Source organism: Bos mutus, chromosome 9, assembly GCF_027580195.1.
Source record: "Bos mutus isolate GX-2022 chromosome 9, NWIPB_WYAK_1.1, whole genome shotgun sequence".
Lineage (NCBI taxonomy): Eukaryota > Metazoa > Chordata > Mammalia > Artiodactyla > Bovidae > Bos > Bos mutus.
Window position 1 is genome coordinate 83,205,044 of NC_091625.1, and position 560,659 is coordinate 83,765,702.

Consider the following 560,659-nt stretch of genomic DNA (forward strand, 5'->3'; position numbering starts at 1 on the left):
CTTGCATGTGGCTTTCTATATCCCTGTTTACACAATACTTTCCAATACTCCAGTTTTCCAAAGAAACTCCCCTGCTTTTGTTTTCAGGCTTTTTACATGTCTATTGTTACCCTCAACCGTAATCTCCAGCTTGAGATGGCAGTGGGTTGTTCATTTGCCTTACAACGTTTTAAAGGAATTCTCTCTGCATAACAGCTCTTCTATCTGAGAGTTTTGAATTAGGTGACTCAAAGGCAAGTATCCTGAATCACTGCCTCAGGTAGCACTCAGATATGTCAAAATGGACAAGCCCAATTCTTTGAGAACAAGGACCCCCTTTCTCTTTCACAAACTAGGGGCCAGTATCCCACGGTGGGAATGTAGGCTGCTATCTTCAATATCACTCCAGGCTGGGAGGGGATAGGACAAGAGCAAGTATAAATGCTGAAAAACTTTCCTAGAATTCTAAAGTTGCCTTTTCCCCTCCTTAATTTAGTATTCACTTGATTGTTATAAATCTTTGATTCTTTTTCAGAGTTCTGACAAAATTGATTTTGACAGTTTTCGCATTACTTATGGTATTTCTGTGGTGGGGCCCTTGGAAATTGACTATTCCACCATTTCTGTTGACATTGCCTCTACAAATGGGTTTATATTTTAAATATTAAAAAAATCAAAGAACACTATTTCATGGTTTGTGAAATTTACATAAAATTAAATTTCAGTGTGCACAGACGTATATTATTAGGTTGGTTCAAAAGTAATTGTGGTTTTGGACCATGAATTTTAAATCATTATAACTAGGCTCAAACATATCTTTCTAAATCAAAATAGGAACCAGTACAATCAACACATTTTTGCCAATGAGGAATAAATTTGTTTATTCCTGTAGATTTGATGAACTCTCGAAAGCATTTTCTGCCTCTTACTGCTTGTGGAAGTATTTTCCCTGCAAAATGTTGCTTAAAGAAGTGATAATCAGCTGGTGAGAGGTTGGGCAAATAGGGTAGATGGGACAAAACTTTATAGGCCAATTTGCTCCACTTTTGAAGCATTGGTTGTGCAACGTGTGGTTGGGCATTGTCATAGAGAATTGGTCCCTTTCTGTTGACCAATGCCTGTTACAGGCGTTGCAGTTTTCAGTGCATCTCATTGATTTGCTGAGCATACGTCTCAGATGTAATGTCTTCACTGGGACTCAGAAAGCTGTAATGGATCAGATTGGCAGCAGACCATCAAACAGTGATCATGTCCTTTTTTGGTGCAAGTTTGGCTTTGGGAAGTGTTTTGGAGCTTCTTCTCGGTCTAACCACTGAGCTGGTCATTGCCAGTTGTGGTATAAAATCCACTTTTCATCATATATCACAATGCAATCAAGAAATGGTCTGTTGCTCTTGCATAGGATAACAGAAGACAACACTTCAAAATGATGATTTTTTTTTTTTTTTGATTTGTGGTCAGTTCATTTTTCACCTTTCCAATTTGCTTCAAAAGCCAAACAACTATAAAGTGGTTGATGTTGAGTTCTTAGGCAACTTCTCCTGCAGTTGTAAGAGGATCAGCTTTGATGATCCTCTCAATTGGTTGTTGTCAACCTTCAGTGGCCAGCCATTGTGCTCCTCATTTTCAAGACTCATGTCTCCTCTACAAAACTTCTTGAACCACTATTACACTGTATGTTTGTTAGTAGTTCCTGGACCAAATGTTTGTTGATGTTGCAAGTTGTCTCTGCTGCTTTATGACCCATTTAGAACTTGAATAAAAAATTGCTCAAATAAATTTGCTTTTTGTCTAACATCATTTTCATAGTTTAAAATACATATAAAATACACAACAAGTAATAAATCATTAGCAAAAAATCATAAAGTGAGAGGTGCACATTAAAATTATGTATAACATAACCACATTTATTTAAAAATTATTTCAATATCAAACAGCAAAGTTCAGCAATGCAAAACTGCAATTACTTTTGCACCAACCTATTAGAATACATCCACAATCATTCTTTCACCTATTGTCTATGTCTCCTTACAGCCTGCAGCTGAGTAGTTGTGGAGATAGAGTTTGTTATTCAGCCTAAATTATTTATAATCTGGTCCTTTACAGGGAAACTTTTTTCAACCCCTGTTTTAAAATCTCTCAGCCTCCAGTTTTCTCTTTCAACCTCCAAATTGTTATAAAAATCTCATCTGGGGAACACGTGTACACACGTGGTGGATGCATGTTGATGTATGGCAAAACCAACATAATATCGTAAAGTAAAAAAAAAAAAAAAAAAGAAAAAGAAAAAAACAATCTCATCCAGAATTGGGTATTTTTTGAGATTTTCTTACTTTGGTTTACATGGTGCTTCTCAACTGACCTGTTTACCCCTTCAGTCTCACCTACTGTCCCTTCTCCAGGTTCCTCCTAATTGTTTTACACTTCTTACTTCTTATCTTAAGTTGCATTATTTCATAATGTCTGTGCGTCGGCATATGCCATCATTTCTCAGATTTTTCACTTTTCTTATTTGTGCTATCTCAACAGTCTTTGAAATGGGTTGACTAGCCCCCTAAAAGACATGTTTGTCTGCAACCCTTGAAGGTGGTCTTATTTGAAAAGAGGTCATTGTAGATGTAATTAAGGTAAGAATCTTGGTATAAGATCATCTTGAATTATAGTAAATGCTAAATCCAATGACAAGTTTTCTTATAAGAAAGAGAAGGGGAAAGGAATACAGAGGAGAAGATGATGTGAAGACAGAGACAGAGATTGTAATGATGCATCTACAAGCCACTATCCATTGGAAACTGAAAGTGAGGCAGGGGATGGATTCTGCCTTACAAATTCAAGAAGGAATTAAACCTGTCAACAATTTGATTTCAGACTTCTGGCCTCCAGGACTTTGAGAAAATAAATTTCTGTTGTTTTTAGTCAGCATATTTGAGGTAATTTATTATAGCAGCCCTCACCTTCTGAAGACCCAGATCAAATGTTACTTTATGAAGTCTTACCTGATTCTCCTAGACTAGAAAAAATTATTTACTCACTCTTCTTTTGTATTTTGGCATTCACAACACTATACTTCAATTTATATATTTAAATATTTGTCTTTCCTAACAGCCATGACCTTGCTCACTGTAAGAACTTGTACATTTGTCCTTCACACTTAGCATGTTATTTGGCGTACAGTAGTACTCAATGTCAGAGAAAGCGATGGCACCCCACTCCAGTACTCTTGCCTGGAAAATCCCATGGACAGAGGAGCCTGGTGGGCTGCAGTCCATGGGGTCTCGAAGAGTCAGACGTGACTGAGCAACTTCCCTTTCACTTTTCACTTTCATGCATTGGAGAAGGAAATGGCAACCCACTCCAGTGTTCTTGCCTGGAGAATCCCAGGGAAGGGGGAGCCTGGTGGGCTGCCGTCTATGGGGTCGCACAGAGTCGGACACGACTGAAGTGACTTAGCAGCAGCAGCAGCAGTACTCAGTGTGGAATGAATGAATCATAGTAGAATATCAAGTGACATATTAAGCATTGCTTGGAGTCAGGTTGTTAATATTCTACATTTGGTTCTCCCGCTTAAAAACTCAGTCAGATGCCACTTTGGTCCTCAGCTTGCGCGTTGACGTACTTTGAGAATAGGACTAAAGCTTTCCTAGCTCTAATTTTAAGGTGTATTGTTTCTTTGAGGTGATTTCTTTCATGTCATTCTGTTTTTGTGATTAAATTTGGAGAATAATATCTTTTAGATTCTCAAAAAAATTGCTGTACTACTAACTTCTTAAAAGGACTTTAAAGACTTACCTCCTTTTATCTGTGAAGCAAAACTGTAAATAATCTATTAGGGATATATGAAAGAATTTCTGTTGATACTTCCATGGTATGTAAAATTTTAGCTTTAAGAGGTGAAATTTTTATGTTTAAATAATGAATCTAAATTAGGAACTTAAGTTTTTCCAGAAAATATTTTACAATAACAGTTACTGATCATTTGAGGTATCATAGGCACTTTAAAAATAGATGCATATAAAATACATGAAATTTATTATATAACAGATAAACTTAACTCTAATATGCATGACTGACTTATTATTTATAATCAGCTCTGAAATTATTTTCGTATTATATATATCTCAGATTATGTACTCCCCCTCCTCCACCCCACATTGTCTGTTTTCAATATTTCTGTTGTGGTAAAATGCTCATATATCAATCACTTGATGATAAATGCACTGTGTATCCACATGTTAGGAAAGCAACTTAGAAGCCAACAAAACATGTTATTTGTACATTATTTGCACCAATGAAGATCCAAATATATATAGGCCCTTCTTCAAACTGCTATTAAAACTTTGACTCATCAAATCACTTGCAAGGTAATTATCTCCACAGAGAGATAAGAAAATAGAATTGTCAGCATAGTTACAGAATCAAGGCTAAAAGTGATGTTACTCTCCAAACTTGAGTCAGAAGTTGAGAACCAAGCTTCACAATGAAACCAAGTGGTTCTGTAAAAAGATTTAGGAATCCCTATAAAAACTCCTTAATTTGGGAGGCACTTGAAAGCACTTTATCTGGTCAAGCTGGAAGGAAACCTAGACATCCTTTGCATTTCAGATTTAAGTGTGTTTTTATTTTTTAATCCTATGTTTTCAGAATTATCTCTTGGAAATTCCTTGGTGGTAGTTATTAAGACTGAGCTTTCACTGATGAAGGCATGGGTTTAGTTCCTGGTCAGGGAACTAAGATCTTTCAAGCTTCACACGGCATGACCAGAACTAAAAATTAAAAAAAAATTAAATTAGAAAATTATCTCTTTCATTACTTTTTAATACAACACATTTTTATTGAGAATCTATTATGTGCACGGAATTGTACCATGGGTTACAAGAATATAATTTGACCTGATTCTTAAACTCAAGAATCATGTAGTCTTTCCTCTTTATCAGGTATAAGTGAAAAACAAGGATATTTTTTTGGTGTAAATATATGTAACACAGTTCATTAGAAATCAGAAATGGCAGCAGTTAATGTAGATCAGTGTTTTCTGAAGGTCTCAAAACAGGAGATGAGACTGGAGCTGGGCCCTCAAGGATAGATGAGATTAGCATGGCAGGAAGAAGACAAGACTGAGGTAAAAAGGTAGTTAAATAAGAGTACCAGTTATGAGGACAGTGGATAAATGCAATGATAAGTGAATAATAATTGTGAGATGTGAGTCACTCTGGAGATATCTGCATTTAGTCATCTGAGAAATACAGTGTTATGTCCTTTAAATTCTCATGGAAGATTGAATTCTACTAATTGAAAGAACCTTATGGTTCTTTGAAGTAGAAAATATCCTCTGTTAAATCCAGTCCCCAGTTTTGTAAAATGTTGGGAACAGATTATTAGACTTACATACGATTTTCAAGTGTGATACATACCTCATGAGTCTCCCTACACAGGACTCGAGATAGTTCATATTGAATTGGGACTACCAATTCCATTTTTTGAAGTTGCAATATGCACACGTGCTAAGTCGCTTCTGTTGTGCCCAGCTCTGTGTGGCCCTGTGGAGTTTAGCCTGCCAGGCTCCTCTGTCCTTTGGATTCTCCAGGCAAGAATATTGGAGTGGGTTACCATTTCCTCCTCCAGGGGATCTTCCTGACCTAGGGATTGAACCAGCTTCTGCATTGACAGGCAGGTTCTTAACCACTAGCCCCACTTGGGAAATCCTATTAATAATTAACTACTCAACCACTTCAGTCTGTCTTAAGCTCTCAAAACTTGACAAAAATTGCTCTTGCTGGAGCCATCCATTTCCTCCATACTGCTAAAACCCAGGGATACTGCTATGTCTAACCTTAATTTATGTTTCAGTGATATTCCACACAACTTATCCATTTCTCCTTCTTGAGGTATTCTTTTTTTTCTTAGCTTCTTCAACATATATCCTTTCAGGATGTCTTATACTTTTCTGGATGCCCTTTCCCTTAAACAGGCTCTCGCCCTTCAACCCACTTAGAGTTTCTTAGAACTTCTGACAGAGAGTGACAGTGAAAATCACTCAGTCATGTCTGATTCTTTAGCAACCCCATGGACCGTAGCCTGCTAGGCTCCTTTGTCCATTCTCCAGGACAGAATACTGGAGTGGGTAAGCCATTCCCTTTTCCAGGGATCTTCCCAACCCAGGGATCGAACCCAGGTCTCCCTCATTGCAGACAGATTCTTTACCATCTGAGCCACCAGGGAAACTTGTACCTGGGCTCTTTATTGCTACGATTGTTATCATCACTATCACCATTGATAACTGTCATTAATATTACCATATAATTAGCTTTTGTAACTCTTACAACTTTTTTTTAGAACACTGTGTGTCTATACAAAAAAACTTGAAAAATCAAGACTATAATTTCCTAAGTGTTCAAGGAATTGAGAAATCTACAGACATATTTCTTGTAGGGTAGGAAAAATGAAGTTTAAATAGGAAAAAGTATTAATTGCAACACATACAGAAAACTTCTAAGAAATTCTTATATTTTAGTCTTTAAGAACTTGGCAATAATAAGCTTATTTCAAAGTTCCAATCTGGCCTGATAGATGGCCAACCAAAGTAGATACGGTTTGCTAGGATCAGATACTAGAATCAATAAAATTGTTTCCAACAATGTTATTTATACAGCATAATGTATTGATTGTTAAGTACTTCTGAGGTAAATTGGATTGACTGGTTTGACCATGAAGTGAAGTAAAAGTCGCTCAGTCATGTCTGACTCTTTGTGACCCCATGGACTATACAGTCCATGGAATTCTCCAGGCCAGAATACTGGAATGCGTAGCCTTTCCCTTCTCCAGGGGATCTTCCCAATGCAGGGATCCAACCCAGGTCTCCCACCTTGTAGGCGGATTCTTTACCAGCTGAGCCAAGGGAAGCCCAAGAATACTGGAATGGGTAGACTATCCCTTCTCCAGCAGATCTTCCCGACCCAGGAATTGAACCAGGGTCTCCCACATTGCAGGCAAATTCCTTACCAACTGAGCTATGGTATATTGTTATAGATTCAATATATCTGAAAAGCTTAATGAATCTTATTCAAGTATGGAAAATAGCTTTATTAATAAGCCTACAAAACAGTTCTTTACATGAAAATGTTGAACTATAGTGAATATACATACCCAAGGAATAGACCCTTAAATGTTATCTTCTCTGCTGCTGCTGCTGCTGCTAAGTCACTTCAGTCATGTCCGACTCTTCGACCCCGTAGACGGCAGCCCACCAGGCTTCCCCGTCCCTGGGATTCTCCAGGCAAGAACACTGGAGTGGGTTGCCATTTCCTTCTCTAGCACCTTATAATAATAATTATAATGCTAATAATAAATACCCACCACTTACCCTGATGCTGGGAAAGATTGAAGGCAGGAGGAGAAGGGGACGACAGAGGACGAGATGGTTGGATGGCATCACCGACTCAATGGACATGAATTTGAGCAAGCTCCAGGAGATGGTGAAGGACAGGGAAGCCTGGTGTACTGTAGTCCATGGGGTCGCAAAGAGTCGGAAACAACTGAGTAATTGAACGACAACCATTTATATTGAAAATTATTAGTCAGTATACTCAGCATTTTCATTTAATTTTCAAAACAACTCCACCAGTGTAAGTATGATTATCCTGTTTTCTTAAAGAGGAAACTGGAATTTGAAGATGCTGCCACTTTCTCATGGTCCTACAATTAATAAAGTATGGAGATGGGGTTCAAATATAGGTCTGATTTTGCTGAACACCCTTCTAATTTATCAACTATGTTGCTTCCCTTCCTTTTACATATAGAAGTAGGATATGACTATATATGTGTGTGTATATATATAATATATATATATATATATATATATTTCTTCTAGGTAATCTACTTTTATGGTTAAATTTTACACTAGGGGATCATTTGCTTGTTTTTTTCCTTCTGAATTTATACCTGTAATTTGACCTTAATTTTGTGTTTAGTAAATGTTCTGTAATTCTAAATCTCAAACAGTAATTATCATTGGTGTGCAGAAATCTGTGTGTGTATGCAGATATTTTTGCTATACCACAGTTACTGGTAAATAAATGTAAAGGCTTTCAGACACTTGAAAAAGTTATAAGACTAATTTTCTGTTTCCTCACTCCAGTTTTTCCACAGTCTGATGTCATTCCTTCTCATAAAACTGCTTTATAAATATCACCACTAAGCTACTTTTTGATAAATTCAGTAAACTATATTTGGTCCTTTGCTGTCTCCAGTTCTTAGGACTCTTGGCTACTTTCTTCTTTCTCACTGGTTCTCTGGCCTTAAAGTTTCTTGTATTTCATCTGTTTCTGCTGTTCCTTCTTCATCAAATTTGTAGACTCCAATTTCTCTACTTTCACTATAACTAGTATTATTTTTCTTACTCTGAGTATTCTGTGGGTCACTTGATCAAGTTCTGTTGTGTATTATAACCTTTTCATCAAAATATGGAACATTTCTATCACTTTAGGAAATTCTTTTTTCTTCCTTTCTAGTTAATCCCACATCCCTCATGCAAATGTAATTACCATTTTGATTTCTATTTGTAGACAAGTGTGACTATACTTAAACTTTATATAAATGGAATTAAAAGTACATACTCTGGTGTCTTTCTTAAAATAATGTTTTTTATTTCATTCATGTTGCTTCATGTAATGTGTTTTTTAAAAATTGTGGAGTAGTATTTTATTGTATGGAAATATTACAATTTTTAAGCTCACTCTCTTGTTGATATGCATTTGAATTGTTTCCAGTTGTCTATTATAAATAAAACTACTAAGAGCATTCCTATAAAAGTCTTTTTATAAACATATATTTTTATTTCTTTTGGGTAAATAGCTAGAAGTGAAATTGCTTGTCCATAGAACAGGTGTATGCCTAAATTTATAAGAAATCATCAACATTTAGCCATATTTTCTGCATCATTTAACACTGTCTTCAGCTGTTCATGACATTTCTGTTTGAGTCATATTCGTATCACTGTTTGGGGTTTTGCTTCTCATAAACTTTATCATTTTTACTGTCTGGAGTGTGAGGTGGTATCTTATGAGGTTAAAATTTATATTTCTCAGATGACTTAGTCATGTTTAGCAACTTTTCACGTGTGTGTGTGTGTGTGTTAGTTGCTCAGTCATGTCTGACTCTTTGCAACCCCATGGATTGTAACCTGCCAGGCTCCTCTGTCCATGGAATTCTCCAGGCAAGAATACTGGAATGGGTTGCCATGCCCTCCTGGAGATCTTCTCGATCCAGGAATCAAACCTGGGTCTCCGGCATTACAAGCAGATTCTTTACCATCTGAGCCACCAGGGAAGCTCCTTTTCATGTACCTGCTGCTGCTGCTACTGCTGCTAAGTCGCTTCAGTCGTGTCTGACTCTGTGCGACCACATAGACAGCAGCTCACCAGGCTCCCCCGTCCCTAGGATTCTCCAGGCAAGAACACTGGAGTGGGTTGCCATTTCCTTCTCCAATGCATGAAAGTGAAACGTGAAAGTGAAGTCGCTCAGTCGTGTCCGACTCTTAGCGACCCCATGGGCTGCAGCCCACCAGGCTCCTCCGTCCATGGGATTTTCCAAGCAAGAGTACTGGAGTGGGGTGCCATTGCCTTCTCTGTTTCATGTACCTACTGATTACTTATATATCTTTTTTGTGTGTGAAGTGGTATTCGACCCAGTAAACTTTGATTCCTTAAATTTGTCATTATATTAGATATTAAACATTTTATTTGTTTTCCATCTTACTATAATAATTTAATACATTAACATATATTCATTACAGAAATTTTAAGAACGAATATAGAAAAAATAAAATTACTTATTCTGCTAGCTTCTATAGCTAATAACTTAATATTTGATATAATTTCCTTCCTTTTTTAGTGTATATGTGATTTGCATGCTATTTAAAAGTAAAATACATCAAAGAGTATATGCAGCTTATATACTATTATATACTATTAAAAGCTGCATGTAACTTTAATAGCTATTTCTTAAATAGCCACTGAAATAAATGTATATACAAATACGATTAAAATAATGATAATCTTAAAAATAGACTCATGTTTTTGTTTTTTTTTCTTCTTCCAGTTTTATTGAGATATAATCAGCATAAAACACTATATAAGCTTAAGAAGTATGGCATTATGATTATTATACATCATAAAATGATATCATAAGTTTAATGAACATCCATCATCTCATAGATACAAAATTAAAGAAATAGAACAAATGTTTTTGTTGTAATGAGAATTCTTGTATTCACTCTTAATAACGTTTGTATATAGCATACAGCAACATTATTTATAATTATGTTATTGTACATTATATTACTACTATCATTTATCTTCATGTTTTTGAGATTTGAAAAAAATCTGTACTTTAGTTAATAACATTGTATACCATGTTAATTTCCTGTTTTGTTTACAACACAGTATTTCTTTGTATTCTCAGAATTGCATTAGAAGTTTCAAGTCTTATTAAAAAAATTTTTTTAATCACTATGATAATAAACTTTCTAGACTTTTAGCAGTAATCAGATCAGATCAGATCAGATCAGTCGCTCAGTCGTGTCCGACTCTGCGACCCCATGAATCGCAGCACGCCAGGCCTCCCTGTCCATCACCAACTCCCGGAGTTCACTCAGACTCATGTCCATTAAGTCGGTGATGCCATCCAGCCATCTCATCCTCTGTCGTCCCCTTCTCCTCTTGCCCCCAATCCCTCCCAGCATCAGAGTCTTTTCCAATGAGTCAACTCTTCGCATGAGGTGGCCAAAGTACTGGAGTATTAGCAATAATACTAGATGCCAAAATACATGGAACTATATTAAAATTTTGAGTGAATATAAATTAGTAATGTAGCATTCTATTCATATAAGTCAAACAAGTGGGATTAAAATGTCATAAATTTTTTAGCTAAAAAATTCATATGTTTTCAAATATATATATATTATATATTATTGTATATATTATATACAATAAATACAATAAATATATTTATATTTATACAATAAATATACACATATATAATATATATATGTGTATATTTATTATATATATAATCAAAAACTTCTCTGCTATTGATAATGACTTGAGAAAGAACTTCAAAAAAAGAAATGGAGATATTGGAAAACATAAAATGAAATGGGAGAACTGAATATGAAATAGAAAAAGTGAAAGAAACTAGATAAAATTAAGAGATCATCATATAGTCTAGTTAATTTTTAAACATGACTGCCTACTGGAAACACATTTGGAGCTTTGGAGAAAAAAAGCAATACCTGGTCAATTGTATTTTTCAAAAAATTCCAAGGTCATTCTTATATGCATCTGAACTTTGAAAAGTGATTACAGGTTTTCCTATTAAATGGTAGTTTTAGTGATATAAAATTCTGTTATTTCTTATTGACTAGTCATGATACAATTATTTTATTAAGCAAAAATCACAATGGTAGAAGATGTTGATGTTTATCAGTTGTCACAATCAATAGACAGACAAAAATAAAAAATCATTACAGTTGCAAACCATGATGGAAACCTGACTAATCTACAAATTAAAATAGTTAAATACAATTTGGGTGGTTAAGTAGAATGAAGTGGTAAAGTGAAAGCACATACATGCACATATTTTCATCTGCTCAGCTAGTCTATGTCTTTTGGTTTGTGCATTTAATCCATTTACATTTAAGGTAATTGTCAATATGTATAATCCTATTACCATTTTCTTAATTATTTTGAGTTTATTTTGTGTTGGTCTTTTCCTTCTATGTGTTTCCTGCTCAGAGGAGTTCCATTAGCATTTATTGTAAAGCTGTTTGGTGGTGCTGAATTCTCTTAACTTTTGCTTGTTTGGAAAGCTTTTGATTTCTCCATCAAATGTGAAGGAGGATCTTGCTGGGTAGAATACTTCTGGTTTTGGTTCTTTTCTTTCACCACTTTAAATATATCATGCCATTCTCTTCTGGTCTGTAGAGTTTCTGTTGAGAAGTCAGCTGATAACCTTATGGGAGTTCCTTTGTATGTTGTCATTTTTCCCTTGTTGCTTTTAATATTTTATATTTGTCTTTAATTTTTGTCAATTTAATTATTATGTGTCTCCATGTGTTCACCCTTGGGTTTATTCTGCCTGGGACTTTGTATGCTTCTTGGATTTGAATATTTCCTTTCACGTGTTAGGGAAGTTTTCAGCCATTATCTCTTCAAATATTTTTTCAAATCTTTTCTCTCTCTCGTCTCATTCTGTGACCCCTATAGTACAAGTGTTGGTGAATTTAATGTTGTCCCAGAGATCTCTTAGGCTGTCTTCATTTTTTTTTCATTATTTTTTTCTATATTCTGTTCTGTGGCAGTGATTCTATCATTTTGTCCAAAATAGCAGTTACCTGCAATTGATTCCTTCTAGTGTATCTCTATTTGTATTTTTAGTTCTTCAGGTCCTTTGGTAAACATTTCTTGCATCTTTTCCATTGTTTTCCTGAGATATTGGATCATCTTCACTATCATTATTCTGAATTTTTTTTTGGAAGGTTGCGTGTTTCCACTTCAGCAGAGACATTACTTTGCCAACAAAGGTTCGTGTAGTCAAGGCTATGGTTTTTCCTGTGGTCATGTATGGATGTGAGAGTTGGACTGTGAAGAAGGCTGAGCGCCGAAGAATTGATGCTTTTGAACTGTGGTGTTGGAGAAGACTCTTGAGAATCCCTTGGACTGCAAGGAGATCCAACCAATCCATTCTGAAGGAGATCAGCCCCGGGATTTCTTTGGAAGAAATGATGCTGAAGCTGAAACTCCAGTACTTTGGCCACCTCATGCAAAGAGTTGACTCATTGGAAAAGACTCTGATGCTGGGAGGTATTGGGGGCAGGAGGAGAAGGGGACGACAGAGGATGAGATGGCTAGATGGCATCACTGACTCGATGGACGTGAGTTTGAGTGAACTCCGGGTGTTGGTGATGGACAGGGAGGCCTGGCGTGCTGCGATTCATGGGATCGCAAAGAGTCGGACATGACTGAGCGACTGATCTGATCTGATCTGATCTTTTCCCTTCATCTGAGACATAACTTTCTGCTTCTTCATTCTGATTCAGTCAGTTCAGTTCAGTACAGTTGCTCAGTCGACCCCATGGACTGTAGCACACCAGGCCTCTCTGGCCATCACCAACTCCTGGAGTTTACCCAAACTCATGTCCTTTGAGTTGGTGATGCCATCCAACCATCTCATCCTCTGTCGTCCCCTTCTCCTCCTGCCTTCGATCTTTCCCAGCATCAGGGGCTTTTCCAATGAGCCAGCTCTTTGCATCAGGTGGCCAAGTTATTGGAGTTTCAGCTTCAACATCAGTCCTTTCAATGAATATTCAGGACTGATTTCTTTAGGATGGACTGGTAGGATCTCCTTGCAGTCCAAGGGACTCTCAAGAGTCTTCTCCAACACCACAGTTCAAAGCATCAATTTTCTGGCATTCAGCTTTCTTTATAGTCCAACTCTCACATCCATACATGACTACTGGAAAACCATAGCCTTGATGAGACAGAATTTTGTTGATAAAGTAATGTCTCTGCTTTGTAATATGCTGTATGGGTTGGTCATAACATTCTTTCCAAGGAGTAAGCATCTTTTAATTTCATGGCTGCAGTCACCATCTGCAGTGATTTTGGAACCCCCCAAAATAAAGTCTGTCACTGTTTCCCCTGTTTCCCCATCTAATTCCCATGAAGTGATGGGACCAGGTGCCATGATCTTAGTTTTCAGAATGCTGAGCTTTAAGTCAGCTTTTTCACTCTCCTCTTTCACTTTCATCAAGAGGCTCTTTAGTTTTTCTTCCCTTTCTGCCATAAGGATGGTGTCATCTGCATATCTAAGGTTATTAATATTTCTTCTGGCAATCTTGATTCCAGCTTGTGCTTCATCCAGGCCAGCATTTCTCATGATGTACTCTGCATATAAGTTAAATAAGCAGGGTGACAATATACAGTCTTGATGTACTCCTTTCCCGATTTGGAACCAGTCTGTTGTTCCATGTCCAGTTCTAACTGTTGCTTCCTGACCTGCACACAGGTTTCTCAAGAGGCAGGTCAGGTGGTCTGGTATTCCCATCACTTTCAGAATTTCCCATGGTTTATTGTGATCCACACAATCAAAGGCTTTGGCATAGTCAATAAAGCAGAAATAGATGTTTTTCTGGAACTCTCTTGCTTTTTTGAAAAGTCAGCACTTGTTGGCAATTTGCTCTCCTGTTCCTCTGCCTTTTCTAAAACCAGCTTGAACATCTGGCAGTTCTGATTCACATTTTGTTGAAGCCTGACTTGGAGAATTTTGAGCATTATTTTGCTATCATGTGAGATGAGTGCAATTGTACATAGTTTGAACCTTCTTTGGCATTGCCTTTCTTTGGGATTGGAATGAAAACTGACCTTTTCCAGTCCTGTGGCCACTGCTGAATTTTCCAAATTTGCTGGCATATTGAGTGCAGCACTTTCACAGCATCATCTTTCAGGATTTGAAATAGCTCAACTGGAATTCCATCACTTCCACTAGCTTTGTTCGTAGTGATGCTTCCTAAGGCCCACTTGACTTCACATTCCAGTATGCTCGAGGTGAGTGATCACACCATCGTGATTATCTTGGTCGTGAAGATCTTTTTTAGAGTTCTTTTGTGTATTCTTGCCACTTCTTCTTAATATCTTTTGCTTCTGTTAGGTCCATACCATCTGTCCTTTATCGAGCCCATCTTTGCCTGAAATGTTCCCTTGGTATCTCTAATTTTTGAAGAAATCTCTAGTCTTTCCCATTCTATTGTTTTCCTCTATTTCTTTGCATTGATTGCTGAGGAAGGCTTTCTTATCTCTCCTTGCTATTCTTTAGAACTCTGCATTCAAATGGGTATATCTTTCCTTTTCTCCTTTGCTTTTCACTTCTCTTTTTTTTCACAGCTATTTGTAAGGCCTCCTCAGACAGCCATTTTGCTTTTTTGCATTTCTTTTGCTTGGGGATGGTCTTGATCCCTGTCTCCTGTACAATGTCATGAACCTCCGTCCATAGTCCATCAGGTACTTTGTCCATCAGATCTAGTCCCTTAAATCTATTTCTCACTTCCACTGTATAATCGTTAAGGGATTTGATTTAGGTTATGTCTGAATGGTCTAGTGGTGTCCCCTACTTTCTTCAATTTCAGTCTGAATTTGGCAATAAGGAGTTCATGATCTGAGCCACAGTCAGCTCCTGGTCTTGTTTTTTCTGACTGATAGAGCTTCTGAATCTTTGGCAGCCAAGAGTATAATCAGTCCGATTTCGGTTTTGACCATCCGGTGATGTCATGTGTAGAGTTTTCTCTTGTGTTGTTGGAAGAGGGTGTTTGCTATGACTAGTGCGTTCTCTTAGCAAAACTCTCTTGGCCTTTGCCCTGCTTCATTCTGTACCCCAAGGCCAAATTTGTGTGTTACTCCAGGTGTTTCTTAACTTCCTACTTTTGCATTCCAGTCCCCTATAATGAAAAGGACATCTTTTTTGGGTGTTAGTTCTAGAAGGTCTTGTAGGTCTTCATAGAACCATTCAACTTCAGCTTCTTCAGTGTTACCAGTCGGGGCATAGACTTGGATTACTGTGATATTGAATGGTTTGCCTTGGATATGATCAGCGATCATTCTGTAATTTTTGAGATTGCATCCAAGTACTGTATTTCAGACTCTTTTCTTGACTATGATGGCTACTCCATTTCTTCTAAGGGATTCTTTCCCACAGTAGTAGATATAGTGGTTATCTGAGTTAAATTCACCCATTCCAGTCCATTTTAGTTCGCTGATTCCTAGAATGTCAATGTTCACTTTTGCCATTTCCTGTTTGACAACTTCCAATTTGCCTTGCTTCATGGACCTAACATTCCAGGTTCATATGCAACATTGCTCTTTACAGCACTGGACCTTGCTTCCATCACCAGTCTCATCCACAACTGGGTGTTGTTTTTACTTTGACTATGTCTCTTCATTCTTTCTGGAGTTATTTCTCCACTGATCTCCAGTAGCATATTGGGCACCTACCAACCTGGGAAGTTCATATTTCAGTGTCCTATCCTTTTGCCTTTTCATACTCTTCATGGGGTTCTCAAGGCATGAGTACTCAAGTGGTTTGCCATTCCCTTCTCAAGTGGACCACATTTTGTCAGAACTCTCCACCATGACCCCTCTGTCTTTGGTGGGGTAGCTCATAGTTTCATCGACCACAAGGTTAGGGTCCATGTGATTAGATTGGTTAGTTTTCTGTGATTGTGGTTTTCAGTTTGTCTGCCCTCTGATACAGAAGGATAAGAGGCGTATAGAAGCTTCCTGATGAGAGAGACTGATGGAGGGGGAAACTGGGTCTTGTTGTGATGGGCAGGGCCATATTCAGTAAATCTTTAATCCAATTTTCTGTGTTCCCTCCCTGCTATTTCAGTTCAGTTCAGTCTCTCAGTCATGTCCGACTCTTTGAATCGCAGCACGCCAGGCCTCCCTGTCCATTACCAACTCCGGGAGTTCACTCAAACTCACATCCATCGAGTCAGTGATGCCATCCAGCCATCTCATTCTCTGTCGCCCCCTTCTCCTCCTGCCCCCAATCCCTCCCAGCATCAGAGTGTTTTCCAATGAGTCAGCTCTTCACATGAGGTGGCCAAAGTACTGGAGTTTCAACTTCAGCATCATTCCTTCCAGAGAACACCCAGGGCTGATCTCCTTTAGAATGGACTGGTTGAATCTCCTTGTAGTCCAAGGGATGCTCAAGAGTCTTCTCCAACACCACAGTTCAAAGGCATCAATTCTTCGGTGCTCAGCTTTCTTCACAGTCCAACTCTCACATCCATACATGACCACTGGAAAAACCATAGCCTTGACTAGATGGACCTTTGTTGGCAAAGTAATGTCTCTGCCTTTCAGTATGCTATCTAGGTTGGTCATAACTTTCCTTCCAAGGAGTGAGCATCTTTTAATTTCATGGCTGCAGTCACCATCTGCAGTGATTTTGGAGCCCCCCAAAATAAAGTCTGACACTGTTTCCACTGTTTCCCCATCTATTTCCAATGAAGTGATAGGACCAGATGCCATGATCTTCATTTTTTGAATGTTGAGCTTTATGCCAACTTTTTCACTCTCCTCTTTCACATTCATCAAGAGGCTTTTTAGTTCCTCTTCACTTTCTGCCATAAGGGTGATGTCATCTGCACATGTGAGGTTATTGATATTTCTTCTGGCAATCTTGATTCCAGCTTGTGCTTCTTCCAGCCCAGTGTTTCTCATGATGTACTAGGCATATAAGTTAAATAAGTGGGGTGACAATATACTGCCTGGACATGCTCCTTTTCCTATTTGGAAGCAGTCTGTTGTTCCATGTCCAGTTCTAACTGTTGCTTCCTGACCTGCATATAGGTTTCTCAAGAGGCAGGTCAGGTGGTCTGGTATTCCCATCTCTTTCAGAATTTTCGACGGTTTATTATGAAATAAACTGCTATTTACTTGGGGCCAAACTATGGTGGAGGTAATAAAGATAATGGTTAGCTTTCTGGTTAGCTTTCTGTATTGTGGTTTTTGTTCCAGCTGCGGTGAGATTGTGGTTCTTGCTTCTTCTGTCTCCCCTCTGATGGAGGAGACTAAGAGGCTTGAGTAAGCTTCCTGATGGGAGGGACTGGTGGTGGGAAAAACCAGTTCTTACCCCGTGGGCAGGGCTGTGCTCAGTAAAACTTTAATCCAATTGTCTGCTGATGGGTGAGGTCTATGGGCTCTATGATAGGGTTCATGATAAACTCCAAGAAGACTTACACCAAGGGGCCCCTTCCAGGAAGGCTGGTGCCAGTGCCTCCATCCCCATGGCAAGCCAGTGTAGACCCACACCTCCACAAGAGACCTTCCAACATTAGCAGATAGGTCTGGTTCAGTCTCTTGTGGCATCACTGCTCCTTCTTCCTGGGTCTTGGTGCACACAGGTTTTGTTTGTGCCCTCCAAGAATGGAGTCTATTTCCCCCAGTTCTGTGAACGTCTTGTAATCAAATCCTGCTGACCTTCAAAGTCAGATTCCCTGGGTATTCCCAGTCCTTTTGTTGAATCTCCAGGCTGGGAAGGCTGACATGGGACTCAGAACCTTCACAATAGTGGGAGAACTTCTTTGGTAGTATTGGTCTCCAGTTTGTGGGTTGCCCACCTGGTGGGTATGGAATTTGATTTTATTGTGATTACACCCCTCCTACCATCTTGTTGCAGCTTCTGCCTTGTCTTTGGACATGAGGTATCTTTTTTTTTTTTTTGGTGAGTTCCAGTGTCCTGCTGTCAATGGCTATTCAACAGCTAGTTGCAATTTTGGTGCTCTTGCAGGAGATGAGCACATGTCTTTCTGCTCTGCCATTGTGAACCCAAAGCTGGACTCATGTTTTATATCCAAGAGATTGTCGTTTTCTTCTGAAAGCTGATGATTTTTAAGTTTCTCATACATTTTTGGAGTCATTCTTCAGAATTGCCTTTAGATCACCCCCTCAAAGTTTTTTTAGAATCACATCTGTTTTTCAATTCAAAACTTAATCATTTATTGAACAAATACTTAATGAGTTATAGATACCTTTTTTTCAGGTTCTGGAGATTCAGTTGTAAGCAGATACAGTTCTCTTTCTTCAAGGATCTTGATTACTATTATTAAGAATTTTCATGACAATTTTCCACTTCCAGAAATTTGCCTGTATGCAAAGATGATTATTTACTATGATTAATGACTTCAAAAACAATATATTGCTATTTATTAAGAACTTTCATAACTATTCAAAAATATTTTTAGCTTCATTTGAGCTGGATTAAGTCACTATTTTGAAAGTGACCACAGCAGTTGTGAATGAGACCAGATGAAGTGCAGATTTAAAAAAAATCAGTAATATTATTTCACATAGAATTGCCAAATAAGCACTATTTTATGATTTCTCATAGAACTGAAAGCTTTCATGGATAAGTTGAATTTGACATAAATTTTGAGGAAGGGCAATACATATAAAAGAAATGAAAAGTGAGTGAATTTTTTTTTTTTTTTTTTGTGGTGTGATAGGCATGAAGGCCTCCTAGGTGGCACTAGGGGTAACGAACCTGCCTGCCAATGCAGGTAGACATAAGAAATACAAGCTCAGTCCCTGGGTGGGCAAGATCCCCTGGAGGAGGGCATGGCAACCCACCCCAGTATTCTTGCCTGGAGAATCCCATGGACATAGGAGTCTGGCAGGCTACAGTCCATAGGGTTTCAAAGAGTCAGATATAGCTGAAGCAACTTAACATGTATGCATTCAAGAAGCATGAACTGAGGCATGGGAAAATGCGAGGCTTGTTTGGTTAGAAAAAGTGTGAGTAGGAAAATGGGATGAAATTTTATCAGTGGCTTTTAACTAAGGGTCAAACCAGAATTATCTACAGAACTTTAAAATGTATCTTATCTTTATTATTCTGATAACCCTTTGGGCATATTTGAGCCAGAGTCTCTTTCTCTGAGGACTTAGGGAAGGGAAAAATTGGGTATGAATAGTCTTCATGTTTGCTTCTGTGAATCTCTTCCCCAGTCAATGGCCTTTCAGTTCAGTTCAGTTCAGTCGCTCAGTCGTGTCTGACTCTTTGTGACCCCGTGAATTGCAGCACGCCAGGCCTCCCTGTCCATCACCAACTCCTGGAGTTCACTCAGACTCATGTCCATCGAGTCAGTGATGCCATCCAGCCATCTCATCCTCTGTCATCCCCTTCTCCTCCTGCCCCCAATCCCTCCCAGCATCAGAGTCTTTTCCAATGAGTCAACTCTTCGCACGAGGTGGCCAAAGTACTGGAGTTTCAGCTTTAGCATCATTCCTTCCAAAGAAATCCCAGGGCTGATCTCCTTCAGAATGGACTGGTTGGATCTCCTTGCAATCCAAGGGACTCTCAAGAGTCTTCTCCAACACCTTAGACATTATTATTAAGGATTTTGAATATTGTTCTGTTGGCAACAGGGCCATACTATAATTTTTTGAATCATGTGATTGAAATGATAAGTGCTATGCTTTAGGTAGATCAATATTTTGATGATCTGCTGGATGGACAGCACCATGTAGTTTTTGTTACAGTGAGATGGGAGTACAATATATTGCTGTTAAAACAGGAATAATAATTTAATTTATCGTGTTGGTGAAACTGTAGCAAGAGAAAGCCTTTTCCAATAAAAGTTTTTACTGGGTCTGAAAATTTAGATGCTTTTCTCGCTTAATTGTTCAGAGTTGACTGTGAGACTGTACAAGTAGGTTACTGCCATTATTAGAAGTGTTATAAAAGATGGCTATTTTAAGCAAATAGAACAATCACCTGTAATGTTATGCCCTCAACAGATCAAAGGCCCAAAGGAAAGGAATTCAAATTTATTTCCTTTATTACTTAAGCATTTTATGAGAAGAGTCTCAGTTCAAAACGTAAGGAAAAATGAAGAAAAGTAACACTTAGCTCAGTTCATATAGTCAGTTTTTATAAACCTGTGAATTTGGAATAAAGGTAGTGTCATGAGACAATGCTCCTAATCTGATCACTAAGCTCAGGCAAGAAACAGATTCTTGGTGCCTCAATTTTTTCATCTGTTAAGACTAGCATAATATGCCTATTTTATGTATCTCATGAGATGGTTCCGATATAATCATAATATTAGATAAGGTTTATTTTCCATTCATGTATCTTCTTTTTACATTTATAAAATGTCTAAGTTTTATTTGATATTGATTAACAAATGCAATACAGTAATGAAAATGGTTTCTTTACATTGGGAACAAATTTCAATACTTCATCTGTAATAAAGTTTGTAGTATAAGTGTGTTTCTAAATGATTTAATACTAATTAGGCTGGTTACTTTCATTTGAGAAACAGTAGCAAAATATTCTGTCTACATTATATGAAGAATAAATTAGAAATGTCAGTAAACTGCCTGCCTTTAATCTTAAGAAAAGTCATTAAAGTGACATGATATTTTTAGTATTCAGGGAGAATGCATCTGTTTATTTATTCAACAAATATTTTAACACCTATCATGAACCAGATGTCTGTATTGTTTTAGACACTGGGAATACAGAGGGGAATAAAACAGACAGTAATTGTGGCCCTCATTGTTCTTCCAAAATAATTGTTTGCCTATTCTCATCAACTGTGTTTTAGTACTTTAAAAACAAGTGTTTGGACAATGGTGGCAGAACAGCATGTGGCCAAATGTATTTTTCCCAGTCCATGCACATTGGTCCATTGATGAGTTCTTATTGCTTATGGAAGCTGACGCATTTGGTTCTATCTTTGCACAAATGGTTATAGCTTAAGTTATCAGGTTAATGAAACAATTGAATATATATAATAAATTCAACCTATTTTAGTTCTTTTAAATATTTTGATTACTTTTTTAATCAACTGTGTTTTATAAAGTGTTTTGAATTTCTGAAAGGAAGAGGTTTTATTTTACAATTTTAGTGTTTTGGAACAGAGCATGAGGTAAATGGAGATATGGCAATTTCCCCATTGATTTAAGCAACATAGATAGATAAATAGTATAAATTAGCTGAAAATTCTAACTGGGGCTTAAATTATCTTGCTGAACCCATGAATTAAATATAAGAATATAAGAAATACCTTACTAGATTAAATAAGTTGTCCACAGAGCATGGTATTTTATAAAAAATCATGATAATCGCTCCCATAACACAGATCTACCTTGAACATCTGTTTTACTCCCTTAGTAATATATTACATATCAATAATCCACAAATAAATTTTCTACAAAGAACTTCTTTGATCCTATTTCTGTTTTCAGTCAGTACTATCTCTTCAGTAATGAATTTATTACCTCTTGTGTATATTTCAGTTTTGTATTCTAATAACTCTACAAACTTTACTTTCCAAAATACCCATTAGCATACACAGTCAAGCTTGGAATGTGTGCTGGCTTATCTCTTCCTTTCTTTTGCTTTCTTTCTTTAAGCCTTGTTCTTGCTCACCTCTTATCTTTCTCATTTGAAGACTATGAGTTTTTAACTGATTTTGTGTGGAAAGTGAATTGTCTAGACCAGTTCCTTTATGATGTCCTTTATGATGGAGGGCATCACTTTCCTAAGGAAAGTGATCACAGTTTTGTTTTTGATAATATCTGTTTTATTACCATATAAGGATAATGATCATTTTATTGCCTGAATTGTTATAGCAGCACATTTAAATCATTATCTTAAGATAAAATGTTGGCTATTTTTCTGCTTAATGTCCACTATATATATATATATTATTTTTTTTTTTAAAGAGTTGAGATAAATTTTATTTTATTTTTCTTTTGATTTATTATTATTATTATTATTATTTTTTTTTTACTTTACAATATTGTATTGGTTTTGCCACACATCAACATGAATCCACCATGGGTATACACGTGTTCCCCATCCTGAACCCCCCATTAAACAGATTTTTCAAACCAAGTTGCTCCTAACACTTTTTGCCCTGCTATAATACAAATTACATGCTGAATATAAGATAAAACTTACCAGCACTGAATAAATACTCATATTGACTGTATTTCTGGACTCATAAACTCTTAATATTCTCTAATAGATTAGCTATTGACCTATATTTTTTAGTTTGTGTGTAATTCATTCTTTTAGTCATTCTCTTCAGTTCTAGTAATAGAACCTTCTCGTACATGTCTCCACATGTGTTACATCATGTCGTCCTTGGTAAAGTCTTAATTTCCAGAGATTAAGCGTATTTGGATATGGAGCATATTTAGATCATCTTATCTTCTACTTTCTTGTACCTTCTTTTTGACTTATTTTTGTCTTTGTACCTTCTAAAATTTGGCCTTAAATAATTAACAGTACATTTAATTGATAATTTCAAATTAACACACTTGAAGTTAAAAATTTCCTTAACATCTATCATACATGGTTCATGCCTATGTATAAACATTCTAGGTTAGGATTCATAAGTTGTTCTCTTTAAAATGTCTTGTTTCAGCCAAACTGAATGTGTGGTTTTTACTTGGACTGTATTGAGAACAAATAAGTCTGAATATTTAATTATTCCTTCAGCAGCAGAATCTTTTATAACCTATATCAATGTGATATATTAAAAATATTACCTTTGAGGATCACATATTTAAGTTAAATATGGACTTCAGAGACACTGCTTTCTCTAATTCTGCAAATTATAGTTAATGGTTTATATGCACTGAAATCACTGTATCTATGAAATATCCCAGGAAAATCATGTTTAGGCTTTATGTTCCTAGAATAGCCTTATCCTAAAATGGAGATTAAATGGCGAATAGAGGAAATAGAATATTCTGAGATATCATGAACACCTGTGGCTTGCTCTTAATGTTGACTTCTTCCTAAGGGTCCCAGTAGAGAACCATTTTACTCTATACATGAGACAGAAACTTACTTCTTATTTTCCTTGAGGAAACATATATTTACTTCCAGAGCTGAGATCTTTTAGAGCTAAACCATATGTGTACGTGGTTCCATTCATTATTTGTGGGGAAAAAAAATTCTATACTCTTTAAGTTACCTAAGAAAAATCTAGAAAAATCTGAGACTTGAAAAACAAACAAACAAACAGATCCAGAACAAAAGAGAGCTTCTGTTCTGACTGGAAGCATTTCCTGTCCTGGCTGTTTCATGGAACATGCTAAAAAGAGTTTTTAAAACTGCCTCATGTGGTTTGTCACCTCCAGCCTGACATGAGCAAGGCGATTATAAAGGGACCCACATATGCTGGTCTCTCTTCTCTGCACATGACACAGATAGAAAGCTCTGAGCAAGAGAGGGAAGGCACACTGTCACTTGTCTTCCTCCTCTGAAGAAGCCGGGACACATTCTGCTCAGCCAGCATGTTCCCAGAGGAATGCGGTCTAACTTCCACTTTTCACACGGTAAGAAGCAACACTGTAGACCTGCTGGGAGGGTGACGGCAGCCTGAGAGGAATTTGGAGAAGTGTTTTCACTCCAGTGTTTCCATGTGACCTGACTCGCATTCTCAATTTAGTTACATCTTGACCTGGAAAATGCAGCCAAGCTTTGCCTCTCTTCATTTGACTTACCTTGATTCATGATGTGGGTACCTTTCCCTCCCCTTCTCCCATCCCCCCTGCAGCCTCTTCCCCCTTTCCCTTGCAACCTACGAACAGAGCCTCTCTAGATGTCTTCACGTGCATTTACTCTATTTTCCTCAGTAGGGGTTTTACTTCCAAGGAGATAAACTGTGTTTGGGTCCCTGAAATGCATAAAAGGAAGAGCCACTGTAAAGTAGTCTAAGCGGTTCCCCACTCCTTTTGCCAAATCTGACTGTTCATATACCTGGCAGCTTCTTTAAGAACCCTCTGGTAGTAAAGGAATTAATATTCTCCACTTATTCCTGGATTTTATCCCCCACTCCTCCATTAAATGACTGGTTTTTATGCGTGAAATAAGAGACAAGCCTTGGGTGACCTGTTTTTTTTTTTTTTCCTCCCCTCCCTCTGTTTTCCTTGCGGTAAAATAGTGCTGAAGAAAGAGGGCACTAGTGTACAGCCCAGATCGCATCCTTGCACCGTCTGGATTAGAGCTGAGGCGTCTGCGAACCGCGCGTGGCCGCGGTGCTCTGGCCCGGGGACCACAGCGCTGTCTACCCGGACTCAGGTACGTCTCAAGTCCAAATTCTTCAAGCAGACCCAGGTGAGCAGACACCTCGCGGCGGGCAAACCCACCCACTATGGCAGAAAAAAAGTCCCAATCTATGGGATTTTTCTTCTCGTCCCAGAGGCATCCTCGATTATTTATTTCTTCTAGTCCTGCCTCCCCGGGAAGCCTCGGAACCCATGGATGCCTGGGCTGTCTTTCTTCTTTTGCCTGCCTCACCTTCTGTGTGTATGCTTTCTCCCTGCCTGTTCCCTTAGCTCCTTTCTCGTCCGACTCTCACCTTGAAAAAGGGAGCCGGAGAGGGACGAGAGATAAAGAGAGCCAACTTCAGCCCCGCAGGCGGCTGAGATTTGGCGCCTCTGTCCCCGAAGCGGTAGGGTTTGAATATACCTTCAGGAGCACTAGCTGCGAGGCGAAGAGAATGAGGATGGAGGGGTGTAGGGGAAGCGAGGAGGGGTGTGTGTGTGTGTGTGTGTGTGTGTGTGTGTGTGTGTGTGTGTGTGTGTGTGTGTGTGTGAACGCAGGGAGCGGGGTCGAAAGAGAGAAGTCGAGGGTTGGCAGAGGTGGGGGTGGGGGTTAAAGAATTGCAACTCGCTGGTCAGCAACCGGCTCTGCGGGAGATTGTCTCGGCAGCTTGACCAAGCACTGTCCAGGGTTCTGAAGGCTGCAGGGCTCAGCTGCCGCCGCGGGAACAACCCGGAAGCTCCCCTCTGTTCCCTTTCTAGCAACTATGCAAAGCCAAAGGTCCTGATGTAGGGAAGTGCAGGGACCCCTCCATTCCCTCCCTCCCTCCCTCATAGGTCGCAGGAAACTAGTTACCCGACCGGTACCCTTCTCCTCCTCCCCCAAAGTCTACAGTAAGATGACTTCTGGGGGATGGGGGCGATGTACCAAAATCCGACATGTGGAGACTTTACCAGGCGTTGCCTTAGTAACTAATATGGATTTCCTCAAGCTGGCAAATTTATATTTACTATTTGGGTAGTATGTTAGGGTCTCTTCAGCCCCTCAAAGTTAAAGTAGAAGGTGCACTCCTGGTTCGAGTTTATTTGAAAGTAGCGCTTCCACCTTCATAATGAAAGAGTTTCCAAATTTCTTCTGGGGAAAAAAGTTGATCTTTTCAAACCTGGAAAGTTCTCTAAGGTCGGAAGCCCTAGCTCCTCCTTCTCCCGCTTCCCTCCTCCCCCTGGAGTCTGTAAGCCTGGGGTATTTGGGGACCTGGAAGAGACCTGAAGGTGCAGGAGAGGGCGGGTCGGCGGGGCTCTGCGCCTCCCAAGACGCGGGACGAAGGAGAACACTGGGGGCAGAACGACCACCTTCCTCCTTGACCAGAGCTGTCTCTCAAGCTGTCCCCATAATATCTCAAGCCGATATTATGATGTCCTTCCAGCCCCTATCATGGAATGGGCCGGGCAATTAATAAACCATCACTGACCATAGAGCTTTGACACAGGTCCTGTGATAAGGGAGCTTTGATTTTCTTCCTCTTTTGTCTGCAGCGTCCAGCTCACTACAGCCACCACGACTTCCATTGCACCCTTGGTCAGTTTACCTTGATGCACCAGTGAAGAAAGGGGACTCGGATTCCTCTAGAGACGCCGCCAAGGCGTACAGGTGGTCGTGGAGGACCAGGAGGAGGAGGCGGAGGGGAAGGAGGAGGGGGTCCAGACGCCGAAGTCTTCGGACGATTGGTATTGGCAGGCTGGACCGAGCGGCGAGAGGCAGGCGTCGGGTCCACCCTGTGAGCGCGCAGAACCGGCTGGCTGGACCAGCGTGGGCACGCGGTTGGCGGGCTGGACGGCGTCTTCAGCACAATGGTCCGGTTCCTCTTGGTTTTCTTCCCAACTATCTTTTTGGAGATGACCCTACTCCCCAGAGGTCCCGGCAGGAAAGTGCTGCTGGCGGGAGCCTCATCTCAGCGCTCCGTGGCCAGAATGGACGGAGATGTCATCATCGGGGCCCTCTTCTCAGTCCACCACCAGCCTCCTGCCGAGAAGGTGCCCGAGAGGAAGTGTGGGGAGATTAGGGAGCAGTACGGCATCCAAAGGGTGGAGGCCATGTTCCACACTTTGGATAAGATCAACGCGGACCCGGTCCTCCTGCCCAACATCACTCTGGGCAGTGAGATCCGGGATTCCTGCTGGCACTCCTCCGTGGCTCTGGAGCAGAGCATTGAGTTCATCAGGGACTCTCTGATTTCCATTCGAGATGACAGGGACGGGCTCAACCGCTGCCTGCCGGACGGTCAGACCCTCCCCCCAGGCAGGACTAAGAAGCCCATTGCGGGCGTGATCGGCCCCGGCTCCAGCTCCGTCGCCATTCAAGTACAGAACCTGCTGCAGCTCTTTGACATCCCCCAGATCGCGTACTCTGCCACCAGCATCGATCTGAGTGACAAAACTCTATACAAATACTTCCTGAGGGTGGTCCCTTCTGACACTTTGCAGGCAAGGGCGATGCTTGACATAGTCAAGCGGTACAATTGGACCTATGTCTCCGCAGTCCACACGGAAGGTAGGCATTGCATTTGGGGAAGAAAAGTACCAGGAAAACCAGGGAATTGCACAGATGTGAGCTTGGGTTCATAGTGTTATTCCTGTTTATTTCTAGCGCCGTAGGACAGACTCTACCCTTTTCAATACATGTCCAGCCAAGCATCGCCTAGTTCTCATTCTCCTATAATAATAGTGCAGGAAAACTGTCCCTTGGTGTTTCTGGGGTAGTAGGAAGCAAAAAGACACCAAACTCTCCATGAATAGTGCCAAATTGCAGTTTCTGGATTTACATATTTGCTTTTCCTTGTATTCAGAGTTTATTTGCCCCTTTATACTACCCTTAAATGACTGGCTGTGGTTTTCCATGCTTAATAGATTAATCCAATGTAAGAGATTAGAAAAACAGAAAAAAAAAACTGCTGTTGCCTTAAATTGGACTTGAAAGCTTTATCTTGTCTTAAGCAGCTAAGGTGCTTCTTGGTCCTGGTGTGCCCCTCCTTCTCACACATTTAAAACTTACCTGTGAATGTTAGATTAATGAAGTCATCTTCCTCAATATACTGGATACATATTTTAAATTCTAGGGTGCCTTATAGGTACAAAGGAAAAATGAATAATTTAAAGAGTATATTATTTTTTCCTACTTAATAGGAAATTTTTTCCTACTTAAAATGGTCCATATGTCTTCACTCCCCCCAAGGATTATCTTGTTTTATGAGCAATAGCACTAATGACCTCTTGGATTTGAATTTTGGTTTCTATTTTTTTTTTCCTAACACAATGACTTTGCTTGTTAGAATTTAGACAAATTATAAATTACTAACAAAATGATACTAGATATCAGGTTTAAAATAGCTTTTAAAAGTGAAATAGATTTTACCTGAGACTAAAAGCTTTGATGTATACAATCTTACAGACATGAATTCTTAAATAATTTCTTATATATAACTTTTCTTTACTCTTCTCATCTTACCCTATACTGATTGTTGGATAAAATGAGACTGTTGAGTCATTTACTTTTAACTCCCCCAGGTTTATAGAGAAATTGAGACCCAGGTTACAAATCAATGTCCAGGACAACTCACGTGTATATGCTGGCATATGGAAGAGAATCTTGAGGTTATTGCTGCATTCATATTTCTTAATATCAGATTATTGATATAAAGGCCATATGTATGACTTCATGTTCTTTTAACAAGGTACATAATATTCAGTCACTGGTGTGAAGTCTGATATAGAAATTTAGAAGCATTCTTACTGGAGTGGTGATATGGTTATATCAATGAAAACTGATACTTTAAAGGGAACAGAGTTTTTAGGAAAAACAAAAATTATGTAGAACTATACATTATAATTTAAGACTTTAATTTTGGGGAAAAAGTGTTCCTGTTGCAATATTATGACTTCTCATAACTGACTCCTGTTTCTGAATCTGGATTTTTCTTCATGAACTTGTGTATTTCTTTTTCAGCAAAATCTTATATTACTTTTAAGACACAGATTTAAATTCAGATGTGAACTCATTACATTTTTTGCTTAGTGTTAGTTTACTGCATTTTGTTGTTTAATATTGTTTCCTCCAGTGCTTAGATGGAACATCTTTAAAGCGCGAGTTCAAAATGTGTTAATTATCAGCATTAGAGAGATCTAACAGGGAATGGCAAAATGTAGATTGAATGTGATTTATTTAATTATTTAACAGCTCTTCCTCAAATGAGCTAGATAATTGATTATAGATGTTAGAAGTGTAAACTCCTTCTTCAAGAAGATGTAATACTTTATCATTTTTACAAGGTAGTTTTATTTTCTGTATTTTATTATGTTGTTTTATTTGGGGGGGTAGACAGGAGTGGAGAAAAGACCCCCCCCCTTCCACTCTTCAATATGTTTTCCAGTTGCATCATTTTGCTAAAGTAATTGTTTATAGTGGGTTGTTTTCTGACTACTAGAGTTATCTTTTTGGAAAATTAATTGGACTTGTGTTTGCCAATTTTGTTGAGGAAAGGCCGATATTAAAATTCCACCCTTGTGTTAGTTTGGATCACTTTGTTTCCTCTCTGCCCTCTGATTTGTGTTGTGTGGTAGGGCTAATGTCCCCATAGCATTAGAATAATTGATTCCAGACTGGACTGTGTTCAAAGAACAGCATCAGAGCTAACTTTGGTGTCCATTTTATTACCAAGAAATAATGGTATTCACCTGGGCTTTAATATATGATATTTTATTTCTTCTCAAAGAGAATTTATTAGATATAATATCTGTGGAAGCTAAATTGCTTTTATTTTCTTCTGTGAAGAAATATAACAGCGTCCTTTGTATAAGCTTCAACTGAAAATGTATTTTTTTCTGAGGCTCTGCCCTCCTGCTTCTCAGGGACCCATAGTGTACTGGCCTGCAGGCACTTTCTTGCATCATTTAGTAATTTTCCTGTCTTCAGACTGATGGGGTCACCTCCTGGTGACAGTTCCCTGTCAAAAAGCAGCTAAGACCACATATCTGTGCTGTCTTTGCCATCTGGGCACATTTCAGGAGGAAAGCTAGTTTGTCTGGATATTAGCAATTTGGAGTTTAGAAATTCTGGCACCTCCAGTGACCTTCACCTCTCCTTTCTAAATGAGCCATTCTCTAGTCAATTTATCATCACAGTTTGTTTTATTAGAAGTTAGCCTAGTATAGTTAACATCAAAAGTATTAGATGACTAGTTAGTGTACTTTCATTTGTATGGTTACTATTGATTGATTTTAAAACCATAGATGAAGCATCCTATTCTTTCAAAAGTTTTATATCCCTCCTTTATTTTACTTTATATAAAAGTTAAGCTTGGAGATGTTTTCTGCTTTTGTTTTTGTTTTATTTAGGTAGAATTCAGCCATTACATTCTTTTACATACTTTCAGTCTTCCTCCATGTCATTTGTGCCACACTTGTCCTCTATTCATGACAACTGTCAGTTTAGCTGATGTAAAAAGAGGATCAGTTCACATGAAGTTACCTGCAAAGGGCTCTCCAGAAATCTTTTCAGGATTAGTTCCTGAGAGGCATATTGAAATAGGATCAAAGGAGGGCACTGAAGCAATAGAGCCTTGTCCACAAAGAAAAATGGAGTGTACTTTGGAGCAAGCTGCTCACCTGGAATGTATGTCTTTAAATATGCTAATCATAGAGTACAAAAATAGCCTACTTCTGTGAAGAATATCTCGGCCAAGGACATTGTATCTTGCCCTTCTGATAAAATGCAGATTCCCCACCCAAAACCAAATTTATCACTTCAGAAAATTTTAGAAAACAATACTTAAAAATAATCCTAGTGGATTAAATTCAAAGCTTGTATGAGTCCAATGAACAATATTCTTTGAGTCCAATAAACAGTATTCTAATAAAGAATATTAGCTTCAGAAAGTTATTTTTTTGAATTGAATACATTTCATTTCTCCTACTATTCTGTCTCATAGTGTCAGGGGAGTACTGGCATGGTAAGCGATTTAGTGATGCTGCTGTGCCCTTTCGCTTACAGTTATGTTTTTACTGTGGTGCACTTTTTTGGACATTTGCTTACACTTAATATAAGATGTGCCTTTTTTGGCTACTTTTCAAAATCTGAACTTTTTAGAAGCTTTCCTCTATTTGATATAAAACACTCTAAAATTCTAATGGCATCAGAGAAAAAAATCCTCATAAATCATAAGAACATCAGTTAACTGTTGCTTTAGCTAATGCAACGACCTACAAGAATTTTATTTTTACTAAGTATCGTATTTCCTATCTATACACCAGCAACTTTCTTTATACCTTTCTTATCTTGATTCCAACCTATTTCACTATTAGGTCACCTTAATAAATGTTCTATTTTATCACAAAATAAGGAATACAATGTCTTAAAAAGTTATTTAGGCTGACCAACTAAAGAGTCTTAAAACACCATTATTACATCTTTGCCAAAAAGTGGTTCCCATATGCCCTAAGTTTCCTAGTTGTGATTGGGATTTCTAATGAGAGTTGAAGAATATTTGACTTAAATTCATAGGCAGAGTTTCACCCATTAGTCAGTTTTTCTATTTAGTGACTTTATTCCCTGAAATTTCTGTCAACTACTGGGAATTATCCAAACAATTCAAATTTCTCTTCCATGACATATTTGGTGTTAATGAACTCTCTCTCTTTTATGCCATAGCTCACCAGTTCCTTTACCTATACATTTAAATTTTAGTTCCATTACTAACAGAGATAACTCAAATAGTTCTTAGATAAGTTATAATCCAAAAGTCATTTAAAAAATATGTGCTGCTTCTAGGCCACATCTCCTTTCTTTTATGTTTGAACAATTTTTAATAATATTATTATTATTCTAAGAGTAAGACTTTATTTTTGTTTCCTTTAAATGTAAAATTTTTAGCTTAAATCTTCCTTACCAATAAGTTCTGGAATTTTTTAAAAATTTAATTCATCTTAGCACCCCAGCTTTGTGTCCTCATGATTTGACTATATATGTTGAAACTGAGTAAGAGAGAGTTAAATGTAAATCCCTGTAGCCCTTCACCAGCAAACTACTGCTCTTGGTGGTCACTCCATCTGTTATGAATTCCCTTGACAGTAAGTTTTTTCATTACATGCCATACCACTTTATAAGATAAATAAATGGCTTAAAAGTAGGAAAATCATCACAGCACATTTACAATTTGAATAAAAAATTTACTATACCAAAAACTGTTTATAAGAAATTTGAATACTTGGTTTCAGTTACTGAGTTCTTTACACTCTAGAAAGGGATTATGGTTTGAGCACATGTAAAATGAGTATAAGCAAAGTATTACTATAGACATTTAGAAATATGAATTTATATGTGTTTAGGGAACACTGAGAGAAAATACTGGTAAGTGGAACTAGCTAAAAAAAAAGCTGGAGAAAAGAAAATTTTGATTAGTTTTTTAATATGGCATTTGTAAAAGGTAAAAGCAGTAGGAAGAATGTCCCCATTGGGGATAAAATAAGCAGATCTGCTTGGCTGGAGTGGAGATTGTGGGTCAGGAACTAATTAATAATAAAGGTAGCAACTCAAATGTGGGTCCTTTTATTCTGTGATTCCATGAGTCTTTATCAATATGAAGGACAAATAATGGAGAATCTTGAAGCCTGAGACAAAGAGTTTTCATTTAAAGAAAGAAATATCAAAGCATACCAAAATAATTTGGTATGATTCAAAGGTAGTTTAAAGAAAGTGAATTCTTTCTGAAATCTGTAGGGATGATGCATTGGACGTGGAAGAAAACCAGCCATGAAAGGTTACGTTTGTAGAATTCTAGATACTAGGCTGTTAAAAATAATTGGGAAGAATAAAAATACTTCAAAGGAATACTTTATAGGAGGATTTGATGTACCAAAGCATTAGAGACAAAGAGTCAGAGATACCTTCAGTTTTGCAATTCTGAAGGACCAGGAGAATTTTGGTGTAACTAACAGGCTTTCCGGATGGCTCAGTGGTAAAGAATCCACCTGTCAATTCAGGAGCCGCGGCTTCAACCCCTGAGTTGGAAAGATCCCCTGAAGAAGGAAATGGCAACCCACTGTAGTATTCTTTCTGGGAAATTCCATGGACAGAGGAGCCTGACAGACTATAGTCTGTAGAGTTGCAAAAGCGTTGGAAGCAACTGAGCGACTAAACACCAACAACAATAGGCCTCTAATAAGTAGGTTTCAAAACCATGATTCTTTATGTTTAAAGACATGGATTTAGATTTTAAGAGTTCAGCTTGATGTGAACTTTGGCTAAGAGCACATACATTACTAGTGAAGTGGGTATCTGTACAAAAGAAAAGTCAGGGACATTCATAAGTTACCCTATTTGTGATTTTAATAAAGTGTTCATGTCCAAGTAAACCTTGTGTACCCAGAGCCTTGGTTACCTGACTGACTAACCTGAGTACTTGAGAGCTGATTTCTTTAAACTACAACTTTTTACGTTTTAAACCTGTTACAAGATGGTCTTTGAAAATTGTATTAAAAGCTCCCTGACATCTTTTAAAGAGCATGCTGGGCTTAATAGCAACTTTTCTTGAGTATCTAAGTAATCATTCTGAATCCCAACTGTTACATGTGTTGGGGTAGTGTGATAATATTAAAGCCTTTTGAAAAACATAAAAGCCACATTCTTATAGAAAATGGCCCTCAGTTCAGTTCAGTCTCTCAGTCCTGTCTGACTCTTTGCGACCCTATGAATCGCAGCACGCCAGGCCTCCCTGTCCATCACCAACTCCCGGAGTTCACTCAAACTCACGTCCATCGAGTCAGTGATGCCATCCAGCCATCTCATCCTCTGTCGTCCCCTTCTGCTCCTGCCCCCAGTCCCTCCCAGCATCAGAGTCTTTTCCAATGAGTCAACACTTCCCATGAGGTGGCCAAAGTACTGGAGTTTCAGCTTTAGTATCATTCCTTCCAAAGAACACTCAGGACTGATCTCCTTTAGGATGGACTGGTTGGATCTGCTTGCAGGCCAAGGGACTCTCAAGAGTCTTCTCCAACACCACAGTTCAAAAGCATCAATTCTTCAGTGCTCAGCTTTCTTCACAGTCCAACTCTCACATCCATACATGACCACAGGAAAAACCATAGCTTTGACTAGATGGACCTTTGTTGGCAAAGTAATGTCTCTGCTTTTCAATATGCTATCCAGGTTGGTCATAACTTTCCTTCCAAGGAGTAAATGTCTTTTAATTTCATGGCTGCAGTCACCATCTGCAGTGATTTTGGAGCCCAGAAAAATAAAGTCTGACACTGTTTCCACTGTTTCCCCATCCATTTCCCATGAAGTGATGGGACCAGATGCCATGATCTTCGTTTTCTGAATGCTGAGCTTTAAGCCAACTTTTTCACTCTCCTCTTTCACTTTCATCAAGAGGCTTTTTAGTTCCTCTTCACTTTCTGCTATAAGGGTGGTGTCATCTGCATATCTGAGGTGATTGATATTTCTCCCGGCAATCTTGATTCCAGCTTGTGCTTCTTCCAGCCCAGCGTTTCTCATGATGTACTCTGCATAGAAGTTAAATAAGCAGGGTGACAATATACAGCCTTGATGTACTCCTTTTCCTATTTGGAAGCAGTCTGTTGTTCCATGTCCAGTTCTAACTGTTGCTTCCTGACCTGCATATAGGTTTCTCAAGAGGCAGGTCAGGTGGTCTAGTATTCCCATCTCTTTCAGAATTTCCCATGGTTTATTGTGATCCACACAGTCAAAGGCTTTGGCATAGTCAATAAAGCAGAAATAGATGTTTTTCTGGAACTCTCTTGCTTTTTCAATGATCCAGATGGTGTTTGCAATTTGATCTGTGGTTCTTCTCCCTTTCTAAAACCAGCTTGAACATCTGGAAGGTCACAGTTCACGTATTGCTGAAGCCTAGCTTGGAGAATTTTGAGCATTACGTTACTAGCGTGTGAGATGAGTGCAATCGTGCAGTAGTTTGAACATTCTTTGGCATTGCCTTTCTTTGGGATTGGAATGAAAACTGACCTTTTCCAGTCCTGTAGCCACTGTTGAGTTTTCCAAATTTGCTGGCATATTGAGTGCAGCACTTTTACAGCATCATCTTTCAGGATTTATAATAGCTCAACTGGAATTCCATCACCTCCATAGTGATGCTTTCTAAGGCCCACTTCACTTCACATTCCAGGATGTCTGGCTCTAGGTGAGTGATCACACCATTGTGATTATCTTGGTCATGAAGATCTTTTTTGTACAGTATGGATGTGAGAGTTGGACTGTGAAGAAGGCTGAGTGCTGAAGAATTGATGCTTTTGAACTGTGGTGTTGGAGAAGGCTCTTGAGAGTCCCTTGGACTGCAAGGAGATCCAACCAGTCCATTGTAAAGGAGATCAGCCCTGGGATTTCTTTGGAAGGAATGATGCTAAAGCTGAAACTCCAGTACTTTGGCCACCTCATGTGAAGAGTTGACTCATTGGAAAAGACTCTGATGCTGGGAGGGATTGGGGGCAGGAGGAGAAGGGGACGACAGAGGATGAGATGGCTGGATGGCATCACTGACTCGATGGACATGAGTCTGGGTGAACTCTGGGAGTTGGTGATGGACAGGGAGGCCTGGCGTGCTACGATTCATGGGGTCACAAAGAGTCGGACACGACTGAGCGACTGATCTGATCTGATCTGATCTGTGTATTATAGCCACCTCTTCTTAATATCTTCTGCTTCTGTTAGGTCCCTACCATTTCTGTCCTTTATTGAGCCCATCTTTGCATGAAGTGTTCCCTTGGTATCTCTAATTTTCTTGAAGAGATCTCTAGTCTTTCTCATTCTGTTGTTTTCCTCTATTTCTTGGCACTGATTGCTGAGGAAGGCTTTCTGATCTCTCCTTGTTATTCTTTGGAACTCTGCATTCAGATGCTTATATCTTTCCTTTTCTCCTTTGCTTTTCACTTCTCTTCTTTTCACAGCTATTTGTAAGGCCTCCTCAGCCAGCCATTTTGCTTTTTTGCATTTTGTTTGCCATGGGGATGGTCTTGATCTCTGTCTCCTGTACAATGTCACAACCTTAGTCTATAGTTCATCAGGTACTCTATCTATCAGATCTAGTCCCTTAAATCTATTTCTCACTTCCACTGTATAATCATAAGGGATTTGATTTAGGTCATACCTGAATGATCTAGTGGTTTTCCCTACTTTTTTCAGTTTCAGTCTTAATTTGGCAATAAGGAGTTCGTTATCTGAGCCACAGTCAGCTCCCGGTCTTGTTTTTGCTGACTGTGTAAAGCTTCTCCATCTTTGGCTGCAAAGAATATAATCAATCTGATTTCAGTGTTGACCATCTGGTGATGTCCATGTGTAGAGTCTTGTCTTGTGTTGTTGGAAGAGGGTGTTTGCTATGACCAGTGCTTTCTCTTGGTAAAACTCTATCAGCCTTTGCCTTGCTTCATTCCGTACTCCAAGGCCAAATTTGCCTGTTACTCCAGGTGTTTCTTGACTTCCTACTTTTGCATTCCAGTCCCCTATAATGAAAAGGACATCTTTTTTTTTTTTTTGGGGGGGTTGGTGTTAGTTCTGAAAGATCTTGTAGGTCCTCATAGAACCATTCAACTTCAGCTTCTTCAGCATTACTTGTTAGGGCATACGCTTGCATTACTGTGATATTGAATGGTTTGCCTTGGAAACGAACAGAGATCATTCTGTCGTTTTTGAGATTGCATTTAAGTACTGCATTTTGGACTCTTTTGTTGACCATGATGGCTACTCCATTTCTTCTGAGGGATTCCTGCCCGCAGTAGTAGATATAATGGTCATCTAAGTTAAATTCACCCTTTCCAGTCCATTTTAGTTCGCTGATTCGTAGAATGTTGACGTTCACTCTTGCCTTCTCCTGTTTGACTACTTTCAATTTGCCTTGATTCATGGACCTAACATTCCAGGTTCCTATGCAATATTGCTCTTTATAGCATCGGACCTTGCTTCTATCACCAGTCACATCCACAGCTGGGTATTGTTTTTGCTTTGGCTCCATCCCTTCATTCTTTCTGGAGTTATTTCTCCACCTCTCTCCAGTAGCATATTGGCACCTACCGACCTGGGGAGTTCCTCTTTCAGTATCCTACCATTTTGCCTTTTCATACTGTTCATGGGGTTCTCAAGGCAAGAATACTGAAGTAGTTTTCCATTCCCTTCTCCAGTGGACCACATTCTGTCAGACCTCTCCACCATGACCTGCCCGTCTTGGGTGGCCCCACAGGGCATGGCTTAGTTTCATTGAGTTAGACCAGGCTGTGGTCCGTGTGATTAGATTGACTATTTTTCTGTGAGTATGGTTTCAGTGTGTCTGCCCTCTGATGCCCTCTCGCAACACTTACCATCTTACTTGGGTTTCTCTTACCTTGGACGTGGGGTTGCTCCCGAAAATGGCCCTAGGTTGCCATATTTTGAGTTCCTGTCTTTGTCATTTTCTCTATATTGACTAGACTTATTAAGCCATTTTCTAAGTTATTTTATCAGTGTTTAGTTAACAGGCACTATGTACAAAGGACTAAGGTGAAATCCAAAGATGAAAAAAGGAGGCATTTTTATTATTTTGAGAAAGCTTGAACTCTTCTTGATTTTTCTGCCAAACCATCTATCACCCTGTGAGTCTGTTTGCTTTGGAACAAATTTTATAAGTAGCTGGCAGGCATAGGGTAGTTGGTGATAGAGACTTCTATTTTGTGTTTCTATTATGTGGCTTGGCAGTTGCCAGTCCTCTTCAAGCACTAAAATTTTTTCTCCTAGTGGTCTATGGAGCTAATATACAATGGCGATTTTTATGGACTTTTAATAACTTTCTGGGCAGTGGCTAGAGTGGCGTCATTATAAAGAGATTTGTCAGAAACCATATTTTCATCATGCCATGTAAGACCACAGTGGGCTAGGGGCATAACCAAGGAGACAATAGTTTAGTAAGCACCTACAACCATTGAAAAAACCAACTCATAGTGCGTGCTGTTTTGATATTAGATTGGAAGCAACATCTCAGTAGGAGAGTGTTGTCAGTTTTCAGAGAAGCTGTAGTTGAAAATTAGAGTCAGTCTGAGACATAAAGTCTTGTCAAAATGATGTAGCTGTCTTATCCATTAAAGAGCTATCATTAGATTTTAAACTTATGTGGAAATATTTACGTATTTTATGTGTGCAAGTTCTACTTATTTTTCATGCTTAATTGCCTTCTATAAATGTCTACAACATTTTAAAAGACAATTTTCATGAAAAATTATAATTTTAATTTTCTTCAGTCTCATGGGAAGATTTACTTTCTTAAATTTAAGACGTTGGGGTTCAAATATGGCAAATAAATGTTCAAATAAAAACATTACGTTTTTATGAAGGATACTGGTGCAAGCAGATATCCTTGGTGATCAGATATCTTCATTTATCAATTTAGGATCATCTATTTGAATTACTTCATGGCCAACGAATTGAAGATTCAAGGCAGTTATCTAAATGATTCAGATAAAAGTCTTAATTGGCAGTTGAAATGCAAGACAATTTGGGGGAGCATTGTTTTGTTTGCCAAGCAACTCTATTTGCTTTCTAATGAACATATGACCTTTTATTCATTGATAAATTCATTTGTCTATTACATGTCAGACATTGGTCTTGGTGCTTGGAACATATAAATTAAAATAATAATAGTTATTTTTATGATTATTTCATTATTGTTACTATTGTCCCTAAGGGTCCCATAGTCTGTGGAAGAAACAGAAATATATAGGTGGTTAAAGGCTTATGGGTTCCAGAAAGTACATTTAAACACTTAGAAAATAAATGGATAAAAGACTATGAAAATAGTATACATTCATCTCAGTTTTATGTATAAAATGGGAATGATAATCACTACCATGTCATTTGCCTCACAGCAGTGTTTCAGAGAACAAGGAGATGGTGTGTATAATGAGGCTTCATCTGTTTTTCTTAAACTGCCATCAGTTAGCCCTTCTTAGCTGAAGAAAATTGAACAAGTATGTGAAATCAGTTAATAAGGTGAAGATTTTTGATCCTAAAACTTAGTAGCAAAAGATAAAAATCCAGTTTATGGTTAAGATAAATATTCAGTTTGTGCTATAGGTTTTAGGAACCTTTCTCATGCTGCAAATGAGAAAACAAAAGCCCAAAATGACCTTCCTAAGACCATAGGATTCATTAGTAACAAAGCTAGGATTAATTCAGCTTCATGTGAGATACTTTTGTAAGCCAAATATTGATTGATTTGTAATTTTTAAATCACATGAGCCACCCTCATGCATTCCTCTCTTTTGTTGAGGTTTATATCAGCCAATCCAGCTATGTTCTTCCCAACTTTGCTGCAGTCAATTAGCAGCTTCCAAGAGACTCTTCTGTCACTGGAAACTCATTCTCACTGCTGAGAGTCTTCCTTTCAATACTCCTGGGTGATCCCAGCATTCGCATGGGTGACCCATTGATACTTATCCTCATAGATCATTGATCTCAACTCTGTGTCCTTCACCTTCACTTCAGCGGCCCACTTACTCTGTCCAGCCTGGCACCTTGAGCTCACCAAGGACTCTTCTAGCTCTAAACTCTTAAACACCAAAAAGCTTTTGAACAATACAAGCCTCCTTAACTCCTCTTGTTTCCAGCTCACCTGCTCTCCACCTTTCCCTGGAAAATCTGCATCAAACTGTTTTATTTGATCTGATTTCTTCTCTAGATCTGAGCAACTCTATTTCTATATTTGTGCTTGTTACCAGCTTGTAAAAGAGCTCCTTTTTCAGAGAAAATGAACTTCCAGCTTAAAGTGTCTACTCCACAAGAAACTCTGGCTGAGGGGATTATAAATGTGTCATTTTCCTCTCAGCCCTTTCAATGCAGAAAATAAAGCCCAGGAAGGAGGACTTTTTTTTTTTTTTTTTTTTAAGAAAGAAGGAAATATTCCATCCCTCTGAGGGCTGTGGTCAAGAGTGGGAGATCACATTTGCTCAGACGGCTCTGCAGTGCCATCTCTATAGCAAGTAACCAGGGATGCTGAAGAGTGAAGGAGGATGAGAAGATTTAAAAAAGGATGAGTACAGGTGGATTTCAGGGGTCAGGGGTAGAACTGACACAAAGATTTCTTGGAATCAGCCACATTTAGAGAGCCATCAGGGTAAAAATGTTCACAAACAATCCCTTAGGTTTACTGTGCAGATGAAACGAGTCAGGGCTGTGTGTAGCTCAGATATGCTGTATATATCAGATCTTGTTCTCATAAGGCCATTCAAACCTTAAATAAGATGTCCTTAGTCCAGGAGATCCTGCATGAAGTAAATACAGGAATGTATTGGGGTAAGCATGTGCAAATAAAGAGAGAAGGGGGTATATCTTGGTAATTTGCTAACTTTGAGCAGCACATTCAGTTTTTCATTCTTTCCTTCATAACAATTGCATCCATAGCATGTGGCTCTAAGTGAAAGTCCTTTGGCTATTTGATTATTCTATAGTCATTCTATAATTGTTGCTGTATACAATGAAGCAGTTTCCTCTGTTCTCTGTGGTGCTCTAACACATTATATAATTTGTACATTATGAAGGGAAGAACAAAAAGATTAGTAGACAAATTGCCAACAGTATGTTCAAGAGAAGAAACTGTTTACAGTAGCATTTAACAAGTGATTTGAGGATATCAAGACAGTGAAAACAAATTATGATAAATAATATCACTTTTTATGGGATAAATATGTATATAATACTATTTTACTTTTTGGTCAATAGATATGATTCTGTAGGTTAAAAAAAAAAGACATTTTCAAATCTCTCTCTTAATTAAGTAAATGTTAGTGAGCATCTTCTCTGGACAAGGCCCTCTGCTATAGTCACTGATGCCCAGAGATAGATAAACTATAGATAATCCCTCTGTCAGGAAGTTCACCATATAATGATTACCATTCAGTACAACCATAGGAGTAGACATGAATTAGAGACATAACAGGCAGAAGTGTGACTAGCTTTTTAGCTTTAGGGAGATTAGGATTTAGTGACTGATTGGCTATGAGGGTTAGGGAGGATGTCTAGAATGACTCTCAGGTTTCCATTTACAGATTAGGAAAACAAGAGTTTTGGACTGGTTCAGTAGGAGGTAACTGCTGTTGCTAAGTCACTTCAGTTGTGTCTGACTCTGTGCGACCCCATAGATGGCAGCCCACCAGGCTCCCCCGTCCCTGGGATTCTCCAGGCAAGAACACTGGAGTGGGTTGCCATTTCCTTCTCCAATGAGGCAACTATGGGACAATAAAGTTGAGAGACCTCATAGGCCGAATATCTGAAAAGGGAAGTAGATTTGAGATTTGTCATCAAATTGCTGTGGTTAATACCACAGAAGTAGATGAAATTGCCAACAGAGAGGATATAGAGTGAAAAGAGAAGAGAGCTAAGGGCAGAACTTTAAGAAAGGTTAAAATTAAGAAGAGGATCCAGAAAGGGGATGGAGAAGGGACAGTCAGAAAACTAGAAGGAGAAAGAGGAAGAACCAGGAAAGAGTCAGACATCCCAGAAGGCAAGGTAGGAGAAAGTTTCAAGAGAACAGTGACAAATATCACCGAGCTGACAAGGAAGGAAGGGTTATACAAATGATTCTCCATACGAGTAGCCTCCATTTCTTCCTTGTATCTGCCTGTCAAGAATCTCTTAGTTTCTAAACCCAGTGGAAGAGCAGAGGCCAGGAGGAAATGGAGATGGCAGGTGTACAGCATTATTCCCAGAGACTGAGGAGGGAAAGTGAGACACAGCATGGTACTTAGACAGAAATGCACTTCCAAGTGAAACAGTTTCTAGGTTGAGAAAGTTTTAAGCAGTTTTAAGGGATGATGAGAAAGAGCGGTAGAAAGGGAAAATTTGAAGATAATTGATGAAGCAAAGTTGCTGAGGAAGCAAGACGAAATTGTGGTTGGGCCACACTTGAATGGGAGAAGACTTTCCTCTTGGTGGTGGTACTGTTATGTTTGGGAAAGGAGAGCAAAGAAGGGGTAACCTTTGTTTTCTCAATTATTCAGGGAGGCAGATAGAAAGGGATAGGGAATATGTCAAACACAAATAGAGTAAATTTTTAGAGAACCCACCTGTTACTGGGAACTATGAACTTCTAGTACAGTCAATTCAGTCTGTTCTGATATTCTTTCCAGTAGTGTATAGACCTCAGATACAAGGAAGGAGTCTCAGTTTTCATAGCAGTTCATTATCTTGGCCACCTGCTGGCCCAATATCCAAACACCAGAATATTTCTCTAGTTAATTACATAGGATACTAGGTGCTTACCAGAGATCATAGCCTAGAATTACACTTTACCCAACTCCTGTCACAGGCCAGATGAAGGAACTGTAAATTAAAAATATCATCTAAGAGATGATTATCAACCACTTTGTATATATTAGGTTTCCAGAATACCAAATACTTAACTCTATTTACTCTTCCTAAAGAATAGCATTTTCTAAATTGCATTTTAATACTATCCTTTTTTGTTTCTTAATGGTCAGAACAAGAATTGGAAATGTAAATAATGTTTTGTAATTTTCACATTTTTTGCTGTTGAAGATTTTATTGTGTTGTTCAATGCCCCTTATATAAAACTCACTGTTAACAATTCATTTTAGACATTAATATGATGAAATAACTTCTTTTGCTTCAAGAATTGACATGTTTCATCTTAAATTGTAATGAGGGTATTGCATTTTCCCTATTTCTTATTGCCTACCAGGAAGCTCAAACCTAAATTTGATGTTCAAGCACAGAAAATGTTTAGTTTGTATGTGTAGATATTAGCATCTTCCACCTTACTTCAGCAGCACTACTTTATAATTTTTATAATTTCAAAACCCCTCAAGTCTATTTTTAAGAGGAACGAGGGTATTAATACATACACATGTACATGAAAATCTTCCCTGGTGGCTCAGCGGTAAAGAGGGGATGCAGGAGACGCGTTTTTGATCCCTGAGTCAGGAAGATCCCTTGGAGGAGGGCATGGCAACCCACTCTAGTATTCTTGCCTGGAGAATCCCATGGACAGAGGAGCCTGGCAGGCTGTAGTCTCTAGGGTCACAAAGAGTTGGACATGACTGAAGCGGCTGAGCATGTACACACATGTACGTGAAAGGAACTCTAATGTAGATATAAATCCCTATTGAAGTAACCATATGTTAGGAAACAGTAATAGAGGCTGAGAGGTTTTCTTAACTGTAGAAGGTTGGGTGGTTATGTTACACTCACAGTTGAGTATACTAAAGATGGAAGAAAAGTTTCTTGTGTGTTCAGTGTGACAGAAGAATTTTTGAGCATTGATCATGTACCAGAGGAGAAAGATACTCCTTCAGATTAGTGAAAAATGCCTGGGCTCATGGGTCCTCTGCCCACTGCTGCCTTTTCCTTTTTTTCGGTGCATTCTGGGGTCTGCTATGTGACTGTGCTGGGGTATTATGCCTGGTTTTGGTAGGGTGTATGTGTGGGTGAAACATTCTCTTTTCCATGATGAACACTGAGTAGGGATGCTGTGCCTCTGTGAATTTACAACAGCCTTTCCCCCTGTTATTCTTAGGAAAAGGTAAATATGTTTATAAAGTGACTGTTCAGTGACATATGGATAGTTAGCTTGCTTTTTACCCCTTTCCTAGCTTTTCCTGCTGTTCTCATGTGCCTGCCAGACCATAGTTTCCTGGGGAACTAAGCTTGATGTAGGATGAGACATCAAAAAGACCCTATGTCTCTTAGGCCTGTTAGGAAAGACCATCATTTAATCACAGTATAGAGGGAGGGCCTATGCATTAATATATGGGAGGCATGACTTGCCTTTTGTTTTTGATTATATATGCTAGGTTTGAAACCATGAAAATGCAAATTTCATTTTTTCTTCTATGTACAAGCCAAAGAAGTGCTTAGTATGCAATATCCTTGATCTGTCATTTTAAAAGTAAAATTTTACTTGGACAGAAGCAACTTCTTAAAAATTGAAAAAAAAAAGGAATGGATGATTAATTTTTGAAGTGCTTATATTCTCCTTTTTAGTAGATTATTTTTAGGCTATTCTAGATGCAGAGGAATGCATTAGAGCCGTGCTTCTCAAACATTAGCATGTATACGAATCATCTGGAAACTTGATAAATTGCAGATTCTGATTCAGTACCTGAGAGTCTGCATTTCTACTAGGCTCTCAGGTAATGTTGATACTGCTGATCCATTTACCACAATGGAGGTAGAGCCTCTGGAAGCCCCTTCTGATAATATGTATCATATGGCAATGCACTGTGATGGTTTATGAATTATTTTCCTTCAGAATCATTTATACATGTCTCAAGGCAATACTCTATCTTCCTGAAATGGGCAAGAAAATGACTTTTAAAATGTGGTGCATATATAGAAAATTATGCTAAAGATATTCATTCACTTCTTACAATCAATGCTTTTTAAATATGCATTAACTAGCCTGAAGAATTGCTGAATGTGGCATTGAAGTTAATCAAATTTCTGGTTAAATGTAAGCAATCTCTTATTAGAATACCCTGCCCCAATAGATTATATCCCTTGATGAAAGGTACATTTTTAGAGTGTGGGTTCTTTGTTTTGTTGATTTCACTGACGAGTCTCCAGCAATTAAAACAGTGCCTCACACACAGAAGACATTCTATAAATATTTGTTTAATTGAATTAAGTGGGGAAGGTTGTTTCAGCCCCCTTTTATGCCTGAAAGAGGTTTGATGATTTAAGAGCTTGCAGTTTCACTTCAGTTTTCATCACCCCCCATCAATGTAAATGGAATAAGACAGTAGACTAATTATTCTGTTTCTGAGGACCAGCAACCTTGAAAGCATTTGGTTGTTACCCAGTTCTTCATAAATAAGTTTTCTTTTTGTTTGGTTCTTTCTTATAATAGTGGAATAAAGCAAAGAACATATCCAATTAATTGTATGTTTCTTGGGTAAATTCTTAATTAATATCCATCTTCACCACTTTTCACTTTTCTAATTATTAAGGAAAAACCACTACATTTACTGTCAGTTAAAACTTAAAGTTGTTATATTTTTCTCATTTTCTTCCCTTTTATGAATAATAGTGTTCAGTACCAATATTCCCTGTAGTACCCACATGTAGTAGTGTACTGAGTGCGAGGACCAGGGTTTTGCTCACTTCCACTGGCTACCCCCGTGACTCTGGATGAACCAACGCACCACCTTAAGTCTGTGGTTTCATCTATAAAGGATCAGGAATGCCTTTCTTCCAGGCCTCCTATGAGGTTCATATGAGCTGATATGGAGTTATTTTGAACCTGTAAAATTTCATATAAATATAGCTAGTTGTGTTATACAATGAAAACTTGAAAGTGTTAGTCGCTCAGTCATGTCCAACTCTTTGCAACCCCATGGACTATAGCCCACCATGCTCCTCTGTCCGTGGAGCAAGAATTCTCCAGGCAAGAATACTGGAGTGGGTAGCCATTCCCTTCTCCAGGGAATCTTTCCAACCTAGGGATTGAACTCGGGTCTCCCACATTGCAGGCAGGTTCTTTACCATCTCAGCCACCAGGGAAGCCCATATGAGAAAATTAATTTTTTAAAATATATTTATTTTTAAAAAAGATTTCTTTATTTTACTTGTGGCTGTGCTGGGTCTTCGGTGCTTAACGTGGGCTTTTCTCTAGTTGTGAAGAGTGGGGACCACTCTCTGGTTGTGGTGCTTGGTCTCTTACTGTGGTGGCTTTACGGGCTCTTGGGATCATGGGCTTCAGTAGTTGCAGCACGTGGGCTCAGTAGTTGTGGCTCCCAGACTCCAGAGCACAGGCTCAATAGTGTGGTGCATGGCTTAGTTACTCCACGGCATGTGTGATCTTCCCAGAACAAGGATGGGACCTATGTCTCCTGCATTGGCAGGTAGACTCTTCACCATTGAGCCACCAGGGAAGCCCCCCTTAATTATTAACAACTATCTTCTGGCCTCTGCTTTTCCCCCAAAGTTGTAAGCAGTCACTTCTATTTACCATTTATTTAGAATGATATGAGTTTGTGTTGAAGTAAACATTTGTCTAAGTCCCTGATTTGAAAAATTAGGTGACTTAGCTGAGGTTGCACACAGAGAAAAGACTTTTACTGCAGCCCAGCTTTTGCTCTCTATAACCACTGAAGCATCTCCACATCATTTACCTTCATATACTATTCCTACTTTCCAATCTTTTTCTTCTGTTACCTGGAAGGGCAAATGCCAGCTTTATATCAATGAGCCAATCAGTTAATTCACTTATTCAACAAATACTGATCCTGCTAATCATCTAGTAGTTTTCTAGGCATCAGAATTCAAAAATGAATCTAGATTGCAGAGGTTAATCAAGTTTGGTAACATCAGCAAATACCCATAAGAAATTGTCAGCTATTTTATTTATAGTAAAAAGGTATTTATGAATATATATATTCTTATTATTCTACAGCAAAACAATAATGTCTATGTTTCCAGACTTTATGAATATTCTATACTTCCTGTAATTGCTTATGGTCCAGAAGGAGAGAGAGAAAAATAATTATTGCCACATTGATGGAGCATGGATGAGAAGAGGATGAGGAAAGGATGTGGAGTTGTGGAACAGCTGACCTGAAAAGTAGATGCAGATGTCAGAGTGCTGAGAGTGTCAGAGTTTTTGAACTTGTCCTCCATCTGCTAATTTAGCGAAAATAGTGTGGCCCCTTTTTGCAAGTCCCTATTCATCACTTATAAGGACTTATTTTTAACTGTTCCTGCCCACTCATTTTTCTTGTCCTTTTCCCCTCCTTGAAGAATTTGTGCTAGACTGTGACACCTTTGCAAGGAATCCACCGTCTTGTTTGTCTGGCAAAACGTCATTAATCACACACTCTATTTACATTTTCTTAGCAATGTAAAGATTTTTACTGTGGAAAGAAATCATTACAACGCTTTGCAGCTAGAGTTGCGGCCTCTGTGGACATGTGGCCCGCCTCTCAGTGAAGCAAAAGGCATATTACAAGCTGGTTTCTCAGCTGTGAAATGCCACTACTTAGGTCACATGCTTCAGTTAAAAAAACTGCCAGGAGCAACGCCTTCTTCTTGGCAGAGAGGCGTGCCACCTGTCACCCAAAGCTGCCGTCCCCTCTGGCATCATGCACGGGTAACTTTGATTCACTTCTGCATATGCGAAGGTTGTGTTCTCTGCCTTTTGCAGTGTATTTCTCCATGGTATTTATTTAAGTAGGATTTACTCTGGTGCTCACTGGATTGGGGGTTATTGCTCATTCATACGGGGGCCAAGTCTTAATCTAGAAGAATAGCTGTAATCTTTGGGAATAGCACTTAATTGAAAATGTAAATTGTCTTACATGTGAAAGATGTCATTTGACAGGCATATTTCCACTCGACACCTAGCCTTGAAGCCACCCTTGGTGACACGACAAGATCCCACCTTATGCCACTCCTTAATAGCATACAAGAATTCTTGGAAATCGACCTTAGGGAACACATATTCTGGGTTCACTAGAGACTTTGTCCCATAACTTTTAAGGCAAACAAAGCAAGAAACATGCATTCATATTCTCACAAGCAGGTAAAACACTTTTTACAGAATGTACCTTATTCCAGATTTCCTCCAAATCTCTGGAAGTTCTGACAGGGTGTCAAGGACCAAGTAAGTACTGGATTAATACATGTTGAATGAATAACCAAGTGGTGGTCTGTTACAAGGTAATCGAATTGGCGTTTTGGGCTGGCAGGGCTTCCCAGGTGGTGTAGTGCTAAGGAACCCACCTGGCAATGCAGGAGACATAAGAGATGCAGAATTAATCCCTGGGTTGGGAAGATCCCCTGGAGGAGAACACAGCAACCCACTCCATTATTCTTGCTTGCAGAATCCCATGGAAAGAAGAGCCTGGCAAGCTACAATTCACAGGGTTGCAAAGAGTTGGACATGGTGATTTAGCATAGCACATGATGTTGGGAACCTTTGACTTCCTATTTCTCTAAGAATATATTAAAAGAAAACCAACAATGCCTTACCTTTATGAAGAGATAAAGATTCATTCTGCCATAATAATGCCATCCTGACACAAGTAACAAACTTAGTAGTTTACAACATGTTTTCCCTTGCATTTTTGAGTGGCTCAAGAAAAAAAAACTATATTAAAATGCATATCTTCCAAGCTTTTTTTGAATATAATTCTCATTTTGTAGTATCTCTTTTTTCCCCCCTGGGTTGAATTGTATCCCCCTCAAAAATCTTGAATCTTAATGCCCAGGACCTCAGAATGTGCCCTTAATTGGAGATAAGGTCTTTACAGAGATAATCAAGTTAAAGGGGATCATTAGGGTGGGCCCTCATCCAATATGATACATGTCCTCACAAAAAGAGGAAATTTGGATCAGCAGAGACATGCAAACAAGGATAATGCCATGTAAAGATGAAGATAGGGTTGGGATGATACATTCACAAATTGAGCAATGTCAAAGAGTTCCAACTAGGAAAGAGGCATGGAATGGGTTCTCCTTCAGAAGGAACAAATCCTGTTGGTGTCTTGATATTGGACTTAGAATAACAGACTTCTGTTACATAAGCCACTTAGTTCATGCTTTGTTAACTCAGCCCTAAGTAACTAATACAGTTCTCAAATTATCATAAACCTGGCTTAGGACGTCCTGAATGTGCCAAGAAAGATTAGTCTTTATGGTACAGTTGATGTTTATCTGATTTATAGGCTTGGTTGCTTAACTTTAACCTCCCACCATCTGACTGCTGATTTCTACTCATAAACACTAATATGACTTAAATGTCTATTTTACTGAAAAATAATAATGACGCCAGTACCATTGATTGAGCATTTACTGTGTGCCAGGCACTGTGCTGTGAGTTTTATGTATATTACTTCAGTTGATCCTCCCAATAATCCTATAAATTCGGTACTGTTATTATTCTGGAAAAATTAAAAATGTTTCTCTGAGTCACACAGGTAAAAAAATGACAGATACAGGGTCAGAATGAGTGTCAGTGTCATTCTAAGTGTCTGACCATGATGTGATCTGTATAATAAGGCGAGATGGTACTTAACAGGCTTAGGAATTTGGGGTTGGAGATTGTCAGCATTTGAAGTCCTATTTAAATGAGTAAATGAGTAAGGAAAATGTAAACAACCAGGGCCTAGACTGTATTTGCATGAGTCAGATGATATCTTAAAAAAAATCATATTGTGTCATATTGTATCCAACATCCCTGTACTAGTCAACCAGGAGGACCATAAAGCCCAGCCCATTACCACTTCAGAAAAGATTAAATAAATACGTTCTCAGTCTTCTTTTCTAGTCTTCTTCATCTTCTGAAATGTGTCTGTAGAAAGGACTATTCCACACTAAAGCTTGCTCCAGTGTGGCTTGTAGGACAGGCAGAGGGAGATATTACCAGGTGGTTACATATAGATTTGCTTTAAAGCATACCTGATACTTTCTGAAAAACCTTCAAATTTATAACTGCTGGAAATGATGATAAAAACACATGTCTTTTGTGTGTGTGTCCAGAAAAATCCTTCAGTTAAAAAAAAGAAAACAAACATACCTATATTTCTAAAAACAAGGGATGTTTTTCAGTAGACAAAGGGGAAGGATATTGTTTATTCTCTCTGGAAATTTCTAGGGCTTTAGTCCTGGGAGTTTATTACATTTTTAAATTTAATAATGCTCTGAACTGACTCATTCTCAAAAGTAGAGTACATACTGCCAGTTGATTTTCCAGTGCTGTGTTAGTTCATGTGGAATCCATCTTCCCTTGTTTGGTCCCTACTGTGATTATGGGCACATGTTTGTGAGATTCTTGAACTGTTGTAGAAGGATTCAGGCATTAGGTGGGGTTGGACTGAATGAGCCCCCAAATGTGAGAAGCTAGGATTCTGAGTAGGGGTTCATAAAATCTATGATTGCAACAGAGCAATGTGACCCTCCATTCCTGGGAGAAGTATACTGATGACTTTGGCTTATCAATGGGACTATTGACTTTTTACATTTTTGGATCCTGTGTTTGAAACTAGTGTTCAAGCAGATGCACAATACAAAGTCTGTGTATAAAGCAGGAAGATTTGTGATTAAGAGTGCGTTTCTAGAGTTAGACAGACTGTTTCTTTTCTCATCTCTGTCATATTTGAGCTTTGTGACTTTAGACAAGTCACTTGAACTCTCTCACTCCTCCAATCTGTAAAACTTGAGATTACAATTGTATTTACTTCTCATGGGATTAAATAAGACAATGACTGGCATATATTAAGAATTCAATAAAATACATATGTATATGCTGCTGCTACTGCTAAGTCGCTTCAGTCGCGTCCGACTCTGTGGGATCCCATAGACAGAAACCCACCAGGCTCCCCCGTCAGGCTAATAAGGTGACTGTGTGATATAGCATATTCTACTTTGGTTAGTTTCTGTTGGGAGATACCTTTTCTCTCTTTGGAAACATGATACATTTCAGAGTTAGCACAGGATATATTGGTAGAGAGAAAAAAGGAGGTGCCATATAATTTGCCTCCCTTAACAACTTTTCATCTGGGGAATTTTGAGTGTTTAATAAGCTCATGGTAAAGTGTAGTACCTTTGGAAGATGTAGTACTAAAAGCTCTTTTCAGTTATTATATCAGAATTATCAGATATGCATCTAGGGTGGGCAGAGAGAGGGGAGAGCTTATACTGCATAGGCCAGTTGAAGGACATCACAGGTTATTTGTGTTTTAAAATTTTTATTTGGTTCTAGCTATGAACACATGTATAACACGTGTTTCCTGAAAACCCCTTATGATCATTTTTAATCATTGTCACGATCACTTCCTAAGCACACTTATATAATCTTGGTTTATAGAAAGTATTCTATTCTCTACAAGGTTGAAATCTGAAACGGATGATACTAGGAAGGAAGTCGGAGAAGGCAATGGCACCCCACTCCAGTACTTTTGCCTGGAAAATCCCATGGATGGAGGAGCCTGGTAGGCTGCAGTCTATGGGGTCGCTAGAGTCCGACACGACTGAGCGACTTCACTTTCACTTTTCACTTTAATGCATTGGAGAAGGAAATGGCAACCCACTCCAGTGTTCTTGCCTGGAGAATCCCAGAGACGGGGGAGCCTGGTGGGCTGCCGTCTCTGGGGTTACACAGAGTTGGACACGACTGAAGTGACTCAGCAGCAGCAGCAGCAGAAAGCAAGTGATGGGGTTCAAGTCATGTCAATAAGATCATGAGGCTGAATGTAGATATTTGTAGTTCTGATTGTAACTTTCTTGAGGGTAGTATCTATTGTATTGTTTTTGTGATTCTTATAGCACCTATTATGACCCCTTGCACTAGGTTGCAAATTTTAGTAGAAATAAATTGACCTCTGTTAAGTAGGACTTGTTTCTCAGAGTTGTGAGGCTGCGAGGAAGAGATATTCTTTATTTAAATCTTAGGAAAGTAGTTAGTGATCTGGGAGCATTTTCTGTACCCAGATATTTCTAAACATTTTATTGACTATTGCATTCCCCATCCTTACTATTTTTCTGGGCCATAAACTCAGCCCTTCTTCTTTTCATATATTAAATCTTTAGTTTTTTGCTTAGGGCAATAGTTCTCACTTCTGGCTTTGTGCTGGAATCTTCTGGGGAGTCTTAAAACTTACAGATGCCTGACTTCACTAGCAGAGGTTCTGATGGGGCCTGGAAAGCAAGTATAGCTGTACACACGCATGTGTATATAATGCCTTCCATGGGGCAAAGGATCTGGGGTTAGAAAGCAAAGGGGACAAAGAGTGGGTCTGGCCCTGCAAATGGAAAGAATAAACTTGCTCTGGTTTCATCTAATATCATCTGTCCCATTCTTCCTCACACTCTGGCCATGGGCCTGCTGCCAACTTTGGACACATAAAGGGTGTCCCCTCACAGAGGCCTTGGTGTTAGCTGTTTCCTCTGGCTGGAATCCATCTAAGATCTTCTAGTGACTGGCCACTTCTTTTCATTTAGGCCTTAGTTCAAGTGGCATTTCCCCAGGAAGGCCTTCTCCATCCAATATACTACCATTCTCCTGTCACTCTCTCTCTTACTGCTTTATTTACTTGATGCTACTAACAATCTCATTTATGCAGTTGTTTATACATTTATTCTTACTTACATACTAACAGGACACTATTTTATTTCCAGAGCCCAGAGCAGTGCTTGAAATCCAAAAGTCTTGGAACATATATATATATATATATTTTTTTTTACTGTTGTGAATTTCATTGTGCAAAGCACTGGTAAGATTGGAGGTTTTCATTATTCTTCCTGAATTTGAACTTGACTGGTATTGTCCAGAAGGGGAAACTATTCCTTGCTACCCCTCTTGAGTTTTTGTGCATGGACAGGTAATAAAATTGACACAAGATAGATTAACAGGAGAAAAATTAATTTCATGTACACCAGAGATCATAAAATGATGCTTATTGATCAAAAGTGGGCAGCTTTTATATCTTTTATGTAAAGAATAAATTTGTGAGCATTGGATAGGACAAAGAAGTTTAGGTTTGGAGCCGTAATAAATAAGAAAATTAAAGAAAGTTTGCTGCTGCTGCTGCCAAGTCGCTCCAGCCGTGCCCGACCCTGTGCGACCCCATAGACGGCAGCCCACCAGGCTCCCCCGGGAACATATATTTTTAAATGAAGAAGTGAAAAGGTTAATGTTTAGAACAGGACTGACAAACATGTCTAGACATTGTTAATTCACTGTACTATCTTTTCTCCTAGGTTCAGTAACATAGTTCTCCCAACATACTACTCAATCATCCACACTTAGCTTCAAAATAAAATCTTATTTTATATCCCTAGTTTAAGAAGTAATTTTTGTATACAGAGTTTTTTAGATGAGGAAATTGAGGCTTGACTTGGAAGCAATGTCTACCTGCCCATTCAGTCTTTCATTCATTCATTCAAAAATATTTATTAAGAATTTAGAATACAAGAAGCAAGACTCACATTTTCCCCAGCATATGTCTAGTGCTTGGATCTTGTGCTATGCTTGGTTATAATATGTTTTTCAATGTATATTTTCTGAATTTAATTCAATATGGGGCCTTAAAATGATAAGCAATTACTTAATATAACATATGACAAATGCAAGTGGAATGATCATAGTGTAGGTTATCAGTTCAGTTCAGTCACTCAGTTGTGTCTGACTCTGCAACACCATGGACTGCAACATGCCAGGCTTCCCTGTCCATCACCAACTCCTGGAGCTTGCTCAAACTCATGTCCATTGAGTTGGTGATGCCATCCAACCATCTCATCCTCTGCTGTCCCCATATCCTGCTGCCTTCAATCTTGCCCAGCATCAGGGTCTTTTCAAATGAGTCAGTTCTTTGCATCAGGTGGCCAAAGTATTGGAGTTTCAGCTTCAGCATCAGTCCTTCCAATGTATATTCAAGACTGATTTCCTTTAGGATGGACTGGTTGGATCTCCTCACAGTCCAAGGAACTCTCAAGAGTCTTCTCCAACACCACAGTTCAAAAGCATCAATTCTTTGCTGCTCAGCTTTCTTTATAGTCTAACTCTCACATTCATACATGACTACTGGAAAAACCATACCTTTGACTAGATGGACATTTGTTGGCAATATAGAATGGAATTAAGGGATCTTAAGGGATGATCTTAAGGGATTTCAGATCATCCCTTCCAATGGTCTGATTTTGAAGATGAGGAAGTTGAAACCCAGAGATGATAATAGTTTATTTTCTATGAGTACTTGTAGGATGAATAAAAGACTGGCAGTCTGAGTGCTGCTCAAGGTCAAGTGTTATCTTTGTGGTGCAGCAGATGTCAGAACTCACTTGTCAGTCCAGGGACCTTTCATTCCCACCAGTGAACCCCAAATATGAGTTCTTAGAACCATCTGAGGTTCTAAACTTGTTGGGGATGATGTCCTAGGACTTGAATTTTTATCATCCCTCTCCACAGGTAATTCTTTTGTATAGCCAGATTTGGGGACTGCTATATAAATCATATTATTAATACATGAATTTTCCTCACCTATACCTGCAGAGATGAAGAGGTTACACTTAATGCATGGAGAGCTTTTATAGAACATTTACAGAACTTAAAAGAAAATCTTCCAATTTTTCTTAGCTGCACACTATCAGTCTGAGCTGAAGCTTAATAAACCCAAGATTTGCTTCTGACATTTAATTAAATTTGACAGTTATTGAGTGTGAGGTATAGAAAAATGAGTAAAACATGCTTCTTTAATATAGAGTCTTTAAATCCTGCTTAAACAGAGGTACAGAAGTCAGAGATTCCTGGTAATCTCTTGAATTTTAGATAATCATGATAAGTCTGCTTTCTAGCACCATATTTTGATGCTTCATTTGTTCTGATTTACTGTTAGATGCAAGTATCAGCTTTTTACTTACTCAAACTATTGTAGAATTATCCACCAGTTCTTTTTTTTTTTTTTTTAATCCACCAGTTCTTAACTACTCAAAGTATTCTTTTATTATTTGTACCCTATGGCTGACTGGAGGAGGGATGGGAAGGAAGCACCATATTTTGTTCCTTCCATATTTTTAGATTAAACAGTAATGTAATAGATTTAATTATATAATTGGTATAGCAATTATATAACAGAAGTCATTTTTCTGTGGAGGTAAAACATTCATAGCACACATTGCTTTTTCTAACTAGTTCTCACTTTCAGTGCCTTATCTTTTATCCTAAGGTATCTGTCAGCTGTAAAATATCCCATCCATAGCAGTTGCCTATATGATCTCCGCACAATGTTGGGCCTGGCATGTTTTATTTCAGGAGACATAGAAATTCATTTCTCACATTTATGGAAAAGGAGAAGAAAGAAACTTTAGAGATAGTCATTAGATTCAAAGAAGCACTGGGAAATTTGGTGTACACTGGGGTACAATATATGTTTTTATATTTGTTTTTTAAATTGTCCACCAGGAAGGTTTCATAGCAAGAGTAGGACAAGGATTCAGCTTCCAGAACAGTGGATAATGTTCTTTCCTTAGAGGCTTACTGAGTAGGCAGTTGTAGGAAAGGGATGTTGGGTCACTCTTAGTGTCACCCACAGCTCCTTCCCTTATCTTCCCGTAGCAAGAAAATGTGTGAGTGGGTGTGGAAGGCAAGTGACAGGCAGGGGTGATTGTGGTGGGTGGGTGAATGGGGAGAGTTGAGCTTTGGCTAAGTGAAGAGATAAGAATGGGGAGGAACAGACTTTTCTTGGACCTGGGTTAAACTTCCAATACAAGTAGGGAGCTGCCTGTCTTGCTTATGCTGTATTTTTAGAGACCAATATAGTGCCTGGCACACACCAACTATATTTCATATAGACACGTGAATGTCTATATGAATAACTGTATGCATAATTATTCCAACTATTTTGAAGTAATTGAAATTTAATAAATAGGATTGGTGATGTTTAGATTCATTTCTTTGTTCCAGCATAATTCCTCGCATATAGCTGGCACGTGAGGAAGTTCATGTTAAGGCTCTAGCATTGATATTGATATAAGAATTATAGATTTTAATACTTTAAATATATTAAAAAGACTGAGAACACTGACTTTTTCATTTTAAAAAAATTTTAAACTTTTTAGTTGGAGAGTACTTTACAATACCGTGTTGTTTTTTTGCCATGCAACAATGTGAATCATGTATAATTTTATATATACCTATATATATGTATATCCTCTCCTTCTAGAGCCTCCCTCCCCACTCCCAAGAACACTGAATTTTTTTAATTTTTAGGAAAACATGCTTCTGTTTTCATTTTTGAGTTTTTAAAATAATTTTTCCTGAGAAAGAGAACTCATTCCATTCAAAATTAAAGATACTTCAAAATTATGATCCCCAATTCCTAACATATTAGCTTGCTTATTTCTTCTTTTGTAAACACCAACTTTTGGATTGAAACTCGAAGTAGAAATCTAATAAGACTATGATGGAGTGGTGTGTCTTTGTGTTCGTGGGTAGGTGTGCTTCATTCCTGAGAGCATATAGGCAACATGTAGAGTAATAAATGATTTCCCTCAGCAGCAGTAAAGATGGATAATCTTTGGTTTTTCATTCGTTAAACAAAATGAAACAAAAATGATGGCTAATGAAAATGGAAACACAACTGTATGAAATAACTTGGAGAAATGCACACAGGATTGCCAATGGTAAAAGAAAAACCTGTTTCATCTATTTAATGAGTTTTACTGATTTTTTATTTATACACACAAGCTCATTAAATAAAAAGGCGGAAGAATTGAATCTAGTCAATTCCTGAATTAATTTCAAGGAAAGCAGCTAGGGACTAATCAGTGAGAAAAACCTTCCAACTGATTCATTAGTTATTAACATATCTACTATTTATATAAATTCAGTCTCACTCAAAACCATACAAAGAATGCTTTCAAATAATATGCTATTGCAGTTTCCCCACTTTTCTCCCCAAACTTGCTTGTGTGTGTATAATCATTGTCAAATTAAAAATCCTATTTCTTGCCTCTGTTTCATAATGGAAAAGTTGATACATTTGGGCTTCCCTTGTGGGTCAGAGGGTAAAGCGTCTGCCTGCAATGCGGGAGACCTAGGTTCCATCCCTGGGTCGGGACTATCCCCTGGAGAAGAAAATGGCAACCACTCTGGTACTCTTGGAGAAGGCAATGGCACCCCACTCCAGTACTCTTGCCTGGAAAATCCCATGGATGGAGGAGCCTGGTAGGCTGCAGTCCATGGGGTTGCTAAGAGTCGGACACGATTGAGCGACTTCATTTTCACTTTTCACTTTCATGCACTGGAGAAGGAAATGGCAACCCACTCCAGTGTTCTTGCCTGGAGAATCCCAGGGACGGGGAAGCCTCGTGGGCTGCCATCTATGGGGTCACACAGAGTCGGACACGACTGAAGCGACTTAGCAGCAGTAGCAGCTGGTACTCTTTCCTGGAAAATCCCATGGAAGGAGAAGGGCAGGGTACAGTCCATGGGGTCGCAAAGAGTCGGATATGATTGAGCGACTTCACTTTCTTTCTTTCTTTCTTTCTTTTGATATATTTGGAATGTTGTACAAGATCCCCTGGAGGCAGGCATGGCAACCTTCTCCATTATTTTTGCCTGGAGAATCCCCATGGACAGAGGAGCCTCATGGGCTATGGTCCATAGTGTTGTAAAGAGTCAGACACTACTGAGTGACTAAGCACAGCACATCATTCTATAAAATTACTAAAAAATTATTTATTTGGCTGAACCAGACTTTTCTTGCATCATGGGATCTCACATTGCAGTGCATGGATTCTCTAGTTGTGGCATATGGGCTTAGTTGCTCTGTGGCATGCGGGATCTTAGTTCCTGGACCAGGTGTTGAACCTGCGTCCCCTGCATTGCAAGATGGATTCTTAATCACTGGACCATCAGGGAAGTTCCAATTAGTTACTTTTTAATCTGATTTTTAAAAGCCAACTGCGTGACAGCAGGGACCACAAACTCTAATGTCTACAGAGGACAAGTGGGTGAAGATAAAGGGTGAGGTTCAGCATGTGAGAACCACGTCATCTCCAGCCAACTGAAGCTGAAGGAGAATGTGGGCTGGCTGTTGCCAGATCTCTTTTTTCAAGGAAAGCTGTAAACTGGCATTTCTGTCTGAAATGTCTCTATCTTTAGATTTTAGCAAATTAATTTTTTAAAACCTCATATAGACCAAATAAAGCCTAAGTATGCCTTGACTGGCTGTTTGTGACCACTGCCTTAGATGAGCAGGTTTGGTTGGGCCAGCACCACCCGTAGGGCTGGGTGCTCTGGGTTCTACCAAAGTAGGAACTGAATGTAGGGCAAGTCACTCTCATTTTTAAAATTAGTGGATATGGGCCAAATGCTATGCAATTTAGTGTCTTTCAAGTTTCACAACATCTACAATTGTTTAAGGAGCAATAACCGATCTTCACATTCATTACCATTTTTATTTTCACTGTGACTTGTGTGATTTCCCCAAATACTTGAAATCTGCCTATTATTGGCCTGAGAGTTGTTTATGAACGTTTGTTGAAACTGACCAGAGAAAATACTGTCAACTTGTCTCTGAGTCTAAGCACATTGTTAGCAGAGTTGCAGAACTTGGCCATCTCCTGCGGTAGTAAACATATTAATAAGCTTTTACCAGAAGAACTGCGAACAGATGCAGTTCTTGAAAACACAGTGTCCTTGTCACATTTAGTCGTCTGTCTCCCCTAGTGAGGCAAGTCTTGCTTGTGCTGTCTTAGTAAATATGCTCCTTTTTGTCATAACCAGATCATAGTTCAGGAATTCAGTAGAAACATCATGGTAACCAGTATCTTTGATACACAGATCCTAGTCCCAAAGGCAAGTACATAATAACATAAAATGACAGGTTTCCCCCCTCTTTTCATTTTCACATAATTTTTTTATTCTATCACATAATTCCCTGGAGCCAAAAATAAGAATAGTACATTTCCTTTGTAGTCACTGTTCAATGTGAAACTTCAAGTGGTTTAAATGTAATAAATGTACCCACACAATATCTTACATAGTAAATTGGGAATCATCCCCAATGTAATGGAACAACTTAGGCATGACACTTAAGCATCTCTATTTTTGCTGATAACTAGCTGGGTGACCTTGAAAGTTACATACCTTTCTGAGTTTCCATTTTTCATCTATAAAAAATGTTGTTTAGAAAATCCCCATCTTGTAGAATTGTGAAGATCACATGAGAAGCAATTAGATGTGAAAGTGCTTTACAAAACATAAAGCACTATATGTCAGTGAGATAACATGCTAATCAATCACTTACCTCATTGCAACATGAGGAATAGAAGTACAAATTGAATAAAGCAGGTTGTTGTATATTGTATGCTGCAGATGTAAGTCTTGGAGATTTGGAATTAACTTCCAAATTCTCTTCTGTCATTCCCGCTTCCCTTCATTTAAAGTGTTTAATTAGTCATTGGTTACATGGAGCCAAACTTGGCATCTTAGAGGAAAAAAAATTGTCTGTTCCTTGAAGGACCTTAAACTATTCCATTGGATTTATTCTTTAAAAATAGTTGTGTCCTATCTCCATTTTTTTCCCTTCTCTCTGGACTTCTTTCAGTTTTTCTACATTAACTTTAGAATTGAGTACCTTGGGTGACTGTAATGTCACTACATTGTTATTTAGAGAAAACATTATTATCTTCTTTTCTCTTAATCTCACATAATAAACCGTGTTCTGAATTTCTACCTCAATTTCTAGCCTCAATATCTGCAATTTAAAATGGTGGCATGATATTTGAGAACTGGATGTACTAAAGTTTCCTTCATTTTAAGCATTCAGGATATTTCTGATCTATTTTGTTTTTCCTCAAACATATACAGTAGTGTGCTGCTCTTTAGAAGACTTCTTGAAAAGCCCTGATTTGCCGCATTTGCTGATTCCTGTTGTGTATTCTCCCACTGTATCTGACATCAAGCCAATGATTTTATGTCATTGAACTTGGAGTTGGGAAGAGATGCCCAACTGGATCTCATGAGGCAGTATGAGCAGCTCCTGTCCATACCTACATAGTGTGATGAGGAACATATTAATAAACTTGGGTTTCCCAGGTGGCTCAGTGGTAAAGAATCCGCCTGCTAATGCAGGAGACACAGGTTTGATCCCTTAGTCTGGAAGATCCCCTGGAGAAGGAAATAGCAAACCACTCTAGTATTCTTGCCTGGGAAATTGCATGGACAGAGGAACCTGGCAGACTGTAGTCCACGGGGTTGCAAAGAGTTGCATCCGACTGAGCATGCATGCAGTGATGCAGTGATTAATAAACTTGGAACAGAAAGTTCTAAGTAGTGTCTTATCACTAACTTATTGTCGAAAACCATACTTAATGTTTGTATGGTGTTTTATGCAGTGAATACTAAATATATTCATTATATGTCTATCCATATAATAATTCTACATTTTAATAAAAAGAAAATAAATAGATCATTAGATTTTAAGATTAACTTCACCTGGTTTTTCTTTAGTTAGAGAAGTTATTTATACTCACCAATCTCAATCTTTTCTAATCTAACATCCATTATATGTTTAAAATATTTCAAAGCTTACCTTGGTCATATTCTATCATCTATTTGCTCATGATGTGGTTCTTACTTCATCTCAGAGTGTACACTATTGAGAGAATTTTGCGGAGAAGGTATTTTGGTGTCATAGTTTCTGAGATGTTATATAACAGGGAGTCCCCCAAACCTCTGAATGTTGCTTCATTGTTCTTTGGTAGACATTGTTGCAGGAGAAAAATCTATGGAACTTTCAATTTGATTTATTTTGAAGGTGAGCTTTTTTTTTTTTTTTTTTTCCCAGCCAGGATTTTTAGCATTCTTGATTTTTGAGACAACAATAAAACTTACCAGTATGTATTTAGATTGCCAAAGTTCTCATCCCATTTTGCAAATCCTCTCAGTTTCCAAGTCTCCCACTTAGTTCTGCTTTTTGTTTTCTCTTTGTGATAATTTCTTCTGTCCTGCTGTCTTCTTTGCTGGCAGGGGTTGCCATTCTATGTCTTGCTTTGAAAATGTCTTTTACCTTTTTATTTTTTATCATTTAAAATTGATTTTTGTTCTATATTTAGGTTTGTTCACTGTAGTTAGTTTTCTACCATGCCTGTTTTGCCATTTTTTTCCCCATCAGTTTCTCTATGTTTTATTTGCCTGTAGTCTCTTCATATCCTTTTTTCTTGCCTTAGTTCATTCTTGTTTAATAGGAATGCATGCATTCTTGCTCAGTTGCTTCAGTCGTGTCTGACTCTTTGAAACCCTATGGACTGTTGTTACCCACCAGGCTCCTCTGTCCATGGGATTCTCCAGGCAAGGATACTGGAGTGGGTTGCCATGTCCTCCTCCACAGGTTATCAGGAATGATATCCTTAAAAAAAAAAAATCTCATTTTAAATATCAAGTAGATTTTCTAAAACTGCTTTACATATCTATTTTTGAGGCTCCCTACCCCCTACCATGCCTTTAGAGAATTGTTCCCTTTTGTCCTGCACTAAAAATTTTGTTTCATGGACTCATGCTGATTATTTTCCCCATTGCCCATCTTTGAGTGAAGCCGTCTGACCAGGTCTGGTAAGTCAAGGCAACCCATAGGCAGGACTTTTCTTAGAGCCGCTGTTGTCTGCTCCTCTGCTGGCACCCTCCGTGTGCAGACCTGAGACTGGAGGTCAGGCTGATTTCAGAGCAGTGGACACATTGCTGCCACAGAGCAGGCATTCAGAGAATGCTAGTTTCTCCTCCTGGCTATGAAAGGACTGGTCAGAATTCAAATGGAAGGGGAAATTCCTTAAAATGGATAAGCAGAGCTTGGATCACTACTTATGCTGTTTCCTAATTCAGTCCAATCATCTTGAGAGCTTGTAGAACTTTTGACTAGATTCTAGAAGGTCATTTTATTTGTATTAACTGGTTTCCAAACTTATTAAGAACATTTTTTTCCCCTCTCAGTTTGGACATTTTCTTTTACTTTTCATAGGAATTTGGGAGGGAGCTTTCTATTATTTTAATTTCTGGATCTATGTTACCTCTGTTCTCAGTTTCTACTTAGAAAAAAAAGCATTGACTTTACTTCTTACCTCATATTTTGCTTATACAGTTCCATAAAGGTCCATCTAGTCAAGGTTAGGGTTTTTCCAGTAGTCATGTACGGATGTGAGAGTTGGACTATAAAGAAAGCTGAGCACCGAAGAATTGATGCTTTTGAACTGTGGTGTTGGAGAAGACTCTTGAGAGTCTCTTGGACTGCAAGGAAATCAGTTCTGGGTGTTCATTGGAAGGACTGATGTTGAAGCTGAAACTCCAATATGTTGGCCACCTGATGCGAAGAGCTGACTCATTTGAAAAGAGCCTGATGTTGGGAAAGATTGAAGGCAGGAGGAGAAGGGGACAACAGAAAATGAGATGGTTGGATGGCGTCACCAACTCAGTGGACATGAGTTTAGGTAAACTCCGGGAGTTGGTGATGGACAGGGAGGCCTGGCATGCTGTGGTTCATGGGGTCACAGAGTCGGACACGAATGAGCAACTGGATTGAACTGAACTGATACATGATGAAGCCAGATGAGTTTTCAGAGCTATGTTTCAGACTTATTTTAGCACAGCAACCACTTCTAGGCTACATGATACATCATACTCTGTATCAACCATGTGGATCCTTATGTACTTCTTATGTTGCACATTTAGGTCAAGGATAGTCATACATGCTACACTGGAATCACTGCAAAGCCTGTATTAATAGGATAAGAGTTACAGATATTGAAATAAATTGCATACTTAAGTACAGTCAACTTATTATCTATGCCAATTAAGAGGTGCAATGTCACAGAAACAAAAAGCAATCCAGAAATCATTTATGCGTTATTTTGAATTCATATGCATTATGACTTTTCCCTGTTTCATATTTGCATAATTAAAATTTCACCTAAACTTATATGCAAATTCACTTGGATTCTCTGAGAACATACCAATTGCAATTGCCTAGATTAGCATGCTGGTTTATAACCAAAGAGAAAAAAACAACTGAGGATATAAAATTCAAAGTGGATGATTCTCAAAATGGATAACTTGAAAATAGTTCAGAATTGGCAAGTCTGCCCCAGGAATATGTAAGAATTCCTGGAATAATGTACATGTGTGCACAATTGTGTGTGTATCTGTTTTTCTGTATTGGAAATACAATTAATATTAGAAATAATTATATTAATTCTATTAGTGCTCTATATTTTTTGTATTGTTAAATTAACAATAGAGTTGTTACATGGTTTTCACCTAAATTCATTAAGTCTGTTTTTACAGATTAATTTAAAATAATGTAATGGTAAAGGACAGGAAAGCCTGGCATGCTGCAGTTTATGGGGTCTCAAAGAGTCAGACATGACTGAGAGACTGAACAACAGCAACAAAATTTAAAATGCTTTGGTTAATTAATAGTTTAAACAATGTAAGGTTCAGCACTAAACTCTGCAATGCTGTACCAATATTCTATCATGCTTTATCTATTTTCAGAAAATGTTCAAACCTATGACAACATTTGAATCTTTTTTTTTGCTAAAATGTGATGCTTTATTTTTTATTTTATTTTTTAACTTTATTGTATTGGTTTTGCCATATATCAAAATGTGATGCTTTTCCTGATTCTTACTGTGTAATATCTGACTTCCTTGATCTAGTAATTTAAAATTTCTAACAAAAGCAAAAAGAGAGGGGGTCAAATTTATCTTTAAAATTTTTTTCTTTTAATTATAACTATTCAATAATTATGATATTTACAGATATTTTCTTAATATTGATCTTATACTTAACAAGTGATCACTATCTAAGTACTAGATGACAGTCAGTGCACTGTTTTACCTTATTAAAGAGGGTTGCCAAAGTTACTAGATCGTTTTTAAGATCTGATATTTTTGTCATTAATAGTTTAAAATGTTTATTTTAAAACTGTTTTAATATAAAAATATAGACTAAGTTGCCCTTTAAGCTTGTGTTGTCTAGGAAAAGCAACTATCAGTTCTAAACTCTTCCTTAATCTCCAAATACCTACTTTAAATGCAGGAGAGAGCCTTCTTAATGTGAGTCCTGTAAAAAATGTGTTCAAAAAAATTTTTTATTATCAGTTCCTTTATTAATTTTTAAAGTAAATTGAAGGAAAATGTAACGATTCTGTGCTGTATGGGCTCAGGCTGTGTGTGATCAACATTCAGATCTAGCTGCATTTAGTGTCTCAGAGCCAGGTGATGGGCAGCCCTGCACAATGGTAAAGCATGGTTTCTGGATCCAGGCTGCCTTTGGTCTGAATCCCGACTCTGCCCTGTACTGAATGAGTTCTTTAACCTCTTACCTTTTAAGGTAATTAGCTGACAGTTCAATGGAGGAAATGGGAACCCACTCCGGTATTCTTGCCTGAAAAATCCCATGGACAGAGGAGCCTGGTGGGCCACAGTCCATGGAGTCGCAAAGAGGCGGACATGACTGAGGACTGAGTGACTAACAACAGCAATGAATGGTGCCTGGCATACAGTGCATTGTTGTTGAGTTTGTTCCCATCATCATTATCTATTTAGCAAAAGTGAGATGCCCTATATAAATTACATAGTAAAAAGGGGCATTTATTGACTCATGATGATGGGCCTGGCCCCTTCAGTCTTGTGAGCAAGAGGAGAGTCAACCACCCCTGATCCACATGGAATGAGATTTCCAAAGTCAAGGAAGGAGTAGTCCATCAAGGAAAAGAAATGTTGGGCAGGTAGAAACAACAAGGGTCCATTCCATATGAAAGGTTATAGGAATCATAAAGGAAAAGAAGCAACACTAGTCGTCCTTATTATCAGAAGTATTGTTTCATGAAAGAGGAATTAGTCTTGTTCTATGTGCTTGAGGGGTCAAGAATAGGACATATGGATATTAATTACAGGACATTCTATGCCTCTAATTTAAGGGTGAAGGTCCAAACTAGAATTCTCAAATGGAATGAACTATATTGTAAGACATGTTGCTGGTAAAGATTTTAAAAGAGAGGTTTAAAATCTTTTACTAAAGAAAATATTATATGTAATAGTATATAGGAATGGAGAGATAGCAGTAAATCTCTCTAATTCTATGACTTCTACAAATGTGGGACATATAGGGAACAATCTAAAGTCTTTGAGATATTTTTCTGTTAACAATGTAGGATATTCAGTCTTCCAAATTTCCAGTGAAAATGCTGACATTTTAATTCAATATTTGATTTCTTTGAGCTATAGTTTGGATGTCATTTTGTTTTTGTCTTTCATATTTATTTACATACCATCTAATCCTTGCTAATCCATGTTTACTGGAGACAGGAAGAGTCCGGAAACATAGCTAATTCTCAAAGTCCATTCTACCTAATAATGGCAACTGGAAACTAATGAACTAGTGGATTTCTGGCATGATACCTCTAACTCTAGCATTAATACATCTCACTGAGACAAAAATTTGATGAATTAATTGATTTCATGTTAATTAAATAATTAAATTCGACCATCAACAATGACAGTGAATTCTTTATAGAGAGTATCACATGAACTGGAAATTTGGCTGTTTCTCTATTTATTACTCAAATGCATATTCAATATGATACATGCCTTAAATCTTCTGTGGGAGTAGGAAGTGCAAAAATTAAATTTGTGTTTCATTTTAGACCTATTTAAGGCACTATTATTCAAAAGAGCTTGTAGACATATTTTGTTTTTACCTTTCTAGTACTTTGACTATAACTTAAAGAGTCAGTTACCAAGCATATGTGTCCTTTTGGAATACTAAAAATTTAGTTGAATGGAATAGAACAAATTAATAAAATGATCATTATGATTATCCAAGTAAGAGAGAGTTATAGTAGTAAGTAATCAAACACGGCTCTCAGTAAAGTTATTTTAAGTTATCTTAAACTATTAAGATGGCTTCAAAATAGGTTATAATTAACCTATCTACTACGAGTTCTTTTTAAAAAATTAAACTAGATTTAGATTTTCCTTATATAGAAAAAGCCCTGTTAAATTCTTTAAAAACAATTAGGAGGAAAAAAAACGAGATTCCAAAGACGAAGGACTTGGAAAGGGAATCCTGTAAATGACTCTGCAAATAATTCTTAAAGGGCTATTAAAAGTCTATTCCTCAGACCTTACTGTGTATATTATAACATGATAAAATGACAATGAAACATGACATTTTAAATTCTAATAATAGGAAAAATGATTTATGTCTTACTTTCACTGCTTTGATTTTCCTCAGTTCTAATCATGTTATCCCAAGGTTTGAAGGGAAAAAGTGAAAACTCTTTGTATTTTAAAAGGTGGTTTATAGCTTCTTTGTAAAACAACTCCTGATTTTTGGCAATAATTGGCCCAATTCATGAAAACTCATGAAATACTTTATTTATTTATTTAATTTTATTTTTAAACTTTACAATATTGTATTGGTTTTGCCATATATCGAAATGAATCCACCACAGGCATACACGTGTTCCCCATCCTGAACCCTCCTCCCTCCTCCCTCCCCATACCATCCCTCTGGGTCGTCCCACTGCACCAGCCCCAAGCATCCAGTATCGTACATCAACCTGGACTGGCGACTCGTTTCATATATGATATTATACATATTTCAATGCCATTCTCCCAAATCATCCCATCCTCTCCCTCTCCCACAGAGTCCAAAAGACTGTTCTATACATCAGTGTCTCTTTTGCTGTCTTGTATACAGGGTTATTGTTACCATCTTTCTAAATTCCATATATATGCGTTAGTATACTGTATTGGTGTTTTTCTTTCTGGCTTACTTCACTCTGTAAATACTTTAGAATCTTCAACTAACCCTTTGTAGACTTCGTGATGTGATAAATGATGCCACTGCATTCAATATTTCTTTCATCCTCCTCGTAAGGTTAAAATTAAAATCAATTTGCAAGATAGGGAGAGAAGACCCCAAAATATGGCAAGCTGTGAGGAATGTCTATTTGGAGGTGAAATTTAGGCCAGAGCTAATCTGAAAAGTGGATAATCCGATAATCATAAATTATCTGTCTTGAAAAACATAATTGCTGTGAACCCATGGTTTAGACTACCCAGTTGAGAGTATATCTCAAAAGAGAAATATCTGTATCATGAATCAGAATATATTGTGATGTAGTAAAGGTGGATAATTGGTTGGAATATCTTGAGGTTAAAGTGCATTTTGAAAATCTAGGCTATACTATCTTTTAAAATTTTGGTATGAAATTTTTGGTTCAAGTGGGTTGTATGGAATTTGTCTGTTTCTTGACCTTTGTGTTTTTTAGGAGGCTTCTAAATTCCTAACAATTTTTGAACTACTGATCTTATTCTTTACCATCTGAGCCACCAGGGAAACCCATTGAACTCATGGTCTTCCAGCGGGGTCCCAAACATCAAAATGACATGTAGAGTTCTGAAATACAGAGATTACTAGACTTCTTTATAGATCTACTGAAGGAGAAACAGAGTCCCAAATTGTATTTTTTTAAAATTTAAATTTATTTATTTTAAATGGAGGTATTGTTTTTTTAAACTTTCCTGGTAAATATTATCATTTTTAATGTTTGGGAACCCTTGATCTTATACTATTCTTAGGACACTTGTATCTTTAACTTAGTGGTTATTTTTGGACATTTAATTAAATCTCTTTTACCAGATTGTAAGTTGCTAAACAACAATGCTCACATTATATTACTTTAATCTGAGGTTTTAAAAAAGTCAGACACAATTGAGTGCCTGTGCGCGGGCGCACACACACACACACGCACACACATCATCACCATTGCTTCCCGTCCCACCATTGTTTACTATATGCTGAATGCTATGTAAGATGCTTTAAATATATAAGCTCATTTATTCTTTATAACAGGTTTAAGAGGGAGGAGGAAACTGAGGACTAGGGAATTTACATACACGCAGCTATAAAGTACTGGAGCTAGAATTGGAACCATCACCTCTAAAGCTCATCTTTATCTACTGTGCTTTTCTGTCATAATAAACACCTCCCCCCCACCCCCACAAACCTAGTAAAAGTGTCTGTTTGCTATCTTCCAGTCTCTGTGTTTGGCCCCAGGGAAACCAAGATAAATAGGATCTGACCACCCTTGCGTAGCTTATAATCTCAGAGAAGACCCTCAAAATACTTCTCCATCTTTGCTATAATGCTCTTATGTTTTTTCTCTAATGAGTTTATTCCTTAATTGTCACCTGGACCAATTTTTAAGATCAGTTAAAAATATCCTAGAAAGCTCTCATAAAGTTTAAGCATAGAGAATATAAGTGAGATACTACATTAGGAAGAGAACGGGCACATTTTGAACCACTTAATACACATGATTTCATTTAGTAATAGCAATCTCATGGTGTGTGTTTTATATAATATTTATAGGGAAAAAGCGACACTCAGAGAGGTTAAGAGATATAGCGAAGGTCACTAACTTATAAGTAGAAGTGCCAAGATTTTAATCTTGTCTGGCAGCCAAAGCATTTTTGCATTTTCTTTGGAACCATGCCCTCTCCACCTCCCATTTGGTTTAGGTGCCTGATTCTAGTCTGGCAACTACAGAAAAAGAAGAGTTCCCCAGGGGATATAAGATTTATAGAGCAGCAGCGAGTTTTGCTATTATACCAGGTAAATTAGTAGAATCTATGTGAAAGTACTTTTAAGATGTAAAAGTAAGAAGTCCCAAATCAGATTTAAACTTTGTTTGGAAATCCATCCTATAAGAAATGCTGCTAAAACCTATTTGTCAATGCTTGGCAGTAGAATCCAGACCTTATTACTCATTCACAAATGCACTTGGTTCAAATGCTTCTCTAAATGATTATCAGGAAAGATTTATTAGCCTGAAAACATAAATATTAGTTGAAAATAGCTGAACTTATACCATATAATGAAAACTATATAAACACTTAACTGAGGTATAATTATATGCAGCAATTATAACTACTATAAGGAAAGGTTTGATATAAATGTCTAATTTAATTCACTAAGGAACTATTGAACTATTTAACTTTATGGGGCTGGAGGAATCACCTTGCTTTTGGTATTTCTGGGTTTTTCTTCCAAATTTGCGAGTCATTCTCTTTGTTTATGCTGTTCACGCTCACCCTGATCTGCTTCTTTGCATCCAGGTTATTATTACATTGATGGGAAATTCTTGGGCTCTGTCCATGTGATTATTATTCAAAGGTCACTTTAAGTACAGAGTCTTTATTATTTTTAAAGGGAATTACTTCTAATATACTTCTGTTAGATGGCTTCCATCTGAGTCCTTCTCTTCACTGTAATGCTTTAGCACTGCTCTGGACTGTTACCCGTCACCCCCATGTTCTTCCCTGTGGCAGAAAGAAGGGCTTTTATAGTCTGCTTATTTTCTGGAAGAAGAAATTTCAAATAGATGTCTACCTAGAAATGGACCTCATGTTCATGCATAACTATGAATGCCACATGACTTCATGTTTAATGTTGCTGCAGATCTTCATTCTCTTAGGCATTCTGGAGTTTTGCTCTTTTATTATATTTTTTTCTAAAATCATTTGGACTTAAAAAGCAAGACCTTTTGGAAAAGGTGGCATGGTTTCTTTAAGAGAAATGGAGCATTATTAAGATCTGTTTTTTTTTCTCCCAGTCTTCTCATGTCAGGTCCCCAGGAAGCAAACTCTCAGATGGAGATTAGCCTGCAGGAAGCTTATTAGGAATGCTTTTGAATCCACATCTATGAGGGAAAGTGAAGAAAGGAAACAGGATTGGGTGGAGGGTGTGATGCAGTAACATCAAAGCTTCAGTCAACAGGACAGGGAACTCTGCAGGTTTGATATTGTACCCATCAGAGGCATATTCAGTTAGGCTGAGGGCCTCGGCCTTCGTACCTCTGCATTGTCATTGCTTGCAGGCTGCCCTTGACATTGACCTTGAGTAAGGGAAATCTTTCAGTGAAGGCAGTTCTGGAAAAAGGTTGACAGCTGAGCGCTGTCTCGGTAGCTGAGGAATAAATTCATCATTGCTAAAGATGGGATCTTGGCAGTACAATGCAACATCCATGATACTAGTATTTAATGAAGAGGAAATGATGACATACATTAAACCAATCTTTCTCAACCTTTTCAAAATCATTCTACCTCTTGTTCAATACAGAATCTGACTCGGATATATCTGAAAGAGATGTAGTGTAGCTCTCAGTTGATTATCTGCACACCTTCCATATTCCCACTGGACACAAGTATATTCTGAGCCCTGGTATTCATTAGAAGGTCCTTCTTTTCTTTTGCTTTCCTTCTCTCATAAATTTCCTTCCCAGCCTTCCCTATGTAGGAGTCTGAACAGTGACATATCCTGATATTTTCTAAGAAATATCAGGATAAAATCTGCACAGCTATGTTGTCATATCCCTTTCTCCTTTTGTGTTATTCTATAATATCCTGCACAGTGCCAGGACCATACCCGGTGCTCCTAAAACATCTTGTGATTGATGTGAAAAGGAAGAACCAATAGATCGTATTTGTTTTTACTTTCAAAAGTTTAAGCAAGGGTCTAAATCACAAACAAAGAAAATGAATAAACAGAACCCAATTTTTTTTTTTTTGATCCTGAAAAAAATTGAATTGGCACTAATTCTGAGGTCAGACAGCATATATAGCTCTCAGATACATATCACACAAGAATTTATGTTGAAATACGGGGCTTCTAATTTGTGCTAGATAGAGAAAGGAAAAGTTCATGTGGGTGAAATAAAATTAATTCTCAAGCAAAAGACAATGTTAAGGGATCAAAGGAGGAATTGATGACAAAAGCAGGAACTCTTTAGGAATTTTAGAACACCCTTGATATATTCACCAGTGAGCATTCATTAAGCTTTTATGATATGCTGGGTCATATGCTAGGTGCCTGGGATACAAATATGAATAAGGAATGCTTCCTACTGTCAAGCAACTTGCAGACTGGTCGTGATGTACTGAGAAGATGTGCACAAGAGTCTCAGTGGCCCCCAGTATATGTAGGTCCAAATATTTGCTCCCTTAGGTAATACTCCTCTAACTCTCCCACCTAACACTCTGTCCCTCTTTGAGATTAACATTATAGGTTAATAGTATACATATAGAGTAAATGCAATCATATATTGTTAATAATTATGCTTACATATCTCAGGTGTGTTTATTAGGCCTGGGGATATTTATTACTGTGGTTGGAGGGACTTAGGAGAAATTGATGGATCTGTAAGGGAGAAGATCAACTGACTATGTGTCAAACTATGTTAATTTGTCGACCTTGGAGGCTAAAAGTGGGTATCTGGCACTAAAGCTTAAGAAGTCAAAATATTTTTAATGTGGGTTAGAACATTATAGAGCAGGAGTCCCCAACCTCTGGGCTGTGGACTGACACCTGTCTGCACAGTCCTAATCTTCCTGTACTACCCGGAAAAATTGTCTTCCACGAAACCAGTTCCTGGTGCTGAAAAGACTGTGGACCACTGTTGAAGTGGTTTAGATGATAACATTTTAAAGTATTCTTTCTTATAAAGGGGAGACTTGCACTTTTGAGTATAATGTGGTGTAAAAAATATGGAATGAGGATAAGGGTCAAAACGTTCCACCACTTATTAGTTATGTGAACGACCATGTTGTTAAACTTTACTTTTCATTTGTATTTGGGGCTAATACTTGACCTATTTATATAATAGAATCAAAGGACACAACCAATTAAATACACTATAAAGCATAATAAAAATGTAGTAAATTATTATAAACTATAATTTCATAGGCTATAAACTATCAAATATGACCTAAGAAATTTAGAAGTCATTGTAGGTTGTTCCCTACAAAACTGGAAATGATAAGGGAAAAAGCAACTAAAAAGCCTTATGAGTATTATCTATAATAATTTTAAATGGCCATAGGATATCTAGAAAGGCACTGGAAAAAAAATAACTACAACTGAACAAAGCCTTGTGTATATGTACCTGGAAAGATAAAACTCTAGCATTGAATTTTGATTTTTAAAAATATATATTTATTTATTTTAATTGGAAGTTAATTACTTTACAATATTGTATTGGTTTTGCCATACACTAACATGAATCTGCCACAGGTATACACATGTTCCCCATCCTGAACCCCACTCCCTCCACCCTCCCTGTACCATCCCTTTGTATGTGGAGCACAAATATAACCAGCCATGAAGACAGTCAAGTGTACATAGAGGCATCTATATACAGAGTGGGTAGAAACACTGCTATTATTTAGTCTTGAAAACTTGATGGTTAATATAATCTACAAATGAAAATCTGTAAAAATCACCAAGATTAAGGATTGCATGGATATTTCAGCATTATAGGAATACTGGATTTGGGAAGCGGCTATCCTTTGAAGTTTGAAAAAGGTGCTGAGATAAAAAGATGAAAGTTCTACTTTGCCCAGGAGGTCATTATCTTGAAAGGGTATACATGCTGAAGATGGGTGGCGTGAGAGGTGTCGTGGCCAGATCATCTTGCATCCTTTCTTATCTTCTCTAGTGTGGGGTTAGAGTGGGAGTGACGAGATTCTGCAACTTGATCTTCTAAAGGCGAGGGTTTCCCCGTTTCTATGTTTTTGTTCGGTACCTTTCTAGTTACCTGATTTGTCCTAGGTGGAGATTAAGAGGTGGGTAATGGGGTCCCCAATGTACGGCTCTTATCTCACTTATCTCAACCCTCAGGCATCTCCAGGGCCCGAGAAGGTGCAGGGTTATCAGGACCCCTTGAATTCAGGGTCTGAGATACCCAGAGAGCAGGACATCTTTTAATGAATGAACCAGTCAGTCATGGGGCACTTTGTGACCACTTCCCTGTGCCCATGGCTATGCTCACCTTTTACTTACTTTACTTAAGTACAGTTAGCCACTTCCTGGCAGGTTTCTTTATTAGTAAAATTGTTTTTAGATATTGGGTTCAAAGTAATATTGCCCAATGAGCCTTATTATTTTTAAAAATTTTCTCAGAATATAGTTGGTTTACAATGTTATGTTAACTTCTGCACAGCAAAGTGAATACGCTGTATGCTTACATGCATCCCTTCTTTTTTGGATTTCCTTCCCATTTAGGTCACAGAGCTCTGAGTAGAGTTACCTGTGCTATATGAAGGTTCTCACTAGTTATCTGTTTTATACCTAGTATCAATGGTATATTATATGCTTATCCCAATCTCCCAGTTCATTCTACCCCCTCTTCCTCCCCCTTGATGTCTGTATGTTTGCTCTCTACAGCTGTGTCTCTATTTCTGCTTAGCAAATAAGGTTATATATACCATTTTTCTAGATTCCACATATATCCAGTAATATGCAATATTTGTTTTTCTCTTTCTTACTTCAGCCTGTATGACAGTCACTAGGTCCATCCATATCTCTGCAAATGGTACAATTTCGTTCCTTTTTATGTAACAAGCCTTATTCTTAATTCATTTTGGCTCCTTTTGCCTTTGGCTGTAATTACTTGGTTTTCTCTCTTTTATAAGTAGCAACAATGTTTTATTGAATAATTCAGGGTAATAAATCTAACAAATATTCCACAGAAAATGCCTATTTACTTTCACATAAGTTTAATGACATTAAACCTTGGTTCTATGACAAGTAGAGAGGTCTAAAATACCTGACCAAATTATAAATAATCAGGGGCTGTAGCAGCTTAGGGAAAAAAGTTATGTGCCAAGTAACCAGCATTTTAATTTATAGAAACTATAATTTGCTTTTCATCCTATGTCTCTTCTATGTAATTTATGCTTTTATGATTCAAATAAGGATCTGTTTTCCAGAGTTTTTGTGTTATAAAACTATATGATCATATTTCCTCAAATTGGATTCCATATATTGCAGTGCTTTGATTGGTTCCTAATAGTGTTCTGTATGGAAGAAATATTAGATGTTAACCATTTTACATGGTTGCCCTGGTTAACAAAGCAATCCCATAGCACATTCCATTATGAGAGAGCCCAATGTCAGACTCTAAAATGAAAGAGGCACAAATATTTCTTCTCATTTATTTAACAAAGATTCTTTGATTACCTTCTCTGTGTCAGGCACTATGCTAGGTCCTGGGAATATATCAGTGAACAAAATTCTCTGGCCTGAGAGAGCTGATTCCCTATTGGAAAAAGACAAGAAAAGTGGTAAATAGCTAACTTATATAATATTTTCAAAGCTAAGTGCTTTGAAACTATAGGACGAGGTTACAGTGATGTGGAGAACCAGAGTGGGCTAGGTCTTAAATACAGTGGTCAAGGTAGGCTACATTGAGAAGATAATATCTGCAGAAAGAATTGGAGGTGAGTGTATTAGTTCCCTGTGGCTGCTATAACAAAACATCACACATTTAAGGCTTAAAACCACAGAAGTTTATTGTCTCACTGCTCTGGAGGCTAGAAGAAGTTCTAAATCCCGGGGTTGATAGGGCCACACTCCCTCTGAAAACAGGTTACAGACATCTGTCATGTTGAATTATGTCCCACTTTAATGATTTCATTTTAACTGGATTACATCTGCAAAGACATGATTTCCAAATAAGACCACATTCACAGGTACCAGGGATTAGGACTTCAATAAATCGTTTTGAAGGACACAATTCAATCCATAGCAATGAGCTAATCAGCCATGCAGATATTTGTCTTGAGTTTTGGGTCCAGTACAAAGGCCCTGAAGAGGGAACATAACTGGTGTATTTGAGAAACAAGAAGGAGGCTGTTTTTTTTTTTTTTTTGTACAGAGTGAGCAAGAGGGAGAGTAGAAGGGAATGAGATCAGAGAAGAACCAGGGGGCAGCCCATGAGAGGCTTTGTGAGACATTAGTGGGGCTTGTATTTTGATTTTTTAAGGTTTTTTTTTTTTTTTTTTGCCTTTTTTCAGAAAGAAAATTCCTGGAGGATAATTGCTCTACAACATTGTGCTGGTTTCTGCCATACATCAACATGAATCAGCCATATGTCCCTTTCCTCTTGAACCTCCCTCCCATATCCCACCACATGGCACCCCTCTAGGTTGTCACAGAATGCTAGGTGGAGCTCTCTGTGTCATACAGCAAATTCTCACTGGACATCTATTTTACCAGCTCATGCAAATCAATACCAGGAAAGCAAACAACCCAATCAAAAAATGGGCAGAAGACCTAAACAGACATTTCTCCAAAAGAAGACATACAGATGGGACTTGGCTTTTTGATGCAGATGAAATTGAGAACTTTTGGAAATTTATTTTCATTTTAAAAAGTCCATTCTGGCAACTATATAGAGAATAAATTTCAGAGGCAGAGGAGGATGCTGGGAATCTGAATAGAAGCCTATTGCAATATTCCAGGTGAAACAGAATGTTGACTTGAATCAGGGTAGCAGCAGTAGAAGTGGCAAAAAGTTGCTGGATTCTTGGTATTTTTGAAAGGTACAACCCAAGTATTTCCAGGTAGTTTGGATATGAATGTGAGAAAGAAGACTCAGGGATAACTCCAAGTATTTGGGCGTGGGTACAGATAGCTGAGAAATGAAGACATGAAGACAAGTGACTACAGGCAAAGGAGAAAGGGAAAGATATACCCAACTGAAGGCAGAGTTTCAGAGAATAATAAGGAGAGATAAGAAAGCTTTCTTAAGTGAACAAGGCAAAGAAATAGAGGAAAACAATATAATGGGAAAGACTAGAGATCTTTTCAAGCAAATTAGAGATGGAACATATCATGCAAAGATTGGGACAATAAAGGACAGCAATGGCAAAGACCTAACAGAAGTAGAAGAGGTTAAGACGAGGTGGCAGGAATACACAGAAGAGCTATACAAAAAAGGTCTTAATGACCCAGATAACCATGATGGTGTGATCACTCACCTAGAGTCAGACATTCTGGAGCATGACATCAAGTGGGCCTTAGGAAGCATTACTACAAACAAAGCTAGTGGAGGTGATGAAATTCTAGTTAGGCTGTTTAAAATCCTAAAAGATGTTTCTGTTAAAGTGCTGCGCTGAATATGCCAGCAAATTTGGGAAACTCTTTCAACAGTGGCCACAGGATTGGAAAAGGTCAGTCTTCATTCCAATCCCAAAGAAGGCAATGCCAAAGAATGTTGAAACTACGTCATATGCTAGCAAGATAATACTCAAAATCTTTCAAGCTAGGCTTCAAAAGTGCATAACCCAAGAACATTCAGAGATACAAGCTGGATTTAGAAAAATTGGAGGAACCAGAGATCAAATTGCCAACATCCACTGGATCATAGAAAAAACAAGGGAATTTGAGAAAACCATATACTTCTGCTTTTGACTACACTAAAGCCTTTGACTGTGTGGATCACAACAAACTGTGAACAATTCTAAGAAATGGGAATACTAGACCACCTTTTCTGCCTCCTGAGAAATCTGTATGCGCATCAAGAAGCAACAGTTAGAACCAGACATGGAGCAATGGACTGGTTCGAAATTGGGAAAGGAATATACCAAGGCTTGTCACCCCGCTTATTTTATTTTGTATTGTCACCCTGTTTATTTTTTTTTATTTTTTAACTTTACAATATTGTATTGGTTTTGCCATATATTGAAATGAATCCGCCACAGGTATACATGTGTTCCCCATCCTGAACCCTCCTCCCTCCTTCCTCCCCATACCATCCCTCTGGGTCATCCCAGTGCACCAGCCCCAGGCATCCAGTATCGTGCATTGAACCTGGACTGGCGACTCATTTCATATATGATATTATACGTATTTCAATGCCATTCTCCCAAATCATCCCACCTTCTCCCTCTCCCACAGAGTCAAAAAATCACCCTGTTTATTTAACTTTATGCAGAGTGCATCATGTGAAATGCCAGGCTTGATGAATCATAAGCTAGAATCAAGATTGCTGGGAGAAATATCAACAACCTCAGATATGCAGATGATACCACTCTAATGGCAGAAGGTGAAGAGGAACTAAAGAGCCTCTTGCTAAGGGTGAAAGAGGACAGTGAAAAAGCTGGCTTAAAACTAGCATTCAGAAAACTAAGATCATGGCATCTGGTCCCATCACTTCATGGCAAAGAGATGGACAAAAAGTGGAAACAGTGACAGATTTTGTTTTCTTGGGCTCCACAATCACTGTGGATGGTGATTCCAGCCACAAAATTAAAAGATGCATCCTCCTTGAAAGAAAAAGTATGACAAACCCAGACATCATATTAAAAAGCAGAGGCATCATTTTGCTGACAAAGGCTCATATAGTCAAAGCTATGGTTTTTTCCAGTAGTCATATCTGGAGGTGAGAGTTGGACCATAAAGAAGGTTGAGCACTGAAGAATTGATGCTTTCAAATTATGGTGCTGGAGAAGACTCCTAAGAGTTCCTTGGACAGCAGGAAGATCTAACCAGTCAATTCTAAAGGAAATCAACCCCGAATGTTCATTGGAAGGACTGAAGCTGAAGCTGAAACTCCAATCCTTTGGCTACCTGACTCATTGGAAGACACCCTAATGCTGGGAAAGATTAAGGGCAAGAGAAGGGGGCAACAGAGGATGAGATGGTCGGATAGCATCACTGATTCAATGGACATGAGCTTGAGTAAACTCTGGGAGATGGGGAAGGACAAGGAAGCCTAGTGTGCTTCAGTCCAATGGGTTGCAAAGAGTTGGACATGACTTAGCAAATGAACAACAACAAAGTGGAAGAATGAAGTTTGGAGGCAGAATTAGAGGCTCAGTTTAGGTCATGTAATGCCTATTCAACATTGGAGTGGAGTTAGTGCAGTGAGTAGTATATAAAAGTTTGGAGCTCGTGGGAGAGACTGACAGAGAGTTGCTTCTTGGCAGATGGTCTCTGTATAAATTGGGATGTAACACTTCTTCTGGACAGCAGAGCTCTGGACCAGGCATTTCAGCCTCCACCTTTTCATCTGCCTGGGAGAGTCAGGGATTGTTAATGATGTATATACTGCTTTGAGAATGATGTCCACCAGGCTGTTTCTTCCTTTTTGTCTTCATAGGAGAGCCAGGTTCTGATTTTTCATTCCTGTAAGACAGAATGACCTTGGACAAGGTGGAAAGTGGGAAAGGCAGGGAAAGAAAGAGACTGATATTAAGATATTTTTTTCTAGGGATGCAGGGGTCTGTTCTTTACTAGCCTTGCTAGGTGGTGAGAGGTTCTTGGTGGGAAGCCAGGACCCTCACCATGGATTGGGGATTAGTTTGACATGCAATATTTTGTTTGTTTTAAACTGCCAATGACACACACAGTTCCATATACTTTCATTTTCAAACTTATGAGAGATCCTTACTGGTTATTTACAAACTGTTAGATTATTAAATTTTGATAGTAAACTTTAAACAAGAGCATTTCGAGGATTATAGAGAATTCTAACTCAGTATTCTGATAAGAAGTGTGATAGCTGCTCAACACTTGGCATGCTTACAAAGCCTTTTCTGTGCAAGTCCTCACAAGAATTATTAGACTTACTGCAAATTTTGAAAAGGAATCTTTGCTTTGAGTTTATTATCAGTCTTCTCCTGAGTTGGTCATGCTTGTCAATTGCTATTCTTTTGGCATTGTGATTAAAAATAACCCTTAATTTACCTTTCTTATTTTCAATCAAGTTTACTATGGCTTTTGTGATTGAAGCCACAGTATGGAGTAAATGATACATATTTAAAATAAAAATATGTGAGACCTAATTTTCCAATAACTAGACTTGAAGATATTGAGCATTGTGATTTAAATAGAATTACGAATTATCCATACCGCCATGGCTAAGGCATGCACAGACAGGTGCACACAATACATCGATTCCTTTCATATTTTACTTGAATAGTGGCCCTTCATGAGGGTACAGAAGATGGAAGGGAACAGCATGATATTCTACTTCCACCCAAGTGGGTTTTAGTCTGTTGTTTCTCTGCTCCAGAGGCTAATCTTATCCATTCCTCTTCCTGCACCGGCCTCCTCACCTCTCTTTTCCATCTCCTCAATCGCTGTGGCTCCATTTCAGCTCTGAAGAGACAGAAATTTTCCACAACACAAAGGTGACTTTAGGAAGCAAAATGGTGCAGTAGAATGAACATTGTCTGGACTGAGCATCAGAGATATCAATAGATATCTACTGAATTTTAGAAGGATTATAAATAATAGCCAATTATCCTCTGCTTACAGAAATTAGAAAATGAATGTCATCTCTAAATAATGAAGGGGCAAAAATCTAGCTTCATCTAAATTCTTACCTGGGAATTTAAAGGAACTCCTTTCACCTTCAAAACTTGTTTCTAGATTAACAGGCTCATTTTTAATATCCACAGGGATTTACTGAATGCTGTCATATACCAGGCACTGGTTAGGGCACAGAGCTAATTCTCCACTTCATTTGGCAGAAGAACTTGAGTAAGAGGTCAAGACAAGGCAGAGTGACTCAGTGTTTGCTGTGCTGATCAGAGGAGCCAGATGGGCGGCAGATGAAGATGGCCAGGAAAAGAGCAGATACTAAGCTGAGGGTTAAAGGGTGGGGGAGAAAATGCAGATAGACAGAGGTACTCCATATTAAAATGAGACAGCGAGTTTTGCTTTAAGTCCTTCAACAAAGCAGATGCTAGTTTAGTTGACACATTCAACAAAATATAACAGATTAACATTATTAGGAAAAAGATTGCTCTGTTTTAGGGGGTTGGTTTTGTTACAAAAAGAGTAGGCGCTGTCAGCAAAAACTTTACACAGGCTGGAAATGTTTCCTAGTGTTTAGTGTAACATCACATCCGAAGCATCTTCATTATTATTCAGGTTGAGATCTGCTAGTGTGGTGGAAGATGAAAGACAGGATTTTTGTTGCTAAATTCTTTTCCTGTGCCGTGTCTGAACTAGCTTCTTTATGTGTTGTTTCTGATGGCAGTCTGAAAGACCTCCAGATGAATAACTCACTTGAGATAGCAGCTGTGGAAATACATTGTTTAAAAAATGAAAGATCTGGCTGTTCAGCAAAGTGCTAACCACGACCGGCATTTGGATATGTGTCAGTTCAGCTGATGTCTGTTGGGAGTCATTGATAGTCCGAAAATGCTGGGACAGAGTATCAAAGAAAATGAATAGAATGTATTTATCACCATACTACTGGTATGAGTTGTGGATGCAGAAATAAAGATTTATGTTATCACTAGATTTAATACCCTTGGTGAAGTGTGGGGCAAATTATCTTATTTATTATGATTTATGTTTTGCAGTATTTAAAAACTATTTTAGCAAAAACTCAAAAAATTAATATTGTTGGAGCACTTTAATAATCCCAGTCTCATATCTTGTTTCATAGAGATTTTCTTATGGTTCTAAGAGCATGGTACATGTGTGCTCATCTGCTCAGTCTTGTCCAACTCTTTGTGACTGTAGCCCATCAGGTTCCTCTGTCCATGGGATTTTCCAGGCAAGAATACTGGAGCAGGTTGCCATTCCTACTCTAGGGGATCTTCCTGACCCAGGGATCCAACCTGCGTCTCCTGAATTGGCCGGCAGATTCTTTACCACTGTGCCACCTGGGAAGCCCAAGAACATGGTACCACAACCATTATCATAGATGTTACATGGAAACACTTGTTGCAGAGTTATTTTGTTGGATATCACAAACTGAGGCGATTTTTACTTTAAAAGCAACACCTCATTCAGTGTCTTGGATATGAGATTTGTGCAACTTGGAGGTTGTGGGTGGGAGAGGAAGGCCCTCTGTGAATAAAATGGGAGAGAAGTCAGGGGAGAAAGAAGAAAGAAGGCAAACTCCTCTGAGGAAAAGCCTCAGAATTGGTCTTCCTAACTGGAGCAGATTGTTGGATGACAGTTTTCCTGTTTGTTTTTAAATTGTTGAAACTTTATAACAAACACTCCCATTATCAAAACTTATTATCTTGTTCCAACACTCAAAAAATAATACATTTTCTAGCTATATAGAAACTAAGGCACAGGTAAGGAGACTGTCCAAGCCCACACCCTCTTGTCCTTTTGTATGCAAGGACTCAGGTGCCAAGGACACCGAACATGTCTTTTCTTTTTAAGTGATCAATAAGAGCCATGTCTCCTCGATCGTGATGATGCATAACACTGATAGCTCATGGATCATCAGAAATGAAAACCAGACTGATGTCGTTTTTTAAAGCCAAGAGTTTAGAGGAACAATCAGTTAGAATTTTTGTTTTCATTGCCTGTTGGTGCACATCCATCAATCTCTTCAAAGCTTTGGAGAGATTAAGAGGTGACTCAAGGTGGTGAAACAGAGACCTGGATTTCACTCTGTACTCTGTTTTCATTCTCTTCAGTGAAAATGAAGCTTGAGAGATTCTCATAAGTCTTCTTTAGAGATTTGCCACGGTGACAATGCGTAATTGTAAAGGGACAATGACACTGGCTGAATGTCACCAATAAAGTCAGTAAATATGTGATCTTGGTGGCTCAAAGAGCTACAATATCTTCAAGAAACTTTTGCAGAGACAGAGTTATAGCTTCCACTGGAAATGGTGATTTTATTTTGTTAATATGTACAAGGAGCTGATATTGAGGTCAATGTAGCAGTCAGTTTACTATTTTATATATTTTGCTAATATAAAAATTTTGTATATACTTTCATGTGGGTAGGGTGATGATACATTGAACATTAACAGATTACTTTCCTCTTTTCTGGGTATACAAGTTTCTGGCTACACTGCTTCAAATAAGGAAAGATAAAAAACACAAAAGCAAATACATTAAATCTTACCTTTTGTATTTCAAAAGCCTGGGTCCTGGGGGCAGGAATAGAGGCACAGAATATAGAATTGCACATGATGCAGGGAGAGCCAGTTCTTCATTCCTGAAACTAAAAAGGGTCCTAGTTTATGAGAGAAGGGATAAAGCTACAAGGTAAACATAAGAGTTGGATGTTGAAGGTTCCTGAAAAAAGACCCTTGGAGAAAGGCATGGCAACCCACTCCAGTATTCTTGCCTGGAGAACCCTGTAGACAGAAGAGCCTGGTGGCTTTAGTCCACAGGGTCGCAAAGAGTTGGATATGACTGAAGTGACTTAGCAACCTACCATACTCCCTTGGGCTAAATCAACAGCCCTTAGATAGTATTCGGGGAATCAGAGCATTCCGGTCTTGGTGGGGTTTGAGAGAATGGGGTGGGGCACAGGAGGTGGAAGGGAGAAGGGGAATAGGGGCAGCAAGACTATCTTTGCGCATTCCCAACTGTGGCTTGGAAGCCAGTGGTAAAGAATCTGCCTGCCATGCCAGGAGACATGAAAGATGTGGGTTTGATCCCTGGGTCGGAAATGGCAACCTTCTCCAGTATTTCTGCCTGGAAAATTCCATGGACAGAAGAGCCTGATGGGCGACAGTCCATGGGGTTGAAAGAGCCAGACCACACACACACAACTGTGGCTTGGAAGCAGTAGAGTAGAAACGGCTGTGTGCGTTCAGGCCTACAGCGTAAGACAGTCGCATAGTTCGCTACCCCAGTGAGAGTGAGGAGCACTCTGTTGTCTCTCTGCTCATCAGTAGCACGGAACTACCTTACCTATTCACACCGAATTTCCCACCATCTTCAGTGGAGTGGGAGCACTAAATGTTTGCTAAGTGTCCAGGAGGAATGGCTGGGGATGACTGGGAGAGCAGCACCTGAGGGGCCTTGCTCTTGGTAGTAGTGAAGGCTGATGCAGTAGCCTCCTATGAGAATAGATGACTGAAGGCCAGGCTCAACAATGTCCATCTTGGCAAAGCATCATTTAAAACACACTGAGTTAGTAAAGTGTTTCGAAATAAAGGAGCGTCATGATTGTAACCTACTCACAAATGGTTGGTGTGGGAATAGGAAGATGGTAAAGCAATTGTGATGAAATATTAACATTTGGGGGAATCTGAGGGTGTCTGCAGAATTTACTAGTGTATTCTGTATATCTTAAATTCTTTCAAAATAAAAAATGAGAGATAGAGAGGAAGTGGGGGAGATAGGGAGAATGAGAACCAAGAAATAAAAAAATTAAAGCTTGCAGAGAGGCCTGGGTTGTGTTAAAGGTATGCAGTAAAGCATTTATTCAAAAATAGTAGCCCTGAAGTACAGAATTAGTGATGACTGGGAGCCATCTCTTTACTCTGAAAAGAGAAAAGACAGAGCAGGCTTTTAGAAGCTTGAGGACACACAGGGGCAAGAGTTGAAGAAGAGTGTTAATTTCTTCTAAGTTAATATAAAGTGAACTGAATGTGACCTGAGGCAGCTCATAATTTGCAGAAGATAAGGTTTAGAAAACTTGAATTTTTCTGTGAGTTAGATAAGTGTCTAACTTATCTAACAGATTTTGCCTAGAAGCACTTATTTAAAATTAAATTAATGTCATTATTTATTATCAAATTCAGTGATGAAATGTGTAAGTTTTACATAATGTTGAGCACTGTGTTCCAGGTGGTGTAGGGGCTATAATGAACATGGTAGAATGGTAGTTATAAAGATATGATACTTTCAAGGTGTTTGTGGTCTTCAGGATATATACACACAATCATGGAATGACAGAATTTAAGAATTATTGTACAAAGCATATAGGTAAAATATTAAGACAGGACAAGAAAAATTATTTTTATTGGGGAGCAAGGAAAGGTCATGTGGAAGAAGTGACCTTTTAGCTAGATTTTGAAGGATCAGTAGGATTTTAGTGAATAGAGATGGGATGTTAAGAGTGGCCCCTATGAGAAGATGAATATAAGCTAAGGTATAGACACAAGTAAGGGTTCTGAGTACTGGGTGGATGGGTGTTCTACATAGTGCTACTCTGGGAACTAGGCATGGTGGAATATGGTCTTCCGTGGTGGCTTGGATGGTACAGAATCTGCCTGCGATGCAGGAAACCCAGGTTTGATCCCTGGATTGGGAAGATCCCCTGGAGAAGGGAATGGAAACCCACACCAGTATTCTTGCCTGGAGAATTCCATGGAAAGAGGAGGCTGACGGACTAGAGTCCATGGGGTCACAAAGAGTTGGACACGACTGAGCAACCAACACTGACTGACTGACTGACAGATGGTGGCACATGCAGGTATATAGGCAGATTGGAGCATACTCCAGAGGTGCCTGAGTCTTTAAAAGAATTCAGTGGTTCCAATTTTTTAAACATTTAATTTCTTTTTCCATCTGGAGGTTGTTTTGATCCTGTTTTGAAGTAGGATCCTTTGTAATACTCTATCTCTGCCTCCCTCTTACTAAGTCTCTTGTCCTAAATATTCATTAAATGATTATCTTTGCCTCCTTCCTTTCTCTATCCCCTATACATCTAATAAAACACTGAATTCTATCAATATACTGTAAATATACAGTATACAATATACTGTAAAGTCATCAATTATTTCTATTTTCTCTATCATTATTGTCAACAGTTCAAGACATAATGATCTGCTACCTGAATTACTTGAACAATTTCTCCAGCAACCTTCTAGCTAGTCATGGCATCTACCTCTTCCCCTTCTGATCCATTTTAAAATGGAAAATTTGATCAAGTCATCTGTCTGCTTAAAATTCTTCAGTAGTTTCCCAGTGCCCTCATATAAAGTTCAGAATCTCTAATATATCACACAGAGTCTTGCATAATTTGATTCCTGCCTACCCTTGAAGATTCATTTCTTACCACAGTCTCATTATTCTCTGTGTTCCAGTCACAGAGAACCTCTTTCTGCTCACTATGCCCTTCTTCATGCCAGGACAACTCGTTATCTTCTGCTTCAGATCTCAGCTTGTAAGCCACTTTCTCACGGTAGCTTCCTCAGATGCCTGAATATAAGTTGGTTCATCCTTTAAAACACTCTCCTAGTACCCCACTCATCTCCTTTACCATGTGTATAATTGCTTATCTTATAATAGTCTTCCCCACTAGACTATAATCTCAACAAGGCAGAACCGAGCTTGTTTTCTCTTCCCAGTATCCTGAGTGGTTCCTGATACATGCAGATGATACAGATATATCCACTGACTGATCAAACCTTCCTTTCCCCTATTGATTCATGATGTATTCTTTGTCATATGTTAACATATTTAAAGTCCCTTTTAAACTGCTGTATTCCATTGATCTTGATTCCTCCCCCCCATCTATCATCTATCTATTTATCATCATTCATCTATTTTCAGTGATGTTGCTACCATTTAACTGTGACAGCTTTTAAATGTTTTGATGTCATTTTAAAAGTAAAAATTCACAAATCCATTCTTTCCTGTTTATCTATTTTTCTAGATTAGACTAAGAACCCTTACAGTTCTGACTAAGATTATGTAAAACTGGATTTTAGAAAGAATCCAAACTTTTAAAATAGTGTCAATACTTTGCAATGCTTTTCCCATGCAAAGCATGATAAGCTTTTCTATTTAGTCATGTTTTTTCTTCAAGTCTCTAAGTAATATTTGCATGTATTGTTTGTGAAAAACCTGGAAGAAAATAAAGTGCATGTTTATTTAGTATCTGGACAGAAAATAATTTTCCAAACATTAAAGCAATAGAAGAGCTAACAATGGAAAAGGTTGATTGATACAACTCTCTAACAATGAAAGCAAGTGTATGTTTAAACACATTATAAAAAAGATTAAAAAGACAAGTGGGAAACTGGGGGGATAATTGCAATAGAGATGCCAAATGGCTTCTATCCTTAACAAATAAGAAATGACACAAATTGATTTGAAAAACATTAGTTTTTCAAAGAAAAATAGACAAAGAACTTGAGCAATTTTCAGAAAAGGAACTTAAAATGTCATAGATATTCTTTTAAAGTCATTCTATTTCTGACATGTTACTGTTTGCCTCAGCTGTTTTTAGATCACATGTAAGACTCTTTGGTTGAATGATACCTACCAGGTATTTAAAGTAACTAGATCCTTTGTTAAATATAGGTTACAGGCTTTAGAATTTTATTTAAATATCTTCTCAGTGCTTTTCTATTTAGATATGTAGGGGAAAATAGATAAAAGTGGCATTTTCTATATTTCATGTGTGCTTATTCTCTCAGTCATGCCCAACTCTTGCAACCCAATAGACTGTAGCCCACCAGGCTCCTCTGTCCATGGGATTCTCCAGGCAAGAATACTGGAGCAGGTTGCCATTTCCTTCTCCAGGGGGTCTTCCTGACCCAGAAATCAAGCCCAGGTCTCCTGCATTGCAGGCAAATTCTTTACCAACTGAGCTACAAGGGAAGCCCCTTTTCCCCTATATTTCATAGAGAGAGAAGAAAGATCTTGGTACTTAATTGACTGTAGACATGAATAAACCAGTGTTCTTTTCATGTATGTTAATTTCTAAAGTTTTTATTAGCATTTTCTTTTATTGTCATTAATCCAGATGTTATGCTTTTACTGGCTTTGAGGAACAAGGGCCTGAGTTTTCTTGGATAATTTCTCTCATTATATACTTTAAAATTGAGAATGATATTTGATGTAACTGCTGAAAATTATTGTAGAATTGGTGAGTTTATTTAGCAAAAATTGACAAAGTTATTACTTTTTGCTGTCACAGTCTACATTCTGGGGATGCAAAAATAGAAGACTGTACCAGCCATCAAAACAGTATTGAAGTGTGTGAATGGTATTTCTTGCTTTGTATGATAGGTGATATATGTTACGTTTGAAGAAATCAACACATAATACTCCTCTTCTCTTTCTGGTTAAGGAATTATTAAGAAGGAATCCAAGAGATAATAATCGAATCCTCACTTTTCTTTCTGTTAAGGCTAAGTTAGAGCATTTGGCTCAACCTTTGGCAATAATGAGTTACAGAAATTCTGATTTGCCATTCTTTCCCCCAGTATCCCGCTGAATTGAACCCATCCATCTAAAACTACAGCTTTCTCCCTGAAGGACAAAACTTGTCCCAATTAGCTTACAATACAGTGGTGGAAAACTGTGTCCCTATGTCAGACTATTCTGTAGGGGCTGAGAGCTGCACAAGCTCCATCTTCCCCAAACCGCTAATCAGAGAGTAATCATCCTACCTTGAAAAAAGGACTGAGAAAGGGCCAGGTTCTGTTGTCACCCAAGGAGTAGAGTTTTCTCTCTTGTTATTGTTGTTCAGTCACTAAGTCGTGTCCGACTCTTTGCGATCCCACGGACTGCAGCATGCCAGGCTTCCCTGTCCACCATCTCCCAGAGTTTGCTCAAACTCATGTCTATTGAGTCAGTGATACCATCCAGCCAACTCATCCTCTGTCGCCCCCATTCTTCCTGCCCTCAATCTTTCCCAGTATCATGGTCTTTCCCAATGAGTCGGTTCTTCACATCAGGCTGCCATAGGATTGAAGCTTCAGCTTCAGCATCAGTCCTTACAATGAATATTCAGGATTGATTTCCTTTAGGATTGACTGGTGTGATCTCCTTTCTGTCCAAGGGACTTTCAAGAGTCTTTTCCAGCACCACAGTTCGAAAGCATCCGTTCTTTGGCACTCAGTCCACTTTCTGGTCCAACTCTCACATCTGTACATGACTACTGGAAGAACTATAGCTTTGACTAGACGGACCTTTGCTGGCAAAAGTATGTCTCTTCTTTTTAATATGCTGCTTAGGTTTGTCACTGCTTTTCTTCCAAGGTACAGTTCAGTTCAGTTCAGTCACTCAGTCGTGTTTGACTCTTTGAGACCCCATGAATCGCATCTTTTAGTTTCATGGCTGCAGCCAGTGCCGCGGTGATTTTGGAGCCCAAGAAAATAAAATCTGCCACTGTTTTGATTTTTCCCCCATTTATTTGCCATGAAGTTAAGGGATCGGATGCCATGATCATAGTTTTTTGAATGTTGAGTTTTAAGCCAACTCTTGTATTACCCAGGTCTCCCACATTGTAGGCAGACACTTTACCATCTGAGCCACCAGGGAAGTCCTAACTCTGTATATATATATATAAAAAGTAGGAGATAAGCACTACCTCTAACTCTGCTCCAGCTTTTGTGTTTTCTCAGTCTGCTGAGTGTAATACCCAAGCCTGTGGTCTTTAGGAGTATGACTGTTGTCCTCAGTGGGAAGAGATCATAAATCTATCCTACTCTTACCTTATGGAACATCTACCTACAACACCACCACTCTTCCTAGTCTGTCTTTCTGAGACCACTGGTGGGCAGTGGAGATGTGCAGTGGATCAGAACTGCTCATCAGCTGAATTACTTCTAAGACCTTGCTGCTCTCTAGGACTGCAGTTCCTTGCTCTAATCCCCAACCCAAATTATGTCTAGCCTTGTAATCCAGGTAATTCCCTGAAAGTTACTCAGGGAGAGCAAATGGCAACAAAAAGGTGCTCTGATAATATTACAGTGGTAGTGTAAAAACGTATCCAAATGTGGAGCTCCCCCCTTTTATTGAATTCACATGCCAAAGAGATAAAAATCACCTTGTTTTTGTCTGAAACATTAAAGTTCACAGATTTTAAGCCAAAATCTAAAGGAATTAATTTTCAAAAATCGTGTCACCCATTTTCTGTTTATGTTCAGTCTCAGGTAGAGGCATCTACTCCACCTAGATAGAACTGGATTCCTCTCATTGTCTGCAGCTTGAGCTGTCTAGAATTGGAATGATAAGGTCCTTTCAACCTGAACCCTTCCTTATACGTCAATATTTTAATCTTTTTATTTGACACAATTATACATTTTCTAGCAATTGTAAGAAGCATTATGGAGAACTCCTGAGTATCCTTGGCCTAATACCCAGTGATAACATCTTGCATGGCAATTAGTGTCGTATCAAAACCATGAAACTGACATTGCTCCAATCCATAGATATTATTCCGATTTCACCAGTTTTACATGCACTTGTGTGTGTGTGTGTGTAGTTCTATGATACTTTGTCACATGTGTAGTTGTTTGTAGCCCCACCTTAATCAAAATATGGGACTGTTTTCATCATCATAAAGAGCTCTCATGCTGCTCCTTAATAGTCATACCCACACTCTTCACCTGCATCATCTCTAGTCCCTGGCAACTACTAGTCTGTTTCACATTGCTATAATTTTGTCATTTTGAGAATGTTGTATCAGAGGAATCAGCATGAGACCTTTTAGGGTTAGAGTTTTTTCACCAAGCATAATGCTCTTGTAATCCATTCAAGTTGTTGTATGTGTCAAGAGTTTATTCCTTTTTATTGTTGAGTGGTATTCTATGCATAGATCTATACAATTTGTTTAAACGTCCTCACTGAAGGATGTTTGAGTTGTTTGGATATTACATATAAAGTTTCTGTGAGCATTTGTGTGCATATTTTTGTGTGGACAATTTCTCTAGAATAAATACCTAGAAATACTATTGTTGGGTCATAGGATATATAACTGTTTTGATTTTTTAAGACAGTGCTAAACCATTTTCCACTTGTACCAGAAATGTATAAGTGATACATCTTCTCATCTTTACCAGTATTTGGTGTTGCCAAGTTTTTTAAAAAATGAGCTCTCCAGACAGTTGTGCAGTAATAACTCCTTCAAGTTTTTATTTATGCTTGCCTAAAGGCTAGTGTCAAGGCTATGGTTTTTCCAGTGGTCATGTACGGATGTGAGAGTTGGACTGTGAAGAAAGCTGAGCACTGAAGAATTGATGCTTTTGAACTGTGGTGTTGGAGAAGACTCTTGAGAGTCCCTTGGACTGCAAAGAGATCCAACCAGTCCATTTTAAAGGAGACCAGCCCTGGGTGTTCTTTGGAAGGAATGATGCGAAAGCTGAAACTCCAGTACTTTGGCCACCTCATGCAAAGAGTTGACTCATTGGCAAAGACTCTGATGCTGGGAGGGATTGGGGGCAGGAGGACAAGGGGATGACAGAGGATGAGATGGCTGGATGGCATCACCAACTCGATGGATGTGAGTTTGAGTGAACTCTGGGAGATGGTGATGGACAGGGAGGCCTGGCATGCTCCGATTCATGGGGTTGCAAAGAGTCGGACACGACTGAGCGACTAAACTGAACTGAACTGAAAGGCTAGTGATGTTGAACAGCTTCTTATTTGCTTGTTTTTCATGTGTATATCCTCTTCAATATGTCTCTTCATGTTTTTCAGCCCATTTTCAAATTGTTTTATTTGACTGTTGAGTTTTGAGAGCTTTGAGTCCTTTGTCAGATACGTGGTCATGTGCCTCATTTTTAAAGTTCAGTAAATAAACACGTGACAATACAAGACCAAACCCCAAAAGATGAAATTTAAAAACAAGCAAAAATTGGAGTTACTAGACCTGTAGGGTGTTAGTCACTCAGTCGTGTCCAACTCTTTGTGACCCCATAAACTGTAACCTGCCAGGCTTCTCTGTCCATAGAATTCTCCAGGCAAGAATACTGGAGTAGGTAGACATTCCCTTCTCCAGGGATCTTCCTGACCCAGGGATTGAACCTGGGTCTCCTGCATTGCAGGCAGATTCTTTACCATCTGAACCACCAGGGAAGCCCACTAGAACTATAATCCCAAGCTAGATAATGTTTCCAGAACCTAGTGTTTCGTCTAATGAAGATGCCTACTAATGTGGCCAAAGGTCATAACAGGAATTTCATGATGTTGGGGAAAAGATCAGCAGAGGCAATTGTATTTTAAGTCTTGCCAGGATGTCAGTGTATGCCAGTGGTCCAGATACCATGATACATAAATTTAAACTGAACTGGAGGAAAGTGTTCATCAAGATGTTAGTTTGGAAATATGTATTTACTATAAACAGGGAGAAAATTCACTTATATATGAGCAGGTCTGCTTTTACAGTGGCTGCTGCTGCTTCTAACTATAAAAGAGGCCTATGAAACTGACTTCCTAAGAGAAATTTCCCCGTATTCCCACATCTGTTTCTTTCTTGGCTGACACCTTAGGAAAATTTATTTCTTCTAAAAGCTGAGCTTTAAAGGAGTCCATGGAGAGGGGTGGATTTATTGTTTTATGAATTTATTATTTAAATTATTCAAGTTGCTTGCGTTTGCCTTTCTCATTCAACACCACCTTTGGAAATCTGTCATATCAAGTGATATAAATTTATTCTTCACAAAGACTGCATAATATTCACTGGTGTAAACATATGGTAATTTATGTGTTCTTCCTTAATCTATGCGATTTGATTTCTGTGGAAGCAGAGATGGCATTCTTGGTGTTCAAACCTTTGTATAATCCCCTCCCCTTGAATGTGTAGAGGACCTATGACTTGCATCTAACCAACAGAGTACGGCAAAGGTGATGGATGTCACTCTGGTGACTGTTACATTATATAAGACTGTCTCAATAGCACCTTCCCTCAAGAGACTCTTCTGGCTTGGTGAAGTGGCCATATTGGAGAGGCCCATTTCATACAGAACTGAAGGCCGCCTACAAACAGGTGACCCTTGAGAGATGAGGGCAGTGTCTAGCCCAGAACCAGCAAGAAGCCAGAGATGTCAATCTTACAATCACAAGGAAATTAATTCTACCAATAAACTGAATGAGACTGAAAATAAAACTCTACCCTAGTCAAACCACCACATGGGAATGCAGCCTAGATGATAGCTTGATCACAACTTTGTAAAACCCTAAGGGGAGGACCCAGTTAAGCTCTACCTTGAGTTCTGATACTGTGTTGTTTTGAGCCATTAAATTTGTGCTAGTTTGTTACCTAGTAATAGGAAAATCATAGAACTTTTCCCCCTGTGACTTTCTATCTTTCTGACTGGAAGTAATGCTCAATAAATATCTATAAATTTATGGTTTTATTTTATAGAATAGATTTTGTTCAGGAGTTTGATGCTATTTATATTCTTTAATTAAAAAATATGATGCCTGATTTTGTTCTGAAGAAGGTATAACAATTCACACTTCACCAGCAATGTGAAAGAGCATACCTTTTCCTTTAATCTTTTTAGTAATAGGTTTATAATCCTTTCTCATTTGATAGATATAAAAAGATATTTCATGGTTACATTAATTTACATTTCAGTGCCAATTAGTGAGTTTGAACATATTTTCATGTTTCCTCATCATTAGGGTTAGCTCTTCTGTGAATTTCTCTTTCATATTCTTTGCCAATTTTCTCCTCTTGGTATATTTTTGGCTCCATTTTATTTTGTAATAGGTCTTTGTGTATTATAATATTAATCTTTAATTTTGTATGTTGCAGATTTTTTAAAACTCTAGTTTTTTCTCTGTTGGCTTTGCTTATTAGAGAATTTTCATGATAAAATTTAAAATTTTTGCTGAAAGAGATATTTTTCTTTTATTAATAACTGCTGAGACTCCAATTTTGTCTAAGGAGATCCATCCCCTTATTTCTCCAACCCAGCCCAAAAGATATTTATGCTTTTAGGACTTCGTCTAGAATTTCTTCTTGTGTGACTTCCCTGGTGGCTCAGACAGTAAAGCATCTGCCTACAATGCAGGAGACCCAGGTTTGATCCCTGGGTTGGGAAGATCCCCTGGACAAGGAAATGGCAACCCACTCCAGTACTCTTACTTGAAAAATCCCATGGATGGAGAAAGGTTGATTCATTTTCTTTAGGGTGTGTAGCCAGTTGTATTAGCAAAATACAAATTGCCAAGTTAACTCAAGAAAAGTTAGCAAACTTGAATAAACTATCACAAAAGACATTCAGTTCAGTTCAGATCAGTCACTCAGTCATGTCCGACTCTGCGACCCCATGAACCGCAGCACACCAGGCCTCCCTGTCCATCACTAACTCCTGGAGTTTACCCAAACCCATGTACATTGAGTCGGTGATGCCATCCAACCATCTCATCCTCTGTCGTCCCCTTCTCCTCCTGCCCTCAGTCTTTCCTAGCATCAGGGTCTTTTCCAATGAGTCAGCTCTTCCCACCAAGTGGACAAAGTATTGGAGTTTCAGCTTTAACATCAGTCCTTCCAATGAACACCCAGGGCTGATCTCCTTTAGGATGGACTGGCTGAATCTCCTTGCAGTCCAAGGGACCCTCAAGAGTCTTCTCCAACACCACAGTTCAAAAGCATCAATTCTTCAGCGCTCAGCTTTCTTTATAGTTCAACTCTCACATCCATACATGACCACTGGAAAAACCATAGCCTTGACTAGATGGACCTTTGTTGACAAAGTAATGTCTCTGCTTTTATATATGCAGTCTGAGTTGGTCATAACTTTCCTTCCAAGGAGTAAGTGTCTTTTAATTTCATGGCTGCAATCACCATCTACAGTGATTTTGGAGCCCAGAAAAATAAAGTCAGCTACTGTTTCCCCATCTATTTCCCAAGAAGTGATGGGACCAGATGCCATGATCTTAGTTTTCTGAATGTTGAGCTTTAAGCCAACTTTTTCACTCTCCTCTTTCACTTTCATCAAGAGGCTCTTTAGTTCTTCTTCACTTTCTGCCATAAGGGTGGTGTCGTCTGCATATCTGAGGTTATTGAAATTTCTTCCTGCATTAAACACACTTGTTCCTTTTTAGTTATTGTTGTTTTTTAACTGAAGGATAACTGTTTTATAGTATTGTGTTGGCTTCTGCCATACATCAACATGAATCACCCATAGGTGTATGCATGTCCTCACCCTCTTGAACCTCCCTCCCACCTCCCACCCCATCCCACTCCTCTAGGTTGTTACAGAGCAATGGGTCTGAGTTCCCTTGTCATACAAAAAATTCCCACTGGCTATTTTGCATATGATAATGTATATGTTTCAGTGTTATTCTTTCTTCTATCTATCCCTTCTCCTTCCACCATTGGGTCCACAAGTCTGTTGTCCATGCCTGTGTCTCCATAGCTGCTCTACAAATAGATTGATCAGTGCCATCTTTCTGGATTCCATGTATATGTGTTAATATATGGAATTAGTGATTCTTTTTCTGACATTTCACTCTGTATAATAGGCTCTAGGTTCATCTACCTCATTAGAACTAACTTAAGTGCATTCCTTTTTATGGCTGAGTAATATTCTATTTATATATACAGCAACTTATTTATCCATTCATCTATCAATGGGTATCTAGGTTGCTTCCATGTCCTAGCTATTGTAAATAACATCCATGTCATTTTCTGTGTGTTAGGTCATAGTAAATCTCTGAAATGCAAAACTGGTGTCCTAGGATTTTCAATAGCAAGCTACAGCCTCTGTAAGGCCATCAGTTTGGAGGATAATTCTAAGAGACTTGTGAAAAGGCTATATGAAGCCAATAGATTAGTTTCTCCATAGTTTTCTTTTTAACTCTTGTATTTCAACACATACAAAAGTGCAGTTTGAGGCAACAAATGTAGAACTATTTACCTGTGCCTTATTTGACATCTACTTTAGCAGAACTTTGTGGCCTGGGAGTTACTTAGCTTCTTCTATACTTTAGGGACTTACTTTATGTATTTGACTGAGAAATACAATAAAACAAATTAAATGTGATTTACCCTCAACTGCCTAAAGAGCCTTCATGTGAAAACTCTGCTTATTTTAAAATTAGCCTTTATTGGAACAGAACAGACTCTTTTACCTCAATGTAATCCCTGTTCCATTGGCCTTCTTTAAGCCATAGCTGTGCTGTGTAAGTCAGGTCAAGTTTAGCCACAAAGAAACACAGAAACCATGATTACTAAGCCGCATATTCCCTCAACAATTAAAGTCGAGCCACATAGTGACAATAAAAGCCACGGTAAACCACTGAGGTAAAAACAAAAACACCCACCTTCCCCCCAAAAAATAAACAAACAGGGGCTTAGATTTCCTAAGGCTTCAGATTTCACTCCTGTCTTTCTGTGCACCGCCTACATTTTGGCCAAGGGTTTATTGCTCTGTGTTTTCACCCCACGAACCAGTAAGTTAGGGCTAGAAAAGGCCAATCAGTAATGTTCCTCTTCTCCTGAGCTTGGAAAAACACCCAAAAGTATACTCAGGAATTAAAAAAAAAAGGTGATGGGAAAAATATCTGCTTTTATACTGATGTGAATTAGAGAATGTGGCTTGACCTATAGCCATACTCTACTCTCTCATATGCTCCCTCAACTCAACCTGTGAATTGAACTGCTTGCAATGCAGGGAATGCAGGAGACATGGGTTCAATCTCTGGGTCAGGAAGATACCCTGGAGAAGGAAATGGCAACCCACTCCAGTATTTTTGCCTACAAAATCCCGTGAACAGAAGAGTCTGGTGGGCTACAGTGCAAAGTATGTAAAGTCAAACACGACTTTAGAGTCAAACACGACTGAGCGAATAAGCAAGCACAAGGCCTCATAAGCTCAGACCTCGTAGGAAAGAACCTTCCTAGTAAAGTGACTAATAGATAAGGAGGGAAAAATATGTGTCCTAAAGATTTTGTATTCTGAAACAGAGAAAGGAGTTGAACTATTTATCTCAGTTCCTTCTTCCCCTTGTCAAGATCAGAGAAGTCTTTCCTCCCTCCCTTGTGAATGTGTCAGTGAAGAAGCAGAGAAAGCCCTCCTGAGAAGCAGCACTCTCTCTCCACTACTGAAATGTAAAGCCAGGAGGCAGATAAGTTCCCCCGCTAACTTTTATGATTATTGTTGTTGTTCAGTCGCCAGGTTGTGTCCAACTTTTTGTGACCCCGTGGACTGCAGTACGCAAGGCCTCCCTGTCCCTCACCATCTTCTGGAGTTCACCCCTTCCTGGAATAGAAGTTTCTAAACCATCTTCCAGAGTTCACCCCTTCCTGGAGACTGGAATAGAAGTTTCTAAACTTTGTGAACGAATGTAGGGAGGCAGGAGCAAAATCTTATACTACATTATTCACCTTATGTATTATTTTCTAATGTTTTAGAATGTGCTCCTCTATTTCTAGTTTGAAATCTCTTGGAGACCAGAGCCCATGCATATTGCTTTAGTTTCTTCTCACATCAATGAATGTTTTGAATAGATATATTTATATTTTGTTGTAAACATGTAAAATGGGGTGTCATGTGGGAAAGTCTCACTGCTCTTCAAAATCTAGATAATATTGGCCTGAACTCTATAATTCTGTGCCTTTGCAAGATTTCTGTCAATTTTCACAGCTTTGTATTTTCATAGTCTTGCCTGAATGCTGGTCTCCTGCTTCTAGATGTGCTGTTTAGTAGTGTATGCATTTAATTCAGAAGTGGTCCTTAGAATATTTGTTGGTTTACACAGACTCAAAGCGTCTATGAATTTACTAGGTTTGACTGGTGAGATGAGAGTTGAGGAGAGGGGTCTCTTGATGCATAACTTAGTCAAAAACATGTATACCCACATGCATTCCTGTTCCCTAAAATCCTTTATGCTTACTCTTCAGAGATTTCCTGTCTTAGTCATAGGCCCAGGCATTATGTTTTATACTCTCTCTGAGCCTCTCTTTTCCACCCCCTTTTTTGTTTCCTGTATATACCTTCCCATACTTCCCTAGAAATTGTAAATGATTCAATCTCTATTTTGCTAATATAACCTTCTCCAGCTCCTTTTCCTAAACATACACAACCAAATCCACTAATATGCTCAACACAGGACTTCCAAGCATCCATGATCCATTAAGTCTATGATCTATTTTGAGTTAATATTTATATGTTAAAAGTTATACAAATGATACTTTAAAATTTCATTTTACAATTGTTCAGTACTAGTACATACCTATATAATATATAACATAATGTATGTATATTTATTATATATGCCAGGGAATAAGGTCTACTCCTTTAGGAGTGATTTTTGATATAAATATTAATAACAATTTTTTTTCTGTTAGACTTAGGAAAATATCCTTTCATATCTGTTAGTGTATTCCTACTTTAATAATAGAAAATGCATATTAAAACTGTATTAAGAAATCTCAGTGCCAATATCATATTCAGATCAGATTAGTCACTCAATCATGTCTGGCTCTTTGTGACCCCATGAATCGCAGCACACCAGGCCTCCCTGTCCATCACCAACTCCCAGAGTTCACTGAGACCCATGTCCATCGAGTCAGTGATGCCATCCAGCCATCTCATCCTCTGTCATCCCCTTCTCCTCTTGCCCCCAATCCCTCCCAACATCAGAGTCTTTTCCAATGAGTCAACTCTTTGCATGAGGCGGCCGAAGTACTGGAGTTTCAGCTTTAGCATCATTCCTTCCAAAGAAATCCCAGGGCTGATCTCCTTCAGAATGGACTGGTTGGATCTCCTTGCAGTCCAAGGGACTCTCAAAAGTCTTCTCCAACACCACAGTTCAAAAGCATCAATTCTTAGGCTCTCAGCCTTCTTCACAGTCCAACTCTCACATCCATACATGACCACAGGAAAAACCATAGCCTTGACGAGATGAACCTTTGTTGGCAAAGTAATGTCTCTGCTTTTGAATATGCTATCTAGGTTGGTCATAACTTTCCTTCCTAGGAGTAAGTGTCTTTTAATTTCATGGCTGCAGTCACCATCTGCAGTAATCTTGGAGCCCAGAAAAATAAAGTCTGACACTGTTTCCACTGTTTCCCCATCTATTTCCCATGAAGTGATGGGACCGGATGCCATGATCTTCTTTTTCTGAATGTTGAGCTTTAAGCCAACTTTTTCACTCTCCACTTTCACTTTCATCAAGAGGCTTTTTAGTTCCTCTTCACTTTCTGCCATAAGGGTGGTGTCATCTGCATATCTGAGGTTATTGATATTTCTCCCGGCAATCTTGATTCCAGCTTGTGTTTCTTCCAGTCTAGAGTTTCTCATGATGTACTCTGCAAATAAGTTAAATAAGCAGGGTGACAATATACAGCCTTGACGTACTCCTTTTCCTACTTGGAACCAGTCTGTTGTTCCATGTCCAGTTCTAACTGTTGCTTCCTGACCTGCATACAAATTTCTCAAGAGGCAGATCAGGTGGTCTTGTATTCCCATCTCCTTCAGAATTTTCCACAGTTTATTAGGCCTTCTAAAATATAGAACAAAAATGAGTCTGAGAATAAGTAAGACTTTGCAGAATTTTAATTCAGGACCCAAAGCTTAAATATTTGCCCCTGCTAATAGTGCTTATAAGAAACCAAAACAACCCCCCTCCCAACAGTTTCCAATATTGATTGATCATGTGACTTTCTTGTATATCTTGTATATTTCAGATATATTTTGGATACATAAAGACAACCAAGTACAAAGAAGTCCAAGTGAAATGTCAATTGTAAACTTTATTAAATTAGGATTAAACCCAATGAACTCCAGGTCTCTATGAACAGGAGAGAGTGAGAGGGATACCCCAAATATAGAGGTAGTGCAAGTGCTGGGAATAGTAAATCTAAGGTAACTATCCCTTTTCCTTATCTGAGGAACCTGCTTCTTCCAGGTAGCTAACAGTCAGTAGTCCTGGTCAAGGGCATAACTCTTTCTGGTAGTTATTACATTTAAACATGAGGCCTTACAATTCTTTTTTTTTTTCATACTTATGTCATCAGCTGGAGAATGCAATGGCACCCCACTCCAGTACTCTTGCCTGGAAAATCCCATGGACGGAGGAGTCTGGTAGGCTGCAGTCCATGGGGTCGCTAAGAGTCAGACATGACTGAGGGACTTCAGTTTCCCTTTTCTCTTTTCATGCATTGGAGAAGGAAATGGCAACCCACCCCAGTATTCTTTCCTGGAGAATCCCAGGGATGACGGAGCCTGGTGGGCTGCCATCTATGGGGTCGGACAGAGTCGTACACGACTGAAGCGACTTAGCATAGCATAGCATAGCATATGTCATCAGCATTTCTATTCTATTCAGCATAAGTTTCTGGAATCAGTCACAATGTTAACATCTGTATGTGATTGATAAAGGACACATTACTATATTTTTATACTATATCAATGATTTCATAAGTTTGGTAATACCAAGAAATCTGCATTTCAAACAAGTTACTTAAATTACTGTATGTAACCATAATTAATCATTTCATTGTTAATGGAATGATGTCAGATAGTGAAGAGAAGTTATCCTATAAAGCCATGCCAAACCCATAGTCACCCCAAAACTCACTACTGGGCATATCATTGCACTCCAGAGATAAGAGATACAGCTCCACCCACCAGAACACAGATGCAAGCTCCCCTAACCAGGAAACTTTGACAAGCCACTAGTCCAACCCCACCCACAGGGAGCAAACTCCACAATAAAGAGGAATCACAAACTTCCAGCCTACGGAAAGGCCACCCCAAACACAGCAATCTAAACAAAATGAAAAGGCAGAAAAATATTCATCAGATAAAGGAACATGATAAATGCCCACCAAACCAAACAAAAGAGGAGGAGATAGGGAGTCTACCTGAAAAAAAAAAAAAAAAAAGGAGGAGATAGAAGATAGTAAAGATGATCCAAAACCTTGAAAACAAAATGGAGTTACAGACAAATAGACTAGAGACAAGGATTGAGAAGACGCAAGAAATGTTTAACAAGGACCTAGAAGAAATAAAAAAGTCAATCAATATTGAATAATGCAATAACTGAGATCAAAAGCATTCTGGAGGGAACCAACAGTAGAATAACTGAGTCAGAAGATAGGATAAGTGAGGTGGACAATAGAATGTTGGAAATAAATGAAGCAGAGAGGAAAAAAAATAATTAAAAGAAATGAGGACAACCTCAGAGACCTCTGGGACAATGTTCAACACCCCAACATTCGAATCATATGAGTCCCAGAAGAAGAAGACAAAAAGAAAGGGCATGAGAAAATGCTTGAGTAGATAGTAGTTGAAAACTTCCCTAAAATGGGGAGGGAAATAGCTACCTAAGTCCAGGAGTCCCAAACAGGATAAGCCCAAAGCAAAGCAACCTAAGGCACATATTAATCAAATTAATTAAGATCAAACACAAAGAGCAAATATTAAACACATCCAGGGAAAAGCAACAAATAACACACAAGGGGATCCCGTGAGGATAACAACTGAGCTTTCAATAGAAACTCTTCAGGCCAGAGGGAATGGCAGGGCATACTTAAAGTGAAGAAAGAGAAAAACCTACAACCCAGATTACTATAATCAGCAAGGATCTCATTCAAATATGAAGGAGAAACCAAAAGCTTTATAGACAAGGAAAAGCTGAGAGAATTCAGCACCACCAAACCAGCTCTTCAACAAATGCTAAAGGATCTTCTCTAGACAGGAAACAGAAAAGGTTTATAAACTTGAACCCAAAACAACAAAGTAAATGGCAATGGGATCATACTTATGAACAATTACCTTAAATGTAAATGGGTTGAACGCCCCAACCAAAAGACGAGGATAGGCTGAATGGATAAAAAAAAAGACCCCTATATATGCTGTCTATAAGAGACCTCAAACCAAGGGACACATACAGACTGAAACTGAAGGTGGGAAAATGATACTTCATGCAAATGGAGACTAAAAGAAAGCAGGAGTAGAAATACTCATATCAGATAAAATAGACTTTAAAATAAAGGCTGTGAAAAGAGACAAAGAAGGACACTACATAATCATCAAAGGATCAATCCAAGAAGATATAATAATTATAAATATATATCCACCCAATATAGGAGCACCATAATACATAAGGCAAAAGCTAGCAAGTATGAAAGGGGAAAGTAACAGTAACACAATAATAGTGGGAGACTTTAATACCCCACTCACACCTATGGATAGATCAAGCAAACATAAAATGAGCAAACACAAACTTTAAATGATACAATGGACCAGTTAGACCTAATTGATATCTATAGTATATTTCACCCCAAAGAAATGAATTTCACCTTTTTCTCAAGTGCACACATAACATTCTCCAGGATAAATCACATCCTGGGCCATAAATCTAGCCTTGGTAAATTTAAAAAAAATTGAAATCATTTCAAGCATCTTTTCTGATCACAATGCATTAAGATTAGATGCCAACTACAGGGAAAAAAAACTGTTAAAAATACAAACATATGGAGGCTAAACAACATGCTTCTGAATAACCAACAAATCACAGAAGAAATCAAAATATGCATAGAGACAGATGAAAATGAAAACATGACAACCTAAAACCTATGGGATTTAGTAAAAGCTGTGCTAATGGGAAGGTTCATAGCAATACAAGCTTACCTCAAGAAACAAGAGAAAAATCAAATAAATTACCTAGCTTTACACCTAAAGCAAATAGAAAAAAAAATGAAATGAAGAACCCTAGGGTTAGTAGAAGGAAAGAAATCATAAAAATTAGGGCAGAAATAAATGAAAAAGAAACAAAAGTAACTAATAGCAAAAATCAACAAAACTAAAACCTGGTTCTTGAGAAGATAAATAAAATAGACAAACCATTAGCCAGATTCTTCAAGAAAAAAAGGGAGAAGAATCAAATCAACAAAATTAGAAATGAAAATGGAGAAATCACAACAGACAACACAGAAATACAAATGATCATAAGAGACTACTATCAGCAACTATATGACAATAAAATGGATAACTTGGAAGAAATGGACAAATTCTTAGAAAAATATAACCTTCCAAAATTGAACCAGGAAGAAATAGAAAATCTTAATAGACTCATCACAAGCACGGAAATCAAAACTGTAATAAAAAATCTTCCAACAAACAAAAGCCCAGGACCAGATGGCTTCACAGGTGAATTCTACCAAAATTTTAGAGAAGAGCTAACACCTATCCTACTCAAACTCTTTCAGAATATTGCAGAGGAAGATGAACTCCCAAACTCATTCTATGAGGCCACCATCACCTTAATACCAAAACCAGACAAAGATGCCACAAAAAAAGAAAACTACAGGTCAATATCACTGATGAACATAGATGCAAAAGTCTTCAACAAAATTCTAGTAAACAGAACCCAACAACATGTTAAAAAGATCAAACATCATGACCAAGTGGGCTTTACCCCAGGGATGCAAGGACTTTTCAATATTCACAAATCAATCAATGTGATACACCACAAAAAAAGAAATAAAAGTAATCCAGATTGGAAAAGAAGGAGTACAACTCTTACTGTTTGCAGATGACATGATCCTCTACATAGAAAACCCTACAGACGCCACCAGAAAATTACTAGAGCGAATCAATAAATATAGTAAAGTTGAAGGATATAAAATTAATACACAGAAATCCCTTGCATTCTTATACACTAACAATGAGAAAGCAGAAAGAGAAATTAAGGGAACAATTCCATTCACCATTGCAACGAAAATAGTAAAATACTTAGGAATAGATCTACCTAAAGAAACAAAAGATCTATATATACAAAACTATAAAACACTGGTGAAAGAAATCAGAGGACACAAATAGATGGAGAAATATACCATGTTCATCAATTGGAAGAATCAATATAGTGAAAATGAGTATATAAGCAATATATAGATTCAATGCAATCTATAGATTCAATGCAATCCCTATCAAGCTACCGATGGTATTTTTCACAGAGCTAGAACAAATAATTTCACAATTTGTATGGAAATACAAAAAACCTCGAATAACCAAAGCAATCTTGAGAAAGAAGAATGGAGCTGGAAGAATCAACTTGCCTGACTTCAGACTATACTACAAAGCTACAGTCATCAAGACAGAATGATACTGGGACAAAGACAGAAATATAGATGAATGGAACAAAATAGAAAGCTCAGAAGTAAATCCACATACCTATGGGCACCTTATCTTTGACAAAGGAGGCAAGAATATACAATGGAAAAAAGACAATCTCTTTAACAAGTGGTACTGGAAAAACTGGTCAACCATGTGTAAAAGAATGAAACTAGAATACTTTCTAGCATCATACACAAAAATAAACTCAAAATGGATTAAAGATCTAAATGTAAGACCAGAAACTATAAAACTCCTGGAGGAAAACATAGGCAAAACACTCTCTGACATAAATCACAGCAGGATCCTCTATGACTCACCTCCTAGAGTAAGGGAAATAAAACCAAAAATAAACAAATGGCACCTAATTAAACTTAAAAGGTTTTGCACAACAAAGGAAACTATAAGCAAGGTGAAAAGACAGCCTTCAGAATGGGAGAAAATAATAGCAAATGAAGCAACTGACAAAGAATTAATCTCAAAAATATACAAGCAGTTCCTGCAGCTCAATACCAGAAAAATAAACGACCCAATCAAAAAATAGGCCAAAGAACTAAACAGACATTTCTCCAAAGAAGACATACAGATGGCTAACAAACACATGAAAAGTTGCTCAATGTCACTCATCATCATAGAAATGCAAATCAAAAACCACAATGATGTACCATCTCACACCAGTCAGAATGGCTGCTATCCAAAAGTCTACAAACAATAAATGCTGGAGAGGGTACAGAGAAAAGGGAACCCTCTTACACTCTTGGTGGGACTGCAAACTAGTACAGCCACTAAGGAGAACAGTGTGGGGATTCCTTAAAAAACTGGAAATAGAACTGCAGTACAACCCAGCAATCCCACTGCTGGGCATACACACCGAGGAAACTGGAATTGAAAGAGACACATGTACCCCAATGTTCATCACAGCACTGTTTACAATAGCTAGGATATGGAAGCAACCTAGAGGTCCATCAGCAGACAAATGGATAAGAAAGCTTTGGTACATAAACACAATGGAATATTACTCAGCTATTAAAAAGAATGCATTTGAATCACTTCTAAGATGTGGATGAAATTGGAGCCTATTATACAGAGTGAAGTAAGTCAGAAAGAAAAACACCAATACAGTATATTAATATATATATATATATATATATATATATATATATATATGGAATTTAGAAAGATGGTAATGATGACCCTTTTGCTGTGAGACAGCAAAAGAGCCACAGATATAAAGAACAGACTTTTGGACTCTGGGAGAAGGTGAGGGTGGGATGATTTGAGAGAACAGCATTGAAACATATATATTACCATATGTGAAATAGATCACCAGTCCAAGTTCGATGCATTTGAGTGCCCTGGTTGTTCCAGGGCACTCAAAGCCAGTGCACTGGAACAACCCCAAGGGATTGGATGGGGAGGGATGTGGGAGGGGTGTTCACAATGGGGGACACATGTACACCCATGGCTGGTTCATGTCAATGTATGGCAAAACCACCACAATATAGTAAAGTAATTAGTCTCCAATTAAAATAAATAAATTAATTAAAAAAATGTTATCCTAAGTGGCATGTACTCAAACTCAGCAAAGTCTTGAACACTCATTTTAAACCATATTTACTTGCACTGGAATAGGATAACAATCAATCTCATTGAGATAGGTCATTGAGGATCTACTATAGGGTCATGACTGAATTCTCAAATCTGAGATGATGCTCTAAGAATCATGTACTAATTTTAAAAAGGGATTTAGGGCAGTGGTTATGTAAAAAAAAGGCAAGGCTGGCATTTCATATGAGCTGCCATTCCTCCAGAGTGCCAAATGTGGTTTCATTAGCAATCAAAATGAATGTAAAAGCTATTGTACTATTGAATTCTGATGTTCATATAGTAGTATATTGTCCAACTAAATGATCTGTCTGATCAAGGGGATAGAAGTGCACATAAGGTCAGCATTATATTGCATATGTATTTATCATTAGAATCAAAATTTAGCCAGTGTCCATAGAGTGAACATATTATGTAATCCTACAATGTCTTTTTAAAACTTTGTCTTACCAGCACAATTGCATGTGATGTCTTGAGTTTGTTTGCATTACCCATAATGTTATCCTGATTTCATATTCAGTATGAACCCCTGCTCTGGTCTGACTACTCCCGATAGCAGGGTGTAGTTCTTGCCTGGTCCTTGCCTGATTAGCCTAATGGATCAAGGAGGTGGCAGAATTGGTACTTTAAGATAGGGGAACTAGTATATTTGTGCTTATTTTCATGTCATTCTCAGATACTTGGGAAGCACATTAAATCTCAAAAATGGAAGAATCTTAGAAATCATTTTTTCTCTCTGCATCCATGGCCTTTCTTCAGGTGTCTGCTCCACCTTCATCTCTTCCATAAACTCTTCATTAGCGCTCCATCTTTGCTCTGCAACCTTGGAAGTAATCTCTCCTTACCTCTGATCTTTCGTGATTTTTGTGCTTATCCTATGCACTCATTATTATCTGTAGCTATCACATTTCTGTCTTATCCTTCAGAAGCACAGTGTATTCTCTGAATCATCATTGCATGCCTTATAGGATTTGCATGGTAGGGTGGTGCTAGTAGTAAAAAACCCACCTGCTAATGCAGGGGGCATAAGAGATGTGGGTTCGATCCCTGGGTTGGGAAGATCCCTTGGAGGAGGAAATGGCAACCCACTCCAGTATTCTTGCCTGGAATATCCTAAGGACAGAGGAACCTGGAGGGCTGCAGTCCATAGGGTTGCAAAGAGTCAGACATGACTAAAGCTATTTATCATACAGGCATGGTATGCTAAGGGTAGGGCTCAAAAAATGTGTTGGGTGAATGATGAGATACAGTTCTTCTATGGGATCCTTGAGAGCTAACAACACTCAATTCCAGCATCGTAACTTATCAGTGACATTTTGTATCCTGTTTGGTGAAGATCTTGGGGCCCAATTTATGAGTTCCTCAACATCCCTGCCACTTGAGTTCCCATCCTGTCCTTGAAACCTCCCTTGATGGTGAGCTCACTTCTTCTCAAGACAGTCCATTCCATTTCGGACATCTCCAAGTATGACTGTCTTCCTATGTTTCCTAAGAGTGTTCTGACTTCAAGACTTAGATTTATTATCAGCCCAGCTGAAGCTATTTTAACTTAACTAAGCTAAAACTATTCTCTTGTTTTAATCAGTCTGAAGCCTAGAGCTGTCCACACTATACCTGACTTTGCTGGAATTTTCAGTACCTACTTCCCTTTTTTTTAAACTTCCTTTTAATTGTTATTTCTCTAACAGATTCAGAGGGCTGGAAGAAACCTAGAGGATAGCTGGTTCATCCTTGTTAATTATCGGAGGATCAAATTGAACCTTGAGAGAGAACAGAACTTGCTGAAGGTCACAGGGAGTCAGTGGCCTTAGTTGCAGTCATCAGCCAAAAGGGAGTTAGGATACAGTCTCAGCTGCTGGCCTGCTTAAAGGAGCCAGTAGCTATTTATTCCCACATATTTCAGATAGGCAGTAATACCATATGTCATAACAGACGCTTTTCACTTTTGAAATACAATATTAATGGCATGAACTTAATTATAAACATAAAAAAACCCCAAACTGTCTCCCTCCTTCAACCCCTTGTTTACTTGCTGGCATATTACATATGACCAGGCAGACAACTGTTTGTCTTCTGTCAACTGATTGAGGAATGATGTCGGGTGGGTGTAATTCTTATGAAGAAGAGAGAATCAGAAATTCACCATAGGAACATGCTTGAGTAATACATTTGATGATATAATTTTTAGCTATGAGACAGTTTTGATTCTCAGAGTTGAATAGCATTTAATGTTATCCACTGAAATGCATTTGGATTTAACACAGGAAACAGATGATATTTGGTCTGAAAACACTCTGTGAATTTACTTTTTTCACAGATTGTTGCTTACTTTTTAAAATTTTCATGTTCTCCCCTGCCAGGGAATGACAGTTGTATTAGATTATGTAACTGACAATAGTGAACTGGGGAAATAGATGGTTTGAGTGGAAAGGTGATCCTGTTTATGGGGAACATACTCAAAAAAGTTCGTGTTGTACATGCTTTAACTTTGTTCTGGAACTAAAATATAGACAATATGTGAGACAATCTGCTAAATTTTAGGGAGATGTTTGCCTAATTGGGGGTTCCAGAGTGAATTCTGATTTTATTCTTTTCCTCATCTCTCTGGCCTGTTGCTTCAGAAAAGCTATATCTGTGTGTAATGTTTTATTTTAAATTCATGTTCTGACTGTATTAGTTGATCTTTGATCATTTCAGTTTTTCAGTAGAAAACAGTTTTAATTCTCTGCAATATAACAACTGTATAAAGATACAGGACAGGTATTCACCACTACAGTATAGGAAGTACCTCAAGTAAAAGTAAATGTGTGAGTAAATTTTGTTAAAAGAATTTCATCAAAGTTTATAATTCTGGAACATATTTGCAAAGCTATGTGATGAGCTACATTTTTATGTCTTTTGTTTGGGTCAGTTTAACCCACTTACTCTGTAAAAGCTAAAGCCACTTCTGTATACCTAAGGGTGGGTTCCACACTGCCTATCCAGTAGATTCTTCCTTTATATCTCTCTGCAAACTGAATGTTCCACCTTTACCTATCTCTTTTATAATCTTTGAGCACATTTAGTACTTCTGTCCTTCGCTTCTACAGTTTCCTCATTCTGGAGTGCCTGAGGGACTTGTTTGAAGTCACGCACATGGTAAGGGCCAAATTTGGATTATCTGTCAGTTCAGTTCAGTTCAGTCTCTCAGTCATGTCCGACTCTTTGTGACCCCATGAATTGCAGCATGCCAGGCCTCCCTGTCCATCACCAACTCCCGGAGTTCACTCAAACTCACGTCCATCAAGTCTGTGATGCCATCCAGCCATCTCATCCTCTGTGGTCCCCTTCTCCTCCTGACCCCAATCCCTCCCAGCATCAGAGTCTTTTCCGATGAGTCAACTCTTTGCATGAGGTGGCCAAAGTACTGGAGTTTCAGCTTTAGCATCATTCCTTCCAAAGAACACCCAGGACTGATCTCCTTTAGGATGGACTGGTTGGATCTCCTTGCAGTCCCAGGGACTCTCAAGAGTCTTCTCCAACACCACAGTTCAAAAGCATCAATTCTTCCGTGCTCAGCTTTATTTATAGTCCAACTCTCACATCCATACACGACCACTGGAAAAACCATAGCCTTGACTAGATGGACCTTTATTCACTAAATAATGTCTCTGCTTTTGAATATGCTGTCTAGGTTGATCATAACTTTCCTTCCAAGGAGTAAGCGTCTTTTAATTTCATGGCTGCAATCACCATCTGCAGTGATTTTGGAGCCCAAAAAATAAAGTCTCACACTGTTTTCACTGTTTCCCCATCTATTTGCCCTGATGTGATTTTGCTTCTAAATCTTAACAATAAGCAGTTTTCAGATGAATCAGAGTGGTTAACTCAGTTGATGAGTGCCAGAGTTCAATCTCTAAAATAGAATATTAAGGAACAGGGGAAGAAAATGAAATATCTAAGATATGATCATTTAAAAATATCAGTATGCTAACCTCTGAAATGTATAGATCAAGCCACTTATTTCAATAGAATAACATATAACCACATGCCGATATATATTGCTTATCTATTAGAAAAGGAAATTAATATCATTGCTCTGCTGTGAGGACATCTACACAAAAAGGTCTGGGGTTACTGGTAACCACAAGTAGTCCTAAAGAGTTAAAGTATATCTTGAAGTATTTCTTAATTGAAAGAATAAATCCAGCTTTTAACAGCATTTTTCTTTTTTCATATTGGCTCTTCTTCACAGATACTTTATTTATTTTTTTTATTTTTATAATTTATTTTATTGAAGTATAGTTGATTTACAATATTGTGTTAATTTCTGCTCTATAGCAAAGTGATTCAATTCTATATACATCCTTTTTTATTTTCTTTTCCATGATGGTTTATCATAGGGTATTGAATATAGTTCCCTGTGCTATACAGTAGGACCTTGTTGTTTAACATTTTCTATAAAATGGTTTGCATTTGCTAATCCCAAATTCCCAGTTCATCCCTCCCCCACCTCCCCTCCTCCTTGGCAACCACATCTATTTTCTATGCCTGTGAGTCTGTTTTTGTTTGGTAGATAAGTTCATTTGTATCATATTTCAGATTCCACAAAATAAGTCTTGCACTTTGATTTTATTCTCATATTTCCAACTTGTATAAAATATCTATTTGATGTTTGGTTTTCACCTTAAACATCATGTATTCAAATCTTCTCTGACTGTGTCTCTCAGACTTGAGAATTTGTGATCATAGTTCATTGCTCTTCAGAGGATATCAACTCTGGCTAATGTAAGCAAATAAGGAATTTATTGGAAGGCTATTGAGAAATGGATAGGACTACATGCACTGTCTCTGCTTCTTTATAAATTCTGCTTTAGGTTTTATTTATTTATTTTTTCACAGATACTTTAAATTATAATTATTATACTTGAGCATGTGTTTCATCTTAGGTATATAACTAAGCATGTTATATGGATTATGTTTAATTTTCACAATAAATTACAAAGTAAATGTCATATTTCCTGCCTCATTCCCCCAGAACTTTTCATTCAGAAATATAACCTGCACACTGAAAAGTGCATAAGATCCGTATGGACAGTTTTATATAACTTTAAATAACTTTAAATAACTATAAAGCAAATATCTGTGTAAACACTATCCAGACCAAGAAATAGAACATTTTATATAGGAGATTTGGAATAGCTACTGAAGGCAGAGAGAGCAGAAACCAGCCAGGCAAACCCATACCAGTTGCAAACTCCTTCCTTTCCCCTTGTGTTCATACTTTCTTGATTTTTATAGTAATACAGTCTTTGCTTATCTATATGATTTTGCCAACCATGTATGCATCCCTAAAAAAAAAAGCTTAGTTTTTCTATTTTTGAACCATGTATAGATGGAATCCTATTATAAGTATTATTTTGTTTTTGCTTAAAGTTACATTGGAAAGGTTTATTCATGTTATTGCATTTGACTTTAGTTTTCCTATTCATTTTTAATATTTCATAGTTCCCATTAAATGAACACACCACTTAATTATCCATTCTACTGATAATGTCAGTTTGGGATATTCCTAGTTTGGGGCTATGAACAATGACTCATGGTGCATACATTTCTTTACAGTATGTACCTAACAGTGGGATTGCTGAGGCTAAGGGTATGTGTGCTTTAACTATGCTGGATAATACTGCTATGTTTCCAAACAGAGTGTATGAGTTTATGTTCTCACCAACAGTGTACAGTTCCTAATGTTCCAAATCCTGGCCAACACTTGTTATTAGACTTTTATGTTTTTCCAATCTTTAGGGATGTTTAGTGTTAATTCATTGTTTAAATTTTCATTCACTCTAAATGCCCGTGATGTTGAGTACCTTTTAAAAATATCAATATGCTTATTGGTGATTAGGATTTTCACTTCTGTGAAACTGTTTTTAAAATTGGATTTTTTTTTCATTTATCTGTACTTCTCATTGAATTGACTATGTATTGAGATCTACTATTATCAGTTTGCAAATATCATCTTTCATTCTGTGGTTTATCTCTTTACCTTTTCATGGAGTCCTATAGTAAACAGAAGTTCTTAATTTTAATGTAGTCAATATTATCTGTATTTCCTTTACATTGAGTGCTTTTTCTCTTATTAAAAGTCCCTAGCTCAGGTTTATGAAGATATCCACCTATATTCTCTTCTAAAAGTTTAAAAATTTTGCCTTTTCCACTTAGACTTTTAATTCACCTAAATGATTGGTATATATGGATACCCATTATTATCATTCCACTGATTGAAAACTCTGTCCTTTCTCTGCTGCTCTGGAGTGCTAGCTTGTTACCAATCAAGTGTTCTTTAGTGTGTAGAGTTGCTTCTGGAGTTCAGTTGTATTCCATTGGTATAAATATTTACCTTTGCAATAAAAGTTCATCATCTTGATTACTACAGCTTTGTATCAGGCAAGGCCTTCCTATATTAATTTTCTTCTTCAAATATGCCTTGGTTATTCTTGACCTTTTTAATGCACATGTAAAAAATGCTTGTCAAGTATCCCCCCACACTGAAATGACCTAATGATAAGGAATTCATTGAATCTATAAATTAATTTCAAGAGAAATATTTATACTAGTGAGCTTGCCAATCTGTGAATTGGATATATATTTCAGTATTTTGAAAAAGTATTTATATACCTTTCCAGATACATTTTTTTTCTTTTCTTTTCCCCCCAGTTTTGTGGTATATGATTGACAAATAAGATTGTACAATGTATTTTTTTAATGTACAAAGTGATAATTTAATATAAGTATATATTGTGAAATGAAGTTATTTCAGTTTTTGAAGTCTTCTTTAGTATAATTCAATGATCCTCCACATATCTTTTGTTAGACTTTTTCTGAGGCACTTGGTAATTTTGGATACTGTTATAAATCCAGCTTTGTTCTTGATCTTAGTCCATCTGAACCTTCCAAGACCTTGCTCATTATTTCTTGTTACTCATATCCTCACTATTTCTTCCTCTACTAAGCTGAAAGTGAAAGTGAAAGTCACTCAGTCGTGTCCCACTCTTTGCGACCCCATGGACTATACAGTCCATGGAATTCTCCAGGCCAGAGTAGTGGAGTGGGTATCCTTTCCCTTCTCCAGGGGATCTTCCCAACCCAGGGATCAAACCCAGGTCTCCCGCATTGCAGGTGGATTCTTTAGCAGCTGAGCCACAAGGAAAGTCAAGTATACCAGAGTGGGTAGCCTATCCCTTCTCCAGCAGATCTTCCCAACCTAGGAATCGAACTGGGGTCTCCTACATTGCAGGCAGATTCTTTACCAACTGAGGCTATCAGGAAAGTTGGTTGCTTTATTATATGAACATACTATCTACCTGGGCTTCCCAGGTGGTGCTAGTGGTAAATAACTCATGTGCCAATGCAGGACACATAGGAGACATGGGATCAATCCCTGAGTCAGGAATATCCTCTGGAGTGGGAAATGGCAAATCACTCTGGTATTCTTGTCAGAAAAATCCGAAGAACAGAGAAGCCTGGTGGGATACAGTCCATATGGTTGCAAGGAAAGTGACAGTGAAGGAGAAAGTAGCTCAGTTGTGTCTGACTCTTTGTGACCCCATGGATTATACAGTTCATGGAATTCTCGAGGCCAGAATACTGGAGTGGGTAGCCTTTTCCTTCTCCAGGGGATCTTCCCAACCCAGGGATAGAACTTAGGTCTGCGTTGCAGCCGGATTCTTTACCAGCTGAGCCACCAAGAAGTCAGACGCAACTGAGGCAACTTAGCGTTTATACACTTTCTACCCATTCAGAAAAATCCTCTAGAAGCACTCTGTCTACTCTCCTCTTTCTTTCCTTTTATGGCCAACAACTTGGACATAATAGTCTGCACTCATATGTCTTCCTTCTTCCCTCTCAGACAGTCACTTCCCAGCCTGTTGTGATCTGATTCTCTGCCATCACCACCACCACCACATGGCATCCGCTCTTGCCAAGGATCTCCTGAAGATTAAAGACAGGAACCATTTTTTTTTCAGTCCTTATGTTGACATTTTTAGATTATTGAAAATTAGTAATAAAGACCAAACTATTAGTTATAGCCATAATAATTAGAAAATGGTAATAATAAAGTTCTGAAAGATATGGGAACAGCAGACCACCTGACCTGCCTCTTGAGAAATCTGTATGCACATCAGGAAGCAACAGTTAGAACTGGACATGGAACAACAGACTGGTTCCAAATAGGAAAAGGAGTACGTCAAGGCTGTATATGGTCACCCTGCTTATTTAACTTCTATGCAGAGTACATCATGAGAAACGCTGGATGGAAGAAACACAAGCTGGAATCAAGATTGCCAGGAGAAGTATCAATAACCTCAGATATGCAGATGACACCACCCTTATGGCAGAAAGTGAAGAGGAACTAAAAAGCCTCTTGATGAAAGTGAAAGTGGAGAGTGAAAAAGTTGGCTTAAAGCTCAACATTCAGAAAACGAAGATCATGGCATCCGGTCCCATCACTTCATGGGAAACAGATGGGGAAACAGTGGAAACAGTGTCAGACTTTGTTTTTCTGGGCTCCAAGATCACTGCAGATGGTGATTGCAGCCATGAAATTAAAAGATGCTTACTCCTTGGAAGGAAAGTTATGACCAACCTAGATAGCATATTCAAAAGCAGAGACATTACTTTGCCAACAAAGGTTCATCTCGTCAAGGCTATGGTTTTTCCTGTGGTCATGTATGGATGTGAGAGCTGGACTGTGAAGAAGGCTGAGTGCTGAAGAATTGATGCTTTTGAACTGTGGTGTTGGAGAAGACTCTTGAGAGTCCCTTGGACTGCAAGGAGATCCAACCAGTCCATTCTGAAGGAGATCAGCCCTGGGATTTCTTTGGAAGGAATGATGCTAAAGCTGAAACTCCGGTACTTTGGCCACCTGATGTGAAGAGTTGACTCATTGGAAAAGACTCTGATGCTGGGAGGGATTGGGGGCAGGAGGAGAAGGGGACGACAGAGGATGAGATGGCTGGATGGCATCACTGACTCGATGGACGTGCATCTGAGTGAACTCCAGGAGTTGGTGATGGACAGGGAGGCCTGGCGTGCTGTGATTCATGGGGTTGCAAAGAATTGGACACGACTGAGTGACTGATCTGATCTGATCTGATCTGAATAATAATATCAGTGGTAAAATTTATCATTGAGTGTGTTCATTTGGCAGAACTCTATTGTTTTTGCAAAACCAGATATTGTTTTCACAGATGAAATGCTCCAATATTTCTTTCTCCCTTAAATTCAGGGCTCTTCCTCTCCTCTGGTTCTCCTTTTGCTCAGTCAGTCTCCTTTTCTTCGTCTTTTTCTCATGTTTTTCTTCCACTGCCCATATCTGCAGTCTGAGCTCCTCACTATGGTTTTGTCATTTGTCCTCATCTCACTCTTCCTGTTCCTTCCCATGTAATTTCTTCCCTTCCCACAGCATTAGCTATCATTAACCACACTAATTTCTTTATATCTAGGCCCTAGCTTGGTACCTAGCTCATAGCTAATTGAATAAGTGAATAAATGAATGAATAAGTGAATGAATGAATCTATAAACTTATGTCTGCTATAAGTATAATCTATAAACTTAATCTATAAACAAATTCATATTCCTAGCTCAGCCCTGAGCAGGCTGATAGATCTAAAACTATCTTGTATCTTTCCTGGATGGTGTCCAGGTATCTGAGCTCAATATTTACAAAACTGAGCTCATAATCTTTTCCTCCTCAGCCTGATCCTCCTCCTATACATCTTCCCTGGTTAAAAGCAATACTCTTTATCTATTTGCTCATTTATGAAACCTGGCAGTCACAGGACTCTTTTTCTCATGCCAGCCTCAGAACTCAGCAATCAAAATCTATCAGTGTAGATTTCTTGCATTCTGGTCTTTAGTACCCTATATCCTAGTGCTATTATTTTTAGAGTACCTGCATGCTTCATAGATAGATGATTTGATGGATTCTTCTGGAAGAAATAGAATAACTACAAATTTCACTCTTTCTGGAATAGATAGAATTACTATTTTTCCATGTGAAGAAAATATATCCTTCTAGCTTGACAGCATGTATTTTGATATTGCCCAAGAGAGAGGCATATAAGAGTATACTCCTTGCTTTCTTCTTCTTCTTTTTTTTTAAAACACTTTTAGGTATATAAAATAATGGAAGAAAAAATTCGTGAAGAAACCGAAATGTTCAGCTGTAAGTTGGATATTCAGGCACTTAGTCATTTAATACTTTAAAAATTTTCATTTCCAATATTCACAGAATTGTGGAGAATACTGAACTGTACATTTCATTAAAGTTAACTGGTGAACAACTAAATATCTCATTTTCATCACTTAAGTCTTCCCAAATGGAGTCACGTTAAATTCTCACTGCAAGAGTCTCTTTGTACAATTTCTGGGATGTCCTTCTTGAGCGAGGGTCTCTGGGGCAGTTGTCCATTGGGAATGCTGGCACAAGGCTAGAGAAAGCAAAATAGATTGTAAAGTCAGAACAGAAACTTTTATACCAAACATAGTAAAACTGACATTTACCATTTTTTTTCATAATAATATAGGTACATCTTTAGACACTGGAAATCCTACCTAATAGACTTTATACATAATTCAAGAGGCTGATTTATGAAATTCTTTTAGGCAGAATTTCAAACTGCAATGGGCACTATAATGCAAAGACCAGCTGGCACCATCTCTTTTAGCTGTTAGAGCCCTCCAGTTTGGCCATGCTAAAGAAGTCATGCCTACATCTGATGCAGATGAGGGAACATGGAAGCCCAGCTCTCTGGGACATTTAGCTTCAGAATTCCCTACAGTGTCGGCTAAGGCCTCCATTGCGACAGCATGATAGCTTGACATCTTCCTCTGCCCAATTGTGCTTTTTTTTCTCATTCTTTTCATTTCGTTTCATGGATGTTGATCCCAAGAGCTTTCTGTAACAAACATCCTACACGTAAATTTTCATCTCAGAGTTTGCTTCTGAGGAAACCCAACCTGCAACATACCCCTGCCACATAAAAGTTTGATGCATCTCTGTCAGACAAGCACAGCACAAATGTGAATGCTATAAGCCTTCCCTGGCATAGGAAATACATAAAGGTTACCAAGTAAACAGATTCCTTAATTCTGGTGACATTTGCATATTGAGCACCCCCAGGGATATAGAGAGGAATAAGACAGGATTCCTTGTCCTCTGGTGAGGGAGAGAGACACGCAGATGTTCACAATAGAGTATAATAAGTGCTGTAACAAGGGACTGCATAATGAGCTCATGGAACATAGACGAGGGAGCAATTAAAACTGCAAGAGGGTCCTGAAGTTTTCACAGGAGAAAATGTTTGATCTGGAAATTAGAGGATGAAGAGAGGGAAGGGAATTCTTGACTGGAGGAGCAGCATATAGAAAGACACAAAGGAAAGAAGGGAATGGCATGTTTGGGGGGTAGCTTTTAGCAGCTCTGTTACATGTCTTGGGGAGAGAGAAGCTAAACAGAGATGAAGGTGAAGACAGGCAGGAAGTCATGGAAAATCATCCTAGTAGTTGGGATCCAGAGCTAAGGAAGGAGTAATTGCCTAGTATTAATATGTATGAAGAGGAGATAAAGAGAGATACTTAAAGATCAGTGTTTTAAATGGGGAGCACTGAAGAAGAGCTGTTAGTGATAAGCACTGAAGAGCCATCAAAATAACACAGGGAAGCTTAGGAGAGTGTTGGGCTTTCCTGATGTCTCAGATGGTAAAGAATCTACCTGCAATGCAGGAGACCTGGGTTCAACCCCTGGGTCAGAAAGATGCTCTGAAGAAGGGAATGGCAACCCACTCCAGTATTCTTGCTTGGAGAATCCCATGGACAGAGGAGCCTTGTGGGCTACAGTCCATGGGGTCACAAAGAATTGGACACAACTGAGCGACTAAGCACAAGCACAGTAGAGTGTTGCTGTAAAGGGTGGGAGAGAAGAGAATTTCAAAGAGGCAATGGTCAACATTGTTACACGTTCCAGAGATACTCCCTGGGATGAGGACTTCAACATAAGCCATTGAACCCACAGTGGAATGAACAAACAAATGGAAGTATATTAATAAATGAAATTCATGTAGAAAAAACAATGTGTTACAAATGTGATTTGGGGTGTTTAAAGTCAGATAGACTATGATGGCACGTTTAATTAAACCTATACTGCTTTTTTTTTTTTAATTTTATTTTATTTTTAAACTTTACATAATTGTATTAGTTTTGCCAAATATCAAAATGAATCCATCACAGGTATACATGTGCTCCCCTTCCTGAACCCTCCTCCCTTCCCATACCATCCCTCTGGGTCTTCCCAGTGCACTAGCCCCAAGCATCCAGTATCGTGCATTGAACCTGGACTGGCATCTCGTTTCATACATGATATTATACATGTTTCAATGCCATTCTCCCAAATCTTCCCACCCTCTCCCTCTCCCACAGAGTCCATAAGACTGTTCCATACATCAGTGTCTCTTTTGCTGTCTCATACACAGGGTTATGGTTATCATCTTTCTAAATTCCATATATATGCGTTAGTATACTGTATTGGTGTTTTTCCTTCTGGCTTACTTCACTCTGTATAATAGGCTCCAGTTTCATCCACCTCATTAGAACTGATTCAAATGAATTATTTTTAATGGCTGAGTAATACTCCATTGTGTATATGTACCACAGCTTTCTTATCCATTCATCTGCTGATGGACATCTAGGTTGCTTCCATGTCCTGGCTATTATAAACAGTGCTGCGATGAACATTGGGGTACACATGTCTCTTTCCCTTCTGGTTTCCTCAGTGTGTATGCCCAGCAGTGGGATTGCTGGATCACTGCTTTTAGAAATACTTGCCTAGCTGGTAAGGAGGTAAAAAAAAAAAAGCTAGAAGAATAAATACCTTAAATTAGGATAATGATTAGCTGAAAGAAGGATAAGGACCTGGAGAAGGCAAGAGGAGAGGAGGCTAGAATCTCTTTCTTGATTTGCATGGTATCTTAATGGGTATTTCCCATGGGAGAAATCTTTGAACTACTTATTTATATTTCATGAGATTTTCTGTGTTGTCATCTATATTTTACAATAGGTAGGGCTGAAAAATAAGCAATTGGGATGATTAATTTCAGGGCCATGGTGGCTTTGGTTACTAGTTTCAGGAGAATGGTGGGTGGTAAAGATCTGGTTGTGCTGGGTTGAGGAACTAAAAGAACAAAGTCTGGAAATAAAGATTATCTTTTTCATATATTGGTGGGGAATAGAAAGAGGCAATCTGCCATTTTATTAATAGAGCAAGTAACCTTTAAATTAGTAATACTCCGAAGCCAAATGCCTGTACTGAAAATGCATAACACATACAAGTAGAGAGGAATAAGTTATAAATAACTGAACAAAACATTGTAATCAGTGGTTGAAAATGATGGTGACAAACAAACAACCTTTTTTTTTTTAAATTAGGTTTTTGAGAGCCTTGTTTATAACTGTTATTTAATGTGAATCTAGCAAATGTTTCTTAGAAACTTGGAGTTATAAAAGGGACTACTTGAAAAAAAGACAAGTAAACTATTAAAAAGGATAAGCAGCTCACAAACATATGTCATGAATACTTTGCCTGTAAGAGACCGGAATTTTGGTATAGTAGCATTTTGAGTTTCAGCACAGTATTTGTATTTCATAATGCTTTTGATACAACAAATTACAATATTTAACTTCACAAAACCAGAAGTTTCCTTTTGATTATAGGGGACTGGAATGCAAAATTAGGAAGTCAAGAGATACCTGGAGTAACAGCCAAATTTGGCCTTGGAGTACAAAACGAGCCGGTCTAAGTCTAACAGAGTTTTGCCAAGAGAAAGCACTATTCATAGAAAACACCTTCTTCCAACAACACAAGAGAGAACTCTACACATGAACATCAACAGACGGTCAATACTGAAATCAGATTGATTATATTCTTTGCAGCCAAAGATGGAGAAGCTCTATACAGTCAGCAAAAACAAACCAGGAGCTGACTGCGGCTCAGATCATGAACTTCTTATTGCGAAATTAAGACAAATTGAAGAAAGTATGGAAAACCACTAGACCATTCAGTTACGACCTAAATCAAATCCCTTACGATTATACAGTGGAAGTGAGAAATAGATTCAAGGGACTAGATCTGATAGAGTGCCTGATGAACTATGGATGGAGGTTGATGACTTTGTACAGGAGGCAGTGATCAAGAATATTCCCAAGGAAAAGAAATGCAAAAAGACAAAATGGTTGTATGAAGAGGCCTTACAAATAGCTGGGAAAAGAAGAGAAGCTAGAGGCAAAGGAAAAAAGGAAAGATGTATCCATTTGAATGCAGAGTTCCAAAGAATAGCAAGGAGAGATAAGAAAGCCTTCCTCAGTGATCAGTGGAAAGAAATAGAGGAAAACAATAGAATAGGAAAGACAAGAGATCTCTTCAAGAAAATTAGACATACCAAGGGAATATTTCATGCAAAGATGGGCTCAATAAAGGACAGAAATGGTATGGACCTAACAGAAGTAGAAGATATTAAGAAAAGGTGGAAAGAATACACAGAAGAACTGTACAAAAAAGATCTTCATGACCCAGATAATCACGATGGTGTGATCACTCACCTAGAGCCAAACATCCAGGAATGTGAAGTCAAGTGGGCCTTAGGAAGCATCACTACGAACAAAGCTAGTGGAGATGATGGAATTCCAGTTGAGCTATTTCAAATCCTAAAAGATGATGCTATGAAAGTGCTGCACTCAACATGCCAGCAAATTTGGAAAACTCAGCAGTGGCCACAGGACTGGAAAAGGTCAGTTTTCATTCCAATCCCAAAGAAAGGCAGTGCCAAAGAATGCTCTGACTACCACACAATTGCACTCATCTCACACGCTAGTAAAGTAATGCTCAAAATTCTCCAAGCCAGGCTTCAACAGTACGTGAACCATGAACTTCCAGATGTTCAAGCTGGCTTTAGAAAGGGAGAGGAACCAGAGATCAAATTGCCAATATCAGTTGGATCATCAAAAAAGCAAGAGAGTTCCAGAAAAACATCTACTTCTGCTTTATTGACTACACTAAAGCCTTTGACACTGTGGATCATAAGAAACTGGGAAAATTCTTCAAGAGATGGGAATACCAGAACACCTGACCTGCCTCCTGAGAAATCTATATGCAGGTCAAGAAGCAACAGTTAGAATTGAACGTGGAACAACAGACTGGTTCCAAATCAGAAAAGGAATATGTCAAGGCTGTATATTGTCACCCTGTTTATTTAACTTATATGCAGAGTACATTATGAGAAATGCTGGGCTGGATGAAGCACAAGCTGAAATCAAGATTGTCAGAAGAAATATCAATAACCTCATATATGCAGATGACACTACTCTTAAGAACTAAAGAGCCTCTTGATGAAAGTGAAAGAGGAGAGTGAAAAAGTTAGCTTAAAGCTCAACATTCAGAAAACTAAGATCATGGCATCTGGTCCCATCACTTCATGGCAAATAGTGGGGAAACAGTAGCTGACTTTATTTTTGGGGGCCCCAAAATCACTGCAGATGGTGACTTCAGCCATGAAATTAAAAGATGCTTGCTTCTTGGAAGAAAAGTTATGACCAACCTAGACAGCATATTAAAAGGCAGAGACACTACTTTGCCAACAAAGGTCTGTCTAGTCAAAGCTATGGTTTTTCCAGTAGTCATGTATGGATGTGAGAGTTGGACTATAAAGAAAGCTGAGCACTGAAGAATTGATGCTTTTGAACTGTGGTGTTGGAGAAGACTCTTGAGAGTCCCTTGGACTGCAAGGAGATCCAACCAGTTCATCCTAAAGGAAATCAGTCCTGAATATTTATTGGAAGGATTGATGCTGAAGCTGAAACTCCAATACTTTGTCCACCTGATGGGAAGAACTGACTCATTTGAAAAGACCCTGATGCTGGGAAGGATTGAAGGCAGGAGGAGAAGGGAATGACAGAGGATGAGATAGATGGTTGGATTGCATCACCAACTTGATGGACATGAGTTTGATTAAAGTTCAGAAGTTGGTAAGGGACAGGAAAGCCTGACGTGCTGCAGTCCATAGGGTCTCAAAGAGTTCGGACACAACTGAGAGAGTGAAATGAACTGAAAGGGAGGATAACTCATTCAATTTTCTTGCTCGACAGACTGGGACTCTGAAGCTTTGGAAGCTGAAGGTCAGCACCGAGATCATACAGTGATTGGAAAGCTTAAAGTCCAGATCTCTCTCCTTCTAGTCCAGAGAGTCTTAGCCATAGCTCATGGATCAGATCTTTGTGCAACAAAAGACTAAACAGTCCCTAGGCTTTTGTTACAATGGAATTTGATTGTCACCAGTAACAGAATATTCTGTATTTGGCAACTGTTTTTTTCTCAAGTCATAGCTTTTAAAGATTTAATATATAGTTAAATGGTGTTTGCATTTGGTCTTCGGGTGGTATCATTTATTTAGGGAGAACTCATCTCCTATGCAGAATGTGATTGGAAAAATGACTTGATTAATGGACATTCACTGTCAATGCAACTTCTAATGCAAGTCTAGATTCTGAGACAGAAGGTCAGCTGCATAATCATGTCAGCTTCCATTACAGTATGAGCACAGCTATGTTGTCTCATTGCAGAACCTCAGATGTCTTTTGAGAATGAGCTGTGCTTCTGTTTTCCTCATAGAGCGAGAAAGAAATCCTGGCTAATTAAGCAGTGGTCCTCCTTAATTTTACTGGGCCACAGGGGAAACCTAAGAATACAGGAGTGGGTAGCCTATCCCTTCTCCAGCAGATCTTCTTGACCCAGGAATCGAACCGGGATTGCCTGCATTGCAGGCCGATTCTTTACCAACTGAGCAATCAAGGACACCTATAGGAAAATTACCCTCCTTGAATAGTAGTGACCTTTGTGATACACCATACGATGCAGGAGAAATTTTTCAAATTTAGTTCTCATTAGGATATTTACTTCTTTATTTTTTTCTACCAATGCTCTGTCATGATTATATCTTCCAAACTGAGGAGAACTTTCTATCTAGGCAGATTGTAGATCTTTGTAGCCTTTGACCAATTCAGTAAATTTTAATGTGTGTGTTAGCTGCTCAGTCATGTCAGACTCTATGCAACCCCGTGGACTGTAGCCCACCAGGCTCCTCTGTCCATGAGATTCTCCAGGCAAGAATTCTGGAGAGGATTGCCATGCCCCCCTCCAAGGTATCTTCGGACCCAGGGATGAACCTGGGTCCCCTGCATTGCAGGCGAACTCTTTACCATCTGAGCCACAAAGCTGTTAACTATTAATGGAATCTTCTAATTTATCAACTTAGTAAGTCACTTGCATCATCTGTAACTCTCAACTCACTTAAATCTAGTCAACTTTCTGGCAGTACTCCTTAAGTATCAGAGCTGATTCCTCTACTAGACTGTAAATACCTTGAAGGCAGATTCTGAGGCTGGATATTTTTCTGCACACCAGTGCACCTAGAATGGTGATATGTGCAGAGTAAGTTCTCAGTCATAATTAGTTAAGCAAAGATGAATGCTTTCTAGCCTTTTCACTTTATTGATTCAGTGCTATCAAGGGTAGGTAACCTGCTTTTTAACCTTGAGGCAGCCTGTGACAATATGACTATAAGTGCTTTCTCCTTCCCTCGCCTCAGTGTCCCTCTAATGTGCCGTTACTACAGTGAGCTGAGTTTGCAGGGTTTCCCTTGACGTCGTTCCTGCAGTGTATTGCCCTGTCACCAGGAGAAGGACCTTCTTTGACCCCTTTTATTTTCCCTCATCTGGGATTAAAAGCATTTAGCCTGCTCTTGAGATTTTCTATCATCTATTTTAAATAGTATTGTTCTCCTATTGAGACAAAACACAGAAATTCACTAAAGGAGCAATATGTAAAATAGAGGCACCCATGCAAAACGTAGTAGTATACTAGCTTAAGCAACAATTTTGCTACTGTTAGTTTTTGCATAATTTTATCTGGCTTTAATACTCATTCACTTACCTACAGTGCTTCCAAGCACTGAAAAAGAGCCCCAGAGCACGGCTAGGCTGAGATTCCTTACAGACTTCCTATAGGCAATTAGAGTCTTGTCTCCTATGGACCTGAGGTGAGTGTTCTTGCTGGAGCCTTCATCTATCAAGTCTGAAGTGGAAGTGAGATTGTCCCAGAAATTCTGAGCACTCCTGGAAAAGCACTAAGTTCTTTTCAATGGTTGTTGGTTTTGTTTCCTTTAATCACCACTCAGTTACATTTATCTCACAAAACAGTAGCTATTTATATTGGGAAAGTGTTGGGAAAATGGATACTTAAAATATATCCATGGAATCCAGAAGGGGTATTTCCTGTCTTCCTTACCTGAGAACCCAGTTTCCAAATTCAGGATGTGGTTTTTGTACTCATACATAGGGGTGTGTTTTTCTCCTTATAGGTCTCTCTGATTTTCTAATTGCTGTTGTTGTTCAGCTGCCAAGTCGCATCCGACTCTTTGCGACCCCATGGACTGTGGCATGCCAGGCTTCCCTGTCCCTCACCATCTCCTGGAGTTTGCCCAAGTTCGTGGCCATTGAATTGGTGATGCCATCCAACCATCTCATCCTCTGTCACCCCCTTCTTTTTCCACTTTCAGTCTTTCCCAGCATCAGGGTCTTTTCCAATGAGTAACCTATTCACATCAAGTGGCCAAAGTACTGAAGTTTCAGCTTCAGCATCAATCCTTCCAACAAGTATTCAGGGCTGATTTCCATTAAGACTGACTAGTTTGATCTCCTCACTTTCCAAGGAACATCTCCAGAACCACAGTTCAAAAGCATCAATTCTTCCACACTCAGCTTTCTTTATAGCCCAGCTCTCACATCCATACATGACTACTGGAAAGACCATAGCCCTGACTATATGAACCTTTGTCAGCAAAGTGATGTCTTTGCTTTTTAACACACTGTCTAGATTTGTCATAACTTTCCTGCCAAGAAGCAATTGTCTAATTTCATGGCTGCAGTCACCATCCACCATGATTTTAGAGGCCAAGAAGAGGAAATCTGTCACTGATTCTACATTTTCCCTTTCTATTTGCCATGAAGTGATGGGACCTGATACCATGATCTTGGTATTTTTAATATTTAGTTTTAAACCAGCTTTTTTCCACTCTCCTCCTTTACTCTCATCAAGAGGCTCTTTAGTTCCTCTTTGCTTTCTGTCAGTAGAGTTGTATCATATGCATATCTGTGGTTGATATTTCTCCTAACACATCCAGCCCAGTATTTTGCATGATGTACTCTGCATATAACTAAACAGGGTGACAATAAACAGCCTTGTCATTCTCCTTTCTCAACCCTGAACCAGTCAGTTGTTCCATACAGGATTCTAACTATTGCTTCTTGACCGGCATACAGGTTTCTTAGGAGACAGGCAAAATGGTCTGGTCTTCCCATTTCTTTAAGAATTTCCAGAGTGTTATGATCCACATAGTCAAAGGCTTTAGTGTACAATAAAACAGAGGTAGATGTTTTTCTGAAATTCCCCTGCTTTCTGTATGATCCAGCAAATGTTGGCAATTTGATCTCTGGTTCCTCTGCCTTTTCTAAACCCCACTTGAACATCTGGAAGTTCTCGGTTCATATACTGCTGAAGCCTAGCTTGGAGGATTTTGAGCACAACCTTACTAGAATGGGAGATGAGTGCAATTGTCTGGTGGCTTGCACAGTCTTTAGTACTATCCTTCTTGGGAATTGGGATAAGGATTGGCCTTTTCCAGTCCTGTGGCCACTGCTGGATTTTCCAAACTTGCTGACATATTGAGTGCAGCACTTAAATGGCATCATCTTTTAGGATGTTAAATAGCTCTGTTGGAATTCCAGTACATTCAATAGATTTATTGGCAGCAGTGCTTCCTAAGGCCCACTTGCTTCACACTCCAGAATGTCTCATAAAAGTTTCTCATTTATGTAATTGTTCACTTATATTTATTTAATATATGGTCTGGTATTAGGGCTTCCCTGATGGCTCAGATGGCAAAGAAAGTGAAAGTGAAAGTCTTAGGTGCTCAGTGTCCCAGACTCTCTGCAAGTCCACGGACCGCAGCCCACTTCTCTGCAGGTGCTTCCTTTGCAGCCCATTGCAGGCGCTTCTCTGTCAATGGGATTTTCCAGGCAAGGATACTGGAGTGGTTTGCCATTTCTTTTTTCAGGAGATCTTCCTGACCCAGGGATTGAACCCTGGTCTCCTGTACTACAGGAAAATTTTTACCCAGTGAGCTACAGGGAATCTTTCTGTTAGTATTTAATTTGCTTTCTTCATTTTATGCTGCATCTGTCTTTTGTTTTCAGACAGCTGTACATTTTTCAAGTGCTTTCAAGGATACATTTATATATATTTATATATGAATATGTATGCTGTATAACTTTATTATGTATTATGTTATATTCACTATATTATTATATTATACATGAGCAATATGTATTATTCGTATGCATATTTCCATTAGTCACATTAACACTTTGAAATAGGTAGACCAAATTTTCTAATGTGGAAATTGAAAATCAAAGAAGTTATGTGACTGCCAAGCCAACTAGCTGATAGATGACAATGTTCATACTGAAATGTGGGTGCAATAATTCAAAACTCAGTGTACTTCGATCATCTTCTATCAGAATGTGCTCCCTACCATCCCAGAGATGACATGCCTGCCTTCTGTCTGTATTCACCCAGTTCCTTCTCTCTGCCAATCACAAGATGACCCATTTTCCCAGGCTCAGTTCAAGGTCACCTCCTTCTTGAAAGAAATCTCTAACAAGCCAGTCTGGAGCTATTTTTCTACATAATAACAAATATTTGTTATTCATGTGTTTTGTATTTACTCATAAGTTCTTTGTGTCATTATTTGACTACGCTAAATTAGATATTTAGAGATAAGGTAAAAAACGTAGACCTTGAAGTCACCTTGAACTTGGGTTCAAGTCTTTACACCATTTACCAGTTTTTTGATCTTACACATCTGTTAATTCATAAGTGAACTGAGGATTTATTAATTCATTTCAATGTATCCGTTGAATGCCTACTATGTACTTGGTAAGCAAAGTAGTGAACAAAATACAACAGAGTATGAGGGAGATAGACTAATAAATAATAGAATGTAAGCAAGTGTTAAATGATTTTTAAAAATAAAACTAAATGATGAAGTAGTGACTATGGGGTCTACATTAGAAACGGCCAGGAAGTTTGCCCTAAAGAAGTTTATGCTTTGCCTGAGACCTGACCCATATGCAGAATCAGCCTTGCAAAGACATGATGAGTTCTCCAGGCAGGGAGACTTGGAAGGGCTAAGTCCTTGAGGTTTGGGATAGGTTAACTTCTCAGAGGAGCAGAAGAAAGGCCAGTCTGGCTGGAGTATAGTGAGCAAGGACTGTGATCATACTGGTAGGGCTGAGTTTGCTGAGGAGAGGAAGTATCAAATCATGTGAGGACTTTAGTGTTGGTAAGGAGTTTGGGTTTTATTCTAATTGTCATAGGAAATCAGTGGAGAGAACAACAAAACCCCCACACAGTTGAGGGTGCTGAATGGATTGACAAAGAAAAGCAGTTAGCACAATGCCTGCATTTTTATCCCACCTTCATGTATTGGATTGGCCAAAATGTTCATTCAGATTTTTCCACAACATCTAACAGAAAAACCTGGACAAACGTTTTGACCAACCCAATGTATATTTTATTATAACTACATTGTAAACTCTTTACATGCAAGGAATATTTGCTATTTTACCCTCTACAATGTGACACAGAAAACCTGATAGGGTTCATTACATATGAGTGTCAGCCTAGTGTGCTGCTCATCAATAGCCTTCTAAGGTAGAGAAGGCTGTTCTCAGTAATTGCTGTTCTCAGTAATTCAAGCAAACTGCCTGATTCTGCCTGTTCAACATCACCTCATACTCATGAGGTCACCAATAAGTTCTGTAATAGGAACTTGTGTGTAGTGGAGTATGATAAGGATGCATAATTCTCAAATCAGTCTATATTTAATTGCCATTCTGGAAAAAATCGTTGACTTCTATATAGTTATCCAAAAAGAGAGAGTGAAAGAACAACATAAATATAAGGGATGAAGACTCCATTTAGCATTTTGAAAAAGCAATATCTTCAGAAGAGTTTTTCTTTCTTTTGATTTGCCGTACCATCTGCTATCTGCTTTTCAGATAAGCAGCACCAGTGAGTTCTTTATTGAGATACATACTGTTACTTAGACCTTGAAAGTTTATTTCTTTTTGGAAATGCCAAAGTGTATGATTTTTTTCTTTGCTTCAGAGCATGTATTTTTTTCTTTCTGACAGAAGAGAGATCAAGATAGAAAACCCTCTATCTGGGCTTCCCTGGTAAAGATTTCTTTCTGAAGGACAGCTTCCCAAGAGCCATTTGTCACTGTTTCTGTGCATAAGAAGTGGGAAAACTCTGACTTTTTCCCTTTGTATGTTCACATTCAGATCACTCACTCAGAGACACGCACTGATTTTTAAATTGCTGTTTGGAATTAGAGATGCCTCTTGGGTTTCATGCAACTCCAAAACTGAGCCAATTCAGCTCTCCCCTGAATTGGTCGCCCTTTTTGTTGTTTTCCCTCATTTTCTTCATAGACGGTCACCTTCAGATGACGTAGGTATGCTGGCTTTAACTTCAACATACATTTAAAAAATCTGTTTGATTTTTAACTATCTATTTAGCTGCAGAAATAATCAATAGACAGAATAAAACTTTAATAGGTTAAAGACAAACCATTATTTGATGAAACGTTCTTTTCATCTCCTTAAGTCTTCAAGCTCCATACTTCTTTTTGACAGAAACATCAAGTAAAATCCACTGGTAAGACAGAAGGAAAGCCATGAAATCAAAAGCCACTTTTATTCCTTTGATTTATCTAGTCTTTAATTGTTTTAAGTGAGATTTAACTTTTGTTTCCCAGCTCAAATTGGAACTTCTTGAAGGCACAGATCATGCCCTGTAGTCCTGTCTTTTTCATAGTGCCAAGGTCTTGTCAAAAAACTAAACCCATACATAGTAAATTGTATAGGATACTTCGAGCCACTAGAATTGTACTGTTGTTTGATGACTCCCTCTGGCAGCTTAAACCCTTACAGTATCCCACTTGTGACAGTAATTAAACTACATTTAACTTCTGAGCTCTTGAACTTGACAGTCCAAGAAGATATAGAGTACTAACAGGGCCTTACTTGTGCTAACTACATTGCTGCATTTGTGTTGTTAATTCAGCCCTCCACATAAGTATACATATAAATATTTTAAATGGAAAATATCAAAAGAGATTATCTAAATTTCTTTCTCTCTTAAATTTCCAAAGAGCAGAACTGCATTCTTTGAAGCTTTTAAATAAAGTCAAGGGTGAGATGATGTTTTGATGTCTAGAACATTGACAGTTTTTCTCTCTAAGCTTTTTTTTTTGCCATGAAGCTTATGAATAATGGTAAAACAAATGATACTTTTTAGAATAAGGTCTTATGAAAATAAAAATATATGATACAATTCTCTTAGATATATTATGAAAGATTTGATAGCAGATCATTAGCTTGGATCTATTTCATATGTAAGAGAGTGAGTCTGGGGCAGGTGGTTTGAGTCATTAGTCCCGAATCCTTTCTCTGGACTGAGAAATGCTTTGTATGGACCTGGTTTCTTGCCATAAGTCTCAAAAATTAATCTATTGACTCCTCCTAAATCTTAACTACCCTTAGTAAAATTTTGGATCTATGTATTGAATTTCTCAAATCATTATTGTGTTTGTTTGTAATAACATGTTGAAACTGAAAGAAGGAATACAGAGGATGCGTATTCACACTTGGAACTGTGAACTCTGCTTAGTTTTACTACCTCAAGTGTTTTGGAAAGGCAGATCTCATTTATTAAAAACAGCTCTGTTATTAAGAATGCTGTTTTATGATTTCAGTATAAGGATGATTTTTAGATGATTAATAGAAAAGCCTATTAAGTAATGAATGCTGAAAGTTGTAAAGAGTTTGAAATGGGTATCCTTTTACTTTGGTGAATAATGAATTCTGAAAGCTACACTTTGAAATGCATATCCTACTTTGATGGTAGATTGCTCTACCACACACTGGAAAGCAATCTAGCATGTGCATTGAAAATTAAAATATCTGTAATGTTTTCTGATAAATTCTGGTTTTTATAGAAATAATGGGAGATATGAAGAATATTATATACAAGAAAAATTAATTGAAGTGTTATGCATAATTAAAAAAGTGAAAAAAAAATACACCTCAAATTAAAGGACCAACAGTTGTGGAATGCTTATGTACATTAGGACACCTCCACTTCGTGAAATACTATATGGCCTTCAAAATCATGGCTAAATGACAACATAAGCATGATAAAACATGTTTATTATATAGTAATAAATGATAGTGTTTACTGATTAGAGAGCATGGATTAAAATTACAATATTTAGTTGTATTTGGCTGATAGGATTATTTCTTTATTCACTCAACAAATACACTATGTAAATCACATGTATTCTCATGTAATCCCTGAAATAATGCATTGCTACCCATTTTAAAGATGTGGAAAATGCACACAAAATAAGATGCTTTAGACAAGAATTTTACTGTTTAAGTCTGTTGTCTAGTCATTATTCCAGTACTTCGGTACTGAAGATATGGTAGGGTCTTTGTTTTTCCTTAAAAACTTATTCATTTAATCAGTTGTATGATAAAGGACTAAACCACATGACAATTCTTTGAATAACCTAGAAAATCTACACTTCAGGTGCTATTATAGCTCTAGTAAAATCCTGATTGATGCAATTGTTATTTATGAGGGAAAACTGAGCAAATTCCCTCAGTCCTATAGATTTTTAAAGTGCCACCTATGTGGCTTTAGGTATGTTAGTTAACTTTTCTGTGGTTCACTTCTTCTTCTTAAAATGATGATAATAATCATATAGTTGTTTTGAGGATTAAATGAGTGTGTGTGTGTGTGTGTGTGTGTACATCGTGTTTAGAGCAGTGCTTGGTTCATAGTGAGTACTCAATATGTGGCAACCACTACCACAGTTCTGTAGATCTAGTTGTAGCTTTATATTCTCATTATTTATTCTTTCCCATATTGCTTAATTATATTATCTTCTATTCTTCAAATTAATTTCAGCAAAATAATTTAACTGAATGTTAAATTTCAGTAAAAAAAAGCATTGAGAATTAAGCTATAATTTTATAATACTGTTTTCCCATTCATATAGGTCTCAGTTCAGTTCAGTTCAGTCACCCAGTCATGTCTGACTCTTTGCAACCCCGTGAATCACAGCACACCAGGCCTCCCTGTCCATCACCAACTCCCGGAGTTCACTCAAACTCATGTCCATTGAGTCAGTGATGCCATCCAGCCATCTCATCCTCTGTCGTCCCCTTCTCCGCCTGCCCCTAATCCCTCCCAGCATCAGGGTCTTTTCCAATGAGTCAACTCTTTGCATGAGGTGGCCAAAGTACTGGAGTTTCAGCTTCAACATCAGTCCTTCCAATGAACACCCAGGACTGATCTCCTTTACAATGGACTGGTTGGATCTCCTTGCAGTCCAAGGGACTCTCAAGAGTCTTCTCCAACACCACAGTTCAAAAGCATCAATTCTTCGGCGCTCAGCTTTCTTCACAGTCCAACTCTCACATCCATACATGACCACTGGAAAAACCATAGCCTTGACTAGACGGACCTTTGTTGGCAAAGTAATGTCTCTGCTTTTCAATATGCTATCTAGGTTGGTCATAACTTTCCTTCCCAGGAGTAAGTGTCTTTTAATTTCATGGCTGCAATCACCATCTGCAGTGATTTTGGAGCCTACCAAAATAAAGTCTGAAACTGTTTCCACTGTTTCCCCATCTATTTCCCATGAAGTGATGGGACCAGGTGCCATGATCTTCCTTTTCTGAATGTTGAGCTTTAAGCCAACATTTTCACTCTCCTCTTTCACTTTCAGCAAGAGGCTTTTTAGTTCCTCTTCACTTTCTGCCATAAGGGTGGTGTCATCTGCATATCTGAGGTGACTGAGATTTTTCCCAGCAATCTTGTTTCCAGCTTGTGCTTCTTCCAGCCCAGCATTTCTCATGATGTACTCTGCATAGAAGTTAAATAAACAGGGTGACAATATACAGCCTTGACGTACTCCTTTTCCTATTTGGAACCAGTCTGTTGTTCCATGTCCAGTTCTAACTGTTGCTTCCTGACGTGCATACAGATTTCTCAAGATGCAGGTCAGGTGGTCTGATATTCCCATCTCTTTCAGAATTTTCCACAGTTTATTGTGATCCACACAGTCAAAGGCTTTGGCATAGTCAGTAAAGCAGAAATAATTGTTTTTCTGGAACTCTCTTGCTTTTTCGATGATTCAGCGGATGTTGGCAATTTGATCTCTGGTTCCTCTGCCTTTTCTAAAACCAGCTTGAACATCTGGAAGTTCACGGTTCACGTATTGCTGAAGCCTGGCTTGCAGAATTTTGAGCATTACTTTAATAGCGTGTGAGATGAGTGCAATTGTATGGTAGTTTGAGCATTCTTTGGCATTGCCTTTCTTTGGGATTGGAATGAAAACTGACCTTTTCCAGTCCTGTGGCCACTACTGAGTCTTCCAAATTTGCTGGCATATTGAGTGCAGCACTTTCACAACATCATCTTTCAGGATTTGGAATAGCTCAACTGGAATTCCATCACCTCCACTAGCTTTGTTCATAGTGATGCTTTCTAAGGCCCACTTGACTTCACATTCTAGGATGGTTGGCTCTAGGTGAGTGATCACCCCATCGTGATATGTCTAGCACATTTCTTATTCAGTTAATTCCTAGTAATTTTAGGTTTACTACTTCATTTGTTAATTAGATTTTTTCCACAATATTTCTTAATTGTTTATAGTAAAGCTATTGATTTTGGTTGGATGATCTTGTATCTGATCAACAATATGTACTTTTGTTTTAGTTCTAACTTTTTCTACCTTATCTCTGGTATTAACTAGCACACAAACATAGTCTATAAAATAACTTTTGTTACTTTTCAGCTAATATTTAATAACTCATCTCTTTTCTTGTCTTATTGTTTTTCTATGAATAATTTTTTCTTGTCATTTGCATTGGCTATAAACAATGCCATATAATTACACTGTAGTTATAGTATGTAGCTGCATTTCTATGAAGAAACAAAGGTATTTCATTGTTTTTAAGATTGCCAAACATACTCCAGTATCTACTGTATGCCAGGTATTATATTATGTGCTAATTTATGTCAGCCTAATTTCCCTTTTTTTTTAAGGCTTCAGAGACAACCAAAAACATGACACATATAATGAAGTTTTGTAAATAAATATGTTTATGCTACTAAAAAAAAATCTTTTCAGATTTTAACTCTTAATATTTTAAAATTTGTATTTGATAGGTACCATTCATCAACTTGAGAGATATTTCACCCATCTTTGTGAGCATGTGTACTCAGTTCTTCAGTCATGTTCAACTCTTTGCAAACCCATGGACTGTGGCCTATCAGATTCCTCTGTCCATGGGATTTTTCAAGCAATAATACTGGAGTGGGTTGTCATTTCCTTCTCCAGGGGGTCTTCCTGACCCAGAGATCGAACCCATATCTCCTGCATTGGTAGGTGGATTCTTTATGACTGATCCACCTGAGAAGCCCATTGCCCATCTTTAACTCAGTTTAATTTTTAGAACTCAAGAATAAGTCTTGAATTTTATCAATGACTTTTTCTTCATGTCAGGTGATCATGTAATTAAATAGCTAAATACATTGACTCTAATATATTTTTAATGTTGACTGAGTCTTTTATTTCTTGACTCAATCCAGGCTGATAATTGAATATAATCTTTTAACATCCTTCTGTATTTTGTTCTCTTATATATTGTATTTAGGAACTTTTCATCTAAATTCATGAGACATCAGAATTCATAATATATTATATGTATGTATGCACATGTGTATTACATTTTTTCAGTTTCATAATCAATTTTGAATGCTTTCCTAGACTCAAACAAAAAGTTTTCTAACTTCCACTTCTTACTCTTGTTAGTTTGTGGGTTTGATAATATTTACCTGGAAAGGAATCTGAGCTTAGTATATTTTGTGGGGAGATAAATCTTTAAGTTTATTTTTAGTTCCTTCTGTGGTTATTGGTTTATTAAATTTTTTTCAATTCTTGTTAGGGCAACATGGAAATTTATATTATCTCCCATTCCATATAGATTTTAAAGTTTTGGCATAAGGTTGTATCTCATTAAAAAAAATCTTCTGCTTATCTCTCACTATATCTCCACCCCTCACTTTAATTCTCAATGTAGTTCACTTCTGCTTTTGTTTTCTTTCTTTGGTTTTTCTCTTGATCAAATATGGAAGAGATTAGTCCATTTTGTTTATTTTTTTTAAAGTCTGATATTGATTTTATTTTTGTTGTGTTTATTTTGCTATGTTTTCTATTTTATTAATATCTGTTGTTTTTAATTTTCCTTCATTTCATTTTGGTTAATTTTTTCTAGATTTTTTTTTTAAGTAGTGAAAGCTTATCTATTAATATTTTGAGGACATTTGATTTGGATAAACAATTATGTTTATTATATCCTCTTTTACAGTCATATAATTATTTTTTGCTGTAAGCCTACTTTACTATTAATATATTACTATTGTTTTTTTTTTAATGTTGTTGATATATGTGCCTAGTGGGTCTATCTAGCTCTTCATTTGTCACCTTTCTGTGATATTTTATTTATTTATTTTTGTAACTTGCATATAGCTGGATATTTATTGGTCCAATCTGAAAGTTTCTGTTTTAAGAAAATCTACATATTTTAACACAATTGTTTTTACATTATGCAGTCCTTCTCCCATTTTATAATTGATTATTCCCTTATTTATATTATTCGTTAATGATTTTGGTCAGATTGGTTACATTGCATTTATTCTTTAGTCCAAAACTATCTTGATATTCTTCTATTTTAGTTCTACTAATGAATATATTTATATAAGCATATTTATCTTATGCTTTCCTGTCAATTTCAAAGCAATCAATATCTATAGCTTCCAACCTAATTAAAAAATCATCAGAAGATCTAAATAGACATTTCTCCGAAGGAGATATACAGATGGCCAACAGGCACACAAAAGATACTAAAAAATTGCTGATTATTAGAGAAGTACAAATCAAAACCACAATGAAGTATCACCTCACACCTTTCAGAATCAGAAGTTCTAACTGTTGCTTCCTGACGTGCATACAGATTTCTCAAGATGCAGGTCAGGTGGTCTGATATTCCCATCTCTTTCAGAATTTTCCACAGTTTATTGTGATCCACACAGTCAAAGGCTTTGGGCATAGTCAGTAAAGCAGAAATAATTGTTTTCTGGAACTCTCTTGCTTTTTCGATGATTCAGCGGATGTTGGCAATTTGATCTCTGGTTCCTCTGCCTTTTCTAAAACCAGCTTGAACATCTGGAAGTTCACGGTTCACGTATTGCTGAAGCCTGGCTTGCAGAATTTTGAGCATTACTTTACTAGCGTGTGAGATGAGTGCAATTGTATGGTAGTTCGAGCATTCTTTGGCATTGCCTTTCTTTGGGATTGGAATGAAAACTGACCTTTTCCAGTCCTGTGGCCACTACTGAGTCTTCCAAATGTGCTGGCATATTGAGTGCAGCACTTTCACAACATCATCTTTCAGGATTTGGAATAGCTCAACTGGAATTCCATCACCTCCACTAGCTTTGTTCATAGTGATGCTTTCTAAGGCCCACTTGACTTCGCATTCTAGGATGGTTGGCTCTAGGTGAGTGATCACCCCATCGTGATATGTCTAGCACATTTCTTATTCAGTTAATTCCTAGTAATTTTAGATTTACTACTTCATTTGTTAATTAGATTTTTTCCACAATATTTCTTAATTGTTTATAGTAAAGCTATTGATTTTGGTTGGATGATCTTGTATCTGATCAACAATATGTACTTTTGTTTTAGTTCTAACTTTTTCTACCTTATCTCTGGTATTAACTAGCACACAAACATAGTCTATAAAATAACTTTTGTTACTTTTCAGCTAATATTTAATAACTCATCTCTTTTCTTGTCTTATTGTTTTTCTATGAATAATTTTTTCTTGTCATTTGCATTGGCTATAAACAATGCCATATAATTACACTGTAGTTATAGTATGTAGCTGCATTTCTATGAAGAAACAAAGGTATTTCATTGTTTTTAAGATTGCCAAACATACTCCAGTATCTACTGTATGCCAGGTATTATATTATGTGCTAATTTATGTCAGCCTAATTTCCCTTTTTTTAAGGCTTCAGAGACAACCAAAAAACATGACACATATAATGAAGTTTTGTAAATAAATATGTTTATGCTACTAAAAAAAAATCTTTTCAGATTTTAACTCTTAATATTTTAAAATTTGTATTTGATAGGTACCATTCATCAACTTGAGAGATATTTCACCCATCTTTGTGAGCATGTGTACTCAGTTCTTCAGTCATGTTCAACTCTTTGCAAACCCATGGACTGTGGCCTATCAGACTCCTCTGTCCATGGGATTTTTCAAGCAATAATACTGGAGTGGGTTGTCATTTCCTTCTCCAGGGGGTCTTCCTGACCCAGAGATCGAACCCATATCTCCTGCATTGGTAGGTGGATTCTTTATGACTGATCCACCTGAGAAGCCCATTGCCCATCTTTAACTCAGTTTAATTTTTAGAACTCAAGAATAAGTCTTGAATTTTATCAATGACTTTTTCTTCATGTCAGGTGATCATGTAATTAAATAGCTAACACATTGACTCTAATATATTTTTAATGTTGACTGAGTCTTTTATTTCTTGACTCAATCCAGGCTGATAATTGAATATAATCTTTTAACATCCTTCTGTATTTTGTTCTCTTATATATTGTATTTAGGAACTTTTCATCTAAATTCATGAGACATCAGAATTCATAATATATTATATGTATGTATGCACATGTGTATTACATTTTTTCAGTTTCATAATCAATTTTGAATGCTTTCCTAGACTCAAACAAAAAGTTTTCTAACTTCCACTTCTTACTCTTGTTAGTTTGTGGGTTTGATAAAATTTACCTGGAAAGGAATCTGAGCTTAGTATATTTTGTGGGGAGATAAATCTTTAAGTTTATTTTTAGTTCCTTCTGTGGTTATTGGTTTATTAAATTTTTTTCAATTCTTTTTAGGGGCAACATGGAAATTTATATTATCTCCCATTCCATATAGATTTTAAAGTTTTGGCATAAGGTTGTATCTCATTAAAAAAATCTTCTGCTTATCTCTCACTATATCTCCACCCCTCACTTTAATTCTCAATGTAGTTCACTTCTGCTTTTGTTTTCTTTCTTTGGTTTTTCTCTTGATCAAATATGGAAAGAGATTAGTCCATTTTGTTTATTTTTTAAAGTCTGATATTGATTTTATTTTTTGTTGTGTTTATTTTGCTATGTTTTCTATTTTATTAATATCTGTTGTTTTTAATTTTCTTCATTTCATTTTGCTAATTTTTTCTAGATTTTTGAAGTGAAAGCTTATCTATTAATATTTTGAGGACATTTGATTTGGATAAACAATTATGTTTATTATATCCTCTTTTACAGTCATATAATTATTTTTTGCTGTAAGCCTACTTTACTATTAATATATTACTATTGTTTTTTTAAATGTTGTTGATATATGTGCCTAGTGGGTCTATCTAGCTCTTCATTTGTCACCTTTCTGTGATATTTTATTTATTTATTTTGTAACTTGCATATAGCTGGATATTTATTGGTCCAATCTGAAAGTTTCTGTTTTAAGAAAATCTACATATTTTAACACAATTGTTTTTACATTATGCAGTCCTTCTCCCATTTTATAATTGATTATTCCCTTATTTATATTATTCGTTAATGATTTTGGTCAGATTGGTTATATTGCATTTATTCTTTAGTCCAAAACTATCTTGATATTCTTCTATTTTAGTTCTACTAATGAATATATTTATATAAGCATATTTATCTTATGCTTTCCTGTCAATTTCAAAGCAATCAATATCTATAGCTTCCAACCTAATTAAAAAATCATCAGAAGATCTAAATAGACATTTCTCCGAAGGAGATATACAGATGGCCAACAGGCACACAAAAAGATACTCAAAAATTGCTGATTATTAGAGAAGTACAAATCAAAACCACAATGAAGTATCACCTCACACCTTTCAGAATCAGATCAGATCAGATCAGTCACTCAGTCGTGTCCAACTCTTTGCGACCCCATGAATCACAGCATGCCAGGCCTGCCTGTCCATCACCAACTCCTGGAGTTCACTAAGACTCACGTCCACCGAGTCAGTGATGCCATCCAGCCATCTCATCCTCTGTCGTCCCCTTCTCCGCCTGCCCCTAATCCCTCCCAGTATCAGAGTCTTTTCCAATGAGTCAACACTTTGCATGAGGTGGCCAAAGTACTGGAGTTTCAGCTTCAGCATCATTCCTTCCAAAGAAATCCCAGGGCTGATCTCCTTTAGAATGGACTGGTTGGATCTCCTTGCAGTCCAAGGGACTCTCAAGAGTCTTCTCCAACACCACAGTTCAAAAGCATCAATTCTTCGGTGCTCAGCCTTCTTCACAGTCCAGCTCTCACATCCATACATGACCACAGGAAAAACCATAACCTTAACTAGATGAACCTTGGTTGGCAAAGTAATGTCTTTGCTTTTGAATATGCTATCTAGGTTGGTCATATCTTTCCTTCCAAGGAGTAAGCGTCTTTTAATTTCATGGCTGCAGTCACCATCTGTAGTGATTTTGGAGCCCAGAAAAATAAAGTCTGACACTGTTTCCACTGTTTCCCCATCTATTTCCCATGAAGTGATGGGACCGGATGCCATGATCTTCGTTTTCTGAATGTTGAGTTTTAAGCCAACTTTTCGCTCTCCACTTTCACTTTCATCAAGAGGCTTTTTAGTTCTTCTTCACTTTCTGCTATAAGGGTGGTGTCATCTGCATATCTGAGGTTATTGATATTTCTCCCGGCAATCTTGATTCCAGCTTGTGTTTCTTCCAGCCCAGCGTTTCTCATGATGTACTCTGCATATGTTAAATAAGCAGGGTGACAATATACAGCCTTGATGAACTCCTTTTCCTATTTGGAACCAGTCTTTTGTTCCATGTCCAGTTCTAACTGTTGCTTCCTAACCTGCATACAAATTTCTCAAGAGGCAGATCAGGTGGTCTGGTATTCCCATCTCTTTCAGAATTTTCCACAGTTTATTGTGATCCACACAGTCAAAGGCTTTGGCATAGTCAATAAAGCAGAAATAGATGCTTTTCTGGAACTCTCTTGCTTTTTCCATGATCCAGTGGATGTTGGCAATTTGATCTCTGGTTCCTCTGCCTTTTCTAAAACCAGCTTGAACATCAATAGCTATCATCAAAAATCTACAAATAATAAATACTAGAGAGGATGTGGAGAAAAGGGAACACTCTTACACTGTTGGTGGGAATGTATATTGGTGCAGCCACTATGGAAAACTGTATGGAGGTTCCTGAAAAATAATTAAAAATAAGGAATTCCAGGAATTCCCTGGGAGTCCAGTGATTAAGACTCCACATTTCCACTTCAGGGGGCATGGGTTTGACTCCTGACTGGGGAACTGAGATCCCACAAGATGCACAGTGAAGCAAAAAAATAAAAAAAATAAAAACCTTAAACATTGTTAATCTGTGATCCAGCAATCCCACTCCTGGTCATATATTTGAAAAGAATTAAAAACTTTAATTTAAAAGTATGTATGCAGTCTAATGTTCATAGCAGCACTTTTTATAATAGCCAAGACATGGAAACAGCTCAAGTACCCGTCAACAGATGATTGGCTGAGATATTACTCAACCAAGAAAAATAATGGGATATTACCAGCCATGGGAAAAAATGAAACATTATCATTTGCAGAAACATGGATGGACCTAGGGAATGTCATACTAAGTGAAGTAAGTTAGACAGAGAAAGACAAATATTATGTGATACCACTTATATATGCAATCTAAAAATAATATAAATGAATTTTTATACAGAGCAGGAACAGACTCATAGACATAGAAAACAAACTTATGGTTACCAAAGGGAAAAGGAAGAGGAGGATTGATGAAATAGAAGTATAAAATTAACAGATACAAATTACTATATACAAAACAAGTAACAGGATTTACCTTATGACAGGGAACTATATTCAATATCTTATAATAACCTATAAATGAAAATAATTTAAAAAATGAATCATTTTGCTGTATATCTGAAAATAACACAGTATTGAAAATCAACTAGACTTCAATAAAAAAAAATCTATAGCCTCCATATTCTCACTTCTGTCCTTCTCAAAGAGACTGAGAACATTCAGTTTTCCTTTTTCTTCCCCCACTTCAGGATTTTTTTTAAATCAAGAATTTATGTTCTTGGTTGTCTTTTTTAAAGCAAACCTAAAATATAAATATATACATTGTATATATGATAACACCACCATCATGGCACCAGATGACACCACTTTTATGGCAGAAAGTGAAGAGGAACTAAAGAACCTCTTGAGGGAAGTGAAAGAGGAGTGTGAAAAACCTGGCTTAAATCATAGCATTCAAAAAACTAAGATCATGGCATCTAGTCCCATCATTTCATGGCAAATAGATGGGGAAACAATGGAAACAGTGAGAGACTTTATTTTGGGGGGCTCCAAAGTCACTGCAGATGGTGATTGCAGCCATGAAATTAAAAGATGCTTGTTCCTTGGAAGAAAAGCTATGATGAATCTAGACAATGTATTAAAAATCAGAGAAATTACTTTGCCAACAAAGGTCCATTTAGTCAAAGCTATGGTTTTTCCAGTAGTCATGTATGGATGTGAGAGTTGGACTATAAAGAAGGCTGAGCACTGAAGAATTGATGGTTTGAACTGTGGTGTTGGAGAAGACTCTTGAGAGTCCCTTGGATTGCAAGGAGATCCAACCAGTCCATCATAAAGGAAATCAGTCCTGAATATTCATTGGAGGGACTGATGCTAAAGCTGAAACTCCAATACTTTGGCTACCTGATGTGAAGAACTGACTCACTTGAAAAGACCCTGATGCTGGGAAAGATTGAAGGTTGGAGGAGAAGGGGACGACAGAGGATGAGATGGTTGGTTTGTGTCACTGACTCAATGGACGTGAGTTTGAGTAAGCTCTGGGACTTGATGATGGACAGGGAAGCCTGGTATGCCGTAGTCCAGGGGGCTGCAAAGAGTCAGACATGACTGAGCAACTGAACTGAACTGAATCAATGTATGGATGTGAGAATTGGACCATACAGAAGGCTGAGCACCAAAGAATTGATGCTTTTGAACTGTTGTGTTGGGAAAGACTCTTGAGACTCCCTGGACTGCCAGGAGATCAAACCAGTCAATCCTAAAGGATATTAGTCCTGAATATTCATTGGAAGGACTGATGCTGAATTTGAAGCTCCAATACATTGGCCACCTGATGTGAAGAGCCAAGTCATAAGAAAAGACACTGATGCTAAGAAAGATTGAAGGCAGGAGGAGAAGAGGACAGCAGAGGAAGAGATGGTTGGATGGCATAACTGATTAAATGGACATGAATTTGAGCAAGCCCCAGGAGATGGTGAAGGACAGGGAAACATGGTGTGCTGCAGTCCGAGGGGTCAAAAAAGAAGGGCATTACTGAGTGACTGAACAACAGCAATAACCTGTGAATCCATCACCACAATCAGAGTCTTAAAAAATGTATCAAATTGCCTCTTTGATTTAGTAGGCTCATTATTTTTTGTATGACATCTTTTCAAATCTCTAAGAATTCTGTTTAGGGTATCTTCTGTTTCTTATATGAGGTTTGTTTCCTTAGATATGAATTCTCTGGTTGTTCTAACACCTGTTTCGACTTTGTTGACTTTTCTGTGGTATTTGTATTTATAATTGAGGCTTGAGATTGGTGATTAATGATAGTTAGAGATGGTTCTCCCTGAGAAAGTGAATAAAATAATTCCTTCCATGAGTGAATTTAGATTCTATTTATGGAGGAATTTTGTGTAGAGAGAGGGTACATGATGGTGACCAGAAAGATATTTCTTCTAGATTACCCAGAGAGTTTGCTTAGTACTGGTATGGGCTGCCATATATCTATTAAGGGAACCAGAAGTTACCTGAGGGTACCACTGAGATATCCTTCTTTTGTTTCAATAACTTCTGTAAGTTTCTTAGGGCAGATCCTTAATTTTATTTAGAGAAATTTTCTTGAGGATTTAGTGAGGGTCATGATACCATCAGCAGTTCAACTTTCCATTCCACTACAGTTCACCATTCCACTGCCTAACTGTGCTTTTAGTCCCTGCTGTCTTTGATCTTGGTGTTTTCTTGGGTTCTGAAAAGAAAGAACACACTTCTTTAGTACTGTTCTCTTATGTGTTTTCAGTGCTACAGGTTCAGCTCTATCAGATTTTACTACCAGTCTGATCCCATCTGCCTATATCTTTTAGAAATTCTCCACTATTCTTGTCTGCCCCTGGCACCCTTCCCAGGTTTCTAGCGCTACCATGGATTCATTCTTATTTTTAAATTGCTTCTGTTAATTGAATGGCTCTATGGGAAGTAAGAAAGATTAATACAGATGCTCAGATAGCCATCATAAAGCAGAAAAACAGTTTTTAATATTAGCAAAACAGTTTCTTCTGAGGAATCACCATAGTTTATTTTACAAAACTCATAATTTTTCTTTTAATTTAAGCTTTGACTATTTCAGAAATATTAAATGCCAGGTACTATAACACATGATTTGCATACATTTTCTGTATCTTTATAGAAATTCAATATTATTTTCCTAGTTTACAGATTTTAAAAAATGCCTGAGGAGTTTGAACTAGCAAGTGCTTTTAATCAACATGATGCTTCCAAAGCCATATTTTCTTTTAAAAATAATAAATTGACTTAAATATAGAACACTGGAGACTTAAACACTGCATAACCTAAAATACAAAGTTTTATGACTTTTTAATTTGGTTGAAGACTACTGATAAACATAATATTTTGCTCATTGTAGATTTCAAAGAAGACAGTGAATGTTTGAATTGACTTTAGAAGCGATTGTCTCTAAATCAACTAAATATTTAATTTTTCCAAATATATTATTCTATTGACAATTATCCTTATCACTTTGTAGACAGTGATCACTATAATACATTAGTAAGTGTATATATATTTATATACATTTATATGTATATTATACGTTAGCAATAATAATTGCCATATCAGCTATATTTATTTCTGTGACACAAGGATTAGTCATACTATAATAAGCATTTCTTTTGACAAATCAACAACAATTCAATGATAATATTCATGAATAAAGATGAAAGTGTGGGCATTTTGGACCCTCCATAATTTTATTTATTTATTTTTTAAAAATTTACTTATTTATTTATTTAAAAATAAATATTTATTTTAATTGGAGGTTAATTACTTTACAATATTGTATTGGTTTTGCCATACATCAACATGAATCTGCCACGGGTATATACATGTTCCCCATTCTGAATCCCCTCCCACCTCCCTCCCTGTACCATCCCTCTGGGTCATCCCAGTGCACCAGCCCCAAGCATCCTGTATCATGCATCGAACCTGGACTGGTGATTCGTTTCATGATATTATACATATTTCAATGTCATTCTCCCAAATCATCCCACCCTCTCCCTCTCCCATAGAGTCCAAAAGACTGTTCTATATATCTGTTTCTCTTTTGCTGTCTCACATACAGGGTTATTGTTACCATCTTTCTAAATTCCATATATATGCGTTAGTATACTGTATTAGTGTTTTTCTTTCTGGCTTACTTCACTCTGTATAATAGGCTCCAGTTTCATCTACCTCATTAGAACTGATTCAAATGTATTCTTTTTAATGGCTGAGTAATACTCCATTGTGTATATGTACCACAGCTTTCTTATCCATTCATCTGCTGATGAACATCTAGGTTGCTTCCATGTCCTGGCTATTTTAAACAGTGCTGCGATGAACATTGGGGTACACGTGTCTCTTTCAATTCTGGCTTCCTTGGTGTGTATGCCCAACAGTGGGATTGCGGGGTCATAAGGCAGTTCTATTTCCAGTTTTTTAAGGAATCTCCACACTGTTCTCCATAGTGGCTGTACTAGTTTGCATTCCCACCAACGGTATAAGAGGGTTCCCTTTTCTCCACACCCTCTCCAGCATTTATTTAAAGAGCAGCTTATCTCAAACACATCATTTCTGATCATTTATAATTTAGAGAACCTAATCCAATGCATTTCTTCAGTTTGCATTAATGGCAGCAGAGTTCTTGGAAGAGAAAAATTGCTTAGGATTCTTGAAGTAAGGAATTAAAAAAAAATTCCATTTAGTCATTTAAATAAAAAGAGAAAACTATCTATTAGTGATGTGAGTAAACTTATTTTGATTATCTAATGCTAATGACATCATTTACAGGAAAAAATAATTCTTTAAAATATTTTCACTTGGTGTGATTCAGTCACTCCAAATCTTGATAGGGTTGAGCTTAAGAATGATCCAGACTACTTTCTATGATTCTTCTCTAGCTTATCTTTAGCTTATTACTTGCCAATACAGGGTCTGGAAGTAGATAAAACTATATTTACTATTCCCATCTCTGAAAAATTAATTTCATTTTATTTTTAATTGATATTATTTCAATTAAGACAATTGAATATGCACAGAAATGTTTATATCTTAGTTCAGTTTTTATTTGTGACTATATTTTCTCTATGTTCTGGCTATTTTGGGCCATTTGCAGTCTTGGTTATGGTATAGCTGATTTTCCTCTCTGCCTTCTTTCCTTTTTTTCCTGCCCTCTTTCACTCCTTCCATCTTTCCTTCCTTCCTCTTTCTCTTCATGCCTTTCATTATTTTTTTTCTTTCTAGCTCTCACAACTTTATTAGACTAAAGGAGTTTATTAGGCTATAAGTTGGGAGTTTAAGTCAATATTCTAAGCATATCTGAGGCTTAGTTAATAATTTTGTCTTTATCAACTCTAATAGCTCCTTTAAGCAAGTAGGCTCTTTTAATGTTCTCCTTTTCTATTCTGAATTACTATTTATGTGAATGCTTATAATACTTGCATATGTTCCCGTTTTTTTTTCAATTCACTTTTCCAGACTCCTAATTAATGTTGAATTACTCCTTCATTTTATCACCCAGTTCTAGAAGAAAGCAGTCTAGTTTGAAAAAGCTTAAAAGCAATAGGGAAATCAAACATTAAGTGAAAATGAATTTGTGGTTTAATTCAACTGGTGAGAGTATTTGTCTTAGCTTCGTCAAGTTCAGATTGTTTTATAATCACTTTTTAAAAATTCATGTTGATGTATGGCAAAACCAATACAATATTGTAAAGTAATTAACCTCCAAGTAAAATAAATAAATTTAAATTAAAAAAATTTCTGAAATGATATATTGCTACCTACTGCTACTTATAGCCATAAATGAGAGAAAAATAATTTTCTGTTTCAAAGAGCTTCTACTTTATTTTTATTATTATTTTGTGTGTGTGTGTGTGTGTAGATTTTAGGGAGGTTCCTTTTAATGGAGATCCTAAAAGTTGGCCCAAATTGTGGTATAAACTGAGTTAATCTTAATGAAGACTGAACTACATGCAAATATGATTTTATTTGGACCAACATAAGAAAAAAGATATTATTGACAGTGAATGCTTATTCTTTATTTCTGATTATAAAGATAGTCTACATTTATGATAAATATTTCTAAAATAGAGGAAAACATAAAGGAAAGAAAAATCAAACATAATCTCACCACCCAAAGATATTTACTGTTAACTTTTAGATATATTGCTTTCTGTATGTTTTTGACATGTAGGTGTTTATACACAAATATACATATATTTTCGGAGAAGGCAATGGCACTCCACTCCAGTACTCTTGCCTGGAAAATTCCATGGATGGAAGAGCCTGGTAGGCTGCAGTCTATGGAGTCGCTCAGAGTCAGACACGACTGAGCAACTTCACTTTCACTTTTCACTTTCATGCACTGGAGAAGGAAATGGCAACCCACTCCAGTGTTCTTGCCTGGAGAATCCCATGGACAGGGGAGCCTGGTGGGCTGCCGTCTCAGGGGTCGCACAGAGTCGGACACGACTGAAGCGACTTAGCAGCAGCAGCAGCATACATATATTTTAAAATATATTGTAGATATAGTTTAACTTTTAAAAATTATCAATATTATCAGTTTAAAATAGAGCCAAGCTCATTTCCTAAAATGACTGAAGCAGGGCATCAAAATAGTCTCTGAAGTAAATAATAATCTCATTTTGTACTGGTCTATTATAGAAGAGTTTTCAAATACTTACATGTTCTAAATATATAATTAGTTGTAGCACATCAGTTGAATTTGTAACTACTGGGGGAGAGGGAAAAATTCCCCTGTGTATTTGGTTATTAAAATCCTAATTTTATTTCTTAATTTGAGAAGCTCTAATAAACTTTAAGAACTAAAAAGCCTCTTGATGAAAGTGAAAGAGGAGAGTGAAAAAGTTGGCTTAAAGCTCAACATTCAGAAAACTAATATCATGGCATCTGGTCCCATCACTTCAGGGGAAATAGATGGGAAAACAGTGTCAGACTTTATTTTTTGGGGCTTCAAAATCACTGCAGATGGTGATTGCAGCCATGAAATTAAAAGACGCTTACTCCTTGGAAGGAAAGTTATGACCAACCTAGATAGCATATTCAAAAGCAGAGACATTACTTTGCCAACAAAGGTCCATCTAGTCAAGGCTATGGTTTTTCCTGTGGTCATGTATGGATGTGAGAGTTGGGCTGTGAAAAAAGCTGAGTGCCGAAGAATTGATACTTTTGAACTGTGGTGTTGGAGAAGACTCTTGAGAGTCCTTTGGACTGCAAGGAGATCCAACCAGTCCATCCTAAAGGAGATCAGTCCTGAGTGTTCATTGGAAGGACTGAAACTCCAATATTTTGGCCACCTGATGCGAAGAGCTGACTCATTGGAAAAGACTCTGATGCTGGGAGGGATTGGGGGCAGGAGGAGAAGGGGACGACAGAGGATGAGATGGCTGGATGGCATCACTGACTCGATGGACGTGAGTCTGAGTGAACTCCGGGAGTTGGTGATGGACAGGGAGGCTTGGCGTGCTGCGATTCATGGGGTTACAAAGAGTCGGACACGACTGAGTGACTGAACTGAACTGAATAAACTTTACTGAAAATTTTAGACAATGGATAAGTTACTTTAACTCTTCTGTTTTCAAACAGTTTTAGGATTTCAAGTTAATTCAAAAACCACTCCTAAAGAAAAAGAAGTTAATAGCTGTGGTGTGTGCTCCATTTTGACTAAGCCACTCTCAGGAATAGGGGAAGATTCAAGGTTGTTGAAAGTACATTGCACTTAGCAAATTTAATTTTAAAAATGTCCATAAGTATATTATTACAGCCTCTTCCACAGCCTTGGAAGAAACATATTTAAGTTAGCAGCCCTAAAGCTTGCAGCTTCATTAGTTTCATATTAAAATTTTCTTGGCTCAGAAGTTAACATTGGTTTTCATTTGAGAAGCATAGTTAACATTTCACAACATTATGTTACTAAGTGTGGATTTATGCTTACTGAACTCCAAGCAAAGAGATATTGGGGAGAACTAAGGGATATTTAAAGGTTCTCTAACAAAGGGGCTCCTAAGTACTTGAAACTTCAGGTGATGGCTGTCAGGGGAGGCCTTACAAATAGGTGTGAAAAGAAGAGAAGCGAAAAGCAAAGGAGAAAAGGAAAGATATAAACATCTGAATGCAGGGTTCCAAAGAATAGCAAGAAGAGATAAGAAAGCCTTCCTCAGCGATCATGCAAAGAAATAGAGGAAAACAACAGAATGGGAAAGACTAGAGATCTCTTCAAGAAAATTAGAGATACCAAGGGAACATTTCATGCAAAGATGGGCTCAATAAAGGACAGAAATGGTATGGACCTAACAGAAGCGGAAGATATTAAGAAGAGGTGGCAAGAATACACAGAAGAACTGTACAAAAAAGATCTTCACGACCCAGATAATCACGATGGTGTGATCACTGACCTAGAGCCAGACATCCTGGAATGTGAAGTCAAGTGGGCCTTAGAAAGCATCACTATGAACAAAGCTAGTGGAGGTGATGGAATTCCAGTTGAGCTATTTCAAATTCTGAAAGATGATGCTGTGAAAGTGCTGCACTCAATATGCCAGCAAATCTGGAAAACTCAGCAGTGGCCACAGGACTGGAAAAGGTCAGTTTTCATTCCAATCCCAAAGAAAGGCAATGCCAAAGAATGCTCAAATTACCGCACAATTGCACTCATCTCACACGCTAGTAAAGTAATGCTCAAAATTCTCCAAGCCAAGCTTCAGCAATACGTGAATCGTGAACTTCCAGTTGTTCAAGCTGGTTTTAGAAAAGGCAGAGGAACCAGAGATCAAATTGCCAACATCTGCTGGATCATGGAAAAAGCAAGAGAGTTCCAGAAAAACATCTATTTCTGCTTTATTGACTATGCCAAAGCCTTTGACTGTGTGGATCACAGCAAACTGTGGAAAATTCTTCTAGAGATGGGAATACCAGACCACCTGATCTGCCTCTTGAAAAATTTGTATGCAGGTCAGGAAGCAACAGTTAGAACTGGACATGGAACAACAGACTGGTTCCAAATAGGAAAAGGAGTACGTCAAAGCTGTATATTGTCACCCTGCTTATTTAACTTCTATGCAGAGTACATCATGAGAAATGCTGGGCTGGAAGAAGCACAAGCTGGAATCAAAATTGCTGGGAGAAATCTCAGTCACCTCAAATATGCAGATGACACCACCCTTCTGGCAGAAAGTGAAGAAGAACTAAAGAGCCTCTTGATGAAGGTAAAAGAGGAGAGTGAAAAGGTTGGCTTAAAGCTCAACATTCAGAAAACGAAGATCATGGCATCTGGTCCCCTCACTTCATGGGAAATAGATGGGGAAAGAGTGGAAACAGTGTCAGACTTTATTTTTCTGGGATCCAAAATCACTTCAGATGGTGACTGCAGCCATGAAATTAAAAGATGCTTACTCCTTGGGAGGAAAGTTATGACCAACCTAGACAGCATATTCAAAAGCAGAGGTATTACTTTGCCAACAAACGTTCGTTTAGTCAAGGCTATGGTTTTTCCTGTGGTCATGTATGGATATGAGAGTTGGACTGTGAAGAAAGCTGAGCGTTGAAGAATTGTGCCTTTGGACTGTGGTGTTGGAGAAGACTCTTGAGAGTCCCTTGGACTGCAAGGAGATCCAACCAGTTCATTCTGAAGGAGATCAACCCTGGGATTTCTTTGGAAGGAATGATGCTAAAGCTGAAACTCCAGTACTTTGGCCACCTCATGTGAAGAGTTGACTCATTGGAAAAGACTCTGATGCTGGGAGGGATTGGGGGCAGGAGGAGAAGGGACGACAGAGGATGAGATGGCTGGATGGCATCACTGACTCGGTGGACATGAGTGTGAGTGAACTCCGGGAGTTGGTGATGGACAGGGAGGCCTGGCGTGCTGCGATTCATGGGGTCGCAAAGAGTCTGACACGACTGAGTGACTGAACTGAACTGAACTGAACTGAACTGAAGGGATATCTAAAGGTTCTCTAACGAAGGGGCTCCTAAGTACTTGAAACTTCAGGTGATGGCCTAATGAGTGATGTTGCATGATTAGTCCAGGATCAGAAGTCAGGAAGGCAGTCTAAACTGGCAGCCAAATGAAGAGACAACCAGAGCAGAAACAGAAATTCCTAAGTCAGGAGTCAAGATGTACCTGCTGTTGCCCATGGATGGTGTTTGCTTCTGAGATGTGGTTTGTGGGAGGCTGTGTGTGTGTGTGTGTGTGTGTCAGTCACTTAAGTCATGTCCAACTCTTTGCAACCCTAGGAACCGTGGCCTGCCAGGCTCCTCTGTCCATGAAATTCTCTATGCAAGAATACTGGTGTGGCTGGCCATTCTCTTCTCCAGGGATCTTCCCAAACCAGGGATAAAACCCAAGTCTCTTCCTTGGACACAGATTCTTTCCATCTGAGCCACGGGGGTAGGAGGCTTCTTGAATTCAAATGATGATAGATGGGGTAAGATCAACCTACAATGTGACAATGAGCCAGGCATATCCTCAAGACATTCTTGCTTAGGGTAACTGTCTGAGTTTGAAATTGTGACAAGAAAACATGATTCACATTGGAAAATCTGCCTCCAAGTTCACTTGCTACCTCTTAATGTCTGTGTAATCTTAGGCAAAATTCAATTTCCTAAAACTACCGTCTATCGGGTCACACAGATTCGGACACGACTGAAGTGACTTAGCAGCAGCAGCAGCAACTTAAAATAACAAAATTACCTTTTTTCATGAATCTACAATTGGATGGGACTCAGTGGGGACAACTCTCTGCTCTACTTGGCATCAGCTGGAGTGGCTCAAACTCTGGGAGCTGGAGTGACCTGTAACCTCACTTACTCACCTCTCTGTTGGTTAATGCTGGCTGTGTGCTGGGACCTTGTTCTGTGGCTGGAGTACCTACACACACCCTCTCCATGATGAGGGGCTGCTTGGCTCCTTCATCTTGTGGTAACTGGTTTCCGGTGGCAGACATCTCTAGATGGCTGGGCAAAGTTGTACTGCCTGTATGACTTAGCTTCAGAAGTTACACAGGGTGACTTCAAGAGGAGGGAACACAGACTCTGTTTCTCAATGCAGAAGTGACAATGTCACATTGTAAAAGCAACACATGGATGGTATATATTGGTGTCACATCTTTGAAAAGTATAATCTGCTATAAGGATAATAATAGCACATATTTATTGAATAATTAATAAGCTTCTCAGATGGCTCAGGGGTAAAGAATCCACCTGCCAATGCAAGAGATGCAAGAGATGTGGGTTTGATCCCTGGGTCAGAAAGATTGCCTGAGAATCCCATGGACAGAGGAGCCTGTTGGGCTACAGTCTTTGGGGTCACAAAGAGCTGGATATGACTGAGTGAGTGCAAGTGCGTGCTACATGCTTCAGTGTTTTAAACAATAGGGAAGCCATTCTGACTCTTTCCATGTTAAAAATTTAGAATATTGAAAGCATACTAAATTGAAAAATTGAGAATAAGCTCCAAGTGCTAAGTGATTGACATACATATATCACCTCATTTAATTTCTCACCATAGCACTTTTAGGTGGGTATCATTATTGTGCTACTTTACAGATGAGCAGAATGAGGCATAGTTGAGTCTTGGATTACCAAGAATTCAGCTGATGAGAAGCCAAGTTAAGATTGGGACCCAGGGCCTTAGAACCCTGGGTCTACATATGTAGCACATGTGCCCTCAGTTCCTAACAGCAGAATTATTTTCAGGACTAAACAAGATCACAAAAGAGCTTTGTGAATTATGAATTTGCTATGCAAACTTTGGTTTTTTGAGGAAAATTTTCAGAAATATTCTTATTTTTCAGATTTAGTATACTGAATGTGTATCTACATAAGCTGCAAAATTGCTTTAATAAAAACTACTAATAATGGAGTTATGTGATGTTTCCAGAAAGTAAAGTTTCTGAGATGGGCTTTCCTGGTGGCTCAGTGGTAAAGAATCTGTCTGACTGTTCAGGAGACACAGGAGATGCATTTAATCCTTGGGTCAGGAAGATCCCCTGGAGAAGGAAATGGCAACCTACTGCAGTATTCTTGCCTGGGAAATCCAATGGACAGAGGAACCTGGTGGGCTACAGTCCATGGGATTGCAAAGAGTCAGACACAACTTAGACAACAACAACAACAAGCTTCTGAGAGTCTTCTTTTCTTTTATACTTTCTGATAACTTCATTCCCTCACACAGAATCTTTGGATGTACCTTGTATTTCCATTGTGGAATCAGAGGATCTTAAAGCTATGAGAAGTCTTGCATATTATATGGCTCAACTCCCTAGTGTATTGATAAAGTCTTTACTTGTAGCTTTCAGAAACTTAATGACTTTTGAGAGTTTTCCACTCACACTTTTGAGAATACTCCACTCATGTAGGGTATTTTTCCTCTGATGCTCTCAAAAATGTAACTTTTTTTTTTTTTTTTTCAATTTATACAATCCTAAAGAATGATAGATGTGGAGTGAAAGACTTCTTATTTTATTTTGGAGGTTAAGTATTTGAGTATTTTTATTAGATTATTTTGACATCTATTAATAGTTAACAAAATAGTAATATGTGGGTAGTATAGGAAGAAAAACAGAAAATAACATTCCCTGTTCCTAGAGCTTGCATTGCATAAGAAGCAGCCTCCAGAAATAGTGACCGATTTCAAACTAGCAGAGATTTAAGTTAGCAGAGATGTTAAATATCCAGGATATATGCCTGTCTTCTTTTTTTTTTTTTTCCTTATTTATCTTCCATCTTTTATTGATTTAATTTTTTTTAGTGAATTTGTATTCATTTTTCAAATTCACAGTTTGTGAGACTGTGTGTATAGTTTGTGTGTATATTCTTTTTTTTATTTTTATTATTTTTTTACTTTACAATATGCCTGTCTTCTTAAAGAGTAGTTGTTTCATTCAACAAGACAAAGACTGCCCATTGTGTGTATGTGAGTGTGTTTGTGGCAGGAAATCAATTTCAATTATTCTATGAAGCACTACTCAACATTTGTCCTACATGAAGCCTACCAGGAATAGCTTATGGACAGGACAAAGCCAGGACCTCCCTTGGAGGCATTTCTGTGTCCACTGTGCACAGAGCAACTTGGGGAGGTTGCAAGGATTTGTGGTCTCTAGTTCACCTTGGGATGATTCTCAAACTCAGTTCACAGCTCAGCTAGGCCTTTTCACACTTGTTTGAGACAGAAAGTCATGTTTCGATGGCCTTTTCATGTTGTTACAGGTCACAGACTAACTCAGGACTGTCCTGTGTGGGTGGTATGAGGATCTTGGTATTGTAGAGTCTTCTCCAGTAACAGAAAGAGCCCAGCTTGATTTCTCTGTGGGTGGGCTTTCTAATTTCTCAGGAAATTTGGGTTACAAGCTCAAATCCTGGCTTGGACAGAGCCCAAATCCCTAAGGCTAGAGTCAAAGATGTCAGGAGCATTTTTCTTTTTTCCTATTGAGAACAAAATAATCACACAGGTCACAGGCATTCCTTTGGCAATCTACACATTTCTATTGGTCAGACTATGTCAGATACATTGAGTTTAGCAAGGTAAGTATACGAAGAGATATGTCAGTAGTCAATACTCAACCCTAATGTTGCTTTGGTATATAATTAAGATTGTTAGTGTAATTAGAAATCATGGAGAACTTTACCACAGTATAGTTTCATATCATACTGTTGTGGCTCAAGATTTTGAGAATATATTAAAATGTTTAATTTTATTCTTAGAGTGTTGTTTCCTGAGGCTCTAGGGTTTAATTTTTCATCCCATTTCCTCCCTCACTCCTTCCCTCATTCCTGAGAAAAAAGCAAACAACTTTATAAGGCATTGTATCAGTCAACGCACTTATAACACTTATGTATTAAATGTAAATAAATAATGATGAAACTAAATAATACAATTTATTACAAATAACAGATTGAGGATGGCAGATAGCCAAAGGAAAGTAAATTTTGAATAACTGAGAATTAGTTAAACAGTTTGGCTCTATGTCTTTTAAGTTTTAATATTGTTCTTTAAAGTTTCATGTAGAAAGAACCTAATGCCATACCAAAACTTAAAGAAAATTTGTGATGAGCTATTTCTTCCATTAGTGAACCTTTTACTGTATTTTATTATTAATAAGTTTCTTTTGTGTTTCCAGAAGGCAGAACTCCAGAGTATCTTAGCTTCTATATTGAATCATCATTAATTTCAACAACAAAACCCGAAGAAAGGAGGCAACTAATTTCTGACAGTTTCAATATTAGGAAGCCCGAGCTCAAGCTGTAATGTTGCTGTGCAAAGTGATGCATTTGTACAGCCGATCCTCTCTGAAGTTCTTTCAAGTTACCAGAGGGAAATAAATGCATGCACAGAAAGTTATCTACCATCACACATCTTCATCTTCTTCTGTTAAATAATTCTTCTTATAGTGGACTTAGCACTCTTAGCGTGATGACGACCTCAGGTGAAAGTTCTTGCCACTTTTCCAGCCAACCTCATGATAGTAAATCAAAAGAGCCTAGTGGGCTCTATTTCTCCCAAGGCCTATTGGTTCTCTTTGGAAAAAAGTTAGCTCCATTATAATTCTACTAGTATCTTATATATGTTTCTGAAATTAGAAAAGTTAAACACTGTCTTCTCCTCTAAGTGTCTGTTTATCAAGAGTTTGGAATTGAAAGGATGGCACACATCTCATTATTTCATTGAGCAAAGGCTGAGAATGAATTTGTCTCCACTGTCCCAGAATGTTATAATATTAAAATAGATTCAAGACTGGTTTTCTCTTACTGTATTTCTTTTGTGTGTGTGTATAATTCTCAGTAATAACTTAGAATTCTATTTTATGAGGCAACTTGGTAGGAGGGGTGGTGTCTCCAAAATTAGAAGCCATGGGCTTTGATAAGGTACTGCCACTAACTCTCTCTGTGACCTTGGGTAGCTTTATGCACTTTTTGGACCTCACTTGTAAAACAAGAGTCGTAGACTTGACTATGTGACCGTATACCATGTGCTCAGTAATGTCTGACTCCCTGCGATCACATGGACTGTAGTGTCCCAGGCATGGGATTCTCCAGGCAAGAATACTGGAGTGGGGGGTGCCATTTCCTACCCCAGGGAATCTTCCCAATTACCTACTGAACCATTGGGGAAGCCCCGTTCATAGACCGGATAACCTCTAAAGTTCCCAAGTTACAATATATCTTATACAAATATATATAGTGTTGTATATAATAATTATAATGTTTTATATAATATATAATATAAATAAATATATAATATTTATATATTTAAATATTTTATTAAATTTCATATTTGTCTCTTTAAATGAAATGCACAAAGTACACACTGTCATTTAAAGAGGACAGGCTGTAAAAGGGCAGTAAAACATGCCTCCCAAATTACTCTAGGACTTTAAATACAGTGTTATCATATTCTAGTGGGACAAAGATTTTATCAGGCAGACTAGTCATGTTTTACTGCTTCAGTTGGTCAACAATTACTCATGAGTCATCCAACAAGAGTTATTGAGTTGAAATAGGCACTATGCTGGACAAAGCTGATAAAGACACAGCCCTTACCTTCACCAGGTATACACACTAAGGGAGTATGCAGACATTAAGCAAATAATCACACGGATAACTACATGACTACACATCTATCCATATCTCACCATAAGTGCTATAAAGGAATTTGTCATTGTGATGATGGAGCTTAGGTGGGGCCACTTTCTACTTCAAGTTTGGGGAAAACGTCTATGAGTAAGCGACAGAACTGAGAGACTGAAACCTGAATGCTGAATAGAAGTAAGACTGGCAAAGGCAGAAGGAGGCAAATGCCAAGAGGCTCTGAGAAAGGAACAGATGTTCAGTTCAGTTCAGTTCAGTGGCTCAGTCGTGTCCGACTCTTTGCGACCCCATGAATCACAGCACGCCAGGCCTCCCTGTTCATCACCAACTCCTGGAGTTCACCCAATTGGAAAATTAAAAGAGTCCAATGTGACTGTAAAAGTGAACTGGCAAAGTGGCAAGAAGCAAGGGAGGCAAGGAGGCTGGGGTCCCATGAGAACTTTCAGGCCATGAGAGACTTTTGGATTATATCCCAAGTCATAGAGGGAAACCAGTAAAGATATATGAAAAAGTAAATAAATTGATCTAATTATATTTAAAATAACCATGATATCCAGGTTGAGAGTAGATTAAAGAAAAATAAGAGTGGATGTGGGTAGGCCACAAAGATGATAAGGAGAAAGAGATAGTGAAGCCTTGGATTGAAATTATGGTAATAAATTCAACATACATTAGAGTACTGATAAATTATGAATGAACAAGAGTAAGGAAATAAAATGGTTTCATTTTAATTGACACATGAAATATATCTAAATTAATTTCCATTAAAGATAGCTTTTTACTATATCATATATAGACAGGTATATCTGCATGTGTGTGTCTGCTTATGTACATGTGTGTATTTGGAATTGTCATACATTTTGTTATTTTCTTCCTCTTGTTTTTTTTTTTTTAATTTAAAGACCTATCAGTCAGTTCAGTCGCTCAGTCATGTCCGACTCTTTGTGACCCCATAAACTGCAGTATGCCAGGCCTCCCTGTCCATCATAAACTCCTGGAGTCCATCCAAATCCATGTCCATTGAGTCAGTGATGCCATCCAACCATCTCATCCTCTGCTGTCCCCTTCTCCTCCTGCCCTCAATCTTTCCCAGCATCGGGGTCTTTTCAAATGAGTCAGCTCTCCGCATAGGGTGGCCAAAATATTGGAGTTTCAGCTTCAACATCAGTCCTTCCAATGAACACCCAGGACTGATCTCCTTTAGGATGGACTGGTTGGATCTCTTTGCAGTCCAAGGGACTCTCAAGAGTCTTCTCCAACACCATAGTTCAAAAGCATCAATTCCTCAGTGCTCAGCTTTCTTCACAGTCCAACTCTCACATCCATACAGGACTACTGGAAAAACCATAGCCTTGACTAGATGGACCTTTGTTAGCAAAGTAATGTCTCTGCTTTTTAATATGCCATCTAGGTTGGTCATAACTTTCCTTCCAAGGAGCAAGCGTCTTTTAATTTCATGGCTGCAATCACCATCTGCAGTGATTTTGGAGCTCAGAAAAATAAAGTCAGCCACTGTTTCCCCATCAATTTGCCATGAAGTGATGGGACCAGACACCATGATATTTGTTTTCTGACCGTTAAGCTTTAAGCCAACTTTTTCACTCTCTTGTTTCACTTTCATCCAAAGGCTCTTTAGCTACTCCTGTATTAGAATGGGTCCAGGGAACAGACATATGAATAAGATATTGTTTTAATACCCTTAATTTCTTGTCCTGTAGATGCTTTCTCCTCTGTCCTGCACTTCAGCACCATCTGTAGTCATCCCTTTGTATGTTGAACTCTCCAGAAGCCTGAGTTTATCTAGTGCATGGACTCTCTTCCATTCATTTATTTTTTCATTCCTGGGATATAATAATTGTTTTTTTTATGTCCCATGGTGAAGGTGTAAAAACAGGAGATTAGACAGCTTCGTATTTGAATTTCTACATTTCTGCCCTCACTTTTCTGTAATGAGTCAGAAATATTGGAGGACTGTGATTTGGCACCCATAAAACTTGCAGAGTGTCATTGTAAGAGCTGAGTCAACAATACCTGTTGTTGTTCAGTCATTAAGTTGTGTCCTGCTCTTTGTGAACCCATGGAGTATAGCACACCAGGTTTTCTGTCCTTCTCTATCTCCAGGAGTTTGCTTAAACTCATGTCCTTTAAGTCAGTGATGCCATCCAACTATCTTATCCTCTCTCAATCCCTTCTCCTCCTGCCCTAAATTTGTTCTTTTCCGATGAGTTGGCTCTTCACATCAGATGGCCAAAGGATTGGAGCTTCAGCATTAGTCCTTCTAATGAATATTCAGGGTTGATCTCCTTTAGGATTGATTAGTTTCATCTCATTGTTGTCCAAGAGCCTTCTCCAGCCCCCAAATTTGAAAGCATCAATTCTTTGGTGCTCAGCCTTCTTTATGGTTCAACTCTCACATACATATATGACTAATGGAATAATCACAGCTTTAACAATATGGACCTTTGTTGGAAAAGTGATGTCTCTGCCTTTTAATACACTATCTAGGTTTGTTATAGCTTTTCTTCCAAGAAGCAAGTGTTTTTTAATTTTGTGGCTGCAGTCATCATCAGCAGTGATTTCAGAGCCCAGGAATATAAAATCTGTCACTGTTTCCACTTTCAATTCAGTTCAGTTTAGTTCAGTCGCTCAGTTGTGTCCGACTCTTTGCAATTGCATGGACTGAGCACGCCAGGCTTCCCTGTCCATAATCAACTCCCAGAGCTTGCTCAAACTCATATTCATCGAGTTGGTGGTGCCATCCAACCATCTCATCCTCTGTCATCCCCTTTTCCTCCTGTCTTCAATCTTTCCAAGCATCAGGATCTTTCCTATTGAGTCAGTTCTTTGCATCAGGTGGCTGTGGCGAAAGGATTGGAGCTTCAGCTTCAACATCAGTGCTTCCAATGAATATTCAGGATTGATTTCCTTTACAATTGACTGGTATGATCTCCTTGCAGCCCAAGGGACTCTCAAGAGTCTTCTCCAACACATAGCTCAAAAGCATCAATTCTTCAGTGCTCAACTTGCTTTATTTTTCTGTGAATAATTATTATTTTTTAAATTTAGGTTTTCTTTTTTCTTTTCTTTTTTAACTTTACAGTATTGTATTGGTTTTGCCATATATCAACTTTCTTTATGGTCCATCTCTCACATTGACACATGACTACTGTGTCATAGTATGGAAAAACCATAACTTTGATTAGATGGACCTTTGTCAGCAAAGTAATGTCTCTGCTTTTCAGTATGCTATCTAGGTTTGTCATAACTTTTCTTCCAAGGAGCAAGCATCTTTTAATTTCATGACTGAAGTCACCATCTGCAGTGATTTTGGAGCCCAAGATAATAAAATCTCTCACTGTTTGCATCGTTTCCTCATCTATTTGCCATAAAGTGATGGGACTGGATGCCATAATGTTAGTTTTCTGAATGTTGAATTTTAAGCCAGCTTTTTCAGTTTCTTCTTTCACTTTCATCAAGAGACTCACTAGTTTGTCTTCACTTTCTGCCATAAGGGTGGTATCATCTGCATATCTGAGATTGTTGATATTTCTCCTAGCAATCTTGATTTCAGCTTGTGCTTCATCCAGCCGGGCATTTTGCATGATGTACTCTGGATATAAGTTAAATAAACAGGGTGACAATATAGCCTGGAAGTTCTCCTTTCCCAATTTGGAAATCTGTTATTCCATGTCCAGTTCTAACTGTTGCTTCTTGACCTGAATAGAGGTTTCTCAGGAGGCAGGTAAGGTGGTCTGATATTACCATCTCTTTAAGAATTTTCCACAGTTTCTTGTGATCCACACAGTCAAAGGTTTCCCTGATAGCTAAGTCAGTAAAAAATCTGCCTGTAATGCAGGAGACCCTGGTTCAATTCCTGGGTTGGGAAGATCTGCTGGAGAAGGGATATACTGTATATACTGTATTAATCATATACTTTATTAATGCATAAGGATAGGGAAATGCGTATAGGTGAAGGGAAATTAGCTTTCACCTTCACATATAGGTGAAGGGAAATTACAGTGGATGATATTCTCACTTAGGGTCTTCATGAACTCTTCTTTTGCATTTTATCTATATATAATATTTAACTCTAACGTTGTCATTAAATGTTCTTATCTTCCATGTTCATGAGGTTCTTTCTTGGTAGTTCTTTTGTTAAATGTACTGTGAAACTTTTGACCATCAGAGGGTGTTTGTGAATGCTCCACAGATAATGATGTGAAAGAACCTAGCACCTAGTGTGTTGTGGAATTGACACACACTGCCTTCTGTGTGCTGCTTTGCTTCACAACCCTTTGTACCCATGACATCATGATCCCTCCAGTGGCCCACTACTTTCAGAAAGATCTACTAAACCAAATCAGATTAGGATGTCAGGGCTTTAAAGGATTATCTTTCCCAGGATGATTTGTCTTTTTAGGAGAAAGAGGAATTATGTCTTACCTATGGTAGAATTTCAGGTATCAGGGTAGGAGGCATCTTGAGCTACAGGGGCCCAAGTCCTTTGCTACCACTTCTGTTGGCATATTTACAGAAGAGGTAGCAAAGGAATACAGAAGCCTTATTCCAAACACCCTGGCCTGAAGAGCAGATAAAATGCCCAGTGACATTTACTTGGTTGTATTCTTAGTTGGCCCTTAAATGACTCTGCCTTGCTCATCATCACGCATAGAGGCAGCCTGTCACCCTTCCTTGCAGTTCCCCTGACCCAGCTGACTCATCCCTACACATGCTCACTCATCTGGTGCCCCTACAACCTGTCAAATAGGACTGTGATGTCCAGACTTGAGTGCCCTTCTCCCTCATTTATGCTGTGCAGGGACAGAAGCAATCTTTCCAAGCCTCAGTTTTATCATGTGAGAAATGTTGTGTTGTGGGCTTCTGAGGACAAAAGGACATAATGGCATTGAAATACATATAATATCATATATGGAATGAGTCGCCAGTCCAGGTTTGATGAACGATACTGGATGCTTGGGACTGGTGCACCAGGAAGACCCAGAGGGATGGTATGGGGAGGGAGGAGGGTTCAGGATGGGGAACACATATATACCTGTGCCGGATTCATTTTGATATTTGGCAAAACCAATACAATATTGTAAAGTTTAAAAATTAAGGAAAAAAAAAGGACATAAGGAATGTAAATGGCTTCACCTGCTGCCTAGCACCTAGAGCTGAAGAAATGTTAGCTAAATAAATACTAACAAACTCTCATATGCTAATATTTACATTTATTAAATCATTTAATCCTTACAGAAAGTCTAAGAGGTAGTTTTGATAATACTATTATTTTCATCGCACAGATGAACCTCAAAGCAGAGAGGTCATTGACAACAGAAGTCCTACAACTACATAGTGGGTGAGGCAGAATTTGAGCCCAAGACTCTGTGGTTTCAGAGTACCTGCTTTTCACCATTCTGCAGTGTTATCTTTCCTATAAGCACATGGTATTACCTCAAGATTATTGGCAAAATCATCAGAAAAGTCTTCTATTTAGACTTAATCAATCCAGGTGACACACAGGTCAGACTAAGGTGCTATAATACAAACTGGTGTGTGTATATGTATGTGTGTTAGTCACTTAGTCATGTTCAACTGTTTGTGACTCCATGGACCTGTCGGGCTCCTCTGTCTGTCCATGGAATTCTCCAGGCAAGAATATGGGAGTGGGTTGCCATTCCCTTCTTCAGGTGATCTTCCCAACCCAGGGATCAAACCTGGGTTTCCTGCAATGCAGGTGGATTCTGTACCATCTGAACCACCAGGGAAGTCCACAAAATGGTGTAGAATGAGTCTTTCCCACCATGATTGAAAAACCTGCCTTGGTAGAAAACAAAGGCTAGCCTTACAGCCTCATAATGAGGTCTCAGGTATTATCTAGTGCAACTCCTTTACTTTATAGATAAAGAAACTGGAACCCAGGCAGTACAGGTACTTGCACGTGGCCATAGTTCATCTGAGCAAACTCCAGGAGATAGTGAAGGACAGGGAAGCCTACTGTGCTGCAGTTCATGGGGTCGAAAAGAGTCAGACATGACTCAACGACCAAACAATAGCAACAATAGATTAAGGCAGGACTGATTAGGTTTTATAGGCACAAATCCAAGGGCCTTTTAATTCACTACAGTTCCTGCATGAGGCTCTCATGTCCTTTGAAATAATGACAGCATTTCCTTCATAGGCTAATTTCCTTTTGATCCAAGGTAAAATCTATTTTGACTTTGTTGAATGGAAAGTTTTACTGATGATGTAAAGATACAAAAAGTGGGGTTAAGTAGAAGGAGACAAAGGGCTTAGTAATGGCGTTGGGTTAATCCCACTGAGCAAAAGGTGGCTAAAAGTAGCTGCATGGAGAGGGTAAGGGAACAGCTGGCTCCTGCTGAATGTTATTCCAACGATGCTGGACAGTGTGTCTCTTTATTAGTTCAGGTTCACCTAATGAGCCTGTTCTGTAAGCAAACTTGCTGTCGAATATGATGCTTGTTTCTGGAGGGCTGTGTCTTGTTCCCTGCTTTTTAGTGACTGCATACCTAAAAGTGAGTATTGGCAAAAATAAACCTGCAGGCAAGATACACTTTAGATGGTTACACAACAAATGCTTTATCCTCCCCTACAGTCATGTACTTGTAAAAGAATCAGATTGGGAATGAAAAAAGCTGTTGAAAAAAATTTTGCTAAGCAGATGCTTACTCTGGGTTTTGAGAATATGAAATATGTTTTGACATGAAGCTTGGGATTATGAAAGAGTGCTGATTCATCTTGTTCTAGAATCACCAAATGCTCATATTGAAAGGGACCTTAAAGATCTCCTGGTATGAACCCCATACTTTGAACTTGAGGAGAAGTTAATGGTAAACAATTCAAGGTCACAGCAAATTAGAGTCAAGATTTTTGGCTCTCATTCTGGGATTTTTATATGGAAATGTCATATAGAAGATCAAGAATGTGTTCACCTGCAAATAACAGAAAACCATCCTAATGGTGGCTTTGTGCATTGGGTTTCACCTTTCTCATTCAAGAAGACACCCAAGGGTAGCTAGTGCAGGGCTAGAATGAAGTGTAGTCATGCTACCGGGTAGCTGGGCTATTTCGTTTTCCACTCCCCCAGGCTTCATTCTCATATTTCACCTCCCATTATGACAACATGGCTGCTGCACATCTAAGCCTGGGTCCATATACTGGTGTAAAGAAAGAAAGGACAAAAGCCCTAAGAAGCATATTTGTTTCATCTGACCTTTTCAAAATTTTCCCAGAAGCCTCACCTGGCAACTTCTGATTAAATCTCACTGTCTGGAATTGGGTCACTTTTGCATTTCTAGCTGCAAGAGTCTGGGAAAGTAGATACCTTTGACTATGCACAGTCACCCCAAATGAAAAAGGGTATTTTTTAGTAAGGAAGGATAAGGGAATGGATAATGAATAGAAAACTACTAGAGTATGTAACATAAAGGATGCTGTGGGTAAGTAATGAAAGGCTATAGTTTTTAGGGTGAGACATATCTGAATTCAAATTCTGGCTCTGACCCTTTTGGGGCAAAACACTTCACTTTCTCAGGCCTATATTTTCTTTATAAATGGAGACATTATGGCAAAATTAGGCAATAAGGTTGTACTGAAATTAAATGAAGATAATTGTGAAACAATAAGGTTTCTATAATGTTCACTTTGTACCACTGCTTTAGGATCTGTAACATGAGGGTTGCTTATCCTGCCTGGACCAAGTTATACTTTGACTTCCTTTACCTTCAATGACACAGAATACCCAAGACATGAAGGCACAGTAACTGGTTAAACAGATTTTATTCATCTTTATTCCCTCTTAGAAATAGTACCCAAATGATACTTAGACATTGTTCACACTGTTTTTAATCTTTTACTCAAAGGAGAGGGACTTCAGTGGGCCAACAATCCTGGTTTCAATCTGAAGTGTTTCCTTATCATGGAAAAGAGATGACCAGACCTGCTGCCCAGACTTTGTAGAGAATTTACAGCATAGAGAGTGTTGTGAGCATTTTATATCTTTTCTTTGGGCAGAACCTTAGTGGATGATGAAATTTACATCTCCCAGACTAAATTTCATTGAGTCTTAGGGGAAAAAAAGATGAGATTAACAGCTTTTTTGAATTAATAAATTAAGGAGATTCATATAATATTTCAGGATTTCAAACAAGAAATCTGTATATATTAAACAGGCCCTCTCAACCTAAGTTGAGAAACTTAAACTGCAAGGAGATCCATCCAGTCCATCCTAAAGGAGGTCAGTCCTGGGTGTTCTTTTTTTTTTTTTTTTTTAATACAAATTTATTTATTTTAATTGGAGGCTAATTACTTTACAATATTGTATTTGTTTTGCCATACATCGACATGAATCTGCCACAGGTGTACACTTTGGAAGGGCTGATGTTGAAGCTGAAACTCCAGTACTTTAGCCACCTGATGCAAAGAGCTGACTCATTTGAAAAGACCCTGATTCTGGGAAAGATTGAGGGCAGGAGGAGGTGACGACAGAGGATGAGATGGTTGGATGGCATCACTGACTCAATGGACATGGGTTTGTGTGGATTCTGGGAGTTGGTGATGGACAGGGAGGCTTGGCACGCTGCAGTTCATGGGGTCATAAAGAGTCGGACATGACTGAGCGACTGAACTGAACTCAACCTAAGAAGGTATGTATCAAGGAAATGGCACACAGCTTATGGTCAGCTTTAGAACAGTGACTATGCCATTGGTATTTCTTACTTTCTTAAGGAAGAAAAATCATTACATTGTTTTTTGAGAGGTTCATTTCCCTTCTGAAAAAGTTTTCTGAATACCTTATAATAGCTATGTTTGGCATGATATTCAGATGAAAATTGTACCCTAATGTATTTTTATTTCAATATTTTAATTGACTACATGATTCAGTTTTTCAGTTCAGTTGCTCAGTCATGTCCGACTCTTTATGACCCCATGAACTGCAGCGTGCCAAGCCTCCCTGTCCATCACTAACTCCTGGAGTTCACCCAAACCCATATCCACTGAGTCGGTGATGCCATCCAACCATCTCATCCTCTGCTGTCCCCTTCTCCTCCTGCCCTCAATCTTTCCCACAATCAGGGTCTTTTCCAATGAGTCAGCTCTTTGCATCAGGTGGCCAAAGTATTGGAGTTTCAGCTTCAGCATCAGTCCTTCCAATGAATATTCAGGACTGATTTCCTTTAGGATGGACTGGTTGGATCTCCTTGCAGTCCAAGGGACTCTCAAGACTCTTCTCCAACAACAGAGTTCAAAAGCATCAATTCTTCGGCACCCAGCTTTCTTTATAGTCCAACTCTAACATCCATACATACTACTGGAAAAACCATAGCCTTGACTAGATGGACCTTTGTTGGCAAAGTAATGTCTACTTTTCAATATGCTGTCTAGGTTTGTCATAACTTTCCTTTCAAGGAGTAAGCATCTTTTAATTTCATGGCTGCAATCACCATCTGCAGTGATTTTGGAGCCCAGAAAAATGAAGTCAGATACTGATTCTACTGTTTCCCCATCTATTTGCCATGAAGTGATGGGATCTGATGCCATGATCTTCATTTTCTGAATGTCAAGCTTTAAGCCAAATTTTCCACTCTCCTCTTTCACCTTTATCAAGAAGCTCTTTAGTTCTTCTTCACTTTCTGCCATAAGGGTGGTGTCATCTGCATATCTGAGGTTATTGGTATTTCTCCTGGCAATCTTGATTCCAGATGTGCTTCCTCCAGCCCAGCGTTTCTCATGATGTACTCTGCATATAAGTTAAATAAGCAGGGTGACAATATATAGCCTTGACATACTCCTTTTCCTATTTGGAACCAGTCTGTTGTTCCATGTCCAGTTCTAACTGTTGCTTCCTGACCTGCATACAGGTTTCTCAAGAGGCAGGTCAGGTGGTCTGGTATTCCCATCTCTTTCAGAATTTTCCACAGTTTATTGTGATCCACACAGTCAAAGGCTTTGGTATAGTCCATAAAGCAGAAATAGATGTTTTTCTGGAACTCTCTTGCTTTTTCGTTGATCCAACAGATGTTGGCAATTTGATCTCTGGTTCCTCTGCCTTTTCTAAAACCAGCTTGAACATCTGGAAGTTCACAGTTCGTGTACTGCTGCAGCCTGTCTTGGAGAATTTTGAGCATTACTTTACTAGTGTGTGAGATGAGTGCAATTGTGTGGTAGTTTGAGCATTCTTTGGCACTGCCTTTCCTTGGGGTTGGAATGAAAACTGACCTTTTCTTTTCTTTTTTTTTTTGAATTTTTACATGTGTCCATTTATTGATTGCTGGGAATAGAGCTTATTGAGAATACACTGACATGCATTCGAGGGGAGAAATTAACCAAACCTGAAAGGAAGCCATTCAATAAGCCTGAGAGTTAATAAGGTAGGAGAGACACAGTATGTAGGGTGACGTCAACAACCATGGAGGGCTGTCCTTAAGATGCCAGCTGCAAATGCTTTGGGAACTTCTCTGTTCTGAATTACTGTGGAACTACCAGGAGAGAGAGATCACCCTGCCTCTTTATGTTGTATGTACCACATATATAATTAAATAATTTTAAATTATGATCTGAGACATTCCAGTAATTTAATCTCTCTGTCCTTTTAAGTGTAACTGGAATTCTTTTAATTTATATCACTTTATTGTATCAATAAGTTCAACACCTTAGGGAAAAATTGACAATATGCTGTAAAAATCTGCTAATATTAGAACAGAGCATAAATCAGCAGATACAGGAATGATATGACTACAGTTTTTTGCATCTGTTGTGAATCTTTCCTAGATCTCATAGCTGCTTATAACTCTAAAGCATACAAATTGGTGTGGAGGAATTTGTAAAAATGGAATTGCCTTAAACATTTCGAAGTGACAGTAAGTTTTTTTGCACATCAGTGAACAGCTTTCTTTCTAGCATTAGTTTAAAACTGACCTTTTCTAGTTCTGTGGCCACTGCTGAGTTTTCCAAGTTTGCTGGCATATTGAGTGCAGCACTTTCACAGCATCATCTTTCAGGATTTGAAACAGCTCAACTGGAATTCCATCACCTCCACTAGCTTTGTTTGTAATGATGCTTTCTAAGGCCCATTTGACTTCACATTCCAGAATGTCTGGCTCTAGGTGAGTGATCACACCATCATGATTATCTGGGTCTTGAAGATCTTTTTTTTTTACAGTTCTTCTGTGTATTATTGCCACCTCTTCTTAATATCTTCTGCTTCTGTTAGGTCCCTACCATTTCTGTCCTTTATTGAGCCCATCTTTGCATGAAGTGTTCCCTTGGTAGGTCTAATTTTCTTGAAGAGGTCTCTAGTCTTTCCCATTCTATTGTTTTCCTCTATTTCATTGCATTGATCACTGAGGAAGGCTTTCTTACCTCTCCTTGCTATTCTTTGGAACTCTGCATTCAAATGGGTATATCTGTCCTTTCCTCCTTTACTTTTCGCTTCCCTTCTTTTCACAGCTATTCATAAGGCCTCCTCAGACAGCCATTTTGCTTTTTTGCATTTGTTTTTCTTGGGGATGGTCTTGATTCCTATCTCCTGTACAATGTCTAAATTTAATAGAATGTCTAAATTGCACTAAATAATACATGATTTATTTAGGTAAATTTAAAAACAATGATAATAAAAATAAAAATATAATTATATTTAATTCTATCTTCTGCATATTCTTCAAACTTTATATACATACATATACATTAAAAATTCACTTTATACTTTGCATACTATTTTTAACATTTTAATACTCAATATGATATTCCTTTTACATGGAATACAACTTCATACAAGTATAGGAAACAGCTGCATGTATTCTTTATATCAGTATATAATAATTATTTAACCATCTCTTCCTGTAGAAAACAGTATTTTTTCTTCCCTGTTTTGGGATTTTTTTTTCTATTTTCCATTTACGTGCTGTGATGTAGATCTTTGTAACTGAAACTAAATGGACAATGGAATTATTTTCTGAAACTTAAATTTCTGAGTTGAAAAATATGAGTGTAATTTGAAGTATTGCTACTGCAGATTTTCCACCAAAAAAATCAGAACAGTTTATACAACCATTAGCAGTATATGAGTGCTCATTTCCATAAATTCTTGCCAATACCAGATATTTTCATTAAAAGCATACTACAGTGTTTGTATGTGTGTGTGTGTTTGTGGTGTGGTGGGCGGTACTTCTTCTGAACTCTTTACTAGATACAGTTTTCCCAGTTGTGATGGTATATTCAGTATCACACAGGCAAGGACAGTGGATGGATAAGATAGGAACTGCTTCTGTGAACCAGTTTCTTCCATGTGACAACTGAAATGGAAAAATGCTGCTTTTCTCCAAGAATGATGATGTCCTTTATATTTTTATACCACTTACATTTTCCCTTCTCTTAGCTTCTTTCTCCATATCATGAAGAATTTGAGTTAGAGAAACAACAAACTGGTGTATTACATAAAACTCTAAAATAGGTTAAGTATCTGAAACTTAAAGAAGATTCAGTGACAGAGAGACTCAATATAGACAAACACAGACTTTTGAATGCATTGTGTAAACACCAATAGTCCAAAAATAAAATGGAAAAGGAACTGCTTTTTTTTGCACCAATGACAGAAAAAATGATCTAGGGACAACTTGGAACAAGGTGACCATGAGTGGAGAGCAAAAAACTGCTGTTAAAGAAACAGTCACGAGCTTGAGTTTTATAAATAGGAACACAGAAATAAAGGAATCTAAAGCTCTTGAGTCAATGAAAAAGCCTAGGTCCAGTTTTAGATTCTACAACTTTAGAGAAACAGAGAGAATCACACTAGGCACCATTCTTGGATTTTTATTTGTTCCAGGAACTTTGTTCATCAATACACATAATTCAGTAATCACAACAATCCTTTGAGGTGCATGGTATGACCCCCATTCTGCACATTCTGCACAGGAGGAAAGAAGTCTAGAGAAAATACTTAAGGCTATCTCCTCATCCAGGGTCCAGGATTCAAACCAGGTTGGTCTGTCTCCAAGGCTCATCCTCTCATTCACTCAGCTACAAGTCATACAAGTCATCCTGAAAACAGGGTGGGGCAAAAGGACAAAGGTGCACCAATCCTACTGCATAGAGATGGCAGTCACTTTTGCTTAATCTTCTTCAACTTGGATGCTATGACTTTACCTGTCCAAAATGGGATAATTAGAGGTGGTATTGTGAAATTGCTGATACAAATGATTCTCTTCTGTTTGCTCTGACTGCCTTGTCTCAGGCACATCCTTCACTGACCTAGCATATAAATTCCCTTTGGTATGTCTAAGGCAGGTGATGACTCATTCACCTCTGACTGACCAGACCCATAATGCTGACTGCAGGTGTGTGAATGGAGCAGGAAAATATAACACCTTCTACACGTTAAGTGGGAGAACCAAGTAAATTAAAAGGTTGCCAGGAAAAGTTAAAAGAATAGGGGTTGTTTCTTTGGGAGGATAGAAAGCTGAATTGTGTCTTCCAGAAAGACTTTTTAAAAAAAGGAGAGAAAGGATTCAAACAAGCTGATATCTGTGTCCTCTGAGAGTGAAGGAGATATAAATTTAGATTTTGTTGTACAGGATTTAGATCACAAAGAAAATTTTCCTGATAGTAATGATTATTGGATATTGGCAGTAGGTTTCTTGAAGGTGCTGTGAAATCAATTTTCATTATCATAGTTCTTTTAAAAATGGGATATTTTCTTATTTGTCCAAGATGTCACAGTTCAGTTCAGTTTAGTTCAGTCATTCAGCCATGTTCGACTCTTTGCCACCCCATGAACTGCAGCATGCCAGGCCTCCCTGTCCATCACCAACTCCTAGAATTCACTCAAACTCATGTCCATTAAGTCGGTGATGCCATCCAGCCATCTCATCCTCTGTCGTCCCCTTCTCCTCCTGCCCCCAATCCCTCCTAGCAGGAGGCAGAATAATACGTTTTCAGGACCTTGGATAGGGACTGGCCCATAACCCAAGGGATGTATCATCAACCAGGGGCTTCCTGGGCTTCTCAGTGATGGAGAATCCATCTGCTAATGCAGGAGACAGGGTTTGATACCTGGTTCGGGAACATCCCCTGGAAAAGGAAATGACAATCCTCTCCAGTATTTTTGCTTGGGAAATCGTATGGACAGAGGAGCATGATGGGCTGTAGTCCATGGGCTTGCAGAGTCAGACATGAATTAGAATAAATAGCAACACAATAATAGTTCTGAGGACTAAGCAACAACATAACATAACACAACATTCTAAGACTACCACAGAATACCAAGGGACGAATGTAAGCATAAAGTAAGACAGAGATTGAGGAAGTCTAGTGCATAAGACTGGAGAAGGCAATGGCACTCCACTCCAGTACTCTTGCCTGGAAAATCTTATGGATGGAGGAGCCTGGTAAGCTGCAGTCCATGGTGTCGCTAAGAGTCGGACACGACTGAGCGACTTCACTTTCACTTTTCACTTTCATATACTGGAGAAGGAAATGGCAAACCACTCCAGTATTCTTGCCTAGAGAATCCCAGGGATGGGGGAGCCTGGTGGGCTGCCATCTATGGGGTTGCACAGAGTTGGACATGACTGAAGCAGCTTAGCAGCAGCAGCAGTGCATTAGACTAGTGAATCTTTGAAAATAATACCATTCCTTCTTTAAGGAAAGTGAAGAAATATGTACATATTTTCCCTGTATAAATATTTCCCCTCATATAACTGAGTTGTATGTGTGTAGGGATAAGATATTTTGAATGCTGTTGTTTGACCAAGGTCATTAATGAAGATGCAGTAACAGGAATTGGACTTAATTCAAAATAAATGCTGAAATGTTATTATAGCCACTAAGAAGAATTCAGATTGCTTTTTAAATATGTCCTCAATATTTTAAGAGTTGAAGAAAAAACAATCAATATAAAGACCTACTTTTTCCCATGATGATAGTTCAATAATTATGAAACCCAAGACAATTTTATTTCATAGCTTGTTAGTAAAAACTTACCTACCAAATCACTACAAATCAATCTTTTGTGGATTAATGTCTGTCAGTATGATCTGATAATAATCATATCTGTTGTTGTTGTTCAGTCACTAAGTCATGTCCAACTCTTTGTGATCCCACGGACCACAGGACACCAACCATATCTAACTTTTTAAAAAATCCCTATAGCTTAAAAAATTGAGGTGTTGTCATTGTTTTGAGATAGTTCTAGTTTTTACCCCTATTTTCAGTACTTTTATTAATTTTGCCCTTGTATAATATGTCCACATCTATTATGTTTAGATACATTTGTTATTCAACTATAGAGATTTATTTGCAAACCCCATGTTCTCTCTCATTAATCCCCCGCATATTCTATTTAAAGGCTTGTTTTGCAGAATATCTTGATACTCTGCAAATTTACAGAATATTCTTACAGAATTTTTACAGAATATTTACAGAATACTCTCTGTAAATCTTTTTCTCATATAACTAATGTAGAATAAAAATGTTTCAATATATTTCAATTTTATATTTTATGGACTTTGTCAGATGCCATTCTTCCTTCTCTCTCTTACTCTCTAGGATTTGGGCAACATCATAACAGTGATAAAGTCTGTTATAAAATCTGCTACAACACAGCAACATATAGCACATTTCCATGTTGCACTCTGGTAGTGGTATGCCAGATGCTTTACTTGAGATCTGCTGTACAGAGTGTCATTCTATAAACCAAGAACCTTCTGTTCCAATGAAACTTCTCTACTCATTGTCTCTAAAAGTACCTTTTGTGGATTCTAATTCACTTTCACTTACTCTGAAAGCCAGTCCCTTGCTTACATTCTTCAAGAACTCAGTTTCATTCCTACTTTTCCCAAGAGGTATTCTCTGATCATCTCTGCTTTCTCATTCAGAAATTTAGAATTGTGGTATTTTGCACATCACATGTAGCATATTCAGCCTAGTACTGTTGTGTATTTTGTGTGCTTGTGTCATGACTTCATAGCTGTATGATAAGTCTGTGTAGGAAGCAGTATAAAATGGTGGTTATGAGTGAGAGCTTCTGTGTTAGATGTTGAATCCTACCTTCACTGTTTGATCTTAGGCAAAGTATATAGCTTCTAAGAGCTTCCACATTCCCATCTGAGCTATAACTTTTATATGGAGTGCTTCTGATGAAAAGATAAAATGCTTAGGTATTTAGCACAGTGCCAGATACATAGGAAATAGTCATCAAATAGTCATAGGAATAGTTGAAGGTAAAGCCAGTGTCCAATAATTCTGGGCAACTCTTCAAAGTGCAGAGCCTAGGGACTTTTTTCAAGTTGAGAGCTCAATAAACTATTTGAATGAAAATATGCAGCTCCTTACCAGACCTGAGTATTAACACTTCAATTCAGTTCAGTCACTCAGTCACATCCGACTCTTTGCAACCCCATGGACCGCAGCATGCCAGGCTTCCTTGTCCATCACCAACTCCCGGAGCTTGCTCAAACTCACGTCCCTCGAGTTGGTGATGCCATCCAACCATCTCATCCTCTGTTGTCCCCTTCTCTTCCTGCCCTCAATCTTTCCCAGCATCAGGGTCTTTTCCAATGAGTCAGTTCTTCACATCAGGTGGCCAAAGTACTGGAGCTTCAGCTTCAGCATCAGTCCTTCCAATGAATATTCAGGACTGATTTCCTTTGGGTTTCTTTGGTATTAAAACTTATATAGCACTTTTAAGAGTTTTATTATGTCAGTTCTTTATGTATTCAAAACTCCTCCTAAGCCTCACAGAAAAGTATCTTTAAAAATTTCTCACTACCAGGAAAGGCAAAAGGAGATCTGGGTGGTCAGATGGAAAGGGGAAGGGAGACAGAAGGCAGGTTCTGTGCTAAGTAATTTATTTTCAGGCTGGCATCATTTGGCCGTGACCTGGGAGGCAGGCAAAGAGCACATGTCTTTTAGTTTTCTTTCTATCTGTGGAAAAAATCTGTTTCTATTTTAAGATCCAGAATAAAAGCATGTTCTTTTCCCCCAGATTTTTGAGGTATAATTGACAAACAAAATAGCTTATGTTTAAGGTGTGCAATGTGGTAGTTTGAAATACATATACTTTGTGAAATAATTACTACAGTCAAGTTGATTCACACATCCATTACCTCATATAGTTACTTCTCTTGTTTTTTTCTGAGAACATTTAAGAAACTCTCAGCAAATTTGAAGTACACAATACATATTATTAGCTATAGATTATTATTATTAGAATATATATATATGTCACTAACTGTATAGTCACCATGCTGTACAATAGATCCTCAGAACTTACTCATAACTGAAGTTTTCCATTCTTGACCAACATCTCCCCAGTTTCTCCATTCCCTTACTTCTGGTAACCACTGTTCTACTCTTGCTCTATGAGCTTAACTCTTTTAGATTTCACGTATAAGAGAGATCATACAGTATTTGTCTTTTTATGTCTGGCTTATTTCACTTAACATAAAGTCCTCTAAGTTCACCAATGTTATTGCAAGCGGTGGTCTTTTTTGTTGTTGTTCAGTCACTAAGTTGCGTCCGAATCTTTGTGACCCCAGGAACTACAGCATGCCAGGCTTCCCTTTCCTTTACTGTCTCCCAGAGTATGTGCAAACTCATGTCCATTGAGTCTGTGATGCCGTCCAAACATCCAGCCATCACTCTCCTCCTCCTTCCCTCAATCTTTCCCAGCATCAGGATCTTTTCCCATGAGTTGGATCTTTGTATCGGGTGGCCAAAGGATTAGAACTTCAGCTTGAACATCAGTCCTTCCAACAAATATTCAAGGTTGATTTCCTTTAGGATTGACTGGTTTGATCTCCTTACAGTCCAAGGGACTCTCAGGTGTCTTCTCCAGCACCACAGTTTGAAAGTATCAGTTGTTCTGTGCTCAGCCATCTTTATGGTCCAACTCTCACATTCATACATGACTACTGGAAATTTTTTAATGACAAATATTTCATTTTGTGGCTAATATTCCATTTTATGGCTAATGTTCTATTAATAATATTCCACTCCATGTGTATGTAACATATTATTACATTTTCTTCATCCATTCATTCACCCATCAATGGACATTTAGGCTATTTCCATATCTTGGCTATTTGTGATACTTATTTCATTTCCTTTGTTTATATCCTTAGTAGAGAGATTAGTTCCCTGGTAGCTCAGATGGTAAATAATCTGCCTGCAATGTGGGAGACCTGTGTTTGATCCCTGGGTTGGCAAGATCCCCTGGAGAGGGGAATGGCTACCCACTCTAGTATTCTGGCCTGGAGAATTCCATGGACAGAGGAGCCTGGCAGGCTATAATCCATGGGGTTGCAAAGAGTTGGACATGACTGAGCAACTTTCACTTTCAGAGTAATTTCTGGATCGTATAGTAGTTTCATTTTAAAATTATGGAGAACTTCATATTGTTTTCCATAATGGCTGTACCAGTTTATATCTCTTCCAACAATGGTGACTCCAATGGTAAAAAGTCTGTCTGCAGTGCAGGAGACCCAGGTTCGATCCCTGGATTGGGAAGATCCCATGGAGAAGGGCATGGCAACCCACTCCAGTGTTCCGTCCTGGAGAATTCCATGGACAGAGGAGCCTGGCGGGCTACAGTCCATATGGTCGCAAAGAGCCAGACATGACTGAAGCGACTTAGTATGCATGCACAACAGTGTCCAAGGATTCCTTTTTCTCCATACCCTCGCTAACAAGAGGCACTTTCTTTAGGCAGCTTTTCCTGATTCCTAACCTACAGCATCTCTATTTAATATTTACATTCATGTTTGTCATGTCATTTCTACTAAATAAAAGTACTGCAATGTGATTTTAAGTTTCCCAGAGGTGATTTTCTTCCTCTTTTGTATAGTATTTGTATCTAGTACTATCATCAATGTAACAAGTACACAAGAGGTAATATTTATGAATGTGATATTTAAAATATAAAGATTTATAAATGTGAAAGTTATTATTCTTGGTCTTATATTAGAATTACCTTCATAGAAATACTGGAGAAGGCAATGGCAACCCACTCCAGTACTCTTACCTGGAAATTCCCATGGACGGAGGAGCCTGGTAGGCTGAAGTCCATGGGGTCGTGAAGAGTCAGACATGACTGAGCAAATTTACTTTCACTTTTCACTTTCATGCATTGGAGAAGGATATGGTAACCCACTCCAGCATTCTTGCCTGGAGAATCCCAGGGATGGAGGAGCCTGGTAGGCTGCTGTCTATGGGGTTGCACAGAATCAGACATGACTGAAGTGACTTAGCAGTAGCAGCAGCATAGAAATATGCTAGTTTGGAGTCTCAGCCTTCATAAGAGAAATTAGCAGTTTAAATATGATCTATCACATCATATTCAGCTCTCAATCAATTGGTATAATGAATAACTACCCTCCAAATAAGAAAATATGAATAAACAAATTGAAACAAGTATGTCATAGAAGCATTTAAACTATGCCATTTAAAAAAATTATAAAAACATGCATGTTTAATTGCTTGTTGCTATTAAGTTGGTCAATGAGAATTCTTTCAAACTGTCCAAAAAACAAAAGAGATACAAGCAGTAACTTAGGAATAAGGCAGACTGTTCCAATTCTAACACAAAGAAGCTTCATGCCTATTGGTGAGCCATTTTACTTGGCCCAATTTCCTTGTTGTAGCCTGAAGAGTTTGGATAGAGTATGTCTAAAGCCTTTACTAGACTGAAAACCAAGAATTTTCTTATTTGAATGCATAGAATATTCTTGCTCATTTAGTCTGCTTGTGTTTTGATAAAAGAGTAAAACCATTTTCTGTGATCAGAGTCCAAAGATAGACCCTAGCAATTGAGTTGCTTCCCTTGTAACACCATTTTATGATGCCTTTTTAGTGCCTTTGGCTGAAAGAGTTGGCTGGTAATGTCTATGTACCTCATAGATTTCTGAACCTGCCTTTATTGTGAGTAAGCGGCATCTGACTTCCTTCCTTGCACCCTCTGCTGCAGACAGATGAGCCATTCACTTGCCAGCTGCAGTCTTCCCCTTATTATCAGTTAGTGCCTCTTGTCTGAGCCATGATATGCTTCCAAAGTCCAGGGAGCTGAGGATTTTGTCATGTGTTCAATCTTCCATTTGGGTTTTACTGGACTGTATGAGGCCACTGAAGGTAATTAAAAGAAGAGGCAAAAACTTTAATTTGGTAATTTAGTATTATGGAACAGGAAACAAGAACGTTTTCTTTTTAAAAAGACAGGATAATCTTATTAGATTTCAACAATGTCCATGAAAATTTTATAGACATTGAGATTTCAATAGTAAGTTCTTAATGGATAGTATCATTGTTTTAAAGTTCTTTTACTTAACTCTTGCTATATATTGTGCAATAAATGTGATATGTGATATTTACCTTGAAAAAATTTGAAAGCTAATGCCAGACTGTCCACTAAAATTTGAACTACTCTTACCAAAAGTGAATGTATTTGTGCCTTTCCAATAATGAACATCATGAATCTTTGAAATTCTGACAATCTGATAAATAAATAGTATCATGAAAAAATAGCATCTTATTTTAACTGTACTATCTTCATAATTACTGAGATTCAGTGATTTTTTTCATATACTATTACCCACTTTTACTTATTTTGTTTTCATTGCTTATTTATAATTTTTGCCTCTTCATCTACTGGGTTGTTACAACAAATGTAGTTTTACTGTGCATTTAGTGTCTAGAATTATTCTAAATACTAAGACTACATCATTGGATAAATGAATTATGACTTATTCAGAACAAGGTGTTCTCATGGAACTAGGGGGAAGAGAAAACTAAATAAGAAAAAATTTCAGGTAATGTACAAAAATTAGAAAAATCAAGGGATATGATCAGCATTAACTGGCAGGTTACGTTGAGCTGAGTACAAAATAAAATATGAGGTTGAAAAAATTGCTGGAGATGGAATGGTAAAATATATGCGCTCTAATGATGAGGACAAAAACAGAGACTGGGATGCTTGATATCCACATTCAGAGATATTAGAAACATTTGTGAATACAAGGTTAAACGTGTGAACATGAAAGTAACTGAGTTACAGGAAATATCACTGGATAGAGGAGGTTGAGAAAACCCAAGTCATTTACATGGGTATCAAAATCCCTAAACTTGGAGACAGGCGTGGAGGTACAGAGGAGGTGGGGGCTAAATCCATCCGTGAAATAGAGAGATGGGGAGCTGACATGATGTGATACTTGTCTTTTGTGGCATTTTTGTTATTTATTTGTTTCTGCACTAGGTCTTCACCGTTGTGCACAGGCTTTCTCTAGTTACGACCAGCATGGGCTACACTCTAGTTGCGGTGCCTGGGCTTCTCATTGCAGTGGCTTCTCCTGTGAAGCAGGAGCTCTAGGCTTGTGGGCTTCACTAGTTGTGGTGCCGGAGCTTAGTTGTCCAGGGGCATGTGGAATCTTCTGAAATCAGGGATCAAACCTGTGTCCCCTGCATCGGCAGGCAGATCCTTAACCACTGGACCACCAGGGAAGAAGTCCTGATACTTGCTTTATTTCATTGATTTCTATTTCTTACTTTTAAAGTATATTTTATTATAATAATATTGAAACCAAAGCATAAGACCAAATCTCCTATAATTCTTTCACTTTATCAGAGGCTATTGATAAAGTGAAAGAATTTTATGATTGATCCCTGTAGCAGCTTCGATTGAGCCTTGTAGCCGGTTTTTATCTGTGTAGTCCAGCCTGGCCAGGTGCTCCATTTGCTTGGCTTACTCACTCTTCATGGAAATGTGGCAGGACTTGCTATCAGCTTGAATGTCTGCTCTTAACCTGGCAGCCAGATGAAGCAAGTCCTCAACTGAACATGTCTCATCGTGCTGGCTGACCTCCTATCCCTATGTGCTGACCTCTCCCATATCGCTAAAATCTGGGACAGCCACTAGTGATGATGGCTGTAAAACAGGACAGCATATTTTATGTCTCAAAACCATTTTCACTGTGGACACCCAAGTTACTAATTTTCTATTTCTTTCAGAGTTGATAGTTTGATTACATTTGATTATTTTCTTTACTCCATCCAGATCTTCCTTCAGTCCCAGTTATATTTTCAAATTACTTGGCAAGTCAGTTCTCTCTGTTCTCTGGGACTAATGAGTCTTTGTTCTAGCTTGTGAGTACTGTCCTTGTCAGGTTGTCTTGAACATCTGCTGATTGTTTCCGGACAGGGAATTATGGGGAGAGCGGAATGGATGCGTTCAAAGAGCTGGCCGCCCAGGAAGGCCTCTGCATCGCCCACTCAGACAAAATCTACAGCAACGCTGGGGAGAAGAGCTTTGACCGACTTCTGCGCAAGCTCCGAGAGCGGCTTCCCAAGGCCAGAGTGGTGGTGTGCTTCTGCGAAGGGATGACTGTCCGGGGCCTCCTGAGCGCCATGCGGCGCCTTGGCGTTGTGGGCGAGTTCTCACTCATCGGAAGGTAAATTTCCATCTCTTTCTCCCTCTTTCTCTCTCTCTCTCTCTCTCTCTCTAACACACACACACAACTTGCTCTCATTGAACTGGACTCCCTGACTCCAAAACAGTGAGATGTGCTTTGGTCCTGAATCTCACTGAGAGTGAGGCTATTGCTGTTTTCATGATAAAGAAGAGCAGAGCAGTGGATGACAAGATGATGAGAGTGTTTCAGAAAAAAGCGGGAAATTGTTGCTGGAATGTTTTGTCGTGGTAAATTGTTCTTTTCATTTGCTTCTGGGCTTCTACCTCTCCTCCTCCCCAAACCACATGTCTTATATTCCTAAGCATAGATATCTTAACGAGGTCTTGGTGGATGAAGGGTAGTAGTGAAGATGGAAATATACATTCAGGTCTGAAATGTAGAAGACTAGCTGAATGCAGGTGTGGACATGCAGCCAAACTCTGGTACTTGGTCATTTAATCTCTTACATATATGGGATGGCAAATAGTGGTGCTGTCAGCATGTGATTTCTGGAATTGCAGGTGGTGGGTTAGTCTGTGTTCTTTCTATACCATGTGTAGTTGTGAGGGAATAGATTTTCAATATCATCATATTTTTCATAGGATCTTTAACCTAACAGGTATCTTGTTTAATTTGCCTTCTTCTAATATGAATACATGACGGAACTGATGAATTTTTCCAAGGAACCTACTAAACGTACCAGAATGAAAGCTTCCTCTGATCTCTGACTCTGCTGCTGCTGCTAAGTCGCTTCAGTCATGTCTGACTCCGTGCGACCCCATAGACGACAGCCCACCAGGCTCCCCTGTCCCTGGGATTCTTCAGGCAAGAACACTGGAGTGGGTTGCCATTTCCTTCTCCAATGCATGCAAGTGAAAAGTGAAAGTGAAGTCTCTCATTCGTGTCTGACTCTTAGCGACCCCATGGACTGCAGCCCACCAGGCTCCTCCGTCCATGGGATTTTCCAGGCAAAAGTACTGGAGTGGGTTGCCATTGCATTTTTTCCAGATCTCTTTTTCTGCTCCATCTTCTCTTCTGGCTAGAGTACAATCTTTTCTCACCTGCCAAAGTGCCTTAACCACTCAGCCTCTTCTCTAGGAAAGTGGACAGAGTGGTGTGGACACTTACCCAGGACCTTTTCCTTCTGACCTACCCTTGTGATAATGACTGAAATGCTAGTAAAACCAACTTTACTATCATCTGGAGCTAGACGCACAGAGCCCATCAAAGACTTTTGAGTAGAAGGTAGGACAGAAATACAATTAAATGAATAAAGAAACAAAGAAATGATCTAAGAGCTATGAAGTCAAGGTCAAAGTATAATTCAAGATTTTAAAAAATGATTGAATTTGGGTGAAATTGACACACTGCCAGAGTGTCTTTTTGGCTTTTTTGACATGATGCAGTTGTGTGAAGCTATTTAAGAAAGCATCTCTAAAGAAGATGTGTTTAAAGAAGGAATGTTACTTCCTTTATGAGTGAAAAAGAATGTAAACAGCATTGTTGAAATGTTACATGGAATAACCATTCTTAATATATGCACAGGACAGATGGCAGATAGATATTTAATTTTTTAATTGATTTTTAAAGTGACTGCTTTTATGAAGGGTGCTGGTTTTTCTAAAAAATTCTCATGTTTACCATATTCAAAAGAATAAAAGTCTGTTTTGCTGGATTCATTCTGTTTAATATCTCCAAAGAGAAGTTTACTACCTGGATTCTGGAGATCTTGAGCAGAATGTAGCAAATAGGTGAGCTTTGGAGGGGTATAAAGATGACCTAGTGATGACTAAATTCTGTACTGAGTAATTGGAGTGTTAAGAGTTCATTCCCTTATCTTATCTCTCTGGGTCTTGCTTACCTGCTAATAATGGAACTGAGTTCATATAGGTATTTCTGAGTCTTACATGTGCTTCCTCCTGATGAGGTCACCTGCCTGGGATATCTACTTCTTTTACTCCTCTCTTTCTCTGCCTCACCTCTTCTGGGCTCTACTGATGTATCCTAAGGATACCGTAATCACAACAAGCACCTGTGCTTCTAAGGACACTTCCCTGTACAATAGTCACTGCCAGTAAAGCTTGGAACCCTGGAGATGTCAAAGCTACGGCATACAGTGCTTTTCTGATTTTCTGGGCTGTATACCATGAGGGTCTATCAAAGTGGCTTTTACTCTCATATATTAGAGAATTTGGTGGAAAACAGCCTTTTCCCATTCTTTGTTCACAGCTCTCTCCCTTCCTTGGGAGAGATATGAATCCAGATATGAGTCCAGAGGGAGCTGAGCTGGCAATAAAGACGAGAAGTAACACTACGGCATACCTAGTTAGCCTTTCCTTCAGAAGCTTGATTCTCCCAATTCCTGTATGATGAATTCTAACCCAAATACTCCCCTGTTCCTCATGCCAATGACATTTGATTAGCTTGGTTCCCTAATTTTTGCAGACATGTCCAGAAGGGTTCCAGTTTAACACCAAGTTGCAACTTCTAGCTACATTTGTAGTGCTGTCAAATATATCTCCTTCCCATATAAGGGGCTTTAACTTACCAAATACTAAACTCCTTTGAGGTCAGGAGCCACTATTTAGTTTCTTTCACAATACATGGTCTAATTCTGGATGCTGCTGATTTCAGAGAACACATTGTGTAGATGGCGATGGGCCTCTTTTAATAGAGATGAAAGTAAGTAATCATGGTGTAGACTGCAGCAAGATACATTTAGTTAAGAAAAAAATAACAGAAATTCCTAAATGGAGATTTATGTTCCTTTGCCTCCCCTTGACTCCTCTTTTCTCTTACATGTCACATCCAACACAGAAAGAAATATTGTTTGTGCTACAGTCAAAACATATCTAGACTTTGACGACTTAATACCATTCTTTCCATTACTATCCTAGTCCAAGCCAACATCATCTCTCCCTTGGGTTTTTGTAAAAACCTACTAATTGATCCTTGCCCCTTCCCACATCTATTCTTAAGGCAAAGGGGTCTTCTAAAAATTTAAGTCAGGTAATGTCTTTTAATCTTACATGCTCAATGCCTGAAAATGGCTTTTCATTTTTCTCATAACAAAGTCCTTGCAATGGCCTTCAAAGTTTATATTCTGTCACAAGGACTGAGTTCTTTATAATGGAATAATAAACCATCATGACAAATAGAATGTTAGAAAGTTCTCAGAGATCTTAAAAATCCTGTATTTAATGAATATATGTAGTTGAAAACCAAAACAAAATATGAGCTAAGAGTTCTAGCTCAGCCACAGAGTAATCCCATGTGATCCTGTCATTTTTTGTCTCTGTCTTTTTTCCTTATAAAAATTAATGACTTGGCTCCAGATCATCTTTAAATATTTTTCAAGTTCTAGAATTTATATTAAGACCATATGACTGAACTATGTTCAAAAATAATATATTTATAGATTCATTTTTTCTAAAGTTATTCATGAATTTAGATTAATCAGTATGCACTTTTTGCCAGTCACCTTGTAAAAACCTGGAGAATTTATTGAATAGAACTGCTTAGAATTAGTGTCTTAATTTGTGGTCATGGAATGTAGCCAGCACATCCACGTAAAAATCAAACCTTTGACTTTGGACAAATTGGAATAATATTCTTATCAAGTAAGTTAACTAACCATGGTCAAGATAATCATCACACAAAAGAATCATTCTTTCTTAGTTCTTAAAACTACCTCCCTCAAGATGCTTCTCAAATTGTGCAGGGCATATCTATAATTGTATTTTAATTGTGATGGTGATGATGATAATGGTGATAACGTTTGTTTAGGACTCACTGTTCCAAGCACTTCGTATGTGTCCAATGTCAGTCATGTTTGACTCTTTGCGACCCCATGGACTGTAGCCTGCCAGACTCCTCTGTCCATGGAAATTTCCAGGCAAAAATACTGGACTGGGTTGCCATTTCCTTCTCCAGGGTATCTTCTGTGAGCTGAGCATCAAACACACATCTCTTGTGTCTCCTGCATTGGCAAGTGGATTTTTTACTACTGTTCCACCTGGGAAGGCCCTGTAAGCACTTTATATACATAAACTGACTTGTCATAACAATCTGACAAAATAGGTACTGATATCATTTGTTTTGCTGTATGGAGATGTAAAGAACTTGTCAAAAAGTGTTGTAGTTGGGATGTGAAACTGGACAATGCGACTACAGAATTCGTTCATTAAGTTATACTGTGTGATTGTTTTATGTAAGAGATATTAGCTTTTAGGTTTTTTTTTTTTTCAGCTTGTTCTCTTTTAAAGATTTATTCCATTGTTTGGAGCCACCTTATTTGGGAAAATAAACTGAGGTGTCTCTGATAAATTATTTTATATTTCTAATTATTTGAATCCTTTTTATTTCTCTCAGTGTTAAATGTTTTACATGATATTTCAAAAAGGGGGCTCTTATTTTCAAGCTCATTATCTTTAACCTGAGACTCCACAATATAATTCTCTATTTGCATACCAGTCTTTATCTATGGAACTTGTTATTGTTTAGTCACTAAAAAAACGGCACAAAAAGAGTCAGACGTGACTTAGTGACTAAAACACCAAAACAGTCTCTAAATTGTGTTTGACTCTTTTGTGACCCCATGGACTATAGTCTGCCAGGCTCCTCTGTCAATGGGATTTGCCAGGTAAGAATACTAGAGTGGGTTGCCCTTTCTTTCTCCAGGGTATCTTCCCAAGCCAGGGATCAAACCCACGTCTCCTGCATTGGTGGGTGGATTCTTTACCACTGAGCCAACAGGGAAGCCCATCTATGGAACTATAGCTATATAAAACCTGATTTGGAATAAGTAGGTAATAATTCTTTGAAATCTTCTGTTATAATTATCAAATTCTAAAAATTAAGCAAAGATTTGTTCTAATTCCTATATTGTTCTTTTATTTGAAGAAAGTGAAAACAAGCATGGTTTATTTGTGTAAATACATAAAAATAGCTACCATTTATTGAAGGTTTGGTATGTACTAAACTAATAATATATATGATATCTCCAGTCTTAACAACCTGAAAGGTAATAAGTTGTTGTTGTTGTTGCTGCTCCATAGCTAATTCATGTCCGACTCTTAACAGCCCAGTGGACTGCAGTGGACCAGGCTTCCCTGTCCTTCACTGTCTCTTGGCATTTGCTCAAACTCATGTCCATTGAGTTGGTGATGCCATTCAACCATCTAATTCTCTGTTACTCCCTACTTCTCCTGCCCTGAATCTTTTCCAGCATCAGGGTCTTTTCCAAAGAGTCAGCTCTTCACATCAGGTGGCCAAAGGACTTGAGCTTCAGCTTCAGCATCAGACATTCCAATGAATATTCAGAGTTGCTTTCCTTCACTATTGACTGGTTTGATCTCTTTGCTGTCTAAGGGACTCTCAAGAGTCTTATCCAAAATCAGAATTTTGAAAGCATCAATTCTTTGGCACTCAGCCTTCTTTATGGTCCAACTTTCACACCTGTACATAACTACTGGAAAAACCATATCTTTGACTATATGGACCTTTGTTGGCAAAGTGATGTCTCTGCTTTTTAATACACTGTCTAGGTTGGTCATAGCTTTTCTTTCATGGAGCGATCGATCATCTTTTAACTTGATGGCTACAGACAACGTCTGCAGTGATTTTGGAGCCCAAGAAAATAAAGTCTATCACTGTTACTATTGTTTCCCCATCTTTTTGCTGTGAAATGATGAGAGCAGATGCCATGATCTTCATTTTTTGAATATTGAGTTTTAAGCTAGGTTTTTCACCCTCTTTTTAAAATTTTATCAAGAGGCACTTTAGTTCCTCATCACTTTAAAGAGGTATCATCTATGTGTCTGAGGTTGTTATTTCTCCTGGCAATCTTGATTCCAGTTTGTGAGTCATCCAGCCCAGCATTTTGCATGATGTAATCTGCATAGAAGTTAAATAAGCAGGGTGACAATATACAGTCTTGTCATAGTTCTTTCCTAATTTTGAACCAATCCATTTTTCCATGTTCAGTTCTAACTGTTGCTTCTTGTCCTGCCTACAGGTTTCTCAGGATAAAGTTAAGATGGTCTGGTATTCCCATCTTTTGAAGAATTTTCCACAGCTTGTGATCCACACAATCAAAGGCTTTAGCATAGTCAATGAAATAAAAATATATGTTTTCTTGGGTTCCTTTGACTTTTCTATGATCTAACTGATGTTGAAAATTTAATCTCTGGTTCCTCTGCCTTTTCTAAATCCAACTTGTACATCTGGAAGTTCTCAGTTCTCACTTACTGCTAAGCCTTGCTTGAAGGATTTTGAGCATTACCTTGTTAGTATGTGAAATGAATGTAATTGTATGGTAATTTGAACATTCTTTGACATTGCCCTTCTTTGGGATTGGAGTAAAAACTGACCTTTTCCAGTCCTGTGACCACTGCTGAAAGAGTTTTCCAAATTTGCTGGCATATTGAGTGCAGCACTTTCACAGCATCATCTTTTAGGATTTGAAATAGATCAGCCAGAATTCCATCACCTCCACTAGTTTTGTTTATAGTAATGCTTTCTAAGGCCTACTTGACTTCACACTCCAAGATGTCTGGCTCTAGATAAGTGACCCATGCCATTTGTCTGGGTCATTAAGACCTTTTTTGTATAGTTCTGTGTATTTTTGCCACATCTCTTTTGCTTCTGTTAGGTCCTTGACATTTCTGTCCTTTATTGTGCCCATCACTGCATGAAATATTCCCTGGTATCTCTAATTTTCTTTAAGATATCTCTAGTCTTTCCCATTCTATTGCTTTCCTCTATTTCTTTGCATTGTTCACTTAAGAAGGCTTTATTATCTCTCCTTGCTATTCTTTGGAACTCTGCATTTATTTGGGTATATCTTTCCCTTTCTCCTTTGCCTTTCACTTTTCTTCTTTTTTCAGCTACTTATAAGGCCTCCTCAGACAACCATTTTGCCTTCTTGCATTTCTTTTTCTTGGGGATTGTTTTGGTCACCACCTCCTATACAATGTTATGAACCTCCATCTATAGTTCTTCAGGTACTTTCTTTATCAGATCTAATCCCTTGAATCTATTCATCACCCCCACTGTATAATCATAAAGGATTTGATTAGGTCATATCTGAATAATCTAAGCTGTGATTTTTGTGTTCTGGCAGAAGTTGAGCACATGTCCTTCTACTCCACCATTTTGATCAGGCAAAATTCAAATTACCTACTATACCGTAGCATCATATAGATATACAAATGTCAAATTGTAACCTCATCAATAATGAGAGTCAGAAATGACTGAGTGATTCACACACACACATAATGGTAGGAACCAGATTTTATATATATATATATATATATATATTTTATTTTCCTTATCATGCCAAGTACAATGTTTTGATATGTTCATTGTTTAGAACTATGTCAGAAGGCTTGGAGTGTCATGGTGAGATAGGATAGCTTCGTGTGTGGTCCTGAGTTCTCTTTCATATTCCAGGGTCAGTAAGTTTTACCTAGTGTGGTAAGGCTTGACGTTCTGCAATCAGCCTCTGTTTCTATAATTCGTCTGTAAAGTTGGGTCTAATATTTGCTTACCTCTCAGGTTGTTGTATTTGTCTATTCACAAAATGCTTATTTATTTTAAAACAAAACTGAGTGTCAGTATTATGTCTGTCAGAGACACAGTCTTTACTGAGGTTGAAGAAGAGATTTCTGGCTTTCATCCTATTCCTAGAGTTGGCATTTCCTTGGCACCTACCCTGGCTTCCTCCTCTTGGGAAGCCCTTCTAGTAGATTTACAGTCTACCTTTTTAGGAGTCTCTGTTTAGATACACTTAGGTATGACATATTTAATTATGTATTTCCTAGGCCCTTCTAGTTAGTGGATTCTGACATCTTATTTCTACACTATAAGTAACAAGAACCCAATAAAGATAATTAGGTCAATAACCTTCCATTTCATCCCTTCTCTCTTGATCAGTCAATTTATAGTATGTGGTCCTTAAATTTAAAGTGCCCGTTCCTTTCTTGGGTCTTCCCTGGTAGCTCAGATTGTAAAGAATCTGTCTGTAATGTGGGAGAGCCTGGTTCGATCCCTGGCTCGGGAGGATCCCCTGAAGAAGGGAGTGCCTACCCATTCCAATATTCTTGCCTGGAGAGTTCCATGGGCAGAGGAACCTGGTGGGCTACAGTCGATGGGTCACAAAGCATTGCTCACACTGAGCAACTAACACACTCACACTTTCATCTTTCGCTTCTTTTTCACATCCTTTTCTTATTGGTGTGTACTGTTTTACCTGTCATCTCTCCCACCTTTGTAATCTTCTCATTCACTAGATCCACTTTCTGTTATCTGTCATTAAAGAAAATCTTCCAAATCCCCAGTCTAAAATCTTATCTGTGAAAACACTAACACCACAATGTATGAGGTGAAAGCATAAGAAACAACCTTAGACACATTTTTAAAATATGACTGAAATGGAGCAATTACTTTATCTGGAAAGAAGCCTACAGTTTCATTTTAAAACAAAGGAAATACTTGTTTTTTACAGTGTATTTTTTTTACAGTATATTTTTTACAGTGTGTTTGTTACAGTGTATTTTTACAGTGTATCTTTTTTTCTAGAACCTAAACACATATTTTTATTTTATTTATTTATTTTTTAAAATTGCGATGGCGCTTAGACCCCCTGAAGGCCTTTATTCCCACCCAGACATTTGAAACAAACACATAAGATGATGTATACCCTTGAAACATAAGATGATATACCATGGTATTACGTTCCACACACTTATATTTTTAATGAAAAAATGAGTTACTTTAGATCCCATCTTCCCATTATGAAAAAAATGGGGAAATATCTAAAGTGTGCAGCCTTCAGGCAAAATTGCAAAGGTTATGTGTTTTAAGTAAATGTGGACTTCCAGTGAAGTGTGACATCCCTCAAAATGGATTATAATCCGAAAGCGGCCAAAAGTGATGAGCATCTTCTGACGCATAACGGTCACGACTTAAAGATTCATAAGCTGGCCTTCTCTAGGATCCCAAGGGCAGAAAATGATCACTAACCTGCTGACAGACTATCCTTTCCTTGAAACACTCCTTCTCCAAAGGCAGATTAATGGGAGGTTTGTGGAAGATTACACTGTTAGAAAAACACCATAAGAAATGTGTGCTAAGAAAGGAAAAGAGATTTACAGTACTCTGGAGAATAAGCATCATTTGTAGGATACCGACAGTTATTTCGAGCACAGACCTCAACCATGGGAATGCTCAGGATTTCCACAAAATTGGGGGACAGTTAGTAATTATTCACTCTTCCTTTATATCAATGCTTATTTCTGTGTTTCAGATAACACACACCTGAAAACTGAAAGACTCTACTCTCATGGTCTCTATTTGCCTAGAAGATATCAAAAATACTGAAGGAAAGGGTTTCAAGTGCCTTTTGTATCATAAGGCACTGGCTCAAATTTGAATTAATTAAAAAGGATGTCATTAATCATTTGAGGCTGATTGTGTTTGAGGCTGATTGAAGACTACAGGGAATTTATCTTAATACATTTTTGTAGTTTCTGTAACAGTCAATTCTCAATCTGGCTGTACATCAGACTCATCAGGGCCTCTTACAAATATGGATTCTTAAATCTCACCCCACACCATTAGTAGAATTTCTTGGTGAAGACATTTGGATCTTCTTTTTTTCAAAAGGACTCAAGATGAGTTAAATTTCAGAACCACAACTATGTGATGCCTGCATCAGGGTTTTGCACTCAGGTGATGTTAGAAGGTGCTTACTCCTTGGAAGGAAAGTTATGACCAACCTAGATAGCATATTCAAAAGCAGAGACATTACTTTGCCAACCAAGGTTCGTCTAGTCAAGGCTATGGTTTTTCCAGTGGTCGTGTATGGATGTGAGAGTTGGATTGTGAAGAAGGCTGAGCGCTGAAGAATTGATGCTTTTGAACTGTGGTGTTGGAGAAGACTCTTGAGAGTCCCTTGGACTGCAAGGAGATCCAACCAGTCCATTCTGAAGGAGATCAGTCCTGGGTGTTCTTTGGAAGGAATGACGCTAAAGCTGAAACTCCAGTACTTTGGCCACCTGATGCGAAGAGTTGACTCATTGGAAAAGACTGATGCTGGGGGGGATTGGGGGCAGGAGGAGAAGGGGACGACAGAGGATGAGATGGCTGGATGGCATCACTGACTCGATGGACGTGAGTCTGAGTGAAGTCCGGGAGTTGGTGATGGACAGGGAGGCCTGGAGTGCTGCGATTCATGGGGTCGCAAAGAGTCGGATACGACTGAGCGACTGATCTGATCTGATGTTCACTATGAATGAATCACTTACAAGATATATTTGAAAGGGAAGATGAAGTGAAAATTTTAATTCCACTGCCTATCAATCCACCATTTCAGTCCCAGGTGGTTTTTTATTTATTTATTTATTTTTGTATTGTATTTTGCTTTACCTTGAAATTTATTTACTTTCAAAAGTTTCTTTTAAAAGTAAAGATAGATCTGAAAGTAGTATATAATAGTAGTGTTAGTAGTAGTAGTAATAGCAGTAATAGTAACAAATACTCTTTGCAACTCTGCTTATTTCCTGTGTTTCTGTCTCCTCCTGATGCCCATACTGGCCTATTGAACTGCCGCTGAAAACATTGCCATGTCCCAATTCTCAGACTAATCACTATATAGGATAGGAAGCATGTAAACATGTGGTAGATTTAACCTCAGCCATCTCCAAGTCTGAGGTTGCCCATAGCAGACCAATGGACTACTATTGTTGAGTACAGCTGATCCTTGAACAACATCGGTTTGACCTGCACAGATTTACTGTTACCTGGTTATTTTTCCAAGTATTAAATATTACAAGTCCTACATGGTTGATGGTTGATTGAATCTGAAGTTGGGGAGGAAACACAGATATGGAATACTGCTACAGGTATATGTTATAAGTGGATTGACCTACACATTGCTCAGGGGTCAACAGTACTATTCTATGGCATGAATATGCTTCAGTTTGCTTAACCATTCTCCTATTGGTGGGCATTTGGATTATTTTCAATTTTGACTATAATGAATATAGCTCTATTCCCTCTTAATTCTTTTTGTCCTATTATTGTTATACATACTACATATATATATATAAATTATTAATTTATACAGTTTATATTTATTAAGGAAGCTGATAAAAAAGCAGGGTAAGTATATATTTATAAATTCATTACATTTACCATCCTATGTGCTGTTTCTGATTCTCTACATCTTTTTTCCCTGTGGATAAAATTTTCCATCTGGTATCATTTCCTTGCTCTGATATAAATTTGCTACCACCCACAACTTTTGTGCTGTTATCAATATACTACATTTCTGTATGTATAGGCTCCTGCATTATAATTATATGCATATTATTTTATACAATCACTTTTAAAATCATTTAAGGGTATATAAAAGAAAAGATGTGTTTATACTGTTTTATTTTTATAATTAACTGTATTTACTTGTGCTGTGTGTGTGTGTGTGCGTGTGTGTGCCTGTGTGTGTGAATTTTCATCTGGGGTAACTTGCTTTCAGCCTGAAGAATTTTCTTTAGGATTTTATTTTATTCTTTTGTAAGGTGGCCCTGCTAGAAATAAATTCATTTAGTATTTATTAATCTGAGAATATCTTTATTTCACCTTCATTTTTGAGAAACAATTTTGCTTGAGTCTTGCTTAATAGATTTTTATTTTAGCACTTAAAAATTTTTTTTTAATTGAAGGATAATTGCTTAACAGAATTTTGTTGTTTTCTGTCAAACTTCAACCTGAATCAGCCATAGGCATACATATATCCCTCCCTTTTGAAGGTTCCCCCCATCTCCCTCAGCACTTTGACTATTTCAACACTTGGACTATGTCATTCAAGTGCCTTCTGGCCACCTTTGGCCAGATCATGAGATCATTTCTTAATTAGCTGAAATTCAACTGCATGTAATGAGTTGTTTTTCTCTTGCCGCTTTCAAGATTTTCTTTTTCTTGATTTTCACGGCTTTTACTATGATGTACCTGAATGTGGATCTTTTTGTATTTATTCTACTTGGAGTTTGATAAAAGGTTTTCAATAAATCTGGGAAGTTTCCAGACAATTTTTCTTTGAATATTTTTTTATGTTCCATTTCCTTTCTCCACTTCTTTTGGTACTCCTATTATATGTATGCTATAATATACATAGCATACAAAGGGTTTTATATTTCTTTGAGGCTGTGTTCATTTTTAAAATTCTATTTCCTATCTTTTTGAATTGTATAATTATTGATATATCTTCAGGTTCAACTATTCTTTCTTCTTGAAGTTCAAACCTGCCATTGCGTTCTTCATTTATTGTACTTTTCAACTCTAGAATTTCTTCTTGATTTTTCTACAGTGTCTATATTTTTAATGACATTTGGTTAGGCATTTATTTCTTTAAGCATGATTTCCTTAGTTCTTTGAATATATTTATAAAAGATACTTTGAAGGCTTTGTTATAGCTGACATCTGGTCTATTTCCCAGACAGTTTTAGTTACTTGCTTTTTTAAAGTATGTATGAGTCACATTTCTGTTTTTTTTTTTTTTTCTAATATAGCACAAGTATTTTTTTTGCTGTTGTTGAAAACCACACGTTTTAGGTAATATATTGTAGCAACTCTGCATACTGATTCTCCTATCCCCTCCCTGGAGATTGTTTTTGTTGTTTGTGCTTTTATTTGTCTCGTGTCTTGACTAGGCTATTTTAGTGAAGCCTATTTCCCTCAGTGTGAAGTGTTTGATTTTGTTTCTCAGAGGATGCATGTAATCTTGGGTGTGCACATACTCACTTTGGGGTGACAGTGGTTTAATCAAGGTGGTTTAATCATTGACTGTCGCTTTTCCTGGTCTCTCTGTTAAACTGTGTATCTCATTTGTTATTGTACTCAAATTTAGGCTTCATTAATTACTGAGCAATTGCTCTATTGTTTTAAACAATGTTTGGGAGGTTACCTTCTCCATACTCTGATTCAATTAAATTTGGACATGAGTAATTTTGAGGCTAATCTTTGGTTTGTTCTGAGGAGAGAAGGTGATCAGGTTGGAAATAGGACTGTTTTGGTGTGATAATTCTTCTTACTGGCAAACCCTTAACCATTGTAGCATCCAGAATTGTCACAACCATACCTAAAATGTGTGGTTTTCAACAACAAGAGAACCCTGTCCCACTTTTATTTAATTTTAATAGATAGCAAAATAATTAAGCCTTACCTATTTCAGAGAGTAAAAATAAATAACTTCTCACTGTTCAATTATTCTAGGGATTTAGCTATAAGGGTTGATACTTACATGAAAGAAATTTGCATTTTTTTCCCTGAGGTACTTACCTAGAGCCCTTATTATAGGTATAGTTTATGTCAAGGATGTTCACATATTTGGAAGGATTTGGCTACTTATTTTTTAATCTGACATCATTTAGAAACAAGCCTGTTTTAAACATTCCTTTTAGTAATTTAAAAAAAATTAATTATTTTAATTGGAGGTTAATTACTTTACAATATGGTATTGGTTTTGCCATACATCGACATGAATCAGCCATGAGTGTACATGTGTTCCCCATCCTGAACCCCCCACCACCATTTTTATACTATTTTTTCATAGTAGTAATTTTCTTCCTGCACATGTATATTCCCTAGAAATTACCATAGCAATTCTTCAAAATGAAGATGTAGTTTCACTGATTTGTGAAAGTACTATACAATAACTAGAGAGTTTGACCTAAAAGGCTTTTGAGTTTGGCATTCCTCGCCAATGAGGAAACAAGCTGGTATATTTTTCCTTCTTTGCTCACCAAATATAGCATATTGTACAGTTATTAAAATTCACTCTAGTCAATGTCCATGGAGATTGCAAGCTTACCTAAATACTCAAGGGAGCTGGAATTGCAAAAATTGTGTCAGAAACAAAGTATAGAAGGGCAACTTGATTGCATGTTTTGTCAAAGTAGAAGTAGAATATTGAAAATTATGAAATTGATTTATTGACTTTGGTCACTACTATTGGAAATATTAGAAAATTTTGTACTGATTGATATAAAATTGATCACTTCATTGATCACTCAATGAAGCCTAAAATTTCAAAAGGATACCCTGAGCTCCTTAACTATGTTTCAGGTTGTTAAATTAGAGATGTTTATACTTGTCTCCTAGAGACTTTGTGTCTTGAGTTTTCTGTGTATAAGGAAAGGTGTTGCATAGAGAATGACTTGTGAAGTGCAAATAGTTTTCATCTGTCTAAGATCTTGCTATCCCAAGGCTCAGCTTCAGGAGATCTGCTTCCAAACTCATGCACTTTGCTGTTGCCAGATCTCAAGTTCTTGCTGGCTGTTTGCTTGAGATAATCAGTTTCTTGCCACATGGGCCTCTCCATGGGGAAGCTTACATAACATCTAACTTTTCTAGAGCAAGCCAGCAAGAGAGAAAGAGAACAGGTGGGCATAAGAATGAAAGTGGGAGAGAAAGAGAGAGAGAGAGAGAGGAAGTAATGGAAGTCATGGTCTATTTGTAACCTAATTGTGGAAGTGCTATCCCATTAGTTTTGCCAAATTCTATTTATTAGAAGCATATCACCAGGTCCAGTGACTCAAGGGAAGGAGAGTGCATAAAAAAGTGAATACCATGGAGAAGGAAATGGCAACCCACTCTAGTGTTCTTGCCTGGAGAATCCCAGGGATGGGGCAGCCTTGTGGGCTGCCGTCTATGGGTTCGCACAGAGTCGGACACGACTGAATGACTTAGCAGCAGCAGCAGTCGCATGTAACTACTGAGCTGAATTCTGTTAATGTGATTGAGATGTGCTGTGAGTTAAAATGCATGCCAGTTTTTATTTTGTACAGAAAAAAATAAGATATCTCAGTTTTTATATTGATCACATGTTGAAATAATATTTTAGATATATCAATGAATTACGCATGATTAAATTCTCAGCTATTCATTTTAACCTTTTTAAAAATGACTGCAAAAAAAACTTAAAATACTTATATGACTTGCATTTATTGCTTATGTGGTATTTTTGTTTGATATGTGGAATCAGAACAAATCACTAACCTTTTCTTTCAAAGCATTGTTTAAAGAAAGAGTCGAGGCAAATTGTTTTGTAGGAAACGGGTCCCCAACCTCCAAGATCTAATGACTGATTATCTGAGGTGGAGCTGATGTAATAATAATAGAAATAAAGTTCAAAATAAATATAAAAAATAAATAAATAAAATAGGATGCATATAAAGCTGCAAAAAAAAAAAAAAATACCAGAATGCAGGACTATATTAGAGAGTAGTACAGTAGTATGAACAGAATCATAGTACTTGCATTTGTCATTCACTCTTTTTTGATAAGAGTTTAGCTTTTAGACATTTTATGATCTTGATTTTAAAGCCATTATACTAATATGGTTAAAGCAGGATTCACAGTGAAATTTTTTGCAATTACAGCATTAAAGGACATAAGTACCCTCTGCTAGCAGGGCTTCCCAGGTGGTGTAGTTGGTAAAGAATCCACTGGCAAATGTAGGAGATACAAGAGATGCATATTTGATCCCTGGGTTGGGAAGATCTCCAGGAGAAAATGGCAATCCACTCCAGTTTTCTCGCCCAGAAATGGACAGAGAAGCCTGGCAGGCTGTAGTCGCAAAGAATCGGACATGACAGAGCACAAGCACAAGCATGCTCCCTCTGTTAGCATTATCACTTGAGTTTGCTGAGATTTTTTGCAGATGGTTATTACTACCTCTACTTTCCCTGTGTCATCCCATTGCAAAGATTTAGGAAAACTTATCATCATTTGTCTCAATTCAGTTCAGTCGCTCAGTTGTGTCTGACTCTTTGCGGCCCCATGGACTGCAGCACTCCAGACATCCCTGTCCATTACCAACTCCCAGAGTTTAATCAAACTCATGTCCACTGAGTTAGTGATGCCATCCAACCATTTCACCCTCTGTCATCCTCTTCTCCTCCTGCCTTCAATCTTCCCCAGCGTCAGGGTCTCTTCCAATGAGTCAGTTCTTTGCATCAGGTGGCCAAATTATTGGAGTTTCAGCTTCAACATCAGTCCTTCCAAAGCATATTCAGGACTGATTTCCATCACCCCAGTTCAAAAGCATCAATTCTTCGGCACTCAGCTTTGTTTATAGTCCAGCTCTCACATCCATATATGACTACTAGAAAGACTATAACTTTGGTTAGACAGACCTTTGTTCGCAAAGTAATGTCTCTGCTTTTTAATATGCTTTCTAGGTTGGTCATAACTTTTCTTCCAAAGAACAAGCGTCTTTCAATTTCATGACTGCAGTCACCATCCGCAGTGATTTTGGAGCCCCCCAAAATAAAGTCTGTCACTGTTTCCACTGTTTCCCCATCTATTTGCCATAAAGTGATGAGACCAGATGCCAGGATCTTAGTTTTCTGAAGGTTGAGTTTTAAGCCAACTTTTTCACTCTCCTCTTTCACTTTCATCAAAAGGCTCTTCAGTTCCTCTTTGCTTTCTGCCATAAGTGTGGTGTCATGTATGAGGTTATTGATATTTCTCCTGGTAATCTTGACTCTAGCTTGTGCTTCATCCAGTCCAGCGTTTCTCATGATGTACTCTGCATATAAGTTAAATAAGCACGGCGACAATATACAGCCTTGACGTACTCCTTTTCCTATTTGGAACCAGTCAGTTGTTCCATGTCCAGTTCCAACTGTTGCTTCTTGACCTGCATACAGATTTCTCAGGAGGCAGGTCAGGTGGTATGGTATTCCCATCTCTTTAAGAATTTTCCACAGTTTGTTGTTTCCACCATTTGTTTGCATATACCTGTATAGGCTTCCCCATGGTCCTAGAGGTAAAGAACTCACCTGTCAAGGCAGGAGAGTTAAAAAATGCAGGTTTGATCCCTGAGTGGGGAAGATTCCCTGGAGGAGGGAATGGGAACTCAATCCAGTATTCTTGCCTGGGAAATCCCATGAACAGAGGAGTCTGGTGAGCTACAGTCCATAGGCTTGCAAAGAATCAGATATGATTGAAGTGACTTAACACACACACACTTGTGTAGATGGTGTTTCTTGATTGGATTTATTATATAGGAGAAACTATATTAAAAGCAGGAACATTTTATTTTATAGAAATTGGTTTGATTTTGTAGGATTTTTGTTTTCAAAATGGTAAATAGTAAAACAGTGCAATACACATAAATACAAATGCAGAATCCATTTCATAAATCTAAAATATTCTCTTCTGCATTGAGCTAAGTGAGGTCTGATTCTTGAAAGGATTGGGTTAGCCAGTTGAAATAAAGGAAAATTTGGGGGAAAAAAGGAAAGAAAATATCCTCTTTTAGTTCATTGGAAAAACACTTTTAATCACAAATTTTCAAGTCTTTATGCACAATTCTCATGATAAGGAAAATAACATGTGAATGGTATACCCTCTTAGTGAGATGAGAAAGACCTAATGTATTTTCTAAATATGATATGGCTTATATTGAACCTTGAAAATATGCTGTTATATTTCAAAGAACATAATGTAACACTTGGTTTATGTACACCTATATGTTATAATAGCATTATGGCTATAGGAAAGCATCTAACCCTCCTTCTTCACTTGTAGAAGGGAGACAAATATTGCTATTATATAGTACTTATCTCATAAGATATTTTGTTGATTAAGTGATAACCTATAAACATGTTAAGGATAGGGTCTTTTTTTCACTCACTGTTGAATCCCTAGTACCCCTATAACAATGCCTGGAACTCAGACGGTATTCACTACATACTTGGTATTAAACCAATATGTCCAGTTTAGTACCTGACACACAGCGAACAGCCAATAAATATTGACAGTTGTGATTATCTATCCAACTATAAAATACATTTTTCTAAAGTCAGTGCGGATGTTTTAAGTCAAAATAGTCAAGCAGAAGTTGCAGAACCACCTGTCAGGAACTGGAAGAGATTGCTCTGTTAGAAAGATTTATTGGTCTACATGATTTTATGTTGTAACTGCTTTTTTAGAATTGATGAATTGATATGCTTACCTCCCTTTTGAGCATTACAGAACATAGTTACAATTTTACTGTCTCCCCATGAAAAAAAAAATTAGTACAAAAGACTCAGAGACCCTGATTTACTAAAATTTTGATTTAGTTCAGTTTGATCTATCTCCTCTAGAATCAACAGCTCAATAATACTTGAAAGGGAAAAATTTATATATATTTCTCTTCAAGATAAATTAAATATTATAATTCTTTTACATCTTTTAAGCAACAAGGAAATTGTATGTGATATATACTAAAAGAATTCATTCAATAAATTCTTCAAAAAGATAATTAAATCTTTAATGAACTTATTTTTCTAAATTGAACAGTAAATTATGTCAAATAATTACTCTAAAAAGATAGCTTTTGACCAGCCGTGACAAGAGTCAGAAACACTTGGATTCTAACCCCAGCCTCGCTATTTACTGCTAAGAGACCTTGAGAAGGTTTGTACATAGAGCTGTTACATACAGCTATTGCAACTTTGAAAGGAGGTAATAGATTTTAAACACTTAACAGAATCTCCCTACATTATCATTAAACCAATACATGTTAGCTAAAAAATTTAGTCATATTACTAAATGGACACAGTCTGAGCATTCTTTTCTTCTTGAAGAATTAAATATTTGACTTCAAGTCTGTTGTTATTTTCCTAATGCAACACCAGGAGAGGAAGCAACAAAGTGAGTGAGCCTTCTTTCCTAGACCTTTAGACCACTGTTCCAACGTATGATTTCCTAAGCCCAGACCAGAGGAGTAACAAGAAGCGACATGTATTCCCATTGTGACTTTCTCTGACAACTCACGGCAGGCCAGAATAAAAGAGGATGGAGTAGGCTGAGCCATTTTTTTAATCTTAAAAATTTTAGATTCTCTTCATTTTCTTTTCTGCTTGATGTATTCTTAAAATAGTTTGTGCAAGCTAAATTTCATCTTTTTCTTCTAGGATACTATTAATATGTATTTTTAAAATCTGGTTTTCCTTTATTTTCTATGAAATTGCAAGACACACACACATATATATATAAACGTGAAAATATATATTCTCACAGGTTTTATGTTCCTAGATTTCTGTTTTGGAATGTTTGTATTACATTAAGATCTGATACTGACATATTTGCAACTGTTCTAAGCTAGGATAACTTATGAGTGACATTTTGATATCATGAATTTCATTTTCTCAGTTATTTTTTACATGGCATCTTTGCCTTCATTGAATTTTTACCACAGATATGATCATTAATTGTATTTTTGCAGTTTCAGCTTGGTCATTTGTAGTCCTTGCCTTGAAAAATACATTTAAAACAGAGTTAGGGTCCAGAAAAATGAAATGACATAGTCATAGTCTCTGACTATGACTTCTCATAGTCATATAAGTTCTGTGCTTTATAGGTCTACAGATTATAATTGATTCTTATAATTAGCCAACATAACTCTTTTTGTATATTATTTTGATAAACTATTTATGTATTACTTTGTTAAACTTTACTTTTTTAGAACAGTTTTACTGTTGTAGAACAAATTTACAGAAAAGTTGCTGAGATAGTACAGCTAATTCCCATAAACCCAATTTCCTTTATTAATATCTTATGTTGATATATTTTGTTATATTTATATCTCTTACTAAAATCTATACTTTATTCAGGTTTTCTTAGTTTTTACCTAATATCTATTTTCTCTTCTAGGATTCCACATTACATTTAGCTGTCGTGTCTCCTTAAGCTCCTCTTGGCTGTGACAGTTTCTCAGATTTTCCTAATCTATAATGACCTTGACAATTTTGGGGAGTAGTTTGTAGAATGTTTTATAACTAAGACTTGTCTGATCTTTTTCTCTTATAATTTGACAGGAGTTACAGGTCCCATTCTCATCATATCGTATCAAGGGTAAATGCTATCAACCTTTCTTATCACTGTTTATGTTAACTTTGATCATCTACATTTTGTGTATTTTGGGAACACGTGTACACCCGTGGTGGATTCATGTTGATGTATGGCAGAACCAATACAATAGTGTAAAGTAATTAGCCTCCAATTAAAATAAAAAAAGAAAAAAAAATCAAGTTGCTCATTAAAAGGCCATTTTCATTAGGACACCAAGTGTTATGCAGACACTGTATTGATGTATTTGTGTTGGGAATGTCTGGTCTAAACCAGCTTTCCCACTGTTTCATCTTGTGCACCATCGCCTGGCACAGCTTAAGGTGAAGTTGAGAAAAGGGTAGGCCTCTTATTTTAACTCAAAGGCATTAGCCCACCCAAGGAAGGATTCTAATCTGGGCTGAAGATAGAGGAGTGAAAGTAGGGGTTGAATATGATAACTTGGAAGTGGGTCTTATAAGAAATAGACAGTGGTCAGAGCCCAGACACATAGACTCTTAGCAATCTGTCTTCAGATAGAAAACAGTGTGTGCGTGCGTGCTAAATTGGTTCAGTCATGTCTGACTCTTTGCAACCCTTTAGACTGTAGCCTGCTGTAGGCTGTTCTGTCCAAGGGATTCTCCATGCAAGAATACTGGAGTGGGTTGTCATGCCCTCCTCCAGGGGATCTTCCAGATTCAGGGATTGAACCTGCATCTCTTACGTCTCCTGCATTGGCAAGTGGGTTTTTACTACTAGCGCCACCTGGGAAGCCCAGGAAATAGGGTACCCAATTGCAAACCACTGGAGAGTCTCAATTATAAAAACTGGGAGAATAAAATATACTGAAGAAAATAAAATCAGCACTCTTGTGTGTACGTGCTTTCTCAGGACTAACGCTGGGACTTCAATTCGGACTGATTTTAGACTCCCCTGTCAGAATTGCACTAGTTGCTCTGGTCAGGAAAAGGCTTGGTTGGACTTGCAGAGAGATGGTTTGGGTGACCCCAGCTAAACATTTGGAGGAGGACTGGGCTGACTTTAATATAGCATCAAGAAATCGAGCACTCTGATCATTCATTTACATGAAATAAAATTGAAGGACAAGGTTCCAATAGTTCAAATTGTAGAGAGTAAGTAGCTTGTCCAGAATGAGAACTCAGAATCCTCATTTTTTTCCTGCTCTTTATTCCTTTATAGTTTAAGTTTTTATAAATCTCTCTAAAATGATTATTACATTTTTGTGTTATTTCTTTAAGTAATATTTATTTTATCCAGATATTCTAACTAATTTTTTTTCACATAACAGTATCAAATCATTTAAGGGCTTTACTGGATTTTTATTACTTCTATATCAAGCACCAGATTTTGAATTACATATTGGTCTATTTTCACTGTTGATGAAAGGTCAAAGCTATGCTTCAGTCTATTTCTGTTGACTGCACAGGAGAAAAAAATACTCTTAACTGATTCTCAATCATAGGGTGTCCTTACAGAATTATCTTGTAAAACAGGAAAACATTTTTTCTTGCCTTTACACACAAAGAAAATTAGATCTTAGAGACCTTGGGGGAATAAATATGAAATGCATATTGTGTGAGGTAATATCAGTTGATAGCATTCCTTTCTACTCTATCTTAAGAAAAAACTAACATTTTTCGTTTTGTTTTTGTCCTATAGGTTTTATAACTTTATTAAGGTTTACTTTTAAAAATCAAAATAGCATCTGAATGTCATAAATTTAAACTTTATTAAAATTAATTTCTTCATAGACCTTTACTAGTTTTTTATGATTTATTCTTTCCAGACCATAGCCTGTTTTCTATTTTTAAGCACACAGAATTTTAGCTACCAAACGATCTAGGAAACTTGAAGCAAAACTGACTCGAGTAAAAATTCACTTTCAAGAAATGTTATAAATAGTAGATATTTCTAATTAGCTCTTGTTATAATGGCAGAACATATATAATACTGGTCAAACTAGAAAAAAATCTCAATGTGATAACACACATAAAATCCATAGGGTATGGAATGTAAAATTATAATAAAACATCTGCTAAGGAACATTTAAGAAGAAAAGGATGACTGTATTGACATTATTTTAGCTGCCTATCAAGGATAATTTGCAATAACACACCTCTAGTACACAAATAGATGTGTAGCACATGCATTTCAACAAGAGATTTCAGTGAATACAAAATTAGCTTAGAAAGAGACTAGAAAACTTGAAATGTTCACACATAACTTGCCACCTCTTAAAGAAAAAACAACAAAACAAAATCCACAAGCTCTTTAAAGAGTAATGGTGAGAAATGATGCGTCTGAGGCACTGAATAATGAAGTCTTTGTGATAGCTTCAGTTCACCAAACAGAATATGTCTTCTGTCCTCACTCTAAGTTGTGAACATGTCCAAGATCATAACAAGATCAAGAAGCAGAACCAGTAACTGCCAGTTTTCAAGTGAAAAAGGAAAAAGAAAAAAGGGGAATGTGTATCCAGTACAAGTTCACTCTGCCGTGATTACTATTGTATTCCCAGTTTGTCTGTAGTGCTTAGTATATAATAGCCACTTATATTTTTGTTGACTGACTTCTAAAGAAAAAGTATCAGTAGAGATCAGAATAATAGCAAACTATTAGAAATTCATAGATTGATTAAAAATGTCACTATAGCTCAAGCTGCCAGTTTCTCTCTTTTCCAGAATCAATAGCAAGAAGAGTAGTTTTTCTCCTTGCCCCTCCTTTGTCAAATGTGCTTTGAACTGAATGTTCATAGTAGGTGGTGGGTAAATATGGGTCAGAATGGTTGGCAATAATAATCAATTTGAAATAATTTTTGAATAGAAGTTATTTATTAAGTAAATATAGAAGGAAATAATATAGTTTATAAGAGTAAATAAGAGATTGTTCTTTACATAAAGGGAGGGTAGGATGAATTGGGAGATTAGGTTTGACATAAGTACACTCCCATGTGTAAAATAGATAGCTGTGCGCCTGCTCTGTGATGACCTAGATGGATGGGGTGGGGGTGGAGGGAGGGAGGTCCAAGAAGGAAGGACTATTTATACACATATAGTTGATTCACTTCATTGTGTAGCAGAAACTAACACAACATTGTAAAGCAATTATACTCCAATTTTTAAAAAGGATATTGTTCTGGGAACACACAATACAAAAACTGTAGACATATAAAAGAAGCATAGAGACATCATTAAAAGGAAAAATGAAAAGGAATAGATGTTTTAGTCATAAAAATATGTAAAATTATATCAAGTATTTCTATAACTTATCAGGGTCTCATTTCATTGAAAAGGAACCCAATTGTTCAGAGCATGAAAATTATTGATCTATTTTATGAGTGTGAACTTTAACCTTATTCACCCATGTCTCACTTTCATAGGATACACTTTAAAGATCATTATATGATGAATCATAGTTTTGCCACCTAGGATTTACAGACAAATTCACTTCATTAATAAGCAGGGAAGATAAGAAACTTGATTGCTAGAGTGATTTTTTTTCTTCTAGAAAATTGTTTCTTTCTGAAAATCATGTGTTCTAGAGTTCTCTTTAGTGGAATTTCTAAATGACAGGTGGATGAAACTTTTCCTCTTTTGAATTTGTCTTGGTTACAAGAAATTATCTAATTCCATCCCTCAGTGCCCCCCAAATCAGTTACAGCTGTACATGCAACATTATCTGAATTGGAAATATCCTTTAAAAAATCATTCATTTGCATGTCCTTTTAGAAGAACAAACAATAATTCCTTGCCCTTTCTTATTGCTCTTTAAATAAAATACTTGACAAAACCCTACATAAATATGCTTTAAACTTTTGGATTATTAGCTCATCCACATAGGAGCCGTTCTCAGAAAAAACTTTCTTAGTTGTATAAGTTTTTTTATATGGCTAAATAAAGGACTCATTTCTAGCACTGCATACTTTTTTTTGCTTCCTGGACCAGAATGAGATATGGTAGTTGACAATATTAAACAAGTCATATATGTTAAATCAACAAAATATTCCACTGCACTTTCTTTGAAAAGAGGCACTAAACAGTGACCAAGTATTCTAAGCAAGCTGAGTATCAATATTTTTTCATAAAATTGGTAATAAAATACTTGTTTTGTCTTAATAATTAGAGTACAAGTTTGGTTGCCACAATAAAAATAAAAGTAACACTTAGCAGTCTGGAGGTAGACAGTTCAAGGCTAGTAGGGATATTCAGGTTCCTTCCAATTTGTTGTTCTGTCTGCCCCTTTGACATTGTTCTCATCTTCAGTGTTCATGAGAACTATCTGTGCCATCCACGTTGCAGTTTGGAAGGAGATGAGTATAGACCTTCCTTTAAGAATGGGATATGGAAGTTCCATTAGGCTCCTTACATCCCATTGTAACTTTGTTACAACAGCATAGTTAGCTCCATGAGATATTGAGAAGTTTGTTCTGTCTTTTGGTTGGCCATGTATCCAACTAGGAACTCTTATTATGCAAGAAGGGGAGAATGGATTTTTGTCAGCAACTATCATTTTCTGTTCCACTTCCCAGATCTTAAGATTGCCTTGAGGGTCAAGTAAAATGATGGATGAAGAGGAGATACACATGTTACCTGTTAAAACAGTAAAAATGGTGGTTACTGGTCTTGAAGTCAGCTACTAGGACCCAAAAGGGAAAACAGCTAAATTACCTTAAATAAAAGAATTAGGTGATATTTATCTTCCCTTCCTATTCCTTGTATTATGATCTTAAAGTTGTTTATGTACCTTTATTAAGTAATTGTCTGGTCTTTATGTACACTCATCATGCCTAGGATGATTGCTTGGCAAATTATTTTGTCTAACACAGATATTTTCTTTCCTTAGAAATACCGATTTTTTGTTTCCTTTCATTTCTCCCTCCTTAATCTGACTTCAAATGTTGGTAGTTCCAATCACTATCCTGATTTCTGTCTCATGCTTATAGCATAAATACTTATATCTTGATAAGTTCTTTGTGTGGTTTCTATAAAACTAGGAAACAAGTTGAAAAAAGATATACCTCAGGAATTATGGCAATAATCAGGTCATTTAGTCTGTAATTCACAATTGGAATGGGCGGCTAAATAGGTCTCCTCCCTACTGAGAACCCTGAAGCATTGTGAAATGTGGGACCTGGAACACTGGCTGGATTTAGCCAGGAATTCAATAATAAAATGGGTCACTTCAGACATATAATAACACTTGTCAGATGATAAAGTTTAATAGCATTATCATAAATCTTGGATTCAGCCTAGGTATTTAGCTTCCACCTATCTTGTTTTAAGTCAGTTTGAAAGAGACAGAGGGGGAGACAATTACAGAATCTCTGAGTCAGAATAAAATGTAAAGGTCAATTCACTCAACTTCCCTTCCAAAGCAGAAGTCTCTTTTCACCTTCTCAAACTGGCGTTCGTTCTATTTTTGTTTGGAAACTCACTGCTTCCTGAGACTGCTTATTGTTCTATTGTTTACAATATCGAGAAATCCTCTAGTCTTGTGCTGATATCTTTTTTGTTTTCTAACTGCCTATCTGTGGATTATATGAATTGAACTTCGTTGAATGCTGTGAGAATCCACAAAATAGCATTCTCTTTAATTTGGAGTTTGGTTACTAGACAAAATCTCCTGGAGATTTGGTGTTTTGTTACTAAACACTAAAATGCCTGCATAAATTCAGTTCCATGACCAAATTTTTACTGAGTGCTTGTGGTAAGCTAAACACTGACTTTCTATACCTGTATGTCTTGTGATAGTCAAATGGGTTATGTTACAGTGCAGTAACTTTGAGTTGGGAAGATCCCCTGGAGGAGAGCATGGCAACCCACTCCAGTGTTATTGTCTGAAGAATCCCATGAACAGAGAAGCATGGCCGGCTTAGTCCTTAGGGTCGCAAAGAGTCAGACACGGCTGAAGCAACTTAGCACGCACGCATCGTGCAATAACAAACAACTCTTAACATCTTAATGGTTCCTCTGTCCGTGAGATTCTCCAGGTAAGAATGCTGGAGTGGTTTGCTATGCCCTCCTCCAGGAGATCTTCCCAGTTCAGGGACTGAACCCAGATCTTCGACATTGCAGGTGGATTCTTTACCATCTGAGCCACCAGGGAAGCCCAAAACAAACAAAAAAAGGTTTATTTATTCCTCACATTACCTGTTGTCTCAGGTTTACAGGGCTCTGATTCATGCTGTTTTCATTCAGGGAAATGTAGCTTTCATGAGCTGTAACACATGGAAACAGGACAGCAATATGTTAGAATACTTCCTTTAAAAACGTTACTCTAAAGAGACCACATAGCTTCCACTCACGTTCTACTGAATAAACTGTATTATTTTATTTATTTATATATTCTTTTTACTGTATAAAAAGAAGCACAATCCTACCATGAATCTGAAAGAAGGCAAACCAGAAATATTCATTCTCTTCATTTTCCAGTAAAATGTTGATGACAAATGCAATATTTGGTCAACAAATGGCCATATTTTTTATTACCATGTACAAAAATACACTTTACTTTTCCCAATGGAGACAACCCACAAGTCTCAGCCAGTGATAGTGTAAATCTCATAGATTATCACATCTGAATAATAAGCAGTAGGCTGTCCATCATGTCTGAATATGGCTCCTTTTAATCTGGAGATATGTAAATTAAAGATATGTTAACTTCCTCTTACAGTCCAATATTCATTGGTCATAATAAAATAGGATAACTTCAATAAACATTCCGACTTGGAAAGGGAATAAAGAAAAATATATAGTAGATGCTAGTCTGGTACAGAACAATTCTACTACCCCATAGAGTCAAAATATTCATAAATTGCTTCCCAGGTGGCTCAGTTGATAGAGTCCCACCTTCAATGCAGAGACCACTTGCCAATGCAGGAGACCAGTGTTCGATTCCTGGGTTGGGAAGACCCCCTAGATAAGCAAATTGGCAACCCACTCCAGTATTCTTATCTGGGAAATCCCACGGACAGAGGAGCTTGATGGGCTACAGTCCACAGAATCACAAGAGTTGGAGACGACTTAGTAACTGAAACACCACCACCTTAGGGATAGAAAAATCCTTGCATAGGGCCCTGGTTCCACTGTCTGAGGATAGCTCTCTTGCCTAGTGTTCTCTGTGACCCTCTGGGAATTCTTTGTTTTCTGTGATTCTTTGTGGGCACATCTGAACGATTTATTTAGGAATAAATACTCTCTTTTAGGACTGAGTGGCTTTCTAAGTCTACTTCCTGCCTGTAGGTGATCGACAGTTCAAGAACTGAATTAAGCCTAGATCAATGGCAGTATTTTTAAGCCCAGACTGATAATTCTTAATAGCAGTAAAATACTCTGAAAATACTGTGTCTTATCTATTTGATTCTTGTCAGTACATCTTGCTAGCACTCCCACCCTCAGTCTTTTCTAAAACAGTTTTTAGGATAGTCATAATTTTTAGAATGAGGCATCAGAGAATGAGATGGCTGGATGGCATCACCAATGCAATGGACATGAACTTGGTCAAACTTCGGGAGATGGTGAGGGACAGAGAGGCCTGGCATGCTGCAGTCCACGTGGCCACAAAGAGTCGGACAGGAGTGGGCAACTGAACAACAAATATTTTTTAACTTTCTCATTTGCTTATTTCTGAACCTTGAATTATTGCAGATACTTTGTACCAGTTGAGTTTGGAGGAGTTGAGTTCAGTCTAACTCTGAGACACCTTCATCAAGTCAGATATTTATCCGAGTACCCTTAATATGACCCTTGCCTGTGAGGCTGAGTTTTACTTGGTTTTTATTGCTCAAAGACTACGAATTTTATCTTGGTCTGGGAAGCATTTGCCTCTTCTCTGCATTCCTGAATTCGGGGACAACTTGCATTCTTTTTTGTTTTCAAACCAGTTAATATTTTCCTGACTAAATCTCTTTTTTATAGTGCCTTGCAAAGTGTGGCTAATAGCTATTTATATACACAAAATATTTTTTTCTCCAACTTCTTTTCTAAATGTTTGAAATTCGTCGGGTATATGATCTGCCTACCAAACTATTACAAGTGGCAGTTTTACCAGATGTTTCTCCACTCATTAACAGATAACAGTTTCTGATAGTAACTACTGCTGGAAAGTGAAATTATTAGTCTGACTTTTTGCAATCCCATGGATTGTAGCCTGCCAGGCTCCTCTGTCGATGAAATATTCCAGGCAAGAAAACTGGAATGGGTTGTCATTTCCTTCTCCAGGAGATTTTCCTGACCCAGGGATCCACCCCTGTCAATCCTGACCCTGTGTCTCCTGCCTTGCAGGCAGATTCTCTACCATCTGAGCCACCAGGGAAATTGTTAAACCGGTGGTGCATTTTGTAACTTTTCTTGTTACAGCTGTCTTTTCTTCTTGTTCAAATGTCTTTATTAATCAAGATGTGCTATATTATCTTCTGGTAAAGAACATCCATAAACTTTTAGTGGTCTGTAACCACAAAGGCTTTTTTGTTGCTCACACTATATGTACACTGAGTTATAGTGGTTATAATGTATATTGTCCTCACTTAAGCATATAAGTGAGGGAGCCTGTTTGAAGTGTTGCTGGTATCATGACAGACAGATGGGAACTTTAAAGGCTTATGCCTAGAAAAGCAAATGTCTGTTTTATTTATATTTTATTGGTCAAAACAAGTCACATGACTACATCTAATTTAAAGTAGGAGAAGAAATGCAATATTACTATATGTCTAGAAGGAGAATGAGAAATACTGGTCACCAGCACTGCTGCCGATGAACTGCTCCTTTTACTTTATCTAAAAAGATTAGTTGATTGTCTAGAAGATCTGAAGCTCTAACTATAGTAGCTTTTGCACAGGTAACATCTGAACATGATTTTATTATTTAAACATTTGAGGAGCTAGAATATATTGATCAACTAACTGTAGTGAAATATTTTATCGATACCAATGACATTCAGAATAAAGGAAAAGTAAAGGCATTGAAAAATAAATCAAGATTCTCCATCAAGAATTTTTTTTTTTTTTACTAATGGGGATCTAGAAGATATGGTATTTTCCAAATGAAGACAGCCAGAGTTCATGCCACTCCATGAAGTCTTTGATCAAGTAGAATTCATTTCTAATTTTCCTTTACTCCCTTTACTTGTATGTGCGGTATGCACTGGGCACATTTGTGAAGATGTCGCTTAAGTGCCTTAGGACTTTATTAATTTGTTCAGGCAAAAGACCATCTTCTTAAAAAAAAATTTCATGGTACCCCCAGTGATGCACTAAGTATTGGAGGGGCAAAGATATTTCATGAAAAACAACAAAAAATTGTTAATTTCATTACAGTTTCATTTTATTTCATTACATTCATTGAGATTAATTTAGTTGAAATGTGATTTATATTCATTAAGAAACAGAATAAAAATATCTGCAACAAAACTAGGCACAAAAGGCATATCAGATGAGCTATTTGCTTTAAAAATCAATAACAAAATAAGACAAAAGCCAAATAAACATGAAAGTTTTTGGCAATTATTTTCTATAGTAAGAATGATTAGGCAAATCATCACTTGGGGCTTAGTAGCATAGTTGTTTTCTTAATGTTGTTCTTGTTCTTGTTTTACTCTTAGGAAAAAAAAAACTTTCAAGATTGAATGTTCGATTGGTTAAATAGCAAGCCTTCTGTCTTACTCAGGATGTCCTCTTTGTAAAACTAAAGTCCATTAGGTTTATCTCTGCACATAGTGATCAAAGCCATTTGAAGTGTTTCAAAAAGATATTAGTGTTTCTCTTAGAGCCCTCATAGGTCACAGAATTAGCAGGGATCTCAAAAACCCCTGTGGTCACCATACTATTGTGATCACAGCAATAACATTTGCTTTTTTCTCATTTCCTCTCTTCCAGACATCTTTTCTTTCAAGTATATTGTGCACCCCACTGTTGAATCAATTTTTCTTAAAACCCTTCTTCGTCCATATCAGTTCAAGGCACAAACAACTTTGATTCCCTCTTGTTTATAAGACAAAGTCCAGATTCCTTGTGCTTGCATTCAAGATCCTTTACAGTCTTTACAACAATTTCTTTTCTCTTCCAAGAGAACAGAAGCTCTTTTTAGCATATCTTCAATGTGCCACAGACATCTCCATTTCTGGACCTGAAAAATTCTCCCTTCCATGGCAGTTCAGACTCAAAATTCAAGTGATTTTCTCCATGAAGACTCCCTCATATTCTCCTACTCTTTAAATTTATGTTAGAATTTTCTATTCTCTCCCCTCCCCTAATAATTTATGTATGTTGCTTGTACAAACGGATGCAATTATCAAGTAATGAGATGATTTCATGAGCCAAAGAATATATTCTTTAAATTCCTTATAAGACCAAGCTTATAGTGCGAGTGTGCATGCTCAATCATGTCCTATTCTTTGCAACCCCATGAACTGTAGCCCACTGCCAGGCTCCTCTGTGCATGGGATTCTCCAGACAAGAATATTGGAGTGAGTTGCCAGTTCCTGCTCCAGGAAATCTTTCAACCCAGGGATCAAACCCAGTCTCCTGCATCTCCTGCACTGGCAGGCAGATTTTTACCACTGAGACACTTGGGAAGACCTAGCTTATAGTAAAAGCTGAATTAATTTTTGTTTGTTGACCTTGAGACATTGGTTTAGTCTCCATCCCCCAGCAAATCCATTAATTAGCAAAAAATTATTTTCTCATTCTCTAAAACAGAAACTTTTTAATGATGCTACCACTTTCTGTCTCAGTTCCAAGTTAAAAAGTACTTCCTTCAAAAATTCTCCAGAAATCATTTCTTATATTGAGTAACACCTTGCTTGTTATTCATAAATGTGAATTATAATCAACTTGTAAAAAAACAACTGGACTGGACTTCCAAATACTCTAAATCAACAAATAATTGTGAGGACAAGCATCTGTACTTTAAAAAATTCCACAGGTAATTCCAAGGGGAGCTTATTTGTTCAGAACCACTGCTCTAATAGTTTGGAAAGCTTTTGAACTGTGGTGTTGGAGAAGACTCTTGAGAGTCCCTGGGGCTACAAGGAGATCAAACCAGTCAATCCTAAAGGAAATCAGTCATGAATATTCATTGGTAGGAGTGATGCTGAAATTGAAACTCCAGTACTTTGGCCACCTGATGTGAAGAACTGACTCATTGGAAAAGACCCTGATACTGGGAAAGATTGAAGGCAGGAGAAGAAGGGGACAACAGAGGAAGAGATGGTTGGATGGCATCACCGACTCAATGGACATGAGTTTGAGGCAAGCTCTGGGAGCTGGTGATGGACAGGGAAGCCTGGTGTGCTGCAGTCCATGGGGTCACAAAGAGTCAGACACAACTAAGCAATTGAACTGAACTGAACTTGATCTATACCTTTTAAAAGAATGGACCAATCTAGTCTTGATTATCTTAGAAGACTCATTATAACCTTCATCTTCCTCGTTTCACTTTATGTTTCATACAGTGGTTCATGACACACTGATTTTAGGTACAAAGTATTGGTGGCTCTAAGACTGATTCTCATCAGACAAAATTGACTCTTATCACCGATATTCCACAGTTCCTCAAAACATCTTTTGTAGACCACCAGAAACAGAATCATCTAAGTTGCTTTCTAAATACTCCATTTCTTGCATTTCCCCACACAGAGTTATTCCCATGTATCCTAAAGCTTGCAAACCACTCTAAATATTATTCACCATTTTATGGTGTAATTAATTGAGTGTATAGATGGTAACAAATCTGAAATCATAGAATGGTGTGATGCTTCATAGGAGAACCTTGAAAGGATGAACAGTTGTAGCACATTTGCTTACTTTGATCATTTAATGACTTAAGGTGCAGGCTAGGCCAATATGTAAATAGATGATTAAAATATTCCATGACTTAAGTAAGATAAAACCTTGATTCTCATTCAACAGTTCAGATGTGAGTGGTCCAAAGCTGACAGACTGAATATGACCCAGAGTTATCTGAGACTTGGTTGGAGAAAGAGTTGTATCTGACGTTCCAAGTATATGATTTCCTTCATTAAGTCCAAGGCAACTGCCCTAGATGTAGCTATTTCCTGGTCAACAAGAGAGGGAAAGATTGCTCAGGGCAAGTAGCCTTTTCTTCGGGGAAAAAAAGAAAAGAAAAGAATGAAACTGGCCATGTATTAGTTCAGCTCATGATTCATTAGTATGTACTTAGCCACGTACTCATACCTAGCTGCAAGGGAGGCCGATAGTCTCTCACTTGGTAGCCAGGTGCCAAGCTACAACTCCAGGATTCTGATAGTTAAACAGAGAGGGAAATAGATGCTAACCATCCATTACTGGTTTCTGCTCCAGATACACTCTGTCAGTTTTTGTCTTAGCCTTAATTTCTCGCAAGAAACTAGAGTTTTTGGGGGAAATGTGATATCTGAACAATATATTTGTAATTACATAAAAGTTATACAATATAGTATATGTAATACATAAAACTATTTTTAACGTGCTCTGAGACCCAATTTCCAATATGTGTGTGTGGGGGTGGGGTGGGGTTACCACACCAATAAGCAATTCTCAATAAGCTGGGTGCCTGAGTGTCAGGTTCTATAGGCTGAGGGCTTAGTCCTACATGACTGCTCCCCCCTCCACGTCAGGCTCCAATCACAAGTCCATGTTGTCACCTGGGCTTCTGAATACACTGGCTGTAGATCAGAAATTCTGAAGACTTCCTCCTTGGGTTTGTTTAATTTGTTAGAGTGCTGACAGAACTCAGAGAAAATTTTACTTAATAGATCTCCAGTTTATTATTAAAGGATTTAACTCAGGAAAAGACAAACAGAAGAGGTGCACAGGGAAGAGAAGAGCTTTCAGACCCTCTTTAAGCATGCCAGTCTCTCCCAAACTCCGCATATTCACTACCCTGAAGCTCTCAGAACCCTCTTCTTATGACTTTTACAAAGGCTTTATTACTTAAGCACAATTGATTAAATCCTTGACCACTGGAGAGTTGAGTTGGGAAGATCCCCTGGAGGAGGGCATGGCAAGCCACTCCAGTATTCTTGCCTGGAAAATCCCCATAGACAGAGGAGCTTGATGGGCTACAGTCCACGGGGTTGCAAAGTTGGACACGACTGAACGACTAAGCACACACAGTTATTTCTTGGATCTGTACAACCTTGCATTTCATTTCAAAAATAATTTGATTTGGTATGACTTACCATTCCCAAGTGCTTTGCTACTGGCTCAAATGGTAAAGAATCTGCTTGCAATGTAGGAGATTCTGGTTTGATTCCTGGATGGGGAAGGTATCCTGGAGAAGGAAATGGCAAGCCACTCCAGTATTCTTGCTTGGAGAATTCCATTTACAGAGGATCCTATTGGGCTTACAGTCCATGGGGTTGCAAAGAGTTGTGCACAACTGAGTGACTAATACTTTCACTTGACTCTTCCCAAAGCTAGTCTAATTTATTCAGTGAGTCTTCCCTTCAAGACCACATAACACTGTTATGGAGTCCAAGCTTGCTCTGCTCCCCAGATGATAGATCATAATATCCATCTTCCTGGGGCCTGGATGCCAGGTTTTTTTATGAATCATTGATGGGGCAAGGTGAGGAAACAAAGTAAAAAGGCCATTTAATTCTTGCAAATATTTCCTAGAATGGCAAGTCTCAGCCAGGGGGATATGTAATTTTCACTCTGCACAGTCATTTCATGCGTGGTTTGAAATGGAATATCTCCTGTCATATCAACAAAGATGCCACAGCTATCTGCAATTCCAATTTCGGCCCCTTGCCCGAAATGTGAATTTCTGAGCCAGGATGGTAAGTAGCAGATTAGGGGCTCCACCTGCCACACAAAGAACTCAAGAATGTTAGTGAAAGTTGTTAAGTTGTGTCCGACTCTTTGCGACCCTATATAATATCCAGTCCATGGAATTCTCCAGGCGAGAATACTGGAGTGGGTAGCCTTTCTCTTCTCCAGGGGATCTTCTCAAACCAGGGATTGAACCCAGGTCTCCCACATTGCAGGGAGATTCTTTACCAGCTGAACCACAAGGAAAGCCCAAGAATACTGGAATAGGTAGCCTATCCATTCTCCAGCAGATCTTCCTGACCTAGGAATTGAACTGGCGTCTCCTGCATTGCAGGTGGATTCTTTACCAACTGAGCTATGAGAGATCTGATTATCTCCCTGAGGCAGGCCATTATGTATGCCTATGATAATGAAAGAGGCAAGATAAGGGTTAAAGTCACAGATGGAGATTCAATATGAACTCAAAGTTAATGCTTCCCAGTTACAATATTGTTAGTTTACTTTTCTCAGTAATCTGGTTGATGAGTATGAGTTGCTGAGTTTGCCCTCTTCCTCTCTCTTTGAAGAAAAGCACTCACTCTTTCACTTTCCTCCACTTTCCAGAGGCCTCCTCTTTTCTCTTTGTGCACTCAAAGGTGGAGCTTGTGGCTCTGTAATATCATCTGCCAATTCCAAGTTACCAGAAGAGCCAGTGGAAATTGCTGTATGAGGCAGGGATCTCAAATCCCTTGCTCTGTGATAACCTAGAGGATGGGATGGCCAGGAGGTGGAAGGGAGTTTCAGGCAAAAGTAAGCCCATGGCCGATTCATGTTGATATATGGCAGAAACCAACACAATATTGTGAAGTAATTATCCTCCAATTAAAAATAAATTAAAATGAAAAAGAACTGTTGGTTTAAGTAAATCCTGATTTTTTTTTTTTTTTTTTTTTAGCATTGCACATGCCTGCTTCCCCTGGCTTTTGCCTCCCTATCATATCAACTTTCTTATTTGTCCATTTGAGATTCAGTTGTTGAAAACGTACTCTATACTAGGCCACTGTGCCAAGGGCTAGAATTGGAGAAAACACTCTTTCCCTTAGAGGGTACATAAACTAGTAGTATAGAAAGATGCTAAGCCAATATATACAATAATATTATGAGTGTTGAGATCAAAATAGAAATAGATATAACAGGAAACATTTGATGTTCAATATAATAACAATTTCAAAGTTTTTGCCTCTTTAGTTTTGATATGTTTTCCTAAGTACCGTTTTCCTATTTTTTGTACCATTATTGTTTTTCTCATTTTACTTAATTGAAGAAAGTTTTCTATTAATTTTCTTATGTCTCGTAAGACCCTTGATCTGGGTCCTATGCAAGTGGACTGTTTTTCTGTTTTCCTCAGTGACCTGGCCTGTTTTTGACTTCTCATAGGATTCCCACCAGCCCTTTGAGCCTCTCACAGTTCTGGATTGAATCGCTATGACATCCTGCTGCTTTTCCCATCTGTCTCATATTCCTGTAGAAATTCCTATTCCTGTCTAAGTATGCATTTAATGCATTAGCTTGCTTCTCTTGCCTCTGAACTTTCTCCCATCTCTATGCTTTCTATAAGTATCTTGGCATGTCATTTTGAAATATTGACACTTTTCCTGATCTCAGGTTCACAAGTAAAATAAATAATGTTTTCATATCGTTACCATGATACTTCAGATTTTAGAGACTTTTACATATGTCAAAATCATTTGTGCTCTCCACAATTTATTAATAAAAAATAAAATCACAATGAAGGTATGTGATTTGATTGCAGTGTTATAGTTAGTAGGAAAATAAGATTTAAATTCAAGCATTATAAACTCTTCACATCAACTATATTCTTTGGAGAAACTACATTTTGGCCTTTTCCACCAAAGTTATATCTACCATAAAAAACTTCTCTCCATCTTTATCACTTGAGCTAGCATGAATCATTTTCCTGCTATTAAAAAATAGAAAATTTGGATATATTTAAATTTTATTAAAACTGTGGTTGTTAAAGAAAGGAAGGGAATAGCTGGTGCCAGAATAAAAGGAAAAATTAAAGCCAGAATGGTAAGTTAAGTGTTTTGCTTGGCACTAAGACTGGAGGGTAGAGATGTTAGGTTATGTCTGATACAGGATCTTGGTGCTAATGAGTTGAGTCTGTGCTGGAATAAGATATATAACTTTGAACCTGAGTAAGAGAATGGGAACTAACAGCCATGCTAAAGCTGCACCTCTACAAAGAATAAAATTTAAGAGGAAATAGAAAAAGTCTGTTCATCTGCATAAGAATGTAACAAAGAAATAGACTTTACAACAGCCCTTAGTGGGAAAAAGATATTCCAGTGAGACATTGAAGTTCTAGTTCAGAAACACAAATGGGTGTGGAGTCTGAAGTTATTTTACAAATATTTTGCTGGACTCCTCAAGACACATAATTAATTAAAAAATAGTCTGAACTAGTGAACACCCTGAGGGTTTGAAGAAGCAAAGACAAAGCAGTTATATAATGACCAATCCAGCGTGCAGAGGATGTATACCGGAAAAAAATTCCTACTAAAATGAGCTCATGAGAAAAAATAGAAAGCACACAAGGAAATATTTCAGCTTGAGGGAGTTAACCAACAAGTATTTAAGGACTAGCTCCCTTGGAACGTGAGATAATAAAGCAATTGCATAGAGGTCATGTAATAGTCTATTACACTATTAAAAAGACTTAAGCAAAAAGAAGATTAGAGTCATAGACAAACAATAGAAGACAAGGACAAAGTAGCTTTCACATTTGACAAAGAACAAAATAAAGTATCTGCCAACAAAGAAAGTAGTCATTAAACTAAAATTCGAAAAGTGGTTATATAGAACATTATACAACTGAAGAGATTTTCAGTGAAATAAATCTGAGGAAACTATACAGAATGAAGCACATAGGATAAAGTGATGGGAAATATGAAGCAGAAGGTAAGAGGCGGAATGGAATGAGAATCTGATGATTAATATGCTGCTGCTGCTGCTGCTAAGTCGCTTCAGTCGTGTCCAACTCTGTGTGACCCCATAGATGGCAGCCCACCAGGCTCCCCCGTCCCTGGGATTCTCCAGGCAAGAACACTGGAGTGGGTTGCCATTTCCTCCTCCAATGCATTAAAATGAAAAGTGAAAGTGAAGTCGCTCAGTCGTGTCTGATGCTTCGAGACCCCATGGACTGCAGCCTACCAGGCTCCTCCGACCATGGGATTTTCCAGGCAAGGGTACCGGAATGGGTTGCCATTGCCTTCTCCGGATGATTAATATGAACCACCTCTAAAATTGAGAATGTGTGGAAGTTATCACTTTCTCTGAATGTGCAAATGCACAGAATAACCTTCTATTTCAGATTCTAAGGTCATGATGAAACCTTCATCTGATGCAGTATTGTGGGCATCAGTGGAAATTTGGAATGAAAGTTTAAGTAAACCCACCTTTCTGGGAATTGGATGAGGGAGGTGTGGATTTAAGACATCCCAGAATTTCTTTATTTTTTTTTTATTACTGCAAACTTTAATAGCTCTAACATTATTTTTTTTCATCCATCTATTTTTTTTTCATTTTAACACAAATTTCTTTGTGTTTGTGTATATCTAACTCATGTATGACTACTTATCTGGCTAGTCATTGCATTTGGGATTTGATGTTTGAAAAGTAATGTTCAGTGTACCAAGAAATTAAAATTTCTTTTTCTGCAGTCAGACATGCCTGACTGACATAGTAGAACAAAAAGATCATTAAAACAATCTTAATAAACTTAAGAATACTGAAATCATATCAAGTTTTTTCCTGACCACAGTGGTATAAAACTAGAAATCAATTACCAGAAGAAAACAAGAAAATTCACAAATACGTGGAACTAAAAAATATGCTCCTGAACAACCAATGGATCAAAAAAGAAATCAAAAGAGAAGTAAAACAAAATCTTGAGACAAATGAAAGTGGAAACACTTTCATTTGTCATATGTCAACACTTACAGGATGGAACAAAAGCAATTCTAAGAGGTAAGTTTATAGCTGCTGCTGCTGCTGTTGCTGCTAAGTCGCTTCAGTCGTGTCCGACTCTGTGCGACCCCATAGACGGCAGCCCACCAGGCTCCCCCATCCCTGGGATTCTCCAGGCAAGAACACTGGAGTGGGTTGCCATTTCCTTCTCCAATGCATGAAAGTGAAAAGTGAAAGTGAAGTCACTCAGTCGTGTCCGACTCTTAGCAACCCCATGGACTGCAGCCTACCAGGCTCCTCCGTCCATGGGATTTTCCAGGCAAGAGTACTGGAGTGGGGTGCCACTGCCTTCTCCAAAGTTTATAGCAATAAATGCATAAATTAAGAAGAAAGGAAGGTCTCAGAAAAACAGCCTAACTTTTTATATTAAGGAATTAGAAAAAGAACAAACTAAGCCCAAAGTTAAGCAGACAGAAGAACATAACAAATATCAGAGCAGAAATAAATGAAATAGAAATAAAGAGATAAAAGAAGAAATAAATGAAACTAAGAACTTGTTTTTAAAAATAAAGAAAATAGACAAACCTTTAGCTAGCCTTACCAAGAAAAAAGAGAGAGCTTAAAGTAAATAAAATCAGATATGAAAGGAAATATTGCAAGTGAAACGATAGAAAAACAATGGATCATGAGAAGCTACTATGAACAATATACAGCAGCAAATTGAAGACATAGAAGAAATGGATAAATTTCTGGAAACATACAACCTTTTAAAATTGAATCATGAAGAAATAGAAATCTGAATAGATGAAATACTTGTCAGGAGATAGAATCAGCAATCAAAAACCTGCATGTATAATATCATATATAGCTTCTCTGGTGGATAAGAAATGAATTGCCAGTCCAGGTTTGATGCAGGATACAGGATGCTTGGGGCTGGTGCACTGGGATGACCCAGAGGGATAGTACGGGGAGGGAGGTGGGAAGGGGGTTCAGGATGGAAACACGTGTACACCCGTGGCGGATTCATGTTGATGTATGGCAAAACCAATTAGCCTCCAATTAAAATAAATTTAAATTAAAAAAAAAAACCTGCAATAAAGAAAAGTTCTCTCCATTTTCCCCCAAGTTCTTCCTCTTAATTCCCTGTCTTAGAGAAAAGTACCCGAAACTACTTCTCTGTCACCCAAGTCACACACCTGAATTTTCACACGTACACACAGATGCATCTATACATACGTTTAGTCACCATGTTTTGCTGTTTTAGCTCTCTAATAGTTTTTGGCTCTGTCCCGTCATCTCCACCTCCATCGCTTCAAACTTGGTTCAAGCCTTCATCATTTATCATTTAGGTTACTGCCACAACTCCGAACTGAATTTCTTGACTTCATCCTTGCAGTTTTATCTTCCCCAGTCTTGACTCTATTTCCTCTTCCTCCTCACATTGCTGTATGCCTCCTCCTGATTTAATTATTGGAAGTGGCTTGTAGTGTCTGGGATAACTCCTTGGCATCTTACTCATTGCCTCTTTTGGTTTGACTCTATATTGCCTTTCCGATTACCATCATACGACTGCCTTACCCTCTGTGTACCTGTGCTTCTCTGTCGCTTACCCCTATTTTGAAAGAAGGGCCTTCAAGTCCCTTTTGTGTAAGTGACTCAAAGCTTTTAGGAAGCTTCACTGATTTAATTCTCTCCTAACCTTCTTTCTTAGTCTGAATTCGTCTGCTCACCCACACGGCCTCATTTGCTTTATCGCACATTGTGTGTTTTTCTGTCTTTGCACTTTCCTCAGTGTGATGTGATGAACTGTGTACTAATATGATTCTAGCAAAAGAATTGTTAGTTCTTTGAGGGCCAGCACCAAGTCTTATCCATATTTGTTTTCCAAGCAGTCAGTACAGTGTCTGGCACAGACAATGAAGGCTGTGCCACAAATGAATTGAGGGGGTTACAGAGTTATCTTCTTTAGAGGGGTTCCTTCTTCTCCTGTCAACCCCTTTATCACTTTTATTTCCAAGTTAAACCAGAGTCTTTCCCTCTGAGCCCTTTTTCTAAAGTATCCAAAGTGGATTTGATTTGTTTCTAATAGCACTTCTGTTTTGGAATAATAATCACTGCCCATGTAGGCTCCTCTACATGAGGTCAAAGTCAATAATTTTACCTAAGTTGCAGGGATAAACCATTGAATTTTAGTTCTATTTTCCATCTTCTAATTTTGCTTTTTAAATTAATCTTTTGGTTCAGCATGGCCTCTCTTACCTTTCCCCAGTTCTGTCCTTTTTCAGTTGTTTTATTCATTCCTCTATACCTCTGGTTTGCTCTGTTTTCTCTTTGTTTTTTCTTCTGCTGAAGCTGAAAGCAGTCTATCACGTTTTGTTCTTTCCTATTGGTCAATCTGTGGTCCATTGCAAACTAATACAAGCTTTGGTATTGAATATATAATGGTTTCTCTTTGTGCTTGAAAAGAACATGGAGCACACAAAGTTGTCAAAGGAAAATTTATCACAAGAGAAGTTGGAAAAACTAGAATAAACATATTGATCTATCATTGTCTTTTGATTGTGCTAAAATGAAACCAAGTAACCAATCATCCAGAATACTTACTAGCCTCATCACATATAAAATTGCTTAACTTCCAGCATAAACAAGGTTTATTGCTCTTAGAGTCAATATCCAAATGCTGGCGTTTGCCTTATGAAAAGGGAAAATCTGTAGAATAATAATTTTATGTGATACTCCTTTTAATGCAAACATTTATAGTAACATTTTGAAACAAAAGTCATGTACACCAATTATATAATATCAAATTGAAATAGAAAAAATGGGGCTATTATCTGGGTTTTCTAATTAATGCAAACTATTTGTAGAATAGTAATAGAACATATATGGTGGAAATATGTTATCCTGGTTACAGAACTGCTGCTGCTGCTAAGTCCCTTCATTCGTGTCTGACTCTGTGCAACCCCATAGATGGCAGCCCACCAGGCTCCCCTGTCCCTGGGATTCTCCAGGCAAGAACACTGGAATGGGTTGCCATTTCCTTCTCCAATGCATGAAAGTGAAAAGTGAAAGGGAAGTCTCTCAGTTGTGCCCGACTCTGTGCGACCCCATGGACTGCAGCCTACCAGGCTCTTCCGTCCATGAGATTTTCCAGGCAAGAGTACTGGAGTGGGTTGCCATTGGTTACAGAGCAGGGACAGTGACATCATAAGGACTGAAGTTAGAATTCTGGCTCTGTAACTTATTCACCATTTGACCTTGGGTAAAACCTCAGTTCTTCATATGTCAATTTGTCTAAGTTATCTACTAATGACATTTTCTTTGTCATTATTTGCCAGCTTCCATGGCATATGTCTACCTTTCTTTGTGACATCAGAGTCTGTGTTGTAGTTTTCCTCCTTATCTTGAGTCTTCAAATAGATGATTTAAAATCCAGCTGACACTTTGATCTTATATTTCTTTCAGTTTCTCAGCTGCATTGTCCATGTCTCTAAATTTTACCATCAACTGATGTATCTTTTAGGATTTTTTACCTTTGATCTTTCAAAATAAGAGCTCTCTTTTACTACAACTATCCTACCTTCCAGTTATCTCACTACCCAACCTCTTACTGAACTTTCTAAACACATTGACTAACATCCTTCAGTCCCTATTTGGCACCGAGGTGCAGACACAGTTCTGTTTAGGAAGAATCTAGATATCCATAAAGCCAAATGCTTTCCTTTTCAGGAAACCACTTAGTCCTGTGCTTAACTTACATGGCATTAAGTTGGTACTACCCTACACATCACTCGTTCTGGTTTAAGTGTCCTACAAGGTTGTAAGTTGTTTGAGGGTAAGCATGTCGTCAAAGGCCAATACAGTGTGTGGGTATAGAAAACAGGCCTGCTGGTCTTGGTTCAAGTCTTGGCTCTGCCCCTTAAAGACTACCTGGTTATTGCACCATTTTGTGTCTCAGGTTATTACACTGCTGTTGTGAGAATTAAACAAGTTACTACATGCAAAGTTTTTAGAAGAATGTCTGAAGATTGTACTGCTCAGTACATGTGAACCATTACTATAAACATCACTATTCCCTCTACTTCTATTCTAGTGACATGTATATATCAACAATGCACACTTTAAAATGAATATGAATGCAATATACCATACATAATAGGGGAAATGGCAGTAGAGAGTAAGAGTGGGAAGAGGTAACCGTTTCATATCACTCTTTCTCTGTATTTTTGCTTGGCTTACAGCAAAAGAGACACAGATGTATAGAACAGTCTTTTGGGCTCTGGAAGAGGGAGAGCGGGGGATGATTTGGGAGAATGGCATTGAAACATGTGTAATATCATATAAGAAATGAATTGCCAGTCCAGGTTTGAGGCATGATACAGGCTGCTCGGGGCTGGTGCACTGGGATGACCCAGAGGGATGGTATGGTGAGGAAGGTGGGAGGGGGGATCAGGATGGGGAACACGTGTACACCCATGGCGGATTCATGTTGATGTATGGCAAAACCAATACAATATTGTAAAGTAATTAGCCTCCAATTAAAATAAATAAATTTAAATTAAAAAAATAAAATAAAATGAGAACTTCACAGGTATTGGGAGAAAACTTTACTCTCTCTCTACCTCCTCAAGCCTACCTTGCAAGAGGAAGGCTCTTTTGAGTAGTGTGATGGAGAGGATCACTAAACATGCCTTCTTTTTTTTCCCCATTTAAGGACTTTTATTCAATGACTTTTACTATAATCACAGAATTGTGCAAAAAACACATCAATTTTAGAACATTTCATAATCCCCAAAGAAACCTGATGCCAATTAGTAGTCACACCCCGTTTTCCCCCAAATCCTCCCACCTTAGGATTAGGCGGCCACAAGTCTCTCTTCTTCCTTTGTGGAGTTGCCTGTTCTAGATATTCCACATAAACAGAATCATACTATATGTAGTCCTTTGAGACTGGCTTCTTTCAATAGTAGATACATGTTTTCATTTCTTTTAAGTATATATTTGTTTCACTTTCTTTCACTTTAGGAGTGGATGTGGTATATGATATTGAATAATTTTGTTTCATCTTCCGTAGAACTGCTAGACTATTTCCCAAACCAGCTGCATCATTTTACATTGCCACCAGCAGTATGAGGGTCCAATTTTCTTCATTTCCTCACCAGAACTTGTTATTGTCTTTGTTATTCTGGCTATTCTAATATGTGTAAACATGCCTTCTTGGGCTTCATTTTTGTTCTTTTTTTAAACTCAGACTTCTGGCAGATTCAGACTTTTCTTCTTCTCTCCTTATAGCAAGCATCCTGGGCAGGCCTTGCACCTGTGTAGGGAGACATGCTTTCCAGAGGAGGTAGGAAAGCCTGTGTTTGTCTTGTGTACAAACCAAATTCTCTAATTTAAATAGGCCATAATGATGGTTTGGGTTTCCATGTATCAATATCAATTGATTAGTAGCTGGTTAGTGTGGGATCTTTGAGGTTTGAGGCCAAACAGATCTTCACTCTTATTAGCAGTGGGATCTTGAGCAATTTCCTTTCCTTCTTTGAGCTTCAGTTGTCCCGCCAGCATAAGTAGCTATCATAATATCTATCGCACAGACTTTCTCTGAAGATTACATTAGATAGGTGCTTAGCACAATCCCAGTATTCAGGACTGCAGTGAAAGTTTTGTTAAATATTATCTACAATTCTTAATACAAGTTTCTAGTGCTTATTAGTGAAATGAACACAGATCATATTAACCTCAGCTGGCTTCTACTATGGTGTCCAGTCTTCTTGTTTTCCTTTAGGCTGATATCTTCGGGGGCCAGAATTATCTTACTAGCCCTCACACTGTTTAGCTGTGCAATTCCAGACAAGTGACTTTCCTCTATGGACATCAATGTCCTCTCATTTCTAGAATGAGGTTTACAAATTCAGGACCATGGATAGCTGCTAGGCTGTCAGCAGGACACTCGAGAACTTTTTTAAAAAAATGTAGTCATGGCTTTCCCTTAGGGATTCTGTTGTGTAGCATTTTGTTTATTAGGGAAACAGTAGCTACTATAAAAAATAAATCCTTAAATTTTAGTGATTTAATACAGAGAAGTTTATTTCCTTGTCAAATTAAGTATTCAATGCAGGGGTTCCTGGTAATTGTACCGCTTTGTTCTCTATGGGACTTTTATCTTTAACCTTCTTACTCTGTCATCTCCCAGGGCATTAGAATCCTCTATCTCCAGCTAATAGGCAAAGTATCACTCGTCCCTTTCTCAGATCCCATTGACCAGAACTTAGTCAAATGGCATACCTAGGTTCAAAGGGCTGTAGGAAACGTAGCCCCTAACCACATAGCCACATCTTAGTGACAGCTTTATGCTGGAATGGGAAGGACCCATTTCTTCTGTGGACAGCCAGCTCCTTCTACTATAGTCAAGTTTGTAAATCAGTGGACACAATGGCACTCAAATTTCCTTCTGGATAAGATCAACTGAGCATATGTCTGAAACAGTATATCAGAGGAGTCTTAGTTAACCTCTGTTTAACAAAGTTCTTAAAGACTTCTTGAAACTATGAAACTAGAGTCTATATTCTAAATGTTAGTCCACAGGACATTAAAAAAAAAAAATGCAGAAGTTTATCTCTCACCTAAATTTTCCAAAATTTGGATGTTGGAGCATTCATTACCATCACTCTTTGTTAATTCCCTTATCTTTTGAGTGAGTGTATGGCAAAAATCTTTCAAATGAAAAGAAAGTATTTTTTTTAATCATTGTTTATTCCAAACTTTTCATCAGAATGAGCTCCCTTGTTCTTCAACGCATGTAGATTATGTGGTATTTTTGAATATAATGTTCTTATTGAGTGTTAATTGCATGCACCTACAGCTTTCAAAGAAGTGATAAGTAGATACTGTCAAACTGATAACAGCCAGTCTTCTCTCTAACATTATGCATGTGTTAATTTATAAGGTGCATTAGCAGGAACTTCACAAAACCTTTATTTTTGGACTACTTGATGATGTGAGTGAAGAAAGAAAAAATGCAGATATACTGCTCTTATTTAAAATGTTATAATAAGGCAATGGGCAAGAGTGTTGTAGCACAGAGATTTTTATTGATAGAAGCTTTTTACTAATTTGCCCTAATTTCTTGATCTATCAGAGTTAGCACAGAAGTCTAGGCAAACCCTGAAAAATCTGTATCTAAATGTATTTTCTGTTAATTTTCTTTCTCATTTGGAAAGATCTCATGTAACTATAGTTAAAATCATTTGCAAAGCACTCAGTCAACCATTACATTCTTTTGTAACATCACAGAGTCCCATGAGATGGGTGTGGTTAGTATAGCCCAGGGCATCAAATTTACAGGTAAGTCTAATATTAGAGTGTGTAGTATCCTTGTTGAGAACTTATAATAAATTTTATTATAATAACTATAGTAACTTACAATAACTTTTATTAATTTTTGTGGTAATTCAGAAACAAGATTTAATTTTAATGTTCTTTTCAAAAGAGTCTATTAAATTAATAACACTAAAAGTTATAAAAGAAATCCTGTTTATTAATAATTTGAAAAATCAGGGAATTCCCTGGTGGTCCAGTGGTTAGGATTCTAGGCTTTCACTGCTCTAGCCAGGCTCAGTCTTTTGTCAGGAAACTGAGATCCTGCAAGACACACAGTGCAGCCAAAAAATCAGACTTTAAAGCAACTTAGAAATCCTAGTTACATGTGCTTTGGGAATTCTCCCCATTACAAACATTCAGCAGGGTTTTGTATGTGTGTGTTCAGAGTATGGAGTAGTAATAGGGAACAGAGCTGGGGTCTAAGACAGCCCCTGTTTTAGCCAAATTCCAGCCTGCCTTGAAGTTTTTGTTGGGCTTCCCTTGTGGCTCTTATAAAGAATCCACCTGCAATGAGGGAGACCTGGTTTCGATCCCTGGGTTGGGAAGATCCCCTGGAGAAGAGAAAGGCTACCCACTCCAGTATTCCAGCCTGGAGAATTCCATGGACTGTATAGTCCTTGATGTCGCAGAGCATACACAACTGAGTGACTTTCACTTTGAAGTTCATGTAACACCTTAAGACATACCCTCTTATTCTCTGAGGAAGAGGCTCTGTGTAGTGTTCTTGCATCCTAGATCTTAACACAGAGGTAACCTCTTTATATGATGTTGCATAATATTTCAATAATGAGTGAATGAACATATGAAAAATACATGCGTTTAAAAATATCTAGTTATTCCATTGGGCTTCCTTCGTGGCACAGATGGTAGAGAATCTGCCTGCAAAGTGGGAGACTTGGGTTCTATCCCTGGATTGAGAATATCCTCTGGAAGAGGGCATAGCAACCCACTCCAGTATTCTTGCCTGGAGAATTCCCATGGACAGAGGAGCTTGGCGGGCTACAGTCCATGGGGTCACAAAGAGTTGGACACGACTGAGCGACTAAACACAGTGATTCCATTATTTTCAACACTAATATTATTTCTACTTATTGAGGTTTAAAGTAATGTGAAAAATGGCTCTGGGATGTTTTGGAGTTCAATTTAAGGTGTGTTCGAAATTACAGAATGTTTATAACAAGAGATTTTTGTTAAAAATGACAAAGGAAATCACTTAGCTATGGTTCCTTTTCCTACAAACTAATCTCTTCTTTTTCTTTTGAGCTCCTATTTTAAATTCTTTCATAGCATACATTTATTTCAAAAAAGTAGCGTTCATTTTATGGGAAACTTTACAGTGTTCTGCCTTTTCCTTTTCTTTATTTATTTCTGAGGATTTATTTAATACAACATGTACATTTCTATGGAGAAGGCAATGGCACCCCACTCCAGTACTCTTGCCTGGAAAATCCCATGGACGGAGGAGCCTGGAAAGCTGCAGTCCATGGGGTCGTTGAGGGTTGGACACGACTGAGCAACTTCACTTTCACTTTTCACTTTCATGCATTGGAGAAGGAAATGGCAACCCACTCCAGTGTTCTTGCCTGGAGAATCCCAGGGACGGGGGAGCCTGGTGGGCTGCCGTCTATGGGGCCGCACAGAGTCGGACACGACTGAAATGACTTAGCAGCAGCAGCAGCAGTACATATCTAGTGAGTGAAAATCTAAGAGGCACACTCTTAATGGCTAGCTGATCTGACAGCTGATTCCAAAGGTAAAGGCAACAGAAATAGCAGGGTGAGAGTTGCAGAGGATTGGCCACTTCTTACATAGAAACATTTTTAAACCTTATTTTCTAGTCAAGTAAGTTGGAATCTGGATTGTTATAATCACAATGCAGTATATTCTTCTCCCTTAGGAGTTCAATGCAGAAAGACAAAATAACTACACTTAGAAATGGCACATTGGAATTAAATATATATTTTTTTCTCCTCTTAAGTTAGATCTGGCCCTTTGACGACTTTTATTCTTTTCCTGGGACATAGGTTTTATAAAGGCAAACTGAGAACACTATACAATCTTTGAATTGTAACCAAACTGAGAGTCAGCCTCACCTTTCCTCATTCAGTTTTTGTCCACTTACCTGGTTCTCATCCCACACGTTCCATACCAAATATGCAAAGCCACAGGTGTGCTTTCCCAGGGCCGAGGGACCAGAGGTCTTTGTGGGCAGCCTAACCTTGTTGGGCTAATCTCTATAGGATGTGGTACCTTTTCAGCCCACATGGAAGGAATTCAAAGGAGGGAACAGGCTGATGTCCGAAGGCAGAGGAAGATAAGGATGAGTGTCTGTAAAGCATGGTCAGCATAGTTATTTCTATGCTAGGAAACAGAATCAGGGCTCTAACTCTAAGACTTTTACACTGAGTGTCGTTTTGCTGGTAAGTAAAAGGTAGGATGCTGTGATCAGAAGTGACAGGCAGAGAAGCCGGAGGAAATGTCACTGCTGTGTGGAATAAGATGCGGCCTATGCAGTGCACTGCAAAGGAAGGACAGTTTTATTCCTTTCTTCCTAAGCCACTCCCACTTCTAGACCTTACCTCCTGCATAGACATCCCCACTGGAAGGAAGAGTTGCTATTCCAGGCCCCAGATCTTGACACTGTCAGTGGACAGGGTTATCATTCCTTAAAAGGTGAAAAACTGTGATGGGAGTTTAGTTGCCAAGTTGTGTCTGACCCATGGACTGTAGCCTGCCTGGCTCCTCTGTCCATGGGATTCTTCAGGCAAGAATACTTGGATGGGTTGCGATTTCCTTCTCCAGGGGATCTTCCCAACCCAAGAATTGAACCCAGGTCTCCTGCCTTTGAGGCAGATTCTTTACCCACTGAGCTATGAGGGAAGATTCACAAAATCATGCCTCATTATTATTCTCTTCCTGGTTTCTTATGGCTGGCTGAGAGTTCTAAGGGTCTTTGGAGTTTGCTTAATACACACACTTATATCTCCCCTACCCCTTCTTTCTCTGTCTCTGTCTCTATCTCTCTGCCTAAAATATCTTTCATTTCATTGGTCCTTAGACAGACTTGGAAATTGTTAGGTCCTTCAAATAATCTTTTCCCAGAGCTCTATTCTAAGTATTTCCATTGTTCTTAGTTAATTAGTACCTCATTTCTTATTTCCCTGCAGAGAGAAATAATATTGATCAGTACAAGATATAGACTTTTTAAATATCTAGCCATAATACCATCAAACACCACTAAAACCACACCTATACAAGATAGAGAGGGAACTCAAAATATAGACAGGCAACTTGTTTTGGTGAGAGAGAAAAAAAGGCATTTGGGGTCAAATAGATCTGAGTTTGAATCCTGGCCAAAACAGTATCTGTGGGACCAAAGGCAAATTATTAATTGAACATTATGTGTGTTAACTTAATATATATTATTTGTCTGAGCCTATTTTCTTGTCTAGGAAATGGAGTTTATAATGTTTGCCTTGAAAAATCATTGCTAACATCAGAGATAATAGTCTTTGACCCATAGTAGATAGTATATAGAAATTATTCTAATCAACTTCTGATGATTTTCCTCCTTTCTGCTGTCCCAGATGACCTCTTTCTCTCTTTCATATACAGTCCTTGGGCTCCCTGCCACCTTCATGTTACTTCACTTTTTCCCTTAAAGGCTACCCTTACTTATTGTCCTCGGATGTCATAAGCACAGAACTAGAGGTGGTTGAAGTTGGAGTAAAGAAACACGTTGAGGCTCCTAGCTGGAAACCCAATGAAACTAATAATGTGACCCTTCTATAATGATATTTCTTAAAACTTTTCCACTTTTTACTTAAAGTGAGCAGATAGAAAGGGTTCTTATTTTAAAAATGTACATAATTTTTTGTGTTGAAAATTAAAAAATTGCTATATACACTGAGAATAGCATAAACTGTTAACTTACTGGAATGATCTTTCTACTTTACACAACTTTAAGCCCTGTATAAACAATATTCATTAGTAATTCTGATAGGGAAACAGTGTAAATAAGACTAACATCATTTATTTCCTTTTTTTTTTTTTTTTTTTTTGGTTTGTTTGGTTAATAAAGTGAAAGTGAAAGTGAAAGAACGTGAAGTTGCTCAGTTGTGTCCCACTCTTTGCGACCCCATGGACTGTAGCTTACCAGGCTCCTCCGTCCATGGGATTTTCCAGGCAAGAGTGCTGGAGTGGATTGCCATTTCCTTCTCCAGGGAATCTTCCTGACCCAGGAATCGAACCCAGGTCTCCCATGTTGCAAGCAGACGCTTTACTGTCTGAGCCACCAGGGAAGCCCAATTTTTATGGTAATAAAAATACCATCTAAATAAAACTTTACTTTACCCTACCCTTACCCACTGCCACTTTACTTCACTCTATTCGTGTTAGAGCAAGAACTGACTGGTTATATTTCCACTGGTATTGTTATTGTTGTTATACATTTTGAAGTTAAGATATGGCTTTTATTGTATATAGTATATATATCACATATACATATATTTCTCCCTAGAAGAAACATAAATTACTGTTAGTATGTTGTCAATCATAGTCATCCATTTTGTGTAGCAATTTTGAATCACCTCCAGCTCTCAGTTGAAATCATTTTCCCTCTTAAATTTTTATTACTGCCAATAATTATGAGCAGTATAGTTTTTTTTTAAAAAAAACCAGGATAGCTTTATTTAAACAATACACTTTTGAAAGATTGTACAATGATATGGAAGTATAATCAATGGGTAAAAATCCTAATGTAACTTTGTATATTACTTTAATATTTTCTTGCATTTTACTAAACAATTTTATATCTACTACCTAATAAACCCTGACAGAGACCCCATAAATTAGGTATTATTAATATTCTAGTCAAGATAGAGACTCAAATCATTTCCTCTATCAAGAGTATGAAGCTAGGAGTTGATGTAACCAGACCTCAAGTATGAATCGTTTAGATCCAAGTCTTATGCTCTTTCCTGTGACCATGTTGCCGTTAACAGATATTTTTATTTTTAGAATATTGAGCAAATGCTCCAAATCTTGGGTTAAGTGTCAGAGAGGCAAAAATAGAAAGTCATCCACCTGGGATGATTTGTCCTAGAGAGTGCAATTAACTTGGTCCCCAAATGCTTTAAAGATCTGGGACATTTTTGACTAAGTAGGTGAAGGTTGGTAGAATTTGCCAGTTTTTTTCATCCTGACTTCATTCACTTCTTTGTACTTTAAATTTGGTTTCATAGAACAAAGAAGAAATGGAACATCACATAAAGGTTAACAGTTCATGGATGGCTCCAGGTATTTAAAATATTGTTTCTTCTACTACAGAGGGTTTCAGAGAAAACATAAATTTCAAAGGTTCATCAAAAATGGGTTGGAGGCAAGTTACAAAAGCAGGATGATGGTTTGGGATGCAAGAGTGTATTTCATTCATGAAAGGAAGATGTTAAGGTCAGAAGCATTGTCATTGAAATGAGAGTATCAATTTATTAGGATTCTGTTTATTTACCTTATAAATCCAACTGGTATTGTCAATTTACCTGCTGTAATTCACTGAAGCATGGTGTTTCTGATGAGTAATAGATACTTTACTCTCAAAAGTATCAGAAAGTGAGGGGCAGAAGTACAGGGAGGGTAAATGTTGAGGTAAGCCTTTCAACTTCATGTGTCTTGTTGCACTTAAGAAATAGAGTGATATTACAAATCTGTTTTAAATAGAAAGGAATCTTGGCAAGTAGAACATTGCCAGCTTGCACAATGTGATTATAGGCAAAGAATGGCCATGCTGTATTTTCTGAAGGTACTATTATTTTGAGATGAAAGGTTAGGGTAGAATTATAAACTATTATATTTTCAGTTGCAATATCACAGAGGTTCCCTTGGATTTTCTATGTTCAGAATTTTAAACTGACTTAGAGCATATTGAGTTAGAATATTTGGGGAAGTAGGGAGAAATAAAAAAGAAGGAGCTTAGAATGAAAAGCAAGATCTTAAGAGGCAAAAAGAAGAAAAACCAAGTCACAAAATCTGTAATTTGTTGGAAATATGACAGCTTCTGTGCTATATTCCTGAACTCTATATCCTCAAATTTCTATAAAGTCTATGAAATAAAGACAATAATAACTCTAATCTATACTGTTAATATAGTATTAAACTAGAAAATAAATAAGTGCTTAATACAGTATGAAGCAGAAACACTGCAAGATACTATAATATTATAATGATGCTGCTGCTGCTAGTAATAATAATTCTACATCCTATGCATTTTTTTTTTTTTAACCATACCACAAACTTAGATCATGGCATCCGGTCCCATCACTTCATGGCAAATAGATGGGGAAACAGTGGCTGACTTTATTTTTCTGGGCTACAAAATCACTGAAGATGGTGATTGCAGCAATGAAATTAAAAGACACTTACTCCTTGGAAGGAAAGCTATGACCAACCTAGTCAGCATATTAAAAAGCAGAAACATTACTTTTCCAACAAAGGTCTATCTAGTCAAGGCTATGGTTTTTCCAGTGGTCATGTATGGATGTGAAAGTTGGACTGTGAAGAAAGCTGAGTGCCAAAGAATTGATGTTTTTGAACTGTGTGTGTTGTTGTGAGAGTTCCTTGGACTGCAAGTCCAACCAGTCCATCATAAAGGAGATCAGTCCTCGGTGTTCATTGGAAGGACTAATGAAGCTGAATCTCCAACACTTTGGCCACCTGATGTGAAGAGCTGACTTATTTGAAAAGACCCTGATGCTGGGAAAGATCGAAGGCAGGAGAAGGGGATGACAGGATGAGATGGTTGGATGACAGCACTGGCTCGATGGACATGGGTTTGGGTGGACTCCGGGAGTTGGTGATGGACAGGGAGTCCTGGCATGCTGCGGTTCATGGGGTTGCAAAGAGTTGGACACGATTGAGCAACTGAACTGACAGCGTTAACACAGATGATTCAGTGATACGACCAGGATAGGCAGAAAAGCTGCTGCTTCTTTGTTCTTATGTTGCTAGGAAGTGGCTGAGTTATGGATAGGCTGGTACAGATAGAGAGGGGCTGTCCTAGGTGGGTGGGAGAGGGATAAGCATAAGTAGAACAAGGGCCTTGAGAGCCTGCCCCCTGCCACTGTGGTCCAAGTTAACATACTTTTAGCAGACATCTTGAGTTTACCTCCTACCTTACCACTAGGAAACATATTTGGAAAAGGGCTTATTCACTTACCAGTTCTTCATTGTGAATGCTGCTGCTGCTGCTAAGTAACTTCAGTCGTGTCCGACTCTGTGCGACCCCATAGATGGCAGCCCAGTAGGCTCCCCCGTCCCTGGTATTCTCCAGGCAAGAACAGTGGAGTGGGTTGTCATTTCCTTGAATAGACCTACGCAAATAAAAGAGACCCATTTCAGGACAATCCAACAATCCTTCAAATGCAAGGGCTGCTTGTATAGCGTTGAGAACTAGGTTCTGGCTCCCTTGGTGCACAGGAAGCATGTGTGTGCTAAAGAATGCAGCCTCATACCAAGAATGGGAAAGGGCCTTTTTTCACCTCCTAAGTTAAACATATGGAGTAAAATAGAGTGCCTGTTCTCCATACCACCCTTCTAATGTGACTCAGGAGAAAACTTCTCAATATAAAGTAATTATGCTGCTGCTGCTGCTGTTAAGTCACTTCAGTCGTGTTCGACTCTGTGTGACCCCGTAGACGGCAGTCCACCAGGCTCCGCCGTCCCTGGGATTCTCCAGGCAAGAACACTGGAGTGGGTTGCCATTTCCTTCTCCAATGCATGAAAGTGAAAAGTGAAAGGGAAGTTGCTTAGTCGTGTCCGACTCTTCACGACCCAGTGGATTGCAGCCCTCCAGGCTCCTCTGTCCATGGGATTTTCCAGGCAAGAGTTCTGGAGTGGGGTGCCATCGCCTTCTCCAGAAGTATTTATAACCTACTCAAATCCTTCTTCCCTCCTGCTTTCAGCTCCATTGATTCATTCAGCTTGTATCAATGTTACTTTCTATTTGAATTACATAGAAGGAAAAAAAATGATTTAACTTGCTACAGTGCTTTTCAAAACCCAGGCATCACTAGGGTTCTTGGAAAGTAATAACTATTGAATTTGTCTTTGGTCCAGAGAGTTTTTATCCCTGTTCTTGGCAGAAGTTGACAGTTCTGACATTTGGCCATTAGTATTTGGTGACCTATGTGTCTCCAGGAAAACCTGAGTCTCTTTCTGATGATAGAAAGAAAACAAAGAAAAGCAAGGAAAACAATTTTTTTACCATTTGCTATACCAGACAGGCAAATTTTATTTTAACATAATTTTTTTTTTTTAGTAAATGAAAATTTTCTTGGGCCTCTTAGATGGTAAAAGTCTGATATCACTTAATCAAATAAAATAAATTTAATTATCAACAGATATTTTTATTGAGATCCATTTAGGGCTTCAAATTAATTGCTGAGTAGTGCGTTGAGTGGCTCAAACAGAATACATTAAGGTTTTATTTAAAAAGCATCTACAAACTTTCCTCAAACACCTCAAATTGTATCTTTCAGAAGTCTGTGAAAATACTTAAGCTTTCTATGAGCTAATAGCTCAGATGATAAACAGTAGTAAGCTATGAACAGTAGTGTTCCTATTTAAACTTTTCCTAAATGTTAATAATATAATTTTTTTCCAGTTTCATTTTTGCATTCCACTGACTAGTTGGCTTACATCCCACTTACATTCCATTATCTTTTCTATCTGGCTCCCTTCTTTTTCCTCAGCTATTTTTTATACCACCCTTTCTCTATTCTTTATTCTCCATGATATTTCCTATTATACAAATCTATAACTGCTTTCCTCCTGCAAATTTGTCTTTCAAATAAGCAACAAAAATATGTGGATGATGTTATAGAATTATCTTAATTTTGTGCCCTTACTCTGAGATCTTACTAGGATGTTCTTCCTGTAGGAAATGGTATTTTGTAAAATAAAGAACAACTACTATTACCATTATTTTATAATTTTCTATTTTAAAAAGTTTACAACAAAACAACAAGACTTTTTGTCTTAATGTATATTATGCAAAAGTTATTCCAATACTGTTCTATAAATCTGACCACAGTATTATTAGATTTGTTCATATGAAAAAATATACTAATACTGTTGTGTTTTAAGATGGTTTTATCTTTTTAGGTAACCATAACTAACTCTAGAGACTGAAAATCAGGAATATACCTAACCCCCATTAAAGCTGTAGTTTTTTTCTTTTAAAATTTACTTTTTAATAAACTTATTTCCAGTTGTTTATGAAACTGGAGAGGATAATTTATTGGAATAAAACCGTAGTAGGCTTCTACTTTGAGAACAGTATCAAATATTACTGCCTAAAAAATGCCACTTAAAATCATCTGGTGTGCTATTGTCCTTTTCTTTCGAATGGTGAAAGCTTTTGTTGCCACATCAATTGCTTAATGTAAAGTTCAGTATTCCCTGGTCTCCAGTGAAAAGATATTCTTTAGCTGACTAGCTCTCTTAGAGAAGCTTAGAAAAGCTGGCTAGAGAGTTTAACAGTGTAATAGAAACAGGGACTAATGGAAACTATGGCTTAAAGGCGCAGCACTTACCATGGAACAGATACGTTCCTCTAAGCTGTGAAACATTCACAGCAGTTACCATACTCTCATGAGGTGCCTTACACACTGTTGTAAAGCTATTACTTTACAATATTGTATTGGTTTTGCCATACATCAACATGAATCGGCCATGGGTGTACATGTGTTCCCCATCCTGAACCCCCTCCCACCTCCCTCCCCGTACCATCCCTCTGGGTCATCCCAGTGCACCAGCTCCGAGTGTCCTGTATCCTGCATCGAACCTGTATAAATGAACCACAGGCCAGAGAAGTAAGGGAGGCAAAAGTAAAGAAATTTTCTTATTCATTGTGACACACAGAATACCTACTAGAATAAGTTAACCATTCTGAAGTGAGTTAACTATTTTAACATAGTCTTGTCTTGTTGAGAACCTTTGCAGTGTGGCTACTAAATGGTAGCTTGTTTATTGCTAATTTTTTCACCCAGAGAGCAGTCTTTTCAGTTGGTACATTGGCTTCATTAATCAAGATTTCTTTGGAGAAGTCTATTCAAAATCCTTGTCTTAAAGACTTTGATGAATAGGGATGATTCTTCTTTGACAATTATTTGAGTTCAAAATGAGTTGGATGTTCCTTCATTTAAGAGCTAATATGATCTGATGGTTTTTTCCAGTGTTGTATTTAACCCAATAATGCTTCCAAATAAAAGTGAAGAATCACAAGTTATTTGTTGTTATCCATTTAATTATTAGTTAATATTTGTATTTTCTTTGTGTCCTGATACCAGTTAACACTCAGGTAATACAATATTTAGATTTCAGAAACATGTTGGGATTTTGACACAGTGTATCATAAACACAATTTAGGATATCCTTCTCACAGTGTTTCACTTAGATAAAATTATTCTACATAAACATTAGCACAGGTTCTCAACTACTAATATTTTAAGATATTCATCTAGCAATTAAAGACAGAAAATGCCAACAATATACTCATTCATTTATTCAATAGAAGAATATAGGTACCTACTATGCACTAAGCCCTGAAGTAGAGCATAGAAATGTCACATTAACTAAAATATATCCTCTACCTTTAAGGAATTCACAGTCTATATGAAGAGATAGATACATTCCCGATACTAACAATACAGTATAAAAGTAGTGATAGGCACGAGTAAAATATACTGTATTTAGGGAGCATCAACAATAGAGGAAGAAGACGAGGGCCTCATACAGAAGGTGTTTTTTTGATCTGAATCTTGAAGGGAAGAATAGCTTTTGTAAGGCAGATAAGCTGTGTTGTAACAGAAGTAAAACTGTTTTATCATAAATGCTTTCTCGAGTATTTTGCTATATGTATCTCATTTCTTTGCAATATAATCATAACCCTGTGAGTTGGCACCATTATTATCTCCATATTAGAGACAGAAAAATCACCAGGCTTAGAAAGTTTAATAATTTGTCACGGTCCTTATCCAAGGTATCAGGGTGGGTGTAGGGGGTGGTAGCTCACTTAATAACTATCTCTTACCTACTAAAATGAAACTATTTCCTACTGTGGTGGTGAAGTACTGAACAGACACAATATAGACACACTTCTTTTTGTGTACATGAAAACATTCTTGAAGCAGAAAATCATTTGAAAATGCAAAATTATACTTTAAAATATTTGGGATAAACATGTTCTCTGAAATAAGTGCCCTGCTCTGCCATTGATTCATGAGTATAGAGTCTGAACTTTAGTAAGGAAACTTTGAGAAATCATAAATGATGTATTAATCAGTGATGTGCTTGCAAGATTCTGACAAAGTCAGTTAGTATCAGAAGAACAGACATAAATAAATTAGTTCCTTGATGAATAAAACATAAATAAATCAGAAGCATGAATCTGAAAGGATTTAGATCCTGCTTTAATTAAACAGGTGGTAGACTATACCCGCCATAAAACGCTGGCTTCTCTGAATGCATCTATAATTCCAGATACAATATCTTGCCTTTTGTTAAGCCATTGTGTGTCAATTTCTGTAGACTCACTAGATAAAGTTAATATTTAATCACAAGTGCAACTGAGAAAAGGAGACATGCTTCCAATCACAGGCAGAGTTTGTTTGTAACTTATATCTTTCTAGAAATAATATTATATGGAAAACATTGTGGCTGCAACTGCAGTTAAATCTGTTCTCTTATTTCTTGAGTGAAATGATTTGGAGCTACCTACCCATGGTTTGCCTGATTTTTTCATCTTTGAAGAGCTAAATTATATTATGTTTTAGAAGTGATTTTGTGACTTCTTTTTTCTCTAATTCCCTTGATTGCTCTAGAGAATGGTTATTTTTAAAAGCTTTAGACTTTTCTTTGCACTCGTTTCTCATTTAGAGTTTGAAATGATATGATCAGATACATCTGCTTTAAGAAAATGCATTCAAATCACAATCTAGGTGGATGGGTTTGAAATATTTTTTTAAGTAGAAAACACTTTATTAACTAAAGTTCCTGTCCATGGTAATATTTTAAATGTGTGTGAGACTAAAGAGAATATGTTATCTTTGTAGCAGCTGGTATGACAAAGTCTATGCAGGGAGAAACCAGCCTTGTTGAAAGAGGCTTTGATAGTGACACCAGGGGGTATAAATAAGAGTTTGGAATCTCAGGTAAAACTTGTGTCCAGGTTTCATGCAAAGAAGAGAGTATGTCTGAAAAATGAAGAATGAATGAAATAAGTGGTGGGACAGTCTGTGGGACAGCCTGGTGCAGTAGTTTTCAAACTATAGGTCATCCTCATTAGTGGGTCATAGACTCAATTAATAGATGAAGATGAGTCATAATTAAAAAATAAAAAAAATAGAAAATATCACAGCATGACATGTAATAAAGATGAAGAATTGTTTTTAGGAAATATTAACATATCATATATCATAAAGATTAAGTATTATTTTGTAAAGTGTTTGTTCAATCTTATGTATATCCATAGTGGGTAAATATATTTTTTATAAAATCTTGGTTAAAATAAATTACTAATAATGATCTAAAGGGAAAAGGAATTTATATTAATGGCAAAATAGGGGTTTATTTTGGGGAAGAATAGGGCTTCCCTGGGCCGGAAAGATCTGCTGGAGAAGGGATAGGCTATCCACTCCAGTATTCTTGGGCTACCCTTGTGTGGCTCAGCTGGTAAAGAATTGGCCTGCAATGTGGGAGATCTAGGTTTGATTACTGGGTTGGGAAGATCCCCTAGAGAAGGGAAAGGCTATCCACTCCAGTATTCTGGCCTGGAGAATTCCACGGACTGTATAATCCATGGGCTCACAAAGAGTCGGACACGACTGAGCAAATTTCACTTCACTTGGGGAAGAATAAAACTAATAGTTTTCAAATCCAGCTCATCACACTTGCTTAAACTTGCGTAAATTCTACTTTGTTTACAAATACTTTCATGCAAATGACATTTGTCATTTTGAAATATATATATATTTTAAATTTTATATATTTGGAATATTTTTCATATATCCATATAAGAGGCATACCTCATTCAAATTTTTGGATACATTTAAATACATTATCTTGAGTTCAGAAACTAATAAAATTCAAATAGTTATATTAGGAATTAAAAGGAACTTAGACACTCATAGTTACATCATTAAATTGTCAATTTGATATTGAATTTCCTCACTTGAGATGAAATGTATAATTAATTGAATGTGTAATATCAGATCCGATGCTGTAAGTCATTGTATTTTTAATAAAATTTTCAATATGTGCTGAATTTTATGTACTCTCAGAAAGATTGTCACAATTTATGCTTTCTTATAGTTGACAATACTGTATTGTATGTTGAAAATTGGTAAAAGCGTAGTTTTTTATGTTTTTTTAATTGAAATATAATTGACTTATATTGGTTTCAGGTGTACGGCATAGGCATTTGGTATTTTTCTACCTTACAAATTAATCACCATAAGCCCAGTTTATATATGTCACATACAAAGTTATGAACAGTATAACTAACCATACTTCTAGTATTGAACATCACACCACTGTGACTCATCAGCTTCATAGTTGCTTAAGTTTGTACCTCTTAAGCTTTCTCACCTATTTCATGCAAGTCTTTAACCCAGTTTGTGTTTATTTTTGTATATTATGTGATAAAGTAATCCAATTTGATTCTTTTACATGTAGCTGTCCAGTTTTTCCAGGACTATTTATTAAAAAAGTTGTCTTTTCCCCATTGTATAGTCTTGCCTCCTTTGTCGTAGGCATATAAATGGGGGTTAATTTCTGAATTTTCTTTTCTGTTTCTTTGATCTGTGTGTCTGTTTTATGCCAACATCATACTGTTTTGATTACTGTAGTTTTGTAGTACAGTTTGAAGTTAGGGAGCATGATACCTCTAGCTCAGTTCTTCTTTCTCAAGATAATTTTAGCTATTTGGAGTCTTATGTGTTTCCATAAAATTTTAGAATTATTTTTTATAGTTTTGTGGAAAATACTATTAAAATTGGGGTTGCATTGAACCTGTGATTATCTTGCGTAGGTATGGTCGTTTTAACAATATTAATTCTTTCAGTCCATGGGTATGACATATCCACCCATTTTTTTGTTTTATCGTCAATTTCTTTCACCAGTGTTTTATAGTAGTATTTCAGATGGATTGGGTTGCTTGAAGATATTGAACCATCCTTGCATCCCTGGGATAAATCCTACTTGATCATGGTGTTTAATCCTTTCAATCTATTGTTGAATTTGTTTTGCTAATATTTTTCTAAAGGTTTTTACTTCTATATTCATCAGTGATATTGCCTTGTAATTTTCTTTTTTTTTTTTTATGTGGTATCTTTGTTTGGTTTTGGTATCAGAGTGGTGCTGGCCTCCTGGAGTCAGTTTGGAAGCATTCTTTCCTCTTCAATTTTTGGAGTAGTTTCAGAATGATAGGACTTAATTCTTCCTTAAATGCATGGTACAATTCACTTGTGAAACTACCTTTCTTGAACTTTTGTTTGTTGGAAGTTTCTAAAACAATAATTCATTTCATTACTGGGTAGTTTATTTGTTCATATTTTCAATTTTTGTTGATTCAATATTGAGAGTGTATATTTCTAGAAATTTATCCATTTATTATAGGTTACCTATTTTATTGGAATATAACTGTAATAATCTCTTATGATCCTTGGTGTTTCTGTGGTGTCAGTGGTAACTTCTCCTTTTTCATTTCCAATTTTTTTTTTTTTTTGCCCTTTCTCTTTTTTTCTTGATGAAGGTTTATAAATTTTGTTTATCTTTTCAAAGAAACTGCTCTTAATTTCATCGATCTTTTGTATTTTTTCTAGTCTCTGTTTCATTTATTTCCACTCTGATATGTAGTATTTATTTTCTTCTACTTATTCTGGGTTTGACTGTTCTTTTTCTAGTTCCTTAGGTGTAAGTTTAACTTGTTTATTTGAAATTTTTCTTATTTCTAACGTAGGCCCTGTAATCATTATAAACTTCCCTCTGAGGAAGTTCCTGCTTTGTCTGTGTCCTGTTGATTTTGGGATATTGTGTTTCCAAATTCATTTGTCTCCAGGTAATTTTAAATTTCCTCATTTCTTTCTGACCCACTGGTTTTTCAATGTTTAGCTTCCATGTGTTTGCATTTTTTGCAGTTAGCTTTTATTCTTGTAGTTGATTTCTAGTCTCAGTGTTGTGGTTGGAAGAGATGCTTGGTATGATTTCAATTTTCTTAAAATTACTGAGATTTGGAAAAAGAATTTCATTCCTTCCACTTGCAAGAAATCATTTTTTAAAATTGACTGAAACTTTTAAAATGGTCTATACTTCAGCCTTTGGAAATTTCATTTTTCTCAGCAATAACATTAAAATATACTTTCACAAAAATAATTCTTGTAGTGGAAAGACAAAGCAGTCTCACTGTCTTTGGACACCCTCTTCATCACCAGTGTATCACTCTTTTTCTGCAGAGTTTTACACCACATTAAAAGAAATCACAGCGCAATGTACTGTAATTCTAGGCTTACTCCTGTATATAGCATCATATTCTGATATCCTTATATATATGTGTGTGTGTGTATGTATGTAATATCCTTTATGCTGCTGCTAAGTCGCTTCAGTCATGTACAACTCTGTGCGACCCCATAGACGGCAGCCCGCCAGGCTCAGCCATCCCTGGGATTCTCCAGGCAAGAACACCGGAGTGGGTTGCCATATCCTTCTCCAATGCATGAAAGTGAAAGGTGAAAGTGAAGTCGCTCAGTCGTGTCTGATTCTTAGCGACCCTATGGATTGCAGCCTACCAGGCTCCTCTGTCCATGGGATTTTCCAAGCAAGAGTACTGGAGTGGGGTGCCATTGCCTTCTCCGAATATCCTTTATAATCAATGATAAACCTCAGAAAATGAGTTTCTTGCATTTTAAATATGATGAAGATAATAGTTTACTGTTTTGATGCATTTTAACTACATCCTTAGGGCCCAAGTATATAATGTAGGTTCTTAACATTATGGAATATCCATTTTTTTAAGGGAGAAAAATAATCCTAATAGCTCTATTACTTATGAATAGTTTGGGCCTGCCAGAAATCCAGCTGTGTAACCATAGAAACCTAGATGTGATGTCATCATCCAATGAAGCTAAAATTCAACCCTTCTATTATAAACTATTAATACAAATAAATATTGAATCATCTAATTATTGGTTACAGATAACACTTCCCCAGTGCTTTACTCTAATGAGTTAAAAAAAAAAAAAACCTTTAAGTATAATTAGTCAATACCAGTGAGTTGGGGTGGGGGGTACTTGCTGGAATGCAAAATTTATTATATTTTTAAAAACAGGGCAGCAAATGACTTCTGAAAATATATTCTGGTGACAAAACTATCTTAACGTCTAAAAGAACTAAACTTGCTAAATAAGGCCTGTGTATCTCATCCTAATGACGGAAGGTGGTTGGGACTTGTAGTCATTATGTTCAAAGAGCAAAATTCAGAGGGTGCAATCATAAAGAGACTTTATTTTTTATACAACCCTCCTTTTAATCTTACACTAAAGGATGCTAGCTTGTCTTCTGCATTTAAATGATATGCAGAGTAGGTCTCATAACTTAGACAATAAAAGTCCCACATTCACTTCTCATCACAAAAATTCTCTGTTCAGTAATTAAATGTCTAATCCAGTGTAATAATAAACAACTTTGAATTTTGATTATGCTTAAAACTTCTATTTACCTTAAAGAGAGCCTGGTAAAGGTAGGTGTTTGAAGTCTGATTAGGGGATGAATTAAACAGCTTTATCCTTTGCTAGTAATATCTCCTCAACCAGTAACTGCTGCATAGTTTGGGAGAGAGAAATGGCAAGAGACAGATCTTATTTGATTGATACTGGTGAATTGGTATCAATCCTCTTGGAAGCTACCAGGACCAAAGTTGACATTTACTCTTGGGGAACTTTCACGGATTCTAGGGAGAGCTTCACCATGCCCCTTCAAGGTGATGCATCTTCCTCATCTGGTTGCTTGTTTCTTATATCATCCCTGGGCATCTGGAAATATTTCCAATCTCTTTCTGCTAAGATCTCCTGGCCATCTAGATACCGCTTCTTGGCAAACCTAAGAAAAATACAACCTTTTATCTCTTTTGCATGATAAATATCTTGTCTACAGAAATCATGGTACCTTTGACTCACAGTAGGAGTTCTGTCTTCTTGTTTCAGCTCCTTTACTGGAAGCACCAGCATTTTGCCTATTAGATAGCTCAAATATAGTGCCTAAGAATGTCCAGGGCTATATATTGAACTCTCTTGTAGTTTCTTTGAAGTGCTTTCACTAGAAAGAGCAAGAAGATGAGATACAGCAATAAAATATATCAAATGACCAGATGCAGCAATTAGGTGAGAATTGCAACCATAGCTTCTATGAAAGTGAACAGAAACATGGGCAGTCTCCTTTAAAAGATGAGAAATCCTTTTATTTTGTTGGGAGCTCATCTTAGGCAGTAAGAGGCACCACACATTTATTGCTTCTAAACTGAAATCACTGTGCAGTGAAGTTGTGCATTGTCATTTGTTTTGAAGGTAATGGATATTTCATTTGGCAAAACAATTCATTCCATTTCAGAGAGCATTTGTACATGCAAATCAGACTATAGAGAGCTGGACTTAGAGATTATTTTTTTCTTATTGTTGTCAAGTGAGACCAAGAATTGAAAACTTAGTTTACAGCTTTTCTCTGACATTTGTCTTTTATGTGATAAATAGCACAGAATTTTAGCACCTCAGATATATGTGCAAAGCGTTTATCAATGGTTGACTAAAACCCCAAACTGTGTGATTGGTCTCTTTTGTGTTACTTTTTTAGCTCCCACTTTTGCTGAATTGGATTGATAATTAATCGGAAACCTATGCTTCATTCTTAAATTTGAACAGTGGAGAACTGTTTGTAACTCTGGAGAATACAAGTCTCCTCCAACTGACATCAGAGACAAATTGCATTATAGGAGCGTATAAGAGAACTCAATCATAAATATACTGCAATCTGCACCCTGTCAAAGGTTCTCTTGAGATGTCTGATCTTTGACAGACAGTCTACCAGGCATATGAGCTATTGATTCTTGCATCTTCTCCAATTTATCTTTTTTTTCAATTATATGAAACTATAAACACATCTATAAACTTTATTATCTTTGTGGCAATCCCATATTCCTATCCTTGCTCTATTATGGTTTCTTACATTCCTCTTCAATTTTAGTAAATATATGTGTTTATAATTTCCATCTGCCAGTCTAGAATACTTATTCATTATTTATAAGTTGAGAAAAGAAATTTTAGTATAAAGTTGATTTGTAGAGAGCATACAAACATCTTTTCATTGTGTGCTTATCGATGTTAGCCCTTGAAAGAGGAGATACACTTTAATAGCATATGAAGATTTCCTTTATTTTTTAGTTTTGGGGAAGTGTGTTCCTATGATACTAATGGGGAATGATGGAGTTACAGTTTCAAGGATATGGGCATTATTCAGATTCATAAAATTTATCATTATGGTAATGCATATAGACTTATCTTTGATATAGTCTTATAGCTTCTCTGAAAGAGTTTTTAAAATTATAATTGTGTAGCTCCTTTTATAGGAGGTATTTATAATACACATTTGCTCATGTGAGACTTAAGGGTCGTTAGGGCTTCAATTTCTGTTGCAGGAATCCCAGGGGCCCAAACATTCCTTTTCTCTGACACCAAGAGAAGAGGGTAAGATAGTGGTATCTGAGAGTAATGGCAGAGGATCCGAAATGAACTGTTCTGGTGAATGAGTGTTTGCTGTCTGGCCTCTCTTGACTGTAGTCCATTCCTGAGCCTGTTTCTCAAGTCTTTTGTTAATATGTGAGCCATCCAAAAAACTAAATACTTTTTTGCTTAATTAGCAGGTCAGATTCTGTTGCTTACCACCTAAAAACTCTGAGTCAGAATTTAGTAATTCTGTGTAAACTGACATATTAAAGCTGCATGTTGAGGAAATTTAGGTATCAGATGGCATAAAAATTTCCTGGAGAGTAATTCTAGTCTTAAATGAACCTCTACTGATATGAATGTTATGGGCATCAGGGGCCTTGTCCATAAAATTAGAAGTGTGGGTAAATCAGTGACTTTTATGCCTCTAGGAGCCCCAGGGATTCAAAGGGACTTTCTCTTGGCTGCTGAAAGAGAGCCAAGTGAAAGAGGACATGATCAGTAAGTGCTGTTGAACTTAATTTCCTTCCTACATTTTACAAAGAGTGCATGTGTTCTTTCACTTCAGTCATGTCCAGTTCTTTGCCACCCTACAGACTGTAGCCTGTCCGGCTCCCCTGTCCATGGGATTCTCCACGCAAGAATAGTGGAGTGGGTTGCCAAGTCCTACTCCAGGGGATACTCCCTACCCAGAGATCAAACCTGCAACTCTTTTGTCTCCTGCATTGGCAGGCAGGTTCTTTACTACTACTGCCACCTGGATTCAGTTCAGTTCAGTTCAGTCAGTCAGTTGTATCTGACTGTTTGCGACCCCATGGATTGCAGCACACCAGGCTTCCCTGCCCATCACCAACTCTCGGAGCTTGCTCAAACTCATGCCATCGAGTCAGTGATGCCATTCAACTTTCTCATCCTCTGTTGTCCCCTTCTCCTCCTGCCTTCAATCTTTCCCAGCATCAGGGTCTTTTCCAATGAGTCAGTTCTTCGTATCAGGTGGCCAAAGGATTGGCGGTTCAGCTTCAACATTAGTCCTTCCAATGAACACCCAGGACTGATCTCCTTTAGGGTGGACTGGTTGGATCTCCTTGCCATCCAAGGGACTCTCAAAAGCCTTCTTCAATACCGCAGCTCAGAATCATCAATTCTTCGGCTCTCAGCTTTCACAGTCCAGCTTTCACAGCCACCGGGGGATCCAGAGTCATATTCAGTTTTACCCATTAGATTCTCTTCACAATTGGTTTTGAATAACCAATTGTGAAGGATCTTGAGGATCCTTCAAGATTTTTTTAAGAAATGTAGTAAAAGATGTCCAAGATGTATTCTAGCTTCCTCATTCTATGAATCTGTGTTTTGTCCTAGAAATCTCTTCTGCATAGTATTCTCCAAAAATAATGAGAGGAAGCAAAATGTTTTAAGAATAAAAGCATATGTTTCTAGTAAAAATAACTACCACTTATTGAGTTCTTACAGTATACAAGGACCAGTGTTATTACTGATTTAAATGAATAAATCATTTAATACTCACAACAACCTTGTAAGTTTGATACTATACCTAAGATCATATAAGTATAGGAGGTAGGATTTCAACCCAGGCAGGCTTGCTCCCAAGTTCATACTCTTAATTACAATCCTATGTCCTTTATACTTAGTAGCAAGACATTAGAAGCTCAAGGAAACATATCAGTTGCTCTTTGGAATAAACAAATGAATAAGAATCTTTGGGAAAGTTTAATGTTGCTCATAGTGAAGCTCTATGGAATGCATTTATCAGATCCAATGTGAATGGGTTTATCAGACAAAAAATAGTTGAGACATTGTTTTCATAAATTGTTTCCTGCTATGCTGGCATCACTGACTTGATGGACATGAGTTTGAGCAAGCTCTGGGAATTGGTGATAGATAGAGAAGCCTGGTGTGCAGCAGTCCATGGGGTCGCAAAGAGTCAGGCACTACTGAGCAACTGAACTGAAGCTGCTGACATATTTTAATGAAAGACTGAATTTTCTCTTTCTTCTTTCAATTTTGAAAGTTTTTGGCTTCATGTATTTTGGGATATGGAGATGCATACTCATAAAAGATTGTTATATTTTCTATTTGGATTAATTCTTTTATCATTATGTAATGTTACTCTTTATTTGATTGTGTTATATAATTTATATTGCTAATTCAGCATCCATTTTAATAGTTTAATATTTTTTCTTCTACTTTTTTGAAGCATTCACTTCTTTAAAGTGAATTAAATGATTTTTAGGATGTTTTCAGAGTTGTCCAGCTATCACTACTCTATCCTTTTCAGAATATTTTTCATTAACTCAAAAATAAAACACTGAAGACATTATGTTAAGATAAATAAGCCAGAAAGAAACCATTTACCCATTAAGTCACTCCTCACTATGGCTGGTGTCTCTCACACAGCATAATGTTTTCAAGGTTCATCCACCTTTTTTTCAAGGTACATCCACAATGTAGCTTTTATTATTACATTATTTCTTTTTATGAATAAATAATATCCCTTGCGTGGATATACCACATTTTGCTTATCCATTCATCCATTGATGGACACTTTGGCTGGTTCCATTCTTTTACTTTTAACCTATTTATATTTTTATACTTAAAATAGTTTCTTTTAGATAGCATACAATTTAGTCTTACTTTTATATCCACTGTAGCATTTTCTTTTCTTTTAATTAGTTTGTTTAGACCATTGTAATGATTGATATGATCAGATTAACATTTGTCATCTTCTCAAATGGCTTCTGCTGGCAAGTGATATTCCACCTTTTCCAGAGAAATATCTTTATTTTTCTTTTATTTTTGAAAGGTATTTTTATCTGTTCTTTTTTCTATTTCTCTTTTTTCTTTTGAATATTTAGATGATACATATATGTCCACTATTATCTTACCTTTTTATCTATGTGAAATATTTTTGTGTTGCCCTTAGGTTTACAATATTCAGATTATTCAATGAGAATATGCCTTCAAATAACTTTATGCCACTTCATATGTAGTATAAGACATAATAACAGTTAACTCCCAATTTTTTCCTCTTATATTTATATCATTTGTCATATATTTATTTTTATATATTTTATAAATTCATTGCAATTATTTTTGCTTTAGAAAATTAATTCTTTTAAAATTAATTTATTTTAATTGGAGGCTAAATTAAAATGATAGAAAATGAATCTTAAGTTCATCTTCATTACTAATTCTCTTCATTTCTCTTATGGAGCCAAATTTTCTTTGTCATTGTATTCCTCTGGCTCTTAACTTCCTTTGATGCTATAGTAAAGGTCTGCCGGCAATTGATTTTCCATTTTTTTCCCCAAAGAAATGTCTTCATTTTTCTTTTACTTTTGAAAGATATTTTCATTGGGTATAAAATTATGAGTTAATAGATTTTTTTTTGTCTTTCGATACTTTAAATTACATTTTCTGCCTAGTATAGTTTATGATGAGAAATCTGTAATTCTTATCTTTGTTCCTTTGCATGTTATGTATTTCTATGTCTTTGTGATTGACTTTCAGAAGTTTAAATGGGAGATATCTTGCGATTTGTGTGTTTTGTGTTTATCCAGTCACTATTTCTGAGCTTCTTGTATTTGTTGTTTGTTGTTTATCACTAATTTTGGAAAATTCTCTGTCATAATGTCTTCAAATGTATTTCTTTCTCTTTCTCTTCTTCTGGTAGGATTACAGTTACCTATGTATTAGGCCATTTGATTGTCCACAGAAAAATTCCTTTTTCTATTTGTGTTCCAGTGTGGTTAATATTCATCCTCTATCTTCAAATTCATGATTTCGCTTTAATTTCCAGCCAGAGAGGTTTTTTAATTTTTAAATATTTATTTACTTGTTTGGCTGCAATGGGTCTTAGTTGTGGTGTGCAGAATCTTTAGTTGCTGCATGTGGGATCTAGTTCCTCGACCAGGGATCAAACCCAGGGCCCTTGCATTGGGAGAATGGAGCCTTAGCCACTGGACCACCGAGGAAGTCCCTCAGCCAGAAAGGTTTCTTCCAAAGTCTTTTCCACCTTCACCATGACAGTTTCCCTTGATGCCTGTGTTTTAAAAAAGTTCTTTTTCTTCATTTGCTATTATTTTCTCCCATTCTGAAGGCTGTCTTTTCACCTTGTTAATAGTTTCCTTTGATGTGCAGAAGCTTTTAAGGTTAATTAGGTCCCATTTGTTTATTTTTGCTTTTATTTCCTATGCTCTTATCCATCCCCTAGTAGTTCACTGCTGTTACTTAATTCAGGATGTCAGTAGGCACTGAGGCCACAGTCTCTGTTGTTCTGGTTCAGCCTTATTTTTAGGCAGCACTTTGTTCCTGCATCTCAAGGTAGGGACCATCTCAGTGACTCTTGTCCTCTTTCGAATGGTCTGGGCCCAATGTCTGTTTCTGCTCCTACTCCCATAATTAGAGAATATTATTTGTTCACTTCTCCTAACTACATGGATTGTTCCCTGTGCCTTAAGTGTGATGGCGTTTTTTTCCCCATTTCCCCCAAAGACTTGAGGTTTTTGGTCCATAGGAAATATAAGGGGAAAGGATCCAGGTAGGTCTCTGTGTCTTTCCTTAAGGGATGCTGTTCCACTACCTACTCTAGGTCCTCCCTGACACTTCCTCTACACTCTTATCTTATGTGAGCCATCCAGGGAGGTTTGTGAAGAAGAGTCTGACAGTGGATGTGGTTCCTTGTTGTTTGGGTGCCCAAGAGCCATATGTTGTCACAGTAGCTCACATTCTACCTTCAGCATACTGGTAAGTGTTAGTAGAATTACTCTCACCTTTGGGTTTGGGTATCCAGCATCTGCCTCAGGTAATCAAGAGCTACTGTGCTGTTTCTCCTTGAAAACATTTATTTTTCCTTAGATTTAAGATTTCTTGCTTGTTCTATGACTCTGCTATCTAATGGATTCAAGAAACATGGTGATTTTACAGATTTGTGCCTTTTTTTAATGTAAGGAAGGAAGTGACACTATTTTCAGCTTACTACATTCCAAGCAGAAGCTGGAATTCCTGATGCTTACTTTTCATAAATATAATTCTAATTACCTTGCAATCTCTAATGCACTTCACTGAAAATCACTGATAGGCAGAAAGTAAAGTGTAGCTTTTATAGAACTCTTCAAGTCATATTTTGTTATGCTTCATTTTATACTGAGAAGCTATATTTTAGTTTGTTTTCCAAATGTAAATTATAGTATCTTGTTAAATATCCCTTTTCATATCATACTGCCCCTTCAGAGAAGATGGTGTTTCAGAAAAAAGCGAGGTCTGCCCATTCCTATCACTTCCCACATAAAGAATCAATGACACAGACATTTCTTGGTGACTGGAGTAATGGGGGTTAATTGGTGGCATGGTAAGTAAGCAAATAAGACTAGGCAGTGGCAATCTCTACATCTTCTCAGGCATGAGAAGCCATGCTTTCTGATAGGGTGATGTCATTGTGTGTCCAGGGTTGATAAATTCCATTGTTTTACAAGGAGGGGGAATGAACTCAGACCATATGCTGAAAACTTAAGCATCTAACTAAGCTGAGCGCTAAGAGTAGGACACGACTGAGCGACTTCACTTTCACTTTTCACTTTCATGCATTGGAGAAGGAAATGGCAACCCGCTCCAGTGTTCTTGCCTGGAGAATCCCAGGGATGGGGGAGCCTGGTGGGCTGCCGTCTATGGGGTCGCACAGAGTTGGACACGACTGAAGTGACTTAGCAGCAGCAGCAGCATGCTGAGCACTACACATATATGTTCAAAAAGCTTTGGGAATAATGTGTTTCTGGTACTTTTATATCCAGGTATGGATTGCTGTAGTGCCCTCGGGTTACAAATCATTACTACTAACTAATGCACATTATGAGCCTGCAGCTTCATTGACACTCATCATTTTGTATGTGTGTTTCATGTTGTTTTCTGCGGAGCTTGCTGTGACAAGTTAGATCCCATCTGTCTGCTCAGGAACAAGCGAAATGACAAACATAACACAGGCAACATTGTTTAGACATCCAAATTGTTTTCTACCATTTGGTTTTACTGATATGCTAACATTTAGAGCTGATAAATAAATGAGAGATGGGTAGGACCTTGAAATTGGGGTGATCCTTATAAGAAGTGCAAGATGGCAGTAATATATTTAAATGGACATTTGTTTACAATCACATTTGTTAGGCATTTTTTACTTAATTCACTCATCTCTCTCCAAAAGATTCAAAGGCTATGGAATAAATTGTCTGTCATATTTTATAATAGTAGGGAGTAAAGGAGCTGCTTTCTTCTTTAAAGAGAACTGAGTTCGTGTAGGAAGATGTGGCTATGAAGTATGATTGGTATTTTTTTCCCAATCTAAAATTTTTTAATGGAAATAAAGAAAAACTCTGCTCTTCTGAGAGCAGAAGAAGTAATTCTTCTATAATTACTGAGATATGGTGGTAGGAAGATTCCTCTAAGTTAGAGATGGGTTTGTATGAATTTTATATCCTTAATCATTCCTATTAAGAAGTGAAAAAATTTTCCCCTTATGACTTCCCATTGATTTTTCTATAGAGGTGCAGCTATACTTGAGAGATGCTTTGTATTTTTTCTCTAGGGAGAAGTCAGTTGAAATGATTTAATAGTTTAATAAAATATCTTCATCACCAGGAATATACATTTGACTATATTTCTGTGCACCTTCTCTAGCATATTTCCCTGTTTCTCACTTTTCATAAGACACCTTATAGATAGAGAGTTAAAGATAAAAATCCATGTTCAATAAATGCTCATTGACTTTATTAAATCAGGTCAGCTGACTGTTGTATATTCTCCTAATGATGGTGTTTGAGTATGAGATTCTCCCTCAACCTCATTACCTTTCCAAAAACTGCCTAACCTTGACTCAAAAACATGCATGAACTACAATATTATGCAGCTTTTACACAAAAGACTTATAAATACCCACTATTATTGCTGTTATTAATATTCTTTTTTGTTTTAAAGAGAAAAGTACCAGCTCCTTTCATTTCATAGCAAATAACACAACTGTAAGAGCTGTTGCCAAGCAACCTGCATTCACAGCTCAGATGGGCTGAATTGTTTATATTCATATGTGGATAAAATTGACCCACTCCTTCTCTGAAAAAAAGATGAAGTCTTTGAGATAGTTCTCCTAAGATTTTGTGGGGAAGGTCATGACATTATTGTATTGTAGGAGTTTCTGAAACTGACATATCCAATGTATATATCTCTTTAACTACTCTTGTTACACTACAGTTTAGGTGTCTTGTTTGCAATCTCTATTCCCATTAGATTGTTTCTTGAGGGCAAAGACTGCATTCTCTTCATCACACAGGAAAGGGTTTTCTACATGGCCAACATTCTATAAGTGTGTGATAGATACCTCAAAAATAGTGTTATACAAGTGTTTGTACTACATTCTTTCTACAAAAATATTTCCTTACTGCAATATAGAAGGAAGAAAGAGATTGAAAAATACAGCAATATAAAATTATGATAAGCCCAAACTGAAGCAATATGTTAAAAATACTGAAATTATAAAATTTTTAGAATTTTTTTTATCTTTTTAAATTTTATTTTATTTTTAAACTTTACAAAATTGTATTTGTTTTGCCAAATATCAAAATGAATTTACCACAGGTATACATGTGTTCCCCATCCTGAACCCTCCTCCCTCCTCCCTCCCCATACCATTCCTCTGGGTCGTCCCAGTGCATAAGTGAAACTTTATGGGACATTTATTCCAGTGGTCTCAATCTTAGTTCTTATTTGATTTGAATCATAAAAGGAACTTAAAAATTTAACTGCTGAAGTTTTGAATTGTGGAATTTTCAAAGCTATCCAGCTATAGAACCAGGGTTGGGAACCACTGATATGGTCCAGCAGTCCCATTTTATGGTGGAGAAAACAGCCCCAGAGGAGTGAGAATTGTGAGGTCATGAAAAGAGTACAAGCTTTTCCTACCAATGTCTGACTTTAGCCTTCAGTTCCTCACTGTAAAATGGAGATAATCATGTTTACTTGCAGTGCTACTGAGGAGGCGGAATGGGCCGACATGTGTAGTTTGCTAGAGTCGTGGTTGGTGAGAGCAAGCCAAGGACTGACGCTTCCCCCAGCAATTTTTTCTGAGTTGCAAACATGATGTGAACAGAACCTTGATCCACTGACTTCCACACTCTTCAGTGCCATGGAAAGCAGCACAGGATCTCTCTAGTTCTGATGTTTATACTGGAAAGGAGCAAGCATTCATATATCTGTCAAGATCCCTACAGGAAACCCAAGAGGTATCTAAATGGGTAAATAATTCAATGAGGAGACTTTTCCCCAAATATGTGACAAGTTAAGGGAATCACCAAGAAACCATGAAGGAAGGGGCTGCAAGATCAAGAGGTCAGAGGGATACTGCCTGGGGTACCCCTGGTAGAAGTTTCAAACTCTGAGAGATAGTGAGGGACAGGGAGGGCTGGCATCTGTAGTCCACATGGTCACAAAGAGTCAGACACGACTTAGCAACTGAACAACAAAGAAGCTGCATCCCAGTTAGAGGAATAGAGCGAGGGGCTCCACTGCAGCCTGGCAGGAAGGGAGCTGGGAATGAATCTCTCTCTCCTGTTCTCTGATTTTCTGCTAGTGATCACAGTGGTTAAGCCAGAGGATAAGAAACTCAGTTGCAATTCATAAGGATTAGTCTCCTGGGGCCCAAAGCAGGGTGAAGAAGGATGGAGATGGTTCTGGAAAAGCCATCAGAACATATCCAGGCAATTACTGGGCTTCTACCTTAGGTTGGTTGTTTTATGAGCATGATATCATTAAAGCTTGTGCTGCTTTGGGGCTAATCCAGCTGAACATAAACTGCCCAGAATTAATGACACTCTCTATGGCAGAGCCTTGGTTGCCAGAAATTCAGGTTTGCCCTGAAATAAACTTCCTCTTGGCAGTGAGACCTGAACCTGACGACTGAATGTGGGTCCTTTGCAGAAGAGACACAGCTTCCACTCTGGCAAATGGCTGCTTTACTGGAGCAGATTTCACAAGGAAATCAGCATGCAAGACCTGCTGGATAGGGACACACAATAAAAAAGAATCCACTCCTGCTTCAGCAGCTGCCTGCTTTTCCTTTGCCGTCTGTTCACCTCTTTGTTTTGTAATTTATCCATCTAAGAAATGAGAAGAACACCTGCTTCTCATTATGAGACTGGGATGTTTTGAGGGAAATGAGGCTCATTCTTATAGAAGAAAAATGCTGTCTACATACACGCAAAGTTGAACCAGGAGACAGTCTCCAGGCACTTAGTTGCATCAATAGACCGGACCCATAGAAGATACCTAATGTTTCATTTCTTTGAATAAACCTTTCTGGATAATCACCTGAAGAATCAGAGGAAAATCAGGCACCTTTGTCTGCCTTTGAGGAGTTCACTGTCTTTTGGGAGGAATCAGAAATGAAATATTTCTTAAAAGGGGATAATATTAGGTGGAGGTTTTAGCATCCTTTTAAAATCTCCTCTTGTATGTATCAGTCTATTGATAGCTAGCTCTCTATCTAAATTTTGTTTTTAAACTGTGATCTATATACACTCTTTCCACACTTCAAATGCATTGGGATCCTAACTGGAGTCTGTCTGGGCTCCTCTCCTATCTGATGATGCTTTCTTTTAGATTCCCAGAATTTTCCAACTGTTTATATCATACTCTGGTTTTCTTTAATAACAAATTGACTTTCCTCATTGACTGGCACCCTTGTTGGGAATCATTTTTCCTAACCCAGCTTTTCATCCTTTTATGTTAAATTTCTCTGTACTAGCTCTGCCTAGCATCCTCAACCCCATCCCTCCACTGGCTGAGAGAGGTCACCAGTAATTTTATAAAGTGTCTTTTGAGGATCTGCAGACAGTAGATGTTCTGTTGCTCTTTTCTTTGCTCAGTTCTGATGGGGCTGCCTTATTCAGTAACCTGGATGTTGGGACCAAGAACCAGGAAAATTTTTGGCTTATGATAAATTCACAGTCAGGTTTAGGGCAGTTCATGTAAGATGTAGGGCTTCCCAGGTGGCTCAGCGCTAAAGAATCCGGCTGAGCGCTAAAGAATCTGCCTGCAGTGCAGGAGATGCGGGTTCAATCCCTGAGTTGGGAAGATCCCCTGGAGAAGGGAATGGCAACCCACTTCAGTATTCTTGCTTGGAGAATCCTATGGACAGAGGAGCCTGGCAGATACAGTCCGGGAGGGGGCGGGGGTCACAAAGCATTGGAGATGACTTGGTGACTAAAACAAACAAACATGTAAGATGTAATAACAATATTAAGGGGAAATGGGGACCTCACAGATGACTTGAATCTGAGTTGGAAGTGCAAAGGGATAGCATTCACAGGAGCAGCTGAGGCAGATATTCAGGGTCGGGTATTATTAGCACAGTGTGAGCCAGAGCACAGTGACAACACCATCTTGCCTGGGTGGAGAGTTCCTGGTGAGATGTGATTCTATCACCTGCTGCTTACTGTGTGCCTACTGTGTGTCTAGACCTCTGCCAGATCACTTATATATACCATCTCTGTTACGGACTGTATGTGTCTTTCTCTCCAAATTCATATATTAAAATCCTGCCTTCTCACCTCCCAATATAATGGTTTTGAGGGGTGGGACCTTTGGCAGGTAATTAGGTCATGAGAGTGGAGACTTCATGTATGGGATTAGTGACCTTATAAAAGAGACTCTGGAGAGTGCTTTCATTCTCTCTTCATCATATGAGGATACAATGAAGAAATGACCACCTGCAACCTGGAAGAAGGCACTCACAAATATTCAAACATATGACATTGTCATCTCAGACTTCCAATCTTCAGACCTATGAGAAATAAATTTCTATTGTTTATAAGCCTTAAACTAAGACAAACCTGGATCCTCACAACACAGAAAGTTTTTATCACACAGCTAGCAAGCTGTAAAGCCCTATTAGGTGTGCAGGTCTGTATGCCTCCAAACCCTAAAGTTGCCTTTTTCTAATAAGTAAAAAAGAATTGGTGAAGGAGGACCAGTTATTGCAAATCATTGAGGAACCAAAAGTGGAGAGTATGGGAAAGATAGGGTAGCTATGAGACATCGATTTTCATGTACATCATTTATGGAAGAACATTTTCTGAAATGATCTCAACCTACCCTCAAAGATCCTCAAGCAGGTAAGCATATTTCTTTCTTTCTTTTGACTCTGAAAAGGCTTTAGTTACTTCTGAGTCTTAGTTTTGGGACACAGGATCTTTTTAGTTGTGACATGTGGAATCTTTAGATACCTCAAACAAGCTCTTACTTGCTGCATGTGGGATCTAGTCCCCTGATCAAGGATTAAACTCAGGCCCTTGCATTGGAAGCATGGAGGCTTAGCCACTGGGCCAGCTTAGATCAGTGACTCTAAAGTCAGTTGCATGAAATTCCTGTGTTCTGTCCAAATGTTTACAAATCTGGTGATTATTTTCCTCTATCCATTGCCTGAGAAGTAGTAGGGATAAAAAGGAATGATCAACAGCTAACTTCTACTGTCTTCCTTTGTCTTGTAAGCACTTTGTTATAATGGCTGTATGTCTGAAGGCTTAGAATATTGTCCCTTTCTCATCTCTACCCTTTCAGGAAAAATTTTACAGCATATTGTGCATGAGAAGCCTTGAGATGATGCCATCTGAGGTGTAGGAATTGCTTAAGGTAGAAAATAAAAATTATGTGGGTGCCATACCAGCATTCTTCATCTATGGAGAATGTATATGATATTATTTGTGGGTTATTTAGTTTATCCTCTATTTAACTCATCTATTACTTCAAGCATTCTGTGGTCATGCTTAGTCCTGGGAAGGTCACCTGACCTTCAGACATAGGGCCAGGGATAATCCAGAGACAGTGACACAAACTTTTCTGTGATCTAGATTAATGCAGAAAGTTTAAAAGGCATATTGAATGTCAGAAGTGGATTTATATTAGTGAAACTCTTTTTTTTTTTGTATTTATTTTGTCTTACATAGCATGATGAGTGCTAGTAATGGACTTTCACTGGTGAAATAAAATGTATTCAAGATATATGGATTGGCAAAAATATTTTAAAGATACTCTAACTAGGGGATCAGAATGTAGTAATGGCCAGAGTCTGTAGTCTCAGAAAAGTTTCCAGACTCAGTTTCTAAATGGTATTTTGTCTAGACATTGGTTTAGGAGATTTTCTACTTTTCCTAATGGAAGTCATCAGGATAACATAATTATATCTCTGGAATATTCTTGTGTCTGCCTTGAGTAATCCTTTCAGATCAAGTATAGTCAGAGCACTTTAAAGAGACAGAAAATTGAAGAATGTTTTGACTTCAAGAATGATATATGACCCATTTTATGCCTCCTTTCTAATGAACATTTATTCAATAATTATCTATGTATCTGGCAGAAGTAGCTAACCCTTAAGCACTTCAGATCTTTAAGGGCCACTCTTAAGAGTAAAAAGAACTCAAGAGATCTTAGATGAGTTGGCAACAAGCTAATTTTTATTATATCCCAACTACTTCATTGGCTATGAAGGTTTTTCTGGGTAGTTTTGGAATTGGGCCAGTACTGATAACTTTTAAAATTAAAGTTTGTTTTGAATTCTAATCAACAGTCAATAGTAGGACTTTTAGGTCAACCTCCTTTCTAGTTTGGAGACAGCTGTTTTTATTTCCTAAGAACCCCTATTGGTCTGGTTAGTGAGCTCTCATAATATACTTACTCATATGGGAAATAGGAGAAGAAGCAGAAATGCAGCCATGGGTTCACGAATGGTTCTTCTGTGCTGTGGCCATCTTTAGGTACGGATCAGCTGTCACTGATGCTTTAAAGCACTAGCAATTGCAAATTTAATAACTATGCCTGTTTTGCCACCTCTATTCTCAACTTGTTTTTTTTTCCTGGATTTATCTGCTGCTGCTTTTCTTATGAATTATTAACAATAAGAGTCAGCATTATTGTTTGGTAGGATAGTAAATTACTCTTTTGTTCTTAAGGTTAATTGCAGTTTCTTGTGTCCTATTAATGCTTTAACATTTCCTAATGGGAACAAGTAAATAAACTATGGAAAACATACATATAAATGAAAAGGTAGGTAGTCTAAAATAAAGAATACAGATTTGTTTATGTTTCGGGGCAGGAATAGTGTTAATAATATAAATGTGTAGAATAATAGGGAAAGAAAAGCTATGGACCTACCAAGAGACGTGTATAATCCTATTTTTTCTGAGCTATTCAAATATGAGTGACTTCTCTGTCCAACGGACTGTACAAAGCAAATCATTAGAAATGGAATGGATACTTTCTAAAATTCAATTATAAATATGTTGAAGAAACCAATATTTTATGGCTTTAAGATATTTATCATAGTTACTATTTATACTGTTATCAAATATGACATAAAGATCGAAATAGTTGGTTTCTAAAGTCAAGAGCATATGACCTGATTTTACACAAGATTGAGATAGTCATAGCACAATCATAGAGAGTGCTTAAATATTCAAAGCCTTTGTTTTCCTATTATAAACATATAGTGAATGCATTTCCTAGAATGCTTATGTTTCATAGTCTTGAGATTAACATTCATGTGACAATTTGTCATTACTGTTAAAAGTAAAATATAATTGAGAAACCTCCAAGGAGGGAAGTGCTTTTCTAATATCTGTGAGCCAAATGTACAGATCTTACAAGAAAGAGCTTTCATCTTCAACTGCCTAGTATTTATGGTATTGATGCCTTCAAAGGATGTGACTTGTATTTATCTTAGAGATATAACAAGGTACAGTGGTCAGTTCATTGAATTGTTTTCTGTAAGCCCTGTTTCAGTGTTTCAGCTAAACATTTTCCAACCTCCTGAAGCAACTCCTGACATTAATTTTTAATTTTAAATAAGGCTGAATTAAATTATGTTTACAGTTACACATATTCCAGCCGACAACAACAGATGATCAGGATAGTATCTTTGTGTTTGGAGTCTTATTCCATAACATTCCAGGAGAAAATTCGCAATCATTAAGAAGTATACTTTAGAGAGCAGGGATATGTATCACTTCAACAACTTAGCATTATCTGGGTTTGAACCTGCTGCCTCTGGGAGATAGTGAGAGACATGGAGGTCTGGCATGCTGCAGTCCACGGGGTTGCGGAGAGTTGGAATGAGTTGGCAATTCAAAAGCAACAACAACCTGCTGCCTGGAAGACTCTACCAGCATAGTTTGCTGTGCTCAGTTGCTCAGTTGTATCCAACTCTTTTGCAACCCCATGGACTGTAGCTCGCCAGCTTCCTCTGTTCTTGGGATTCTCCAGGGAAGAATACTGGAGGGGGTAGCCATTTCTTCTTCCAGAGGATCTTCCTGATCCAGGGATGGAACTCACATCTCTTGCATTGACAGGTGGACCCTTTACCACTAGTGCCACCTGGGAAGCTATTGAGAGAAATAGATTTGATGAGATTCTTTGGCTTGGGAAGTCAGTAGGATTCCTGGATCATGCTTCTACAGAGGAGAAGGGCTCAGTGAAGAGCACACATCTACCTGCTAAACATGACTGTAGTAGCTTTGGAGCTGATAATATATGGGAGTCAATCTGTGGATGAACACATTCAACAAACAGGAGATCAAAGGGACTTCTCTGGTGGTCTAGTGGTTAAGAATTCACCTGCCAATGCAGGGGACACGGGTTCAATCCCTGGTCCAGGAAGGTTGCAGAGGCCACAGGGTAACTGGGCTCATGTGCTGCAACTTCTGAGCCACACACCTTAGAGCCTGTGCTCTCCAACAAGGGAACCCACTGCAGTGGGAAGCCTGCACACCAGTACTAGAGAGTAGCCTCTGACTCATGGCAACTACAGAAAGCCTGCTCATGGCAACTAGAGAAAGCCTGCTCATAGCAACAAAGAGCCAGTGCAACCAAAACTAAATTTTTTTTTTTTTTAAAGAGGATACCACAGGAGGAATTATGCTGAGGGACCAAGGATTAAGTATTGCTTATTAATAGCATTGCCTAGATTGCATTCCATGGAAGGGTCTGTTTACTACGTTTACTATGTTCTGTGACAGATTGTGTATTTTTTATCTGTTATTTCTTGATCAATGCTACATCTAAAATGCCAGAACCATACTTTTTTCATTTTGTATACCCAGTAGAAGAAACATGATAAGTATTTGATATATATTGTATTTTGATTAAACTGGACATATTAATAAAGACTCTTTTGGCTACGAGGTACAGAAACCTATTTGAACAAACTGACCTATGGGTGAAAAAGATGAATTTATAATTTATGATAGGGGAAAATCACCTCCAGTATCAGCAAAATAACTGGTACCAGGCAAATAAATGTCAATAGCATGTTTTCTTTTCTCTGCTCCTCTCAAAATACTTTCTTCTACCTCTGCGGACCAGCTTTCTCTTCTTCAGCTTACATGGAGGAATGCTTGTCAGTGGCACTCACATTTGCATGATATGAGATCAATATTCTGGTGAGAAGAGAGATCTCTTTCTCATCCCCAGTGCTAAATTCTCTAGGAAGGGAGGTTGTTTATTGCAACTTGGGCTAGCTTTCATATCTGGCAAGGGTCTTGGGTCCCCTGGCTGCCTGTATCCCAGTGATATAGCTGCATAAATGGGAGAAACAGGTTTTAGTTGCTGGAAATGAGTAGGTGGCCCACTACTTTAGAGGAATCAATATTACAACAGCTTAAAATATACATGTATATGCAAACATATCTAAATATGTGTTGTTAAATGATATATAAAAATATATACACTATATGTACTATTATTTAACATATAATACTATATACTATATAATCAATTATATATTGTATTATTGAAGTACATGCTCACATGCTCATGTGTGACTCTTTGTGACCCAGTGGACTGTAGCCCGCCAGTCTCCTCTGTCCATGGACTTTTCCAGGCAAGAATATGGAAGTGTGCTGCCATTTCCTTACTCCAAGGGACCTTCAGGGATCAAGCCCATCTGTTGCATCTCCTGCACTGGTGTATGGATTCTATACCACTGCGAAGTATATTAAATATATCACATTTTATGTAATAGCATACAATACTTTTTTCATATATAATAACATCAACCTACTTTTTAGAGACTCATCCTAGTCTTGGTAAAGCTGTACAAAGAGGAAAATAAATATTAGCTGTTTCCCTGAGAATATTTTGTTGGATGCTGGGTTTTAAGAATTGGATAGGGAGTGGATCATTTGTTCTAGTGAAGTGCTAGGTGTTCAGACAGAGCTTGTTGGTTAATAAAGGCCCCCTTCTCCCTCTCTTCCTACGTCCCTCTATTCTTTTATTCCCCTCCCTTAGGTTAACCCACAGCAACGTGGCTGCTTCCATTCTAAAAAGCTCTGTTGTTGATAAGAACTTGGGCCTCATGAATGAAAAGAAATGCAAAGATATGAGCAAAGTTGTATAAATTACTTCCAGGATAGGTAAATTGAATTGGCAATAAATATAGTAGAGGCAGGCAGATGTACCAAGGATTAAGTGTATTTTTTTAAATATAAATTTATTTATTTTAATTGGAGGTTAATTACTTTACAATATTGTATTGGTTTTGCCATACATCAACATGAATCCACCACAGGTATACACGTGTTCCCCATCCTGAACCCCCACCCCTCCTCCCTTCCCGTACCATCCCTCTGGGTCATCTCGGCATTGGAGAATTGATAGGCACATTTACTATATCATATTTTCTGTGATATCATCCAGTTTTCTATGTATTTTCTTTATATTTAATATGGTGATTGAGCTCTTATATTGTTCTAAGCACTGTTCTAAGCATTTTACTTACCATCCCATTTAATTGACATAATAACTTATAGGGTAGGTTGTAAGTCTCTTTTTATAGAGTAGAAAACTGAGTCACAGAGATGTAAACAAATCTGCCCAGCAACACATGATGTGTTGTGGAGGCAGTACTGGCCTCACCTGGGTCCAGAGCTCACCTTGTTATGCAATCTACGTAAACTTCACTCACCTTTTCGTGCATGTACAGTGGCATGATAAGTTAGGTAGCTGATAAAATTAAGAAACACATTACTGGAAATATTTTAATAAATGAAAACTATGACATTATACAAAGGTGAAGAAAAGCCTACCATAGTTTCCTTCACTTCTCTTGACTCAAAGGTGACAGATGGGACTGTTTTAGCAAGACGAATGTCTTAAAGAGCTTCAAGGTTTTTAACATTTCACTTTTCAGTGCAGATGCAATCATTTGATTAAAGAAGTACTGGCTTGAGTTTCTCTGATTTTCAGGATGAAAAACAAGATCCTTGGAAAAATATTTAATAAGTCTAAGCAACATCTATGAATCTTTTTCCAAATAGGGTCATTTAAATGATCACAGACAGGTAATTGTCTACATTAAAACTATAAAAATATGATCTAGAACTTCTTTCTTTAACCCTCTCACAAATGGGCATCTTAAATATTGACTCCATGGCGTTAGCCCTTCTTTCTCCCTCTCTAATTTTAATTGGCTTAAATCCCTAAAGCTCCATCACAAAATAACTTCCAAATTAGTTTCCCAATCCTCTTTGCATAGTGCTTTTCTCACCCTAGATCCTTTTTATGTTTTTTCTTGCACAAAATTTATTTTCAGATCTGAGTGTCACACATGTAAATGGGCAGCCCTAGAGAAAGTAGATCATGCATTATTCTCCTTTGAGTTATTTGTGACCTAATAATAAAATTCAAACATTAGAAGTGAGGGACAGACTTGCTGTATTTATCTGGCAGCTTGTAGTTGGAAACTACCTTAGGCCAAAAGCAGCAGATGCTCTGTTTTCACAGTTGTTCCCAAGCATCTCAAGAAAGTAAAGACACCTTGTCTGTCTAATCTGATCTCACCATTTGATTTGGTCATATGGGTGAGGACAGAATTTGTGCAGAGTGATCTTTAGAAATCAACTCAGATCATATCCCTTTTCTGTTTGCATCTCTCCAACAGTTTTCTATCTCATTTAAAGGTCCTGCCACATCCTCTATGATCTATTCTCTTCATGTTTTAACCCTGATTCCAGTATCTTTCTTGATTTTGCCCAATGCATCCCTTCTTAGATTCCTCTGCATTTATAGTTCCCTCTGCCTGAAACACACATCCTCAGACATTCCCAAGGCTCACACCTTCATCTGCCTTATGTTCTTCCTCAAATGAACTTCAGTGAAGCCTTCCCTGACCACTCTCATAATTTGTCACCCTCTCCCTTGATATTTCCTTTTGTCCCTAAGAAGTCTTACATTTGATGTGTGCATGCTCAGTCATGTCTGACTGTTTGTGACCCCATGGACTGTAGCTCTCCAGGCTCTTCTGTCCATGGAATTTTACAGGCAAGAATACTGGAGTGGGTTGCCATTCTCTTCTGCAGGGGATCTTCCCAACCCAGAGATAGAACCTGCTTCTCTTGTGTCTCCTGCATTGGCAGGCAGATTCTTTACCACTGAGCCACCTGGGAAGCCCATCTTATATTTGATATATTTTACTTATTTTTCTTACTGATTATTTTGCCTTGTAAAGGCAGCTATTTTTGCCTGTATTTTTCACCTAGTGTATCTCCTGAGTCTAGAACAGTGTCTCAGTAAAATACCTATTGCATAAATGGATGAAAAGCAAACTATATATGTAAGACATAGAGATAATAAAGGGCTTCCCTGATAGCTCAGTTGGTAAAGAACCTGCCTGCAATGCAGAAGACTCCGGTTCAACTCTTGGGTCAGAAAGATCCCCTGGAGAAGGGATAGGGTACCAACTCTAGCGTTCTTGCTTCCCTTGTGGCTCAGCTGGTAAAGAATCTCCCTGCAATGCGGGAGACCTGGGTTCGATCCCTGGGTTGGGAAGATCCCCTAGAGAAGGGAAAGGCTACCCACTCCAGTATTCTGGTCTGGAGAATTTCATGGACTGTATCGTCCATGGGGTCACAAAGAGTCGGATATGACTGCAAAACTTTCACTTCACAGAGATAATAAAGGAGAATGCAATGAACTTTTTAAATGGCTCTAGAAAATATCTGAGACAACTTCTTGTGGGAGGTAACCTCAAAACTGGGTCTTGAGAGATCCGCAGGATTTTTCTAGTAGGGCAACTTGAGAAAGGACATTCTATACAGTTGAAATAATGTGTGCAAAAGCACAGATACACAACCATATAATTTGTTTGGGAAAGTCAGCTTTAAAGTATTGATGAATTTTGCTATACATTAAAATAATGATGGAATTTATCCTTTAAATAATGGAAGGTCCATGAGACATTTTAATCAGAAATGATAGAGAACTATGCTCTGTTCAGCAGCAGTGGAAAGCCTGGATTTGAGGAAACTGAGGCTTGATTTAGGGATACAAGCTAAAAGACAGCAGCAGTGCAAGCAAAAGAAAATGGGGGATAGCTCTGTTATGGGTGTACAGTAACAAAAGGAATCAATATGAATAAATGGTTGATTGATTGGTGTGTGTGTGTATGTGCAGAGTAGGTTTAGAAGGATGAAGGAGCTGAACTCACAATATTAATGAAAAACAGGATTATTTAGCTGAATTATCCAGTCTCTCTCTTTTGTTGACATTGATGCATTTCTTGGGATAATTTCTGAGCTGTTCACCTTCATTTCATAGATCCTGAGAGTTCCAGAACTCTGGTTTATTGCTAAGGGGGTACAATTAATAGGATGATATAATGTTTTTTTTTCCCTTAAACTCAATGAAAATATCAGTGAAACAGTCTAAGCTCTATTTTCTCTCAACATACACAATCGTAACACTCTCTGTAAAATATCAAGACTGCTGAATTTTATATTGAAGTTAATAGAAAATTATTGATTTTGATTCACTCAAATAAAATAAGAACTATTCCCTGACAAGTCCTCTGCATAAAATTACTCTACAAGTGAAATATATCACTGTCTCCTATTGCCAGTTCAATATACACTATTTAGTAGAAAACACATAAACTTTAAAAGTCATAGTGACCTGTCTGAATTCCATACCTGCATGATAACTTTTGGCAAAATTGCCAGATCACTATGAATCTCACTTTCCCCACTAATGAAATAAAAACAATACCTACATCACAGAATAGTCTTGGGGTTTAAAAGAAACAAAACGTGTATAAGTCGAGGGTCCTTTAATTAGAATAACAGAAGTTAACTCTGGCTAATGAGCACCTAAAGGACTTATCAGAAGGAAATTAGGACTTAACATATTGACATGAAGCTAGACAGTGGGCAATAATGTGCAGAAACTAAGGCAACAGGAATCACAAAAATGGTCTCAAAGCCTAAACAGAGTTGTCTGGATGCAAACATTAGAAAAAGTGTGCCAACTATTTATGTTTTTCATTCTTGCATCACCTGTTCAGGACTCTAAGTCCTAAGGTAGAGTATTCAATTAGCTGATTTGGCCCCTTTTATTTTATTTAATTTTTTTTTAGCTTTCTTTATTTTTTTTTTAAATTTTATTTTATTTTTAAACTTTACAATATTGTATTAGTTTTGCCCAACGTCGAAATGAATCCGTCACAGGTATACCCGTGCTCCCCATCCTGAACCCTCCTCCCTCCCCAATGGCATTGAAACATGTATAATATCATGTATGAGACGAGTCGCCAGTCCAGGTTCGATGCACAATGCTAGTTGCTTGGGGCTGGTGCACTGATTTGGCCCCTTCTCTACTGGAGAAGGCAATGGCAGCCCACTCCAGTACTCTTGCCTGGAAAATCCCATAGATGGAGGAGGCTGGTAGGCTGTGGTCCATGGGATCGCTAAGAGTCAGACATGACTGAGCGACTTCCCTTTCACTTTTCACTTTCATGCATTGGAGAAGGAGATGGCAACCCACTCCAGTGTTCTTGCCTGGAGAATCCCAGGGATGGGGGAGCCTGGTGGGCTTCCATCTATGCGGTCACACAGAGTCGGACACAACTGAAGTGACTTAGCAGCAGCAGCAGCTTCTCTACAAGGGATCCAATCTAGAAATTTCCAGTCCAAAAAGCCCTCTAAAAATTTAGGATGCTGGTGAAAGTGGAATGGATTCTTGCTGGCCAAAAACATTAAATTGATGACTGTGGAGGTATTTTGACCATCATCCACAGCAAGAATATATTTTAAATCATGATCTAGGGTTTACAGATGTGCATATGTATTTATACATAACCAGGACAAAATTTTCTCTAAACTGAACTTATTCCTACTGTATGTGTTATACTCTGTTTTGTATTGCTTTATTTATTCCACTTTTTAAAAGCCAAGTCATGGCCCACTAAATTGATTTCATGACTTACGATTGTGCTGCAATGCACAGCCTGTAAACATTTTATTACAGTGTATATAATATTAGCAAATCATAGATACTCTGCAAATGTCAAGTTCTCTCATATCATCTTTCCCCCTTTATTCTACCTCCTGCTTGCCCATCAAATAAAATTGCAGACAGTGGCTGAATGACAAAGATATCTGAAGCCTCTTTCATTTTTATTGACCCAATGACATACTGTTAATCATATTTCCCTAAAGAATTGATTAGACCAAAGAATCAAGATTTTTAAGTGACATAGAGTTTAAAGAAAAGCAGTACTGAAGAAAGAAATAGTGAAATTAAGAGAATAAGGTGTGACTTAAGTCTCAGCAAAACTAAGATTCCCTTCTTGAAATACCATAGAAAATGTTCTATTCCACACACACACATCATCTGTTACTGCTATCTAGAATAAATAAGACTTGGAAGATTAGGCACACCTTTTCTTAACTTTCCCCATATTGAAAGAGATATTTGTCTTTATTTCAGAACAAAAATATATTTTGATCTAAAATATTGAGTTAATTGGTTTTGGAGGTTAGGAGCTGGAATTTGTAAAATAATTGGTTCCACTCTTTAATTTGTGTGTGTATGGGAGGGGGGCCGACTGGGGAGGGGAAGGCAGTGAGACTATCACCAAAGCATTAGGCTCATAAAGGGTTCCACCGAAAGGACTTGAGTCTGTGTTTATATGCTTCAAATAGACAGTCGGAGAATTTACAGGTTTAAAATATTGTGAATTACATTTTGCTCTCCATATATTATTTAAGCCATCTCAGCAGGGCCTCTTCCCCCAACTGACAGGATCCATTGTACATCCACATTAGCTTGCCTCCTTTGGTCCTCACTTCTCAGCAGTTTAATTTATTTTCTACTGATTCTGTATCCCATTTCCAAGGAGAACTCTGACAATCCGCCTGTATTCAAGCCTTTGGTGCTTAATCTCTCCTTGTCAAACCGTGGAGTGATTTCTCAAACTTGGACTTGAGGCTTGCCTCATTAAGACTCCTCTATTTCTCTCCCTTCAAATATCAATAACACTGTGTTTTCTTTCCACCAGAAGAAACCTCTGATTTCAAGGTATATTTTTTCCTCCTGTTATTCAATCTCATTCCCTCGTGCCTCTTCTGGAACCCAACCCCCCTAATCTTGCCCCTTGTCATTTGTATCTTCAAGTTGTCCTTCTCCCCTGAAGGTTTCTTCTCTTTTTACAAATGTTCTCAGATACCCTAACAAACTGCCTGAAACACCTTGGCTCATTTTCTGGTCTCACAAGTGATCGTACTTTCACTCCCCTTTTCTTCAGATGATATTAATGTTTCCTGAGCATATATACTTGTTACGTCTACTTCCTCATATTCATCAATGTGTTTGTGTTTCTAATCAACCTTCCACCTCACTAGGCTACTGAAACTCTTCTCTGGGTCCTCATGACAAGAAGATCTAAGAGGTGCCTTTTTTCTACTCAAGGTCCTTCATGTTGCAAAATTCCTATCTTTCATGCTTTTCTGGAATCCTTGTCCTCAAGCTATGCCCCAGGGAGTAGGCACTTCCCCAAGTCGTCCTTTGCCATCTTTTGGCGTAGAGGTCAGCTACGGGGACTGTGGAATCACAATGCCTTAGGTTCAGTTCAGAATCTGACCCTGTGAGCTGTGCCACATTACCCATTCTTGCAACCCCATAAAAGAGAAATTCAGCTCAGTTCAGTTCAGTCACTCAGTCAGGTATGACTCTTTGCAACCCCATGGACTGCACCACTCCAGGACTCCCTGTCCATCACCAACTCCTGGAGTTTACCCAAACTCATGTCCATCGAGTCAGTGATGCCATCCAACCATCTCATCCTCTGTCATCCCCTTTCCCTCCCACCTTCAATCTTTCCCAGCATCAGGCTCTTTTCAAATGAGTCAGCTCTTCACATCAGGTGGCCAAAGTATCGAAGTTTCAGCTTCAACGTCAGTCCTTCCAATAAATATTCAGGACTGATCTCCTTTAGGATGGACTGGTTGGATCTCCTTGCAGTCCAAGGGACTCTCAAGAGTCTTCTCCAAAACCACAGTTCAAAACCATCAATTCTTTGGCACTCAGCTTTCTTTATAGTCCAACTCTCACATCCATACATGACTACTGGAAAAACCATAGCCTTGACTAGATGGACCTTAGTCGGCAAAGTAATGTCTCTGCCTTTTTTTTTTTTTCTACTTTTTTTTTTTTTTCTAATTTTATTTTATTTTTAAACTTTACATAATTGTATTAGTTTTGCCAAATATCAAAATGAATCCGCCACAGGTATACATGTGTTCCCCATCCCGAACCCTCCTCCTCCTCCCTCCCCATACCATCCCTGGGCCGTCCCAGTGCACCAGCCCCAAGCATCCAGCATCGTGCATCGAACCTGGACTGGCAACTCGTTTCCTACATGATATTTTACATGTTTCATTGCCATTCTCCCAAATCTTCCCACCCTCTCCCTCTCCCACAGAGTCCATAAGACTGTTCTATACATCTGTGTCTCTTTTGCTGTCTCGTACACTGGGTTATTGTTACCATCTTTCTAAATTCCATATATATGCATTAGTATACTGTATTAATGTTTTTCCTTCTGGCTTACTTCACTCTGTATAATAGGCTCCAGTTTCATCCACCTCATTAGAACTGATTCAAATGTATTCTTTTTAATGGCTGAGTAATACTCCATTGTGTATATGTACCACAGCTTTCTTATCCATTCATCAATGCCTCTGCTTTTTAATATGCTATCTAGTTTGGTCATAACTTTGCTTCTAAGGAGTAACCGTCTTTTAATCTCATGGCTGCAATCACCATCTGCAGTGATTTTGGAGCCCAAACAAATAAAACCAGCCACCATTTCCACTGTTAGCCATCTATTTGCCATGAAGTGATGGGACTAGATGCCATGATCTTCGTTTTCGGAATGTTGAGCTTTAAGCCAACATTTTCACTCTCCTCTTTCACTTTCATCAAGAGGCTATTTAGTTCTTCTTCACTTTCTGCCATAAGGGTGGTGTCATCTGCATATCTGAGGTTATTGATATTTTTCCTGTCAATCTAGATTCCAGCTTGTGCTTCATCCAGCCCAGCATTTTGCATGATGTACTCTGCATATAAGTCAAATAAGCAGGGTGACAATAGACAGCCCTGAAGTACTCCTTTTCCTAGTTGGAACAAGTCTGTTGTTCCATGTCCAGTTCTAACTGTTGCTTCCTGACGTGTATACAGATTTCTCAAGAAGCAGATTATGTGGTCTGGTATTCCCATCTCTTTCAGAATTTTCCACAGTTTATTGTGATCCACACAATCAAATGCTTTGGTATAGTCAATAAAGCAGAAATAGATGTTTTCTGGAACTCTCTTGCTTTTTTGATGATCCAGTGGATGTTGGCAATTTGATCTCTGGTTCCTCTGCCTTTTCGAAAACCAGCTTGTATATATGGAAGTTCATGGTTCATGTATTGCTGAAGCCTGGCTTGGAGAATTTTGAGCATTACTTTAGCAGTGTGTGAGATGAGTGCAATTGGGCGGTAGTTTGAGCATTCTTTGGCATTGCCTTTCTTTGGGATTGGAATGAAAACTGACCTTTTCCAGTCCTGTAGCCACTGCTGAGTTTTCCCAATTTGCTGGCATATTGAGTACAGCACTTTCACAGCATCATCTTTCAGGATTTGAAATAGCTTCACTGGAATTCCATCACCTCTACTAGCTTTGTTCATAGTGATGCTTCCTACAGCCTACCTGACTTCACGTTCCAGTATGTCTGGCTCTGGGTGAGTGATCACACTATTATGATTATCTGGGTCAGGAAGATCTTTTTGTTCAGTTTTTCTGTGTTTTCTTGCTACCTCTTAATATCTTTTGCTTCTGTTAGGTCCATACCATTTCTGTCCTTTATTGAGCCCATCTTTGCATAAAATGTTTCCTTGGTATCTCTAATTTTCTTGAAGAGATCTCTAGTCTTTCCCATTCTGTTGTTTTCCTCTATTTCTTTGCACTGATCTCTGAGGAAGACTTTCTTATCTCTCCTTGCTATTGTCTGGAACTCTGCATTCATATGGGTATATCTTTCCTTTCCTTCTTTGCTTTTGTCTTCTCTTCTTTTCACAGCTATTTGTAAGGCCTCCTCAGACAGCTATTTTGCTTTTTTGCATTTCTTTTTCTTGGGGATGTCTTGATCCCTGTCTCCTGTACAGTGTCACGAACCTCCATCCATAGTTCATCAGGCACTCTGTCTATCAGATCTAATCCCTTAAATCCATTTCTCACTTCCACTGTATAATCATAATGTATTTGATTTAGGTCATACCTGAATGGTCTAGTGGTTTTCCCTCCTTTCTTCAATTTAAGTCTGAATGTGGCAATAAGGAGTTCATGATCTGAGCCACAGTCAGCTCCCAGTCTTGTTTTTGCTGACTGTATAGAGCTTCTCCGTCTTTGGCTGCAAAGAATATAATCAATCTGATTTTGGTGTTTACCATCTGGTGATGTCCATGTGTAGTGTCTTCTCTTGTGTTGTTGGAAGAGGGTGTTTGCTACGCCCAGTGCGTTCTCTTGGTAAAGCTCTATTAGCTTTTGCCCTTCTTCATTCTGTACTCCAAGGCCAAATTTGCCTGTCACTCCAGATGTTTCTTGACTTCCTACTTTTGCATTCCAGTCAGTGCCTATATCCCAGGGTGGGCTTTCCTGATGGCTCAGTGGTAATGAATCTGCCTGCAATGCAGGAAACCTGGGTTCTATCCCTGGGTCAGGAAGATCCCCCAGAGGAGGGCACGGCAACCCACTCCAGCATTCTTGCCTGGAGAATCCAATGGACAGAGGAGTGTGGTGGGCTATAGCCCATAGGGTCACAAAGAGCTGGACACAATTGAAGCAAATGAGCACATACACATGCATATCCCAGGGTTCTTAAAATATTAGATGAATCAGTATCAGTAAAGCACTTAGGAAGTCCTTCACTGGCAGTAAATGTGAGCTATCATTTTTTCCCTCCCAAGAAAATAGAAGCCCTTCTGTTGGGGATGAAGGAACTGTCAACTTCCTGTAGGGAGAGTTCCTCCACTATTGACTCTAGGCCTGGCCGTTCCCTCTCTCCTCTCCTAGTATTTTTGGGAAAGGATCCCTGAGCTTTTAGTTTAACCCTTCCTTTTTTTTTTTTTTTTTTTTTTGCCTTTCTGATTTCTCCTTCATATCTAAATTTTGTAGCACAATCTGATTTTATAAAAGTCTGCCTAATGCTTCCATATTAGTAAGTTCATTGTTGCTGCACCCCTAAACCATGATCTTCAACACTTTTTATATTCATCTGTCATCTCCTTTATCAATTTTAGTTGATCCAGAACTTCATCAGAGGAAAGTGGCAACTCTTCGGGCCCCTTTAAACCTCAAAACTTATTTTCTTTTTGCCTGTTACCTTTGATTCGAAACTCCAACCTTTCCTTGCTATAAGCCACCCTACACATCTCTGCCTATAATCTTCCTAATGAAAAGCTCTTATAACGTCATTTCTTTTACCAAAAATACAGTAGTTCTTTATTATTTAGAGAATTGTGCTTGGATTTCACTATGATATTCATGCTGCTTTTGTGTTACTAGTGCTCCAGATGAGTTAGATCATTTCTCTTAAGAGCAAGAGATTTCTGCTTCTGCATGTTGGCTTATATTGTTTCTTCCACCAAGAATAGTCCATCTTTATTTTTTGAAGTTCTTTCAATATTTTGAGACTGTCTTACAGTAAAGATTTTCTTGATTTTCCCCAATCTGATATGATTTGCTCCTTCTTTTGCATGTATTTTTCAGTTTTCTTACAAAATACGTATCTCCTTGTTTTAATTTATAATGAGACTATTTTATTTTCCTTTGTACAATAAAATCATACCATATTTAATATGTTTCAGGACATGTGCTAAGCCCTATGCACATGCTGCTGGTTTCCCATCTTCCTGGTCATGGCTGCACACAGATCATTGGGGGAAAAAAATTGAAATATCAGTGTTTTACCATACACCTTGATCTAATTGATGTAGAATAGGACTCGCACAGTTCCACATCTTTGCATAACTCTAGCAGTCATTGCCAATAGAGCATAGGATATCTTGTAAATTGTGCAGTGTGGGTAGTCCTAGGCCCAGCCATCTTTATTACTGTTAGTATTTTTGTATTTAGTTTCAAAAGTGATCCAAACAAAAAAGCAGTGTTGAGAACTACTAGCATGCATGATTTCATAAGAAGGCAAATAAAAGTAATGAGAAAACAGACTATATATGGGAAAAATTTTTTTAAATGCAAACTATGAATGACAGGCATTCTCATGAGAGAGGCTAAGACCATTCAAATAGAAATAGTAATATACAACATAATTTTAAAAGGGCTTCAGTTTCAAAGAAAGGACCCATTGAAAAGACATGCTAAGCTTAAGATAAAATTAGTTTTGAAAAAGCAGCTAGACATGTCTTTGGAACAACAGACTGGTTCCAAATTGGGAAAGGAGAATATCAAGGCTGTTTATTGTCACCCTGCTTATTTAACTTATGTGCAGAGTACATTATACAAAATGCTGGGCTGGATGAAGCACAAGCTGGAATCAAGATTATGGGGGGAAATATCAATAACCTCAGATATGTAGGTGACACCACCCTTATGGCAGAAAGGGAAGAAGAACTAAAGAGCCTCTTGATGAAAGTGAAAGAGGAGAGTGAAAAAGTTGGCTTAAAGCTCAACATTCAGAAAACGAGGGTCATGGCATCCGGTCCCATCACTTCATGGCAAATAGATGGGGAAATAATGGAAACAGTGACAGACTTTATTTTCTTAGGCTCCAGAATCACTCCAGATGGTGACTTCAGCCATGAAATTAAAAGACACTTTCTTCTTGGAAGAAAAGCTATAACCAACCTAGACAGCATATTAAAAAGCAGAGACATAACTTTGCTGACAAAGGTCCACTTGTCAAAGCTATGGTTTTTCCAGTAGTCATGTATAGATGTGAGAGTTGGACCATAAAGAAAGCTGAGCACTGAAGAATTTATGCTTATGAATTGTGGTGTTGGAGAAGACTCTTGAGAGTCCCTTGGATGGCAAGAAGATCCAACCAGTCCATCCTAAAGGAAATCAGTCCTGAATATTCACTGGAAGAACTGATGCTGAAGCTGAAACTCCAGTACTTTGGCCACCTGATTCAAATAACTGACTCATTAGAAAAGACCCTGATGTTGGGAAAGATTGAAGGCAGGAGAAGGGTACAACAAAGGATGAGGTGGTTGGATGGCATCACCGACTCGATGGATGAGTTTGAGCAAGCTCCAGGAGTTGGTGATGGATAGGGAGGCCTGGTGGGCTGCAGTCCATTGGGTTGCAAAGAGTTGGACATGACTGAGTGACTGAACTGAACTGAGACATGTTCTTGCAATATCTGTGAGTTTCAAAAATGTAAAATATTCTTATAAATATGCAAACAAAGATGACAAAACAAAACAAAAAAACTTGCCATACTAACTTCAGATTTTTATGACTAAAAGAAAGGGGGAAAAAACCGTTCAGAGAATTCTGTGGAGGACAGTTTGTTATGTGTAACAAATCAAGATGTCCTCATGGAAATGAAAAAGAAAACCATTTTTAAGATCTTAACACCAAGTTGAAAAATTATACAAGTATATGCTCCATCTGACTAGATGTAATAGTTATTAGATTTTCATCTCACAACATAAACCAAATATATCTTAGAAAGAGGAAACCATATGTGTATGTCTATATTTTTAATTACTTTATATATGTTATTTTAGCAGTATACTGAAAGATAATATAAACATTTCAAGGTAATGGTATAAATCTAAAAGGAAAGTATTTATGAAATTGGCTCTTTTGACATTTTTTTGCTAATAGAAATCATAATAAATAAAATTTAAAAGAAAACAGCAGGCTAGAAATCTATTCTGAACACAGGTATTAGACTCTGTATGTGTGTGTGTGTATATATATATATATATATATACACACATATATGTATTTATATGTATGTTGGCTTCCCTGGTAGCTCAGTTGGTAAAGAATCTGCCTACAATGCAGGAGACCAGGGTTCGATCCCTGGGTTGTAATTTATATGTACATATAAGAGAGGCTTGGCATGCTGCAGTTCATGAGGTCGCAGAGTCAGACATGACTGGGCGACTGAACAACAACATATATTTTTACACACACACACACCATAATTATGTAACATGTAAGCAAATATTAAACAGGTATGAAACTGATAACACGAATAGGTAATTACAAAACAAAATTTGTTTAATACATATTTGTTGAGTGAATATGTAAGTCAAAAATGTTATTTTTTCCTATCTTTATTGAGATTTAATTGACATTGTGTAAGTTTAAGATGTATAATGTGTTGATTTGATACATTTATATTTTGCAAAATTATTAGTGCAATAGGCTTCATCAACACCTCTAGCACATAATTACCATTTCTACTTTTGTGGTGAGAATATTTAAGAGCTATTCTCTTAGAAACTTTGGAGTAGCAATACAGTGTCATTTAACTATAATCACTAGGCTGTATTACAGCCCCCAAACTTATCTTATAACTAGAAGTTTGCACCGTTTGACCAACATCTCTCCATTTCCTCCACCTGCTAGCCACTAGCAACCATTGTTCTACTTTTTGTATGAGTCTGACTTTTTAGATTCCACATAAGTGATGCTATACAGTATTTTTTTTCTCTGTTTTATTTCACTTAGCCCAATGCCCTAAGGGTCCATCCATGCAGTTGCAAATGGCAGTATTCCTTATTTTATGGCCAAATAATATTCCATTGAATATAAACACCACACCTTTTATATGCATTTATCTATTATCTTGACTATTCTAAACAATGCTACAAAGGGAGTACAGATACCTCTTTTAGATACTGATTTCATTTCCTTTGGATATATATTCAGAAGTAGGATTGTTGAAGCATAGAGTAGTTGTGTTTTTAATTTTTTGAGAAACCTTCAAACTATTTTCCATAGTAGCTGTATCAATTTACATTTCCACCAACAGTGCACAAGTGTTCCCTTTCTTCACATCCTCGCCAACACTTTTTGCTTCTTGTCTTTTTTTGTAATAGCCATTTTAATAGATGTGAGGTATTATCTCATCATGATTTTAATTTGCATTTCCCTGATAATGAGTGATATTGAACATCTTTTTGTATACCTCTTGGTCATTTGTATGTCTTCTTTGGAAATATGACAATTCAGTTCCTCTGCTCATTAACTGAATTGTTTGTTTTGCTCCTGAGTTGTATGAGTTGCTTATATATTTTGGATATTAACTCCTTATCAGATATGTCATTTGCAAATATTTTCCCTATTGTACATGTTGCCTGTTCATTTGGTTATTGTTTCTTTTGCTGCGGAGAAACTTTTCAGTTTGATGTCATCCCACTTGTTGATTTTTGCTTTTGTTGCATTAGCTTTTGGTGTCATATACAAAAAGTCATTGCTGAGACTAAGAGTGAAATGGACCTCTCTGGCAGCACCCCACACAGCTAGGGAAGCTAGAGGCTCAGTTGTATGCCTTTCCTTTCCGCTGTCATTGGAGAAATCATATGCTGAGAAGATCCTTTTTGGCCATGAGCTGTGCCACTTTGGAACAGGGCTGATGCAGGTAAAGTCGAACTATTCCTTTTACCCCTCTTCAGTGCATTCAGATTCTTAGTTTTTTTTTTTCCAGTGGTGTGCAGAAACTTCTCTGCTGGAAACTTGGACTTCCATAAAGGCTCTCTTATCCAGGGGGTAACTAAGACTGTTTTCTGAGGTCTCCTGGACCACAGCTAAGAGGAGCTGGGGTCAATTCATGGGCTGTTGCAGGATCACTGCCAGGACTGAGGTCTCTTTGGTTATTACTGGATGCACAGGTGGGCAGGGCTCCTCGCCAGTCCCCTGGTGTGTAGTGCTGGATCCCACCACTTCCGCAGAGGCACTTTTGTACATGGGTGAATGCTAAAGTTTGGTTGCTAACAGGGGACACGAACAAGGTACATTTTATTGAACCATGTTGCCGAAGTTATTCTTCAAACATATATATATATATATATATACATTTATATGGTATATATAAATATATATTTTACAGTACTGCTGCTGCTGCTGCTAAGTCGCTTCAGTCATGTCTCACTCTGTGTGACCCCATAGACGGCAGCCCACGAAGCTCCCCCGTCCCTGGGATGCTCCAGGCAAGAACACTGGAGTGGGCTGCCATTTCCTTCTCCAATGCATGAAAGTGAAAAGTGAAAGTGAAGTCGCTCAGTCGTGTCCGACTCTTATCGACCCCATGGACTACAGCCCTACTAAAGACAAATTAAATAAGTGATCTGATACAATGCTTTACCTATCAGATTACCAAAGATTTAACCAAATAATTACATGATATTTCTCCATGCTGGAGACGCTGAGTGGATGAACACTCAGAAACTGCTGGATGTGAATGGGTGTAACATTTTGAAAAGCAAACTAGGGCTATGCATTAAGAACTTTTAAAAAGTTTATTTCTTTTGACTCAGTACTTCCCCTTCTTGACTTCCTTCTTGGAAAAATTTCAAGGTTATCAATTACAATGTAAGCAAAAGAATGTTCACTTCATTTGCAATAGAAAAAAAAATGTTAGAAACAGCTGAAAAGTCTGGTTATTGGGCAGTAGAAAATATTCCTGTTATTTTTTATAAAAATATGTTAAATAACTTCATTATGTGGTTAACATTTTATTATATAATCATAAATAAAACTCTGAACATGAAATTATTAGCATGATTTGAGCTTTTTAAAGAAAAATATATGTAAAATAAGATTGGAAAGACTTAATCATAGTAGGATCATAGGTGATATATATAATCTTCTTTACAAATTGATATATATATAATTTTGAATATATGAAACAATTACACAATAGTAGGATAGGAGTTTGGGGAAGGCAATGGCACCCCACTCCAGTACTCTTGCCTGGAAAATCCCGTGGATGGAGGAGCCTGGTAGGCTGCAGTCCATGGGGTCACGAAGAGTCGGACACTTACTGAGCGACTTCACTTTCACTTTTCACCTTCATGCATTGGAGAAGGAAATGGCAACCCATTCCAGTGTTCGTGCCTGGAGAATCCCAGGGACGGCGGAGCCTGGTGGGCTGCCGTCTATGGGGTCGCACAGAGTCGGACACGACTGAAGCAACTTAGCAGCAGCAGGATAGGAGTTTTCAATAAATAATATGCTGATAAATAGTAACTTAGAAACAATCCAAATTAGATTCATCTGTGACTCTGAACACATCAAAAATGTATTTATTGTTTTAACACAATATTTTCTTTGTCTATCTGTATGCTAGCACTACAGTCTTTTGCAACTTGATTTTTATTTGCGTCTCAATGACTAAAATCTCTACAGTTTTTTCCCAAAGTAACAGAATGGCTAGTTTAATCTATTATACAAAAACTAAGTACACAGTTATGGCACAATCAAGAATTTTATTTAAATTTGAATCTTTAATTATCTCCTGGGAATAAAAGAAGTAGGCTAATGCATAAGTCTTAGCCTTTTGCTATAATGCCATTACAAATCAATTTGAGAGAATACATGGAGTTCTTATACTGTTGGGAACATTCAGCAATTACATTGCTTCAGAATGCAATTCTTTATAGAATGTGTACTCGCTGGAGAATTAAGTAATGTTAAATAAATTAGCATCTTAATGAAAGTTGTATATTAATACTGTTCTTGTTCCTAAGTAGTAATTTAATTCCAGTAAATCAAGGGATTCAATTTTCACTAACCAAATATCATTGTCTTAGAAAGTACTATGTGGCAACTGAGCATTTGCTGTGTATGCCTGCACGCTCAGTTGCTCAATAGAGTCTTAACTCTTTATGGACTGTAGCTCGCCAGGCTACTCTGTCCATGTGATTGTCCAGGCAAGAATATTGGAATAGATTGCCACGTCCTCTTAAAGAGGATCTTTCTGACCCACGGATTGAACTCGCATCTTTTGCATCTCCTTCAGAAGGGATTCTTTACCACTGAGACACAGGGGAAGCATTTGCTGTACTCTCTGATATTTAGAGAGCATTATTATTAAAAAGATGTATCCATTTTGGTTTGAATACGTATGGTTTGGAAATTTTGTTTATTGGCCTATAGAACAAATTAGATAGGTGTATTCAATGCTTTTAAGTGAGTCATTAGATAATTCAGTTCAGTTATAGAATATGATAGTTATATACTGTATTGCCCAGGTAATAGAACTTGAATAAGAGTTCTATCAGAAATATAATTTACTTAAAAGATTCAGCCTAACCACAAAAGTGACAATAAAATTCTTACCATACAATATAAGAGTTAGAGAATAATTTTCAAATGAAGATTTTAATCCACATGACTTCAAAGTTTTCAATGAAATTGAGGCCTTAGTGTGAGTTTTTTCTAAATAATGCATATTGAAGAGTTTAAAAATACCATATATGCTAGTAAATGTGAAAATCCAATGTAAAGTGAGCAAAGAATCTTCAAAATTAAACTTGAAAGTATGTATGCAATGTTTTATCTTGAACTATAATTTATATTAGGCATTGCTGCTGCTGCTAAGTCGCTTCAGTCATGTCTGACTCTGTGCGATCCCATAGACGGCAGCCCACCAGGCTCCCCTGTTCCTGGGATTCTCCAGGCAAGAACACTGCAGTGGGTTGCCATCTCCTTCTCCAATGCATGAAAGTGAAAAGTGAAAGTGAAGTTGCTCAGTCGTGTCCGACTCTTAGTCACCCCATGGACTGCAGCCCACCAGGCTCCTCTGTGCATGGGATTTCCCAGGAAAGAGTACTGGAGTGGGGTGCCATTGCCTTCTCCATATTAGGTATTAGGTTGAGTAATAATAATTACCCAAATCATTTAGTTACATATGTGTGTGTTACATGGTTTACTGAGTCATTCATTCAGGTTTAGTTTCCAAAGGCCCTCAGAAATTTTTATCCTCTTCTTTTCTTCCTCCTCTTGAACTTCTAGACACTCTTTTGGTCTTGATTAGTGCCTTGAACTTTTGAGTACTGTCCTTGTTCTGCCTTCTTAAATCAGAATGCAGAATATACAGTGCTCAGGAATATATGAAAAATCTTGTATGAAATAGTATTTGTTAAATACATATCATTTGCTAAGTTCTGTGCGGTCATTCTGTGTGTGTTTGTGTGTTAGTTGCTCAGTCATGTATGACTCTTTGAGACCCCATGGGCTACAGCTCACCAGGTTCCTCTGTCCATGGAATTCTCCCGGCAAGAATACTGGAGTGGGTTGCCATTCCCTTCTCCAGGGGATCTTCCTGACCCAGGGATTGAACCCCAGTATCCCACATTACAGGCAGATTCTTTACCTCTGACCCACCAGGGAAGCCCTTGGGCCGTGTGTTATTTAATACCGATAGCAAATCATTTCACAGATAAGCATGTTAAAACTCAAATTGTTTAAGTCACTTTCCCAAAGGGACATAACTATAGATTATTAGTGATGGATTTGGGATTTGTTCTTAGATACATCTGACTCCAAAGCTTACAACATGAACTAAGAAATGGAATATACATATTAATGTTTTCATCTGATAAACTACCTACTGCATGTCTGTTAAAAGGCCTTAATCAACTTTCTCAAAAATGTGCTGATCTTCCTATAGCAGTTTTCATTATCTTACCACTTTGAATGTCTAAGCTGAGGTTCACTGGAGTTTCTTTCATTAAGATTCTTTGGGCTTTCATTTCTGTCAGTCAAAGACAGCATCTTAGAGATGAACTTGGAGAAGCTGAACAAGGACTTAAATGCCTTCTTCATCTATATTGCTGTGTGTATCTTCAGACTCTCTCAGAGACTTTTCCAAAATAAAGTACCTGGAATCCAGGTACATCTGGAGGTCCTGGAAACCAGATCCAGGATCAATAATTTGCTTGATATACTCATAGGACTCAGCATCTAGTAACCCTCACAGGTTTGATTTATTTTATTATTATTATTTTTAACATCAAAAACATTTTGTATTGGGGTATAGGTGATTAACAATGTTGTGATAGTTTCAGGGGAACAGTGAAGGGACTTAGTCATACCTATACATTGCAGGAGAATGGAGAAGAGAGATTGATTTTTTGTAATGAAAGTATACAGAGCAAAGTCAGGAAAGAAACAAAGCACAAAAGGCAAACTTGGGAGAAACCAGGCAAGTGCTAGTAACACCTTTCCTTAAAATAATTTAAATGTTTCAAAAATATAGAATAAAGAATCATGTAATATCCATGCATCCACCACTCATATTTAACAAATGTTAGCAAATTATCATTTTTTTCAACTATAGCTATATTTGAGGGTTACTTTGTTTTCCTTACTAGCTGTTCAGTTCCTGTTTTCCCAGAGTGGGATCATCATGTAGCTCTTTACCTGCTGAGATACCAGGAAAGCCCTTACGTTACTACCAACATCTAATTAATCACAAGGTTCTACAAGAATCTCCTTTTTTCAAAACTCTCCAGTTATTCACTGATTTCCAACCACACTCTCACTGACCTAGAACCTCATCAGTTCTTACTTGCACTAATCTTTCTTTGTAACTTGCTTTCCTTATAACAGTCTCTTCAACATGTCCTCTTCCAACAATCCATCCTCCATGTGCTGCCAGAGAGATCTTTTTAGATTTTAACCTTGCTCATGTCACTCCCCTCCTTACATTTTTTGATGTCTCTCTATTCATGTCTTCCTGTTGAATAGCTTTCCAAGTATTCCAGATAAAGAGTAAATTCCGCGGCAAGATATTTAAAGCCCTTAGGATTCTGACGCTGCTTCCAATTTGCCACTTTCTTTGACCACTTTTGCTCACCACTTTACTCTCCTGCCATATGAATCTGACAAGATTTCTCAGAATTTCTCATGTTTTCTCTTAACTCAAGACTTTTTTTTTTAAACTTGGTAAAACATAACTTACAGTTTTTGATGATCAAATATATAAAAATGCTAAACCCATTACCACCTCTTAGCACTTCATCTGACTGAGTCCTGTGATGATCCCTTGTCTTAAAGAAGTTGATTCATTCATCTCTTCTTCCCCAAGTTCAGTTCAGTCCCTCAGTCGTGTCCGACTCTTTGCGACCCCATGAATTGCAGCACGCCAGGCCTCCCTGTCCATCACCAACTCCCAGAGTTCACTCAAACTCACGTCCATGGAGTCGGTTTCAGCCATCTCATCCTCTGTCATCCCCTTCTCCTCCTGCCCCCAATCCCTCCCAGCATCAGAGTCTTTTCCAATGAGTCAACTCTTCACATGAAGTGGCCAAAGTACTGGAGTTTCAGCTTTAGCATCATTTCTTCCAAAGAAATCCCAGAGCTGATCTCCTTCAGAATGGACTGGTTGGATCTCCTTGCAGTCCAAGGGACTCTCAAGAGTCTTCTCCAACACCACAGTTCCAAAGCATCAATTCCTTGGTGTTCAGTTTTCTTCACAGTCCAACTCTCACATCCATACATTAGTACTAGAAAAACCATAGCCTTGACTAGACGGACCTTTGTTGGCAAAGTAATGTCTCTGCTTTTGAATATGCTATCTAGGTTCATCATAACTTTCCTTCCAAGCAGGAAATGTGTTTTAATTTCACGGCTGCAATCACCATTTTCAGTGATTTTGGAGCCCTAAAAAATAAAGTCTGACACTGTTTCCACTGTTTCCCCATCTATTTCCCATGAAGTGGTGGGACCGGATGCCATGATCTTTGTTTTCTGAATGTTGAGCTTTAAGCCAACTTTTTCACTCTCCTCTTTCACTTTCATCAAGAGGCTTTTGAGTTCCTCTTCACTTTCTGCCATAAGGGTGGTGTCGTCTGCATATCTGAGGTTATTGATATTTCTTCCAGCAATCTTGATTCCAGCTTGTGCTTCACCCAGCCCAGCGTTTCTCATGATGTACTCTGCATAGAAGTTAAATAAGCAGGGTGACAATATACAGCCTTGATGTACTCCTTTTCCTATTTGGAACCAGTCTGTTGTTCCATGTCCAGTTCTAACTGTTGTTTCCTGACCTGCATACAGGTTTCTCAAGAGGCAGGTCAGGTGGTCCTGTATTCCCATCTCTTGAAGAATTTTCCACAGTTTATTGTGATCCACACAGTCAAAGGCTTTGGCATAGTCAATAAAGCAGAAATAGATGTTTTTCTGGAACTCTCTTGCTTTTTCCATGATCCAGCGGATGTTGGCAATTTGATCTCTGGTTCCTCTGACTTTTCTAAAACCAGCTTGAACATCTGGAAGTTCACAATTCATGTATTACTGAAGCCTGGCTTGGAGAATTTTGAGCATTACTTTACCAGTGTGTGAGATGAGTGCAATTATACAGTAGTTTGAGCATTCTTTGGCATGGCCTTTCTTTGGGATTGGGATGAAAACTGACCTTTTCCAGTCCTGTGGCCACTGCTGAGTTTTCCAAATGTGCTGGCATACTGAGTGCAGAACTTTCACAGCATCATCTTTCAGGATTTGAAGTAGCTCCACTGGAATTCCATCACCTAAACTAGCTTTGTTTGTAGTGATGCTTTCTAAGGCCCACTTGACTTCACATTCCAGGATGTCTGGCTCTAGGTGAGTCATCACACCATCATGGTTATCTGGATCATGAAGATCTTTTTGTATAGTTCTTCTGTGTGTTCTTACCACCTCTTCTTAATATCTTCTGCTTCTGTTAATTCCATACCATTTCTGTCCTTTATCGAGCCCATCTTCGCATGAAATATTCCCTTGGTATCTCTAATTTTCTTGAAGAGATCTCTAGTCTTTCCCATTCTGTTGTTTTCCTCTATTTCTTTGCATGGATCGCTGAAGAAGGCTTTCTTATGTCTTCTTGCTATTCTTTGGAACTCTGCATTCAGATGCTTATATCTTTCCTTTTCTCTTTTGCTTTTCACTTCTCTTCTTTTCACAGCTATTTGTAAGGCCTCCCCAGACAGCCATTTTGCTTTTTTGCATTTCTTCTCCAAAGGCTTTCTTAATCTCCATTTCCTCTTTGCCCCAGGTAAGGAGGTTAATTCTCCATCTTCACTGATTGCATTATACTATCATTTGTTTACTTGTTTGTCTGTCTCACTTTCTTTGATATCAAATAATTGTTCATATTTGTATCCTCAATGACAACCACGTTCTTGCTTATAGTAGATACACAGTAAATATTTGTTGATAATGGAAAAATTGAATTCTCTTGTAGCGATTTATATTTTAAAAATCTATCAAATTCATCCTTGATCATCTAAGTTCGGCTTATAAATCTCCTCTTAAGTTGAGCTTTTGAGACCCTTCTCCCTCTGTTTGTTGGCTATGAATTTTCTTTCCTTTGAGATATTCTTCTTTTATAACTCATGGTATTTTGCTTTGTATAATTTGTGAGCATGTGCATCTTTGTCCTACCTTTCCAACTACAACTTTTATTAATACTTTCTGAGAGCGGATCCTAAATCCTCATCCTCATTGTATACCTGGAACCAACCTGTGTTCTCTGTGACAGGAAATTAATATATACTCACTGGATCTTGAATTTATTTGACTGACATATCCTAGTGAGACCCCAGTGAGATAGCCAAGACCACATACCAGTCATTTTAGATCAAATGGAAAAAACAAACAAACAAACAAACACACTTTTGTTGCTTAACTATTCTATTAAAATAATAAATTCTCAATATAAAGCAATAGACTGTATTTCCATAAAACAGCAATGTAAAGTCAGAATGATGTGATGAAGTGATCTATAGCTCCATAGAAAAATGTCAGAAACAAAATATTCAATAGTAAATAATTTACTATTTTATGACATTTAAGAAATCAATATCAGAGTTCCTAGAATATTCTCAAATACTGTTCATGGTTTCTTGATGGCTATACTAATGATATTTAAGCAAAAACAATGCCTAGTTGTGCATGTGACTGATGATGGAAGTAAAGTTCAATTCTGTAAAGAACAATATTGCATAGGAACCTGGAATATTAGATCCACAAATCAAGGTAAATTGGAAGTGGTCAAACAGGAGATGACAAGAGTGAACATCAACATTTTAAGAATCAGCAAACTAAAATGGACTGGAATGGGTGAACTTAATTCAGATGACCACTGTATCTACTATTGTGGGAAACAATCCCTTAGAAGAAATGGAGTAGCCATCATAGTCAACAAAAGAGTCAAATGCAGTACTTGGATGCAATCTCAAACAATAATGATCCCTGTTCATTTCCAAGGCAAAACAATTCAAAATCACAGTAATCCAAGTCTATGCCCCAACCACTAATTCCAAAGAAGCTGAATTGAGTGGTTTTAGGAAGACTTACAAGACCTTCTAGAGCTAACACCCCCAAAGATGTCCTTTTCATCACAGGGAAATTGAATGCAAAAGTAGGAAGTCAAGAGATACTTGGAGTAACAGGAAAATTTGGCCTTGGAGTACAGAATGAAGCAGGGCAAAGGCTAACAGAATTTTGCCAAGAGAATGCACCTCTTAGAGATGACTCTACACAGGGACATCAACAGATGGTCACCACGGTAATCAGATTGATTATATTCTTTGCAGTCAAAGATGGAGAAGCTCTATACAGTCAGCAAAAACAAGACCAGGAGCTGACTGTGGCTCAGATCATGAACTCCTTATTGCCAATTTCAAACTTAAATTGAAGAAAGTAGGGAAAACTACTAGGCCATTCAAGTATGACCTAAATCATATCCCTTACGACTATACAGTGGAAGAGAGAAATAGATTCAAGGGATTAGATCTGATAGACAGAGTGCCTGAAGAACTATGGACAAAAAAAAAACAAGTGTACATTAAGGAAAGAATCTTTTCTACACCTACATGCCTTCTAAAGCAGGCCAGGTGAAATAAGTTAACTTGAAATGTTAAGTAAATGATAACACTTTGATACTATCAATTGATTCTAGATAAGTGCTGCCTGTCATTCTGAAAGGAGCATCAAGCTAGATTCCATGTTACCACTATATAAAATTATTGCTGTGTAATTTTATATGTCTCTAATTCATATTTGCATGTCCTTTTATAGTTTCAAAGTGGGTTCATGCTTCATATTCATTTAATTCTCACATTAGAAGTTAGCAAAGAATGTAAAACCTGAAAGAGACAATAGAGGTCATGTAATATATACACTATCTTCACAGATAAGGAAATCTGGATCCAAACTCATTTCAGAATATGAAAACCAGAATGATGAGGGAACCCAGACCAATGTGATATGGTTGAAGCTTGTGCCCAAGAAATCCTTGCTCAACTGGATTAAATGGAATAATGTAATGTTGGAAACTAATCTGTTTAAATAGGAACCAAGAGATGATAGAAAAGCAATTTGCCTGGAATTCAGACAGGAAATGATATTAAGGAAGGCTAAATTTACATATTATTTGCATATAATAAATTAAAGCTTTATGCTTTAATCCATCACAAGATAAACTAGTTGGGTAAATTACACCTAGGTGGAGGAACTCTTTCCTAAACAGTGATTTTAAGAACTCAAAACAGAAAAATAGAACAAAGAGGCACTTACTAAAATGCTTTCCTAATAAGAGATTCAAGATGCCACACTTTTTTTCTTTACTTTGCTTTTTCAGAAAGACATGCTGGACATACAAAATATTTTGAAAATAAAGTGCAATGCGGAACTCAGTATGTTTTTATCTGGTTCAGTGCCTTTAAATCCTTCATTAAAACTGCCTGTTTACCTCAGGCAAAAAAAAGCTTCTATATTATGTCAATATTTTAAGGACAACATTGGGAAAAAAATGTTGCTTTTCAGTAATTTTTCTCCCTAATCAAATTTTGTGGAAAAGAATTCCAGAACAGAAGGAGAAAAAAAAAAATCTTTCTGAAGGATGTGCTGTCCTGTGGACATAGAGCAGGGGTTACTGATGACCTCAGAAAATTTGTGTTTCTGGAAACTGCCTCCTGCTTCCTCCTTCGTGTTGCCTGAGACCCTTGGTTATAGTCTTGATCCAGGAGAAACTGAACTAGCCTGAACCACATGGAAATTAAAACTACAAACTTGCTTTTTGAGCACCATTTGGGGAAGAGCATACTTACAGGTTCTTTTCATTGCTGGGGTTTTAATATTATACTCAATAAAGATTTTTTTTTTTTTTAAATAAAGCTCTACTAACATCCAGGTGATAAGTTGCCCTGGCCTAAAGCCTAGAACCATACTGTGACTAATGAGGTGGGAGTGACTTCTGGCTTTCTAGAGAGCCTTGTAGGGAAGCTGATGGAGGAGGGTGGAGGAGGAGACTAGAGGGAAAGAAGATAAAGGGGCCACGTAGGGAATCCTGAAGAGGAGAAGGAGAACTGAGCATTCAGAAAGGCTTCTGACAGGTGGGTGGTCCTTTGCACATTTATCTCATTCAAGCCAAACGTCTGCGTCTTTAGAGGTTGGCCTGCCATTAAGGTTTGTAAGCATAGTATTACATTTTCCTAAATGTAGGCTATTTGTCAGCTTAAAAATTGCTTGTCTTGTTTGTAGAAAGGAATGAAGAGCAGCTGCCAAAGCAAGAGACTAAATTTTCTCTGTGTGAGGCTATGGCCCATTAAATGGCCATTTTCAAATGAATTTCATAATTCTCATTTATCACTGCTTTATGATTTAGATGCTAGAAACATGTCTTCAGTGGACAGATAAGACCTTATTTCTAAAATGCAATAGTCCTTTGTGACTGATAATTGCAGCATTTGTCAGGGTGTATATTTCTGCCTGTGGCTATTTTGTTGTTGTTCAGTCACACAGCTGTGTCCAACTCTTTGTGACCTGATAGGCAGCAGCATGCTAGGCTTCCCTGTCCTTCACTATCTTCCAGAGTTTGCTCAAATCATGTCAATTGAGTTGATGATGCCATCCAACCATCACATCCTCTGTTACCTGCTTCTCCTCCTGCCCTCAATTCTTCCCAGCATCAGAGTTTTTTCCAATGAGCTGGTTCATTGTATCAGGTGGTCAAAGTATTGGAGTTTTGGCTTCATAATCAGTCCTTCCAATGAATATTCAGGGTTGATTTGCTTTAGGATTGACTGGTTTGATCTCCTTGCTGTCCAAGGGACTCTCAAGAGTCTTCTCTAATACCATAGTTTAAAAGCATCAATTCTGTAGTACTCAGTTTCTTTATGATCCAAATCTTTAAAAAGGCAGTTCCTTTCCAGTTTTCCCAGTGATCATCCATACTTACATTCTATCAGTGTTTGCTGCATTCCAAGGCTATATCCAGATATATGATGGAGTTCCATTCAGCTATTTCAAGTCCTAGAAGATGATGCTGTTAAAGTGCCACACTCAATATGCCAGCAAAATTGGAAAACTCAGCAGTGGCCGCAGGACTGGAAATGGTCAGTTTTCATTTAAATCCCAAATAAAGGCAATGCCAAACAATGTTTAAACTACCTCACAATTGCAGTCATCTCACATGCTAGTAAAGTAGTGCTCAAAATTTTCCAAGCCAGGCTTCAACAGTATATGAGCCATGACTTCCAGATGTTCAAGCTGAATTTAGAAAAGGTGGAGGAACCAGATGTTAAATTGCCAACATCTGTTGGATTATCGAAAAAGCAAGAGAGTTCTAGAGGAACATCTACTTCTGCTTTATTGACTACATCAAAGCCTTTGACTGTGTGGATTACAACAAACTGGAGAATTCTTCAAGAGATGGGAATACCAGACCACCTGACCTGCCTCCTGAGAAGTCTGTATGCAGGTCAAGAAGTTACAGTTAAAACTGGACATGGAACAACCAACTGGTTCCAAATTGGAGTACGTCAAGGCTGTGTATTGTCACCCAGCTTATTTAACTTATATGCAGAGTACATCATGCAAAATGCTGGGCTGGAGGAAGCACAGGCTGGAATCAAGATTGCCAAAAGAAATATCAACAACCTCATATATGCAGATGATACCACCCTTATGGCAGAAATTGAAGAGGAGCTGAGGAGCCGCTTGATGAAGGTGAAGGAGGATAGCGAAAAGGCTGGCTTAAAACTCAACATTCAAAAAACTAAAATCATGACATCTGGTCCCATCATTTCAATGCAAATAGATGAGGAAGCAATGGAAACATAGACAGACTTTATTCTGGGGTCTCCAAAATCACTGCAGATGGAGACTGCAGCCATGACATTAAAAGACACTTGCTCCTTGGAAGAAAAGCTATGACCAACATAGATAGCATATTAAAAAGCAGAGACATTGCTTTGCCAACAAAGGTCCATACTGTAAAAATTATGGTTTTTCCAGTAGTCATGTATGAATGTGAGAGTTGTACCATAAGGAAAGCTGAGTGTGAAATAATTGATGCTTTTGAACTGTGGTGTTAGAGAAGACTTGAGTGTCCCATGGACTGCAAGGAGATTAAAGCAGTCAATCCTGAAGAAAATCAGTCCTGAGTATTCATTGGAAGGACTGAAGCTGTAGTTGAAGCTCCAATAATTTGGCCACCTAATGCAAAGAACTGACTCATTGAAAAAGACCCTGATACTGGGGAAGATTGAAGGCAGAAGGAGAAGGGGATGACAGAGGATAAGATGGTTGGATGTTATCACCGACTTGATGGACATGAGTTTGAGCAGGCTCCAGGAGCTGGTGATGGACAGGGAAGTCTGGTGTGCTGCAGTCCATGGGGTCACAAAAAGTCAGACATGACTGAGCTGAACTGAAGGCTGTGTCCAGATATACAGTAAAATTAGCTCTAGCTTCTCTCATGGATGTATATGAATACCTTCCTTATAAATATGATGGATGCATGATGTAGATACTTGACTATTTTCTATAATTTGAGATTTTCTAATAAATCTGTATTCCTTAAACATCATTGGAGTGTACTTGGAATCTCTTTTTGAGCTTATTAATTTTAAAATACCAATTCTCCTTAGTAAATTAATACAATAATTTCCTAATACTTTAGCTAGGATTGATTTTATTATGTGGGTTTCAAGTCAGCAAACATTTATCAGCAATATTTTATGTTTTAAATATAAAGTTACTTACTTTTTGGGATACAAACAAATAAAGAGATATCCATTCACCTGGATACTTGTTAGATCACCAAACTGTGAGTTGCTTAAAGATAGTGTGTCTTTTATAGTGCTTCAGTTCAGTTCAGTTCAGTCGCTCAGTCGTGTCCGAGTCTTTGCAACCCCATGAATCGCAGCATGCCAGGCCTCCCTGTCCATCACCAACTCCTGGAGTTTACCCAAACTCATGTCCATCGAGTCAGTGATGCCATCCAGCCATCTCATCCTCTGTCGTCCCCTTTTCCTCCTTCCCCCAATCCCTCCCAGCATCAGGGTCTTTTCCAGTGAGTCAACTCTTCGCATGAGGTGGAAGTATTGGAGTTTGAGCTTCAGCATCAGTCCTTCCAATGAACACTCAGGACTGATCTCCTTTAGGATGGACTGGTTGGATCTCCTTGCAGTCCAAGGAACTCTCAAGAGTCTTCTCCAACACCACAGTTCAAAAGCATCAGTTCTTCGGCACTCAGCTTTCTTTATAGTCCAACTCTCACATCCATACATGACCACTGGAAAACCATAGTGCTTAGAATGGTAGAATAAATGAATGATATTTATTCAATATATTACTGAATGATTCCAGTAGCTTCCTCATGCCTGCAAATACTTATGGTCCGTAGTATACATTATGAACATTACATGGAAGCATATACACTACCATTTGTAACATAGATAGCCAATGGGAACTTGCTGTATTGCTCAGGGAACTCAAATAAGGGTTCTGTAACAACCTAGAGGAGTGCGATGGGGTGGGAGGTAGGAAGGAGGTTCAAGAGGGAGGGGACATATGTATAGCTATGGCTGAGTCATGTTGATGTATGGAGGAAACCAACATAATATTGTAAAGCAATTCAATCAAAAATAAATAAGTAAAAGCAAGAACAATTTAAAAAATTTTAAAAAGTGTTTTTGGCAAAGAGAAGAGGATTGATAGATACTTCATAGAGGATGTTTCATGTCTTGATTGTTGGTAGAATTTAGGCAGCTTATGGGAAAAGGATGTGGAAATTTTACTAGCATAAACAGTAAAGACTGAGACTCAGAGATTAAAAATTAAAGTGTAGATCCTATTTGGGGTAGTGATGAGTTCCTCTAATGAAGCATGGGGTGCGGAGTGAAAAGAGAGATACAAGGCTTGTGACCATGAATGGAGCCCTATGAAAACCTTGCAAAGGAGCTTAGGTGTTATTATGAAGATCAGCAAATAAGGAGCTATTTGAACATGTAATGAAATGAGATCATTGAGTACCTGGGATGAATAGAACATGCAACGTGATTTGGAGACAAAACGCAGGTCCTGCCTACTGCACAAATTGAGAAAGTTGGTTTATAGCTCAATGAATCCAAGAATGTTGCATTAATTGCTTGAACATTGCATAAGCCGTTTGAAAGCTGTCTACATAAGAATTTATTTCTGTTCCAAATTTACATTTGTGCCAAAATTTGGTGCCCTCCTCTTCTCGGCCTTCTGGCGCTTTTAATGTTGTTGTTGTTTAGTCTCTAAGTCATGTCCAACTCTTTTGGACCCCACGGACTGAAGCCCAACAGGCAAGAATATTGGAGTGGGTTTCCGTTTCCTTCTCCAATCTTCCCGACCCAAGGATCGAACCCACGTCTCCTGTGTCTCCTGCATTGCAGACAGTCTTTAGACATTTGGTAACTATATTCAGATGGTCGTGTGAATAGTATTGGTCTTTCTTGGTGCAGGACTCATATGGTGAAAACCTTCAGCGGATGGCCTGTGTGTGCCCTGGGAGAAGAATGTAGACCCAGGGGAGGAGAAAAGCTCCATAGTCTGTTAATGTAACAAAATAAGTGAATTGAAGGAGATGTTCTTCAAACATGAAGCAAACGAATCTGGGATTTTGTCTTAAATGACCTTATTGCTAATGCTGTGCCCTGTGTCTTCTAAAATCTCAGCTAAATGTTTTTAAGTCTATTCAAATTGTCAAAAAACAGAAATACCTATTTAGTTGATTCTTGCCCTTACAAATTCTAAGTGGTACCCAGGGCTTATGATGCACCATTTTCACAGATTTTTAGTGGTAGTCACATGATCTCTCTTTTAATTTCCCCAGATCAAGACTTAGAAAGGGCTCCTTTCATCAATCAGAGAGTATATGCAAAATGCCCCTTTCAAAAGAGATTGCTCAGCAGTACAAAGGAATGGATTCAATGTTTTGGAACTGCCCTTTCTTTTTTTCCCCAGATGGATGATTGTTAGAGGGTTATTAGAAGTAGCTAAATGAAAAAGCAATTATGAGCACTCTATGGACCAATCTGCCTTCATTTCTATTTGAATGTTGAAGCATTCACAGTATTTGTTGTGTGTTCCTGGTAATGGAATTCAACCCTTTATCTTTTGTTAAAATGTATTTCAATAATATATGATTATGCAGATATATAGAAAAGCTTGTATTACAGAATCAGTCTCTCTGTAAGTGTTCTGTTATGACAAATATGAGGTCTCTTTCTTCATGTAACTACAATAAGGATGTGGCCTTTGAATTGTTCAAGGTATGCATGTGCGTGAATTTTATTGATATTTCACTCACTCAAAGAAACAGGAAACAAACACAGGAATGTTACCAACATATCTTCTGAATAAGTAAAACTTATGGAAAAACTAATGGCAAATAACCTATGTTACTAAGTTTTTTCTATCTTACCTGAATGTTTTAAATTAGATTAACATTAAAATATTTTTAAAAATTGCATACCTGTAATACGTATTGTCCAGATGTGTGACAGATGGTCCATTTTCAATAAAAATCAATCTCTATAGGCTATTTTTGAAAAGTATTGAAAAGAGTATATCTTCTGTAACCATAAGAAATTGAGTAATTTATGGAAGTGAAGTTTAATTTCATTTTATGTACAGGATATCACATGTAGCTATAAAATCTCTGAGTAGGACAAATTCTTGTCAACTGTTGCTAATTCATTTTTATTCTTACAGTATTTTAAAAATGTTTTTTTTTTTTTTGTGAAAGAGGAAAGTGTTTTTAATTATTTTAAAAGTAAATATAAAAATTGTCAATGCTATTATGAAGCTTATTTGCATGCTTCAGAATGTTGAATATACAGTAGTAATTACTCTTTATTTCACTTCTATGATATCCACTTAAAATAATAAAAAGATGCCTACTTTATTAATGAAGAAACAGAAGGCTATTTGGCTTGGCTCATGAGAAGACCCTTTGCTTTAATAGTTACCTGATACTGAAATGCATTAGGACCAGGACCTTAGTGCCTAATTATTCTAAGAAATTGGTATCTAGTCATGAAACACTTCACTGAATCATTTATGTCAAAGGACTGCAGTGGGCACTGTGGAACCTGTAAAGAACCAAATGAAGTGGATATTTATTTCAAAAAGCTAAACTGAAGGAGAAAAAGAATACAAGTACTAATAGTATAGAGACCCAGAAGCAGGAGATGTCACGATGAATTCTTGTACAGGCTTCAGTTAGAACTTTTAAGTAATTGCAATTTGAAATGGAGGAAGGAAGAAGTAAGGACACTGGTGTGAGTGAATGACAGCTGGTGGAAGTCAGACACATTCATGAAACAGCTTGTACATGCAGGGACTCCAGACAAGGAAGATCAGTCTCCAAAGTCCAGACAATTCCTCTGCTCAAAAACTCCACTGTCTCATAAACAAAATTCATTTTTTCTGCACTGAATTTTTTCTTTTCGTTTTGTTTCTTCTTCTTGTCATGCTGTTCATGCTGCTTATGATTACTGAAGTTTAATTGAAGACTCAGTTCAGGTGCCACTAAAATTCTATAGCTATTTAGCTATATTAATATTTATTATTAATAATTATAATGTATAAATATTATAATTAATAATTTCATACATTTTATTAAAACTTGTATTGTGGTTTTGCATACATTAGTAGGCTTTTACTTCTAATCAATTATGAACCTCTTTAGGCCAGGGATTGTTATTATACATCTTTTCATTTTCCAATAGAGGCAAACATTTAAATGTTAGTTCAGTCATTTTAAAATATTTTAGAATCTATGCCAAAGACATAACATGCCAAAAGTATTACGACTTTATTCTTATTATTCTTTAAATAACATAATAAGATTATCAGCCTAGAGCTGCCTTAAAATACTTGTTAGACCTTTATTTACAGTTGATACTGAATCACTGCAGATGGTGACTTCATCCATGAAATTAAAAGACCCTTACTCCTTGGAAGGAAAGTTATGACCAAACTAGACAGCATATTAAAAAGCATAGACTTCACTTTGTCAACAAAGGTCCATCTAGTCAAGGCTATGGTTTTTCCAGTAATCATGTATGGATGTGAGAGTTGGACTATAAAGAAAGCTGAGCACAGAAGAATTGATGCTTTTGAATTGTGGTGTTGGAGAAGACTCTTGAGAGTCCCTTGGACTGCAGGGAGATCCAATCAGTCCATCCTAAAGGAGATCAGTCCTGAGTGTTCATTGGAAAGACTGATCTTGAAGCTGAAACTCCAATACTTTGGCCACCTGATGCGAAGAACTGACTCATTTGAAAAGACCCTGATATGACTATTGTAATTGTTTTGGAGTACCATAAACTGTGCCTATGTAAAATGCAAACTTACTTGATAAATAGTTTGTGTTCTGACTGCTGTATGATCAGCTATTGCCAGCCTCTCTCCCTCTTCTGGGGATTCCTTATTCCCTAATATATAACAAGATTAAAATTAGACCAAATAAAAACCTTACAATGGTGTCAAAGAGTTCAAGTGAAAGAAACAATCGTATATCTCACACAGTAAATCAAAGGTTAGAAATGATCAAGCTTAGTGAGGAAGTATCAAAATCCAAGATAGACTGGAAACTAGGCATCTTGCACCAAACAGCCAAGTTGCGAATGCAAATAAAAAGTACTTGAATAAAATTAAAAGTGCTCCTCCAGTGAACACGTGAATGTGCATCCATGCTAGGTCACGTCAGCTGTGTCCAACTCTTTGTAGATTGTAGTCCACCAGGCTCCTCTGTCCATGGGATTCTCCAGGCAAGAATATTGGAGTGGGTTGTCATGCCCTCCTCCAGGGGAATACATGAATGATAAAACAAAGAACCTTATTGCTGATATGGAGAAAGTTTTAGTGGTCTGAACAGAAAACCAAACCAGTCAGGATATTCTCTTAAACCTACACTAGAACAAAGTCCTAAGTCTCTTCAGTCTATGAAGGCTGAGAGAGTGGGGAAGTTGCAGAAGAAAAGTCTGAAGCTAGCAGAGGTTTGTTCATGAGGTTTACAGAGAGATGCCCTCTCCATAACATAAAGTGCAAGTTGAAGTAGCAAATGCTGATGTAGAAACTGCCGCAAGTTATCCAGAAGATGTAGCTAAGATAGCTACATCTATCTTACTCTACTCTAAACAACACATTTTCAACATAGACAAAACAGCCTTCTTGGAAAAAGTTTCCATCTATGATTTTTTTTAGAGAGGAGAAGTCAATGCCTGGCTTCAAAGCTTCAGAGCAGAGGCTCACTGCCTTCTTAGTGGCTAAAGCAACTGGTGACTTTAAGTTGAAGTCAGTGCTCATTTACCATTCTGAAAATCCTAAGGCCCCTGAGAATTATACTAAATCTACTCTACCTGTGCTATGTAAATGGACAGCAAAACCTGGCTGATAGCACATTTATTTACAACATGATCTATGGAATATTTTTAAAAATATTTTTTGATGCTGACCATTATTAAAGTATTTATTAAATTTGTTATAGTATTGTTTCTATTTTATGTTTTTTTTTTTTTTTTTGTCCACAAGGCATGTGGAATTTTAGTTCCCTGACCAGGGATTGAAAAGGCACCCTGCATTGAAGGCGAAGTCTTAACTACTGTACCACCAGGGAAGTACCTATGGGATATTTTTAAACCCACTATTCAGACACTATTGCTGTTCAGTCACAGGCATGTCCGACTCTTTGTGACCCCATGGATTGTAGCACACCAGACTTCCCTGTCCTTCATAATCTCCCAGAGCTTTCTCAAGCTCATGTCCAGAGATGCCATCCATCCAGTATTCAGAAATACTGCTCAGGAAGAAAGTTCCTTTCAAAGCATTACTGCTCATTGACAATATACCTTGGTCACCCAAGAGCACTGATGGAGATGTATAATGATATTAATGTTGGTTTCATGCTTGCTAATACAACATTCATTCTGCAGCCCATAGATCAAGGAATAATTCTGACTTTCAAGTCTTATTATTTAAGAAATACATTTTATAAAGCTATAGCTGTCATAGTGATTCCTCTGATGGAGCTCGGCAAAGTCAATTGAAAACATTTTGAGAAGGGTTGAACCATTCTAGATGCCACTGAGAACATTTCGAATTCATGCGAAGTGATCAAAATTAGAAAAAGTTTGGAAAAAGTTGATTCCGGCCCTCACGGATGACTTTGAGGAGTTCAAGACTTCAGTGGAGGAAGTAACTGCAGATGTGGTGGAAATAGCAAGAGAACTACAATTAGAAGTGGAGACAGAATATGTGATTGAAGTGCTGCATCTCTTGGTAAAACTTTAATGGATGAAAAGTTGTTTCTTATGCTTGCAAAGAGAAAGTGATTTTTTAAGATAAAATCTACTCCTGGTGAAGATGCTATTAAGATTATTGAAATGACAAACAAAGGATTTAGAATACTGCATAAACCTTAGTTGATAAAGCAGTGGCAGGATTTGAGAGGATGGACTGCAGCTTTGAAAGTTCTATTGTAAATAATGCCACCAATAGCATTTGACTGTGTGGATCACAACAAACTGAGGAAAATTCTTCAAGAGATGGGCATACCAGACCACCTGATATGCCGCCTGAGAAATCTGTATGCTGGTCAAGAAGCAACAGTTAGAATGGGACATGAAACAACAAACTGGTTCCAAATCAGGAAAGGAGTATGTCAAGGCTGTATATTGTCATCCTGCTTATTTAACTTATATGCAGAGTACATCATGCGAAATGATAGGATGGATGAAGCACAAGCTGGAATCAAGATTGCCAGGGGAAATATCAATAACCTCAGATATCCAAGTGATACCACCCTTATGGCTGAAAGCGAAGAAGAACTAAAGAGGCTCTTGATGAAAGTGAAAGAAGAGAGTGAAAAAGTCAGCTTAAAAGTCAACATTCAGAAAACTAAGATCATGGAATCCAGTCCCATCACTTCATGGCAAATAGATTGGGAAACAAAGGAAACAGTGTCAGACTTTATTTTCTTGGGCTCCAAAATCACTGCAGAGTGTGACTGCAGCCATGAAATTAAAAGATGTTTGCTCCCTGGAAGAAAAGCTATAATCAACCTAGACAGCAGATTAAAACATAGAAACATTACTTTGCCAACAAAAGTCCATCTAGTCAAAGCTATGGTTTTTCCATTAGTCACGTACAGATGTGAGAGTTGGACTTATAAAGAAAACTGGGCATCGAAGAATTGATGCTCGAACTGTGGTGTTTGAGAAGACTCTTGAGAGTCCCTTGGACTGCAAGGAGATCCAACCAGTCAATCTTAAAGGAAATAAGTCCTGAATATTCATTGAAAGGAATCATGATGAAGCTGAAACTCCAATACTTTGGCCACCTCATGGGAAGAACTGACTCATTTGAAAAGACCCTGATGCTGGGAAAGATTGAAGGTAGGAGGAGAAGGGGATGACAGAGGATGAGATGGTTGGATGCATCACTGACACGATGGACGTGAGTTTGAGTAAGCTCCAGGATTTGGTGATGGACAGGGAAGCTTGGTGTGCTGCAATCCATTGGGTCACAAAGTCAGACCTGACTGAGCAACCAAACTGAACCGAACTGAAGAGAAATAACATTGCATGCCACTGAAAAATCATACATAAAAGAAAGAATCAATTATGTGGCAAACTTCCTTCTGTTGAATGAAATATATTTTTTTTGTATTCCATTTTTATCTCTTCTATTGAATTTTTGCTATGGCTATTTTTAAAGTATTTCTCTTGGGATTAAAATATGCACATTTAAAAATGTGCATAAAAATATGCACATATAAAATTTAAAATTTGTCACAATTTACCTTAATTTAATTTTATATCAATTCCTGTATACTCTTAGAACCTTAAGACAGTATACTTCTATTTTTCCGTGCCCCAGTTATTCATTATATTTTGTCATATAATCAAATCCTATGTATGTTATGACTTTATCCAATACATTGTTGCTATTAGTATTTTTGTTTTAGTAGTCAATTGTTTCTTTAAGATACAAAAGATGCACAAAAAAGCCTTATACAATTTTCCATTTTTTTCCATCTCTGGACATCTTTATTTGTATATATCCAAGTAATTTAATTATTTTTATTTCAGCCCGAAAAGCTTCACTTAACATTATTAGTGATTGAAGTCTGTTAGTGACAAATTCTCTCATCAATATAAAATAAATAACCATTGTTCTACTTATCTAAAAGACCTTTAAGAACTTTTAAATTTATTTTGGCCCACTTGTTTATTTTTTTGTTGTTGTTGACTGTGCTTTGGTGTCATATCCAAAAACTCATTGTCAAGACAAAAGTCAAGGAGGTTTCCTCCTATCTCTTCTTCTGGAATTTTATAGTTTCATATGGTACATTTAGATCTCTAACCCACTTGGAATTAATTTTTGTGAGTGATATAAGTTAGAGTTCTAGTTTCATTCTTTTGCATGAAGATATCCAGTTTTCATAATACTGTTTATTGAAGAGACTACTCTTTCCCCATTATGTGTTCTTGGGGTCCTTGTAAAAGATTAGTTGATGATATATGTGTGGATTTAAATCTGAGCTCTCAATTCTGTTCCAATATTCAATGATTCTATTTTAATACCATACCATACTGTTTTGATTGTTATAGCTTTATAATATGGTTTGAAATCAAAATTTGTGATGCCTTCAGCTTTGTACTTATTTATCAGGATTGCTTTAGCAATCTGGTGTCCTTTGTATTTACATACAATTTTTAGAATTGTTTTTCCTATTTCTATGAAAAATGCCAATGTAATTTTGATAGGGACTGCACTGAATCTGTATCACTTTGGGTGGTATGGGCATTTTTCCAATATTAATTCTCCTAATCCATGAGCAGGAAATATCTTTCCATTTATTTGTGAAAACATTCAAATAGCCAGTAAGTATATGAAAGGGTGTTCAGCATCACTAATCATCAGAGAGTTGCAAATCAAAACCACAGTGAGATATCACTTCATGCCTGTTAGGATGACTTTTATGACAAAGACAACAGATATCAAGGCAAGGATATGGAAGAAAGGGAACCATTAACCATTGTTGGTGGGAATGTAAATTAATATAGTCACTATGTAAACAGTATGGAGTTTTCTCAAAAAAATTAAAAATAAGAATACAATATGATCCAGCAATCCCATTACCAGGTATGTATCTGAAAGAAAGAAAATCAATACCTTCAAAAAATCTCCACCCCAATATGTACTGAAACATTATTTACAATATAGAATATATGAAGACAATGTGTTCATCAAAGGATGAACGGATAAAAATGATGTGGTACATACATATACAGTGGACATTGTTTAGTCACAACAATGAAGGAAATCCTGCCAAAAACAGGGATGAATTTAAAGGACATTATGCTAAATAAAATTGGCAAGACAGAGAAAGGCAAATGCTATATGATCTCACTTATGTGTGCACTGTTTTAAAAAAAAAAGTTGAACTCATAGAGAGTAGAAAGGTGATTATCAGAAGTTGAGGGTTGGAGGGATGGAAAGATGCTGGTCAAAGTGTACAAGCTTTAGTTATAAGAGGGTAAGCTCTTGGGATAATTATAGGCATTATTAATACCTATAATTAATAAAACCATGTTGTGTACTTGGAATTTGCTAAAAAAGCAGACCTTAAGCCTTCTCACTACCCACACACAAAAGGTGACTGACTATGTGAGGTGATGGATGTGTTAATTAATCTAATCGTAATCATTTCACAAAGTATATATGTGTCAAATCATCATTGTATACTTTAAATACATACAATTTTATTTGTCAGTTGTACATCAATGAAGCTGAACAAGTTAAAAACAAAATAAATGCAATGCGTCATCCTAGATTAGGCCTGGGTTTAAAACAACTATTTAAAATGATGTAGTTGGGGAAATTTAAGTTGCATTTCAGATTTATTATTTGATAAAATGTCAATATTAAATTTTCTGATTGTATTTTGGTTACAAAGGAGAATGCTCTTATTTTCAGAGATACATGATATTTATGGATAAAGTGTCATGATATCTGCAATTAACTCAGTTAGTTCAGGGGAAAGACAGATAAAGCAAATGAGTCAGAATGCTGACAACTGGTGATTCTAGATGAAGAGCATTGTTATTGAAGATTCATCGTACTATTTTTGCAACTCTTCTGTAAGTTTGAAATTTTTTTCAAAATAAAAGTTGGGAGAAAATACCTTCAGTTTATCTTTTTATACTGGGTATAGAAATTTACATGATTTTTTTCTTATTATTTACCTTCTAACTTGTGCTATTTTCTAATGATATTGACATGGTCATTCTTATTATTGTTCACCGGTATATAATGGGTCTTTTCCCCTCTGGCTGTTTAAAGAGTTTCTCCTTTGTTTTGGTTTACAGCAATTTGATGTGACTAGATATGGTTTTCTTTATATTTAGATAGATATTGTTTTCTTCATATTTACCCTTTGTGTTGTGTTGAGCTTCTTGGAAGTGTGAGTGAATATTTTTCATGAAATTTGAGAATTTTCATTATTGCTTATTCAAGTATGCTTTCCATTCTCATCTCTCTCATTTCCTTCTTGGACCTCAGTTACTTGTATATTAGACATTTTTGTATTGTCTCACATTTCTCTGAAGCTACTTAATTTATTTGTTTTAGTCTTCCTTCTCTCTGAGCTTTATAGTTCAGTTTCTATTGCTCTGTCTTCAAATTCACTTTTTCCTCCCTGTTGCCATCATGTCTAATCTTCTGTTAAATTCATTCAATGAGTTTTCAAAATTCTAGTATAGCATTTTTAGTCCTAGAATTTACATTTGTTTCTTTTTTAGTTTTCATTTCTTTTTCGAAATTCCTTTTGTGCTTTCTCATTATGTTCATCTTTTCTTTTCAATACTTTTAAGGTCTTTGTCTACAAACTCCAATATTGGTGTCATTGAAAGGTCTATATCTATTGACTCTATTCCTCTGCTTATGAGCCAAATTTTCTTGTTTCTGCACACACCTAGTATTTTCTGTTCTTTATTAATGTAAGCAGGTCATTATTAAACATTGCCTTTTTTATTCAAATGTTGTTGAATTAAACAACAAAATTGTTGAAGGTCTGGATTTTGTCTTTGAGTTGCTCTATCAGCTAGGTAATTTACAGGTTTATTCTTTTAAGGCTTGCTTTCAGGCTTGACATTTTGGATTAGGAAATTACTTGTTTTGTACAGTATAGCATCCCTGTGTATTGTAACATCCCTATTCTCTACCCACTGGCTTCCAGTCATTCTCCCCTACCAAACATAGCAAATACTGAGGTCTCAAACATTGCCAAAGATTCCCTGGTAAAGGGTCAAAAATTATGCTAGCTAAGACCTCTGATCTAGAGTAGCCATTTATATGGGGTCAGAATAGCTCTTCTATGTGAGCATTCAAAAGAATGCTCAGGATATTTAGTGAGGTATCTCTACTCTGGTTAGTCAGAACTCTTAAGACTTTCCAGCACTGTGTGGTCTCAGCTCAGTTCATATCCCTCCAGTAGCCATATTTTGTCAGCCTCATGAATCTTGCCTAGTGCATTTTCTGTTTGGTATTCAGGAGGATTTCTTTGCAGATTTGTGGAGCTCCATCTCAGTGCAGCCCCCTCATCTATGTTACTCTGCCTTGCAGATTCCATTAGCACCTGCTATCCTGAACTTTAAATTTTATTTCTTCCACTCACCAAGACATCAGCTCTCTGGGTTCTATTGCCCAGTGCAGTGATTTGCATAATGGTTCCGGACAGAAAACTGACATTATTGTGGAGATTGTCTTATGTGGCTCCATGTCTCAATGGCTATATCCCTGAGCTATCTTCTCTCCTATGCTTGAAAAGAGTTGCTATGTATATTTGTCCAGTTTTATTATTGTTTACAGTGAGAACTTAACACAGGATGACTATTAATTTTTCATAATTTATTTTCATAGCTGTCACTCTTTGGAACCTGAATATTTCTAGTTTGCTAACATGATCTCAAGGGATTTTCTATTTGTTTGTTTGTTGTCAAGTTGACAAAGCATCATACCATGTCACTGACAGTGTCTCTTTACTAGCCTTATTATATTAATAGCTATATCCCTTGATATACTCAGGGAATCATGGAACCTGGATTATATGATTTCTGTGTCTTGAACACCTGAACATTTTCTATGTAATGGACTGTGTCACTTTACCTTAATCTAACTCACTACTTCCTTTACATTTTTACACATTTATTTATTTTTTACTACCAACATCACTCATCTTTTTTTGCCTTTGGGAATAAAATTTACACTAAAAAAGCTACTTTATTGACTACAGTTATTTTATTAAAATTACTAACATTTCTAGGTAGTACTCAATTAAAAAAAACACAACAAACTTTGAAAGAATTAATTTCTGATGAGTATTGTTTTCCTACATTACTTTTGCTTATGATTCTTTTGAATCTATCTTTTGTGATTGTTAATTTCATCATAAGCCTAATAGTCTGTTTTATGACTAGGGTAATATAAGTGAACTAAGCTATTTCATCATAAAGCAAATTCTTAGCCACTTTTTTATGACTAGCGTAATAGTGAGTGAAGTAATAAAAGACTCGAACCAGGGTTCCAGCTACAGTCCAACTCCTGACTAGTTATATTACATTTAGCAATTTACTTAATATGTTTGGTCTCAGCCTCCAAATCCTTAATGGGCCAGATGCTCTCAAATGTCCCTTCGAACTTTAAATTCTATCTTGGATCTTAAAGGAACCTAGCTTTTCCCAAGCTAGCCAACTCAGGCTCTAAAAGAAATTATAGTTATTGAAAATGCCCTTTTACTACAATCAACAAAGGACAAAACGTGATAAGAATGAAAGCAATTAGAAAATGTTTAAAGTGCTTTCATTTCAGTTCAGTTCAGTTTAGTCACTCAGTTGTGTCCTACTCTTTGTGACCCAATGGACTGCATCACACCAGTCTTCCCTGTCTATCACCAACTCCCAGAGCCTGCTCAAACTCATGTCCATTGAGTTGGTGATGCCATCCAACCATCTCATCCTCTGTTGTCTCCTTCTCCTCCTGCCTTCAATCTTGCCCAGCAGCAGGGTCTTTTCCAAGGAGTCAGATCTTTGCATCAGGTGGCTATAGGATTGGAGTTTCAGCTTCAGCAGCAGTCCTTCCAATGAATATTCAGGACTGATTTCCTTTAGGACTGACTGGTTTGATCTTGTAGTCCAAGTGACTCTCAAGAGTCTTCTCCAAAACCATAGTTCAAAAGCATCAATTCTTCAGTGCTCAGTTTTCTTTATGGTCCAACTCTCACATCTATACATGACCACTGGAAAAACCATAGCTTTGACTAAATGGACCTTTGTTGGCAAAGTAATGTCTCTGCTTTGTAATATGCTATCTAGGTTTATCATAGCTTTAGTAATATAATTTTGTATTATTGTTCAGGGGGAAGAATATGGTCTTATTTATTTTTTATGTTTCTGTGTATCTTATACATGATAGATCTTGACTCTTTCACATTTTTATATGTTTGGAAAAGGAAAATGAAGGCTGAATCACTTCACATTACAAAAGAAATATGGCTTCAAAATGTGACCTTTTCTGTGACTCTCATGGCACCTTCTGTCTATTTCATCTGGATCGTGAGTTGATCCCACCTTGGACCTACACTTATTTTTCACGTGTGAAAAGCTGGCCTTTGTTAATGTGTGCATCTGTCAACTGTGGGTTGAGTTGAGCTCTGTATGTGAATAAGAAACTGCCAAGATGCAGATGTCTATACCAAAAGAGCTGACGTTTCAGTGGAGAGGATTGACAGGGTAGCCAATAATTATATATCCTGGTGATCAGCACACAAGGTACTAGGGAATCAAGGCCAGAAGTCAAATTTAAGAAATTTGAAAGGATTTTTCATTTCAAGATTAGAGCTAAGAATGCTTTAAGCACTGGCTTCTTTCTGGACTCAAATAGGCCAAGCTCTTTCCTGTCTCAGAGTTATACCTGTGTCTGGAATACTCTTTCTCTATATCTTCACTTGGTTGACTTCTTCCATTATCCAAGTTTCAGCTCAAATATCACCTTCTTGAAGGCCTTGCCTGTTTATCTCATCCACAGGAGTCTCATCTCCGTAATGTGTGCCATGCTCAGCCGTGTTTGATTCTTTGAGACCTACTGTAACCTGCCAGGCTCCTCTTCCATGAAATTTTCCAGACAAGAATACTGGAGTAGATTGCCATTTCCTACTCCAGGGGATCTTCCTGACCCAGTGATTGAACCCATCTCTTGAGTTTCCTGAATTGGCAGGCAGATTCTTGACCACTGTGCCACCTGGAAAGCCCATAATGTAATTAACCTAAAACTACTTTTCAACTATTTACAATTATCTACAATTAACTTAGATAACTGAGAGACATGTTCGCTTACCTCCCCTTTTGCTCCAGAAAAGGTTATGTATTTCTGTCTTTTGACTTGGAGATCAGCCATATCATTTGCCTAGGCCAATGAAACTTTAGCAAAGTAACACCAGAAGAGATGTGAAGCTCCTTACACTGTTGGGCTTGTCCTCTTGTGCTTCTGCCATCATCACAAGAAAAGCTTTGATGAATAACACAACCACCTTACCCCCAGACCATGTCCATGATGAATACATAAGGAGAAGACCTGAGCAACAAGGCCAACCCGAAGCAGAGCATCCCTGCAGAGTTGGGCCTAAATCAGTGAAACCCATCCCACCTGCAGATATATGAGTGAGAGAAAAAGATTGCAGTTTAAGTCACTGATTTTGGGGATGGTTCATTTTAATTTGTGATTTACACCTACCAGAATGTAAAATTCAGCCAGGTACAAGTCCCAAAGTACTTTTGAACTCCTGAGTTGAAAAATTTAAACATACAAGTGATTCTTGGTTTTATGCCACTAGGTAGATAGAAGTTATTTAGGAAAACATCACACTTGATCTTTAGCCAAAAGGCCAAGAAGTGATGAGGAAAACATCAAATGGACCTTAGGCTAAAAAGCACAAGAAGGTGAAATTTACAGCATTTTTATGCAAGAAAAGGAGCAAATTCTGCTCTCAGTTGTCGTATTTGCCTTGTAATTTAAAGTTAGTTTAGCATGTTATTGAAGAGCTTTGAGTTGGCCTGTGGTTTTCATCTCCTGTATTAAATCATGCATCCTTAGAGGAAGACTGGGATAAAATTATAATAATGCATATTTATTGGATACAAGTGATGACAGGCAGAGTTCCAAAGGTTCATCATTCATTTAAGACACTGTAAAGATATGAGATAGAGATATCAATCAGATTTAATAGATAAGAAAATTGAGATTCCAATCCCTTAAATAATTTGTCCAAGGTTACAAAGCTTTGAACCCAGGTCTCCTGAATTGCAGGCAGAGTCTTTACCATCTGAGCCACAGGGAAGGTCTTAAAAACTAGATAGGGACATAGATGAAACTCCACTCAAGCAACATGGTTCCAGGATAGACACGCTTAACACAATGCAACCATGGAGTATTTCTGGCCTATGACTCATATATTACTCACATATGATACAGACACATCTGGCTTCTCAGTACTGTTTCCTTCAAAAATTCCAAATAGCTCAAAATTGATTTTAAGTACTGCAGTTTTGGCAATTTAAGGTTTGCTAAGTGCAGGTGTTCTGAGTGGGTCTGCTCGCACTGAGTCTCCATGTTCTGCTTGTTTGAGCTTCTGTCCATGAGGACAGGGAAGGCAGCAGATCAATGATCAGCACGTTGGAGATGGGGATTTGGGGGCTCAGAGTCTCAAAGTGAGGTGGGTGGGGATGGCTTGAGAAATCTAATTGTCATATATATAACCTCCTCTTCATACTTGATCAGGAAATGTTGATTTAAAAATAATAGAATTATTATGGCAATAATGTGAACACAGAATTTTAGTAATCAAGGTGGCAATGACATATTTTCATTTTAAAAAAGGGGAAAAAATGGCTTCTCCAAAGCCATTACTTTCTTTAGTGGATACACACAATCATGCTAAGTCGCTTCAGTTGTGTCTGATTCTTTGTGACCCTATTGCTTGTAGCTCACCAGGCTCCTCCATCCAGGGGTTCTCCAGGCAAGAATACTGGAGTGGGTTGTAGATGTAGATTGAAAATGTATGTAGATACTGGAAATTTTAGCTTCAGCTCATCTGCTTTTTGGTCTTCCCATGTGGCTCAGTGGTAAAGAATCCACATCCCAATATAAGAGATGCAGGAGACACAGGTTTGATTCCTGGGTTAGAAAGATCCCCTAGGGGTGGAAATGGCAACCCACCCCAGTATTCTTGCCTGGAGAATCCCATGGACAGAGGAGCCTGTTGGGCTATAGTCAATAGGGTCATGAAGAATCAGACACGACTGAGCACGCATGCATGCACACACAACCTGCTTTTTTCTTAGTGATGGATCAGTTTGTGGGAACAAATAAGATATAAAAGTCATGGTCCTGAGCACCTCACCTAATGAAAACAAATTTAATAATTCACAGCGTCTCTTTCAAATCGTTTTCTTTTCCACTTTCCATAGTTATAAAATTTTATAGAGGAGAGTTTCAAATCATCTAGACAAATGTTTATTCAATTCTTGTATTTTATCTGATGGAAAATTTTTGTATTTCTGGGAAATAATCTATGTATCATGCATTTGCTTCAATATCTCAAATCTAACACACAAAGCAAACTCTTCTTTTTTCTTGACTTTCCCCATCACTGTTGATATCACTGCCATCTACCTGTTGCTCAAGTCAGAAATAGAGTCATTCTTGTCCCGCCCCTTTATCCTTCACATCTAGTTCATCATCCAGTATTTTTGACTCTGTTTCCAAATATCTCATGGATTTCTTTCTTAACACGCCTATGTGTCTGCTTCCCTATCACAAACTGAGTCCCAGGTGCCATAATGTGTCATCCATACTGATCCAACAGCCTCTCACTAATTTCTCTGGTTCTGTCCCCACAGCTTTTTAATCTGTATCCCTGCAAGTCAGAGTGTTGTTTTCCCTTCGGTGTAAATCAAATCCTTTACTCTCTTATGCAAAACCCTCTGTCCTTCAATAGCTTCATCCTGCATTTAGAAATAACTATAAACTTGAGCCCTGCATCCTCTGCTACTCTCATCTCTTTGTACAGTGCTCATCTATGATGACCTTCTTTGGTTGCATTATATATTATTCCCATTAAGACTTTAAGTTGTTTAAGAATTAATTGATATAATGCTGCATATTTATTTTATGCTTGATCCTTTGTTAGAATTTGAAAGCAGGGCTCATATTATTTTATTCAATGGCTCATAGCACAATAACATAATACCTGGAAAATATGCTATGTGTATTTAATATTTTAAATGTATGCTGAACAAAATCTATATTTAGAGAATTCTAACCTATACAAAGTTATCCTTTTATAACTTTAGGATGTATAAACTAAGTTATATTACTTCATGTAGTTATAGATTGTTGTATCCATTTTAGTGTCTTTGCTCTCACAACCAAATCAACATTGCATTGATCAATGTCTGTTGTGAAAATATTGAATTTAAGTTGTTTTAGATGTTAAAAATTCTGTACATTCTAATTATTTTAAAAAGTCATTGTCATCTAAATTTCCAAATTTCCAAAAGTTTCCTAGTCTGAGAAAAATCAATATATACAAAAGTACAAAATGAAAAAGAGCTTAATGAATATTCCTTTAAAAAAATTTACCATTTGACACTATGCTTTAAAAAAGCTTTACATTTAAATATGATGCTACTTCAAGATAGCATCTCTATTTGCTTATGATTTAGAAACTTAATTTAAGGATAACTTTTTAGGATTTTATATATAAAATAAATCAAAGTACTCCAGTTTTATTACTACAGTAAATTCAAGAACCTTAAGTGAATCATTGAAATATTTGTAAGAACGAATACTTTGATTTTGCCAATGTGTCAGCTTTCAGTTAAGTTTTCAATGAGGTGACTGAGGGGACTTCATGTTTAGATATAAAGAAGGAACAGAAAGGTTGGAAAGCTCAGTTGTTAACAAGTCTTTGCTGAAAGGGATTTAAAAATTGGATTTTAACAACCAAACTCAACTGACATTGATGGCCTCTGCTAGTTACAAAAAACATAATGAAAAAAATGTCCTGGCAGAATGTGCTGTTCCTGGAAAAAAAGCCCCAAACTGACAGCCTCTTGTATAGATTTATGAAAAATAGTAAAGAACCTCAAATGAAAATAATGTTAAATGGCAAGCATATTATCTCTCTAGGGGAAAATGTAATGAAAATCAAATATTTCAGTGCTGTATTAACATTAAGTGAAATGGTGAAGTGAATGATTATTCTTTATATTTGATTTACATGGACAGGAATTCCAATAATTTAACCCAGAAGAAAAATAATACAGGATCAGAAACTTTTAGGAAAAATTTTGCTGAAATAATCTAGATTATCATTTCAATTTGGTATAAAGCCACTGGCTGTTGGCCAAGAGAAGAGTTTCTTTTTAATGAAAAGAGCAGTTTTCTGCAATAATAAAGTTTTAAAGTTTCTTCCCAGAATTTTGGCTGGAGCTCTATGTAACCAGTCCAGTACAATCCCCCTTGGCTTATTCTACTCTTTATTACTTCATTTAACCATTTGGCATTAAATTATTTTATCACTTTTTAAGAGGATCTTAAAGTACACATACAAAATCACATACTTCAATTAGCTTGACTCATGGTGGAGTAGGCTTTTCTACTCTTTATTACTTCATTTAACCATTTGGCATTGAATTATTTTAACATATTTGAGAGGGTTTTAAGGTACACATACAAAATCATGTTGCTTCAATTAGCTCAGCTTATAAATCAAACTATTTACAACTGTTTGTGTAAGCTTTGACATTCTGACTTCTCTATTTTCTGTACTATCACCTAAAATAAATTTTATTGTACACTATCTCTAAAATACATTTTATTATGTTGCTCTTGTTCTTTGAAATTTACTCAATCTCCCACTGCACCTGGCATGAAATGTGAGCATCCTAGCCTAGTGTGCTACCCTTCTGATTATGTTGTCCCAGCCCATGTTTACAGTATAATTTTGGCCTCTCAGCTTTATAACCTCTCCTAGAACCTTACCTTGGAGAAGGCAATGGCACCCCACTCCAGTACTCTTGCCTGGAAAATCCATGGATGGAGGAGCCTGGTAGGCTGCAGTCCATGGGGTAGCTAAGAGTCAGACACGACTGAAAGACTTCACTTTCACTTTTCACTTTCATGCATTGGAGAAGGAAATGGCAACCCACTCCAGTGTTCTTGCCTGGAGAATCCCAGGCACGGCGAAGCCTAGTGGGCTGCCGTCTATCCGCACAGAGTCAGACATGACTCAAGCGACTTAGCAGCAGCAGCAGCAGAACCTTACCCAGCCATGTTTTTCCTTTACATAGCTTATTTATCTATATTATCCATTCCTTCTGACTTGTATGTCCCCCCAGGTTGTCTGATTAGATGATTCATACTCTAGCTCCAAGACCCACCTTAATAGTAACCTCCTCTCACTTGCTTTCTGTGATAGGCAGAATAAACATTAATAAAATAAATAAAATCCCTGTCCTATCCCTGGAACCTATGAGTATATGACTTAACATATCTAAAGGAACTTTGCAGATGTTGTTAAGTTGAGGATCTTTAGATAGATTATTCTGGTTTATCTGGGTGATTTAACTGAGTTTCTAGAAGTGGTCTGTGAAAGAGCTTCATGTCTAATGGGACAAATTTCCTTGACATACACAAGAAATCCACAAGATTTTTGAGTTTGTCCTAATAGCGCAGACAGTAAAGCATCTGATGCAGGTGCAGGAGACCTGGGTTCAGTTCCTGGGTAGAGAAGATCCCCTGGAGAAGGGAATGGCAACACACTCCAGTATTCTTGCCTGGAGAATACCACGGACAGAGGAACCTCACAGGTTATAGTCAATGGGTTGCAAAAAGTCGTACAGGATTGAGTGATTAATACTTTCACTTTCAACCAACATGAAATCCTGACATCTTTGACTAAAAGAGACAAAGAGAGTAAAAAGTGAAAGAAAACTGTCAAGCTGACAAAATTTAACACGTACTAAATAGGCAGATCAATTTTTCCAGCTGCAAACAAGTGCTGTACTTCATACAAAAGGAAGGATATCTCTGAGGGCAAAGAGCCTCAAGACAAGAAGGCAGAGCCTTGAGCCACCGAGGATTACTCTCAGTCCTTGAGACCTGTGTGGTTTACCAGCTAGATTTTGAATTTGCTTTCCCTTCCATTTTCTTTCTCTCTCTACTTTTTTTTCAATGGGAAAGCTTATGACTGGTAGGTACTCCATATATGTCCCACTATTGTATTTTGGGAGCGGATAAATTGTTTTCTAATTTCATAGCTTTACAGATGCAGAGGAATTTTGCCCCAGAATGGATCAGTTCCTATTCATACCTGATTTAGATGACTTAAATGACCGGAACTGGGAATTTTGAGCTGATGAGATTTATATGAGATTTTTGGACTTAAATTGATGCTGTTAACGGGCTGAAACTTTAGAGATGCTAGAATGGAGTGGATGATTTTACATGTGGGTTGATGTGAAGTTTTATTAATATCTACCAGAAGGTAGACTGTGTTAGACAGAATAATGGCCCCCTAATAACACCTACATATAAATCTCCTGAACCTGTGAATACATTGTGTCACATGGCAAAGAGCAATTAATATTTCACATGGAATTAAAGTTGCTAATCAGATGAATTTAAGATCAGATTTTTGCCTTAAATCACTTTCTCTAATATTAAAATTATATTACATCATTTCTTTGTTTACATTTATTTGGGGTGCTGTTGCACATCTTTTTATTTTGAATTTTTCTAAAAAAATTTATTTTAGGTGAATCTGTGTGATTTAGCATAATTTTAATTCTTTCTTTGGAATTCAGTTTAATATATTATTTTTATTATAATCAGTGGGTTAAGTCAATATTTCTTTAATTGAAATGACAAATCTATTTAGTCCAATTTATGCTGTGTTATTATGTTGTCATTTTATACTTTTTAAATCCTCTCACTGGGTGTTTTCTTTGCTTTGATTTTTTTGGTGTGGGTGTGTGTATGTGGGTGTGCATGTGCAGTTCTTCTGATATTTAGGAAAGTTTCCATCATTATTTTAAGAGTTGATTTTGTGTTTTATTTCTAAAGTTTAATTATTTTTTTCAAGTATGACCTATATACAAAAGACCATATGAAATGTGCACAGCTCCGTAAATTTTTACAAAGTGGAAACACTCATTTAATTATTGCCAAGTTGAGGAAACTGAATGTCCCTAGCACCTACAAAGTCCCCTTATACCCTCTCCAACGTGCTACCACACTTCTAAATATAGCTATGATTCTGACTTTTCGGACCATAGATCATTTTTGATTATTTGGAACTGTATATAATTTGAATTATATAGAAGTTACTCTTTTGTGTTCTTTTGCTCACTGTTACGTTTATGAGATCCATCTGTGTTATTGCACATAGAATAGTTGGCTTATTCCCATTGCTCTGTGGGATTCACTTGTACAACTATAATAGCATTTATCTCCTTACTTTTGCTGGACATTTAGGATGATTATAGTTCTTGACTCTTAGAGACACTTTGTTGAGAACATTCTTGTTCCTTTTTCATGATGCACATATGTATACACTTCAGTTGAGTGTGTAACTGAGTAAATACTTTTGCATAATTTACAAATATATTCAGGTATAAGGTTTTATGTGTAATTTCCTGATAGCTTTTATCAATAAAAGTAATTTTTCTCTATTCCATTTTCTCTTTATGTATGCATTTTAAATCTTGAAGAAATATTAAGCTTTATGCAATAAATTTTTCAACATCTATTTAGATAATAATATGAATTTTCTCCATATATTTGTTATTATGGTGCATTACATTGATTACTTTTCGAAACTTAAGCCATCTCTAATAAATCAGATAACGAAGATGCAATGAAAAAAATTCTTAGAAACATACAAGCTACGGAATTGACTCAAAAAATATAAAAATATAAATATATAAAATATAAAATCCAAATAAACCTATAGAAAGTAAAGAAACTAAATCAATAGTCAAAACTTCCCAACAAAGAAAAGTCTGGGACAGCATGGCTTAACTTATGAATTCTACCAATCCTTTAAAAAAGAATTAACACCAAATCCTTCTCAAAACTCTTCTGAAATTGAATGAGTTCCTAACATTCCATGAGGCCAGAATTAACATGATGTGAATTTAGTTGTAGTTACTGATATTCTTCCCCTTCATGAATCACAGCCTTATTATGACCAAGGGGCTTGTGTAACTCAATGGAGCTATGAGCCATGCCATGCAGGGCAAGCCAACATGGGTAGGTCATCATTTGTAATTCTGAAAAAATGTGGCCCACTGGAGGAGGAAATGACAACCCACTCCAGTATTCTCACCTGGAGAACCCCAGGGACAGTATGAAAAAGCAAAAAGATATGATGCTGGAAGAGCACCCCCCAGGTCAGAAGGTGTCCAATATGTTACTGGGGAAGAGGGGAGGGCAATTACTAATAGCTCCAGTAAGCATGAAGTGGCTGGGCTAAAGCAGAAATGATGCTCAACTGTGGTTGTGTCTAGTGTTAAAAGTAAAGTCTGACACTGTATTCATTGGTAGGACTGTTGCTGAAGTTGAAGCTCCAATACTTTGGCCACCTGATGCCAAGAGCTGACTCAGTGGAAAAGACTCTGATGCTGGGCAAGATTGAATGCAAAAGGAGAAGGGCATGGTAGAGAATGAGACGGTTACAGAGCATCACCAACTCAATGGACATGAATTTGAGCAAACTGTGGGAGATGATGGAGGGCAGAGGAGCCTGGCATGCTGTGCACATAATGTGCTCTGTACATAGGGTCACAGCAAGTCGGATGCGACTGAACAACAACACTGATGTACCTGGGATTAGTGCCATCACCTGTGTTATGCTTGCTATTTGTCCTACCTTTCCAGTGTTCTCCCTTGATCCCGCTTTTCTGCCTTCTATTAGATTGCTTAGGAGTTGATTTTTTTGAAAGAGTATTGAATCCTATTTCTAGGCTTCCCAGGTGGCACTAGTGGTACAGAATCTGCCTGCCAATGCAAGAGATGTAAGAGACACACTTTCCATCCCTGGGTCAGGAAGATCCCCTGGAGGAGGTCATGGCAACTCACTCCAGTATTCTTGCCTGGAGAATCCCATGGACAGAGGAGCCTTGCTGGGCTATGGTCCACAGGGCCACAGACAGTCGGACACAAGTGAAACATCTCAGCATTCATGCAATCTTGTTTCTACCATTTTCCTCAGAATAGGATCTTTGACTCTTTTGCTTTCAATCATTTTATGTCATCAAGCTTTTAGAATTTCTAATAGCATAAAGATAGGTTTTTAAATGTAGTTTTAGAATAACTGTCTTTTAAAAGGAAAATTTAATGTGTATTTAATGTAAATTTAGTATTCTTGGGGTGTGTGTGTGTGTGTGTGTGTGTGTATGTATGTATATGTGTGTTATGAGCTGATCTCGGTAGGTTAATTTTTTTAATGAGGATTCAGAGTTCCCTAGATTTTGAAAGGATCTTTAAATATTGACTTCCCATGGCATTGCATTTGGAGTCTAAGGGTTTTAAATAATCTTAGGCAGTTTTTATGATAATTTCTGTGCTTATGGCTCCTGTACCATACAGGCTGTGTAAATTTAGACATCACACATGTGCTTTGTGACTTTTCCCTGTGTGTTTTCAATCATAGGCCCTGGACTGATCTGCAGCTTCCTCAGTCTGGTGTGCAAAACTTTCAGTCCCTCTGTGGGATTTTGCAGCCCATCAAAGCTAAGCTCCCAGCTTCATGCTAGGGTGTCAACTTCAAACTCTGACTTGCATGGTTCAGGAAACAATCGTTCACATCACCAAATGGATGTTGGAAATGACTTTCAGTTCCCTCATTTACAGAGGCCAAATCCTTATGGACTGCTCATTACCGCATGTGTATCATTCAGCTTTGATTCTTCTCATCATTTCTAGCGCCTGAGAATTACTTTTTGCTTTTTGGTTTCATTTTATTGTGTATTTCTAGATAATTGCAGTAAGATGAATATCCATATCAAATTAGTTGACCACATTGTATGGAGTTTTAGCAATGAAATAAAAAAAATCTACTTTAATAATAAAAAAAGTGTCATAGTTTGAAAAAACTAGGGTGAATTAGCAAGTCATATAGCTATTGATTCAAATTTGGTAAGAACATTCTTTCCTTCACATTGTAGAATCTAGAAACTTTAGATTAGGATAATTTGCCCTGGTCTGTTAAAAGAATTCATTACTGAAGTTACTAAATCATTGGACTTGCTTCTGAAAAGCCACAAATTGGTGTGCTTTGACCTTTTGTTTAAGTAAGAAAAATAGATCATTTTTTTAAAAATACCTGCGAGAGATCCTGACAGCATGGTTTCAGCTCCGACTGTATGAAAGCAGCGCTGGAAAACTACCCTCTGTATGTGTGCTGCTCACTTTTCCAACAATGTCGATTTCCTGTGTTCATTTCTTAGTCCTTCTTTCTCCCTCCCTCCCTCTCTTCTTTTGTTCTGTCTTTCCTTCCACAAATATTTACTGAGGACACAAAGTTACATTACCTGCAGCACTGAAAATTATTCTTGTTGCCTGAGGTGTCTCATCTGGGAATTCCATTCTAGTCGTCCCATGACCCTGCAACTCAAGAAACTGCCTATCCAAAAACAATTGCTGAGAGTAACCCAAGATCTTCATAACTCATGCATTCTTTACTTCCGCTTTATAAACCTCTCACTCATTATTATTTATTACACCTATTCCTCTCCCTCTGTGTATACTCATGTGCCCATTCCCATGTGATATGACATCAAATGTGATTGGAATATCCATTACCTTCCATCAGGGAATATTTCTTTTTTCTTTCCTCCACAGACATGTGCATAGCTCTTGTTTCAGCCATAGATTCTAGGCAGACAACAACCCCAGGATGGCTTTAGAAACAGAGGCCACTATAAATAAATGCTAATGAAAATTTTAGTGATGTGAGGGAACCTGTTGGATAAGCTGACTCTTTTTTTTTTTTTTTTTTAGTGTAGAAATGCATTTTATTTTATTTTAGTTTTTTAAATTTTATTTTATTTTTAGACTTTACAATATTGTATTAGTTTTGCCAAATATCGAAATGAATCCGCCACAGGTATACCTGTGTTCCCCATCCTGAACCCTCCTCCCTCCCCATACCTTCCCTCTGGATGGTCCCAGTGCACCAGCCCCAAGCATCCAGTATCGTGCATCGAACCTGGACTGGTGACTCGTTTCATACATGATATTATACATGTTTCAATGCCATTCTCCCAAATCTCCCCACCCTCTCCCTCTCCCACAGAGTCCATAAGACTGATCTATACATCAGTGTCTCTTTTGCTGTCTCGTACACAGGGTTATTGTTACCATCTTTCTAAATTCCATATATATGCCTTAGTATACTGTATTGGTGTTTTTCCTTCTGGCTTACTTCACTCTGTATAATAGGTTCCAGTTTCATCCACCTCATTAGAACTGATTCAAATGTATTCTTTTTAATGGCTGAGTAATACTCCATTGTGTATATGTACCCTAGCTTTCTTATCCATTCATCTGCTGATGGGCATCTAGGTTGCTTCCATGTCCTGGCTATTATAAACAGTGCTGAGATGAACATTGGGGTACACGTGTCTCTTTCCCTTCTGGTTTCCTCAGTGTGTATGCCCAGCAGTGGGATTGCTGGATCATAAGGCAGTTCTATTTCCAGTTTTTTAAGGAATCTCCACACTGTTCTCCATAGTGGCTGTACTAGTTTGCATTCCCACCAACAGTGTAAGAGAGTTCCCTTTTCTCCACACCCTCTCCAGCATTTATTGCTTGTAGACTTTTGGATCGCAGCCATTCTGACTGGCATGAAATGGTACCTCATAGTGGTTTTGATTTGCATTTCTCTGATAATGAGTGATGTTGAGCATCTTTTCATGTGTTTGTTAGCCATCTGTATGTCTTCTTTGGAGAAATGTCTATTTAGTTCTTTGGCCCATTTTTTGATTGGGTCATTTATTTTTCTGGAGTTGAGCTGTAGGAGTTGCTTGTTATTTTTGAGATTAGTTGTTTGTCCGTTGCTTCATTTGCTATTATTTTCTCCCATTCTGAAGGCTGCCTTTTCACCTTGCTAATAGTTTCCTTTGTTGTGAAAAAGGATAAGCTGACTCTTAACTCCAGTAAAGTAAGAAACCAATGTTCCAGATTCCAGTCAAACCTTGCAGAACTGAAGTTACAAATGGCTCTGTTCTGACCTAGTCCCCTGGAATCCTATTGCCAATAGCTTGCTGTAACACAAGGTGATTTTGGAGCTATATTGAGATTCCACAGAACATGATTGTAAGATTTTTCTGGAGGCACTTGGGATAGCTTTGTGGTTTGAACAGTGATGTATTTTTAGGCTCAGAGTTACATAAAAAGACAAAAGACAGTGTTCTAGATGAGGTACAAATAGCAGCTACAACTTGCTCTAAATCCCTGATTTCTCCAGTTGTGCTCTCAAGAGTCACTTGTCAGCCTAGGCAATCAAAATGAGACCACCTTCATATCAACTTTATTTCCTAATAAGGACTTAAGAAAACTGAAAATATGTAAAACTTTATGATATCTTAAAGAGTAGCAATTATATGTTGTTGCTGTTCAGTTGCTAAATCATGTCCGATTCTTTGAGACCCCATGGACTGCAGCACACCAGGCTTTCCTGTCCTCCACTGTCTCCTGGAGTTTGCTCAGGTTCATGTCCATTGAGTCAGTGATGCATCCAACCATCTCATCCTCTGCTTCCCTCTTCTCCTATATAGCAAGTATATAGTAGACAGCTGAAGAACAAAAAGTATCTATTCATGTCTCTTCTGATGTGATAAATGGAAAGATTCCAAGCCTACATTTTCTGTGGCAAGTGGGTGGCATTCAGCCACAGCTGCTTGCTCCTACCTCAGGACCTTTGTGCCAAGTGCCTAAAGCCTTCTTCCCCTCTGGTCTTCACACAGCTCAGATCTCAGCATAAGGGTTATCTCTTCAGAGATGTTTCCTTGGCCACCCAGTGCTTTTTCTGGCTACCCAAAGTAAAATGGTGGCCTCTTCATTCATATCATATGATTCTTCAAAAACTTTCTGCCTAAACTGCATCACCACATGATAATTTTTTGTTATTCTTTGTCATTTGAGCATCCTTTTTCTCCCTCATTCTGCACATGAATTTATATTCCTAGTAATATTTATTGGATAACAGATATAAATTCTGTCTTGTTGATTACAGGATGTTTCTTATTTCTAGAAATATTCTTGCTGTAGGTCTTGGAGGAGGTGAAGTCATTTAGAAATAGTCTAGGGGTTGGGAATGGTTGTGAGGGGCTTTTTTGGACCTTGCTTCTAAACTTTGGTAAATGAGACCAGAGTAACATTTAGTCTACAGCAAATTTTCTGTTAACTACAGAGGCAAGAACTTTCTTAGTACTTTAGGCGACTCCATGTGAACCATGATGCGTTCCATTCTAGCTACTGAGAATAGTTACTATTCCCAACTCTGTGACCTCCAGGCACTATTCCCTCAAATCCTTTTGGTTGTTTCTTTGGCCTTAGGTAATTTCATCACCTGCACGGGCTTTCTAATATCCAACAGAATGCTTTTGGGAAAAGCATTGCAGAGTGTTCTATCCCAACAACTCTCCCTTCTCAGTACTTTGCTCTGTGAACTCTGGCCACGTTGGTTCCCCTGACTCCCAGCTCTTTCCACTCAACTCAGTGACTCCACTGGACTGTGTATGAGTCCGTTCCTTCCCCCTCCCCATCTCCCTCTGTCCCTTTGGACACCTCCAGGCAGTAAGACCAAACAATTGTAGGGCTCATCTCATTTGGTGTTCACTTTCCAGAGACCACTGTCCTTCATAATCAAAGGTAAAAATGTCTTGAGAGCCATTGTTTTATATATTTGGTCCAATGTTTTGGTTTTTTCAGACATAAGAGTAGATTTGCTACTTGTTACTCCAGTGTGGCCAGAAGTAGGAGCCCCACATATGAATTTAAATTTAATTTGAAGAATAAGAACATTTCTGGTTTTATTAATTAACGTGCTTTCAGGATCTGATAGTGCTTGACACTAAATAGGATATCAGCAAATATTTATTAAATGAAATAATGCAACTGATTTGAATCAGCTAATATTAAAAGATCTGAATTTATGTTTCAATGAATCCAAATGTACTCTAAATGAATTACTGTACATAGAATGTAAAATTGAAAGTACTCTGTAAATATATACTATCTTTGCTTTAATTTTCTTGTATTATTAGAATGATTTACTAAATTATAGACATAACTCAACTTATTACTGTATCATTAAGAACTTGAAGCTGAGGGACCTAAAGCATTCACAGATACACATCTGATTATAGCGTAAAAGCTGCAAATATACTGCTTAAATTCAAATAATTGCAAATATAAACTTTAAATCTGTTTTAAAATTCATAGTATTTATTAAAAGTATTTTGGTCTGTCCTGGGGATGTTTTGTACTTTTTGATGCTTCTGCATGTAATTATCTATTCTTGAGAAAGAAAAAGTAAAGTGATTCAAATATATAAACCATGTAACAATAACTTTCATAAAAAATAACTTTTTATTTAAAAAATAATAGCATTTAATTTCAATTATGGATATTTTAGAACTAAACAATAATCATTTAAATAAACTTTAGCTCATCTAACAGGTAGGAAGTTCAGAACTAATCCTGAATTTCAGAGAAAATGTCACACATATTGTAGTTAGTGGCTGGTAGATTAACAACTGACTTCCTTGTTGGCTCAGATGGTTAAGAATCTGCCTGCACTGCAGGAAATGCGGGTTCGATCCTGGGTTGGGAAGATCCAGGATGACAGTCCAAACCAATATTCTTACCTGGAGAATTCCATGAACAGAGGAGCCTGCCAGGCTACAGTGCATGGGTTCCCAAAGAGTCGGACACAAGTAAGTGACTAACATTTCCACTTTCTTCTCTTAAAAAAAAATGAAACAAAGTAGAACAATAAAGTCTTGATTTGTAGTGGTTGCCCATTGTTATGGGTTACACTGTGCCTTCTTAAAAGATTTGTTGAATAGTTCACTTCATTTCAGTTGCTCAGTCGTGTCCAATTCTTTGTAACCCCCTTGAATCGCAGCACGCCAGGCCTCCCTGTCCTCACCAACTCCTGGAGCTCGCTCAAACTCACGTCCATCGAGTCAGTGATGCCATCCAGCCATCTCATCCTCTGTCGTCCCCTTCTCCTCCTGCCCCCAATCCCTCCCAGCATCAGAGTCTTTTCCAATGAGTCAACTCTTCACATGAGGTGGCCAAAGTACTGGAGTTTCAGCTTTAGCATCAGTCCTTCCAAAGAAATCCCAGGGCTGATCTCCTTTAGGATGGACTGGTTGGATCTCCTTGTAGTCCAAGGGACTCTCAAGAGTCTTCTCCAATACCACAGTTCAAAAGCATCAATTCTTCGGCACTCAGCTTTCTTCACAGTCCAGCTTTCACATCCACAGATGACCACAGGAAAAACCATAGCCTTGACTAGATGGACCTTGGTTGGCAAAGTAATGTCTCTGCTTTTGAACATACTATCTAGGTTGGTTATAACTTTCCTTCCAAGGAGTAAGCGTCTTTTAATTTCATGGCTGCAGTCACCATCTGCAGTGATTTTCGAGCCCCCCAAAATAAAGTCTGAGACAATTTCCACTGTTTCCCCATCTATTTCCCATGAAATGATGGGACCGGATGCCATGATCTTCATTTTCTGAATGTTGAGCTTTAAGCCAACTTTTTCACTCTCCACTTTCACTTTCATCAAGAGGCTTTTGAGTTCCTCTTCACTTTCTGCCATAAGGGTGATGTCATCTGCATATCTGAAGTTATTCATATTTCTCCCAGAAATCTTGATTCCAGCTTGTGCTTCTTCCAGCCCAGCGTGTCTCATGATGTACTCTGCATAGAAGTTAAATAAGCAGGGTGACAATATACAGCCTTGGCGTACTCCTTTTCCTATTTGGAATCAGTCTGTTGTTCCATGTCCAGTTCTAACTGTTGCTTCCTGACCTGCATATAGGTTTCTCAAGAGGCAGGTCAGGTGGTCTGGTATTCCCATCTCTTTCAGAATTTTCCAGTTTATTGTGATCCACACAGTCAAAGGCTTTGGCATAGTCAATAAAGCAGAAATAGATGTTTTTCTGGAACTCTCTTGCTTTTTCCATGATCCAGCAAATGTTGGCAATTTGATCTCTGGTTCCTCTGACTTTTCTAAAAACCAGCTTGAACATCTGGAAGTTCACGATTCATGTATTGCTGAAGCCTGGCTTGGAGAATTTTGAGCATTACTTTACTAGTGTGTAAGATGAGTGCAATTGTGAGGTAGTTTGAGCATTCTTTGGCATTGCCTTTCTTTGGGATTGGAATGAAAACTGACCTTTTCCAGTCCTATGGCCACTGCTGAGTTTTCCAAATGTGCTGGCATATTGAGTGCAGCACTTTCACAGCATCATCTTTCAGGATTTGAAATAGCTCAACTGGAATTCCATCACTTTCACTAGCTTTGTTCATCATGATGCTTTCTAATGCCCACTTGACTTGTCATTCCAGGATGTCTGGCTCTAGGTGAGTGATCACACCATCATGATTATCTTGGTCATGAAGATCTTTTTTTGTACAGTTCTTCTGTGTATTCTTGCCACCTCTTCTTAATATCTTCTGCTTCTGTTAGGTCCATACCATTTCTGTCCTTTATTGAGCCCATCTTTGCATGAAATGTTCCCTTGGTATCTCTAATTATATAAGCATCTGAATGCAGAGTTCTAAAGAATAGCAAGAAGAGATAAGAAAGCCTTCCTCAGTGATCAATGCAAAGAAATAGAGGAAAACAATAGAATGGGAAAGACTAGATATCTCTTCAAGACAATTTTGTTGAATAGGTTGAATACTAATCCTTAATACCTCAGAATGTGTCCTTATTTAGGAATAGAGTTGTTGCAAATGTGTAGTGATGGTGAATTTATACTGGAGTAGGAGGAGAAGGGGCCAACAGAGGATGAGATGTTTGGATGGCATCATGACTCAATGGACATGAGTTTGGGTAGACTCCAGGAATTGGTGATGGACAGGGAAGTCTGGCATGCTGCAGTTCACGGGGTCGCAAAGAGTCAGACACTACTGAGTGACTGAACTGAACTGAACTGAGAGTAGCTTTTAATACAATATAACTGATGACTTTATAAGTGGAGAAGAGACACAGAAGCACAGATATGCATAGGGGGATAGCAGAGGTGGGGATTGCAATGCTGCAGTTGCAAGCTAAGGCATGCCATGGATTGATGGTGATTGCCAGAAACTCAGAAGAAATAAGAAAGGATTCTACCTAGAGTTTCAGAAGACGCATGGCTACAGGGGACCATGATTTCAGACTTTCAGCTTCCAGAACTCTGAGAGAATATATTTCTGTTGTTTTAAGCCACTTAGTTTACGGTACTTTCTTATGGAATCTGATATATACATGAAATAAGTACTTTCATTATGGCTAATTTCAACCTACTGACATGAAGTCATTTAGTGCAGATCTAGGAGAAGATGTCGACAATGGGTTCCTGCGAGCTGGTATGAGTGACCTCTAGCATACCACTGATCATAGCATTTTCTATGGATTCTTGAATATAAATTATTTCACAGATTCTTTTATCCATTAATCCATTTACCAAATGTTTAATGAGCACTACTATGAACCAAGAACTAGTTTAAATTCTGGGATTATATTGATATAAGTGAAAAAAAAAGAAAAAAAAAAACCTCTCTACCTATGTGGCACTTCCATTTTACTGGAAGGACTTAGAAAATATATTTATATGGTATGTCATATAGTGATATTTTAAGGCAAAAAGGGGAATAGAAAAGAATAGAGAGAAAGATCCCAACTTTAAATAGGGAAAGAGCGCTATGAGAATGTGATATATGAGCTGACTTAAAGAAAGTGAAAGAGAAAGCTATGCAAATATTCAAGTTATGAGAATTCCAGAATTCCAGACAGAAAAAAAGCTGGTGCAAAGATCCTAAGGCCAGGGTATATCTCTGACTCATTGAAGAACAGCAAGGTGGGCAGGGTGGCTAGAGTAGAATAAAAGGTAGACTTGTGGAAATGAGAAATTTTAACAGGGCTCAGAAGAAGCAGGGTTTTTTTTAAGGTACTCTTTAAAAGGTTTGGGGTGAGATGAAAAGGCACTGGTTTGCTGTAAGCAGAGGAGTGCCAGGATCTGGTTTATGCTCTAATCAGAAGCAGTCTGCCTTCTTATTGCATTCTTTTTCTAAATCTCTTGCCTCCCTTCAGTTGGTTCTTAACAATTATCTGGGCAACTGAAGCCTCTCACTCAAACAGCATGGGAGCCAAAAAGAGAAAGATTCAGCAGCAATAACACTGCCAGGGATTTAAAACAGGGAGCAAAGAATTGTCGTTTCATTCTGTAGAATTTTGCAAGCTTCCCAACAAAATGAAAAGACTCTGCTGATAGTCATGGCTTCATTTACCATAAGCACTGAGATGGAGTTTCTGAGGTGTCTGTTTTTGGAACTGTTGTAATAGCAAAGTCTTTATCTTAACAATTTCCAAAGCATAAAGGATACAGAGATCTTCTGGAACAGTGCCTCTCAAATTCTCTTCCTTTTTTTTAAGTCCCAATCTAGTATGGATTTTACTTTGATAAAATACAAAAAAGATAAATTGCTAAGAAATTAAATACAGCATAAAGACATGCAAATACAAGCCCAAGGTTATATTATTAGATTCAACAGGCATAAAATATCATGTCAGTAAATACAATAAAATAAATTAGAAAAGAAAGAATTACAAAAAAATTTTTTTTGTATTGAAAGTGTGTGCCTAGATGACTAGCAGAGAAAATTACTATCATACTTGTAACTTTTAATATTCTATAATTATAAATAAACAAGAAGTTGTAAGCAAAGTAGAGACTCCATATGTTAAATGCTTATGTGCACACTTTGAACAAAACCCATGCATATCAATATTTAAAAAATTTTAATGGTAAATGAGTTTATTAAATTATCTAATCTCAGTTGGATAAACAAAGATACTTCCATATGATTATGCATGTATAAACTGCTTCTTTATTTTGTTTTAATAAAATTCCTTCTAGAATAACCAGCCTCACAAAAGTCTATTGATGAAAACAGAATAAGAGATTTTATAGCAATTTCAGCAAGTTTTATATATTTATTTTAAATTTTGGAATCAAGTAAAGTGATGATGTATTTTCAAAGGTCATTCTTAATCCTTTTTCAGTAGCCAGTTCCAATAATTTATTCCATAAATTTTGGGTTCAATTTAAATTATCTTTTGTTGAAATATGTGAATTCTGGATACATTAATTTCTTACATGAAGATTTTTAAGTGAATGATAACTTTAGTATTATTCCATCTGCTATGGACTGAATTGAATATCTGCAAATTTATCTCTTGGAGCCCTAACCTCTGATGTGACTGTATTTGGAGATAGGGCCTTTAGGGATTTAAGTAAGGTTAAATAAGGTCATAAGAGAGGAACCCCTGATCCAATAGGATTAGTGTCCTTGTTAGAAAAAGCACCGGAAACCTTATACCCTCTCACTGTTTCTCTGTTTATGCCAAGGAAAATCCATGTGATTACATAGTCAGCAAGCCAGGAAGAGGGCTCTCAGCAAAACTGAATCCATTGGAACCTTGATCTTGGACTTCTATTCTCCAGAACTGTGAGAAAATTAATTTCTGTTGTTTAAGCCACCAGTCTCCAGCTATGGTATTTTGTTAGGTAGTCCAAGGAGAATAAAGCAATCAAATTCATAGTGTTTGCTGGCAACACTTTGCAAATGGTAATATCAAGATCATTTTTTACTCACTGATCATTATTTTAAAGTTAAAACTGTGATACAATGCAGGAGACCCAAGTTCGATCCCTGGGTCAGAAAAATCCCCTGGAGAAGGAAATGGAAACCCACTCCAGTATTCTTCCCTGGAGAATTCCATGGACAGAGGAGCCTGGTGGGCTACAGTCCACGGGGTTGCAAAGAGTCAGACACGGCTGAGCGGCTAACACAGCAATCTACAAAAAAACCTGTTCTTTACAGTTTCTAACTTTTAATTTTGCTCTTTAATCTTAGATTTCCTTTGGAAAAATAATTGAATTATTGCTTTTCCTAGAAATATGAAGGTTATTAAGTATATCCAAAGTATCAGTAAATACAGCAAGTCAGACTTTCCTATTTATATGTTTAAATGTCAGAACAAACCTTATTTCTTATCCTGAAGAAACAAAGTGCTTATTTTGCAGTTTAGACACTCCGGACACAATTTCTTTCTTCAATACCAAAAATAGCTGTTTATGGTCAGATTCTATATTATTATAACTGGCTGTGTGGGGAAAAAAATAAAAAAGGATCTCCAATTTGTAGTATTTACTGGTTTACTTGAAGTATGTATCACCATTGTTGATGATTTTAGTCTATGAAGGTAGTTTTCAGAAGAGAAATGCTAACAGTCAGTTCTGAGAAGCCAGTATAGGTTCTTACATAACTCAAAATTTATGCTATGTCACCAGCGTTGTTTACTTCAGCTGACTTTTTTTTATATCAAGACTTTCTCAATGAGGGAAGCATTGCACTGATTTGCATTCTCTCACAAGGGACATAACTTAGGTAGGTACTTCCAAATGTTTTCCTGATGCTGACAGTTGCCGCATCAGAACATACCTTTATATAAAGCATAAACTGTCAACCATGTTTGTGGATAAAACAGTTCTTCAAAATTTTACAAAATTTAGAGCTACTTGTACTTCTCAGTCATAAACGAAAGAGAATTTAAATCAGAGCAGAGATTTCTTTCTTCTAATTTTTGTCATTTTCAAACCACACATATACTAAAAGAACTGCCACAAAAAACAATATTTGCACATTCATCAACTTACAGTGAAAGAATGCTTTGCCAGTTTTATTTATTCAGGTAATTAGTCTTCCACATCATTAGGCAGTTTGGGAAATCATCGAGCTATGATGGTATCAGAAAGTAGACCTTGAATTACCTTCTTTACCAGAGTCATTGAACATTTCTAAGCAAATGCAGTCATTCACTAATATCTTATCATCTATATACATATATAATTTTTGGCAATTGCAAATGCCATTTCATATAAAACCCACGAAACACTAATATTTATATATGGAATATTGAACATATGCTTTTATCAGATTTTGAATTTGAGGTACACTAACTAAACTAGCACAAGTTTCTTTTTCCTTCTTCACAATTTCATGGAAAGAAGATATGTTCTTACTTTAGATCTTAGCAACTTCACCATACAATCTTTTTCTTTCCTTATTGAGAACATTCACCTTTTCACTTAAAGGAAGCATTTTACGCTTTCTCTTTGGTATATCTCAATTGCCAATATCACCACTCTTGGACTTTGAGGCCATTATTATTAATAAGTAAAATAAGGGTCACTTGAACACAAGTAATATCTGATAACAAGTAGTTATCAGATAGTAGTTATCAGATAGTGGTTATCACAAGTAGTCAATCTGATAACTGAGACAAGATGGCTACTAAGTGACTAACAGGTAGGATATCCCGGAAAAAGGGTAATTCACACCTTGGGCTCAATGGTGCAGGACCTCCAGAGAGTTCATCATTCTACTCAGGTGTTCAGCCATGTCTCTTTGCGACCCCATGGACTGTAGCCCACCAGGCTTCTCTGTCCATGGGATTTCCCAGGCAAGAATACTGGAGTAGGTTGCCATTTCCTCCTCTAGAGGGTCGTCTGGACCCAGGGATCAAAACTGCATCTCTTTCGTCTCCTACACTTGGCAGGAGGATTCTTTAGCACTAGCCTGAGAAGCCATGATGCTCAGAACAGCATGCAATTTAAAACCTATAAATTGTTTATTTTTTGAATTTTTCATTTAATATTTTCAGACCATGTTTGACTGTGGAAAACTAAAATGGAGTAAAGCAAAACTGTAGAAAAGGGTGCTGGGGGGGTGGGTGGCGTGGGGGAGTGGGTACTACAAACAACTATTTTGATGATTTCACAAATTCATTAGCTAAAATAGCCTCCCAAATAATACATTATGGTTTCAGCATTTTATCATCAATTAGGAATAAATTCAACATACAAGCCAACATATTTTCAGGTAAATTTCATTGGAACTCTTTTTGCCTTGTTTCTATGAAATCAAAATTCTCCACATTGTCTGCATTCAAATACCATTGCCACACTCAGCAAATTGTGTCTTTTTGTATAAGAAAAAATTCTGGCGAAGCTTGTGAGACCACATACAACTGAAATTAGAGTAAATAATGAAAATTTTATTTCTCTGAAATAGAAAGTAATCTTATATGATAAGTCATAAAACAGTCAATTAAAATTTAATGTGATTGTAAAAACTGATAAAAATAAATGTTTATTTATTCTCAGATTTTATATAATTTGGGGTTACATTTGGCAAAGTAACTTCAAAAGGTCACACATTGTAACTGAGTTCTATTGCATATGGCTGTGCATGGGCTTGAGTCACAGGCAATTCACCATATGAATTGGAAAATGAAGTGGTTAAACCCTAGTCAAAGACATGAGTCCACCCATCAGGTTCTTAGATCTTGCAACAATGTCTAACTGCTGTACCTTTTCTAAATGCTTACTCTCAGTATCTCCTCATCAATTGGTAAAAAATAATTCATGAACTGGCACCAATATTTGGATCACACTGTGAGAAGCACTTTTGTAGGAAAGTCTTTCCCACACATTGATACTGTTCAATACATTGGTTACATCATGAGACTGATGATAAAGAACTGCTATATCTAGTAAGACTTCATCATGACCTATATATTGTGAAAAGTATTTTATATGGATTATCTAGTTTAATTCTCACACAGCTCTTAATGCGGTGACATCATTTTCATCCCCACTTTATAGGTGGAGTAACAGAGGCTTAGAAAGTTTAACCAGTCCCTATTCTCACATTATGTCTTCATATTAGTTGAATGAGAGACAAACTATGATGCTACCTCGGTAGTAGAATTTTAAGGAAGAAAAAAAGACCTATTTGTCCACAAGCAGTTCCCCACAGGCCCACCCTTCTTTCACACTGGCTTGAAATTGTCATTAATACATGAGAAATGGCCTTCAGAAGGTTTGAGAAGTTGCCTCCACATTTGCAAGGCTGTGTGCAATGTTTATCAGTAGACATCTTTGCCCTACATTTTTGCTTGGAGAGGAAGATAATTGCAAGTCTCCAGGTGGCAGATAATTCCAGGCTCAGGATGACAGAGGTGGGTTAGGGTCTTGGAGTGAAGAGTAGATGAGAAAGTAAGGATACCTGATCTGACCTTGATCAGCTTCAGCTGCTTGAGAATTCATTCCTTTCATTCTTCCTCTTTGTCTTTCCATATCTTCCATTTTTCTCCCCCACCTTCATTTTCTACTGAAACATCATAACTTTAGAAATAAGGCTTCTGTTTGAATTCAAATTCCATCTATACAAAACAGTAAAAAGTGACACTATCCCCTCATTCTCTTTTGCTTTTCAGCAGGCTGAGTGATCTCTAAATGCCTATCCTTGATAATTAAATAAAGATACCTACATTTTTGTCAGTTCTTTATTCATGGCAATAACTAATTTTAAAACTAAATATAAACTAATTGTGGTCCCTACCCCAGTTCTTGATTCATCAGCACTGTCAACTAAGCCTTCATCAGTTCAGTTCAGTTCAGTCACTCAGTCGTGTCTGACTCTTTGTGACCCCATGGACTGCAGCATGCCAGGCTTCCCTGTCCATCACCAATTCCCAGAGCTTACTCAAATTCATGTCCATTGAGTCAGTGATGCCATCCAACCATCTCATCCTCTGTCATCCCCTTCTTCTCCTGCCTTCAATCTTTCCCAGCAGCAGGGTATTTTCAGATGAGTCAGTGCTTCATAACAGGTGGCCTAATTATTTGAGTTTCAGCTTCAGCATCAGTCCTTCCAATGAATATTCAGGACTGATCGCCTTCAGAAATGGACTGGTTGGATCTCCTTGCAGTCCAAGGGACTCTCAAAAGTCTTCTCCAACACCACAGTTCAAAAGCATCAATTCTTTGGCGCTCAGCTTTCTTTATAGTCCAAATCTCACATCCATACACGACTACTGGAAAAACCAAAGCTTTGACTAGATGGACCTTTGTCGGCAAAGTAATGTCTCTGCTTTTTAATGCAATGTAGTTAGGCTGTGTGTGCATGTGTGTGTACATGTCTATGTTTGTTTCTACCCAGTTTTTTTCTGGGAATTCTAGAACCAAAGAATCTTCACAAGTACCAACTTGTGTTGGTACTTCAACTCTAGTACTTTCTAGAACAACTTTTCTAAAACAAATCTAATCATGCCACATTCCTGCTGAAAATCTGAGTAGTTTCTCATCATCCTAAATGAAGTCCAAAACCCTTGACAAAGATGTTAGGGTTCTTCTAGATCTCATCTGTGCTTGTCCTATCTTTCCTTGCCTTGTGTGCTCTAAACTGAAAGCCTCACTGTTGTTTGACAGTTTTGTTGCCTCTTTAGCTGGTCCCCCTTCCAGTCTTCCCTTTTACCTGTACAACTTCAGCTCATCCTTTAGGTCTCATCCTAGATGTTGTTTCCCCTTGGGTAAAATCTCCCTTGGCAAGACCCCTTTGCTCCTTCTCTGTGCTTCTGCAGCCTATCTTCTTTTTCTTTCAGTGATTGCAACTCTATGGCTATTGTGTATTTAGTGGCCAGGCTACCCACCCCTGTAATTAATTACCTTGATGGCAGGGGCCTTGCCTCTACTTTTCAGCAATTTTATCTGCAGCAGTCAGCAAAATGCTGAACTCATGCAGACTCTCAGTGAAAGAATGTTGAATGAATAAAGCCAGTCTCAGTTATTATTGAAAATGCCATCATTACCTCCAAAATATTTCTCCTAATTTACATCACTTGACTTAAATTACATTACCCTACATTTCTTCAACCTTTGTAAATATAGTTAAGCATTGTAATTTATGGAATGTTGTGCTTGTCTACATGTGTTTTTGAAAATATTATTTTTATTATGCTTTACTTCTTTCCCTGGTTATATGATAATCTTTGGATTATTTTTAAAGAATTATAGTTTTATTATTGGGTACACACAATCACTTGAATTCATTACACAAATCAAGTTGCTTTACTCTCAAGGCTGTAATTATTTTAATTGAATGTAAATAAGAGTTTCTAAAATGTTTTTGTGTGGCTTTTAAAATGAATACTATTGCATTTTTTTTTACTATGAGTTTGCTTATTAAATTATTTTGTCTGATATAATGCAAAAATAACAATTCTATAGCTCCTTTCAAGTTGGAATAGGTAGAATCAAAAATAATATTCTCTTATTAATATCAGAATGTATCAAGTAGAAGGACTCTTGTTATAAGTTTGGACTGTGGAATTTCACAGGACTAGAACAATGCTTTTGTGAGAAGAGAAGAACAGCCTTGTGAAAGGGTTGCTGTTTAAAAATGTTGAGGAGGGTGGGAAATAAGAAGTCTCATATATTTGTAAGGAATAATTAAGACATGTAGCTTCCCATTAAACGTTCACCTTGTTCATTCACAGTTCCATTTCCAGACCCCAGATAGAAAACGAAGTAAAAACTAGAGGCTGTGAATGTGCCTCATAAGAGTTCAGCACTGCCTGAGGATGATCAGCACCCAGCACAGCAGGATTCAGTCCAGACACCCGAGGTTGAGCAGATGCATATTGAGTGCACATTGCATATTGCATATTGAGTGCAGCACTTTCCACAGCATCATCTTTCAGGATCTGGAATAGCTCAACTGGAATTCTATCACTGCTGGGAGCCAGCGTGAGGAACTCCACCCATGACAAAGGTCATGAGGAAGGAGGCTCAGCATACGCAAAGGCGGGATCGAGCCTCAGGAGTCCCCTGAAATTCTTGAGCATCTACCCCAAAACCAGAGTCTGCCTACTTTCTGCTTTGTGCTTTCACCTACATCTCTGACTTTACGGGGGGCTGTCCCCATCTACCTCTCTCTGAAAAAAGAGTTAGCTTACAGCTCCAGTTAATAATTCCTGGGTGTGACAGTGTTTAACCTACAAACTCCTTTGGAAATCCTCTAGCCTGCCTGAATAGGTTTTTCCGGCCACATGTGATTGTTCAGAGCCTCCCAACTGTGAGAGGCAGGAGATGTTCTAAACTGTCTAAACACAGATTCTTTTGAGTAGTTAAAAGATTGATTAGAAATTGTATTGGTGAAGGGATTTTCACTTGTTGGGCCAATGTTTGCTGCTAAGTTTCCATATCCCTTACCTGCTGTGTCCCTGGCAGTGTATTGATTAATATAATTGGTGTAAGTAGTAGCCTCAATGTTTGTAACCTTGGACCCTTGAGTTAATTCTTTTCTTGACTGAGCCCACCTCACCTTTGCCCTATAGGAATGCAGCTTTGTCCAGTGCTTTTTTGGAGGCTGGTGCCTGACTTTGGAATAGTCACCTTTAGAGAAAGATAAGTTTCTTAAAATGTTAACAGGCCTCCTGGCCAGAAGATGATGTAATTCACCTGAACTTTTGTATATGATAAGTTTGAAAGCCTGGCTTCGATTAGGACCAGGAACTGCTGTCCTTGCATGCTTCCACCCCTTCCCCCATTATCCTCTATGCACAACTTAAGGTATAAAAACTACTTTGGAAAATAAAGTGCAGGCCTTGTTCACCGAAACTTGGTCTTCCCATGTCGCTCTCTCTCCCAAATTCTGGCTGAGTCTCCATCAGGAGCGTGGAACCCACCATGCTTGCTAATTATGCCTGGGCTTCTAAGATCCAACCGGGGAGGCCTCAGTGTCTCCTCTCCTTCGGGAGAATGGAAGGACAGCTGCGGCCTATGTAAGTGGTGCAAACTTCTTGTCTTGAAGTTTTATTGGTCTCCCGCGTAAACCAAGCTACTCAGCCTCTTTTCTCCACTGAATTTTCCTACTGAGCTATCCTCATCCTATTACTCTTTATATCTTTGATAAAATATTTAAATAAATAGGTCACCTATGCCGTCTCTCCTTGAATACCCTGGATCAGCCGGGGCTGGACCCCGGCAGGGGTCATCTACAGGGAGTGAGAAAGGGCTTTGTCCAATGGCAAAGGGGATGGAGGGATTCCGCACTAAACCCCTTGAAGTTTCCCCAAATTCAGGTTGTCTGTATTCATATACAAAAGTTTCCTCTTATGAAGTCCTTCTCTGTATTGGTGTATAAAAGGTCAGGAGGTCACACTTTCTCTGCTTCCAGCACTGACACATGCTACTTGCTATACAAACTTAAGGATTTTTTTTTTTTTTTTTTAAGAATACAAGTAAACATTAGAAAAGGCTCATTTCATTTCATACTTTTAAAAATTGTGGGTTTCTTGTTTGGACTATAAGCACACATAAAAGTTTCACATAATATTAACTTAGGAGAAGCAGACTTCATCCCTAAGCTTAACATCAAAAAAAGTAATTATTTCCTTCAAGTAGTAAGTCATCTTGATTTTAAATACAGACTCATAGGCAGGATTTCTTGAAAGCCTAAACTGGTTTTACTTTTACCCTCCTTTTCAGTGTGACATGAACAATAGCTCTCATCTTCAAACTGCTATAGGTGTAGTTATGATATAAATGTGAATAAATCTAAATAATTAAACTAGTTCAAACCTTTCTAACTAGAGGATATGGAAAGATGAAAGAGTGGGCCTTTTTTTCTCTTTTAGTCTATTTGATTGGCAATCATTTTCTGAGGATTTGTTCCCCAAAATACTCAGGTCATTTACCACCAGGGCAGAGCTAAATGACCTCATTCAATAATAGTTTTACAATACCTTGAGGACCTCCTGTAGTCCTCAGGCTAACAATTCCTTGGATGGAATTTTGCCCACATCCTCATCTCTTGCTAATGTCTCTCTATGCTCCAATGAACAGACCCTAAATTCTTTGAATGAGTCTTGGTCTTTCCTGTGTGCTGGATAATCTTTCAGGAACGTTCTTTACCGAACCTTTTTCCCATCTGGACCTGACTAATGTCTACTCATCCTTTAGGTCTCAGCTCAGACATCACTTTCTCAGGAAAGCCATCCCTAAATCATCTCTTCACCCACACTCACATACACACCAGACTAATTGGGCCCTGAAGCCCCTCCTTCTCCAGTTACTGGTTGCTTCTCCTTCTTTACCTCCATAGTATTTGCAAGTCTTGTTTAACGTCTGTTTTCCCCAAGTCTGTAACACTAGGGAGGAAGAGAATAGCATTTCTCATTCTCAACTGAATCCTGAGCAGAGCAGAGCATCTAGTACATAGAGGGTGCCAAATAAATGTGGAAGGAAAGAAAGGAGGGAAGAAGGAGGAAGGGAGAAGGGGGAGAAAGAGAAAGATCCATGTGAAATATTGCAATGCGTATTTTAGTGGATTTATGAGATGCATATAGACATTCTCTGGTCTAGCTAGATTATACCTTATTTCAAAATTCCTTTAGTTCTTAATCGTGTTAAGTCAACTCTACCTTCTACAACCCTTGATCTGTTGAAAATGCAGCTCCTATGTGGTTTACTGGTAAGATTCTGGAATGAAATTATACCAATTAGCTCAGCTAAGTGGAGAACACCTCAGGTAATAAGAAGAGGAGTGAGCTACAGTCTGTCATACGTGTTTGACCCAAAACTTTCTCTGGCAGAGACTAAATGTTTGTGATCCAGAAACTGCAGGGCACCACTCAGTGGGTAGAGGAATATACCCACTCGTTGACTGTGACCCTCTTAATGTTCTTCAAAGCTTGACTAGACTTTAGACACATTTCTTCCTGACTTTAATCCCTTAACTTCCCTTTTCTCAGAGCTTTTACTTTCAAAATCATACCAGTGTCAATTCTTTATCTGTAAAGAGAAATGTAAAATTTCTCCCAACCTCTGGATAGTTTTACAACAGAGAATTTTTTTCTCAGTGACCTAGGTTCCATCCCTTTGAAATGTGATCATTAAGAGTGATGTTGTCATTGTTCAGTTGCACAGTTGTATCCAACTCTTCACAATCCCATGAACTGCAGCACACCAGGCTTCCCTGTTCTTCACCATCTCCCAGAGTTTTCTCAACTCATGATACCATCCAACCATCTCATCCTCTGTAATCCCCTTCTCCTTTTGCCTTCGATTTTTCCCAGCATCAGGATCTTTTCTGGTGAATCAGCTCATCGCATCAGGTGGCCAAAGTATTGGAGCTTCAACTGCAGCATCAGTCCTTCCAATGAATACTCAGGGTTGATATCCTTTAGGATTGACTGGTTTGATCTACTTGCAGTCCAAGGGACTCTCAAGAGTCTTCTCCAACACCATTGTTCAAAAGCATCAGTTTTGGGGCATTCAGCCTTCTTTATAGTCCAGCTCTCACACCCATACATAACTATTGGAAAAACCATAGCTTTGACTAGATGAAACTTTGTCTAATAAAATAATGTCTCTGCTTTTTAATATGCTGTCAGGTTTGTCATAGCTTTGCTTCCAAGGAGCAAGTGTCCTTTAATTTCATGGCTGCAGTCACCATCCACGGTGATTTTGGAGCCCAAGAAAATAATATCTGTCACCATTTCCACTTTCCCCATCTACTTGCTGTGAGATGATGGGACTGGATGCCATGATCTTTGTTTTTTGGATTGTGGACTTTTAAGCCAACTTTTTCGCTCTCTTCTTTCACTTTCATCAAGAAGCTCTTTAGTTCTTCTTCACTTTCTGCCAGAAGGGTGGTGTCATCTGCATATCTGAGGTTATTGATATTTCTCCCAGCAATCTTGATTCCAGCTTGTGTTTCTTCTAGTCCAGCGTTTCTCATGATGTACTCTGCATATAAGTTAAATAAACAGGGTGACAATACACAGCCTTGATGAACTCCTTTTCCTATTTGGAACCAGTCTGTTGTTCCATGTCCAGTTCTAACTGTTGCTTCCTGACCTGCATACAAATTTCTCAAGAAGGCAGATCAGGTGGTCTGGTATTCCCATCTCTTGAAGAATTTTCCACAGTTTATTGTGATCCACACAGTCAAAGGCTTTGGCATAGCCAACAAAGCAGAAATAAATGTTTCTCTGGAACTCTCTTGCTTTTCCATGATCCAGCAGATGTTGGCAATTTGATCTCTGGTTCCTCTGCCTTTTCTAAAACCAGCTTGAACATCAGGAAGTTCACGGTTCACATATTGCTGAAGCCTGGCTTGGAGAATTTTGAGCATTACTTTCCTAGCGTGTGAGATGACTGCAATTGTGCGGTTGTTTGAGCATTCTTTGGCATTGCCTTTCTTTGGAATTGGAATGAAAACTGACCTTTTCCAGTCCTGTGGCCACTGCTGAGTTTTCCAAATGTGCTGGCATATTGAGTGCAGCACTTTCACAGCATCATCTTTCAGGATTTGGAATAGCTCAACTGGAATTCCATCACCTCCACTATCTTTGTTCGTAGTGATGCTTTCTAAGGCCCACTTGACTTCACATTCCAGGATGTCTGGCTCTAGGTCAGTGATCACACCATTGTGATTATCTGGGTCGTGAAGATCTTTTTTGTACAGTTCTTCTGTGTATTCTTGCCATCTCTTCTTAATATCTTCTGCTTCTGTTAGGTCCATACCATTTCTGTCCTTTATCGAGCTCATCTTTGCATGAAATGTTCCTTTGGTATCTCTGATTTTCTTGAAGAGATCCCTAGTCTTTCCCATTCTGTTGTTTTCCTTTATTTCTTTGCATTGATCACTGAAGAAGGCTTTCTTATCTCTTCTTTGGAACTCTGCATTCAGATGTTTATATCTTTCCTTTCCTCCTTTGCTTTTCGCTTCTCTTCTTTTCACAGCTATTTGTAAGGCCTCCCCAGACAGCCATTTTGCTTTTTTGCATTTCTTTTCTATGGGAATGGTTTTGATCCCTGTCTCCTGTACAATGTCATGAACCTCATTCCATAGTTCATCAGGCACTCTATTAGATCTAGGCCCTTAAATCTATTTCTCACTTCCACTGTATAATCATAAGGGATTTGATTTAGGTCATACCTGAATGGTCTAGTGGTTTTCCCTACTTTCTTCAATTTGAGTCTGAATTTGGCAATAAGGAGTTCATGGTCTGAGCCACAGTCAGCCCCTGGGCTTGTTTTTGCTGACTGTATAGAACTTCTCCATCTTTGGCTGCAAAGAATATAATAGCAGACCCCTATCTCAGTTTCCGTGGAAAGATGGAAAACTAACTTAGATAAGTGACAGTTATCAAATGCAAATGGTTTAATCACACTGGCCAAGCTCCACTCTGAGTCCTCCAACACTTCCTCTCTAGCTCATGTGTGTGTGCGCGCGTGTGTATGTGTGTGTGCTCAGTCATGTTCAACTCTTTGCAACCCCATGGACTGTAGCCAACCAGGCTAGTCTGTTCATGAAATTTTCCAGGCAAGAATACTGGAGTGGGTTGCCATTTACTTCTCCAGGGGATCATCCCAACCCAGAGTTCAAACCCATGTCTATTGTGTCTCCTATATTGAAAGCAGATTCTTGACCACTGAGCCACCAGGGAAGTCTCATACTCACCCTTAAAAACCTTTCCAGGTTATGTTTCAGTAGAATTGAGTTCAGTATTTTTGGCCTATTGAGATAGTCTTTTATAAGGTGTTCTTTGCCTGTTTAAGTTTATCTAATGCATTTTTTTTCTTTGACCCGTTCTTGGGAAGGGATCACAGCCACTCACATGAGGTTTGATCTGGCTCCAATGTACACTTGAGTTAAACTGCAGGAACATTAATCATGGGAGATGTGAATGTTCTAGAAAGTGAACAAACTTTAAAGATTTGAACCTACAGATGAAGTGTCCGAAGTGTCATTTAGTAAGCAGGAAGATTATTTTTATTTTACGGAGCTAGATTGTTTTCTCTTAATGCTGCTAATTTGAAATAGCATTAGGAAAAAAAGCATCTGGTCACTTCTAAGAGATGCAAATTTGAACAATATCCAGGGGCAAAATCTGTGGTTGTCATGTTTCTGAGCTAAATCAATTTTCTACTGCATATAATGTAATTCATATAATGGTCTTGATCGCAACCTTCAAACCTTAGCTCTTTTCGAGAAGACCTAAGTACCTGGGTTTTATTTTTTTCTGGTTTGAAGAGCAACCAAGGGGCTTTGTGGTCTAGTTGTAAACAGCAATGAACTTGGGAGTCAGACTGCCTGGACCCATATCTGGGATTCACTAGGACTTCAGCTATTTGTTGAACATCTGACTCTGTAAAAGTGAGTAGCACAGAATCTGATGACTAATACATGCTCAATGGTTAGTTCTTGTAATTGTTACTGTCATCATCTTCATCATCATTTTCACTATTGTGAAAAACAAGCAAGATGTGATGATTCTATAATTTTCCACTCCCCACAAAAAAAGTGATCAATGGATAACAATATTGGCTTAAAAAAACTTTCAATCTTGCTGAACTGCTTCTTTCATGCATAACTCAGAGCTCTATTTGTGAGACTTTTGTCTTTCTCTCTCCCCACCCCAATCCCCACATTTTTTTAGTGATGGATGGGCAGACAGAGATGAAGTCATTGAAGGTTATGAGGTGGAAGCCAACGGGGGAATCACGATAAAGCTGCAGTCTCCAGAGGTCAGGTCATTTGATGATTATTTCCTGAAACTGAGGCTGGACACTAATACAAGGAATCCCTGGTTCCCTGAGTTCTGGCAACATCGGTTCCAGTGCCGCCTACCAGGACACATTCTGGAAAACCCCAACTTTAAAAGAATCTGCACAGGTAACTCATCTTCACAAAATCACAGCTCAAATTTTGATCATTTCCTCCAGCTTGTTCAATGAATGTAGAAGGTGCCAAGGCTGGAGACACAAAGACTAAATTTCCAATTTAATTTATAAAATAGCTTGAATGAGGAGGAAGTGTATGTTCCCCCAAGGATTCATGCTTCTATGTTCTGGAAACATGGAGACTGCTTTGATCTCTGGTGGGACAAGTCATAAGAAACAATAAATAAAGGAAAAGCAAACTGAGAATTCAAGTATTTAGTATTCAGGCCAGAGGAAAGAGATTTTTTGTAGGCATGCTTAGGAGATGTTAACCCACAGACATTAGTAAGCAGACTGGTTTGATCTCTTTTTCTTCTTTATGACTTTGCTTTGATATGAAAGCCAAAAGAAGATAAGATGCCACCCAGGGTCACATCACCAACATGGGTGTTTATGTGCACAGGTGACCAAAAAACTCAGTTACTTTCCTCTGTTTTACCAATGAAAATGTCTGTAATTATCTAAGAATACGGCTAACTACACAAATTATTTCTAGCTTTAATAACATTCATATTTTGATATTAGAAAGTCGTTTAATGATGGTTCTCAGTGGGACTGATACCCCCATGCACTGACCACTAGAGGATGCCCAAGAAGGGCAGTGCATGGTTAAGACCCTTCAGAGCTTGATGAACTCCACAGCATGTCTCCCTTCTCCCTGCCACCAGGAAGTACCAGAGAATTAAAGACTATCTATGACCAAATTTGGATTGTAGCAGTGATGGGACATGGGCTGAAAAGATTTTATTTAGAAATGTCTAGAACCTCAGTCTATATGACAGTCTCTAGGTTCATCCACGTCTCTACAAGTGACCCAATTTCATTGGGAAAAACAAATATCATATATGAAAGCATATATGTAAAATCTAGAAAGATGATACATATGAACGTATTTGCAGGGCAAGAATAGAAACACATGTAGAAAATGGGCATGTAGACATGGTTTGGTGGGGGGGAAATGGGATGGAATAAATCGGGAGATTGAAATTAACATATATATATACTACCATGAGTAAGATGGATAGCTAGTGGGAAAACTGCTGTATAGCTCAGTGCTCTGTGGTGACTTAGATGGGTGGGATGGGAGGGTGGGAGGGAAGTCCAAGAGAGAGGTTCATGTGTACATATAGTTGATTCACTTCCTTGTACAATAAAAACTAACACAATATTGTGAAGCAAATATACCCCAATTAAAAAAAAATCAGTGCACCAGCTGCAGTGGTTAAGACTCTGGGCTTTCAGTACATCTACTGCAGGAAGCACAGGTTCAATCCCTGGACCATGAACTAAGATCCCACATGTCATGTGGTGCAGCCAAAAAGACGTGAGAGTGAACTATGCAAACGCCTGGGAAGGGCATTCCAAGCAGAGGGCGTAGCAAATAAATAGAGGCACTGGAATGCCTGGTTTAGTGGGAGAACAGTATGGAACTCAGGCTGCCAGAGCCAGTGAGTTCCTAGAATAACAGGAGGTAAGTAGGAGAGGCACATGGGGAAACAGTCCCACAGGACTTCACTGTGCCTTGTGAAAATTGTGGCTTTGTTCTGAGTGTGATAGGAAGCCACTGGGAAGTCTGAGCACAACAGAGATGGCATCAGTCTTATTTTTTCTGAACAGAATTACTTGCTGCAGTTTTTCAGCTTTGACAAAAGGGAAGCAGAGCAGTGAGGAGGTTGCTATAATAATGCCGGTGAGAGTGTGCTGGATTGGGCCATGGTTGTGGCAAGCAAGATGCAGAGAGCTGATTGATTCTGAGGCTCTTCTGAATGAGAGCTAAAGGCATTTGCTGACAGAATTGTGAAGAAAGACTGGTCTGAGCAACTGAAAAGATAGTGTCACTGTTGACTGAGATGAGGAAGAATCCAGGAAAAGTAGGTTTTAAGGATCAGGAGATAAATTTCAGATAAGTTAAATCTGAGAGCCTATTAGTGATGCAATTATATATGTCATTGTGATATTTTGTTTCATTAGTAAAGTTCAGAATATTACTTTTTAAACATGTGTGGATGTCTTTATTTAGGAATTCCCAGGGAAATATCTTGTGACCTAAGCTTTTAAAACAAAAGTTAGAACTCTGCAGCCGTGTACAATAACACTTCGGGTTTTCATTTGTCACATTACATGCAAATATCAAGGTTAATATCTAAACTTGGTTAACATTCATAGCAGGAAAAAAATGGTACATTCATGAATTGTTCTCATATTATGCTTGACTTGCAAAGCCTTTTTAAAGAGCTTCTTATGTGATTACAAAAGTTAATAAATATGCTTTTATTTGGATTTCATTCTGGAGTCAAGTTCAGCAAATATTTCCCTTTGTTCTTAGTTATAAGGATGACAAAGGGCTTATAACTTTTCTACTTGGAAATAATTTATAAAAGTTTTCATCTTTTCTTCTGCAAAAACCCCAGACTTTTATCTTTAGTAGTGTTTATCTATATCTTTATATGTACACAGTCATGTAAACTAACTCTTCAATTTTAATCTCCATATGAAATTGACTTCAGTTTTATTGCAGAGCAAAATCAAATTTCACTTCATGTAACATTCTTGTCTACTTGATATTCTTAAATATCAAATGAATTGCATAGTCTTCTAATGAATATGCAGGCACACTTATGAAAATTAATGTAAAGAAGTAGAAGTAACCTTTCCATACTATTCATAGCTACACTTTCTGTCATTTATTTTTACCACTTCTAATTGGGTCATTTTGATGTTTTGGAAAGTTTTGATATTGAAGTTAGTTTCCATAGAAACCTTTACTGAGCTTCATTTCAGATATCACTATTTAAATAAAGAGTTTACATGCGCTGGATTGTCAGTTTGAATATTAAGGGCCCTGAACTGAAGCTGAATAATTTGGGAATCACTGTAGCTAATTAAAAAGTACTTCATGCAAGGGCTACATCACTGCTTAATTAGTTGAGTATATCAAGGGATTTGAGATGTGTTGGAAAAGCACTAACTGAAACATCGAAGTCTAATTTCTAAAAAAGTAATCATTGCGAGGACAGTGGGAAAAGTAGGTACAAAGAAAATCAGCATCACTGTCTTCCAGCAAGTGTGTTAGTTGCCTGCAGCGTTTGTGTGGTGTTGGCAGCGACAGTGCTGTATCATTCCCTGTAAGAAGTGCTGAAATGATTCCATGGAAGCTGAGAGAACACTTGGAACTTAAACCATTGGGTTTAACACTGGTTCAGTTGGGCATCTGCCACGTGACTCGGAGGACCTCACTTAACATCTGAGTCTAAATTTCTACAACTGGAATGTGGTAACAATTTCTACTTCACACAGGTGTGAGAATTGAATGGAATAATGTGAGGGAGATATTTTGCAACTTGTAAATCATTACATAAATGTAAAGAGTTATCGTTACTGTCATGTCTTACCATATGACAAATAAGATATGGCATGGGTCATTTCATTAATGCATACAGTTTTTGAAATTACAAATTTAATATAACTACATTTCAGGCTATGTAAAGTAGAAAAAACAAGGACACAACATTTAATTAGTTACTCTTACACAGGGCCAATACATGTATAGGATTGGCCCAGAAGTTCATTCAGGTTTTCCCGCAAATGAACTTCTGGGCCAATCCAATATTTTCTTTTGTTTATTTTGTTCTATGTAGGCTTTTATGCTTTTTTCTGATTTCCAAAGCAGTACATACTACTATGCTTAGTATAGGCAAATTGACAATATACAAAAGCATAATAAACATGAAAGACATTAAAAATTTACCATTATATAGCCATTGTTAATTTCTGTTAAATATTTGATGTATTTCTACTAAATACACTGTTAAATTTTTGTTATATATTGCTTTTAAAAATGAATGCAAACTTTAAAAAAATTACAAAGTTCTCTTTGTCATTAAATTCTTTCATTCTTTTTTTCAGTGTTTTCTTTTTTTTTTTTTTTTTTATTTTATTTTTAAACTTTACATAATTGCATTAGTTTTGCCAAATATCAAAATGAATCCGCCACAGGTATACATGTGTTCCCCATCCTGAACCCTCCTCCCTCCTCCCTCCCCATACCATCCCTCTGGGTCGTCCCAGTGCACTAGCCCCAAGCATCCAGTATCGTGTATCGAACCTGGACTGGCAACTCATTTCTTACATGATATTTTACATGTTTCAATGTCATTCTTCCAAATCTTCCCACCCTCTCCCTCTCCCACAGAGTCCATAAGACTGTTCTATACATCAGTGTCTCTTTTTGCTGTCTCGTACACTGGGTTATTGTTACCATCTTTCTAAATTCCATATATATGCGTTAGTATACTGTATTGATGTTTTTCCTTCTGGCTTACTTCACTCTGTATAATAGGCTCCAGTTTCATCCATCTTATTAGAACTGATTCAAATGTATTCTTTTTAATGGCTGAGTAATACTCCATTGTGTATATGTACCACAGCTTTCTTATCCATTCATCTGCTGATGGACATCTAGGTTGCTTCCATGTCCTGGCTATTATAAACAGTGGAGGTACCATTTCACACCAGTCAGAATGGCTGCGATCCAAAAGTCTACAAGTAATAAATGCTGGAGAGGGTGTGGAGAAAAGGGAACCCTCTTACACTGTTGGTGGGGATGCAAACTAGTACAGCCACTATGGAGAACAGTGTGGAGATTCCTTAAAAAACTGGAAATAGAACTGCCTTATGATCCAGCAATCCCACTGCTGGGCATACACACTGAGGAAACCAGAAGGGAAAGAGACACGTGTACCCCAATGTTCATCGCAGCACTATTTATAAATTCTTTCATTCTTAATGGTTATATAACATTCTGCAAACAAATGAGCTGTAATTTATTTAAAATCATTTCTTTTTCATATCTTCACAATTGAAACTAAAACTACAATGATGCAATAAAAGTTCTTCTAAATTTTTCCTTTTTGCATATCAGATAATTTTCTTGGATACATTTCCAGAAGTTGAATTACTCAATCAAAAGACATGAACATTTATAAGGCTTTCTAAAATAAGGAATTCCAAAAGGCAACTCCTACCAGCACATTTTGTTTTGCATAATTATACTCATAGTGTGTGTATAATTCTGTATCTTTATTTACTTAAGATCATGCTTTACTTTTTTGATGTTGCTGTGTGGCCTTTATAACCACCATTTTAATAGCTCCATAATGTTCTATTCAATAATTATACTATAATTACTTAGCCATTCTCACATAGTTGAGTGTTTAGGTCACTTCCAATTTTCCTTCTTATAAAAAAATCAACTCAGTATGATACAGAAAGTTTTCATGTTTGTTGTTACTATTTTTGGATTATTCCTTCACTGTAGATTTCTGAATATATAATTATTGGTCTAAGAACATGATATTTTGGAGGTTCCTTGAAAACAAATATTATCATTATCTTGAAATATGGCAATATTAAGATTTACTGTGGCTAACAGTATATTTTGGAGAAGGCAATGGCACCCCACTCCAGTACTCTTGCCTGAAAAATCCCATGGATGGAGGAGCCTGGTGGGCTGCAGTCCATGGGGTTGCGAAGAGTCGAACACGACTGAGCGACTTCACTTTCACTTTTCACTTTCATGCATTGGGGAAGGAAATGGCAACCCACTCCAGTGTTCTTGCCTGGAGAATCCCAGGGACGGGGGAGCCTGGTGGGCTGCCGTCTATGGGGTCGCACAGAGTCGGATACGACTGAAGCGACTTAGTAGAACAGCAGCAACAGTATATTAACTATATGACTATATTGGGTTCACTATGTTGCCATCAGCTTTTTTTATAATCTAGTGTATTTATAGACAAACTTTTACTTTCTCTTCTTATTCTTTGTACCAATCAAGAACAGATGGTCACAATGCTTTTTAAAGCTAGTATATCCTTGTACTTGGTTATTATCCAAAACATAATGAAAGACATCAGTAATGCTTACCAACAACTGAGGACTAGTCAGTTAATGACAGTCTGATATAACAAAATTTCAAGGCTTCTGAACCTGTGTATTCTTGCCCCGGAACTTGGAGACTGCCATTCACAATTTCTAGATTGGTTACTAATTTTTTATAAACTATTTGCCTCACCAGGTTTTGCACTTTATGAAATTTCTATTTTGAGCTAACTTATTATGTAAGTTTGTATGAAATTGGTTCGTTACTGTTTGATTCAGATTAAGATGATCTATGAACTGAAATAAGTTCCAATTTCTTTCAGCCCAGTAGGACAAGTAATAACTTCTCTTTGCCTTTTGTGAGTTTGGCCCAAATATCAATACACACTCCTAGAGAATATCATCGGCCTTTATCCATGACCTTGTGAATCTGGATTGACCTTACAGCTTATTAGTTCCAAATCTAGGTCTCAAGAGGCTTGACCTACTCCCATTCTCCTGCTTGGAGTACTCCCTCAGCCCTATGTACAAGCCCAAGTTAGCCTTCTAGAAGATGAGAGGGAATATGGAGCAGAAATAGAATAACTTCTCTATTGAGGTCATCCTGGATAAACCAATTCCCAGCCAAACCTTTAGCTTACTGTCTACACATGAAAAGCCCCCAGCTGAGATGAGTCATGTACAACCCAGAGCAGCAGAACACCCCAGTTGACCCCCAGACTCATGAACTAAATAAATACTGTTGTTTTAAGCCACTGAGCCGTGGGGTAGTTTGCTATGCAGCATTATTGTGGCCATAGATAACTGATAAAGAGTCTCCATTGCCTTGTATTCCATGAACTTCACATGGAGCAATAGTTGGGTTAATTAAACCAAGGAGCAGAATTTCTCAAACCAATGCTATGATTCTCAGTCTTACCCTACTGTAAAAAGAATAGTACAATATTGTGCTCTGTATCTCATGGAACAAAGCTAAACATTTTTATAGATAATGCAATGAAGATTTCAAAGCCCCCTGATCCAAGGCAGTAAACTTATTTTCTACTTAGGAATTCAGTTGTACAGACAGTGCTGACAAATGGGGCACAGTTACAGCTAAGCCAAATAAACACCTTTAAAACAAAACAGTCATAGATTCTTGGACCATGCAGGTAGAAGTTGCCTTATGAAAATATGTTTCAAAAGTCTTAGATGTTCTTTGTCCTTTCCAATTGTTATAACAAATTACCACAGACTGGGTGGCTTAAGACAGCAAGCATTTTCTTCCTCATAGTTCTGCAGGCTAGACACTGAGAAATCTGGGTGCCAAGATGATCAGGTTCTGGTGAAGGTTTTTTCCTTGGTTTCCCTGAAGAATAGACAGGAAGCAAGGCCTTTTCTCACAAGGGTGCTAGTCATATCACAAGGACATCACACCCAAGATCTATTTATCTCCCCAGATCCCTCTCTCCAAATATTAATGGCATCATATTGGAAATCAGGGTTTAAACCTAAGAATTTTGAGGAGAAACAGACATTCAGTCCATAGCACATGTATTTATATCTTTTGGTTGGAAGAATGAAAATAAAATGATCTTGTTTTGCATCTGGATATTAGAATGACTCAGGCATATCTCATTCATTATTACACATAGATGAAGTTCTGAAAATAATCTTGAACTATAAGCATAGTCTTTGTTTGCCTATTTCTTTTCTTTTTAAAATTTTGGTTGATGTTGTTCAGTTCCTAAGTCACGTCCAACTCTTTGTAATCCCATGGATGCAACATACCAGGCTTCCCTGTCATGCACTATCTCCCAGAGTTTGCTCAAACTCACATCCATTGAGTCAGTGATGCCACCCAAACATCTCATTCTCTATTGCCCCCTTCTTCTCCTGCTTTCAGTCTTTCCCGGCATCAAAGTCTTTCCAATGAGTCGGCTCTTCGCATCTGATGGACAAGGATAGAGCTTCAGTTAGCTTCAGCATCAGTCCTTAAAATGAATATTCACATTTGATTTCCTTCAGGATTGACTGGTTTGGTATCCTTTGCTGTCCAAGGGACTCTCAAGAGTTTTCTCCAACACCACGTTTAAGAAGCATCAATTTTTTGGTGCCCAGCCTTCTTTATGGGCCAACTCTCACATCTGAACATGACTACTGGAAAAAGCATAGCTTTGACTGTACAGACTTTTGTTGGCAAAATGATGTCTATGTTTTGTAATATGCTATTAAAGTTTGTCATAGCTTTTCTTCCAAGGAGCAAGCATCTTTTAATTTTGTGGCTTAAGTCACCATCTGCAGTGATTTTGGAACCCAAGAAAACAAAATCTGTCACTGTTTCCAGTTTTTCCCTATCTATTTGCCATGAATTGATGGGTCTGGATGCCATGATCTTCATTTTATGAATGCTGAATCTTAAGTCAGCTTTTTCACTCATCTCTTTCACTTTCATCAAGAGGCTCTTTGCTTCCTCTTCACTTTTTGCCATTAGAGTGTTATTATCTGTGGTTGTTGATATGACATTCAGTTCAGTCATTCAGTCATGTCCCAATCTTTGGGACCCCGTGGACTGCAGAATGCCAAGCTTCTCTGTCCATCACCAACTCCTGGAGCTTATTCAAACTCATTCATGTTCATTAAGTCGGTGATGCCATCCAACTATCTCATCCTCTGTCGTCCCCTTTTCCTCCCAACTTCAATCTTTCCCAGCATCAAGGTCTTTTCAAATGAGTCAGTTCTTCACATAAGGTGACCAAAGTATTGGAGTTTTAGCTTCAGCATCAGTTCTTCCAATGAATATTCAGGACTGATCTCTTTTAGGATGGACTGGTAGGATCACCTTGCTGTTCAAGGGATTCTCAAGAGTCTTCTCCAATATCACAGTTCAAAAGCATCAATTCTTTGGTGCTCATCTTTCTTTATAGTCCAACTTTCGCATCCACACATGACTACTGGAAAAACAATTGCTTTGACTAGATGGACTTTGTTGGCAAAGAAATGTCTCTGCTTTTTAAGATGCTGTCTAGTTTGGTCATAGTTTTCTTCCAAGGCAAAAACGCCTTTTAATTTCATGGTTGACGTCACAAAGTGCAGTGATTTTGGAGCCCCCCAAAATAAAGTCTCTCACTGTTTCCATTGTTTTCCCATCTATTTGTCATTAAGTAAAAGCAGAGATATTACTTTGCCAACAAAGGTCCGTCTAGTCAAGGCTATGGTTTTTCCATTGGTCATGTATGGATGTGAGAGTTGGACTGTGAAGAAAGCTGAGCACTGAAAATTGATGCTTTTGAACTGTGGTGTTGGAGAAGACTCTTGAGAGTCCCTTGAACTGCAAGGAGATCCAACCAGTCCATTCTGAAGGAGATCAGCCCTGGGATTTCTTTGGAAGGAATGATGCTGAAGCTGAAACTTCAGTACTTTGGCTATCTCATGTGAAGAGTTGAGGTAGCCAGTCTCTTCCAATGCAAAAGACTCATTGGAAAAGACTCTGATGCTGGGAGGGATTAGGGGCAGGAGGAGAAGGGGACAACAGAGGATGAGATGGCTGGATGGCATCGCTGACTCGATGGACGTGAGTCTGAGTGAACTCCAGGAGTTGATGATAAACAGGGAGGCCTGGCATGCTGTGATTCATGGGGTCACAAAGAGTTGGACATGACTGAGTGACTTCACTTCACGTTCACTTTCACTTTCATCAAGAGGTTCTTTGGTTCTTCTTCACTTTAGGCCATAAGGGTGGTGTCATCTGCATATCTGAGGTTATTCATATTTCTCCTGGCAATCTTGATTCCAGCTTGTGCTTCATGCACCCAGCATTTTGCATGGTGTACTCTGCATATAGGTTAAATATGCAGGGTGACAATGTACAGCCTTGACGTACTCCTTTTCCTATTTGGAACCAGTCTGTTGTTCCATGTCCAGTTCTAACTGTTGCTTCTTGACCTGCATACAGGTTTCTCAGGGGGCAGGTCAGGTGGTCTGGTATTCCTATCTCGAAGAATTTTCCAGTTTGTTGTGATCCACACAGTCAAAGGCTTTGGCATAGTCAATAAAGCAGAAATAGATGTTTTTCTGGAACTCTCTTGCTTTTTTGATGATCCTACGGATGTTGGCAATTTGATCTCTGGTTCCTCTGCCTTTCTAAATCCAGCTTGAACATCTGGAAGTTCATGAGTCATGTACTGTTGAAGCCTGGCTTGGAGAATTTTGATCATTACTTTACTAGCATGTGAGATGAGTGCAATTGTGTAGTAGTCTGAACATTCTTTGGCATTGCCTTCCTTTGGGATTGTAATAAAAACTGAACTTTTCCAGTCCTGCTGTCACTGCTGAGTTTTCCAAATTTGGTGGCATTTTGAGTGCAACACTTTCACAGCATCATCTTTAGGATTTGAAATAGCTCAACTGGAATTCTATCACCTCCACTAGCTTTGTTTGTAATGATGCTTCCTAAGGCCCTCTTGACTTTGCAATACAGGATGATTGGCTCTAGGTGAGTGATCACACCATCATGGTTATCTGGGTCTAGAAGATCTTTTTTGTATAGTTCTTCGTGTATTCTTGCCACCTCTTCTTAATATCTTCTGCTTCTGTTAGGCCCATACTTTTTCTGTCCTTTATTGTTCCTGTCTTTGCATGAAATGTTCCCTTGGTATCTCTAATTTTATTGAAGAGATCTCTAGTCTTTCCATTCTATTTTTTCTCTCCATTTCTTTGCCTTGATCACTGAGTAAGGCTTTCTTATTTCTTCTCACTGTTCTTTGGTACTCTGCATTCAAATGGGTGTCTCTTTCCTTTTCTCCTTTGCCTTTCACTTCACTTCTTTTCACAGGTATTTGTAAGGCCTCATCAGACAACCATTTTGCCTCCTTGCATTTCTTTTTCTTGGGAATGGTCTTGATCACTGTCTCCTGTACAATGTCACCTCCGTGAACCTCTGTCCATAGTTCATCAAGCACTCTGTCTATCAGAGTGCCCTTGCATCTATTTGGCACTTCCACTGTATAATTGTAAGGGATTTGATTTAGGTCACACCTGAATGGTCTATTGGTTTCCCCACTTTCTTTAATTTCAGTCTGAATTTGACAATAAGGAGTTCATGATGTGAATACAGTCAATCTGGTCTTGTTTTTTTGCAGACTTGACCTTCTTTGGTGAAAGAATACAGTCAATCTGATTTCAGTATTGACCTTCTGGTGATGTCCATCTGCAGAGTCTTCTCTTGCGTTGCTGGAGGAGGGAGTGTTTCCTGTGACCAGTGCATTCTCTTTGCAAAACTAAATCAGCCTTTGCCCTGCTTCATTCTATACTGCAAAGACAAATTTGCCTATTACTCCAGGTATCTCTTGACTTCCTACTTTTGCATCTCAGTCCCCTATAATGAAAAGGACATCTTTTTTGGGTGTTAGTTCTAGAAGGTCCTGTGGGTCTTCTTAGAACCACTCAATTTCAAAGGCATCAATTCTTTGGCATGCAGCTTTCTTCACAGTCAAACTCTCACATCCATACATGACCACTGGTAAAACCATAGCCTTGACTAGATGGACCTTTGTTGGCAAAGTAATGTCTCTGCTTTTGAACATGCTATCTAGGTTGGTCATAACTTTCCTTCCAAGGAGTAAGTGTCTTTGAATTTCATGGCTGCAGTCACCATCTGCAGTGATTTTGGAGCCCAAAAAGATTAATTCTGACACTGTTTCCACTGTTTCCCCATCTATTTCCCATGAAGTGATGGGACTGGATGCCATGATCTTCGATTTATGAATGTTGCGCTTTAAGCCAACTTTTTCACTCTCTTCTTTCACTTTAATCAAGAGGCTTTTGAGTTCCTCTTTACTTTCTGCGACAAGTGTGGTGTCATCTGCATATCTGAGGTTATTGATATTTCTCCCGGCAATCTTGATTCCAGCTTGTGTTTCTTTCAGCCCAGTGTTTCTCATGATGTACTCTGCACCTAAGTTAAATAAGCAGGGTGACAATATACAGCCTTGACATACTCCTTTTCCTATTTGAAACCAGTCTGTTGTTCCATGTCCAGTTCTAACTGTTGCTTCCTGACCTGCATATAGGTTTCTCAAGAGGCACGTCACGTGTTCTGGTATTCCCATCTCTTTCAGAATTTTCCACAGTTTATTGTGATCCACACAGTCAAAGGCTTTGGCATAGTTAATAAAGCAGAAATAGATATTTTTCTGGAACTCTCTTGCTTTTTCCATGATCCAGCAGATGTTGGCAATTTGATCTCTGGTTCCTCTGCCTTTTCTAAAACCAGCTTGAACATGTGGAATTTCACGGTTCACGTATTGCTGAAGCCTGGCTTGGAGAATTTTGAGCATTACTTTACTAGTGTGTGAGATGAGTGCAATTGTGAGGTAGTTTGAGCATTCTTTGGCATTGCCTTTCTTTGGAAATGGAATGAAAACTGACCTTTCCAGTCCTGTGGCCACTGCTGAGTTTTCACAGCTATTTGTAAGGCCTCCTCAGACAGCCATTTTGCTTTTTTGCATTTCTTTTCCAAGGGGATGGTCTTGATCCCTGTCTCCTGTACAATATCATGAACCTCCGTCCATAGTTCATCAGGTACTCTGTCTATCAGATCTAATCCTTTAAATCTATTTCTCTCTTCCATTGTATAATCATAAGGAATTTTATTTAGGTCATACCTGAATGGACTAGTGGTTTTCCTTACTTTCTTCAATTTAAGTCTGAATTTGGCAATAAGGGTTCATGATCTGAGCCACAGTCAGCTCCTGGTCTTGTTTTTGCTGACTATATAGAGCTTCTCCATCTTTGACTGCAAAGAATGTAATCAATCTGATTTTGGTGTTGATCATCTGGTGATGTTCATGTGTAGAGTCTTCTTTTGTGTTGTTGGAAGAGGGTGTTTGCTATGACCAGTGTGTCCTCTTGGAAAACTCTATTAGCCTTTGCCCTGCTTTATTCCATACTCCAAGGCCAAATTTTCCTGTTACTCCAGGTGTTTCTTGACTTCCTACTTTTGCATTCCAGTCCCCTATAATGAAAAGGACATCCTTTTTGGGCATTAGCTCTAAAAGGTCTTGTAGGTCTTCATAGAGCCATTCAACTTTAGCTTCTTCAGTGTTACTGGTTGGGGCATAGGCTTGGATCACTGTGATATTGAATGACTTTCCTTGGAAACAAACAGAGATCATTCTGTCTTTTTCTAACATTACAGTGTTTTAAATGACACTGTAATGACATTACAGTGTTATAATGTTTTATAACATTACAGTGTTATATCTGAGGTTGTTGATATTTGTCCTGGCAATCTTGATTTCAGCTTGTGCTTCATCCAGTCCAACATTTAACATGATGCACTCTGCATATAAGTTAAATAAACAGGGTGGCAATATACAGACTTCACATACTCTGTTCCCAATTTTGAACCAGTCCATTGTTCTATATCTGGTTCTGACTGTTGTTTCTTGACCTGCATATAGTTTTCTCAGAAGGCAGGTAAGGTGGGCTGATATTCCCATACTTTAAGAATTTTCCACAGTTTGTTGTAATCCACACAGTCAAAGGATTTGGCATAGTCAATGGAATAGAAGTAGATGTTCCTCTGGTATTCCCTTGGTTTTCCTATGATCCAATGGATGATAGCAATTTGATCTCTGGTTCCTCTGCCTTTTCTAAATCCAGCTTGTATATGTCAAAGTTCTTGGTTTGCATACTGCTGAAGCCTAGCTAGAAGGATTTCGAGCATTACCTTGCTAGCATGTGAAACGAGAGCAATTGTGCAGTAGTTTGAACCTTCTTTGGCATTGCTCTTCTTTTAGATTAGAATGAAAACTGCCCTTTTACAGTCCGGTGGCAATTGCTGAGTTTTCCAAATTTATACAATTTTTAAAGTTTGCATTCCATTTACATTTATCACAAAATATTGACTCTATTTCCCATGTTATAAAATACATCCTTCAGCTTATCTTATACCTAACAGTGGGTACCTCTTACTTCCCCACCCTCATATTGCCCCTCCCTAACTCCACTGGTAACCACTTCTTTGTTGTCTATATCTGTGGCTTTGCATCATTTTTGTTATATTCTTTTTTTTTTTTTTTTTTTAGATTCCACATGTTAGTGATATCATACAGTATTTGCCTTTTTCTCTGGCTTATATTTCACTTAGTATAATGTCCTCCAAGTCTATCTACATTGCTACAAATGGTAAAATTTCATTTTTTTTTTTCTGGCTAAGTTGTATGCCATTGTAAATATATACCACATAGTCTATCATCACTTCATGGGAAATAGATGGGGAAACAGTGGAAACAGTGTCAGACTTTATTTTTCTGGGCTCCAAAATCACTACAGATGGTGACTGCAGCCATGAAATTAAAAGACGCTTACTCCTTGGAAGGAAAGTTATGACCAACCAAGATAGCATATTGAAAAGCAGAGACATTACTTTGCCAACAAATGTTTGTCTAGTCAAGGCTATGGTTTTTCCTGTGGTCATGTATGGATGTGAGAGTTGGGCTGTGAAGAAGGCTGAGTGCCGAAGAATTGATGCTTTTGAACTGTGGTGTTGGAGAAGACTCTTGAGAGTCCCTTGGACTGCAAGGAGATCCAACCAGTCCATTCTGAAGGAGATCAGCCCTGGGATTTCTTTGGAAGGAATGATGCTAAAGCTGAAACTCCAGTACTTTGGCCACCTCATGTGAAGAGTTGACTCATTGGAAAAGACTCTGATGCTGGGAGGGATTGGGGGCAAGAGGAGAAGGGGACGACAGAGGCATATGGCTGGATGGCATCACTGACTCGATGGACGTGAGTCTGAGTGAACTCCGGGAGTTGGTGATGGACAGGGAGGCCTGTCGTGCTGCGATTCATGGGGTCGCAGAGTCGGACACGACTGAGCGACTGATCTCATCTGACCTGATCCATTCACCTACTGATGAACACTTACATTGCTTCTATATCTTTGCTGTTGCAAATAGTGTTGTTATAAACATCAGGGAAGATGTATCCTTTTGATTTAGTGTTTTCACTTTCCTCAGATATGTATACTCAAGAATGTAATTGCTGGATTATATGGCAGTTTTCATTTTTAGTTTTTTGAGGAAACTCCATAATGTTGTGCACAGTGGTCGCAACAGTTTTCATCCCTTCAACAGTGTACAAAGATTCCCTTTTCCTCACATCCTTACCAATATTTGTTATTTGTGATCTTTTTGGTTTATTAAAATCATCAAGAAAGCTTCTTTATAAATATGCTATTGTACAAGTCTGTGTCCCATACAATACCAGTTAAGTCAGAAACTCTGAGATAGAATCAAATATTTATATTAAGGACAGGGAAAAACCTATACTTAAAATTTGTGAGTAATTTCACTCTGTTTTTTGTTTCCAGTTTTCAAAATTTGGAACTATATATCACTGTCCAAATTGAGAGCTTGCCAAGGTTTTGGCCCTGGCTGTGGCAGCTGTGGTAGCTGATGAGAATTTAGTAATTTCTAATGTTGAATCAGTCTCATATGTTTGCTTTATTTATTTACTGGCATGCTTGTTTGAAACATTGGCATTCTAAAACCAGTAAGTCATGGCTAAATACTATGTTTCTCTATGTCCAGACTGAACAATTACTACATTTATTAATTGTATATTACTGCATAACAAATTACCATGAAATTGGTGTCTTAAAAAAACACAAATTTATTATCATACAGTTCTGTAGGCTAGAGCAAGGACAAAGGTCTCTTGGGCTAAAATCAGTGTCAGCAGAGCTGTGTTCCTTTATGAAGGCTTTAGCTAAGAATCTGTTTTATTTCTTTTTTTAACTTCTAGAGGTCACCCACATTTCTTGGTGTGTGTGTGTGTGTGTGTGTGTGTGTGTGTGTGCATGCATACTCACTCATATCTGACTCTTTGCAACCCCATGGACTAGAGCTCGCCAGGCTCCTCTCTCCATGGAATTTTCCAGGCAAGAATATTGGAATAGGTTGCCATTTCCTTCTCTAGGGGATCTTCCCAACCCAGGGATTGAACCCATGACTCCTGCATCTCCTGCGTTGGTGGGTGGACTCTTTAGCAGCTGAGCTATCATTATTCTAAATCAACAATGTTACCTCTTTCTTGCCCTTTTCCATAGTCACATCTCTGATCACAGCCAAGGAATGTTCTCCACCTTTGATTTGTGAGTATATTATCCCCACCAAATAATCAAGGGTTATCTTCTCATCTCAAGGGGCGATTAATCATATCTGCAAAGTCCTTTTTGCCATGTAACCTAATTTATCCACAGGTTCCAGACTTCAGGACATGGATGTCTTTGTGGGCCTATTATTCTGCCTAGCACAGTAGACTTCGAGACAGAACAAGGGATTAACTTCTCTAAATCTTTTTTACAGCCTGCTTCTTTAGCTCATTCTCTTGCTTCGGCCCTGTCTCTCATTTTGGTAAAGGCTCCAGGCAGTTGAGAATATGTGCCTCTGGCTAACCAGAATGGTGCTTGAATGCATGGCAACCCTTCTTTCACACTTTCTTAATCCCCATTTCTCCCACAATTCCCATTGGTGGAGTTGTTCTTACACAGCCACAAATTAGAGAACATCATAAACACCATGCTCTTACCACAGAGAACAAAGAACTAATTTCCTGGATAATTCAACTTCCTCTAAAGCCACAATTGGAGAAATGTCCTTACAAATGCCCTTTGTCTCTTATATCTCAATTCACTTCATGTAAATAATTTTCCATCTTTCTCCCACAAATATACACCAAGATATCAGATATCCTTCAGGAGCCTGGCTGTCTGTGAGTGTTAGAGCCTAGTGAATCATAATTTGTGCTTTTTTCAATAGTTTTTCATTCATTTCTATATTAATTACTGAGTGAATGTGAGTTGGTTTAAAGAAAATGTACAGATCATTTCATTCTGCAAAGTCCTAGAGAGGCATACACAGTGAGATCCTGAGCTTAACAGGTGTCAGCCACACTCACCTCTGTTCTTGATTTTTTGCCTTTATACCCAGAAGACTGTACTGTTTCAATCTTCAAGTCCCAGGTTTCAAATCCCAAATTATCTCAGGGCTTGTTTGCTGAATAATATAAAATTATATTTGTTTCTTCATGGTCATCTTCTAAAGCTGTAGCCATTAGCAACACAGACTCTGCCAAAGGCTGTCCATTTAATCAAGCTTATTTGGGCTTATTGCCCTTGTGCCTGTATATTGTGTTTTTCTGCATTCCATATTAAATTTAGATTTCCAATTTAGATGATGATTAGTTTTAATATCTGACCATAAGTGTGGCTCTTAGTAAGTGCAAGAAAATCCTGAGTTTCTTTCTTGGGCAAAGTGAACTTCCCTTCAAGATTTTTTTGGAGTGCCTCCTTTTATCACTCCACATTTTTAAAGTTCCCTCAGGTATAAATAATTGAAATATAAACTACAAAATGGAAACAAGAATACGAATCAGTTAGGATAGACTACACAGTAACAAATGCCCCCCCAAATTTCAGTACCTTCAAAGTACAGACTTAGCTCTGTCTCATGTCCATTTCCACTGCAGGTTTTCCATGCCTTTTTCCCAGGTCATCTTTACTCCAAAACTAAGCCGACAGTGAAGATTCGGTCTGAAATACTGCCCATTATTACAGTCGAAGAATAGAGTACGGCCAATCCTATGCAGGCCCTTAAGAGTTTCTACCTGGAATTGACATCCACTATTTTTAATAATACTTCATTGATGAAAGAAAGTTACATTAGCCTTGTCTGACATCAGGGAGTGGAGAAGTATCATACTTTCCCAGGAAAAGGCAGCAAATACTTTGTGAACAACAGGTCTACCATACCTGTCTTTCAGGTTGAAATTATTTAGATAAATCTAATTTCTTCCTGAAAAATGCATTCATTTACTCTCCAACAGAGAAAACACAAGAGACCCACTCAATGATCAGCCTCAAAGTTTGGATCATATAATATTCTCTAAGTCAGGCTGAACATGGCTCTTCTTCTTTGATGGTTTTATGTGCAGGAGAGACAAGTCCCTCCATACCCACTGCATAATAGGGGAGCAATGAAAGAATTATAAAAGCAATCATTTTGAAGGAAACAAAGTCTTAGAGATACACAGCAGTGATTGGTCCATAGAAATTTTAAAATTCCACTGGGACAATATCCCAAGCTTCTGTTGCTGGCTTGAGAAATGTTCTCTGAATGGGCTCTGGTATGCTCCCTTGGAGAAGCTCCCAGTCTCATGTTCTTCACTGACTTTGTATCCAACCCGTGTAAGGTCCCTCCTTTCCCATAATCCTTTTGGTATCTTCTGATGAAGCATTGGGCATTGTCTTCTTTGGGGGCCAAGTAACGTTTCCAGTCTGCTTCCTGGCCTTAAGGGTTATGGCACAAGGACCATTTAAATCTTCAGTGGTCCTAATTCCTTTTAGTCTAGGCTGGTAACCTTTTTGTTTTCTTTAGTAAAACTTTTTCCAAGAATGTAGCTTTCATTTTAACTAAGTTTCCATCACAACACGTGCCAATAGCTTTGCCTACAGTTCTTTTTTAGAGAGTCCTCACCTTCTAGACTTAGTTTTAGAAACCTTGAACCTAACCGACTTCTATTGAAAAACAGCAATTGTGTTCATCTGAAAACTTTGTAGGTGCCAAATTAATTCCTTTGGAGATTTTATTAGAATAGCATAAGTTTTGATTTGGTCTTTCTTATGAAGCTAAATTTTCATTTGTCCTTTGTACTATAAAGATCTTCTCAGTTTTGTCTTGAGGATTGGAAATGAAAATTGATTTAACTTTCATCTCTGTACATTTAATTTTCCTACCTCCTCGCTGAAATATGCAAACTCATTTGATAAAATATCTTTCTTCCAGGTTATTATAGGTTGACAATGTTACTGAATGCTATGTCACTGTATAATAATGATTTATATCCTTTTAGATCCTTCCCATTTGCAACCTGTTTCTATAAACCTCATATTTTATGATTCACAGTCATTTTTGTTGTTGTTGTATCATGTTCCTAGTTTAGATATCAATTTTGGTCAGAATAGGCTAGATATGCTGTTATAATAAATGATCCCTAACTTAATGTCCTATAACAGGAAGAATAACTATTTCATATTATTTAATAATAACTATTAAACCAATATTAAACTGCAGCCATTTATTCATGAGGGTGAATTTCATATATCTAAAATATATGGTTAAAATGTTTAGAATTTTAAACTCAAAACTTTAATTGACAGAATTACTGTGTCAAAGTCAAAAAATTGAAGTATTTTGGCTGAAGAGAGAGAAAAATTCCCTTCCTGTTTACCAGGGACTAAATTAATTATAGGTCATTTTTATTAAGACAATGAATGAACGATTCAGAACACCAAAACAGTGAGACATCAGTCAGAAGGGTTTGTCAGCAAATCCCTTTCTCTCCTAATTAAGGTAAGATTAAGTAATAATTAGGTATTACTGTACAGAGTTTTCTTGTTTCCACTAGAGAAGTCTTTATTTAAAGGCTCTGGAACTGGAGTTTAGTCTCATCTGTTGTTGTTGTTTAGTCGCTTCAGTCATGTCTGACTCTTTATGAGACACCATTGTAGCCTGCCAGGTTCCTCTGTCCATGGGATTTCCCAGGAAAGAATACTGGAGTAGGTTGCTTTTTCTTTTTCCAGGGGATCTTCCATACCCAGGGATCGAACTTGCATCTCCTGCATTGGCAGGCAGATTCTTTACCACTGAGCTACCAAGGAAGCAAGATCAATATTACCTCTCAGCAACATAGATATTTCTAGTAGAATAACAAGCATGTACAAATTCTTACACCATACTACAAAGGCCTTTGAATGTCTCAGAGCTATGCTTCCCCCTTTCCAAAACAATTTATTTACATCAACTCCTAGGCATTAAATGGCATCAGCCTGGCTGCATCATTCTCTCATTGTTCACTTGGTCATGTTTGACTCTTTGCAACCTCATGTAGTGCATCATGCCAGGCTTCTCTGTCCTGCACTATCTCTGGGAGCTTGCTCAAACTCATGTCCATTGAGTTGCTGATGCCATCTAACCGTCTCATCCTGTCACCTCCTTCTCCTCCTGCCCTCATTCTTTCCCAGCATCAGGATCTTTCCCAATGAGTCAGATCACTTTGTAATGTTCTAAACAAGTCCCTTAATATCATTTGTATGGAGAATAAAAAATGGCTTATGAGGGCTAATCCCTATAACATCTTTAAGGTAGGCCAAGGTCATGATGGCTGCATGCATTGCAAGTGTGAGAAGGGAAGGTAATGGGGTCAGTGAAGTGAGCTACTCAAGCTCACTGGAGGATTAAGCATTTCCCTAAACAGCTGTTCCTTAGGGCTCTTCCCAAGGCTTCCAGGGACAACCAGATAACTCAGTGATGTCACTGAGTGGCTTCAGTTGGACCCTCTTGACCCTTTCTCACCCCACCTTTCGCAAACTTCTCTGATGAAAGACAAACAAAAGACATTAAACATTGGTACTCTGTGGGAGCATCTGGCAAGGAAGACTAAAGGTTGTTGAGGCTGGTAGAACCATGAAGGGTGAATTTTGACAGGCAGGTAATCTAGGTACCCCACAGTTTGTGGGATGGCCATCTGCTTCATCTCTCCCTACTTCACACTGTGTGCTCATCTTGGCCAGGGGTGTCTGCTCATAAAAATGAATCATGTTTTCTTTGGCCACATCATGTCTATGCACAAAGTTGCCAGAAGTTTGAAAGTACCATCTCTATGGAATTTATAATATGCCAGAAACCAGGTAGATTTTCTGTAATTGCAATAATTTATATTGTTCTCTAGTTTAAAATTTCTCTGTGAACAGCATTGCTAATTGAAGCACTGCTGCAACTAAAACAAAAGTGTGACCTACTGTCCTCAAGCTCTTAATTTAGAAAGATGGTAACGATGACCCTATATGCAAGACAGCAAAAGAGACACAGATGTAAAGAACAGGCTTTTGGACTCTGTGGGAGAAGGCGAGGGTGGGATGATTTGAGAGAATAGCATTGAAATATGTATATGTATATGTATATGTATATGTGAAATTGATCTCCAGTCCAGGCTCGATGCAGGAGACAGGGCACTCAGGGCTGGTACACTGGGATGACCCTGAGGGATAGGATGGGGAGGGAGGTGGGAGGGGGGTTCAGGATGGGGACACATGTACACCCATGGCTGATTCATGTGAGTGTATGGCAAAACCACTACAATACTGTAAAATAATTAGCCTCCAATTAAAATAAATTAATTTTAAAAATTTTTAAAAAGTATCACATACCCATACACATACATGCAAAGTCCTGCTCTAACCTAGATGTGGGTTCAGTTCAGTTTAGTTCAGTCGCTCAGTCATGTCTGACTCTTTGTGATATGGGTTAGTAGATCACTATTTGATTTCTGGCTTTATTCCTTGATATGTGTGACTTTGGAAAAAAATTTTTTTAAATATTTTGAGGCCTCAGTTCCCTCATCCGTAATATGGGAAGTATATACCAATGTTAAATTGCAAATATTAAAATTAAGTGAAATAAATTATGTGATGCTCTTACACAAATCTTTAAATTGTAATATTGCCTTGATGATATTAACTCTTTATGTATATACATAAATATAACACATTTAAAACCATTTTACTTACCCAAACATGACATGTGATATTTATCTTATATATCACACTTTTTAAATTTTTCTATTCTTTTCATGTTTGGACAAATGTGTAATGACCTATAGCCACCATTATAGTATCATTCAGAGTATTTTCATTACCTTCAAAATCCACTGCTCTCCTCCTAGTCATTCCTCCTTCTCCCCACCCCCTGCCCTCTACTCCTGGCACTGGTAACTACTGATATTTGTACTATCTCCATTGGAATTCATGTACTTTCAAAAAGTTTTTACTAGGAAGACAATGTTAAAATAGGGGTTTCCCTGTAGCTTAGACAATAAAGAATCTGCCTGCAATAAAGGAGACCCAGGTTCGATCCCTGGGTCTGGAAGATCCCCTGGAGAAGGGAATGGCTACCTACTCCAGTATTCTTGCCTGGAGAATTCCATGGACAGAGGAGCCTGGCAAGCTACCATCCATGGGGTCACAAAGAGTCAGACACAACTGAGCAACTAATGCTACACTACTACTACTAATGTTAAAATAACAACAGAAATCTATGGGAAATCTGTTTTTCTACATTCCCATTACCTTATCAAATTTATTTTCAGTTATCTTTTTATATTATAAGCTTTATTTTATACATAACCAATTTGTACATATTATAGTGGTATTGTTGATCCAATATTTAAATTTTCTATTTCATCTTAGATTTAAAAAAATGTTTTTCTTCTTCTTATCCTTGTTTCCTTTTCTTGAAAGTGTTCGTTTCTCAGTCGTGTCCGACTTTTTGCAACTCAGTGGACTGTAGCCCTCTAGGTTCCTCTGTTAATGGAATTCTCTAGGCAAGAATCCTGGAGTGGATAGCCATTCCCTTCTCCAGGATATCTTTCCAACCCACATCTCCTGCACTGCAGGCAGATTCTTCACTGTCTGAGCCATCAGAGAAGCCCACATTTAAATACTGCACTGTCAGCCTGAGGTTATCCCCACTCTACCAATTACTTTTATTTTACAACGCTGCTTTTTAAAAGCCCTTGATGTTTAGACAAAAACAAAAAAGGCAAAATATGTATACTCTGTAACAAGGGCAACATACAGCAACTATTCAATTAAATCTAAGTTGCTGCTGTTGCTCCTGCTGCTAAGTTGCTTCAGTCGTGTCCAACTCTGTGCGACCTCATAGATGGCAGCCCACCAGGCTCCCCCGTGCCTGGGATTCTCCAGGCAAGAATATTGGAGTGGGTTGCCATTTCCTCCTCCAATGCATGAAAGTGAAAAGTGAAAGTAAGTCGCTCAGTCGTGTCCGACTCTTAGCGACCCCATGGACTGCAGCCTACCAGGCTCCTCCATCCATGGGATTTTCAGGCAAGAGTGCTGGAGTGGGGTGCCATTGCCAGTTACATATCAGTAAATCCACCAGATGCTTATCCTATACTATTATGTCCCAAATGCTGTGTGAGCGTGTAATGGGGTGCACAAGATTAGTAAAATGATACCTGTGCTCACACAAATTCATTGTCTGACTGATGGACATGTTCACATGATTCAATTAACTAACCTGACCTAAGAGTATATATCACAGCACGACAGACTAAAATAATGAAGTACTAAATTATGAGATACGGAAACTAATACGAGGTTTAGTAACTGACAGGACAGAAAAGACCATGCTATAAAAAATGTGCTGTGAAGTTTAGATTCCTGCAGGAAGAGATGGTTTGGACAGCCCTGAAGCAACACCTCTCAGCAGAGAAATTGATGGTGGCGCCACCATTGCAGAATTTAGGCACAGGTAGAAATGGATTTCAGGGAACTACCAGGAATGTTCCATCAGCTGTCCTGGAATTATGATAGAATATGTTCATCTTAACTTAGAACTCACTCCACTGCAGCTAGGGCCGTAACGGTTTGCCCCAGCCCGGAGAGAAGGCACTAGGAGATGAAGAATCAATCTCTGTAGAATCAAAGATATTGTGTTTATATACTTTTTTTTTAAGCTAGGGAAAAATGGATAATGAACAGGAAACAATGGGAAAGGGTATTGCACAAACCAAAGTACAGAATCTAGTTCACTTCTGTGTGTGTGTGTGTGTGTATAATTTCAAATCCTATTAGTAAATTCAAAAGTTTGTCATAAGAGGTATAATTAATGATCACCCGGAAAAGTCCTTTTAAGACTCCCCATGCTTAGAAAACTGACAAAATGAATTTCTATATCATGTGTTTCTCACTAGTTATGGGTAGGGAGCCACCTTAGTTTCTTCAACTCCAGGATGAGAGTCTTAATACCCTCTTCAGATTTGAAAGAAAGTAAGCACTGTACAAATAGATGTCAGTTTTTTTCCCCATTTTATTTTAAAAGAAAGCTTTCTAAATTCAAACATGTTTATTTTTAAAGATGACTTGGAGCTTTTGTAACAGTAAAAAAATACAGTCTGGTCGACAACTGCCTTTGAAAAACGGCCTTAAAATCAACTGGTTGATAGGTAAAGATGGGCTTTCACGTGTTCAATAACTTGGAAGTTGGAAAAAATCATAGAACTAGAATGGAGATTGAATACAGTCTGGTTATCATTTCAGAGTAAAAAGCATTTCTTCATTTCTTAAATATTCAGAGAGATGTACCCTTAGACCACCACCAATAAGGTAGTAGATTTCATGAAATATAAAAGCTAGGTATCTTCTCCTTGAGAGTCCTTATAAATTTCCTTCTGTAGTTGGCTGGAGACTAATATACCATGTTTATCAGTCAGTGAGAGTGATATTTGTTTTCTGAAAGTGAAAGTGTTAGTCACTCAGTCATGTCCAGTTCTTGGTGACCACATGGGACTATAGTCTGCCAGGCTCCTCTGTCCATGGAATTCTCCAGGCAAGAATACTGGAGTGGGTAGCCATTCCCTTCCCCAGAAGATCTGGCTGACCCAGGGGTTGAACCTGGTTTCCTGCATTGTTGGCAGATTCTTTACAATCTGAGCCAAATCAGGGAAGCCCATTCATTTCTACTACTGCCTTAACAAATGATCACAGCAGCTTAAGATAACACTCAGTTATTATTTCACAGTGTGTAGGTCACGAGTCTTGGCATAACTGGCTCAGCTGAGTCATGTGTCATGTCTCACAGGGCTCTGGAGATTCCCAAGCTCATTTAGGTTGTTGACTGAAATCTGTTCTTTGAAGCCTGTCCTTGTTTCTTCGCTGCCTGTCAGCCAACAGTTGTTCCTATAAGTTTCTCACTTTTTCCTGCTTCCCATATGACTGCTCCAGCAAGGAGCAAACTCCTCTCATGATTCAAATCCTCCCATTTGTTTCCTGACACACTTTTTGTTCCACGTAGCCAAAGTTCTCTATATCCAAGACTTAAGTGGTTTAGATTGGATCTATCTTGATCATCTAGAATAATTCCCTTATTTTTAAGTTCCTCAACCATAATTACAATGTACCTTTGCCATGCAACACAACATTCACAGGTTCCAGACATGTGGACATCTGGAGAGTGGCCTTCTGCCTAGCACACAAGTTAAAAGCTATCACTTCTTATTCATTATCAGAGCATATCATTTTCATAAAAGATGCTTGTAAAATTTTAGTTAAATTATCTTGGCAACCTTACCTTGTTGTTCAGTCACTAAGTTGTATCTGACTCTTTGTGACCCCATGGACTACAGCACGCCAGGCTTCCTTGTCCTTCACTGTCTCCTGGAGTTTGCTCAAACGCATGTCCATTGAGCCGGTGATGCCATCCAATTATCTCATCCTCTGTCGCCCCCTTATCCTCCTGCCCTCAATCTTTCCCAGCGTTAGGGTCTTTTCCAGTGTGCCAACTATTCACACTGGGTGGCCAAAGTATTGAAGCTTCAGCTTCAGCATCAGTCCTTCCACTGAATATTCAGGGTTGATTTCCTTTATGATTGACTGGTTTTATCTCCTTACTGTCCAAGGGACTCTCAGAAGTCTTCTTCAGTACCACAATTTGAAAGTATCAGTTCTTCAGCACTCAGCCTTCTTTATGGTCCAACTTTATATTAGTACGTGACTACTGGAAAAACCACAGCTTTGACTAGATGGACCTTTGTCAGCAAAGTGATGTCTCTCCTTTTTAATATGCTGTAACATGCATGAAATATGACCTCTCTGGGGAGTAGTTGCTGGCATTTGAACAACACTGATGTACCTCAATTTTTTTCTGGATTCTCCCCTAAAGTGAGCATTAAGTCTTTTGCCCCATCTCTGTTTTGGTTCTTCAGGGAACCAAATGATCAGGAACAATGATCAGGGAAGAAATTACATGTGGATTTTATTATATCCTGTTGGTAATGTGGGCAGGCATAGATGCTGAATCATCTGGCATCATTTGAAAGGATTCAGCTGGTAGGAGAGACTCTGACTGCCTGATAAGAGACTGTTCCTGTCACTCAGGATATGCTGCTCTCAGGAAGTTAATCTCCATACATGAGTGCAAACAATGACTGCTTCAAGACCTTAAAGACAAAATCTGAAATCCTGAGCTGCTGATTCTTAAATCCATGTTTTAAATAAGTATCATATTTTTTGCCCAGCTCAAGCAAAAAAAAAAAAAAAAATCTGATATTCTCTCCCTCAACCATATTTAGTTCCTTCACTTCTAGAAAGATGCAATGGGAAAATATCCAGCCACATACTATGATTATAAAGTCCTCGATTTACTGTCTGATCTTCTCTTCTTCCTCCCTTTGCCTTACTTGTCCTTCAGCCACTTCACTACTAATGAGAATGTCTACCAGGAAGTAAACAGTGGCAGAGACGTGAAACATGTGTGTGCTCAGTCATTTCAGTTGTGTCTGACTCTGTATGACCCCATGGACTGTAGCCTACCAGGCTCCTCTGTCCATGGGATTCTCCAGGCAAGAATACTGGAATGGGTTGCTATTTCCTTCTCCAGGGGATCGTCTTAACCCAGGAACTGAACCTGTGTCTTTTACATCTCCTGTGCTGGCAGGCAGATTTGTTACCACTAGCGCCACCTGGGAAGCCCCACAGTGAAACTTATGTACAACTTACCTTAATCATTAGCCCCAATGTAAGGTTAGGAAATGAGAAATTGAAAAACAGTGACCAGAAAGAATGAGGCTCCTCAGTCTTCCATGTTAGTCCCCAGAATGCCACTGTCAATCATGGGTAACAGGTGGCTTCATTCTCAGCCAGTGGATTAACTTTAGGGTGGAGATCTGCACAAAATTCCAATCCAGATTGGAAATGTAGACATTTACCCAGACCATCCTTTCTTATTTTACAAGATGAAGAGCCTTGACCCAGAAAGGTTTACTGTGTTGTGCATAGCCATACAACACACATACCATGTAAATTTTCTTGCAACACAAATACATGTACATTTGACCATATTATCCTTCTGAAAACATATGGTGAAGCCAAGGCCAAAATGTGTTAATGACTTATAGTTGTATCATTTCATACGAACAGGCTAAAGCCAGAATGCAAATCTGCCATTCTAGCTCCATATATACTTCCCATCTACTTACATCTGCCAGGTGTGGAAAAACCCCAGGGAAAGCAGGTGTGGTATAATAGAGTGGCTATATAGGGTGGAAGGCCCCTGATGGATCATTATCTGCATCTTCACATGCTGTTAGTGTCCCATGAATGTCTTTTGTGTCACTAATAAATCACCATAAGCTTGAGGCCTTTGTCTCAACAACCTTATTTTCTCTCAGGCCAAGACCATTCCATGGTCCCAGTGACATAGGACTAGACCTCATCCTTGAGTGAATTCCTATGTAAATAATTTCATTTTAAAATCTTTTTCCCTTTGGAATTGAGCCAAACTTAATGAGAAAAATTATCTATTATGCAGTCTCACTCTTAAAGCAAATATAAGTCTCTAATTGCAGAATTCTTATAGGTGCTATCTGCCTTCAGTTAGGAATAATTTAGAAATTGAATAAGAAATCCCTTTCATTGACTGACATCTTGCAGATTAAATCTGAAGCCTCTTGAACTTCATTACAGCTTCATGAATATTGTAAGGCTTTAAATCTTGACTGTGGTTTTGAAACTCAGCCAAGAAGGTACTAACAGTTGTTAGAATTTGTGTTTATGTGACACCCTTTCTTCCAACTGGTTTAAAGCAACTAGAACATCGTTTCAGTCTGTCTCCATAATAGGCATATAAGTTGTTAAATGGAGGCTTCATTATTCCCATTTAATAAGGAAGAGCCCTAAGGGTCAAAGAAGTGGCACCAATGAACAAAAGACACATAATTCTCTGTTACATATTTTCCAGTTCTGAATCCCTATTTGGGGAAGTTGTTTGTACTACTAAGATGCATCATTTGCATTCAGTTCAGTTCAGTTCAGTCCCTCAGTCGTAACCAACTCTTTGCGGCCCCATGAACCGCAGCACGCCAGGCCTCCCTGTCCATCACCAGCTCCTGGAGTTCACCCAGACTCACATCCGTCCAGTCAGTGATGCCATCCAGCCATCTCATCCTCTGTCATCCCCTTCTCCTCCTGCCCCCAATCCCTCCCAGCATCAGGGTCTTTTCCAATGAGTCAATCTTCGCATGAGGTGGCCAAAGTATTGGAGTTTCAGCTTCAGCATCAGTCCATCCAAAGTACACCAGGGCTGATCTCCTTCAGAATGGACTGGTTGGATCTCCTTGCAGTCCAAGGGACTCTCAAGAGTCTTCTCCAACACCACAGTTCAAATGCATCAATTATTCTATGCTCAGCTTTCTTCACAGTCCAACTCTCACATCCATACATGACCACTGGAAAAACCATAGCCTTGACTAGACGGCCCTTTGTTGGCAAAGTAATGTCTCTGCTTTTCAATATGCTATTTCACTGCTATAATTCTTCATTAAATCTCTACTTCTCTTTCAGCCTTTTTAAAAATTTTATTTATTATTTTTGGCTGCACTGATCCTTCGTTATTGTGTGTAGGCTTTCTCTAGTTGCAGCGAGCAAGGGCCGCTCTCCAGTTGCAGTGCATGGGCTTCTCACTGCAGCGGCCCCCCTTGTTGCAGAGCACAGGTTCTAGGCGCTGACTGTAGTAGGTGTAGTATGTGGGCTCAGTAGTTGAGCTTCTCTTGTTGCAGATTGGGCTCTAGGTGCACAGACTTCAGCAGTTGCAGAACATGGGCTCAGTAATTGTGATTCATGGGCTCCAAAGTGCAGGCTCAGTAAGTTATGGCTCATGGGCCCGGCTGTCCCATGGTATGAAGGATCCTCCTGGGTTAGGGATCGAACTCATGTCCCCTGCACTGCAAGGCAGATTCTTAATCCCTGGACCACCTGGGATTAAGCCCCTCTTTCGATCTTAGTCCCAACTCCCATGTCCCTCTCCTCTTCATTTGCATACCAGTTTAATTTCTGTCAATAACATTCCTGCTCCAAGTCCTAGTGCATCATTCTTAATCCTTAAAGTGCATGAGACTCTCCCAGAGTGCTCTGGCCTAAGTAATTGATTGAACTGAATGAATTGAAAGTCACTCAGTCATGTCCGACTCTTTGCACCCCCATGGACTATACAGTCCATGGAATTCTCCAGGCCATAATAGTGGATTGGGTAGCCTATCCCTTCTCTAGTGATCTCCCCAACCCGGGAATCAACCCAGGGTTTCCTGCATTGCAGGAGGATTCTTTACCAACTCAGCTATCAGGGAAGCCCAGCCTCAGTTATGGTGATTCTTTTTTAATGGGTCTAGACTGGAGCCCAGAACCTTCCTTTTAGCAGATACCTTAAAACAGTCCAATGCTTATAATAACTGAGAGAAGTGTCTCACAATCAATCCTGATGTGGAGTGGAAAAGCTGGGAAGAGTTTTAGAGTCTCAAGCCTATTAGCTATAGGTCTAGTATTTTACAGCTGTTTGACCTAGGTTAGGTTGAGTTCTTGAGAAGCAGAGCCAGATGCAAAGAATCTTCTGCTAATAATATATTGAGGTGTGCTCTCAAGAGAAGAGGAAAGGGGTTGGGATGGGGCTGGGAAATCAGTTGGCAATGTCTGAGCTGGAGTCTGATCCCACCTGCGTGCTCTGGAATACAGATTGACCACAGAATTAGCAAGGAGGCCAGCTTTTTGAACTTCAGAGTCAGTCAGCCATTGGCTGAGTTCTTATAAGTAGTATTGCCAGGGGAGGTGGGTGCTCTTCTTAATGAGGCATCTCCAGGTTGTCTGAGAGCAATTCTTCATAAAAAGCAGCTATAGGTAGTCATCAGTCACATTGCAGCATCTGCAGCATCTGCATTCTGGCTGGTAAAGGTGATCTGAGCAGGGCACCTAGAGTATCTACTACATCTCTGGACTCAACAAGAATCAACCTTACTCCTCCTAGTCTTGAGCTCCTGGCTTTAAAGAGTTTCCAGTTTCTGCTACAGAGAAAGCCCCTTCTTTGTCTTTCTCTTTTCTTTACTCTGTGTCTTACCTTTGTTTAGCAGCAGCCTTATGTCCACCCTCCTGCATGAAGCTTACCTGTAATTCCACAGTAATTGATTTCTTTCCTCAATCTCTGTCATGGAGAACTTACACAATTTGACTCTTCAAAATATACACACAGAAGTTGACATGGAATGTGTGCCATGGATGGCTGGATGAATGATTTTCCAAATGAGGATGCCATCACAGCAGTATTCAACTCTTATTTTGTTAAATAGCCTAAGTGAATGAGGTGGCATTTCTCATTGTAATTTTATTCTAAAAGCTATTCGAAGTCTATTATTCCAGGTACTGACATCTTCATTTCTCTTCATCCCATCAGAGAACCAAATAGCTATGAAACTTAAACAGCTCTCTTCCAACAGCACTCAGTTCCCAAACTTAGATATGGCATGATTTTGGTTCTACCTTTTAAGAGATTTGAAGAATTTTCTCACTGATTTAGACTGAAATAATTGCCTGAACTTCCCTCCTTCATTCTTGTTCCATTTAAACACAGCTTCCTATTTTATTGTTACAGACATTTAGAGCTTCTAATTTGACTAATATGTTAAATAGACACTTCATTTATATTAGTTTGTGTTCACAATCTCAAGTAATAGCTTATAGTCATCATATCAGGTTTGCTTTTGAGTGTTCTTAAATGTATGCTAGTCTCCATCAATAATAATTAAGCCTCAGTTAGTTAGATCATGATCCTATTCCTGAGCTGTCAGTCATTCACTCTGAGAACAATTGAGATTATGTAGATGACAATTGTCTAAATACCTCTTATTACTGCATGAGAATGAGCAAGGTATGCTTTCATTGCAGGTGGAGTTTTCTGATGAGATGATGGTGGTTTTGCAGTTTTCAGTAGGAGCAAGGAATGTGTTCTGGAGGAGAAAATGGCAACCCTCTCCAGTATTCATATCTGAAAAATCCCATCAACAGAGGAGCCTAGTGAGCTGTAGTCCTAAGGGTCACAGAGAGTCAAACACAACTAAGCAGCTGAACACACAACACAGGGAATGTGTCATGGTGGATTTCTTGCAGCAAAATGCCCTCAGCCATCCTTTCTCTTTGCACCACAAGCTGATCTGGGTTTCTAAGCTTGTATCTCCCTTGCATTCAGGAGGCTAGGCAAATAGCAACTCACCAATAAACCACAATATCCGTTGGTACACAAAATATGCTTTTTCCCCTAGGAAAAATTTCCCCTACAAAAAAAACAGTGAATTTTTATGCTGTTCCGGTCTATGTGAGCAGTTGTAAGTGTATCTGGTGATTCCGGTTCAGAGTTGTGGAGGTGAAGAAATCATTGCTGCCTTTATAGTTCTGTGGGCATGACTGAAAAGTCAGTGCCAAATGTTCATGGAGAAGATGCTTTTAATGGTTTTCCTGTTGACCTCATCACTATAAGAAGCTATTATATTTGATCAATGTAACAATGTCATCCTGGTCAATCTCTTTCTTGTTTTTTCCTTCCCAAATATTTCTGAGCACAGACAGAGTGAATGTATATGCCCTGGCTCCAGTGCTCATTTCTCAGCAAACCAATCTCTGCATTGATCTTCTGATCTCTAGTTTAGGGTAGAATTCACCTCTGATGCTGCCTTTTTGTTCCTAGCTGTGTAAGCAATGAGTGAAGGAGTACCAATGCCACAGCTCTAACCTCACTCAGAGTGTTGTGACAACTCAGCATGCCCTCTGTGAAGTAGGAGGCTTCCTTTATCTATGTTAAGTTCATTTGAAGAATGCTGCAAAATATCAAACCTCAAAATAGATCAGTGCTTTGAATGCACACATACAGCTGTTTTAACCCAAAGCATGTACAAGCATACACACACATTCACACACACACACGTGTGTACACATATACACGGCAATAAACAGTTCTACTCTCATTGAATTTTACACTCAGCACCAGAAATGCCCTCAAATAACACAGGCTTTGGTATAAATGTAGTTTAGGAGCCTAGGCTTCTTATATCTTTGTGATGAGTTACGGGTATCTATTGTTCCTTTCTTCCATCTAGCCTTGCTTTGGGCTAATTCTGTCCATTTCTGCTATGTGAGTTTGAATCTTAGTGGTTGTCAAGTTCTCTGCACTCTTTTTTCTTTCTAGAATTGGCTACTTGTTTATGTTTTTGAGAATCAAATAGATATATTGAAAGGTGAGGCAACACACCTATTTTGTCTAAATTCCAAGTCCTAATTGAAGGTAACTATCTTTGTTACCTTCATGGTAACATGAAGAAATAGATAAATAACATGGGAAATAGATGGGGAAACAGTGGAAACAGTGTCAGAATTTTTATTTTGGGGGGCTCCAAAATCACTGCCAATGGTGACTGCAGCCATGAAATTAAAAGATGCTTACTCCTTAGAAGAAAAGTTATGACCAACCTAGATAGCATATGGAAAAGCAGAGACATTACTTTGTCAACAAAGGTCCATCTAGTTAAGGCCATGGTTTTTCCAGTAGTCACGTATGGGTGTGAGAGTTGGACTGTGAAGAAAGCTGAGCACTGAAGAATTGATGCCTTTGAACTGTGGTGTTGGAGAAGACTCTTGAGAGTCCCTTGGACTGCAAGGAGATCCAACCAGTCCATTCTGAAGGAGATCAGCCCTGGGATTTATTTGGAAGGAATGATGCTGAAGCTGAAACTCCAGTACTTTGGCTACCTCATGCAAAGAGTTGACTCATTGGAAAAGACCCTGATGCTGGGAGGGATTGGGGGCAGGAGAAGGGGACGACAGAGGATGAGATGGCTGGATGGCATCACCGATTCAATGGATGTGAGTCTGAGTGAACTCCGGGAGTTGGTGATGGATAGGGAGGCCTGGCGTGCTGCGATGCATGGGGTCGCAAAGAGTCGGACACAACTGAGCGACTGAACTGAACTGAACTGACTGATTTTTGTTACACTAGAAAAAGTTCAATCTGATTACAAATACGAACAAGGAATAAGTGTAGAAAAAGAATAATCTTGACAAAATTTTTGTTTGTTTCATATCCCTATCTGAGAATAACTTGAAACCACAAGAGAAACATCTTAATGTGCTGTTTAGTTATTTCAATAGGACTTGAATTCCATGTCTGAGGCACCATGCAAGTAGACTCTAACACCTGGCATCCTAGAATGCACTAAAAAGTCCAGTAGTCAACAGAAATATGGTGTCAGAGATGTTAAATTCCATGTTCCCCTATTGCATTTTTGATGAGTGTGTTTTGAAAAGCTTGAGCAAAGTCAGTTTGCAAAGACTTGAGCCCAGTATACATTAACTACGTGCACAGAGCATGGATGCTGCTTGAGAGAGTTCCTTGTGATACTCTGGGGCCTCCTCAAAGTTTGTTCTTATGTTGTGTCTTCCAAACTGATAGCACCAAGCAAGACTATATGCTTGCCTGAAGGGCCACTTGTTTAATTAGATTCTTCAGTTAACTTTCTGTGGGTATTTCCCTCTAGAAGAAAGTGCGCTTTCAACTTTTTAAGTGTATGGACAACAGTCATGCCCAGAAGGATTGCCCCTGCAGCAGTCTGGAAAGTCAATTAAAACCTTGGGGAACCTGTTAATAGCTTGTGGTTAGGTGAGTCTGAGGCTCAGAGAATCTAGAATATTGACTCTTTATTACAGGTTTCCTTCCAAAAGACTTTTCTCTGTTGGACTTAGCCTTCTCTGTGGAGTCTTGAATGAAGCATCTAGGGCAGAGAATCTAGAATATTGACTCTTAGTGGCAGGTGTCTTTCCAAAAGATTTTTATCTGTTGGATTTAGCTTTCTCTGTGGAGTATTGAATGAAGCATCTATAGGAAAAAGTCACGTAAAAAAATTCTGCCTCTGTATCGACATCATCCATGTGAAATAAATTAGGACAGTGTCACCGTGTGATAAACTATGTGGATGTTCTCTTTACAGATTATATATAATCTACAATAGAGGGAAAATTTCATTCTGCACACAAGAATATTTAGTAATATATCATCAAATACCACATCTCTCCATGAGCCTAATGAGTGGAATATACTCTTGGATTACAATTAGGCAAGACGTACAGCAATGTAGTACCTAAGAGAGAGAGCTCTAGAGTCAGCTGGGTGTCAGGCTCATTGTCACACACTATTCAGCTGTGTGTTCTGGACAAGTCCTTGGGTTTTCCATTAGTAACCTGGGCATAGTAATATCACCCAGGTTGTGTCATTGTGAGGTGAGTAGATAATATATGTAAAGCTCCTGATCAAGTTCTCATCGAATAGCAAGCATTCAATCATGTTACCTCTTATTACCTGATACTAGTCCAGGTTGGATGCTAATTCTTGTACATTTTTTTTTAAAAATTAGTTTGTATTTTACTGATAGAATAGTTTTAAATAAAAATTGCAAAGATATATCAGAGAATTCTTACCCATGTGCCACAGTGAAGACCCAGCACAATCAAAAAAAAAAAAAAAAAGATGTATCAAGGAGTTCTCACATACTCTACACTCACTTTTCCTTATAGTTAGCCTCTCATACTGCTATGAGACTTTTGCCACAATTAATAAGTCAACATTGGTGCATTAATATTAACTGAACTCCAGTTTTTTTGTATTTCATCAGTTTTCCTTTCTCCATTACAGGACTCCATCCAGGATATTTTTTATTTTTCATATCTCTTTGGCTTTTCTCAACTGTGATAATTGTCACACTTCCCTTGCTCTTGATGATCTTGACAGTTCTTGACAGTTCTCAGATATTTTGTAGAGTTTGCCTAATGTATTTCTCATAGTCAGACTGAGATGATGAGTTTTGGGAGGAAGACCACAGAGGCAAAGTGCCTTTCTCAATACGATGTATCAAGAGTACACCCCATCAATTTATCACTGACCATATTAACATTGATCACCTGGCAAAGGTAGCATATACTAGGTTTTTAGTTTATATATCTTTTTTTTGCTGTACTGTATTCTTTGAAAGCCAACTGCTAAGAGTACCCCACACTTAAGGAGTCGGAATTATGTTCCAGCTTCTTGATGGCAGAGTAGCTACATAAATTGTTTAGAATTATATACAGGAGATTTGCCTATTCCTCATTTTTAAAATTTAATCCTTTATTTATATCAGTTTGGACTGATATAAACTATAAATAAAGAATATTTACATTTTATTATTGGTTTATAATTTAATACTCTTTTACTGACTTTCTTGCTCAAATTGTCTCAGCTTTGGCCACTGGGAGTTCTTTCAGTTGACTCTAGTGTTCATTTGACATATCTCTGTTGCTCTATTTCTTAAGTACTTCCTTATTTTCTGTCACTGCATGATATCTCAGGCTCATCTTGTATACTTCCTGCCCCAGCCCTACAACTGTTTATTTCTCCAAAAGCATCCTAATCCTCTTTATTAGAGAGTGGTGCTAGAATCCAAAATCTGGGCACTGGATCTGCTTGTTAAGATTGGGACATTGATGCATCCAAGGACAGAGCTGGGAAGTATGTGTATACCAATCCACATGTAAGCATAAGCATGGTTATTTCTATATTGACCCATCAGCACATGTACTAAGCTAAATTTAAATTCATACTGATACCTTTACCTTGATTCCAGTAACACATGATCTATTCTAGCTTTTTCCTCTTGCTTATCAGTAACCTTCCCCACTCTAGGTGTAATAAACTTGGATTCTGTCTTCTGTCACCCATTTCTTCATTTATTTTCTCAACCTTGGTATGCGTGTACAGCTATTTCAGAACTGTTAGCCCATACCCTGGGATAAACAACTTTACCAACTAGAATATAGTGCTTATATTCTACTCCTGAATATAATTTTAATAGATTTGAATCAGCCCATGAACCCTCAGGGAGTCCCTCTTACAGAATCTATATTTGGTATTCTTATGTCTGTAAGCCTTTCACAACCTGAGCAGAGTGATTGACACATCGAAGCAGATTTGCATGAAGTCTGAATCCTGTATGTGCTTTAGCCCTAGACCTTTCACAACACTAATCTTAGGAGCTTTTCTTTTAATTCTGTGACAGATATTGCCTGAAGTCTCACTAGCCATGAGTTCTTATTAAGCCCTTAGGAATTGTGAGTTTGGTTCTTTCTAGAGATGCTGTTTGGAGATACCACATAAAAGGCAATATATCATTCCAGAAATCCCAACCAACTTTGGAACAGATAGCCTTGTGGTCTAAGGATCGTTAAATCTGGATAAAATGTCAGTGTAAAATATCAGCTAATAGTGCCCTGCAGAAATGAACCTCACATGGAAATCCAGAGTATATCCCATTTGTAGGTGATGGGGCATGTAATAAACCTTATGGCCTATATTTAAACACCAGAGTCTATGCAGAACAAGGACGGTTTCTATTCCAAGCTTCCATTTTATCACTCAGCATGTGAATTCCAGGAAAGAGGCTGAAGTATAAGATATTCTTAATATGTAGACTTTCTATGTATAGCATTTTGTCAAGTCATAAAGACTGTACTGTATTAACCAGAAGTCAATCATAAAAGTAGATTTACAATGCTAACACCATGTAACTTTTAAGGTTTTGTTTTTGTAATAAACAAGACCCTATATTGAATGCCAGAAGATGCTGTTAGACTCTAAAATGGTAGAGCTAAGTAGAACTTTCACAAATAGTTCTTGTATTTCTGCAAAATGCACTCTAACTTATTCAGTTCAGTTCAATTCAGTTACTCAGTCATGTCCAACTCTTTGCGACCCCATGAATCGCAGCACACCACGCCTCCCTGTCCATCACCAGCACCTGGAGTTCACCCAGACTCACGTCCGTCGAGTCAGTGATGTCATCCAGCCATCTCATCCTCTGTCGTCCCCTTCTCCTCCTGCCCCCAATCCCTCCCAGCATCAGAGTCTTTTCCAATGAGTCAACTCTTTGCATGAGGTGGCCAAAGTACCGGCGTTTCAGCTTCAGCATCATTCCTTCCAAAGAAATCCCAGGGCTGATCTCCTTCAGAATGGACTGGTTGGATCTCCTTGCAGTCCAAGGGACTCTCAAGAGTCTTCTCCAACACCACAGTTCAAAAGCATCAATTCTTCAGTGCTCAGCTTTCTTCACAGTCCAACCCTCACACCCATACGTGACTACTGGAAAAACCATGGCCTTGACTAGATGGACCTTTGTTGGCAAAGTAATGTCTCTGCTTTTCAATATGCTGTCTAGGTTGCTCATAACTTTCCTTCCAAGGAGTAAGTGTCTTTTAATTTCTTGGCTGCAGTCACCATCTGCAGTGATTTTGGAGCCCCCAAAAATAAAGTCTGACACTGTTTCCACTGTTTTCCCATCTATTTCCCATGAAGTGATGGGACCAGATGCCATGATCTTTGCTTTCTGAATGTTGAGCTTTAAGCCGACTTTTTAGCTCAATCTAAACACCGCAGTTTGAAACTTGGGATACTACAAAAGGACAAACGGTTGACAAAAAAAAAAAAAAAGAACTCAAATAACCTTAAATCATGGAACTCCCTTACATTTGTAAAGGAAAGCATGTTTCTATCATCCATAAAAATGTTAAGTGGAGCTTTGAGCATATTATACTTCCTTAGAGTTTGGAAAAAGCCAAGATGAATAGGCTTGCCAAGGATTCTGACCCAGCAGGTTGCTGGGAAGGGGGTTAGCCCCTAATGAATTTTAACAATATCCCAACTTCCCACATTGGCTAAAGCAGCCAGCTCTCAGTAACATACTGCATCTCTGTGATTACCTGCCAAATGCTTATTGCAGACCTGCAAAGATTAGTTACTCCAGAGGGAGTGGTTTATAACTCCATGACATGGTTTTGCGCCAGATCGATAAAAGCAAAGGCACACGACAGGCTGCCCTTATTTTCTCTCTGTAGAGAAACAAAGAGCCCCACAGTTAAACTGAATGTTATTGACTAATCCTCAGCATCACTTTAGCACACCAGGGATTGTCCTCATTTGTTTTCAACATAACACTATAATCTTGTGAAATATGAGTTAGCTAAAATGCAATTGCATTTTCAGGGACATGAAGGCTTACTATACATTACCAGCAATTTACAAGGAGCCTGCTGTTTATGTGCCATGTAACCAGGAGATTTTTCTCTTAACAATAGATTGTGATGATGTATTTTTAAATATGTCTGTATTGTTCACATATGTTAAGATCAGTTGGGTTTAAGTAATAGAGATTCAGCTAATTACAGTGATTAAAAACATACACTCAAGTAAATGATTTCTATTTTCTTTTTTTCAATCCTACATAGAAATTCATTTACATTTTAGTAAATTGAATACAGAATAATAGAAAAGTCATATTTTTCTGTTATGGGAACAGATAAAATGTTTAGAGAAAGAGGAAAATAGAGCCAGAGGAAACAAAATATTCGAAATTTTAAAACTCGAGCATGAAAAATGCTGGACTGTTGTCTTACCACAAAGTCTTTCTGGAAAAGCATTAAGAAAATTTAACAGCCCAGGCCTTCAAGAAAAATTGAGGGCATTTTCATCCTTTGAAGTCATTATTTAAAAAATGACCTGATTAATTTTCCTTCAGTTAATCTGATACTCAATTCATTTAAAAGAACATCAATTTCACTTTCTTTGCTTGATATGTTAACAATAAAATAATTACAGTTCTTTGTGTTTCAATCTGAATAGAGATTGTATCAAAGCATGTATTGAATATTTAGTGCTCTCCAGTAAAAATAGGCAGCAGAGAGATAAAAGGCCAAGAAATCAGAAGAACATTTTCTCCAGGAATTGTTATGTTTACTAATATTTCTCCAAACACTTCCTTGTTATGATGAGAAAAAAGAATGTTTGTTTTGCTTCTTTTTATTTGGAATTTAATGCTATTTGAAAAAGCAGCATAAATAGACCTACATGCATAGTGGGAAGGTTGTACTAACTCAATGGAAAGAACAGCCATCAACAAAAGTACTTCATTGGAGTTTAGCATTCTTTTAAATTATTTTCAGTTTTTCCATTTTGGACATTAACACTAGGACAGTATTACTAAAGACCCAGAACAACTAAAGTCAAACTAATGTTTTTTGCTAACTGATGTCTCATCTGTTCTGGAACTGCTCCATCGGTTGCATAGGGCTGTTCTTGTGTGCATAGTGCCACTTGGCAGGGACCAGATCCAGCACTCAAGACCACTGCCTCTGTCCTTGGTAGCTGTGTGACCTTGAATGCAGAACCCCTGGGAGTTTGGTGACCCAGCCAATGTGCTTCCTTCTCAAATCTGAATCTAACTAAGGCATAGACCCAGGAGTGAAACAGATGGAGATAAAATATGAGATAAAATATGCTTTATTAATAAACTGATTGCATACATAGATAACCTGAAATAATTTATTAAAAAATTTAGAACTAATTTGTACATTTGGTGAGCTTGCAGAATACAAGAGCAAAATAAAATATTAATATCAATAGTATTTCTCTATACAGGCAACAAATAATTAAAATGTTTTTCAAGTACACCAATTGCAGTTGTTGTTGAGTTGCTAAGTCATGCCAGACTCTTTGCAATCCCATGGACTGCAGCATACTAGGCTTCCTTGTCTTTCACTATCTTCTGGAGTTTTCTCAAACTCATGTTGATTGAGTCAGTGGTGCCAGCCAATCAATTGTAGGAGTGCCATAAAAATCAAATGCCTGCACACTGAAAAATCATAAAACATTGCTGGGATAAATTAAGGAAGCTGTAAGTAAATGGAAGCCTCTAGAAATGCTCTATAACATGATCTGGGGAGCAGGTACATGGATATGTCCATATGTCATTTCAGTTCATTTCAGTCACTCAGTTATGTCCAACTCTTTTTGACCCCATGGACTGCAGCACACCAGGCTTCCCTGTCCATCACCAACTCCATATGTAAACATTTATTAATCTGTATAGTAAAAATTTCTGCATCATATGTGAGTTATACCTTGTTGAAAAAGTTTCTAAAAGTAAAAAAAAAAACTGAAAAACAAAAAAATCTAAACTGGATTAAGGACATGGATAAGATATGTGCAATACTAGATAGATTAACCAGTCTATTCTACTGGCACAGGGCAGTAGCTCACACAGTAAAGGATTTGCCTGCCGTGCAGGAGACCAGAGTTCAATCCCTCGGTTGGGAAGATCTTCTGGAGAAGGGAATGGCAATCCGCTTCAGTATTCTGGTCTGGAGAATCCCATGGACAGAGGAGCCTGGCAGGCAACAATCCATGGGGTCACAAAGAGTCAGACACAACTGAGAGACCAATATACACACACAGCCTACTGGCTCAACTGGACAGCTACAGCCCACATTTACCAAAGGCTGGAGAATCAACCACAACCATTGAGAACTGTCAAGTGTCATCCTCCCCATGAGAGAGAAAGAGGTTGAGCTGAGCATGCATTTCTTTTCCCCAGTACTGCAAAAAGATGAGTCATCCCTCCCTTCCCATTGGGCAAGACAAGAGGCCTGAGGTGGTGCTCAGTAGGAGTCTCTTCACAAAGGAGCATTAAGTAAAGAGAAAGGAAGGCATTTCTCCTCAAGGAGACTTCACCTATCTGTGCTTTAACCTTCTCAATGGTAAAATGGTGATAATAGACCTAAACTCATACAGTTTTAAGGATTGAAAAATGATAACATATGTAAAGGACTTTGCTAAGTACCAATAAAGGTAGAACTGGAGAAGCAAAACATAGACACTTTAGAGGGGGGAAGACATCTTCAGGAAGATAATCTGAATACACTTGTAGCATTTTTTAGGTCAGGAAACTGAGACTCTAGCTTCCTAAGAAACTGGACTCTAGGAGATCCAGACCTTGTCCAAGTTCCAGAGTTTGTTGGACATGTATTGTTGATATATTGCAGCAGAAATGCCTCTAGTATTACTGAACACAAGTTCATGTACTCAACACACAGGGAGGCCAAACAGACTGAGATGTCAGAGTATGGAGCAGAGATTTATTTCAGGACCAAGCAAGGAGCATGAGTGGCTCATGCTCAAAAAAACCAGAACTCCCTAATGGCTCAGCAGGGAGAAGTTTTATAGTCAAGATTTGGGGTGAGGGCTGAAAGGTTCATGACTTTCTCTGATTGATCAGGGGTGGTAACAGGAAAATTTCCAGGGCTCCTGAAGTTACTGTCTTCCCCCTGGGTGAGGGCCTTGCTTCCTACAAAAGAACTAGAAGATATCATTATGTTCATCCTTTAAGGAGGAATCAGTACAGCCCCCTGGCTGTACTACTGTTTCTTGACTGCTCCATCTTTGTCCCTGCATTCCCTGTCTTCCCAAAAGCAACTGTTGGAATCTGCACTTTGGAACTCAGGATGGTCAAGGAGGCCGAATGAAGCCCGTTTCCTACAAACAAGAAATTGTGCTTGGTCACTCAGTCCAGTCCGACTCTTTGTGACCCCATGGACTGTAGCCCACCAGGCTCCTCTGTTGATAGGAATTCTCCAGGCAAGAATAGTGGAGTGGGTTGCCATGCCCTCCTCCAAGGGATCTTCCCAACCCAGGGATCAAACCCAGGTCTCCGGCATTGCAAGTGGATTCTTCACCATCTCAGCCACCAGGGAAGCCCAAAACAAGAAACTGGAGACAGAGAAAGGATTTCTACCTGGGAGAGCCTCACAGGGTCCTGCTCCATTTCACTAGGTTCCAGGTGTTTAAGTGCCTAGCCCAGAGCTCTTTCTGCTATACCACTCTGCTGGATAGCCATCCTATATTAGGCAGCAGATAGAATAGCCAAGCCTTTGCCCCACCACCATGCATTTCCTGTTTTCAGAGGGTATACAGTCTGTTTCTTCTCCCGTGGAGGCCCTGTGTGCTGCAGCACTCAGGCAGCAATTTATAGCCCTTGTTGTGTTCTTGCAATAAGAACAAGATTACTATTTCGAATCAATTATTTTCACATTCCACTGTGAAGTAGTTAGGCAGGTATTCTTTTGAAGGTAAATAAACACAGTCAACCATGATTATTTGATTCCATTTAGTATATTAGAAAAAGTAATGGTTTAATGATACCCTACTGGCCTGTAACAGTTAACGCACCACAGAAAATGAATCATAAAATCCCCTTTTCACTAATAACTCTGAGACTAGTGTTATTAAAAAGGCACTAAACTCCTGGGAGTCAGAGTGATTTCACCTTCCCACTAAGTGACAATATTATTAGTTTGGATTCTGTATTCACTGGTCATGAAAATATAGAATCTTTGGACAACAGGAAAACCTGTCACATATTCTGTTTGTTTGTTGATGAATTCTTGCAACATCATCTGGGACCATCGCTGCGGCAAAGAAAATGGTCCCGTAAAGGCCATGTGATTTTTCTAACTCAGTGCCAAACCTTTCCAAATGCTGGTTCATTCTGAGCTGGGGTAGAAGCTGGAAAGAGACTTCTTACTGACAACAGGCACATCCCCTTCAAGTGCAGACCTGGTGGAATGGTGGTAGGGAAGTACATGTGTCACTGCAGATTTACACAAGCACACAAGCTGGTTGTGTTTATTTGGAAAAGGGTTTGCATAACAAATATTCCCTGAAGACATGTGCTTAGCCTCCTGGTTCTCTGTATGATAAATACTGACAGGATGGGCTTCTTCTTAATTGGAGTGGAGCTAGTGGTAAAGAAGCTGCCTACCAATACAGGAGACCTGGGTTCGATCCCTGGATCAAGATGATTCCCTGGAGAAGGAAATGGCAACCCACTCCAGTACTCTTGCCTGGAAAATTCAGTGGACAGAGGAAGCTGGTAGGCTATAGCCCATGGAGTCGCAAAGAGTTGGACATGACTGAGTGACTTCACCCACCTTACTCATAACATTAGTAAATAGATACAGGTTGTTTTCACCTGATAATTATTATTAAAGGTGCATTATATACATCTTAATAGTAGCTATCAAAACAAAAACAAAACAGCAAACTCAGTGCTCATAAGGTTTGTCCCCAGTAGAAAACTTTCCAATTGGTAAAGAACACATATTTTCTTACAGTTTGCTCCCAGGGCTGACTTTAATAGTAGCCACTTCAAGTGGATGGTTTTAGCAGAACTTTCCTTTAATAGTTGCTGCTGCTGCTGCTAGGTCACTTCAGTTGTGTCCAACTCTGTGTGACCCCATAGACAACAGCCCACCAGGCTCCCCCGTCCCTGGGATTCTCCAGGCAAGAACACTGGAGTGGGTTGCCATTTCCTTCTCCAATGCATGAAAGTGAAAAGTGAAAGTGAAGTCGCTCAGTTGTGTCTGACTCTTAGTGACCCCAGGGACTGCAGCCCACCAGGCTCCTTCTGTCCATGGGATTTTCCAGGCGAGAGTACTGCAGTGGGGTGCCATCGCCTTCTCTGTTAATAGTTGCTAGAACTCTTTAAGTAACTGCTACATTGAAGGTTATTTTGTCATCTAATTTTTGTCTATTTTTTTCTTCTTTAACTGCTGCTTCTCTAATTCTAACAGCTTTAACATTTAACTCTAACACTTGGAGGTTTCAAACAGTCTTTAAAGGTTCATTTAAAACTTATCAGATATATGGTATTAATTTATCTCTATTATATCCTGATATAATAGAAAAGCAAACTAACATTTAAGATCCAGGGGTTCTGGGTGACATAAATCACCTTATTTCAATGGCTGCTTAGTTGTTGCAAGGAGGATGTTTGTTTTCTGCTTTATATAACTTCTATACTTATTCTGCACAGTTTGATTCTAAAATGCCCTTTCTGCCTCTCTTGCTCCTATTTGTTTCAATTAGGAAAACTAGAAAATCACACTCTTAACAATTTCCTATTAAGCAGCACTGGAAGATGAGTTAAAATTGAGTTTTCCCCCCTCAACCTGGCCTGGATATTTCAAATCTTACTCACAGGATAGATACAAATGTATATTTTTTACATTTTCAAGTGTACCTAAATAGATTAGTCTTAGAACTCTTTATAAATGTCTTGTTTAATCTCAAGCTCAACATCAAAGTCAAAAAACTCTTTACCATTTCTTCTAAACATTTCAAATTCTCTAAGTTCCTAAAATATCCTGCTATTATCCAGCCCAGGCACTTTAGGGTCTAATGGCCTATTTAGGCTGTCATCTGTGACATGGGTGAGAATAATGGCAGAGTTTTTGAAATTCAGAGATAAAACTAAATGTTTAGATTAAAGATGTAGTGTGACTCTTCCATCAAGAAGCATTTTGCCTGAGTTTCTGATAATTCAGTTCAGTTCAGTCCCTCAGTCGTGTCCAACTCTGTGACCCTGTGAATTGCAGCACGCCAGGCCTCCCTGTCCATCACCAACTCCCGGAGTTCACTCAAACTCACGTCCATCGAGTTGGTGATGCCATCCAGCCATCTCATCCTCTGTCGTCCCCTTCTCCTCCTGCCCCCAATCCCTCCCAGCACCAGGGTCTTTTCCAATGAGTCAACTCTTCGCATGAGGTGGCCAAAGTACTGGAGTTTCAGCTTTAGCATCATTCCTTCCAAAGAAATCCCAGGGCTGATCTCCTTTAGAATGGACTGGTTGGATCTCCATAATTAGCAAATCTTATTCAAATATTTCTGTATAGCAAATCATATATAAGAAGAAATTCATACTAACCAGTTCATTTCACTCTTGGTTTTTGTGATCTTAGAGATGATAAGATTAGTAGAATCATCAAAATAAAATATTGAGGTTTAGATAACACACAAACTGAATTATGATGGATTGTGGATTGTCACAAAAGATATAAAAAAACACTTTTCCAGGACTGTGATATAGGGAGACTTTTAATATAAATCTCTGTGAACCCAGAGGAAATAAGAGTTATTTTCATTGCTCTTTAAGGATTTCCTTGCAATCTGCAAATGTTCTTTATTTTTACCACTATGGTGTTTGTTTTATATGTTATAAAGCCATTATTGAATTCAGAAAATAAAATGAATAAACTATTTGAAGATAGAATATACTATCTATCTAGAGCTAGTCACAAATACAAAGCTTAGACAGGTATGTTTGGCTTTGTCTTCTTCTGAGAGCCCTGAAAAGCACTTGAGAATTAAACATGCAGGTTTAGACTTCATGACTGCAACCTTGGAAGTAATCTGTTTTTATGTTACAGGCAATGAAAGCTTAGAAGAGAACTATGTCCAGGACAGTAAGATGGGGTTTGTCATCAATGCCATCTATGCCATGGCGCACGGGCTGCAGAACATGCATCAGGCCCTCTGCCCCGGCCACGTGGGCCTCTGCGATGCCATGAAGCCCATCGATGGCAGCAAACTCCTGGAATTCCTCATCAAGTCCACGTTCATCGGTGTGTCTGGAGAGGAGGTGTGGTTTGATGAGAAAGGGGATGCTCCTGGAAGGTAAAGCAGACCTTTCCGTAATGGATCCAAATAATCCTGTGATCCTCTCTAAGCCAGACAGATGGACACTCTGGCTCTTTTTGGTCACGTGTTTTCTGGGTGTCATGAGGGTAGATACAACTAGACAGCTAAAAAGATGGGGCTAATGTTAGATGGAAATGGCATTATAAAACACACTCCACTATCATCTTTGCTCTTTCCCCAGAAGGCCCGCACCTTCCTGCAAGCCCAAGAAACCAGAGTGAGTATACCCGAACAGCAGAACCCTCCCTGGCACTGCCAACATCTGGTCAGCATGTTCTGATTGATCAATCCCAATGCCATACTGCTTGTGGAATATTTTAATCTTATCTGCTCAAAGAGCTTAATATATGAAGAGAACCATATGTGTCCCTTTTTCTCAGGCTATCTTATGTTCCAACTAACATGTTTCTTGGAACAAGAAAGAAAAGAATTTTCTGCCTCATACTGAGTCTCTATGGCTTCCAAAGAATTAATCAAGAAGCAAAGGAAAATTAAATCTAACTAAATGTATATACATATATTTTCTCCCAAGTCATTTTATGTACTGTCTCCTCTGCAGTACTTGATTTTATAACACCAATTAGTCCCTATGTAATTGGTATGTAGAAGATGATATCAGTATAAAGAGTAGTTGTGTTCATTCATAGAGATTTTCTTAGGCAAAGGATGATCAGAATACTGGGATAAAAATTAAAACCGACAACAGGAAAGAAAAAAGGCCCTCAGTCTGGCTGCTGCACAGAATACCCACAATCTCTCTCTTTTTTTTCCCCTCATAAGCCCTGTTATCTTTCAGTATGAAAGCTTGCAGAATGGGAGATTTTAGAAAAGCATATGTTGTGATAAAATGGAACAGCAAATCATTTAATCCTCATCGCCACAGGCATATTATTATCTTCTTTTACAGATGATAAAGCTGAGTGTCAGAGAAACTAAGAAACTCCCCTAAAATCACCCAGAGAGTAGAGGCAGTGCCGTTTGATTCTGAGACTTGTAATCTTTTTGCCACATCGCATTGCCTTTTAGCTACTTCATTGGAAGGACTGATGCTGAGGCTGAAACTCCAATACTTTGGCCACCTCATGTGAAGAGTTGACTCATTGGAAAAGACCCTGATGCTGGGAGGGATTGGGGGCAGGAGGAGAAGGGGACGACAGAGGATGAGATGGCTGGATGGCATCACCAACTCGATGCACATGAGTTTGGGTGAACTCTGGGAGTTGGTGATGGACAGGGAGGCCTGGTGTGCTGTCATTCATGGGGTTGCAAAGAGTCAGTCAGACACTGAGTCTGACTGAGCAACTGAACTGAACTAAAAATTAGGCAAAGTTGCTGACATCTTTTTTAATGTCATTTCAAAGGGACTGTAAGAGACTATTTTACCCTAAATAATTCTCCACATATCTCTTCCTTTCATGGAAGCTTAAAGTTCTACATTTAGCGAGTGCCTTGTGGGGCCTCAGCGGATTCTGCCTGCTAAAATCCAACAGCTCCAGGAAGGATAAATGATATAGTAATAGTCAGCAATTAAAGCCATGGATGTATCAGATTCCTTCCAGGCTGCCAGTTAGGTGGGAGCAACTTTAGATGGAAATGAGAGTGGGAAGGACGGAGTGACGCAGGGGCTGGGCATGTGGAAGGCATCCAGGAGCTGAGCACCTTAAGAAGTGGTACCAGATGGCACAAGTGGGTCTAAGATGCAGAACACTGACCACCTCCTCCCACCCACCTTTAAACCCATGTTGTAATCCTGGGTTCTACTTCAAACCAGCTCTGTAAAGGATTGGATTGGGGATGGAGACCTTCCTTCATGATTCTATAGCATACACAATGTGCCTAGGACAGGGCCAGGTACATTTACCCCACTGCAGAGATAAAGGTTTCCACCTCCTCTCTCTCTTTGTAAATCATCTAAAATATAGACCCACAATTTTAGCTTGTTTCTCCTTCATTTTTAATTAAGTATTTAAATCATGAGTTTCCCCCTGGGTGCCTTTTCAAGGATCATTTCCTCATGTCTGAAATTGGTCAGCTTAATCTGTGTTCAATTTTTATTTCAACCAGTTCCCTCTGTTTCTACCTCCTGTCACATCACCATTCATGCTTTTGGTCCCTCTTGTAATTATTTTAGTTAATCATCATGAAACAGAAATTGAATGCATTGAAAGGATACAACAAACTTGTAATTTACAGCATAAGGATATTCTAAATAAGCACCAACATGCTGAGAAGGGACTGTGGGGCCAAGAGAAAGGAGCAGTGTTCATTACCACACACTGCACAGGGGAAGGCCTCTCTTTAGTAAGTCAGTATTTTCCCCTTGGTATCATTGTTTTTTGTTTTTTGTTTTTTCCCTCTAGTTTTTGGGACTTTTTCAAAATATGTTTTCATGCCAAGATATTGTGAATTTTTCAGTTTCTAAATGCTAATAAAGTGTGAACTGATTTCCCCTATTGAAATGCTGCTGCTGCTGCTAAGTCAGTCATGTCCAACTCTGTGCGACCCCATAGATGGAAGCCCACCAGGCTCCTCTGTCCCTGGGATTCTCCAGGCAAGAACACTGGAGTGGGTTGCCATTTCCTTCTCCAACGCATGAAAGTGAAAAGTGAAAGGGAAGTCGCTCAGTCGTGTCCAACTCTTAGTGACCCCATGGACTGTAGCCTACCAGGCTCCTCTGTCCATGGGATTTCCCAGACAAGAGTACTGGAGTGGGGTGCCATTGCCTTCTCCCTATTGAAATGGGGAAGGTGAAATATAAGTTTTAAGGAACCGATTTATAGGAAAAAGATATTCTAAAGCTAGCATTATACCTAAGCCTTCATTGAAAGTATATAAAGAGATTTAACAATGTAACTATGTAGTAAAACATAAAGATGAAAGGAAATGAAAAAGGAAACTACTCATATTAAGCACTCACAGTAGGCTCTGTAACCATGGTTGGTGGTTTAGATGGCTTAGTCACTCAAGTCGTGTCTGACTCTTGCAACCCCGTGGACTGTATGTAGCCCTCTATCTATGGGATTTCCCAGGCAAGAGTACTGGAGTGGTTGCCATTTCCTTCTGCAGGGGATCTTCCTGACCCAGGATTAGAACCCAGGTCTCCTACATTGCAGGCAGATTCTTTACCAACTGAGCTACCTACCGTAAAGAGTGTAAAAAATGGAAAAATATTGGAGGTATAGGTTAGTATCATTGATCAGCCGGACGAGTGCAAGCTGTCAGCCTGCAGTTAATACCCATGTGGTTATCAGTCAGAGAGCTACTCTGAGAACATTCTGGTTTGTCTCAGCAACCAGAGGAATGAGAACCCTCTATTACCAAAAATCAGAAAGCAGAGACATGAATAATGCCCTCCAGGTACGCCATTCTCTCTTCTTACTCCAGGTAAGTTTTGTTCATCTGGAAAAGTGGAGCAAAAGTGGAAAAGTGGATTTTACTCCCCTAGAATCCCCTTTTCCTTTAAGGGGTTGCTATTTATAGAAACTGCCAGAATCTGGTTGTGGAGAAGCCACTAGCAATCCTGTGGGTATCAGGGTACATTTGCGCATTATTAAAAACAGGCAGCAAAGCTTTGAAAAGATATTAGTTGTCTAGATAAAGAACTGGTGGTTCAATGGTAAAGAATTTGCTTGCCAAGCAGGAGATGAAGATTCGATCCCTGGGTTGAGAAGATCCCCTTGAGAAGGAAATGACAACCCACTCCAATACTCTTGCCTGGAGAACCCGATGAATAGAGGAGCCTGACAGTCTACAGTCCATGGGGTCACAAAAAGTCGAACATGAATTAGTGACTAAACAGTGACAAAATAAAGAACTAAGCCAGATAGAGCCAGTAGATTTCAGATGACAACCAAGGCTGACGGGTAGTAGCTTCCTGGGGTGTTGGGCTGAGGAGGATTTTGAGTCTGAATCAGGTTTGAAGGGAAAGAATTGCAGGATGACATGACATAGATAGGGACACAGTGGGGAGGAGGAAGAGAGATGAAAAAGGAAAATGGCTGTGACAACACAAAGATGTTTTCGCTTTCTTATAGAATGGAAGTGACAAGAGTATTTTAGCATATAAATAATAATAATAGTACTACAAATGTTAATATGATATAGTGATGTTGTCTTTTATATACATTTCTCTCAATCGTGAAGCAGTTTTTTTTAACCTACTCTATGTAAGTAAATTCCCACAAGAAGCCCATGAGCCTTAAAGAGTTTAATGACATTCCAAAGTCGTGCAATCTACTGGTAAAATATTAGAAAAGAGATTTCAGCTTATACATTCTAACATCAAATCTTGTGCTTTTTCCATCAAACTGGAAAATACTCTCTACTGCCTTCACAGGGAAACAATGAATCTGGCCCCCAGAACACACACAGAAGATTTCTAAATGTAGATTTTACTGCTGTGTAGCATCGCAGCGTTTAAATAACTGAAATAGCTGACACCGATTATTTGGATTCAGAAATGTTTGCCCTAATCAAGGAAGAGACCAGTTTAAATGTCAATGCTCAAAATGTTAAATCCTCAACATCCTTGCTAATTAAAGATGCATTTCTCAGATTTCTTGCTCTATTAGCACCTAAAATAGGTAAAACTCCAGACTTGATAAGACTCACCTCTTTTAATCCAGTGTAATTAAAGTAGCAATTGAATGTGAAAAAGAAATTTGGAATAAAAGTATTTAAGCTAAAAATTAATGTTCTGAAGAACTGTTACTTGATCAAAGAATAATCTGGTGAAAAAAAAAAAAGAAGAAGGATATGGTGATCAACCCAGCACATACAGAATTATTTTCAAGAATACACAGAAAGAAAAGTACAAGAATAATATATCCTTTAACAAATATGGATGATACAGAGACTGAAGTATGGAATACACATTTTGGAAAATCACAGGACACATAACTAAACTAAATAAACTAAAATATTGACAGTAGCTCGTGTGAGGACATGGGATGTTTCTAACTTTTATTTCTCTTCTATTATTATCTATTTACCAAATTCCTTTAGTTTCTACATCATGTCCATATGCTCCAAGACACACATGTTGTTTTCTTTGTAGGTATGATATTATGAATCTGCAGTACACAGAAGCCAATCGCTATGACTATGTACATGTTGGAACTTGGCATGAAGGGGTCTTGAATATCGATGATTACAAAATCCAAATGAACAAGAGTGGAGTGGTACGGTCTGTATGCAGTGAGCCTTGCCTAAAGGGTCAAATCAAGGTAAGCCAGTCACTGATGCATTCTTGGACAGTGTCCTTGAGGAGACCTCTTGCCTGTGCATAAGTGAGGAAAAACACATTTTTCTTTAACTAGACTGTCCAGAAAGGGTGTGCTAAGCTTATTGTTTCTGTTGTGTTTAGCAAAAATTGAGAAGACAAACCAAGATTGGAAAATGAAATAGGAAAACCACTGGGATATTTAGAATAGTCTTTATTTTCATTGCAATGATGAGCTGTTATCTTAAATACAATAAAGAAAGCAAGGGGATATGAATAATCAAATTAAAAATTGAAACAGAAGGAAACTTGGAAGCCAAAGCCAGTGATACTGCTTAGTCATAGTTCTAGCTATTGTTGAAGAAAGCAGAAGCTGAGCAATGTCAAATAAGTGTAAAACTAAAATAAAAGAAGTTGAAATGAGGTAAAACAGGAGCACTGCTTACCACTTCTCTTTTCTCTACAAAGTTCTTTCATTTTCCTGAAACTATTTTCCAGCCAAAAGAGAGTCCTCACTTTCTAATTATTCCCAGAAACTTTCCAGGTTGGGGCAAGTGAGTGACTGTGATATCACTGTGTATTTAAAACTAGAGTAAGTAAACATCCTATATTGGGCATTTGACTGAATGGAGGTAGAGAGGAGTCTTGGTGTAGAAGACATGGAAAGAGCACGTTCTGTATCCCATGCTATTTAAAAACCAAACTGGCTGATGCAATAGGAAATGGAGCATAGAGGGGTGATTGTGAACTGGAAGAAGTGTGGATTAAATGACCTAATAGGCCTTTCTCGTCTCTAATTTTCTGTGATTCATCTCTGGGAATAGACAGGACTGTCACATAAATGTCACAAAGCACAGCTGGGGCTGGAATGGATACTGTGTGAGGCTCCTGCTCTCCTACCATGCCATCATGCTGCTATGCCTTTCATGGAGTTCACCCTGAGAAATATACTCAGGGGTCTTTAGGGTGAGAGTCTAATAGTGTTGCTGCAGCTGCTGGATCCACCACTTTATCCCTACTGAACAAAGAAGGTGGAGGATCTGGGACCCACAACATCTAAGAAGAGCTGTGCAGGTGGACTCAAACTCTCAAGAGAATCAGTCACTTTGAGTATGAAAAGAACTCCTGAGGCAACTCACTGTAGTTTCAAACGTCAGTGCCTTCTCTGCAGATGTGATATTAAAAATATTTAGTAATTATCATTGGAAAAGACCCTGATGCTGGGAAAGATTGAGGGCAGGAGGAGAAGATGGGCAACAGAGGATGAGATGGTTGGGTGGCATCATCAACTCAATAAACATGAATTTGAACAAACTCCGGAAGATAGTGAAGGAGAGGGAAGCCTGGCATGCTGCAGTCCATGGGGTCGCAAGGAGTCAGATGCAACTGAGCAACTGAACAACAATAATTGTCATGACAACTAGCCAATCAGAATGAACTCTATTTTAGTGCTATGACAGTGTGCTGGAGGCCTCCTGCCATGCCCATGGTTAATCCTTGAGTTGTATCACGGGAAGATTTAGGTGAGGATTCCTACCTGAATAGGGTAGTATGAGGCAATTGGTAGACTTGGAGACATCATTGGTTTACACCCATCGTAGAAGCATGTCAGTAGTGTAAGAGTGGCTCCAACCAAACCAATGCGTGTGGGCCATACGTCAGTGCAGATTCTCCCCAAGAATCCACTTCTGATTCTTATGCAGGTGGAATTTTTCACATGAGGCTTTCTTGTGGTATTAGGAGTATATCCTCTGAAACCGGGAGAAACCTAAAACTTGTCCTTGACTCTTGCTACAGGATGTCAGACCGCAAGATTCTGGGTTCGTCCTCTTCTCTGGATGGTTGGGAAAACCAGGACCTCTGTGACCTAAAGTCTTATGGTTGGGACAACCCAGAAGCCCTGGGCTTTATGCTCTTCTTCCCTCATAGCTCAGACAGTAAATAGCGTCTGCTTACAACGTGGGAGACGTGGGTTGGGAAGATCCTCTGGGGAAGGAAATGGCAACCCACTCCAGTACTCTTGTCTGGAAAATTCCATGGATGGAGGAGCCTGGTAGGCTACAGTCCAAGGGATCACAAAGAGTTGGACACTACTGAGCAGCTTTACTGGTGGTGGACTGATGACCCACAGGAGGTCACATGTTCATCTCAGACCTCCTTCTCAGCCTGGGTGACAGAATCTCATCTTTAGTGCAGAAAACTACTATCAAAAAAGTTTATGGAACTACAAAGCTTGGTTTTTCAGAATATAACAAAAGAAAACAAATAAACAAGCAAAACCCTGGCAAGAGAAAACAAATCATCCTGAAGATGCTCTGCACTCCAGCTCCCTTTTAGAATTCCCTCCTGTTACTCTGACTGCTGGCAGGCCGTGAACGGGAGCTCACATTGCCGTGTGTAGTCCCATTTGTATGCTCCAGAGATAAACCCTCCCCCCAGGCCCCAGTTCAGAGGAAAGGCTGTCTGCATGCATCTCTAAGCTTGATGCTCAAGTATTTCTGGCATACATTTGCATTACGCCCATGCAGTGTTATCAAAGGAGATCCCAGAAATCATTGCTGAGTCACTACAGAGCACTAGCTAAAAATGAAAACCTCTTGGGGTCCAATTTTTGTAATACCATGTACCCTGCAGGATGAAAGTATGCCCGTTCTCAGTAGCATCTGGAGTGGAGGAGAGGGGATGTTTGTTTGTTTAAAATAAGCACCATGGGAAACAAATGATATCCAAATCCCATTTACCAAGTAATAGCATTTATATTCTTCCACTGTCGATTTGCCACCTAGCAGGTTCAGGATGCAGAGCGAGATCTCTCAGTAGCCACTACAGAGACTGGAAAAAAGCAACGTAAAAGGTGATGGGAGGGCTTGCACTTGTATTAACTGAGAAGCATAACCTTTGGGAAAGGATTATTCATTTTAAATGTCAAATGTCACTTCAAATGCTGATATAATCATTTGACTTGTTTTATGGTAACCCATAAAGCTTTCTTATGGTAATTCCCTTTGAAGTAGCTAAAAGTCCAGTTTTCTTATGTTATTGATTTTTAGAAATATAAATATTTTACAAATATAATATTTTAGGAAGGAGAAATTGATTTCAGTCATACCACAAACAGAGGTAAATAAAATCAAACTTTCATTGTTGTGTTTTATGGGTACAGTCAGGAAAGAAAGGACCCACACTAGGTGGTTCAACAGAGGGAGTTTTACATTATTAAAAAAAAAAAGAAAACTGGTTATAAAAGTAAGAGGGGGCGCTGATGCAACTCAAAGATGAGCAGCGGCAGGAATTACTCCCACCCCAGGGCCAAAGCGACACAAGGAAGGTCGTAGATACTACCTGAGACACGTCCAGAGCTGGAGGAGGGAGAGGCCTCAATACGAGGCTTCTCTTCTCTCTGGCTCTTCAGTCTCCCATTAGGTCCTCCCATTCTTCCAACCCTATGGAGAAGACACTGGAAAGTGAGCCTGGAAAATGTAGTTCACAAGTCCTTAGCTCAGGTTCTCTTGAACCCTGAAAGCTCAGCAAGGCTCAAGTGCTAATATTTTATTGGGAGACAGAATCCCAGGGAAGCAGGAGTGAGAGGAAAAGGGAATGGAGACATGGAAGCATGGAAAAACACCTCCCCCACTGAGGTTATGCATCGCTGGGCAGGACACTGCCTCACTGAGCACAACTCAGCCTTACCAGATCTCTGGACAGACTTCTCAGACTGTTTATTGGAACAAAGAAAGGAGAAAAATGTATACACTCCTGCTATTCTATTTTCTGCTTCCCACGGTCAACGTTTGTTCACAGGAAGTGACGTTACCTGATGCCTCTAGGCAGCTACTGGGGCAGCCACCTGTCCTGTTAGGTGGATCTTCTTAAGATTTGGAAGCAGTGAGGGAGGGGAAGCAGCTGTGGGTCTTATAGCTCCTGCTGTGGTGAGTGCAATGGAGGCAGTTCTGGACCCCAGTGACTCCTCCACGGGAGAGAGAGCCACCTGGGGATGCCTTAAGATGACACAGTAGTGGTAGAAACTGAGGTGGAGTTGCAGAAGGGTCCAGAACGCCCAAGAACATGGCCAAGGGCCTGACACAGGTCAGGCAAAAGGAATCTGAATTAGCACATAAAATGTAGACCATGGGTCTGCAAGTGAACAGCAAGGGCCTGGTATGTGTGTTGGTCTCCCACACCAAGCCTGCTGCTCTTTTCCTCTGTGTAGGGAAGGCAGGAAAGAGGTAAGAAGAGGTGGAGAGGCAAAAGAAGTGAAAGTGAAAGAAAGGAGCAGAGAGGCAGTAGAGATGGGAGACTAACATTTATCAAGCATATCCTTGTGCAAGTACAATAATGGGTGCTTTACTGACATCATTTCAATTCTTCCTTAAAACAATGCTTTTAAAGGAGGTATTATCACCCCATTTTACAGATCAGAAATCAGAGGCCCAGAGGGCTTGAGTCACTTGTCCAAAGCTTTCTCAGCTAGCAAATGCCGAGCTGGGCTTAGAGCCAACCCAAAGCTCTTATCAACCCACAGCCACATGTTGTTCAACCATCTTTCATTATATGAACTGGCATAATTCCTACAAATTTCAATTGCTGAAGCTTATTTTCTCAACAGTTCACAACAAAACTATAAATAGAGATCCACTTTAAAAATGCTAAGGGAAACCAGAATCTAGAGTTAAGGAGGCAATAAATACTAGAAGGCAGTTGGGAGACTGACAGAGATGGGGAAACTGACAGAGAATCCCAGGGAAAGGGTCCTGAAGTTTGCTCCCACTGGCCTCCTATTCTTTCTTTTCGCTTCTCTTCTCTTATTTTTTTCTTCCCTTAAGTTTGTTTTTGGATTCTTTACTGGTTCATGGGGTCACAAAGAGTTGGATACGACTGAGCAACTGAACTGAACTGAACTGAACCAAACTGGATTTGGGAGTTTTGTCATGGAGAGTAGAGACCCCCACTTTCCCCTCTTCTGACCTGGCCAATCAAGATAGAATTACGGAGACATTATGTGAACATGGACTATATCATAAGTGGTTCTTCATTACATATGCCATATTATTATATAGTAAAATACACCTTATATACATGAAAAAAAAGCCCCTATACACCTATTTTTACAGACTGTATACTTTAGGACTGAGTTGACTATTTTTTCCCTGAACCATTTGAAAGTGAGGTGCAAATATCATGAAACTTCGTACCTCAACTTTTGTTTTCTAAGAATAAAGGCAATTCTCACATGGCTACAAGACTAACTAAGAAAATTAGCAATAACATCATCAACTACAGTTGTCCTGTCCTCCTCAGCCTCCTCTTTCTGTGAATCAAAGCAAACTACCCATAAGTTTTAAGTTGTTCATAGTTAATGTTGATGCTTTTGAACTGTGGTGTTGGAGAAAATTCTTGAGTCTCTTGGATGGCAAGAAGACCCAACCAGTTCATCCTGAAGGAAATCACTCCTGAATATTCATTTGGAAGGACTGATGCTGAAGCTGAAACTCCAGTCCTTTGGCCACCTGACGCAAAGAACTGACTCATTGGAAAAGACCCTGATGCTGGGAAAGATTGAAGGCAGGAGGAGAAGGGAATGACAGAGGATGAAATAGTTGGATGGCATTACCGATTCAATGGACATGAGTTTGAGTAAGCTCTGGGAGTTGGTGATAGACAGGGAAGCCTGGCATACTTCAGTCCATGGGGTCACAAAAAGTTGGACACGACTAAGTGACTGAACTGAACTGATAGTTAATGTAACCAATGAAATAAAGACATGGTTCTTTCATTGTGTAATATCTTCCAAAGTCCGCTGCAGGATGGCAGAGTCTCAATAAAAATTGCACACAGAAATATTAAAAATTATTTATCTGAGAAGCTTATAGTTGCATAATAATGATGTGATCTGCCCCAGCTACTAAAACCATATTTGCTAAAATTTTGGAAAAAGTTGAAGACAAAATATTGTGGGTTTTATTATGTATGTGAAATCATGAAATTACTATAGTCTCTCTGGGTGAAGAGGAAACTTTACTGGTTATGATGAGAAATTCTATGGAATCATCATTAATTTATTCACAGTCACTCTGATGGCTTCATGTCTCAAGCTTCGACCAGTATTTAAGCTGGTCTCCTGGATACTGAACTTTTTGATGATCACTTTATCCTTGGTGGGCTTCCCTGGTGGCTCAGATGGTAAAGAATTCGCCTGCAATTCAGGAGACCCAGGTTTGATCCCTGGGTGGTGAAGATCCCCTGGAGAAGGGAATGGCAACCCACCCCAGTATTCTTGCCTGGAGAATCCCAAGGACAGAGGAGCCTGGCCGGCTATAGTCCATGGGGTCACAGAGAGTCGGACACAACTTAGTGATTAACACTTTCTTCTTTTCACTTTGGCCTCAGATCTAGCTTGTCTGCCACTTTTGGAGACAGGTGCTGATAGAAGCTGCTGCTGAGTCATGTGACATGAAGCAGAGAAGGAGCCCAGCAGATTTCCTGTGTTTTGCAGGTGGCTGTGGCTGAAGCAGGGCCCGAAGTCTTTTTAAAGTAAATATATATTGGCACATTACCCACATAGAGAAAAGTAGAGGAGGAAGGCAATAGCATAAGTATGCCGAGAGCTCTTACTTGCAATCTTTGCTCTAGCTGATCCCACCACATAGAAATCTCTTTCACCAGATGTATTCAGAGCTTCCTCCTTTCCTGCTCTTAAGTCCTTACTTAAATGGCATATCTTTCTTAAAAAATTAATTTTTAATGGAGTCAAATGACCTATCTTAGTGAAGCCTTACCTGACCATCACAGGTAAAATTGCAATCCCCAGTTCCATGTGCCTCCTCCCTAACAGGACTGGGACTAAGATGAGGCAAGTCAGAAGCCTACTGCACATACACTAAAGAGATCTGCCCACCCCCACCCTGACTCCACTCAAGATCTTGCAAGTGCAGGGTGGACCCCACATGCTGAAAGGTTTAAGTGCCTCTAAAGTCTGATTCCTAGGCCTCTTGCCTCCTATTGATCCCTGTCCTGAACCCTATTCCTCTTTCTTGCTGTGTTTTTCTCAAAGCCTTTCTCTAGAATGAGAACTTCTCAAAGATAAGGATATGATCTATTCACTGATGGTTTCTACCCTTGATGCAGCGCCTGGCATTCTGCATGCATAATGAGAATGAATGAATGGCTAAATGACTGACTGCATATGCCCTGCAGAGGCATTTCATTCATTCTTCTATCGGTATACTCTACTCTGTCAGAGTTTTGAGCTTCTTAACCTCAGTGATCATCAAGTCTTTTCATTTATCTGTCCCTATGTATCGTACCATGTCTGGCACACTGGGCCACTAAATAAAGGTTGGATAAGTGAATAAATATCTGCCAACTTCTGAGATGTAGTTTTGGTTCTTGGTATAACATATCATCACTGTGATAACTGTTTTTACACTAGGAAGAGCCTGCTGCTGCTGCTAAGTTGCTTCAGTGGTGTACGACTCTGTGCAACCCCATAGATGGCAGCCCACCAGGCTCCCCCGTCCCTGGGATTCTCCAGGCAAGAACACTGGAGTGGGGTGCCAGTTCCTTCTCCAGTGCATGAAAGTGAAAAGTGAAAGTGAAGTCACTCAGTTGTGCCCGACTCTTAGCGACCCCATGGACTGGAGCCTACCAGGCTCCTCCATCCATGGGATTTTCCAGGCAAGAGTACTGGAGCGGGGTGCCATTGCCTTCTCTGAGGAAGAGCCTAGATCTTGATAATAACTGGAGATGATGTGACTGAGGTTTGCACAAGCTGCTGACCCCTCTGCAGCTGTTTCCTCACCTGCAAAATATACATAAGTAACTTCACTCCATGGAGCGGTTGTGAGCGTTAGTATAATTCTGTACAGAGTTCCTCACACATGGTCTGGTTCAATATATGTCCATTTTTGTGATCATTTTTATTCGTATATGATTTTTGTTACATTTTCCCTGTAATAAATTACAATGTAGGGATTTTCCTAAATTGATATTTTCTATAGTCCTTGCCAAGCTTTCAATCCTTCCTATTTTTTGTTTTCTTAAATTCTTCATTTTCATTTCTCCTGTTTATATCCTATTCCTTATTATTTCTGTCTTTCCTTTCACATACATTATTGAATAATTATTGAATAATTAATATGTGCCAAGAACTGTGCTAGCACTGTGAATGCAAAGGAAACCTAAACAGCAGCTGGTTTTCCTACAGACCTAATTAGGTAAGACCCAAGTCTTTATTCTGTTTAGTTTTCCAGGCATTTTCCTCCTGAAGAAAATGTCTCTGTTTCCTTTAATGTATTGTTACTTTTCCTTCATTATATTCTCCTGATGCTGTTTACTTTCTTTTACCCTTTTTCTAAACAAAGCTTAAACTAAAAAAAATCCATTTCAAGTTATTCGGAAACATATTCATAAAAAGAACACTTGATTTTCTATGGCACAAACAAGACTCCTACAGTGTACATGGAATTGAATCATAGCCTTGTGTGAAGCAGCAAGTCGTCTAGTCTTGCTAACAATAAACAGAGCACCAGTACATAGGATGTAAAAGGAATCAAAACAGTTCTTGTGTCTTGGGAAGTCTTGGTCCTTCAAAGAAAATTTCAATGAAACATTAAATCTCTTATCATGACTGAGAGCTGTCATAAAAAGTGTCTTACTGTAACAAAAATGAAATAATACTTTATTCAGTTATTGGCTATATACTACATGCAAAAGAAATATCACTTAGTGTAAAAATATAAAAATAACTTAAAATATTTGTGAAATGAGGAGATGAAAACATAAGAGACAATAATTTAAGAATTTTTTAAGTATCTGAATGCAGCGTATCTATCATATACGTGTGGGTCCTCCCAGCAGCCCAGATGGTAAAGCATCTGCCTGCAATGCAGGAGACCTGGGTTCGATCCCTGGGTCAGGAAGATCCCCTGGAGGAGGAAATGGCAACCCACTCCAGTATTCTTGCCTGGAGAATCCCATGAACAGAGGAGCCTGGCAGGCTCCAGTCCATGGGTTCACAAAGAGTCAGACACGACTGAGCGACTAACAGTACTACTTCCATCATATACATGTGACACAATTAGTGGACAAAAGTTGACTAACTTGTGGTAATAAAATACCAACTATATCTTATTAGTAATTACAGAGGATTTTTAAATAAGATAATGTTTCGAAGGGTTCACTGCACCAGAAATACTTCCTGGAGCCTGTGTCAGGACTCAAATGTAGTGACATAGATGAAGTGATGGAGGAAAGAGAGTTCTCTGAATGGAAAAGAATATTTTTTTGTTTATTAAAATATATTTATTTCTTTACTATATTGTTGCATATTAAAACCATGGATTAAACAACATATGCTCTCTCTCTCTTGCCCTCCTTAAAATCTGTTCTCCAAATGGTAGAAAGAAAGTCAGATGAAAAATAAATCAAATGATGTATCTGCCCTACTTGAAACCTCCCTCCAAAACAAACAGTTATATAGACACTACTGAAGACATAATGTCTGTTTGGTGGACTTATGTAAGAAATTATTAGCAATCAGACTCAGGTGCAGAAACAAGGACTGGGGTCTAAGTAAATGCCTGACCAAAGAGCTTATGTTTTGAAGATATTAGAAAAGGGAGGCACTAAAGTTCCTTGAGTGGCTTAATTACATTTTTAAAAAAGATTCAACTCAACCCTTATTCAGAGGGCACCTACTGTGCGTTCTTGGCACATTTCTTGATGACTGTGATCTGAAAACAGGGAAAGTAAGGCATGATTCCCTTCCCTTAGGAGCCCACAGCCCACAGTGATAGTCTTGGCAATTGCATTCTGTTACTCTGGAGTGAGAAGAAATTAAAGCCAGGATTAGAGGCAGGGACCAAAATCCAGCATGCCATTTCCTTCTCCATGAGATCTTCCCAATCCAGGTATGGAACCTGGGTCTCCTGCAGTGCAGGCAGACTCTTTACCATCTGAGCCACCAGGGAATCTTAAGTCTGGAGGGGTAGCTGAGAGACAGAAAAGACAAGTCCCATAATTTAGATGATATATGTCAAAAGTGCAAATATTTGGTGGCCAAATAAGAAGGAATAACAAAAAAATTCTATCTGAGCAGTTCCTTTTTCATTATTTGATAAATGTATAAGCTAATCATTTTTTATGCACTTATTCAGCCATTCAAAACCTAATTTTAAGTATTTTTCCATGTGGCAGTCACCCATAGGATCTATTTTTCACTAGTCATCTTGCATAAATATGTTTGTTTAGAATTATTATCTTTAGAATTTGTCTAATTTGAAGTATTTATTTTATAGTTAGGGAAAAGATAAAGCTGATTGAAGAGATAGACATTATTTTGCACTTCTTATACTAATTAAAATAATAAAGCACTACTTTTTAAATTTTTCCATAGCATTAGAAAAATTTATAGTTTGGAATACAGTACAAATTGTCATGCTTACTCTGAGGATAGATGTGGATTTTCAGAAAGACAGTTTGAGTATACTTTCTAGAGTTATTTGAAAGTAAAAGAAGAAAAAGAAAACCTTTTACAGTTTCTGAAAATATACTGTCATGATATATTTTTCATGTAATTTTAAAATAGTGGCTCATTAATACATTTTGACCCGATCTACAAGAAGATAATTTTATCCTCACAAAGGATAAGGTGTATATGACTTTAAGCTATGGCAATATTTGCTCTTTGATTTCTGACTTTACATAGGAGAACATTTGATAATGTCAAACATGTTAGGTCCCATCACTTCACGGCAAATAGATGGGAAAACAATGGAAACAGTGAGAAACTTTATTTTTGAGGACTCCAAAATCACTGCAGATGGTGACTGCAACCATGAAATTAAAAGACGGTTGCTCCTTGGAAGAAAAGCTATGACCAAACTAGACAGCATATTAAAAAGCAGAGACACTACTTTGCTGACAAAGGTCCATCTAGTCAAAGCTATGGTTTTTCCAGTAGTCATGTATGGATATGAGAGTTGGACCATAAAGAAGGCTGAGCACCGAAGAATTGATGCTTTTGAACTGTGGTGGTGGAGAAAACTCTTGAGAGTCCCTTGGACTGCAACAAGATCCAACCAGTCCATCATAAAGGAAATCAGTCCTCAATATTCATTGAAAGGACTGATGCTGAAACTTAAACTCCGATCCTTTGGCCACCTGATGTGAAGAACTGACTCATTTGAAAAGACCCTAATGCTGGGAAAGATCAAAGGCGGGAGGAGAAGGGGATGACAGAGGATGAGATAGTTGGATGGCATCACTGACTCAATGGACAAGAGTTTGAGTAAACTCTGGGAGTTGGTGATAGACAGAGAAGCCTGGTATGCTGCAGTCCATGGGGTCACAAAAAGTCGGACACAACTGAATGACTAAACTGACTGAACATGTTAGGGAAAGACTTCTGTTTCCAGCCGAGAGAGAATAAAAAAGTTCAGACAGCATTCTGCTGTAAACAATCAGAAAACTTGACACAATATATGAAATAACTGTGTTCAGACATTGGAAAACAGTGTATGACCTTGATTTCAAAGAATTGAAAGGAAACAGAGAAGTGAACCCTAAAATCATTCAGGCATTCTGTCTGGAGGCAATTTCCTGGTTGTTATTTAGTGAGAAAGAACACAGAGTTTGGCTATCTTGATAATTTAAGAAGACAGAAACCAAGGTTTAGGAGAGCCAAGGCAGATAGAATCAGTAGTGCAGAGAAAGGAAGAGAATGAATCAATGCAGAAAAAGAGTTCCAGCAGTTGGTGTATGAGTTCCCATCAGTATTTGACTCTATCTGCATAAGTATGGTGGAGAAGGAAATGGCAACCCACTCCAGTATTTTTGCCTAGAGAATCCTGTGGACAGAGGAGCCTCATGGGCTGCTGTCCATGGGGTGGCACAGAGTCAGACATGACTGAAGCGACTTAGCAGCAGCAGCAGCATAAGTATGAAGTGAAAGTGTCAGTCACTCATTTGTGTCTTATTCTTTGTGACCCCATGGACTGTAGCCCGCCAGGATGCTCTGTACATGGAATTGCTCAGGCAAGAATACTGGAGTGGGCAGTCATTCTCTTCTCCAGGGAATCTTCCCTACCCAGGGACTGAACCCTGGTCTTCTGCATTGCAGGCAGATTCTTTACCATGTAAGCCACCAGGGAAGCCCCCTGCATGAGTATAGTACAATTTAGAAAGTCCAAGGAAAGAAAAATGACTGTGGTTCTGGATTCCCAGAGGCCCCATAAGGCCAAGAATTTTCCCAGTTTCCATAAGCCAGAGTAGAGATACCTTGCTGAATACACAGAGATGAGCAGAGAGCCCAACAAGGTCACACTTTATAATAAGGGTAAACTATTCTTAGATTGGGGATTCCCTGGTGGCTCAGACGGTAAAGCGTCTACTTGCAATGCAGGAGACCCAGGTTCAATCCCTGAGTTGGGAAGACCCCCTGGAGAAGGAAATGACAACCCACTCCAGTACTCTTGCCTAGAAAATTCCATGGATGGAGGAGCCTGGTGGGCTACAATCCATGGGGTCGCAAAGAGCTGGACTCGACTGAGCGACTTCACTCACTTATTCCTAGATTAGAGAATATTGTAGACTTGCCCTAAAAGATGGAAAAACAAGGCTCAAACTGAGCCACAGTAACCAGGCTGCCTGCCAGAACAAAGGCCAATACTTCAAGAAAAAAATCCAGCACTCTATACCTTATGTACAGCATCTGGTTAAAAAACTTAGGCCTGTAAGAAAGTGAGAAAATGTGATACATAACCAGAAAGAAAATCAAGGGATAGAAATAGTCCTAGATATTATATTGATGATGGAATTAATAGTCAAATTAAGATGCCTACTATAAATACATACAAAAGGGTTTAAAAGAAAACGTACATATCATGAGATGATATATGGTGATGGATTTTAAAAAATGAAAAACAAAGAGTATTAGAAATGATATTTTAAACAATAGGATTAGCAACATATTAGACATTATGGTAGTAAAGATCAGGGAGCTTACAACATAACAGTATGAAAAAGAGAAATGTACTTTTACTTTTCTGAGAACTATTAATGCATATTAATATATATATATATATATATATAATGATAGCATTCAACTGTTTAATTCCTTTATAAAAGAAATGATTATGGAAAAGCCTCCAAATCCAACATGGAGTGAATTGAAATTCACATCTGAACTCTACTGCAATGAGGTATACTTCAATCCATGTATTTGAGGTTCCTCAATGTGTACAATTTTTTTGGAAAGTTAGTCTTCAAAAAAAAAAAAATTACAGTATGAAAGCAAGTCCTCATCTGAAAAAAGAAAGGCTGTCTGGAGAAACTAAATTTAAGGCATATGAAATATCCCTGTGTTATAGGTCATACGGAAAGGGGAAGTCAGCTGCTGCTGGATTTGCACTGCCTGCAAAGAGAATGAGTATGTGCAAGATGAATTCACCTGCAAAGCCTGTGACTTGGGATGGTGGCCCAATGCAGATCTGACAGGTAGGAACTGTCTCACTTGTCAACCTTATCCCGAACATTGGCCTCTGCAATGTGCCTGTTGTGTAAAATGTGAGTGATTAACTCACGTCTTTTTCAATATTTATTTACATTGTTACTGCTCATGTCAAAGGTACACTTAAAGCTCTTAAAAGTTTTCCATCATCCATATTAAAAGTTTATTTAAATATAAATAAAAGTGTATTCAAAGAGTATTCTTGTATACCAGTTGTTCCTGTTTTTCTTTTTATAATTTTTATCTGAAAATAATCAGGGAAGAAACATGTAAAAATATAAAAGAAAATAGTTATTTTAATAGTGTGATTAGTCATTCAGTCATGACTGACTCTTTGTGACCCCATGGACTGTAGCCCACCAGGCTCCTCTGTCCATGGGATTCTCTAGGCAAGAATACTGGAGTGGGTTGTCATTTCTTCCTCCAGGGGATCTTCCCGACCAGGGATCGAGCCTGAGTCCCCAGCCTCTCTTGCATTAGCAGGCAGATTCTTTACCACTGAGACACCTGGGAAGCCTCTATTTTAATAAATGTTTCCCATGCTCTACTCTCTATCTGGAATTTCTTTCATCTCCTTATCTGCCTGACAAATTTTACAGTAGTTGTGAAGTTTGTTAGACAGACACAGAGATAAAAAAAAAAAAAATCCAGATAGAAAGTAGAACATGGGAAACAGGAAAGCATGTAGTACTTTTGGGGAAAACCATGGAACAACTATATGGGGTTGTTTGGTAAATACAAGGGCCTGGTAGAGATATGGTCAGAAATGAGATTGGTTGAGGACACTGGAAGTAAATGGTAAGGAACTTCCTTAAGAACTTATTCTAAATGTTTGGATTTGGGCTTTAAATATAGGAGAACCACAGAAGCATTTAAAGTGGTGAATAATGTCATGATATTGGTGTCTCAGAGAGATAACCATGATGGCAGTGTGGACAAGGATAGTGAACCTAAACTGAAAACAGAGAGAAGTGAGAAAGCTACTGTGTTGGTCCAAATGAGGAATTTCAAAGGGTATGAATAGAGCAGCTGCACGGGAGTAGAGAGGAATAAATGAATGCAGGAGATGATTTACTCATAAAATCAGTGGGATTCCTGTGGATGGATTACCCAAGTTTCTAAGCTTCCCAAGAGTAATGTTCAGGTATGTGAGTTTTGTGGCTTACCAGATGGCGCTAGTGGTAAAGAACCTGCCTACCGATGCAGGAGACAGAAGAGACATAGGCTCAATCCCTGGGATGGGAAGATCCCCTGGAGGAAGAAATGGCAACCCACTCCAGTATTCTTGCTTGGAGAATCACATGGACAGAGGAGCCTGGCAGGCTACAGTCCACAGTGTCCCACAGAGTTGAAAATGACTGAAGCGACTTAGCATGTACATATGAGTTTTGATTTCCAAAAACTCTGATATGAGCTTACAGATGACACATGTGTCACAGATGTTGTTCAAAAAATTTAAGAGTGATAGAACCATAGAAACTTTGAGTTCATAGAGACCTTATCATCTGAATAACACAATCCCTCATTTTAGAACATGAAAGCTAAGGCCTGGAGAGGCATACTTGTGTGCCCAGGGTCATAACTAGTTAGAAGCAGGTCCTAGTTCATTGACTGCAGATCCCACGCTTCCCTGGGTGCTGTTGAAAATCATTAGGGTAACATTCACGAGTGCTGTTTACTTTTTCACTTCTTCCCAAATAAGACTCTGAAACTAAGAAATTGTGTGGCTTATTCAGAGGACATCAAAAATGGCTGCCTGAGTAGAAAAAGGTCAATAGTTAAAATTATACTTTTTAAAGTAAGAGACATGTAAAATGTTAATACGGTTAGAAAATGTGGCAGAACCAACACAAAATTGTAAAGTAATTAGCATCCAATTAAAATAAATTTAAATTAAAAAAAGAAAATAAACAATATCAAAGCTTTTAGCAATCACCTGGTACAAAGGCCATTTTAAAATGAAAAGAAATTAGAATGTTTTTGAGGGTACAAACTCTGTCTCACCCATTTTTTAATTCTCTTGCTGAAAGCTGGTTTTCAACTTCAAATATGCCTAAAAATCACCCAGGAATTACTCATCTGCAGAGATCCCCATTCACTAATTCTGAGACGGGACCCATCAGATTCTAGTCCCTGTTCCATCCCTTGGGAAACTCTGGCTCACAGCCTGGTGCCTTGAACATACATAATTGCTGCCTGATAAATGTTTGTTCTATTGAGAGAATTAGAAAGAAGGAACTCACCCAAGTTCATCTAGGTCAATACAGATGGTTACTAGGAGAAGAATCACCTCAAGAATCTAGGGTTTTTGTCTCTGGGTCTAAAGCCCTTTCTTTCGTTCTGCATTTATCTCATGGTTGCATGCATTGGACTGACTTGAAGAAGCTTTTCCAACCTTGTTCTGGACACAAGCCTCCTCCCCCACAGGTTCACATCTTCAAGAACTGATCTTCTTAGTCAGTGTGTGCTTCCTGTCTTATTTATCTTGAGAAAGTAGTCTCCTTAGATCACTCTTTTGCTTGAAAACTAGGTTTGACTTCAGAGTCAGTCCTCTCTGCTTTTTGACTGAGACCGCAGCTGGCAAGAAAGAGAATCAAAGACAAAACTAGCCCCTTTCTAAGATTAATCTTAAATGTCAGAAGTCCTGGCTTTGAGGCACAAGTTTTCCTCTTGTCTACATTTTCAGAGCTTCCCAACTTTTCCTACTGTCTCAGCTTCCCTTTAATTGAAGCTTCTCTCATACATGAAAAGAACTTCTATCCAATATTAAAATAGAAAAAAAAACTTTTTAAAGATCTAATATAATAAAGGAACTCAAAGTCATTTGTTTTATCCCCTAGAGATCTTCCATTGTGGATATATTGTCTGTCCACTGCCAAGCGATGACCATCCTAGATTAGCAACAATTAAAAAAAATGCTCCTTAATTATAAATGCAACTTATAATTTTAATGCAAATATCTTTCTAGAGAAGTAAATCTACTATCACCCATCATACATGTAAAAATCACTAACATTCAAAAAAGTTGAGCCAAGCAACAGCCCATTCTGTCTTTATCTGGTAACAGCAGGCAAGTGGCTAAATTTGGATTATATATCCAAATTATGTCACAAGTCTTATGTTTAAGATCTTTCAGAATATGCATCTCTCATCCTCATTTATATTTAGTTTTAATGGCACCTATTGTTTCTGCATCCCTTCCACTCTTTCACGTTAATGGAAAATGAGGTCTAATTTGTCACTTACTGGGTGCCATGTCAGGCTCAGAGCAAGAGTGCAGTTCATGGCAATGTGTTTTTGACTGTTGCCATGATAGCAGTAGTTGTGAAAAGAGAAGACTCACAGGCAGAGAAAAACAAAAATCAGTAAAATACCAAGAGGAGTATATACATTGTCTTTATGTAAGTGTTTTATTTTCATGGGTGGATTTTTTGGACTGAACTTTAGTTAAAATGAGAAAATAGTGCTTTTTACTGAAGGTGAAGTTTATTAAAAATATGCTTAAAATCATTTTATGAGATACTTTGCATATATGCTCCAAAGACTAAAATTAATGAATAAAAGTATGTTAACAAGTGAGTTTTTATTCTCATTAGGATATGTTGCTTTTTGGCTATGAAGAAAAAAAAAAGTTTATTTCTTAGAGAAAGTGTCTTCTGAAGATGTTAATAAGCTTCTCATGTTTTCTTCCTGGGAAAATGTACATTTTAATTCAGCATATAAATTTCACACTTTACTTCTTATGGTACATAAACAGAGATTTCTTCTGCCATGATATACAATTTGATAATAGTTTAACAATTTATGGACCGATTATAAGAAACCCGATGCTCTATTCCTTATAAAAAGTCAAATAGTGTAAAATAATTCCTCATAAAGTCAGACTACCCTAAATCTTACAATAAAAATATGAAGTACTGTTATAAAAAATTAACTTTTAACTATTTTTCCGTACTTAACAGTTGCAGCCACCTCTCAGGTTATCTACTTATTTATTTACTTTTGTATTATACACAACCACCTTCTTTGTGCCAGGTATTTTTTTGAGATATTGGGACATATGGGTGAGTAAGACAAGGTTTATATCCTAGAAGACAAACTTCATATAAAACTAGACATGTAAGCAGACAATTATAAGTCCTGGAACAAGACTATGTACAAAATTTCATATGAGTAGAGAGAAAAAAGCAATCTTATTTTCCCTGGCAAGAGAAAGAGGAAGGGACATTTGAGCTTAAAGATTGAATAATAAATAGAATTTCCCCTTTTAGGTAATTTGTATTAACGTAATAATATTAGAGAAAGCATTTCAATGAAGCCTTATGCAATTGTGAAGCAGTATTGTGAATGTTATTAAATGTCCCAACACACTTTAGGTGAAATAACTGTGGCCTATCTTTGTTTCTTGTTTCATATTAATTGGAAAGAATTCAGATATTAAATTTTAACCTCCTTTAATGCATTTGGATGTTATAAGTGAGCCAATATTTAGTTCGAAAATTAGAAGTTAACCCTTGTCCTCAGATTACAGTTATTACCACTTCTCTTGGATTTTGCTCAGTAACTTGTAGTCTGCTGGAAGGAAACTGACTTGTCTGGGGTAACTCTGACCATGAACACTGCCAGGTCCTTAAGTTCTCAGTGTTTAATTATAGTATGCACAACTCACTGTTAAAGTCTTCTCCTTGTGGGTGTCAGGTAGGCTCAGGGCACTCACTCTAAACCACTGATTGAATTTAACCATCACCCCTTCTAGTCTTGGAATTACTAAACAATGGAGGTTGGGAAACCCTTCTCTTTAAAAAAAAACAGGATAAAGAAAGTACATTACATCACATAACCTATATGGACAATGCATATTTTGTCTAATTCCCACAAAGTATCGAAGCTAGCCCTTCTCAAATTTAGGATGTCTTAAAAAATAGAAAAAAAAAAAAAAAGAAAGGAAAGGAAAGAAGAAAAAACAACTTTTAAGAAGCTTATACAAAATGTAACTTGTCAATCCCAATCCCTATGTGATTCTGTTTTGGGTGGTCCTGTATTGGCATTGAAAATCTTGCTTTTCACATAGGAAAAAAGAATCTAGGATCTTTAAAAGGGATAAAGCAATCTTAATGGTGCTGAGCACCTAAGAATTGATGCTTTTGAACTGTAGTGTTGGAGAAGACTCTTGAGAGTCCCTTGGACTGCAAGGAGATCCAACCAGTCCACCCTAAAGGAGATCAGTTCTGGGTGTTCATTGGAAGGACTAATGTTGAAGCTGAAACTCCAATACTTTGGCCACCTGATGCAAAGAGCTGACTCATTTGAAAAGACCCTGGTGCTGGGAAAGATTGAGGGCAGGAGGAGAAAGGGACGACAGAGGATGAGAAAGTTGGATAGCATCACCAACTCAACGGACATGGGTTTGGGTGGACTCCGGGAGTTGGTGATGGACAGGGAGGTCTGGCGTGCTGTGGTTCATGGGGTCGTAAAGAGTCAGACATGACTGAGTGACTAAACTGAACTGACTGAATGGTGCGGTAGGTATACTGCTTTGGGGTATTATGACAAACTGCTACTGTTGCAACACAAGAATACTTAGACTTCTACCAGAAGGACGGTTTTCTTCATTTGTGTATAGTACACTGGGTAAGGTTGGCTTCACTTACAGCTAGACTTGGAAGACTGATTACCTATGGAGATGGCTGAGTGTCAGTCTTTAGTTTCTGGTTACATTAATGTGTATGTGTTAGTTTCTCAGTTGTATCCAACTCTTTGCAACCCCATGGACTGTAGCTTGCCAGGCTTCTCTGTTCATGGAATTCTCCAGGCAAGAATACAGGAGTGGGTTGCCATCTCCTTCTCCAGGCCAGGGGAGTTTTAAACTTTAAACTGGTTACATTAAAGGGGCTAGGATTTATGATATGTGGTTTAAAGTTTGAAACTCCACTAGCGACAACCAAAGTTACTTCATTTACTGATGCATATTTTATTAGACAGGTCGACTTGGCTGTACAACTTGAGGGCTATGAAAGAGCTATGAGTTTCTATCTTGTGCTGTCTCAAAATCAATGTTCATTGTGCAGATTTTGGTAGCTCAATCCACTGATAAATCATGCCCTTGTTGAAATGAGCCCATCTTAAATTTGAGAAGTACTAGTTTTGATATCTTGAGAGAATTACACAAAATAGCCATCACGTCCACATATGTGAGGTAATGTACTTATTTGTCCTGTTTTGAGGTTTAAGGAGGAGAGTTACCCAACCTCCAGGGGTACCTGGATACCTCAGTCCCTGGCTGCTAACCTGCACTGTCCTTTTCTCACCGTACTTTTCCTTTTGCCTTTGAAGACATTACATGAGCATGTTCTGTGAGTCTTCTGAATCTTTCCAAGTATTTGAACTTGTGAAATATTTACATATGCAAAGATTATCCTAATACTGTAGTTAACAATAGTACTTGGATTATTGAGTTAGAGTATGATCGTCTCTAATAAAACCTAGATTTAGACAAGTACTTATTACCAGTAAGGAGAACATTAAGGACAAAAATTGTATAGATTTTAATCAGTCAAGAAGAAAAGTATGAATAAGCAAGAGAAAAAAAGAGTATGCTACATGTAGGAATATGAAGATAATCCTGCACAGAAGACCATGTGTAATGATCATGTTGCTTCAAGGTTGTTACATTAGCTCATTAGCTTCCATGAGCCTTTGGCTTCTGGAGGTGCTCTGAAAATCCTCAGGTTAAAATCACTTAAGAATGCAACTTCCAGCAGTATTAGGGTTCCCTTTTATTTGTCCAAAAGTTTGAGAATGAGGACAGTTTCATATAACTTAAATTCATGAATAAGTGTTCCAATGAAACATTTTCATATCCCTAGATTGGTAAATTGGAACATGCTTGCTAAGACTACAAGTCTGATCATATTTTAGTCATTATAAGTGTTGTGGTTTGTCAACATGGGAATGCTTCAGAAAATATTCACACTGTTTAAACGAATACATATTTATAAACCACAGAAGAAGATAACTGCAGGCAATGCATTTGGAGTTACTCACAGGATTCTTTTACAATTGTGTCAGTCAGTGTCCCCACCTTTACAATTTTCCCAGATTAATTTAATTACAAATGAAGCATGAACTGGCTGCATCTGCTATCCTGGAAATGTTTTCCCATTAGTGTTTAATTTTGTGGCCAATTTGTTTCTACTGAAATGAATTCTTTAATTTTTTTTTCCATCAGAATTTTATCTAGTGTCTATTGGATACTTCATGTGGTGCTGCCAGACAGCCATTCTGGCTTTGCCAGATAATATCCTTGTAGATCTGGCATTTCTTTTGAGAATTTCTTTGCTGGCTAGATTTTGTGTTCCTATAACTGAATTCTTGAACTTCTCTAGTACACAAAATATCCATCCTGTCCACATGTGTGAGGTAATGCACTTGTTTGTCCTGTTTGTTGTCATTAATATACTATTCATTATTGCTTTATATGAGACTTGTGCAAGGACTCTTAGAATAGTCTGTATAGTATAATCATCTCTAAAATATTTATATTATATTTTACAGTACTAGTATTAGCCTTTATAGTACCTTTTTTAATGCTACAGTTCTGAACTGCTATGGCAGCAATTATTTTATATAACATCAACACATCAAGATACTATTATTTATTCAAAAAAAACTGAAAACTTTTGAAAATGTGTTTTTATATTATTTAAAGACTTTTTAAAACATGTCTTTATAGTATTAAATAAATGGATTATTCTGAAATCACACCAGTTATTAGCTTAATATATGCCTCTTTTCTTTTAAAATTTGATAGGATACAGAGAAGCCAAAATTCAATTATTAAAAATATTTATCTTGTGGTAGAGTATTTCATTTTATAATACTGGCTGGACTACTTATGTATTAAACTTAGTGGTTTTCTTTTTAGTTTTAGACTTATGGTGAAACAATGTTAATATTTAGTACTGGGTATTCAAAATTCTATTCGACAAGGACACTCCTTGAATAACATAAACACAATCTTGAGATTCTCCCCCTTTGGTTATAGAGCTTAATTATGCTCACTTACTACATCAGTGAATAGTAATATGGGAAGAATTAGCAACAGTTCATAACTAGCTAATTAGCAGAAACTGTTGGACAATTTCAGTTAATAATAGGGATTTATTACACATGGTACAAGGACTTAAAGACCTTGTACAAAACCTAAGATATTTTGACTAACTTAGTTTATGCCTGAAACTATCCTAATGCCTGAAACTAAACTAAGGGTTAGACTCTTTGCCTAACCATTGGCTATGAAATTAAGAGGTTGGCTTTAAAAGGTAAATTCATGATGTATTGCTGGGTAACAAATTCAGTTCAGTTCAGTTCAGTTGCTCAGTCATGTCTGACTCTTTGCGACCCCATGAATCACAGCACGCCAGGCCTCCCTGTCCATCACCAATTCCCTGAGTTCACCCAAACTCATGTGCATCAAGTCAATGATGCCATCCAGCCATCTCATCCTCTGTCATCCCCTTCTCCTCCTGCCCCCAATCCCTCCCAGCATCAGGGTCTTTTCCAATGAAATTACCTCCAAACTTAGTAGCTTACAATGATCAGTTCAGTTCAGTTCAGTCGCTCAGTCATGTCTGACTCTTTGCGACCCCATGAATCGCAGCACGCCAGGCCTCCCTGTCCATCACCAACTCCCAGAGTTCACTCAGACTCACGTCCAACGAGTCAGTGATGCCATCCAGCCATCTCATCCTCTGTCATCCCCTTCTCCTCCTGCCCCAATCCCTCCCAGTGTCAGAGTCTTTTCCAATGAGTCAACTCTTCGCATGAGGTGGCCAAAGTACTGGCGTTTCAGCTTTAGCATCATTCCTTCCAATGAACACCCAGGGCTGACCTCCTTCAGAATGGACTGGTTGGATCTCCTTGCAGTCCAAGGGACTCTCAAGAGTCTTCTCCAACACCACAGTTCAAAGCATCAATTCTTCAGCGCTCAGCCTTCTTCACAGTCCAACTCTCACATCCATACATGACCACAGGAAAAAACCATAGCCTTGACTGCTGGATCTTTGTTGGCGAAGTAATGTCTCTGCTTTTGAATACGCTATCTGGGTTGGACATAACTTTCCTTCCAAGGAGTAAGCATCTTTTAATTTCATGGCTTACAATGATACCCATTTATTATCTCACAGTTTCTGTGGGTCAGAAATATGGGCAAAGTTTAGCTGAGTTCTCTGCTTCATCTCTCATAAATCTAAAAACTGAAGTATCAGCTATGGATGGGGTCTAGTCTGGAGGCTTGATTGTGGAAGGGTGCACTTCCAAATTCCCTTAAGCTAGTTATTGGCAGAATACAATCATCAAAGACTTGAATTTAGGGCTTCAGTTTTGTTTGTTTGTTTTGCCAGGGATTGGGGATGAGGACTGCTCTCAGTTCCTTGCCATGTGGACATTAGCAAAATAGGAGTTGTTTCATCAGAGCCAGCAAGAGAGTCTGCTACAAGATGAAGATTGTTATCTTATATAGCTTAATCATGGGAGAGATATCCTATCAACTTTGCTATATTCTATGGAAGAGAAGCAAGTCATAAGCCTAGTTCACACTCAAGGAGAGGGCATTATACATAGACATGAATCCCAGGATGCAGGGATCAATCTGAAACATCTTAGAAGCTACCTACCACAATGAACAATAATTATTTGATATTGCCATACTGTTAATTTCATTTACTCAGTGGCTCAGAAGGTAAAGAATCTGCCTGCAGTGTAGGAAGTCTGGGTTTGATTCCTGGGTTGGGACAAATCCTTGGAGAAGGGAATGGCAACCCACTCTAGTATGCTTGCCTGGAGAATTCCGTAGACAGAGGAGCCTGGTTGTTACAGTCCATAGGGTCTGCAAGGAGTCAGACTTGACTGAGAGACTAACATTTCACTTTTTAACTTTCACTTTTCTTTCTTTCATACTGTTAATACATCTAGATCATGGTGTAGCATTTTCATATTTATAGAAAAATTAAAGATTTGTGGTGATCTAGCTACCTATGATAATCTGCATGCTTATGTGCTCTGTTTCAATTCATCTTCCTATTTTTGTGGAGTATTTTCTCCATAGGAATTCTAGGACACAAGGCATTACTTGGATAATGTATTTAATTATACATAGTACAGGTATTTGTTCAAGCTGATTTTAGGAAAGTCAGAGGAACCAGAGATCAAATTGCCAACATCTGCTGGATCATGGAAAAAGCAAAAGAGTTCCAGAAAACCATCTATTTCTGCTTTATTGACTATGCCAAAGCCTTTGACTGTGTGGATCACAATAAGCTGTGGAAAATTCTGAAAGACATGGGAATACCAGACCACCTAACCTTCCTCTTGAGAAACCTATATACAGGTCAGGAAGCAATAGTTAGAACTAGACATGGAACAACAGACTGGTCCCAAAAAGGAAAAGGAGTACATCAAGGCTGTATATTGTCACCCTGCTTATTTGACTTATATGCAGAGTACATCATGAGAAACGCTGGGCTGGAAGAAGCACAAGCTGGAATCAAGATTTCTGGGAGAAATATCAATAACCTCAGATATGCAGATGACACCACCCTTATGGCAGAAAGTGAAGAGGAACTCAAAAGCCTCTTGAGTGAAAGGGAAAAGGAGAGTGAAAGGGAAAGGGGAGAGTAAAAAAGTTGGCTTAAAGCTCAACATTTAGAAACCAAAGATTATGGCATCTGGTCCCATCACTTCATGGGAAATAGATGGGGAAACAGTGTCAGACTTTATTTTTGGGGGCTCCAAAATCACTGCACATGGTGATTGCAGCCATAAAATGAAAAGATGTTTACTCCTTGGAAGGAAAGTTATGACCAACCTAAATGGCATATTAAAAAGCAGAGATATTACTTTGCCAACCAAGGTCCTTCTAGTCAAGGCTATGGTTTTTCCAGTGGTCATGTATGGATGTGAGAGTTAGACTGTGAAGAAAGCTGAGTGCCTAAGAATTGATGCTTTTGAACTGTGGTATTAGAGAAGACTCTTGCAAGTCCCCTGGACTGTTAGGAGATCCAACCAGTCCATCCTAAAGGAGACCAGTGGTGGGTGTTCATTCGAAGGACTGATACTGAGGCTGAAACTCCAATACTTTGGCCACCTCATGTGAAGATTTGACTCATTGGAAAAGACCCTGATGCTGGGCGGGATTGGGGGCAGGAGGAGAAGAAGATAGCAAAGGATGAGATGGCTGGATGGCATCACCAACTCAATGCACATGAGTTTGGGTGAACTCCGGGAGTTGGTGATGGATAGGGAGGCCTGGCGTGCTGTGATTCATGGGGTCATAAAGAGTCAGACACGACTGAGCAACTGAACTGAATTGAACAGGTATTTTCATGATTAAATCAACTATAACTTGACCATGTGCTACAACTGTAGCACATCTTGTCTGACAGTAAACCCTACATGTTAGAATTGTGGGGTTTTGTGTCACCAAGAATAATGTATTCTTATGAAAATAGTCTTAAAGTCCCAGTTATATGTTGGTGCATAATATTTTCACTATTTTATTAAACCAAGGTATTTTATGTTCTATTAATAGTGAAATTATTGGTAGACATTAAAGGCATCTATATCAATAACAAAGAAATATTATTTCCTCTGCGAGTTCAGAGGACACACAGGGACTTCGTGGGTGCCAGTGTCTTTTCCAGAGTTAAGTCACTGGACAGATTTTAGGCAGTTGTCCTGAGCTTTACTAATATGAGGTGATGATTCTTTTTTTTTTAATTGGAGGTTAATTGCTTTACAATGTTGTGTTGGTTTCTTCATCATCCGTATGTATACATGTGTCTTCTCCCTCTGGAGCCTCCCTCCCACCCCTCTAGATATCACAGAGCACTGGGCTGGGCTCCCTTTGTTATATAAGCAGCTTCCCACTAACTATCTGTTTTACACGTGGTAATGTATATGTTTCAATGCTACTCCCTCAATTCGTCCCCTCCGCTCCTTCCCCTGCTGTGTCCACAAATCTGTTCTCTATGTCTGCATCTCTATTTCTGCCCTGCAAATATGTTCATCAGCACCATTTTTCTAGACTCCCTATATATATACATTGTTGTTGTTTAGTCACTAAGTCATGTCTAACTTTTTTGAGACCCCATGGCTTGTAGCCCACAAGACTCCTCTGTCTATGGAATTTCCCAGAGAAGAATACTGAAGTGGGTTGGCATTGCCCTCTCCAGAAAATCTTCTCTACCCAGGGACTGAACCCAGGTCTCCTGCTTGGCAAGTAGATTCTTTACCACTGAGCCACCAGGGAAGCATATATATGCATTAATATATGATATTTGTTTTTCTCTTTTTGACTTACTTCACTCTGTATAACAGGCTGTAGGTTGGGGTGATGATTTTTTAAATGACACCTTTATTTGTGATATCTGTATGCTTTTTTATCTGCATGCTACATGCTAAGTCACTTCAGTCATGCCTGATTCTTTGCAACCCTATGGACAGTAGCTTGCCAGGCTCCTCTGTTCATGGTATTCTGCAGGCAAAAATACTGGAGTGGGTTGCCACGCCTTCCTCCAGGGGATCTTCCCAACCCAGGGATTGAACTCACATCTCTTACATCTCCTGCACTGGCAAGCCAGTTCTTTATGACTAGTGCCACCTGGGAAGCCCTTTTCTTATCTACAGCTTCCCAAATCACAGAGAATAGAGGCCCTTTTAATTGTTTTAACTAAGGATCCATTATTATATTGATTTCTAGCTTATTTACTTTTAAAGTCTATCTGAAAATGTCTGATCAAATATTAGATATTGTGTAACTTGGTAATTTTTAATTTTAACATTTCATTTTATGTTTGATTCTCCTAATTCAGATCTGTGCCCATTTGCACAGAGGATATAGTCCTTGTTACATCAGTTTTGAATCTATCCCATAATTGTTTGAGGGTTTCCTAAAATCTATCTTTCATCTTTGTTTTGAATCTTTTAGTGAAAGAAAAACTTCTGAAATTTTCTTATGTAATATATTTTCTATTTAAAAATTTTACACCACTGAGTTATTTAAATCTTCCCTTTTCTAATCCACTCCTTTAAAAATATTTTGCCACATAAGGCTAACAATTAATTGAGTTAATTGGTACATATCTGCAATTCAGGACAATAAGTGTCTAATAAAAATTCTGAATTCTGCCCAAAATATTTTGCCTGTACCCCTGAAGTTTAGGAAAATCATTAATTATATCTCTCAATTTGGCTCTAGACCAGGGTTTTCATTCGACTTCAGTGGATCTGACTTATGTTCTAAAAATTTTAAATGCAGTATTCTTTGCTAATAAAAACTCTAAAGATAGAATATCTCATTTATAAAACCAGGTTGTGTTAAAAAGAGAGAAATGCAAAAAGAGTAGCTTTTGGAATGTCACAAAGGCCTTGACAAAGACTCCATTGGAATTTGAATTTTATTTAGTAGCCTGAGAATGCCAATTAGAAGAGCTGAATACAGTAAGTCCCCTACATACCAACCTTCAAGTTTTGAACCTTCAACGATGCGAACGCGTATTCACGCGTCCAATCGTGTAAGTTAGTCCTGGTATCTGGCATGCACTGTCAGAGTGCATCGTGTGCGAGTGGCTGTGCTTTGCATGCTGTACTGCACAGGGTTGTGTAGAGTACAGTAGTATACACAGGGTTGTATAGAGTACAGTAGTATAAACAGTGTTGTGTAGAGTACAGTAGTATACACAGGGTTGTGTAGAGTACAGTAGTATACACAGGGTTGTGTAGAGTACAGTAGTATAGTACCTCTATTTCAAGTCCAGGATGTCCAGAAGCAAGTGTAAGAGCAGTGGTATATAGCCGATTACGATTGTTGGGTACCTAGGCTAACTTTATTAGACTTATGAACAAATTGAACTTACAAATATACTCTCAGAACAGAACGTGTTCATATGTAGGGGGCTTACTGTATTGACTATTAAGTATTTTATCTCCTAATTCATCTACTGTTGTTGCTTAGTCACTAAGTCGTGTCTGACTCTTTTGTGGCCCCATGGACTGTAGCCCACCAGACTCCTCTGTCCATGGGATTTCCAAGGCAGGAATATTGAAGTGAATTGCCATTTCCTTCCCCAAGCTGTTCTTAAATATTTTAATTTACTGCTTGTGTGCCCCAAAATGGTCATTATTATTCTATCAAATCATCTTTCTAAACGTTATCAAGGAAACAGAAAGATTTAGAGTTAAAATGTGACTTATTTTGGAAGGAGGAGTTCTTCCAGGAAGAGCTAAGACTTTGATCAGACAAACGCCTGACACACAAAAGAGGGAGGCCACTCTGGTCAGCCAGGAGCATGTGCTTGCGAGTGGTCGGCAGTTGTGTGTTAAAATGAGGCTGTTCCTGATCGAGTGATTATCAGAAGCCAGGACTGACACTGACTGGTTAACATGCAAAAGCTGCGTTCACTGACGGCAGCGCTCGTTGAATGGCTGAACAGATTTAAAACGGGTTCTGGTGGTTCCTTGCTCTCATGGCTTTAGAACAATGCATCTTTTCCTAAATTTATGGAAATACATGTTTTTATTCTCACAATTTGGGAAATAACGGCCCAGACCAAACACAAAACCGTGTGAAAGGGTTTTTGCCAAGACTTGACAAATGTTTTTGTCTCTGTGAAATACAAAACAGACTTTATTCTGGAAGGAAAAGATAAGCCAGGCATTTAGAAACAGGGCTGTCTCTCCTTTCAAGAGGTGGGTGAGGAAGATTTCATCCTTCCTTAGTCTACTAGAGACTGGTAAGTCAAGGCCCTCAGATGCCACACACAGATCGTACATAACTGAAGGGGTGAGACACTAAGACCTAAAGTAAGTAACTTAAAGTGAGTAATATACTATGTGGCAAATAAGAGAAAACAGAGTCTTCTAAGGAATTCAAATGAAATTTATGTTTAAAACAGCTTTCTGGCTGGCAAGAAAGAAAGAAAGAAAATGGTTTTCTAATGAGCTGGACTTGTGTCTATGAGCTGGATTTGTCGCTGAACAATGGCTACATAAAAATAAAAAACGTGTCAGTTTATTTCTTATTAACTTATTCTGTTACACTGTGACCATCTAACTTTCAATGGAAACGCAGTTTAGTTTCCATTTTTCTCTTTCATTTTCTGAAAGTGTAGAACTGAGTTCCATCAGCAAAGCAGCATCCACTTATAACACTTTAAGAAAAGACTATTTTTATAGGCTAAAATATGTCACATTAGGCTTGAGATGAGATTAGATCTGGGAGCATGACTGTCCAGAGAAAACAATGGTATATCTTTATTTGTGTGATAGGAGACATTTTTAAAAAGGAAGTAAACACCATACATCATGGAAGCTGTGAATATAGCTATGCCCCTGCAACCAGTAAGCACTGTTGTTACTGATGAGCAAAATCTTGGATTCATTTTAAAGCTATCTTTCTCATCGCAGGATGTGAACCCATTCCTGTCCGCTACCTTGAGTGGAGCAACATAGAGTCCATCATAGCCATCGTCTTTTCCTGCTTGGGCATCCTTGTCACCATGTTTGTCACCCTGATCTTCGTGCTATACCGAGACACGCCTGTGGTCAAATCCTCCAGCCGGGAGCTCTGCTACATCATCCTAGCTGGCATCTTCCTTGGTTACGTGTGTCCTTTCACCCTGATTGCCAAGCCCACTACCACCTCCTGCTACCTGCAGCGTCTCCTGGTCGGCCTCTCTTCTGCCATGTGCTACTCCGCTTTAGTGACCAAAACCAACCGCATCGCACGCATCTTGGCTGGCAGCAAGAAGAAGATCTGTACCCGGAAGCCCAGGTTTATGAGCGCCTGGGCCCAGGTGATCATTGCCTCAATTCTGATCAGCGTGCAGCTAACCTTGGTGATCACCCTGATCATCATGGAGCCCCCCATGCCCATCCTGTCCTACCCGAGCATCAAAGAAGTCTACCTTATCTGCAATACCAGCAACCTGGGGGTGGTGGCCCCTTTGGGCTACAATGGGCTCCTCATCATGAGCTGTACCTACTATGCCTTCAAGACCCGCAATGTGCCCGCCAACTTCAACGAGGCCAAATACATTGCCTTCACCATGTACACCACCTGCATCATCTGGCTGGCTTTCGTGCCCATTTACTTTGGGAGCAACTACAAGATCATTACTACCTGCTTTGCAGTGAGCCTCAGTGTAACGGTGGCCCTGGGGTGCATGTTCACCCCCAAGATGTACATCATTATTGCCAAACCTGAGAGGAATGTCCGCAGTGCCTTCACCACCTCGGACGTGGTCCGCATGCATGTTGGCGATGGCAAGCTGCCCTGCCGCTCCAACACTTTACTCAGCATTTTCCGAAGAAAGAAACCAGGGGCAGGGAATGCCAAGTGAGTTGTCTGGCCTGGGTTTGCCTTTTCTATTTCTCTCTCTGTCTCTCCCTCTCTCTTTCTATTTTCTTCTATTTGACTAAAGCATGTTCTTCCATTCCCCCAATATTTTCCATGTCCTTTCTTAATCTTTTCTTTTTTTATCCAAATCTCACATTCTGTTGCAGTAGGAATGTGTTAGTACTAAAGGTCTTCAGTGTTTTTATTTCTTTGAAAGAGCAAGGAGTGTGAAGCAACAACCAGCTGAGCGCATATTCACTCTTACCTGGAATCTACAGCTTCTGTTCTGCCTCTAATGTTTTCTTTTCGTATGGGTCCATCTTCTGTGGAGTATCAGTACATCTCTGGGGTCTGGGCAGAGATGCAATCTCTAGTTCTAATTTCTAGTTTAGATTATGGTTGAGATAGTTTCTGATTTACTTTTTTATCACTTTTGAGCCATACTCACCTGGGATGGAGAAGGAAGAAATTTAGCACCTGGGGGAACTGGCCTATTTCAAAATTTGAGTTTAGTTAAGCACCAAATATATCCTGAAATAAGTTCCCTTATGCAACTATCTTATCAGGCGCCTCTTCTTTATTTCATGTATACTATAAACTTCATAATGCTACACATGAATTGACCTATCTCTACTATAAGGTTATGATCAGAATGATTTCTAGCCATCAAGCACCAAATGAAACAAGAAACCAGATTAAGGTAAAGAGCTCAAACTTGAGAGTCAGTGTGAACATCAAAGTCCAGCTTATTTCTATTTTGGTAATTTTTCTGAGTAGTTTATATAATACATTCCTGTATTTTTCCTGACTCTGTTTTGCAGGGAAGCATATGCTAAAATTTGCATGTGTCATCTCATTCTGAGACCCATGAAAACAGATTTCATGTCACATTTACAACATTTAAAATAACATGCATGCTTGAAGTTCTAACAGTAATTTAATTTTCCAAAAATGAAACTATTTCCCCCAGTAGCAGTATTAATTTTACCTTTTGAAACAATCCTATGAAAGTGAAGGCTTTTAATAGTAATAGTTATGTAATTGTTTTAGAACTATTCTGTGCACTTGAATAAGTCAGCCAGGTAAGAGGAATGGGTGTTATTTTCCTCCTTTTGTTAAGTGAGGACACCAAACCACTGTGAATTTGTGTGACTCTTAAGTAAATTCCATTTAGTTAGCTATTCTTTGCCTAGGCCTTAACTGGCATGAAATTTCTCTTCATAACATATGTCAAAAAATCTACATGCCTTAAATTTCTGGGTTTTATACCTTTGCTTGCAAAGCAGCACCATGGGTCTCTTTTACAGAAACCATATAATTGGTTTGAGGCTCAGATGAGGGAGTCTCGAGGAAATAAATATGTTTGAAGTCCATCAAGTTTTATGATTACTTCAAATAAAGCATCCCTAATTTTTCTCAGTGTTAAGGATGAAGTCAATAGTTTACATCTACTTCTTCATGAAATTCTGATTATTAAAGCCACTTATTTGTTTTCTTCCATTGCCCTGATTTTTCATTCTAACCAACATCCCCTCAGTTCCAGTGAGCATGAAAGCAAAACAACAGTGCTGTGAAATGAAAAAAGAAAAAAAAACCGAAAACCAGACCATAGCTACAGAGTCCAGATGTACAATGGCATCATGACAATTATCATTTAGATGGAAGGAATGAGGGGGAACAAAATGAAAAGAAGGGAGAAAACACTCTTTAAACCCGAATGTTTGTGAAGACGGAGAGACTTCTGTTGCACCCCAAATGGCTTTCTGAGTGTTTCATTCCACCATCTACCATTACTCAGCTCCATGTTTTCTAACTGCCTTCGTTACGGTTCTTCAGAAGTTTTCTTATGATTTTTGGTCATGAGTCATTTCTGAAAACTGTTCTTCTAACCATTTAATGGAAAGAGGGAACCTATGTAATCAAGATATCTTTTGCTGGTACTCAGGATTATGCATTTTGACAGCTCTCTCAGTGATTCTGTGAGAGACAGATATGGGCATCTGTCCAAGAGAGCAGTGACTAATCCTTAGTACACATTGCTTCACTGCTGGGATAAAGTGAAGTTAGCTTACCATGTATACAGTCCCCGGCTATTGTGCTTATTCTGATTACCTTCTCACACCTGGAACTGCTTTCATTAAGAGTCGAGAATATTCCCAGCATTATTAAGAATTTAGAAATTAATTTCATTGGAATCACACTTTTGAGAGAAAAATCACCTTGGTCTAAATTGGGCTGGTTGTCTAGGAAGCACTGCTTTCAGCACTTAATGCATTGCTCAACTATTGGCTATCTTTTATTTATCACATGTTATTAGATTCTGACAATAAGAAATAATACTTCTGATTAGTAATTCTAATATGCAGCTTTCTTTGTACAATTGGTAGCTCCTCAAAAGGGCATCACACAGCTGAGCTGACCCACAGAGGGTATTTGAGGTTAAATTTCCATGGAAAGCAACCATTTATTTACTCATTTTTCTCACTTACTGTGCTGTTACTTCTCTTGTAACTCTCTATGAGATTGTACTTTTAAAATACAACAATAATCTCAGGGCCTGTTTTTACCTTTTTATTGCTGCTTTATGATTGCCTGGTTTGTCTCCAAAGTTGCAAAAACCACAAACAATCTAATATTTTCTACAGCAACAAAAATCTAGCAGAGTTTTGCCAACTGAAGCAAGGGGCTGAAAACTCTAGGGAACACATCACCCAATGAGTGTATTGCCATTTTGGATGTGTAATCCCTACGTTTATGGTGCACTGTGGGTGTTCAGCAGTCTGCATATGTGGCTATAAACACAGAACAGATGCTGTAATGAAGAGCTTCCAACTGATCTATCTTTTTCGATATTATTCTGAGGAGTGGCAAGTCCGACTATATTCATACCAGGCTGTTTCTGAGATAGAGGGAATGGCTGATGTTGTGTGTCTGTTTTTGCAAAGTTTACTTCAATTTGTTGTTTTGTTCACAGCCATATATCTGATATAATCAAAGGTTTGGGCACTTGCCTTTATGTTTTCTGAAATAAAATTTAGGAGGAGTTTAATCAATACATTGGGTGTTTGGATTACTTGAGTTGCTTATAGTTAGAAGTCCTACTAGGCATAATCCTGTCCTGGAAGAGCAATTGAATAACATAATTATCTTTGACCAGGTTAATATCTTAAGCTGTTAATGTATTTGAATGGGAACATATTCAGGCCCTAACTTAATATAAAGATATTGGTAAAATTCTCTTTCTTGGCAGGAGAGGAAGCATAGAAATCCATAGATATGAGTAATTAAGTTATTTAGGTCTGAGTTACTTGTCACTTCCTTTTAAAGCAAAATGAATTAGCATTATGCAACTAAAAGCTTAAAACATTATGTAAATGACATGCTTTCTTTAAAAAAAAATAATTATATCAATGGCTAAATGTCAAACTAACATTTCTAGTCATTTTTTGAATAAATAACCTCAATGAGTGCCAAATAGTTTGAGGGCACATGGAGCTGAAATGTGACAACACACTCCTGTGACTTTTTTGGGGTGCGTAATTGCAAGCAAAACGAAAAACAATGATAATCACCAGAAAAATGCATTAGATTGATGCAAGGAGGTAATTTTAAAACATAGGCTTCTAAGTAAATAGTGTATTAATATGTTCCTGTGGTTATTTCTTAAACATCTGTATATATGCTTTTAATGAGGGCAAAAGCTCTAAGTAAAATACAAGTGGAATGATGCTCTGAGGACATCTTTCTCTTGATCTCCTAGAAACATATTGTTTTGTCCATAAGAAAAGGTAAAGAAGTCTGCAGCATTAGTGTGTATGCTTTAATCTTTCCTCCTTTACTATGAAAGCAACTACGGCTGTTAGCCAGAAGACACCAAAATCAAACAGAGATAACATGTTCTCTTTCATAAAAAGAACTCATTCACTCTTTTAGCTTGTAAATGAGAAAAGCTGTCATTTAAAAATTATTTTTCCTTAATCATATAATAAATGGCTTTAAAAGTCATTGTGATTCTTCACTTGGTTTTATAGAAGATTTTATTGAAGTACTTATCATAGAATTTTACTACTTGAGAGCAACATTTATGGTGGATATACTGTTTGTTATCCACTTATTTAATCAACAAGTGTGTCAACAGTAACATATGCTTCATAAAAGCACTTAGGTACTTGGTATGGTGCTAGTTCATATTTAGGATAAAAAAAGATTTAAGAGACGGGCACAGACTGCACCAGTCTTGTAATATAGTAAAGGAAACACTAAAAAATACAACTAAATATGCTGGGTTAGGTGCCATAATAGAGGACCAATATAGTAGTTTGTGTGTTCAGGGAAGAAAGAGATTCAGCCCAGTTAAATGGAGTGGAGTCTATGGAAAGATGAGGAAAGACTTCTTGATAAAAGTATAAAAGTGGTATTTGAACTTAACCATAAAGGATGCTTTTCAACAAGAGAAAATGTGCTATGGTGAGACCATTTCACACGCAGAAAATAATATAAGCAAAGAATTCAGAAATGTTAGTGTACTTTTGGTTTGAAATATGGGATCTGTTGAGTAAAGTACATGGAGAGGTGTAGTGTGGGAAAATTTGTAAATACAGAAAGAGGTCAGATTACAGATAGTGATCAATGTTCTAAGAAGAAATTTGGATATTTTTTATGGAGACCACAAGATGCATTAATGACTTTTGTGAAATTTTATGATCATGTGTGAGCTTTATAGGAATAGATCGACTGTAGACAGACTAGTTAATAGAGTGCTACAATAATCCAGAGGACAGGTTAAAAATAAAAGGTTTAAATGAGAGCAAAGAAAGAAAAGTCAAAACCAAGGCATACATATGAAGAAGTTTTCTGAGCTTAAGTTATTAGAACTGAAATAATGATTTGGGGAGAGGAAGAAAGGCATGAACAATGAAATTATTGTTTGAACTCTCATAATTTCTGCTACAACTACCATGTAGCAGTTGGTAGTAGAAAAATACAACTACCATGAAAACTGATAGGGAATACAGGAATAGGACTGGGGAAGTGTTGCTAAGTTGGGTTTCAGACTTAACCAATCAAAAATCCTGTAACAGTAATTCAAACAGAGGCATCCATAAGGTTATTTAACAATTTAAGTCAGGAGCTTAAGACACAGGTCTGAGCCAGAGCTCTAGATTTGAGGATTAATTGTCAATGTCAGTGGCCAAAAGAGTGATTGTGATATGAGAATAGAAGAAAGTCAGAGGAAGAACATTAAGAAACACTTACATTTAAGAGAGAAGATAAATAATAAAAAACTGAAAGCAATAAACAACACATAATAAAAAGAGGTGGGGGAACAGAGAAATTTTGCATTATCAAGGAAACCAAGCAAGAGACTATTTTAATCCACTCTGTTGCCATAGGAAAATCCCACAGACTGGAGGCTTAAAAGACAGACATCTATCATTTCACAGTTCTGGAGGCTGAGAGTCCAAGATCAGGGTTTCATTATGGCTGAGTTCTGGTAAGACCTCTCCCATTCGGGCTGCAGACAGCTGCCATCTAACCCTAATCATCTCCCAAAGTCTCCACCTCCTAATACCATCATGTTGGGGGGTTAAGATGTCAACACATGAACTTAGGGTAAGCACAACCATTCAGTCCATAACAGACTGTTTCAGGATGATAGAACTTGGGATCTCCATGGATGGAGACACCATGGTTATCCTTGAGTGATTTCAGTTGTGTGATGTGAGTAGAATTTTTATTGCAGTAAATTGAGGAGCTCATCATTAAAGGAGTTAAGAAGTTTAGACAGTATCCAAGGAGGCCAGGGAAGAGGGAGGTATGGTATAATACAGGAGAAATGTAAGCTCACTTATAGTATATGAGAAAGAAACTGACAGACGAGGAAAAATAAAAATATAGAGATCCTACAGTTTATGCTGGGCTGTCTGACCCAGACTGTGCCCTTGCTATAGAGCTATTTGACATCAATTGACAAGTGTCATAATGAAGCACCAGCTCTGAAGAGTATGTTAATTGTGGTTGATGCCAGTTCTCATTCAGTTACATGCGTGTTGCCTGACATTAGAAAAGAAGAATCAAGCTGGGAAATTAGAGAAAGTTTAAATAAAATCTGAAAATACAAACCTTTATTACTGATCTTATCAGGTCTCCTGGGATACAAACATTGTAAGAGTTGAGATGGGACAAATGTGGAAAGGCTGAAAAGAAAGGTGTGCTGTCCTGGCCTTGTGAGTGGAGCTGGAGGAGTAACAGCTCCTAAGTTCAAGTTGCTTGTGGAAGAAAGAAGAGTGCTGTGTATTAAGAGTCAGACTCAGATGAGAATGAAAGAGTTCCCTTCATTCAGCTCTGATTAGAAGGGGCTAGAAATCTAATCCCTTGGCTCTCTTCCTGACAGCCAGTCATGGTGCCTGAGCCTGCCAGGGAGAGGATTCGTTTGGGGTAAAGCCTTATGCTCCCAGGAAAAAAACAAGCTGAAATGCCTTTACTCTCTGAAGCAAGTAACACTATGACCTAAAAGCACATCAGTCATAATTTAAGATGAAAATAAGTTAGTGAGTAAGTTGTGTGTTGAGGAGTGGCCATGGTGAGAGACCATCTTTAGAGACCATGGGCTTAAGTGCAGGGGGAGGGATGAGGACATGATCATGTGTGGGATGGGTACAACTTGTTCCCAGCAGGTGCAGCAAATCTGCAGTCAGCATTGTTTACTTTCCCCCCTCTTCTGAATAATATACTCATTTTGCAAATAACCCAGAAATAGCTACTTTCAATACTCATATTTTATGTTTTCAAATTCTATGTTGAGACCATGGGGCACAGATTCTGCTACAGCTTCAAAGAGAACATATTCCTTTTGAATATAGGCTGACTTTTATATTTCTTTCAAATTCAAATGAACTTGCCTGATATACATATTCAAGTTCTCAAACTTAATATTTTATTCTCCTATGTTTATAATGTGTAATTTCTGAACTGAATTCCAAAGCATTCCAGATGGTATCTATAATGACCCAAAGTAGGAACATGGAACATTGTTGTGTAAGTAAAAAAACTAAGACTTGGGAAGTTCAATGCCAGTTTTGTGAGAGGAATAAATTAGACTAAAATCATTTTACCACTTTAATTAAAATATGATTTTAATCACTTTTATGTTTGTTATCTCAAAAATGCATTCATTCACACCTGCATTCAATAAAATAAATGAGGCATGGGGTTTGCCCTCAAGAAGTTCACAGTTTAATGATATAAAACCCCATTACAATAAAATCCAGTGAGTGAAATAATAGGAAAAGGTACAATGTGGTGATTTAGGTGGGTGTGTAAATTTAGAGTCAGAAGGTTACTGAGTCTGGGCTTCTTATTTTTGCAAGGTCCCACTCTATGTAACAGATAATTTTTATTCTTGGTCCCAGTCTATGTAACAGCCACCTATTAAATGAGAAAAGCTATCAGAGGAGACACTGGAGGCCTACAGGCTAAACATGATCACTGATGTTCTTAGATCATAAGAAAAAATCTTATAGGCTCATTAATTAGAACTCTTTGACTTCAAGTTACAGAAGCCAAACTAAGCTGGCCTAAGCAAATTTATTTTCCCTTTGTATAAATAAATGGAAAAATCTATACAGAGTATAGTGCAGTGCTTAACACACAATAAAACCTCAATAACTGTTAGCTAGTGACACTAAAGTTATGAAAATGGGGGAGGAGGTATGAAAGTTTGTATGCTAACATAAAACTCTGCACTACCCCTCCACGTGAAGAGAGATCTGAAAGTTGGGTGTGTGCATCATTACTGTCATTTTATAATATCCACACTGGACAGGATGGAGGAGCTGTGTGTCTGCTGAGAGTCCAGGCGTGCGGGTGTTACTCAGTGTGCGAGGTGTGCAAGGAAGGACACCCTGTTTGACATGACTTGGCACCCTGTCCATGCTTGGCCACAGCTAAAGAGAGATGAGATCATTTGCATCCCATCTGTTAGCCTCAGTGTCAGTGTAAAGTGTTACCTACTCAAAGGGGAGGCAAGCCATGTGAGCAACATGTTTGTAAAGCTAGTTCAGGAGCAGAAATATTAGCAGCCTGCACAATGAAGAAACTGAGAAGAAAGGACCAGAGGATTTGGAAGTTTCATGTCAAGAACAGTGCCAATAGGCTCATTAGTTAGAGCTCTTTTGAAGCTAGTTATAAAAGCCAAATTAAGCTAGTCTAAGCAAAAGGGGGTGGGGTATTTAATAGAAAGAATATAAGGAATAATTTCTGATATCTTACGGTAACAAAATTTGGAATGCTTCTGGGCCACAAAATGGACTGGTCTTCTGCAGACAAAGGTTTCAGCGCTCTGTGTAATCTCCTGGCTCCCTCCATGCCTCCTTCTTCTCCTCATACATCTGCTTTCTCCATTTCTGGGCCCTCTCAATCAGTCCAAGGACAACCATCCCAGTGATCCCGAGTTTACATGTTGTTATAGGTCCAGTTACTGAAGATACTGCTTCAATTCCCTCGACCCACATGCCTCTACATAAAACAGGCAGAAACTGATTGCTTCAGCCTGACTCAGATGTCTATCCCAGGTCAAGGACATGATGGACACAGAGTATAAAACCATCTCCCAGGGGCCCATCACTCCTGGGAGGCAGTTCTCAGAAAAGCGGTATAATTATGACATGAGCAGAAGCTCTACAAGTATCTCCACAAGAGTAATTCCATCTCCATCCCACCACCCTCCCCCTTTCTTCTTTGGCATCTGAATAAGTCACTTATAAGCACCAGCATTTTATATTTAGAAAGTTTGATGGAAAGAAACTCTAAAACTTGCAGGTGGTAACCAGTCAGCCAAATAATCACCTATCTGTGCAATATGTGAGTGACTATTACACACTCCAGCAGATATGCTAATAGAGGGGCGAGAAAATGCATCACTCTGCTATAGCGTTTGCTTTGAAGGTAGGAGGTGTAGCATCAGACAAATGTAAAAACCAGGCCTTGTCTTTGCTACCTTATAGAGGATCCTGGCTATAAAATACTCCTAAGATGCCTGAAGATGAACAGAGCATGTGTGTGCTAAAGTTGCTTCAGTTGTGTTTGACTCTTTGTGACCCTATGGACTGTAGCCTGCCAGGCACCTCTGTCCATGGGATTCTCCAGGCAAGAATATTGAAATGCTGGAATCAGAGGCTCTTCCTGACCCAGGAATTGAACCCACATCTCCTGCATCTCCTGCATTGCAGGCAGATTCTTTACCCACTCAACCACCCGGGAAGCCCCAAGATGAACAGAGAGGAAGGGAAAAGCTGTTTTTTAAAAAAGGAATCATGGATCATTAGGATATTGTGCTCTGAATGAATTAAAATACATCATAAATTACAGGCCAATGATAAAGTATTACTTATTATTAACATTATTAATAGAATAGTGAAAGAAAATCAGCAAATATTTAATCCAGTTAACCGAAAAAAGTGTCTATAATTTGATTTTATCTCAGAGGGGTAAGGGAAATCTACTATAACTGAAGGCAACTTAATAACACCCTCTATGCAGATTATCTTCAAGATAAATGAGAAGTCTGCTGCTAACAAAATTAGGTCAAGTCCCTAGTGATGCTGCTAAAGATATTGAAAAACAACTGCTTAAGAGAAATCAATAATGATACAAAATACTTTCCTGTCTCTGATTTCTCAGTTGTAAAAATATATACTGTGAGCTTGCCCTTAGTAAATGCTCTCAGACACTGTGGGAATTAATGTCATTTTCCACTTGATTAAACTTCACACTGCTTGTTATTTGGCTTAGGTGGGTGTGGGATGGGGGAGTAGGAAAAGTGTTAACAAAGGAAAAAAATGAAGACTTAACATGATCAACGTAGGATAAAAGAAGTTATGATAATGGGGCAGCAAGGGGAGAGGAGAGGGAGCAGGAGGGATGGTTATAGATCCATCCCCGGGCAGCTTAGGGACTTTAGCCAGTGATTCTGTCAGTGTCTTATTGAAAGAGATAGAACTGCAAGCCATTTTAGTAAGATTTTATTTAGCTCCAACTGTTTAAAGTCAAAAGTTATTACAGGGCCGATCCTAGTATAAAATTACTCTTGCTCTGATGGTTAGAATGGGCTCAAGGCCTGGCACACATTAGGAAGCAAAGCTCTAATGACTCACTCACACACCTAATGTGTGCCGGCCACTGAGACAAGACACATGGCAGGGAGTGCCATGGTGAACAAAACAGGTCCAGCCCCTGTCTCTGTGGAAAGTTGGATCCTGGCCAGGAGACCAGACGTTAAACACATAATTACAGGTGTAGTGAGTGTTTGTCAGGATAAAAACAAGGTGTTACAAGAGTGTTATTAAAAGGATCTAACCAGTCCTGATGTGTAGAATCTGGACATGCTCCCAGGATGAAGGATTATTTAGGTTAGGACTTCTGAAGGAGAAAGGGGGTTAGTTAGGACAGATGAACATCATGGCGTCTGGTCCCATCACTTCATGGGAAATAGATGGGGAAACAGTGGAAACAGTGTGAGACTTTATTTTTTGGGGCTCCAAAATCACTGCAGATGGTGATTGCAGCCATGAAATTAAAAGACGCTTACTCCTTGGAAGAAAAGTTATGACCAACCTAGATAGCATATTGAAAAGCAGAGACATTACTTTGCCAACAAAGGTCCGTCTAGTCAAGGCTATGGTTTTTCCTGTGGTCATGTATGGATGTGAGAGTTGGAATGTGAAGAAAGTTGAGCGCTGAAGAATTGATGCTTTTAAACTGTGGTGTTGGAGAAGACTCTTGAGAGTCCCTTGGATTGCAAGGAGATCCAACCAGTCCATTCTGAAGGAGATCAGTCCTGGGTGTTCATTGGAAGGAATGATGCTAAAGCTGAAACTCCAGTACTTTGGCCACCTCATGCGAAGAGTTGACTCATTGGAAAAGACTCTGATGCTGGGAGGGATTGGGGCAGGAGGAGAAGGGGACGACAGAGAATGAGATGGCTGGATGGCATCACTGACTCGTTGGACGTGAGTCTGAGTGAACTCTGGGAGTTGGTGATGGACAGGGAGGCCTGGCGTGCTGCGATTCATGGGGTCGCAAAGAGTCGGACACGACTGAGCGACTGAACTGAACTGAACTGAGGACAGGAAGGGAGTTAGTGCAGCAGACAAGTCAAAGAATCAGAGTGTAAAGGCTCTGAGCTAAAAGACCAAAAAAACAAAAGCCACTGATGGCTGAAGGAAGTCAAAAAATTCCAGGATGCCAGAGATGAGAATACAGGGAAGTATGATAAGGAGACGAGAAGAGTCAGCTCAGACCAGATCAGGCAGGGTCTCCATAAGGACCTCAAAAGTGTGGTTCTCGTCTTCTGAGCAATGGAAGGCCACCCCAGTCACCAAGCAGGGGGCGCTGTCATTAGTGAGAACTGTGCTCTACAGCTGGCAATTCATGCTCAGTGTGGAGGACACAGGAGAGCAAGGTGCAGGTTCGGATGCTCTGGGAGGAGGCTGGTAGGAAATTATAGTGACCTGACCTAGGGTTTTGACAGTTGTGGGTAAAGAGAGTGAACACAGCGAATTGCTTAAGAGGTAAAAATAGAAGGGAAGATTGTTCACAGAAATTCAGAGTAGGTGGAGATGTGCAGTCACTTCAGGGTAGTTTAGCTCCAAAGCCCATAATACATGAACAGTTACCAGATTAAATGTGTTATCACACCCAAGATGTGGTTGTTGTGTAAGAGAGGGAGACTGATAAGACCCAAAAGCAGAGAAAAGCAGTTACTCAAACAAGCATTGGAAATGGCCATAGAGCTCTCTGATGCAGAGACGAGGGAAGGAGATGGTGACCCATGGGCTCTGAAAACTTAGGTCCAAATGACAAGATGATTCCCAGGACTAAAAGGATGAAGCAAACTATATTGGCTTAATGCCATCAAATGTTTTAATACTGAAACTTGCAACTCTCCACCCCTTCTTCTGATTCCCTGAGAGCAAGTAACTATTAATTTTTGTATTTTCCTACTTATATGCAGTTTTTTATTCATAGTCCTATACATAATTTCCCACAATTTCCTGAAAATGCAATTGAAATTCTGTAACTAAAAATCAGTCGATACAGAGCATTGCCATCACCCTGGAAATCTTGCTCATGTTCCTTTCTAATCTGTCCCACTATCTAGTCATTGCTATTTAGTCACTAAGGTGCATTCGACTCTGACTCTTTTCTGACTCCATGGACTGTAGCCTGCCAGGCTCATCTGTCCATGGGATTTCTCTGGCAAGAATACCGGATTGGGTTGCCATTTCCTTCTCCAGGGGATCTTCCCGACCCAGGGATTGAACACTCGTCTCCTGAATCGCAGGCGAATTCTTTACCATTGAGCCACCAGGGAAGACCTCCACTATCTAGAAAAGTGAAAGTGTTAGTCCCTCATTCATGTCTAACTCTGTGACCCCATGAACTGTAACCCGCCAGACTAGGGACAACCTCTATTCTGATTTTCATCCCCATAGATTAGTCTTGCCTGTTCTTATTCCATAAATGTGAAATTGTGTACTTTTTTCCTACTGTAGCTGTGTATTTTATTTTCTTTTTATTGGAGTATACTTGCTTTGCAATGTTGTGTTAGTTTCTGCTGTACAATTAAGTGAATCAGCTATATGTATACATATATCCCCTCCCTCTTGAGCCTGCCTCCTCTACTTCCATCCCACCCCTCTAGGTCATCACAGAGCACCAAGCTGATCTCCCTGTGCTATACAGCAGCTTCCCACTAGCTATCTGTTTTACACATGGTAGTGTATATATGTCAATCCTTCTTTCCCAGTTTGTCCCAACCTCACATGACTTTCTGTCCAAAGGCAACTTTTAGAGATTCTCTTTAATATCTTCAAGTGTTTCTGAAACTTATTCATTACCTCTTACTTAAGAACCTCTGCTTGCACTCTGAACCTGTTCTTTGAATCTGTTCTTCTGTATCAAGAATCATTGAATGTTCCAATGGAAAAAAATAACTTGAAGATTGTCTCCTTACCTCTCTGAAGTTCTCTTTTTTCTGACTTATTAGTCTCTTGGATTCTGGTTGCCATGAGAGCTTCTCAATGTCTTTAAATGGTTTTTCAAAATATTTTACCTGCTTTCTGGTAGTTGTTTTCAGTGGGGGAGCTAGTTTATCCCAAGGAATTACATCTTACCTGGAAACAGAAGTCCTCTTATACCAATTTTAATATTTCCCCTTCATCTTTCTCAAGTTATGAGGTTTATCATAATCTTTATGTTATGATACTGCCAAGATTTCTTTTAAGGCTATGATGACAACTTCTAATACTGTAAAAGAAATTACATGATATTTGTCTATCAGTCTATGATAGTCTATTGTCTATTTGTCTATGATAATTGTCTATCAGTTTCTTTTCAGGTTTGCTGGGTGGTGGCATGATGATATTAACACCTCTGCTTAAACAGATATGATAATGAAAACCATATCTAATATTAATGCTGTAGTCAAGGATATTAAAAACTTCACAAAGTTAAGTCAACTAAGTTCTTTTTCATTATCATTAATTTTGAGCTTCTTACCAAAGTAATAATCTTGTCTTCTGTCTTGTTTCAAAACATCCTGAGGTGACAATTTTAGTTTTAGGCAAGTTGTTTTCATCATCTCTTTCCTTCACTCCCTGTGATAAATCAGAGCAAAATAATACAAAGACTCACTTTGTCAGTTTGGCACCTAAAGGTTATCTGGAAATACACCAGGGTTTTCTTTTTTCCTTCTATGTACTTTAAGTTGTAATTTTTTTTCTAATTTTGAGCTTTTACTTTTTCATTAATAAAGATGCCTAAATGTGAAAATAAGTATTGAGAATATATATAAAATAAAGCAGTTTATGTACAGTATAAAGACTAAATTTACCAGAATTTTGAATTAAGAAAGACTTCAGGACCTACAAAATATTAGTATGAATTTCCAAATTCCGTAATTTGTTTTTAATTATTATTTATTTATTTTGGCCACATGACTTGTGGGATCTTAGTTCCCAACCAGGGACTGAACCCAGGCCCTCAGCACTGAGAGTGCAGGGTCCCAACCACTGGACCGCCAGGGAATTCTCTCAAATTTCTGTGATTTCTACTTAGTAGCTCCTCATATATTTGAATATAAATTTAGGATTTTTACCTTAACTTTTTTCAGCAAAAGAAAATATATTCAAAATTCCCATATAATACCTTAGTTCATTGGGATAAAGCCAAAAGAAGAGGGAATTTTACTTCTGAATTATGTATTATAAATTTCTTTTTGTACTAACAGTTATAGCTTATTTTACATATTTTAAAAAGTGATAAAAATTAATTGAGAATTTGGAAAATACAGAAAAACACAAGACAGCTAATAAAAATTACCTGCAATTCTACCCATACACAGAGAAAAACTATCATTAACATTTTTATATATAGTTTAGTTTTTGCACACACACACACACGTTATTTTTATTAATTTTTTAATGTAAATTTTGCTGGAGATTTTATGACAGTTGATATTAAGCATGAGAATTAATTTAGGAATTATTACCAAAAACAATACATGCTTTTGATATTCCTGCAATTACCAAAGTGATAAAGGAGCTCGAGATTATTTCTGTATTATTTTCATATAAGGAATGTTTCATCCTGTTTTGTTTATTCAACCATTCATTCAATACTTACTGCAAATAGATGATCACATGTCTCTCTATGCCCAGGAAAGTCCCAGTTTATGCTTTTTTTAATGATAATTTTTAAAAGCACTGCCTTCATTCTTAAAAGTAATCAGTTTGAATGAAAAATTACATGGTTTTCTTTTATTTCCAAAAATTAGACAGATAAAAGGGGATTAAAGCAGTATGCGATGGTAAATCAATCGTGGATCCTGCCCTCAGAAACTATGACCTGTTTACTGTTAGAGATAAGAAGTAAAATCAATAAGTTACATAATAAGTGAAAAAGATCACAGGAGAGATGCAAGATACAATACAGATTGCAGTCTAATCAAGATCTTGTTAAACATTTTAGAATTCTAGGGGAAATTTGTGAAGATGCTCAGTTAAAAATCGTGAAGGGATATACCCTATGATAGACTGATTCCTATACAAACTGCAAAGCAACTTTGCTCAGCTCAGTTCCTGATTGGATTAGGTTGATTTGTCCCACCCTACTTGGGCTTCCCGGGTGGTGCTAGTGGTAAAGAACCGGCCTGCCAATGCAGGGGACATAACAGATGTGGGTTCGATCCCTGTGTCAGAAAAATCCCTTAGAGGAGGACATTGTGATCCACTTCAGTATTCTTGCCTGGAGAATCCCACGGACCAGAGGAACCTGGCAGGCTAAGCCCATGGGATCGCAAAGAGCTGGACATGACTGAAGTGACTTTGCAAACACACATGTCCCACTCTACTTAGAAAAAAAAAATGGTGAAGCAACTCTGGTAGAGATAACTCAGAACCTTTAGAACATCTATAGAATCTTTATATATTTATTGTTGGGGTCCTTGAATGGACTGGGACCTGGCAGTCCAGAGTCAATGATAAGAAAGTGAAAGAGAGAGCTGGAGGGAGGGAGAGAGAGAGAGACAGAAAGAAAGAAAGACACGGGGACCCAAGCTCTGATGGAGCAAAGGTGTTTTAATGATTTCTCTGTGAGTATATAAAGGCTGTGGTACAAGAAATTTCTTTTGACAATGATAAAGATCAGAAAACCAAATGTACAGCAACTGTTACCAAGGAAACAAGGGATTAATAATGGTCACAAGGTCAGGAGACAATCCATATCTCAAGAAAGGGGATGGAGACTAAGCAGTTTTGTTGTAAAGAGAATGTTTACTAAAGGAGATTCAAGCCTGTCTCACAAAATGACCTCAGTTCCTGGGAGCAGCACTGTTACTTAAAAAGAAACAAAGGACTTGTGAGAAACAGCACATAGGAATCCTCCTGTTAAACATTCCCTGACATTTAGAACATCTATAGAATCTTATTTTATATATTTATAATGTCTTATCTTATAAAATATGTTTAGGTATGGAAAAGTGAGAGCCATATAACAACACCAAAAATACCACAAAGGACACAGACAATAGAAACAGACCCACAGGTGAAACACTGATCCCTGTTAGAGGTGTTAGAAAACGAAATCATTACTCTGAGCGTTGATAAATAAGACTCATCCATATAACTTGTTTTCTGTTTGAACTTTATCTCAGAGGAATTAAGTAACTGATAAGTTTTTTTTTCTTTTACAAATAAATCTAACAGCTACCAAAGGTATCAGTCACTCAGTTCAGTCGCTCAGTCGTGTCCGACTCTTTGCAACCCCATGAATTGCAGCACGCCAGGCCTCCCTGTCCATCACCAACTCCTGGAGTTCACCCAAACTCATGTCCATTGAGTCGGTGATGCCATCCAGCCATCTCCTCTGTCATCCCCTTCTCCTCCTGGCCCCAATCCCTCCCAGCGTCAGAGTCTTTTCCAATGAGTCAAATCTTCACATGAGGTGGCCAAAGTATTGGAGTTTCAGCTTTAGCATCACTCCTTCCAAAGAACACCCAGGACTGATCACCTTTAGAATGGACTGGTTGGATCTCCTTGCAGTCCAAGGGACTCTCAAGAGTCATAAAATGATAATGCATTATCTTATTGTTTTGTAAAAAAGTAATTGATCTATATAATGTCACCAATGACTATTAAAACAATTATATGAAAGACTGATGGGGAGTTTTATAATCTATACGTCAAGCTGACAGCCTTAAATCCACTGATCAGTCTTAATGTGATTACTAGAAGACCCAATTTATATTCTTCCCCATATGGTATAACAGAGAGAAAACACCACCTCTAATGAACTACTGTCTCCATACAATTGATCATGAAATGGATCAAGAATTCAGATCTAACTATAATTCCTAGGAAATACAGGTAACAGAGAAACATGTTAAATGACACATAGAGACACAATCCATAAAATTCATAATCTGGATGCTTCTTCAACAAATAGATAGGAAGCAAAAAGGAAGAGGGGACATCCATAGATTAAAAAAGACATAAGACTCACTGACAAAGTATGATACATAAATATTATTTCTATGGTGATTTGAGAATCAAAAGTAAAATAAAAATATAGAGATGAGACTTCCCTGGTGATCCAGTGGTTAAGATTTCATCTTCCAATGCAGGGAATGTGGGTTCAATTCCTGATCCAGGAGCCAGAGCCAAGAGCCAAGATCCCATATGCCCCTTGGCCAAAAAATCCCAAGCCATAACAGAAGCAATATTGTAACAAATTCAATAAAGACTTCAAAAATATAGAGACAATCAGGAAATTTCCTGATCCAGGGAACCTAGGGATTAAACCTGAGTCTCCTGCATCTCCCATATTGGCAGGAGGATTCTTTACCAATGAGCCACCTGGAAAACCTAATATCAAATATTAAAAATCACTATTAATGTACTTTCATGGTGTTGTGTCCGACTCTTGCAATCCCATGGACCGTAGCCTGCCAGGCTCCTCTGCCCATGGGATTCTCCAGGCAAGAATACTGGGGTGTGTTGCCATTTCCTTCTCCAATTAATGTACTTTGGGAAATATTTTTCCTTTTATTATAAAATTGTGTACCTGTATGGCAGGCGTATATACTAAATTCTTTATGGATGGAATGACTCTGTTTTAGATTTGTTTTAAAATAAATAGCAAGTATAGATGAAACAAAATTCACATACATATTGACTATTATTAAAGCTGGCTAATAGGAAGATGGGTTTCATTTTAGCATTTTTCCATGTTCATATATTTAAAACATTTTTCTTAATAAAGAGTCAATTTTAAAGATGTCTGGAAAACAAACTGAATTAGAATAACAGGGATTCTCATATAGCACTGTAAAATTTGCAAGCATTTTGCAGAGCAATTTGGCAGTATATAAGAAAGAATACTGTGCATTTGCAAAAATCCATCAACTCTACTTCTCAATCCACACCAAAGAAAAGCTTTCTCATATGTGTGCAAGGAGATATAACCAAGAATGTTTACTACAATATTGCTTAAAATAGCAGGATATAGGAAGCAACCTAAATGGCCATCAGTAGGAGAATTGATTATATTCTTGATAATGAAGTATTTATTCAATTTACTTTAAGTTAATGAACTAGAGCTATGTATATTAACATAATACTACACAAAAAAGTGCAGATTGCTGAATGGAAATATTGTGTGATGCTATGAATGTGAAATCTAATAACATGCTAAATCATATCACAATGGTAATAATATTTATTAATGCATAACTATACATGTTGAAAAGGTATTAGTATATGCTAAGTATGATATATACCAAATTTTCTCTTGAAAAGAAGAGGATTGGTGTTAAGAATAATACAGAGTGCTTCAAATTTAAACCTGATGTTTTCAAAAGAAAAGGAAGCCTAATAAGGCAGAATGTTAATATTTGACAAACCTATGATGGTAATTGAGTTGAATTTTATTAGCTCATTTTCTATAGTCTCTTATTAACTTAGAAATCTTTACAATTAAATATTCTAAAATAGAACAATATTTTATACTACATTATTGTGTTTATAGGAAAACCCTTACCATACTAAGTTAGATGTGCAGGTATTATAAGGAAGAGTAAAACATAACCAGTTACAATAGGTCTGTATATGCAGTCAGCTCTATTTTCCACTCTGATGCATGAACGCTGAGAAACACATATTTAAATTCAGATAATAGAAAAATGCCTTTGACTCTGGAAAGCAGTCAGAGGTACAAATTATCCCATTTATAACAAAAAAGATAGATATCTTCTACAAAAATGGTCTTGAGTGGTTGCTGTCAATCTTTATGATTACTTGGGACAGCTGCCACATTATTTCCATGCTGACCATCTGGAATTGTATAGACCATTTTATCTCTGCTAAACGACTCACCTCCAAACCTGTCATAGACATGCAGATTCAGACACAGACAGCTAGCTTGGCTCTGTACCTAGCTTTTACCCACTCCAGATACATCCATTCAATATTGCTCATGTTTTTTGGGGGGAAACAATTCTAGAGAGAAAACTATTTTGTACTAGAAGTTATTAAAATTCCTGAATAAGGCAAGTGGTTAAAATTTATGAGTAAAACAAAGTGAAGTTTGAGATACTCTGAATTAGTCTAACTTAAATACACACTGAGACTTAAAATATCCATCTTTTGTCTATATTTTGTTCCTGCAGTATTCTGGGCTTCCCAGGTGGTACTAGTGGTAAAGAATTTACCTACTCATGTAGGAGACATAAATGATGCAGGTTTGATCCCTGGGTCAGAAAGATCCCTTGGAGGAGGGGATGGCAACCCACTCCAGCATTTTTGCCTGGAGAATTACATGGACATTTCTAGTAATGTCTTAAGCAGGGATGGCATTTTGCTATTGGAAGCATTTTCACATGTACTGTATCAACAATCCTTCTTTATGGATGAAAAACTGAGTCTGAAAGAGGCAAATACACAGTTGGAGGGTATCTGGTCTCCTGAATCCTTGGCCTGAAATCTTATTGCTATATTATAATGAATAAGACTTGTCTGTAACAACTTCTTAAGCTGACGTAAAAAATAGTTCTTAGCATAGAAACCAATGTATGGGTGACTTGCTGTAAAGAAAATAACACATAAAAGCAAAGCATATGGGACTAAGTACACTCAAAGAGTGATGTTGTTGCTGTTGTTCAGTCCCTAAGTTGTATCTGACTCTTTGCAACCCTATGGACTGTAGCATACCAGGCTTCCCTGTCCTTCACTATCTCCCTGAGTTTGATCAGATTCATGTTCATTGAGTTGATGACGCCATCCAACCATCTCATCCTCTGTCATCCCCTTCTTCTCCTGCCCACAATCCCTCCCAGCATCAGGGTCTTTCCCAATGAGTCAGCTCTTCACATCAGATGGCCAAAGTACTGGAGCTCCAACTTCAGGATCAGTCCTTTCAGTGAGTACTCAGGGTTGATTTCCTTTAGGACTGACTGATTTGATCTCCTTGAAGTCCAAGGGACTCTCAAGAATCTTCACCAGAAAGATTATGTGGACGATGGTAACAGATGGGAGAAACTATGTGCACAACTAGAAGGGATTTTGAAGAAAGAAAGAGAAGAGGGGAGGAAAGGAAGGGAAGGAAGAAAAGAAGCATGGGAGGAGAAAGAAAAGAAAAAAAAATTCACTTCCAGAAGAAACTGAAGATGAATCTTTCTAACTAAACTTCTGGGGTTTCATTAAATCCACAATTTCTGCCAAAAGATTCAGCACAGATTTGGGACTTATATTTGACAAGCCCCCATATGCTGCATTTTCCCTCCAAGCTTTTACTCTGGCTTGCGGACTCTGGGCTTGGTTGAATATGTGGTTCTACAGTTGCTAAAAATACCCTGAAGTCCAGCTCCTTCACTCAGATTTTATTCAGTTGATAAAATGGCCACATTGGAATCAGACTTTTCAATTTTTGACTTGTAACCTTTAATAATCCACTTCTTACATAATAGCAACATCTGTATACATGGATCATTTACATTTCACTTCAACACAAAGTCAAAGTCAGAAACTAAAGAAATGGCACCATGAAGAAGAAGCTGTCATTTTTTTCAGGTATGTCAATCAATAGTAAAGATGGCTTTGGTACTGTTTGGAATTACTGCAAAGAGTTTAGCTGTCAATATGGTTGAAGCCCCCAAAGGAACCACGGAGCTATCTATAGCTGCAAGGGTAGTTTCAAGTCAGCTACAGTGGGGAGCTTCCTGCCTCAGTTCCCAGGAGACACCACTGCTGATCTGTTCAGGCATGCCATACTGTGTGCACCTGTGCTAATGTCAGCAGGGCAAGCCTCTAAGCTGCCAGGATGTTTCCCCATGCTTTTTATCATCATCCATGCATCTCAGCAGACAGAACCAGCTACATCATTTGCATAGCCTAGTGCAAAATGAAGACCTGGAGCCCCTGGTTGAAAACGTAGAAGGAAAAATGTTAACGGTACTAAAATACAAAGCCTTTTCTTTTCAGCCAGCTTCCCCTCCAGCCAGTTACTGGGTAGACGCCATGCAGAAACTAAACCTGGGCAACTCCCCTTTTCCAGTGCCTCATGCCCCAGCTCATGGTGGACTGGGGACCCCCAAGGATATTGCAACACCACCTCAGAGACCGGAAAGGTACCTGCATGGAGGAGGGGTACGAGGCTCATCCCTGCCCTGTTACTTGCCAGATGCACAGAGGATGTGCCAGAACAGGGAGGAGATGGCTGCGGCCACTTGCTCCCTTGTGATGCTGTGGGGTAACAAAACCTTGTTGCCAAATCCTGATCTGATCTTCCCACATCCATGCCGGCGGTTGCCTGGCACGGGAGGAGGGTGGCAGTGATCACTGGGCAGGGTGGGTAGTGGAAGGCTCGATGGGTTTTGGTCACCAAGCCAGAGTAGAAGAATGTGGGGTGGGGAGGGAAACAAGAAGCTGAAAACCTGTCCAGGGAGCCAGGACTACGCGTGAGGTGAAGCTCTAAACCCCTCCATACGACTCCATTTCCTCATGCAACATCACTTATAAAACACAAATTAAGTGATAAAATTATTTGTGAATTTCAAAAAGATGAACTGAGAACACTAAACCCTGAGTTCAGAGCCCTTCTGATGAGAGACCCACCGGTGTCCATATTGGTCACAGGCCAGGAAATCAGCTCTGCCAGGGTCCTGTCTTCCTATACTATTGGGCCAGGCCACATATGGACATTATCTAAAGAAGAATTAACTGGAGGCTTCAAGGGGATCAGGCAATTTAGCAAGGCAAAGCCAAATGCTTTGAGTGTTTTTTCTGCCTTCATGAGAAATGAAATTGTTTTTTAATACTTTACGGATGAAATGCCGTTTTCTGCCAATAACTTCGTTTATATATTCAAACATCATATTGTTGTTTCTGGGCATCTACGACTAGTGTTTTCTTGACCTTTGTGACTGCAGGTGGGCAAATTAAGTGTCATATTTCTTTGATTTATTCAATAGCAAACATGATCTCTTTGTCTAATTTTCTTGAGTAAATGGACTAGTGCGGTGCAAATGAAATTATACCAGTATTTCAAGTTCTTACCTCTGGATGAGAATTTCAGATCTTCCTGGATAGATCGTGTACTCTCAAATGGTTTACTGAATTGTCTAAACTTGATGGAAATGTACATAATGATCAGTCTTATTTTTCTCCTTCACCTTCAACTGTGCTATGAAAAATATTTTTTCTCACCTTCTACATTCAGATTAGAGTCTTTGCTTACAGGTATTAAAGAGACATTCCACAGTGCTCTTGTTTCAGATCTCAAAACTCACATCTCTCCTTCCCAGAACAATGTCAGGCCTCAGCCTGAAATCTTTTTCTGCCTCTTCTTTCCCTCTTCTGAACTTCCCCTCTTCTGCCTGCTTTGATAGGAAAGAGAGATAGGAAGGTTGGCAAATGCCTTTGATTTGCCTGGAGCTGTCGTGGTCCTCTTCTGATTAACACTGGATAATTGTCACCAGGATCTTGGGGTAGATTGGCCCAAGGATGATTGGCAGAGAACATTTATGAGAAAGCCTTATAGTGGATTTCATGACTGCAGTCTTATCCACACCACTCACTGCACCTGCTGATGGTTCTGCTTTAGCATCTTCTTCCCAAATTCTTTTCTGTGATTGGCTGCCCTCTTAATATGGAATGAGACTAAGATGGCTTTGTCCCACCAACTTCTAAAGAGGGAAGCTCATGTTTCCTTAACTTGTGGGAAATCCAGGTAGCCTCACTCCAACAAATGCTGAAAAGGCCACCTGTGCATGGCCAGCACATCAGCCTTGACACGTCTAGTCAAGGATCTTCTCCACTTACCAGACCCACACACTGTGCTATATAAAGAGACATCCAACCAGGGACTGAGATGAATTTCTTCCCTGGAGGGAGGCTCATCCAGTCTCTTGCCACTTCCCTTCTTTCCACCTCTGGATATGTTCCATCTTGTGAGGGCCAAGAGGTACCTATGACTTTATGTGAAGTGACAGCACTCCTTTTATGATAACATAATATGGAGTCAAATTAGCACTACAGTTAAAAGTCACAGTGTAAGATGTAAATCTGTAAGCATTCTTTAAGACGGGTGGTGGGCTGGAAGATTCAGATGGAATCCACTGCCTCTAAGAATAAAGGAGGGTATCAAGATTGGAGGGAAAAGAGCGAATTTGGGAGAAACATACACACGGCAAAAAAAAAAGGAAAAAAAGCATCTGCCGCTTGAAAAGAGATGGTCCCACCAGGTAAAGGAAAGAATGCACTCCGCTGATGTGACTTTCAGAATTGGTCCCGGCAGTAAGACACAGCTGGGCAGGACAAGGAAAATGCAGATGTGGAGGTGGAGTGACCCAGAGAAAGGCTCGGGAGGCAGGTTCGGCCCTGCCCCCGCCCAGGCACCGCCTGAGCGGTGTGATTGCCATCTCTATGTACATGTGTAACCACTCACTCACTGGGTATCTTTTTCTTTTCAATCCTCAGGAAGAGGCAGCCAGAATTCTCGCCCACCAGCCAGTGTCCGTCGGCACATGTGCAGCTTTGAAAACCCCCACACTGCAGTGAATGTGTAAGAGAAGCTGCATGGAAAATAGAGTGGTTTGCCCCTTGCTTTCTCTCTCCTGGGTTTTTCTACTTTCTGACATGGAAACAGAAGTGGTGCATGCCATCAAGGATGAGGAGCCATTACGTGCCATGGTTTGCACGACTGCCTTAATTTGATTGTCCATCGTTCTTAAAAGGACACTGTCAAGTTGTTAGTCTTTCTGCTTTTTTTCTTATGTTTTCATGCAAGATGCAACACTTTTTCCCATTCTAGAGGTTCACTTTTGTTTGTGACTCCCACTCACAAGCTTGAAAGTGAATTTTCCCCCTTTACAAATTTGTCAGCTTCTCCTGGGCAAACAGAGCTCTTTTCTTTTCTTTGCTTTTTCTTTCTTTTTTTTTTTTTTTTTTTGCTGCTGCACAAATGTTTGATATGATCCTGTCTGCATTTAAGTAAAGCCATAATTTGGATGGAAGAAATCCATAATGTCAGTTGGAGCCAGGGGGTGGGCACCAAGATACATCTCTGCTAGGTGCCTCCTATCCCCCGGGGAGCACAAAACAAAAGTTTTGTGAGTCCCCCAAAAAAATGAGTTTTGCAAAAGGCAAGGAATTATTTCCCCAGAATTTGGAGTGCTTTTATCAGATTCTATCCATCTGATAAAAACGGTGCATGTTTGGTCCAATTTTTGACCTTTAGATCTTGACAGTGTCTCTTTAAGTCAACAAAAGAACGTAAACCATGTTCAATTCATTGTGCACGGAGTCTGTGGTCATTCTCAGCTGTTCCTTTACAGCCCTTCAAACTCCTGGGAGAGTCAAAGGTACACATTCCTGCAGCAGAAGGGAGCTCCCTGATGAGGTGTCTGTGGCTCAAATAGCTCTTCAGATGAGAAGAGCCCAGTTTGTTCAAATGTTTGCTACTAAGCCTGGCCATGGAGCCCAGTGAACGGGGTCCTAGCGGCTCTTCTCTTCACTCAGTGGAGTGCATTGGGAAATCATGTTCTGACGTCCCCTGGAAAGGCCCCAGTAGAACGAGTGTGGTTTCAATCAAATCATACTGACCCTTAGAGGGAAATAGGTGCGGTTGGGAGGACTCTGCATATGGAGATCAGAGCCTCTCTCATCTTCCAGGATGCATTCTCTCTAATTCTCCCAAGTCCAAAAGCACTGAGTGTTTCTTGCATCAAGGGTTGAGTCTGATCAAGGACACAGTAAGGACATCCTGATGATGATGACAGCTGCTGGCTGCCTGTCAAAAGGAATTGATGGGTCTAGGAGACGTGCTTGTCCTGTCATGACAGCAGGGCCAGAGAGAGAGGAGAGGCACCTAACATTTCATGACTTTAAGGTGAGTGCCTAAAAACAACAAAGGTGGAAAGTGGTCCATCCATGGTAGGTGACAAAAAATAGTGCAGCAGTCAGCAAAGCAAACAGGTTGATGATAAAGAAGTTTTGAAATAAGACTATTCAAGCTTCCTGGAGACAATAAAGGATCAGGAAGAAACTAGTAGCTTCCAAGCTGTGCACCGTAGCGTAAGACTGGCTATTTTCAGCCTTAGTTGGTCCCCCAACACCCTCCCCCAAATATATATATATGTTCTTTTTGAGACCTTTGATTTCCACAGCTCTTGTGAACAAGTCAGGCAAAAGGACTAGTGATAGAAATAAAGCTGCCTACTGGATCTTTAAGGTCTGCCTGGATCTCCCCTGCCTGTGAGGAATAGGCCCTGCAGAGCAATGCAGCTGCCCTGTATTTCCAGGGCAAATGTGAGGACTCCAGGTACGGCTGAAGAGCATCAAGGGACTTGCTATTAAAGTGATAAATCTGGAAGCATGGAGCATAGAATAAACTATAATGCTTCATCTGAACTTTCTTCAAAAGGAACATAATCTAGGCTCATCTATACTTCCTGGAAGAATATAACTACAGCTGGTTTACCTCCGCTAAAACAACACTGCTATACCAATATGTTGTCATAAATAAACGGCACCAGAATTTCTTTCCTCACCCAGCAGTCATGATTACATTCGGCCAAAGGCCATTTAAAATATACTTAGAAAAAAATCTAAGGACTTAGCTGGCAGTCCAGTAGGTAAGACTTTGCCTTCCAGTGCCGGGGGCTGTGGGTTCCATCCCTGATCCAGGAGCTAAGATCTTATGTGTCTTGCAGCCAAAAAATCCAAAACAAAACATAAGCAATATTGTAACAAATTTAATAAAGACTTTAAAAATGGTCCACATTAAAAAAAGTCTTAAAGAAAAAGTTCAGAAGCCATCAGAATTCTACTCTTCAGTTGGAAATATATTTGTCAGTTTTCTTGAGACAGTAGACCCTAAACCTGGACAAAGTTTATGGGCTCCTCCATACTCTGTTGACCTTCATGAGCTAATTTCATTTGTAGATGTCTTTTTCTTTATTAATTTATTGGAGAAGGCACAATGCTTAATAAAAGCAAGCTTATTTTATTTATCTTGTCTTTTATCCCAAATCATATAACTTTAGGATATTCAACGTGATTGATCTGAAGATTCTCAAAGGAGGATTGTACACTTAGACTTTGTAACATTGTAAATTACAGCAAGTCAAATGATTTTCTGACCAGCTTAGGATGAAGTTAGAATCAGCAAGGAGAGGGATAAAATTCACAATGTTACTTAAGGCTTCATCTCAGCAGCAACTTCCATGTTCTCATAATATTAAAAAGCATTTGTCTTCACCGACACATTCAGAAATTCTCTACCTTATAAGCAGTGCTGATTCAATAAGATGAGAAATTTTGAATGTTCAGAGAAGCTTCCAGAGAATCTATACTGAATAGGCAGATTTAGGGGAGGAAGCTTTCAAGAAGGGAAGCTGGAGTTAGTGGGAGTTCTTTGTATTGAAGACTAGCTTGGGGTTGCCTAAGAAAACAGGAGTCTGACTCAAATGGTTTCAAACAGTTTCCAATGCCTGAGATGCTACAAGGATCACTATTCAAGCTGCACTCTGGTACCAGCTTGCTGAAGAACACGGAGGTGAGATACCTGGACAGGGCAGCTCTGGCCTCCCATCCAGGCAGGTCTCCCTTAGGGCAACACCAGCCTTTCCTTGGAAGGCCACATGTCCCGGCCACAGCTGCTGGGTCACAGCAGAGCTGTCTGCAAGCCTGTGGCTGTGGTTTGTTTTCTTAGTGAGCCATTCTCTCCACTCTATGACCCAGTGGCATTTCCTGCTTCCATTTTCATTTTCAAAGAAAACAAATGTTACCCTGCTCAGGTTCCCAGGACTGAGACTTCCCCCCTCAAGGGAAGACCTCGCCTTGCCTGGGCTCCTTGGAAGCCATCCTTCTGTCTGCTGTGTGGCTATTAAGCCCAGTGGCAGAGACTTGAGTTGGACATAAGGGAGACAGGTGTTGAGCAAGCTTCCTCCTCAGGCAGCTTGTGCAGGATGCTTTCCTCCGGATCTCAAACACCCACCCACTGGTATTCCCGTTTTAGGCCTCTCTGGAGCAGAGAGCAGCGTACTCTGCAGATGTAACTAGTACTTACAGAAACAAATAAAACAGACAGGATCACTCTGAATGCCAAAGATATACTAATCTGTTTACACCACCCACTTCCAACTCTTCTCTAAAGTGCTGTAAATAGAGGGTCTTCTGTTTGGGGGGCGGGGGGAGGGATTGTGACACTTATCTAATGAAAGAAAAACCAAACCAAAGCAAAATCCTGAGCTGGTTGGAGCTGGAATTGAGCTCTGCCTGTGGGGTGGAAATCTCATCCTCCCTGTCTCTAGTCCCTCCCAGGCCTAATAGCAATTTCCTCCAATTACTTCAGTATCAGTAAATATATTTAGCCACTCAAGGTATCTTCTGACAAGGTGCTTTCTGACAATTTTGTGGTGTTTCTAAATCAGATTGCTTTTCCTAAGATTAAGGAACCAGGTAACATTAAATAATAGAAGAAAGAAGCCGGCAGCTTTAAAAGACAAGGTATTAAAGCTACCTTGGATTAAATAAAAGTATTATTTCATAGTAATATTGCATCTTTATAATGTATTTATTGCTTTTTACTGCCCCATATTTTATACATTTTTCTCTTCTTAATATCACAGCAATGAGTTCCTAACCTTTTCAAATAGGATAATCACTTTTCATACCAAAACAGTTATCAAATACTCACCTGAACCTGTGATAGTAATTGTACCTTTATTAGCCTGAACACAAAACACACCAAAAACAGCTTCTCAGAACTTAGTTACACTTGTATCTAGAAGTACAATTTATCAATAACAGCATTTTGCATTTAAAAATAGCAGCACATAATCTACAAGGACATAATATTGATTTAGCCTAAAAACAATGCTTTAATGCACATGTAGATTCATGGACCATTCAAGCTGTCTGCTGACCATAGGTTAAAGATAACTAATGCAGAAGGACCAAAGTTTATACCCTGTGCTGTAGTTTCTATGAAATGATGCTTTCCCTCCAATATCTCTGGTTTTTAGGAAGCAATTTATTTTGTCCTTGAAAAAAAAAAAAGGTTAATCTAATTTTCTTAATCTGGTAAAGTCCCTAGGGCATTAGGACTGTTTTCTAATTAAACAGTACTTTACAGAAAATCTAGAGCAAGACTCTGAGGGGAAGGAAAGCTGCTAACTTTGACTGCTGGGGTGGAAATCTCCCCTCACAAGAATAAATATTGTATTGGATGAAACAGAACTGAACTGTGATCATCTCTGTCTGCAAGATGATTAATAATACCTTTCAAAGGATTTAAACAGAGGCTGATAGAGGACTCCTGTACAAGGAGGAAGACAAGGCAAGTCAGTGAGCAAGGGGGTGAACTCAGTCCCAGGAATACAATGTTGCCCTTTTTGTTAGCATATATGGAAACTGGACAATGTTTTGTTTATCTAAGCCTACTGATTGAATTAGGTCAGACTAGCTCTGGAGGGAATTGGTTTTTAAAACACACACACATACACATACACATATACAAATAAATGAAGACATGAGCAGCCTTTTAGTTTAGTGATTTTCTTAATGAGCATGGAGAGGCAAGCATTTGGAGAAGGAAAAAATGTTTCCCTTGCCATTGAAAGGGCTGAAAATCATTGCCATTGGAAAGTATATTAAAGCATATTTAAGCAAAGCAAGAGGCGACTAGGCAGTTTTATACTTTCTGGAAGAGGCATATTAAATGCATAAAGAGAGAAACAGTGTAAGTAGAGTGGGAGATGGAGGAAATTAGGAAAGAGGAAAGTGGGAGGTGAGCTTGCCCAGAATTTCAAATTCAGAGGAGGAACTGTGGATTCTGGTCTTGGCTTTGGCTGGTTGGTTGGCTGTTCCTGGCAGGAACGCCACCAGCTTATTATTTAGTTTGCTCACCTCGGGAGAGAGTTAGCTATTCTAACAAGATTGTATAGAACCTAATAAGTCAGTAATCTCACATTCATAAGCAGTTAGAATCCTTAGAGAATACATTAAGCATACACTTGCATGAAATATTAATTTTTATATCATATTTTTGAGATGAGATTTTTTATCTGACAATTAAAAATATAGCATAGATTATCAGCTATATGGAGAAACTACCTTCTTTCCAATAAGAAAATTTAGCTAATTATATCTATTTTAGAACTTTTATATGCAGAATTTTCTAGAATTGATATCAGACTTTCTACACAAATCTGTACTTATTTGATTCACTTGACTTTTCAGGATTATAAAATTTGAAATGTCAAAACATTACCGTCATCATATATGTGGCACTCACACATAATTTTTAAAGTATTCATTCTTGTATTTTCAAAATGATTAAGTAAACCATTATGTTAACCATTGATCATTTCCTGTTTTCCAAACAAAAGACTATGATATGAAAAAGTCTATTTCGCATCTCCACCTAAGAAAATATATGCATTTTCCGTCTTTCTTTTAATGTCAAAAAATGTGTCATCATTGTGCCACTTCCTCTGTTGTTTTCATGGATAAAAGAAAAAGGAAAATCTTGAAAAAAAATTATTTCCTGATTTAAGTATTAACACTGTTGTTATTAATAGTACCTTATGGTAAGGTACCACCATCTGCTAAAAATTATACAGAAACTAAACTAAGAGTCCAAAAGTAAGACCAGATTATTAGAACAGACAGAATTGAATGTGCATATATGCACACAGTGCATCTCATTTTTTTCTTTTTCAGAGATGTATTCTATTTGGTTGGCTTTATGAGGATCCCCGGAGAAGGCAATGGCACCCCACTCCAGTACTCTTGCCTGGAAAATCCCATGGATGGAGGAGCCTAGTGGGCTGCAGTCCATGGGGTCGCTAAGAGTTGGACATGACTGAGCGACTTCTTTCCCTTTTCACTTTCATGCATTGGAGAAGGAAATGGCAACCCACTCCAGTATTCTTGCCTGGAGAATCCCAGGGACGGGGGAGCCTGGTGGGCTGCCGTCTATGGGGTCGCACAGAGTCGGACACAACTGAAGCGACTTAGCATAGCATAGCATAGCATAGCATGAGGATCCCATGAAGGGTGTAGGACCCCTGGTGCGCTAAGCCTTTTTTTCCTCAATGATCAATGAAGAAAAGGCCCTGGAGAGGTCTTGATCTCAGTAACTTCTGCTTTGTCTGAATCTTAATCTTATCCTTTTGCATCAATTATGCAAGTACACTAAAACAGGATATGGATATTCATATTTTTCTGGGCTTGCCAGTTCCAGCTCTTTCAAACACACCTACTTAAGTGTTGCCAGTGTGAAAATCCCAAGCTACCTGCTATGAGTGAACTGTGATCCACCATATGCATCAGGAATAATGCTTTGAAATAAAAGGAAACTCGAAAGTTGGGAAACTCTTAAGTGGAGCATGGGTCTGGGTTTTTCTGTCATTTCCTTTTTTTCCCTTTTGTACAGGTGCCATGTGCATGACCATGCTGCATCTAGTACCACAGGAAATATCTGCATATCAGAATGGGCATCTGAGAGGATGTGTTTTACAACCTCACAGGACGATGAAAGTAGTTTTACACGTGGGTCTTAATTTGTTCCAGGGACCAAGAAGAAAGGGAGACTATAGTTATGGTCATTATGCTCTGTTGTCTATGTGTGACTAAGATTTGATTTTTAATTTGTCAATCTTGGGATCTTTCAAAAGCTTGCACTGAGCAACAAATTTTTCATCGCCTTTGAGCGTGTGTGTGTGTGTGTGTGTGTGTGTGTGTGTAATAGCTGTGAAATCAGACTTAAATGAAAATAGCTGGTTCTACAACAAGCTGGCTCTTCTCCGCTACAATTTTTCTCAGGGTCAAAATGTCCTGCCTTGTGTTGGGGTGGATGGAATCCCTGGCCACAGCTTCAGAGGCAACCTGCGATCGCTGCAGCTTTTGGAGTCTGATGGGTAAAAGGGAGAGGGTGGGAGTGTGTGCGACAGGCAGATATACAGTGGGAGGGAGTCAAATTGCTTTGAGCTAGGCTTGCAAATGTTCTTTGTGTATGTTATCCTGCATGCGTGAGATGCCCGCAAATAAACCCATCTCTGTTCTATTCATAGTTCTAATGGCAAGTCTGTGTCGTGGTCTGAACCAGGTGGAAGACAGGTGCCCAAAGGTCAGCACATGTGGCACCGGCTCTCGGTGCACGTGAAGGCCAACGAGACGGCCTGCAACCAAACAGCCGTCATCAAACCCCTCACTAAAAGTTACCAAGGCTCCGGAAAGAGCCTGACCTTTTCTGATACCAGCACCAAGACCCTTTACAACGTGGAGGAGGAGGACGCCCAGCCGGTGGGCTTTAGCCCTCCCAGCAGTCCTTCCAGGGCGGCGCCCCGCCGCGTGCCGACCGCGGCCAGCACCCCGCCTCTGCCGCCCCATCTGACGGCCGAGGAGACCCCCCTCTTCCTGGCCGAGCCGGCCATCCCCAAGGGCTTGCCCCCGCCCCTCCAGCAGCCGCCGCTGCCGCAGAAATCCTTCCTGGACCAGCTGCAGGGAGTGGTCAACAATTTCAGCGCCGGGATCCCGGATTTCAGCTCGGTGCTCGCCGTCCCCGGGGCCGCGGGGAACGGGGGGCGGTCCCTGTTCCCGCCCCCGGCGCCCCCGCAGCACCTGCCGTTGCTGCCGCTGCCGCTGAGCCCCTTTGCGGAGGAGCCCGCCTCGCCGCCCGGCGAAGACGACGACGAGGACGACAGCGAGAGGTTCAAGCTGCTGCAGGAGTACCTGTCCGAGCGGGAAGGGAACACCGAGGAGGATGAGCTGGAGGAGGAAGAGGAGGAGGGGGACCTGCCGGCGCCCAGCAAGCCCACCCCGGAGGCCTCGCCCGCCCTGACGCCCCCGTCCCCCTTCCGCGACTCGGTGGCCTCGGGCAGCTCGGTGCCCAGCTCCCCCGTGTCCGAGTCGGTGCTCTGCACCCCTCCCAATGTGACCTACGCCTCGGTCATCCTGAGGGACTATAAGCAGAGCTCGTCCACCCTGTAGGGAGGAGGTGTCCGTGGGGGAAAAGCACCTCCCCCGGAGAGACGTGCGGGAAGCTGGGCGGGGAGCCAAGGCTGGAGGTGGAGGGAGCAAGGATGCGACAGCTGCTGCCGCCTTAGCAAGGCCAGCGCCAGAGGTGCTGGAATCCGCAAGCCAGAAGGGATCCAGGCGAGGATTCCGAGTCTTGAATTCTTCAAAACTCTTCTCTGGGAAGAAAGGGAATTCCGACAAAGCACAATCCCATATAGTATGTAACTTTTATCGCAAAAAATAAATAAATAAATAAATAAAACCAACCCACATAATCTCTTTGGACCATTGCGCATAGATGTACATGCCCACCAACTTGGCCCGTTTGGAAGGGGACAGCGGGGAGGACCGCTCAGTTAATCATTAGCTCGTCATCCTAGTGTTTCCAACGAGCTTGGTGGAGCCAGGTGGAGCAGGTGGGTGAAGGAGGGGAACCACCCAGAGAACAGTGATGGACAGCAGCTCGTTTCTCAAGCCCTTCTCCCTACTGCGCCCACAGAACCCTGGTATCCGTGACCCTCGGGGGGAACTGGCCCCAAAAGGGGTCCGTCTTCACCGACCACACGCCCATCCAGTGCCAGCCTTGCTGTCACACTTGGAGAAAGGTGCGTGGACACCTTGCTGCTCTGTGATTTTCCTCTATTTAGGAGAACAGGAATAGGAGCAAAATCATCAACCAAAAGCGCTTCATCAGTAGTGCTAAGGGAGGGCAGAAGGAGAAACAGGCCCGTGCAGAGGCTTGGGGCTTTGAACAAAATCAGCAAAATCAGCTTCCCGCATCTGATGCTCGCTTATTGGTGATTTCTTTAAAAAAAAAAAAAGGCCAGATGAGATTGTTTTGAGAATAGCAGAAGACATTTGCGGATTTACCTGTGTGCCAAGGGGGCTCTCCTTTGCCCTTACGTTAAAGAGAACAAACCACATGGCAAAATCGTTACCTTCCATTTACTGTAGCAAATAATACTTACCAGTTGAACTTTCTAAGATGCAGTATGTATTTGGTGCCATTGTTTCTCCTATGTACTACAGAAACAAATCTATCTTTGAACTTAATGGTGTACTCATAGCAGCTATTATTGGTTTCAATGACAAATAATTCTTTCCAAGTGTCACCGAAGTCCTTGTAACTAGCAAGTGAATGTGTTCCCGTGTCCTTGTATATCCGTGATAACAAAAACTGTGCAATGTAATGTCAATCTAACTGCAACTAGAAGACTGTCTCTCTGATATAGTATAGATATTTTTATGTTCCAGTAATGTTTTATATACCATTATCATCAATATCTACAGGAGCTCTTTGAAGGTTGGAGTGCTCTGGTCAAATGTTTTTCATATGCTGCTCAGATGGTCCTTCTTCTTTTAAGAGGGAACTTATTTTTCAGATATTTTATGATGTGGAAATATGTTATTAATGAAGTGGTTTGAAGATTTGTTATACTAAAAGTTCACAAAAACTGTGGGTAACAGGAAAAAGGTAGATTTTATATAATTGCACACATCATTATTAAAACATAAGATTGAAATAGTATTTACATTATTTCTGTTTCCTTTATGATTTTTTTTTAATTTTACACTGCTACTTGAGCTATATGTGCTTAAAGCATACACTAACCACTGTCTTGTCATAATTTTTCAATTTATTTATTCCTCACTTTTTGATTTCTTTTCATTTTTATTTCCATGTTCTTTCATTCATATATTTTCACTGCCCTAGCTTTTCTATTTCTTTTTGTTATTTGTGGTGTGTAATATCCATGTCTGTGTAATCCAGCTGTTTCATTTTTACTCCTCCCTTTCCCTCCAATAAAAGAGATTTTTCTTGCTGTTTTGATTCTTGTATTATTTGGGAATGAATCTTATCCCCTTAAATATCTTTGTTTATGCCTTATGTTCAGTCGTTTAATGTGCTTCCTTCATGTTAAAGCTACTGATTTCTCAGCCAAAAATGATCTTAGACTCTTTAAATACCCACTGCATCATTTGTTCAGAATTTAACATCCACTCCAATGTTTGAGGCTCATATTTCTTATGTCTTCCCATATCCTACTGCCAAGTGTAGTCAGTTTTATATCAAGAAAAGACTGCCTTTTCTTTTAAAAAAAATTATTTTGTTACACCTTTGATAGAAAGACTCATGACTGAAATGTGATTTCAGTTCCATTTTCACTGTCATGAGGCAGAATGAGGGAAATGGATGGTTCTAGTGCTTGATATATGATCTGCTAATTGGCAAACTAGCAAGGGAAAGTATACAGTCTAATATTAGTGAAACATGTTTTTTATCCTAATGCCATTGACATCTGTTCTTAATATTAGAACTTGTGCATTCAGAAACTTTTAAAGTAAGAATAGATCAGAAAAACGTCTACTATTCAAATACTATGTCAGTTTGTCCTGAGGTTTTAGTCTCAGATGTTCGGTGAAAACATTCAACACCAGTCACATTATTACTCTGAATGCCTACAATTACCATGATTAAAAGTTTTCCTGAGTACAATAGATTATTAGCTCTTAAATCATAATTGTTCAAAATTGGAAATGTACACATACATACCCTATACAAAAAGGGCAGAAACTTTCCACCTTAATGTATGTGCTTATACAAGTTGTTTAGCTTCTGGTGAAAGTGTTTTCCTTCGGTTCGTTACTGCCTTTTGTCAAATAATCTTGATAATGCTGTATAATAAATATTTTCTATTTATTAAACGAGTATGTTCCCTCTCTCTAGTTTGTAAGCATGACAATGACAGAAATTGACTGGTATAAAAAACAATTTCAATGGTTTGATTTTGCTCAGAACACGTCTTTTAGGTGAAAGCTGGAGATCACCACACAAAATCTACAGACCAGGTAGGTGACAAAGCAGAGCGTAATTTGATTATGAGGAAGGATGTATCAGTTTAAAGTGAACTCCAGAATTTAAATTTTAAGTAGTGTGGCAGACATTGTCATCTAAGCTTTTTTGATAGAATGTGTGAGGTTGACAAACTCCTGCATCGCCAGCAAAGCTTTAGAGACAGAGGCATCCAAAAGCCCCATCATTGCTTCATTCATGCCCCCCACAGCCTTCTTCCCCTTGGCTCACACTCTAGGGGCACCTGGTTTCTTACCTCCTGCTCATCCCAACTTCTATTCCCCTGCGTTTCAATAGAGACTTCACTGGTCCTCAAAACAATGGAGCCTCTTTTATTCACATCTCTGAATGAGACACCTGCAAAGTAAGGCATCTACCAAGTGTCATTTGAAGGGAAAACTTGGTGATACCAGGGCCACATCCATGAGATCGTGGTGCATTTAGATGGAAAGAGCAGCCTCGATCCAGAAAGGCTGATGTTGAAGAAACTACCAGAATCCGGAGCTGAGACACCAGGGTTATCTGCATTGTGCCCAGAAAATAGAATGAAAAGTTATGAAATGGGGGCTTGGTGTCTGATGAGGAAAACCCATAGGAGAGAGAAGGAGAAGCAAAGAATGGCGAAGAAAAGGAGAAAATGATAACATTTCAGATATTTAGTCCAAAGAAGCAGCCATATATCATCATGAGTCATTAAGGCCTCTGCTTAGCTTCCCTGGTGGCTCAGACGGTAAAGCGTCTGCCTGCAATGTGGGAGACCTGGGTTCGATCCCTGGGTTGGGAAGATCTCCTGGAGAAGGAAATGGCAACCCACTCCAGTATTCTTGCCTGGAGATTCCATGGACGGAGGAGCCTGGTAGGCTACAGTCCACAGTGTCGCAAAGAGTCAGACACAACTGAGTGAGTATTTTGCTTTGCTTTGGAGAGTCCAGAAGCTTCATCACAACGGAGATATTTGGAGATGGTGAAATTGGAATTCAGATACTACAAACGTATGAGGGACTACCCCAACAATTTCTATCCTGAGTAGCCACCAAAGAGAAGAGAAGCAACATATTTTTAAACCTATTCTGGGCCAGAAATGTTTCAGTGTCCCCCCTCCTCCCACCTCCACCCCTCGAGATCTTAGTTCTCTGACTAGTGATGGAACCCCCAGGCCCTGCAGTGGAAGCATGGAGTCTCAACCTCTGGAAGGCCAGAGAAGTCCCTGCAGCTCCTTTGCATTCATTCTCAGTTAATCTTCCCAGTACTACAGCCATAGGAATATTTTAAAGAACTAAAATAATTTGCACTTGCCCAAATTCTCCTAGATAGTAAGTGACTCAGCAGGGAATTGACCCCCATACAAAGCCAGTGAATTTGTGCTCTTCTCCAGAACCCAGGATAATACATAGGAGTCACTGTCAATTGGGACTGTTCTCCCTTTCATATTCCCATATTTTATTCACATCTGAGATTATATTATAACTTACATGTCTCTTTCCCTGATCAGATCAGATCAGATCAGTCGCTCAGTCATGTCCAACTCTTTGCGACCCCATGAATCACAGCACGCCAGGCCTCCCTGTCCATCACCAACTCCCAGAGTTCACTCAGACTCATGTCCATCGAGTCAGTGATGCCATCCAGCCATCTCATCCTCTGTCGTCCCCTTCTCTTCTTGCCCCCAATCCCTCCCAGCATCAGAGTCTTTTCCAATGAGTCAACTCTTCACATGAGGTGGCCAAAGTACTGGAGTTTCAGCTTTAGCATCATTCCTTCCAAAGAAATCCCAGGGCTGATCTCCTTTAGAATGGTCTGGTTGGATCTCCTTGCAGTCCAAGGGACTCTCAAGAGTCTTCTCCAACACCACAGTTCAAAAGCATCAATTCTTCGGTGCTCAGCCTTCTTCGCAGTCCAACTCTCACATCCATACATGACCACAGGAAAAACCATAGCCTTGACTAGACGAACCTTTGTTGGCAAAGTAATGTCTCTGCTTTTGAATATGCTATCTAGGTTGGTCATAACTTTCCTTCCAAGGAGTAAGCGTCTTTTAATTTCATGGCTGCAGTCACCATCTGTAGTGATTTTGGAGCCCAGAAAAATAAAGTCTGACACTGTTTCCACTGTTTGCCCATCTATTTCCCATGAAGTGATGGGACCAGATGCCATGATCTTCATTTTCTGAATGTTGAGCTTAAAGCCAACTTTTTCACTCTCCACTTTCACCTTCATCAAGAGGCTTTTTAGTTCCTCTTCACTTTCTGCCATAAGGGTGGTGTCATCTGCATATCTGAGGTTATTGATATTTCTCCTGAAGAGACTGTTATTTCTTTTTTGTGTTCTAATATCTGATTTCTGAGTCTTCAAGGCAAAGCAGACACTCAGTAAGTATTTGCTGAGAAAGTAAATGAGTATTTACTATATAACACTATATAGTTTTCCCAGCCCAGTTCTCTGAAAATTTGTTCCAAGATCCTTATGGAGTCCAGAGCTCTGTATTTCTACCTACTGATCCTAAATCTGCCAACTGAAATAGCACATGTTTTCATCATGAAAAACAAGCTCTTCTTTTGGCATCAGAGAGAGCAGTCCCACTGGGCAGCAGGTCTGCTTTGCCTGCAGAAGAGGGTGGCAATACTCAGTGTTCCCTGAGCACAGCCAGAGGTCTGGCAAGGTAGTGCTAGGTGTGGGAAACAGCGTCCTCTTCAGGAGAACTGCAGATAAGACACAGACTGCTGGAGAAGGCACCAGTTAGAGGGCAAGTAAGTCATCCGTGGGGATGCATGAGCTGGGGATTCCTTCCTTACAGAAGTATATCCCTTTAGACAAAGTGAAAGGCTAATTGTATCACCAAGCCTTGGGAGAAAGGAAGACTTAACTTCAACAATTCAAGAAGTGATGCCTTTAAACTGGAAACTGGCTTGATTTTTTCAGGGTAGCTGGAGAAGCAGTTGCTGCTGCTGCTGCTAAGTCACTTCAGTCTTGTCCGACTCTGTGTGACCCCATAGACAGCAGCCCACCAGGCTCCCCCGTCCCGGGATTCTCCAGGCAAGAACACTGGAGTGGGTTGCCATTTCCTTCTCCAATGCATAAAAGTGAAAACTGAAAGTGAAGTTGCTCAGTCATGTCTAACGACCCCATGGACTGCAGCCTACCAGGCTCCTCCATCCATGGGATTTTCCAGGCAAGAATACTGGAGTGGGTTGCCATTGCTTTCTCTGGAGAAGCAGTGCTTACAGCTTAATAAACAAGGAGGAAATGCTTATGAATGAAGATTATAAAAGCTAAAAAGGAAAATCATCATAGAATTAAAGAGATGGAAGTAAATTTAGAAATCACTTAAACTCTTACCTCAGTGAAGATCTATCTTATTCCCTTGTGTCTTGTTCTTCTTCCCATGTCAGGCTGGGGCCAGATGAGCAGGCACCATTGACTAGGGTTGGACAGGGAGGGACTGGCTGGTGCAAGGCTTATGGCCAGCAGTTGTGCAAAGAGAGAGAGCAGACGGTCCTGGATCCTGGAAATTCAAGTCAGAAACTACGTTGTTAATACCCAAAGCTGGTCAGAGAACAGCAAATCCAGGATGAAGGTCTCTGGGGAACCAGGAAAACTAAGAGATAGCATCAGCAAGATATGCAACAGGATGGCAGCCTGATGGAACTGCAGAGACAAAATGCTGATAACAGAAATGAGCTTTTGGTAAGGATCACAGAGGCTTATATATTTGCAACGTGGTTTAAGGGATGGAATGGATTTAGGGGACTTTTGCCCTCTGCCTAAGTATTTCCAGGGACTGAGATTTTGCATTATATAAGGAAAGGCTCTAATTGTTAGAAAAACCTTCCTTTTCCAGAGTCAAAATTTGCTTTTTTTCTCTAACTTTTGTCCTGAATACTCGTTGGAAGGACTGATACTGAAGATGAAGCTCCAATACTTTGGCCACCTGATGCCAAGAGCCGACTCACTGGAAAAGACCCTGATGTTGGGGAAGATTGAGGGCAGGCAGAGAAGAGATGACAGAAGAGGTGGTTGGATGCCATCACCGAATTAATAAATAGACATGAGTTTGAGCAAACTCTGGGAAATAGGACAGGGAAGCCTTGCGTGCTGCAGTCCATGGGGTTACAAAGATTGAGACAGGACTTAGCAACTGAACAACAACTTTTGTCCAGTTCAAATTCTGCCTTCTGAAAAAAAGACTGAATACATTTAGTCCACTGGGCACAGGGCTTCCCTTCAGCCACTTGAAAACAGCAATGATGCCGTTAGTTAATGGTTTATTCTCCAAGCCAACTGCTTTACCTCTTTCACTGTTAGCTTTGTTTCAGGTTCCTAAACTGTTAATCAGGCTATGGTTATATCCCAATTTTGGAATATCCTTTTATCCATTCTGCGTGCAGAACTAGGCATAATACTGCACAGACATATTTGAAACTGTGCAACTCAGACTAGGACTTGAGTCCACCACCATCTTTTAACTGAGATCACACACCCGATCTCAGGGTTTATGGTCAGCCTTGGGAGTGTCATGACACCTGTGTGTGTGTCATTTTAACTTGCTGATGTGTTACAGTGAGCATTTACTGAGGCTCAAGGTCTAGTAGAAGTTGACTCATCATCCATCATCTTGGATCTATTTGGTTCTAACCAGTTTTTCGTATCCTCTTAAAGGTTGTGCCCTGCCTTCTTCTCTCCTATTTCATCTTGACTCTTTTAACCATTCTTCTAGTGTTGCTGCCTCAGTTCAGTTCAGTCACTCAGTCGTGTCCGACTCTTTGCAACGCTATGGACTGCAGCATGCCAGGCCTCCCTGCCCATCGACGACAACTCCTGGAGTTTACTCAAACTCGTGTGCGTTGAGTTGGTGATGCCACCCAACCATCTCACCCTCTGTTGTCCCCTTCTCCTCCCACCTTCAATCTTTCCCAGCATCAGGGTCTTTTCAGAGAAGGAAATAGCAACCCACTCCAGTATTCTTGCCTGGAGAATCCCAGGGACAGAGGAGCCTGGTGGGCTGCCATCTATGGGGTCACACAGAGTCAGACACGACTGAAGCGACTTAGCAGTGGCAGCAGTAGCAGGGTCTTTTCAAATGAGTCAGCTCTTCACATGAGGTGGCCAAAGTATTGGAGTTTCAGCTTCAGCATCAGTCCTTCCAATGAACACTCAGGACTGATCTCCTTTAGGACAGACTGGTTGGATCTCCTTGCAGTCCAAGGGACTTTCAAAAGTCTTCTCCAACATCACAACTCAAAAGCATCAATTCTTCGGTGCTCAGCTTTCTTTACAGTCCAACTCTCACATCCATATATGAATGCTGGAAAAACCGTAGCCTTGACTAGATGGACCTTTGTTGACAAAGTAATGTCTCTGCTTTTTAATATGCTATCTAGGTTGGTCATAACTTTCCTTCCAAGGAGTAACCATCTTTTAATTTCTTGGCTGCAGTCACCATCTGCAGTGATTTTGGAGCCCCCCAACATAAAATCTGCCACTGTTTCCCCATCTATTTGCCATGAAGTGATGGGGACTGGATGCCATGATTTTAGTTTTCTGAATATTGAGCTTTAAGCCAACTTTTTCACTCTCCTCTTTCACTTTCATCAAGAGGCTTTTGAGTTCCTCTTCACTTTCTGCCATAAGGGTGATGTCATCTGCATGTCTGAGGTTATTGATATTTCTCATGATGTACTCTGCATATGAGTTAAATAAGCAGGGTGACAATATACAGCCTTGAAGTACTCCTTTTCCTATTTGGAACCAGTCTGTTGTTCCATGTCCAGTTCTTTTTTTTTTTTTTCCATGTCCAGTTCTAACTGTTGCTTTCTGATCTACATATAGGTTTCTCAAGAGGCAGGTCAGGTGGTTTGGTATTCCCATCTCTTTCAGAATTTTCCAGAATTTGTTATGATCCACACAGTCAAAGGCTTTGGAATAGTCAATAAAGCAGAAATAGATGTTTTTCTGGAACTCTCTTGCTTTTTTAATGCCTAGTGTTATGTTAATTTCGTGGCAGTCTTGCCACCTTTTGAGCTCACACTTAGCCCTGAGCCAGCCAGACCCCTTAAGCCATTTTCATTTAAACTGCAGGAAATAGATATGAATGAGGACATTTTAGCAGGTTGGATTTCCCTGGAACAGATCCCGTGAAGAGAATTTGAATAAAAGTGGTGTGTTGATCCCTGGAAGCGCCAGCAGAAGAGTGGGAAAATGAGGCAGCCGATATGGCTGCATGGCCATGCAGTTTACCTCTGTGGACTCAGTCCCACTGAAACTCTGGGAGACAGTAGCGGACATGATTCACCCTGTCTCTGCTCCCCAAAGGGCAAAGGAGTTGGGAGCACTGAATCACTGATGCCTGTCACGGTTGCGGACCACTAGGGAGGGAGGTGCATGTTGGTTCCAATTGCTTCCAGTGTGTCTCCGAGGCAGATTCCTGTGTCCAGAGAAAGGCTTCAGGCAAAGACGCTGCAGATGTTGGCAGCTGGAAATCTAAGAGTTGACCTGTAGGGGAAGGTGAGTGTCAAGAATGAGCAGGGCACCAACAATACTTGCTATAGATATGATATGGAGATAGATAGATAGATAGATAGCAAACATACATGCTCACAGATACAGACACTGGTACGGATAGGAATAAAAAACAAGATCTGTGGAAGGCAAAGCAAAGGTATATTGAAGGACTTGAAGTAAGAAAAAATGCTCCTAAAAAAACTAAAAGGTGTATTGAAGGACTTGAAGTAAAAAAAAAAAAAAAAAAAGGCTTTGAAAAAAGCCATTCAAAAAAAATACTATTTCTTCGGGACTTCCCTGGTGGTCCAGGGGTTAAGAATCCACCTACCAATGCAGGGTTCGATAGCTCCTACGGGAAGATTCCACACGCTGTGGAGTAACTGAGCCCATGCACTACAAATACTGAGCCTGAGCTCTAGAGCATGTGAGTCGCAACTACTGAGCTCATGTGCCCTGGAGCCTGCACTCTGCAGCAAGAGAAGCCACATAGCAAGAAGCCTGTGAACCTCAGCGAGAGAGTAGACCCCCACTCGCTGAACTAGAGAAAAGCCCGTACACAGCAACGAAGACCCAACACAGTCAAAAATAAATAATTTTTTCTAAAAAGACCATTGTTCCTGTATAGCACAGGAAAGTGACAAAACAAAGTTTAAGGGCAGCTGTCCTTTAAATAAACTTGTATTTTTAGTCGCTAAGTCACATCGGACTCTTTGCGACCCCATGGACTGTAACCCATCAGATTCCTCTGTCCATGGAGTTTCCCAGAAAGAATACTGGTGTGGGTTGCCATTCCTTTCTCCAAATTTTTTATTAGCTTCTGGATTATTTCTTTGCAACATGTTCTTAAATTGTCTTTTTTTTTTTCATTAAAAAATAAATTGTCTGGTAGAAACTTAGAGAATTAAAGAAAGAAAAAAATGATCTATAGTCACTGCATCCAAATACTAACATTACAGACATTTTGATTTTTCCTTCCAGGAATATTTATGAAAGTAAGTACGGTTCTAACAGTTAGGATCATCTTTCATTTACATTTTTTCTCTATTATTTTTTTTTCTTTTAACAATATGACTTAAACAAGGGTTTCCACCTGATCAGACTAAGGAATCACCTGCTTGTAGAGTTAGGCATGGAGAAGGCAATGGCAACCCACTCCAGTACTCTTGCCTGGAAAATCCCATGGGCAGAGGAGCCTGATGGGCTGCAGTCCATGAGGTCGCTCGGAGTCGGACACAACTGAGCGACTTCACTTTCACTTTTCACTTTCATGCGTTAGAGAAGGAAATGGCAATCCACTCCAGTGTTTCTGCCTGGAGAATCCCAGGGATGGGGGAGCCTGGTAGGCTGCCGTCTCTGGGGTCGCACAGAGTCGGACACGACTGAAGCGACTTAGCAGTAGCAGCAGCAGCAGAGTTAGGCAAAGTTCCCGGTCTCCCTGGGCCTAAATCCAGGAACACTTTGAGAGAATAATTAATGCCTGGTTCCCAACTGAGGTGCAAATATATGGCAAATTACAACATATAGCAGCATAGCTGATAGACAGGGCAGGTTATGGAGATGAGCAATAGAGGACCTGAAAGAGAAAAACAAAATCATGAGAAAGGAGGATCGAATCTGGGCACGAAAAAGCAATAGGGCTGGATTAGATGGGGACAGTGATGAAGCCCATCAGAACATATCGCTTGGCAATAGACAGAGCCCTGTGGCTCAATGGCAAGAATGGATCTCTATGGGCTAACAAGTCATCTCGCCCTTGCACCCAACCCCCACATATAAAATGTAGACTCAGCCACAAGAAGGGGCAGGGAATCTCCTGGTAGGCCAACAGGAAAGGTAAGTGATAGAGATCCTGAGGGGCAGAGCGCCTATTTTGGGACAGTCGAGCAGAGAGCTGGCCAGCCTATAGCAGCTTGGTGAAATGGTACACGGGGCATCAATAACAGATCAGAGCAGGTTGTACTGAGCTGTTAGCAACAACAGAGGTGGGAGCCTCATAGGCTGTTAGAGGTCAAGAGCGGGGCAGGGTCAGTATGTGTGTGGGCAGTCCAACCCAGGAAAAGATGTGGATAGATGGCTGTGAAATGAAGCAGGGATCAGCAACAGGGACAAGTAAGGTAACTGCAGGCAGCAGCCAAAGCAGATCACAAAGCAGCAGCTGAAGGCAGAGGTGCAGGCAGAGTGCAAATTATATCAAAGGCAAGGCTCTCCCCCTTCAACAACTCAACAGAATTTGGAAATGCCGTGGTATTTGCCACAGAGGAGGCAGGCAGTTAGGGTAAATCATTAAAGTGACCTACTTAGTATTTGCAAGCTAATGCGTTAAGAGCATTTCTTACATACATGAACAAAGATACTCCATAATCTTTATTATATGCATACCTTGCAATTTATTTAACCATTCCCCTGCCATTAGATACTTAGATTGTTTATAACTTCTTGAACCTTACAAATAATATGAGGAATTATTTCATACCAAAAACTTTTTTCTATATACAATATTTCTTTAGGTTTGTTTCCAAGATTGTGTTATCAGTTATTTGATAATAGGGCTACCCTGGTGGCTCAGACAGTAAATAATCCACCTAAAACACAGGAGACCTGGGTTTGATCTCAGGGTTGGGAAGATCCCCTGGAGAAGGAAGCACCAACCCACTCCAGTATTCTTGCCTGGAGAATCCCCATGAAGAGAGAAGCCTGGTGGGCTATAGTCCATGGGGTTGTAAAAAGTTGGACATGATTGAGCAACTAAACACAGCACATTTGATAATTTTATTTATTCCTTTCCAAACAATGTTTATTTTGCATCACACTTAACTTTGTAACATTCTTTGAATTAGAATGTATTCTCATTTTATAAATGAGAAAACTGAGGCTCAAAAAAGATGAAGTAACTTGCCTAAGATCTCAAAGCTGACAGGATATCCATAGAGATGACAGTTCATGTCCTGGGTCCCAAATCTCATGCTCTGAACCACCATGCTATGCTGGATACTGCATTGAAAATACTACACTGAAATTAGTTTTGAGAGGTCTTAAAACAAGTAAACACATTTAGTTTGAATAGCAAAATGACAGAAAATTTATATAGCCTGCTCTAGAATCATTGGTTGGAGAAGGCAATGGCAACCCACTCCAGTACTCTTGCCTGGAAAATCCCAGGGGAGGAGCCTGGTAGGCTGCAGTCCACGGGCTCACTTAGAGTCAGACACAACTGAGCGGCTTCATTTTCAGTTTTCACTTTCATGCACTGAAGAAGGAAATGGCAACCCACTCCAGTGTTCTTGCCTGGAGAATCCCAGAGATGGGGGAGCCTGGCAGGCTGCCGTCTATGAGGTTGCACAGAGTCCGACACGACTGAAGCAACTTAGCAGCAGCAGCAGCAGAATCACTGGTTGGGAACTTGATGTGAATCATCTCCCAGAGGGCTTCAGGATTCCATGAGGTTGGTGAAGTTTGCTCAACTCCACAAGCAGAATCACCACATATTGACTCACAATGGAAAGCTACCAATAAAACAAACAAACAAACTCAAAATCATTGTCTAATTATAATCATTTATAAAAGTATTAGGAAATACTTGAAGTAAAAAGTATATTATAGTAAAAAGCTTATAATTATAACAATTATCATATTCTATGGTTCTGCAATTTAACAGATGATATACCATTCTAAATTAAATATACTGGGAATTTTTTAAAAGAGTCACTCTTTTTTTCAAATAGTCAATTATTATTTCCAAAATGTTTACTAAAAGAATTTAAAATAAAAAAATGAGGGAGGGAATGATGCCTCTTCTCAAAAGTATGAAAAATTTCATGAGTAGATAAAAACATAATTCATTACATTTCTAATAAGTTCCACTCAACAAGATTGAGGTCACTGTTGTTCAGTTCAGTCCAGTTCTCGCTCAGTCATGTCCGACTCTTTGTGACCCCATGAACCACAGCACGCCAGGCCTCCCTGTCCATCACCAACTCCCAGAGTTTACCCAAACTCATGTCCATTGAGTCGGTGATGCCATCTAACCATCTCATCCTCCATCATCCCCTTCTTCTCCTGTCTTCAATCTTTCCCAACATCAGGGTCTTTTCAAATGAGTCAGCTCTTCGCATCAGGTGGCCAAAGGATTGGAGTTTCAGCTTCAACATCAGCCCTTCCAATGAACACCCAGGACTGATTTCCTTTAGGAGGGACTAGTTGGATCTCCTTGCAGTCCAAGGGACTCTCAAGAGTCTTCTCCAACACCACAGTTCAAAAGCATCAATTCTTCTGTGCTCAGCTTTCTTTATAGTCCAACTCTCACATCCATACATGACTACTGGAAAAACCATAGCCTTGACTAGACAGACCTTTGTTCACAAAGTAATGTCTCTGCTCAGCAGTGGCCACAGGACTGGAAAAGGTCAGTTTTCATTCCAATCCCAAAGAAAGGCAATGCCAAAGAATGTTCAATGTTGTTCAAATGTCACTAAAGCTTCAACATATTAGCCCCTTCTTTAAATAAATTTAGCTCAACATATGTAAAGCATCTAAATGTTTCTTTCACTAAAAAATGATACATTTGGTTCAGGGAAAGATGCAATGTATTGAAAAAACCCCAGATTGGAAATCTTTAACTACATCCAAAATTAGCTGTTTGCTTGTAGGTAAATCACAGGCAAAAGCCATAATCAGGTGTAGGTTTTCACCTTATTTATGTCTGGGCCAGTATCACAGAAGCTTCCAAATTTGCCTCCTTCTTTCAGATTTTCTCTCCTGTGGTGTGTTTATCATTTAAAATTAAACCTATAGATTAAACAATGTCAAAGATACAATGCTAGGGACATAGGGCTACATTATAAATCTTTTAAACATTTGCTATTATTTTATATAGTTCAAATTCATCATTTTAGAGATTAAAAATGTTGAAGCGGAAAAGAGTTAAGTGATTTACCCACAAGCAAACAGCTAATTTTGGATGTAGCTAAAGATTTCCAATCTGGGGTTCTTTCAATACATTGCATCTTTCCCTGAACCAGATGTATCACTTTTAGTGAAAGAAAGGTTTAGATGCTTTACATCTGTTGAGGAAATAGCAGCTAACATTTAATGAATATCAAATATGTGACAGGCAGTGCACTGGATGTTTCCCAGGTTAAACAATTAAAATCCTTAGAACAACCCTATAAGGGTTGGTATTATTAACTTTGACAAACTGAGTCTTAAAAAGTCTCAGGTATCTTACCTAAGTTTAGAAACCTGGTAAATAGATTTGAATTCTGGCAGTCTGACACTGAGCCTGCTCTTAACAATTCTATTGTCCTGATTCTGCAAGTAGGTGAGATCTGTATTAATCAGGATATGCTACACTGTGCTACAGTCTCAGAAAAGAAGGGAGGGAGGGAAGGAGGAAGCAGGGGGAGCTGAGTGAGAAAAGAGAGAGGAAAGAAGGATGGGAGAGACAACTGAAATTTCAGTGCCTCAAGAAAATAGTGTTTATTTCATGTTCACATAAAATTTGCCACACATCCCCCGCCATTCATCCTGGTAGCAACTTGAACTTGGCCTCTAAGTTATTTCAGTAAAGCAAAGGCATGAGCTGAAAGTTTGTCCCTTGATCTCTAACTGTGAGGGAAGCTGGAAAATGCAGTCATCCTAATGCCTAAGGCCAATGATGAACAGGTTTCCTCATCTCTGCCACGGCCATTATCCTCAATCTACAGGTAAGAAAACTGGTGCCCAGATATACTAAGTAGTTTGCCTAAAGTCACAGGGCTAATAAGTGTTGATGACTAAGTTCACAGGATCACCAGAATCCAGAGCTTACCTACTGATCACTAAACCACGCAGACCCCTAAGTCTCCTGGCCTTTTCCACACTGTCACCACCTTGACTGCACACAGAATATTTGCTGGTGTAGATTCTTTAGATTTGTTATCTTTTTTCAGGTTTTCACTACAATATAATCTGCTTTCATGTAGCCGCAAGGACTAACACATGGCAGACATTTTTAGCACAAATTTCCATGACCAATCCTTTCCATTTATCAAAACCCAGTCTGATGGCTGATGACAAAGAGCGCCACCCGTGCCTCAGGGAAGGTTCTGCGACCTCAAGTAGCTAGATGTGACTTAAAATAACCTTCATCCTTCTGTAGTGGGAACCTTAATTCACCGTAAGTAGTGTGATCAAGGGGCAGCATTTTTAAGTGGTGAAAACATTAAACCTCTTTCCTCATAATTTTTAGCTAAATGAAAATTAACTTCTTACTACCTAACTTGTTAGTGTCAAGGCTTCCTCGATGGCTCAGTGGTAAAGAATCTGCCTGTAATGCAGGAGGTGCAGCAGACACTGTGTTCAATCCATTGGTTGGGAAGATCCCCTGGAGGAGGAAATGGCAATTCACTCCAACATTCTTGCCTGGGAAATCTCTATGGACAGAGGAGCTTGGAGGGTTACAGTCCAAAGGGTCACAAAGATTTGGACATGACTTGTTAAACAACTAGTTAAAACATTATGAGATAAGAAAATATGAAATTCATACATTTACAAAATTATTGTAGAACCCTAGTAATAGGATGAAATACTTTTCTAGGAGAGAGGACTTTTAATTAGTGAGCAGTTTCTGCTCACTCAGGGTGATGATATCTGATGTGACAAAATACAATCTATTGCTCCTAGAGAAATAGATGTCCTTTATTCTTTGATTAGATATGTTTTATTTCTACTTAATGGAGAGAGTGGCTGCAGCCTCTCCAGCAAAAGACAGCCTCAGAGGCACAGTACCTGACACCTAGAGAGATGGAAATGATAAAGGACCCCTGATCATTGACCCACATTTGCAAGGCATACAGTGACCCCTGTGGGTTGACATTTCTCTTCCCAAGATCCAAGGAGGGTGCACTTTATGGCATTATTTACTTTCACTTTTCTGATGGGGGTCTTTGCTGCACAGATTTTCAGAGAAGTTCTCATTCTAACAGGTAATAAAATACTAGTGAAAAGTATTGTTTCAGCCTCTTCCACCTACAGAAATACTGTAAATCCTCATTGTTTCCTTTTATTTTTATTGAAGTATAGTTCTTTTGGGGCTTCCCAGGTAGCTTAGTAACTGCCCTGGTGGCTCAGACGGTAAAGCATCTGCCTACAATGCGGGAGATCTGGGTTCAGTCCCTGGGTTGGGAAAATCTTCTGGAGAAGGAAATGGCAACCCACGACAGTATTTTTGCCTGCTTGCCAATGCAGGAACTGCAAGAGATGCAAGTCACTGGGTTTGATCCCTTGGTTGGGAAGGTCCCCTGGAGAAGGAAATGACAACCCACTCCAGTATTCTTATGAGGATAATCCCACGGACAGTAGCCTAACAGGGTCTACTGTCCATGGGGTTCCAAAGAGTCGGACATGACTGAGCAACTCAGCTTGATAGTTGATTTACGATGTTGTATTAGTTTCTCCTTTACAATGTAGTGAATTAGCTATTTTGTTGTTGTTCAATAATGTCCAGCTCTTTGCAAATCCCATGGACTGCAGTATGCCAGGTTCCTCTGTCCTCTGCTGTCTCCCGCAGTTTGCTCAAATTCATGTTCATTGAGTCGGTGATGCTATCTAACCATCATATATTCCCTCCCTCTTGAACTTGCCTCCTACCTTCCCCATCTCACTTGTCTAGGTCACCAGAGAGCACCAAGCTGAGATGAACTGGAGATTAGGTTTGACACATATACACTACCACCTGTAAAATGCTTAGCTAGTAGGAACCTGCAAAGCAGCACAGAGAACTTAACTCATTACTTTGTTGCAATGACTCTCCAACTTTGACTCTACAGAGCTTAGATCTGAAAGTCCAGAGATTTTATTCAATAAATACTACCCACTTTCACATTTGACTCTACAGAGCTTATCTGAAAGTCCAGATATTTTATTCAATAAATACTACCCACTTTCACATTCACACTCCACCATTCTAAAATTGCCTGAATATAAAGGCTAAACTAAACAATGGACATGGAACAACAGACTGTTTCGAAATAGGAAAAGGAGTACGTCAAGGCTGTATATTGTCACCCTGCTTATTTAACTTATATGCAGAGTACATCATGAGAAACGCTGGGCTGGAAGAAACACAAGCTGGAATCAAGATTGCCGGGACAAATATCAATAACCTCAGATATGCAGATGATACCACTCTTATGGCAGAAAGTGAAGAGGAACTAAAAAGCCCCTTGATGAAAGTGAAAGAGGAGAGTGAAAAGGTTGGCTTAAAGCTCAACATTCAGAAAACAAAGATCATGGCATCTGGTCCCATCACTTCCTGGGAAATAGATGGGAAAACAGTGGAAACAGTGTCAGACTTTATTTTGGGGGGCTCCAAAATCACTGCAGATGGTGATTGCAGCCATGAAATTAAAAGATGCTTACTCCTTGGAAGAAAAGTTATGACTAACCTAGATAGCATATTCAAAAGCAGAGACATTACTTTGCCAACAAAGATCTGTCTTGTCAAGGCTATGGTTTTTCCAGTGGTCATGTAGGGATGTGAGAGTTGGACCGTGAAGAAAGCTGAGCGCCAAAGAATTGAAGGTTTTGAACTGTGGTGTTGGAGAAGACTCTTGAGAGTCCCTTGGACTGCAAAGAGATCCAACCAGTCTATCCTAAAGGAGATCAGTCCTGGGTGTTCATTGGAAGGACTGATGCTGAAGCTGAAACTCCAATATTTTGGCCACCTCATGCGAAGAGTTGACTCCTTAGAAAAGACCCTGATGCTGGGAGGGATTGCAGGCAGGAGGAGAAGGGGACGACAGAGGAAACATGAGTTTGAGTAAACTCCAGGAGTTGGTGATGGACAGGGAGGCCCCGCGTGCTGTGATTCACGGGGTCGTGAAGAGTCGGACATGACTGAGTGACTGAACTGAACTGAACTGAACTGAACTGAAAGGGAAAATATGCACTCGTGAAAGATTTAGTTTTCTCTGACTGCAGTCTCTCCTGTTTACCAGTTCTGTTGGCATAAGCAGATAAAATTGAATGACATCTCATTTTTTTCTGGTGCCTGTGTATGAAAGCTTAATTGCAGGTCATTATGTATACTGTATAAAGCAACTTCACTTCAAATCAATAGTATCTATATTCCTCTTCCTTACAACCAACATGAATGGGTTTTAAATTTAATTGCAAAAATGTTTATTAAAAGCTTAATAAGAAACATCATCTCTGTATACGTATAATTTTTTTAAAAATCCATTATTTTCAAGCTGATTCTCTTTAAGCTGCTGTCTAGAAACAGCCTTAAATCACTACCGAGTATTTTTTAAGAACTTTACCTCCACTGCCAAAGTGAAAGAAAGGAGAGGAAAATCTTTTCACATTTTGGAAATCATAGGATCCTTCAAGACACCAGGAATTAAACATAAAATATGGGTGAACTTAATCCCTTAGCAAATACCATTGTTCTTCATATTAAAAGTAAAGTTAGAAAAGTTATTTATGAGTATAACACTGCCCAGTTTGACCATATTGGTGCTCAGAGAGTTGTTACAATTTCTTTCAAAGATTTGAAATAAAATATCAATAGCTTTGTTGTGTCACCTGGCCAAAGACAGAATGGAGATTCTTTTCTTTCTTGAGTCCTTTATGGTTAAATGAGTATCCCAGTAGTTCACATGTTTAGTAGTTTGTTGCTGAGAATCAGGGATTAGGATGGGAAGTTCACAATCTAATGGTTGTCAACCGTGTTTCTTCCAGGGGAAGCCAACCTTCGTGGTTGGAAACAGACAGAAAATTAGCATTGCAGGAATCTTTCAAGCCCCTAGCTTTTAAATCAATCAGTTAACTATAATGAATGTTACTATAAGGCCTCTAGGTTCTCAAACATGCGATGCACTTTAGAAGTACCCAGAGAGCTTAAAAAATAAAACATACTTGGGTCTAATGACCTAATATTTCTATTGTGCAGCAAGTTTCGAGAATCATTTTCTTGAGTGTAGCAAGAATAGACACTGGATTTTAAAAAGCAGAAACAAAGTAATTAGCCTCTAATTAAAATAAACACATTTAAATTAAAAAAAAAAGTAAAAATAAAAAAAGGAGAAACAATACTCGAGTTGCATTAATAGAAAAATTTATTTTTAAAAATCATGCTCCTGTCTATAACCCTGGCCACATCGTGTATAACAAACTGATTGTTCACCTTTCATGGTCCAGGCAGCCCAGAAAAGCTACAGTAAATACTAAACAACAACTCTTGGGAGACAAAGAGCTTTCTCCTCTTGTCTTCATTACTCTTCATCTAGTTCCAGCTGGAACTAACATCCTCCAATAGGAAAGAGAAGGATTTGGACTGGATACCAAACGAGGAGGGTAGGAATGTGAGAGATAGTATTGGAAGATAAACTCTATGTGCAGCAACAACAAAGTCACCAGCTTTATTCTTTATATTTCCCAGTTGATGCACACCTGGATACTTTGAATCTATGATCTATCAGACTCCCTATGGTTTTTATATAAACGATTAAGCATATTATATGCGACTCATTAAAGAACTGGTTATAAAAAACTGAAAGCCAGACACTCTACTCTGTGCTTAAGAACTCACTGGCAATTCAGAAACCAGACAAAGTAAAAAAGTGTTCAGCAACACAAGAGTAGGAGTGATAGGTTCTGGCGGTGTTCAGAGCCTTCCTTCTGCTCTGCAGCCACAATCATCACTGCCTGGGTCTGCTGCATGGTCACCCGCCTGGCTGTCAGAGGGAAGAGAGTGGTTCGGGCACCACAGTCAGTCTATAATCAGACCATAAAATCAGTTAATAAATAGCAAATGCTGAATTTCAAAGGGAGATTGTCATCAATAGTTTCTTCTTTTTCTAAAACCATTAGGAGTGGAAAAACTGCAGAGGGTTGTCAACTTAGGCGGCATTTAATGCTTCTGACACTTACCTATGAATTGTGAATTTTTCTTACTGTTTTGAAAGAAGAAATATAGCTAGATTCATGGCTCATGGATGTTTTTGGTTGTGTGTGTGTGTGTGTGTGCAAGTGTTTTATGTGTGGGTGTGTAACATAAGATCTGTCCTAGGTACTCTTGTGACTACAAAGATGAAAAAGATAGAAGCCTGCAGCACCAAGAACTATAACAGACATGCTACATAGATGATATCATTCAATTCATTATTACTTACTATTTTGTTATTTATTATCTCATTTGATTAATCCTTCACAACAACCTTATGAGTTTTGGTATTACTTTTTCTTGGATTGGTAGCCAATTCTCTTTTATATACCAGGATTACCTTACCCTCTCATGTGTGTGTAAAAGCAGAATATCTAGAGTATTTTATGGTCAAATAATTTTGGAAACCCTGAGTTAAGTAAAGATGCTTCTCTACTATGGAATATCTTAGAGCTTTTAAATCCAATATTCACTGAAACTCTCTAAGAGAGTGATAAGCCCACGATGTGAACTCAACCAGTTTGACCACAGAAAGCATTGTTAAGATGACTTCTCTTGGCAACACTATCTAGGGAGAAACCTTTTGTGTGAGTACAGCTTTCTACTATTTGCTTTCAGAAGCTATAGGCTCCAAAGAGCATTGAATAAAGGCACAAATACCCATCTTAAAGGCTGGATGTGGTCAGTGCTGTCAGACAGGAAGAGAGAGAAGCCAGGGCAGTTCAGGGTAAAAAGGAAAATACCTCCAGCTGTTAGAACAGACTGCTCAGGAAATGTGACTTTTGGACTTTATCAACAGTGGTATCAGTTTCCTCCCAGGATTCCACTCTTAAAACCCAGTGATCAGCAGAGTCAGCTGCAATTTGGAATCACCTGGAGGCTTTAACAAATGCTAGTCTCTGGGTCTGACTCCCAGAGAGTCTAATTTATCTGGTTTGGGGTATAGGCCAGACATCAGGATTTTTAAGTCTGACCAAGTGGTATAATGAACAGTCAAGGTTGAGACTCTGGAGAAGTCTGTGACTTGCCTTATCCAGAATAAAAACGATGCTTTCTCTGCAAAAATTCTTGTGGTGACGCCCCTCAGCTATTCCCACAGTCAAAAGCCATAATCAGGTATAGGTTTTCACCTTTTTTATGTCTGGGCCAGTATCACAGAAGCTTCCAGATTTGCCTCCTTTTTTCAGATTTTCTCTTCTGTGGTGTGTTTATCATTTAAAACTAAACCTATAGAAGCTTTACAGAATCGGGATAATAGAACTGTTAAGAGCAGGCTGTGTCAGACTGCCAGAATTCAAATCAATTTATCAGGTTTCTAAACTTAGGTAAGATACCCGAGACTTTTTAAGACTCAGTTTGTCAAAGTTAATACCAACCATTACAGGGTTGTTCTAAGGATTTTAACTGTTTAACTTGGGAAACATCCAGCACAGTGCTTGTCACATATTTGATATTCATTAAATGTTAGCTGCCATTTCCTCTACCTCCTCCTTCTTCATTATTAACATCATCTTCATCATTTTGCTACTTTTTGGATTAACTCATGCAACTGTCCAGAAGTTAAAGGTAGCTTGTTAGGACCCTGTTAGGAACTGGAAGCTTCCTAGGGATGCAGAATCCCAGGCTCCACACCAGATCTGCATTTTCAAGGTGAATTACAGACACATTTAAGTTAGGAGCTGCTTCCATTCTGGGTTCTCAGCTTTGCTCAGATTAGAATCACCTGAAAATAGCTTAAAAAAAATTGATCCCGGACCAATCAAATCAGAATTCTGGTAATGGCACCCAAGCATCAGTATTTTCAGAGCACCAAGGGCGATTCTAGAGTACAGCTAAAGTTGAGAGACTGTTTTAGGTTTAGAGATTACTAGTAACCTCAAGCTTCTCATTCTAGGTCAGCCTCCCTCTTTCTCTCTCCCCCACTCTCTTCTGTATCTTTCTCTTTCTTTCTCCCTCTCTTTTCTTATTGGGCTTCCCTGGTGGTTCAGATGGTAAAGAATCTGCCTATAATGCAGGAGACATAGGTTCTATCCCTAAGGGAAGATCCCCTGGAGGAGGAAATGGCATCGCACTCCCGTATTCTTGCCTGGAAAATTCCATGCACAGAGGAGCCTGGTGGGCTGCAGCCCATAGGACTGCAAAGAGTCAGACACAACTGAGCAGCTCTCACTTTCACTTTCTCTTCTTACTGCAGCCAGATTCTATTTTCTTTTCCAATTTTTTTGCTTCTTTTTCCCTCAAACTTGCTTATGTTCAGATTCTGAACTCTAACTTGAGCGTTGATAACTCCTTCATTTGAAAGAGGGTTAAACTGGTATTCCAAACTCAACCCTTTGTCACTTCCTAGATAAGCCCTCACCCCTGTGATTCTCTTAATTCTGCATACAGCCTCATCTACACCACCTTCATTTTATATCCTTTACCTTCAGATATGCTAAAGGGAAAGGTCTATATCTATTTTAATTCTTAGTAGGTGAACATTTCTAGACATAAAAACAATGAAACTTTATTTTAAAAAAGCTTTTTTTAAAAAATAAAAATAAAAGCTTGTCTAAAACATTACCAAGAAGATGGATCATGGTACCAGATTTTTATAGCTTTCAGACTTCTTTTACATTCATGAGCACATGTGAATCTTACAACAGTCCTTTAAAGTATTCTAAATCCCATCAAGCACTCATATATAATAAGGAGGAGTTAAATGACTTGCCCATGTCCTCAGAGCTAGTCAATGGCTAAGCCAGGTCTTAGATACTTACCTTCTCGTATATTTCAATCTACTTCTATCACACCACACTTCAAGTCAGAAGGTCCAGAATGTGACTGCTCAAACCCAGTGTCAGGTAGTACCAACTAACGAGAATAAAGCAGGAGCCTGTGAGCTGTGCCTCTCTCTGCCTTTGCCTAATTATCATGGCAGGCCTAGCAAGACCTGATTCTCTGGCTTGGAAGTTCTACATTAAACAAGAAGTAGAGATCTGTGTTTTTGAATCTTCCTTCAGGAAATTTTGCTTCTTTCATTAAAAAATTTACTAGTCCCTGGTCAGACTTCTCTCCAAAACCACTGCAATATTTGCTTGGATAATGAGCTTTCAGTGTATCTTTGACCTGAACTTTACCTGTTTCCCACAGGCTCACCAGCCTGCCACCTCTCACTGAAATGTTTCAAGAATAGAATGCAGGGAAGAGAGAAGAGACCTGCATGCAATAGAAAAACAAAATGAACAAATAATAAATAGGAAAGTGCATCATTTACCTCTGAAGAGCATTGAATTAAATATTAAAGCACCATTGGAAAAGAAACCACTTCCAATCAAAAAATTATGTTCATGGCATTTTTTATTTCATTCATTATGTTATTTCTTTAGATCTAGAATTTCTAAAGACTTAAAATTTATTAAGGGTAGGTTTTAATGTTCTTACCACACAAAACAAAAACAAAGGCAATTATATGAAGTGGTATATACATTAACTGCCTTGATTGTGGTGGTCATTTCACAGTGTGTAGGTAATCAAAACTGATTCCTACTATAAACAAGGTGAAAAGACAACCCTCAGAATGGGAAAAAGTAATAGCAAATGAAACAACTGACAAAGGACTCCGTTCAGTTCAGTTGCTCAGTCACATCCAACTTTTTCCAACCCCATGGATTGCAGCACGCCAGGCTTCCCTGTCCATCACCAGCTCCTGGAGTTTACTCAAACTCATGTCCATCAAGTGGGTGATGCCATCGAACTATCTAATCCTCTGTCGTCCTTCTCTCCTCCCACCTTCAATCTTTCCCAGCATCAGGGTCTTTTCAAATGAGTCAGCTCTTCGTATCAGGTGGCCAAAGGGTTGGAGTTTCAGTTTCAGCATCAGTCCTTCCAGTGAATAGTCAGGACTGCTTTCCCTTAGGATTGACTGGTTGGATCTCCTTGCAGTCCAAGGGACTCTCAAGAGTCTTCTCCAACACCACAATTCAAAAGCACCAATTATTTGGTGCTCAGCTTTCTTTATAGTCCAAGTCTCACATCCATATATGACTACTGGAAAAACCATAGCTTTGACTAGACAGACCTTTGTTGGCGAAGTACTATCTCTGCTTTTTAAAATGCTGTCTAGTTTGGTCATAGCTTTTCTTCCAAGGAGCAAGCGTCTTTTAATTTCATGGCTGCAGTCACCATCTGCAGTGATTTTGGAGCCCCGAAAAATAAAGTCTGTCACTGTTTCCACTGTTTCTCCTCTGTTTGCCATGAAGTGATGGGACCAGATGCCATGATCTTAGTTTACTGAATGCTGAGTTATGAGCCAAATTTTTCACTTTCCTCTTTCACTTTCATCGAGAGTCTGTTTAGTTTTTCTTCACTCTCTGCCATAAAGGTGGTGTAATCTACATATCTGAGGTTATTGATATTTCTCCCAGCAATCTTGATTCAAGTTTGTGTTTCATCCAGCCCAGCATTTCTCATGATGTACTCTGCACAGAAGTTAAATAAGCAGGGTGACAATATGTTGTGCCACATCCAGTTCTAACTGTTGCTTCCTGACCTGCATACAGATTTCTCAGGAGGCAGGTCAGGTGATCTGGTATTCCCATCTCTTGAAGAATTTTCCACAGTTTTTTGTGATCCACACAATCAAAGGCTTTGGCATAGTCAATAAAGCAGAAGTAGATGTTTGTCTGGAACTCTCTTGCTTTTTCTATGATCCAACAGATGTTGGCAATTTGATCTCTGGTTCCTCTGCCTTTTCTAAATCCAGCTTGAACATCTGGGAGTTCATGGTTCACGTACTGTTGAAGTCTACATTGGAGAATTTTGAGCATTACTTTGCTAGAGTGTGAGATGAGTGTAATTGTGCAGTCCTTTGGGCATTCTTTGGCTTTGCCTTTCTTTGGGATTGGAATGAAAATTGACCTTTTCAATCTCCAAAACATACAAGCAGCTCATCCAGGTTAATACCAGAAAAACAAGCAACATAGTCAAAATGTGGGCAGAAGAACTAAACAGAAATTTTTCAAAAAAGACATACAGATGTAAACACATGAAAAGATGGTCAACATCTCTCATTAGAGAAATGCAATCAAAACTACAATGAGATACCACCTTACACAGATAAGAATGGGCATTATAAAAAATATACAAATAATAAATGCTGGAGAGGGTGTAGAGGAAAGGGAACCCTCTTGCACTGTTGATGGAAATGTAATTGATACAGCCACTGTTGAGAACAGTATGGAGATTCCTTAAAACACTAGGAATAAAATAAAACTCTCATATGACTCAACAAATCCCAAAACTGGACATATACCCTATGGAAACCATGCTTGAAAAAGACACATGTACCCCAATTTTCATTGCAACACTATTTGCCATAGGTAGGACATGGAAGCAACATAGATGTCCATCGACAGATGAATGAATAAAGAAGCTGTGGTACACATATACAATGGAATATTACTCAACCAAAAAAGGAATGCATTTGAGTCAGTTCTAATGAGGTAGATAAACCTAGAGACTGTTATACAGAGTAAACTAAGTCAGAAGGAAAAAAATAAATATCGTATATTAATGCATGTATATAGAATCCTAGAGAAGGCAATGGCACCCCACTCCAGTACTCTTGCCTGGAAAATCCCAGGGACGGGGGAGCCTGGTAGGCTGCAGTCCATGGGGTCACTAAGAGTCGGACATGACTGAGCGTCTTCACTTTCACTTTTCATTTTCACGCATTGGAGAAGGCAATGGCAACCCACTCCAGTGTTCTTGCCTGGAGAATCCCAGGGTCAGGGGACCCTGGTGGGCTTCCGTCTGTGGGGTCACACAGAGTCGGACACGACTGAAGCGACTTAGCTTAGCAGCAGCAGCAGCAGCATATAGAATTTAACAAGACTTTATTTTTTTGAGCTCCAAAATCACTGCAGATGGTGATTGCAGCCATGAAAGTAAAAGACGCTTACTCCTTGAAAGGAAAGTTATGACCAACCTAGATAGCATATTCAAAAGCAGAGACATTACTTTGCCAACAAAGGTCCATCAAGTCAAGGCTATGGTTTTTCCAGTAGTCATGTATAGATGTGAGAGTTGGACTGTGAAGAAAGTTGAGCACCGAAGAATTGATGCTTTGAACTGTGGTGTTGGAGAAGACTCTTGAGAGTCCCTTGGACTGCAAGGAGGTACAACCAGTCCATTCTAAAGAAGATCAATCCTGGGTGTTCTTTGGAAGGAATGATGCTAAAGCTGAAACTCCAATAATTTAGCCACCTCATGCGAAGAGTTGACTCATTGGAAAAGACTCTGATGCTGGGAGGGATTGGGGGCAGGAGGAGAAGGGGACGACAGAGGATGAGATGGCTGGATGGCATCACAGACTCAATGGATGTGAGTTTGAGTGAACTCCGGGAGTTGGTGATGGACAGGGAGGCCTGGTGTGCTGCAATTCATGGGGTCGCACTGGACACGACTGAGCGACTGAACTGAACTGAACTGAGCAAGACAGTACTTGATAGCTTACAGTGAATGATGATGGATTTGTCAGATTCATGATCTCCAAAGAAGATTTAGCTTTGGGACCAGGGACCAGGTTTATTCACTCAAGAGCTCTGGTATAGCAGAGTTTTATTAAAGTGTAAACAAGGGCAGAAAAAGCTTCTGGCATAGACATCAGAAGGGAGACAGAGAGTGCCCTCCTCTCTAGTCCCCCTAGTCTTAGCAAGGGAGCTATCTACTTTTTAAATTAGTTATTACAATAAATCAAAAGACTGTCTCAAAGTTGTAAAGATCTTACCAGACCCACTCCCACAATTTACATTTTAAGATAACAGGATTAGACATTAATAATCAAAGTGTTAGTCATTCAGTTGTACCCGACTCTTTGCAACCCCATGGACTGCAGCCAATCAGGCTCCTGTGTTCATAAGATTTTCCAGGCAAGGATACTGGAGTGGGTTGTCATTTGCTTCTCCAGGGGATCTTCCCAACCGGGATCAAAGCCGGGTCTCCTGCAAGGCAGGCAGATTCTTTACTGACTGAGCTACAAAGGAAGTCATAATAATCAAAAGATCTTAACAAACCCAACCCCATAATAAATATTTTCCAATAACAGGATTAGTCAGAAGGCTTTCAGGAAGGAGAAACTGTCTTCAAGCAGGATATTGTTGTTGTATAATCCTTAGTTCAGTTCAGTTCAGTTCAGTCGCTCAGTGGTGTCTGACTCTTTGCAACCCCATGAATCGCAGCACGCCAGGCCTCCCTGTCCATCACCAACTCCTGGAGTTCACTCTGACTCATGTTCATCGAGTCGGTGATGCCATCCAGCCACCTCATCCTCTGTCACCCCCAACTTTTCCTGCCCCCAATCCTTCCCAGCATCAGTGTCTTTTCCAATGAGTCAACTCTTCGCATGAGGTGGCTAAAGTATTGGAGTTTCAGCTTTAGCATCAGTCCTTCCAATGAACACCCAGCTCTGATCTCCTTTAGACTGGACTGGTTGGACCTTCTTGCAGTCCAAGAGACTCTGAAGAGTCTTCACCAACACCACAGTTCAAAAGCATCAATTCTTCGGCGCTCAGCTTTCTTCACAGTCCAACTCTCACATCCATACATGACTATGGAAAAACCATAGCCTTGACTAGATGGACCTTTGCTGACAAAGTAATGTCTGTTTTTTAATATGCTATCTAGGTTGGTCATAACTTTCCTTCCAAGGAGTAAGTGTCTTTTAATTTCATGGCTGCAGTCACAATCCGCAGTGATTTTGGAGCCCCCCAAAATAAAGTCTGACACTGTTTCCACTGTTTCCCCATCTATTTCCCATGAAGTGATGGGACCAGATGCCATGATCTTCATTTTCTGAATGTTGAGCTTTAAGCCAACTTTTTCACTCTCCTCTTTCACTTTCATCAAGAGGCTTTTGAGTTCCTCTTCACTTTCTGCCATAAGGGTGATGTCATCTGCATATCTCAGGTTATTCATATTTCTCCCGGAAATCTTGATTCCAGCTTGTGTGTCCTCCAGCCCAGTGTTTCTCATGATGTGCTCTGCATAGAAGTTAAATAAGCAGGGTGACAATATACAGCCTTGACGAACTCCTTTTCCTATTTGGAACCAGTCTGTTGTTTCATGTCCAATTCTAACTGTTCCTTTCTGACGTGCATATAGGTTTCTCAAGAGGCAGGTCAGGTGGTCTGGTATTCCCATCTCTTTCAGAATTTTCCACAGTTTATTGTGATCCACACAATCAAAGGCTTTGGCATAGTCAATAAAGCAGAAATAGATGGTTTTCTGGAAGTCTCTTGCTTTTTCCATGATCCAGTGGATGTTGGCAATTTGATCTCTGATTCCTCTGCCTTTTCTAAAACCGGCTTGAGCATCTGGAAGTTCATGGTTCTTGTATTGCTGAAGCCTGGCTTGGAGAATTTTGAGCATTACTTTGCTAGCATGTGAGATGACTGCAATTGTGTGGTAGTTTGAACATTCATTGGCATTGACTTTCTTTGGGATTGGAATGAAAACTGACCTTTTCCAGTCCTGTGGCCAATGCTGAGTTTTCCAAATTTGCTGGCATTTTGAGTGCAGCACTTTCAGAGCATCATCTTTCAAGATTTGAAATAGCTCAACTGGAATTCCATCACCTCCACTAGCTTTGTTCGTAGTGATGCTTTCTAAGGCCCACTTGACTTCACATTCCAGGATGTCTAGTTCTAAGTGAGTTATCCACCATCATGATTATCTGAGTCGTGAAGATCTTATTGTACAGTTCTCCTGCGTATTCTTGCCACCTCTTCTTAATATCTTCTGCTTCTGTAAGGTCCATACCATTTCTGTCCTTTATCGAGCCCATCTTTGCATGAAATGTTCCCTTGGTATCTCTAATTTTCTTGAAGAGATTTCTTGTCTTTCCGTTCTATTTTTTCCCTCTATTTCTTTGCACTGATTGCTGAGGAAGGCTTTCTTATCTCTTCTTGGTATTCTTTGGAACTCTGCATTCAGATGCTTATATCTTTCCTTTTCTCCTATGCTTTTTGCTTCTCTTCTTTTCACAGCTATTTGTAAGGCCTCCTCAAACAACCATTTTGCTTTTTTGCATTTTTTTTTCTTGGGGATGGTCCTCATCCCTGTCTCCTGTACAATGTCATGAACCTCTGTCCATAGTTCATCAGGCACTCTCTCAGATCTAGTCCCTTAGATCTATTCTTCACTTCCACTGTATAATCATAAGGAATTTGATTTAGGTCATACCTGAATGGTCTAGTGGTTTTCCCTCCTTTCTTCAATTTCAGTCTGAATTTGGCAATAAGGAGTTCATGATCTGAGCCACAGTTAGCTCCTGGTCTTGTTCTTGCTGACTGTATAGAGCTTCTCCATCTTTGGCTGCAAAGAATATAATCAATCTGATTTTGTTGTTGACCATCTGGTGATGTCCACGTGTAGAGTCTTCTCTTGTGTTGCTGGAAGAGGGTGTTTGCTATGACCAGTACGTTCTCTTGGCAGACTCTATTAGCCTTTGCCCTGCTTCATTCTGTACTCCAAGGCCAAATTTGCCTGTTACTCCAGGTGTTTCTTGACTTCATACTTTTGCATTCCAGTCCCCTATAATGAAAAGGACATCTTTATTGGATATTAGTTCTAAACGGTCTTGTAGGTCTTCATAGAACCATTCAACTTCAGCTTCTTCAGTGTTACCGGTTGGGGAATAGCCTTGGATTACCATGATATTGAATGGTTTGCCTTGGAAACGAACAGAGATCATTCTGTCATTTTTGAGATTGCATCCAAGTACTGCATTTAGGACTCTTTTGTTGACCATTATGGCTACCCCATTTCTTCTAAGGGTTCCTGCCCACAGTAGTAGATATAATGGTCATCTGAGTTAAATTCACCCATTCCAGTCCATTTTAGTTCGCTGATTCCTAGAATGTGGACATTCACTCTTGCCTTCTCCTGTTTGACCACTTCCAATTTCCCTTGATTCATGGACCTGACAATCCATGTTCCTATGCAATATTGCTCTTACAGCATCGGACCTTGCTTCTATCACCAGTCACATCCACAACTGGGTATTGCTTTTGCTTTGGCTCCATCCCTTCATTCTTTCTGGAGTTATTTCTCCACTGATCTCCAATAGCATATTGGGCACCTACCGACATGGGGAGTTCCCCTTTCAGTATCCTATCATTTTGCCTTTTCATACTGTTCATGGGGTTCTCAAGGCAAGAATACTGAAGTGGTTTGCCATTCCCTTCTCCAGTGGACCACATTCTGTCAGACCTCTCCACCATGACCCACCCATCTAGGGTGGCCTCACAGGGCATGGCTTAGTTTCATTGAGTTAGACAAGGCTGTTGTCCATGTGATCAGATTGGCTAGTTTTCTGTGATTATGGTTTCAGTGTGTCTGCCCTCTGATACCCTCTCGCAACACCTACCGTCTTACTTGGGTTTCTCTTACCTTGGACATGGGGTATCTCTTCATGGCTGCTCCAGCAAAGCACAGCTGCTGCTCCTTACCTTGGATGAGGTCACCCTTCTGACATTGAAGGTGGAGTAGCTCCTCTCGGCCCTCCTGTGCCCACGCAAGTGTAACAGGCAAATTTGGCCTTGAAGTATGGAATGAAGTAGGGCAAAGGCTAATAAGAGTTTTGCCAAGAGAATACTCTGGTCATAGCAAACACCCTCTTCCAACAACACAAGAGAAGGCTCTACATGTGGACAACACCAGATGATCAACACTGAAATCAGATTGATTATATTCTAGCAGCCAAATATGGAGAAGCTCTATACAGTCAGCAAAAATAAGATCCAGAGCTGACTGTGGCTCAGATCATGAGCTCTTATTGCCAAATTCAGACTGAAATTGAAGAAAGTGGGGAAAACCACTAGACCATTCAGGTATGACCTAAATCAAATCCCTTATGATTATACAGTGGAAGTGAGAAATAGATCTAAGGGACTAGATCTGATAGACAGAGTGCCTGATGAACTACGGATGGAGGTTTGTGACATTGTACAGGAGACAGGGATCAAGACCATCCCCATGGAAAAGAAATGCAAAAAAGCAAAATGGCTGTTTGAGGAGGCCTTACAAATATCTGTGAAAAGAAGAGAAGCAAAAAGCAAAGGAGAAAAGGAAAGATATAAGCATCTGAATGCAGAGTTCTAAACAATAGCAAGAAGAGATAAGAAAGCCTTCCTCAGTGATCAATGCAAAGAAATAAAGGAAAATAAGAGAATGGGAAAGACTAGAGATCTCTTCAAGAAAATTAGAGATACCAAGGGAACATATCATGCAAAGATGGGCTCGATAAAGGACAGAAATGGTATGGACCTAACAGAAGCAGAAGATATTAAGAAGAGGTGGCAAGAATACACAGAAGAACTCTACAAAAAAGACCTTCATGATGGTGTGATCACTCACCTAGAGCCAGACATTCTGGAATGTGAAGTCAAGTGGGCCTTAGAAAGCATCACTACGAACAAAGCTAGTGGAGGTGATGGAATTCCAGTTGAGCTATTTCAAATCCTGAAAGATGATGCTCTGAAAGTGCTGCACTCAAAATGCCAGCAAATTTGGAAAACTCAGCATTGGCCACAGGACTGGAAAATGTCAGTTTTCATTCCAATCCCAAAGAAAGTCAGTGCCAAAGAATGTTCAGATTACCTCACAATAGCACTCATCTCACACACTAGGAAAGTAATGCTCAAAATACTCCAAGCCAGGCTTCAGCAATACATGAATCGTTAATTCCAAATGTTCAAGCTGGTTTTAGAAAAGGCAGAGGAATCAGAGATCAAATTGCCAACATCCACTGGATCATGGAAAAAGCAAGAGACTTCCAGAAAACCATCTATTTCTGCTTTATTGACTATGCCAAAGCCTTTGATTGTGTGGATCACAATAAACTGTGGAAAATTCTGAAAGAGATGGGAATACCAGACCACCTGACCTGCCTTTGAGAAACCTATATGCAGGTCAGGAAGCAAGAGTTAAAACTAGACATGGAACAACAGACTGGTTCCAAATAGGAAAAGGAGTTCGTCAAGGCTGTATATTGTCACCCTGCTTATTTAACTTCTATGCAGAGCACATCATGAGAAACACTGGGCTGGAGGACACACAAGCTGAAATCAAGATTGCTGGGAGAAATATGAATAACCTGAGATATGTAGATGACATCACCCTTATGGCAGAAAGTGAAGAGGAACTCAAAAGCCTCTTGATGAAAGTGAAAGAGGAGAGTGAAAAAGTTGGCTTAAAGCTCAACATTCAGAAAATGAAGATCATGGCATCTGGTCCCATCACTTTATAGGAAATAGATAGGGAAACAGTGTAAACAGTGTTAGACTTGGTTTTTTGGGGGGGGCTCCAAAATCACTGCAGATGGTGACTGCAGCCATGAAGTTAAAAGACGCTTACTCCTTGGAAGGAAAGTTATGACCAACCTAGACAGCACATTAAAAAACAGAGACATTACTTGGCCAACAAAGGTCCATCTAGTCAAGGCTATGGTTTTTCCATAGTCATGTATGGATGTGAGAGTTGGACTGTGAAGAAAGCTGAGCGCTGAAGAATTGATGCTTTTGAACTGTGGTGTTGGAGAAGACTCTTGAGAGTCCCTTGGACTGCAAGGTAGTCCAACCAGTCCATCCTAAAGGAGATAAGTCCTGGATGTCATTGGAAGGACTGATGCTGAGGCTGAAAGTCCAATACTTTGGCCACCTCATGTGAAAAGTTGACTCATTGGAAAAGACTCTGAAGCTGGGAAAGATTGAGGGCAGGAGAAGTTGTGGGTGACAAAGGATCAGCTGGCTGGATGGCATAACCAACTCAATGGACATGAGTCTGAGTGAACTCCAGGAGTTGGTGATGGACAGGGAGGCCTGGTGTGCTGCAATTCATGGGGTTGCAAAGAGTCGGACACAACTGAGCGACTGAACTGACTGAACTGACTGAACTGAATCCTTAGTACAGAGTTGTGTTGTGTAATCATCAGTTCCGGTCTTAAAGAAAAAAAAAAAAAAAATGAATGTAGGGGGTAAAAAAAGGTTGTCCTTTCCTCCTCCTTAAGAATTCCAGACCGGTATCTCCTCTCCAGAGTCCCAGGACCCCTTTTCTCCTCCTTGGTGATCTCAGACTTGTTATCAACCTGCCTAGGAATTGACTCTCTCATACTGATGAACCTATGTGCAGAGCAGCAGTGGAGACGAACACATGGAGAACAGACTTGTGGACACAGCAGGAGAAGGAGGGGGTGGGCGAATGGAGAGAGTAGCATTGAAACTTTTACATTACCATATGTAAAATAAATAGTCAGTGGGAATTTGCTATATGGTGCAGGGAGCTCAAACCTGGCACTCTGTGACCACCTATAGGTGTGGGATGTGGTGGATGGGGGGGTGGGGGGAGGGAAGTTCAAGAGGGAGAGGACATATGTGTATCTATGGCTGAATTCATATTGATGTATGGCAGAAACCAGAACAATATTATAAAGGGATTATCCTCAAATTAAAAATAAACAAATAAAAAAAAAACAACGGATGCCTAAAATGTTGATGTTCACTCTTGTCATCTCTTGCTTAACCATGTACAGTCTACCTTGATTCGTGGACCTAAATTTCCAGGCTCCTATGCAATATTGTTTTTACAGCATCGGACTTTACTTTCACCACCAGACACATCCACAACTGAGTGTCACTTGTGCTTTGACCAATCTGCTTCATTCTTTCTGAAAAGTGAAAGTGAAAGTCACTCAGTTGTGTCCAGCTCTTTGTGACCTCATGGACTATACAGTCCATGGAATTCTCCAGGCCAGAATACTGGAGTGGGTAGCCTATCCCTTCTCCAGGAGATCTTCTTGACCCAGGAATCAAACTGGGGTCTCCTGCATTGCAGGCAGATTCGCAATTGCCCTCCCTTTCCCCCTATAGCATATTGGACACCTTCTGACCTGGGTAGCTCATCTTCTGGTGTCATATTGTCTTTTCATATGTACATGGGGTTCTCATGGCAAGAATACTGGAGCGGGTTGCCATGGCCTCCCCCAGGGGATCTTCCTGACACAAGGATTGAACCCATGTCTCCTTCATTGTAAGCAGATTCTTTATGGTGAGCCACCAGGGAAGCCCCATGTACACATATATGTACATGCTATTTGCATAAAATGACAGTTACCCTGGAGAACAGAATGGAGTTATTTATTTTTACCTTCCCTCTTTAAATAAACATTGAGTATCAAAAATGGAGGGATAGACTAGAGATTTTTCATCAGTCTGTCAGGGTTTAAATAAAAACTATTCTTAATACTTTAAGAATGAAGCGATGTTATCATTAGCCAAAGAATACCTGAGGCTACTGGGAGCTGGAAGAGGCAAGGAAGGATCCTCCCCTGTGGGCTTTGGAGGGAATATGGCCCTGCCAATGCCTTGAATTCTGCCTTACAGCTTCCAGAACTATGAAAGAATAAATTTCAGTTGTTTTAAGCCATATAAATAAATAAATGCTCTTAACTTTGTGATGAATGCCATTTTGAACACAACCCAAATCCAACTTTTTAAGATGTGCACAAAACACATTATCAGTTACTTCAAGCATCTTATTGCAGCCAAATGAAAGTTTTAATGAAAGGAAAGGCCCAGAACCTTTAGCTAGAAAGTGTCTCAGTCACCCTTTGTATCAATAGTCTCATCTGTTTCTCTATTCTAGCACAGCTTGTTTCAGAACAACATGATGTTTTTGTCACAAGCACTAGACTAAGCTATCAGGAGGGCAGACTGAGATATGTCTGACACATCTTTATATTGGAGCAAAGAATGTTTCAGTGTCTTGTATGTTATATACATGTATTAAACACTGAATAATTTTAACTGACTTGTAAAAACATTTAAACAGTTGTAGGGATTTGTTATCTCTATCCCAATGCCTAGAACAGTGCTTGGTGTCAAGTGGGTATTCAACCATCATTAATGAATGAACAAACATTTGACTAAGTAAATAAATACATAATTTTTTTGAGTAGTGAATGTGCTTACCAGGGAACCTAATTTATTTAGTGAAGTCTAGGGAATTGAAGGAATTAAGATTTGCAAAGTGAAAAAGCAGCCATGAATAAGTGAATACATTTTAACATTGCTATTTTGAATATTTTCTAGGAGTTTATTGCAGTGTGCTCAGTCATATCTAATTCTTTGTGACCCCATGGACTGTAGTCCACCAGGCTCCTCTGCCCATGGAATTTTCCAGGCAAGATTGTAATTTCCTCCTCCAGGGGATCTTCCCTACCCAGGGATTGAACTCACATCTCTTGCCTCTCCTGCATTGCAGGAGGATTCTTTATCACTAGCACCTCCTGGGAAGCCCCATGGGTTTATTTCTATCTCTCAATTATTCAAGTTAATATCTATTAGACAAGGGACTTTCAGATCTCCAAGTTTCCCTATGATAATAATCAAGAATAAATGCAATTCCTAGTAGTTAAATATTTCTGCACATAAAAGCAAATAATGAAAACTTTATTTGAAAAAAACTTGATCTAAAACATATTGCCAAAAAGCTGGATTGTGATACCTAATTTTCAGAGCTTCCAAAATTCTTTTGTTTTCATGAGTACATGTGAAGTCCTGAGATGAAGTAATTGTTTATGTAGAAAATCAAAAGAATTGAGCAGGGAAAAAAAAAAAAAAACTTTCCTGAAACTATAAGTGATTATAAAAAGTTTACAAGATACAAGGTTCATACACAGAAGTCAAATGCTTTCCTACATACCAGCAATGAAAACTTGATTTTCAATTTAATAAAACTGTATCATTTACATTATAGGTATAACTCTTACAGAAATATGTACAAGGCCTATACAAGGATAAATACAAAAATCAGATAACTGAAATAAAAAAATTAGAGAGATATGTCATGGTAATGGATAGAAGACTCAATATTGTATGGATGTCAGTTCTCCCAAATCTTATCTTTAAATTCACTGTAATCTCAAGGAAAAAAAAAAAAACCTAGAAAATTACTTTGTCAATATAGACAAACTTATTCTAAAGTTTACATGGAGAGGCAAGAGACCCAGAATAGCCAACTCAATATTGAGAAGAAAAATTGAATGACACCAGTCCTCCAAATTTAAGACTTACTAGGAACCAAGACACTGTCATTGTCGTTACTGTTCAGTCGCTAAGTCATGTCTGACTCTTTGCAACTCCATGGACTGCAGCACACCAGGCCGTTCTGCCATACACTATCTCCTGGAGTTTGCTCAAATTCATGCTCACAGAGTCAGTGATGCTGTCTAATCACCTCATCCTCTGCTGCCCGCTTCTCCTTTTGCCTTCAATCTTTCCCAGAATCAGAGTCTTTTCCAATGAAAAGAAGAGGTGAAGAGGTGGCCAAAGTATTGGTGTTTCTGCTTCAGCATCAGTCTTTCCAATGAATATTTAGGGTTGATTTCCTTAAGAACTGACTGATTTGATCTCTTTGCAGTCCAAAGGACTCTCAAGAGTCTTCTCAAGCACCACAGTTCCAATACACTGTAGTACTGGCGAAAGAACAGACCAACAGATCAGTGGAAGAGAATAAGAAGGCCCCCAAATGAACCCATATAAATATAATCAACAGATCTTTGACAAAGAAGCAAAACCAACACAAAATAAGTACAATCTTTCAAAAAATGGTGCTAGAACCACTGAACATTCGTATGAAAACCAAATACATCTAAATACAGATGTAATTCTCTTCACAAAAATTAATGCAAAATGGATCATAGACCTAAATGTAAAATCTGAAACTGCAGAACACCTGGAAGATAATGGGAGAAAATTTAATTGATGTTGGGTATGGCAATGATTTTTTAGATAAAACACCAAAGGCATGGGCCATGAAAGAAACAATAAGCTGGACTTTATTAAAATGAAAACTTCTGCTCTGCATAAAACAATGTCAAGAGAATTATAAGACAAACCACAGACTGGGAGAAAATGTTTGCAAAAGCACATCTGAAAAAGAATTGGTATCCAATTCACAAAGAATCCTTAAAACTCAACAATACAAAAATATACACCCAATTATAAAATGGGTCAAGGATCTTAACAGACACCTCACCAAAGAAGATATAAAGATGACAAATAAGCATGTGGAAATATGTTTCACATCACGTATCATCAGGGAAGTATGATTTTTAAAAAAAAAAAACAGATACTATGACAGAACGGTTAGAATGGACAAAATCTGAAACACTAACACTAACAGTTGGTGGTGAGAATGTGGAGCAACAAGAACGTCCTTCATTGCTGTGTACGTATATGTGTGCTCAGTTGTGTCCAAATCTTTGCCATCCCATAGACTGCAGCCCTGCAGGCTCCTCTATCCATGGCATTTTCCAGACAAGAATACTGGAGCAGGTTGCCATTTCCTTCTCCAGGGTAAACCTGCATCTCTTCAGTCTACTGCACCAGCAAGTGGGTTCTTTTTACCAGCTGAGCCACCAGGGAAGCCCATTTTTTGCTAGCTGAAATGAAAATGGTACAACCACCTTGGAAGACAGTTTGATGGTTTCCTGCAAAACAAACCATAGAAACTCTTACCATAAAATCTAGCAATCATGCTAAGTATTTGCCTATTGGAACTGAAGACATGTCCACACAAAAACCTGCATGTGAGTATTTTAAAGAAGTTCTATTTATAAGTTCCAAAACATGGAAGCAACTGATATATCTTCAGTAAGTAGGTGGATAAAGAAAATAGTACCTGAAGACAATGAAATATAATTCATGACTGAAAAGAGATGAACTATCAAGCCATATAAAGACATGGAGGAATCTTAAATACATACCATAAGTGAAATAAGCCAATTTGAAAAGGCTACATACTATATGATTTCAACTATATGGCATTCTTATAAAGGCAAAGTATGGTGATAGTAAAAAGATCACTGGTTTCTGGGTTGCAAAGGAAGGATGAACAGGTGGAGTACTGAGGATTTTTCAGTTCAGTCAGTTCAGTCACTCAGTAGTATCCAACTCTTTGAAACCCCACGGACTGCAACACGCCAGGCTTCCCTGTCCATCACCAACTCCTGGAGTTTTCTTAAACCCATGTCCATTGAGTTGGTGATGCCATCCAACCATCCCATCCTCTATTGTCCCCTTCTCCTCCTGCCTTTAATCTTTCCTAGCATCAGAGTCTTTACCAGTGGGTCAGTTCTTCTCATCATGTGGCCAAAGTATTGGAGTTTCAGCTTCAGCATCAGTCCTTTCAATGAATATTCAGGACTGATTTCCTTGAAGACTGACTAGTTTGATCACCTTACTGTCCAAGAGACTGTCAAGAGTATTCTCCAGCACCACAGTTCAAAAGAATCAATTATTCAGTGCTCAGCCTTCTTTATGGTCCATGCACATCCATGCTCTCACATCCATACATGACTACTGGAAAAACCATAGCTTGGACTAGAGGGACCTTTGTTGACAAAGTAATGTTCCTGCTTTTTAATATGCTGCCTAGGTCATAGCTTTTCTTCCAAGGAGTAAGCATCTTTTAATTTCATGGCTACAGTAACCATCTACAGTGATTTTGGAGCCCAAAAAAATAAAGTCTGTCACTGTTTCCATTTGCCGTGATCTTAGTTTCTGAATGTTGAGTTTTAAGCCAACTTTTTCACTCTCCACTTGCACTTTCATCAAGAGGCTCTTTAATTCCTCTTTGTTTTCTGCCATAAGGGTGGTGTCATCTGGATATCTGAGGTTATTGATAGTTCTCCCGACGATCTTGATTCCAGCTTGTGCTTCATCCAGCACATTTCACATGAAGTACTCTGCATGTAAGTTAAATAAGCTAGGATTTTTAGGATAGTGAATATGTTCTGTATCATAGTAAAATTATGGATACATGTCATTATACATTTGTCCAAACTCATACAGTGTATAACATCAAGAGTGAACACTAAGTAAATTATGAACTTTAGGTCATTATGATGTATTGATGTAGGCTGTAACAAGTGTCTGAATCTGGTGGGGATATTTGTAGTGGGGGAGGCTATGAATGTATAGGGGCTGGGAGAATATGGGAAATCTTGTACTTTCATTTCAATTTTGCTATGAATGTAAAACTGACCTAAAAAAATAGCAAGAAAACCCCAGTAGCCTTAAGAAAAAAATATTGTGTAAGGAGAGATAATGGTAATATGAATATGAAAGTTAAAAAAAATCTGTATTTTTAACAATGTACATTGAAATACCAAGGAAATGACATAATATTTAGAAAATATTTTTTAAATAATTTAAAAATTAAATGGAGAAAATATAAGCAAGTATAGAAAATTCTGACAACTATTCTCAGGTGACTCTAGTGGTAAAGAACTTGCCTGCCAATGCGGGAGAGGTAAGAGATGTGCATTCATTCCCTGGGTCAGGAAGATCTCCTGGAGGAGGAAATGGCAATCCACTCCAGTATTCTTGCCTGGAAAATCCCATGGACAGAGAAGTCTGGCAGGATGCAGTCCATGGGGTCACAGAGTCGGACATGACTGAAATAACTTATTGACTATGAATGATAAATCATAGATGATTATTCTACCACTCTAGACTTCCATGTTACAGTTTTTCTAATGGTGCATTATCAACACCGTGATAATGGTACACAATAAACACTGAGCCCGGAGTTACAGTTCTTCCTGACGGTGATCAATTTCATCCAGATCTTGTTATCTTTTAAGAATTATTCTACATAGCGATAGTTATGTTACTATATATTTTATGTATGAGACCATGCCATCTACCCCTGCTTTGTACTCTGTTTTTTCAGCTATCTTGGGAACTTCCTTAAGTTACATTATATATAGAAGTTCTAATACATATAGAACTATGTCATGCTTCTTAATGTCTGCCTGTGATTCCATCTCACAATTTTAAGGAATGTTGTTTTGTCCATTCATATGCATAATAGAGTAAATGACTTCGGGGTTAAAAAGAATCAATGGAAACATTTTTTGCCAGTCTGTCGTGATGCATGCTTGACCAAGGCGAGGAAAAAGGGCTTTTAGCCAGAAGCTCGTCATTAATGGAAGAGCTGGCACACGCTCATCCCTTCCTGACGCTACGGGACATCGAGTGCTGCGTGTACAGGGGTGTGGCTGGGCAGCTGATAAAATGAGCCTTCTCAAAATGAGTGAAACGACATTATTCAGTAAGAAGATGGGGAAAATATTTTAGACGAGAGAATACATTTTTATGAAATGAAAGGATATCTCTAAATTAAAGACTAATCTAAAAGAATTTGTATTATATAGAAAATTATAGATACAAAATAGCTTTCAGAATGGACTGCAGATTTTTCATAGATTTTTAACCAAAATAACAAAGATAAAGCTATTATTGTAGTTTGACTTCCTCTTTCCTTCTATGTTCTTCTAAGTTAACAATAATTCACCACTGAAGTATTTTTAAATGCTAAATTTTGAAACATGAAACATTGTTAAGGTTATTTTTAAGAAAGAATGCTAAATGTTTAACTGTAAGGGCAATTTATACTTTATAGTTTAAATATATTTATATTCAATCAGGAAAATGATTAAATAATACCCATGAATTCAACCAGAAATAATACATCATGAAAAAGTTTGTTTTACTATCTCCTAGCACATTGTTTAGCTACTGTTATGTTACAGAGAAGGCAATGGCAACCCACTCCAGTATTCTTGCCTAGAGAATCCCTTGGACAGAGGAGCCTGGTAGGCTGCTGTCCATGGGATCGCACAGAGTCGGACACGACTGAAGCGACTCAGCATGCCTGCATGCATTGGAGAAGGAAATGGCAATCCACTCCAGTGTTCTTGCCTAGAGAATCCCAGGGACAGAGGAGTCTGGTGGGCTGCCGTCTATGGGGTCACACAGAGTCGGACACGTCTGAAGCGACTAAGCAGCAGCACCAGCAGCACATTGTTATACAGAGTGATAAAGTAGACCTCACTATAAAGCAAAGGAAAGGAAATTTTATTTTTTCTATTGAGTCATGTTATCGTTCCTTGTGATCCCCCCCCACATACATAAAAATCAGGGAAAAAATGTCTATATATGTCATATTTTTCTACCATTTACTCAGCAACTTAACAAGAATTATGCCAAGTAGAAAAATATAAAAATTTAACATTTGTATATTTCTCTATTTTTCTCCCAATAATTCTCTCTCCTACAAAGAATAAAATGTGCTTTGTGATCTTTATAGTGACATAATACCACAACTTTATTCATAATAGAATTTAACATTAGTATTGCCTTCTTTTATAACTTTAAGTACTTTCTGACTTCTAGGAAGAAGTCTTTGCCAATTCAGAGCATAGATCCTTAAGACATTATTTCTGTCTTCATTTATTCTCTCTGTGTGATTTCATTACTCAAACACATAAAATAGAAAAATGAAATGATTTAAAATGAAGGAAACTTGAGATGCCCAAACACAACTCTATCAACGTTGCACTACTGATAGTTATCGATTATTGAAAAACCATTTTGTACCAAGCACTATCTGAGAAATTTTCCTATGTCATTTAATGTGACAGATTATCTACAATTATCTCCCATTAATGGTGAGGAGAAAATGGAGTGGTTCATATATGTTAATTATATTGTTTAAGCTCACTGGAGGAACTAGTTAATCTTGTCTTCTCAGAACAGACAAGTTATCCCTGCTTTCAGTTCATTTCAGTTCAGTTCAGTCATTAAGTCAAGTCCGACTCTTTGCGACCCCATGAATCGCAGCACGCCAGGCCTCCCTGTCCATCACCAACTCCCGGAGTTCACTCAGACTCACATCCATTGAGTCAGTGATGCCATCCAGCCATCTCATCCTCTGTCGTCCCCTTCTCCTCCTGCCCCCAATCCCTCCCAGCATCAGAGTCTTTTCCAATGAGTCAACTCTTCGCATGAGGTGGCCAAAGTACTGGAGTTTCAGCTTTAGCATCATTCCTTCCAAAGAACACCCAGGGCTGATCTCCTTCAGAATGGACTGGTTGGATCTCCTTGCAGTCCAAGGGACTCTCAAGAGTCTTCTCCAACACCGCAGTTCAAAAGCATCAATTCTTCAGTGCTCAGCTTTCTTCACAGTTAACTCTCACACCCATATATGACTACTGGAAAAACCATAGCCTTGACTAGACGGACCTTTGTTGGCAAAGTAATGTCTCTGCTTTTGAATATGTTATCTAGGTTGGTCATAACTTTCCTTCCAAGGAGTAAGCATCTTCTGATTTCATCACTGCAATCACCATCTGCAGTGATTTTGGAGCCCCCCAAAATAAAGTCTGACACTGTTTCCACTGTTTCCCCATCTATTTCCCATGAAGTGATGGGGCCAGATGCCATGATCTTTGTTTTCTGAATGTTGAGCTTTAATCCAACTTTTTCACTCTCCTTTTTCACTTTCATCAAGAGGCTTTTGAATTCCTCTTCACTTTCTGCCATAAGGGTGATGTCATCTGCATATCTGAGGTTATTCATATTTCTCCTGGAAATCTTGATTCCAGCTTGTGCTTCTTCCAGCCCAGCGTTTCTCATGATGTACTCTGCATAGAAGTTAAATAAGCAGGGTGACAATATACAGCCTTGACATACTCCTTTTCCTATTTGGAATCAGTCTGTTGTTCCATGTTCAGTTCTAACTGTTGCTTCCTGACCTGCATATGGGTTTCTCAAGAGGCAGGTCAGGTGGTCTGGTATGCCCATCTCTGAAGAATTTTCCACAGTTTATTGTGATCCACACAGTCAAAGGCTTTACCATAGTCAATAAAGCAGAAATAGATATTTTTCTGGAACTCTCTTGCTTTTTCCATGATCCAGCAGATGTTGGCAGTTTGATCTCTGGTTCCTCTGCCTTTTCTAAAACCAGCTTGAACATCTGGAAGTTCACAGTTCATGTGTTGCTGAAGCCTGGCTTGGAGAATTTTGAGCATTACTTTCATAGTGTGTGAGATGAGTGCAATTGTGCAGTAGTTTGAGCATTCTTTGGCATTGCCTTTCTTTGGGATTGGAATGAAAACTGACCTTTTCCAGTCCTGTGGCCACTGCTGAGTTTTCCAAATGTGCTGGCATATTGAGTGCAGCACTTTCACAGCATCATCTTTCAGGATTTGAAATAGCCCAACTGGAATTCCATCACCTCCACTAGCTTTGTTCGTAGTGATGCTGTCTAAGGCCCACTTGACTTCACATTCCAGGATGTCTGGCTCTAGGTGAGTGATCACACCATCATGATTATCTTGGTCGTGAAGATCTTTTTTGTAGATCTCTCCTAAAGATCCCTGCTTTCAGTCAGTGTAAATGAGTTGGGGCTGATCCTGCCCTGGCTCCAGGGAAATAAATCTTCCCAAGGCCTGAAGGATTAACTGATTCAAGCATTAACTCCTAACCTAAATTGGGCCAGTTTAGTAAACCTCAGGCCCCATAAGGTTTGCTTTGAGACAAAAGATGCCCTCGCTCTGAGGAGATTGCTAAACTGGCAAGGTATATAAACCTGGAGCTTATGGTGACCCTTTTGCCTTTTGCAAGGAAAAATCAAAAGTAATGAGACAAATTCTTAGTGACATGGGTATGCCTGAAGTCTGAGCTACTTCTGGATTTAGAATTATATAAATGAACTGTTGTAGCAGTCTGAGCACAGGTTGGAAAAGAATTTCCAGCACACAGAAGTTCAGAAGGGAGTGAGTTTATTAAGAAAAAAAGCAGAGATAAAGTGGGTTCTGCAAGAGCAGCAAGCTGACCTCATGACAGACCACGGAGAGTCAACAGATTTTCTGGGTTAGTAGCCAATTTTTATAGCCTCAAGACAAAGAAAATTCCTGCTAGAAGGTTGCCATTGGGTGATTGGTTAGGGTGCTATAGCTTGAGCACTCGGGTGGGCATTTTTGCCTAACATTGGTCAGGGAGCCTGTTGATGATGATCAGGGTAGCTTTGGCAATGGTTACAAAGGGGCTCAGTCAGCTTCGGGGGTGACTTGGTTCTGGTTTCCACTTCTGTGGCCTTGGTACAAGGCCTCATGCCTGTGGTCTTGGGGCAGGGCTCAACATGAACATGTTCCTTTTTTTAAGTCTGTTGGTCTGGCTCTGTCTTTTGCACTGGAATGAGTGAAGAATTTCAGTATCACTGTGCTGATACATGACTCAATCAGAAATTAAACCCAGGTTTCCCACTCTGATCCCTGTACAAACAGTACTGGGGTTTGATTTAATCTGTTGCTACCTCTAAAGAACTGGAACAAACTGGAACAAGATTTAGCCACAGAGGGTAATTTAACCATAGAAGGTGACCCAGAATCAGACCTGAGGTCAAAACTTTATATGGAAATAATTTAGTAAGGACATGCCACTAACAAGAGGAGGGGAATCCAGGGCAGAAAAGAAGAAGCCAAACAAGGGAGAGGTTTTGGGCAAAGCCCCAGTCTCAACCTGATTTCTGAAGGACTCTGAAGTATAAATTGTTGTCAGTGGCTAAGTTGTGTCCGACTTTTCATGACCCATGGACTGCAATATGCCAGACTTCCCTGTCCTACACTGTCTCCTGGAATCTAATCAATTCATGCCCATTGAGTTGGTGATGCTATCTAACCATCTAATACTCTGGTTCCCCCTTCTCCTTTTGCCTTCAATCTTTCCCAGTACCAGGGTCTTTTTCAAAGAGTCAGCAATGTAAATTTCACTGTGGTTTGTCCAGCTGGGCTTCTAAATTAGGTTCCAGTCACCCTCTGGCATAAATAGGTCACCCCAAGTGGAGGGAATGTATTTTCTGAAGAACTTCCTCTCTCTGCATATGTTGAAGACAGAGTTCTGGGAACCCAAGGGCACCCTCTGAAATGCTACCATAGGAAGTAACTCTGAATTAGAGGAGCTTTTCCTGATTATTTGCCATGATCAACTTCTTTGGAGTAGGATCCTAGTTCAGTCAAAACTATAGGATGGTCTCAGTAAGTTGATGTGAAGTTGTAGCACAAATTGTTTCCTTGTCATCTTGTAACATTCCCTAATCCAGGGACAGGAACTTCTCCAAGTCAATGACTTTCTCATATGTATTTTGGTGCCAGAGATCATTTCCGCCCTCACAAAGCTTGGACTTCACCAAACACACTTAACTTTTCAGCAGAATTTTTTCACATTTACAGTATGGAAAATAATAGAGCCATGAAAATTATATTAAAATTACATGATAAAATGCATTATCACAGTACCTTGTGCTGAACTATTTGCATGTTGTAGAAAATACAGGCTGAATTTAGTCCTTGAAAAAAATTCCTGTTGGAGCCCTAAATCCTCAGTATCTCAGAATGTGGCTTTACTTGGAGGCAGAACCTTTAAAGAGGCAATTAAGTTAAAATGAGGCCCCTTAGGCTTGCTGCTGCTAAGTCGCTTCAGTCGTATCCGACTCTGTGCGACCCCATAGACGGCAGCCCACCAGGCTCCCGGTCCCTGGGATTCTCCAGGCAAGAACACTAGAGTGGGTTGCCATTTCCTTCTCCAATGCATGAAAGTGAAAAGTGAAAGTGAAGTCACTCAGTCGTATCCGACTCCTAGCGACCCCATGGACTGCAGCCTACCAGGCCCCTCCATCCATGGGATTTTCCAGGCAAGAGTACTGGAGTGGGTTGCCATTGCCTTCTCCGCCCTTAGGCTTATGCCTAACTGAATCTGACTGGTGTCCTTATAAGGAGAGAGACACCAGCGATGCTGGTTTAGTAAAAATTCATCCAACTCCAAGCCAAGAACAGAGGCCTCAGAAAAAATCTGGTGCAACAACACTTTGATCTCAGATGTCTAGCCTCCAGTAAGGTGAGAAAACAAATCTGTGTTGCTGACACAATCAGGTCTGTGCTACTTTAACAGAAGCCCTGGCAAACTGATTCACATGCACATCAAAGCTGTCCCTTCCTTGGTTTCTTGTTCCACTAATCCATCATTCCTATGTGTGTATAAGTAGAGGACTGTATCATGAAGAAAAAAGATGTGTCTTCCTCAGAGTTTTGGGCCTACAGAGTTGAGCTTTCCAAAAACAAAGCCTAGAAGGGAATAAAATAGTTATTTCTTTTCCCCAGGAAGAAATTTTAAATAGACTCATATTCTACATTCCTTGACACAAATATCAGCAAGAAGGAAATTATTCCCCAGGACCATAGTAATGTAAACATGAGGATCAGATGGAATAAAACCAGGATCTGGAGTCCATGTTCATTTATGTTCAGAGCATTAGTAAAGGATGGGATAAGAGTAAAGGTGAAATCTCCCTTTGGTCTCTAGGGTTTAATTTTGGTTCATCAACTCTATAAGAGCCACTTAAGAACAGCAAGTACTTAATAGAACCTAAACAATTTTCCTCATCTAGTCTATAATTCTGAAAAATGAATCTAGAAAACCAAAGCTGTAAATCTCTTTATAGCTGCCTTGATGGCTCAGACAATAAAGAATCTGCCTATAACGCAGGAGACCTGGGTTCGATCCCTGGGTTGGGAGGTTCCCCTGGAGAGGGAAATGACAACCCTCTCCAATATTATTAACTGGAGAATCCCACGGGTAAAGGAGCCTGGAGGGCTACAGCCCATAGGGTCACAAAGACCAACTAACACTTTCACTTTCCAAAGGAAACAATTTCAGAAATAATTTTGATTGGAAAATCAGGCCCAATAAATAAATTCAGAGATGCAGCAAAGCCTTTCAAGATGGAAATAGAAAAATAACTTAAATGATTAGAGCAGAGAAGGCAAAAATATATCCCTCTCTTTCTTAAAATCCTGCTGAATGTTCCTGAAGTAAAGAGAATGCCTGCTACTATACACAAAGCCTCTTCATATATATATATTATCCCATTCAAACTTCACAGTAACACAGGATAAACAGAAAAGATAAAATCTGAGAAGTCATCAAGTACTTTGCCTAAGATCAAAACAGTAAGTGAAGAGACAAAAATTGAATTTTATAGAATTTCTTATATATAGGAATCTGATGTGGCATTTAAAAAGATAAAGGTAAATTCAGTTCAGTTCAGTTCAGTTGCTCAATCATGTCCAACTCTTTGGGACCCCATGGACCACAGCATGCCAGGTCTCCCTGTCCATCATCAACTCCCAGAGTTTACCTAAACTTATGTCCATTGAGTCCATGATGCCATCCAACCATCTCATCCTCTGTTGTCACCTTCTCCTCCTGCCCTCAATCTTTCCCAATATCAGGGTCTTTTCACATGAGTCAGCTCTTCATATCAGGTGGCCAAAATATTGGAGTTTCAGCTTCAGCATCAATCCTTCCAATGAACACTCAAGACTGATTTCCTTTAGGATGGATTGGTTGGATCTCCTTGCAGTCCAAGGGACTCTCAAGAGTTTTCTCCAACACCTCAGTTCAAAAGCATCAATTCTTTGGCACTCAGCTTTCTTTATAGTCCAACTCTTACATCCATACTTGACTACTGGAAAAACCATAGCCTCGACTATATAGACCTTCAATCAAGTAGACAATTTAATGCAGTCTTCTATCAAAAATATTTTAATTGTTCAATAGAAATTTAAGTTGTATTCTTCATAATTCATGGATAATAATTAAATATAAGAAGCCAAAGGCAGGAATAAAATCAGGTTTCCTAAATATTGATCACTCTGTATAACATTCTAAGATAAAGAGAGATGGAGCCACGCTTTGCATCCATGTGATCTAGTTTTGTAATAAGCTCTCACAGCAGTTCTTTCTTGCCACTGTCCAGTCAGGAAAATCCAGCCATCTACACATGGATGAGGGTCTGTATGAGTTAGAGGCTGGCATGGAAACAGAGACCACATCAGCTGTGAGGTCTTTGGCTGTGTCAAATTGGCTGGGCTATAGTCACCAGTCATTCAATCAAACAGTAATCTAGATGTGGCTGTGAAGTTACTGTGGATGAAGGTAGCTTCCCTGGTGGCTCAGATGGTAAAGAATCTGCCTGTAATGTGGGAGACGTAGCTTCGATCCCTGGGTTGGGAAGATACCCTGGAGGAGGGCGTGGCAACCCATTCCAGTATTTTTGCCTGGAGAATCCCCATGGACAGAGGAGCCTGGAGGGCTACAGTCCATGGGGTCTCAAAGAGTTGGACACGACTGAGTGACTAAACACACACCACCATAATCAGTTGACCTTGAGAAACAGGTTAAATCTGGGTAGACCAGATTCAACCTGTTGAAAGGTTTTAAACAAAGAACTGAGGCTTTCTTGATGAAGAAGAAATCCTGCATGTTGATAATAATTTCAGCCCATGTACAAGGGTTCCTGCCTGCCATTCCTGACATTATGCCCCATGGACTTCAGACTTGCCCAGTTAGCATCCATATTCATGTAAGCCAATTCCTTATTTTATATATATATAATATCTTCTGAAGTCTCTTCTTCTTTAGTTGAACCTTGACTCATATGTCAGTTATTTGAACAACAAACAGCTAAAATGGACTGGAATGGGTGAATTTAACTCAAATGACCATTATATCTACTACTGTGGGCAGGAATCCCTTAGAAGAAATGGAGTAGCCATCATGGTCAACAAAAGAGTCTGAAATGCAGTACTTAGATGCAATCTCAAAAACGACAGAATGATCTCTGTTCATCTCCAAGGCAAACCATTCAATATCAAAGTAATCCAAGTCTATGCCCCATTCAGTAACATTGAAGAAGCTGAGGTTGAACGGTTCTATGAAGACCTACAAGATGTTTTAGAACTAACACCCAAAAAAGATGTCCTTTTCATTATAGGGGACTGGAATGCAAAAGTATGAAGTCAAGAAACACCTAGATTAACAGGCAAATTTGGCCTTGGAATATGGAATGAAGCAGGGCAAAGACTAATAGAGTTTTGCCAAGAGAATGCACTGGTCATAGCAAACACCCTCTTCCAACAACACAAGAGAAGACTCTACACACGGACATCACCAGATGGTCAACACCAAAATCAGATTGATTATATTCTTTGCAGCCAAAGATGGAGAAGGTCTATAGAGTCAGCAAAAACAAGACCAGGAGCTGATTGTGGCTCAGATCATGAACTCCTTATTGCCAAATTCAGACTGAAATTGAAGAAAGGAGGGAAAACCACTAGACCATTCAGGTATGACCTAAATCAAATCCCTTATGATAATACAGTGGGAGTGAGAAATAGATTTAAGTGACTAGATCTGATAGACAGAGTGCCTGATGAACTACGGATGGAGGTTTGTGACATTGTACAAGAGACAGGGATCAAGACCATCCCCATGGAAAAGAAATGCAAAAAAGCAAAATGGCTGTTTGAGGAGGCCTTACAAATAGCTGTGAAAAGAAGAGAAGTGAAAAGCAAAGGAGAAAAGGAAAGATATAATCATCTGAATGCAGAGTTCTAAAGAATAGCAAGGAGAGATAAGAAAGCCTTCCTCAGCGATCAGTGCAAAGAAATAGAGGAAAACAAGAGAACAGGAAAAACTAGAGATCTCTTCAAGAAAATTAGAGATACCAAGGGAACATTTCATGCAAAGATGGGCTCGATAAGGGACAGAAATGGTATGGACCTAACAGAAGCAAAAGATATTAAGAAGAGGTGGCAAGAATACACAGAAGAACTCTACAAAAAAGATCTTCACGACCCAGATAATCACGATGGTGTGATCATTCACACTGAGCCAGACATCCTGGAATGTGAAGTCAAGTGGGCCTTAGACAGCATCACTATGAACAAAGCTAGTGGAGGTGAGGGAATTTCAGTTGAGCTATTTCAAATCCTGAAAGATGATGCTGTGAAAGTGCTATACTCAATATGCCAGCACATATCGAAAACTCAGCAGTGGCCACAGGACTGGAAAAGGTCAGTTTTCATTCCAAGCCCCAAGAAAGGCAACACCAAAGAATGCTCAGACTACCACACAACTGCACTCATCTCACACGCTAGGCAAGTAATGCTCAAAATTCTCCAAGCCAAGCTTCAGCAATACATGAACCGTGAACTTCCATATGTTCAAGCTGGTTTTAGAAAAATCAGAGGAACCAGAGATCAAATTGCCAACATCTGCTGGGTCATGGAAAAGCAAGAGAGTTCCAGAAAAACATCTAATTTCTGCTTTATTGACTATGGCAAAGCCTTTGACTGTGTGGATCACAATAAACTGTGGAAAATTCTGAAAGGGGTGGAACTACCAGACCACCTGACCTGCCTCTTGAGAAACCTATATGCAGGTCAGGAAGCAACAGTTAGAATTGGACATGGAATAACAGACTGGTTCCAAACAGGAAAAGGAGTATGTCAAGGCTGTATATTGTCACCCTGCTTATTTAACTTCTATGCAGAGTACATCATGAGAAATGCTGGGCTGGAAGAAGCATAAGCTGGAATCAAGATTGCTGGAAGTACAGTCTTATGGACTCTGTGGGAGAGGGAGAGGATGGGAAGATTTGGGAGAATGGCATTAAAACATGTATAATATCATGTGTGAAACGAGTCGCCAGTCCAGGTTCGATGCACGATACTGGATGCTTGGGGCTGGTGCAATGGGACGACCCAGAGGGATGGTATGGAGAGGGAGGAGGGAGGAGGGTTCAGGTTGGGGAACACATGTATACCTGTGGCGGATTCATTTCGATATTTGGCAAAAGTAATACAATATTGTAACGTTTAAAAATAAAATAAAAAATTTAAAAATTCAAAAAAAAAGAAATATTAATATCTTCAAATATGCAGATGACACCATCCTTATGGCAGAAAGTGAAGAGGAACTCAAAAGCCTCTTGATGAAAGTGAAAGAGGAGAGTGAAAAAGTTGGCTTAAAGCTCAACATTCAGAAAATGAAGATCATGGCATCTGGTCCCATCACTTCATGGGAAATAGATGGGGAAACAGTGGAAACAGTGTCAGACTTTATTTTGGGGGGCTCGAAAATCACTGCACATGGTGAATGCAGCCATGAAATTAAAAGACGCTTACTCCTTGGAAGGAAAGTATGACCAACCTACATAGCATATTGAAAAGCAGAGACATTAGTTTGCCAACAAAGGTCTATCTAGTCAAGGCTATGGTTTTTCCTGTGGTCATGTATGGATGTGAGAGTTGGACTGTGAAGAAGGCTGAGCACCGAAGAATTGATGCTTTTGAACTGTGGTGTTGGAGAAGACTCTTGAGAGTCCCTTGGACTGCAAGGAGATCCAACCAGTCCATCCTAAAGGAGATCAGCCCTGGGTGTTCTTTGGAAGGAATGATGCTAAAGCTGAAACTCTAGTACTTTGGCCACCTCATGCGAAGAGTTGACTCTTTGGAAAAGACTGATACTGGGAGGGATTGGGGGCAGGAGGAGAAGGGGACGACAGAGAACGAGATGGCTGGATGACATCACCAACTCGATGGACATGAGTTTGAGTGAACTCCGGGAGTTGGTGATGGACAGGGAGGCCTGGCGTGCTGCGATTCATGGGGTCGCAAAGAGACGGACATGACTGAGAGAATGAACTGAACTGAACTGAATATAAATAACTAACTAGGTAAAAGTTAGTAACTAAGTAATGAAGGGTAAAAAGAGAACTCTGAAGTATGAACCGGCAAAGGAAGGAAGAATTTACCACCTCTAGTGCTCAGGACACAAAATACACAGAGAGGTTGTAGTTATGACAGTTCAGCAATTTGGAGGAGAGAGCCTATGGCCTGGGACAGCACTCTAAGGAGAATGAGAGAGCTGACATGCTGTGTCTGGGCAGGCACAGCAAAGCAGACTTGGAGAATGGAGGAAAACTACAAATTCACTATGCATGTGTTCTAAGTTGCTTCAGTCATGTCTGACTCTTTGGGATCCCATGGACTGTATCTTGCCAGGCTTCTCTGTCCATGGGATTCTCCAGACAAGAATACTGGAGTGGGTTGTCATGCTCTCCTCCTGGGGATCTTTCCAACCCAGGAATTGTACTGGAGTCTCTTGTGTCTCACCCATTGGTTTGTAACTACTAGCCCCACTTGGGAAACCCACAAATTCACTATAACTGCTGCTTTAGGACAGTGCAGCTAGTGCCAGAATGAAGAATGAAGGCCAGGGCGATGTCAGAGGAAGCACAGGCAGGAAGCATAGCTGACAAGTAGGAAGCAGGCAGGAGAGGCATGTCTGTTGTTGCTCCTGCAGCTCTCCAGGCTCATTTGAGTGCTTTCTGTTGTTGGACATTAATAAGGATTGAGTTGACAAAGCAAAACTGTGGTTTGCAGCTAATGCAAACATTCAGAAAGATAAAGATGAATAAGATTCAGGTTGATTACGGTTCTATCAATCAAGAAGGCTTGATTTAACACACTGCTCTGTTGCAGAGGGAATTTTGGCATGAGAGAAAATGGCTCAATAACTGGAACAGCATTTTCATATTGCTCAGAATAAATACACGTGTGAAAAAGGTGTAGTCTCCCAAAGAATAACCAAAAAAGTATATGAGAGGGCGTATCTGTAGCATACCTCTACTTAAGTCTTCTATGAAATACAGCTAAATCAAAATTACCTTATTGAGGAGGGGAAAAATTCTCCCCTACCCTTCTTGAGTTCTTAGGACAGGACTAAAAATAAAACTGACCCCAGATAGGCTAACAGGAGAAAAGGAAACAAATTTTAATTTGTGTATACAGAGGTCTCATAGCAATGGGACCTAAAAAGCAGCCAAGGGAACAGTTTTTATACTTTTTAGCCAAAAAAAAAGAAAAAAGAAAAAATACATTTCTGAGAAATTGAGAGGACAAGGAAACCTAGGCTTTGGGCACTGAACCAGTGGAAAAATCAGAACAGTTTGGGCTTGGTATAGATAATTAAGGAAGTAATATAACATATTTTATTAATAAAACTTCTTGCCCCCAAATTCCCTGTCTCTGGCAGCAAAGATGTCCTTCTACCTCTAGATGCAGAGTGTACCTGTCACGTGGGACATTTCTCTCCTGCTTATTGAGGGGCAGTGAGGAGGGTCAAAATGCCCCTCTCATATCAGCCATTTCTTATATGACTTTAATTCAAAATAATCTATATGCCATTGAGGCATACTTTGGAGCAGCCTGCCCTGGACCATAAAAATCTACTGCCATATTTCATTTAAAACAAATACAGCCATTTAAATCATCTTCTGCTTAAAACCTCACTTCATATTCAAGACTTGGTAAACTGATTTTCAACCCTATCAGACCACTTACAAGTCAGCCATAATCACAGTGACTGCCAAAACGGTTTTTAAAATACTCAACCCAACTAATTATATTCTTTGAATTAGGTCAGAAGTGGGGACAGAGTAGGAGGAGTAAATGCTATCTACTTAGGAGTTATGCAGAATTCCAACTGTGAGTAAAAAATACTGTTAAGAATTGAAAGGAACATAATACATGGTGGCTGTTAAAAAGTAAGGGATGGTAAGACTTAGAAACCAGCTTGGCATAGAGAATGTGGAAAAGAAGGAAACCTGAATCACCTTGGTGATGTTTTGTTTTGAGCAAAAGCAATAACAAAAACAGCAACAGGTCATTCTTCTGGTTCACAGATGCTGCCTGCAGAAACACTCCCACATGCCTTCTGCTCTCACCTTAGAAAGCAACCTTGTTTCTCAAAAATGCCTTGCAGTTTCATGTACCTATAACTTTTCACTAGTTCTACCTTCTGCCTGGAATGCTTCTCTTTCCTTATCTTTCCATGAATGACTTACTTAAACTTCCAGTCTTAATTCAAACTTCTCCTTCTCTGTAATATCTCCTCTCTTCCAGGTTTGCAGCATTCAGATAATTTACAGTTCACACTTACTTTACATAAATTATGTCCCTTGGAGCTGTGCAACTTGGCAGCCTTCCTCTGACCTCCTCAGGCAAGTCTGGGTAGGATATGCTATCCATCTATCTGTTAATATCTATCCTATCAAAATCTCTCTATCTATCTATCATTAGTTCCCTAGGGCTTCTATAAAAAATATCACAGGCTGAGTGGCCTAGACAACAGAAATTTATTTCCTCACAGTCTTGGAGGCTGTGAAACAAATATCAGGGTCCTGCTAGAGTTGGTTTCTGGTGAGATCTCTCTTCCCGGCTAGTAGACAGTTACCTTCTTGCTCCTTGCTCACAAGGCCTCTTCTCTGTGCATTCATGGGGAGAGAGAAGAGAGAGATCTCTGGTGTCCTCTCTTCTTCTCATAAGGACACAAGCCCCATTGGATTAGGTCCCTACCCCTGTGACCTCATTTAACCTTAATTATCTCCCTAAGGCAAGTTATGATCAACCTAGATAGCATATTCAAAAGCAGAGACATTACTTTGCTAACAAAGGTCCATCTAGTCAAGGCTATGGTTTTTCCAGTAGTCATGTATAGATGTTAGAGTTGGACTGTGAAGACAGCTGAGTGCCGAAGAACTGATGCTTTTGAACTGTGGTGTTGGAAAAGACTCTTGAGAGTCCCTTGGACTGCAAGGAGATCCAACCAGTCCATTCTAAAGGAGATCAGCTGTGGTACATATACACAATGGAGTATTACTCAGCCATTAAAAAGAATACATTTGAATCAGTTCTAATGAGGTGGATGAAACTGGAGCCTATTATACAGAGTGAAGTAAGCCAGAAGGAAAAACATAAATTCAGTATACTAACGCACATATATGGAATTTAGAAAGATGGTAACAATAACCCGGTGTACGAGACAGCAAAAGAGACACTGATGTATAGAACAGTCTTATGGACTCTGTGGGGAGGGAGAGGGTGGGAAGATTCAGAATGGCAGTGAAACATGTAAAGTGTGTGGGAAGCGAAGTCCAGGTTCGATGCATGATGCTGGATGCTTGGGGCTGGTGCACTGGGACGGCCCGGAGGGATGGTGTGGGGAGGGAGGAGGGAGGGGGGTTCGGGATGGGGAACACATGTATACCTGTGGCAGATTCATTTTGATATTTGGCAAAACTAATACAATTATGTAAAGTTTAAAAATAAAATAAAATTGGAAGAAAAAAAAAAAATAAAGGAGATCAGTCCTGGGTATTCTTTGGAAGGAATGATGCTAAAGCTGAAACTCCAGTACTTTGACCACCTCATGCAAAAAGTTGACTCATTGGAAAAGACTGATGCTGGGAGGGACTGGGGGCAGGAGAATAAGGGGACGACAGAGGATGAGATGGCTGGATGGCATCACCGACTGGATGGATGTGAGTTTGAGTGAACTCTGGAAGTTGGTGATGGACAGAGAAGCCTGGTGTGCTGCAATTCATGGGGTCGCAAAGAGTTGGACATGACTGAATGACTGAACTGAACTGACTGACCTCCCTAGAGGCCCTATCCCCAAACACAGTCACATTAGAAATTAGGGCTTCAATATGTGAATTTTGGAGGAGTGCCAATCATTCCATAGCACTATTTATAAATATTGTAGCCTTTACTATTTCATATTCTTATTCTCACATCTGTATGTCTCACGTCTCATTCTCATACCCACTGAGCCTCATTTCCTTAAGGTAAAAGACCATCTTCTATATATCCTTGTTGTCCATTAAAGATGGCCACAAATACTTCTACTCTGAGATAGGATTTATTTATTCCTCCTTTTGGATTTTGACAGAATCTGCAACTATTTAGACCAATGTGTTAGAGAAGTAAAATTGCTTCAGGTTCCAGATCTAAGCCTTAAGAAACTAGCAGTCTCCACTTCCTATCTTTTATAAGATTCGCTTTTGTAGCCAATCCCCCATAATATGAAGGAGCCCAAGGAGTGCCATGAAAGAATCTGCATGGTGAGAATTCAAGGCTGACTATGCCCTCAGCTCACAGACAGTGCCAACTTGCCAGCTACATAAGTCCATCATCTTGGAAGTGATCCCTGCAGTTCAGCTGTTACCATGGAGAGGGGAGACATATTGCCCTTGAAAAATCCTGGTCAAATGACATATTTATCAGTAAAATATTTTGTTGTTGTAAAATATATGATCACTAATTTAAGCCACTAAATTTTCAGATGGCTTGCTACCAACAGACAGCCCTCTGTCTTTTTTGCTCCTGTTCTCTGTGCTTATCACAGTGTCTGAAGCACTCTAAAGTTAACATTTAATATATGAGGAAACCATGTATAACCATATATAAAGAAATGAAAGGTCTCAGGCAAGGTGAAATGAAGGTTAAAGACATGCTTGATGTATAGTTTTTCAGGCTTGAACTTCTTACCAGATGGAAAATAAGCCACATATACCATTACACATATTAGACCAATGGACACAAAAAATTGAGCCAACAAAATGTCACAATGTACTAAAAAGGGAAATCAAGACTGTTTGAGTAATGTATACTTTAGAAATGTTTACTTTGCAAGCACTAGAAGACCTAACTCAAACTAGCTCAAATGACATAGAAAATGTATTGAATAATATAAAAGGTGGGCCCCCAGATGGTCATGGTCTGGGGGCGCAACACTGTAACCCAAGACCTAGTTTCTCCAAATTTCTCTTGACTTCTTCTAGTATCTCTGCTTAAGACTAAATCTGCACTCCTTCTAATTACAAGAGTAGTCAGAATGTAGAGGAATTATATGCTTCCTTTCTAATTTTGAGGAGGAAAAGAGAATAAGAAACCCCCATCAGACATCTGCTAGCCTCTCAGACATGGCAGTCTTTGTGACCAAAGAGATTGAAAGTGCTAGTTGGTTGGAGTCAATCAGGAACCACTTTGAGAGGAGGGCTATGGACTCTATGAGGGAGGGGTGAATATTTCGTCCAAGATAAGGGTACTACTGCCAGCAAAAAAGAAGATGGGTGTTGGATAGTCAAAACCCCCAAGAAATACCTACTTGTGGATGCAACATTAGCAAAGACTAGGTGGCTTCTCTAGTGGCTCACACAGTAAAGAATCCACCTGCAATGGAGGAGACCTGGGTTCAGTCCCTGGGTCAGGAAGACCCCCTGAAAAGGGGATGGCTACCCACTCCAGTGTTCTTGCCTGGAGAAGTCCATGGAAAAGAGAATCCTGGCAGGCTACCGTCCATGGGGTTGCAAGGATTCGGACATGCCTGAGCTACTGACACTTTCACTTGAAGAATAGATATGTATGAGAGAGGAGGTTTCTGGTGACAGGTATAGCATAACCAGAGCTCAGTATCAGGAAAATACAGTGAATATGAAGGAAACATTAAATAGCCTAATTTTACAGAAAGAACAAATGGATATTGGGACTTATAAGAGATTTATTTGTGGCTTTTTAGATATCCTTGAGCCCCTTACAAAGTTAAAAAAAAAAATACTGGGTTTATAGATACATGGGTATCCTTCTAGGAAAAGTCCACAGATTGTTAAAGATATTAATAACAAAGGACAAAACAAAACTAAAAGTAGCAGTGACAAAGCAACATGGTAAAAAGTTTGGATGCTAACGTCGAAGTTCTTGAATGTCAGGGTACAAGGTTCATTTTTAATTAAAAGTCTAGCACAGGTCCTTTAGAAAGCAGATTAAAGAAATTTCCTGATTTGGGAGGAAAATGATAGATTCAGCATTAGGTATATTGATTTTAAGATGATGGAAGGACAGTGACTAAAAAAAAATTGGAATGTGGAACTGAAGCCTGGGATAATCAGTGAAGTCACACTTGTGGAAGTTTAGAGACAGAAGCCATCATAACCATCACCACTGGCCTGTCAGATCAGATCAGATCAGTCACTCAGTCGTGTCCAACTCTTTGCGACCCCATGAATCACAGCACACCAGGCCTCCCTGTCCATCACCAACTCCCGGAGTTCACTCAGACTCACGTCCATCGAGTCGGTGCTGCCATCCAGCCATCTCATCCTCTGTCGTCTCCTTCTCCTCCTGCCCTCAATCCCTCCCAGCATCAGAGTCTTTCCAATGAGTCAACTCTTCGCATGAGGTGGCCAAAGTACTGGAGTTTCAGCTTTAGCATCATTCCTTCCAAAGAAATCCCAGGGCTGATCTCCTTCTGAATGGACTGGTTGGACCTCCTTGCAGTCCAAGGGACTCTCAAGAGTCTTCTCCAACACCACAGTTCAAAAGCATCAATTCTTCAGCACTCAGCCTTCTTCACAATCCAACTCTCACATCCATACATGACCACAGGAAAAACCATAGCCTTGACTAGATGGACCTTTGTTGGCAAAGTAATGTCTCTGCTTTTGAATATGCTATCTAGGTTGGTCATAACTTTCCTTCCAAGGAGTAAGCGTCTTTTAATTTCATGGCTGCAGTCACCATCTGTAGTGATTTTGGAGCCTAGAAAAATAAAGTCTGACACTGTTTCCACTGTTTCCCCATCTATTTCCCATGACGTGGTGGGACTGGATGCCATGATCTTTGTTTTCTGAATGTTGAGCTTTAATCCAATTTTTTCACTCTCCACTTTCACTTTCATCAAGGGGCTTTTGAGTTCCTCTTCACTTTCTGCCATAGGGTGGTGTCATCTGCATATCTGTAGCTACTATCAAACCAACAGATTCCACCATATTCTTTTATTGTAGCTCATGTTATTGTTTCAGTATTCAATTCCTGACCTCTCAGCGAAACTTCTTTCATCTAATGAGAGCAGTGTTCAGGGAAATGAAATTGGCTTAGCAGAATTCATTTTTCATTAGTAGTGTTTTCTTCATAGAAATTAAAGTTTAATGCCATACTCCATTAAAAAATGATACAGTAGCAGTGAATCAACAGGCTTCTCCCATGAGATTCTTGGCTCTTCAACATGCAAGCTGTCTCCTGATAATACCTATTAATTTTGTGAGATGTGTGGTTTAGGAAATGCCTTTTAAAACCTATTAGAGAAAAAGTAGATTTTATTTTGGGGGGAGGGGGACCCTCCATCTTTTCTTTCTAATTAGCAGTTAATTAAGATTTAAATTCTATTCAACCATTGCTCAGTAGCTTTGTGCAACAATAAATCTGTTGGTTGGATAGACCATAATGCAGATAAACCAGTAACACAGGTTAGAGTTGGAGAAGAAAAGGAGTAATATCATATACTACTTAGTGACATTTAATTACAATCATTCAAGTGAAACTGGATATAATTGTACATAATAAGCAGACTTACTCTCCATTAGACATTTAGGATTTGTCTTTCAATGGTAATTAGCATAAGTAAGTAATTTCAGAGTGTTCACTAATGAATAATTATGTATTATGAGTATTTGCAGAATGACATATAACTTGGAAGGAAAAAGAGAGGTAGCAGTGTACTGAATAAACAAAATACACTAAATAGAATAAATAAAAAAGACAGAAATTGTAAAAGTTAGTTTCATTAAGCACTATTTGAATATTATCCCAACACCCAAATTTCACTAGCCCCATTCTTCATTTTAATATATCATTTTAATATTATATTCTATCCTTGCAATAGAAAAGAGACTTAAAATCTATGTTGCACAGAAGATATAATCCTGATGCACATTGCCTTCCAGAAAAACCTATGAATTCCCATATACTTTTTGTAGAGTTGAGATTATCTCCCATGATATTGATATTCTAAATTATTGTATCTAAGATTCTTCCTTCTTTTTACTAGCATCTACCTTCTAATTAAAATTTTTTCTGTAGAAGGTGTATTTGGTGGTTTTATAAAGCTATTTTCTCTCAATTTTTTTTCTCTCTCATTGTGTTTTTCTTTTAGATGGTCATAGGATGGCAGCAATACTTTGAACCATGGCTTGTAACATATATCACTTGTATAGCAATCTTATTAACAAGAAAACTATAGCAAGTAAAGATGACATCAAGAACATCAATCAAACTGTGAAATTATTGAGACAGCTGCCCAAGTAAATACAGTAGAATATTTAGGGTGTTGTATGAGGCTGTGGCTAGCCTTGTAAGAACTGACTGCATCTTACACAGTAGATTTTCTATTTCTAAGAAAATTACATTATTTTAGACTGCATTTGGTTTCAGTCAGTATTGGTTTCTTCTTCTTTTTTTTTTTTTTTTTTGCATCTCCAGACACAGTCACAAATGTGGAAGCTAGCTTAAGTGTTTCTAATGTTTTAGAAGATAAGTCTACCATAATCAGCTGCAAATGCCATGTACCAAGATCAAATAATAACAAAAGAAGGAAGTTTTTTACAGGATAAATAAACAGGCTTTAAAGATCCATTTATAACTAAGCTTAAAAACTGATAGGGATTTCCATCAGTAAGCTAGCTTTTGTTTTGTAAGGCTCATTAAAGTAACGATTTATAAATGTCTATGGACAGACTTGTTTTTTCCCACACAGGGTTTTCCATTAGTCTGCAGAAAAATAAATCAAATATAGGCAATGCAATACCTTAATTATATAACTAAATTTATTTCATTCGAAAGAAAGTTTTTTCCTTCAAATTCATGTCTTCCAAATGTTATTTGTATTAAAATGTTTTTGTGTTAGGGAATACCTGGAGAAGGAAATGGCAACATACTCCAGTATTCTTGCTGAGACATCCCATGGACAGAGGAACCTGGTGGGCTACAGTTCATGCGGTCGCAAAGAGTTGGACAGAACTTTGTGACTAAACAGCACAATTTGTTTGTGTTTTTTATTATGTTTTTTAATGATAAAAATTGGCAACCAGACATTTATCCTCAAAAGTAGGAAGTCAAGAAAAACCTGGAGTAACAGGCAAATTTGGCCTTGGAGTACGGAATGAAGCAGGGCAAAGGCTAATAGAGTTTTGCCAAGAGAATGCACTGGTCATAGTAAACACCCTCTTCCAACAACACAAGAGAAGACTCTATACATGGACATCACCAGATGGTCAACACCAAAATCAGATTGATTATATTCTTTGCAGCCAAAGATGGAGAAGTTCTATACAGTCAGCAAAAACAAGACCAGCAGCAGACTGTGGCTCAGGTCATGAACTCCTTATTGCCAAATGCAGACTGAAATAGAAGAAAGTGGGGAAAACCACTAGACCATTCAGATATGACCTAAATCAAATCCCTTATGATAAGTGGAACTGAGAAGTAGATTTAAGGGGCTAGATCTGATAGACAGAGTGCCTGATGAACTCTGGATGGAGGTTCATGACATTGTACAGGAGGCAGGGATCAGGACCATCACCAAGAAAAAGAAATGCAAAAAAGCAAAATGGCTGTCTGAGGACGTTTTACAAATAGTTGTGAAAAGAAAAGAAGTGAAAAGCAAAGGAGAAAAGGAAAGATAAAAGCATCTGAATGCAGAGCTCCAAAGAATAGCAAGGAGAGATAAGAAAGGCTTCCTCAGCAATCAATGCAAAGAAATAGAGGAAAACAACAGAATGGGAAAGACAAGAGATCTCTTCAAGAAAGTTAGAGATACCAAGGGAACATTTCATGCAAAGATGGGCTCGACAAAGGACAGAAATGGTATGGACCTAAGAGAAGCAGAAGATATTAAGAAGAAGTGGCAAGAATACACAGAAGAACTACACAAAAAAGATTTTCATGACCCAGATAATCACGATGCTGTGATTACTCACCTAGAGCCATACATCTTGGAATGTGAAGTCAAGTGGGCTTTAGACAGCATCACTACAAACAAAGCTAGTGGAGGTGATGGAATTCCAGTTGAGCTACTTCAAATCCTGAAAGATGATGCTATGAAAGTGCTGTACTCAAAATGCCAGCAAATTTGGAAAACTCAGCAGTGGCCACAGGACTGGAAAAGGTCAGTTTACATTTCAATCCCAAAGAAAGGCAATGCCAAAGAATGCTCAAACTACCACACAATTGCACTCATCTCACACGCTAGGCAAGTAATACTCAAAATTCTCCAAGCCAGGCTTCAGCAGTACGCGAACTGTTAACTTCCAGATGTTCAAGCTGGTTTTAGAAAAGGCAGAGGAACCAGAGATCAAATTGCCAACATCTGCTGGATCATGGAAAAAGCAAGAGAGTTCCAGAAAAACATCTATTTCTGCTTTCTTGACTATGCCAAAGCCTTTGACTGTGTGGATCACAATAAACTGTGGAAAATTCTGAAAGAGATGGGAATACCAGACCACCTGACCTGCCTCTTGAGAAACCTTTATGCACATCAGGAAGCAACAGTTAGAATTGGACATGGAACAACAGACTGGTTACAAATAGGAAAGGGAGTACATCAAGGCTGTATATTGTCACTCTGCTTATTTAATTTCTATGCAGAGTACATCATGAGAAACGCTGGACTGGAAGAAGCACAAGCTGGAATCAAGATTTCCAGGAGAAATATGAATAACCTCAGATATGCAGATGACACCACCCTTATGGCAGAAAGTGAAGAGGAACTCAAAAGCCTCTTGATGAAAGTGAAAGAGGAGAGTGAAAAAGTTGGCTTAAAGCTCAACATTCAGAAAATGAAGATCATGGCATCTGGTCCCATCACTTCATGGGAAATAGACGGGGAAACAGTGGAAACAGTGTCAGACTTTATTTTTGGGGGCTCCAAAATCACTGCGGATGGTGTTGCAGCCATGAAATTAAAAGACGCTTACTCCTTGGAAGGAAAGTTATGACCAACCTAGATAGCATATTCAAAAGCAGAGACATTAGTTTGCCAACAAAGGTCTGTCTAGTCAAGGCTATGGTTTTTCCAGTGGTCATGTATGGATGTGAGAGTTGGACTGTGAAGAAGGCTGAGCACCGAAGAATTGATGCTTTTGAACTGTGGTGTTGGAGAAGACTCTTGAGAGTCCCTTGGACTGCAAGGAGATCCAACCAGTCCGTTCTAAAGGAGATCACTCCTGGGTGTTCGTTGGAAGGACTGATGATGAAGCTGAAACTCAATACTGTGGCTACCTCATGCGAAGAGTTGACTCATTGGAAAAGATCCTGATGCTGGGAGGGATTGTGGGCAGGAGGAGAAGGGGATGACAGAGGATGAGATGGTTGGATGGCATCACCGACTTGATGAACATGAGTTTGGGTGAACTCCGGGAGTGGGTGATGGATGGGGAGGCCTGGCGTGCTGCAATTCATGTGGACACAAAACAGTCAGACACAACTGAGCGACTGAACTGAACTGAACTGGCTGATTTTATTTGAAATTGTACTTATCTATGGAATCATACTATTTGGAAGCTGCTTAGCATAGAGATCCCTAGCAAGCCTTTTGAGATCAGTAGGTCTCCTTGCTCTCCTGAAGGTCAGCCCCTTTTCAGTGAGTTCATACAAACACTCTATGATCATACAGAATCTTGTAAACAATGGGTCAAGTTGCCTCCCTCTAGGTATGAGGTAGGGGAGATAGATGAGCCCTCAGCTGAAGAGCTGGAGTTTGTCCCATGTGAACACATACTCTAAGATGAAGAGGAGGAGCTAGCCCTACCCAGAACAGAGATCACATATTTCTCATTCTAGAGGTCAAGAAGAGCTTCCCAACTATACATGCACAGAAAGGTCCTAGGAGAACAAAAAGGGGACTGATATCAGAGGTCTTTTTGCTAGAATCCAAATTGGTTAAGAGATGCACACGCACACGTGGAAGACTCTGATATATACCAAACACAGAACCAGGCAAAGCAAGATGATTGGCCAGAGAAAACTGGAAAGAAATGTCCCATATAAGTGATTCAAACTACCATGAGGGTGGGATTCTGTCTCTGAGCCCACCCGTGTGTATATGTACATGTATTTTTTTTTCCTTCCTAGTAAACACTTGTTTCTTTCTGATTCATTTCTACAAAGTTGAAGGGCCAAGGCCTTGTCTCTGGCCACTGGTCCCTGGTAGTTTAGTGACTGGATTTCAGAGTTCTCACTGCTGTAGCCTGACTTCAAACTCTGGGCAGGAACTGAAACTGCCTCAAGCTGCTGCAGGCCAAGGCCACTCAAGATCAGCATCACACCTGGAATTCTAGCATGAGTCATCAGAAGGGTGGCTTGTCATCCAGGGTGGCAGACCAATGTGGGAGTTAACTTTGGCCAGAAAGAGGGGTGGGAGAAGAAATCTACTTCTGTCCTTATGCATGGACAAAATTATCTTAATCCTTACATCCCATTTACAGAAAAACATAATAATACTTAGAAAGCTCTTGTGGTTTGCTTATTGTCTCCTAGTTAGGAGTGACCTGAAATTCACCAATCAAAAATCTTTGATTTCTGAATGCCATGTGACTTCAGCTTTTATTAAAATGATCTATTTGGGAAAGATTCGGGGTTTCTCTGCGGAGGCATACAGATTGCAAACAATTCCGTAACTAACAATATAAATATTATTTGTGAAATAGAACCCTTATAAGTTATTTTGAGTAACCATTCTTGGTTTACCTATGCCCTGAAATGTTTTACATTTATTTGTGGCTTGTTATTCTACTAGAGATAAACAGAACCTAGTCTCTCTACTTAGTTCCACATGATTAAATGACTCCATCAGTTCACAGCCATTTTTAAATTAAGGAAATGCATGCTCCCCTTCAGCTATGCATCTCAACACTGAGAAAAGTCATTTAATTGAATAAGGCAAGATTACACCCAACAACCAGGAGATCTGACATTTTTCTAAGGATGTTGTGTTCTGCAGTTTTATGACTAACAAACCTGTGCTGACTTTCCCAAAAGAGAGGATGCAGATAGCTTGTAAGTTTTTATGAACAAGAAAACAGTTGGAAATACAAGGATTATGTGGAATATCTTAAAACCACCCCCTCACCTTTGAAATCATATCAATGCTGTGAAACAGAGCATTGTGTGAACCATACCTGTCAAGAGGCTTAAATCTGAAAGCTGATTTAGAACAAGATTTTGATCTATTCATTTTACTTCCCATTGCTTTCTTCAATACCTTTGGCTTTCTTTCTCTTGCAAAACATTCCAGGGGCTATTAATTCATGATTTTAAGGTCTCCAGATTGTTATTACATTGTGGGATCATTGCACCTCATATCTAAAAGGCTTTCCTAGAAATCATTGCTAGTCTCAACAAAACTTATCTGTCTAGAGATTATATTGGCTGTGAAAAAAAGTGAGAGTCGTGTCCGAATTTTTGCAACCCCATGGACTACACCGTCAGTCAATTCAGTCACTCAGTCATGTCCAACTCTTTGCAACCCTATGGACTGCAGCACGCCAGGTTTCCCTGTCCTTCACCAACTCCTGGAGCTTGCTCAGACTCATGTCCATTGAGTTGGTGATGCCATCCAACCATCTCATCCTCTGCCGTCTCCTTCTCCTCCCACATTCAATCTTTCTCAGCATCAGGGTCTTTGCAAATGAGTCAGTTTTTTGCATAAGGTGGCCAAAGGTTTGGAGTTTCAGCTTCAACATCAGTCCTTCCAATGAACATTCAGGACTGATTTCCTTTAGGGTGGACTGGTTGGATCTCCTTGCTGTGCAAGGGACTCTCAAGAGTCTTCTCCAACACCACAGTTCAAAAGCACCAGTTCTTCAGCACTAAGCTTTCTTTATCCCTGGAGAAGGACATGACTACTGGAAAACCCATAGCTTTGACTAGACAGACCTTGGTTGGCAAAGTAATGTCTCTGCTTTTTAATGTGCTGTCTAGGTTGGTTATAGCTTTTCTTCCAAGGAGCAAGCATCTTTTAATTTCATGGCTGTAGTGAAATTTCATTCTGCAGTGATTGTGGAGCCCCCCAAAATAAAGTCCATCACTGTTTACATTTTTCCCCATCTATTTTCCATGAAGTGATGGGATCAGATGCCATAATGTTAGTGTTCTGAATGTTGAGTTTTAAGCCAACTTTTTCACTCTCTTCTTTCACTTTCATCAAGAGGTTCTTTAGTTTTTCTTTACTTTCTGCCATAAGGGTGGTATCATCTGCATATCTGAGGTTATTGATATTTCTCCTGGTAGTCTTGATTCCAGCTTGTGCTTCATCCAGTCAAGCATTTCTCATGATGTACTCTGCATAGAAATTAAATAAGCAGGGTGACAATATACAGCCTTGAGGTACTACTTTTCCTATTTGGAACCAGTCTGTTGTTCCATGTCCAGTTCTAACTGTTGCTTCTTGACCTGCATACAGATTTCTCAAGAGGCAGTTCAGGTGGTCTGGTATTCCCATCTCTTTCAGAATTTTCCACAGTCTTTGGCATAGTCAATAAAGCAGAAATAGATGTTTTTCTGGAACTCTCTTGCTTTTTCTATAATCCAATGTATGTTGGCAATTTGATCTCTTGTTCCTCTGCCTTTTCTAAATCCACCTTGAACATCTGGAATTTCATGGTTCATATACCATTGAAGCCTCACTTGGAGAATGTTGAGCATTACTTTGCTAACGTGTACTGCTGCTGCTGCTGCTGCAGCTAAGTAGCTTCAGTCATGTCTGACTCTGTGCGATCCCACAGATGGCAGCCCACCAGGCTCCCCCATCCCTGGGATTCTCCAGGAAAGAACACTGGAGTGGGTTGCCATTTCCTTCTCCATTGCATCAAAGTGAAAAGTGAAAGTGAAGTCGCTCAGTTGTGTCCGACTCAGCGACCCCATGGACTGCAGCCTACCAGGCTCCTCCATCCATGGGATTTTCCAGGCAAGAGTACTGGAGTGAGATGAGTGCAATTGTAGGGTACTTTGTACATTCTTTGGCATTGCCTTTCTTTGGGATTGGACTGAAAACTGATCTTTTCTAGTCCTGTGGCCACCGCTGAGTTTTCCAAATTTGCTGGCATATTGAGTGCAGCACTTTCACAGCATCATCTTTCAGGATTTGAAATAACTCAACTGGAATTCCATCACCTCCATTAGCTTTGTTTGTAGTGACACTGTCTAAGGCCCACTTGACTTCACATTCCAGGATGTCTGGCTCTAAGTGAGTGATCACACCATCATGGTTATCTAGGTCATGAAGGTCTTTTTTGTATAGTTCTTCTGTGTATTCTTGTCACCTCTTCTTAATATCTTCTGCTTCTGTTAGATCCATAGCATTTCTGTCCTTTATAGAGCCCATCTGTGCATGAAATATTCCCTTGGTATCTCTAATTTTCTTGAAGAGATCTCTAGTCTTTCCCATTCTGTTGTTTTCCTCTATTTCTTTGGATTGATCACTGAGGAAGGCTTTCTTATCTCTCCTTGCTATTCTTTGGAAATCTGCATTCAAATGGGTATACCTTTCCTTTTCTCCTTTGCCTTTAGCTTTTGTTTTCTCAGCTATTTGTAAGGCCTCCTCAGACGACCATTTTGCCTTTTGCATTTCTTTTTCTTGGAAATGCTCTTGATCCCTGTCTCCTGTACAATTCATGAAGCTCTGTCCATAGTTCTTCAAGCACTGTCTATCAGAACTAATCCCTTTAACACATTTGTCACTTCCACTCTATAATCATATGGGATTTGATTTAAGTCACAGTCCATGGAATTCTCCGTGCCAGAATACTGGACTGTGTAGCTACTTGATGGGATCTTCCCAACCCAGGGATTGAACCCAGATCTCCCACATTGCAGGCAGTCTTTACCAGCTGAGTCATCGGGAAGTCCATGTTGGCTGTAGATATCTATAGAAATTAGGCTTAAGAGGAAGCCCATTTATTTAGATTTATACCTTTGTCTTGTGCACTTGTTTTATTTCATCATTCCTAAGGGAAATTTTAATGAGGAACAAGTACAATATATATGCTACTGAGCTCTGGTGAGTAAACCCATTCAGAGATTGTAAATTGCTGTTCTGTTTTGATTTAAATCTGAAAGCTAGAAAGAGGGGAGTGATGTGGATGGTGTGGGAAACAGCATGGGAAGTGGCTGTGATGGGGTCCAATGTTGGCCTCCGTTAGGATTACGTTATGTCCCCTCCATACAAACCTTCAAGTTGCAAACTTTCAAAATGTGAATATATGTTTGTCTATCCAGTCATGTATGCTGCTTCTGTCTGAGGAGTCACTGTTAGTTTTTGAGACATGGAACCCAATCTGTTCAAGAAGGTTGCAGTAGCAACCTTCAGAATACAACCTTCAGAATACAATCCAGTGCTGCCGTGCTATCTATGACCAAAAAAAAAAAGAGTTACTCTCCAGACATCACTGGATCATTTTTTCAAGAGGGTAGATGGAATTGAATCCAACAAGGAACCAGAACCTGTGCCATCAATGTCAGGCATGAGTGAAGTTATAGCTTGCCCTCCGTCTCCTATTGCTGACAATCCTTCCGCTCTAGCATCTTCCACCTCCTCTCCCTGCTCCAGGCGGTAACTCTTCTTCCTGCTCACTCGATGCCAGGCCCTGTATGCCAGCTGCTGTAATGTACAACTGTACTTTTCAAGGCACTATACTGTAAAATTAAAAATGTTTTCTTTATTTATGTATCATTTGTGTGAAAAGTTTTACAAACCTATTACAATACAGTACTCTATAACCAATAGTGTTAGTTGGGTACCTACACTAACTTTGTTGGACTTAAAAACAAATTAAACTTATGAATGCACTCTTGGAATGGAACTCATTTGTTTGTAGGGAACTTACTGTAGTCTGTTTATCTCCACGGACAAACATTGAATATTTGGAGAAATACAGCGCTCTTAATACTGCCTATCTGTGCAAATTATTATTTCTGGAGAAAAAAGAGAGAGAGAGAGACATTCAAAAGAAAGCTGATGGTTATGACTTAAAACCCCAATAACCAAAATATTCTGTTTTATTGCTATGTCCCCAGAGAGTCCCAAGAGCAGGAGGGTTTCAGACAGACCAAGATGAAAAAGTTCTGCATATTTGAGGAAAATTGGGGATCCCAGCTGCCCTCAGTGAATATTGGGAAGTGAATATTGTAGTAAGAAGATGATAAACTACTTTGCGATTCAGGCTTGTCTACCCTGGTTCATGGCTTCCATAGGTCTGTGCGTCTAGACCCAGCCTGAGGTCACCTGACTCCTGGGCCAGTCCTAGAAGAGGAAGAGTAGGAACTCCCATGGCCCTTGTTTACTAGGATGAGAAATTGAGTCAGTCTTCAGTGTTGAGCTCTGAGGTCCTGACAGAGTTGTTGAAGTCCTTCGTCTTCCTGAGTTTCCATGGATGCCTCTTAGTCAAAACAAAGATGTGGGCTCCTGAGAAAAATGCAGGGTTCTTGTCTTTCCATTTGGTTCAGGGTCCAAGTGTAAGCTATTGTTTTGAGGTCCACTATATGCACTGCCCAGCTATTCTGCCTGATGATCCAGCCTCTCTGGTGTTAATATAGATTTTTTCATGAAAAATGAAGATACTTTGGGCCATGAAAGTATCTCACTCCTTAGCCCACAATAGATTCAGCATTTATTGAAATAATTATTTTTATAATAGGAATAAGTAGTGGTTTTTCAAGTTACAACACTTTTTTATATATTTATTATTTGGTATTCATTTGTAAAGAATAGTTTCTCTTATCCTTATTTATGTATGTATTTACTTTCATTTGTTCAATAATTTATAACCCATAAATATGGTTATTTATTTCTATGCTCAAAATTTTCCAAACTTGGAAGTGAAAGTCCCTTCAGGAATGTATGAGGCCAAGCTAAGGAAGTTGGTATTAGGTATTGTGATCTCTTCCTTTATAAGTTAGTAGAAACAGTTGATAATTTGTGAGCAAGGTTCAGTAGCCTGTACTTTTTGCAAGAGATCCAAGTGATTCTATTTAGGTCACATTTTAAGAAAAACTGAGATATGTTTCCATGTCTTTGGTTTCAAGTTTAAAGAGAGACTTTCATTCTCTGTTGTCACTATTAGAGTACTTTTTCTGATCATTAGAAGTACTAAATGAATTATGTGTCTTAAAAGAAGCTGAGATGCAACTTAATTACCTTTTGACCTTCCTGGAATGCAAATTAACACATTTTTTTTTACTCTATAACGTATGCCACTTACATTCTCATTTACACTCTCCCAGAGAACAATATATTATCTATGCACTTTGCAACTGAATCTAAAATGAAACTTTCTGTCTCTAAGAAATATGAACATACAGACACTCTTGATTTATAGAAGTAGTAAGTATCCTTCTAAAACTGCAAGATTGTTAAAGCCTGACCACAAATCCAATGGACTCTACTATAAGTTTCAATACCTAGAAAACAACTGTAAATAACCTACTCTCACACACTATGTACAGGACTAGAAAAATGGCAAACATGTTCTTGTTATCATGGCATGTTTTTCTTTTCCAAGTATTCAGAGTCATATACATAGATTACATCCTTTTCTGCACAGCTGGATTGCTTTATATCCTCTGTAACTGAATAATCCCATGAGGAAAGTAAAGGATCCTTTCCACTTCTCAGCTCATTTGTTGAATTAAAAAAAAAAAAACAGAGTGGTGAAAGTTATATATAAATTGCATATTCTTTTTGTCCAAGTGGTTGGATCTGAGAGAAATAATAATAAGAAAACACTGGCCCATTTATGTCTGTGATCTCTACAGGTATGAGCACATCTGGTGAAATGAGGAATCTCTACTCTCTCTGCTCTGTGTGGGTGGACGGCAGTCACTCAGGATGGAGAATGGGGTCTTCCATCACAGAGTTCCACCCCAGGCCTGATCAGCCAGACACTCATCTTGAAAGCGAAAGTCTTTCAGTCGTGTCCAACTCTTTGCGACCCCATGAACTAAGCAGTCCATGGAACTCTCCAGGCCAGAATACTGGAGTGGGTAGCCTTTCCCTTCTCCAGGGGATCTTTCCAACCCAGGGATCAGACCCAGGTCTCCTGCATTGCAGGAGGATTTTTTACCAGCTGAGCCACAAGGGAAGCCCAGGCACTCAGCTTACTGGCACGCTATTTAACTGGCTGATGTAGGCGAGTTTAGCGCATGACTTCAAAACCCAATTTCTCTCCTTCACACACAGCGAGACTCACTGGGTCCATCACATCTCTTTCACATTTGATGCCTGCAGTTGTCTGCTCCACTTCACTCATAGGCCTTTGTATTTTGTCATTATATTTAGTATCCTCTAGTCTTTTCTCAAGCCTCTTCTTTCCTACATCCCGGTGTTTGCACATTGAAGTTTATAACAGAACCCCAGGGCCCTGAATAAATGGACCATACTTTTAAAGTGTGAAGGCCATTTGGTTAGAGGAGTTTGAGCCACACTTCTCTTACACTTACCTACAGAAATGAAAGAAAGGACATCATCACAGATGAAAACTATGAATCTCTCTCTCTCTCTCCCTTCTACTTTGAAAGAAGAGGTCGGGGGGTGGGGAGGACCAATACAGTGAGAGGAAGAATTTTTCTTAAGTATATCACAGTGGAAATGAACCATTTATATACCAGTAATAGCTGCTCTAGAAGTGACTCATATGGTACTTCTATACCATTTCCCAAACAGTAACACAAGAATTGATTACCTGATCAATAGTGATAGAATGTTAATGTCAAGGGATACCAACACAATGAAACTGAGAGATGAGCAGCTGTTAATCAACAAAGATTCCTCCCGGGATGGTCCATGCTCTCAAAGGCTTCTCTGCATTGGCAGATATGGTTTCAGAGTCCAGTGATTCCTGAAATCCTCTGCCTATGCAAGTACATGTTCATCCTAAGTCATAGGTTTATTCAGTAAAGTGTTGTATATGTTGCTGAAACTCGGCCCATGTTCACCTGTGCTGAATAGAAACTGGGTGAAGTTGCTGACTAGAAATTGCTGAAGAAATTGGGTGCTGAAAAGATTTGGCGTGAGGTAGAAAATAGTAGTTTTTATTGCCTTGACAGGCAAAGGGGGCCACAGTGGGCTAATGCCATCAAGACTGTGTGACGGGACTTTCCTGCTGGTCCAATGGTTAAGATTTGGCATTTCCAATGCAGGGGGCACAGGTTCAATCCCTGGTTGGGGAACTAAAATCCCACATACCATGCAACAGGGCCAAAAAATAAAAGACTGTGTGACTCACCCTGGAGTGGGTAGTGAGGAGTCTTACAGTGTTCAAAGAGCAGGGTGTGATCAGCTTCTGGAAATTCTTCTGATTGGTTGGTGGTGAGGTAATTGAGAGTTAGTATCATCAGCCTTCTGGTTCCAGGTAGTCTGGGCTCTATGTGCTTGTGGGCAACATATGGTTAGCTTCTTCCTCCTGATGGGGGTCTCAGTACCTACAAAACAGCTCAAAGGACATGGCTCAGAATATCATTTAAAGTCCTTGAGGAAGAACTTTTAAAGGTCCTTAATTTTGTTTAATGGCTAAAGTATTATTATTTTTATCTAGCTTGACTATCTTCTTTTCTGTATGTTTCACTTCTCTGATTAAATTTATTCTTTGATTCAAGTTTTTCTATGGACAAAAGGAGGGTGGAGGACATGGGTGGAGGTCTATTCTAGGAAGGCCTCATTGGTCCTGCTCAGTTACATGCACACATGATTACTGAGTGAATATGGTTAATCAATGCTCACAAAAGTGGCAGAATTTGGCTCCAAGAAGCAGTTATGTTCTCAGGAGAGGAATGTGCTATTAAGACAGTTAATTAGGAAAAATGTAAGACCAAGTACTCTTTCAGACCTGAGTCCACCTATTCAACCATGACAACCAGCTAAGCTGGAAGTCAAAGAAGAAAAGAGATGAGTCTAAGCTGCACTAGTCTTGACTCTGCTAACTTATTTTTCACCACATAGGCTATGCCACTGGCATTCCTCAGAGAAATTAACAATGTAATTGCCACTTAATTACAGGGCTCCATCATAGATCAATTTTTACTTCAGAGAATTATGCTGGGAAATGTAGTTCTCTCTACACATCTAGGAAGTTTCCCTCTGCTATTTTCAAATAAACATTTCATAGGAAGGATAGAATCAGGTGGTTTGACAAAAACAGAAAAGCCAGAGCTGTCTGGATACCCTTGAATCGATGTCTCTACAAATGGAAACATTCACAGAACAATGGGGCTGGGAGAAATATACAGGAAGCTGTTCACTATGAAAGAGAAGAGAGGAAATGCTTAATGCTCAAATTCAAGAAACAAGAAAGGAAAGATGTGCATGTTTTCTTGGGCGAAGGGAGGAGAGCAGTCAGGAACTTGCCTCCTCCCACCTCAAATTCCAGATCATGCTATTGTCCAGAATGCATCTGAAGCAATTCAGGGGTGATGTCTCACAGCAGATTTGGACATGGTTTCCTTGGTGTAGGTAAAGCCTGCCTCACCACATACTTGGTCTGTAACCTCACACAAATTTTGCAACATTCCTCCTCTATAAAATGAGAATAATACCAGCATTCATTTATAGCATAAAAGTTTGTTGTAAGAATTAAAGGATGTGCATAAAGCTTAGAGTCTCATTCAGGCTCTTACTTTTATGGTTGATTGTATTTTTAGTAGAAATAACCATAAATTAGCTTGTTTTAAATGACCTCTTCAAAGTGTAAGCTTAGGCTTCCCTGATAGCTCAGCTGGTAAAGAATTCACCTGCAATGCAGGAGACCCCAGTTCGATTCCTGGGTCAGGAAGATCCACTGGAGAAGAGACAGGCTACCCACTCTGGTATTCTTGGGCTTCCCTTGTGGCTCAGCTGGTAGAGAATCTGCCTGCAATGCAGGAGACCTGGGTTTGATTCCTAGGTTGGGAAGGTCCCCTGGAGAAGGGAAAGGCTGCCCACTCCAGTGTTCTGTCCTGGAGAATTCCATGGGCTGTATAGTCCATGGAGTTGCAAAGAGTCAGACATGACTGAGTGACTTTCACTTTCACTTAAAGTTTAAGCTTAGCGTTATAATTCTCAGCTATATTCCTGAACTATAAGTCTGTAATTCTTTTGCACCTCTTCAATAGTAATTTCTACTAGCAGTTTAACTTTTTGACTAGCCCTCTTCCTACTGATTTTCTTAAGAAGTCAGAATTGAGAATTGATAAATTTGATTTTAACTTGATAGCTTATGTTGTAGAGCCAAACCACATTTTCTGGTATATGTGTGGAAGGACTATTAGGGAAATTAACATTTATTGAATGCCGTCAACATTCACTACATTCTACATGGTAGAAGGGTAAAATTTCTATTCTTACAGAAGAAAACCTAGACTCAGTGAGGAAAAACAACATTTTTAATATAGTGATGATTGCCCAAACTTTCCAATTATAAGAAACTTTTCAAAGATATAAAAACATCACAGATCACCTCATAAAAAGTCAAAAGTATTGTGTTTGTTGACTGAGAAAATAATAATTGAGAACAAATGTGTAGAATATGTTACAATTGGAACAAAATAAAGATGAAAGTGGGTGGCTTATTTTTATTCAGTTTATAAATTATGATATGTGGACCAGTCCACATCTCAGCTTCTTGCAGTAACTCTACAGACCTTTAGGATTTATTAATCCACAGTCACCATAAGGATGCAATGCCAGTGGAACCACATTGCTTGAAATTCTATATTGCATCCTGTCAACAACTCATGCAACTGACAAGTCTTTTTGTCTGTCTTTCCAGGTTGTCTACAGAATTGGGCTTATTGGTTAAACCCCTATGAGCCAAGTCAAGACTAGACTGGGTATAGTGACCACCTTTGCCCAAGTCAACATAACAACTGAAGTAAAGTGTGTTGAAATGCATCTTGAAACTTGGAGGCTTTGCCTGAGGACAACATGGTCTTGAGTGTCATGAACATGTTTGTCAAAGATATTTATTGTGACAATGTGGCTGGTGACAGCAAAAATGACTTGCTAATGGAAGCAGCTGGCTTCATTGTTCAGGTATTATCCTGAACCATCCAGGCCAAATCAGTGCTGGCTCCACACTGAAGCTGGATTGCCACACTGCTTACCTTGCTGGTAAGGTTGCCAGGCAGAAGAAGATTGATTGCTTTTCTGGTAAGTACTGGAAGATGGCCCAAATCTTTGAGATCTACTCACACTGACATCTTTAAGGGGATTCATGACAAAACTATGTGTATTGAGAGTTTCTCTGAGTACCCTCCTCTGGGTCATTTTGCTGTTCATGATATGAGGCAAACAGTTACTATGGTTGTCATCACAACAGCAGGCAAGAAGCCTGCAGGAGCTGACAAGGTCAACAGATCTGCTCAGAAAACTCAGATGGCTAAATGGACAGGACTCTGCACTGTCTTAATTAGTTGTGGAAGAATAGCTCAGAACTGTCTCATTTTGCTATTTAAGTTTAATAGTAAAAGCCTTGTTAATCATAGAAATGCATTGTAAAATCTTCAGAAGGAAGGGAACATTTCATGGATGACTTTTTTTTATGTAGTAGTTTTAAGTTGTTAGATTTTTAAATCAGTACTTTTAATGGAACTATCTTAACCAAAATCTGTCGTAGAATATTGAAACACATTAAAATGAAGTTGAATAATAAACCTGTATCTTTCTTTGACCAACACCAAAACTTTCCATAAAATTGCTTAGGAAAAAGTTGCCTGTGACCTATAGCTGATGTTCTGAAATTTGATTAATTAATTACCCTGATTATTTCCAGGGTAGGGATTGAAGTGCTGTTTCTTTCTTTTTTTACCTATATCCAATAAAAGGATTGCTTCTTAAGCTGATTTCAATACACAGTGAAATGTTATTGGTGTGATCTATCATTTACAACACTTCATGTTGCTTAAGATAGAAAAGCAGAGTAGCTTGTTACATGACGTACCTTACAGAGGGTTATAATTCTGCAATATTAAAACTCATATGTTACACACAGTATTTAATTTTTTGTAGTTCTATTAATATTAAATAAACATGTTGGCAAAATCTTTTTAACTTTGTTTTCCTTTTTAAAATGCATTTAAAATGCATTTTCATATTTATAAATAATGTAATGCTTGTTAAAACAAAAGAGTCTGAAATTACAAGGTTTAAGATATTGAGGAATGGCCTTCTTTGATGAGTTGATTGTGTCCAGTTGTAGGAAAACAAAGATATTGGAAGCTGAAAAATAAAAATTGCTTCAGAGTTGTTTAACTTGTGGTGTTGGCATAACTCATTACTGATCAATACATCCACCATAAATGGCTGGTGAAAAAACACAAAAGCTTGAAAAAAAAGTCTGTTTGGTACCATTGAAGAGAAACCAAGGAAGCCAAGGCTTCAACAGTTAGGACCCTGAAACAAAGGAAAACAAACTGGAAAGAGCTCCCATTAGAGCTGTCAACTTAAAATACTTAACTCCTTAAGGCATTTTTTAGCTCATTGTGTTAGAGAGGCTAAGAGGATAAGCAGAATGTCGTGGGTAAGAAATTAGCAAGATGAGCAGAGAGTCTGGCAATCTTGAGGAACCATAAAAACAAAAACTACAGCTTAAGACCAATCAAGCATATCCTAGCTTCCAGTCTGGACCCTGAAAAGTCTACACGGTAAGAATAAGATCCAACAAGAGATAGACTAGCCCTCACAAAAGAGTGAAATTCAGTTTTAAATCCTATATGACCTGCCCCTACTCTAATAGCTTTCCTGAAAGCAAAATTTCATTCTCTATGAAAAAAGATAATGTCAACAAGAGCTTCAATATACATAGGGTATATTTTATACAAATTATCTGTCATTAAATCAAAAATTGATCAAGCATACCACAAGAATAACTGACCAAAAACCAAGAGGAAAAGACCATCATAAAAAAAGATCCATAAGAGACATAGATATCCAGAGATATCATTTTAAAACATTAAAATAATTGGTTAATGTATTCAGTGCAAGATTACAAGGCAGTGATAAGATGGATCATGGCATCTGGTCCCATCACTTCATGGGAAATAGATGGGGAAACAGTGGAAACAGTGATAGACTTTATTTTTTTGGGTTCCAAAATCACGGCAGATGTTGACTTCAGCCATGAAATTAAAGACTCCTTAGAAGGAAAGTTATGACCAACCTATACAGCATATTAAAAAGCAGAGACATTACTTTGTCAACAAAGGTCCATCTAGTCAAGGCTATGGTTTTTCCAGTAGTCATGTTTGGATATGAGGGTTGGACTATAAAGAAAGCTGAGTACGGAAGAATTGATGCTTTTGAACTGTGGTGTTGGAGAAGACTCTTGAGAGTCCCTTGGACAGCAAGGAGATCCAACCAGTCCATCCTAAAGGAAATCAGTCCTGGATATTCATTGGAAGGACTGATGCTGAAACTGAAACTCCAATCCTTTGGCCACCTGATGGTAAGAACTGACTCACTAGCAAAGACCCTGATGCTGGGAAAGATTGCAGGAAGGGGAAAGGGATGACAAAGGATGAGATGGTTGAATGGCATCACTGACACCATGGACATGAGTTTGAGTAAGCCATGGGAGTTAGTGATGGACAGGGAAACCTGGCGTGATGCAGTACATGGGGTCACAAAGAGTCAGACACGACTTAAGAGACTGAACTGAACTGAACTGAACTTGCACCGTTAGTGGGGATGTAAACTGACACAGCCACTATGGAAAATGGTATGGAGATTCCTTTAAAAACTAGGAGTAAAAGCACCATATGATCTAGCAATCCCACTTCTATCCATATACCCTGAGGAAACCAAAATTGACAAAGACACATGTATCCATTATTCATTGCAGCACTATTTACAATAGCTAGGACATGGGTGCAACCTAAATGTCCACTGACAGATGAATGGATAAGGAAGCTGTGGTGGAACTTTCAATATACACATTGAAATATTACTCAGCCGTAAAAAGGAATGCATTTGAGTCGATTCTAATGAGGTGGATGAACCTAGAGCCTATTATACAGAGTGAAGCAAGTCACAAAGAAAAAGATAAATATCATATACTGATGCATATATATGGAATCTAGAAAAATGCTACTTAAGAATTTATTTGCAGGGCAGCAGTGGAGAAACAGATGTAGACAATAGAATTATGGACACGGGGATAGAGGAGGAGGGTGAGATGTATGGAGAGAGTAACATGCAAGCTTACATTACCACGTGTAAAATAGATAGCCAACAGGAATTTGCTGTACATCTCAGGAAACTCAAACAGGGGCTGTGTATCAATCTAGAGGAGTGGGATGCGGAGGGAGATAGGCGGGAAGTTCAAAAGGAAGGGCATATAAGTATACCTATGGCTGATTCATGTTGAGATTTGACAGAAAACAACAAAATTCTGTAAAGCCATTATCCTTCAATTAAAAAGAATATTTAAAAAAGAGGGTAAGAGTTTAATAGTAAAGTAGGTGTACCAGAATTGAGAATTTTGAACTCAAACCAAGTCACTAGAAAACATACAGAATAAAGCATAGCAAAAAAGATGAATATAGAAAATGTCTTAAGCCACCTGAGAGAAAGTTTAAAGGACTAATATATGTGCAATTAGAATCCCAGGAAGAGCGGAGATTGTAAAATGCAGACAATAATTGATGAGATAATGGTGGCTCAGTGGGTAAGGAATCTGCCTCAAGGCAGGAGACACAGAAGACGCAATTTCAATCCCTGGGTTGGGAAGATCCCCTGAAGGAGGAAATGGCAACTTATTTGAGCATTCCTGCCTGGAAAATCCCATGGACAGAGGGACCTGTCAGGCTACAGTCCATGGAGTTGCAAAGAGTTAGACATGACTGAGGTAACTGAATGCACACAATAGCTAAGAATGCTTTCAAAACCAAAGAAAATAACAGTCTGCAGACCAGAGAAGTTCTGTGAACCCCATGAAAGGTAAACCATGTGTTTCTGTTCTTCTAAATGTAATATTAACAATTTTTTCTTCTAGCTGAAGAACTTCCTGTAATTGTGTGTGTGTGATTATTGGTTATGATTCTCTCAAATTTTTCTTGCTTAAATGTATCTCTGTGCTGTGCTGTGCTTAGTTGCTCAGTTGTGTCCAACCCTTTACAACCCCATGGACTGTAGCCCACCAGGTTCCTCTGTCCATGCAGATTCTTCAGACAAGAATATTGGAGTGGGTTGCCATTCTCTCCTCCAGGGAATCTTTCCAACCCAGGGATTCAAACCAGGTCTCCCACATTGCAGGCAGATTCTTTACCAGCTGAGCTACCTGGGAAGCCTTTAAAAGTATCTTTGGTGTGCCTTAATTTGAAGGATGTTCTCCCTAAGTTAATAGCTAATTCCTTTCTGCATTTAAAATTTATGATTCATTGTTTTATGGTCTCCATAGTTTTTCTGGGAAAGTCAGCTCAGACTCGTTTTTATCTAAATGTAAATGTGTCTTTTGCTGCCCTCTGCCTGCTTCTAGATTTTTTTCTTTGACTTTGGTTTCATCAATTTTAATATATATTTTAATATAATAAATTTTAAAATAATATATATTTAAGATAAATACTTAGTTCCTTTGATTTAGTTATTATCATATGGTGGATACATTCATTATCAAAAAATTATAAGCTTGTCATCATAAATAGCAAGGTAAATAATTCCCTCAGTATTGCTGAATAAACTTATGAGATTTGAGTGCCCTAAACATGTGAACTAGAAAAGCCTCACCTTATAGTAGGTGTTTGAATCAGGTCTGTTTCTCTTTAGAAGTGTGGCTATTTTAGAGACGTCAACCTCAAAAACAATGAAACAGTCTCATATTTCCTAAGAGTAAAGAAAAATTTTAGTTGGTAAATCATGTCATTTTGGCATCATAAAAATATAATTTAATATATTATTTTTTAATGTCAATACTAAACTTGTTTAAACTCTGCAAGAGTAGAATCTTCTCAAATCCTCTAACATTCTTGGGGCATCTTTTCCTTTAACACCCAATACAATTATTTTATACTTCATCTCAACTTTTGTGAAGACTCTAGTGTGCTTTGTAAAATTTCCAGACATTCAGAAATTCTTTGCATTATCTTGGGCATCTCTAACTTTTTTTTTGTAAACAGGGCTTTCACCTCCTCAGTTACATTTATTTCAAGGTATTTTATTTTTTTGATGCAGTTGTAAATGAGATGGCTTTATTCTCTTTCTGTTGATTTATTATTAGTGTAGGGAAATGCAATAGATTTTTGTATACTGAGCTTAAACTTTTGTTACTGTATTCCTATATTTGGTAAGGCTGCTTTGGCACTTCACTCGCTTGCTGTGTCCTCTGTCTGCATAGCTTTACTACTAATCATCCAGGCTTCTCCTCTTCTCCCAAGGCACCACTGACTTAAATTTCACTGAAGATTTGGTAGTAACATTGCACAGAAAATTATTTAAAAATAAAATTACATCACTCTTCAGAAAAGTAGCTTGGTGTCTCTGGTCATTCTCCTTAGACCTGATTTCCTGCTGTGCTGTTGGTCACCTTATTCCTTCCAAGACCACTCTATAAACTTCTAAACTATTTCTAACAGCCAGAACACAATCTGCAAATACTTCTTACTCTATCGTACAGAGATGTGAATCACTTCTGTCTTATTTCTACTCATCTTGACCAGTCTGGCTAACAGGTGCCTCCAAACACATGAATCTCCACAAGACACACACACATATGTATGCGCGTGCACACACACACACACTTGCCAGTCTAACACAATGATTTATTTGCAGGCAAAAAATACCATAACTTCCACTTTCCAGGATCTCACACACCTTGAGAGAAATATGGAAAAAAGTCCTTACATTTCTTTGAAGGGGAAGAGAATAGGGAGATTAAAAATAGAAAAAAAGGTTCACTGGACTAAGTTTTAAAGAAATTTTAAAGTAAATCATGAAAACATAAGTGGGATTCTAGCAAGGGAATTCAGAGAGAGACAGTGATGTAAGAAAGTCTGCATGTTGTCAAAGACCATAACATGTCTGGCCATAACTATTAATTGAGGTTGCTGGGGAAAAAAAACATGTGTATGTATGTGTGTGTGTATGCCATTTATGAGACAGCCAAGTAAAGCTATCCAAGCATGCAGGCTGAAAAAGAAGCTGGAGCTCAGGAGAAAGACGTAGATTGAAGATCATCTTTGGAAAATCAGAGCTTTCTAGGCACAAAATCAATCATCTCAGAAGTGTTCTAGCAGTGACCACTTAAATGCCTAATCTATACAATTTCATAAGTGATGAAAAGACAAATAGACTCATCTTAAAAGTAAAAAGTTGCCTGTAGTGGGGTTTATCTGCTTAGGTTGATTTTGTGAACATGTGAAAATCATTTATGTCATTATCTATAACATTAAGGCAATAGACCTTGCAAGTATAAGGTGTTTAAGGAGCTTCTAAAGGACCACTTGTTTACCTATTTTTTAATAACAACTTGAATACTATCTTATGTAAAACATGGCTTTACCTAAACGTATCATCTGGAGAAGGAAATGGCAACCCAGTCAAGTATTCTTACCTGGAAAATCCCAAGGGCAGAGCAGGCTGGCAGGCTACTGTCCATGGGGTCTCAAAGAGCTGGACATGACTGAGTGACTAACTCTCCAAACATATCATCAGGTATTTCATTATAACATAAGTAGATATAATAAAATGGCAAGCATTTATAAAATTTCCAGTAGCATATGGGTTATTTAGTCCTCCAAAGTACTGGAATTACAAGTTTCAGCTATAATTTTTAACAATAAAATAGTACTTCTTTCTATTGGTGTGATGTAGAAAATGTTTCAGAATTTTTTTCTTTTAGTAGCAGACTGCTATATATATATATATATATATTTTTTTTTTTTCCTTTTCGAAGTGCCTTAAGCATTAAGGCTAAATCGTTAGAACAATGTGAAAATCGTGCATGACCCAGAGGGATGGTATTTTCAAAGAACAGGATGGGGAAATGTCAAAGAACAGAAAATGTCCAATCTAAAGTCAAGAGGTCACTGTTCAACCTACCTCATTTGAGTCCTTACTTTGACAATAGTCTTTAAAACCAGAGTTTGTCAAAAGATTCTGCAAATTTTAAAAGTTTACCTAACACAACAGGAAGACGTAGTTTCACTCTCAACACATAGAGTTTTAGCATAATCTATAGGTAGAAAAAAAAGTGTATGGGAATGCACACTCCTCCAGGAAGATAGAAGAGCTGGGAATTTGTGTAGGGAAAGAGGGGAATTTGGAAGGGATAAGACCAGGATTTGGAAACTCACAGCTTCAGTTTCTCCCCAACCACTTGACACTCCTCAGGAGGACTGATGTTAGAACAAATGGGTTCAGTATAAATTTGAAAATAAAACAAAAAACAAAATAGATGAAAGAAAAAGCTATAATGGAAGAAAAGACCTGGTACCTTACAGTTTTGATGTTCTGGGATGGCCGTGGCAGAGCAGAACTCACGGCACTGTGTAGTTACGGGCTCCTTTAAAAACAAGACACAGCGGACTTCACTGGTAATCTAGTAGTTAAGACTGCGTTCCCAAGGCAGGGGGCATCGGTTGGATCCCAGATTGGGGAACTAATATCCCACATGCCACATGGCATGGCATGGCCAAATATTTTTTTTTAATAGCCACGCACCTTTCACTCAGAGACCTTCAACTACAGGACAACATGGACAGAGAACGAGATAGAAGACCGACTTACTCTGGTTTAGCAGGAGGCTCCAGAGACCTGGAGACACAGTGTAAAGACTAGCCCCTCCTAAAACAGCCTGAGGAAATAGAACTTACTTTTCCTGGTCCCTTGTTGGGAGGCAGGGGGGATTTGGGAGAAAAAAAAAGAGGAAGGTAAGCATAGGAAATTTAAATTTTCAATGGGCTGATTTTTCATTAGTCTCACTTAAAAAATAAATTTTTTTTAGAACAGTTTTAGATTTACAGAAAAATTGGGAAGATTGTACATGAAGTTTTCCTGTTTCCTCTAATTCCCAGTTTCCTCTAATACTGAAATTTTATATGAGCATGGTACACTTGTTATAATTAATGAACCAATACTGACATATAATTATTAATTAAAGTCCATACTTTATTCATATTTCCTTAGTTTTTATCTGATGTCCTTTTTATATTTCAGGACACTACGTTAATTTTAGTCATCATGTCTCTATTTAAAAATTTTAATGCATAGTATATATTTGTATTAATAGTAATTTATTTTAAGGTCCTTGTCTGCTAATTCTATCTTATGTTTTAGCTCTTGGTAGATTTTTATTAATTTGTTAAATCCTTACAATACCCCCCCCCAAGAAACAGGTTACTATTATTCCCATTTCATAAAGAAACAGAGGCATAGAGAGATGAAGTAACTTGCTCAAAGGCATACCCGCATTAAATGATGGAACTAGGACATGCATCCATGCGGTCTGACCCCATAGAAGTGAGTGCAGACCAAGAATGTGTTAGTTCAAATTATCTTACATTTCTTAAAGAGTGTCTGAGAATTTCAGTTCTCATCATTCAGAGTTTCAGAATTCCTGGACCCTAATAAGAAATGGAGAAAAATGTTCCTTGGCCATCATATCTGACATATAAAGCTTTCTGGGGTCTAATTTGAGCCTGATATTCTGCTGTGTGATTTCTGACTCTGGCCTTAGCTGTCAGGGGAGAGGAATGGACTAATGTGTGAAAAAAAAAATCATATCCAGCTATAAGCTTTTTTAGTCAATGCTAAGTGAAATGCAGTTTTCTTGTTTTGAGCATTTTCAGGCAAGATCAGCTCAGGCTACAGCAACTCACAGACTTATATAGGTCTTTATCCCTAAAGAATTTTGAACAAATTGATTAATTCATTTTAGCTTAATTTGTCTGTAAAACGAGGTGACCATAGAACCTACTTTATGTGGACATTTTAAGAATGAAAGCAAATACATTTTACAAAAAGTGAAATGTCTAGCCTGCTAGTTTTCTTTTGTCCATCATCATTAAACATGGAGCAGTCAGAAGACAGGAAAAAAGACCTCTTCTAATCCTTCTTATCCCATGACTTCATTAAAACAAGATCTTAATGGTAGAAATTTCTCTAAGGAAATTGTAATAATAAAATCATAGGAAGTTCAGTGCTGCACTCTTCAGAAACTGCAGGTCTACAAGTGACTCATTACTTTATATAAGTCAAGTACCTTCTATAGTCTCCAAAGTCAAAATAAAGTACTGGCAGAAATACCCCATTTACATACATTGGCCTTCTTGGCCTTCATTCTGTTTACTGGAAATCCTTTTAGTGGTGCTTTCCTCCAGGGCTATCCCTGAAAACTCTAGTTTATAGGAACTTCTCTTCTATGATGCAAACAGTCTTAGGCAAGGTTAAATTTTCTGATTAGTTACATATTACTACAACTCTGTCAATATATCTCTACCCACATCAGGGAAGTGGTTTTAACAGATGAGGGAAGTAGGGGAGGGAGAGAATTTAGGGCATTTGAAGACAGGAAGAGCCATGAATGAATAGAGGTCAGGCTCCCCAGTCTCTGTGGACCCCAGATATTACATCCGCCAAATCCTCCCCACATCTTTATTCTAGTTGTTAGAGGATTCCACCTCTTTGGAAATTTCTTCATAATTCTTGACCATGAGTTCTGAAGGTTGCTGACCTCTATACATTTGTTTCATATGAAAAACATGGATTCTGTTATAACCTAAGTTTTCTGATATTCATCATTTGAAATAAAACTATTACTTTTGTTTTAATATCGGTATGATAGATGTGGGATTTTCCTCAAAGGTTTTTCACAAAAGAACAGATCTTTTTGACTATGTCCGTCTTGGACCCCACAGATTGTAGCCCACAATGCTCCTCTGTCCATGGAATTTTCCAGGCAAGAATACTGAAGTAGGTTGCCATTTCCTCCTCCAGGGATCTTCCCAACCCAGGGATCCAACCCTGGTCTCCTGCACTGGCACCGGATTCTTTATGTGCCACCTGGGAAGCCCCAGTAAATATTGTTTAATTCTGGTCAATAATCAGGATTAGGAGAGGAGAGAAAGAAGAATGTGGTGGCTAAAGGGAAGTCCATATAATGAAACTAGGTATTCATTTCCACTCAGAATCAAAATTGTTAAAAGTTACTACTGTGCCATTTTATTCACCCTGCATAAAGCAGCAATAGAATAGCTCATCTTCTTGAAATAATCAGGTGCTACATGTATCGTATAACATTTGAAGAAGAGCTACTGGTTTAAATGACAGGCGAATGTGGAAGGGAATCAATCTAACACCAGAATTTTGCACCTAGTTCATCAGAAGTAATCTTTTCATAAGACAAGTTAATGAAAACTGTAGCAGATTAAATGGGTAGCATAAAACATTATCATTTTAAAGCCTTTGCATAAATCTGCATAGAAAAAGAAATAAACTTGGGGGCAGAGCAGATGGCTTGCTGCACACTACCAGTGCTCTGTGTACACACAGTTTAAAATGACAGTCTTTATTGTTCCCTGAACATGGCTTCTGATGACAGAGGAAAGTCAATAGGCTTAAAAATATGCAGATGTGTTAATACAATTTTATAAATGAAGACTTCACTTCATCTATTAAAAAAAACTCAAGGTCATTCCTTACGATATGTCATAAAGATATTGGCTTTACTGATAGATGGAAAATACAATCTGGAGAGAACTATGAGACATCAGCCACCAACTTTTAAAATAGAAGAATGAAGAAGGAAATAACGAGGGACATTTATCTTTAAAAAAATGTTCTGGTGACTATTGGGCTGAATCAGCCCCAGCAAACTCTTTTCATTTTGGAGTGACAAAAACAGAAATATAAAATAAAATACAAATTGAAAAATTAGAAAAAGAAAAGCATATAGCACGAGACAGCTTTCAGAGTAAATGCCTGATTTTTTTAAGAGATAATTTAATAGAAGATTTTGAGAATATTTAGAGGGAAATCCAGGTATAAAACTGAGATAAGAACAGTTCAATTTTAATACAGAAGATAGAAATTATTGGGGGGTGGTTAATTTCAGATCAGATCAGATCAGTCGCTCAGTCGTGTCCGACTCTTTGCGACCCCATGAATCACAGCACGCCAGGCCTCCCTGTCCATCACCAACTCCCAGAATTCACTCAGACTCACGTCCATCGAGTCAGTGACGCCATCCAGCCATCTCATCCTCTGTCGTCCCCTTCTCCTCCTGCCCTCAATCCCTCCCAGCATCAGAGTCTTTTCCAATGAGTCAACTCTTCGCATGAGGTGGCCAGAGTACTGGAGTTTCAGCTTTAGCATCATTCCTTCCAAAGAAATCCCAGGGCTGATCTCCTTCGGAATGGACTGGTTGGATCTCTTTGCAGTCCAAGGGACTCTCAAGAGTCTTCTCCAACACCACAGTTCAAAAGCATCAATTCTTCAGCGCTCAGCCTTCTTCACAGTCCAACTCTCATATCCATACACGACCACAGGAAAAACCATAGCCTTGACTAGACGGACCTTTGTTGGCAAAGTAATTTCTCTGCTTTTGAATATGCTATCTAGGTTGGTCATAACTTTCCTTCCAAGGAGTAAGCGTCTTTTAATTTCATGGCTGCAGTCACCATCTGCAGTGATTTTGGAGCCCAAGAAAATAAAGTCTGACACTGTTTCCACTGTTTCCCCATCTATTTCCCATGAAGTGATGGGACCGGATGTCACGATCTTCGTTTTCTGAATGTTGAGCTTTAAGCCAACTTCTGCCATAAGGGTGGTGTCATCTGCATATCTGAGGTTATTCATATTTCTTCCAGCAATCTTGATTCCAGCTTGTGCTTCTTGCAGCCCAGAGTTTCTCATAATGTACTCTGCATAGAAATTAAATAAGCAGGGTGACAATATACAGCCTTGATGTACTCCTTTTCCTATTTGGAACCAGTCTGTTGTTCCATGTCCAGTTCTAACTGTTGCTTCCTGACGTGCATATAGGTTTCTCAAGAGGCAGGTCAGGTGGTCTGGTATTCCCATCTCTTTCAGAATTTTCCACAGTTTATTGTGATCCACACAGTCAAAGGCTTTGGCATAGTCAAGAAAGCAGAAATAGATGTTTTTCTGGAACTCTTTTTCTTTTTCCATGATCCAGTGGATGTTGGCAATTTGATCTCTGGTTCTTCTGCCTTTTCTAAAACCAGTTTGAACATCAGGAAGTTCATGGCTCACGTATTGCTTAAGCCTGGCTTGGAGAATTTTGAGTATTACTTTACTAGCATGTGAGGTGAGTGCAATTGTGCGGTAGTTTGAGCATTCTTTGGCATTGCCTTTCTTTGGGATTGGAATGAAAACTGACCTCTTCCAGTCCTATGGCCACTGCTGAGTTTTCGATATGTGCTGGCATATTGAGTATAGCACTTTCACAGCATCATCTTTCAGGATTTGAAATAGCTCAACTGGAATTCCATCACCTCCACTAGCTTCGTTCGTAGTGATGCTTTCTAAGGCCCACTTGACTTCACATTCCAGGATGTCTGGCTCTAGGTGAGTGATCACACCATTGTGATTATCTGGGTCGTGAAGATCTTTTTTGTACAGTTCTTCTGTGTATTCTAGCCACCTCTTCTTAATATCTTCTGCTTCTGTTAGAGTCAAGTATAAATTTGTCCAATTATATATTTTAGACATGCATATACTAAAAAAATATTTTTTAACCTAAAATTCAAAGTTAACGGATGATAGTTAGTTTTATTTGCTAAAAATGGCCACCTCATTAACTTTCGCATTTGTTTAGTTCTCTGTCAGGGACTTTGAAGATCTTTTTATTTCATACTATTAAGGCATTTCCCACAGGCTTCAAAGGTACTCATGTTTGCCAATAGCCTTTGTCGTGCACTTCCTATACTGCTGAGGCTCTTCGCCTGATTCACCTATACCTTTATTACTGCCCCAACTTCTGGGTTTCCATGTAGGTCTAGGGCTCCCTTGCTTTTCCACTACTGGCCATGGACTGATGTCTATACCATGATGATGTTTTATCACTCACTCATGTCTAGTATTAAAGTTATTAAATCCGTTGGCCTGGTCTCTGCTCCTACTATACCCCCCTGGAGAATTAAAGCTGAACTTAGAGTGAGAACTCCCAAGTTACCTTTGTGGGTAGTTCTAATTTTTAGGGAAGCAGTTTTTGTGTTGAACTGAAACTGTCTTCCTTTAAGCTTTCACCTATTTGAGTTTCAACAGAATTTTGCTTCTTAAGAGCAGAAAATGTCTTATTCACCTTGGTATCTCCAGCATCTATGACAACGGTTGGCACAAGGAAGTTTCTCATAAATGTCTACTGAATGAAAAATGAATATTATTGCTTCTGGAGCTACACTGTGTAAAGTGAATCTCTTATCTACAGCCAGTTCTTCAAATATGCGAACAATGTCATAGAGGCCTGCATCAATCTTGCCTGTTATAGGCTAGGCATTCCCAGTCCCATAAGTCATTTTTCATTTGACAATCAGTGTATCTGGCACAGAAAAAGCACATGACAAATGTTTGTCTATTAAGAATTTATCCACATTCAATTAAAATGGAAAATATTTATATGGAAATTTAATGCTAGATACAGCTCTACCTGACATAAAAATTACTAGAGGCTTTACATAAAAAGATAAATAATAATAATGGTCAAAGTGATCACAGTATCCCCTAAAAATGTGTAATATGCTGAGCTTTCAATAAAAAGGATGCCTAACATAATATATATTGCCTAGATCTTTTGAAAAATGACTGTAAATGTGTATACATATGCAAGTATGCCCATAATTTATTTTAATTCTGAAATATAATACTTTAATTTTGTGCTAAATTTTATTTTAAAAACTTTCAACAATTCTCCAGTGTTATTACTTGTCAATTCCTAGGCTTCCATAAATTATCTAGATATAACTGCCATCAAGTTTTATTATGTTACTAGTTCTAGTAAGCCAGTAATATTTTTTTGCCCACAACATGCAGCATGCAACCATTAGTTCCCTGACCAGGGTTTGAACCTGTGCCTTGCTGCAGTGAAAGTTAACTTTCTGAGTCTTAACCACTGGATCACCAGGGAAGACCCAATTCAGTATTTTTCAAATGAAACTCAATTTTTCAACTTTTAATGCAATAATTAGCAAAAAGGAAGATTGTACTAGCTGTTGAGCTCAGTTCAGTTCGGTCACTCAGTCATGTCTGATTCTTTGTGACCCCATGGACTGCAGCATGCCAGACCTCCCTGTCCACCACCAACTCCTTGGATTTACCCAAACTCATGTCCATTGAGTCAGTGATGCCATCCAGCCACCTCATCCTCTGCCATCCCCTTCTCCTCCTGCCCTCAATCTTTCCCAGCATTAGGATCCTTTCAAATGAGTCAGCTCTTCACATCAGGTGGCCAAAGTATTGGAATTTAAGCTTCAACATCAGTCCTTCCAATAAACACCCAGGAATGATTTCCTTTGGGATGGACTGGTTGGATCATCTTGCAGTCCAAGGGACTCTCAAGAGTCTTCTCCAACACCACAGTTCAAAAGTATCAATTCTTCTGTGCTCAGCTTTCTTTATAGTCCAACTCTCACATCCATACATGACTACTGGAAAAACCATAGCCTTGGCTAGATGGACATTTGTTGACAAAGTAATGTCTCTGCTTTTTAATGTGCTTGCTGTCTAGGTTGGTCATTAAGTGTCTTTTAATTTCATGGCTGCAATCACCATCTGCAGTGATTTTAGAGCCCAGAAAAATAGTCTGACACTGTTTCCCCATCTATTTCCCATGAAGTGATGGGATCGGATGCCACGATCTTAGTTCTCTGAACGTTGAGTTTTAAGCCAACTTTGTCACTCTCCTCTTTCACTTTCATCAAGAGGCTCTTTAGCTCTTCTTCACTTTCTGCCATAAAGGGTGGTGTCATCTGCATATCTGAAGTTATTGATATTTCTCCCGGCAATCTTGATTCCAGCTTATGCTTCTTCCAGCCCAGCTTTTCTCATGATGTACTCTGCATAGAAGTTAAATAAGCAGGGTGACAATATACAGCCTTGACGTACTCCTTTTCCTATTTGGAATCAGTCTGTTATTCCATGTCCAGTTCTAACTGTTGCTGCCTGACCTGCATATAAGTTTCTCAAGAGACAGGTCAGGTGGTCTGATATTACCATCTCTTTCAGAATTTTCCAGAGTTTGTTGTGATTCACACAATCAAAGGCTTTGGCATAGTCAATAAAGCAGAAATACTAGATGTTACAGAAAGATTTATAGAAAATAGAAAAAATAGTAATAAAGGAGGAGAAGAAACCAATAATTCAATCTAACAACTGTAAGAAAGATAATTCTAGAAAATAGTAAGGTGTGCACCTAGGTGCTGGATACACCTTAATGAGGTTATTAAAAAGATAAATAAACTGTCCAACAGATCTTCAAAATTGCATAGTTTCCTTCACTTTGCCTATAAATTGAACAGCTGTATTTGATCATTTTTAGCAAGTAGAAAAATTAAGATCTTTTTATTATAAAATTGTATTTTTAAATCACCAATATTTAAAGTGGAATGTGTACCTTAACCTGCCTTTTATTTAGACCCCATGCTAATCTCTAAGATGAAATACTGACTCTACTTTCTCTATTCGTATTCGACTTAGACTATCCTTGGAGCACCAAGAATAGGATAGGAGCTGGAAGAATCTTATTCTACATTGCAACTGGCACACAGCCACACTTCCAAACTGATAATTAAATGAATGCACATAACTAAATGAATAGAAAATAAAGAGGATTCCTCTTAGTAAGATTCCCTAAAGGAGGCATGTCTTAAACACTAAAACAGGAAAAGTGCTGAAGAAAGTTGGTTGCATCTTGTCTTTAATCAAAGCACTCTCCATTAAAAGCAAGAGTTTCTGAGTCCAGTTTTAGAAAGTCTATATATGTCTGAGTGTGTGTGTGTGTGTGAGGGAGGGAGGGAGAAAGAAAGAGAAGGAGAGGGAGATTGCTACTGTGTTGGTTTCAGCCGACATGATAGTTCTGGGAGTAATACTGAGATGCTGCAGTACACAAAATTATTTTTGTCTTAGTCTGTTCAGACTGCTCTAACAAAGGAACATACTCTGGGTAGCTTATAAACAACAGAAATCTGTTTCTAACAGTTCTGGAGATTGGGAAGTCCAAGATCAAGGGGTTGGCAGATCTGGTGAGAGCCTTCTCCCTTCTTCTTAGATGTCTGTCTTTTCAACGTGTCCTCACATGGTAGAGATGGGTGAGAGAACTCTCTGGGGTCTCTTATGAGGGCACCAATTCTCTCCATGAAGGTCTGCGCTCCTGATTTAATCACCTCCCAAAGACCTCAGCTTCCAAGATATCACATGAGAGGCTAGGATTTCAACCTAAGAATTATGGTGCAGGGCACAGACATACAGTTCATAACGGTTTTTCCCCAACAAACACACTATGTGTCAGAATGTTGGGACCCTATGTTCTAACTGCAGATCATGGGTTTATCTCCCCTGAAGAAGTAAACAGTAGTCTCCACCTCTCTATCACCCACATATCGCATGGGCTCCACTGGCTATCCATTTTCTTACATAGCAGATTTGAAGGGAATCACTGGAGTACATTAAAATAGGTTACAGAGAAAATGCTTCTATTTTCAAAGAAAAAGGAAGATTCTGCTGGCTCTATGATATGCCCTCTGACAAGCTGCAGTTTGGAAAGCAAATCTACTGCCACCTCCAAGTCTATCTGGGAGACCATTGAGGAAGAAAACCTCTGCACTGAAGTATCTTCTCTTGTGGAGATACATCATGTGAAGAGTGATCAATCTCCCGTAAGGAAAAAAAAAAAGAGAGAGAGAGAGAGGGCTGGTGCTAGAACACTCGTGAGGAGAGACATTCAGGATCCAGTAAGAGAGAAGATGTAGGAGCCCCCCTGAGCCATGTGCTGCAAATGCTGGTGAGATTTGAACTGCCTTCCTCATCATCTGCCTCTCTGCTGCAGTGTCAGAAGCCAGGGAGGCTGAAACACTTGGGATTTCTTTATTTGATTTGTAGCATTTGTTCAAACTGTATCGCTAAACCCCTGACTGAGCTACTAAAAATAATATGACTCTTAAGACAACGAGTAGCACTCTGGACAGAGCTATAGGAGAGGGAGCAGAATATTTGTAGTTGAGATCTGGAGAAGAATCAATGAGGGATACAGAGCACAAACAACTACCAGAGGTGATGCAAGAAATACTCTTCAGTCCAACTGCCCCCCATGTTGTCTATTCCCACCAATAAAATGAACAAGTTTCAGAAACATTCAAAGATATTGATGAGATTGTCTCAAAGTCACTCTTGGATAGCTTAATATTAAGAAACAGACAAGCGAAATGATTCTTAAAGCATAAAAAATAATATCTAGGGGAATTGTGTAAGACCATATTAATTAAACCATAATTTATATTGTAAATAGGAAAAGCATGTTAATTGCAAAACGTGTAATTCCTAGCTGAACAGTTTGGTGATGTCAGTGCCATAACAAAGGAAAAAGTCTGCCCTGAGATTTCCTTTCACAGCAGGAAGCAGGAACAGTCTAAATATACCTCAGCCTAGGTTCTTCTGAACACAAAACCATGAAACAAAGCCTTCCACTTTCATCACATTAGGATAGTTGAAAAACTGTCCTATCTCCCTTATGATCTTTGTGGGTATTTCTAAATTAAGCTCTAAATAAGGAACACTAACCATCACTGAAGTGAAGTGAAGTGAAAGTCACTCAGTCGTGTCCGACTCTTTGTGACCCCACAGACTATACAGTCCATGGAATTCTCCAGGCCAGAATGCTGGAGTGAGTAGCCTTTCCCTTCTCCAGGGGATCTTCCCAACCCGGGAAATCGAACCCAGCTCTCCCACATTGCAGGCAGGTTCTTTAACCAGCTGAGCCACAAGTGAAGCCCAAACCATCACTAACCAGGCATAACCCAAATCAGTTAAAATAGATGGAATTATTTTGGCAATTAGCATGATTTATTGAAAGCCTCAAGCTGGAGGTACTTTGGTGTCATTTCCTAAAATCTTATAGGGGAATTAATTCATGTGATACTGTATCCAATGATTTTTGGAGTTAATGTAATTCAGATGATTTTACAAATTAAACTCATAAAGTTAATTTAATTTTGATAGTTCAAGAAAAAAAAAAAAAAAAGCCCAGCCGTTTTCATCAAAATGAGTAACATTTACTTTGAGGACAGTTGTCTGGATTTTAAAACAGAAAAATACCTCCAGCCCTCACTCCACAAATCAATTGAGATCTATGCCTTAACAACTTCCAACAAAAATTCTACTCTGATGGTTGTGACAGCTATCTCAGAACATCCTGCAACAATTGTTTTTGTTTTTGTATTGTATTAAGATTTAAATTTGATCAAAAATTGTAGGCACTTTTCTCTGTCCTCCACTTCAAAGGATACTAGATGAAAAACCTGTCCAACATTGCTATTATTAGAGACCCAGATTTCCCCAAACATGAAAGACTGATTTTTAAATTAATGAGCTACCGGTAAGGGGTGGTTGGGATACTCTTTTCTCAAAGCATCAAGTAATGATTTCAAAGAACGTCACAGAACAATAAATCACTGAGAGAATTTGATAGCTTCATCCAAGCCTCGTCACCTCTATAGTCTCATTTCAACAGTAGGATTAGGGTCACAAATAGGTTCAGGAAATATGTGAAAAGTTACGTTTGGGGAAATGACTATTTTCTATACAATCCACGTTGGCCTTCTCAGGAATTCTGGTAAATAGAGAGCAGAGGGGTTAACAATTCTGATTCCATCTAGTGCATTTGTCCAAAGCAATGACATTAAATTCTGTTTAGCAGTAATTTCCCCCCAAAATAACCTAGCTCTCCCTAGATTACAGCCCATGGATAAAAGTTGTCTTGTTTCCCCCAATCTCCAGACCACATTAATATTTACAGTCTGCACAGACTTAGAGAATGAACTTATGGTTGCAGGGGAGGAAGGATGGGGGGAGGAGATAGTTTGGGAGTTTGGGATGGGCATGTAACACTGCTATAATTAAAATGGATAACCAAAAAGGACCTACTGTATAGCACATGGAACTCTGCTCAGTGTTATGTGGCGGTTGATGGGAGGGGAATTTGGGGAAGAATGGATATATGTATACATGCAAGAAGATACAACCAGTCCATCCTAAAGGAGATCAGTCCTGGGTGTTCATTGGAAGGACTGATGTTGAAGCTGAAATTCCAATACCTTGGCCACTTCACATGAAGAGTTGACTCATTGGAAGACTCTGAAGCTGGGAAAGATTGAGGGCAGGAACAGTCGGGGGTGACAGAGGATGAGCTGGCTGGATGGCATCACCGACTTGATGGACATGGGTTTGGGTAGACTCCAGGAGTTGGTCATGGACAGGGAGGCCTGGTGTGCTGTGATTCATGGGGTCGCAAAGAGTCAGACATGACTGAGCGACTTCACTTTCACTTTTCACTTTCATGCATTGGAGAAGGAAATGGCAACCCACTCCAGTGATCTTGCCTGGAGAATCCCAGGGACAGGGGAGCCTGGTGGGCTGCCGTCTATGGGGTCGCACAGAGTTGGACACAACTGAAGCAACTTAACAGTAGCAGCAGTGGGAGACAAGGACAAAATGAAAAGGTCAAAAGTTTATCAAAATATATTCATAAATTCTGGCAAGAAAATGTGGATCCCCAAGGGAGATAGCAGTGGCTAGGAGCCCTGAGACATGCCATAGGCTTCTTAGAGAAGTAGACCTTCAGGGGAAAGAATGAGTTACTTTTTTATTTTTTGCAAACTGCAATGAAGTCAGCCTCAGTTAGGAAGATCCCTTGGAGAAGGAAATGGCAACCCACTCCAGTATTCTTGCCTAGGAAATCCCCATGGACAGAGGAGCTTGGCAGGCTACAGCACGTGTGTGTTTGGTCGCTCAGTTGTGTTTAACTCTTTGCGACCCTGTGGACTGTAGCCCGCCAGGCTCCTCTGTCTGTGGGATTCTCCAGGCAAGAATACTGGAGTGGGTTGCCATCCCCTCCTCCAGGGGATCTTCCCAACCCATGGATGGAACCCAGGTCTCCCTCATTACAGGCAGATTCTTTTGAAGCCCAATAATACTGGAGTGGGTAGCCTATCCCTTCTCCAGGGGATCTTCCCAACCCAGGAATTGAACCAGGGTCTCCTGTATTGCAAGCAGATTCTTTATCATCTGAGCTACTAAGAAAGCCCACAAACACCCAGGCATGGCACTACAAATCTAAAGAACTCAGATTTGATGATAATTGAGTCTTTACTCAAAACCTTAAGACCATTTCAGTCTAAAAGAAATTTCCCTAAAAGGAATAAAAAACTGATTATAGGAGCCCTAACTGGAGATTAAATGAGTAATTCCTTTCTCTTTGCAGACTTCAATCTTATAAAGCTTGCCTTGTACATTAGTGTCAAAAATTACTGCAGAAACCTTCGACATAATGGTAGCTGAACCATGATCCAGTGTATACACAATGCTTGGTGGACATGGCTTTACAGACCACATGTCAGTCTCCTAAGAGTCAGAGGTCCCAGAGTATGGGGTTGCAAAAAGTCGGACACAACTTTGCAACTAAACAGCAACCAAATATGACCTGTTGTGCCAAAATGGACCAGGGCCCCTAAAATTCAGATGGGCAAAGATGGGAATTCCAGTCACTAATTTCAGCAGCTCTTAAGAAGTGGTTAAAAAATTTATTTTATTTAACATCTTTAAGCACCTGAGTTGTGTGCTGTGGTGAACTCAGTTGTATGGTGAAGCAGAAGGAGCAAGGGATGAAATAATAATTTAATTCTGTCAATATAGATTGAGTGCTTTCTTAGGCAGATGCTGTGAGTACTACTCTACTTGAGACCTGAGGCCCCTGCCAGGGTATGAAATGATTTCCTTTCTCATAGGAGTCCAGGAGGTTAACAGGCTTCCCAAGGGGAACTGACTCATTGGAAAAGGCTCTGATGCTGGGAAAGATTGAAGGCAGGAAGAGAAGGGGATGACAGAAGATGAGATGGTTGGATGACATCACCGACTTGATGGACCTGAGTTTTAGCAAGCTCCAGGAGTTGGTGATGGACAAGAAGCCTGGCGTGCTGCAGTCCATGGGGTTGAAAAGAGCTGGACATGGCTGAGTTACTGAACAACAACAGGGGGCGCCAGTGGTAACGAATTGGCCTGCCAATGCAGAAGACATAAGAAACCTGGATTCAATCCCTGGGTTGGGAAGATCCCCTAGAGGAGAGCATGGCAGCCCACTCCAGCATTCTTGCCTGGAGAATCCCTCAGACAAAGGAGCCTGGCAAGCTATAGTCCATAGGATCATAAACAGTCAGACATGACTGAAGCGACTTAGCATGCACAAATATGTCCTCATGTTTTTTCTATCTGCTATTAGGGAAGAAAAGGGTGTGTGCAAAGTTGTGGAAATATTTTTTGTTGTTGTTGAGACATCATGCTGGCTGGTGTTTTACAGTTCTACAAATAGGAGGGGAAAACGTGTCCCTTTGTAGCTCAAATAAGGCAATCAATAATTAGAACTGGATGCTACCATGGAAGCCCTGATCCTACCCCGGATGCTATAAATAGAAGTGAGGAGAACACCTTCCCACTGCTGGATCTACTAGTGGGCTTCCCTGTGGGTTTGGCTACAGACTGAGAACATAGCGACAGCTTTATCCACAGCAGCTCCACCCACCCTGAGGTGTCTAAGCACATGTGAGCTTTGAAAAATCTCACCCACACAGGGGGCTGACAACATTTCAGGGGCTGGCTGTGGAGTATTTAGCATCACGGTTAATGGCAATAAAAGGAGAATATAGGCCTTTGTTTTTCTCTTAATGTCCTGACGTTCCTGTCTCATCAGGATCCAAAAGATTCCAAAGAATCTCACACAGGCAGCTTACAAAGGTGAAGTGCCTTCTAGAATTAGGAGTTTATAAAAATGAACAACAGTCCATGTCCTGAAAGCTCTCTCTTCTAGGCTCAGATTCTTAAACATCTAAAAATGAGGCCAGATTCACAGATAAGAGTTGAAAAGCTAATAGTAATAATAATAATATGAAGCAGAATCTGGTCATTGTTGAAAAAAAGGGGAAAAAAGAGATATGGAAGAGATTACTTCTAACACATTCGAGGAACAGTTAATGATTGTTGTTTTGAAACTAAAAGTTTTTTCAATATCCAGATATTACCAAGAGAGGTACCAAACTAAAGATGAAGTTCTAAAAGGGAAATTTAAAAAAATAGGTAATTATATCATATTTAATAACTGAGTAAGCCATTCTACCAGTCAACGCTTTAGTTCTAGCATTTATAAACCCAACATAAGATGAAAATTTATCTGGAAATCACCATTTTCTTCCTATTTAGTAGAGAATCTTGTGAGGATGACTGAACTGATGCTCTTTTACAGAAAAAGCAATGAAAAGGCATTAGGTTATTGTAAACAGGTGCTTCCCCAAATTAGAAAAACACTATGATCTACTACACTAGTCTGCAGAGAAGGCAATGGCACCCCACTCCAGTGCTCTTGCCTGGAAAATCCCATGGATGGAGGAGCCTGGTAGGCTGCAGTCCATGGGGTCGCAAAGAGTCGGACACGACGGAGAGACTTCACTTGGACTTTTCATTTTCATGCACTGGAGAAGGAAATGGCAACCCACTCCAGTGTTCTTGCCTTGAGAATCCCAGGAACGGGGGATCCTGGTGGGCTGCCGTCTATGGGGTCACACAGAGTCGGACACAACTGCAGCGACTTAGCAGCAGCAGCAGCACACTAGTCTGTATTTCTGAGATAAATTTAAAAAGATCATTTTTATATATCATGTTTTATACCAATAGGCTTGCATTATGGTAGCTTCTTTGAAAGTTTAAAATACACTTTGTAGAAGGCATAATACTTAAGGCTATTTTCTTAATTTCAACAAAGTTATGAGAAGGTATTTCACTATAAGAGGACATTAGGTTAGGTGCTAGAGGCACAACAATAATGAAAATATTTCTTATCTTCAAGAAGCCAACAGAGATGTGCTAAAGTCACAAGCCAGTTAATGCACTGAGGTTCTGTAACAGACACATTGTACAAATGGATACGACGATAGAGGAGACAAAGCAACGAAATTGATCATAAGATTCAGAAGAGAGTTTATCAGAATTTTGGATTGGAACTGGATCTTACAGACAGAATTTGAGGTGTGCAGTTTATGGGGCAAGGGCAGACAAAGCATATAAAAGTACGTGTAAAAGTTTGGAGCTACCAAAGAAAACGTAGAATGGTCAAATGTGCCACACGGCTGGATCGAGGTGGAGGTGAATCGGGTAGTAGAAGTTGAATAAGAGATCAATGGTCTGACTGCAAGAATACTCATCTTTTATTTAAATTAGTCCTTTCAGGGTACCCACATTACTGTTTTTTTTTTTTCTGAAAGTATCTGCATATGGGCCTTTCATCCAGGATTTCCCAACTGCTCTTGCCTTCATGATAGACTGAAATAGTGTTCTACATAGTTCACTAAGAATCAAAGTGCATGCTTTTACCCACCCCCCACCCCTTGTACATAGATCAGCTCTCTTCACTGTGTATCCACATGCCTAATTTCCAGAGATTAATTTGATATAAAGGATTATAAATCACTGACTGATAATCACCTGTACCACCTCCCAGGGACTTTTGTCACTGCATATTTACAATAGGCTCTCTGTTTCATAGTTTAGCAAATATGAGAAACCAGCCATAACAATGCGATGGGATACTTTCATTTTCAGATTTGATAGTTTATGATTAATTTTGATAGAGCAAAAGGTTATGGGGTCACAGGGCAGCTGAGTCACTCTGCTCCTGGGCCATGGACGTCACACTTATCCGGTGTTTGTTGACTCGCAAATGCAGACACTTGATCCAAAGGGACTTTATGTTAACACACTCGTAAATTAACAAATTGTAGAATCCCAGGACTGAAGATAATTCAGTAAATATTTATTGAGTGCATAGTATTTTCCAGGCACTGCTCTGGGAGATGGAGATACAGCAGCAAGCTAAACAAAGTCCTTTCAAAGGCTTACATTCTAGATGGAAGAGGCTGCCAAGACATACATTCATACAGACAGACATGAAATAGGAGAGGGGAATACAGAGTGATGAAGGTATGAATGCTCTTTTATATTAAAGATCAGGGAAGGCCTGCTCAGTAAGGTGATGCTTTAGGGACCATCTGAAGTGCAGACACGTGCCAAGCAGCATGAATAAAGTCACATGCAGTAAGTGGTTTAAAGTGTTGAAAGGAAGAGCAAAGAGGCTGATGTGACTGGAACAACATCAGGGAGGGGACATCAGAGCAATAGCAGGACCCTGGCCACAGAAAGCCCTGTGGGTGTTGTGATGGACTTGGGATTTTTGTCTAAATGAGATGAGGAGCCACTAGAGCGTTATGAGAAGAGGAAAGGCATCATGTGACTTATGCCTCCAAATGATCACCCTGACTGGGCTTCCCAAGTGGCACTAGTGGTAAAGAATCCACCTCCCAATGCAGGAGATGCAAAAGATGAGGGTGCCATCCCTCGGTGGGGAAGATCCTTTGGAATAGGAAATGGCAACCTGCTTCAGTATTCTTGCCTGGAAAATTTCATGGATGGGGGGAGCCTGGTGGCCTACAGTCTATACGCCTGCAAAGATTTGGACACGACTGAGTGACTGAGCACTCCTTGTGATCATTCCGACTAGTATGGAGAGAAGAGAACTACGGAGAGGAGGGGAGAGAACGCTTCCACACAAGTGGAAGCATGAGGCTCTTGTACTAATCCAGGGACATGTGCACGGTTTTGTCTAGGCTGATAGTGATTGTGATGTGTGGGAGACAAAAGTTGACTGGACTGTGGATCCATTTTAAGTCACCAAAACTTGAAGGCAGGGCTTTTGTCTGCTTTATTCTCTTCTGTATCTGCAGCTCCCAGAACAGTACCAGATATATAGCAGGCAATTAGAAACTATTTTAAAATCCTGACTAAGGTAATGAATAGCAGACTAGATGTAGGGAGTAAGAAAGACACAGATAGCTCCAAGATTTGGGGCATGAACAACAGAAAAGCGGGGATGATTGTTGAGATGGTGAAACATTATGGAAGAACAAGTTGTGGGTGGGAATTGAGAGTTTGGTTTAGGCCATGGTAAGTAGATGGATCGGAGAGGGCGATGGCACCCCACTCCAGTACTCTTGCCTGGAAAATCCCATGGACAGAGGAACCCGGTAGGCTGCAGTCCATGGGGTCGCGAAGAGTCGGACACGACTGAGCCACTTCACTTTTCACTTTCATGCATTGGAGAAGGAAATGGCAACCCACTCTAGTGTTCTTACCTGGAGAATCCCAGGTACGAGGGAACCTGGTGGGCTGCCGTCTATGAGGTCACACAGAGTTGGACACAACTGAAGCGACTTAGCAGCAGCAGCAAGTAGGTGGATGCTAAAGCTGAAACTCCAGTACTTTGTCCACCTCATACGAAGAGTTGACTCATTGGAAAAGACTGATGCTGGGAGGGATTGGGGGCAGGAGGAGAAGGGGACGACAGAGGATGAGATGGCTGGATGTGACTCAATGGATGTGAGTTTGAGTAAACTCCGGGAGTTGGTGATAGAGAGGGAGGCCTGGCGTGCTGTGATTCATGGGGTTGCAAAGAGTCGGACACGACTGAGGGACTGAACTGAACTGAACTGAAATAGGTGGGTGGATACAAAAAGTTGAGTTCAGAGATACATCAAGGGTGAACATTTCAGAGTCAAAAAAAATAATACAGACAACCTATAAAACCATAAGTCTTGATGATATTACCTAGGGAGTCATGCAAGTAAAGAAGAGAACCAGGATCCCCAAGAAACATCACCGTATTGTGGTTATTGAGGGTGATGGGGAATCACAAAAGTCTGATAAAGAGCAACTGAAGAGGGCGGAGGGCAACCAGAGAGAAACAGCTCAGTAGGAAGAGACAAGAGTGTATCAGTGCAAGATCCAGTGAGACGAGAATCCAGAGCTGCCCAGTGGACCAATTCTGGGAAGAAAACTGTTGTCTTTACCAGCGGAAGAGAACTAAGGAGAGACAACTTTTGTTATTTTTTCCTATAAATGAGCAGGGGAGGGGAGGAAATGGAAAGAGAGAAAAGGTGGTAGCTGGAGGATTGTGGTCCAGGAATAAGGAAAAACTTGATGCTCGAAGGACACGCTAGATAAAATTCAAGGTCAGCTGACAAGGTAATATTTCACTCGTAATATAAAGTAAACATTGAAATAATAATCCTTGGAATCTCATAATCCTTTTTTTAAAATTATGTTCTTAATCAAACAAAATTGATTCAAATACATTTGAGGATTGACTGCCTCTGGCAATACCCCTAATTCTAAAGCGTGTTCTTGCCTGTGTGACACCTAAAACAAACAGCATTACTTCTTTGCTTTCACTCTCCCTCCTCCCTCCTCCCCTTCATTCGTAGGCAGGGTAGGTCAGTAGTGAATAATCCGGCTGAGTTCATTTGATGAGGACATGGCTCACTGGTCTTTTGCTCACTCCTGTTTTAACATTTGTGCATCTCTGGATAAGCCACCTCTTTGCTAGGGAAATGACCGCTTCTCTCCATCTCCACCTCCAGATCCTTCGCTCAAAGAGGTGATACTCCTTGGTTACTGCTCCTTGATTAGAAGAAACCTCATAATTATCAGTATGAATCAAAAGCTAGGGTGGTGTCTAAATTGTTGCATGTTTTGTTTTGTTTTTACAGAAGTTAGTATGAAGGCTGAACAATTTCAAGTCAAGTAAATTGCTAGGAAAATTTTTAAATTTTTGCTGTCATTATTTCTGAAACACTTTCAATAGAGATACCTAAGCATATTAATTGGGATGAGTCTATAAAATAAACATTATGGGAAAAAAGGCAATAAACCTTAGGATATTTGGGAAATTAAAATCTAATGTGAAAGTATCTTCAATTTAATTCATTCATTGCACAATTTAATTCATTTGTGCAAGATACCATCAGGGGTTGTGTGAAATATATAATTGAATAAGAAACAGCTCCCACCATTGGAAAAGAAAACAGCCAAGTATATGATTATTGACAGCAACCTGCAACAGATACACACACCCCAAGAATCAGCTACTCTCCAAACACATCAAGCATCTCATATTTAGTATTGCTACAAAGTCTTTAAAAATTCCTAGGTCACCCTTTCTCTACCTTCTGTCTTTGGAATGCTACTCAGCCTTACAAACAGCTTTCTGGGGAACTTTGGAGCTCTATGTTAAGAATTAACCCTTTCTCCTCTCATTTTGCAATTATTTATTATTTTCCTGCTAATAAGTACATGTCTGTTCACTCCATGAGACTGTGAATACTTTGAAGACAGGAGTGATATTTTGTTTTTCTGTGATTCCCCTCAACGTCTGGCCTAGTGCTTCACCCATAATGAGAATGAAATGTATTTTTGTGAACTAAATTATTTCATTGATCATCAGCCTGAGAAAGCTTAATGAAGGACAAGAAACCTAAATAATTGCTGGAGTACTGATAATATTGGCTAGAATTTATTCAATTTAGTCCAGGTCAGCAACTATGCTAAGGACTATATAAACAGTATGTCTGATCCTTACTTTAATCCTCATAAGACCTCTTGGAGATGTATTTTATTAAGTTTCTTCTAAAACTGAGAAAAGTGTGGGTAGTAAAGATTACTTAACATGATCAAGATTCCACATTTGCAAGGGATAGGTTTGAATATGGCCTAGGTCTAAATCAGTGTGGACTTGAGTCTAGTTTTATCTAACTCAGTGCTTTACCCACCATTCAAGTTGCCTGTCATGGTGAGAAATGGCAGGAGCTTGTCCTCTATTGAGTATCTATTCCATATCAGAAATTGTGCAATTGCTCAATCTCTTTTATTTCATAAGATGCTTATTAAACTTTCAGGGGATTAACTCAAAGAGGCTTAAAGAGTCTAAGTAAACTGTTCAAGATTGCACAGCTAGAAGTTGCAGAGCTTTCAACCCTAGGCTAATAAGGACAATTCAATAAAACTTTAGACACTAAGGCTGAGGTCTTTCCCACCTCTATTCCCATAATAGCTCAAGGCTTCCCTTCTCTGGGTGCAGGGGAAGAAAGGTTTTTGATGAGGAACAATGTGTTTTGGAGGGTTTTCCCCTCATGACCAAGCAATTTTCTGACACCAGCTGTGATTGTTGTTCAGTCACTCAGTCGTGTCCGACACTTTGTGACCCCATGGACTGTGGCATGCCAATCTTCCCTGTCCTTCATTATCTCCCAGAGTTTGCTCAAACTCATGTCCATTGAGTTGGTGATGCCATCCAACCATCTTAGCCTCTGTTGTCCCCTTCTCCTCCTGCCTTCAATCTTTCCCAGCATCAGGGTCTTTTCCAATGAGTCAGCTCTTCGCATCAGGTGGCCAAAGGGTTGGAGCTTCAGCTTCAGCATCAGTTTTTCAAATGAATATTCAGGGTTGATTTTCTTTAGGCTTGACTGGTTTGATCTTCTTGCTGTCTAAAAGACTCTCAAGAGTCTTTTCCAGCACCACAGTTTGAAAGCATCAATTCTTCAGTACTCAGCCTTCTTTATGGTCCAGCTCTCACAACCGTACATGACTGTTGTCTACCAGAAGACAGCATCAGGATTCACAGGTTAAGAACTCAGTCCCACAAGACTGCCCTCAGTGCAGCTTCAGATGACAGTCAGAAGCCCATGTGACAACCTGGGCTTTTGATTGATTGGCTCAGTTCCAACAACTCCTTCTTTGAATTCAATTAATTTGCTAGAGCAACTCACAGAACACAGAGAAACATTTTACCTACTAGATCACTGATTTATTATAAAAAGACATAACTAGGAAGAGCCTGATGGAAGAGACACATAGGGAAAGGAACACAGGAAAGGGCGATTTCCACGCTCTCTCTGGGCTCAACACTCTCTCCAATTGTCCACATGTTCACCAGTGCTGAAGCTCTCCTAACACTGTGCTTTGAGGTATTTATGGTGGCTTCATGTTGTTTTAGTCGCTAAGTCATGTTGGACTCTTTTGCAACCTCAGACTGTAGCCCGCCAGGCTCCTCTGTCCTTGGGATTCTCCAGGGAAGAATACTGGAGTGGGTTGCCAGGCCCTTCTCCAGGGGATCTTCCTGACTCATAGATCGAACCCTTGTCTCCTGCATTGGCAGGCAACTGCTTTACCACTGAGCCACCAGGGAAGTCCAGAGGCTTCATTACATAGACATAATTGATTGAATCAACTGATGACTGAAATCAATCTCCAGCTTCTTTCTCTCCCAATAGGTTGGGTTGGAATGGAAAGTTCCAGTCCTCTAATCTTTTGGTTCACTCCCTGGGCAACCAGCCCTCAACCTTAGGAGTTTTCCAAAAGCCATCTCATTAATTTAACAATAGACACTTTTACTGCTCTTATCACTTAAGAAATTCCAAAGGTTTCAGGATGTCTGTGCCAGAAACTGGGAAGAAGACCAAATGTACACGTCTTATTATAAATCTCAGTATCACAGGAAGCCAGTCTCCTGAGGACTTTCAGGCACTCAGTGGGGGTGCCTCTGGGGAAATTCAACCCAGAGGCTGTTGTCTGCCTCGAATTACACACCTGTACTTCTTCCCTACCTAAATCATAAAGAAACTGACACTTTCTCCCCTCAGTTTTTCCCCCAAATTTCCACCTCTCTTTAGTAGCATATTGTTTAACCACCACGTATTTTTATGTCTTACAGTTTTATTTTTTTCCTTCAATCTACCTCTCTTTAAACTGCTCTCTTCTTCATAGATTTTATTTTTCCTTTTTACTGTTCTTTCAAATTTTACTTTTGCAAGATTTTTCCAACCAAGTTTGCAGATTGTGCCCTATTTATGGAGCTTCCCAGGTGGCACTAGTGGTAAAGAACCCAGCTGCCAATGCTGGAGATGTAAGAGACGTGGGTCAATCAATCCTCGAGTCAGAAAGGTCCCCCTAGAGTAGGAAATGTCAACTGACTCCAGTATGCTTGCCTGGAGAATTCAACGGACAGAGGAAGCTGGCAGGCTAAAGTCCCAACAGTCAGACATGATTGAAGCAACTTAGCACACATGCCCTATTCATTATATATTTTTCTTTAAGGGAGCAAGTGGGGAAACTGGGGAGGTAGTGGGTTGGAGTGAAGAATTATTTACCCTCAACCAACACAAGGAATGCTGTAACTTCCAGTAGTAACCCCAGCATAAAGAGTTGAATGCAAAAAGTGGGGACTAATTTTGATGTCTAAGATCAGAAAAAGTTGTAAGGAGGAGTACGAATTTGTTCAGGATGACAAAACAGGGTATGATTTCAAACTCGGTAACAGGCAGAACATGACTAGAGGGTGGAGTGAGCCTGAGGTGGTGAGATTATACAGGACAGGAAAACAGATGACTCTCTGTTTGCTGGTTGTGAAGGGTGATGGCAGAAGGAGCTCGAGAAGAGTAAAGGCTCAGAGAGGTGAGCCGTTTGAAATGGAAGCATAAAGAGCCCTGAGGCCCTAGATGTTTCTGTTTGAGAAAGTAAGCTTTGCACCCTCTCTGCTTTCCCAACAAGGAATTAAAACATGTTTAACTCAGTAACTATCCCCAGTATCACTAGTGGGTGTTCCAAAGAATAAGCATATTTTCTGTAGCTTATAGTCATTTGTTTGGCCAAATTATGAGATCACACACTGACAGAGAATCAGACTCAGGCTAATAAATATACACATTTAAAAAATATTAGTCTTAAACTGAAAAACAATTGAGACATTTAAATGTTAAGACATAAATCAGAAGGTTAGAACAAGTTCATTCCAAGTGATTACAGCTCTAATCTGGAATGAATGACCTGCCCAATGACCTTCCACGAGGCTTCATTTTTCAGAAATTATATTGCTTGTCATTTATATGAAAGATGCCCTTCTTTAAACCTAATCTTAATCATTCACTTTTTTTTTTCTGCTTCAGAAATGTACTGTTTAAGCTTAATCTTTTTTAAAAAAATTTTTTAATGATCTCCTATAGTAGGATTTCTTCTTTGGGTTTGATATTATTCATTTGGATCAGCATTGTAGAAAACCTGCAAGGTGAGGGTGTTCCTGGGTCTTGCAACCATTCAGAGAGCACTTGCCTGCAGGTTGAGGACTTAGCGGCACTTTTTCCCGCCCACAGCTCACAATATTATTTTCTTTCCTCTTGATCTGCTCTGTGCTTCTCTATATTTTAGTTCATTTTTCCCCCATGGTGACTCAAATGAAATTCGGCAGTCTCTGCTCCATAGCTTCCTATTATTCCTTCCTTTCTGTTGCAGGATTTCCATCTCTTTTCTGAGAGTTCAGTAGGGGTAGTACCTCCCTCTGAAGAGCTGTAAGCCCTTCTATCGAGCACTTAGTTTAATTACCACCTATGTAATTTCATATTAAATTGTCTCTTTAACTCAGTAGACTGTGAGTCTCCTGAGAGCAGGAGCCGATCTTTTATTTTTATATCCTCTATAACTGGAACAATGCTGTCACACAGGAGGTTAGCAATGAATGCTTAGGAACATTTATGAATCCAGAGTGGAAGGGCTTTGGTTGAGTCGCCTCCCTTGTGACACGGACAAAGCATTTAGCCTTTTTTCAACTTGTTTGTTCACATTCTCTTGTAGTTATTTTGATTGAGATGAAGTTGTGTAAAGTGCTTTGTATATTGTAAAGCAGCCGTCCCCAACATTTTGTCACCGGGAACTGGTTTTACGGAAGACAAGTTTTCCACGGACAGGGTGATGGGTGGGTCAGGATGACCCAAGTGTATTACATTTATCGTGCACTTTTATTTCTATTAATATTACATCAGCTCCACCTCAGACCATCAGGCATTTGTCCCCAGAGGTTGGGGGCCCCTGATGTAAATAAGATATATAAACATGCATGCTACTGCATTAACTCTAGGTTTGATGTTGGGAAAAAAATACAAGGAGTAGTGCAAACCAGTGGTTCCCATAGCAGGGTGGTTTTGCCTTCACAGGGTCACTTGGGAATGTGTGGAGGGATATTTGGTTCTCACCTCTGGCTGAGGGAAGAGTACTGGCTACAGGCACCTAGTGATTAGGAATTGGGGATGCTGCTACACATCATGCAATGCACTGAAAAGCCCCCACGATAGAGTCCCCAGGCACAAACTGTTGAAAGGGCCAAGGCTGAGAAACCCTGGGTCAACTTCAAAACATATGATAGGTAAAACACTTTTCTTAATATATCTGCTGCTAGACTATTGCCTGAGTTTTAGCTTTCTTAACGGCAACCCACTCCAGTATTCATGCCTGGAAAATCTCATGGACCAAGGAGCCTGGTGGGCTACAGTCCATGGGGTCACAAAGAGTCGGACACGACTGAGCGACTTCTGTGTGTGTGTATGCATAAATAAGACTCCTCATATTAAAGTGTTTATAACTACTCATAACTATCTTTTATAATATAAATGTGTTTGCTTACTCTTTGTTTAGTCTCCTAGAAACAGTAATCTATATATGGGAGGAACTTTTGGTTTTCTCTTTCTTTAAGCTCACAATGGGCTTATACTTTCCTTATACATAGACAGGCCTTCCTGACTAGCTTTAACCAATGCTTTGTCAATAGAAGTTATGTGAGTCCCTTAGGGCCAAAGCACTAAACAGCTGTCACAAAACCACCCTGTTCTCTTCTGCTCTGGTCTGGTGATTACAGAAGCAGCCTGGATTCCAGAACCTCACATGGTAGACAGCTGCCTAGAAACTCACCCAGATCCACATCAGATTTTATATGAGCAAAAATAAACCTTTTCTAGGTTAAGCCACCACCATTTGAGGCTTATTTGTTAAAGAAATTTAACTCAGAGACACATGACTACCACACTAATGAAACTGAGAACAGTTTTGGTTGCATCGAGCACTTTATACTCAACTTGAACCATTACTGGAATAGAACTTGACCTCATTCAATATTTTAATGCATAATTGTTGGAAGAAAGAAAAAGAAAATCATTGTCCCACTGTCTTGCTTTTCAGAGTGAAAGTGAAAAGTGAAAGTGTTAGTCACTAGCCGTGTCTGACTCTTTGTGACCCCATGGACTGTAGCCCTCCAGGCTCCTCTGTCCATGAGATTTTCCAGGCAAGAATATTGGCGTGGGTAGCCATTGCCTTCTCCAGGGGATCTTCTCAACCCAAGTATCAAACTCAGGTCTCCTGCATTGTAAGCAGATCAGATTCTTTAGCATCTGAGCCACCAGGGAAGCCCCAGTTATGTCCAGTTATGTCAAATACACTAGTTCTAGGTTCATGGTTTGCTTTCAGAGGTCAGAGTCTAGAAATTTGGACTAAGGTATGTTGTGATATGTAATCCTTCAACCACCAACACATATTTAAATAATGTGTAGCAAATCTTGAAAGTCCCTTGAAATTCTCACTAACTGCAGATCCTGGACAATCCACTGCTGAGACTTCAGGGTCTTTTGCTACAAGAAAACTCCTGGATTAATTAGTTATGAGTTCCAGGATGTATTTCTGTCCCTGTTGAGTTGGAAGGAATTCTCAAAGCTTGCTTTCTTACAGCCAAACAGTTTCAGTTGTTATGGGTGATAGAGGATTGTTTACTTGCCCTCTTTAAGCTACTAACTGATGAGGCCTGGCATCTGTAGTACTGAAGTGTGAGTAGCAAGGACTCTGGAATCAGATGTCTGGAACCTACCACCTCTTACCTGTATCATTTAGGGTTTATCCCCTCATCTGTAAAGTATGGATAGTAAAAGTGCCCATATTATAGAGCTGGGCAGCTGAATAGTTATTATATGTGTGTGTACTCAGTCATGTCCAACTCTTTGGGACCCCGTGGACTGTAGCCCGCCAGGCTCCTCTATCCATGGGATTTCCCAGGCAAGAAATACTGGAGTGGGTTGCCATTTCCTTCTCCAGAGGATCTCTCCAACCCAGGGATTGAACCTGGGTCTCTCGTGCCTCCTTCACTGGCAGGCAGATCCTTTACCCACCTGCACCACCTGGGAAGCTCCAGATAGGTGTGATATGGTTTACAATAATATTTGTCAAGAGCAAATGTTCAATTAAGGTGAACTTACATTATCTACAATGACTTTGAACTAGTATCCACAAATAGTCTCTTCAAAGTGCTTCATGCATTAACTAGACAAGCAATTGCTATTCTCAGGGGGGTTCTATGCTTTACCAACTGAACATTTCAAAATGTTTTCAAAAGATAAAGAGTTTAAAAACATGGCATAATCTGTGTTGAAATGTGCCTTTTCTGTTGTAAAATTTTCTATTAAACCATGAAGACAGGAGAAGGCAAGATTTATATATTCATATTTTCTCAAATGAATGGTTCAGAATATTTAACAAAATGCCAGAAAAGAGGCATTTGATAAATATTCTTTCTCCTATCATTTCCATTTCCTTTTAAAATCTCCAGGCAATTGAATAAAAATTGGAATGACTAGTTTAGACATGAAAATCATACTGAAAATAAAAAGCAGATAAATTGATTTAAAAGTGGCCTTTGGTGGATTCAAAGTAGATATTCAATTCAGTATAAGGATCAGTCATAAAGTTGATGATGGTGCTTTTCCTGGAAGACTGTGTCAACTAAATCAGTGAGGAAATAGTTAAAAGTTTATTCCTGCCCCCACACAACTGTAGGGGCTCCACAAGAGTCTGCAATGTAAAGTACCAGAAATCTTCTACAAACTGAGAAAAGATTATAATTGCATTTGGCTCTATGATCTCATGAATATTAGATTATCCTGCACAATATAGAAACAGAATGCAGTAAGGAGAATTGTCCAAACTAGCTAGAATTTCATTTATATTTTGCCAAGATATTCTACAATAACCATTGAAAATTATATGAAAGGAACATGGAATTAAAATTATAATTGTTACATAGCAGTATATAACCTATGGGAAAATAGTGAAAAATTTCACTGATACACCTAAAATATTTGTTACATTTACAATTACTTAAAATTATGCTAATAATAAGGGCAATTTGTGCTTTTGTTCTAATCATATTATATTACTGTAGACATTTAAGAAAAATGAGAGACTGAGAATTTAAATGGAAGTGCAAACAGAAAAATTGCTTACACACGCACAGCAAAGAAACTGACAAGAAAGGAACACAGTGCCAGCTATTTAATAGCTTCTTAAAGTAAAATCTATTTTAGCAAATTTTATACATTTATCAAATGTACTGCATGTTTATGAATATTATCTTTATATCACGTTGTGCAGAAAGCAGGGCATATATTTTTAACTACACTTAAACCTGAGAGAATATAGACTGAGATGTTTTGATCTTTGAGACCACTTAAGAAGTGACACAACTAGAAATTTCTCTAAATCCTATGTCTTTATTTCTTAAAAGATCACAAATTTAGTCAATGGATAAATCTAAAATGTGAACTCAAGTCTATGAATAGGGTCTAGTCGTCATTCAATATTGACTCATGAAAAAAATTTTATTGCATTATAGTTGATTTATAATGTTGTGTTAGTTTGTGGTATATAGCAATATTCAGTGACACATGCATGTATTCTTTTTCATATGCTTTTCCATTATGTTTATTACAGGATAGTGAATATATTTCGCTGTGCTATACACTAGGACCTTGTTGTTTATCTATTTTATATACTGTAGTTTGTATCTGCTAATCTCAGACTTCTAATTTATACTTCCCCCACCCCCTTTCCCTTTTGGTAACTATAAGTTTTTTTTTTTTTTTTGTTTTTTTTTTTACTATGTCAATGAATTTGTTTCACTTGTATCGTATCTTAGATTCCACCTAGAAGTGATATGGCATTTGTCTTTCTCTTTCTGACTTACTTCATTTAGTAATAATAACCTCTAGGTGCATCCACATTGCTGCAAATGTCATTCCTTTTTTTTTTTTTTTTTATAGCTGAGCATATATACAGCAGCATATTTTCTACTGTATGTGTATATATATATATAAGGGCTCCCAGGTGATGCAGTGGTAAAGACTCCACCTGAAAATGCAGGAGATGCAAGAGACATGAGTTCCGTCCCTGGGTTCAGACAATCCCCTGGAGGAGGAAACGGCAACCCACTCCAGTATTCTTGCCTAAAAAATCCCATGAACAGAGGAACCTGGCAAGCTACAGTCCATGGGTTGCAAAGACAAAACTGAGCATACACACATGTGATATATATTCATCTGTTGATGGACATTTCGGTTGCTTTTATGTGTTGGCTGTTATAAATAGTGCTGCTATGAGCATCGGGGTGCATGTGTTTTTTTCCAGGCACACATTCTTTTTGTCTCTTTTTTTCCAGGTCACACATTCTTGATGTTGGTCCAAGTCCAACATCAATGGAGTGGGAAAATATCCTCCACTTTCCAGGGGGGAAGGAAGACATATTTTCTGAAAATAAAATCTAATTTTTCACACTTATACTATATTTCATTTTTCAGGGGGCTCTTTCTGGGTGATTTTCTATTGCTATTTTTTGCAATCATATTTTTTATTTCCAAGAAATTCTTCTTTGCTTTTTGCTCCATTTTATAACAGAATTTTTTTTTTTTTTTAATAAAGAGATCTGCCAAGTCCAGCCGACTCCAGTCAAATCTTATGGAGCCCCAGCCAATTACAGCCTAGTGAGCAAGAAAATGAATACTTGTTTTTGTATAACACTGAGCTCTAAAGAAGTTTGTTATGCAGCATTATTGTCACAATAATAACTAATACACGATGAAAATACAAAATTCAAAAGAAACAAAAAAGAGTCAGTCTAAGACTTTAAGTAGCCAAATACTAAAAGTCTCACAATGAGAAAACAAAGAAAATAAAGGCAGAGAATTTAGAAAAGAAATAATAACAAGAAAAATTTCCAGAACTGATTGACACAAATTTCCATCTCGAAAGAGCTCAATGATTACAAAAATATTCACACCTGCGCAGATATGGAATTTCAGAAAATCAAGACTAAAGAGGAGGCTAAAACTTTCCATGCAAAATAAACAGTTTACATTAGAAAAAAGGTTGAGCAGAAGGGCATTGGATTTGATAAAGCAATGCTGAAAGCAAGAATTCAATGAACAAATGCCTTTGAAATTAAAATGGAGAGGGTAAAAATTCTAATCTAGAATCATAACTATACAACCATTAAATCAAATATCAGAGTAGAATAATAACATTTTCAGGCATGTAAGGACTTAAATATTTACTTTCAAAGGACCTTCTCTCAGAAGTTACTAAAAAACATGCTCCAGTTAAGATGAGGTAGACTTGGGGTCCAAGATGTCAGAGCTCCAACATATAAAAGAAATGAAGGAAGTTTCCAGAATAACAGCAAAGGAAAATTCCAGAACAATAGTTGTGCAGCCAGTCTAAAAGCTTTCAGTCCAAATTAGGGAAATGATGAATATCCAGCATGAATATCTTCATGGAAAATCATGGAGCTAATAGTTTACCTGATATACTATTTTATGAGAGATTTTACAGGTCTTTTTGACAGTTTAGGGGAGATGTCAGAATAAAGACAGAACATAGAGAAGAAACAATAAATTATTACTTATAAGGAAAAAAAACAAGATCGTTTTGAAAGGACTGTATCAGAACTATGTGTTCTAAGTCACTTTAGTCGTGTTGAACTCTTTGCAACCTTATGGACTGTAGGTTCCTCTGTCCATGGGATTCTCCAGGCAAGGTACTGGAGTGGGTTGCCATTTACTCCCCAAAGGATATTATTCCCCACCCAGGGACTGAACCCACATCTCTTAGGTCCCTTGCACTGGGAGATGGGTTCTTTACCACTAGTGCCACCTGGGAAGCCCATTGGAAATATACTATATTCCATTAAGCATGTTTACACACATAATATTTTTACTTCACATTTGAATTATGCATGCCACATGACTTTAGTTTGATTTCTTCAGAAGTTCACTCAAAAATAGTTTCAAGTGTAAGTAGTTTATTTGGAAAGTAAAGGAGACACTGGCATGGGAACAGGAGGTGAGAGGAAAGAAAAGCTCACAAAACAAGGGAAACCAAAAGTAACTGCAAACTGCCTTCTGTATCCCAAAAGGCTTCATATCATCAAAATAACTTTGAAATCAACTGTTTTTACCAATATTTTATAGATTTCTCTGTGTATTCAGGTAGGATTCATTTACTTTATCTCCAGTGAGTTACCCCACTATTTAAATATATCAATCATAGCACATTTTTTCCTTTTTTTTTTTTTTTGTTTCTACTTTTTTCCCTCTTACAGTCAAAGATGATGCATTGTACATGATCTTGTGAGCATTTGTAAATAGTTGAGTTTTGTTTTTGGCTTTGGTTTTTGTTTTTAGCATAGACATGGGATTACTAGGTGTGATGGTTTATGTTATGAGTCAACTTGCGGAGGCTACAGTACCCAGATACTGGTCACACATATCTGGATGTTGTTTTGAAGATATTTTTTAGATGAATTTAACATTTAAATCAGTAAATTTCAAGTAAAGCAGATCACCCTCCATAATGTAGTTGGACCTCATTTAAATAGTTAAAAGCCTTAAGACTGACCTCCCCTGAGAAAGAGGGAATTCTACCAGCTGGCTGCCTCAGGTTTAAGCTGCAGCATCGTCTTTCCAGGTCTCTATCCAACCAGCCTGTCCCACACATTTTGGACTTGCCAACCTCTATAATCATGATATAAGGCAATTTCTTAAAATTAAGGAATCTTTCTCCCTCTTTTTGGAGAAGGCAATGGCACCCCACTCCAGTACTCTTGCCTGGAAAATCCCATGGACAGAGGAGCCTGATGGGCTGCAGTCCATGGGGTCGCAAAGAGTCGGACACGACTGAGCAACTTCACTTTCACTTTTCACTTTCATGCTTTGGAGAAGGAAATGGCAACCCACTCCAGTGTTCTTGCCTGGAGAATCCCAGGGACGGGGGAGCCTGGTGGGCTGCCGTCTATGGGGTCACACAGAGTCGGACACGACTGAAGCGACTTAGCAGCAGCAGCAGCAGCGCCCTCTTTTTATATTTTTAGTGTATGTGAGCTCTAATTGCTCCACATCTTTCCCAGTGATTGGTGTTTGTCAGCACTTTTTAATTTTAGTCAATCTAGAAGGTGTGAAAAGATTTCACATTGATTTATGGTTTAAATTTTCATTTCCCTGATGACTAATGAGGCTAGTCATATTTGCATATGTTTGTGGGCTATTTGAATCCTCTTTTGTGAAATATCTTTTTTTTTAGTCTTTTTCTCTCATTCTTCTATTTTGTCATATGTATTTTCTTAACAATTTTTATTAATTATATGCTTCAAAACTGAGCTTTTTAAAAATTGCATAGCACATATATTTCCCTATTCTGTTAACTTTCAGTCTCCTAAAGGGAAATTTTTTAAGTTTTATGTAGTCCAACTTAGCCTATTGTCCTTTGCCATGATGGTTTTTGTGAATGCTTTAAAAATCCTAACTTATTCTGAAATCATAAAGATATTTTTCTATGTCATGTTCTATAACAGTGCTGTCTGAAATAGAACTACCATATGGGATACAGGATATCACACACAGATACCTGCATTCCCATATTCATTGCAGCATTATTCACAAGAGCCAAGACTGGAAACAGCCTAAGTGTCCATCAACGGATGAATGGACAAAGATGTGGTATACATACAGCAAACGATTCAGACCCGAGGAAGAAGGAAATCCTGTAATTTGTGATAACATGGATGAACCGTGTGGGCATTATGCTAAGGGAAATAAGTCAGACAGAGAAAGACTGCATGGTGTTACTTACATGTGGAATCTAGAAAGGCCAGACTCATAAAAACTGAATATGATGGTGATTACTGGGGCTGAGGGCGGGGGAAATGGGGAGATGTCAATTGAAGGGTACAAACTCCCAGCTAAGGTGGATAAGTTCTGGGGATCTAATATACAACGCGATGGCTGTAATTAGCAATACTGTAATTATTATTATATTTTTGAAAGTTGCTAAGAGTAAGTCAGATGTTCTCACCACAAAAAAGAAGTGGTAATTACAGGATGTGATGGAAATGTTAGTTAAGGCAATGGTGGTGATTATCATGCAGTGTATGTAAGTGTAATCAAATCAGCACAGTGTGTACCTTAAACTTACACAATGTCAATTTTATCTCAATAAAGCTGGGAAAAATTAAAGGAATTTCAGCAATGATATAGAAGTTCTTTAGTTGTTTTAACCAATATGGTCACCACTAGACCACATATGGCTACTGAGAACTTAAAATACAGCTGTTGACCAAGGAAATACTTTAAAATTTTTAATTTAATTTAAATTTCTGCTTACGACAAGTGGCTGCCATATTGGATAGAAATTATTCAGTTGTGTTCTCAGACTATAATAGGATTAAACTAGAAATCAGTAACAGAATAGTTGGGAAATCCCAAAATATTTCTGAATTAATATACTTTAAGTAATCTATGGGTCAAAACAAGTCACTCAGTTGTGTGTGACTCTTTGAGACCCCATGGACTGTAGCAAGAATACTGGAGTGGGTTACCATGCCCTCCTCCAGGGAATCTTCCTGACCCAGGGATCAAACTCACGTCTTTTATGTCTCCTGCACTGGCAGGTGGATTCTTTACCATTAACACCCATTAAAGGGAAGCCCATTCTATAAGTCCAGAATTATGGTATTATAAATTCCTGATATTATTATAAATAACTGAATAGATGAATAAATGGGAGAAAAGACAAATCTACATGCAGAAGAATTCAAAATAGTTTATGTAGTGATTCTGCCCTCACATTTCAAACCCCTTTTGTTCAAAGGTCAACTGTACTTAGCCAGTTCAGTTCAGTTCAGTTGCTCAGTCATGTCTGACTTTTTGTGACCCCATGGACCACAGCACGCCAGGCCTCCCTGTTCATCACCAACTCCTGGAGTTTACTCAAACTCACGTCCATTGAGTCAGTGATGCCATCCAACCATCTCATCCTCTGTCATCCCCTTTTCCTCCTGCCTTCAATCTTTCCCAGCATCAGAGTCTTTTCAAATGAGTCAGCTCTTTGCATTAGGTGGCCAAAGTATTGAAGTTTCAGCTTCAACATTAGTCCTTCCAATGAACACCCAGGACTGAGCTCCTTTAGGATAGACTGGTTGGATCTCCTTGCTGTCCAAGGGACTCTCAAGAGTCTTCTTCAACACCACAGTTCAAAAACATCAATTCTTCAGTGCTCAGCTTTCTTTATAGAAGTACTTAGCTAGTACTTCTCAAAATTGTTAAGGCCATCAGAAATGTGAAAAGTCTGAGAAACTATCAGAGCCAAAAAGAGCCTAAGGAGACATGTTTAATACACATAGTGTGGTATCCAGAATGAGATTCTGTAACAGAAAAAGGGCATTAAGTCAAAACAGAGGACATCCGAATAAAGTATAGACTTTGGTTAATTGTATCAATATCAGTTCATTAGTTGTAACAAACGTACAATATTAACGTAAGATATTAACAACAGGGGAAAGCAGGTATGAGGTACATAAGAACTCGCTGTACTATTTTTGAATTTTTCTGTGACTCTAATGCTATTCTAAAATAAAAAGTTTATTAGAAAACTTAATAGAGATATGTTGAAAACCTCCTCTCAAAAACTGGGTTTTCCTACGCCTCCATTTTTATTCAAAATTTTATTGACAGCCCTAGTCAGTGAAATAAAATATGAAGAACAAGATGTATGATTGAAAAGTAATAAAAAATATGTTTCTATACATAGAAAATGCAATTCTATAAAATTTTAGAATTATCAGGGTCTTTGAATCTAAATTCATTCTACACAAATCAACTTTATTTTTATAAGCCAGCTACACACAAATTATGACCAACCTAGATAGCATATTGAAAAGCAGAGACATTATTTTGCCAACAAAGGTCCATGTAGTCAAGGCTATGGTTTTTCCGGTGGTCATGTATGGATGTGAGAGTTGGACTGTGAAGAAAGCTGAGCGCCGAAGAATTGATGCTTTTGAACTGTGGTGTTGGAGAAGACTCTTGAGAGTCCCCTGGACTGCAAGGAGATCCAAGCAGTCCATTCCGAAGCAGATCGGCCTTGGGATTTCTTTGGAGGGAATGATGCTGAAGCTGAAACTCCAGTACTTTGGCCACCTCATGAGAAGAGTTGACTCATTGGAAAAGACTCTGATACTGGGAGAGATTGGGGGCAGGAGGAGAAGGGGATGACAGAGGATGAGATGGCTGGATGGCATCACTGACTCAATGGACGTGAGTCTGAGTGAACTCCGGGAGTTGGTGATGGACAGGGAGGCCTGGCGTGCTGCGATTCGTGGGGTCGCAAAGAGTCGGACACGACTGAGCGACTGAACTGAACTGAACACACAATTCAAGACCTCTTCATATGACTGAAAGATATTAAGACCTACATAAATGATAGATATACCATGTAAATATTTTTGAAGACTTAGTTTTTAGTTCTCCTCACGTTGATTTAGGGACTCAATATAATTCCAATGCAAGTCCCAGCAGGCATGTTTGTGAACAATGAGATGCTGCTTCTAAGCTGTATATGGAAATGCAAAGGAACAAGCAGGGCTATAACAAAAAACCTGAAGAAGAATCACAGTATAACTAAGGCAGGTGAGGGCTTCCATGGTGGCTCAGCAGTAAAGAATTCACCTGCCGTGCAGGAGACCTGGCTTCGATCCCTGGGTCTGGAAGATCCCCTGGAGAAGGAAACAGCAACCCACTCCGTTATTCTTGCCTGGAGGATTCCATGGACAGAGGAGCCTGGTGGGCTGTAGTCCATGGGGTCCCAGAAGAGGTGGACATGATTTGGCGACTAAGCAACAACGACTAAGGCAAGTAATTGGTGTAAGCACAGGCGTAGATTAATGGAAGAGACGAGAGTGCAGAAACAAGCCCAGTGTTACATGACCGTTGGGATTAAGCCTAGGGCGGCACTGCGGAGGAACGAGGAAAGGGTGGTCTTTTCAGTAAACAGCCCTGGGTCCACCGGTTATCCCCATGGTAGACAAATGCAACTTGGCACCTACTTTCATATTTCCTTTAGAGTAGGCCAGCTAATTAGTGTAGTTTTTGTTGTTCATCCAATGATTACTTGCTAAATGGCATTTTCCTATTTTATTCATA

The 560,659-nt window shown here is 38.6% G+C and overlaps 1 protein-coding gene across 2 annotated transcripts; it reads left to right on the forward strand.

The window, feature by feature from the left end:
- The first annotated feature begins 26,450 nt into the window (after positions 1-26,450).
- Positions 26,451-442,720, forward strand: GRM1 (glutamate metabotropic receptor 1). Of its 2 annotated transcripts, none has more exons than XM_070377149.1 (8): positions 26,451-27,150; positions 174,664-174,913; positions 330,066-330,301; positions 375,278-375,524; positions 380,605-380,773; positions 394,137-394,263; positions 409,739-410,669; positions 441,802-442,720. In XM_070377149.1, exons 1-8 carry the CDS (start codon positions 26,451-26,453, stop codon positions 442,718-442,720), a joined length of 3,579 nt encoding a protein of 1,192 aa, XP_070233250.1. The 2 variants fall into 2 exon arrangements, with proteins under 2 accessions (XP_070233250.1, XP_070233251.1); XM_070377150.1 differs by lacking the exon at positions 441,802-442,720 and adding an exon at positions 434,201-434,261.
- The last annotated feature ends 117,939 nt before the right edge of the window (positions 442,721-560,659 follow it).

Bases quoted from the DNA above. Each gene is read 5' to 3' on its own strand.
- GRM1 (XM_070377149.1), top strand. From the start codon at position 26,451: ATGGTCCGGTTCCTCTTGGTTTTCTTCCCAACTATCTTTTTGGAGATG. The intron at 330,302-375,277 runs GTAACTCATCTT...TTTATGTTACAG, and splicing joins CTTTAAAAGAATCTGCACAG to GCAATGAAAGCTTAGAAGAG. The intron at 394,264-409,738 runs GTAGGAACTGTC...TTCTCATCGCAG, and splicing joins GCCCAATGCAGATCTGACAG to GATGTGAACCCATTCCTGTC.